Below are 576,716 nucleotides of genomic sequence, written 5' to 3'. Positions count from 1 at the left end.
ACATCACCAAGGTCCAGACGTTCATCATCACCAACGCGGCAGGCATGGGACCATGGGGGACAGGGATCAACAAGGGCGCATGGTAGCAGGTGAGATGTTGAGGAAGGTGCAGGAGGACATGAAGATATGGAGGACGAACTGTCCATGGACATGGAAGACTCAGCAGATGAGGGGGACCTTGGTCAAATTTCAGTTGAAAGAGGTTGGGGGGAGATGACAGAGGAAGAAAGAACGGTTAGCACCTCTATGCCACAAACACAGCGTGGACTTGGTGCGCATGGCTGCGCAAGACACATGAGTGCCTTCTTGTTGCACTACCTCCAACATGACCCTCGTATTGTCAAAATTAGAAGTGATGATGACTACTGGCTTGCCACACTATTAGATCCCCGGGACAAGTCCAAATTTTGTGACATAATTCCACCCATAGAAAGGGACGCACGTATGCAGGAGTATCAGCAGAAGCTGTTACTCGATCTTAGCTCGGCTTTTCCACCAAACAACCGTGCAGGTGAAGGGAGTGATTCTCCCAGTTGTAACTTGACAAACATGGGACGGCCTCGTCATCTTCAACAGTCTACCCGTACCAGTAGGACCGTATCTGGTGCTGGTAACAGCAATTTTATGGAATCTTTTCATAATTTTTTTAGACCCTCCTTTGCAAGGCCACCAGAGACAACAAGTCTGACACATAGTCAACGGATGGAGAGGATGATACAGGAGTATCTCCAAATGAACATCGATGCAATGACTTTGCAAATGGAGCCTTGCTCCTTTTGTGCTTCAAATCTAGAAAAATGTCAAGAGCTCTCCAGTTACGCCTCGAAGATTTTGTCGTGTCCAGCTGCCAGCGTTGTCTCTGAACGTGTCTTCAGTGCTGCTGGGTGTGTGCTGACAGATAAGCGCACGCGTCTGTCCAGTGACAATGTGGACAGACTGACGTTCATCAAAATGAACAAGTCATGGATCCAGAAGGAATTTACTACCCCTGTGTCATCCTGGGGAGAGTAAATGCTTGTGGATTTGGAATGTGCTTGATGCAAATCAAAACATCCTGTTTGCAACTAGGGCACAAGTGCTGCCACTGATAAGGTGTCTGTGTGGGGCCCAATTTTTGGAAAAAAAGGGAGACTCCGCTTGGAGTAACCCTTGCTTGCTGTGTTTTTTAAAAATGATACAAGATGAACAGATCTGAAGGCAAGATGAAGCCAACATCATGTCTCCGCCTGCACTTTTCTCACAAACCTGCATTTTTCCAGGGACACCCTACTCAACACCGTCTACAGACAGCAGCCAGATCTCTGTCCCTCAGATGTGGTCAAATAAAAGGCCACTTACTGCGACCCATGACAAAGCTAAGTGGTTGACTCTATCCCTCTGTAAGCTGTTGGCTACCGAAATGCTGCCTTTACGCGTAGTGGACACACAGGATTTTACAGACCTTATGTCTGTCGCTGTGCCCCAGTACCAGATGCCCAATCACCACTGCTTCTCCAAGAAAAGCATGCCCGCGCTACACCGGCATGTCGCACACAACATCACCACTTCCTTGAGAAAATCTGTGTGCGACAGGGTGCATTTCAACACAGATACTTGGACCAGTAAGCATAGACAGGGTCATTACATGTCACTGACTGGGCACTGGCAAACTATGGTGAGAGATGGAGAAGGGTCTGCTGTACAAGTCTTGCCGTCCCCACGAGTTGTTTCAATCCTTGTTCTGTATGTAGAAGTTAATACACTGCTTCTGCCTCTTCAACCTCGTGTGGGTCCTCTACCTTTGCGCAAACCCTGTGTGGTCAGGCCACCCTTCCTTGCAACTGCGCACAAGGACTACCACACACCTCCTTACTATGCTGGCAGCAGAGCTCAATGCCATCAGGCGGTCAAAGTTTTACTTTGAAATGTATGGGAAATGTGAGTCACACCGCTATTACAGAGAATAGTAGTCAGGCAGGGTCAAAACATTAATTGAGGAACAGGAACAGAATGGGACGGCCAGGACTTAATCAGAAAACAAGCAGAGGTGAAATGCGTATCGGCCAACAAGGTACATAAACAGCAAGCAGGAAAAGTAGTCAGGTAACAAGCACACAAAATCATAAAACTGAACTGGGGGTAAAATTAACCAGAGGTTCATAGCTATGTCTGGCAGTGGTCTGCAGACAGGATGGGCATAAAAAAGGGTGTGGTGTCTTCCCATTGGTTGTAGCTGAATGATGGTATTTCATCTGTGAGATACCCACCAGCTACATTCAGCCAGAGATTCTGCATCTGTCAAGGTAATGCAGCCCAGTGGGTGAGCATAACCTGCGTCCACCTGCGCCGCTGGCATCGACTACTCTCCCATCATCAGCACTATTCATGAAAGGAACACGTTGTCACCTGGCGACCGGAGTACAAATTGACGGAGCGGACTCCGTTGGTGACTTAACAGCCGTGTGCGGCAATGATGCAAACCTGGCTGCGGGCCATCCTCAGGGCAATGTGACACACGTGCCTTTTATGGCTCACGTGTTGATCCGAATTCTCCAGCAATTTTTAAAACACCATCACGGCCTACATGGCCTTGTGCAGCGGGCACGCTCGCTATGTGCTCACTTCCATCGTGCGCACACAGCAGCTCAACAACTTTCATCACTCCGGAAGTCTTAGGGTCTGGCAGTTAAACGCCGGAAATGCGATGTTCCGACACGCAGGAATTGGAATCTGCACATGTTGCAGCGTGTGTGGCAGCACCGCAGAGCCCTGCTGAAATACGGTAAGACATATAGCCTGGGATAAGTTGATCCAGAGGTGGTGCAGATCACGCTGCTGGAGTGGTGTCAGATCAAGGACCTATGCACCCTGCTACACAGTTTTGAAATGTCGACGAAGATGTTTAGCACTGGCAATGTCATTCTCAGCGTGACAATTCTGGTCATCTACATGATGGAGCACACTGTAATTATTATTCGGAGTCAGGTGTTGGGACAAGAGGAAGGGGAGGAAGTACAGGAGGAGTCATATGCGGAAGGGATAACAAGATCTACGAGGTCCAGATGGTCAGCGGCACCTATGCGGCAGTCATGGTGAGGGAGAGGGATTAACAAGGGCGCATAGTATCAGCAAAAAGTGTTGATGAAAGTGCAGGAGCCCATGAAGAAATGGAGGACGAACTGGCGATGGGCATGGAAGACTCAGCAGATGAGTGAGAGCTTGCTCACATTTCGGTTGTGCGAGGTTGTGGGTAGAGGGCAGAGGAAGGATGCACGATTCTCACCTCTCTGCCACCAACACACCAAGGACTTGGTCCTCCTGGATGCACAAGACACATGAGCGCCTTCTTGCTGCACTACCTACATGACCCTCGGATTGTATGAATTTGAAGTAATCCTGAATACTGGGTTGCCACACTGTTAGATCCCCGGTACAAGACAAAATTTGGCGAACTAATTCCTGCCATAGAAATAGACGCACGTATACAGGAGTATCTGCAGAATGTGGTACGCAATCTTAGATCTACTTTTCCACTAAACACCAGTGCTGCACAGAGTGAATCTCAACACTTTGTCATGGATAGGAGGAAATGGTCTTTTACTTGTCCACATCGGAGGGACCGAGGGATGGCTGCTGTGCTGAGATGGCGTTGAGTACGGTGTCCCTGCACAGTTGCACTTTTGGTCATATCCCAAAATGAGTTGAAAAAGGACAGATGCTGTTGGAAAGGGGAACAGGTGTGTTGGAAAGGGGAAAAAAATTTTGGTCCGTGGATTTGGTGGTTAAACAACTGTAACATTTGCTGAAGAAACAACATCTGTTACAGTGGGACTGGCAGATTTGGATAAAGTGGTATATAATCTGTGACCGCTATATAACAAAAATTAATAAGAAAAGAAAGAGAAAGGTATATATCACCTTCAGCAGTCAGTGTCCACCGTGCTCCCAGTTGGAAAAGGAGAGGTTGGCAACTTGAAGGTTTGGTGGAGGATACAGAGCTGTGTGGCTATGAAACTAATAGTAGCCTGAACCGAGTTAGACGCCATTCGGATCTGGAGACTGTGAGCCCTGTTAGCGTCACAGGGTCCACATGCCCACCCAGCCCAGGAACTCCCTGTTAACAACACAGGGGCCATTGAGTACGCTGACCGTGTGCGTAGGGGCCACACCTGTGGACAGCAGGCGCATCAGCAGCAGCAGGCCTGTTAATGCCACTGGGCTGCACAAGCAGGACTGTTAGGACAGGAGCTGGTCTTAACCGTTCTGCGTTACCAACTGTGGTGGTGGCCTGCATCCACCACCCTATCCCTGCCTACCTCTGGCCTAAAGCCGCAATGGGTTCAACACATGGAGGTGTGCTCTTTCGGAGCATAATAGAAGACTGCGCACCTCCTTGTTGGCTCCAGCCCCTTTTATAACCTGGGTCCGCCCCAAACCAGGGTGAACCACAATGCACCTCCTGGAGACAAAAGCAGAGTGACACGTCATGAGTGGCATAACTAGCGTCCTATTTGGAAACGCAACTTCAATGATGACCTCATGGCTGCCATGACCCAAACACCTCACCAGTCATCGTCTGACCATCAATAATGCGGTGACAAGTCATAGGTGTGGGCCTCTGCAAGCCATTTGGGAGGACACCTGATGCCCTGTGGTCTATATGGGACCCCCACATCAGGGCCAGGGCCAAAGAGTTCATTACCGGACCTAGTCTCTGATGCAGGAAGTGCCTGAGCATGCTCAGTAGCATGAAATACAGTCTCTGAAAAAAGACTATCAGCTTTAGCATGGTGTCTAGGCACAAAACAGGACTTAGACCCGGCACAGAATGCAAGCACCTGTGCAAAGAGGCTTTTCACACTTAGTGTGGGAGCATGCGCTGTATCCCGAAATGAAGACTTAGCGTCAGGAATGGCACAGTCAGGCTGAGCATACTCACTAGGCGAAACACTGTAATTATGCTGCAGCTGGGGTACATCGGCACACGCATGCGCACTAGCTGCCTCTCCACACTTAGACGTGGAGGGGAAATTTGTCTTGGAGATGCTGTCTATGAACAGAAGGAAAAGCTAAAGGAAGCCTGACTTTCTATCCCTCCGAATTATGAAATGCAGCAATGAATTCCATGAGTTTGCTATAACATTAGCGTAGCTAAATGTGCATGAGGGTGTGATGTAGAGGTGCTAGAAATAGCTTGTCACCAGTGGGGCACTAATGGAATACAACAGCCAGTTCTATGATGCCACAAAATGGCAGTATTTTGTGCTATCATTATAGCTTATTAAAAACAGAGCACGAGGTTGTCATGCAGAGGTGCTGCACATAGATTTGCAGTAGTGTGAATAGACAAAAGTACAATAGCCACGTTTAGGATACAACTAGGTACAGTGAGTGTTTGCTAGTATAATGGCTGAGTTTAAAAAAGTTTGAGTGTGCAATGCAGGCAGACGTGCTGCAAATAACGTTCCAATACTGTGAATTGACAAAAGTACAATAGCCACGTTTAGGATACAACTAGGTACAGTGAGTGTTTGCTAGTATAATGGCTGAGTTTAAAAAAGTTTGAGTGTGCAATGCAGGCAGACGTGCTGCAAATAACGTTCCAATACTGTGAATTGACAAAAGTACAATAGCCACGTTTAGGATACAACTAGGTACAGTGAGTGTTTGCTAGTATAATGGCTGAGTTTAAAAAAGTTTGAGTGTGCAATGCAGGCAGACGTGCTGCAAATAACGTTCCAATACTGTGAATTGACAAAAGTACAATAGCCACGTTTAGGATACAACTAGGTACAGTGAGTGTTTGCTAGTATAATGGCTGAGTTTAAAAAAGTTTGAGTGTGCAATGCAGGCAGACGTGCTGCAAATAACGTTCCAATACTGTGAATTGACAAAAGTACAATAGCCACGTTTAGGATACAACTAGGTACAGTGAGTGTTTGCTAGTATAATGGCTGAGTTTAAAAAAGTTTGAGTGTGCAATGCAGGCAGACGTGCTGCAAATAACGTTCCAATACTGTGAATTGACAAAAGTACAATAGCCACGTTTAGGATACAACTAGGTACAGTGAGTGTTTGCTAGTATAATGGCTGAGTTTAAAAAAGTTAGAGTGTGCAATGCAGGCAGACGTGCTGCAAATATCGTTCCAATACTGTGAATAGACAAAAGTAAAATAGCCACGTTTAGGATACAACTAGGTACACTGAGTGTTTGCTAGTATAATGGCTGAGTTTAAAAAAGTTAGAGTGTGCAATGCAGGCAGACGTGCTGCAAATAACGTTCCAATACTGTGAATAGACAAAAGTACAATAGCCACGTTTAGGATACAACTAGGTACACTGAGTGTTTGCTACTATAAATGGCTGAGTTTAAAAAAGTTTGAGTGTGCAATGCAGGCAGACGTGCTGCAAATAACGTTCCAATACTGTGAATTGACAAAAGTACAATAGCCACGTTTAGGATACAACTAGGTACACTGAGTGTTTGCTACTATAAATGGCTGAGTTTAAAAAAGTTTGAGTGTGCAATGCAGGCAGACGTGCTGCAAATAACGTTCCAATACTGTGAATTGACAAAAGTACAATAGCCACGTTTAGGATACAACTAGGTACACTGAGTGTTTGCTAGTATAATGGCTGAGTTTAAAAAAGTTAGAGTGTGCAATGCAGGCAGACGTGCTGCAAATATCGTTCCAATACTGTGAATAGACAAAAGTACAATAGCCACGTTTAGGATACAACTAGGTACACTGAGTGTTTGCTACTATAAATGGCTGAGTTTAAAAAAGTTTGAGTGTGCAATGCAGGCAGACGTGCTGCAAATAACGTTCCAATACTGTGAATTGACAAAAGTACAATAGCCACGTTTAGGATACAACTAGGTACACTGAGTGTTTGCTAGTATAATGGCTGAGTTTAAAAAAGTTAGAGTGTGCAATGCAGGCAGACGTGCTGCAAATAACGTTCCAATACTGTGAATAGACAAAAGTACAATAGCCACGTTTAGGATACAACTAGGTACACTGAGTGTTTGCTACTATAAATGGCTGAGTTTAAAAAAGTTTGAGTGTGCAATGCAGGCAGACGTGCTGCAAATAACGTTCCAATACTGTGAATTGACAAAAGTACAATAGCCACGTTTAGGATACAACTAGGTACACTGAGTGTTTGCTACTATAAATGGCTGAGTTTAAAAAAGTTTGAGTGTGCAATGCAGGCAGACGTGCTGCAAATAACGTTCCAATACTGTGAATTGACAAAAGTACAATAGCCACGTTTAGGATACAACTAGGTACACTGAGTGTTTGCTAGTATAATGGCTGAGTTTAAAAAAGTTAGAGTGTGCAATGCAGGCAGACGTGCTGCAAATATCGTTCCAATACTGTGAATAGACAAAAGTACAATAGCCACGTTTAGGATACAACTAGGTACACTGAGTGTTTGCTACTATAAATGGCTGAGTTTAAAAAAGTTAGAGTGTGCCATGCAGGCAGACGTGCTGCAAATATCGTTCCAATACTGTGAATAGACAAAAGTACAATAGCCACGTTTAGGATACAACTAGGTACACTGAGTGTTTGCTAGTATAATGGCTTAGTAACAATGAGTTGTAGTGTGCAATGCAGGCAGACGTGCTCTGCAAATGTCTTTGCACTAGTGGGACTATAGCAAAGTCCAATAGCCACGTTTAGGATGCCACTAGGTACACTGAGTGTTTGCTAGTAAAATTGCTTAGTTTAAAAAAGTTGGAGTGTGCAATGCAGGCAGATGTGCTCTGCTAATATCTTTGCACTAGTGGGACTATAGCAAAGTCCAATAGCCACGTATAGGATGCCACTAGGTACACTGAGTGTTTGCTAGTATAATGGCTTAGTTAAAATGAGTTTGAGTGTGCAATGCAGGCAGACGCGCTATGCAAATGTCTTTGCACTAGTGGGACTATAGCAAAGTCCAATAGCCACGTATAGGATGCCACTAGGTACACTGAGTGTTTGCTAGTATAATGGCTTGGTTTTAATGAGTTGGAGTGTGCAATGCAGGCAGACGCGCTCTGCAAATGTCTTTGCACTAGTGGGACTATAGCAAAGTCCAATAGCCACGTATAGGATGCCACTAGGTACACTGAGTGTTTGCTAGTATAATGGCTTGGTTAGAATGAGTTGTAGTGTGCAATGCAGGCAGATGTGCTCTGCTAATGTCTTTGCACTAGTGGGACTATAGCAAAGTCCAATAGCCACGTATAGGATGCCACTAGGTACACTGAGTGTTTGCTAGTATAATGGCTGAGTTTAAAAAAGTTAGAGTGTGCAATGCAGGCAGACGTGCTGCAAATATCGTTCCAATACTGTGAATAGACAAAAGTACAATAGCCACGTTTAGGATACAACTAGGTACACTGAGTGTTTGCTACTATAAATGGCTGAGTTTAAAAAAGTTTGAGTGTGCAATGCAGGCAGACGTGCTGCAAATAACGTTCCAATACTGTGAATTGACAAAAGTACAATAGCCACGTTTAGGATACAACTAGGTACACTGAGTGTTTGCTACTATAAATGGCTGAGTTTAAAAAAGTTAGAGTGTGCAATGCAGGCAGACGTGCTGCAAATATCGTTCCAATACTGTGAATAGACAAAAGTACAATAGCCACGTTTAGGATACAACTAGGTACACTGAGTGTTTGCTAGTATAATGGCTTAGTAACAATGAGTTGTAGTGTGCAATGCAGGCAGACGTGCTCTGCAAATGTCTTTGCACTAGTGGGACTATAGCAAAGTCCAATAGCCACGTTTAGGATGCCACTAGGTACACTGAGTGTTTGCTAGTAAAATTGCTTAGTTTAAAAAAGTTGGAGTGTGCAATGCAGGCAGATGTGCTCTGCTAATATCTTTGCACTAGTGGGACTATAGCAAAGTCCAATAGCCACGTATAGGATGCCACTAGGTACACTGAGTGTTTGCTAGTATAATGGCTTGGTTTTAATGAGTTGGAGTGTGCAATGCAGGCAGACGCGCTCTGCAAATGTCTTTGCACTAGTGGGACTATAGCAAAGTCCAATAGCCACGTATAGGATGCCACTAGGTACACTGAGTGTTTGCTAGTATAATGGCTTGGTTAGAATGAGTTGTAGTGTGCAATGCAGGCAGATGTGCTCTGCTAATGTCTTTGCACTAGTGGGACTATAGCAAAGTCCAATAGCCACGTATAGGATGCCACTAGGTACACTGAGTGTTTGCTAGTATAATGGCTTAGTTAAAATGAGTTTGAGTGTGCAATGCAGGCAGACGCGCTATGCAAATGTCTTTGCACTAGTGGGACTATAGCAAAGTCCAATAGCCACGTATAGGATGCCACTAGGTACACTGAGTGTTTGCTAGTATAATGGCTTGGTTAGAATGAGTTGTAGTGTGCAATGCAGGCAGATGTGCTCTGCTAATGTCTTTGCACTAGTGGGACTATAGCAAAGTCCAATAGCCACGTATAGGATGCCACTAGGTACACTGAGTGTTTGCTAGTATAATGGCTTAGTTAAAATGAGTTTGAGTGTGCAATGCCGGCAGACGCGCTATGCAAATGTCTTTGCACTAGTGGGACTATAGCAAAGTCCAATAGCCACGTATAGGATGCCACTAGGTACACTGAGTGTTTGCTAGTATAATGGCTTGGTTTTAATGAGTTGGAGTGTGCAATGCAGGCAGACGCGCTCTGCAAATGTCTTTGCACTAGTGGGACTATAGCAAAGTCCAATAGCCACGTATAGGATGCCACTAGGTACACTGAGTGTTTGCTAGTATAATGGCTTGGTTAGAATGAGTTGTAGTGTGCAATGCAGGCAGACGCGCTCTGCAAATGTCTTTGCACTAGTGGGACTATAGCAAAGTCCAATAGCCACGTATAGGATGCCACTAGGTACACTGAGTGTTTGCTAGTATAATGGCTTGGTTAGAATGAGTTGTAGTGTGCAATGCAGGCAGACGCGCTCTGCAAATGTCTTTGCACTAGTGGGACTATAGCAAAGTCCAATAGCCACGTATAGGATGCCACTAGGTACACTGAGTGTTTGCTAGTATAATGGCTTAGTTATCAGTTGGAGTGTGCAGAGGACAAGAGGGTACAGTGGCAGGATTGTGGTGCTCTGGGTAGAGGAATGGAAGCCTGCCTTTCTATTCCCTCCTAATGGTGAAATGCAGGTAGGAAATCCCTGACCTGGGCTACACAGACGCTGTTGCTGTTTGCAGGACCTGTCACCTATGGCTCTCTGACCCTGCCGGTTGGAGCCCTTAAAAGGACTGCTAGAATGTGCTCTCCCTAAGCTGTCTAACGCTGTGTATGCAGCGCATACAGCTGTATCGGCTATAGGACTCAGGAAGACGGAGCTGCGACAGTGATGTCTGACACCAAAGACGCAGAAGGCAGATAATGGCGTCCGTGAAGAAAATGTCCGGTTTTATAATGCAGGGACATGTGACATGCAGATCCTATCACACATGCCGTTGCTTCTCTGGCTCAAAGTCCACTTAGCTGTGTGTGTGTCTGGGATTGGCTGACATGCTGGCCCGCCCCACAAGACGCGCGCGCTTAGGGAAGGAAGACAAGAAAAAAAAAAAAAAAAAAATGGCGATCGCCATTATAGAAACAGCAGTGATCTGAAGGCGCTGTTCACGCACACTATACACTGAAATGTGATAATAGTTTGATTCACAGAGTGACTTACACTATTACAGCAGAAACCAAGCTATGATTTAGCTGTTTTTTGGCTGCTAGAACCGTTCTCGAACGTTTCTAGAACTACCGAGCTTTTGCAAAAAGCTCGAGTTCTAGTTCGATCTAGAACATGCCCCAAAATCACTCGAGCCGCGAACTGGAGAACCACGAACCACGAACCGCGCTCAACTCTAATCAACATGTTAGGCTACGGGTTGAACTAGATGGACTTAGAGTCTCCCTTCAACCTTAAAAACTATGATACTATGATACTATGATACCTTTAAATAAATTGGATTTTCTGCATGGGCTGTGGACAGTGCCGCTTCTTTCTTCTACCAGCTTTTATCTTGGTGATATCCTCACTGTGGAGCATGCACCCTGAGCCAGCATTTACCTCCAGAGGTCTCAAGCAGACTTTCTCCCTTTCCAGCCGTATTACAATGTGACCTAATGCTTATGAGGCGAACGCTCTATCTACTGAGCTACTGACTCATTCATTCACTTTATTGCTACGTGGAGCTGATACAGAGCACTCGTGTTCTGTAGCAGAGCTGACAGTGTCGTGTAGATTACGTCAGACATGGAGGAGTATTTGGGGATTAACCCCTTCAGCCCCGGGGCACTTTCCGTTTTTGCGTTTTTGTTTTTTGCTCCCCTTCTTCTGAGAGCCGTAACTTTTTTATTTTTCCGTCAATCTTGCCATATGAGAGCTTGTTTTTTGCGGGACAAGTTGTACTTTTAAATAAAACCATAAGTTTTACCATATGGTGTACTGGAAAACAGCAAAAAAATTCCAAATGCGGAAAAATTGCAAAAAAAAGTGTGATGGCACAATAGTTTTTGGGAAGTTTTATTCACGGTGTTCACTATATGGTAAAACTGATGTGTATGTATAATGCCTGAGGTCGGTGCGAGTTTGTAGACACCAAACATGTATAGGTTTACTTGTATCTAAGGGGTTAAAAAAATTCACAAGTTTGTCCAATAAAAGGTGTGCACGTTTTGCGCCATTTTCCGAAACACGTAGCGTTCTTATTTTTTGGGATCTATGGCTCAATAATGGCTTATTTTTTGCGTCTCGAGCTGATGTTTCTAACGGTACCATTTTTGTGCAGATGCTACGTTTTGATCGCCTGTTATTGCATTTTGCGTAAAACTTGCGGCGACCAAAAAACGTAATTTTGGCGTTTGGAATTTTTTTGCCACTACGCCGTTTACCAATCAGATTAATTGATTTTATATTTTGATAGATCGGACATTTCTGAACGCGGCGATACCAAATATGTGTATATTTATTTATTTTTTAACCCTTTAATTTTCAATGGGGAGAAAGGGGAGTGATTTGAACTTTTAGGTTTTTGGTTTTTTTTATTTTTTAAAACTTTTTTTTTTACTTTTTTTTTTATTTTACTAGTTTCCCTAGGGGGCTATAGCGATCAGCAATCCGATCGCTATTATCTATCTGCTGATCACAGCTATACAGCTGTAAACAGCAGATACAGTCACTTTCTTTTTCCCTCTGTTCCGTGCCGAGGGAAAACGAAAGTGAAACATCATAGCTGCAGGCGTCATCACATGACCCTGTGCTACGATGGCAACCATCGATAGTCACGTGATCACGCACGTGACTTCCGGTGGGGGCGGCGGTAAGTAAAAAACATGGCCGCGCGCATTTAGATCTTGCTGCCAGACTTTGGCAGCAAGATTTAAGGGGTTAATGGATTCCACCCGCGGCTAGCAGGCAGACATGTCAGCTGTTGAAAACAGCTGATATGTGTGCCGACCGCCGCCGCCTGCCCGCGGCAGGGGGCGGGGCTTAACGGGACATGCTCCATGACGGATATATCCGTCCATGGTCATGAAGGGGTTAATAAAGGGGTGAAACAGGGTGGTTTTTGTCTTTTATTCCAAATAAAGGATTTTTCGCTGTGTGTGTTTATTTACTTTCACTTTTAGTTTAATCATGGAAGGTATCTCGGGGAGACGCCTGGCATGATTTTCTCATTATTACCTCGTTGCTACCGCACCAGGACAATTCGGGATGAGCTGGGTGGAGTCCCGGGACTGTCGCATCTAATGGATGCGGCAATTCCGGGCGGCTGCTGGGTGATATTGTTAGGGTGGTGGGCTCCCGATAATGTGGTGCTCTCCATCCTGACAATACCAGCCTCCAGATGTGTGGCTTTATCCTGGTTGGTATCAAATATGGGGGGAACCGCATTTTTTTTTATTATTATTTAATTTATTTTACTGCACAACATAGACTAGCCCGCCGGCGGCTATGATTGGTTGCAGTGAGACAGCTGTCACTCAGCTTGGGGACGTGTCTGACTGCAACCAATCATGGGTGCCGGTGGGCAGGGAAAGCACGGATAACTAATTGAATAATGAAGTGGCAGCCATTTTCTAAAGAGGAAAAGAAACCGCAGATTTGTGACAGATGTGGAGCGAGGCGCCCGTGATCGGTGAGTAGGAAAGGAAGAGGGATTGTGCTGGGGATGCAGGACGCATGCAGATATGCAATGTGTGCACATAGCCTTACTGTGAAAAGCCACGTTTATGGTGATCGAACCGTTCTCGAACGTAACTCGAACTGTCGAGCTTTTAGCAAAAAGCTCGAGTTCAAGTTCGATCTCGAGCACCCCCCAAAATCACTCGAAAATGAAATTAGCGAACCTCGAAGCTCGAACATCGCTCAACTCTAGTCCCAGGAGGCCGGCAATGGAACAGAAAGTAAGATGAGCATAATATGTGTGTGCGTGTAGGATTGTGTGTGTTTGTGTGTGTTTGGTGTGTTTGTGTGTGTTTGTGCATGTGTGGAATTGCATAATAGGGGACCAGGATGGGACATTTAACACGTTGTGGAAGGAATTGTCTGCATTGAAATGATTTCCTATAGGATTTTGCTTTGCTAAACAAGTAACTTGGTTAACAAGCACACTCCCAGAATGGATTGTTCTCGTTAACCAAGATTCCACTGTATTAACATTGAATGACAGTATTACTGTGAAAAGCCAGTTACGCTTTTGGTGATCGAACCGTTATCGAACATAACCTCGAACTGTCGAACCTGAAGCTAATTATTCGCGTTCGTCAAACATCGCCTAAAACAGGTCGAATTTTAGATTGGCAAACAGTTCGATTCGAACACCGCTCATCTCTAGCTATTAGCTCTTGGATCTTTAACCTCATCATGGGAACATCTCATAGTTGGAAACTCCTGTAGAAAGGCACTCAAGCTTGATCATCCAGGCCAAATTCACTAGGTAGCTGTTGTAAGTGATCCCTCTGTTTTGCCTCTGTCTTGTCTGAGCTGACTGTCATTGCTCTCTGGTGGGTAAGAAATACCAGGAGTCCTATCTTTGGAAGTTCAAATGTTCTAAAAAATTTTGGGAGGTCTCCTAGAGAATGAAGAATCACTGATTTACCATCTTTCCTGGCAATAAGTTTAATAGGGTATCCCCATCTATACAGTATGTCCTTTTCTCGGATTAGTTCCAGGAGATGCTTTAGAGCCTTTTACAATTGTGTTCTGCATGCCAAATCTGGGAGTATGGTGAGAGGAGGGTCGTGGAAGGAGCAGAGGTTTTTTTCCTGTTCCTTTTGGATGTGGATCTTGCAGATGACAGCCCTGGGGCGAGAAGGGTCTGCAGGTTTAGGATCAAGTGCTCTGTGTATCCCGTTAATCGCAATATGATCCTGGAACTTGAGTTGTAAAGAACTTCTGGGCCCAGGTCTCAAGTTGTGCAATTTCTACTGTCTCACTTAAACCACAGATGCATAAATTTTTGCATCTGTATCTATTTTCAATATCATCCAAGGGAGTAAGAATGCCACTTATCTGCAGAGAATGCTCCTGTAGAACTTCTTAATGTGATTCCAGATGATTGAAGATTTGTTCCTTTGTATTTTCTATTTCTGTCATGCACTGACCCATATGTTGTATCACTTAAAAGAAGATATATCCAGCTTAAGGGTATGTGCGCACGTTGCTTTTTACCTGCTTTTTACCTGCTTTTTTGCTGCTTTTTCTTCTGTGCTGTTTAATGCCAAAATGGATGTGTTCTTCTTCTCAAGCAAAGTCTATGGGAATTTGGGTTTCTTGTTCACACTATGTTGTTCAAAATGCTGCCTTTTTGAGGCAGAACTTTGGTCAAAAACTCAGCTTTTCAAAGAAGCAACATGTCAATTGTTTTTGCCATTTGGGTTTTGCACTGCAAAGCTGAGTTTTTGACCAAAGTTCTGCCACAAAAAGGCAGCATTTTGAACAACAATAGTGTGAACAAGAAACCCAAATTCCCATAGACTTTGCTTGAATAGAAGAACACATCCATTTTGGCATTAAACAGCGCAGAAGAAAAAGCAGCAAAAAAGCAGGTAAAAAGCAGGTAAAAAGCAACGTGCGCACATACCCTATGAGAGGTTTCTAATTTGCCCAGCAGGGTGTTCATCTCCTATTTAGTTGTGATGGCTCTTATACAAGCTTTCCAGCCCCAGTCTTCCTCAATTGCCTGTGGTGCATTGGCATTACTAGTTCTGCAACCTGACGTAGAAGGCACACTGGTAGGAGAGGGTAGCCCAGCTGTGGGTTGCCTCCGTACTGAGCCTTAAGAGGAAATAGGGGGTGTTATGGCTTCTGGAGGGAAAAGATGGAGTCATCTCCTTCGTTTCTGGCAATGAGAGTGGACTTGATGGTGCCATCTTTGAGAAAATATCACTGTTCTTTATGGATGCAAGGAACACAAACAGATGGGATATATCTACCTCTTCACCCTTTCTTCCTACTAACCATTACACTGTTTGTATTCAAATTGCTGCCTCTTTTTCTGCTTTATGCTGAGGATGCATGATAGCTCCGTTCCCCGGCTGCTTGTCCCGCCATAGGCAAGCTACAACCCCCCCATTCTGATTTTAATCAAGAAGAATGAAAAAATAACAGAAATTCAGTTGTTTTTTTATTTAATTCAACAAGCAATAAAAGTGATGACAGCTAGTGATGAGCGAGCATGCTTGTTACTACTCGGTACTCGCACGAGTATCACTGTACTCGGTCTACTCGGCGGGGACCGAGTAATCTCGCGATACTCGTGCTGTACTCGTGGTCTTCATTTCTGCATGTTGGCGCTCTTTTGAGAGCCAGCCCTCATGCAGGGATTGGCTGGCAGACCACTGCAATGCCACAGCCCTGTTAGTTGTGGAATTGCAGTGATTGGCCGGCCTGGACAGCGTGACCGAGCCTTTATACCGGCCGGCGCGCTGTGCTCTGCTCACAGCTATCCAGACAGTCAGTGCAGGGAGAGTGTCGCTGATTCAGGGAAAGCTTTGCGGCCCTTTATAGCTTTTTCAGTTGCAGGGCTGCAAACAGTGTGACCAAAAGTCCTTCTCAGGACTATTCTAGTTGTATACAGGCAGGCAGGGTATAGCCAGGTCGGAGTACAGTAGCAGAGTCCTTCTCAGGACTATTGTTGCTATATACAGGCAGGGTATAGCCAGGTCTGAATACAGGGTAGTGACCAGAAGAGTCCTTGTCAGGACTATTGTACCAGTATACAGGCAGGCAGGCAGGGTATATATAGCCATTCCTAGTGGTGACCGTATACCAGCCTTCATCATATCTGGGGCTGGTGTATACAGTCTAAAACAGTCCAGATAGTGTCTGACTTGTCTGTAATTGTCGCTCCCCAAAAAAACCTGTTAGGTTCTTAGTGCGTCCGTGCTTGGTTTTTAAAACCGCACGTGTGTGCCTGTCGGTGGAAGCGTACAGGTGCACTTGTGTGCAATTTCCACAAACTTTGATATAACGCACAAGTAGTGAATACACGTCAGCACAGCATTGCAAAATGCGCAAGGGCATTGGCAAGGAACAAGGAAGTGGACGTGATGGTGGTGCAGGCAGAGGCCGAGGTCGTGGGCAAGCTCTAATTTCGCCACAACAAAGGGCCACATCTAGTCGCTCGCACGTCCTGTCCCAAATTCTTGGGGACCGCAGCAGTACACCGCTCTTGAACCAAGACCAGTGTCAACAGGTTGTTAGTTGGATAGCAGATAATGCTTCCAGTCAGATTGGCACCACCACAAACACTCTGTCTTCCACACGGTCAAGTGTAAGTAGCCGTGATACTGCACCGCACATTTCTGAACCTGATCCTCCTTCCTACCACCAGGCTGAGTACACGTCCTCCTCGGACATTAATGATCCCACACTTGGACACTCGGAAGAGCTGTTCACGTTTCCATTCACACATTCTGGCCTCTCGCCAGCTCATATTGAAGTGGGTCATGAGGAGATCGTCTGTACAGATGGCCAAATATTTGAGCAGCCACGTTCTCACGAAGTTGGCAACGTGTCTCAACAAGTGGTGGACGATGATGAGACACAATTGTCAGGAAGTCAGGAGGAGGAGCAGGGTGCGGAAGAGGAAGACGACGTGGTGGATGATCCAGTAACTGACCCAACCTGGCAGGAGGATATGCAGAGCGAGGACAGCAGTGCACAGGGGGAGGGAGGCGTAGCATCACAACAGGCAGTAAGAAGCAGGGTGGTGGCCCCAGGCAGAAGTCAGGCAACCGTTCCCCGGAACAACACGACGACACAAGGTGCCTGTACAAATGTTAGGTCTTCCCGAGTCTGGCAGTTTTTTAAGTTGGCTCCAGATGATTCTAAAAAGGCCATTTGCAACACCTGCCGTGCCAGCATCAGCAGGGGTACCAAAACTAGCAGCCTGACCACCACCAGCATGATCAGGCACATGTCAGCCAAGCACCCGACTTTGTGGGAAGTACAACAGAGTCGAGGAGCAGTGCTTGCTGATGTCACTGCTACGTCTTCGCTGGTTGTGCATAGGAGCCAATCGCCTGTCCATGCTACCTGCGAACAAGCCTCCTCCACTCCTGCACCTGCAGTTGCCTACGCAGAAAGAACACCATCATCAAGCACGTCCTTGTCCCAGCGCAGCATTCCGTTATCCATTCAGCAAACCTTTGAACGCAGGCGCAAATACACTGCCAACACCCCACATGCCACAGTTCTAAATGCTAACATTTCGCGACTGCTTGCGCTGGAAATGTTGCCTTTTAGGCTGGTGGAGACAGAAGCATTCCGCGACCTGATGGCGGCAGCTGTCCCACGTTACTCGGTCCCCAGCCGCCACTATTTCTCCCGGTGTGCCGTCCCCGCGTTGCATAACCACGTGTCACAAAACATCACACGTGCCCTGAACAACGCTGTTTCACCCAAGGTCCACCTAACCACAGACACGTGGACAAGTGCTTGTGGGCAAGGCCGCTACATCTCGTTGACGGCACACTGGGTTAATATTGTGGAAGCTGGGACCCAGTCTGAGCGAGGGACGGAACACGTCCTTCCCACACCAAGGTTTGCAGGCCCTACCTCAGTCAGTGTTTCACCCACACTCTACAGCTCAGGAATGTCATGCTCTTCAGCCTCCTCCTCCTCCTGCACATCCTCATCCACTGTACCCTCCACACCAGTCCCAAGCTGGAAGCACTGCAGCACTGCCTCGGCGAAGCGGCAACAGGCTGTGCTGAAGCTAATCTGCATCGGTGACAAACCCCACAATGCAGAAGAGGTGTGGACAGCTCTGAAACAGCAGGCAGATCACTGGCTCACACCTCTGAACCTAAAGCCAGGAAAGGTCGTGTGTGACAATGGCCGGAACCTGGTGGCGGCTTTGAGGCGAGGCCAGCTGACACATGTTCCATGCGTGGCCCATGTGCTCAACCTCGTGGTTCAGCGGTTTATAAAGTCATACCCAGAGCTGTCTGATCTGCTGGTAAAAGTTCGCCGCCTGTCTGCACATTTTCGAAAGTCACCTACTGCTTCAGCCGGCCTTGCCGGCTTTCAGCGCCGTTTGCATCTTCCGGCTCACAGACTGGTGTGTGATGTCCCCACGCGTTGGAATTCAACTCTGCACATGTTGGTCAGGATATGTGAGCAGAAGAGGGCAGTTGTTGAGTACCTGCATCACCTAAGCCGTCGGGAAATGGGTCAAACTCCACACATAACACCTGAGGAGTGGAGATGGATGTCAGACCTATGTACCATCCTCCAAAACTTTGAGGACTCCACCAAGATGGTGAGTGGTGATGACGCCATTATTAGCGTCACCATACCGCTACTCTGCCTTCTAAAACGGTCTCTGCTGAAAAACAAACATGATGCATTGCAGGCAGAGCGCGATGAGTTGCAGCAAGAAACAGTAGTGGGTGTGGGTGATAACACACAGCCCAGCCTCGTCTCATCACAACGTGCAGTGGAGGACTATGACGAGGAGGAGGATGAAGACATGGAGCAACTCTCCGGCCAAATTGAGGATATGACATGCACACCAGTCATATCCTCGGTTCAGCGTGGCTGGCCAGAGGACAGGGTAGATGAGGAGGAGGAGGAGGAGGAGGAGGACAGCATGTTCAGTCATCTTGTTGGTCAGGCTACTGAAGTCCTGGCTGTTAAGAGTCTGGCGCACATGGCTGACTTTATGGTAAGCTGCCTGTCTCGTGACCCTCGCGTTAAGAACATCTTGGCCGACAATCATTACTGGTTGGTAACACTGTTAGACCCACGCTACAAGGAGAACTTTTTGTCTCTTATTCCCGTGGAGGAGAGGTCAACCAAAATGCAGCAGTTCCGGAAGGCCATAGTCACGGAAGTAGGCAAAGCATTCCCCTCACAAAACGCTAGCGGCATAGGTCAGGAATCAGTGGACAACCGAGGCGTACAGCCAAGAGAGGCACAAGTCCAATCCGCCAGAGGTAGGGGAACAGTCTTTAAGATGTGGGACAGTTTTCTCAGCCCCTCACGTACCACAGCCCCTGAGGTGCGGGGTAGTGCCACAAGAAATCCTAAGTTTGCCCAGATGCTGAAGGAGTACCTTGCAGATCGAACAACTGTACTCCGACATTCCTCTGTGCCTTACAATTATTGGGTATCCAAGCTGGACACGTGGCATGAATTGGCTCTCTACGCCTTGGAAGTCCTGGCCTGCCCTGCTGCTAGCGTTTTGTCAGAGCGTGTTTTTAGTGCCGCAGGTGGAATCATTACAGATAAACGCACCCGCCTGTCAACTGAAAATGCTATCAGGCTGACTCTGATCAAGATGAACAAGGGTTGGATTGGGCCAGACTTCACCACACCACCAGCAAATGAGAGCGGAATTTAAAGTTTGCCATGTACCTCCACTCACCCATGGGTACACACTTCTAGACTTTGGATAATCGCTGGACTGCTCCTCCTTCTCCTCATGCGCCACCATGATGATGACCGTTACAAATTGCAATACTTAGGCCTTTGTTTCAGGTATACCCCCAGTGGTAAATTTTTTCGCCCATTCTTTGCAGAATGGACATTACAACGACAGGAGACCCGCTCCTTTGCAATGGGAACAATGTTTTGAGGCCCTCATGCACGTCTCTACCCAGGGACAACGTGGAGCCTCCCAATTTTTGGCTGCCCTGCCTAAGGGCTATACTATAATACACCCACTTCCTGACAATGGACACTTAATGTTTTGAGGCCCTCATGCACGTCTCTACCCAGGGACAACGTGGAGCCTCCCAATTTTTGGCTGCCCTGCCTAAGGGCTATACTACAATAGACCCACTTCCTTACAATGGGCACTTCAGGTTTACAGGCCATCATGCACGTCTCTATCCAGGGACAACATGGAGCCTCCCAATTTTTGGCTGCCCTGGCAAAGGGCTATACTAAAATAGACCCACTTCCTTACAATGGGCACTTCAGGTTTACAGGCCATCATGCACGTCTCTATCCAGGGACAATGTGGAGCCTCCCAATTTTTGGCTGCCCGGCCTAAGGGCTATACTACAATAGACCCACTTCCTTACAATGGGCACTTCAGGTTTACAGGCCATCATGCACGTCTCTATCCAGGGACAACGTGGAGCCTCCCAATTTTTGGCTGCCCTGCCTAAGGGCTATACTACAATAGACCCACTTCCTTACAATGGGCACTTCAAGTTTACAGGCCCTCATGCACGTCTCTATCCAGGGACAATGTGGAGCCTCTCAATTTTTGGCTGCCCTGCCAAAGGGCTATACTACAATAGACCCACTTCCTTACAATGGGCACTTCAAGTTTACAGGCCCTCATGCACGTCTCTATCCAGGGACAACGTGGAGCCTCCCAATTTTTGGCTGCCCTGCCTAAGGGCTATACTATAATACACCCACTTCCTGACAATGGACACTTAATGTTTTGAGGCCCTCATGCACGTCTCTATCCAGGGACAACGTGGAGCCTCCCAATTTTTGGCTGCCCTGCCAAAGGGCTATACTATAATACACCCACTTCCTTACAATGGGCACTTCAAGTTTACAGGCCCTCATGCACGTCTCTACCCAGGGACAACGTGGAGCCTCCCAATTTTTGGCTGCCCTGCCAAAGGGCTGTACTACAATAGACCCACTTCCTTACAATGGGCACTTCAAGTTTACAGGCCCTCATGCACGTCTCTATCCAGGGACAATGTGGAGCCTCTCAATTTTTGGCTGCCCTGCCAAAGGGCTATACTACAATAGACCCACTTCCTTACAATGGGCACTTCAAGTTCACAGGCCCTCATGCACGTCTCAACCCAGGGACAACGTGGAGCCTCCCAATTTTTGGCTGCCCTGCCAAAGGGCTATACTATAATACACCCACTTCCTTACAATGGGCACTTCAAGTTTACAGGCCCTCATGCACGTCTCTACCCAGGGACAACGTGGAGCCTCCCAATTTTTGGCTGCCCTGCCAAAGGGCTATACTATAATACACCCACTTCCTTACAATGGGCACTTCAAGTTTACAGGCCCTCATGCACGTCTCTATCCAGGGACAATGTGGAGCCTCTCAATTTTTGGCTGCCCTGCCAAAGGGCTATACTATAATACACCCACTTCCTTACAATGGGCACTTCAAGTTTACAGGCCCTCATGCACGTCTCTATCCAGGGACAATGTGGAGCCTCTCAATTTTTGTCTGCCCTGCCAAAGGGCTATACTATAATACACCCACTTCCTTACAATGGGCACTTCAGGTTTACAGGCCCTCATGCACGTCTCTATCCAGGGACAATGTGGAGCCTCTCAATTTTTGGCTGCCCTGCCAAAGGGCTATACTATAATACACCCACTTCCTTACAATGGGCACTTCAAGTTTACAGGCCCTCATGCACGTCTCTATCCAGGGACAATGTGGAGCCTCTCAATTTTTGTCTGCCCTGCCAAAGGGCTATACTATAATACACCCACTTCCTTACAATGGGCACTTCAGGTTTACAGGCCCTCATGCACGTCTCTATGCAGGGGCATTGGTGAACCTCACAATTTTGGACTGCCCTGGCAAAGGAAAATACTACAAAGACTCACTTCCTCAAAATGGGCACATTAGACTCAAGAGGCCTTCATGTACGTCTCTTCTCAGGGACATCGGAGTGCCACACAATGTTTTCACGTAAAATCTTTCATGTATTAATCTCAAAAAGTAACATACACCAGCTCTATCTCACTATTGGGTATGTGCCCTTAACATTTCTGCCATGAAAAATCATTTTGGGGTCATTTTGGAAGGTTTTCTGGTGAGTCCGTAAAAATGGCGTGAAACGCGGACAAAATTGTTCACAGCTGTGACTTTTGAGTGATAAATGCTTCAAGGGGTCTTCCCCATGCTGTTGCCATGTCATTTGAGCACTCTTCTGAGACTTTTGTGCCATTTTTAGGGTTTCTCCATGCTGCCGGGGGGTCATTTCACAAAAATACTCGGGTCTCCCATAGGATAACATTGGGCTCGTTGCTCGGCCCGAGTACACGAGTATCTTGAGAGGCTCGGCCCGAGCTTCGAGCACCCGAGCTTTTTAGTACTCGCTCATCACTAATGACAGCTTTACTTTTTGGTTAGTACGATTATAGCTATACCACATTTACATAGATTTTTCTATATTTTGCAATGTTTGCATGCTAAGGTCAATTTTGTTAAAAAAAATGTTTATTTTTCTGCTGATTGAGCTGAGTGAAGGCATTTTTTTGTGCGACGAGATTTTGTTTTTACTTACGAGTACATCGCTTTTACTTACATATGATGGATCGCATTTTATTCCCCTTATTGCTTAGTGGTATAATTTAAAAAATGCATGTTTGACATTGTTTTTATTTCTTTTGTTATAATGATCAATGTAGTAGATATATAATCTCACATTTTTATAGCTCACGAAGTTTCAAACGTGGCAATACAAAATGTGTACTTCTTAGTTTTTTAACTCTTTATTGCGTTATATAAAAGTTCCTATTTCTTAACCAAACATTTTTCATGCTTTTGGTTCTTTAATTACTTTGAATATATATATATATATATATATATATATATATATATATATATATATATAGAATATAAATAAAATATCAGTTGTGTAATACACTGCAATACAATGTTGTGAGAGTGCTAATGGGGTGACACAGTTTTAAATTCTTTTCATAACCTTCTAAATTATGTGATTGCTAATGTTCATGGCATTTAGAGAGTTAAACTCTCAGCAGCATTGCTGGCATCACATCTAACTGAGCTCAGGTATTGGTTAACCTCAGCTCCCGTGGTAATAGCAAAAGGCAAAGTTTCTGTGACTGCAGGGTCATCAGGATTTGCTGATGTGTCCATTTGTAGGAACTACCAGGAAAATGGGTTGTAACGCTAAGTCCATTCTTCGGAAGGAGTTAAATGAATCACAAAAGTAACTTTTTCTTGTTTTCTTTTATGAATAATTTATAGTCATTTATAGTTTAGTACAGAAAATAATCCCTAGTTTTAGATCATATTTAAATGTAAATATCATAGTATTTCTAAGCAGAATAAATCCATTTCACTTGATCATTAATTTTCTGCTTATTTGCTTTGAAGTCAATATAATATCAACTTGTTAATTTGATTTTCCATATTCACATATGAAATTAATAAGCGCAATAGTGGATAAAACAATCATGAAATGCAAATTATGTAATGTTTGAATTATTACTCTACTAAATATGGAAAAACATTAAAATGGAAGAAATTTATTTTCAATTATAGAGATCTTAAAGGGAAGCTGTTACCAGGTTTTTCCCATATAAAGTGCAGTCACCACCTGCATGCCCTTACGTACAGCATTCAAGCCGAACTGCATGGCATAAAAAAGATCTTTAATTATACTTACCAACGGGGCTGACCAGTCCAATGGGCATTGCAGGTCTGCATCTGGTGCCTCCTCTCTTCTTTGTGTGGATGATGCTTCCTACATCAGCCAAACAGTGTCTTCTTTTGTGCTCTTTACAGTTTTAGCAAATTCCAATGTTTAATGAAAAGGTATACAAACTTTACAAAAGCCCCTCTGGGCGTGCTAACTTGCTAAGAGGGTGGATTAGTCGTGAGGATAGAAAGCCGTTAAAACCAGTCCCTGTGCTCATTAGCATATCATAAAGGATCTTTAAAAATACTTTTTCTAAAGATCTCTTTATGTTTGCTACTAGATACAGAGACGGTTAGGCAGGGATTAGCAAAATGCACACAGAACTACTTGTGGTTCTGTGAGCATATTGCACCTGTCAGGTTCCCTTTAATACTAGACGTCCCAGGAATTTCGAGCTCCATAGGATTCCAATGGTAGAAATGTCAAATGACCCCTCTCTGGGACTTCTATTGTTAAGTGATAGCTTTTACATGTGATCTGTGTACAGTCTGCGGACAGTGAGTACATTGTGTGCATGACATTGGGACTTACCACCCTTTTGGTAAGTGATGACAGCATTGAGTGTCTTGGATGCGTGCCCTGGTTGGGGGCATATGCTACAGTATGTTAATTTTTACCATGCAAAGAATACCGAGTGTAGAAAAACCCCACAAATCAAGTATATTTTGCCCAAAATGCTAATGTTAATTAATTTTAAAAAATAAAAGTACAGACAGACAATATAATTGTATAGATCCCTATTTAGGGCTAATGTCTTATGATTAGAGCTGATCGAACGGCCAAAAACCCAGTACCGGCGGATCACTGCCAGATTTTAAAAAGAGTTTGATCCGCTCTGGAATCTGGTGACCATATAAGTCAATGGGAACCGGAATCGGAGGTTAAAAACATTTCTGGAGGGGATAAGGAGGTAGGAGCGAGCGTGGTATACTCACCGAGGCGCTGTCATGGCGGCACACTCCTTCCGGGTCACGCTATTCCCTTCCGGAGCCGACAATTCAATATTCATTGTTTTCCCCGCCCACCAGTGCATATTATTGGTTGCAGCTAGACACGCCCCCACCCTGAGTGTCAGCGTGTCAGCTGACTGCAACCAATCTTGCTTAAGTAGTCTTATACTAGGCATTGCCCCCACTAGCCAGATTCCTACTCCACACTGATGAGGGGCTAATACCCCGAAACGGCTGTCTGTGGATGGATACCATGTTTGGTATAGGTGGTCTCCTTGACTGGAGACTGCCCTTCCCGTGGTTGTTCCTTCCCGGTGAAAGACCTGGCTAGTTTCCTGCCAGCGTTGAGAAGCACGTGATGGTGTCTCCGCGGCTTTCTTATTTGCATACTTCCCAGGGGGCAATGCTCTAGAATCACTGCGTTGAGAAACACGTGATGGTGTCTCCGCAGTGGATATGTTGATCTCCCTAAGGTCAACAATGCTTGCTTAAGTAGTCTTATACTAGGCATTGCCCCCACTAGCCAGATTCCTACTCCACACTGATGAGGGGCAAATACCCCGAAACGGCTGTCTGTGGATGGATACCATGTTTGGTATAGGTGGTCTCCTTGACTGGAGACTGCCCTTCCCGTGGTTGTTCCTTCCCGGTGAAAGACCTGGCTAGTTTCCTGCCAGCGTTGAGAAACACGTGATGGTGTCTCCGCGGCTTTCTTATTTGCATACTTCCCAGGGGGCAATGCTCTAGAATCACTGCGTTGAGAAACACGTGATGGTGTCTCCGCAGTGGATATGTTGATCTCCCTAAGGTCAACAATGCTTGCTTAAGTAGTCTTATACTAGGCATTGCCCCCACTAGCCAGATTCCTACTCCACACTGATGAGGGGCAAATACCCCGAAACGGCTGTCTGTGGATGGATACCATGTTTGGTATAGGTGGTCTCCTTGACTGGAGACTGCCCTTCCCGTGGTTGTTCCTTCCCGGTGAAAGACCTGGCTAGTTTCCTGCCAGCGTTGAGAAACACGTGATGGTGTCTCCGCGGCTTTCTTATTTGCAACCAATCACAGGCGCCAGGATGGCCGGTGGGCGGGGAAAGCAGTGCAAGTGTGTGCTGGTCAGCATGGTGGTAAAAAATAAGCAATCGGCAGCATAGATATAGCTTGCGCTGCAGCCCCAGCTGTCGGGCTGTATCTGTGCTGCGAGGCCCTCACATGTGTGACTCCAGTGAAACCGCATGCGGCTTTTTTTTTTAATTTAAATAAATAATTTAAAAAAAAACGACGTGCAGTTCCCCCTAATTTGCATCCCCAGCCAAGATAACGCCGGCTGGGAGCTGGCATTCCAGCCCGCAGCCACCCGGTATTGCCACATCTATTATTGTGATACCTGCACTTCCCAGTGGTGTGATGCGGTGCCAATTGGGGTAATAGCAGGGGTTAATAACAACGCACAGCTGTAACTATACCCTGGGTTTGTGATGGCACAGGCGTCTATGAGATACCTGCATCTCACAAACTTGTAAATGAATGTAAATAAACAGACACAGAGAAAAATCCTTTATTTTAAATAAAATACAAACACCCCCTTCTTCACCACTTTGTTAACCCCCAACACCTTGCAGCTCCAATGTAATCCACAAGAGGTCCCACGTCGCTTCAGCTCTGCTACATCTGAGAGGCACGACCGACCGCTCTCTGTGATCTCCAGAGAATGAATGAGCTGCGCATTGAGTGGTGACGTCACTCAGGTCATTTGCGGTCACAGCTGGAGGTTCCCACAGTCCTTCATCTGTGATCGCAGGTAACCTGACCTCAGGCGGAGGTCACTGAGTTCACAGACCTGCATCACCTAGCAGAAAAATCGCATTTTTTTAGCCAAGAGATGCAGATATTGTGCTGACATTTTACACCATATTCCTGCATCCAATTTACACCTCCTGGCAAAAAAACACTGTGTTTTGACCGATTTTTTTGCCACATTGTTTGCCGCGGTTTTTGCCGCGGTTATTTTTCCACAATTTTTGCCTCGGTTTTTTGCTAAGAAGTGCACATTTGGTGCAGGAGTCATCTGCACCAGCTTTCAGCACCAAATTTCCACTTGCTGGCAGAATTTTTTTTTATTATTATTTTTGGGCCAAAGGATGCAAATTTGGTGCTGACATTTTTACACCATATTCCTGCATCCAATCTACACCTCCTGGCAAAAAAACGCGGTGTTTTGATGCATTTTTTTGCCGTGGTTATTTTTCCGTGATTTTTTCACAGGAGGTGCACATTTGGTGTTGAAATAGTCTGCACAAAATTTCAGCACCAAATTTCCACCTGCTGGCAGGGAATTTTTTTTCTTTTTACAGCCGGCCATTCTCTGAACATGAGCGTGCATGTACCTAGAAACACATGCACTCTCCTGTCAGAAAAGTGCTGCTGTACCGGTGATGTTAGACTCATGCAGGTCTGCCAGGCATGACATCACCCAGCACATCCTGTCATTGTCTGAGCATGAGCGTGCATGTACCTAGAAAGACATGCACGCTCCTGTCAGAAGTGTGCTGCTGTGCTGCGATGTCAGAGTCTCTCGCATGCGGCTATTTTTTTATTTAAATAAATAATTTAAAAAAAAATCTGACATGCGGTCCCCCCCAGTGTTCATCCCCAGTTATGATAATGCCGACTGGGGGCTGGTATAGTATCAGCCCGCAGCCGCGCGATATTGCCGCATCTATTAGATGTGACAATCCTGGTGCAATACTGGCTCTTCTCGATTGCCCTGGAGCAGTGGCAATCGGGGTAATAGCAGGGGTTAATAGCGGCGCACAGGTGCTACTAAACCCTAGGTTTGTGATGGCACAGGCATCTATCAGATACCTGCATCACACAAACCTGTAAATAACAGTAAATAAACAAGACACGCAGAAAAATCCTGTATTTTAAATAAAGTACAAAACATGCCCTCTTTTACCACTTTATTAACCCCCAAACACAGCCCTCCAGGTCCGGTATAATCCACATGACGTCCCACGGCGACACATCCAGCACTGCTACATCTCAGAGCGAGCAGCCATAGAAAAGACTGCCAGCACTGAATGTAGCCATTTACTGAGCCGCAATAAGCGATGACCGCAGTAGAGCCTGTCACAGGCTGGGGGGACGCGTCAGCCTGTAATCAATCACAGATGAGAGGATGGCCGGTGGGCGGGGAAAACACGAAAAGCTGTGTGATTGCATGCACAGTACAGGAAGTGAAAGCGCGACCCGGAAGCAGTGTGCCGCCATGACACCGAGTCTCGGTAAGTATGAAACTGACGCTCATTTGTTCTTTTATTTATTTTTACTTTATTTGCTGAATCCGGATCGTGCACCCGGAATCCCGCCCCCTGGTCCGGCACAGAGATATCATTGAAATCGCGTGGATCCGGACTTTTACAGTCTGGATCCGCTCAGCCCTACTTATGATGTAAACAGGTGGACACAACAGTATACATTCTATAACAAACGAGGTAATAACCTGGCTACATGTGAAAATTGTATAACCTGCATAAAGCCCAGAACATGACTACAATGTATTTATGGAGTTTGATATGCCCATGTCACTATTAGCATGTCTTTTTGAGAACTAGCTTCAGTATGTTCAATCTATAGCCTGAGTGAGGGTCAAGTTTGAGATTGAGCAGTAGAGTAACGTAGACCCCTTATAGTCTCCCCAGGTCATGGAGGCTGAGTGAGGGCCTAACTGACAATAATTTTATGATTTTAGCATTTAGCTCTGTGCAACCTGCTGTTAGTTTCAAAATTCTCATGTTCTTTGATTGTAGCATACCATTTTCTTCACAACCTATTATTGACAATACATTTCTGTACTATATTTCTACTTCTATAGCCTCTGAAGGATTTCCTCTGTACTGGCACAAACACCAATGGGCAATCCCACTTGCATGTGAGTCCTTACACAAGCTCGCTCTTTTGCAACTCAGTTGTTGCTAATCATATTATTTGAGAATGTTATGTGACCTGAAAGTCCTGGCAGGTCCTTCAGCCTCTATCCAAACTGAATGCTAGAGGAGGAATTTAAAGGCTCCGTGCTCCATTTTATTTATTTTTTTTTAACTATAGCTGTATCCTAAGGGCACAACTACAGTTTAAGTTAAGAAATAGAGCAACCTTTTAGAACAGCAGGACAGCTTCCCAAACTCAGGATTATCCTGCTCGATCAGTGATGGTTGCCACTGGCACACAAAATAGTATCTGACCAGTACATCTCATCCGAATATCACTTGTTCAGTGGATAATGGGAATAACAGAATGAATACCAGATTAAGAGAAAGTTTCATGATCTCAAATTGCACAATTAACATACATTTTTGGAGATATTATAAAGGTGACATCCGTACCTGTCCCTGCTACTCCTACTTTGCTCATCGGCTGACGCAGAATGACTGTTTTATTCCTGGGACTAGTGGTTCTTGTCAGTCTAGAAGCTATGGGGTTAAATTCTGTTAGGCCGTGTTTCTTCCTGTCGTCAGTACTGGGTAGGGCTGCTTGCTATTTATCCCCTTCACGAACGTCCGATTTTTCGCTTTCCAATTTTTCTTCCGCCATTCTTCTTCTGAGAGACGTAACTTTTTTATTTTTCAGTCAATATGGTCATGTGAGGGCTCATTTTTTGTGGAACGAGCTGTATTTTTATATGAAATAATAAATTTTACCATATAGTGTACTGGAAAACAGCAAAAAAAATTCCGAGATGCAGAAAAATTGCAAAAAAAAAAGCGATAGCACTATTGTTTTTGAGATATTTTATTCCCTGTGTTCACTGTATGATAAAACTGATGTGTGCATGTGATGCCTGAGGTCAGTAGGAGTTCGTAGACACCAAACATGCATAGGGTTACTTTTGTATAAGGGGTTAAAAAAAATCGGAAGTTTGTCCAAAAAAAGTGGCACTCGTTTTACGCCATATTCCGTGACCCATAGCGTTCTCATTTTTCGGGATCTATGGCTCAGTAATGGTTTATTTTTTGCGTCTCAAGCTGACAATTTTAACTGTACCATATTTGCGCAGATGCTACGTTTTAATCGCCTGTTATTGCATTTTGCGCAAAGGTTGTGTCAACAAAAAAACGTCATTTTGGCGTTTGGAATTTTTTTACTGCTACGTTGTTTACTGATCAGGTTAATTGATTTTATATTTTGATAGATCAGGCATTTCTGAACGCGCCGATACCAAATGTGTGTATATTTTTTATTTTTTAAACCCTTTAATTTTCAATGGGGCGAAAGGGGGTGATTTGAACTTTTAGGTTTTTTCGTTTTTATTTAATTTTTTAACACTTTTTTTTTTATTTTACTAGTCCCCCTAGGGGGCTATAGCAATCAGCAATCCGATTGCTTTGCCTATCTGCTGATCACAGCTACACAGCTGTAAACAGCAGATACGCTCACTTTCTGGTTCACTCGGCTGTGGGCCGAGTGACACTGAAAATAGTTCATGTGTAGTACAGGAGTCATCACATGACCCTGTGCTACCATGAAAACTACCGGAAGTCACGTGATCACGTCACTTGACTTCCGGTATCGGGCAGTAAGTAAATGTTTACCGCCGATGACGTTTTAATGGCGTTGTCTGTCACATATTGACAGCGCCATTTAACGGGTTAAACGGCACGAGCAGATAACGATTCTGCTTGTGCCTAGCAGGCACACATCTTAGCTGTGAAAATCAGCTGAGATGTGCGCCGATCGAGGCATGCTGCCGCCGGCAGACCGCAGGCAGTAACATTATGACCGCTAGGACGTAATATTACTGCCTGCGGTCGTTAAGGGGTTAAACCCCTAAAAACAATTTACACTGCCAGCTAATAGTACTGCTATCCTAATATACTGTATATCCCTGTGTTATTGTCATGTGTTTTGACCTAAATTAGCTTGTTCTTTGACCTCAGTTACCTGCTAGATGTACGATTTTGTCCCAGACATGACCTCTTGGCTTTGACTCTGCTTGGTGAACCCTTCCTGCTTCTGGTCCGCTGTTCCAATTGGCAGCCCTTCTGTAGAAAAGAACACTAGTAGAAGTAGATCACTTTGTATAACAAAATTCCTGTACAGGTGGGAAAAATGAAGGCTGGGTTTCCTCTGGAATCTGTCAGCTGAAGTGGCTTGTGCCAAGTACACAGGGGCATCTCAATAAATTAGAATATCATCAAAATAAATTTATTTCAGTAATTCAATACAAAAAGGGAAACATGTATATTATATAGAGTCATTACACACAGAGGGATCTATTTCAAGTGTTTATTTCTGTTAATGTTGATGATTACCGTATTTTTCGGACTATAAGACGCACCGGACCATAAGACACACCCTGGTTGTAGAGGAGGAAAATAAAATTTTAAGCAAAAAATGTGGTCATGACACACTGTTATGGGGTGAGGATCTGCTGCTGACACTGTTATGGGTTTAATGTCCCCAAATTCTCTACTAAGGTACCCCATCCTGGTAATGATCCTTGTATATACAGTATATGTCCCTCATCCTGGTATAGCCCCCATCCTGCTATATACCGTCATCCTGGCATATGGCCGTATCCTGCTATAAACTAGCATATAGCCGCATCCTGCTATATACCCCATCCTGGCATATGGCCCCATCCTGCTATATACCTCCATCCTGCTCTATACCTCCATCCTGCTATATACCTCCATCCTGTTATATACCCCCATCCTGCTCATATACCCCCATCCTGCTATATACCCACATCCTGCTCATATACCCACATCCTGCTATATACCCCCATCCTGCTCATAATATACCCCCATCCTGCTCATAATATACCCCCATCCTGCTCATAATATACCCCCATCCTGCTAATAATATACCCCCATCCTGCTATATCCCCTCATCCTGCTATAAACCCCCATCCTGGTATATGGCCCGCGTCCTGTGGCACATAAAAAAAAAAATAAACGTTCATACTCACCTTACCTCACTCCCTGCAGCATCACTCGTCCTCAGTCTGTGCCAGGAGCAGCGCCGCTGGAGTGTGGAGCCATCCCCGTTCCCCTGCAGCACCGTGATGTCCTCCTGTCTGTGCCGTCGGCGGCTGTGTGTGGACACGTGCGCACAGCGATGACGTCATCACTGCGCGCACCGCTAGTCTCCACACAGTTGCCACCAGCACAGACAGGAGGACATCGCAGTGCTGCAGGAATCATGCCCGGTGAGTGTACGGATTCACTGCCTCCTGTGCTGATGATAAGGCGCGGGGGGGCAGTGAATTCAGCCGCACATGATCACTCCAGGCTGTAGATGCCAGGGGTGATCATGCGGGCAGGCTGTTTAATATGCGCGCATTCCCCACCCATCACCCCGCCCACCTGTCAGCGCCGGTTTCAGTGCTGAGAGATGATGGGCGGGATGATGGGCGTGCATATTAAAAGAGTGGGTCCACGTGATCACGGCAGGCTGCTACAGCCTGCTCGTGCCACTGATGACCGGCTCCACCGCAGCACCCTCATTTCCCCGCAGCCCTACATTCAGACTATAAGACGCACCCCCCACTTTCCCCCAACATTTGGGGGAAAAAAAGTGCATCTTATAGTCCGAAAAATACGGTATGGCTTAAAGCCAATAAAACCCAAAAGTCATTATCTCAAAAAATGTGAATATTATATACAGTAAGACCAATTGAAAAAAATTAATTTAATTTCATAAATGTTGGCCTACTGAAAAGTATGTATAGTAAATGCCTCAATTCTTGGTCGGGGCTCCTTTTGCATGACTTACTGCATCAATGTGGCATTGCACGTGTGTCGCCCCAGCAGCAGTCGAACTGCTCGGATCCGGGGTTGCTGCGGCCACCTAGAATGTAAATGGGGTATTTACAGGGGATTAATGTTTGTGACACCACCTGCGGGTTGCGGTAAAGGAGAGTACCGCCGCTGCCGATGGGAGTACCGGGGCAGATGGTGGGGGGAAGCCAGGTGTTAATCCTTCAGCAGGTAGGGAAGGCCCTGGATTGTGGGGACTTGGTGAACGGGTAGCTTGCTTGGCCTTGGGAAGCAGGGTACAGGGGTCAGATTACTCACTGCGGTAGTCATGGTGGTGGATCAAGTGAATTAAGCAGACACTCACACAGACGGTAAACCAAAGTCTCTGGGCACCGCAGTCTCTACAGGGGTAGCCTGTCCAGGGGCCACTCCCAACAGTGTCACTTGGTAAGTCCGGAGCCCTGCCTCCATGCACAAATTGTTTTACTGTTGGGGCCCCTTGGCTTGAAGCTTTCGGGGCCCCCACTACCCGTGTGTATGGCAGCTGTGCTCTTGGTGGCTGGCACTTCGGATCTCAGTGGGTTGTGTGTTTTGGAGAACCCTATCCCCTGCGTTGTGCTGCTTCCTCCAATCTCTGAGCTCTTAGGGACAGTTCATACAGAGACTATCCTCCACAGGTTAATTATCAGCTTGCTTGAAGCTACTCCCCAATCTAGGGTCTTGTAACCCGACGTGCTCGGTACCGGTAAGGTGGCTGGGCTTTCTGGTGGCAACAGTCCTCCTAAACTGCGTCTGTTACACTCCTGTCCAGCTTTCCTAATACCAGTCCCCGACTCCTGTGGTCCCGGACCACTGTCTGCGACCTAACCTGTCACATCCCTGGAAGCTCCAACTCCTCTGCTTCTCACTCTTTGAGGGCTAACACTCAACTCACTTTCTCCCTCCCATCAGTCTGCCTGACCCCTAGGTGGGTGACCGTGCTCTAACTTGACCAACCCACTGGTGTGTCTGTCCAGCCCTGGTGTGAGGTGTGGTTGGGATTTGTAGTGCGGATGTCAGTGACACTGCTGATGGGAACCTGGAATCACGGGGGTAGGCCCTGCACCCTGCGGCGCCGGATGCAGTTCCCTGCAGCACCCTGACATAGTCAGGGGCGCTACACATGGAGGTGATCAGCCTGTGGCACTGCGGAGATGTTATGGAAGCCATGGGTGCTTTGATAGCAGCCTTCAGCTCATCTGCATTGTTGGGTCTGGTGTCTCTCATCATACTCTTGACAACACCCCATAGATTATCTACGGAGTTTAGGTCAGGCAAGTGTGCTTGCCAATCAAGCACAGTGATACTGTCCAAAAAGAGTAGAGCCAGCATCCGCAGGTAATACTAAAAACCTTTGCTTTATTTTTCTTTAGTTGAAGAATAAAGCAAAGGTTTTTAATATTCCTGCACTTGCTGGCTCTACTCTTCTTGGATCGTTTTCTCAGGAACCGGCCTGTTATTATGTGCACCGCATTGCCAGAGAGTCTCTTTCTATTGTGGTGAGTTGAACTCTTCCTTCTGCTTCTAAAGTGATACTGTGGTTATTAAACCAGGTATTGGTACTATTTGCAGTGTGGACAGGTGCCAAGTCCTGTTGGAAAATTAAATGTCTATTTCCAAAAAGCTTATCGGCAGAGTGAAGCATGACATGCGCTAAAATCTCCTGGTAGATGGTTGACTTTGGTATTGATAAAACACAGTGGACTTACACTAGCAGATGACATGGCTCCCCAAACCATCAGTGATTGTGGAAACTTCACAGTAGACCTCAAGCAGCTTGGATTGTGGCCTCTCCACTCTTCCTCCAGACTCTGGGACCTTGATTTCCAAATGAAATGCAAAATTTACTTTCCTGTGAAAACCACACCTTGGACCACTGAGCAACAGTCCAGTTCTTTTTCTTCTTGGCCAAGGTAAGACCTTTCTGGCATTGTCTATTGGTCATGAGTGGCTTGACACAAGGAATGCGACAGTTGCAGTCATTTCCTTGATACATCTGTGTGTGGTGGCCCTTGAAGCACTGACTCCAGCAGCAGTCCACTCCTTGTGAATCTCCCCCAAATTTTATGAATGATCTTTTCTTAAGAATCCTATCACGACTGTGGTCATTCTGGTTGCTGCTGCACCCTTTTCTACCATAGTTTTTCCTTCCACTCAACTTTCCATTAATATGCTTGGATACAGCACTCTGAACAGCCAGCTTCTTTGGCAGTGACCTCTTGTGGCCTAAGGCTGCTTTACACGCTGCGACATCGCTAGCGATCTTGTTAGCGATGTGACACGCCAGATCACAGATGAGATTTGCCGAGATCGCACATAGGTCATTTTTTTTTAGCGCCGGTCACATGTGCGATCTCTGCAAATCGTATGTGCGATCTGGCGTGTTACATCGCTAATGAGATCGCTAGCTATGTCGCAGCGTGTAAAGTACCCTTTACTCTCCTTGTGGAATGTGTCAATGATTGTCTTCTGGACATCTGTCAAGTCTGCAGTCTTCCTCATGATTGTGTAGATTACTGAACCAGACTAAAGCGGGCTTTACACGCTGCGACATCGCTAATGCGGAGTCGTTGGGGTCACGGATTTTGTGACGCACATCCGGCCGCATTAGCGATGCCGTTGCGTGTGACACCGATAAGCGATTTTGCATCGTTGCAAAACCGTGCAAAATCGCTAATCGGCGACACGGGGGTCCATTCTCAATTATCATTACTGCAGCAGTAACGAAGTTGTTCCTCGTCCCTGCGGCAGCACACATCGCTGCGTGTGACGCCGCAGGAGCGAGGAAGCTCTCCCTACCTGCCTCCCGGCCGCTATGAGGAAGGAAGGGGGTGGGCGGGATGTTACGTCCCGCTCATCTCCGCCCCTCCGCTGCTATTGGGCGGCGGTTCAGTGACGTTTCAGTGACGTCGCTGTGACGCCGCACGGACCGCCCCCTTAGAAAGGAGGCGGTTCGCCGGTCACAGCGACGTCGCCGGACAGGTGAGTATGTGTGACGGCTCTGGGCGATGTTGTGCGGCACGGGCAGCGATATGCCCGTGTCGCGCAACAGATGGGGGCGGGTACCCACACTAGCGATATCGGGACCGATATCGCAGTGTGTAAAGTAGCCTTAAGAGACCAAGCTTTGGAGCCTATGCAGGTGTTTTGTGGTAATTATTCTAATTTTCTGAAATAATGACTTTTTGGTTTTCATTGGCTGTAAACCATAACCATCAACATATCAGCAACACTTCTGCTGTTTACATCTGGGGATGTGCTGCTGAAAACGAAAATTTTTGATTCCCCATAAACAATCTAATCATCCAATGAATTAGCACCACACACACATGTGTAAAGACTGCACTCACATATGTATTATACAGAGCACATACATACATGTCTACACATACATTTATACCACTAAGAGTCCATACACTCTCAGCTCAACCACTCACACAGAGGCATAGACAGACACATACAGAGACGGTCATTCACATCACTGGGCTGTCTATGTCATACAGAAAGGGTCCTCGAGGGACAGACACTCTTTGTAACCACTTATACTCTGACCAAGAGATGGGGATTCTGAACACAGCACACCTCATATTAAATATCAATTACCTAAAAATGTAACTTTTAAAAAATTTAATAAAATAGGTTTTAAAAAATTGGAGAGTCAGTAAGAAGAACGTTTTCATTACTAATGGATGAGCACTAAAATACTTGGGTGCTCGTTACTCGAGTCAAGCAATTTTTAATGCTCGGGTGCTTGATTCAAGCATAATGGAAGTAAATAGGAAATTCAAACATGTTTCAGTCAAACCCTCGGGAGGTATGAGTGGGCCTGGAAATCACTGAATTGGATGCAAACACTGCTAAAATAGAATGGGAACAGCATGGGGAAGATGTCTGTACACATTGTTAAATCCCAAATTGTTGCATTGTTCCTGAAAACAATGTTGACATAGCATTATCCCCTTTAATGGACTGACAATAAAACAGATAATAAAATAGATTTTAATTTGCAAAATGTTAGAAACATTTTTTCTTTATAATGACATGTTTCTAAGGCAAATTAAGCTAGACAGAAAAAAAGCCTGCTCCATCTCTTTGGCTTTAGTCACTCTTCGTGTTCTTTAAAAATAGCAGCAGTTTCCCATATGTCAGGCAAAATAAATAATCTATATATATAATTGCCTTATTCTATCTGTCTGTCTGTCAGTCTTGCTCCAAAATGACGTCACTACAGTGACAACCATCGCATTGGCCGCTCGGCTCGGCCCGGCCCCGCCCCCCCATGCATTGGCCGCTCGGCTCAGCCCGGCCCTGCCCCCCGCTCAGCCCCGCCCCTGCCCCCGCACAAGTTGCCCGCTCGGCCTCGCCCCCCATACACGTTGGCCACTCGGCCCCGCCCCCCGCACACGTTGCACGCTCGGCCCCGCACATGTTGCATGCTCGGCCCCACCCCCACACACGTTGGCCACTCGGCCCTGCCACCTGCACACATTGGGCACCTATACACCTCCCCCCGCACACATTGGGCACCTATATGTGGCGCCTCTGGACAAGCCAGGTCATCACAGGTACTGCAACAACACACCCCACACCCCGGTTAGGCACATCAGCCGCACACACAAAATCCTTGTTGCCTCCCTCCAGGAACTGATGTCCACACCAGGTGGGGTGGAGCCAGGTGGTTGACTCCTCCCACCAAGGAGTTCACAGTCCTGGAGGCGGGAAAAGAGTTCAGTTGAGTTTGGGGAGTTGAAGTTCCGTGAGGGAAGTGGAAGGAGTAGTGGAGGAGCTGACTGACCATGTCCGGGTACGTGGCCCGGGCACCTACGAGCAAGGTTGGCAGACGGTGTTGACCGTCTGCAGGCGAGGCCGATTGACGCACAACCGTAAGGACCGGGGACGGGCGGTGGCCCGCCGGTACCGGACCGGGGAGCGAAGAGAGGCCAGCACCATTCGGCAGGGCCTACGGACCCCGACCAGGTTTGGAGTCGCCGTTAAACCGGTCAAATCCATCAGCGATGGGAGCCTCCGGGGTTTCCCAGCAGCAAAGACCCGACTAAAGGCAACCGCTCAACCGTGAAGGGAAATACAACTAATCGCCACAGCTAGAGTTCCCAGGGCCAGCGCCTGCGGACAAAAGGGGCTCCTCCGGTAAATATACCACTGGGGAGCGGGTTACCGGTGGGAAGCCATCGGGGCCGAGAACACAACACCGGTGCATGGAGAGACAGTTACCGCCAACCTACCGGGAGTGACCGTCGCAGCCGTCTGTGGGACTCGTCCATCCAGCCGTTTGTTTTACCAGAGACTCCGTGTACGTTACTGGCTAAGTAAGTACCACCATGCCGTCTGGCACAGCACTGCCCCCGTGACCCTGCACCTGGCCAAGCCCCGCAATCCACCTTACAGCCAACAACTCCGGGCCCCGGGACTACCAAAATCCCCCTACCCACGGAGGGGAGAGAAACATCCCAGCTGCTCCCTGTCATCGCTCCCGGGATCCCCGTACAGAGCAGCGGTGGTGCCCCAACCTCACCACACACCATGGGTGGCGTCACAAACCGACATCCCAAACCCCAACAGACCACCCCTTTCACTCACGGGCGAGGAGCACCGCTCGAGGTCCCGGGATCCGGCCCACCGCTCGAGCCACCGAGCAGCAGCAGCAGCCGGACCCGAGCTGCAAGCGCGGTCACGCAGCGCACCCCCCGTCCGCGACAACTTGGCGTCATGAACAGGATCTTACCTCTCTGCCATCTGGTAGAGGTGCGGCTTGTGTCCCGTCAGAGAGTCCGGCCGAAAATTTTCAGAAGCCGCCATCTTGGGCGCGAAAAGTCCCCGCTCGAGCGTCTTCCCGAGAAGTGGAGGCGCGAAAGCCGAAGCTCCGCCCCTGAAGAGGAGGTGCCAGAGAGAAACCAAGGGGGCATGGATGGCGTCTGGCCGCATGTAGACCGCGGCTATAAAAGTAGGGACGCCAGGACCCTGCGGCCATCTTTTGGTTCCTGGAAGAGGCCGCTGCATCAATGCACCGTCCGACCAGCAACACCGTAGCCCCCGCGCCCGGCACCGCGGCGTGGGAGGAGGTCCGGACCGCTCAGCTGCATAGCCGACTGCAGATCCGAGTGCAGCTCCTCTTGGAGGAGTGGGAGGCCGACATGGCGGATGTGGTGGCGGCCATACGGAGACGCGAGGTGGAGGAAGTTTTGGAAGAGCGGGTAAGCGACCCACGTTCCTGTATCCCTATAGGGTCGGCCATCGCGGCTGAGGAGCCCGGTCTGCACCCGCTCGCCCTTCTGCCTCCCCCGCTGCCCGTGTTGGCTGCTGCTGCCCCGCCACTAGGCCTGCTACCACCGCAACCGGTACCCTGCCAATCCGCCCAGGCGGACCGACCTGCAGCCGGGGCCCGTGACCGTCCGGAACCGCTCCCCTGGAAGATACCAAAAGCCGAGCCCGTTAGCGGAGATGTCCCAGAGGCACACGCAGTGATCGTGCCTAGGCCCGAACCGACTCTGGCAGCTTGCCCCGTGCAGAAAGAGACAGAGGTCAAGCGGGAGAGGATCCCTGTACCCATCCTCCATGCCTCGGCTGAGGCTGCGCCGGGTCGTTGCTGTGAAGCAGCACCCCAGGCCATGACACCGCAGGACCTCCCACCCCGAACGCCAGTAATAGGCAGCGTAAAGGAGGTCTCGCGGGGCCCGACCCGTGCGCAGGGGCCCGCAATAGCCCCTTAATGGGACAGGAAGCCGACACCACTGGGCCAAGAAATCGCGGAGAGGGAGAAGAGGAAGGCGGAGCTGGTAGCCCGCACAATAAGAGAGAAAGAGAACCTCCGCAGGGCCCCTTTCCAGGTGCGGGGCCCGAGATACGAGGGGCAAGTGAGGAGGTTCGACGTCCATAGGGGATATGGCTTCATTTTCGAACCGGGCCTGGAGGCCGAAGTTTTTATAGCCCGGAGGGACGTAAATGACCACCTGCCGGAGGATCACCCAGGCCGCAACTTGTTCCCCGGCGACCTTGTCACCTATACCCGACACTGCGGGGAGAGGGGCTGGTTTGCCCTGGATGCTAGGCTGAGAGGAGGCCAGGAGCCTCAAGCACCAACCCAGCCCCCTCCCCCGCCAGGTGGAGTGGATCTGGAGTGATGGCAGCGGTCCTCCGCCGCAAGTTGTGCCCGTTGGGACCACCAGCACCGTTGTATGTTGTTGAATGTATAAGAATGTAACTGAAAGATAAGAAAAGGAATCAACCGTTGTTTACCTGATTTGCACCATGACTGAACTGGCCGTTGCCGGCAACTAGTCCCCGTTGGGACCTTCTGCAACTGTTGCGTAAGGAACTACTTACGGACAAGCCCGAGAACTTGCAGGGCAACCACAAACTTGTGGCATGTAAAAAAAAATGCTCCACCGTGAAGGGAAATACAGCTACTGCCACAGCTAGAGTTCCCAGGGCCAGCGCCTGCGGGCAAAAGGGGCTCCTCCGGCAAATATACCGCTGGGGAGCGGGTTACCGGTGGGAAGCCATCGAGGCCGAGAACACAACACTGGTGCAGGGAGAGACAGTTACCGCCAACCTACCGGGAGTGACCATCGCAGCCGTCTGTGGGACTCGTCCATCCAGCCGTTTGTTTTACCAAAGACTCCGTGTACGTTACTGGCTGAGTAAGTACCACTGTGCCGTCTGGCACAGTGCTGCCCCCGCGACCCTGCACCTGGCCAAGCCCCGCAATCCACCTTACAGCCAACAACTCCGGGCCCCGGGACCACCAAAATCCCCCTACCCACGGAGGGGAGAGAAACATCCCAGCTGCTCCCAGTCATCACTCCCGGGATCCCCTACAGAGCAGCGGTGGTGCCCCAACCTCACCACACACCGTGGGTGGCGTCACAAACCGACATCCCAAACCCCAACAGACCACCCCTTTCACTCATGGGCGAGGAGCGCCGCTCGAGGTCCCGGGATCCGGCCCACCGCTCGAGCCACCGAGCAGCAGCAGCAGCCGGACCCGAGCCGCAAGCGCAGTCGAGCAGCGCACCCCCCGCCCGCGACATATACACCTTCCCCCAGGACTACTCCACCTATTAGACACTTCCCCAGAAGGACTACTCCACCTTTTAGACACCTCCCCCCAGGACTACTCCACTTATTAGACACCTCCCCCCAGGACTTCTCCAATTATTTGACACCTCCCCCCAGGACTACTCCACCTATTAAGCACCTCCCCCCAGGACTACTCCACCTATTAGACACCTCCTCCCCAGGACTACTCTTCCTATTAGACTCCTCTCCCCCCAGCACTACTACTCCTATTAGACTCCTCTCCCCCCAGGACTACTACTCCTATTACTATGGGGAGATAAGGTATGCACACCAGTGACTATGTAAGGGGAATACATGAAATAGCAGAAACTGCTGTGTGAATACTGACTTGAAAAATCCAATAGCTATATGTAAGAGTGAAAATGTGAAAAATGGAATCTGCATTACTGCCATGAACATATGAATCAAGAGAAATTTAGCTACTGAATTGATCAATGCAGGACACACACAAGCTAGGGACCCCAACATAGAGAAATACTTTGGCGTAGTGTTGGGGCTCTATTCCATTGATCAATTCAGTAGCTAAATTTCTCTTGATTCATATGTTCATGGCAGTAATGCAGATTCCATTTTTCACATTTTCACTCTTACATATAGCTATTGGATTTTTCAAGTCAGTATTCACACAGCAGTTTCTGCTATTTCATGTATTCCCCTTACATAGTCACTGGTGTGCATACCTTATCTCCCCATAGTGATGTTTTTTTAGGTTTTTGCACCCAGTTCAGACTTAGAATGGTGTTCCAAACGTTATTCCTTATTTGTTAGTAGTTTTTCGTTTGTGAACCCTCCCCAACCACACCTATTGCCAATCCATATCATATGCATAAATAGCATGGGTCTCAGCTTCCCATACATGGTAAGTTTTTTAACTGCATGAGAGGACACACACAAGCTAGGGACCCCAACGTAGAGAAATACTTTGGCGTAGTGTTGGGGCTCTATTGCATTGATCAATTCAGTAGCTAAATTTCTCTTGATTCATATGTTCATGGCAGTAATGCAGATTCCATTTTTCACATTTTCACTCTTACATATAGCTATTGGATTTTTCAAGTCAGTATTCACACAGCAGTTTCTGCTATTTCATGTATTCCCCTTACATAGTCACTGGTGTGCATACCTTATCTCCCCATAGTGATGTTTTTTTAGGTTTTTGCACCCAGTTCAGACTTAGAATGGTGTTCCAAACGTTATTCCTTATTTACTACTCCTATTAGACTCCTCTTCCCCCAGGACTACTCCTCCTATTAGACTCCTCTCCCCCAGGGCTACTCCTCCTATTATACTCCTCTCCCCCGAGGACTACTCCTTCTATTAGACTTTTCTCCCCCAAGGACTACTTCGGCTATTATACTCCCCTCCCCCAGGACTACTCCTCCTATTATATTCCTGTCACCCCCAGGACTACTCCTCCTATTATACTCCTCACCCCAGGACTACTCCTCCTATTATACTCCTCTCCCCCCAGGGACTACTCCTCCCATTATACTCCTCTCCCCCCAGGACTACTCCTCCTATTATACTCCTGTATGTGAACCGGAAGTTTGACGTTATTATGCAGGAAGAGGGAACATAATGCATCATGCGGTGTGTTATCCCAAAGTTACCGTGTAGGAGGATTAACCATAGAAAATGCCTATGTCTAGAAAGGCAGTCTCCAGCTAAAAATTCTCCTGATGTTATCCGGGAGTGGGTGGGCAGTGAGAAGAGGCGGAACTTGCAATCATGGGAGGAGGGATAGAGAGTAGGGGTGAGAGGATGAGGTAGATGTTTGGGTTTGCTGGGTTCGGCTCGACTTTATTTTGTAAATTCACTTCGGTCCTTGAACTTGACCCAAACTTAATCCTGAATCCCATAGAACTCAATGAGGACCCAGACTTCTCTTCTATAAAGTGGTTGTAAAATGATGGTAATAAGGGCTTGGATGCTACAAAAGTAATCAAAACGGGGGTTAGAGCAGGACGATTGCCCTGCAAAATATATGGATAGGTAAATTACTTAAAGGGGTTCTTTCCCATTGCAATCACAGAAAGTAAATTAATAAATAAAATGTTAATAATAGCCCCGCAGATACTGATTTCAGCATTCCCCCCACAGAGCCCAAATTTTTAAGAGTGCCACTATAGAGCCTGTTTTCACAGTTTCCCCACAGAGCATAAATTTCAGCTGCAGTAGAGTACAAAATGCTGATGCATTTTAAAAGCTCACAGTTGGATTTGGGATCGAGCCACTAGGCGTAAGAGTTCCCCCAAAAAGCAACAATGTTAAAAATGCCCCTACACTGCCTATTTTTAGATTTCACCCAGACAGCCAAAATTGGAAGAGTGCTACCACAGAGCCAAAATTCAAGCTCCAGTGGCATACACTACAGCTGCTGCAGTTAAAAAGCTTGTAGGTGGATTTGGGATCGAGCTGGCGGTTTGCCACCAGGCTTGCTACTGCCAGTCCCAGTTTTGATAGGGCAAACAAAAAGGAAGAAATGAAAACACTTGGATAGAAGTGAAACAGCTAGCAAGACAAAATAAAGGAAAGACGAGAACTATCAGCCATTTAACAAAGACAAAACAGGCTGTGGTCAAACAGAGAGAGAGAAACTGACCACACAACCAGAGGTCACCACATTGTGCCCCGGAGTCGAGCCATGACAGCCAGGCACAACCCACATTCAAAGGTGGCACAGTTTCAGAAGGAAATAAGCTATTTTTTCTAAACTTTGACATACCTTTTAAAGGTAAATTACATTGTCTTAATTTAAAATAGTGATACAAAAATGTATGGCAATATAACTCACAAGTGTAGCAGTTATAGGGACAATATATTACATGCACTTTGGAACCTGGGCAGTTGATTTGATATTTTAATTGCTTCTTTCCCGATGGTACAGACAACTATTTCTATTAGATTCCCTGCTGATGCAAGCAATAAAATGACATTACTGCAAATCATGCCAAGTGCTCCGTCGTCCTTTCTACAGGTTATTCTCACTAATGCTTTGAGGCACTGTAAAGTCTATATTGGAGACATGGATTACTTCTGCACTTCTTTTAGGAAAGAAGATATCTGCTATTTGTCAAAGATAATAAAATATCATAGAAACCATCATAACAATACAAAATATGCCCTAACATAACTCCAAGACACTGCTTGTTCATATGCTCATTTATCATCTGAGCAACATAAACAAAGGTGTTCCTATTTATTTCTGAGGCCAGATAGATTAAAATACTTCATCCTGCATATTGAAAACATTTGAACCTGTCTTTATTTTTTAATCAATTCACTGTTGAAAATGTATACTCCTAGAAAAAAATGATTTTATTGTTTTTTCAACACCATAGTGAACCTTGATTAAGTATACTTAAGTATACACAGTTATAGGCCTCTTTCACACGTCCGTGCCTCCGGTACGTGTTTGGCAGTTTTTTCACGTACCGGAGACACGTACACACGTGGACCTATGTATTCCTAATGGTTTAGACACACATAAGTATTTTGGAACGGAACGTGTGTCCGTTCCGTACTTACATGTGTCCGTGTGTTTCTCACGCCGACATGTCTGTTCTTCTCCGGCATCACGGGTGTCACACGGCCCGCACCCGTACCACCCGGATGTAGTGTTGATGCAGTCCTGTGTGACACACGCCGGAGAAACACGTGTCATTATTTTAAAATAAAAAAAACACATACTCACCTCCACTAGCCCTGCAGACTCTTCCGCTGCAAACAGTTGCTGCCGACCGCTGCTCATTATGAGCGTGTTAAAGAGAGGTGGGTGTGATGTCACGGGTGCTAATCTCCACCCCTCCGCTCGGCCGGAAGCAGTAAGTATCAGCGGGCAGTCGGCGGGGCTGGAGCCGAAGAGCAGTACCCTGGACAGCAGCAAGGACCACGTGAGTATTCAAATTACCGGTTCTCCGTGTGTTATCGTGGATAGCACACGTAGAACACACGTGGCCCGCATGTACTGGAGGCACATACTTACCAAACGCAAGACGCAGGGAAAATACATGTCTCGCGGCACGTGCGTGATTTTCACGTATGTGTGAGAGAGGCCATACACAGATGATTCAGGTACATTGATTCATTTAGTGTATAGCAAACTACAAATTGCCCATTGGGTACAGAACATACTGATATTAATATGATAGATAATGAAATGAAACCTGTCTGCAGTTCTGCAAAACCTGCATAACCATACATATGTACAGATACGATGAATGCAACAGTGCTGACAATGAGGTGACCAGACCCACACTGGCCGACAAGGGAACAGGGGAATCCCCTGGTGGGTCCTGGAGTGAGCCACTTACCCCCAAGAATGAGCAGTATTTGGCCCCATTACATTATTCAGTTTGTATAGAAAAAAGCAGCATCTCATCATTCGTTCAACAACTACCCAGTGCATTATTAACTAGAAATACAGATAAATGTGTGAATGAGACTAATGTAATACTTGCATGTAGTTGAACAGTGGGCCCCCAAAGTCTGTGTTTCTGGTGGGCCCTTGGCAGCTCAGTCAGACACAGGAGGACGCAGTGCTAATTGTACTAACAACGGTTTATTTATATTACACAATATAAGAAAGAAACCCTTAGCACAAGGTCCGAAAATAGTGGAAACAAAACCATAAGGGAAATAGCAATACAGATGTAAAGGACCTAAACTAAATACTATTTACACGTTATTAGTCTACTATACAATGGTCACTGTCCACAATATCTTATTCCTAATCCTCCACTCAGGAATGTATCGATATCACTCTTATGCTTGTCATCGCTGTTAGCTATCTAAATAACATGAAACAGCACCAGGCCCTAACATGGGTTAAAGAAACTACCTGCTACGCCACAAGTCCAAGTTGATGGTAAACTTTTCAGGCTCAGAATGCTGACCACCTTCATTTCCGGAAGGGCAGCATTAGTCTCCACTCTGTACCGTAAATCTGCATAGTAAACAATTAACACTAACCGCCTTCATTCCCTGAAGTGTGACCACAGTCTCCACTCAGTACGATAAATCTGTAGCAATGGGTGACATAGATGATCCTCCACTATGGACAGGTTATCTCTTCTACCTCCAGCTTTGGCGCTAACAGCTCAAGTCTCCTCTATGATCTGTTTTTGGGTCTTCTCGGGGATCTGGACTCAGATTTTTTTATGGGTCTTCTTTAGAATCTGGTCTTGGATCATCTCAAGGGTCTTCTCCTGGATGTGGTCACAGGTCTTCTCTCAGATCTATGGCCCATAACTGTTCTGCTTTAGGTCTAGTCACCAATCCACCCCTATGCAAACCCTGTTGTATTATAGTAATGTGAACCATGTCTATGCACATATTGTGTATGTAATGGGTTTATACATAGAGTGTAAGCGTAGCCATCCAGTGGCAGTTCTAGGTAGGACTCATATATGTAAATATAAGAATCTGCCCAGCAACAGGGTGACTGTAGGGTGGAAACAGTTAAACTCTGGCAATAGCCCACAAGGGGATCAGGGACCAGGCTGACTCTATCTTAGATAGTTAGGGACCAATTAGTGAATAGATCGGACGTGCAGGCTGCTCAATACCTTGGACTGTAGTTAATGGGTGCGAGTGAGGCAACAAGAATCCTAAAGAAGTGGGCAGACGCAGACACATATACAGTTGAAAGCCGAAGCTGGTTTGTGGCAGTAGCAGGCGACCTCTATCACAGAAAGGTCTACTGGAGGAGGCGTAGCATAGGCCTGGGCAAACAGGTTGATACGGTAATGGACATTAGAAAAGTTGAATGGTCTATGCTCTCCGTTTGAAGGTCGTCTATCAATTCCTGTGGGTGTGACACCACCCTTGTGCTGACATGGACTTAATGACTCTGATGTGCGAAAAGTTATTGCCAGGCTAGGTGTAGAAGTATTGACCTATAGTATCTGAGAGGCTGAGGCCAAAGGAAAAGGAGGAAAAGTACATATCATGCTAAGATAATGGCCCATCCCAGTAGCCCATCATCCTACTCGGAACCTTTAGAGGTATCAGCAAATGTAAAGCCCCTCGCTATGACTGGGAAACCCCCATTCCCCACATTGTCAGGATTTACAAGATTATGGCTTCTGTCATAGCCACTGTATCTCTGGGTGAGCCTTCGGAACCAAGAGATGAGAAGGTAGTCCGATAGGAGTTAAACTTTAGGTCCATGATGTGCATTGTTACAAAACAAGTGTATAAAGATTTTGTGCCCAGCATGAGAGAAAATAATGTGCCTGCTGTCTAAACGTTAAAGTGGGAATTGTTGAACTAAAAATTAACCAAAAAAAGAATTGTTTGCCTCTGTGTTCCCTTTTTCCGCCAAGGGAGCTGAGTTGCATGAGCCATCAGCAATGTGCAGCAGCTCCAAAAGGTAAGACCTGCACAACACCATCCTCGCACCCACTCAAGTCTCTCAAACCAGAAAACACCATATAGCCCCCCTTGCTCTGTTGGGATGGCCGGGGTCGGACTGCATGAGGGATCCCCTTGCCCACAACTACCGCCCCAAAACATAACCGATCCTCCTCCATGTTTTACAGTAGGGACAGTGTTCTTTTTTTGATATGCTTCATTTTTCCATCTGTGAACATAATGCTGATTTGCCTTGCCAAAAAGTTCCATTTTTGTCTCATCTGTCCATAGGACATTCTCCCAAAAGCTTTGTGGTTTGTCAACATGTAGTTTGGCAAATTCCAGTCTGGATTTTTTATGATATTTTTTTTTTTCAACAATGGTGTCCTCCCTGGTCATCTCCCATGAAGTCCACTTTGGCTCAAACAATGATGGATGGTGCTATCTGACACAGATATTCCTTGAGCTTGAAGTTCATCTTTAATCTCTTTAGAGGTTTTCTGGGCTCTTTTGTTACCATTCGTATTATCCGTCCCTTTGAATTGTCATCAATTTTCCTCCGGCGGCCAGATTCAGGGAGGTTGGCTACATTCCCATGGATCTTAAATTTCTGAATATTATGTGCAATGGTAGTCGCAGGAACATCAAACTGCTAGGAGTTGGTCTTATAACCTTTACCTTTAACATGCTTAACATCTCTATAATTTTCTTTCTAATCTCCTGAGAAAACTCTTTCCTTCACTTCCTCTGGTCCATGTTGAGTGTAGTACACACCATGTCACCAAACAGCACAGTGAGTATCTGTAGCCCTATATACAGGTCCTCTGATTAATTACAAGATTGTAGACACTTGTAATGGTAATTAGTGGACACACCTTGATTTAAGATGTCCCCTTTGGCACATTATTTTCAGGGGTACCATGATTTCTGTCCAGGCTTATTTCATGAGTTTTATTTTTTTTTTAAATTCTGAGGATGCATGGATGAAAAGCAATGTCTGAGTTTCATTTATTCATTTTCAAAGATTTTTTTTATTTATTATTACTTTTGTCAGATTAAAGTTATTTCTGTGACTATTATGGGTTTTTCATTCATTAAACGAGGGGTACCAACAATTTTGACCACATGTGTATTTTCACATTACACCCACAAACTGAAATGTGTTTGATATACCAACAGAAAGTAGCAATCATTTGAAAAGTGTAAAGGAAACCCTCTGTATGACCACCTTTCACTGCAAGTACTGCTACAAGTCTTTCAGGTATGTCTCTAGCAGCTTTGCATATCTAGAGGCTAAAATATTTAACCATTCATCTTTGAAAACTGTAACTCAGGAGACTGGATATAGTGCATCTGTGAACAGCAATTTTCAAGTCTTGCCACAGATTCTCAAATGGGATTTTGGTCTGGACTGTGATTGGGCCATTCAAAGAGATGAATATGACCTGATCTAAACAATGCCATTGTAGCTTTGGCAGTATATTTGGAGTCACTGTACTGCTGCAAGGTGAACAAACACCCCAGTCTCAAGGTTTTTTTTATTAGCCTCTAAACAGGTTTTCCTCCAAGATTGCCATTTGTTTAGCTCTATCCATCTTCCCATCAACTCTGACTAACTTCCCTGTCCTTGCTGAAGAAAAGCATGATGCGTCCACCATCATGTTTGATAGTGGGGATGGTGATTTCAGGATGATGTGCAATGTTAGGTTTCTGCTACACATAGAGTTTTGCATTTGCCAATAAATCTCTTCTTTAGTCTCATCTGACCAAAGCATCTTCTTTTACATGCCATGCTAGCTGAGTCCCCTACATGGCTTTATGCAAATGAGACTTCTCATGGCTTGATTTTGAAAATGGCTTTCTTCTTGCCACTCCTCCATAAAGGCTGGATTTGTGGAGTATATGACTATAGTTGTCCTGTTGACAGATTCTTCCACTTGAGCTGTGGATCTCTGCAGCTCCCCAAAGTGACGATGAGCCTCTTAGCTGCTTCTCTAATTAGTCATCTCCTTGCTTAGGATTTCATTTTGGGTGGATGGCCATGTCTGTGTAGGTATGCAATTTTGCCAGACGCTTTCCATTTTTGATTGATGGATTGAACAATGTTCCATGAGATTATCATAGCTTGGTCTATTTCTTTATAATCTAACCCGGCTTTACTCTTCTGCATATCTTTTTCCCTTACCTGTCTGATGTGTTCCTTAGTTTTCATGATGCTGTTTGGTCCCTAATATTCTCAAACAAAACATTGAGGCCCTCACAGAACAGTTGTAGTTAAACTGAGAATAAATTACACACAGGTGGATGCAATTTACTAATTAGTTGACTAAAGGCCACGTCTCACTAAGCAACATCGCTAGCAACATCGCTGCTGAGGCACAACTTTTGTGACGCAACAGCGATGTTACTAGCGATGTTGCTGTGTGTGACATCCAGCAACAACCTGGCCCCTGCTGTGAGGTTGCTGGTTGTTGCTGAATGTCCTGGACCATTTTTTAGTTGTTGCTCTCCCGCTGTGAAGCACACATCGCTGTGTGTGACAGCGAGAGAGCAACAACTGAATGTGCAGTGAGCAGGGAGCCGGCTTCTGCGGACGCTGGTAACCAATGTAAATATCGGGTAACCAAGAAGCCCTTTCCTTGGTTACCCGATATTTACCTTCGTTACCAGTGTCCGCCGCTCTCACGCTGTCAGTGCCGGCTCCCTGCTCCTGCCGCGGGCGGAGGGGCCGCGTTCGCTTCGCTCGGGTCCGCGACTGGTGCTGCTGCTCGGTGGCTCGAGCGGTGGGCCGGACCTGGGGAATCGAGCAGCGCTCCTCGCCCATGAGTGAAAAGGGGGGTGGTTTGTTTTGGGGAGATAGTCCATGATGCCACCCACGGGTCGTGGTGAAAGTGGGCACCACCGCTGCTGGTGACGGGGGATCCCGGGAGTGATGGCAGGGAGCAGCTAGGCTGTTGGTTCCCCCTCCGTGGGTAGGGGTTGGTGGTCCCGGGGCCCGGTGGTGATATGGGGAGGCAGGGTAGCTGGGGTGCAGGGTTGCGGAGGCAGCGCGGCGCGGTGCTGGATGGCACTGTTGTACTCACTCAGACACAGATTCACAGAGTCTCTGGTAAACCAAACGGCTGGATGGACGGGTCCCGCAGCCACCACCATCTGCCGACCTTGCTGACAGTGCCTGGGCTCCTACCCAGACACTAGCAGTTTCTCCACTCCAAACTGAACTCCTCACTCCACTTCCACTGAACTCCAAAACTAATCTGACTGCTTTTCCCGCCTCCAGGCCTGTGAACTCCTCGGTGGGTGGGGCCAACCGCCTGGCCCCGCCCCACCTGGTGTGGACATCAGACCCTGGAGGGAGGCAACAAGGGTTTTGTTTGACTGATGTAGACTATCCAGGGGAGGGGGTGTGTGTGATGTTATGTCTGTGACTACCTGGCTAGTCCAGGGCGTCACACTCCCTGCACACATAGCCAGACTACACATTGGGTAATTAACCCGATGTGTACTCTGGCTAGGAGTGCAGGGAGCCAGCGCTAAGCGGTGTGCGCTGGTAACCAAGGTAAATATCGGGTTGGTTACCCGATATTTACCTTAGTTACCAAGCGCAGCATTGCTTTCACGTGTCGCTGCTTGCTGGGGGCTGGTCACTGGTTGCTGGTGAGATCTGCCTGTTTGACAGCTCACCAGCATCCCTGCCAGGTCAGGTTGCTGGTGGGATCGTTGGAGCATCGCTTAGTGTGATGGTACCTTTATGGAGGCAATTTGTCACTAAGGGTTTAGGGGTATCAGACAACAGGGGTCTGAAAACAAATGCACGTCACAACTTTCAGTTTTTAAACTAATTAAAAAACCATCTACCATTTCATTTACACCTCACACTTACTAGCTTAGTGTTGGTACATCACATAAAATCCTAATAAAATACATTTATGTTTATGGGTGTAAAGTAAAAAAAACGTGGAAACGTTCATAGGCACTGGAAATGGCAAACCCTCATTTATCACATATTAAACATGATACAAATTCAACCCAATACGTAGAATGGTCAAGGGTAAAACAATAATAAATGTATTATAATAGTGGAGACCCTGTGGCAGTGGAACACCCCTCCACAGGGGACTGTGCTTTACTGTTTGGAAATGTGGGATCGTGTAACTCTGCAGCATATCCAATGCACATAAAATGATCATCAGGAAAATTATACCCGCTTTAGAGTCTCTCAGTGCATAGTATATAGTGTATATATATATATACACACACACACGCACATATATATATATATATATATATATATATATATATATATATATGTTGACATATGTGCATATTTAATATTATTATACTGATCATACAGATGGCTTAATATTATGGTTGATGTACAAATGAGGGTTTTTTAACCACCTTTGAATGCAGGGAAAGAGTGACATCTTGTGGCAAGTAAATGGCCACCAAGAAGCAGGTTTTTTTTGTAAGAATTCTATCAGAATCTTTCTTTGTCAGTTGAGCATCAGGTATAGCAAAAAAGTGTAAGGATGAGATGAGAGCACGTTTTGCGTTTTTATCTCGTTTTTTTAAGCATTTTTATATTCTTATTTGTCACAAAACCAGAAGTGAATCCTGATGCCAGCAAGGTGAATGAAAATCTTGAAGTGTAATGCACACGTTGAGGATTTTTCTTGCATATTTGGTGCAGATTTAATTCTGCAGAATGTCAATTTGGCAGTGTTTTTCCTGCAAATGTCATCATTTTATTAAATGGTAAAAATCTGTACCAAAAATGCCTGCCACAATATACAAAATGTGACCTGATCTTTTGTGAAACTGCTAAGTCAGCTTTGCAGATGCTTAGAAGTTCCTTGGTATCCCCTTATTCCAGACTAAAGGTACCATCACACTAAGCGATGCTCCAGCGATCCCACCAGCAACCTGACCTGGCAGGGATCGCTGGAGCGTCGCTACACGGATTGCTGGTGAGCTGTCAAACAGGCAGATCTCACCAGCAACCAGTGACCAGCCCCCAGCTAGCAGCGATACGTGGAAGCGATGCTGCGCTTGGTAACTAAGGTAAATATCGGGTAACCAACCCGATATTTACCTTGGTTACCAGCGCACACTGCTTAGCGCTGGCTCCCTGCACTCCTAGCCAGAGTACACATCGGGTTAATTACCTGATGTGTAGTCTGGCTATGTGTGCAGGGAGCAGGGAGCCGGCACTGGCAGCGTGAGAGCGGAGGACGCTGGTAATGAAGGTAAATATCGGGTAACCAAGGAAAGGGCTTCTTGGTTACCCGATATTTACATTGGTTACCAGCGTCCGTAGAAGCCGGCTCTCTGCTCACTGCACATTCAGTTGTTGCTCTGTCGCTGTCACACACAGCGATGTGTGCTTCATAGCAAGAGAGCAACAACTAAAAAATGGTCCAGGACATTCAGCAACAACCAGCGACCTCACAGCAGGGGCCAGGTTGTTGCTGGATGTCACACACAGCAACATCGCTAGCAACATCGCTGTTGCGTCACAAAAGTCGTGCCTCAGCAGCGATGTTGCTAGCGATGTTGCTTAGTGAGACGTGGCCTTTGGGCCCCTGTATTGTCAAAATCAGAGTCATGCTGGGTTTGATAAGCAGCTGTCATATGACCTACTATTTTCACTTTTATTCACTATTAGGAATGATCCAAAAGACAGAAATGGTGGTCCCTCTAAATACCAAGAAACATCTGACAGCTAGTCAACATGACCTGGAGTTGCCAGATTACATTATCTATGTTGGCTCTTTAACATACAGTATATCACATTGTTGACCTTGAATGGGTTGTGCGGTCTAAGGGTACCTTCACACTGAGCGATGCAGCAGCGATCCGACCAGTGATCTGACCTGGTCAGGATCGCTGCTGCATCGCTACATGGTCGCTGGTGAGCTGTCAAACAGGCAGATCTCAGCAGCGACCAGTGAACAGCCCCCAGCCAGCAGCGACGTGCAAGCGACGCTGCGCTTGCACGGAGCCGCCGTCTGGAAGCTGCGGAGACTGGTAACTAAGGTAAACATCGGGTATGGTTACCCGATGTTTACATTAGTTACCAGCGCACACCGCTTAGCTGTGTGTGCAGGGAGCAGGGAGCCGCGCACACTGAGCGCTGGCTCCTTGCTCTCCTAGCTACAGTACACATCGGGTTAATTAACCCGATGTGTAATGCAGCTACATGTGCAGAGAGCAGGGAGCCGCGCACACTGCTTAGCGCTGGCTCCTTGCTCTCCTAGCTGCTGTACACATCGGGTTAATTAACCCGATGTGTACAGCAGCTACATGTGCAGAGAGCCGGAGCCGGCAGCACAGGCAGCGTGAGAGCTGCAGAGGCTGGTAACTAAGGTAAATATCGGGTAACCACCTTGGTTACCCAATGTTTATCTTGGTTACAAGCTTACCTCAGCTGTCAGACGCCGGCTCCTGCTCCCTGCTCGCTTCATTTGTCGCTCTCTCGCTGTCACACACAGCGATCTGTGTGTCACAGTGGGAGAGCGCCTTTGAAGAAAACGAACCAGGGCTGTGTGTAACGAGCAGCGATCTCGCAGCAGGGGCCAGATCGCTGCTCATTGTCACACACAGCGAGATCGCTAATGAGGTCACTGCTGCGTCACAAAAAGCGTGACTCAGCAGCGATCTCGGCAGTGAGCTCGCTGTGTGTGAAGCACCCCTAAATCCACAAGTCTGCAGTCACTCTGTGTGGCTATAGACTTGTGAATACTTATATCGGTAGTGTCTTTTGGCCACAAGTATGCAATATACATACTCCAAGCCTAAATTCGATTAGATGGATGCGGCCTCGCTCAATACACTTTCATTGAGCGAGACCGTGCCTATCGAGTTGGATTCTCGCTGTGAGTATGAACACTTGTGGCCATGTGACCACTCTTCCTGCTCTGACAATGGCAAATCCTCACAGTGCACAGAGTGTGCGATATGAGGATTCATAAGTCTGCAGTCCCTTATTAGAATGACTGCAGACTTTTGGATTTAAACAGAACAAGTTCTTTAAGGAAACCTAGCTGAGGTTTATATTTGTCATTGTCACATATATAGTGTACATGGTTGGTCTTTATCTGCAATCTGCACTTACCCTAAGCAACCCAAAGCTCCCTTACATCCTTAGATGGGTTCTTTCACTCCGTGCGGTGATCACGTTCCTATTCCGGTCTTTCCCTGAACACAATCTTGTCTAGTGTGCAGGGCAGCGGCTACACTAGTCCCACTCTAGGTTAAGACACAGAGGGGATACGACAGACAGGAATAAAAGAAACAGCAATCGTACAAAGCCCTAAACTTTGGCACCTTAAAGGGACTCTGTCAAGATAGACTGGCTGTTCAAACCATGTACAGGTACTGGGGGCATCATGATGGGCCAATAATTTCAATGCACATTCCTACCTGCTGGTTTTCCCTCAATCTCCACCCACTCTTGTTTCAGTAACAGCTTTTGCTTCATTAAGCCATAGTAATAGAGGGAAAACCAGCAGGTGAGAAGATGTATTTAAATGTTTGCCCCCCCCTCCCATGATGCACCAATCTTCTCTACATGGTTTGAACAGTCATACTGTGCTGACAATAAGGAATAACGTTTGGAACACCATTCTAAGTCTGAACTGGGTGCAAAAACCTAAAAAAACATCACTATGGGGAGATAAGGTATGCACACCAGTGACTATGTAAGGGGAATACATGAAATAGCAGAAACTGCTGTGTGAATACTGACATGAAAAATTCAATAGCTATATGTAAGAATGAAATGTGAAAAATGGAATCTGCATTACTGCCATGAATATATGAATAAAGAGAAATTTAGCTACTGAATTGATCAATGCAATAGAGCCCCAACACTACGCCAAAGTATTTCTCTACGTTGGGGTCCCTAGCTTGTGTGTGTCCTCTCATGCAGTTAAAAAACTTAACGTGTATGGGAAGCTGAGACCCAGGCTATTTATGCGTATGATATGGATTGGCAATAGGTGTGGTTGGGGAGGGTTCACAAACGAAAAACTACTAACAATAAGGAATAACGTTTGGAACACCATTCTAAGTCTGAACTGGGTGCAAAAACCTAAAAAAACATCACTATGGGGAGATAAGGTATGCACACCAGTGACTATGTAAGGGGAATACATGAAATAGCAGAAACTCTCATGCAGTTAAAAAACTTACCGTGTATGGGAAGCTGAGACCCAATGCCATTCCATATCATACGCATAAATAGCCTGGGTCTCAGCTTCCCATACACGGTAAGTTTTTTAACTGCATGAGAGGACACACACAAGCTAGGGACCCCAACGTAGAGAAATACTTTGGCGTAGTGTTGGGGCTCTATTGCATTGATCAATTCAGTAGCTAAATTTCTCTTGATTCATATGTTCATGGCAGTAATGCAGATTCCATTTTTCACATTTTCACTCTTACATATAGCTATTGGATTTTTCAAGTCAGTATTCACACAGCAGTTTCTGCTATTTCATGTATTCCCCTTACATAGTCACTGGTGTGCATACCTTATCTCCCCATAATACTGTGCTGACAGTCCCTTTAAAGTGGTGGCTTTAATATATCCTTCTCAACCTTTGACTCACTGATATCTCACTATGACCTGCTTAATGCTTCCTTTTTCAATATCGTCAGGCACAACTTTACCACACACTTTGGCTGTCATCAAATACAATTAAGTTGCACTAAGCTAGAGTTATTGTTGAGATCAATAGACCTGGCTAAACCTTTGATTTGTATATACAATATATTTGTTATCTGCATCTTCCCTTAAGTCCTTTATGAAATACCCTTTTTACATGGATGGAGGATATACAGGTACTTTATCATGGCAATTGGGGAGAAGGGGAGAACTCCTCTTTGTCTTCAATGGTGAGCTCAACATATATTCTTATACAATATAGATTTTTCATTGCACCCCCATTAGCATTCAGAAATGGGCATCTCTGAATTTACATCTTTGTTTTAAATGTGGAATAGCTAAAGGGACTTTGATACATTTGGTCTGGTCCTGTCCCTAGCTCTCAGCTTTCTAGTCAGGGACTCGCCTCTCCATGCATACCCATTTTGAGTTCCCGAGTCGTCTTCCCACAAGTATTGAGGATTTGATCCAGAACAAAAACAAAACATTTTTCTATTTTTTTTGTGCTATGAAAGTTATCATAATGATGTGGAGGTCAACAGATATTCCTCCATTGACACATTGGCTTTATCTACTGTAGTTTATTTTATTTCCTTTTACAAGATGCTTTAAATCTCCAAACAAATTTGAGAGGGTCTGGTCACTCTGTAGCTATTACGTCCCCCTAGTTTATTGGCCACAGGGGCTTATTACAGTTGGTATCTTATTTCACTGCTTCTCATGGGCTTGGAAGAGGAAGAATAAATGAATGAGTGGGTGTTATCAGGGCTGAGAAAAGGTATTTTAGTGACTTTGGCAGATGAACCTGATGGCACCCATCCCCTCGATGAACAGTCAGCCTCCAAGGAAAGGAATGGGTCAGAAGCTAAGGTAATAGGACCCCTAGCACACTTCCTCCTCCTCTGAGGTTTGCCTTTTTCACCCAAAAATTAACTGGATCCATTAACGAACACCATGTCGCATTTCTAAAGCCCGTGATATGACTAAACTGTGGACCTGCCCAACAAATTACCCCTTTTTGCAAACTAGACCCTTCAAGGAATTTATCTAGATGTTTGGTGACCACCTTAAACCCCCAGATGTGTCACAGAATTTTATGATGTTGAGCCGTGAAAATAAAAATAAAATTTTTACCACATAATTGGTGCTTCAACTCCAAATCTTTCATTTTCACAAGGGTAAGAGAAGAAAATGCACTATAAAATTTGCTGTGCAATTTCTGCTGAGTAAGAAGATACCTCACATATGGTGGAAATCAACTGTTTAGGTTCATAGCAGGGCTTGGAAGGGAAGGAGCACCATTTGACTTTTTGAACTCAAAATTAGTTGGAATTGTTAGCGAATGCCATGATGCATTTGAAAAGCTCCTGATGTGCCTAAATAGTGGTGCTACCCCACAAGTGACCACCATTTTGAAAATGAGACCCCTTCAAGGAAGTTATATACGTTTGGTGAGAACCTTGAACCTCCAAGTGCTTCACAGAATTTTATCACATTAAGCAGTGAAAATGAAAAAAAAAAAAAAATTACCAGAAAATTGTTGCTTCAATCCCAATTTTTTTATTTTCAAAAGGGTAACAGGAGAAAATGCATCATACAATTTGTTGTGCAACATCTCCTGAGTGTGATACCTCATTTGTGGTGGAAATATACTGTTTGGGCACATGGCATGGCTCGGAAGGGAAGAAGCCCCATTGAACTGCAAAATTGGCTGGAATGCTTAGCGGACACCATGTCGCATATGGAGAGCACCTGATATGGCTAAAAAGTAAAGTTCCCCCACAAGTTACCCCATTTTGGAAACTAGACACCTCAAGGAATTTATCTGGATGGTTGCTGAGCATTTTGAACCCCCAATGGTTCATGGAATTTTTTAATGTTGAGCTGTGAAAGTGAAAACAAAACATATTTCACCACAAAAATGTTGCTTTAATCTCAAAGCTTTCATTTTCACAAGGATAACAGGAGATAAATGGATCATACTCTTTCTTGTGCAATTTATCCCACGTACGCCAGTACCACATATGTGGGTCGAAAACTATTTTTCAGGCACACTGTAAACTGAAGGAGGGAAGAAGCATCATATTTCAGTTCAGTTTTAGTTGGAATGGTATGCGGGTGCCACATCACATTGGCAGAGCCCCTGAGTTGCCAGAACAGCATAAACCCCCACAAGTGACTCAATTTTGTAAAGTAGACCCTTTAAAAGAAGTTAATCAACTGTGTACCCATTTATATGTCCATGACACTACAATCAATTTTAAATCAACCAAGAAAAAATGTCCCAAAATAAAGAATACAAAAAAAGCAATTCATGCTAAAATATATACTTTATTATTTAAAAAAAAATGTTTTGTTAAGTTAAAAAACAGAATGGTGCTCCTAAGAGGGACCAAAATAATTACCCAGAAGTATAGAAAATTACTCAAAAAGGGGGGGGGTAAGAATACGGGAAAATGCTAGATACAAAAATTCAAGGAAAAATATAAATATATAAAAACTCACATACATATATAAATAAATACTGTAGTGATCAAAAGATTATCAAAACAATTATTATGTGAAGCTGCATTATTTAAGTAGCTTCACATAATAATTGTTTTGAGAATCGTTTGATTACTAGAGTATTTATTTATATATTTATGTGAGCTATATACAGTACAGACCAAAAGTTTGGACACACCTTCTCATTCAAAGAGTTTTCTTTATTTTCATGACTCTGAAAATTGTAGATTCACATTGAAGGTATCAAAACTATGAATTAACACATGTGGAATGAAATACTTAACACAAAAGTGTGAAATAACTGAAAATATGTCTTATATTCTAGGTTCTTCATAGTAGCCACATTTTCCTTTGATTACTGCTTTGCACACTCTTGGCATTCTCTTGATGAGCTTCAAGAGGTAGTCACCAGAAATGATCTTCCAACAGTCTTGAAGGAGTTTCCAGAGATGCTTAGCACTTGTTGGCCCTTTTGCCTTCGCTCTGCGGTCCAGCTCACCCCAAACCATCTCGATTGTGTTCATTTCTGGTGACTGTGGAGGCCAGGTCATCTGGCATAGCACCCCATCACTCTCCTCCTTAGTCAAATATCCCTTACACAGCCTGGAGGTGTGTTTGGGGTCATTGTCCTGTTGAAAAATAAATGATAGTCCAACTAAATGCAAACCAGATGGAATAGCATTGCGCTGCAAGATTCTGTGGTAGCCATGCTGGTTCAGTATACCTTTGATTTTGAAAAAATCCCCAACAGTGTCATCAGCAAAGCACCCCCACACCATCACACCTCCTCCTCCATGGTTCACGATGGGAACCAGCCATGTAGAGTCCATCCGTTCACCTTTTCTGAGTCGCAAAAAGACACAGTGGTTGGATCCAAAGATCTGAAATTTGGACTCATCAGACCAAGGCACAGATTTCCACTGGTCTAATGTCCATTCCTTGTGTTCTTTAGCCCAAACAAGTCTCTTCTGCTTGTTGCCTGTCCTTAGCAGTGGTTTCCTAGCAGCTATTTTACCATGAAGACCTGCTGCTCAAAGTCTCTTCTTAACAGTTGTTCTAAAGATGTGTCTGCTGCTAGAACTCTGTGTGGCATTGACCTGATCTCTAATCTGAGCTGCTGTTAACCTGCGATTTCTGAAACTGGTGACTTGGATAAACTTATCCAACGCAGCAGAGGTGACTCTTGGTCTTCCTTTCTTAGGGCGGTCCTCATGAGAGCCAGTTTCTTTGTAGCGTTTGATGGTTTTTGTCCCTGCACTTGGGGACACTTTCAAAGTTTTTGCAATTTTTTGGACTGACTGACCTTCATTTCTTAAAGTAATGATGGCCACTCATTTTTCTTTACTTAGCTGCTTTTTTCTTGTCAAAATACAAATTGTAACAGTGTATTCAGTAGGACTATCAGCTGTGTATCCACCAGATTTCTGCACAACACAACTGATGGTCCCAACCCCATTTGTAAGGCTGGAAACACATCTATGCGAGTAAAATCGGTCCGAGTTGGCTGAAAAAAACTCGGCTGATTTTAGTTCACGTTAGGTCTGAATGCAACGCAAGTGCGATGCTTTTTCTGAATAAATTAATGATTTTACTAGCGTGTGTAATGCGTGTGTAATGCGTATTTTTTACTATGTCATCTGCCATTCAGGTCTACTACATGGCCGCTGACAGCAGACACAGACAGACATGTAGCAGAGCTGAATGGCAGATGACAGCAGACACAGAAAGAGCCGCATGATCAAAATGAACTCGGGTTAACTTCACCCGACTTCATTGTCATGCTGCGGCTCTGTCTGTGCCGCGTCCTGATTAGCGGTCACCAGTGACGGACTCACCGGTGACCGCTAATCCCCTGAGTGACTGAAGTTAGTAGCCCTCTCTCATACTCACCGATCCCCGATCCCCGGCGCGACGCTGCACGGCGTTCACACTGCTCCGGCGGCTTTTACTATTTTGAAAAAGCTGGCCGCTCATTAAACAATCTCGTATTCCCTGCTTTCCCCGCCCACAGGTGCCTATGATTGGTTTCAGTGAGACACGCCCCCACGCTGAGTGACAGGTGTCTCACTGCACCCAATCACAGCAGCAGGTGGGCGGGTCTATACTGTGCAGTGAAATAAATAATTAAATAATTAAAAAAAACGGCGTGCGGTCCCCCCCAATTTTAATACCAGCCAGATAAAGCCATACGACTGAAGGCTGGTATTCTCAGGATGGGGAGCTCCACGTTATGGAGCCCATAGCTGCCACTAAATCCTAGATTAATCATGTCAGGCGTCTCCACGAGATACCTTCCATGATTAATCATGGAAGGTATCTCATAGACGCCTGACATGATTAATCTAGGAGTTATTCGCAGCTATGGGCTGCCATTAACTCCTTATTACCCTGGTTTGCCAACACATCAGGGCAAATCGGGAAGAGCCGGGTACAGTCCCAGAACTGTCGCATATAATGTATGCGGCAATTCTGGGCGGCTGCTGACTGATATTGTTAGGCTGGGGGGCTCCCCATAACGTGGAGCTCCCCATCCTGAGAATACCAGCCTTCAGCCGTAAGGCTTTATCTGGCTGGTATTAAAAATGGGGGGGACCGCACGCCGTTTTTTTTAATTATTTAATTATTTATTTCACTGCACAGTATAGACACGCCCACTGGCTGCTGTGATTGGGTGCAGTGAGACACCTGTCACTCAGCGTGGGGGCATGTCTCACTGCAACCAATCATAGGCGCCTATGGGCGGGTAAAGCAGGGAATACATGATTGTTTAATGAACGGCCGGCTTTTTCAAAATCGTAAAAGCCGCCGCAGCAGTGTGAATGCCGTGCAGCGCCGCGCCGGGGATCGGGGGAACGGTGAGTATGAGAGAGGAGGGGAAAATGACCGACAGACTGTGAAAGAGGGACAGAGATAGTGACAGAACGACAGAGAGAGAATAGAGAGCGAGAGGGAGAGACCGACTGACAGAGAATAGTGATTGACAGACATTGTGAGACATCACTCGTTTCCAGTGTTTTAGGAAACATGCGAGAAATGTATTTAGAAAATCGGATGTCACTAGGATGGTGTGAGTGCCGTCCCGTGATATCCGATTTTTTACACGCTCCCATAAACTTGCATTGGAGAGACTCGCAGTAGAAACTCGCAAAAAAGCAGCATGCTGCGATTTTTTTCTCAGTCCGATTTGGACTGAGAAAAAAATCGCAGATGCGAGCTGAATCATTCACTAACATGTGTCCAATTCCAATGCGAGTTTTTCTCGCATTGCTCTACTGCGAGAAACTCGCAAGTGAGAAGCAGCCCTAAGGCAAGAAATCTCACTTATTAAACCTGACAGGGCACACCTGTGAAGTGAGAACCATTTCCGGTGACTACCTCTTGAAGCTTATCAAGAGAATGCCAAGAGTGTGCAAAGCAGTAATCAAAGCAAAAGGTGGCTACTTTGAAGAACCTAGAATATAAGACATATTTTCAGTTGTTTCACACTTTTTTGTTTTCAAATTTCATTCCACATGTGTTAATTCATAGTTTTGATGCCTTCAATGTGAATCTACAATTTCCAGAGTCATGAAAATAAAGAAAACTTTGAATAAGAAGGTGTGTCCAAACGTTTGGCCTGTACTGTATATATTTATATTTTTCCATGCATTTTTATATCAAACATTTTCCTGTATGCATACACCCCCCCCCTTTTGAGTAATTTTGTATACATTTGGGTAATTATTTTGGTCCCTCTCAGGAGCACCATTCTTTTTTTTTTAACGTAGCAAAAACATTTTTAAATAATAAAGTATATATTTTAGCATTTACCACTTTTTTTGTATTCCTTATTTTGGGACATTTTTTCTTAGTTGATTTACCTTCATATAAATTATCTAGATGTGTGGGGAGTACCTGGAACCCCCAAGGTGCTTCACAAAATTTTATTACGTTGAGCTGAGAAAATAAAAAAAATGAATTTTTAACCACAAAAATGTTACTTTAACCCCAAATTTTTCAAATTCACTAGAGTAACAGGAGATAATGTACTGTACAATTTGTTGTGCAATTTCTCCTTAGTATGCCAATACCCCATATAAGGGTGAAAAACTACTTTTGAGTAGAGTTGAGCGCAGTTCGTGGTTCGTGGTTCTCCAGTTCACGGTTCGAGTGATTTTTGGGGGGTGTTCTAGATCGAACTAGAACTAAAGCTTTTTGCTAAAAGTTCGTTAGCTCGAGTTACATTCGAGAACGGTTCTATCAGCAAAAAGCCAAGCTAATTACTAGCTGGCTTTTCACTGTAATAGTGTAAGTCACTCTGTGACTCACACTATTATGAAATTTCAGCGTATAGTGTGCGGGGACTGCGCGTTCAGATAACTGCTGCTGGGATAATGGCGATCGCCATTTTTTTTTTTCTTTTCTTTCTTCCCTAAGCGTGCGTGTAGTGGGGCGGGCCAGCAAGTCAGCCAATCCCAGACACACACACAGCTAAGTGGACTTTTTGCCAGACAAGCAAGGGCATGTGTCATAGGCTGTCCATGTCACATGTGCTTGCATTATAAATACGGGCATTTTCACGTCTGGATGCCATTATCTACCTTCTGCGTCTGGGTGACAGTCACCGCTGACGCAGCTCCTGCCGCCGATCCTGCTGTGTACGCTCTACACACAGCGCTTTACAGATTAGGGATAGAAGTTTAATTCAGCCCTTTTCAGGGCTCATTTTATCTGGCTCAGAGCCATAGGTGACCGTCAGGTCCGTGGAAACAGTTTTTAACAACTACAGATAACAGCGTCTGTGTAACTAAGCTCAGGGACTTCCTTGCTGCATTTCACCATTAGGAGGGATAGAAAGTGAGGCTTCCTTTCCTCTACACTGACCCACAACCCGGCCACTGTACCCTCCTGCCCTTTTTAGCAAAGCCATTAAAATTGCAGAGTGCTGCCAGTTAGTGCTAATGAAGTCCAACAGCCACTTTTAGGATGCCACTAAGTTTCCTCAAAGTGGCTGTTGGACTTCATTAGTGTCCCACTGGTGCCAAGCAATTTTCAGCACCTTTGCATTGCACCCTCAAGCTCATTTTTACTAAGCCATTATAATAGCAAACACTGAGAACACTTAGTGGCATCCAAAAAGTGGCTGTCGGACTCCATTAGTGTCCCACTGGTGCCAAGCAATTTCCAGCACCTCTGCATTGCACCCTCAAGCTCATTTTTACTAAGCGATTATAATACCAAACACTGAGGAAACTTAGTGGCATCCTAAAAGTGGCTGTTGGACTTCATTAGCTAATGAAGTCCAACAGCCACTTTTAGGATGCCACTAAGTTTCCTCAAAGTGGCTGTTGGATTTCATTAGTGTCCCACTGGTGCCAAGCAATTTCCAGCACCTCTGCATTGCACCCTCAAGCTCATTTTTACTAAGCCATTATAATAGCAAACACTGAGGAAACTTAGTGGCATTAAAAAAGTGGCTGTTGGACTTCATTAGTGTCCCACTGGTGCCAAGCAATTTCCAGCACCTCTGCATTGCACCCTCAAGATCATTTTTACTAAGCCATTATAATAGCAAACTGTGCTGCCAGTTTAAGGGCCATAGTTGCATTGTCAGGGATAGTCTTTGTTGTTTCTTCTGCTGTCAATAAAGCTAGACGACCTCTGCAATCTACACCACCTCTTTTTAAATTTTTTCAATTTTTACTACCACATTTTAAGTGGACAATCTTGTCGCAATCAAAATGAGTGGCAAAATGACAGATGCTCGTGGAAAGGGGAACAGGAGTGTTGGAAAAGTAAAAAAGGTTTGTGTCTGTGGGGATGGTGGCAAAGCTCCATTAACATCTGCTGAAGATAGGCCGTCTTCCAGCAACAGTAAGATGTCTACTACTTTCCGTGGAAAATCCGATGTGCTCCCTTTTTTACGGACACGAACAACTGGAACAAAGGTAGATAATGCCCCAAAAAAGAACATGCTTGAATGGATCTCAAGTGCTCCAACAAGTGCCCTCTCCAACACCTCAACTACCGCATCCAAACAAAAACAGTCCTCTGAGTTGTCATCCCAATCACACTTGCTTTCTCCCAGCTCTGAAGTCTCCATCCGCCCTGCACAGTATGGTGGAACAGAGATGGCCGAGTCTGCAGAGCTATTTAGTCACACTATAGCCTGGGAATCAGAGGTCTGCTCCCAAGCTTCAGTGAGTAGAGACCAGGAAATGGTCTGCAGTGATGCCCAGAACCTTTGTGACTCAGATTCAGGCCGAGATGACCAAGTTTCTGAGCATAATGTTGACCCTTATTCACAAGCTGAAACACCTGTTGTTATAGACAATGAGGAACATACTGATGACGATGAGACGCAGATACCAGGTTGGGATGACAACTTAAATATTCGTTCAGGGCAGGAAGAGGCTCAGTCTGAGGGTGAGGGGAGTGCAAACACAACGCTTGATGAGGAAGTTCTAGATCCCACCTACTGTCAATCCACAGTCAGGCACTCGAGGAGGTCAACAGAGGCGGTGGAGGAGGATGTAACTGACGACGAAGTTACCTTGCACCTTCCTGGACAGAGGAGGAGTACTGGTAGCACGTCTACAAATGCATCCTCAGCCACCACTCTGCCTCTGAGCACTAGTCGGGGTGGCTCAGCAGGTCGCATGTCCTCTAAGCCTTGCCTAGCCTGGTCCTTTTTTGACCTTGCAAAGGATCACCCATATCATGTGATCTGTAAAATTTGTCGGGAATCTGTTAATAGAGGAAAAAACCTCAGCAGTTTGACAACTTCTTCCATGAATCGTCACATGAATAAATATCATATGTCCCAGTGGGAAGCTCACCGTGCTGCAATGCGGCCTAGCGGAGCGGACCATCCACCACCTGCCCCTTCCAGTGCATCCGCGCGCTCTTCATCTTCTAGGACTGTGGGGACAGCTGTCACACCTGGTTTTCCATGCACAACTTCCACCACTGTAACCGCAACAGGCAGTTTGCTTGGTAGGTCATCAGTTGGTTTGGAAGGGGAAAGAAGTGTGTGTGTACAGCTCTCTCAGACATCGATAGCACCAACGTTGGATCAAGGCAACATCATGTCTACGCCTGCACTTTCCTCACAAACCTGCATTTTTCCAAGGACACCCTACTCACCACCATCTACACACAGCAGCCAGATCTTTGTCCCTCAGATGTGGACAAATAAAAGGCCATTTCCTGCGACCCATGACAAAGCTAAGAGGTTGACTTTATCCCTCTGTAAGCTCTTGGCTACCGAAATGCTGCCTTTCCGCCTAGTGGACACACAGGATTTTAGAGAATTTATGTCTGTCGCTGTGCCCCAGTACCAGATGCCCAGTCGCCACTTCTCTAAGAAAGATGTGCCTGCGCTACACCAGCATGTCGCACACAACATCACCGCTTCCTTGAGAAACTCTGTGTGTGAATGGGTGCATTTCACCACCGATACTTGAACCAGTAAGCATGGACAGGGACATTACATGTCGCTAACTGGGCACTGGGTAACTATGGTGATAGATGGTGAAGGGTCTGCTGCACAAGTCTTGCCGTCCCCACGACATGTGTGTCAATCCTCTGTCTGTCCAAGTTCCTCTACTGCTTCTGCCTCCCCAACCTCATCTGGCTCCTGCACCTCTGCCCCAAGCCTGCCTGGTCAGGCCACCAGCGTTGTAACTGCGCAGAAGGAATCACGCACCCCTCATTACTATGCTGGCAGCAGAGCGCAACGGCATCAGGTGGTCTTTATCTTGAAATGTCTTGGAAATAAGAGTCACACAGCGGCTGAGTTGTGGGCAGCTCTGGAGACTGAGTTTGGTAAATGGTTGTCTCCACTCAACCTGCAGCCTGGTAAGGCCATGTGCGACAATGCTGCAAACCTGGGTGCGGCCCTTCGCCTGGGCAAGGTGACACATGTGCCTTGTATGGCTCACGTGTTGAACCTTGTTGTCCAGCAATTTTTAACACACTATCCCGGCCTAGATGGCCTTCTGAACAAGGCACGAAAACTGTCTGCTCACTTCCGCCGTTCAACCGCCGCAGTTAAGCGACTTGCATCGCTCCAGAAGTCTTTCGGCCTGCCGGTTCATCGTCTGAAATGCGATGTGCCGACACGCTGGAATTCAACTCTCCACATGTTACAGCGACTGTGGCAGCACCGCCGAGCCCTGGTGCAATACGTCATGACGTATAGCCTGGGCCAACGAGATGCAGAGGTGGGGAAGATCACCCTGATGGAGTGGTCTCAGATCAAGGACCTATGCACCCTTCTGCACAGTTTCGACATGGCGACAAATATGTTTAGCGCTGACAATGCCATTATCAGCATGACAATTCCAGTTATTTACATGCTGGAGCACACGCTAAACACTATTCAGAGTCAGGGGATGGGACAACAGGAAGGGGAGGAACTACAGGAGGATTCATATGCGCAAGAGACAACAACATCACCAAGGTCCAGATGTTTATCATCACCAAGGCGGCAGGCATGGGACCATGGGGGACAGGACAAGGGCGCATGGTAGCAGGCGAAATGTTGAGGAAGGTGCAGGAGAACATGAAGAAATGGAGAACGAATTGTCCATGGACATGGAAGACGCAGCGTATGAGGGAGACCTTGGTCAAATTTCAGTTAAAAGAGGTTGGGGGGAGATGTCAGAGGAAGAAAGAACGGTTAGCACCTTTATGCCACAAACACAGCGTGGACTTGGTCCGCATGGCTGAGCAAGACACATGAGCACCTTCTTGCTGCACTACCTCCAACATGACCCTCGTATTGTCAAAATTAGAAGTGATGATGAGCACTTGCCACACTATTAGATGCCTGGTACAAGTCCAAATTTTGTGACATAATTCCAGCCATAGAAAGGGACGCATGTATGCAGGAGTATCAGCAAAAGCTGTTACTCGATCTTAGCTCGGCTTTTCCACCAAACAACCATGGTGCACGGAGTGAATCTCCCAGTTGTAACTTGCCAAACATGGGACGGTCTCATCATCTTCAACAGTATACCCGTACCAGCAGCACCGTACCTGGTGCTGGTAACAGCAATTTTATTGAATTTTTTCATAATTTTTTTAGACCATCCTTTGTAAGGCCACCAGAGACAACAAGTCTGACACATAGTCAACGGTTGGAGAAGATGATACAGGAGTATCTCCAAATGAACATCAATGCCATGACTTTGCAAATGGAGCCTTGCTCATTTTGGGCTTCAAATCTTGAAAAATGGCCAGAGCTCTCCACTTACGCCTTGGAGATCTTGTCGTGTCCAGCTGCCAGCATTGTCTCTGAACGTGTCTTCAGTGCTGCTGGGTGTGTGCTGACAGATAAGCGCACGCGTCTGTCCAGTGACAATGTGGACAGACTAACGTTCATCAAAATGAACAAGTCATGGATCCACAAGGAATTTACTACCCCTGTGTCATCCTGGGGAGAGTAAATGCTTGTGTATTTTGAATGTGCTTGATGCAAATCTACCTGTGAAGTGTACAACTGGGGCACAAGTGCAGCCACTGAAGAGGTGTCTGTGTGGCCCAATTTTTGGAAAAAAGGGAGACTCCACTTTGAGTCACCTTGCGGTGTTTTACATCATTTTAGAAGGGCATGCCATGCCTATATCTGTGTCTCCTCCTCTTTTTCCTTGTCCAGCTCTTCTGTTTTCGCATGAGTATTTGTCCTTGTCACTTTCCCATGTGTTTGTGTTGTGTTGTGAGTTGTTTGTCACCTTTTGGACACCTTTGAGGGTGTTTTCTAGGTGTTTTTATGTGTTTGTGATTGCCTCCTATTGTTTCCTATGGGTTCGAGTGGTTCACTGAACCGAACTCGAACTAGACCTCCGTTCGACGAACCAAGCTTGAGCCGAACCACGACCGGTTCGCTCATCTCTACTTTTGAGGCACAGTACAAAGTGAAGAATGGAAGTAACGCCATATTTGAGTTCAAATTTGATTGGAATGGTTTGTGGGTGCCATGTCACATTGGCAGAGCCCCTGAGGTGCTAGAACAGCAGAAACACCCCATAAGGGACCCCATTTTACAAACTGGACCCCTCAATAAATTCATCCAGGGGTGCAGTGAACATATTGACACTACAGGTGTGTCACAAAATGTTATACTATTGGGCTATGAACAAAAAATAAAATTTCATTTTTACCACTAAAGTGTTGTTTTAACCCCAGATTTTCAATTTTCTCAAAGGAAATTGGTAAAAAAAAGACCGCATAATGTATGATACAATCTCTCACGAATGTGGCAATACTCCACATGCGACTGTACAGTACTGTTTGGCTGCAGTACAGGGCATGGAAGGGAAGGAGCGCCAGTTGATGTTTGGAGTGCAGATTTTCTGAAAATAGTTTGCAGACTCCATTTGCAGAGTCCTTAAGTGCCAGAACAGAGGAAATCCCCTCAAGTGACCAAATTTGGGAAATTACACCCCTTCCGAGAATTAATCTACGGGTGTAGTGGTGATTTAGTCACTGGAAAACACCCATGGTCTCAAACACAGTAAATGTTGCAGAATTAAAAATTGCATATAAGTCCTGGTTATGCCCATACATTGTACCCAGCTCATGCTTCTGAAATCCTGCATCCCGTAAAGTAAGTGGGCTCTCCTCATTACAATGCGAAACATGTTGACACTAACTATTAGAGATGAGCGAACTGGTCCCGGTTCGGCTCGAGGCCGGTTCGCCGAACGGGGGTCCCGTTCGAGTTCGGTTCGTCGAACGTTCGACGAACCGAACTCGAACCAATAGGCTATAATGGGAGGCAATCACAAACACATAAAAATGCATTATAAATGTACACAAACAGTTAATAAACATTGCCATAACACTTACCGGTCCTCGCGATCCCTTCTGCACTCTGTCTCCTGCCGCTATTCCATCCGATGATCGCTGAATCCTCCCGGTGACCTGCACTGCCAGCAGAGAAGCAGGACCTATCGTGACGTCAAAATAGCCATGTGACCAGTCACGTGGCTATTATCTCATTGGCTACAGACTGGTCACATGACTATGACACGTCATGTAGGACCTGCGAGTGCATCTCTCCGGTACATGGTGCACATATGTGTATCGCCGTGTACCGGCGACATGCTCTAGCACACGGTCGACTCCCTGTTCCATTAGGGACCGGCTGCCACAGCCGGTCATTAACGGAGATCACCGTTGCCATAGCAACGCAGTTAGCGGTGACGTCACCGCTAACCGCGGCTCCGAGAGCACCGTTGCTATGGTAACGCGTCTGTCAGCGTTACCGCTAGCAGCCAGCACTGATCACTCACGGAGTGAAGGCTGCACGCTGCTTCCCGATTGTAGTGAGCATTGTAGTAAGGATGGAGGTTCCCCAGCCCCAAGTGATGAGCTGGTGAATCTCATCCTCCCTCACTACAATCGTCACTACTACTACACTAGTGAGGATTGTAGTGAGGATGGAGGTTCCCCAGCCCCAAGTGATGAGCTGGTGAATCTCATCCTCACTACAATCGTCACTACTACTACACTAGAAAGAAAGAAGACAGAAGAGCAGGATCGTGGAGGGCTGACAGGGGGTAATAAAGATGGAGTCTCTAATGTGTCTGTGTATTTATTTCTATTAAAGTATTTTTTCTCTGTGTGGTGTCTTTTTTTTAACCCTTTATTGGAGATTCTTAATGGCCGGGTCAAACGTGCCTGACATTAAGAATCTCTGGCTTAATACTGGCTGGTAAAACAAAGCCAGTATTAACTCATGATTACCCAACAAGCCACCCGGCTCCAGGGCTGTTGGAAGAGTTGGATACAGCGCCAGATGATGGCGCTTCTATGAGAGCGCCATTTTCTGGGACGGCTGCGGACTGAAATCCGCAGCAGAGGCGCCCACAAACCTCGGGCTAACCTGTGCTGCGGATTCCAATCCCCAGCTGCCTAGTTGTACCCGGCTGGACACAAAAATAGGGCGAAGCCCACGTCATTTGTTTTTTAATTATTTCATGAAATAAGTGAAATAATTAAAAAAAACGGGCTTCCCTATATTTTTGGTTCCCAGCCGGGTACAAATAGGCAACTGGGGGTTGGAGGCAGCCCGTGGCTGCCAGCTGTACCTGGCTAGCATACAAAAATATGGCGAAGCCCACGTCATTTTTTTGGTGGGCAAAAAACTTCTGCATACAGTCCTGGATGGAGCATGCTGAGCCTTGTAGTTCTGCAGCTGCTGTCTGCTCTTCTCCATACAGACAGACAGCAGCTGCAGAACTACAAGGCTCAGCATACTCCATCCAGGACTGTATGCAGAAGTTTTTTGCCCCCTGAAAAAATTATGTGGGCTTCGCCATATTTTTGTATGCTAGCCAGGTACAGCAGGCAGGTACGGCTGCCCCCAACCCCCAGTTGCCTATTTGTACCCGGCTGGGAACCAAAAATAAAGGGAAGCCCTTTTTTTATTATTTCATGAATTTCATTAAATAATTAGAAAACAAATGACGTAGGCTTTGCCCCATTTTTGTGTCCAGCCAGGTACAACTAGGCAGCTGGGGATTGGAATCCGCACCACCGGTTGGCCTGAGCTTTCTGGGCCCCACTGCTGCGAATTGCAGTCTGCAGTTACCTCAGAAAATGGCATTTTCATAGAAGCGCCATCTTCTGGCTCTGTATCCAACTCTTCCAGCACCTGCCTGCTATACCTGGCTAGCATACAAAAATATGGCGAAGCTCACGTCCTTTTTTTGTAGTTTTTTGGCAAAAAAAATAAAAAATGCTTCCCTGGATTTTCCATTGCCAGTGAAGGTAACACCAAGCAGTGGGGGTTAGCAGCCAGTAGCTGCTTGGATTACCCTTAGCTAGCAATACTAAAAATGCAGCGGGAGCCCATATATATTTTTTTTAATTATTTATTTAAATAACTAAAAATAAAATGGGCTTCCCTGTATTTTGATTGCTGGACATCACAGTGCTGTAAAAATAAATCTTTAAAAAAATGACGTAGCGCTCCGCGGTATTTTTGATTCTCAGCGCAGATAAAGCAGACAGCTATGGGTTGCCACCCCCATCTGCCTGCCGTTACCTTGGTTGTCAATCAAAATACAGGGAAGCCCATTAATTTTTTCTATTTAAAAAATAGTTAAAAAAAAAAATTACATTGGGTCCCCCCATTTTTGATAGCCAGCTAGGGTAAAGCAGACGGCTGTAGCCTGAAAACCACAGCTGGCAGCTTTACCGTGGTTGGGGATCCAATGTGGAGGTCCCCTCAGGCTCTTTTTTATAATTATTTTATAAATATTAATAATTACACAATAAAAGTAGGGTCCCCCCCAAATTGGATCACCAGCCAAGGTAAAGCGGACAGCTGTGGTCTGGTATTCTCAGGGTGGGAAGGTCCATAGTTATTGGGCCTTCACAGCCTAAAAATAGCAGGCCGCAGGCACCCCAGACGTGGCGCATCCACTAGATGCGCCAATCCTGGCGCTTCACCCCAGCTCATCCCGTGCCCTGGTGCAGTGGCAAACGGGGTAATAAATCGGGTTGATACTAGCTGTAAAGTCACCTAAGATCAAGCCCAGCAGTTTGTGATGTCATGGCGTCTATTAGATACCCAACATCATAAACTGTCAGTACTAACAAAAACAAAAAATCGACAAAAGAAATTTATTTGAAAAAACAGTCCCCAAAACATTTCCTCTTTCACCAATTTATTGTAAGAAAAAAAATAAAGGGGTCCCACGACGACTCTGGACCGTCTAGAATATGGGGGGGAGACACTCAGGGAACGTATCCCCCATTTTCTAGGAGTGCGGACCCTTCATGTGAGGAGTGTGGGTGCAATGAATCTGCACTCACTCTCCCCGGGTCCACAGCAGCAGAGTCCATGTCGTAATGGTTGCTACCAAAGCTGCAATGCCCTGCTCATGAGGTAAGGGCATGCCTAATCAGGAGAACTACTGTAGAGGAAGCTCTGCTCACTGGTATATAGGTGCTCAGAGGTAATAATAGATAAAATTAGTGAGTAACCTCGGCACTCTATATCTCCCAGACTAAGTCAGTAAGTCACAATGGATAGTAATGCAAAATCACTCTTTATTGGTCCGTATTAAGAAAAAAATTTTTTCATAAGCATATATGTTTTTGTCCAAAACAAGTTACAAATGACGTTTCGGCCTCAGCCTTCGTCAGATTGGACTTATCTGCATGTAATCATGAAAAATGACAATAATCAGTATCACATAAGAGTGAGAGAACAATAACATAAACTCGAACAATGTAGAGGTACAATTGGGATGCAGCAAAAAAATTGCAACACAGCAAGAAATGAAACACATGATACAAATGTCATAATACAGTACAAGGACAATATAGTAATGACAAATATGGGGTCAGAGTAGGCTTAGACAGCTCTGGTACGAAAGAGATGTCAATCATAAAGTAACATGTGCAGTAGGTGTAGAGCTACAGTATGCATGGCAGAGCTAATGGGTAGACCGACCATAGAAAAAGAACGGAGAAAAAGTGGAGAAAAAGTGGAGAAAAAGTGGAGAAAAAGTGGAGAAAAAAGTGTAGAAAAAAGTGGAGAAAAAGTGGAGAAAAAGTGGAGAAAAAGTGGAGAAAAAGTGGAGAAAAAGTGGAGCATAAGAGGAGAAAAAGTGGAGAAAAAGTGGAGAAAAAGTGGAGAAAAAGTGGAGCATAAGAGGAGAAAAAGTGGAGAAAAAAGTGGAGAAAAAGTGGAGAAAAAAGTGGAGAAAAAGTGGAGAAAAAGTGGAGAAAAAGTGGAGCATAAGAGGAGAAAAAGTGGAGATTAAGAGGAAAAAAAAGTGGAGAAAAAGTGGAGCATAAGAGGAGAAAAAGTGGAGAAAAAAGTGGAGAAAAAGTGGAGAAAAAGTGGAGAAAAAGTGGAGAAAAAAGTGGAGAAAAAGTGGAGAAAAAGTGGAGCATAAGAGGAGAAAAAGTGGAGATTAAGAGGAGAAAAAGTGGAGAAAAAGTGGAGCATAAGAGGAGAAAAAGTGGAGCATAAGAGGAGAAAAAATGGAGAAAAAGTGGAGAAAAAAGTGGAGAAAAAAGTGGAGAAAAAGTGGAGAAAAAGTGGAGCATAAGAGGAGAAAAAGTGGAGAAAAAAGTGGAGAAAAAGTGGAGAAAAAGTGGAGAAAAAGTGGAGCATAAGAGGAGAAAAAGTGGAGAAAAAAGTGGAGAAAAAGTGGAGAAAAAGTGGAGCATAAGAGGAGAAAAAGTGGAGAAAAAAGTGGAGAAAAAGTGGAGAAAAAGTGGAGAAAAAGTGGAGCATAAGAGGAGAAAAAGTGGAGAAAAAAGTGGAGAAAAAGTGGAGAAAAAGTGGAGAAAAAGTGGTGCATAAGAGGAGAAAAAGTGGAGAAAAAGTGGAGAAAAAGTGGAGAAAAAAGTGGAGAAAAAGTGGAGAAAAAGTGGAGAAAAAGTGGAGATTAAGAGGAGAAAAAGTGGAGAAAAAGTGGAGAAAAAAGTGGAGAAATAAGTGGAGAAAAAGTGGAGAAAAAGTGGAGCATAAGAGGAGAAAAAGTGGAGATTAAGAGGAGAAAAAGTGGAGAAAAAGTGGAGCATAAGAGGAGAAAAAGTGGAGATTAAGAGGAGAAAAAGTGGAGAAAAAGTGGAGCATAAGAGGAGAAAAAGTGGAGCATAAGAGGAGAAAAAGTGGAGAAAAAGTGGAGAAAAAAGTGGAGAAAAAAGTGGAGAAAAAGTGGAGAAAAAGTGGAGCATAAGAGGAGAAAAAGTGGAGAAAAAGTGGAGAAAAAGTGGAGAAAAAGTGGAGCATAAGAGGAGAAAAAGTGGAGAAAAAGTGGAGAAAAGGTGGAGAAAAAGTGGAGCATAAGAGGAGAAAAAGTGGAGAAAAAAGTGGAGAAAACGTGGAGAAAAAAGTGGAGAAAAAGTGGAGAAAAAGTGGAGAAAAAGTGGAGAAAAAGTGGAGCATAAGAGGAGAAAAAGTGGAGAAAAAAGTGGAGAAAAAGTGGAGAATAAAGTGGAGAAAAAGTGGAGAAAAAGTGGAGAAAAAGTGGAGAAAAAGTGGAGAAAAAAGTGGAGAAAAAGTGCAGAAAAAGTGGAGCATAAGAGGAGAAAAAGTGGAGAAAAAGTGGAGAAAAAGTGGAGCATAAGAGGAGAAAAAGTGGAGAAAAAGTGGAGAAAAGGTGGAGAAAAAGTGGAGCATAAGAGGAGAAAAAGTGGAGAAAAAAGTGGAGAAAAAGTGGAGAAAAAAGTGGAGAAAAAGTGGAGAAAAAGTGGAGAAAAAGTGGAGCATAAGAGGAGAAAAAGTGGAGAAAAAAATGGAGAAAAAGTGGAGAATAAAGTGGAGAAAAAAATGGAGAAAAAGTGGAGAAAAAGTGGAGAAAAAGTGGAGAATAAGAGGAGAAAAAGTGGAGAATAAGAGGAGAAAAAGTGGAGAATAAGTGGAGAAAAAAATGGAGAAAAAGTGGAGAAAAAAATGGAGAAAAAGTGGAACACCCTTTGGTACCTTTCATGTGGCACTAAGGGGTGCTTAGCTTTGTATTTAGCCAAAAAAATGAAAAAAAAATGACGTAGGGTTCCCCCTAGTTTTGTAGCCAGCTAGGGTAAAGCAGACGGCTGCAGCCTGCAGACCACAGCTGGCAACCTCACCTTGGCTGGTAATCCAAAACTGAGGGCACCCCACGCTGTTATTTTAAATTAAATAAATAATTAAAAAAAAAAACACGTAGGGGTCCCCCAAAATTGGATCACCAGCCAAGGTAAAGCAGACAGCTGGGGCCTGATATTCTCAGACTAGGGAGGTCCATGGTTATTGGAATCTCCCCAGCCTAAAAATAGCAGGCCACAGCCGCCCCAGAAGTGGCGCATCCATTAGATGCGCCAATCCTGGTGCTTCGCCCCAGCTCATCCCGCGCCCTGGTGCGGTGGCAAACGGGGTAATATATGGGGTTAATACCAGATGTGTAATGTCACCTGGCATCAAGCCCTGGGGTTGGTGAGGTCAGGCGTCTATCAGATACCCGACATCACCAACCCAGTCAGTAATAAAAAAAAAATAGACGACAAACACATTTTTATTTGAAAAAACACTCCCCAAAACATTCCCTCTTTAACCAATTTATTAGATTGAAAAACAAATCCAGGTCTGGTGTAATCCAAGGGGTTGCCATGACGATCCACACTGTCCCAGTCAATGAAGAGCAGGATGTTCCCCATTGGCTGGGAGAGCAATGCAGTGACCTGAGCTAACATCAATGGGTCAGCCCAGGTCACTGCAGGGGATGACAAGTGCTGCTGTCAGCGAGGTACATTACCTGCGCTGATCTCCAGCACTGCCGACAGCCCCTGTCACTGATGTCAATAACCGGCGCCTTCACACCAAGTATCGCGAGAGGTCCGTGACGTCTCGGGTGGGAAGCGAGAGGTGATGTGACAAGCGGCGGCCATGGAGGACAGTGACAGCGCTGAGGTCGGGATGGCGGGACTTCATCACCGCAGGTAAGCCGAGCGGGGGGGGGGAGGGGGGGGTGCGTGTGTGAGAGTGTGTGTGTGTGTGTGTGTGTATATGTATGTATACATGCCGCGGGCAGGAGGGGGCGGAGTGAGCTGAGCGGGAAGTGTGGGCTTCCTGCACGTAACTAAGATAAACATCGGGTTACTAACCAAAGCGCTTTGCTTGGATACCCGATGTTTATCTTGGTTACCAGCTTGTGGCAGGCTGCCAGCGATGGCTCCTGCACACTGTAGCTGGGGGGGGGTGCGTGTGTGAGAGTGTGTGTGTGTGTGTGTGTGTACGTGTGTACATGCTGCGGGCAGGAGGGGGCGGAGTGAGCTGAGCGGGGAAGTGTGGGCTTCCTGCACGTAACTAAGATAAACATCGGGTTACTAACCAAGCGCTTTGCTTGGATACCCGATGTTTATCTTGGTTACCAGCTTGTGGCAGGCTGCCAGCGATGGCTCCTGCACACTGTAGCTGTAAAAAGCCCTGCTTTTTGCTGCTAGAACTGTTCTCGAACGTATCTAGAACTATCGAGCTTTTGCAAAAAGCTCAAGTTCTAGTTCGATCTCAAACAGCCCCAAAAATCACTCGAGCCCCGAACTGGAAAACCTCGAACCACGAACCGCGCTCAACTCTACTAACTATAGTTAATGCATATTGTTGTTTTCAGAAGGGATAGGGGGCATTTGGATTTGGGAACGCAGATTTCAGTGGATTTATGTTTTTGAGGGAAGGGGACACAGAGTTTTTCCAGAGCCTTTGTGTGTTACCAGTAGAGATAAGCCACCACCCTAGTGTTCGAATTTGGTTGGGTTCGTCGAACGGCGGGTGTGTTCGTCGAACAGTCGTCGAACACTTTCAAACACCGTCGAACACCATTGAAAACAATGTCAGGCAAACACAGACACATACAAACATGCACAAACACGAATGCACACACATATTATGCTCACCTTACCTTCCGTTCCATCGCCGGCCTCCTGGGACTTGCAGTTCGCCAGTACAAGATGTGTATCAGGTAACCATGCGACCGATGCCCCGGAGCTTCCGCTGCCAGCGCGCTGACGTCAAAGGCAGGAGCCGCTTGCCTCTGATTGGCCAGCGCACTGCATTTCAGTAGCGTCTGACAGAGGGAGTTCCTCTCTCGTTGCGATGGTTACCCGACACACGTAGTTCCCCGCTACAGGATGTATATCGGGTAACCATTGTGACCGATGCCGGAACTTCCGCAGCCAGAGCGCTGACGTCAAAGGCAGGGAACACTTGCCTCTGATTGGCCAGGGCGCTGCCTTTGAGTAGCGTCTGACAGAGGATGTTCCTCCCTTGTCACGATGGTTACCCGATACACATCCTGTAGCGGCAAACTACGTGTATCGGGTAACTAACCACCACGACGAGGGAGAAACTTCCTCTGTCAGACGCTACTCAAAGGCAGCGCGCTGGCCTCAGGCAAGCAGCTCCTGCCTTTGAGGTCAGCGCACTGCCAGCGGAAGCTCCGGGGCATGGGTCGCATGGTTACCCGATACACATCCTGTACCAGTGAACTGCAAGTCCCAGGAGGCCGGCGATGGAACGGAAGGTAAGGTGAGCATAATATGTGTGTGTGCGTGTATGTTTGTGTATGTTTGTGTGTGTTTGTGTGTGTTTGTGTGTGATTGTACATGTTTGTGTGTGTTTGTGCATGTGTGGAATGGCACAATAGGTTAACAAGTTGTGGAACGAATTGTCTGCATTGCAATGATTTCCTACGGGAAATCTTGCTTTGCTGAACAAGTAACTTGGTTAATAAGCACACTCCCAGAACGTATTGCTCTCGTTAACCAAGGTTCCACTGTATTAACATTGAATGACAGTATTACTGTTAAAAGCCAGTTACGCTTTTGGTGATCGAACCGTTATCGAACATAACCTCGAAGTGTCGAACTTGAAGCTAATTGTTTGCGTTCGTCGAACGACTCGAACATCACCTAAAACAGTTCGAATTTGAGATTGGCGAACAGTTCAATTTGAACACCGCTCATCTCTAGTTACTAGTAACATGGAAGCCCCATATAGTACTGTTTACAGGTGACAGATCTGAGTGGGGATTTGTGTTTTTGTGGGTTAAGTTGAATGCTATTTGGTGGCGATTTTGATATAGAACATTTTGGATCAGTTCACGTTTATCCTGTGATCTATGCTGAGCACTATCTTTCGGGTTTCCATCTACATCTCTGAAATACATGATTTAGGTGAAAACATCGATGGACCCATTCACTAACAAGGCAGCACAGTTACTCTGGACTCTGTTTGGCATCTGTTCAGCAGTGTTTGTCTTTACAAAGATGCACAAAACTGTTGATGACCTACTTTTTTGCACGCTTAAAATGAGGAGTAAAAAGATGGAGACCGCCAAACCACAGGCTAGTTGGGAGTTCAAAGTAACTCCCTCTGCCTCATTACAGTGAATTTTCTATAGGGAATTTTATCTGAATCACGTTTTTCAGAGATTTAGGGTATGTGCTCACAATCTGCACATACTGCCTTATGAACACAGCGTATCTTCTCCAGCAGAGTTGCAAGTGTTGTCTGTAAGAGACCGCAACTGTCTGTACCCCAATCAGGGTTCAGGAAGCTGCAGAATTTCACTCTGTTCCCACTGTGAAGAAAAGACCAGTGGGCATGGGATTTCTATAAATTCCATCCACTGTGCATGTAATATACAACACAGCGTTTTGGACCCAGCAAAAACACGCTGCATCCAAAATGCTGCTATTCCTGATCATGGACACGTACTCTTACACATAACCCCCGATGTAAGTGTTCAGTGTAGAGCGCAGGAAAAATATGAGCCGCGATACCAGATTTAAATACTTTTTTTTTAAGTTTGGCTACTATCATGCTAAGGCCCCTTTCACACGTCATTGATTCTGGTACGTTTGTGCTTTTTTTTAAACGTACCAGAATCACTGACATACGCAGACCCATTATAATGAATGGGTCTGCTCACACGTCAGTGATTTTTCACTGCACGTGTCTCCGTGCAGCGTACCCGCGTGTGCGTGATTGCTGCACGGAAACATGTCCACTTTTTTCTGGCATCACTGATGTTCCACGGACCACGCAGTGAAACACGTGCCAGAAAAAAACGTGCATTTAAAATAATAAACATTTTAACTCACCCGGCGTCCAGCGATGTCCTCTGCAGCCCGTTCTCCCTGCTGCTTCTAAGCTGGCTGATTACTGTTGCGCATATTCATTATGCGCGACACAGCCGACCCGGAAGCAGCTGCTGCGGGGGTCACCGCCGGCCGGATGCTGCGTCGCGGGAGCGATCAGCACCATGGACAGCGGGAGCGGGCGCAGGTGAGTTGATTTCTAAGTGCAATCACGGGCCACGGATAACGGAGCCCGGATTGCACTTAGACAACCCACGTGTGCCGTGATTCACGGCACACGCAGGGACATGTGCGTGTTTTACACGCCAGTGAAAAACGTCACTGTTTTTCACTGACGTGTGAAACGGGCCTAAAACTGCTTTTTTACAAAAAAAAAGTGTTTTGGTATCACTGAATTTTGAAGGCTATCGTTTTTTTAATTTATCTGCTGACAGTCATTTGAAGACTTGTTTTTGCGGTATGAGTTGGAGTTGTCATTGGCACTATTTTGGACCATATAATAATTTTTGATCACTTTCTATTCTGCTTTTTGTGAGAGAGAATCAAGAAGAAACAGCAACTCAGGAATAGTTTTTCTGTTTTCTTTTATTACGCGATTCACTGTGACATGAAGTGATAAAACAGTTTTATTCTTCAGGTCAGTGTGATTACAGCAGTGATTACAGCAATACCACATCTCTATAGTTATTTTAATGTTTTGTAGCTTTACACCATAAAAACGTTTATAGAAAAAAAAAAAAAAAAACAGTTCTTGCATTGCTTTATTCTGAGAGATGTAACTTTTTTATTTTTTCACTGATGGAGCTGAGTGATGGCTTGTTGTTTGAGGGACAAGATGACGTTTTCTGTGGTACCATTTTTATCTATTTGACTCTTTGATGGTGTTTTTTCCACTCTTTTTGTCACTTGTATGATGAAAAGACTACTTTTTGATAAGCCCATCAGGCTGATGAAGCCGCTGTGCATGGCAACACGCGTACGGTCTGCTCTACCTCCACCCCCAGGTCTATTTGGGTTTTTCCTGTAGCCGCTTGTGCCTCTCAATTTCTTTCTCTGGAGTTACTAGGTTCCTATTACTTGGCGTTAGGGATACTTTGCACGCTGCGACATCGCAAGCCGATACTGCGATACCGAGCGTGATAGTCCCCGCCCCCGTTGCAGCTGCGATATCATTGTGATATCTGCTGTAACGAATATTATCGCTACGGCAGCTTCACATGTACTCACCTGGCGTGCGACGTCGCTCTGGCCAGTGAACCACCTCCTTGTTAAGGGGGCAGGTCGTGCGGCGTCACTGCGATGTCACGCGGCAGGCGGTCAATAAGAGCGGAGGGGCGGAGATGAGCTGGATATAAACATCCCGCCCATCTCCTTCCTTCCGCATATCCTACGGGAGCCGCGGTGACACAGGTAGGAGATGTTCCTCACTCCTGCGACTTCACACACAGCGATGTGTGCTGCCGCAGGGGCGAGGAACAACATCAGACTGTCGCGTCAGCGTAATTATGGAATTCGCCGACGCTACACCGATGATACGATTACAACGCTTTTGCGCTCGTTAATCGTATCATCTAGGATTTACACACTATGATATCGCCTGCGATATGTGCGTCACTTTCAATTTGACCCCACCGACATCGCACCTGCGATGTCGTAGTGTACACAGTGCCCCTTAGTGTGCAGCCTGGGGCTCAGGATTATCTGGCTCTGGGTTTATCATTTACTATTTGTATTGTTGCTCTCTACCACACCATATAGCATTTCTACCGAGTCCTCTTGGTGGATTTCTGCTTTTGATTAGTGCACATTTCATGCACATTAGCTCTTTATATGCAATTGCTGTGTTTACTATTATGTGCATAATTTATTGAAAGTGGCTTTCATATCCTGGCCATCTATTGAACTCACTGCCGCCCGACCACCGTGCGGAGATGCCGCCCGACCACCGTGTGGAGATGCCGCCCGACCACCGTGCGGAGATGCCGCCCAATCTACACCCCACCTACTGTCTCCTCCCCATAATTCTATAGAATGTAAGCCCGCAAGGGCAGGGCCCTCTTCCCTCTGTACTGTTAACTTGTATATGTATTTTGTATGTAACCCCCTTCTCATGTACAGCATCATGGAATTAATGGTGCTCTATAAATAAATAATAATAATAATAAAATAATAATAATATTGTACTATGGTCCTCCAGTTTTTGTGTTCAGGCAATTGTCGTTCGTTATTCTTGATTACTACAGGTTCCCTTCTATACAATTGCATTGCTTATTGGGGTAGTTACTTTATTGTGGACTTGATCCATTTGGGGTGTGGGGGTTGTTTGCTATTTTAAATGTTTTTATCTTTGTGGTTTGCATTTATTGTAATAAAATGTTTTTGATATTAAATATGTAAACTTATTGTCTATGTTTATTCTCGGTGTGTTCATGCAGAGCTTTTTTTCTTGCGTCATTGTCTCATTTCTGCATGTTGTAACACCCGCGATTATGATTATATAGCAACGTTGGTGCACCACACACTATATACATATCTTTTGTTATTGCAAGACATAGCCGAATGGCAATCCAGCATTGGGTTCTACTTTCACTGAGGGCCAAGAGGAGCCCCGAGTGTGGCTTCGGGTGTCTTGATGAAATCATTGCTTCTCACTGCCGGGTGCCCCTGCTGCCGTAAGTGTTTCCAAAAGTCTGCAGTCACCGATCATGCTATCGGTCACTACAGACTCTGGATGTTAGCTGAGCCGGCATCGTCGTGGGATCTCGTGTGGATTACGTCGGACCTGCAGAGGTGGTTTTAGAGTTAAGAAATTGGAGAATGTATTTTTTTATTTTGACTTGCATGATTAGCAATGGGGGAGGTCCCCTTTCTAATCCAGTGCTTGATGGCAGCATTGATATTTTGACAAATCGCAGCTGTCATTAACCCTTTATATTACACGACTGCCACTGCACCAGGGCAATTGAGATGATCCAGGTAAAGTGCCAAAATCGTCGCATCTAATGAATGCTATAATTCTGGGGTAGATGTAGGCTGTTATTTTTAGGGTGGGGAGGGCCCACTAACCATGCGCCTACCCCCAGCCTGAGAATACAAGCCCTCAGCTGTTGGCTTTATCTTGTCTGGGTATCAAAATTGGTGGAGACAACACAATTTTTTCTAATTATTTATTAAAATATTTTAAAAAGCTACATGGGGGTCCCTCGTATTTTCTTTCATACACAGCCAAGATTACATGCACAGTTGGGGGCTGCAGCCTGTAGTTGTATGCTTCATCTGCACTGGGTATCAATATACAGGGGACCCCATGTCATTTTTTTCCAATTATTTAATTTTATACTCCACCAATCACAGACACTTGCAGTGAGGCTGGGAGGGAGAAGCAGTGCATATGCATGAGATCCAAAGAGCAGACCCGGAAGTAGTGACAGCCACGAGAAATCTCAGTAAATATAATTCTCATGCTTTTCATTCCACATAAACTCTGACAAAATTATTCCCAGAAACCAATTATGAGTCAAAAATGTCCCCTGGCATGACGAATACACGAATATTATAAATTATTTGGTCCGAAAAATCAGAACCCGAATATCTCACTACAATATTCGCCTATCTCTAGAGTTAAGTAATAGGACAGACAACTGTTGAGGCACGCAGGACAGGATGTAAATGAAAGGAGGATCCATTGACCTTGTGCGAACTGTACTGTCTTATATTTGCACAAGAGAATAAGGAAAGATGAATATGTCAAGGACTCATAATTAATAGTGGTGGGCTAGCATGCGCAGTACTCAATCAAAATTCAGGGTGATTGAAACACCAAATACTCGATTGAGTATTAGATACTAGTTGTTCTTTCTGATTGTAATTTACTTCCGAAGAAAGTCTAAGTTAAAGACCAAAATGTTATTTCATGGATTGCAGTTACCAATAAATCCAGTTTTTCACTTTCTGGACACCTCTGTCTTTGATGGTGTGACGTGTATTTAACTTTTACTATGAACTATATGTGATTTTTTTGTGCTTTTTTTTCTATACAGACTTACATTGGACACCTGAAAAAGACAAACCTAAAAAAATGCAGTTGCTTTTTTAAATTCAGAATCAGTTTTTCTGTACAATAAAAAAGCATCAAATAAGGGAAAAAGGCATTAAAAAATGCAATAACCATAGAAGATTGTATGTGCATAGCTATCAAAAAACATTGAGAAAAAAAAACAAGCAAACAGTATTTACACAACATGTGAACACGGTCTTAAGGCCACAAAAACATAAGACCTGATAGTGAAGTTTACCTGAAAATGAGAAAATTATGGCTGCTGCAATTATGAATGGACAAAAAAAAAATAAATAGGTCCCAACTCCCAACTATCGTGGATACAGTGGGACAGTCATGAACTTGAGTCTATGCCCTGTGGTCCCAGGCAGTCTGCTGAATGTCCTTTACTACCACCAAGCCCCACCTGATACCTACCACGGTAGAAAGAAATACTAAATGGGTGTGGGCTGTGGCTTGGGGAATGCTCAAAATGGCAAGGTTTATCCTTCTTTCTCGTCTGTAAAAGTTGGGAGATATGAAGTTAGCCCCAGCAATTTACCCCCCTTTGATACCACAGCTGATAGCCATGAAATCTGAAGTGTTTGATAGTGGGGAGCGTCTCCCTCTGCCTGGCGATCAGCACCCTGATGGAAGAACTATCAATGCAGGTTCATGCCTACGACTAGTATGTATCCCAAAATATCCTCCAAGGACCACTGCTTAAGCAACCGTTGGGGCAAAAAAAATGTAAAATTATATTGAATAACATTATTTTAAGCTTACAGCTACCTACATGGAACTTTTCATCAAATTTTTTTTGTATATTATATATATATATATATATATATATATATATATGCACAGTATATATAGATATGTAGAGATATATACTGTATACACTATATTATACATTATATATATATATACATATATATTTATATATGTGTATATATATATATAATGTATAATATAGTGCATACAGTATATATCTCTACATATCTATATATACTGTGCATATATATATATATATATATATATACAAAACAAATAAATATAAATGTAATTATAAAAAGGCCAAAACTAAGCTAATAGAAGCATTTCACACATCGCCCCCCGAGGAAGCAACGCAGCGAAACTTGTTGGGGCTTCTCCCACCCTGACTGGACTACTGCCCCGATATTGATCTAGCACTTTGCACTTTACTATAATGGGTAAGCAGCTCTGTTGTAATTATGTATACCCCATGAGGAAATTGTTCCTCTTACTTTAATGTTAGGGTGCTGCTTACCCATTTTATTTACAATTCTGTCTGGGCAGTGTCCTTCCCTTTTGGGAATGTCTTTCTGGGACCATTTTTCCTGCTTTCATGTCTTCTTTCTATCACATGTAATTTTACCAATTGTCTGAATTTATGTGTAATAAATATATTTCACTTTGATATCATAAGGCAATGGTTTTGACATTTATTGATATTATGGTTGGCCTCTTAACACTCCTCTTTCTCTTTCTATGTATACTGTTTTGGAGTGGCCTAAAATTACTATATTGCATTCCATCTGTTACCCAGAAATTTTTGATATATTTCAACACCACAGATATTCCACACAGATTTAACTAAATTGACCAAGTAATGTGCTCCGTCTGTCTCATTCCAGATCTGTCTCTTTCCCCGTCTGTCTCTGTCTGTCTCTTTCCAGGTCTGCCTCTTTCCAGGTCTGCCTGTCTCTGTCTCTTTCTTTGTCTGTCTCTATCCCTCTGTTTCTTTCCCCATCTGTCTCTTTCCAGGTCTGTCTCTTTCCCAGGTCTGTCTCTTTCCCAGTCTGTCTCCCCGTCTCTTTGTCTGTGTCTTTTCTTGTCTGTCTCTTTTCCTGTCTGCCTGTCTTTGTCTGTCTCTATTTCTCTGTCTCTTTCCCCGTCTGTCTCTATCAAGGTCTGTGTCTTTCCCCATCTATCTTTGTCTGTCTCTCTGGCTGTCTCCTCCTTCCCTGTCTGCCTGTCTCTTTCCCTGTCTGCATGTCTGTCTGTCTCTTTCCCCATCTGTCTCTTTCCAGGTCTGTCTCTTTCCAGGTCTGTCTTTTTCCAGGTCTGGCTCTGTCTGTCTCTTTCCCCGTCTGTCTCTGTCTGTCATTTTCACCATCTGTCTCTGTCTGTCTTTTTCACCGTTTGTCTTTGTCTGTCTCTTTCCCGGTCTGTCTCTGTCTGTCTTTCTCTGTCTGTCTCTCTCTGTCTGTCTCTATCCGTCTCCCCACCGACATCTTATTACCTCATATATAAGCTTCTTATAGTATGAATGTCTTTTGTTCCTATAGCAACCACTCACAGCTCCTACTAATAACCTGTAGTTCCAGGCTCAATTTACTTTAATGAAGGCATGTTTTTTGGAGAGTAACTGTGAAGCGCGGGGTTAAATTTTCCTGTCAAAACATAGTCTACGACGTTCCCTAGATCACATGAGGTGTCTGTGAAAAATTTTGTGATTGTAAATGCGACGGTGCGGATACACTTTTCGTTTCACTTTTTCCCCATTATGTAGATAGGGGAAAAATTGATTGTTAAATTGGAACGCGCGGGGTTAAAATTTCACCTCACAACATAGCCTATTACGCTCTCGGGGTCCAGACGTGTGAGTGTGCAAAGTTTTGTGGCTGTAGCTGCGACGGTGCAGATGCCAATGCCGGTTAATAACTGTTGTTAACAAAATAGAATGTATTAACGCCCGGGATAGTAACTGTCTCTCTGTTTCTCTCTCATTCTCTGTCTATCTCCCCCTCTGTATATATCTCTGTCTCTCTCTCTCTCTCTCTTTGTCTGTCTGTCTCTTTCTTCGTCTGTCTCAATCTCTTTCCCTGTCTGTCTATCTATCTCTTTCCCTGTCTGTCTACCTATTTCTGTCACTTTCCCTGTCTGTCTCTTTCCCTGTCTGTCTCTTTCCCTGTCTGTCTCTTTCCCTCTCTTTCCCTGTCTGTCTCTTTCCCTCTGTCTCTTTCTTTGTGTCTGTCTCTTTGTCTCTTTACCTGTCTTTGTCTGTCTCTTACCCTGTCTGTCTCTTTCCCTTTCTTTCCCTGTCTGTCTCTTTCCCTGTGTCTGTCTCTTTCCCTGTCAGTCTGTCTCTTTGTCTGTGTCTGTCTCTTTGTGTCTGTTTCTTACCCTGTCTATGTCTGTTTCTTACCCGGTCTGTATCTGTCTCTTTCCCTGGCTGCATTGTGACACGCCAACATGCCATATAAGGGCGTGGCTGCGCATTCTTCTGAAGTTCTGGCTGCACTGTGGCTCCCAGCTCCATTCACTTTAATGGAGGCAGGTTTTTTGGCGAATAACTGTAAAGTGCGGGGTTAAAATTTCCCCTCAAAACATAGCCTATGACGCTCTCAGGGTCCAGACGTGTAAGTGTGCAAAATTTTGTGGCTGTAGCTGCGACGGTGCAGATGCCAATCCCGGACATACACACAGACACACTCACACACACACACACACACACATACACACATCCAGCTTTATATATTAGATATACAGACAGCATGTTAATGTAATATTTGAGGCTGAAACAGTTAATTTATTTGGGGAAATACTAAAATTCCAAGCAAGGTTATGGAGCTGTAGCTCTGCTCCATGCACTCTCTGGCAATTGTATGTTGTTATTCTGTGGCTAGCAAGGAAGAGGTAATGGATGTGCAAACTAATTTGACTCCAGTGTTATTATCTATAATACGTCCTAATAATATAAAAATTATTGGATTTTCTGTCAAGAAAAATGTCAAAAACAGAACTATTGGAAAAATAATTTGCAGTGCAGTTGACATATGCAAATAGTCCACTAGATGTCAGCAGAGTGCTTCCGATCACATATACTGACTACTACACTAAAGGTCTTATGCGTTAAGTCTGGCATTCACACAAGTCTTAATGATGAGCGTGCAGGAATTATACATGCCTAATTCATTAAGAGGTACGCACCACTTAATGATTTAAGTGTTTGTTATCAGTGGCGTACCCCTCCGTGCCCCTCCCTAGACATACCAGGGACTGGAGTAACATTCCTGGAGTAGTACTTAAATTGGCTCTTTAGGGAGGAAGGAGACAACTCTGCCACCTATTGGAAGTAGCAATCCTAAAATTCAAAAGTGGTCCTTTAATGGGCCTTTTCATATGACTTAGGATTTATGCCAGATCAGAACCTCAATTTGCAAACACGATGTTTCAGGGTGATTGCCCCTCATCAGTGCAAAGTATGAGATCTGATCTGGCTGTATGAGAAGCTATAGTGGAGTTTAAGGGGAAATTTTTTTTCTTGCGAAGACTGACAAACCAATTTGGCTGCCAGTGAGAAGACTTATAGGTGCAATGCTCCCCTGGGAAATATTCAAACTGTCTCTTCAGGGAGGAAGGAGACTAATTCTAGTGCCACCTATTGGAAGCAGCAATCCTAAAAGTCAAAAGTGGTCCCTTAACAAGCCTTTTCATATGACTTAGTATTTATGCCATATCAGATCCCCTCACCTGGAATAAATCCTAAGTCATATGAAAAAGCTTGTTAAAGAGCTACCTAACCTCTCTCCATTTTAAAAAACTGTAGCTAATTAGTAATGATGTGCTTTTGATACTAAAGCCTTAAAGCATCCTAATTCCTGTGTAGGTTTAACAAAACTACAATATATACAGTGTGAGGCAAAATCAATGTTGAAAGCACTTAAAAGCCACTTGCTTACCATGTATCGATTGCTCATCTAATGGTCAATATGCCTAAAAGAGAAAAAGCAAACTTGTAGTATAAAACCTTCTCTCTTTCTAGAAAGGATTTTTTACCAATTACTGTAAATACCAGATCACACTTTTAGTATTTCACTCTTTGTACCCTTTTCATCAATGCACTATTTATTGAATGCATCTAGTATCAAATTATTGACCAGGACCAATAATAATGAAACATTGGCCCACAGTAACTATTTCCTTTGCACCAGGAGAAATTTTCATTATTTTGGGGGAACAAATATCAGTTTAGTTCGATGGGGATGTTGCTAAAAAAAAAAAAATCATCAAAATTTTAGCCACAAAAGTGCAAAAACTTACAGCAAAAATGTACTCTGGCCAAAAGTAAAATTCTTGCGGTGACACAGGGCAGCTCGAAAATGCTCCAAATTCATTACTAGGTGCACAGCTCTTAATTTTTTTATTTACAGTGCAATACAGGACAGCACTAAGTTCTACCCTAAATATGCCACTATTAAAGTCCCATATACACCAATTATCATCATGATTTAGAAAATAAAAGTCCAAACAGGTAAATAACGAGTTATCATCAATGGATATTACAAATAAAATACCAGTGCATTTGTAAACCCATAAAAGCCACTGCAAAACATATCAGAGAAAAACAGGGGAAATAGCAATTTTTTTGGCTAAAATACAAAACTCTTTTATTGTTTACAAGTAGGGATGAGCGGACCCGGACTGTAAAAGTTCGGATCCATGTGATTTCAAAAGTACTCGGATGCTGAGCCCGGGCCAAGGATTCCAGGTGTTTTATTCAGATCTGACACTCAAAAAATTAAAAAAAAACAACAAAGGAAAAATAAAGAAAATAAGAAGGAAGCGATAAGAAGGAAGCGAGTGCTCCATACTTACGGAGGCTCCGTCATGGCGGCAAACTGCTTCCAGGTCGCGCATTCAATGCCTGTGCCACTCATTATCGCTCATCGCATATGCACTGCTTTCCCTGCTTTCCCCGTCCACTGATTGTCCTGGCATCTGTGATTGGTTGCAGTCAGACGTGCCTCCAGCCTGTGTGGCAGCGTCTGACTGCAACCAATCACAGGTGCTGTATGCGGGTCAGTATCATGGTATAAAATAAATAGATAAATAAAAATAATTGGTGTAGGATACCCCCATATTATGATACTCTGCACAGATAAAGCCCATGGCTATAGGCTGCAGCCCCCAGCCGGGTGCTCGTCTTGGCTGAGTATCAAAAAAGGAGGAACCGCATGCAGCTTTTTTGCCCAAAATAATAAGAACTTCAAACGACATTTTTGCTTTATAATGCCCAGCCATTATGAAGCCTGACAGCTGGGGTCTGGTATTTTCAGACTGGGGAGGTCCATGCTTATTGGACCGACCCACAGCCTAAAAATAGCAACCTGCAGCTGCCCAAGATTATCGTATCGATTAGATGCAACAGACTTAGCGCTTTATCCAGCTCTTTCCATTGCCCTGGTGTGGTGGCAATCGAGGTAATAGCAGGGGTTAATAACAGCCCACAGCTGTTACTAAGCCATAGATTAGTGATGGGAGGCAGCTATGAGACACCCCCATCACTAATCTGTAAGTGAAAGTAAATAAACACAAACAGAAAAAAAATCCTTTATTTTGAATAAATACAAAAATATCTTTCACCACGTTAATAACCCTCAAAACACCCCTGAAGGTCCGGCGTAATCCACACGAGGTGGGTGTCACAGACGCCTCCCATCAATAATCTAGGACTTAGTAGCAGATGTGGGTTGCTATTAACCCCTGATGTTACCCCGATTGCCACCATATCAGGGGAATCGGGAAGAGCCAGATAAAGCGCTGAGCTTGTCACATCTAATGGATTCGACAATCTCTGGCAGCTACAGGTTGCTATTTTTAGGCTGGTCGATTAATAACCATAGGCCTTCCCAGTCTGAGAATACCAGCCCCAGCTGTCGGGCTTTATCATAGCTGGGTATCACAATTGGGGTGACCACATGTCATTTTTTAAAAATTATTTATTGAAATAGTTAAAAAAAAAGTTGCATGTGGTTCCTCTTATTTTCATACACAGCCAAGATAAATGCATGGCTAGGCACTGCAGCCTGTAGCAGTGGGCTTTATCTGTGCTGGGTATCATAATGTGGGGGACCCTACACTAATTGTTTTATTTCTTTATTTATTTTTAGGTTGAGCCTAGAATGTAAGGACTCCTTCCAGGTTAGTGGGTGTGATCAGCTTGGTTGGTGGGCTGACTATGCTTTCTCATGTCCTATATGATCAAGCAAGTGGAGGCTTCAACCCCCCTGCACTCTCACCATCTGGAGTCTTACACCAAGACTTCCGCTTCTATTATAAAAAATTCCATGCCCACGTAGACTTAGAAAAAGAATGTTTATTCCGTCTGAAAAACATCGGGCTGCATTTTGAACATCCCCTTATCACGTGACAAATTACGTCATACCCGGAAGGAGCCTGTACGTTCTAGCATCTACTTTTATTTTTACTCTACGATTTAGACGCACACAGCGCCTGTGTGTGGAAGCATCTGACTGCAACCAATCACAGGCGCCAGTGGGTGGGGAAAGCAGTGCATATTCAATTATCGTCTCGAAAGTGAATGTGTGACCTGGAAGGGGTATACAGCTATGATGGGCCTCGGTGAGTACACTGCGCCCGCTCCTATCCCCAATCCCTTCCACCACCATTTTTAATCTCCGGTTTCTGATCCCCATAGACTTATTTTGGGACTGGATTCCGGATCGGAAACTGATTTAAAAAAAAATATTTAACAGGGACCCCACCAGTCCTCATTGTCTGCGAGTCCACTCATCTCTATTTACAAGTAAAAAAAAAACACTTTAGAAACATGGACATGGATGACACCAGTACTTTTGGTGACCAGGAAAAGGCATAGTTAAGGTACATACAGTTTAGTACTAAAATTATTTAGTGTGAACTAATACCCTAGTAAGGAGCATACAATTTACTTACAGTTAGTAATAGTTAAGGTGTGAATATAAACCAATTGAATACATTTAAACAACCAGATTTAAATACCCGTAGAATGCCCCCACTAAATACTTACTGCTTTAGGCCTCCTTCACACATCTGTTTAAAATAGCACATTTCACACCGTCAATTTTAGATATCCATTTGACCATCCGTGTGTTCGTGTGTGTTATCTGTATGCTGTCTGTATGACACGTCCATGTGACCAGTACAGGAAAAAGTATGATATGAATTAATATTTTTTTATGCGTAAAAGATGTGCAAGGCCAGAAAAATTATAGATAAATGCTAGATAGATACAGTAAATTGATAATAGATATGTAGAGAGATAGCTAGATAGCTTGTACAGCTATTTAGCAGAGTTAATAAATAACTTTTGGAAAAAAAATGTGGGGTTCCTCCTAATTGTCATAACCGACACAAATACAGCAGCAGGCTGCAACACGCAGCTTTCAGCTATACCTAGGCTGGTTTGGAAAAATAGAAGGAATCCCACACTGATTTTTTTAATTTTTGAAAAAAAATCAATTAAAAAATTGGCATAGGGTCCCGCTCATTTTTTTAAAAACAGCCAAGGGAAAGCAGACAACTTTGGGGCTGATATTTTGAGGGTGAGAAGGGCCGTGGTTATTTGGCCTTTTCCAGACTAAAAATAGCACACCGCAGTCACCACAGATGTGGCACATCTAATAGATGCACTAAATCTGGTTCTGTACTTGTCTCTTTCCAGTGCCCAGGTGTGGTATCAAACAGGGAAATAAACAGGGTTGATGCCAGCTGTGAATTGCCAGCTGGTATCAAGCCCTGTATTAGTAATGGGTGGGTGTCTAGCAGACACCTCCATTACTGATCCAATATAAATGTAAAAAATGTATTTTATTTGAACAAATACAACACCGACTATAGCCCTCATTCACCAATTTATTAAAGATTAATATTAAAATAAGTCTGCCGTAATTCATAGTGATATCCCATGATGTTCCCCAAAAGCGAACCAGAAAGACATACTGTAAAAAGACAAAATGATTAAAGAAATAAGGTCATGAGGTCACCCCAGGTCAATGCAGAGAGTCACACAGCAGCATGTGAGCAGCTGCGGGAGTCTGTGCCTCAGGCATTGAACTGCGGTGAACTCATGTTGTCATCACTCATCCCTGCCCATGGCCACTCACAGTTCTACTGCATTAGTAATGGGGGTGTCTGTTAGACTCCCACTCATTACTAATACCAGGGTTTGATGCCAGCTGGAAATTCACAGCTGACATCAACCCCATATATTACTCCATTTGCCAATGCACAAGGGCTATGGGAAGAGCCAAGTACGGTGCCACATTTGACACATCTATTAAATGTGCCAGCTCTGGGGCGACTGTGGGCTCCTATTTTTAAGCTGGGAAAGCCCAAAAAGCCATAGCCCTTCCTGTTGCTGTACCTTCCTGTTGCTGTACCTGTACTGGTTATGAGAATTGGGGGGGAACCCCTTATTTTTATTACTAAAATTAGTCATTAATTCTGCTAAATACTGTAGCATTACAAGTAGAGATGAGCCACCACCCTAGTGTTCGAGTTTGGTTCGTCGCACAGCGGGTATGTTCGTCGAACACCTTCGAACCCTATTGAAAACAATGACAGGCAAACACAAACACATAGAAAACACCTTCTAAGGTGTCCAAAAGGTGACAAACAACTCAGAAGACACCACAAACACATGGAAAAGTGACAAGTACATATACTCATGCTGAAAGAAAAGAGCTGGATGAGTAAAAGTAGGAGAAGACACAGATATAGGCATGTCATGCCCTTCTAAAATTATGTAAAACACAGCAAGTGGACTCCAACAAGAGTCTCCATTTTTTCAAAAAATTTGGCCACAGACACCACTTAAGTGGCATCAATTGTCCCACAGTTGCAAACTTAAAATGTTGATTTGCATGAAGCACAATCAAAAATCCACAATCCTTTTGTCTCCCCAGGATGACACAGGGGTAGAAAAGTCCTTGCGGATCCAAGATTTGTTCATCTTGATGAACGTTAAGGGGGCCTTACACGGTAGCGATATCGGTAATGATATCACTATCGTGCGTACCCGCCCCCATCGTTTGTGCAGCACGGGCATATCGCTGTCCGTCAAGCACAAAATCGCGCTCCCCGTCACACAGCTTACCTGCCCTGCGACGTCACTATGGCCGGCGATCCGCCTCCTTTCTAAGGGGGCGGATCGTGCTGCGTCACAGCGACGTCACACGGCAGCCGTCCAATAGAAGCGGAGGGGCAGAGATGAGCGGGACGTAAACATCCCGCCCACCTCTTTTCTTCCGCATTGCCGGTAAAGGCAGGTAAGGAGATGTTCCTCGCTCCTGCGGTGTCACATATAGCGATGTGTGCTGCCGCAGGAACGAGGAACAACATTGCTAATGAGAGGTGACTGATTTTTGGTTTTAGGACGACCTCTCCATGGCAAACGATTTTTGCCACTTTTGCGATCGTTTTAGGTCGTACAAAAGTGTCACACGCTGCGATAATGTTAATGACGCCGGATGTGCGTCACTAACGACGTGACCCCGACAATAAAACATTAACGATATCGTAGCGTGTAAAGCCCCCTTTAGTCTGTCCACATTGTCACTGGACAGACGATTGTGCTTATCTGTCAGCACACCCCCAGCAGCACTGAATGCACGTTCCGAGAGAACGCTGGCTGCGGGACATGACAAGATCTCCAAGGCATAAGTGGCGAACTCAGGCTATTTTTCCAGCTTGGAAGCCCAAAATAAGTAAGGCTCCAGTTGCACAGTCATGGCATCGATGTTCACTTGGAGATGCTCCTGTATCATCCTCTCCAGGCGTTGACTATGTGTCAAACTTCTTGTGTCTTGTGGCCTTGCATTGGATGGTCTAAAAAATTCATGAAATGATTCAATGAAATTGCTGTTACAACCAGATACGGTGTTGCTGGTACGGTTTGAGTGATGACTCGACAGTCCCATTGTTGGCAAGTTAGAACTGTGAGATTCACTCTGTGCATCACTTGTGTTTAGTGGAAAAGCCAAGCTAAGATTGCATAACAGCTTCTGCTGATACTCCTGCATACGTGCGTCCCTTTCTATGGCAGGAATTCTTTTGACAAATTTTGACTTGTACTGGGGATCTAAGGAGCACTTTGCACACTACGACATCGCAAGCCGATGCTGCGCTGCCGTGCGCGATAGTCCCGCCCCCGTCGCAGCTGCGATATCATGGTGATAGCTGCCATAGCAAACATTATCGCTACAGCAGCTTCACATGCACTCACCTGCCCTGCGACGTCGCTCTGGCCGGCGAACTGCCTCCTTATTAAGGGGGCAGGTCGTGCGGCGTCATAGCGACGTCACACGGCAGGCGGCCAATAGAAGCGGAGGGGCGGAGATGAGCAAGACGTAAACATGCCGCCCACCTCCTTCCTTCCGCATAGCCGGTGTGAGCCGCAGGATGCATGTAGGAGATGTTCCTCGCTCCTACAGCTTCACACACAGCGATGTGTGCTGCCGCAGGAACGAGGAACAACATCGTAACATCGGTATTTCCCAATTCATAGAAATGACCGACACTACACCAATGATATGAATAAAATGCTTTTGTGCTCGTTAATCGCATCATAAAGGCTTTACACACTACGATGTCGACAGAGACGCCGAATGTGCGTCACTTTCGATTTGACCCCACCGACATTGCACCTGCGATGTCGTAGTGCGCAAAGTGCCCCTAAGAGTGTGGTAACCAGTCTGTCTACTGTAACTTGTATATGTATTCTGTATGTAACCCCTTCTCATGTACAGCACCATGGAATTAATGGTGCTCTATAAATAAATAATAAATAATAATAAAAATCTATTCTTTTTATAGCTTTGCACATCTTTTACACATAAAAAACTCATTCATTACAGTAATATACGTTTTTTTCCAGTATGTGTCACATGGATGCCATCTGTGTGATGTCCGTATTTGACCCATTCTGCCGAAATAAATTGGACTTGTCTCCGTGTTAGGCTTGTTTCACACATCAGTGATTCTGGTACGTATGTGCTAGTTTTTGTAAGTACCAGAATCATGGACATACGCAGAACTAATCTATTTTTCACTGATCGTGTCTTCATGTGGCACGAACACGTGTCCGTGATTGCCGCACGGAGACATGTCCGTTTCTGTCTGGCATCACTGATGTCTAACGGACCATACTTTGGTGTGGTCCATGAAACACGTACCAGAAAAACACAGACATTGAAAATAAAAAACTTTTTTAACTCATCTTCTCTAATGCTGCTTGTCTCTAGCCTCTGCTGCCTCTGCCTGAGAGCTGGCTGCTTATTCTCATACATATTCAGCCGACCCGGAAATAGCTGCAGCGTGGGAGGAAACACAGAGATCAGCACCACAGACAGCAGGAGCAGGGACAGGTGAGTATATCTCCATGTACAATCACGGATAATGGAGCACGTATCACAGATTGCACTTGGACAACCCACGTGTGCCATGAATCACGGCAGATGGAGGGACTTATTCATTTTTTACAGGTCTGTGAAAAATGTCTGTTTTTCACTGATGTGTGAAACAGGCCTTACTCACCTGGACAGGCAGATGTTTCACAGGGACACATGGACTGGGTGAAAACACTGAGGTGTGAAGAACTCTATTTTCACTTTAATCAGTATGCATCTGAACGTGTCACCGCTAAGTGTGAAAACGGATGCCACGCACATGGGAGAAATTGAGGTGGGAAGGAGGCCTTAAGGAGTGTGTACTGTAGGGATGAAAAGGAATACAAAAAGATAAAACTCTCATATTCATCAAAAAGCCAATGAACCTTCCTTAATACTACATGTCAAATACAAATTTCTGTTGGAAATAAGTGCCCTAGTAAATGTACAGGGGATTATGTTCTGGTGACCTTACTTTAGGTATAAGAATGTATTGTTTGTGTCATATGTACAGTACTATATGTATTTGAGCGATTCAATGCATTTTTTGACTGCTGCAACCATTGTGTCCATTATATACAGTTCTGGCAAAAATTAAGACCACTGCAAATTTTTCTGATTTTTCTGTTTATAAGTATACTAGCTGTTGTACCCAGGCATTGCCCAGGATAGTAACTGTCTCTCTGTATCTCTCCCAGTCTCTACCTGTCTGTCTGTCTCTGTCTGTCTCTTTCCTTGTCTGTCTCTGTGTGTCTATCTCTGTATCAGTCTCTCTGTCTCTCTCTATTTTGTTTATGTCTGTCTCTATCTTTGTGTCTGTCTGTCTCTATCTCTGTGCCTGTCTCTCTATCTCTGTGTCTGTCTGCCTCTTTCCCCGTCTGACTCTTTCCCCGTCTGACTCTTTTTTCACGTCTGTATCTTTCCACATCTGTCTCTTTCCCCTGTCTGTCTTTTTTTTTATGTTTTGCTGCTTTTATACCCACAAAACTATTTTATAGGGGAAAAAATATTTTTGCATTGCTGTATTCTGAGAGCTTTACCTTTTTTATTTTTTTTTATGATGGTGCTGAGTGGTAGCTTGTGTTTTGCGGCAAGATTATGATTTCAGCGGTACCATTTCATTAAATTTCTATATGACTATTTGATCATACTTTATTCCACTTTTTTGTTAGTTGTACGATAAAAATTCAGTTTTTGCTACTTTTTCTCTTTTTTTTTAAGTATTGTGACACTTTTAATGATTGGGTTGTTATGGATGTGGCGATACCAAATATGTCTACTTTTTGTTTGTTTGTTTTTTTACACGAATATAAGTATTTATTTGAATTTTGTTTTTCTTTATTCTCTTATATATTTTTAATTTTTTTTTACTTTTTAGTTAGTACCTGTATGGGACATTACCTTACAGTGCTCTGATCAAAGCTCTGATCACATCTTTGATCAGCTGTCAAGGCTGAACTCAGAAGCTTCAGTGATCAAGCTGCAAGGTACTTTGGAGGTCATGATGATGACCTCAGGTAACCATGGTGACGGTTTGGCCCTCGCGATTAAATTGTGCAGCCATTGATATTGAACCTGGCATTTAGGGGTGTAAACAGCCGGGGACAGCACAGGCACTGTCCTGGCTGTGAGGGTTAGGGCTCGGCTGTTGGGAAAGCTGAGTCCCCGGAAGCGATCACGCCAGGCACAGCGGCAGTGCCTGCGCGATTGTCAGGACGTAAATGCAAGTCCTAGGTGGGGAACTACTCCCTTTCTAGCACAGATATACGTCCAAGGTCGTGAAGGTGTTAAATCTTAAATAATTGTATGTGGTAAAGAAAATATAAGGGAAAGTATAATAATATATACATGTTATTCCAGAAAAAAAATCTCTATATATTTAAATACTATACTTTATTGCAATTTAAAATAAAATAGACCTCTCTTAACAACACATTAAATTAATATTTTTGCAAACAAAAAAAATGGTTAATCACACATATGTAATGACTAAATGATAGCCATTCTGTACCAGGCAAAAATAGAAAACATGTTTATGTTTAGTAAAACCATACATGTTTGCTAAAGATTCAGGATAAACAGAGGGATTAATAAATTATATATATATATATATATATATATATATATATACAGTTAGGTCCAGAAATATTTGGACAGTGACACAATTTTTGCGAGTTGGGCTCTGCATGCCACCACATTGGATTTGAAATGAAATCTCTACAACAGAAATCAAGTGCAGATTGTAACGTTTAATTTGAAGGTTTGAACAAAAATATCTGATAGAAATTGTAGGAATTGTACACATTTCTTTACAAACACTCCACATTTTAGGAGGTCAAAAGTAATTGGACAAATAAACCAAACCCAAACAAAATATTTTTATTTTCAATATATTGTTGCTAATCCTTTGGAGGCAATCACTGCCTTAAGTCTGGAAGCCATGGACATCACCAAACGCTGGGTTTCCTCCTTCTTAATGCTTTGCCAGGCCTTTACAGCCGCAGCCTTCAGGTCTTACTTGTTTGTGGGTCTTTCCGTCTTAAGTCTGGATTTGAGCAAGTGAAATGCATGCTCAATTGGGTTAAGATCTGGTGATTGACTTGGCCATTGCAGAATGTTCCACTTTTTTGCACTCATGAACTCCTGGGTAGCTTTGGCTGTATGCTTGGGGTCATTGTCCATCTGTACTATGAAGCGCCGTCCGATCAACTTTGCGGCATTTGGCTGAATCTGGGCTGAAAGTATATCCCGGTACACTTCAGAATTCATCCGGCTACTCTTGTCTGCTGTTATGTCATCAATAAACACAAGTGACCCAGTGCCATTGAAAGCCATGCATGCCCATGCCATCACGTTGCCTCCACCATGTTTTACAGAGGATGTGGTGTGCCTTGGATCACGGATAACACACGGAGAACACACGTGTGCCATACACATAGCACACCAAGGGCAATACGCACTTTTGGCACGTCCGTGAAACACGTGCGTGATTTTCACGGGCGTGTGACAGAGGCATTAAGCAGTAAATTGAAGGCAGCACTCAGCATTAAATGAAAAAAACCCTGCCTTTTATTGTCCCATAGGATACAGCGACGTTTCCATCTCAAGTGACTTTTGTCAAGCAGTACTGATGCTGAGTGTTACACACACATACATATACATATATGCACATACAGACCCTATCAAATTTCTCCCTGCCTAACTGCGGTAGTTGGCACTATAACATAAGAAATGGAGCCCGCTTAATATCAGTTATCCCTTAACAATTCCCTAAGTTTAACCCTATATATGACAAAAATTCTAATCAATCAATAAAAAAAAAGGTATAGTTAGCTTCATTAATGTCAAAAGCATCCCATCATGTCTCCACCAGAACCTGCTCCTGTAGTGTCTTCTTCTGTCACCGTTTGGCTCTGTTGGCCGTGCTGGGGATAGAAAAGATGATAGAACCAGAGATTCAGGACAGCGCAGGCTCTATCTATCCCCTAAGGTTAGAGTGGTTGGGACCTGCAGTACTTTCAAGTCTGACAGAATGGGTGTATGTGCCATCCAGCTGAAGTCATCAGCTCCTGGCTTCAGCCTACTAAAAGGCACCACACCCTACTAAAGCTTCCAGCTTACTTGTCAGATATAGCTTGTGGTTCCCTGAATAGTGTTGTCTGGTTTCTGCTTAGAGCTGAGCTTTTCCTGTTTGACCTCGGCGTTTTAACGCTTCTCCTGCCAGAGGATTTTGTACTTTGTTGCCTGTCTACAGTTTGCACCTCAAGACGGCAGCCGTTTCATAGGTAGCAATCCACTGGACTCTGTTGTAAATCCAGATCCCTGTATAGGGTTTAAAGGGTGTCAGGGTTCTCTGAATTCTGCCAAACGGAGTGGCTTGTGACAAGTCTGTCTGAGGTAGCTGTTTTGAGCCTGTGACCTCAGTCCGATGTTACACATGTCCTTAGAAAGGAGTGATGTCCCTCTAGTGCCATTACAACCATGGTTGTAATGATGTCCAAGGTACTGTCTGAAATTGAATGTTATATAGGGTGTATTTTATTCTAAATTTCAATAAAGTTTAGTATTTTAATATATAGGGATTTAAAACTAGAGATGGGCAGATCGTTTTGTGGGACTCCGGTCTATGGACTAGGTCAGGAGCTCTGTAAAGCTGTTACTTCCCAGGATCCCCAGCAGGTCTTTTGATTGACCATGGCTGGTGTGATGACATCATTGTGATGTGACGGAGCAATTATGTCACGCCAATCCTGGCCAATCAAAAGCCAATGCGGTGGTCCCCAAAGGTACAGCTTCCATGCAGAGACCAAAGGCTACTAACCTAGTCCAAGGACTGGAGTAATATGAATCAATCTGCCCTTCTCTGCAGTGGAATTTCTTCCATCTATACTTTGAGAGGATATTTTTGTGAGATTTCTTTGTCTTAGTTGCAGATAAGTGTACAGCATCCATGTATTAAGCGGTAATATGATTAATAACGTTTAAAGTATTGATTGTACTCAGTTTGGTTGAATGTATAAGTGTAAAAAGGAAATGATTAAAAAGAACAAATCTCTTAAAATTTAAATTCTAATTTTTCTAGAAAGAAATGATTTGCAGCCAATCACAATTATTTTAAATGCTCTGAAAAGACTTCCATATCATATTGAGGTCTCCTATGACTGTACCCAACACCTTTCATGTAAATAAATCCTTACTAATGTCACTGCTCAACATATCTGGATTTGGTAAATGGGTAGTTCTTCACCGTAGTGCTCTCACACCCCTATTTGTACACTTTCTTCAGTGCTTTATGGCTTTCACTCCCTATCTGTATGGCTGATCTGTGACGTCCTCTCACTGTCCAGATTTTCTCTAAAATGGCTGCTGCATTCCCTGTCTCATCTTATAACAACTTTAATAATTCCTCCTAATTTACTGTGCTAGACCATTTAATCCAATAGCTGCAATACATTCTGGGTAAGCTTGCATGGTCATGGCTGAAATCATGGGAGCCTTCCCTGACCAACCTTCTCCATAGTGTAAAATGGCAGTGGACATTCTAGGTGGGGTCCAAGTTAATTGTATTTTTCTTTTTCTATTTTTTTTCAAATTTGCCAGGTTCAATGACTTACGCAAAATTTGATAATTGTATTTACATCAAATTAATTTGCTTATCTCTAAAAATTATGTTTCACAAGATAATGTGTAAATTGAGCCTGAAGAAGAGACCTGAGTAGTCTCGAAAGCTTGCAATTATTACCATCTCTTCAGTTAGCTATTAAAAGGTATCAACCACTGAGGACTTCAGTTCTTTTAAACAAGTTTTTTAAGATAATGTGTGGAAAAATGTTAAAAATGGCAGATGAAATAATCAACAACTGTTTATTGGATTTATTTATTTTTTTTTCATCTAGTTTCAATGGTATAGATTTTCCTATTGAAAGTAATGGGAAAAGATGATAAAAACATATCTGCATGAGCTTTAAGTCCAACAATATTTTTCTTCCATATTTGAATTCTTTAAATTCAAGTATCAAACAATAAAATCTAGACATATTATGAAAACATGATCTTGATGGATATTCCATATTTTGCTCCAGCCATTAGATGCTAACCTATGAGGTTTCTAAAGACATCAATAAGTATCCATTAATGAGTTGAACCTGCAGAAAATCTGATATACAGTATAAATATTTAAATGCTATTAGAAGCTTTTTTTGAATGTCTTTTTTTTCCCCTATCTAGCACCAAGGACGTAATGATGGCAATCGCATGGGGTGGTGGTGGGCCCGAGGAGGAAATGGGCCTACCAGTGCAAATGTTATTTCCAGCAAGTCCCATCAGCGTACTGTCACAGGTGGGATAATGATGTCACTTATGGGAAAAAATTAGGATGCCCCTTCTGGAACCCTTACAGGTTGGAATAAAAAAAAATTTCAGGTCCTTGTGAAGAGCACAAAGATGAGGGATTTTATTATCATGTGGGGTCTAGAATAGGGAACATTTTTACAGTATTGAGGCCAGAGTGGTGGTCATTATTACAATACTAGGGCTAGAATTGGGACCATTAGTGTATAGCGGCAAAATACACTTTTTTTTCTGCTGTGTTTTTCCTGCCAAGAGATGCAAAGTGTGCATATAGCCTAACCGTTCCTCGTAGCACATAGTCTGCAGTCCGGTCACATCCATTATTTATTTATTTATTTTATTTTTTTTTATGTGGTACACAGAATTGGATAACATAATTCAGATGAGCTCTGACCAAAGAGGAGTAGATTAATTACTTCACATGATGTAGATTCTATGCTTCTCTTAATACATCACAGAACTAGCACGTGTCAGTGTGGCACCCAGGGATATGGGGTACTCTGTTCCGGGCAGAGTCTCTATTGGAAATGTCACAGTGGTGGCCGCTACCCGGTTCCGTGCCCTGGGCCCTTTTTGTAATGGGGATATTTACAGGGGATTATTGAATAAAGTTTATACGTGACGCCACTTGCGGTTTTGCGGCTATATTTAGGGAGCCACGACTGCAAAATGTCCCTACTGGGGCTCAAGGTATTAGCAGCTAGTATGGTAATCCCTCTGCAGGTAGGCTTTTGCCCCAGCGGGTGTATTGTGCGGTGGGCGTCGGAAGAAGGAGTACAGACAGGTATTCAGTGCAACTGGTTTACTCACTGCTGAGATGTTAACTGGTTGCCCGAGGCCGGCTGGTTTCACCTCCAGCTCCCCTTCATCCCAGTGCCAGTCTGGTTCTCTGGTACCTTCTTCCCCTGCACCTGTCTCTGGTAAGGGGGTCTCCATGGTATAGAACACTGGGGGTCCCCGTTCTGTGGTTTGTCCACCTCTGTCTGCCTGAAGATAGCGTGAACCCTGTGGGGTTGGAGTCTCTGGTCATGTCCCCGGTTCTCCCTTTGTTACTGAGTCTTCAGGTTCTTTAGGGTTAGCAAGGTCCTTGATGGTCCCCTTTTGTTGTGCAGGTTATAACTGGTCGGCTTGAAGCTCTTTACTGTCCTAGGGTCCTGTACCCTGTTGGTGCGTAGTTCCGGGAGTACTCCACCGGCAACCACCTCTCCTGGGTACCAGGTCACCGTTGACCTGAGTCAGGGTGTCACTTCACGTCCATCTTCACACCTCTGCTGTCAACTCTAGACTCACTTCTCTCCACTCCAGTGTCTCTGCAGTTCTGCCTCCTGACTTCCTGTGTTCTCTGTCCACAGTCTGCCCCTCCCACCTGGTCAACTAGTGGACTGGAGTGGCTCCATCTCTAGGTAGCCATCCATTGGTCCCACCCTAGCTGGGTACCATTGTATGTGGGATTTGTTGGGGAAAACTGGGATTACCTGGGTTTTTGGTGTTACCAGCACTGGGGTTCTGGGTCCCTAAAGGGGTAGGCCCTGCATCCTGGTGGGGATGCAAAACATTGTAGCACTTTGATGGCTTCAGGGGCACTACACCAGGGCTCTGGACCACCAGGGGGCCCACTCGCCGTCGGTAGGGGTGGTCATGTATCCTGCGGCCCCTGGGCAGAGTTCTGGGGACCACAGTACACTATCCTTGCTGCCGACCCTTAAATCCACTCTTGCACATGGCTTTCTCTACTGAATGCTACATTGAGGGCATTAAAGTTCACCTGTGGGCAGAGCTAGCATGCACTGTGCTTCTGTCCCACAGACAGTAGAGAGGCTACCCTTCGTACATACTCATCATCCATCCATGCCAAAGATTTACAGTATTATCAATCACCACTGGCCCTTACTGAGAAAAGCATACCCGGAAATAACACCATTTCTACTCCCACCTTTAATGTGCAAGAGGAGACCTCAAAACATCAGGGACTCCTTGATTAAGGCAGACATAGGGAGTGAGAAGAACATCATACAAACAGTACTAACACCAAGACGCACTGGTACATTCCCTTGTCTAGGTTGCGCATCCTGTTCTAATGTGATTAAAGGCGACCATTTTATGCACCCGAGATCGGGTAAGAGTTTTCCAATCAAGGAGTACTTCACATGTGAAAGTAATTTTGTCGTATATATCATCAAGTGCCCATGTGGCCTGCTATATGTAGGCGAAACCATCCAACACGTAGGCGACAGAATAGCTAGTCACAAGTCCACAATTAGATGCGGTAAACTATGGCTCCCCATTCCACAACATTTTCACGAGGCAAAACATAGTGTTGCACAATTACGCTACCAAGTTATTGATAGGGTACATAGACCCAGACGAGGAGGGAATCATATAGAACTTTTGAAAAAAAGAGAGAGTTTCTGGATATACAAGTTACAGACCCTAACTCCAAAGGGTCTAAATAGAGAAATTGACTGGCCCATTTCATAAGAGACCTTTCTGAATTTTAAGAGATAAATTTTAGGATCATTCTAACTATCCTCTCTTTTTTTCTCTCCAGAAAACCTAAGAAATGTCACATTTTCTTCTACCACTATGCACGCACTGATAGCTGGTAACGTATAAATCTCACCCTATATAATTCTCTGATATAGCCGTATATTTGTTTCCAACGTATTGGGACCTTCACTGTGTTCTCCCCCCAAAAAAACAAAAAAAGAAAAAAATTTTTTTTCTAGGTTGAATCCAATATACAATAAGAAGATGGACTATTTATGGGCATTTCTTAAGATTGAACTGTATCCAGAGTACCAGAAAGACTCTCTTTTTGTTTCCTATAGTAACAATGGGAGATTACTTCCCCTTCCCCAATTCAGGGAATAATATTCCTCCATGTAACTATGTGGATAATCTACATATATCTCTATATCGTCATAATAATGTTTCATGATGAAATTCTATGTCCTTATACACCTCCAATCCTATCCTGACTATCTCTGATTGCTTTTTCCATGTTCTGTAATATAACTTTGCAGGCAACAAATGTCGATCCCCATTCACGTCTTCCCAGTACTGTTTTGTATCAGAGTACATAAAAACACTCATTGCGCATGCGCAGGCGCTCCCTTTACACACTACACGGTACCTTATACAATCTAATAGAAACTCGGATCGCCACTGCGCAGGCGCTGGCGTCTGACGCCACTTCCGGTTTTGCGATGCTAAATGAGCTTGCAAGCCGGCTCACAGGGCGCAATCAGCCACAGTCTGGGAAGACGGCGATGAGGTAGGTTGTTTTCAGGCGCTCTGGGCACACACTTTTTTCGAAAAACGGCAGGTGTGTAACAACATCTCTTTCCTCTTTCTGTATCACAGAGGTACTGACCACTCTCTACACATTATTTCAAGGAAACTCAGGTAATCTAGAAAGATCTAATGGGAGCTCTTCCTATACTATTGATTGAACCTGCCTTGATTATGAATACTCTTGTTTCAGCTTATACCTACGCCTTATACCACAATACCTATGGCATTGCTAATAACTTTCCGGACCATGTAACCTCTGATACATACCTTGGCTTGAAGGTAATGGCAATGTGTATTATAGTGGTTAGTTAGAAATCTATATATACTCCTCTGATTATGCATCTTTAAATCCTCTAGAGTGTACAAGCCAGAAAATATACCCAAGTGTTTATGCACAGAAGTGAAACAGGCCTCTATAGCAGCATTATTGAGGTAGTATATACATTATAGGCTAGTCTCTAAAGTACCGTACCAATAGGTGGCGCTGGTAGTCAGCTTCATTCTCTTCCTCATAGACCACTTGTCCCAGGTTTTTGCCTGTCAGCTCAAGTACAACTATACTGAACTTCATAAGCCACAAGGTATTTATGACATATGCCTCATATCCACCAATTTAAGTTTTTGGATCTCTAATCCTGCATGTCCTGAATCTTTTAAAGGGTTCACAAGGTGAACATAATTGGTTATTGGCCCGGTTTCCAGAGTATCTAATAATTCACTCTAGGAATGTGTACGTAAATGCCATTAAGGTAAAAAAACCTCTATAGTAACCTCATATTAGTATAGAATATTTATCTAATTTTCCTTTTGCTTATACCTGTACTTCTTCTCCTTAGGATCTGGTTTCTAAGACGTCTAGTACAAGAGCTAATAAACTAAAGTTGTGGTCCTTTCTAGATACCCTCTTCTTACAAAATCTCCTTTTATGCACTGAACCTGAAATAATCACCTCATAGCTTCTGAGGTATGGTATACCACCCACATAGACCATCATGTTGCCTGCTCCCTCTTCTTCCTCTCTTTCTCTTCTTTTTCTTTTTTTTCTTTCTTTTCTAAAACTTACCTTTATGATAAACTACCAGTATGTCTTTTATTACTGTGCTTTGCATTCTTCCAAGTTTGACATGTGAATACTTCTACATGTGCTTTTTCTTTTATATATGCTCCACTGTTTTCATGTCAACCCTGTAACATAATGTATATATTGATTGTTGTCTGTTTTTGTATTTTTTTAGTGTATTTTGGCGTGAAGAAGGCCCATTATTGGGCCGAAACGTCCCATCTTCACTTAGACTATCTAATGATTGAAAAAAAATTCTTTTTGAATAATAATAAAAAGATTTTTGGCACAAAAACGAATCTGTTGATATCTCCTTACATTCTATGAGAGTGCAGTGATTTCTATATATTGTTACTCGGACCTCGGTCCTTTCACTAGCACCTCAATTTTCCCTTTATTAGGGCAGAGTGCACACCAATTTCCCTATACCACAGATGGAGAGTGGCTGAAGCACTAATATCCTGCCGAACTGTATGTTCTCCAAACCCCAGTGCTGTGTTCTTCCCCCCAGAAATGTCTGTCCCCTTTTGGAGCTGTATGTCCCCAGCCTCTGGGGCTGGGGTCACGGAATTTGTGACGCACATCCGGCCACTTTAGCGATGTCATTGTGTGTGACACCTATGAGCAATTTTGAATCATCGCAAAAACGTACAAAATCGCTCATCGGTGACATGCCCCCCCTATTCCCAATTATCGTTGCTGCTGCAGTAACGATGTTGTTTGTCGTTCCTGCGGCAGCACACATCGCTATGTGTGACGCCGCTGGAACGACAAACATCTCCTTACCTGCGTCCACCGGAAAAGGAGGAAAGAAGGAGGTGGGCGGGATGTTCTGGCCGCTCATCTCCTCCCCTCCTTTTCTATTGGGCGGCGGTACAGTGACACTGATGTGACGCCGCTGTGACGCTGAACGAACCACCCCTTCAGAAAGGAGGCGGTTCGCCGGTCACAGCGACGTCGCAGAGCAGGTATGTGCGTGTGACGCTGCCGTAGTGATAACGTTCGCTACGGCAGCGATCACCACATATTGTGCCACCGACGGGGGCGGGTTCTATCACATGCGACATTGCTGTAATTGCTAGAAATTGTGGTAGATTATCGCATATGTCCGGGTCAGCTTTTAGCATTCTCCAATGCTTTCTGACCATATTAGCTTCGTCATGATATTTTCCAATGATGCATAGTTCTGGGTTATATATCTTTGTTTCAGCACTAAGGAGTGTGTGTCTGAGTGTTTCCCTTGCTTTAAGGAATCCAATTTTTTAATACTCTAGAGGGGTAACCCCTATTGATGAACCTATTTTTCAATTCATGTGCTTGATTATAGAAGGTGTAATTTGAGGGGCAATTTCTTCTCATTCTAAGGTACTGTCCCTTAGGTACTCACTCTTGGGCTACATGCACACGCTAAATTTTTTTGTTGCGTTTTTTGGTGCAGTTTTTGTTGTCAGAACTTTCTGGCATTTGACTTCCCAGCAAAGTCTATGAGAAGTCAGATTTGCTATGTGCACCTTGCAGTTAGTCAGCATTTTTTTTTGTCAAAAGTTTGTGACATAAAAGATGCAGCATGTTCGTTTTTCTAGCTTTTTGTCAACATTTGTCACAAACGCATCAAAAATGCATGCCGTCAATTTGGTGCATTTTTCATGCACTCTCCGTGCATTTTTTGGTGCATTTTTGTCACAAAAAATGCATAAAAAATGCACTTACATTCCAAGCGTTTTTTTGGACATTTCCACACTCTCTCTGACAAGGTGCAGTTTTGGGTGCAGAAAAAACTGCAGCGTGCACATGTAGCCTTAAGGCTGGGGGGCTGGCTTTCCCAGTGTAGAAGATTATTTATAGAGGTTGGTTTGCAGTATGTTTTCGTTACTAATTGCCCTAAACTATTTATTTATTTTTTTATTGTAACATCCAAAATATTTGATCTCTATAGGCTGAAATTCAGCTGTAAGCTTGAGTCCGATGTTATTTTGGTTGAATTCTGTTATTAACTGATTAAACAATGTCTTATCTCCTTCCCAGATGACCAAAATGTCATCTATATATCTGCCCCAAAATTGTATAAATGGTTGCCACCATGACGGATCAGCCTCACTTTTGAAAACAATGGAGTCTTCCCACCAGCCCAGGAACAAATTTGCATATGTGGGGGGCACTGAGCTCCCCTTTGCAGTGCCATGAGCTTGTGGTAGAACTTGTCATTGAACATGAAATAGTTGTAAGTGAGAACATATTGTAGCAATTCAAGTATGAAACTATTGTTTAATGAATACTGTATGCCCCTTGTTTCCAGAAAGTGTTTTGTGGCATTGAGACCATGCTGATGTGGGATGTTGCTGTATAGTGATTCTACATCTATGGATACTAGGCATGTTCCTTCCTCTAAACAGATGCCTTCAAGTTTAGATAATAAATCCATGGTGTCTCTTAGCTTTGAGGGGAGAGCAGTCACAAAATTCCTCAAAACCTAATCCAGATACTGCCATTCTGTGTTAAAGAATCTATCCCTGCAACTATCGGCCATCCCTTCAAGGAATCCAGTTCCTCGTGTACTTTAGGTTCTCCCTAAAAGAATAGAGTTACTGGAAATTTTGGCTTTTTTTTTTTGTTTTGGATATTCTATTCTATAGAGCTTTCAAGATCAATAGTTCAAGATCAATAGTTCAAGATTTTTTTTTGAAAGTCTCGAGGTTTTTCAGTAGGACTGCATGAACGGCAGTCCTGAGTTCGCCGAATAACGCGCAGAGTGTATCCATCCTCCGCCAGCTGCCATAAACAGTGAGGTATGTGCGGCGTTGCTGCGTATTCATTAGCATGTTAGTACACTTACAGGGGCATGCTACCATACTATGTGGGCCGACTAGCTAAGAGAACAAATGCCCTTGGGACTGGTCCCCGCCCTCATTAGCATATAATATATACGATCTTTAGAAATACTTTTTCTAAAGATCTCTTTATCTAAGCTAGTGTATACATGGACAGTTAGGCAGAGATTAGCAATATTTACCCAGAACTACTCATGCATATTGTACCTGACAGGTTCCCTTTAATTATTGTGTATTCTTATTCAAGTAATTAACCAGTTTAATATTTTGTTCAAAGATCTTCCGTGGTATAGAAGTATGGCTCACTGGCCTGGAACTTCCTGGCTCTATCCTTCCTTTTTTAAGAAGAGGACAAAATTTGCCCTTCTCCAATCTTCTGGGACTTCTCCTGTTCTCCAGGAACTTTCAAAGATGCTGGCTAGTGGTTCTGCAATTTCCTCTATCTCTTTCAGTACCCTAGGATGTAATTTAGCTGGACCAGGAGATTTAAATTAGCTAACTGTTCCGCCACCATCTTTATTTATAGAAAGTGTGGATTATTTTATTTCTTCCATAGTACAGTGAACATCATTTGATGATACATTTGCTTTTTTGAAGAACATAGATACAAAATTGGAGTTTTAAGGGAACCAATCACCAGGAGTTTTGTATATAACCTAAAGCCACTGCTATACTGGCACCATCAGGCTGATTCTCTACATACCTTTAGTGGTCAGCTCTGATGTTTAGGTTTTGAAATCCAAGTCAGTAAAATTTATAAAAATCGACAGCTTCTTGAGTGACAGCAGCTGAGGATCAGATAATATCTGGGGGGTATTCATAGTTATCCCTTCCCTCTGTCAGAATTAGTATTATACAAACTATTCACTTTTTCCCTTGCAGGACCTGTATGAGGTCATACCCATGTGACCAGAAGGGGCGGGGCCTCAGCCAACAAAGCTAATACTACAAAGCAACATTTCTTTATTGGTGTCTATTGGTTGAGGCCCCACCTCTTCTGGTCACATGGGTATGACCTCACACAGTTCCTGCAAGGGGAAAATGTGCATAGTTTGTATAATACTTCTGCTAATTCTAACAGAGGGAGGGGATAACTCTGAATACCCCCCAGATATTATCTTATCCTCAGCTGCTGTCACTCAAGAACCTGCTAATTTTATAAAGTTTACTTTCTTGAGTTTCAAAACCTATACATTAGCGCTGACCACTACAGGTATGTATAGAATCAGCCTGATAGTGCCAGTATAGCACTGGCTTTAGGTTATATACGAAAATCCTGGTGATTGGTTCCCTTTAAAAGTTTGGCCTTCTCAACATAATTTTTGCCAACTTCACCCTTTTCATTCTGTAAAACTCCAATAGCATCTTTGACTTTTATTTTGTTTTTGCCATAACCCCAAAACTCTTTATTTTTTTAGGTCTCACTTCATTACTGGCTTTAGCTCTTCTAACTCCTTAAACACTGACACAAAATATCTCATGGTCGAAGATCACAAAGATCTTGTAAATTCTAATGATCCATCTAATGTATGCAAAGTGGCTCGGCACTCTTTTTTTTTTTTTTTTTTTTATTTATTTATTTTTTTTTATTTTATTTTTATAAACACACAACTGATGTATAGTGCTCATCCACAAATCAGAGAAATAGTGGGGGCTGGGAATGGAAATTTTCTATAACATCAACAAGTGACATGCTATATTAACAATAGAGTACAGGAGTTCATAGTGTATGTTATTAAACGACTAGAGTCACCATATCATGCATTATTAAAGAAATTAGACCTAGTCTGAAAGTTGAATAGACTATCAATAAAGGCATCAATGCACACAGATTTTTGAAAAAGTATAACAAATTATTTATTATGCGTGACACATAAGGGACATACACAGACAAATTTAAAATCAACACAGCAAGAAATTGGGCGGTGTGACCATAAATGGGGCTTATTATATATTGCACATTGCAAGTAAGAGCTCTAGGAGAAGAGAGGCAATAATAGCAAAGAATGAATACAGAAACCCATGTATTAATCTGCAAGGGTAAAGGCCCCGTCACACTAAGCAACATCGCTAGCAACATCGCTGCTAACGAACAACTTTTGTGACGTTGCTAGCGATGTTGCTGTGTGTGACATCCAGCAACAACCTGGCCCCTGCTGTGAGGTCGTTGGTTGTTGCTGAATGTCCTGGGCCATTTTTTAGTTGTTGCTGTCCTGCTGTGAAGCACAGATCGCTGTGTGTGACAGCGAGACAGCAACAACTAAATGTGCAGGCAGCAGGAGCCGGCTTCTGCAGAGGCTGGTAACCAATGTAAACATCGGGTAACCAAGAAGCCCTGTCCTTGGTTACCCGATATTTACCTTTGATACCAGCCTCCGCCGCTCTCACTGTCAGTGCCGGCTCCTGCTCTGTACACATGTAGCTGCAGGACACATCGGGTTAATTAACCCGATGTGTGCTGTAGCTAGGAGAGCAAGGAGCCAGCGCTCAGTGTGCGCTGCTCCCTGCTCTCTGCAAGTGTGGCTGGTCACTGGTTGCTGGTGAGCTCACCAGCAACTCGTGTAGCCACGCTCCAGCGATCCCTGCCAGGTCAGGTTGCTGGTGGGATCGCTGGAGCGTCGCAGTGTGACAGCTCACCAGCAACCTCCTAGCAACTTACCAGCGATCCCTATCGTTGTTGGGATCCCTGGTAAGTTGCTTAGTGTGACTGGACCTTTAGAATAACCTCTAATCACAGCAACCAGTAAATGTTAGTTTTGACAATCAAAATGTAGATATAACTGTAGCTATGCAAAGTAAACGCAGCCTGATAGTAAGTTTGGTAAACAATGACCAGGGCTGCTGTGAAAGATAGCACAATTAAGGATTAGATAACATAGCTAATCCCGGCACAATAGCATTTCACAACCTTAGAATAGTGAAAGTTATAAAGGCAGGCTACAGGTCAGATAACCATGACAAAACAGAGATACCAATCACTGCTAGCAGGGATAATGAACCCTGAATAGAAGGAGCTCAGCCAGGAGAAAATGCCCACCAATGTGTACAGCCCCACCAGAGCACACCGCCCACACCTGATGCGCGTTTCGCTGTGTTGATTTTAAATTTGTCTGTGTATGTCCCTTATGTGTCACGCATAATAAATAATTTGTTATACTTTTTCAAAAAACTGTGTGCATTGATGCCTTCATTGATAGTCTATTCAACTTTCAGACTAAGTCTAATTTCTTTAATATATCAACAAGTGACATGCCTTCATCATAATGGAGCTTTCTTTTGCAACTTCATAGTCAAAATAAAAACATTAAAATGAGGAGAGAGTATACTTTTTTTTTATAGTACCCCTCAACACACATATATATATATATTTATTAAAATATTATATATATACATATATATATATATATATATATATATATATATATATATATATTAAAATATTATAATAGATATATATGTATATATATATATATATATATATATATATCTTTATAAATAAAAATATATAACACAGATGGCTCTTCTACCCTCTTTCTTCCGCAGTTTTGGGCATTACTGTAGAATTTTCTTCTCTGGTGACGTATTGAACTCTATGTGCGAACAACGTGTTGTTAAGTGTTAGATGTTAGTTTTCCATTCGCTATTTCTCTAATTTTTGTATAGAGCAGATTTCTCAATACTACGTAAAGTTTCCTTTTCATAGTTAAGTATTTTTACCCTTAAGGCTACTTTACACACTGCGATATCGGTCCCGTTATCGCTAGTGTGGGTACCCGCCCCCATCTGTTGCGCGACACGGGCAAATCGCTGCCCGTGCCGCACAACAGCCGTCACACATACCTGTCCGGCGACGTTGCTGTGACGGGCGAATCGCCTCCTTTCTAAGGGGGCGGTCCGTGCGGCGTCACAGCGATGTCACTGAAGCGTCACTGAACCGCCGCCCAATAGCAGCGGAGGGGCGGAGCTGAGCGGGACGTAACATCCCGCCCACCTCCTTCCTTCCTCATAGCGGCCGGGAGGCAGGTAAGGGGAGCTTCCTCGTTCCTGCGGCGTCACACGCAGCGATGTGTGCTGCCGCAGGAACGAGGAACAACTTCGTTACTGCTGCAGTAACGATTTTTAAGAATGGATCCCCATGTCGCCGATTAGCGATTTTGCACGTTTTTGCAACGATGCAAAATTGCTTATCGGTGTCACACGCAACGGCATCGCTAATGCGGCCGGATGTGCGTCACAAATTCCGTGACCCCAACGACTCCGCATTAGCGATGTCGCAGCGTGTAAAGCCCGCTTTATAGTGGATAGTCTGTGTTGGCCTAAACAAGATTCACAGCAAAAACAGGAAAGGTGTGCCTGAAATTGGCTAAACTAGCCATTTAATGTAAGCATGGAACTGAGAAAACAGTGCCAATTATACATTCAGGTTCCCTTGAAGGGGCTCTTTTTGTAGTCAGACATATAATACTTTAATGTGCAATATATGCCACTATTTTGTTGATTACATGTATGCCATGAGGCGAGATGAGCATCTTACCTGAGGAACCATCATAACGTGTATTATGGCTATAGCAAATCATACTGTGTATAAACTGCTATGGGGCATCATACTGTGAATGGCGATATGAACCATATTATTGTGTAAAGGGAGCTGTAAGATGACACTGTGTATATTGAACTGTGGAGGCTATTATACTATTTATAGCGGGCTATGGTAACAAACATACCTTGTATAGGGAGGTGATTGGCCATCATGCTTTAATACTATATATAGGGGTTTATATTCTCAATAATACCCTATATATGGGGCTATCATCCCATACATATGGTAGCTATGCTTGCCATGTGTCTCAATCATCATCATCATATCTGTCTTTGCTGACAGTTGACTTTGTATAAAAAATGTCCTGAGCTCCTTGCTAGCCTACCTGATTCTCACCTCCAATACTTGCCCTCAGTCAGGGTGCCACTATCACATCCCCTACCACTATGGGATATAGAGCCAGCTACACAAAAAGAGTTTGATTTGGCTTTTACAGCCCTTTGTCTTCACATTACTAATGCTAACTGTTTAATCTCTTCCAATTAATCAACTAAAAGATGTTATTCTGGTGAAAGGTTTTCATTGGTCCACAGAGTGGTATGGATTATATTGATTAGGGAACTAAAGGGAAGGACACATTCAGTTGTCATTGACAGAATTGAACATTTTCTGTTTAACATTTGTTTTAGGGCAGCAGAGGTTGACTAAGTAGACTACGTATCGGTACGTCCTAGGTCGTACAGGGTTTAAATTCACAGGTAGCTGAAAAATGTGCCACACTGGAGTTTTTCAATCATTGCAGTCAAAGACTCTACAGCTCCTGCACCTCTCCTATCTCTATCTTCCCCTATCACTCAAACTTATATTATTCACACACTACCATTACCATTTACTAAGTTCTTTAGCGCTACAGTAGTTAAGCCTTTTCTATCTGTAATTATGAGTTGTGTCCTCTGACTTTCACTCCCTAAAATAGCCATTGCTTTCCCTGCCTCATGTTTTATAGTCGCTATGCCAGTCCCTCCTTATTGGCTGTGCTTAACATGCAATGTGATAGCTACAAAGTATTATGGGGAAGAGCAAACGATTGCATCTAATGCGGAGTGATCCTGGCTGATGTATTGTGTGAAATGGCACAGGAGGTATTTTTTTTTTTTTTGATTGAAAACTTTAAATTGCAAAATATTCAACTTCACCTTAAAGTTGACTCCAAGCAAATTAATGTCGATGATCTCTAATCCCCATCCAACTAGAGTGCTGCCCATATAACCTTTCAACAAATGATTGACTATCAGAAAGTGTTGTCCTGGAGTTGCTGCCACTTTTCTCTGACGATTGGTGGAATCATAGCAGTTGTACCCTCCAGATACATTGTAATATAGAAATCTGTACCCTGTGCATGAGAATCGGGAAGTTTTATGCTAGTTACTAATACATCTGTAGGATGTTATACCTTTTATATCGAGAGAATTTAATGCCTAAACAGTTGTCAGAAAGTTGTAGTATTCTGTTTACCTAGAAATCCACATTTTAATTAATTTAACACAGCGTTTTATACACTTTTTTTTATCTTTGGGGAAAATGGATCTTAAAAATTCTTCTTGTAACCAGACACATACTGTATGTCAACATGTTATTTCAATTCTAAATTTACCACAAGTCACAATTCGTTATACCACGTATATCTTTTGAATACGAACATGACATTTATTGACATCTCCAATGGTGTCATTGTGTAAAAGAAACAAGCAGTGACTACCAGTAAATACACAAAGTACACAAGTGTGTTTATTACATTTTGCAAGCACTTTGTTCTACATTTCAAAAACGCCACCATGAAGCTGTTGGCACATTTATGTACAAAACAGATTAATTATAATGCCTGCTACAAAGCATTCTTTGTGAAAATACAAACTCTAAATACCAGAGGAAAGCCAAAAAGCATCAACATTATTACACTGATCCATAGGACATTTGTTTAAAAATCACAAACTGTTTGAGACACAAAACTGAAACACTACAATATAGAATTTCGAAGAGGTTTAGAAGAATATTTTTGAAAAGATTCTTTTTAATACTGCACAAATTTGAGAACTGTTGACGGACATAGTTGTTAAAAGAAAATCTAACTATCACTACTAGATGTTTTAAGCATGCAACGAGTAACTATACTAGCATTATGCGAATTTGTTTACAAAAATCCCCATCATGAATAAGTAATAGATAAAAATGTTTTCTTGGGGAAAAGTAATACAATTGTTAAATGATTCCATACAAGTCATTCTTTTTTGTGGTTTATAAACAGGTTAAAACACACAACTTGCCGCATTTCCTGTGTAAAATGAAAAATTGTTACTTGAAACTATAACCCAATGGATGAATTTATAGTAAACTAAAGTCTATTTTTAAATTTAATCCTTTTTATTTGACTAATACTTTTGCTTTGTCTTTATGAAAGAATATTTCTAAACTTACTTTTGACTGGCGTGTTACTTTTGACTGGTGTGTGCCTCTCTTCTTCCAACTACTCCTATCTACTTATCAAATGCTTCACGGAAAAAAATCCTCATATGCCGCTGGAACGGTGGGATAAAATTCAGAACTGTTATGACAGTTCGACACAAGGAAAACCTTGTGCATGGGTGAGAAGTTACAAACCAAGCAAAAGCTGATATTTCAGTTCTAACTGCGAAGTTGTTAGCTGAATGGTATTTCCTCTGCAAACCAATTGCTAAAGGTTGATCCCTTTACATTACTGAGAAGTTACTCTAAACTATTTTTTTTGCATTCCAATAAGAATAGTTGCTTCTAGAATTTAATATAAGACCATGTTTAACAATAATTGACTATCTCAATTTGTTTCTAATGGCTACAATCATAGCTAGAAAATTGATCTACAAAAATATTGTCTTCAATGCAGGGAAGTAAAATGTACAGGTTGTTGGGGGGTTCTCTAATGCTATTTATTCTAACTTTGGAATACTAAGAAAGTGATAAGTTTTACCCATACGCAGCTCTGTATATAGAGTTCAGATTCCAAAAATCGGCATGAGTTGGCCAAGCCATAACTGCCCAACTGTAACCAATACCATTGTACAGTAATCGGTCAACAAAACCTATTTGTCTTAACTGTAGGGAAGTACAGTTTACATATATTTGGGGGCATGGGCTTTCCAGGATTTTGACTTTGTATGTATAAAGCAATCAAATATGATTTATCCATACTCCGATTTTTTTATGGTGTTGGTAATCCGTAAAACATTGAGAAACGTATTCTCCTTTGATCATAGTTTAACAATAGTAATGAGTTTTGAATCATTTTATGTTAATACTAATGCATTTTGGTCAACTGTATAAAGCGATTGTCTTTCCTATTTACTTATGGTATTACCTTTCATACAATCAATATCAAAATCTTGAAACTCCGTGTGCATTACTTCTATGAGGTTTGGATAATAAAGGCAGGCTGTCTAATGAAAACAGCTTTATAGATTTATTTTGTCATTCTATTGGTTATAGATGACAAAATTGTGAATTGGGGTATTTATTTCAATATCATTAGTCTCTACATTCTAAGAAAAAAAGCTATAACTAAGCCTAGAACTAAGTGCTAAAACAACCAGAAAACAGATCTTATTAGCATGCATTATCCCATTGTGTAAAGTGAAGCTAAAGTGGTTGAGCCCAATAGAGACACTGCAACAAAGCTGGATGTTTACTTGTGCAGAATGATGAAAGTCACACACTGCTAAATACCACAAGTGTAAATGTTAAAACACTTTTTTTTATGACGGTTTCAATACAAATCGTAGCAAGAGCATCTACATGGTCACTTACATGTATAGGGATAAAAGTCCATGTGTACAATGCAACACCCCATAGTCCAATATTGTCACTTACTAAATTTCCACCAACAGTTACTCCATTACTATAAGTGCAAATTACTAAAAAATTGTCAATGCAAGCGTAAAGAAAATTAAAAAACAGAACATGAGGAAAAAAAGTGGTGAATTAACCCCAAGAGCTATCAAAATAAGCAATGCACTAACACTGAACGGTCACACAATTCAATAAAGTGCACAAAACAATACAAGATTTTGCTTCACCATTGACAAAATTCTTGCCTGAATGTTATAAAGACACTTCACAGCATTCCCAGAGCATTCCAAGAGGCAGAACAGATGGAAACAGCAAATTTTGGTCCAGTAACACTGTTATATGAAAACCCTATGTAGAGTTTCACTGAAAAACATATACAGTACATTTGTTTGCTGGAATGATCTCAAAGTAGAACTACATATAGAGGTCCACAGCTAGGAAGGGTAAGAAATCTGTATAATCAGGAATTATTTCACATTTTTTGACAATTCATGAAATATGTGAGAAAACATTGATTTTAGTTGATAGCATGACATTTATTTTACAAATATAAAAAAGCAAGGGATAAATAATAGCTAGATGCCTACGTATGGATTCAACTATAGATTATCTGTTGGTTAAACACCACTTACATGATTGATTAAAACTGGGCATATGTCATTTATATGGGACGTGCCCATGCACTATCCTCACAATATGCATGCTCACACGTTATACAGATGACTATGTCACTGTAATTGCCAGGACTTGAAAACTGAGGTTCTAATAGCATACATTAATACTGATACATAACACCAATAAAGAAGCACCGCTAACCCTGCCAAACAGAAATTACACCTATGACTACTCATAGGACCAAAACACTACTAAGAAGCCTGAACAGTCCATGCATGGTTTAGAACTTAGAGCAGTAAGCATATTATTGTACATGCTTTCTGTACAACGATCCCTTTGACGTTTACCTGTAGGTAAAAGTAGGTTTTTTTTTGAAACTCAAAACTAAAAAGTATAAAAAGCTTTCTCTTAAAAACATAGGAAACAATGCAAAATGTTTTATGCAAAACACATATAAAGTGGTTAAAAAAGGAAACAAACATCTTTTATTTAACAGTTAATTATCTTTTATCTAAGAAACCAGTCACCTTTCATGACAATTTAGGAAAGACTATAAGGGTGTTCCATATTATATGACATTGTCACACAGACCACTGTGAAGATGCCAAGTGCTGGTCAATCAAGGTTATGTAGATAGGTGGCATTAACCTATCTTTAGGAAAAAGCACTTCATTTTCATTTTACAATGGAAGGGAGGCTGTTAGTTGAAACAACAAAGAACTGAAATGTTACAAAGATGTGGGAGGTTAGTTTTATGTGTAAGCATTAAGTCGCTCTTTGGAGCGGGTTGAGTGGATGTCATGCAGTTCCTGTTCCTCCTTGGATTTGATGTCCTCGTATTTTTGCATTCGGCATGCATCTTTCACGTAGGCCCAGTTGGCAGATAGCACCATCAGGTAGTGGACCTTGAAGAGAGACAGAGGGAAAGTTAAGACAAAACGTGTGGAACATTACATAAGAAATGTAATAGTCTCTTAAGAAGGCCTTTCCTTAATTGACTAAGATATACATAAGTCCCTAAAGTACCATAGCAGTCATAAATGGTCTTCACAAGCCTTAATTATGCTACGGTAAATGTTGAAAAGTTGGCTGTGCTTTGCTTTATGTGCATAACTATGGTTGTTACGGGGGGCTGTCTGATAATGACCTAAAGGAGTATCAGACAGTCAGGGTCCACCGTGCAAAGACTCTGCTGCAGACTATGGCAGAGTGCAATACCTCTGTTAACTCACAGAAGGATATAATAAGTAAGTAAAGCAATTCCTCCCTTACTTGGAGGGTGTGTGGAATGATCTCTGTTAATAATCACAGAGACAAAGGCAATGTATGCGAAATGGCACCTACCTAGGTCCGCTCTTCTAGTGGTGCAAAAGAGACGAACAGCAGCGTAAGCCGCACAAAGCTCCTACCTCTGTTCGCTCCCCTAGTGTGCGAGGATACGAACAACTGCCAGACGCAGTATAAGGAACGTTACCCTAGCGGCAACGTCCACCTATGAGTCGAACCACAAGGCTCAGCCAGACCATGTGCCTCAGGCACCTGCCTATGTCCACTCCCCTAAGAGGTAAGGATACGGACATCAGCCGAAGCTGTAAGGTATAAGAACGCTACCCTGCCGGTAGCGCTCACCTAGCATAGACAGAGGAATGCCTAGAGGAACGCGCACAGAGCGTCTACTCTTATGCATGAACCAAGAGGACTGAGCGCCATGCGGCGTGTGTCAGGGTCTTATATAGACTCTGTGCCTCATCCAAGATGGAGGACACAAGAGCCAATCCGCTGCCAGAACGACAGGAGTGACGTCATGCTGGCCTATCACTGAGCAAGGCATCACAAGCACATGACCAGCGACCAATCGGCATAGAAGGTGTCAGAGACATGTGACCTCGTGTCAGCGATGATGTCACCCGCACACGTGCAATGGCTCCAAGATAGGACTTAGTCTCTGGCGCTCGCACATGTGCAGTAGCAAGAAATCTGGACATAGTCTCCAGTGCTCGCAGCAACCGTAACAAAGGTGCTTTAGATTTCAATCATTTTCTAAAATCAAATTTATCATTTTGTGTAATGTCATGCATTAATAAAGGCTAAGAATATAGATATTCCAAAACCTTAACCTTACCACAATGCAAAAGAAATCAGTTTCCAAATGTTTATAATACTATGGAAGCTGTACATTCTATACCATAAACACATTTACATGAAAATGCATCACCGGGTTGTAATGGGTTAAAGGGTCATTATTAGTTATTAGTTACATCTTCCGACAAGCGTACAACCTGCCGTAACAGTCAGTCTGATACAGCGCCGCATAATCAGCTCTACCCTCACCTACTGTATCCTTACCCATCCCTTGTAGACTGTCAGCCCTCGTGGGCAAGGACCTCTATCCTCCTGTACCAGTCTGTGCCTTGTATTGTTTATGATTATTGTACTTGTCCCTATTATGTATACCCCTTTCACATGTAAAGCGCCATGGAATTGATGGCGCTATAATAATAAATAATAATAATGGGCAAATAGTAAAATATTTGAGTTCGGATTATTTGTTCCGAATAAATAGTATTATTCATGTATTTGTACTAAATGTTGAACATAATGCAAGTCAATGCACAGGGTTTAAGTGTCCTATATTACCTTTGGACAAGTGTGGTATAAAAAAAAAATGTCTGCCCATTTATGATGCACACGCTGACTTGATGCAGTTTGCACTAAACTGCTGTAAATCTATTAATGTGCCCCTAAATGTTGAGGATCCCAGTTCTGATCAAGTGCTGAATGATCAGATAGTGACAATCCTAAAATTGGGAGATACATAGAAGTTTGAGATTTATATAGTTAAATATAAACTTTTAAATGTATCCTGTCCTATAAAAAAAATAATAAAAATCAAAAAATGTTTACCTGCAGAAAATTATGATTTTAACCTCTTAATGATAGAGCAAATTTTGACCTTAGAGGACCAACCACCAGGATTTTCCTATATCAAGTAAAGCCAGTGCTACACTGGCGCGATCATGCTGATTGTAAACATATTTTTAGTTGTGCAATTGGATGTATAGTTTCTGAAATACAGGAAAGTAAAGTTTGTGAAATACACTGTTTTGATTAATAGCAGCTACAGAACATCTAATAGGTGGGTCGGGATTTGCTAGTTATTTCCGCCCCTGTCTGTCTGCCTGTCCTTCCTCCCCCTTTAATAAGCGATAGGGGAGGGCAGGCAGAGAGGGGTGGGAATAACTAGCAAAACCCATCCCACCTATTAGATTTTCTGTAGCTGCTATGAATCAAATAACAGTATTTCACAACTTTACTTGCCTCTATTTAAGAGACTATACATCCGATCTCACAACTAAAGGTATGTTTAGAATCCACATGATAGTGCCAGTATAGCGATGGCTTTAGTTTAATGACCAGATCAAATTTTGGAAATCTGTCCAGAATCACTTAATGATATAACTTTGGAATGCTTCAATGTATCTGAGTGATTCTGAGACTTTTTTTCATAAGGTATTGCATTTCATGGCAGTGGTAAATTTAAGATTATATTTTTTGCGCTTATTTGTGAAAAAAAATTGGAAATTTGGCAAAAATATTAAACATTTTGCAAATTTAGAATTTTTATTTCCTTAAACTAGTTATGTCACACAAAATAATTAACATTTCCCACATGCCTACTTTTAAATCAGCATAATTTGTGAAACATTCTTGTTTTATGACGTTAGAAGGGTTCAAAGAGTATCAGTAATCTCATTTTTTCAACAAAATTTACAAATGTTTTTTTTTTTTTTTTTTTAGAGACCACATAACATTTAAAGTGAATTTGAGGGGCCTAGGTCACAGAAAATACCCCAAAGTGGCGCCATTCTAAAACCTGCACCCCTCAAAAAACTCAAATTCACACCCAAGAAGTTTATTAACCTTTCAGGTGCTACATGGGTTTGAAGCAAAGTGGAATGAAAAAAATTACATTTTACCTTTTTAAAATAATTCTTTAGCTTTAATTTATTAACTTTCACATGAAATAGCATGACATAATGGAACCCAAAATGTCTTACCCTACATTATTAGGAGTACGGTGATACCCCACATGTAGTCAAAAAGTTTTGTTTGGACAAACATGAGGGTTCAGAACAGAAAAAACAATATTTGAATTTTGAAAAGAAAATTTGGCTGAAATAGATTGCAGACACCGTGTTGCATTTGCAAGGCCCCTAAGGTACCAAAACATCAGAAATTCCTCACAAGTGACCCCATTTTGGAAAATAGACTCCTCACAGATGTTATCCAGGAGTATAGTGAGCATTTTGAACCTACAGTTACTTGGGTTCCCAATTCACTTGTTAAAGCTGCGAGCGAAACACACGTTGGGCTTCTGCACATTGTGATCTGGTATTTAAACTTATTTTATTATGTTATCATTTCTGGTCTGTCTTTTGTGAAACAATACTTTACTTGTGATCAATATCCCACCGGTTCTGCCACAGGTACTTCACAGAAATTTATAACATTAGGTCATCATATTGAAAAATGTCATTTTTATTTTACAAAAATGTTACTTTATCTACAAATTTCACACTTTCACAAGAAGGAATGCCAAAAAGTGGGCACGCAGGTTGTTACGCACTTTCTTATGAGTGCGACAATACCCCCAGAAGAAGTCAAAATGTTCAGCTTGGACAAACAGGAGGGTTCAGAATGGAAGGAGCAATATTTGAATTTTGGAAAGCAAATTTGGCTGAAATAGCTTGTGACCATCATGTCGCATTTGCACAGCCCCCTAAGGTACCAAAATATCAGAAATCCCCCACAAGTTACCCCATTATGGAAAATAGACTCCTCGAGGATTTTATCCAGGAGCATAGTGAGCATTTTGAACCCACAGGTACTTGGATTCACCATCCCCTCATTAAAGCTGGGGCAAAACGGGTGTCAGTCTTCTGCATATTGTGCTCTGGTATGTAAACTCTTATTTGATTATGTTGTCATCTCTGGTCTGTCTTTTGTGAAACAGTACTTTACTTGTGGGCAATATCCCTCCAGTTCTGCCACTCTGCACTACCACCTTAAGTTTCATACTAATCCTGATTACCCTTGCGTTATCACTTTGGATTTATCTTACTATATGAACTACCTCCATTATGTCACCGTAACATTGTGAACCAATGCTATTATGCTTCATTGGTATATATTATTTTTCTGTATTTGTCACTTTAACTACTTCATTCACATACTATACTGCCACTTCTTGGAACTTTTGTATATATTTGTACCTGCAACCAAATATATTTGTCTGGAATTATCCATTTATTTATATACATATTTATGTAATCTTTGGTACCATATATATATTTATTGATTACCTCCACTACTAATTTTATATTTCTATACTGTTTCCTAGGTATTCCATTTTTGTGTACTTGCTCCATTTATATTTTCCAGACCAGTTATCCTGTAGTGACCTTTTACCTACCAACACCATGTGCACTTTTTATCCTGTTATTTGCTCTTTTTTTTTTTTCTTTTTTCATTTTAAAACTATTTTAATGTAATTCAAATAAGTTTTATTACTAGTTGTGAATCAACTTTATACAGTAGGTTTATGTATATTTAATAGATACACTACCCTTTTGGAAAAAAAAAAAAAAAGTGGACATAATGTGAATTTGCAGAGCCCCTGAGGTGCCAAAAAATGTAGAAACATCAACATGACCTCCTTTGGCAAAATAAACTACAATGAATTCATGTACTAGTGTAATTTTAATCTACAAATTACACAGAATTGTATTAGACTGGGCTGTGAAAACAAAAATTGTATTTTTTTTTTCTCTAAAATTTTACTTTAGCCTCAATTTTTAATTCACACAAAGGGTAACTGGAGAAAATGGATAAGACAATTTGTTATGCAATTTTTACCGAATGTGAGAGTACCCCATATGTGGCTGTACACTACTATTTGAGTATATGGTGGGGATTAGATTTAAAGGAGCACAGATTCCATTTCAATAGATTGTGGCCTCCAATAGCCGAGCCCCTGATGTCCTAGATCAGCAGAAACCTGACTCAATATTGGAAACGTCACTGCGTAAGGAATTTATCTAGGAATGTAGTGAGTATTGTGAACTCAGGTGCCTTACAATTTTATAATGTTGGGATGTGGAATTATATCATTTTAGGGGTAAAAAAAGTTTTTTTGTTTTTTTTTATTATTAGCTTCAACTTGTCAGTTACACAAGGGTTAAAGGTTTATAGCACAAATTCTCCCGAATGTGGTGGTGCCCTATGTGTCATCAGAAACTACTGTTTGGCCACATGGTAGAGATAAGCAGGACTGGGCGCTATTTGGTTTTTGGAATTCAGATTTTGCTAAAATAGTTTTACGGTCGACATTAGCAGAACCCCTTAAGTGCCGAAATGGCAGAAACACAAGTGATCCAATTGTAGAAATTACACACCTCAAATAATTTTATCGATTGCTTCAGTGATTATTTTGTAACATGCACATCACGCTCTTTCTGGAGAATTACAAATATGCCAGTTTAGCGCCCATACATTGTGCCGCATATAGTTTAACGCCCGCAAACATTGTGCCCACCTTGAGCTTCTGGAGACGTGCACAGCGTAAATTAAATGGGCTCTCCCCGCTACAATAATGCCTCACACATGGCTGCTTACTGCGGGGTAGAACATTGTGGGACTCGGGAGGCATTTCAGTTTTGGAGTGCAGACAATACTGGATTGTATTTTGGGGGTGGGAGCATATCGCTTTTCCAGAGTTTTTGTTCTACTGGTAATGTGGGATGACAGACTTCAGTGGAGGCTGGTTTTATGTAGGATAAGTTAGGGGGAGTAACATTTTGGGGTATAGAACTTTTTTTTTTTTATTGCTTTCAGTATGAGGCTGAGATCACATTTGTGTTTTGCGCTGAGCACTTGCATTGGGGTTTCCATGTAAATCGCCCAAAAATGTGATTCAGAATTCAGACAAAATCCCCGACGGAACCACTGATGCTAATGAGGCAGATGCACATCAGACTCCGTTTTTATAGTCTATTTTGCTGGTATCCATCTTTAATTGTACACAAAGCTGTAGTCATCCACATTTGTGCGCTAAAGACTCCTAAAATAATGGAACATTGTTGGGCCAGAGCACAGATCATACAGTCCAAGGTGATTCCACGTGCCTCATTAGAGTGAGTGACTTCGACAGGGATTTTGTCTGATTTGCATTTTTTGGGGATTTACATGGAAAACCCAAGGTAATTGCTCAGCAGAGACCACAGGTTAAATATCAGCAGATCTTTATTCTGACTTTTGGGAGGTAAAATGAAGAAACAGAGAGCAGAACAGGAATAGCTTTTTTATTTTTTCATGGTACACCGTGAGGTAGTAGTGATGAGACGGATTTACTCTGTGGGTCAGTGCGATTACAGTGATGCTACATTTATATTGTTTTAATATTTTATGTTCTGCTTCTATCACGCAATAAAAATGTGTTTTTTTTTATTTTTCCATCGCAATATTCTTATAGCTGTAACTGTATCGCTGTGCTCAGGTACGCTTGGTGCTTGGCCCAATGCGAGCTACTTGCACTGTTTGAATGGTTCGCACTGGGGGTTACAACAGTGTGATTAGATATTATGTGCAGCAAAAAAAATGGTGAAAAAACCTCTCTCTCCTTTGGAAGTGCTGTATATGGCTGACTGCATGTGGTCGGAGACCCAAACTGCCAGTCAGTGACTTCCAATGAAGTTCAGGTCAAGACGTGTCCAAGCCGAACTTTATTAAAAGCTCAGCTGGACCAGCAGAACCTAAACTTCCACGGGTCACTCCTCCTGCTGCTTGAGTGACATCCTGCTTTACACACATGCCCGTGTCGAGCAGACACCAGAAGTGAACGTGCCAAGACAGAAGATAATATCTACAGATCGTGGCATCGTAGAAAATTGAATTGTCCGTATTTTTCAATTTGCTGTTTTAAGAATGAGGGATGATATTTTTTTAACTGGACAAGCTGCTAGCACCATAAGGTGGACTGAAATACACTCATTATAAAGTGCATTAACTATCTGCATCTTCCCATTAAATCACCCAAATCTGGACTGACTTTTGGTTCACTGATATACAGTGCCTTCCTAACTTTTTAACTATTTGTTACAATACAATTTGTATTTTTAAATATTTTTGTAATCCGGCAAAAATTTAATTCCTGGCTTAAAATAACTAAAAATTGCTATGTGCAAATGTATACCCTTTTTGTTATGAAGTACCTAAAAACAATTCGGGTGCAAGTAACTACCTTATTAAGGAACTGTATATATAAATTTACTAGCTACACAATTATTTACAATACACTGTAATCTGTTTTTTTGCTTACATTTCTCCCAGTGAAGATCCCCAAAATAGTCCTAGTAACCAGCGTAGGTGTTTGTGCACACAGCACCATTTGTCACTTTGTGGTAACAACTTTGAAACTCTTCTACCGATCCCAGTTATTCTTAGATTGATTTCCATAACACATTGAACTTTGTCTGTTGTAAATGTAGGAACATATGCTTCACTTTTTTTTCGTTAATTAAAAAACCTTATAGAATCTGTCACAAGGTTTCTGCTAACCCCTCTGAGAGGAGCATTATGTATGGGCAGAAACCCTAATTTCAGCTATGTATCACTTTCTGAGCTGTTTGCTGTCAATTTGATATAATTGCTGTTTTATCTGCTGCATATCTACCAGTTCTATGAATGTTGAGCACCGTGAAACCCTAACCACACCACTGGCAGCTTTATATGTACATTGGGCACAAAGCTACCAATCAAAGGTAGGGTTCCACAGAGATCATGAATAAGCCTGACTAGTTGGCAGCAGGTTTACTAGTCATCTAGTGATAATCTCCTTCTAATGAAACAATGATTTTATGAAAACACTAAACAGCCAAGTAAGTAACACATTGCTGAAATCAGGGTTGCTGTCTGAGTATGTGACCAAAACCCAATGACAGATTCCCTTTTAAATATTTTAAAAAATTCTAAAAATTAGCCCTGTAAGGAAACTGCTCACTCAACTGTGTTTGGTGGTAGGCACAGAAGGCAACAAAACAAAATGTCCAGACTGCTTTATTAAAACAGTATAAAGGAAGTCTGACACAAGGAAAATAAACAGCCTTTCTTAGCAGGAAAACAGAATACACAGGAGAACTTCTTACCTCCACACACTAATGAATTCACCTGGACTTTATGTCCAGCATACCACACCTCGAGGTGGGGAAATGTGAGCAGACAGTCCCACCCAACAATCTGACTGCTCGTAAACTCCTCATCATCACTCTCAATGCTAGACATACTTTAGATTATTCTCTGTGATGTTGGACCAGAAGCAATCACCTCTGTGATACATATCTCCCATCCACGACTTATCTGATAACCAATTTACATACCTCGCCCTCTAACAACTTCCAGTTTGACGCCCTGGGCTAGTCAGGTCATCCCAGGTAGTCCCATGCACACACACCCCTCCCCTTAGAAAGGTGACAGCAGCAAAACCTTTGTCACCACCCTCCGGGTTTGATGTTCACACCAGGGGAGCGGAGCCAGGCAGTTGGCTTCGCCCACCAAGGAGTTCACAGGTCCGGAGGCGGGAAAAGAGTCTAGATTAGTCTTGACAGTGGAGTGAAGTAGAGAGTCAAGTTCAAGGGCAGACCTGTGCTCAGGCGCCAAAGTCTACACCAGGTGTCTGGGTTGGAGCCCAGTCACCTTTGGCAAAGAGGCAGACGGTGGTGGCAACCTGCAGGAGCCGGTATTTACCGCCGGTGTGACAATAGGAACCGGGGACGGGCGGTGGCCCGCCGGTACCGAACCGGGGAACAGATTGGAAACCGGAGCACCAGGAGGGGTACTCAGACCCAGTACGAGGCCCAGAAACAACTAGGCTAAGTCAAATCAACTGATTGAGGACTGGAATTTAGGACCTTTCCCACACAAGAGCCGACTGAAGACAACAGCCCAACCATTAGGGTAAAGCCACCGCCAAGGCATAGAGACCCAAGGGGCCAGCATCTGCGGGCAAGCAGGGCTCTCCCGACACATAGCAAGCTGGGGAGCGGACTACCATTGCTTAGGCATAAGAGTCATAACGTTTACACTAAAGAGGTGCAGGAAAAAGGCGGAAACCACCAACCTGTTAAGGGGAAACTGCAGCCGGCTGTCCATTATCTTGTTTGGTTTATGAGAGACTCTAGCGTGTTTATCATAGTGAGTACACCAGTGCCTTCGGGCCGCGCACCACATCGACACCCCAGCATGCATCCATCACCTCGCCTCAGCACTTCTCTCGGGCCCCCGGGACCATCATCCCCCCTACCCACGGAGGGGGTCAACACCAAGCTGCGCAACACCGTCCCCAGGAACCTAGTCAACGGCAGCGGTGGTGTCCATCCATTCACCACAACCCGTGGGTAGCATCACAAACTTAAATCCCCTGCAAACCACCGCGGCTCCGGCCGTGGACCTCCCCACCAAAGTCCGAGTGTAGCGCCAACCCCCTTTCAGAGCGACGTGACCCCCGGGTCCGTGGAGAGCTCGAGCCACCCACCGACGAGCACGGATCCAAGCGGCTTGGCAGCTGGACGAGCCCCAGGGCGGTACACCACCATCAGACAGTGGACCCTTGAAAGAGCGCCAAAATTGCCATGTAGTTTCCAGGGCCTATGCTTTACTTGGAAGCTAAAGTCCTGGACTGCTAGGAACCATCTGGATGCTCAGGCATTATTTCCTTTCTTTTTGCTCGTCCATCTAAGTGTGGCATAGTCTTAAGGCTGCTTTACACGGTACGACCGATTGTGCAATTTCACAATCGATCGTACCAGCCCCCGTCCTTTTTGCGTCACGGGCAAATCGCTGCCCGTGTCGCACAAAGTCAGTAACCCCCATCACACTTACCTCTCGTGCGACCACGCTGTGGGCGGCGAACGTCCACTTCCTGGAGTGGGAGGGACGTTCGGCGTCACAGCGACATCACACGGCCGCCGGCCAATGGAAGCGGAGGGGCGGAGATGAGCGGGACGTAAACATCCCGCCCACCTCCTTCCTTCACATAGCCGGAAGCGACCGCGTGACGCAGGTGAGCTGCTGTTCAGCATTACCGGGGTGTCACACGGAGCGACGTGTGCTACCCTGGAAACGATGAACAACTAAATTAAATGATATTATGGAACCTAACGAGCAGTACACGACTCACAATTTGTGAGCGATACTGCGTCGCTAGGAGGTGTCACACAGGCCGGCATCAACAGCGATGCAGGATGTGCGTCACAAAAACCGTGACTCCGACGATCTATCGCACGATAGATTGTCTGGTGTAAAGCAGCCTTTACACTAGCCTAAAATTTCCTGTCTAATAGGTGGTTTGTTAAAATGTCCAATGCCCACTTAATAGCTATACACTCCAACACGATGGGTGTTCTTTGCCATTCACTTCCTGTGACAAGACAGCCCTTAACCTGAGCCATCCATCTGGACCACAAATTCCTTACTAAAGTCCAGTGCCACTAACATTGGTTGTCATTTGTGGGGATTGTACCCAGGAACCCAGCGCTGCAAGACTGCAGTGCTAACCAATGAGCCACTGTGCTGCCTTAAGTTAGGTTATCTTAATTAGGGTAGTATCCCACAATTCCCAGAAATGATCTAACTTATTTCTCTGAGAGTATATCTATCCAATTCTGGACTGCATCAACCTTATTCCCTTGAGGCTTGATCTTGCCCCAGCCCATGACATAGCCTACGTATTTTGCTTCCTTTGGCACATTTGTCCAGGTTTACGAAAATTCTTTCCTCCTTTAGAGCATCAATATCACCTAGATCTTGCTCAGATGGCTTCTAGCTGAAGCTCATGTCATCCAGGTAGGCTGCGACGTACTTGTGAGCTAGAATCTGGTACATGGCTCTGGCCAGAGTTCCTTGCAACCCAAATTGCATGCTAGTGTACTGGAAACCTTGAAGGCAGTCTTCTCTTTAGCATCTTTAACCATGGGGATTTGACAATACTTTTTTGTGAGGTCCAGGGTGGTAATGAACCATTCTAGCTAACTTTATCAAGCATTTCCATTACTTCATAGGAGCCCTACCACTTGGCCAGAAACTTAATCTCCACAGTGGGTACCAGCATGGTACCCAATCCCCAATGCTGAACTGTCTCACCTTTACTGACAGATTGTATACCCTTGACTGGGCCTCTTGCATCTGGAGGAGGTGGTCTCTCATAATGATAATCACTTCAGCAATCCTTTTTGCGTTAGGGCCACATGCTCTATTACGAATTGTAAGAAGAATAAAGCTGCACTACTACTTAGCCAAAAAAATAAAAAACCTTTTATTCAAACTGCATTAAAATGCAGTGGCGAGGCAGGGTGCAAGCTCTCCCAGGAATATGGCAGTTTTGCGCTGGCAAGCGCTTCCACGGGCCCATGAAAGTGAACAAAGACTGCCTCCTAAAAGAAGGTGCACCCGGTCATGAATTAAAAAGACGCAGGTCATTTCTATCGTTCAGACCTAGATTCCCCTGTGCTTTATATTTTATTATCAATCTGGCCTCTGTTTGGAGCAAAAATTTATGTAAACCTTCCCCTTGAGGAGGGAGGTTAACCCTTATTAAATCAGCAAAATCGCTTTTTAGAATAGGCCAATTTTTGTTTTAAGTATTTCTAATTGTTTTATCCATAGGGCCAAACTTAAAATTAAACAAAAAATGACGTGTAGATCTTTTTACTGGGTGCGCCTTCAAGTTTTTTTTATTTTTTTGGCTAAGAAGTAGTGCAGATTTATTCTTCTTACAATTTGCATTCTGGATGGATCTTTTCTGAAGCGTGCACCTGGGGCCACTTGCAAATATATGGAGGATCTGAGCTCCTTCTCCTGTTCCTCCGGCTTTTAAAAGGTAATCCATAGTAGTGCAGGATCGTATTCTTTTTTGCAGTACATGCTCTATTACGCTCATGTACGATGTAACCTCTGGTTCCCAGGTCTCTTTCAATATATCCAGGAGACCACAGTGGTATTAGCGTACAACAGCTCAAACTGGGAAAACCCCATAGAGATCCTTGGAACTTTTCTGATGGAGAATAACAGGTATGGTAGTACACTCCAGTTGTCCTTCTCTACAGCCTTCTTTAGCATGAACTTCAAGGTTTTATTAAGCCATTCCATGAGACTACATTTGCGGATGGTATACCAAGGTCCTGAGTTGAGTGTTTTGTAGGGTTTTGCACAATTCCCTCATGAATGGAGTTCCTTGGTCCAGCAGGATCTTTTTCAGCAGTCCAGTTCGGGAAAAGATCTGAACCAGTTCGCTGGCTATACTCTTAGCAGAAAAATGTCTCAATGGTACTGCCCACCGGTACTGTGTAGCATAATTCATGACCACTAGGATATACTGATTTCCTTTGGTGGACTTGACCACGTGTTCTACTAATTCCAATGCTATCCAATCAAACAGGACCTCAATGATGGATAAGGCACTAAGAGGCTATGGAAATGAGCGACCGGGGCAGTTAGCTGACAGGTGGGAGATCTGCAATAATTCACAATTTCTCAGCGACAGCTGTGCCAGTAGAATATCTGGAGGATCTGCTCCTGTGTTTTGTCAATCCCAGAAAACCACCTAAGACATGAGTATGAGCCAGGACTAGTATCCTGCATCTGTAGGACACCAGTACCAACAGGTACTCTACAACTTCACATCTCTACTTGCTGACACAATATAACTACTCCCAATCTACTGCAAAATATGAGTATCTGGTGTCTATCCCTGGTTCGTGAGCAATCAACTTTAAAACCGTTACACTGTCAAACACCCGTTTTTAAAGAGTTAGGTCCCTGAGTTGAATGGTTCCAAATTCACACCCTTCCCCCAACTGGACATCCCTAGCTCAGGACTGTTGGCCTGAGAGCGGTTGACTTCACCTTCATCACCAACCAACACACCAAAAGAAAAATCCATCAGGCTGCGATGGGGTTTCTTAAAAGGTGAGGAAGTGTGGCCCTTACTAGAATTAACAAACTCCCTGAGTCCACACTGGCACAGGACATGCTGGGTGGCTATTTTAGCAGTGCAGTCTGGATATACACAATACGAGCAATGTCAACCTAACTCGCAGTCCATTGGCTCTGTAGTCATGGCATAATGGGAGGCTATGTGACCTGGACTATGACCTCACCAACAAATCTGGTCTTTAGCTGGTGCTTTTGACAACTCAGATGCCCCCTGAGCCTTGGGATAGGGACGCACCCCCTCTGTATCTCTAGTTCCCTTCTTTTGCGTGTCGGCCTCTTTGAGAAACCCAATATGGAGAAGCTATGGCCCCATGTTTCCCCCAAGGACCAGTCAACCACCTGATACCTTTCTACTATGCCCACTTGGTCATTAGCACTATGGGGATCTCCCTGGGCAATTCAGGACTTAACCACCCTTATGTAAGGAGTGTATAAACCTGTTGATGAATATTTACACTATTTGTGCTGGTGAGCGATTTTGGTTGCAACCACTTCTGAACCAGGTGTAATAAGTCATACATTTGGGTTTGTCACCACAATAGCCCCAATGGTGACAAACCCAAATGTACTATTACTACTCCTAGTTGTGCAAAGTTTTCTATTTTCAACTTGGCATACTCTGGAGTCCTGCATAACCAGGTCATAATAGGCTTTCTGTGGTTATCCCAATAGATATGGTGCCAACCTCTCCACCCAGTTCTCTAAAAGTAATTTCTCCCATTCCACCACACTTTAGAAAAGGAACATTTCAACATAATCACCCAGCGTCCTCTTTTGCAAGACTCTCCTTACCATCTTCTGCAAATGTCAATCTTCACCTTGCGACATGGGTGGTTTGACTTCCCTGAGATGGAATGTCATCTGCTTCAAACCACTCAAGCAAGCAGCGCTGTCCTTGGGTTTGAGTGATGCTCAGCCCTGTGCGAGCTGCTTTCAGTGTTTGAACGGTTCACAATGGGGTAAAATTAGCGTGATCAGATGTAGTGTGCACACACAAAAATTTAAAAACATTCTCTCACCCTCCACTGGAAGTGTTCTGCTTATGGCTTGCTGCATGTGGGTGGAGACAAACTGCCCAATTACTGACTTCCATTGAGGTTTGGGTCAAGTCAGGGTCACAAACCGAACTTTATCTAAAGTTCGACTGTACTCTCCGAACCAAACTTCCAAAGGTTCGCACATCTCCATTCAATATTACTTCAGCATACAAGTTGAAGCATGGAGACTTCACACATGAGTAATTCTTACCTTCACACACAGGAACTAATGAATTCAAATGGACTTATGTCCAGCATACCATGACCCTGGGTGGGGATATGCAGGAAGCCTGTCCCCTCAAACTGACTGCTCAAAACCCAGCCTTTGCCACGCCCTTTAAATACTCTCAATACTAAACGTACTGGATAGAGTTGAGTGAGTACATAACTATTTGTACTTGCTATACTCTTAACAAATACTGTCTAAAACTTGTGTATTCATTCTGAATAGCATGTGCAATGCAAGTCAATGGGAGAAAAACTCGCAATGTAACGAGTAATCCGAATTGTGCACAAAAAGTACGGCATTGAGATTACTCGTTACATTGCGAGTTTTTCCCCCGTTGACTTGCATTGCACATGCTATTTGGAACAAATACGCAAGTATTAGACAGTATTTGTTATGAGTATAGCAAGTACGAATAGTTGGGTACTCGCTCAACTCTAGTACTGGAGCTTGCTTTAGTGCTTACATCACAGAGGATAACCACCTCTGTAATACATATCTTCCAGCTATCACGTGTCTGGCAGCCCCTAAAACAATCATATGACAATATTCTTTAACACAAAGCACTAACCATATTTTTTGTTTTATTTTGCCATATTTTTTTTTTTTTGTTAAACAATTTTATTTTTTAGGGATGTTAGCTTACAAGCTTAGGAGTAAAATTTGATGACTTACAAAAGCTATATTCTTAGGGACCAAATCTGTTTTGAATTGGCAATAAGGGTTTTTATATTACTACATGCGATTTTAAATTTTTGGGTTTTTCATTAAAAAAAATCTGGTGAAAGATCAGCTTTAATTTCAATGTAAACTGAGTAATTACTAAAAAAAAGGTGCAAGTTTTCCCTTTACCAACTAGGAGTATACCACAGAATTACTCTGTGGGTGTTTACTTTTTTTTCTCCAAAGTTGACCAATCAAAACATTGTGCACGCAGAAAGTTCTGTGGTATACACCCAGACAAATCTGATCTTGTTAGCCAAGGCAAAAAAAGAAGAGGGAATTAAAATTAAGGAAGCAGAAAAGCACAAGAACCATGGGTTTCACAGCGATTTATCAAATTTGTTTGTGGGGGAAAAAAAAAAATCTTAATTTTATTTTGGCCTCATTTTCTATTTTTACTGACCACATCATACAACACTACCTACAGCCTTTTAAGCGTTTCTATTGGAGACCAATTGAACGGCAGAAAAGCAGAGGGGAAGACCATTGTTTGCCCTTTAGCCAGCATGGTAACCACTAGCACTCTTCTATCACATCACCGGGATGCCGATTGAGTTAACGGATGCCCTTTCCTTTGGTCAACCACATAAATGTAATTGACAAAAGCATCTAAAGGATTAAATGGCCATGATCAATGTTAGAACAGTAAAAGGTGCAGAACTGTGCTAGAAAACACATTAGTCTATGATATCTGTCCATTATATTCTGAAGATATGTGACCTGGCTGGGTGAAGTTATCATGATGGTCTGGACTGGATGGAAATTATAAGACACTGGTTTTATCTGTTTAACATAAAATTACAAGGTCTGCGGAACACTACCATTTAAAATGGTCACTGTATAATTGGGTTATGGTTTCATGGTATTATGTGCACCTTTAATAATGGTAGCATTTGCCTTGCCATATTAGGTTTTGTTGAGCTACAGTATGGTGGTAATAGTGATAACGCTCTAGGTACCGATTAACTATCTGTAGTGTTAAAGTCGAATCACACATAACGAGATCGTTACTACGTCACAGTTTCCGGATCGTTGTTAAATCATTGGGGAGATCATTGGTGAGATGTCAGTCATTTTCCCAACGACTTTAGTAACGATGCAGCGACCTGTATAATTATCAGGTTGGTCATTGGGACCCTGTCAGACAGCAGCTATGTAACGATTCCGACTTCGAATAGGGGCATAGTGTTTGACACTGTAAGTCACGTAGGCGTGCATATGCGTCGCCTTTTCCACACCCCTTCGCTCCGATTGGTGGCCAATACTGCGTTCCGATTAGGCGGCCGGCCTAGAAGGCAACTTTGTATTGCTTCATCCTTTGTCCCTTTTTGAGCCTTGCTTTGAGGATAGAACCTGCGACTCCACCCAGATTCATTCTTACTTTGTTCCCGGTTGCTTGCTTGCTTTTCGGATCGAAGCTGCATCTGCACCCGGATTCCTACCTGTGATGGGGTATGTGACAGAGCAATAAGGGACGCCAGACCGATGAACAATCCAAGAAGATTTAATGAGACAGGGAGCATAAAACATCCAATATCCAAATGGTTCTTTAGAGTCCACAATGAGTCTATACAAAAAAAAACAGATCCGGGGCGCCACACAGCAATCCAATGCCAAAGAAAATGCAACAACAGTCCTTAGATGTGTTCCTTAAATTCGATAGCGTGGCAGAGACAACACAATCCCACGTGGCCACTGATCTCCAATCTGTGACCGTCCATACACAGGCTCTAGGATCCAACCTCAGCTATAGATCCTAGTCCTTCTCCAGCAAAGATCAAACTAACTAACCTAACAAGGGTCTCATTGTTCTTCTCTCCTGGGATCAGCCCCTAAGGTGGGCAGAAGAGTCCAACTCCGCCCAGACATTTGATAATTTGATGGCATTTGATACATGAATGGACTTTAGACTCCTGGCTCTGTTCTGTTTACCAAGTTGCAGTTGAGAAGTCCCATGCTGAGAAGAACAAACAATCCCCCAGCAGAAGTAGCACAAAGGAGAAACAGACTATTACACCATGAGCACAGGCGGGGGAGGGACACGCTGTTACAATCCCTGCTTCGTTCCCGAGTGTTTGCTTACTGTTCTCAGCGCCAACCAATCGATGCAGAGGGGGCACAGAAAAGATGACGCAACTACATGCCTACATGTCAGACTTTAAGATCTCATCTAGGTCGTTAACGAGATCGTTGGTAGGTGTCAAACATACAGATCCATCCTGCCCAGCAGGACTCCAACGAGCAAAAAATGGCCAGGACATTCTGCAACGACCAACGATCTCACAGCAGGGGGCGGATCGTTTGTACGTGTCAAACATAACGAAATCGCTGGTGAAGTCCTTGTTTCGTCACAGAAACTGTGACGTAGCAACAATGTCGTTAGCGATCTCGTTATGTGTTAAGTGGCCTTTACATTGCACTGTAGATAACATTCTACATTATCTGTACTCAGAGTTATCATAATAATGAGCCTTTAACCCTTTGGATATACAGTACTTCACGCCTTTCAGTCCAGGGTATGTGAACATAGGTTGCACATGGTTTGCCAAGGTGGTAACAGATTCCTGACATGACTGCTCTGTGAAAACCAGCCTCTGGCCTGGCTCAACAGGAAACTGTGTTTTTTTTCCACTTACTATTGTGGAGCCCTGGCCTAGCCAGGTCGTCACAGATAACATACAAACACCCCCACCCCCATTAGAAAGGGACACTAGCCAAATAAAAATCCTTGTTGCCTCCCTCCAGTGTCTGATGTCCACACAAGGTGGGGTGGAGCCAAGCGGTTGGCCCCACCCACCGAGGAGTTCACAGGCCTGGAGGCGGGAAAAGTGACAGTCTAGTGTTGGAGTTTGCAGTGAGAGGAGCAAGCACTTGGGTGTCTGGGTTTGTGGCCCAGGCACTGACAGCAAGGTTGGCAGACAGTGGTGGCCATCTGCAGGACTGATGGAGCAACGTGGAACCGTAGGACTGGGGTCGGGTGACGGCCCGCCGGTACCAACCGGGGAGCGAAGTGAAGCCAGCACACACAGGCAGGGCCATCAGACCCCGACCAGGCTTGGAGCCGCCGACAATAGTCAGATCCGAATGTGACTGGAACCCCAGGGGTTTCACAACAGCAAAGTCTCGATTGAAGGCAACAGCCCACACCGTGAGGGTATACAGCTACCGCCTAAGGCTAGAGACCCAAGGGCCAGCGCCTGCGGGCAAACTGGCTCCTCCGGTACCCATACACCGGGGAGCGGACTACCGTTGGGAATCCATAGTAGTCAGAAGGAGAACATCAAGGTGCAGGGAAAGACAGCCGCCATCACCTGTCTGGGGAGAGACACTGCAGCCGGCTGCGGGACCCATCCATCCAGCCGTTTGGTTTACTGAGGACTTTGTACCTTTCTTGCTGAGTGAGTACACCCGTGCCATCCGGCACCGCGCCGCGCTGTCCCTGCAACCCTGCACCTCACCAACCCTGCCTCCCCGTCACAACATCACCTGGCCCCGGGACCACTGATCCCTACCCACAGAGGGGGAAAACAACATCCCAGCTGCTACTTACCATCGCTCCCCGTCATCAGCAGCGGGGGTGCCTATCTTCACCACGACCCGTGGGTGGCGTCAGGGACTAAATCCCCCAAACCAACCACCCCTTTCACTCAAGGGCGAGGAGTGCCGCTCAAGTCCCCGGATCCGGCCCACCGCTCGAGCCACAGAGCAGCAGCAGCCGCAGCAGCGCCGGACCCAAGCGTTAGCGAGAGCGCAGCAGCGACTGCGTCCTCCCCGCCCGCGACAATATACATTTATAATATGTTTAATTTTAATTATTTAGTTTTATGTGCAGCAAAAAATCCTAATCTTTTAACAGATCAGATCTATACTGTATTATCGGACAGTCAATTCTGCTTGAAGCGATGGTTGGCGTCATCCTGCCATGTTGTCAATCACTAGTATTTAAGGAGACGTAAAATAGTGTCTAAATATGTGCAATGCATTCAAAGCAAAGGAATCAGATACATCCTCCAGCTACATTACCATAGAAACACAATAGGTAGGCTCACTATGTGGTAGAGATGCTGCAGAAGAACTAGATCTGATTAGTCATCCTGCTTCACAAAGCCTCGGATATTTGAAGAAGAATTTGTGTTTAGGCTGCTCTGCATTATTACCCTGCAAGCCATGCTGCCATAGTACAAGTCATAAAATATCGCCATTAATGAAAATGCTAATATCTCTGAATTTGTATGGGAAGCGGCAGGAATTCTATAAAGAAAAATAAAAAACGCCCACCTTGAACATGGTGTCAAATCTTTTTTTTTTTTTTTTTTAAACCCCTTTACACCCCATGACCTACATAGCACGTCATGAGCAGGCGTCAGTTCCCACATCATAACATGTTATGTCCATCATAGATTTAAACTGTGACTATATGAAAACACACTAGGATAATAGGCAAACAGCTTGGTGACAAGGCAACAACTGTTGGTGCAATCATTAGAAAACGGAAAAAGCACAAGATGACTGTGAGTCTTACTCAGTCTGGGGCTCTATACAAGATCTCACCTCTTGGGGTAAGGATGATTCTGAGAAAGGTCAGTAATCGGCCCAGAACTACATGGGAAGACCTAGTCAATCACCTGAACTGAGCTGGGGCTACAGTCACAAAGATTACCGTTAATAACACACTACACCATCATGGATTAAAATCCTGCAGGGCAGGTAAGACCTCCCTACTCACACCAGCACATATCCAGGCCTGTTCGAAGTTCACCCATGACCATCTGGATGATACAGAGGAGGCACAGAAGAAAGTCATGTGGTCAGATGAGACCAAAAGAGAACTTTGTGTTATCAACTTCACTCGCCGTGCTTGGTGGAAAAAGGAATACAATCCAAAGAATGACCCAATCGTGAAGCATGGGGGTGGAAACCTACTTTGGGAGTGCTTTTCTGCAAAGGAGAGGGTACGACTGCCCCGTAATGAGGGGAGGATGGATGGGGTCCTGTATTGCAGGATTTTGGACAACAACCTCCTTCCCTCAGTAAGAGCACTGAAGATGTGTTGTGGCTGGGTCTTCCAGCATGAAAATAACCCAAAATACACAGCTATGGCAACTAAGAAGTGGCTTCTTAAAGGGACTGTTACCAGATTTTTGCCACCTAATCTGACAGCATAACGTAAGAGCAGAGATCCTGATTCCAGTGGTGCTTCACTTACTGGGCTACTTGGTGTAGTTTTGGTAAAATCCCAGATTCATTAGCCATAGATTATCATTAGAGGACTACTTGACCTGCTGCCAGGTAGTCCAGCATATTCCTGAGCTCTGTGTACTAGATCTGCTGCAGAGAAAACATTGATCTTCTCAAAATCACAGCAAACAGCTCATTAAGTGACCAATCACTGGAATCAGGATCTCTCTCTACATTATGCTGCTCTCAGAGGTAGCAAAAACTTGGAGACAGATTTCTCTTTAACAAGCATTTCAAGTTCCTGGAGTGGCGTAGCTAGTCTTCAGTTCCCACCAAAGATTTTCTATTGAGTTCAGGTATGAAACTCAATGTTAGCCAGTGACAGCCCCAAAAACTGAAAGATCTGAAGATCTGTATGGAGGAGTGGGCCAAAATCCCTGCTGCAGTGTATGAAACTTGGTCAAGAACTACACGAAACCTCTTACCTCTGTCATTGCAAATAAAGGTTTCTGTACAAAATATTAAGTTCTGTTTTTCTATTGTATCAAATACTTATTTCATGAAATAAAATGCAAATTAATTGTTAAATCATACAATGTAATTTTCTGGGAGGGAATTCTGTCTGTCACAGTTGAAGTGTACCTACAATATAAATTACAGGCTTCTCCATTTTTTGTATGTGGGAAAACTTACAAAATCGGCAGTGTATCAAACACTTATTTTCCCCACTGTAGATGGAAACCCCGATGTAAGTGCTCAGCATAGAGCACAGGATAAATGTGAGCTGATCCACAATGTTCTTTATCCCAAATGCCACCAATAAAAGCTTCCACTAAATTCACAAAAAACAAGTCCCCATCAGGGTTATCATTTGTTAGTAGAAATATAGGGGTTTTCTCATTACTTTACTTTACATTACTTTTTTTTTTTTTCCTACTTCTGCTTGCAAAAATGTAAAATCTGGGGCTAAAACAACATTTTAGTGGTAAAAATGCAATTGTTTTCTTCACTGCCCAATGGTATAACATTTTGTGAAACATATGATTTCATTAAAGGGATCCTGTCAGGTGCAATATGCACCCAGAACCAAGAGCAGTTCTGGGTACTTTTGCTAATCCCTGCCTAACCGTCCCTGTATACACTAGTATAGATAACGAGTATTTCTAAAGATCCTTTATCTTATGCTAATGGAAGAGGGAACTAGTCCCTTGTGCAAGTAGCTTTTTCATCCATTACAGCTTGATCCTAATACTGCATTTTTGCCATAGTGTAAAATGCTGCCTTTTTTCTATCAGTAAAGTAAGTGAGATATCTGCCATCTCACACAAACGCGGCTTCTTTTTTCTTTGCAAAGTTGAACCATCAGATCGCTTTGGTTTTTTGTTTTGTTTTTTTTTTAAAATCCGCGACCTGTCAATTTTTTTTTCACCATTTTTGCAGCAATTTTAAACCATTTAGATGAAAAAAAAACCCCAAAACTCCCTAATGAAAGGAATGCAAATTCGAACCCAAAACGCTGTTGTTTTTTTTTTTTGCTTTTTTTACTGGTGAAAAATTTGCTGCAAATACTCAAGTGTGCCCATACCCCCTTACTGAGGAATCATTTGAACTGATATGCTGCCTCCCCTTGCTTGACTGATGGCTCCTTTCCCTGAAGTCACACAGCATAGAGGCTGTCAGTCAAGCAAGGGAGGCAGTTCTGGGCAGCTAATAGAGCTGGAGTGACAGAGACTTCAGATCTACAGCCTCATTTGCATATCACTTAAAATGTTAATTTCTCAGTAATGCAGGAACAGATTGGCCATGCAAAGATATTGCTGGACTTGTCTTTGAAAGAGCTACATGCACATATACACTGATGAGCAAAACGGTAACAATATTTTGAGCGATTGACTTTCAGGCTTCATATCTCATCATCCACTTCAACTACGAACTTAAGATTACATTCATTTTCTAGACCATCATCTCACCTATCTCATACATAAATTTGAGTTGTAGCTATTTAGCACATGATTAGTTATGTAGATTTTTGTCATGTCACTGCATTGTTGCTGTTTTGCCCTTGGTGATGAAAACAATCTTTTTCTTCCCATATACTACAATTTACAACTTGTTCTCACATTCCCTATTAGCTCCATGTGTTAGGAGGATTTCCAAGCAAAAGGTCACTGGTTCAAATCGAGGAACAGCCATGAAGATGATTTCCCAAGAAAAGAGAAACTTCATCATCTGGCTCATTGATAGCAGTCTCTCATCCAGGAAAATTGCCAAAGTGCGGCATGTGAATGCCGTGACAGTTGGAAGAATATGAAATGAAGTCCGTCCAACCATTCCAGAGCCAAGATGTGGACATCAAAGCAAAATATCTGAGGTAACAAGCCGGCTCATCACAAGGCTCGTATGCTTCGTAACAGTGAGATCACAGATGTCCATGCAAGCAACGTGAAACACACGACTGGAATGTTAGCCCCCATAAAAAGTGAATCCTCAACTTCAATATCTTCATAAGAAGCATAAGCTCAAGTTTACAAAAGTATGAAAAAGTGGACAGTAGAAATTTGGAAACTGGTGATTTGGAGCGATGAGACAACAGTCAATAGACTAGGCTCTGGTTGTTGCAAATAGGTCTGGAAGTAACAATGTATAAAGGGATCAACAAATTGTAGAAACTGTCAAATTCGGTAGAGAAAACCTGATGATATGGGGTTGTTTCACGGCAATAGATGTTGGATACTTGACCAGGATCGTACGCAAAATAGTTGCAAGTCAAATTTATGTAGAAAATAGACAAGATGGTCTATAAAATGAAGTCAGTCTTATGTTCGAAGCTGTAGTGAGTGGATGGTGAGATATGGAGTCTGAACGTCAAAAGTTCAAAATATTGTTACCCTTGTTACCCTTTGGCTAATGAGGGATCAGAACAGGAGAAAGAGAAGATTTGTCTAATATGGTATGTTACAAAGTTTATTATATTCATGTATAGTATTGATTTTATGGAAAAAAAATGTAAACATTGGTTACTCTTTATGCCCCTGGCCTCAAGCAAAAAGAAAATTGTAAGAACTCTCATGGTCAGTCACTCACTGTGAGTCCCCCTGAATCTAAAATCTCCTCTTCCTAGTGCTGCCACAGCAATGTAATAGTCTCTCAGATGTATCTGGTTCTGGTGGGCTTAAATTATCCCAGAGCCAACACTGGAAGAGGCAGAGCAATGGTACTGGAGAGAAAGGCCAGAAATATCAGAAATCTGGCATTGCGTCTATTGGCTTATTGGGTAGCTAGCTATTTTTTTGTTTTTACAGTCCTAGCCACAGGACAGCAAAAAAAAACAAAAAAAAAACCTATGCAGTCAGGCATACATGGGATTACAGGGCGGGGTGGGCGCCAGCAGAGCTAAGTCAATAGTATCTGTTGGACTTCGTAGTTGCGAAGGTAATTCCTCTGCCCCACTGGCCATACAGTAGCTGCGTGGTTTGCCTTCATTGGAGGTACACTGAATTTGGCATTTATTTCATAGTGCCACTATATCAGTAGCTTACCATAGCAATAACTGCAGCTCCTGCTCCAGCCAAAGCAACAATAAAGAGATGGAAAGTCATGTTAAGCTATAAAAAAAAAAGACAAAATAGACACATCAGAAATTAAATAGCACATACAAATATAGAAACATAACATGGTTTTAAAACAATAAGTATTAATTTGTAATAGTGCCTCTGATGCACTTTAAATGGCGTATCCACCTTTAAACACTGTGGTTTGTACTGAATTAAGGACTAATATTTATTGTGCTGGAGTCACCCAGCCGTATGACTTAGGGTACGCTCACAGTATGCTCACATGAGCGTATGAAACAGATGAGTGCAATGCGAGAAAATCTTGCACTTGGATCAATGTTAGTCAATGAAGCAGAGCATTTCGTCAGCTTTTTCTCATCCAGATTCTGTAGGAGAGAAAAGTCACAGTATGCTGCTATTATCTGTGAGAGCACTCTCACCCACACCCATACAAGTCTATGGGTGCGAGTGAAATATCGGACTGCACTAGCATGATATCCAAGGGCAATGCGATAATCGCATCATCTGACAATGGAAGAGATGGGAGATTAGTCTCGCCTTCTCCTGCGCAGCTGCAGGATCAGGTCACAGTCACCTGACACTCAGCTCACGCTGGCAGCACAGCGGGAGCCGAGGGTCATTAGTACTCGCATTGGATGCTATACATTTGTGTGAATACAGCCTAAGACTAAAATTGCATCACAATAATCGGACTGGCCGTCAGGTCTCCTATCCTGAGCGCGCTAGATGCATACAAATATATGCTGTCACGCTTTGGTCAGGAGAACAGACGACCAGTCCAGGCAGTGTGATGCGATCCTCGTCCAAGTCCTATGACCGTGTGACTCCAGCCTAAATTTATCTCTACAGTACGGACCACTATATTTTTCTGAACCAGCTTCAAGTTATCTATATTGACAAAATCCTACATGATGAAATAGTGAATGCCTGCAATCACCACTAGTTGGAGCTAAGGAGATTACTGTATACTGATATATTATGGAGTTCAATATGTCAACGGTTATCATATTGCTCTCGAGCCACTAATGAACTCAATTCATTTTAATGATAAAAGGTAAAACGTAGCTCCAAAATCCAATATTTGATAGGGTGACAATATATGTTTAACATTGTGAGTAGTCTTTTTTTCATTTGTCATCACATAATAATTGAAAGATAACAGAGAGTAATAGATTGAGGGTTTCCAAGCCGCGCCAATGACGATCAAGTTAAGCCATTAGATTAATGTTCCTTTATTCCAATTACAGGTCTACGCGTTTCGGAAGGCACCCCTTCCTTCTTCAGGACCAGATAGCAAGAAAAACATTTGATGTTTTTCTTGCTATCTGGTCCTGAAGAAGGAAGGGGTGCCTTCCGAAACGTGTAGACCTGTAATTGGAATAAAGGAACATTAATCTAATGGCTTAACTTGATCGTCATTGGCGCGGCTTGGAAACCCTCAATCTATTACTCTCTGTTATCTGCCAAAAACCGAGGGACCGCTGCTGTGACTCTGCATTATTCACACACATGCTGTTATAGGAGTTGTGACTGTCACAACCCCTATAGGTGAGTAGTATCTCCCTACTTTTCTCTCCCATTGTTATTTGGGTAAGACCCTATTGCGCTTCTTTCCTCCACAGTCTTTTATCGATAATAATTGAAAGGGTTGTCCATATACTGGATAATTACCTTCCTAAATGCTAAAGTGTCCCAGATAAAATTAAAAAAAAAAAAACAAACCCAGATACCTCCTGGAAAAGTGCCATTCCAGCCACGTTGGTGCTCTCTCGCCAAAGTCATGGGACATTGTTGTCACATATACACTAAAATACTGCAGACTTCATGGTTCCTCCTGAAGGAAGTGAGAAGACAGCAACGGTCAACTGCTATTGAGTAAGTCACATGACCACTGCAGCCAATCAGTGACAACTAAACGACTGCAGCTTTAACACTTCAGTCAGATGGAACTGTCAGGACTACAGTCTATTCAATAGGCGTGGATTGACTGCAGCAGTCACCTGACTTAATGTCACACAACCACTTGGAGAGACAGCAGTGACATTACTGGAATGGCAGCGATCCAAGGAGGTGAATGTGTTGTTTTTTTTTTGGGGGGGGGGGTTTATAGAGAACTTTAGCTTTTCATTAGGGGTTGGCCAGAATTGGACAACCCTTTACATTTAAAGGACCCCCAATAAAAGGAAAAAGTTTGTAATGAATCAGAGATGCCATGTAACGTCCAGGCAAGCAACCTTATTACAATGAATTATGGGCTCATTAGTAGGAGATTGTTTGTTTGACTACAGTAAAGCTAAGAATTTTACATTTTTCAGAGATGGTAATATTTCTAGAAGTCTCGGAGATCACTTATAGGAAATATCGACTACATACTCTAATCCTAGCTTTTAATTTCCCTGCTTTATTAAGTCAGTGTTTGCACACAGTGCTATGGTTTAGTAATGGTGACTATTGTCAATCAGCACTACGGCCTTAAGAAAAGAATCAAGAGTAAAATGTATGTGTGTATTACTTACTTCAGTAGATTCACACATCCTTAGGAAGGTTTCAGATGGGGTACACAATTTCTTCTCCTCACCAATAGTAACAATACCTAAAAAGTGAACATAGTAAATATAAGAGAACTTGTGTTTTCTAGTAAAAGTAGAAAATACAGACACATTCTTAAAGTTTTCAAAGGGAGGCATTAAAACAAGTGATGCATGCAGCCACTGAATGAGCCCTTCTACTTATTTTACTCACTTATATAGCACTATTAGTTCCATAGCAAGTTATAGATGTGATCATCACTGTCCCCTATCAGTTGGTCTTTGCAGTGTGGGAGGAAACCAGAGAATCTGGATGACGCCCACACATACACGGGGAGATCATACAAACTCCTTGCCGATGTTGTCCTTAGTGGGCTGTGAACCCAGGACCCCAGAGCTTCTAGTCCAAAAGGCGAAAGTAGCAAAATCATTTGCAGAAACTGCAGGATCAAAGAGGAGTCTAATTGATTCATTTGACTAGAATAGCTAAAGATGTTCCTCCTAAACCACCCCAGCGATATTCCAGTTTTTGTTTTTGTTTTTTCTTCTTCTTCCAAGAGCCATAATTTTTTTTATTTTTTTTTCTGTCAATATTGCTGTATGAGAGCTTGTATTTTGTGGGGCGAGTTGTACTTTTGAATGATATCATTAGTTTTACCATATAGTGAACTGAAAAAGTGGAAAAAAATTCCAAGTACAGTGAAATTGTAAAAGAAAAAAAAAAGCAATTGCACGATTGGTTTTTGGGTTTTTCATTTACCATATTCACTATATGGTAAAAACTGACCTGGAATTATGAGTACCTGGGTCAGTATGAGTTGGTAGCTACCAAACATGTATAGTTTTACTTTTTTATCTAAGTGGTAAAAAACATTTCAGAAGTTTGTCCCCAAAAAAATTGTGCTTTTGTCACCATTTTCTGAGACCCTTAGCATTTTCATTATTTGTGATCTGTGGCTCAGTAACTTTTTTTTTTTTTTTTTGCGTCTTGAGCTGACATTTTAAATTACCGTATACCATTTTTGAGTAGATGCAATATTTTGAACACCAACATTTTGGCATTTGGAATCTGGATTTTTTTTTTTCTCACTATGCAGTCTACCGATCAGATTAATTGATTTTATATTTTGATAGATCAAGCATTTCTGAACTCTACAATACCAAATATGTGTTATTTTTGTTTTTGTTTTTTTATTGCTTTATTCTCAATGGGGCAATAGGGGGGGTGTTTTTTATTTTTATATTTTTTTTTTAACTTATTTTACTAGTATGCTCATCTCTTGTGAGTGCCAACGCTCTGCTGGCATTCACAGGAAATGAGTCATAACATCGACAGGGGCCATAACCTGACCACACGCTGTCGTGGCAACACATTGACGCCCCATGATTGTGTGAGTGCAGTCCCCGTTGGAGTGTGTTAGATCACACTGTCAGAATTTGAATATGCAATACAGGAAAGCACTGTTTTCTTGTGCTGGATGTCAAATATGGTTGGACTAAGCCACCAGAGTACCAGTAGGCAATGGGCTGCTGAAGACTTCATTTGATAAGCTGTAAACTAATTTTATGGTGGATGCACAAATAACCTATGTGGACATGCACATCTTCTTTGTAGAACATGAGCAGCCATAATCATGTTATCTGATAGATTCAAAGACCTTCTGACAGAGCAGCATTGCTAGAGGGTCACTGACTCTACTCTGATGACCCCATTCTCTCTGCCCCATGATGCCTTAAGTGTCTCTGGAGTCTTCGAAGATTTCTTCTCAGTCCAACACTGATGACAAGATTTGGTGATTGAATCATTTCGTTGACACTAGTAGCGGGAGAGCACTAAAATGCTTGTTACGCTATTTGAGCTGGTCAGATAATCGGGAGAGCTCGACGCAAGTAACAAGCATTATGGAAAGTCAATATGGCCTTCTTGGGTCTCCGCCTACATACAGCCAAACATAAATAGAGCATTTCTGATGGGAAGGAAGGTGGGGTTTCTGTTTTTGTTTTGTTTTGTTTTGTTTTTTTTTTGGTCACACTACTTCAGATGCCGTTTTATCCAGTGGGAAATCCATTCATAGACTGCAAATGGCTCTTCCTGGGGTGCCTGCACACATCATTCAGTGAAGCAAACCTGTGCATTATAGTCGTGGTTCCATGGATGAAATATTAGAGCACCTGCGATACTCAGCTGAGCTCCACGAGCACCCCGATGCTCGATCGAGTAATGAGCAGGGCCGAGCACGCTAGCGAGCTAGTTGAGTTGACACTATTATTATTAGTATTTATTTATAGAGCACCATTGATTCCATGGTGCTGTACATGAAAAGGGGTTACATATTGAATACATATACAAATTACAATAGACAGACTGGTACAGAGGGAAGAAGACCCTGCTCTTGCGGGCTTACATTCTATAGGTTTTGGGGAGAAGAGAGTAGGTGGGGTGTTGGTTGAGCGGCAATTCCGGCATGGTGGTGAGGCAGTAGCTGTGATGAAGCAGTGGGGTCATTGGAGATTATAGGCATTTCTGAACAGATAAGTTTTCAAGTTCCGTTTGAAGCTTGCAAGTGAAGCAGATAATCTGACGTGTTGAGGCAGCAAATTCCAGAAGACAAGGGATGCTCAGGAGAGGTCTTGGAGGCGGTTGCATGAGGAGCGAATGGGAGAGGAGAGAAGGAGATCTTGGGAGGACTGGAGATTTCGTGTCAGAGTGTAGTGGGAGATTAGTCTGGAGATATACAGAGGCGAGAGATTATGGACTGCTTTTTAGGTCAGTGTTAAGGCCACGTCTCACTAAGCAACATCGCTGCTGAGGCACAACTTTTGTGACGCAACAGCGATGTTGCTAGCGATGTTGCTGTGTGTGACATCCAGCAACAACCTGGCCCCTGCTGTGAGGTCGCTGGTTGTTGCTGAATGTCCTGGACCATTTTTTAGTTGTTGCTCTCCCGCTGTGAAGCACACATCGCTGTGAGTGACAGCGAGAGAGCAACAACTGAATGTGCAGTGAGCAGAAAGCCGGCTTCTGCGGACGCTGGTAACCAATGTAAATATCAGGTAACCAAGAAGCCCTTTCCTTGGTTACCTGATATTTACCTTCATTACCAGCGTCCGCCGCTCTCACGCTGTCAGTGCCGGCTCCCTGCTCCCTGCACACATAGCCAGACTACAGATCGGGTAATTAACCCGATGTGTACTCTGGCTAGGAGTGCAGGGAGCCAGCACTAAGCAATGTGCGCTGGTAACCAAGGTAAATATCGGGTTTGTTACCCGATGTTTACCTTAGTTACCAAGTGCAGCATCGCTTCCACGCGTCGCTGCTGGCTGGGGGCTGGTCACTGGTTGCTGGTCAGATCTGCCTGTTTGAAAGCTCACCAGCAACCCGTGTAGCGACGCTCCAGCGATCCCTGCCAGGTCAGGTTGCTGGTGGGATCGCTGGAGCGTCGCTTTAGTGTGACGGTACCTTTAGTAGTTTGAATTGGATACGGTGGAGGATTGGGAGCCAATGGAGGGATTTGCAGAGGGGAGAAGTGGGGTGGTATTGAGGAGCGAGGTGGATCAGTCGGGCAGCAGAATTAAGGATGGATTGGAGAGGTGCGAGAGTGTTAGTAGGGAGGCCACAGAGGAGGATGTTGCAGCAATCGAGGCAGGAGATTGAGGGCATGCACTAGCATTTTTGTAGATTGAGAATTAATGAAAAGACTAATTCTGGAAATATTTTTGAGTTGAAGACTCCTGAGGTGGTGAGGGATTGGATGTGTGGTATGAAGGACTAGGCAGAGTCAAACTTTGGGTACTGGGGAGAGCATGATATTATTTATTGTAATAGAACAGGTAGGGAGTGTGAGATGGAGGAAATATTAGTTCAGTTTTGGCCATATTGAGCTTGAGGAAGTGAGAGGAGAAGGAAGATATTATTATTATTATTATTATTATAGCGCCATCAATTCCATGGCGCTTTACATGTGAAAGGGGTGTACATAATAGGGACAAGTACAATAATCATAAACAATACAAGACACAGACAGGTACAGGAGGAGAGAGGTCGATATATATAGGATATGGCCGATAGACACTCTGGGACAGCAGAGATGTGACGTCTGGGCCAGAGAGGTAGATCTGAGTGTCATCAGCATATAGGTGGTACTGGAAGCCATGGGACTTTGAGATGTCCTAGGCTAAATGTATAGATAGAAAAAAGAAAGGGTCCCAGCACAGAGCCTTGAGGGACAGCAACAGAGAGAGGGCGGGATGAAGAGGTTGTGTGGGAGTGGGAGACACTAAAAGTGCGGTTAGAAAGGTATGAAGAGATCTAAGAGAGGCCAAGGGAAGAGAGGATCTGTAATACGAGGGAGTTGTCAACAGTGTCAAAGGCTGAGGATAGGTCTAGAACTAGGAGTATAGTGAAGTGGCCGCTAGCTTTGGCAGTAAGTAATTTGTGATTTTAGTCAGGGCAGTTTCAAGAGAATGATGTGGACGGAAGCCGGACTGTAGGTTGTCAAACAAAGTTATATGAGAGGTGGGAGGAAATTTCAGCATGGACGTGCTGTTGGAGGAGTTTTTAAGTGAACGGGAGTAGTGATATGAGGCGATAGCTGGTAGTCGTGGTTAGGTCGAGGGAAGGTTTCTTTAGGATGGGTGTGACTGTTGCATGTTTAAAAGCAGAAGGGAAGGTACCAGAGGTTAAAGATAGGTTGAAATGATGGGTTAAGGCTGGAATAAGCATAGTGATGAGACACTAAGGCGGGCTTTGCACACTACGACATCGCAGGTGCGATGTCGGTGGGGTCAAATTGAAAGTGACGCACATCCGGCATCGCATGCGACATCGTAGTGTGTAAAGCCTAGATGATACGATTAACGAGCGTAAATTCGTCGTAATCGTATCATCGGTGCAGCGTCGGCATAATCCATAATTACGCCGACGCGACGGTCCGATGTTGTTCCTCGTTCCTGCGGCAGCACACATCGCTGTGTGTGAAGTCGCAGGAGCGAGGAACATCTCCTACTGGTGTCACCGCGGCTTCCGTAGGATATGCGGAAGGAAGGAGGTGGGCGGGATGTTTACATCCTGCTCATCTCTGCCCCTCCGCCGCTATTGGCCGCCTGCCGTGTGACGACGCTATGACGCCGCACGACCCGCCCCCTTAGGAAGGAGGCGGGTCGCCGGCCAGAGCGACGGTCGCAGGGCAGGTGAGTGCATGTGAAGCTGGCGTAGCGATAATTTTCGCTACGCCAACTATCACACGATATCGTACCTGCGACGGGAGCGGGGACTATCGCGTGCGACATCGCAGCATCGGCTTGCGATGTCGCAACGTGCAAAGCCGCCCTAAGACCATAAGTGGGTATTCGAGCTATTGTTTCAATAGACAGACTTCTGTGATGATGACTGAGTAGGACTATTGATCTGCATATGTGGTGCCCCAGGGAATGATAGTACTTATATGAGATCTCGGTGGCGGTGCAAGCAAACAGTGGGGAAAGAGGGAGGAAGGTAAAAGATCTGCAAGGTCTCTGCACTTGTGGCTCATATGCATAAAAATTGACAGATTGCTAGAAAAAGGGCAGGGATTTTAAAACTAAAGTATGGATGTAATCAATAGTTTGGGGACTTAAAACCTGCTGACAGGTTCTTTAGTGCCCCTGAAGCCATCAGGAGCTACAGTGAAATGCATCCTTTCAGAGATGCAGGGCCTGTCCCCAGGGACCCAGAAGACCAGTGCCGGTAACACCAAAACACATAAATAATACCTGTTTTTTCCTTCCCCAAAGGCTGGTGACAGACTAGGGTTGGACCCAATGGATGGCCACCCGGGGGTGGAGCTGATCCAGTCCACTAGACGACAACCAGGGAGGAGGAGTCAGACAGTCAGTAAGTGGAAGTGAAAGGAGACTTGTACCGCCCCGTGCTCGGCTGTAGCCAAGCCGATCGGATCCGGGCTCATTTGGTGGATGGCTCGAGCGCCTACAGACCCGGGGGTTACGTCGCTCTGCAAGGGAGTTTCTGGCGATCTCGATGGGGGGGTGGTTAGGTAGGTGCACGGCCGGAGCCGTGTTTGAGTTCGTGACGCCACTCATGGGACGTGTTGAAAGTGTAGACACCACCGCTGCAGTTACGGGGGCACCCGGGGAAGATGGTCGTGCAGCAAGATGTTAACCCCTCCGTGGGCAGGGATGGTGGCCCCGGGGCCCGTTTTGGGAGAGTAGTGGCCGGGCGGTGCAGGATGGCGCGCGGCCCGGATGGCACTGTTGTACTCACGATTATTGACACATACAAGTCTCTGGTAAACAAAGTTGATGGTGGTCGGTGCCCGCAGCCGGCTGCGTCTGGTCCCCCACCCGGGTTGGTGGTCTTGGCCTTTCTCCTGCACCGTGTTGTGTTTGTGTAGACTGCCTGTGCCTCAGCAATGGGAGTCCACTCCCCGGCTATGTATGTGTCGGTGGAGTCTGTTTGCCCGCAGACGCTGGCCTGTGGGATCTCTTTGCCTGTGCGGTGACTTTCTATCCCCCTCGGTTGGCTGTTGTCTTCAGTCGGGACTTGGGATGGGAATGGACCTAAAGTCCAGACCTCAATCAGTAAATTCGATGTGGTCCAGTGGCTTCTGGGCCTCGTTCCGGGTCTGAGTACCCCCCTGGTGCTCCGGTTTCCAGTCGGTTCCCCGGTTCGGTACCGGCAGGCCACTACCCTGTTCCGGCCCCTTACGGTTCCACCTGGCCGTCTTCCTGGCTCCTGCAGGCTAAGGCCACCGCCTGCCTTCTAGCCAAGGTGTGCGGGCTACGACCGCCACACCTGTCAGTTTCCGCTGCAGACCTGTCACCACAGGCCTACTGCACTCTCCTCCTCTCAACTCCAACTGACCACTGTTGACTGTCAACTAGCGACTGCCACTGACAACTGCCTACTGATGTGATGCCCTGGACTAGCCAGGTAGTCACAAACATACCAACACACACACACCCACCCACCCTAGGCAGTTACAGCAGCCAAACACAAAACCCTTGTTGCCTCCCTCCAGAGTCTGATGTCCACACCAGGTGGGGCGGAGCCAGGCGGTTGGCCCCACCCACCGAGGAGTTCACAGGCCTGGAGGCGCGAAAAGTGTCAGTTTGAGTTTGGAGGTGAAAGTGAGAGGAGTGAACACTTGGGTGTCTGGGTTGGAGCCCAGACACTAACAGCAAGGTTGGTAGACGGTGGTGGCCGTCTGCAGGAGTTAGTGGAACTCCGCAGAGCCGTAAGGACCGGGTCGGGCGTCGGCCCACCGGTACTGGACCGGGGAACGGAGTGAAGCTAAGCACACAGGCAGGGTCATCGGACCCCGACCAGGCTTGAAGCCGCCGTCAATAGTCAAATCTGAATGTGACAGGAACCCCAGGGGTTTCTCAACTACTAAAGTACCGATTGTAGGCAACCATCCACCCAGAGAGGATATACAGCCACCGCCACAGGCTAGAGAGCCAAGGGCCAGCGCCTGCGGGCAAAATGGGCTCCTACGGCACCTATACGCCGGGGAGCGGACTACCGGTGGGCAACCACAGGAGTCAAGAACATTTTCAAAGGTGCAGAGAAAGACATCCACCATCAGCCGTCCGGGGAGAGCACAACAACAACACTGCAGCCGGCTGCGGGACCCATCCATCTGGCCGTTTTGGTTTACCAGAGACTCTGTCAGTGATTGTCTGAGTGAGTACACCAGTGCCGCGCTGTCCCTGCAACCCTGCACCCCAGCCATCCGGCCTCCCCATTACACCATCGGGCCCCGGGATCACCAACCCCTGCCCACGGAGGGGACAACATCTCAGCTGCACCCTAGCATCTCTCCCGGGATCCCCGTTACCAGCAGCGGTGGTGCCATTATCACCACGACTCGTGGGTGGCGTCACGAACAATCTCCCTAACCAAACCACCCCCTTTCACTCACGGGTGAGAAGCGTTGCTCGAGTCCCCGGGTCCGGTCCACCGCTCGAACCACCGAGCAGCAGCAGCAGAAGCCCCGGACCCAAGCGTGGCGAGCGCATCCCCTCCGCCCGCGACACTGACAACTACTGTTTCTCCTGCCTCAGGCCCTCTGGACTCCTCGGTGGGCGTGGCCAACCGCCTGGCTCCACCCCCTGGTGTTACCATTAACTTCTGAGGGAGGTGACTAGGTTTTAATGTGGTTGGCTGCTGTTATCTCTTTAGGAGACAGGTGTTGTGCGGGGCCTTTCTGTCACTACCTGGCTAGTCCAGGGCGTCACAGACCGACGTAACCGTGCTGACGGGAGTGTGCAACAGAGATCTGTCAGGCGCAGGCGTGTAGTTGCCAAAGGAGTACGGTGGAGTACTCTCGGAACCATAGCACTGACTGGGTACAGAGCCCTAGCTCAGGCAAATGCTCCAGGCAGACCTGATAAAATCTGCACAGTGAGGGGACCATCCAGGACCTCACTGACCATAGTCCGGGGGCACCAGCAGTGACTGGAGAACCAGGGACCGGAACATAACACCGACCCTAATGGGTTCAAACTGCCTGCCATACAGACTAAAGACAAAGATTACCAGGATGGGATCCCCAGATGCTCCTAGCCACACGGACCCTACAACTAAAGACAGGTGCAGGGGAAAGAAGCCACCGGGTTACCACACCGGCACTGGGACTAAGGGGACCAGTGGTCAGGACTAGCCTTCTTCGGGTTGCCAGCCATAACAACTCTGAGTAAAGGAACCAGTTACACTGCAATCCCTTGTCTGGCCTACCTTCTTTCCGTGTCTAACTCCATCACCTACCCCCTGGGGCCCGGCCCCATTTCCGAAGGGCCCAACATCCAGGCTGCCATTAACATCAGCCTTAGCGACGAGAGACTGTGCAGTGGCGGCTCCATCTACCTAGCTGCAACCCGCAAGTGGCATCACGACAAAACGTTTATTACTATTTTTCTGTATATAACCCCTTGCAAGCGACCCCCAGGGTCATGGAACAGGGCAACGGCCACACAGTGACCTGTCCCGTAAATATACGGCCCGAGACAGAGTACCCCATAGCCCTGGGGTAAGTCAGTTGCCCTTAAAATATAAAGTAACATCAAATCAGACAGAACAATATACATACACTACAATCTATGCACTATATAAAACTCTACTTATTCCTCAATGATGCCTGTGACAAGTGTAACGCTTTTATCCTGCCCTGCGGTGATATACTGTGGTGCAGCTTGCCTCGCTATAAAAATATATCTCCTGCAAGAATGTGTAATCATCTGTTAGAAATAAAATCCATCTATATCTGAAATGAACAAAGGAGTTATAATAATGTTCACAAGAACTCCTGACCTTAAAACTAAATCAACAAAGACAACTGCACTCTGACACCAGAGAAGAGAAATATGCTTCAGCCATTATGAAGGGACGCTGGACTGGAGCGCCGGAAAGAAAAAGCTCAGCCGTGACCTAAACTATTGACGAAGACATATTAAAGAAGAATGGAGAGGACTATTAACTGTCATTATGTGCTATATGGTAGCTATTCCGGATTCTTGAGATAGTGTTGTTTACGAACTACTAAAATAATTCATTTATTATTTAGGATTTTTTTCAGATTGTGGATAATGAGATATTCTGACAAATTAACACATTAAATAACTATCTGTTTTATTCATGAGGATGAGTTGTGTAGGCTCTGCTTGCCGAAGTCGGATGAGCGGTTTTGTTTATTAATATTTAATGGCTCGGGTGGTAATCTGGAGAATCTGATAATCTGGTGTCTGTTTTTAGCACAGAAATGTAAAAGTCTGGGCATTTCATAAGATCAGTGGCTATTGCTGGAGATGTAGTGGTCTCATCATTTTCTAGGTTTTCTTCCTTCACCATTAGGGTGTGTTCACAAATAGCAGATATGTCTAAATTAGGTTTGCATAAATCCCTGCACAGGCTGCAGAAGTCACCCCAGATGTATGGAACACATTTTCAGTTGTAGAAATTTCAACTACAAGTCTGCCAACAAATCATTATGGTATGTTCACATGTCATGGATCTGCAGCAGAGATCCAAGGCTGACATGCATTTCTGGCCTAGAAATGTCATTAATATGTATGTGTGATTTAAAAGCAATCAGTCACCAGGTGTTGGCCACCTAACCAGTGCAGAATAATTTAGAGACAGATCCGGATTCCAAGGATGTGTCACTCACTGCGCTGCTTACTGCACATTTTACAAAATCACTATCAGCAGAATTTTATAATTAGAGGACTAGTAAACCTGATGCAACGTAGTCTAGCATATTCATGAACTGTGCATAACCCCACCCCCACCAATGATTGGCAGTTTTCTGTCTATGCACAGTGTACAAAGAAAGCTATTAATCAGTGAGTGGCCGGAGTTTTACAGAGGTCAAAATTGAGAGAATTCGTAGAGAACAATGGAATTTTATCAACAATGCAAGAAGAAGAACAGTAAGTGATAAATCACTGGAAGTAATGTCTCTGTCCATATATTGTGATGGTCTCAGGGTAGTATAAACTTGGTGACAGACTGAAACTTTGTAGGCGAGGGGCAGACAACAGGGTTTTTTCTCATTTGAGAAAATCAAATCAATTATGCTAATTCACTCTGATCAGTTTTTCTTCTAAGTGTGATCTGATTTTCTCAGATGCGACCACAAAGCAGACTCTGACACAAAGATAAACAAAGTCTCTGGGTGCCACTGCCCTCTTGGGGGAGCTCGTCCGGGTGTCAGTCTCCTGGTACTGCTGGATGGTCCGGAGCCTTCCTCCGTGCACAAAATAGAATGTTCTGGTGGCCCGTTGGCTTAAAGCTGTCCGGGACTCACTCCCTACTTGTTGGTAGTGGAGCTGTGCTCTCAGGGGCACACGCTTGGGATTTTTGCAGGCTGCATGGATTGGAGAGCCCTATCACCCTTGTTGCGCTAGTGCCCCCGATCTGAGCTTCTTGGGGACAGTACGTGAAGACACTATCCTCCACAGGCTAAATGCCGAGTTGCCGGAAGCTAGGGTCCTGTACCGCATTGTGCTTTCGGACCCTGGCCAGTTATTTGGCTTGAGATGCTGTCCGTCCTCCAAGACCAGGTCTAGGCACCCAGCCTCAATAACCTGCCACCGGGTCTCCGACTCCTCCAGTCACAGACCACCCTCTGTGACACAACAAACAACATACAGGAAGCCACTACTCCCTCGGCCCCTCGCTTCTTGAGGGCTAACACTCTTCTGATCACTTCACTCCCATCAGCCTACCCGACCCCTAGGTGGGCGGCCCTAGTCCATCTAGGCAGCCCACTGGTGTGTTTGACAGGGTGTGATGTGAGGTGGGGTTGGAAGTTGGATGTGGATGGAGGCAGTACCATAGGTTGGGAAACCGGGACCATGAGGGGTTGAGTCCTGCACCAACAGATAAAGAGGGTGCAGTACCCTGTGACACCCTGACTAGTTCAGGGGCGTCACAAATGCAACTCTGAGAGTCAAAACCAGGCTCTCATACTTGTGACCTCTGGCTCCATGAAACACTGGAGCTGCCGGCAGGTCACAAATCTCTGGAGACCGACCGGAGAAGAGGGGGAAAAAAATGAAGATACAGGAAGGAAGGGGAGTATAAGACACAAGTCAGAGGACTTAGGCCCCTTTGACACATTAGTTTTTTGCCGTCAGTCACAATCCATCAAATTTTGAAAAACTGATCTGACAACTGATACCGCCGAATTAGTTTTCTTTCTCGTCAACTTGTATTAGCAATGGATTGCGACAGATGGCCTCGTTTCATCCATCGTTCGATGGAACCATCGAAAATTGTTTGTCCGGCGGACGGAGACAACTGACAAAGTAAAGATTTTTTGTTTACGTTTTTTGTTTGGTAGAATGGAAGCCTATGGGCGCAGGATCCATCTTAATCCATGGAATTCCGAATTGTTTAACTGAGCATGCTCCAATTTATTTTATTTAGTATCAAATAGCCAGCCAGTCGGATCCGTCGCATCAGTTTTTCCACAATCTGTGTTGGATCCGTCGAGCCAACTGATTGTGACTAACGGCAAAAAACGGATGTGTGAAAGGGGCCTTAGGCGGGCTTTGCACACTACGACATCGCAGGCCGATGCTGCGATGTCGAGTGCGATAGTGCCCGCCCCCGTCGCAGCAGCGATATGTGGTGATAGCTGGCGTAGCGAAAGTTATCGCTACGCCAGCTTCACACACACACTCACCTGCCGTGCGACGTCCCTGTGGCCGGCGACCCGCCTCCTTGTTAAGGGGGCGGGTCGTGCGGCGTCACTGCGACGTCACACGGCAGGCGGCCAATCAGAGCGGAGGGGCGGAGATGAGCAGGATGTAAACATCCTGCCCACCTCCTTCCTTCCGCATATCCTACGGAAGCCGCAGTGAGGCCGGTAGGAGACGTTCCTCGCTCCTGCGACTTCACACACAGCGATGTGTGCTGCCGCAGGAGCGAGGAACAACATCGGACCGTCGCGTCAGCGTAATCATGGATTACGCCGACGCTGCACCGATGATACGATTACGACGCTTTTGCGGTCGTTAATCGTATCATCCAGCCTTTACACACTGCGATGTCGCATGCGATGCCGGAAGTGCGTCATTTTCAATTTGACCCCACCGACATCGCACCTGCGATGTCGCAGCGTGCAAAGTGCCCCTTAGATTTAAAGCACCACTTCAGCGGTGCAATAGAATTAAAAACCGCTGGAGTGATGCTTTACAAATCAACTTTTCAGTCCTGTAATGATACAATGATCTTGTGAACATACTCTTAGGAGTTGTATCATTACAGGACTAAAGGTTTCTCCACAAAGCTTTTAGTAGCATTGTTTTTGTGGGAATTCTAAAAAATGCAATGAATATTTATGCGTTTTTCTTCTAAAAATCCAAAAACAGGCCAATGGGAAAACCTAAAGGGGGTGTTACACACAGCGATATCGCTAGCGATATCGCTGGTGAAAGCACCCGCCCCCGTCGTTTGTGTGTCATGGGCAAATCGCTGCCTGTGGCACACAAAATCGTTAGGAGCCATCACACGTACTTACCTGCCTAGCGACGTCTCTGTGTCCGGCGAACCGCCTCCTTTCTAAGGGGACGGTTCGTTCGGCGTCACTAAGCGGCCGCCCAATAGAAGCGGAGGGGCGGAGATGAGCGGGACGTAACATCCCACCCACCTCCTTCCTTCTTCATTGCCAGCGGCCACAGGTAAGCTGTACTTCATCGCTCCCGAGGTGTCACACATAGCGATGTGTGCTGCCTTGGTAACGACGAACAACCTGCGTGCTCAACAATCGATTTTTTTTTAATAGGAACCACGTGTGAATGATTAACGATAAGGTGAGTATTTTCCATCGTTTACGGTCGTTCCTTGCTGTCACACGCAATGACGTCACTAACTATGCCGGATGTGCGTCACGGAATCAGTGACCCCGGCGATATATCGTTAGATAAGTCGTTGCGTATAATGGGGCCTTAAGGCCTTGCATTTGCCAATCTGATTTTTTTTTTTGGACAGGACAACTTGTCTAAAGAACACGGGCAACCTGAAATATTTTAAGAAACAATTTGTCCAATGAAGTATAAAAACATTATCTGCATTAAAGATAAAGTAAACATGTCTTATTTTTTTTGTTTTTCTTTAATTGCAGGTAGATCATTTTAGAAATGATCATTTAAAAATGGCCTAAAAATGTTCAGGTCGAGACAGCTCTGGTCTGAGCAAAATATAGCCTATGCTTACACCTGCATCCATACTATGGTCTGTGTGCTTGTCTCCTGAGTAGAGTTGAGCGCGGTTCGTGGTTCGTGGTTCTCCAGTTCTAGGCTCGAGTGATTTTTGGGCTGTTCGAGATCGAACTAGAACTCGAGCTTTTTGCTAAAAGCTCGATAGTTCTAGATACGTTCGGGAACGGTTCTAGCAGCAAAAAGCAGGGCTTTTTACAGCTACAGTGAGCAGGAGCCATCGCTGGCAGCCTGCCACAAGCTGGTAACCAAGATAAACATCGGGTATCCAAGCAAAGCGCTTTGGTTAGTAACCCGATGTTTATCTTAGTTACGTGCAGGAAGCCCACACTTTCCCGCTCAGCTCGCTCCACCCCCTCCTGCCCGCGGCATGTACACATACATACACATACACAAACACACACACACACACATCCACCCCCCCCCGCCCGCCCGCCCGCCCGCTCGCTCGCTCGCTCGGCTTACCTGCGGTGATGAAGTCCCGCCATCCCGACCTCAGCGCTGTCACTGTCCTCCATGGCCGCCGCTTGTCACATCACCTATCGCTTCCGACCCGAGACTGACACTGGCGGTGACGTCACGGACCTCTCGCGATACTTGATGTGAAGGCGCCGGTCATTGACCTCAGTGACAGGGGCTGTCAGTGTGCTGGAGATCAGCGCAGGTAATGTACCTCACTGACAGCAGCACTTGTCACCCCCCTGCAGTGACCTGGGCTGACCCATTGATGTTAGCTCAGGTCACTGCACTGCTCTCCCAGCCAATGGGGAACATCCTGCTCTTCATTGACTGGGACAGTGTGCATCGTCATGGCAACCCCTTGGATTACACCAGACCTGGATTTGTTTTTCAATCTAATAAATTGGTTAAAGAGGGAATGTTTTGGGGAGTGTTTTTTCAAATAAAAATGTGTTTGTCGTGTATTTTTTTTTTATTACTGACTGGGTTGGTGATGTCGGGTATCTGATAGACGCCTGACCTCACCAACCCCAGGGCTTGATGCCAGGTGACATTACACATCTGGTATTAACCCCAAATATTACCCCGTTTGCCACCGCACCAGGGCGCGGGATGAGCTGGGGCGAAGCACCAGGATTGGCGCATCTAATGGATGCGCCACTTCTGGGGCGGCTGCGGCCTGCTATTTTTAGGCTGGGGAGATTCCAATAACCATGGACCTCCCTAGTCTGAGAATATCAGGCCCCAGCTGTCTGCTTTACCTTGGCTGGTGATCCAATTTTGGGGGACCCCTACGTGTTTTTTTTTTTTAATTATTTATTTAATTTAAAATAACAGCGTGGGGTGCCCTCAGTTTTGGATTACCAGCCAAGGTGAGGTTGCCAGCTGTGGTCTGCAGGCTGCAGCCGTCTGCTTTACCCTAGCTGGCTACAAAACTAGGGGGAACCCTATGTCATTTTTTTTTTCATTTTTTTGGCTAAATACAAAGCTAAGCACCCCTTAGTGCCACATGAAAGGTACCAAAGGGTGTTCCACTTTTTCTCCATTTTTTTCTCCACTTTCTCTCCACTTTTTCTCCACTTTTTCTCCATTTTTTTCTCCACTTATTCTCCACTTTTTCTCCTCTTATTCTCCACTTTTTCTCCACTTTTTCTCCACTTTTTCTCCTCTTATTCTCCACTTTTTCTCCACTTTTTCTCCACTTTTTCTCCATTTTTTTCTCCACTTTCTCCACTTTTTCTCCACTTTTTTCTCCACTTTTTCTCCTCTTATGCTCCACTTTTTCTCCTCTTAATCTCCACTTTTTCTCCACTTTTTCTCCACTTTTTCTCTACTTTTTCTCCACTTTTTCTCCTCTTAATCTCCACTTTTTCTCCTCTTATGCTCCACTTTTTCTCCACTTTTTCTCCACTTTTTCTCCACTTTTTTCTCCACTTTTTCTCCTCTTATGCTCCACTTTTTCTCCACTTTTTCTCCACGTTTTCTCCACGTTTTCTCCACGTTTTCTCCACGTTTTCTCCACGTTTTCTCCACGTTTTTCTCCACTTTTTCTCCACTTTTTCTCCTCTTATGCTCCACTTTTTCTCCACTTTTTCTCCACTTTTTCTCCTCTTAATCTCCACTTTTTCTCCACTTTTTCTCCACTTTTTCTCCACTTTTTTCTCCACTTTTTCTCCTCTTATGCTCCACTTTTTCTCCACTTTTTCTCCACTTTTTCTCCTCTTATGCTCCACTTTTTCTCCACTTTTTCTCCACTTTTTCTCCTCTTATGCTCCACTTTTTCTCCACTTTTTCTCCACTTTTTCTCCACTTTTTTCTCCACTTTTTCTCCTCTTATGCTCCACTTTTTCTCCACTTTTTCTCCACGTTTTCTCCACGTTTTCTCCACGTTTTCTCCACGTTTTCTCCACGTTTTCTCCACTTTTTCTCCTCTTATGCTCCACTTTTTCTCCACTTTTTCTCCACTTTTTCTCCTCTTAATCTCCACTTTTTCTCCACTTTTTCTCCACTTTTTCTCCACTTTTTCTCCACTTTTTTCTCCACTTTTTCTCCTCTTATGCTCCACTTTTTCTCCACTTTTTCTCCACTTTTTCTCCTCTTATGCTCCACTTTTTCTCCACTTTTTCTCCACTTTTTCTCCTCTTATGCTCCACTTTTTCTCCACTTTTTCTCCACTTTTTTCTCCACTTTTTCTCCTCTTATGCTCCACTTTTTCTCCACTTTTTCTCCTCTTATGCTCCACTTTTTCTCCACTTTTTCTCCACTTTTTCCTCCACTTTTTCTCCTCTTATGCTCCACTTTTTCTCCACTTTTTCTCCACTTTTTCTCCACGTTTTCTCCACGTTTTCTCCACGTTTTCTCCACTTTTTCTCCTCTTATGCTCCACTTTTTCTCCTCTTATTCTCCACTTTTTCTCCACTTTTTCTCCACTTTTTCTCCTCTTATTCTCCTCTTATTCTCCACTTTTTCTCCACTTTTTCTCCACTTTTTCTCCACTTTTTCTCCACTTTTTCTCCTCTTATGCTCCACTTTTTCTCCACTTTTTCTCCTCTTAATCTCCACTTTTTCTCCTCTTATGCTCCACTTTTTCTCCACTTTTTCTCCACTTTTTCTCCTCTTATGCTCCACTTTTTCTCCACTTTTTCTCCACTTTTTCTCCTCTTATGCTCCACTTTTTCTCCACTTTTTCTCCACTTTTTCTCCACTTTTTCTCCACTTTTTTCTCCACTTTTTCTCCACTTTTTCTCTACTTTTTCTATGGTCGGTCTACCCATTAGCTCTGCCATGCATAGTGTAGCTCTACACCTACTTCACATGTTACTTTATGATTGACATCTCTTTCGTACCAGAGCTGTCTAAGTCTACTCTGACCCCATATTTGTCATTACTATATTGTCCTTGTACTGTATTATGACATTTGTATCATGTGTTTCATTTCTTGCTGTGTTGCAATTTTTTTGCTGCATCCCAATTGTACCTCTACATTGTTCGAGTTTATGTTATTGTTCTCTCACTCTTATGTGATACTGATTATTGTCATTTTTCATGATTACATGCAGATAAGTCCAATCTGACGAAGGCTCAGGCCGAAACGTCATTTGTAACTTGTTTTGGACAAAAACATATATGCTTATGAAAAAAAATTTTCTTAATACGGACCAATAAAGAGTGATTTTGCATTACTATCCGTTGTGACTTACTGACTTAGTCTGGGAGATATAGAGTGCCGAGGTTACTCACTAATTTTATCTATTATTACCTCTGAGCACCTATATACCAGTGAGCAGAGCTTCCTCTACAGTAGTTCTCCTGATTAGGCATGCCCTAACCTCATGAGCAGGGCATTGCAGCTTTGGTAGCAACCATTACGACATGGACTCTGCTGCTGTGGACCCGGGGAGAGTGAGTGCAGATTCATTGCACCCACACTCCTCACATGAAGGGTCCGCACTCCTAGAAAATGGGGGATACGTTCCCTGAGTGTCTCCCCCCCATATTCTAGACGGTCCAGAGTCGTCGTGGGACCCCTTTATTTTTTTTCTTACAATAAATTGGTGAAAGAGGAAATGTTTTGGGGACTGTTTTTTCAAATAAATTTCTTTTGTCGATTTTTTGTTTTTGTTAGTACTGACAGTTTATGATGTTGGGTATCTAATAGACGCCATGACATCACAAACTGCTGGGCTTGATCTCAGGTGACTTTACAGCTAGTATCAACCCGATTTATTACCCCGTTTGCCACTGCACCAGGGCACGGGATGAGCTGTGGTGAAGCGCCAGGATTGGCGCATCTAGTGGATGCGCCACGTCTGGGGTGCCTGCGGCCTGCTATTTTTAGGCTGTGAAGGCCCAATAACTATGGACCTTCCCACCCTGAGAATACCAGACCACAGCTGTCCGCTTTACCTTGGCTGGTGATCCAATTTGGGGGGTCCCCTACTTTTATTGTGTAATTATTAATATTTATAAAATAATTATAAAAAAGAGCCTGAGGGGACCTCCACATTGGATCCCCAACCACGGTAAAGCTGCCAGCTGTGGTTTTCAGGCTACAGCCGTCTGCTTTACCCTAGCTGGCTATCAAAAATGGGGGGACCCAACGTAATTTTTTTTTTTAACTATTTTTTAAATAGAAAAAATTAATGGGCTTCCCTGTATTTTGATTGCCAACCAAGGTAACGGCAGGCAGATGGGGGTGGCAACCCATAGCTGTCTGCTTTATCTGCGCTGAGAATCAAAAATACCGCGGAGCGCTACGTCATTTTTTTAAAGATTTATTTTTACAGCACTGTGATGTCCAGCAATCAAAATACAGGGAAGCCCATTTTATTTTTAGTTATTTAAATAAATAATTAAAAAAAATATATGTTAGCTCCCACTGCATTTTTTGTATTGCTAGCTAAGGGTAATCCAAGCAGCTACTGGCTGCTAACCCCCACTGCTTGGTGTTACCTTCACTGGCAATGGAAAATCCAGGGAAGCATTTTTTTTTTTTTGCCAAAAAGCTACAAAAAAAGGACGTGAGCTTCGCCATATTTTTGTATGCTAGCCAGGTATAGCAGGCAGGTGCTGGAAGAGTTGGATACAGCGCCAGAAGATGGCGCTTCTATGAAAATGCCATTTTCTGAGGTGGCTGCAGACTGCAATTCGCAGCAGTGGGGCCCAGAAAGCTCAGGCCAACCGGTGGTGCGGATTCCAATCCCAGCTGCCTAGTTGTACCTGGCTGGACACAAAAATGGGGCAAAGCCTACATCATTTGTTTTCTAATTATTTCATGAAATTCATGAAATAATAAAAAAAGGGCTTCCCTTTATTTTTGGTTCCCAGCCGGGTACAAATAGGCAACTGGGGGTTGGGGGCAGCCGTACCTGCCTGCTGTACCTGGCTAGCATACAAAAATATGGCGAAGCCACATAATTTTTTCAGGGGGCAAAAAACTTCTGCATACAGTCCTGGATGGAGTATGCTGAGCCTTGTAGTTCTGCAGCTGCTGTCTGTCTGTATGGAGAAGAGCAGACAGCAGCTGCAGAACTACAAGGCTCAGCATACTCCATCCAGGACTGTATGCAGAAGTTTTTTGCCCACCAAAAAAATGACGTGGGCTTCGCCATATTTTTGTATGCTAGCCAGGTACAGCTGGCAGCCACGGGCTGCCTCCAACCCCCAGTTGCCTATTTGTACCCGGCTGGGAACCAAAAATATAGGGAAGCCCGTTTTTTTTAATTATTTCACTTATTTCATGAAATAATTAAAAAACAAATGACGTGGGCTTCGCCCTATTTTTGTGTCCAGCCGGGTACAACTAGGCAGCTGGGGATTGGAATCCGCAGCACAGGTTAGCCCGAGGTTTGTGGGCGCCTCTGCTGCGGATTTCAGTCCGCAGCCGTCCCAGAAAATGGCGCTCTCATAGAAGCGCCATCATCTGGCGCTGTATCCAACTCTTCCAACAGCCCTGGAGCCGGGTGGCTTGTTGGGTAATCATGAGTTAATTCTGGCTTTGTTTTACCAGCCAGTATTAAGCCAGAGATTCTTAATGTCAGGCACGTTTGACCCGGCCATTAAGAATCTCCAATAAAGGGTTAAAAAAAAGACACCACACAGAGAAAAAATACTTTAATAGAAATAAATACACAGACACATTAGAGACTCCATCTTTATTACCCCTGTCAGCCCTCCACGATCCTGCTCTTCTGTCTTCTTTCTTTCTAGTGTAGTAGTAGTGACGATTGTAGTGAGGGGCATCACTTGGGGCTGGGGAACCTCCATCCTAACTACAATGCTCACTACAATCGGGAAGCAGCGTGCAGCCTTCACTCCGTGAGTGATCACTGCTGGCTGCTAGCGGTAACGCTGACAGACGCGTTACCATAGCAACGGTGCTCCCGGAGCCGCGGTTAGCGGTGACGTCACCGCTAACTGCGTTGCTATGGCAACGGTGATCTCCGTTAATGACCGGCTGTGTCAGCCGGTCCCTAACGGAACGGGGAGTCGACCGTGTGCTAGAGCATGTCGCCGGTACACGGCGATACACATATGTGCACCGTGTACCAGAGAGATGCACTCGCAGGTCCTACATGACGTGTCATAGTCATGTGACCAGTCTGTAGCCAATGAGATAATAGCCACGTGACTGGTCACATGGCTATTTTGACGTCACGATAGGTCCTGCTTCTCTGCTGGCAGTGCAGGTCACCGGGAGGATTCAGCGATCATCGGATGGAATAGCGGCAGGAGACAGAGTGCAGAAGGGATCGCGAGGACCGGTAAGTGTTATGGCAATGTTTATTAACTGTTTGTGTACATTTATAATGCATTTTTTTGTGTTTGTGATTGCCTCCCATTATAGCCTATACGTTCGAGTTCGGTTCGTCGAACGTTCGACGAACCGAACTCGAACGGGACCCCCGTTCGGCGAACCGGCCTCGAGCCGAACCAGGACCGGTTCGCTCATCTCTACTCCTGAGCTGTGCATGTTTTGGGGCATTTTTGAGCAATTAAGGTCTCATGACCCTGACCCCACGGATATACAATGAAAAGAAAAATGACATAACTAGGGAATAAATAAATGTTTATTATATCTTTTTTACAGCAAGATCAGCAGTAGAACTAAACATTAAAAAACATATAAGTTTATACTTCCAAAATTAAATATATAAAAATATAATTGTTTTTTACCAGGTGTATATTACAATATGATAGCATAATATGATTCTATAAAAAAATATATTATATATACACTGTATATTTTTTATATTATATATAATATTATATACACACACTAAGGAAAGTAACTTAGAAGAAAGCAAGAGCATAATGGATTTGCAATAATGCTGTGTGCATTGAAGATAATCAGCCAAATTACAAAGTATAAAACATAAATAGGAGCTAAAAATCAAAATATAAAGTGCAATATAATAGTAGAATGTGGACAGCACTGATTAGCAGTTTAGACTATGCTGTTCTTGACATCAAGATGGAAACCTCACAAGTTAGAGACAAGAGCCTATCTGGAGATCCTTTAAAGCACAACTCCAGCATATAGTTTTCAGCGCTGGAGTGGCACATTTAATGTAAGCCTCCTGCCCTATATTATACTTTCCCTCCGGCGGCTTCATCATTTTTCGGCGGCACAATGGTCTCGCGACAGCATCTTGTGCACATAACTTCTGACTAGCCGAAAGTCAGGAGTTACTTCACAAGCTCCTAATGCATCTCTAAGAGGGCCAGAATGAGACTCTCATAGAGCTGTATTGAGTAATGACCTCTGGTTTGCTCCATGTTACACTGGAGCTGGCGGCAGGTCACAAATCACCATAGCGATGCTGGAAAAGAATAACGATGGTGGAGATGAGTATGTGAAAGGGGTCAGGGGACTTAGATTTAAAACACCACTCCAGCACTGAAATAAAAACAAAATGCTTGAGTGATGCTTTAGAGTTATGTACGGGCTCTATTTCTTATCCTTTTCGTGCACTATTTTTAAGTTTCAATGATTAGAATATTACCAGTGTTTTATACTATACAAGGGATTTTGAAACAAAAAATTAAATATATTAAAAATCACATACCAAACTGGCGAAGATCCAAACAAAAGTTAGCCTCATTGACTACTGTAGCATTTCGGCAAACGGTCCAAATATTGAAGTACATGTAGACTGGTAGGGAGGTGAAGGCTGTGACACCAAGCCAGGCTAGCATGAAGAGGTATGTCAGCATAATGAACTAAAATATAAACACATAATTAGAGGTTACATAGATAAAAATGGCAAGAACAGCCAATGTTAGTAACAAAACTAAAAACACAAAAGTAAAGTCCTAAACTGTAATGCTATCCTCATGATCGGGAAATTAGGACAATGTGCAATAAAAGGGGCTTTCCGCTGTGTTATTAAAGAAGCCCGTCAAGAAAAATGCTGTTACTTTAATGCTTATCAATATGTGTGTAGTACAGTGTGGATGTGTTTAAAAAGGGATTTTACTTTTAACGTTTCAGAACAATCTGTCCTGTGTGTATGAGGAATAAACACTTTCTGGGCATTCTATAACTTGGATTTTGTATTTTCACCAGTTTTCCTCTCTGCAGCCTCTACATCTACTTTGCCACTGAAATATTGGCTAGAAATTAGTTATGATATCTACCACACACTGAAAACACAGAGGGATTCCTTCAGGTTTTTCCTTTTGGTAGCACACAGAAAGAAGCAGCAAAGGAATGGTGAAATTGTACAGTAGTACTGAGCTGTGTAGCTGTGAATACAGCAGTGGGATAACCTACATATAATCTGCGTGCTCTGTTTCTTTGCCTCTTACTCTGACTCTTCCATATGCTGTGAAATGACAGCTTACTGTACTAGCAACCCATCATTTATTTATTTTCATATTGAAAGTTTTGGAGAGAAGTTAGGGGAAGAAGTGGCTCATTAGTGGAGAAAGAATATTTTCTAATGAGATATATTCCACAGTTTGTTATACTCACTTATACTATCGATTTATGTAAAGTTTGTTGAAAGTACAATTCCCATTTAAATACTTAGCGAACGCCGCTTTCTCTGATTCCTAGCAAGGTTTGAATCCCCTTATGCACCAGCTTGACCAGATCACACAATTTTCTGGTGCTAATGTATCTGCTTTTCCAATGTAAACCCATGAGACTCACATTGAGGTTCACAAAGAATTACAATGAGAAGGTGTCTTCCTGTCCACACAAGATCTGGTTAGTCTGAATGGCGCTTGTAGTACAGAAGAGGATTGTAGCGTCGTTGGGAACCAAAAAGGAGGACGATCGGTAAAAAATAAAACATCCATACTACTCTACACACAAATAGATAAGGGACTGAGATATATCATTTTTGCTACTTTATAAGTTACCAGTGGGAAACTATTCCTATAAAAGTACCAAAAACAGTATTAAAATACATTCATTGCATTTTATTCTTAACTGAGACAAAAAGGTAGGCTTCAAAGGGTTTTCTACTGGACTATTTAAAATTCTTTGGTAAGCAATCCCTAGAAAAAGGGAAAAGAGTCCTATTTAACACTGGAATCTGCCCTATGCTCCAGCGCTTCACTCCTGATGGTTTCTGCCAGACTAGAAGTGATGACATCATGACCACCAGTGACCTGAAAGTTGAGGTCATTGAATGTCAGCAGGGTCAGGTGACTCGTGATCAAAAGTCTCTGCCAGAACGGAATTGACAGGGGAGAAAAAATACTCTTCAAGTTGGATGTTGAAAATAGGTATGTTTATTGATAAGCAGAAAAGAAAAATTTTGTGTGACACGTCCAACGTTTCAACCCTCTCAGATCTTAATCATGTGGTCGTTGTAGGAAGGACGGGAAGTCTCAGGGAAGGCAGGCGCCGTAGCGCTATGGCAGTGTGTGAAACAAAATGTACTACATATCGGAATAGTAGCATTGGGAAGATTATGGCTTTTTCTTTTATAGACATGGCATCCAAATAGTAACTTTAGAAAACCCCCTTTAAAAATAAACTTACTGTCTCAAATAGACATTTTAAAATGGAGTCTAAATTTAGCAATAGATGTTATAAAAATATCAAGATTCTTTAAATACCTCTGTCTAAAATGTTAATTAAGTTAGTTTTTGTTGTATTTTTTGCCATAGTTTAAAAAAACGTCAAAACCACACCAGAACCTATTCTATTAAAAAAAAAAACTAATAATAAAAATCACAACTTTCTGACAGTCTAATATAACACTCGCTCATCACATCATGTTGTTGATTATCACCTGTGATTTTTAATTTCCCTACCTAAAAAGGTAAAGCTAAAAAGAAAAATCTGTCGCTTTACAGAGCTGAAAAAATGTCAAAGAATGTCATGAATGACCACACGCCCTGCCGTGACCTCCTCATGAATCCGCTCATCACGTGTAGATTTGGATCATTATGACATGTGGGGGAGTAAAATGTTAGTCATCAGTAGGGAAGGGAATGAATCGTCCATATAATATATTTAATTTCAAATAGATTTGAATGTAACGTAGATATAACAAAAAAAATCTGAATTATTACAGTTCACAAGAAATACTACAGGACGCAAGGCTTATTTCCCATCTTCTGGCCTGCATTTTTTGCCTTTCATGTAGACTATAATGGAGTCAGCATAGTTCTTTTATTATTAGAAAGTGCAGGGATAATAGTTAAAGGGGTTTTGATCCCAAGACAAAATCTCTGAAGTCACTGTCTGAAGCATGCAGTTGGCACTTCCCCCGATATTCCCAGTGTAAGTGGGTGGTAACATAGCCGTATGCGGTTTTCTGAGATCTTAATGTTGATAGCTAGCCATCTTTCTGATAACGAATCAATATTCGATGGTAGGATCCTGACTATATGAACAAACATTAACCATTTGAAAGTACAGTATTGCAAAAGTCCCAATCCCACGGATCTGATATTGATGGGCAACCCTAAGTATAGGTAGTAAATATTGTGATCTTAGAGAAAAAAAACTAACCTGTGTTTAGAGCAAAAAAGATATTTGTGAAATTCTTGAACAATTGAAACTGAGATGGAAGTGAAAAACAAATCCTAAAATTAAAAAAATATAGTAAAACAAAGGGAAGCCTAGAATAAAGCTTCAATAGAACAGCCAAAACTGAATGATTTGTGCCGTTAAGAGATTTTATTGACTCAATCACTGCATGGTATTAGATGACCACCGAGTGGCCACAATACTAGAGTTAGAAAATATCTCTACTGTACCACTAGGTATCCTCAAAGCTTCTATAGTAAAACCGAGAGACTTTTATACAGAGACAATGGATAACGTTTCGCTATTTTTTCTTGGTCAATAGTGATAAATGAATGAAGAAGTACAACTGGTAACTCAGAAAATACAGGTAATTTTTAGAAATGGCCTGCAAACTACAGATATATTCAGTAACACGATGCAGAAATCGTGTATTATCACGCTGCGTATAGAAGCCAAATGGATTCTATAAGGGTTATTTCCTGCGTTCCATCTGTCCTCCTGCTAATTAGAATCTGCTGCCTATCGGCTGACAGTGCTTGGCACCAATTACTACAGCGTTAATAAAAACCTTTCACACTCTATTAGTGAAAATTTCTTCATTTATATTAACTCCTATGAACTGCTTATCTCTACAACAGAAAAAATACCATGTAAACAATAACGATCACAGAACATTTATACTGGTAAACCACCACATTGATCATTTACAGACCAATAGAAAGGACATAACCGGTACATAAGTGAGACCTTGTACCATTTACGTTGCTTCAGCTACCATTCTGATCTAAAAGTATTCTAGATTTGGTTTGTGCAAATTAAGTCTTTTTTTCAAAGCATTTAAAAGCTCTGACACTCTTGAAAATGAAAAAAAAAAAATTACATATGGTAGTAGGTAGCTTAAAGCATAGCTGTTGCGTCAAGTACATTTTCAGAATTAGCTGGTGTGTGTGTGTGTGTGTGTGTGTGTGTGTGTGTGTGTGTGTGTGTATATACGTACATGAGGGATGCAAAATCCCTGTTACTTATACAGTTGTGCTCAGAGGTTTACATAGTCTGGCAGATTTTTTTGCTTTCTTGGCCTTTTTTCAGAAAATAAATGATAACTTCTTTTCCACTCATGATGGTTAGTGGTTGGGTGAAGCCATTTATTAACTACTGTGTTTTCTACTAACAATCGAAAACATTCAAATGACCCTGATCAAAAGTTCATACCCCTCTAACATCAATGACAGCTTAAAGTCTTTTGTGGTACTTGTGGATGAGGCTCTTTATTTTCTTAGATGTAAAGCTGCCCATTTTTCTTGGCAAAAAGACTCCCGTTCCTGTAAATTACTGGGCCTTCTTGCATGAACTGCGTGCTTAAGTTCTCCTTAGAGTGGCTCAATGATATTGAAGGCAGGAGACTGAGATGGCCACTCCAGAACCTTCACTTTGTTCTGCTGTAGCCAATGACAGGTCGACTTGGCCTTGTGTTTTAGATCATTGTCATGTTGGAGCATTCAAGTACATCCCATGCGCAGCTTCTGGGCTGATGAGTGCAAATTTTCCTCCAGTATTTGCTGATAACGTGCTGCATTAATCTTTCCTTCAACTTTGACAAAGTTTCATGTGCCTTTTGTAGCTCACACATCCCCACATCATCAGCGATCCACCTCCATTCTTTACAGTAGGAATGGTGTTCCTTTTATCATCAGCCTTATTGACACCTCTTCAAATGTAACATTTATGGTTGTGGCCAAAAAGTTTGTTTTTGGTCTCATTACTCCAAATTACCTTGTTCCAAAAGTTTGGAGGCTTGTCTGGGCTGTTGGGTGTATTGTAGGCGAGATACTTTGTGGCATTTGCGCAGTAATGGATTTCTTCTGGTGACTCAACCATGCAGCCCATTTTTCTTCAAGTGCCTCCTTACTGTGCATCTTGAATCAGCCACACCCCTAGTTTTCAGTGAGTCCTGTATTTCAGCTGATGTTATTTGTGGGTTTTTCTTTGCATCCCAAACAATTTTCTTGGCAGTTGTGGCTAATTTATTGTTGGTCTACCTGATCGTAGTTTGATTTTTACAGAGCCCCTGATTTTCCATTTGTTAATACCAGTTTGATCACAGCTGACTGGCATCAATTCCTTGGATATCTTTTTGTATCCCTTTCCTGTTTTATACAGTTCAAGTATCTTTTCCCATAGATCCACTGACAATTCTTTTGCTTTCCCTATGACTCACAATCCAGAAACATCAGTGGCTGGATGAAAGATGCAAGAGTCTGTCTAGATCCCAGAAACTCACTCAGCTTTTATGCACACACACACACACACACACACACACACACACACACACACTGATTACAAGCAAACAGGTCACAGGTGAGGATATTACCTTTTATTAGCTATTCAAATTCATTTGTGTCAACTTCTGTGCATGTTATCAGGCAATAATCACCAAGTTGTGAAATTTTGATCAGGGAAATTTGGATTTCTTTTGGTTGTCATTATGATTTAACTTCTTCACCCCCGGCCAATTTTCCATTTTTTTTTTTTTTCGCTCCCCTTCTTCCGAGAGCCGTAACTTTTTTATTTTTTAGTCAATCTTGCCATATGAGAGCTTGTTTTTTTGTGGAAGGAGTTGTATTTTTAAATGATACCATGAGTTTTGCCATATATTGTACTGGAAAATGGCAACAAAATAATTCCAAATGTGGAAAAATTGCAAAAAAAAGTGCGATTGCACAATAGTTTTTGAAATATTTTATTCACTGTGTTCACTATAAAATATGTAAAACTGATGTATTCGTGTAATGCCTCATGTTAGTGCGAGTTTGTAGACCCCAAACATGTATAGGTTTACTTTTATCTAAGGGGATAAAAAGATTCAGAAGTTTGTCCAAAAAAAGTGGCGTGTGTTTTGCGCCATTTTCCGCGACCCATAGCGTTCTCATTTTTCGGGACCTATAGCTCAGAGATGGCTTACTTTTTGCATGTTGACCTGACGTTTTTAAGGATACCATTTTTGCGCAGATGCTACGGTTTGATCACCTGTGATTGCATTTTGCACAAAATCTGCGGTGACAAAACGTAATTTTGGCGTTTGGAACTTTTTTGCCGCTATGCCGTGCACCAATCATATTAATTGATTTTAGATTTTGATGGGGCGTTTCTGAGACGTGGCAATCCCAAATGTGTGTATTTTTTATTTTTTTAACCCTTTCATTTTCAATGGGGTGAAAAGGGGTGATTTGAACTTTTAGGTTTTTTTTATATTTTTTTTATTTTTCAAACCTTTTTTACTTTTATTTTATTGATACCCCTAGGTGACTGTAAGGATCAGCAATCTGATCGCTCATGCTTGCCTCCCGATCAGAGCAGCACCACTCAGATTAGGAGAAAAGCTCATCTCTTGTAACCTGCAGTACTTGGCTGCTTGTTACAGGACCTGAGTCATGGGAGCTACAGGAGTCATCATATGACCCTGTGCTACTAAGACAACCATCGGCTCCACGTCATCATGTCACATGACTTCCGGTGGCGGCCAGTGAGTAAAGTTTTACCATGACTGCGATTTAAATGGCAGTGGCACATTTTGACAACGCCATTTAAGGGGTTAACAGGCACGGGCAGATCGCAGATCTACTCATGCCTGCCAGGCACACGTCAGCTGTACAAATCAGCAGACATGTGCACGGATCACCGCAGCAGGGATTAACACTGACTTCTACGACATAATATTACTGTCCATGGTCGTTAAAGGAATTAAAAAGTGAAAACACTGTAGATTGTCAATAAATGGCTTCACTCAACCACTAACCATGAGTGGAAAAAGAGATTATCATTCATATTCTGAAAAAAAAAAGGCCAAGAAAGCAAAAAATCTGCTGGGGTATGTAAACATTTGAGCACAACTGTACATATACAGTAGATTAATATTGGTATCTATTTGATCCATTTTTTAATTAGAAAGTGCTCCACAGAATACTGAATACTGTACAATTTATTTAGTGCTTTGATAGAACCTGTCAGTAGAATTGTACTGCCTAAACCTTGAGCAGCATGAGGCAGAACCTGGCTGCGCCTTTTCAGGGAGTTGAGAAAAAATTTATAAGGAAACCTCTGATCAGCCTGATACAGTTTCTGGCCAGCTTCTCCAAGCCTTGCTCCAGTTCATTGACAGGTGTCTGACGTGTACTTGGTGACAGACCTGTCAATCAACTGTAGTGGGCCGGGAGAAGCCGGCTGGGTGCTGCGCCGGTCTAGTAAGATCTCTCGTTAGAGTCCTTGGCCAACTTCTCAAGCGCTGTTTATTTTTAAATGCTGCAGCGATTCACAATAAAACCTATCTGGGTGAAACCATGCAGCCCGGGTCTGATTCATGATGCCCACAATTCAGCAGCACAAGCTTAATAACAGTTTATCTTTATACCTTCACTGTAAGAAGCAAAAAATTGGATAACTATAATGAGCAGGTTCTCTTTTTTTTTTTTTTAAAAAAAAAACAGCAATTTAATTCTAGTAAAAAATGATGCTACTTGTTAAGGCAAACTCCCTGGAAGCAGCGAGCACTATAGGTGCTACCTGTGCCCCAAGAAGTTTAACCCCAAGAAGTCTATAGGTGCGATACAAAAAGACTGCTAGTCTCAGAGGTTATACAGAACTTTAGTGTGGTCATGTGCATGAGCAGGTCATACTAAACATTAGTGACATCCATGATGGTCACCAGGTATAATACTATATCAAGGCTTAACCCCTTAACGACCCATGACGTACTAGGTACGTCATGGATCGTATGCCGGTAAGCCCCGCCCCCTGCCGCCGGCAGGCGGCGGCGAGACGCGCACATATCAGCTGTTATCAACAGCTGATATGTGTGCCTGCTAGCCGCGGGTGGAATCGCTTCCACCCGCGGCCATTAACCCCTTACATTTCGCTGCCAAAGTCTTGGCAGCGATATGTATATGGGCGCCGCCATGACAGTGACTTACCCCGCCCCCACCGGAAGTCACGTGACATGATCATGTGACTTTCGGCGGTTGCCATTGTAGCACAGGGTCATGTGATGACGCCTGTAGCTAACATGAGTCACTTCCTCTCAATGCCGGAATACAGCCGGCATTGAAAGTGAAGCAGCAAATCTGCAGTTCTCAGCTCTGTAGCTGAGATCTGCAGATAGTGCAGAGCGATCAGATTACTGAGCGATCAGATTGCTGATCGCAATAGCCCCCTAGGGGGACTAGTAAAATAAAAAAAAATTAAAAAAAAAAGTTTTAAAAAATTAAAAAAAAATAAAAAACCTAAAAGTTCAAATCACCCCCCTTTCACCCCATTGAAAATTAAAGGGTTAAAAAAATAAAAAATACACACATATTTGGTATCGCCACGTTCAGAAATGCCCGATCTATCAAAATATAAAATCAATTAATCTGATCAGTAAACGGCGTAGCGGCAAAAAAATTCCAAACGCCAAAATTACGTTTTTTGGTCGCCGCAAATTTTGCGCAAAATGCAATAACAGGCGATCAAAACGTAGTACCTGCGCAAAAATGGTACCGTTAAGAACGTCAGGTCGAGACGCAAAAAATAAGCCATCACTGAGCCTCAGATCCTGAAAAATGAGAACGCTATGGGTTTTGGAAAATGGCGCAAAACGTGCGCCACGTTTTTTGGACAAGCTTGTGAATTTTTTTTAACCCCTTAGATACAAGTAAACCTATACATGTTTGGTGTCTACAAACTCGCACCGACCTGAGGCATCATACCCACACATCAGTTTTACCATACAGTGAACACGGTGAATAAAATATCCCAAAAACTATTGTACAATCCCACTTTTTTTGCAATTTTTCCGCACTTGGAATTTTTTTGCCATTTTCCAGTACACTATATGGTAAAACTTATGGTTTCATTTAAAAGAACAACTCGTCCCGCAAAAAACAAGTCCTCATATGGCAAGATTGATGGAAAAATAAAAACGTTACGCCTCTCGGAAGAAGGGGAGCAAAAAACAAAAACGCAAAAACGGAAAGTGCCCGGGGGCTGAAGGGGTTAAAAAGAACCTGCTGTCAGGGTTTTATACCCCAAACTAATGATGTGTATGTAAAGAATGTTTAATGCTGAGTAAATCTTTACCTACCTTTTACATTTCTGTTCTACCTCCTGTATTTAGATCACTCATGTTTCAGTGACAAGAGACAGCAGTGGGCGTGGAATAGGGAGAAAGGCGGGAGAGCTGTATTACAGGGCACGCCCACTGTACTAACAACTCATTAGCATACAATTTCAACTACGGATTTCAACAAAATAGATTTGTACAAGAAAGGTAAGGATTTACTTTGCATTGAAGCATCTTTACAGACATGTCATTAGCTGATGACAGATTCTCTATAGTTAAAGGGTAACTGAGCTTTCAGGTAACGTCTTAGAATAACCTGTCCTGTATGTGTACTTGAGAAAATACACAATTTCTAGCCAATATGTGACTTATATCCTGAATTCTCACCAGTTTTAAATTCTAGCTTGCTATCTGTAATTGCAATTTACTATGGTAGTATCAATGGAAAGGAGACCAGGTGATGTGATTTTTCAAATACATAGCACAACATAGACAAGGGAATGCCTGCACTTCATTCACTTTTTAGCTCAGAGACAAGGTGCAGCAACATTGAGGACATTATATAGCCGAGCTTAAGGGTCTGTTCTGTATAAAGCTCTGATGTGAGGTAAAATACTTGTTATTGAGCTCTGCACTGTGTTTTTCTGTCTGTTTCCTTCTCTCCTCAGAGAATAATAGGCTGTGTCAAAAGACACTTTCGGTCTGCCTCCTAAGAGCAAGACTGATTACAGCTGATTTTTCACAGTGGATGGTGAGTTCTAGAGGAAGTGGGAGAGGAAGGAGTGTCTGATAAGTGATATCTCTGATAAGATACTATTATTGATGAGCGAGCGCTACCATACTCAAGTACTCAGTAGTCATAATGAGTAGAGGATACTCGGTCAGGCTCGACTTGTGTACCAAGTATAATGGAAACCAATGGGGAACTTGAGCATTTTTCCAGAACATCTTCCGAGAAAAATCTTTCGAGAAAAATTTCCAAGAAAAATTTCCGAGTTCCCCTTAGCTTCCATAATACTCAGTAACTGAGTTGAGCCAATACGAGCATCCAACTGTTTGTTATGAGTACAGAGCACCCAGGCATGGTAGTGCTCGCTCATCACTAGACCTGTTACAAAGTTTCTAGTAATCGCCTGATCTATGGATTTATGCAAAGTTCATTTGAAAATATAGTTCCGTTGTAATCCTGACAAGACTGGAGAGTACATATGGTAGTCAAAAAAATGTTAAATATTATTAGCACTTTGAAAATAAAAATGTAATGAAATTTCACATGTAAAGAACGTACCCATGCGCTCACACATCTACCGCAGGTAGTGATTTTGAAATCCCCATAGAGATCTTTAATGGCACCGGTTGTAAAGAATCCTTCTACCATCAGCAAAATGCCATAGACAAAGAAGGCGGCTGCTATTCCATAGATGACATACTTGAAGATATCAATCCTAAGGAGAACAAAAGATAACATTTCAGAATAATTTGAAATATTAATTTACAATTAATGCACTTATCTTAATGGCATATACAATTAAGCTGAACAGAAGATAATTGCTTATGGTACATGAAGCACAATAGATCAATAAGACAAATGAAGAAAAAAAAAATTGTTATTGAGAATTCAAGGCAACTTAAAAAGAGACTGTAAACGGTGAAGTATTGTGCTTGATCACATTACTTTTATAATGGCTCCACAGTAGAGATGCACAAATTGATTTGCAGGATTATGGTCCAGTGACTAAATCGGTGTTCCATGGTTATTAGAGAGGAGCCCTGTGAACCGCATCCTACCTGTCAGGAAATCCGGGCTCCTCTTCTGATTTGTAGGCCCCATGTATAGTCATTTTTCTGGTGTGAACATTCATGAGAAGAAGCAGCAATAGGTTCCAGTTCAATCAATTTTCATATCTCTTCTTGACTATGAAGTTTTGCTAGTGGTATAAATCCCCAAAGTCCTATGCTACCTCCCTGCTTGCATTACTAATTTAATCTCACCCATATCTTTAAGTTATTTTAACTCTATCACGTGAGGACCACTCTGTAGCACAGAACAGCTACTGATGACCAAAGCCCTTCTGCCCATTACATGTATAGACTAAGTAATCACCCAACAAAGTAGCAAACCATTAGTAGTAGAACCATTTGGTTCATTTGTCACGTGATAATTATTAAGCAAGCTTCAAAATCAGCTGAACCAAATCACACCACATAAGCCGATCATGTGCTAATCACAATAACAAGATGCACTGTTGGCCAAAAAGGATCATATTAACAATTGTCCTGTGTATGGCAAACATAACCAGATGAGTAAGGGACCGCCAATCAGATAGTATATGGCCAGTGAACAGTGGTTGGCTTGTGTAAGTGGAGCCATTATCAGCAGAGACAGATGTACATAACTATACATTTTTTTAAATCATATCAAGCTTCAGATGGGCTTGGACAAAAGCTTAAAAAAAGGTAAAAAGTTCCTAAAACTTTAGCCCCAGATACTATGAAGGGTGCATAATATGGTCTTTATCTGAGGGTTACAAAGATAAAAATACAGCTATACACACAACTCCGAATGAGATTCTGCCTAAAACCAATTCCCCGATCTGCCCTTTCAGTACCGCATAACAACATGACAACATATATAGAAGATCAAAGTAATAGTGTGTGACAGCTACAAGAAGTGTCAGAAGGGGGAGCAAAAGAAAGCAACATTTATTAATGCAACTGCTGAGATTATTAGACAATATGCTATTATCCAAGAAATATGTATTTTTATTTCTAGGAAAAAAATATCAAATATAGTCATTAATACTCTTAATGTATACTTTGTATACCGTTCCCTGCTTTTGGGACACCCAAGAAATAAACTTTTTTTTTGTTACAAATTAAAAGGAACCTGTCATGTGGTAAAAAGCTATTCTGAACCTGCCCGGACCTGCACATAATTTCCTCCGGGCAGCGGGGTTTAAACTTTAATCCTCCCGGCAGTGTTCGGGTTTTAGTTATTGAGGCGGCGGCCGCCATACATTTTTCTTTTTTCTATCCTCAGGTAGATATGAGAGCTTGTTTTTATGGAATGAGATGTAGTTTTCAATGCCATTATTCATTTTAAAACTCAATGTACTGGAAAATGAGAATATAAAATCTCAAGTGCAGCAAAATTGCACAAAAATTGCAATTCCTCAATCGTTGTTTGGTTTTGTTTTCACGGCGACTTGTTACAAAACAATAACCTGGAATCATGGTCAATCAGACAATAACAATCATGACAAAAAAAAGCTCTGCAATTTAAATGCAAGGGTGCCACTTTTTTTTTTCCTTCAATTTTTTTCGAGACCGATAAAGTTTTTGGGGGTTTTTTTGGAGGGCTTGTTTTTTGCATGTAGATCTGATGTTTTCATTCATACTATTTTGGACCTTAGGACTTCATACATTTTTACCGTATTTTCTCAGGATGGCGGGATGAGTGAAAAAAAACCCCATTTCTGGTGTTTTAATTTTTTTGCGCATTACGGCAAGATAACATTATACTTTAATAGGCTTGACTTCTATGGACGCAACAATACCACATAGGATTCATTTCTTAATTTCCTTATTTTTAATGGGGGTATAGAGGGAGATTTGAATTTTTAAAAACTTTTTTTTTTTTAATCACTGTTTTAATTGCAATTTTACAGTAGATACAATGTTTTGATCCCTTATTTAATTTTTTTTTTGTATTGTGGCCATCAAAAAAACGCAATTCTGGAGTCTAGTTATTTTTTTCTTTCATTACGCCATTTTCTGTTTGGGCTAATTAGTTTTATATTTTGATAGATTGGACTTTTACCGACACAGCAACACTAAATGTTTTTTGGGTTTTTTTTGTTTGTTTTTTTACTGTTTTTCCATATTTAACATTTTCTTGGGGGACTTAAGGGTACTTTACATGCTGTGATATCAGTACTGATATCGCTAGCGAGTGTACTCACCCCCGTCTGTTGTGTGTCACGGGCAAATCGCTGCCCGTGGCTCACAACATCGCTTACACCGGTCACACAGACTTACCTTCCCTGCGACGTCGCTCTGGCCGCCGATCCGCCTCCTTTCTAAGGGAACGACGAACAACATCGTACCTGCAGCAGCAACGATATTTTGAAAAGGAGCGTCGTGTCAACGAGCAACGATTTTTCACGTTTTTGCACTTGTTGATCGTCGCTACTAGCGGTCACACACTGTGATGTTGCTAACGGTGCCAGATGTGCATCACTAATGACGTGACCCCGACGATATATCGTTCGCGATGTCGCAGCATGTAAAGCACCCGATAAACCTGAAAAGTTTAATCAATTTTACTGTACTACTGTACCACAGTATTGCAGTATATAGTGAGAAAGATGTTATCGTAAATAGAATGAATTGACAACTGTGCAACCAGTTGGGGACATGTTTGACAAGAGAAACTGTTATAGTGATTGTCAGCTCAGAATGACAGTTCAAGGCAAACCAAAGGCACTATCCCAATATGTAGTAGGTGTAATAATAATTATATTGGTAAATACCTCCAATTAGGAATGTAGTATATTTCTCCTGATTCACTATGTCACTTACCTGATGTTCAGGTCATTGCAGGACCTTAGGTATCCATGGTTACAACCACGCGCAACTAACTGTGACCTAATGTGTGGTCGTAACTATGGATACCTAAGGTCCTGCAATGAGCTGAACATGAGGTATGAGGTAAGCAACATGGTGAATCAGAGAAACTATACTACATTTCTAATTGGAGGTATTTGCTAATATCACTTTTATTACACCTACTACATATTGGGATAGGATCTTGGAGATGGGAATACCCCTTTAAGTGCACCTTCCCACCGGCTTGTTTTCCATCTATTTTCACCCTCCCTTTGACAGCTATCTTCATGGAACCAGAAAAGGGTGGAGATAGATGAAAAACAAGCAGGTGCGGAGGTGCAGGTAAATGATTGGACCTACCATAATGCACCGATTGCTTGTACTTGGTTGGAACAGTAATTCAACTGAGAGTCCCGAACAATTGTCTAGTTCTCAGAGGAACAGTAAAATGCAGATTTATAAGAAAAGATGCTGTAAAATTGTTATTTCATGGGGAATGCAACTTTTTACTAAAGCAGTAATGTCAAAAGTGGAGCCAGATCCTCTCTACACCATATATAGAAATATGTAGCCAAAATAACATGACTATTTGGATTATTTCATAAAAAAATATGCATTTGAATTGTCTAGCATGTAATTTTTGAATGCTATTCTTTAGAAGCGTGAACAGTAAGTATTGTAACAATGAAGTAGATATCTATTGCTCAGAATGGACCATATTTAGTACCGATAGTGACAATTATCAATTTGGGCATTCTCACAAGTGTAGGTTAGTAGTGCTTTCCTGTAGTGAATTTCACAGTCACAACAACAAAAAAAAAAAGTCACATGAGCCACATTAGATCAGATATAAGCCATGCATCCAGTGAAAAACCTACCATAACCAACATGGGATATTATTGAGCTGCTTTGGCTCCTTTTTAAATTCAGTTTTTATATAAATTTCAAAACTGACTTTTTTTTGTACACATAATAAGGATATGTTCCCACAATGAGCTTTCTGTGAGTATTTCAAGCTGCGTATTTTCACTGCATCAAAAATGCAGAGTTTTATCGTTCCAGCAAAGTGGATGGGATTTATAGAACTCTCCTGCCCACTGCACTGTTTTAACCACTCGACCTAAACTTACCTGCAGTGTGTTTCACATCTGCAACGAGTCAATTTTTCTTGCACGAAACGCTGAGTTTAATATGCAGATTTTCCCAAAAGATATCTGTAGGGGGCATAACCCCTATGAAAGACTGTGGCACTCTGTCTTTAAAAGAATGAGACCCCCCCCTCCCTGCTGCACGTAATGGACTGGCCTGCTCCACCCCTTCTTCTTTGTTTGTTTGTTTTTTCCCTAACAAAAGGGAAGACGAGAAGAGTTGGTGTGTGCATGCGTGTGCGCTGGGAGGTGAAGAGAGAAGGAGAAGCCTGAGAACATCGGTACCCAACCTGACAGAATATGGCGCCTGGATGAGCCCAGCTGCCTGGTAAGCCAAGGGAAGAAAAGCCCCTCACCGTCCATCTCTTAGACTTAGACAAATGTATTGAGGCCTCTGAGAGGGGACCGGTCTTGCGGACAGTGTCCTGAGTGTACAGCGGTTAGGGAATAGGATTGATAGGCCTACGTAGACAGAGTGTGGTGTCCGGTGCAGTCAGAGCAGGATCACGCTCTGTCATATATGGTCATACTGCGGTTTCATAAAATGTTGAAAATTGTTTTATTTGTGACGACCTGCGCAGGCGCTTTAGCTAACGAACCCAATTGCATAAAGTGTTTTGTTTCCCGCCTTTAATCCTCTTTCCCAGCCTGCACTTGGAACCCCCTTCACATAAACATCTACTCTGATTTTATCCGTTAACCCGTCTGATTCCGGGACTAGCTCTTCACCGTGGTGGTCGCTTGGTCATGGCTTCATATGCACATGTGTTTAGTATGTAATGTGCATGTAAGTGTATCAATAATGTTCTATCATAGCCAAATAAAGGACATACCAAGGGACAGCATCAAAAATGCATGTTAAAATAATGTACACAGCGCAACGAAAAAATGCAAGTATCTGAATTTACATAATAGGTGCAGACATTCTACCACACCAAAAACTAAGCAGACGTTCATCGTGGAAATGAAGCCTAAGGCCTAAGCCACACGGCGAGAAAATCGGTGCGAGTGGAGTGCGATAAAACATCGCATTCCACTCGGACCAATTCTAGCCTGTGTGACAGCACACATGAGCGATTATTTTCTCAGCCCTAATCGGACCGAGAAAACAATCGCAGCATGCTGCGATTGTAATCCGAGACTCTTTCTCTCGCACCCATTCAAGTGAATGGGGCGAGAGAAAAATCGCACTGCACTCGCGGTACATCGGTGTACCGTGCGTGCAGAGCGAGAATGTCTATAGCCGGCTACACAGGCGAGAGGGAGAGAAATCCCTCCCTCCCCTCCTGAGTGCCAGCCCGCCCCCCGCAGCTGAGGTCTGCTCGCACGAACGGACCTCAGTTGCAAGGACACAAGCATGAGACTCGGCTCTGCTGTACTGCCAGCACGAGCCGAGTCTCATGCAAGGGGATCGCAGTAGTCCCCGTGTGGCCCCAGCCTAAAAATTATCCCCACACTGTTTTACTGCTGATGTTTTTATGTTGTTTTATTAAACAATTGTTCTTTTGCCGTCATGATCTTCCCTTACTCTGATCTGTCTGACATATTCATATTTACAACTCCAAAAAGAAGAATGGATTTTAACCGCTTGTCTCGGGAGTGTTAGTAATGCATATGGCACATTTTTAAGAAAACACTGAAGTATCCATTCACTCCATCTCAACATGCTGTATACCCTCTTGGGAGTGTGTTAATTAATGCAAGTCGGAAGAAAAATATTATTGCACTTATTGGAAAAATGTTTAATGCAACTGTCAGCTTTAATTTACATTAAGAATTTAGATCACACATTATAGGACGTCATTAACAATTAGTGGCATTGCAACTGCTTTGTACAAAATTGGACTTTTTTGTTTTAAGAATACGAACATTTCTAGGTTGCAATATACACTGCATGAACAATATTCTGAAATGGTAATTTAGTGTAAAGTGGAAGAAATTAGTTAACAGGAACGTTAAAATCATTTTAAGACATTACAAGCTGCTTCATCCATTAGCCAGAACATTGAGCAGCTACAAATCCATCTTTCTTTCTCAGACCTCAATTGTAAATGCAGTCTATTTTAAAAAGGGACACAACTGTATAACTAACAACCATCCTAAAAAATTGTCCCTGTACCTTAAATAGACACCCTTTTTGCTGATGCCACATAATGGATAAATGGGCAACAGGGCTTAAAAATATCCCACAAATAGGAATTCAAATATGGGAGATATATAATGTAATACTTTATGGTGACTCTTCAGGAAAGATACATGTGGATGGTTTCAATGAAGATGACACCAAGTGCTTGGGATCGAAGCAAAAGGAGTACAGTACATGTAAACCAGCACTTTTATCATATAGAGTAGATATTTCAAGTTTCCACAACTGTTAAAATGCCAAGTTTTTGTCATGAAATATGAATCATTTTGGAACTTATTTTTCTCCCATAATCTATAGAGATGTTTAAGGAAAAGGTCAAGAAAATTCTGGTAGAACAGTTAAATCTTATATGGGGCTAATCGGAAACAATAGAAATGATGGCAGCTGTGCACTGACTGGGGAAGGGGGGGGGATGGACCGACTGATGACACTCATACCACACTGTAACCAGAATAAAAGTTTCTCCTACTTTAAGAAGATAAAAGAAAAAAATCTCCATTCTGACAATGCATGAAAATTGGACTACAATACTACAAATCAATCAGACGTCATCCGAGTCCGGTCCAATTTCTTTTTTTTTTTTATGGACCCATTTGTGACGCCCTGGCCTATCAGGTCGTCAAATGGTATTGTGCAATCTGCCCTTCTGCACAGTATACACCCTCCTTGGTTACGGGTCCTGGTCCTTTGGTGTTGCTAACAGCTGAGCCAATCAGACACATCATTGGGGGACCTGAAGGGAATAGGGCCGCCCACATGGGGGGTTGGTGAGGGAAAAGTGAAGAAAGTGACAGTTGGAGTGGGAGTTGAGCAGTGGAGAGTGGAAGGAGAGGAAGGAGTGTGGTGACCCTCGTGAAGAGAGGTCAGGGAGCAGGGATCCTGTAGTCCCAGGTGGCAGACGTTGGTCTGGGCCTGGTAGGAGCTGGAACCCCGGTCGCAGTGGATAGTGTCAAGGGGCACAGACTGCCAGCGGCCTTGAGCTTTCACTGGGCAGGGGCCATGGCTCGACGGTGTACGTGGACCCTAGGCCGGGAAGTAGCTTCATGCATCCTGGTAATTTACCCGACGGGGGTGAAGACTTCAAGTGTCATCTCCCAACCCGCTCCAAAATCGGGGTACGAGCGCACCGATGGGATAGGACTTTCCCAATACAGTCCACAGAAATCCTACGTGTGAACCCTGAGAGCAAGCTCACTCCATTAGCCGTATGGGTGAGTGGGACCCAAACAGTTTCAGACTCGAGGGTCCAAAGAGAAACACAGGTGCTAAGGAAAGGGCCACAGACAAACCGCAACACCAAGGGCACTGACCCAAGCGTGCTCCCTCCAAGCTACAGTGGTGCTCAGAACTCTGATTTACAAGCTGTCGGTGTGATTATTTCTGGACTGAGCGAGTACACTGAAAACCCTTCTCCTATCCCCAACGGCACCCAACACCAACTACCCCCGGGACACCAAACCCCCTACCCATGGAGAGCTTAAACATCCTGCTGCTTGAACATAGTCACCGGGCTCCCCCCCAACAGCAGCGGTGGTCTCTTGCCTTACCACGCACCGTGGGTGGCGTCACAAACTTTCAATCCCCCTTGTACATACTCCCCTTTTTCTTTTTGACATTCGAGTGTCCACGCGGACCCCCTGGGTCCGGAGATCCATCGAGCCACCGCGGCTCCGGATCAGAGCAGCTTGGCCACTGTCACGGGGGCAGTACACCTAGACTTGCATTTCCGATTTTCATCAGATCCTCAGATAAAAATAGGACATGTCTCAGTTTTCTTTTCCCTGGACCACATTTTTTTCCAGTTCTTCAGTGCAGTGAGGCAGAATGAATGGTGTAGTTCAAAAGTATATTTTGATGAAAAACTAAAAATTATGGCTCTTGGAATAAGGTGAGGAAAAACCAAAAAGTTTGGACTTTTCTACACTATACGAGAAGTGATCGAGGTGAAGACTTTCTGCTTTAATTTAAGTGGTTTAAGGCCATGTGCACACACTGAGTATTTGGTGAGTTTTTTACCTCAGTGTTTGTAGCCAAAACCAGGAGTGGGTAATAAATACAGAAGTGGTGACGTGTTTCTATTATACTTTTCCTCTGATTGTTCCACTCCTGATTTTCTCTTACAAATACGGAGGTAAAAAAACTTGCCAAGTACTCAGTGTGTGCATGTGACCCGTGGCTTTGAAAAAAAGTCATTAAAGTTTAGGACTTACAGCCATTTTTACATAGTCCATTTCTACCAGCATACAACAAAATATATACATATAGAAATTTATCTAACTTGTATGAACATCGTTTGCAGTCAATGACGTCATGATGTTTGGAAGCCAAAGGCATCACTTATTACTGAGTGTCCGGCTTCTGCCTTCAGCTGTTGCTTGTCTGTAGGTCTTTCTGCCTTCAGCTGTTGTTTGTCTGTAGGTGTTTTTGACTTCAGCTGTTGCTTGTCTGCAGGTCTTTCTGCCTTCATTGTTGTCTGCGGCAGGTGACATGCTCAGTCAGTTTGAGGTCAGGTGGCTGACTCAACCATTGAAGAAAAGCCTATTTTCCTCTATACCTGAAAATACCTCCTACTACATCAATTTAGCCACATTATCAGTTCACACCAGTGACCCAGTTCCACTGACAACTAAATACGCCCCGTGCCCTTACACCGCTTCCACAATATTTGACAGATGACATCTAAAATTATAGGTTGAGATCAATGGACCTATTTTTTTTTTTCTTTTTAACCTTAGCAACAATGGTGTGTTTCAGATTATAATTTCTTTCTTTCCTTTTACGTACGGTTTGTATCCTTCAGGATACAGTCAAAGTGGATCAGTCACCAGTTGTATACTTCACAATCTGAGGGCAGCACATAATGGTGACAGAGACTCAGATTCCACTGCTGTGTCACTTAAGGTCCCGTCACACACAACGGGATCGCTAACGAGATCGTTGCTGCGTCACAGTTTCTGTGACGCAGTAACTATCTTGCCAGTGATCTCGTTATGTGTGACACCTACCAGCGATCAGGCCCCTGCTGTGAGATCGCTAGTCGTTGCAGAAGGGTTCCGGACCATTTTCTTCAAAGGTGATGTCCTGCTGGGCAGGACACATCACTGTGTTTGACACCTAACAATGACCTCCTATACAGGTCGCTCATCGTTACTGCATCGTTGGTAAGGTTTGACTGTGTGACATCTCACCAGCGACCTCCCAGCAACTTACCAGCGGTCCTTATCAGGTCGCGACATTTTTGGGATCGCTGGTAAGTCGTTAAATGTGATGGGGGCTTTACTGGGCTCCTTTCTGTGGTTTTGATTACAGTTTTATCTGCTGCCAGGCCTCTCTGTGATAAGCTCAGTCTAACCCTGCCCACACTACAGATTGACAGATTTCAATGTGCATAGAGAGAAGTGCCCACTACTGTAATGATGGGGGCAAAAATGACTACAGAGCAAGATACCAAATATTAACAAGGGATTATTAGCCCATAACACCCGTTTGGAATGTTGTATTACATAGAAAATGACTTTAGTTTTGTGCCATGTCTGTGATCTGCTTTTTTTAAACAAAAGTTAACAACTGAATGAACATCCTCAGAGCCAGGTGATTCCATAATTTTTGCCAGGGGTTGTAGTCTGCACCATCGATCGGACAGGCAATGAAAAACGCTTTGTGGCATGAGTCACTTCTTTGTGCTAGATTATATGGTGATAAACAGGACATACCTGCTTAGAAATGTGGTTTCATAAAATAGTATAAATGCTTAACCAACTGTAAACCACTGACAAAAAAACAAGCAAAAAAGTACAATGTGAGGTAGGGAGTACTCGCCGAACATTTTTTTGTGTGCAAAAAAATGATATATACACTGGAGAACAAAATTAGAGAACCGCACACAATTTCCTAAATGTTGAGGTCATTGTATAGTTATATGCGATTATATCCTACCATGAGTAGACTAGCAGTATTTTAAGCTTACTTCATATACTGAATTTTTTCAAACACATAATAAAAATATAAATGAGATAAACGTAAAAGAACACTGATCAAAATTAAAGAACACTTTAAGATACCTGCAAGTTATTGGTGTGTAATCTGGCACCTGGTGCTAATTGCCTTAATTATCTGACACACTATGTAACTGGTGGCCTAACTTACCATTTTTACAAAGTCGGTGCAAACTGGAGTGACGTTCCAAAGTGACTGAAACCCTCCAGCAGCAGTTTGTCCAGATGAAGGCCACAGGGGTGACCCTATCAGCCACAACAAAAGAAGTTGGTCATTCCATGTCTGTGATTTCAAGAATTTGCTTCTTTACATCACAAACTTTCAAGTCCCCAAGGAGACTGGTCGCCCTCAAAAGACAAATGCAAGATAGGACAGGATAATGCAGAGAATCTTCATGGGTAATCATTTCAACAATGCAGCTGTAATTGCTCGCCAGTTCAGCACTGAAGAGGGTAAGGATCTGTCTCATCATACAGTGTAATGACATTTAAGAGCATTTGGACTAAAAGCCCACTCTGCAGTGACCAAACCTCTCATCATCAAAAAGAATCAAAAGTCTAAACTCACCTTTGGTGAAGAGCATGTTGTGTGGACAGAGGAGAAGTGGTCCAAAGTTCATTTTAGTGATAAAAGCAAGTTTAATTTATTTGGGTCTAATGGGAAACATTATGTTCCTCGACAAACTGGGGAAAAACTAAACCCAAAATGTTTTAAGAAGTCAGTGAAAAGTGGTGGAGGAAGTGTCATGGTTTGGGGAATGTTTTCTGCAGCAGGAATTGGACCTCTCATACAGCTACATGACAGAGTGAATGCAAGTGTGTATCAGAACCTTCTTCAACAACCCATGATTCCTTACTTGCGTTCATCACTCAGTTAGCCAGCAATTTTCATGCAGGACAATGCCCCTATCACACAGCAAAATGGGTAAAGCAGTTCCGTGAAACAGAAAACACTTAAGCAATGAAATGGCCAGCCCAGAGTCCTAATCTAAACCCAATAGAAAACCTCTGGGAAATCCTTGGTGACAAAGTTATGGCCAACAAACCCACAACAGTCAAATAACTGTGGAAGAGACTGGAAGAGGAGTGGACCAAAATCACACCAGAGCATGTGCTGAAGTCATTCAAAGCAAAGGCCTGTACCCCGCCTATTGATTGATAACTAAATTTTCTGAAGGTAACAAGTGTCATCTTTCTCTGGGCTACAGTCATTGTTGTTCTCTAATTATGATCATCACATTTTGGGCAAAATAAAGGTTTTATGTTGATAAACTTTGGATCTTTTGTCCTATAAGTGGCGGCCACAGGCTGGTTTTCACATTAGTACTCAGATGACAGACACAGGGTTCATCAGCTGACCCCTGGTTGTCATGAATACTCAGACGTTTAGTGATCATGTCGCCGGCATGCCAATAAGCACTGCTCCACTCGCGGCTGTTAGAGGCAGATAAACGCTGAATAATTCAGCCTTCTTCTGCAGGGAAAGATGTGGGCTCAGCATGCGAGCCCGCAACAAGGGCTAAAGTTCCACTTACAGATGACTCATGTGAGTTTCGCATTGGTATCACCCGACACGGCTGCACACTCTTTAGACACGAGCACCTCAGCTGCATGGAAATATATGCAGCCTACTTGCTCCTGTGAGGAGAGTGTGCAAGTGGAACTCCGGCCAAAGACAGGGAAATGATACATGACATGACATGCCTTCACCATGGCTGTGGGGCACTCGTTACCGGGCCCCGGTTTCTGTTTTTGAGATGCCAGGCCCAGTTCTGTGACCCTGCCGGTGTCAGTTAAAAGTTAGAATAGTTAGTTGTGATGCCACCTGTGGTATGCGGCAAGATAGCTGCCGCTGCTGTGGGATGGGGCCTCTGGGGCAGATAGTGACGCAGCTTAGTTGGTGCAGCTCTCCACAGGTAGAGCTGGGCCCCAGGGCGGAGGGGAGTAGTAGTAGGTGATGGCGGGGGCGCATGGCCGGAACCGCAGGCGAATAGCGAAGCAACACAGGGATGCAGTCTCAAGGTCTTTACTCACTGTAGCAGGTTCCAAGGTAACATGACTAGTCAATGACCGCTTTGGAGTGCTGGGTTTCACAGTGATGGGCTTCAGTCGATTCTGGGTAGTTGGGAGGTCAAGACCATTGCACCTTTCTTATGTACCTTTCCTGGTCGTCTTCCTGTGCTGACTTCTCACTCGCCTGTCCCACGCCTACACACACAGTGCCCTGAGTCAGTGTCCGCGGACCCTGTTGGGTGGCTTGAAGCTTAATCCCTTGGCCCTATGTGGTCACTTTCCAGCGGATTTGTGCGCGGAGTTGGCTTTGCTACTAGATGTGTTCTTAGCCTCTGATTTTGCTAGCGGAGTATGTCGGTTCTTCTCCTCTAGTCTAGGGACCAGTCTCCATTCGGCAGACGAGTCCCTCCACTCCAAAATATTGTATGTGGAACGAGCCCACAGGAGTATGGCACACTTCCCGTGGTCTCTAGGACCCTTTCTGTCTTGTGCCTGGGTGGAGCTGCACCAGCTCCAGACCACAGGTCTTCACTCTTCCACTGCTCCTTCTCAACTCTCTGACACTACAGTGTCCCCTCACTAACTAGACTCCACTCCCAGGTTCTGTTGGATTAGGAGGAGGGAGGTACTATCACCAGTGGTGGCTATACATAGCATTAATGGAACCAAGCCCTAACCCTGACCCGGTGGGGAGCTGCTAATTTAAAGTGTTTTGTGTGCATACCGGTGGATGACCTCTTCCTTACCCAGGATGGAGTACCACACCTCTAGCTGAGGTGCAGTACCTCTGTAGCGACTGAAGCCTCAAGGGCACCACACATACATAGAACATCATGGGGAGTAAAGGGGTTAAGGACGCAGCCAATTTTTGTTTTGGCATTCTCATTTTTATCTACCTTCCTCTCCTTTTTCAAATAGCCATAACCGTTTTTAAAGTATTCAAGCTTGTTTTTTGCGGGATGTTTTTTTTTTTTTTTTTGTAATAAACATGACCTGGAAACTTAACACATATTTATAGTTTTTAACTATTTTATTGGCTTAATTTAATCTGATAAAAATGAAAAAAATGTTTTGCGTGTCACCATTTTCCAAGCTCTTATATTTAAAATGAATGGAGCTGTGTGAGGGCTTGTTTTCTAACGTGGAGAGCTATTTTTATTTTTTTTTATTTTGATTATATACTATATTTAGATTTATTTTATTACTTATTGCAGTAACAAAAAAAACTCAAGTCTTTTTTTTGTTTTTTGTTTTTTTCCTCTTTGCAGCAATTTCCAAGTCAGTAAATTAAGTTAAAATTTTGACTGATCAGAATTTTCTGGAAATGGTTATGGAATTTATTTGTTGTTAATTTTTATTCTTTTTACCTTTTTACGTTAACTTCATGAAAAAAGGGGGTGATTAAAATTTTATATATATATATTTTTTCTTTTTAAATGTTCTCATTTTTCTAAACTTATTTTTTGCTATTTATACAATATGTGTCAGTCTTCTGAGGGAACAGCAGTACTGAAGTAATGCCCATACCTCTCAACTTATGCAGAATTGAAAGAGGGACAAATTATGCAGTGCATGTAGAATGTCATGATACATTTTTGGCCATGCCCCTAACCACATCCCTAAGTTATACCCATTTACAATTTCTTTGCACCTTGGCAGAAGGAGATGTTGGAGAAATTTTATAGTACAATTAAGCTTTAATTATAAACTTTAACATTTTTTATTTTTTTTATCAGGCTCCCATGAAACATTATGGAGCTACACACAGTAGTGAAGACATGGGTGAAAGTCAGGACAAATCCCTGACCTTCCAGGACAGCAAGACAACTCACCCAAGTCGTTACAGTCCTGCCGAATCCATGATGGATGGGAGCTATGTATTGCTATGTATAGTAAAATGCATGGGCTCCTATTTGTGTAACGCAGGAGTTGAATAATGGAAACAAAGATGAACTGGTGCTTAAATGCTGTTGTCAGTGATAGCAGCAATTAAAAGGTTAACAGCAGCAATCACGCCGATCACTGATGTTAGAGGCTTATGCTGGCTGTAGTATAGTTCCTTACATGCTCAAAGATGTATACATCAGTCATGGGTCAAGTGGTCTGTCCTATCAGTGACTAACAGCTTTCTTTGTATAAGCGTGCATATAGACATAGGTGTCAGTCACTGCGAGGACCGCTCACTGGGCCGAAAATCCTAGAAAGAGAAAAGTGTCAAATGATGAAAACTATGGTTGTACCGATTCTTCCCCCACAAAACTATATAGTAATCTACTCCACTTCCCCTGATCTAGAATATGGTGTCTGCACGTTGGATGGGATTTTCATGGTGAAAGGTTGGCTTTATCTTCTACATTTCTTTAACACAAACACAATAAGGCTACTTTCACACATCCGGTTTGAGCAGTGCGGCTCAATCCGGCTGTGAAACCTATGCAACGGATGCGGCGAAAACACAGCATCCTTTGCATAAGTTTTTACATGTGGCCGGTCCTGTTTTTCCAGTTGCGGCACGCTACTAAGCATGCACAGTGGAAGAAACCGCATGCGGCGGCCGGATGCGTTTTTTTCCGCATCGCGCCACATCCAGCGTCCATAGGCATGCATTGAAAATGCGCCGCAGCGGCCGGATGCGGCGCGATGTGTTTTTTTTTGCCGGACAAAAAAACGTTGCAAGACACGTTGCCTCCGGCCGCTGCTTTGATACATTTTGCCGTATCCGAAAAAAAACGGATGCAACGCAAAGCCATCAGGTACAATCCGGTAAACAATGCAAATCTATGGGGATAAAACGGATGCGGTACCGGATCCGTTTTACCCGTTTTTTTCCGGATTGTACCTGATGGGAAAAAACTGATGTGTGAAAGTAGCCTAATGGTGACCATACTTATTGAATTAATGTCAGATGAAGATTCTGATTTTGGAGGGTCTGGATAACCATCTGATGATTCTCATGCCAATCCCTATTTATACAATTGTTAATGGGAACAAAGAGGTATGCATGAAATTAGAAAAAAAAAGTAGATAAAAATCATCAATTTAAAAAAAAAAAAAAATACTGTTCATAGGCAGTCCCCGGGCTACATACAAATGATTATTAGAAAGATGCAAGGCCAGACATAGGAGGGGCACAGGGGTCTGAAAAACATCCCATTTTTTTGATCTTTATCCGATTTTATGCACAATATTATAGAAAAATTTCATATCTTCTATTTTTCCTGCATGGCAACAGATGTGATACTAAGGAATACACATGTAATTAGTTATACCGATCTAATCTCTCTTAAAGGAAATAACAGAAGAAACACATGTAAAATCAAGCACAGATTTAGAATCATTCATATCTTATAAAATGTATGCATAAATAGACTATAGATACTATGACTCACATGGTAAAGACGTCAAGTGTGTCCCCAGCAGTTCTTGCCATTTCAAAATAGGATTGCAGAATGTTGACAGTGCCCGATAGAGCCTCGTGACCACAGCCACAGAACAGTGCAACCCCGGCATAGAGCAAGATAGTGGCAATCAATGATGCATACGGAATACCCCCTAGGCATTTTATGCAGCATTCGAAGCAACCTACAAACAAAACAGAGATACAAGGTAAAAATGACATTAATTAAAATATACTTCTGTACATATACAAAAGTGCAAATAACAAAGCTAAGGAAATGTCTATTGAATGTTTACACATATACGGTATTTATTTTTTCAAGCAACACATCCAGCTCAAATGAACAGTTCTTCTTTATTTCTTGAGAATTTCAAGTACATGGGACATCAAAGTTTGCACAAAGAAGCCACTATAATAGCATATGCATCAATGAGTTTCTGGTTTGTTTTCACCCTAATGGAATTAAGGGTGGAAACACATCAGAAACGCACTGATGCATACGCCATTATAACGGCTTCTTTGTAAAAACTGCCATAGTTTCGCCTCCCCGTTCACATGGTTAGGGGGCAGAGCCTTTTCTTGGTCCTCACTTCCGGAGCTTGGAACCAGTGCCAACTATAAGCTTAGCGCTGCTTTGCCTGTGATTGCTGGTCTTTGTACGTTTGATCTTAATCCGTCCCCTCTCTGTACCCTCATTCTCTGTCTGTGTTCTGTCCCCTAGTCGATCCTCCATTCCTCTGTCCCACCTCCTTCCTTCCCACAATATGCCCTCTAGTACCTCCCCACTCGGTTGCTTCTTCTGGTACTGACCTCAGCCTGACCTAAACCCTGCCTCTTCTCATTCCTCCGGTCTCCCTTCTCCCCGTACTGTATATGACCCGGCCTGCCCGACCATCCCCCACACCCCGTGTCTTCTGCTTTCCGGCTGATGCTGTGAGGCACTGTGTGTCCACCTCCTTGCTTATTCAGCTCCGTGTAGTGTCTTTCCCTGCAGGGCTCCAGTTCTCCCTGGTGGCAGTCTGACAAAAATGTTGATGTCCCGTGTAATTGAAATTCTTAAGAAATAAAATAGAAACTGTTTATTTAAGCTGGACTTTCTTGTGTTACTTGTTTGGTTGTCAGTTCGTGGCGGGGTCTTTGTCCGGGCACTGAGCAGAGAGTGGATGCAGAGATGGTGAGCTGGATTTGTTGGTACTTTTACATATTTATTTCAGTCATCATTCATAAGTCTCTATCCACAAAGCAGCCTACACTAAAAGGAAATAGCATGCTATATTCCGGAACGGGCACTGACAGCTGAATCAAAATGAGTTTCCTGCTTTCCAATATCTCATCGCAGTGCCCCTATAAATTTCTAATCATTTCCAGTTTAAATAGCCTCCTCACAGGGGAAGAGGGCTGGAACTCTACGGCCACATAGGAGTAATTGTAATCCTTGAAATAATAATAGACAAAGCCACAAAGGATGTTACACTGAAAGTGGGAGTGGGCCTACTAACCCCTGAGCATGTATGGTATGCCCACCCCTGATTACATGGCAAACTCTTCCCTGCTAATTCTGCAATATGTAATACATTATTAAACCCCATACATAACACCCATTGAATATCATGTTATTTGCTATCATGATGACGTAAACACACTGTAGAGAATTGCAAAATTGTCATATCGCAAACCATTAAGGATTATGCATTTACAAATGCTGCTAACTGCTACTCACACAATAACAGCAACCACTTAATCATGGACAGAAAAATGCACAGTCTGAAATAAAATCAGTCAGTATATAGTTCATATGGTTCTAGTTAGTAATATATAATATTACTAATAGGTCCAGAAATATTTGGACAGTGACACAAGTTTTGGCATTTTAGCTGTTTACAAAAATCCATTCCAGATACAGTTATGTAATTATTATGGGCTTAAAATGCAGACTCACAACTTTAAAGTGATAGTATTCACTTTCTAATTGGAGTACAACAGAAACTGTGGAAAAGAAGCGCAAATAGGGTCTTACCTGGGTATACACCAGGTTATTCAAAGGTAATGAACTCACGTCAGAGGGTTGTGGTAGTCACAACACCTGTAATCACGTAGCAGATATGGTGCACAGCCGCAGCACGGAATGGAGACAATATATGGAATATGGAGGAAAAGTTGGGTTTATGCCGCGCTAACACCAGGATGCAAAGTTGATTAATTCATCTCTTTTTATTCTTGTACAGGTCTACACGTTTCAGAGATTTCAATCCCCTTCATCAGGACAATCAAGAAAATGAACAATCTCTTGTTTATTTTCTTGATTGTCCTGATCAAGGGGATTGAAATCTCTGAAATGCGTAGACCTGTACAAGAATAGAAAGAAATTAATCAACTTTTGCATCCTGGTGTTAGCGCAGCATAAACCCGACTTTTCCTCTATATTCCAAATATTTTAATTGGAGTGAGAGCTTCCGAATTACAGCTCTTTAATATATACAGTAAATATGTAGCTGCCTCTTTTTTCAAGTAACCAAAAGTAATTAGACAATTCTCTCAAAAGCTCTTTAATGGGTTACATGGACTATTCCCTCATTAATCCATCATTAATTAATCATATAAAAGGTCTGGAGCTGATTTCAGGTGTGACATTTGGAAGCTGTTGCTGTGAATTCAAGGAAAGTCAAAAGCTGGATGCCTTAAGTCTCTGTCCTGGACCTGTACTGTTTAATAACTTTATAAAGGATCTGGACACTGGAACTATTGGGGAATTCATAAAACTCACAAATGATACTAAGAAAGGAGGAGCAGCCAACAGTAATAAGGAATGATTGCGTATTTAAAAGGATCTAGACACACTCGAGCAATGGGCCGAGGCACACAGAATGGTGTTTAACAGAGACAAATGCAAAGTTCTAAATCTGCGAAAAAGAAATATAAAAATCATATTAAGTATTAGAGGAATAGAACTAGGTGATAGCATCAGGGAAAAGGACTTGGGCAAATTAGTAGATCCAGATTCTATATGAGCCAACAGTGTGGTGCTGCAGCTAAAAAGGCCAACAAAATTCTGGGATGTATCAAGACAAGCATTGAATCTAGATCAAGACAGGTAATTATTCCTCTAAACTGTGCCCTGTTCAGACCCCACCTGGAATAGTGTGTACAGTCCTGGGAGCCCCAATTCAAGAAAAACATCGAAATATTGCAGAAAGTACAGAGCAGAGTAACCAAGATGATAGAAGGTCTGCAAACCATGTCATATGAAGACCGTCTAAAAACTAGGAAAGTTTAGTTTGCAAAGGAGAAGGCTGCGAGGAGACTTAATAGCGGTCTACAAATATCTGAAAGGAAGTCACAGTGCAGGGGGAATTACGTCTGGGATGACTGAGTGTACCGATATAGCAGAGGCAGGAGAGGAGTATGTAACTTATTGGTCTACCTTCTCTATTTTTTTTTCTTACCTATGAGCTGTGGTAAATTCATTGTTGGCTAGTCAATCATATGCTAATTCCAAAATGAATATTCACTAATCTCCACACCCATAATCCCACCCACCTGTCAGCACTGAGGTCAGTGATATTAAATGAATGTGAACATTTTTACTGTCACTGACACTGGTGCCAAGAGGTGGAAGGGATTATGGGTGCAGGGAGCAGAGAATATTCATTTTGGATAAATATCTGTTTGGCTAGCCAGCGTGACACTAAATGTACCAGCGCTTACAGCAAGAATATCTGAGAAGGTAGAGAAATAAAAGTTACAATCCTGAAAGGGTTTCAATGTGGACCTCCAGCTGTTACAAATCTACAACTCCCATTATGCTTGGACGGGTTGAGATGATTAGCGCAGTTATTTGTCAACAGCTTCAGAGCCACACAGGTTGTGCAAAACTGCTATCCCCATACAAGACTGTTGCACAACCTGTGGCCTTGCAGCAGCAGCAGATCCCCCATAACAGTGTCAGCAGCAGCATATCTCCTCCATAACACTGTATAAGAGCAGATCTTACCCATAACTAAGCCAGAATTATTAAATATTTTACCACATTTTTGCTTCAACATTTATTTTTTTTCCCTATTTTTCTTCTATAAAACCTAGGTAAGTCTCATGGACCAATTCATTTTATAGTCCAAAAAATAGGGTAATTATTTGTTTTATTGGATTTTTTTATATCCAGTTTATAAGACATATATGGTTAAAGGAGCTTTTCAGGAAAATATACACATATAAATAGCTTTTTAATAGCTCATTCATGCTCCATCTTTAAATTAATCCACCCACTGCAGTAACTGTTTATTGCCTAGGGGCAATCTCAATCTCAAATCTCAACTGTAAATATAGTGCATATTTAGACCATATTACTGCTCAGTATACATTGTCTTATGTTCTTGGAACAACAACATATGTATTATAGATGCAGGTGATTCAGATATTATGGTGCCTTGGAAAAAGGTGCATCAGCTCTTTGGGTCCCATGCTCTTTGCTATTTGGTTTGGAAAATCTAGGCAGACTTTCTTTCTTAAAGAAGCACTACTATCAGTTTTTATCCTCTTAATATATTGCAATATAACACCTTGCAGTAACAATTGCTCACTTTGCCTTTCTACCCAATTAATTCTTCTGTTTTCCATTAGGTCACTGACATTACTTGATTTAAAACTGACTAGCTGAATCCTTCTAAGCTCTATGTAAAAACAGGAAGTCTCTTCTCCCTGCATGAGCAAAATGGCAAAAGTCAATGAAAGGGGGGAGAAGCAGAGCAGCTAGGTCAGGAGTTGAATGGGAAAAAACTGCAGCCACTACCAGTAAGGCCTTACATACAGCATTATAGAAGTGGGTTTGTGTCCTAGGTCATGTGTCTTCTAGCTGGAAAATTACCCCAAACATACTTCAAGAAGCACCCACAAATGGATGGAATTAAAGCGCTGTAGAGTTCTGAAGTGGCAGCAATGAGTCTGGATCTAAATCCCATTAAACACCTGTGCAGAGAACTTAAAATTGCTGTTGGGAGAAGGCACCCTTCAAATATTACAGATACTTGGGCAGCTTACAAAAGAAGGGTAGTCTAAAATTCTATATGAGAGGTGTAAGAAGCTTGTTAATGATTATAGGAAGCAATTGATTGCAGTCATTTGTTCCAAAGGGTGTGCAACCAAATATTAAGTTGATGGTGTCAACAATTTTGTCTAGCCCATTTTATTTTTGCAGTTTTAAATTCTGTCCAATTTATCTTTCTGGGGTTTTTTTTTGTGTTGTTCCGATATGTTTATGTATATGTATGACAAAACGTGTAATTGCAATAGTTTCTGGGAGAAATGCTTCATTTTCTGGAACAATTTCTAGGCTTGCTAACCCTTTCAGCCATGACTGTAATATGATGATTGCAATATATTAAGAGGATAAATACTTTGATGGGAGTGCTTTTTTAAAATACACTGAATTCGTATCAAATATGGAGTGAGACACAAAGTGGTCTTTTTTTATTTTGTTTTGTTTATGATGTTTTATGCAAACTGAATAGGGTTCCGCCTTGTACTAGGTACTGAGACAGCATCCTTCTAGTTGGCTAAAATGAAACCAGGAAGAACATGCCCAGGATCCATGTTACTGGGGGATGCAGACAATGGCTATTCATTTTTGGAAGGCATAATGTGAGGACACGTGGCACATGAGAAAATGCCACTCTGTGACTTGTAAAGGGGGTGGTTTTACAATGCAAATAGTAGTCTTTCACCTAGAGAATAATGTAGAGACTTTTGTGTGAGTTGGAGTGTCTGCACAGGTATAGACCAAGAGGGGAGTCTGTATGTGCATACTCCTGATCAGAATCCGACTAGATTGTTTCTGGTGCACTCAATGCATGTTTATTACGCAAGGCTGAAAACAATCTAGTCGGATTCCGGCAGGGTGTATGCATATCGCATACTTGCGGCCAAGTGACCTCCATTTCCGGGGCTGACAAAGGAGAATCCTCCCAGCGCACAGTGCGATGTGAGGGTTCACAGGTCTGCAGTCACATAGTGACTGTAGACTTTTTGTTTTAGACCAGACAACCCCTTTAAAGTTATCCTGCATATGAGCATGCGACTATTGGGGAGTAAGTGTGCATGCTGTAAATAATGAAATCTTGATCAATGAAAAAGGCAACTAATGAGGCAAACTATAGAATCCCTAAAGTTCTAACATTTACAGTGTTTAATTTTACAAGAAATTAGAGTATTTTTGAATATTTTACATTTTTAAATGTGTATTTGGAAAATTAGCAATTGTTCACAATGGCTCTGATAGTGATTATTGGTGGAAGTCAGGAAACAAAGGAATCTTAGAAGGAGGTCCTCATTGCACTTTTATAGATTTAGTGACATTATAATAAAAGTACAAATTAAATGACACAAAAGAAAAGTTCAGATAACAGCGTCTCTGACTGATATGAAAGTGCATTTAGCATCCATCTAATTTAACTGCTTCCATTATTGCAATCAACTGGTAACAACAATACACAGCATGCGAACACCTAGGAAATGATTACATATTACTAAAATCTACATTTATCCAAAACTGTATCCCAAGCCAAACGCAGCAGCTGCAGAGCTCTGTCGCTCAGTGTAGTACAAAACATTCACATATTGCCAGATGGTGGAGGGTGGGCACAAATTGATATCATCGCACTTCTTTCATCTTCTGTATTTTGACCAGATAATAACATGACATTATCAGACTTAGAAAGTCTGCTACCGTATCTCAACCCTAAAAATAGCCATTACAAATTAGCCTAATTTGCTGATTTCAGCAGGACCGGACAACCATCTGATCAACCAACTGGTCAACCAACTTTTTTTTTCACAGGGAAGATAAACCACGGCAAATAAATGGCGCAGGGTGCATACCGAAGACCAGAAGCTGTGCTGTGAAGGGGCTGCTACGCTAAATGTTTATTATAAGAGGTGACCTCAACTATTTGTTTCTTTGGGTCCAAGGATAAACCATGAAAACTAGTTGAACCAAACATTCCTCTTCCTCCACCTGAGCAATTATCAGAACTATAGTGGATTTTCCTAACACTAGTTTGTATCACACTTTGAAAAGGACCTGTTACTTTCTCAAAAAAAGTTAAAGGGAATCTGTCCCCAGGTTTGTGCTACTTTATCTGAGTGCAGCATAACGTATTCAAAGAAACTCTAAAACTAACCATGTTTAACTTAGATTACAGGGTGCAGCCATTCTGACTTTATCTCAGAATTGAGTGTAGCAGAGCTGGAAGCTGTCCAACTCACACCAGGCTCTCAATAAAGATTGACTGTGAGGTGTCAATCACAGCAGGGGGCATACAGGTCTGCTCTGCATGTGCAGAGGAGTCACACCAATGGTAATCACAGAGTAATAAACCCTTTAACTATGAGTAAACAATAGCACACACAGATAACAGAAGCACAGATTTTTTTTCTTTTTCAACCCTTGCAGCAGCAGTCCTCAGTTTAATTGTAAAATCCTTTAAACACATTGAAAAATCTCTGAGCTCCCCTGATTTTAACACTCTATCCTGCTTTGCATTGCATCATTCCATTGCAGAGATTTTCACATTTGTTGCTTTTTGTGCGCAGCATATCAAATCTCCCCTATTAGACTAACTGGGCATTTCTTCAGTCTCCTGTGGAGGTAAGAGCTTTCACCCCTTCATGCCAGACACTGCCAATAATGACTCGGCAGTATTTGAGACTCATAGACTGCCAGGTCAGCTGCTGAAGTGTACGCCCCCAGTGAAGACTAAGGAAATGCCCAAAGGGTCTGCAAGAAGTTCTAACGCAGTGTGTTTCAAAAACAACAAATGTGAATATTCCTGCAATGGAGTGATGCAGCTTAAGAACAAAAGCGAGTAGCAGAATCGGGGAAGATCAGGGTTTTATGTTTTTTTTTTAAGAACTATTTAACTCCATTTTTCAGCAAGTGAGAGGTCAGCTAAGTGCTAAAACCTGATCAATCATCCAGATGTGGCTTTCTTTCCATATTTGTCATAAAAGCGTTGAAAAGTTCCAACATTTAGGCACAACTCAGAGTTGCTCCTAATTTTAGTGACTTTTGGTGTTTTCTCGCAAGTCTCTCCTAGCTCTTACAATGGCCGGAGCTGGGGCAGGACGTCATAGTCTAATTTATGACAAGCTGTGGTGTTAGGTATCTGAAAGGAGTAAGATTCCTGGCATATTCAACGGAGACGCATGCCACTTCTCAGACGTTCCAGATTCATGAACCGCTTTATGAATAAGGAGTCTCTGACTCCGGCATGTCCCCTCGTCAAAGCTAGTGTGAACAACACCACTCAATGAATTGAGCCCATTGTTTTTACAGTTTTTAGAAAAGTCTTTTCTTTCAAATGCTTTTGGTTTCATTTGAATTTTTTTTTTAAATACTTTTTTTGTCATCTTTCATTGCTATAGGAAAAAAAACAAACGAACTGTTCTATCTAATGAATGCACTTTGAAAAAAAGAAAAATCTCAAAACACTAGAAACAAAATTGCTGTTTGTAGACATTTCATAGCTTCATCATACTAAACAGAATCTTGGCAAAAGCAACAACAAAAACATAATAAACAGTGAAGTTCCGTCAAGACAAATCCCGAATGTGGAATACAATTGAAATTCATGGGTTTTTCGTTGGTCTTTACTATTTTCAATGGTTTTAAATACTTGTATGTAGGATCCATCGGAGTGATCTGCAGTATCCCAGTCTTGTAATGGTTGGTATTCGTGCTCCCAGTGGTGTGTGCAGCTCACAGCCATGGAAACACTATTGATAATGCTTGTCCTTGCAACGTACTACTGGGCACCGCCAGCGATGGCAGGTGAATCATAGGAGTCACATGCTTTATCACTGACGACCTTATTAAATGTGCTCGACTGCACTTCTGCTTTTAAGCTGTGCTGACGTTGCTCCTAGACATTTCCATATCACAATATTGCCATTTACATTTCACTGGGGCATCGGCAAGTGCGGGGTCCAGCCACCAGTCAGTGAGCTCTCCGACATCACACATTTTACTATGAATGTTCGGAGACGTGATATTCTGCAGCAGTGGGTGTAACGGAGCTGTTAGTGTTATTACATGTGTTACCATGGTAACAGATAATTGCTGCATCCCCAGATTCTTGTTTCCTTCCACAGTACACAAGAATAAGCTTCCATCTGAAATCTAAGTACTAGACCATCGGTAATAAACAAGCAAGGTTGCCAAATATTCGCTAATTACTGGACAGTTTAAAAATAGGAGAATTAAGCCATGTTCCCATGTAGCCTAAGTGATGCTTTTTTTGTGCATTAAATCTGCTGCGTTCATCAGTTCAAGCAAAGTGGATGTGATCTAATGAAAATTCATGCCCACTGTGTATTTAAAAGATGCTGTTTGTTTTTAGGCGGGTTTTTCCCTATAGGCTTCTATTTGGAACCTGAAAAATGCATGTAAAAACAAAGTTGCATTGTCCATGTGCAGAAACCAAGTGATAATATACTAAAAAATACATTCAAAGAAACACGGATTCAAATCTGCAACAAAACGCTTCAAAAAGCATCTAAGAACTTAACAAAAATGCAATAATCAGAACTGATTACCAATGTGAAATGTAGTGTAGAAAAAATGTAGTGAAAAAAATCAGCTCTTAAAGGGGTTGTGCACTTGTAAAAGGTTGTGTACTTGTAAAGAGACGGACAGGCTGTTACTCTTCCCCCACCTGAAGACACTAATCATATTTGTGTAGTTTGTGTATTTCTCTAATATTTTCCTGTGGTAACAAGTGTTAATTTCCCTTTGGGCTGCAGTGTTAACAACCAGCCACAAGAGGTCACTATTTTTCTTTTACTCCTATATAAACTCTTGCTTGGAAAGGGCAGGGTTAATACCTTGTCAGCCAATGAGAGCGAGGAGTGAGAGACTAGGGTGTCAGTTCCTCGACAAAGGCTCAGAGAGAGCCGAAACGTTGACTATTTGTGGGTTACTGACTTTAGCAGAAAAAAAGATATAAAAAAAGTATTTTCTATTGCGTGTGCTGTAAATAATTTTTCTGATTGCAACCAATCACAGATGCTAATGGGCGGGGAAAGCAGTGCATATGCATGAAGCTAATAAGCGGCCCTAGAAGTAGAATGAGCGGCAGCGGGAGAAGTTACAGCCGCGTTGGAGACTCGGTAAGTATAGTGCGCTGGCTGTATTTTTCTTATTTTTTTTTTACTTTTATTTTTTTCTTTTTTTTTTTATTATTACATCTGGGTCCCAGGCCCAGCACTTGGGTACTTTTGAACCCGCACGTGGCCCACCCATCACTACCTACAAATCATTAAGGACTGTAAGAAAACGCTATTAAAACCACACCAAAAATGAAAAAAAAAAAAAACAGGAGACTTCCTGCCACAAGGTAAACTGCAAACCCCCCCCCTAAAACACAGCAAAAAATGCCCTGTGTGAACATACCCTAAGGGTTTTCCCAAGAACAAATTTTATTTTAATCAATAGATCTGTGAATAGTAATAAGTTCCTCCCCGGCCCAGGAGATGTGGTATGATCAGACCATGTCCCTGTACGGTCAGACATGGCCATTACCCAGCACATAGCAAGGGCACATATATAAGGTTATCTCAACATAGGAACACTTTTTCAAAACATATCCAATGGAACTTATTATTGTTTCTAGATATAGTGATTAAAATGGACTTTAAAATTATTTTTGTTCATGAGAAAACCCCTTTACGTTACCTACAGACTGAGTGTGGAAGGTTCTGTAGGTGGGCAAAATTAATAAAGCTTTTGGAGACTACCTTAATTGCATTGATAAGTGGCATACTAGGGGCATGGACTGTTCAAATAAAATCATGTACTTTTTTTTTTTTTTTTTACACACCTTCACACAATAAAAGTCTTGATGACAAAAATTCTAGACACATTTTTCTTTCAGCAAATGTAGCAGATGTCACCTGCGCAGAATGATGTAACATCCCAGATAACACAGTGATAACACTTTTTGAGCACAAGTGATGTACTGTAGTAGATGTTAAACTTTTCATACACTTGTCTGTAGCTAACTCCCCTGACTCTCCCATTCACTATTGCGCCAAACTCCCATTGTGACAGCTCATCTGATTGAGAAGAAAAAAGATCGTCAGTCCAAAATCGACATCCAAATTCTTATCTCCCGTGACGTTATCTGTGGTCCCTCATGCACAGACTGTCAGCCAATCCTGTCGATATTGGCGGGTTTCAACAATGTTAATCTTATATGTAGGGTGGCCTTTATCTGCAGTTCTATCTAAAGAAAACAGATAACACATTGATAACTCTCTGAGCACACAAAATGAAGGAGATGGTACCTGCACTCCTAGGTATTACCGCATGTTCCTGTATAGTGGGGTCAGGCTCAACAGACATGCAGCAGAATCAATGGGCAGGACTTTGTACTACAACTACTACCATGCACCTAGAATTTCACTGTGTTGAGCGCCTTTGTTGGCTGCCGGCAGCGTTTTCTCTGGCTGGTCTCCCCGAGATCAGTGATTGTTTTGTCTTACTACCTGCTGAGCAGGAGCGAAGCACACTGTGTGGGCAACATTATGGGTGACCTGCTCAGCTGCTGATTGGCTAACTGTGCAGTGCATTGTAAGAATGTGGTGCGGTCTGGACTCGGCAGTCTTATGTGTGAGCCATGTGGGAAGGGATGGAGAGAAAAAGCAAGATCAGGGGCTGGGGATTTTAATCAATAAGGCCAAACTGGGAATACTGGCTGAACCCCATCCTTGGGTAGTCTTCTCAAAGAGCTGGCCTTATGGAGAGATTTGACTGTGTGACCTTGAGGCTGATAACTATTGGAGGCTCTTTTAATAAGTGTAGTGGACATTGTGGATGAGCCCTTTGAAGGTTCACAGCGTGTGACATTCTTAATGGTCATTGAGTCCATCATCTTTGGGGTGCACAGTGAGTTCCACTTGGGGCGTATGATGGCTGGCTAACTTTATTGGAGCAGGATGACTGATGCGCCTTGTTTAGCTAGGCCAGGATAAGGGCTGAACAGGGAGATGTAAGAAACTTTACAACACAAACCTTCTGAATCAAGTTCTGTGTTTGGTTTTATACAAGAGAGAAAAAGCGGAAAGAGGGAGAAAGTTCCTATAAATTATAGGCCTATATTCATAGGCCAATCCACTATGGACTTTTTAGATAAATCACAACAGAAATCTAAAATACTAAATGTGCACAAATTGTAAATAATACATTCTAATAGAGAACAGAAGTGACAAGCGAAAGCCTTTATAGAGAAAGTGAACACTATAGAATGTTTTCCACAAAATATGTGGCCTGTGATGTAAAGAGTTTTCATAAAGTTCCCTGAGGTGTTTATCTGATCAATACACGCAGCGTCCAGTACGTTCCCTACATAAAATATACACACATTCACTTCTACAATCCCCCGGTGATAGATTACTGTAAGGTGATTGATGTAATGTGCAATATTGATTCTCTGTCTTCAGAGTAATGATTATTATCAATAAAAACATGTTCGGCCCTTGTTACCAGTAAATATTTGCTTTTCTACTTATTTAACTTGTCCGATAGCTCCATGTAACAAATACACGATCATGTTGTGGAATTTATGCCACTTTCATTTCCGGAATCAGAGGTAAATATTCTAATTGTGATTCACCTTTTCAAATCAAATCAAATCTTTATTTTTATATAGCGCTAACATATTTCGCAGCGCTTTACATACATCAGGAACACTGTCCCCATTGGGGCTCAAAATCTAAAGTCCCTATCTGTATGTCTTTGGAGTGTGGGAGGAAACCGGAGTACTCGGAGGAAACCCACGCAAACATTGGGATAACATACAAACTCCTTGCAGATGGTGTCCTTGGTGGGATTTGAACCCAGGACCCCAGCGGTGCAAGACTGCAGGGCTAACCACTGCGCCACCGTGCCGCCCAATCTTTTATGATCATATGTTAGTCACAAAGTTACATGCTGATAATTATATTATGTGTTATAGTAGTTAATCTCTGTTTATTATATGAGGAATATCCACTAGAGATGAATGAGCACTAAAATGCTTGGGTGCTCAGTCCTCGAGTTGAGCAGATCGGACGCTCTGAAAGTGCTCACCTCGAGTAACAAGTATAAAGGATGTCAATGATTGAGCAGTTTGTCTCTGCGCCCACATACAGACAGCCATATACAGAGCATTTCCAGGGGGAGGGATGGCGTTTTTGTTCCCCCTTTTGACACACTATATCCAAGAACATTGCTTTGACCCCAGTGAGAGCCATTCAGGGACTCTGACTGCCTCTCCCTGGGGTGCCAGCACACATGCAGTGATGTGAACCTATGTTTTTTGTTCGTTGTTTCACGGATGAAACATTCAAGCACTCACGATACGCGGCCGAGCTCCCAGCTGGTCAATAGAGTATAAAGCAGTGCCAAGCACGCTCGCTCATCGTTTGTTATAATCAGTCTCATTTACACTGGCCCTATAATGTTAAAGTTGAGCAAATCCCTACAATTTGATCAATATTCATTAAAGCTACAAAACTAATTGTACAATTTTTCATCCTTGTTTACTGCAGAACATTTCAATTATCTTGGGCCAGACCCTTGGATTTAAAGGGAATCGTTCAGCAGTTTCATACTGCATGATCCACAGGCAGCATGAATGAGGCACCATGCGCGAGTGCAGCTAGGCATGTTTCACTCTGAATGCTGCGGTGTTTCACAGAAAACATACAGTGGAGGGCAGGTTTGGATGACCAGTCCGAGGCAGGTTCCCTGGAGCTTCTCAACACCATAGGGTGAGGTCAGTCACAGGGATGAAGGAGGGAGGAGAAGCCCCCCAGGAACCTCCCTCTATCCAATTATCCAAGACACACAGTCAACAACCGGACGGAAATCCATCAAAATGATAGCCGGAGTGGGTGTCCTGACATGACAATCACATTGTTGCAAAAAGAAAAATTTACAAGGGTGATCTGTGAAATCTATGGATATAATCAATCAAATCAGTTATTCATACATTTTTAATAAACAATGTGGATTTTTTGTCAATCTATTTTTTAACAATGTCATGCTGTCATTAAGTATATATTGTTTTGATAGAAAATGGGCCCTTTGTTTTCGCCGATGACACCCTGTCCTAATGCATGTTGTGAATAGGGGGACAAACGCTCTAATAGCCAGATTGCAGAAACCAAGAGATGAGCTTGGGTAGTTTGGACAAAATATTAATTAATACATCATATATTTTTCATCTTTGCCAGACGCAGCCAGGTCCGGTGGTGTTGGTCCTTTTGGGATGCACTTACATAGTGCTGGGCAGTTTGCCTGATACTATGGGCATCATGAATAGTCTGTAAGATGCCATGTAGCACTATAATTATCCATGTGCTTGGCATCTTATACTAGCCAAATCTGTCTGCATTTATAGTACTAATCATCCACCCCATATGTATGATATTTGTATGAGTGGTTGTTCATCAGTATATTGCTTCTGCACTGCCTACACCATATACCATTATGACCTGTCTAAATCCTGCAGTGCATTACTATTGTGACCAAGTATTCATAATCATGTCCTGATGTGGATAAAGCATCTTACACAGAATTTTGTAGGTACAGTTTGTAATTTTCTGCTTAGGGTACAGCAAAGGCCTTTAGTGTGCATTGGTGTTGGTATTGGCACCACTTGTGCAGATATGGGCTTTAATTGGGGAGGCGCTATATTTACAGCATTGTGTGGATGACATAGGACACTTTAGCCATATCATTTAAGGCAGTGCAGATTGAGGAGGACCCAGGCAAAGACCAGCAATGCCGATTGGAATGGACAGCACCTATTAAGAGTAGTATAAAAGGTTTTGGAAGAGTTTGGGGCTTATATACAGATTGCTACAAAAGGACTTAAAGGTAGAGCCTCTTGTTAATATTTGGAAAACCTTCTACCAGGTTCCCTTTAAAATGGTCACACCCTATACTGGTAAGTCAAACTAGGGTATGTGCACACATGGTCATTTTCTGTCAAATTCTATGTGAAAGTTACCTGAAATAGCGCACAAAAAGTGAACAAACATATCTACAACAATGTCAATACGGCCTTTTTTCAAATGTCTAAGGGTGCTTTACACGCTGCGACATCGCTAGCCGATGCTAGCGATGGCGAGCGTGATAGCACCCGCCCCTATTGTTATGCCGATATGTGAAGATTGCTACCGTAGCGAACATTATCGCTATGGCAGCGTCACACATACTTACCTGCTCGGCGACGTCGCTGTGACCGGCGAACCGCCTCCTTTCTAAGGGGGCGGTTCGCTCGGCGTCACAGCGATGTCACTAAGCGGTCGCCCAATCAAAGCAGGGGGGGGAGAAGAGCGGGACGAACATCCCACCCACCTCCTTCCTTCCTCATTGCTGGCGTGTGGCAGGTAAGGAGAGGTTCCTTGTTCCTGCGGCGTCACACGTAGCGATGTGTGCTGCCGCAGGGATGAGGATCAACTTCGCCCAAGCGACAGCAGCGATAAATGGGAGAGGACCCCCATGTCAATGAGGAGCGATTTTGGACATTTTTGCAATGGTCCAAAATCGCTCCTAGGAGTCACACACGAGATCGCTACAGCGGCCAGATATGCGTCACAAAATCTGTGACCCCAACGACATCGCTGTAGCAATCTCGTAGCGTGTAAAGCCCGCTTAAAGCTTCAAAAGCCATGAAACGCCTAAAAAGAGAAACTAATCCGTTCTTCTGGGGCTTTCGGTAATAAGTTGTATATGGAACAAAAAGAACACCATACATGTGATCAATTACAATGTCAGGTCGGCTCTCGGCGTACATAATTGTATCTCATGAACCTGCAATTCCCAATATGTCATTGAAAATGACCTTTCACCAAACTTTTTCTGTTGAGTCGGACCCACAATGTAATTGGCGCTGCACAGCAGAATAAAATTTATTTTGTTTCTTTTTTTAATTTACCTTTCAGTTGCAGAGATATTAGCAATTAAATTATTTGGCACCTACTGTAAACAGTTAAAATAAAATTATGTCCAAGTAGGCATTACCAGTGAGATTTCCTTGGAGATGTGCACTTCTTCCTCTTCCATTGACCAACCATAAACAGGGAAAAAGAAGAACACGCTTCCACACACTGTGTGCTGGAGAACAGCAGACCTGAGTGATCAACTGACCGCTTTCAGCTCGCATTTCTGCCAGTAATGGTAGGGGAAGCGGCATTGCTACAGAAGTGGAGTATCATTACAAACACTTCTAGTAGCGTTACTGTCACATTTAAACCCTTTACGACCCATGATGTGCTGATGCGAGCTAAAATTTAACCTGTTAAATGCTGATGTCAATCTCTGACAGTGGCATTTAAGGTGTACTGGCCGGGGGGTGCACTTTTCCGAGTCTTCTTCGGCATGCCTGCAACAGGATTACGAGACACCGATAAGTTGTCATGACATCCAGGGGTCTGCTGATGAACCCTCTGTCTGTAATTTCAATACTCCTGTGAAAACCAGCCTGTGACCGGCGTTCATAGGGGACTTTGATTTCTTCTAAATACAGAAATTTAGTAGGATTGCTGTATATAGAACAAGTGATCAGACTATCACAGGTTCAAGTGCCCTACAGGGACTACTAAATTGCAGTATAAATGCAGTACAAAAGTTTAAAAAAATATAGTTCAATTCACCCTCCTTTTACCAAATTAAAAATTTAAGAAATAAAAACCACATATTTGGTGTTTTCATCTCCTCTGCGGCACTTTGTAGCAACGTCTGCAGTGTGATGAGGTGACCTCATCATGCTGCAGCATCATAAGCAGCATGCACACACAGCTGCACATCGGGGTAGCGAGTGGGTAGGAGCAACTCTGACCCCGGATGTCTTAAAAAATTCAAATACAAGAATGCATGCCCACTGCAAAGACAAACAAAGGCCTACCTACACATTGATCTCTAGCAATCAACGCCGAACAGTGAAATGGGCAAGTATAGTTCTGTTAAGTCACACCTCTCTTTACTGATTTCCTGCATGAGCATCTGCAAAGCAAGGTCAGAGGTTAATACATGCTTGCCCATATTATGCAAAAACTCCAAACAATGCATGTTATGGTAGTCACTCGACTGACTGTTATGGGGGAACTCAGTCTGAGAAATTGAATACTTCCAGCCAGTTAATAAAAAAAAAGAGAAAATTTAGTTTTAACTGAGAATAATATACTTGTATAAAGCATAATTTAAAAAAATAAAAAAACAACACCATGAATAACACTACAAAAACCTCAGTGATATACTGTGGAAAAGCGCCAGTCAATCATTAATAATTGAAAGAATTTTGTACAAGCGAGAAAGCCACAGGGCGACCTATGACATTTCTGAAGGAGTTGCAAGCCACCATGGCGGAAATGGTGGAGAAAGGGATTATAAAAATGTTGTTGTGCTCCAGGGAAGGAGACCTGGATTTGGAAGAATTAAAATAATAATTATAAAAAAAACCATCAATTCTGCACAGGAAAAGTTATCATTCTGGAGCAAAAAAAGAATAGTCCAACTAAAACCAATGTATATAAAGATAAGCCCATATGAGATCATGTATACTGTATATATAAAAAATATTCCATTAGGCTGTAATGCCTCACATAGTCTGTGAATAAAAGAGGCATTGTTTTTTTTAATGTTCTTTTTTACACAATGATTGACACAAACAAAACATAGGATTATTAATGAATTAACCAAGAGCAGATGAGGTTGGAGGTGATTGGCTCCAATGTCCGCTTTAACCTCTAAATGGGGCTTTACACGCTACGATATCGTTAATGTTTTATCGTCGGGGTCACATTGTTAGTGACACACATCTGGCGTCATTAACGATATCGCAGCGTGTGACACGTACCTGCAACCTTAAGCAACCTCAAAAATGGTGAAAATCGTTCACCATGGAGAGGTCGTCCCAAACTCAAAAATTGGTAAGGGTTGTTTTTCGTTGTGGTTCGTCGTTCCTGCGGCAGCACACATCGCTGTGTGTGACACCGCAGGAGCGAGGACCGTCTCCTTACCTGCCGCCGGCCACAATGTGGAAGGAAGAGGTGGGCGGGATGTTTACATCACACTCAGCTCCGCCCCTCCGCTTTGATTGGCCGGCCGCTTAGTGACGTCGCGGTGACGTCGCTGTGATGCCGAACGTCCCTCCCCCTTGAGGGAGGGATTGTTCGGCAATCACAGCGACGACGCCGACTATTTAACTGTGTGTGACGCTGCCGTAGCGATAATGTTCGCTACGGCAGCGATCACAAACAATCGCATGCGCGAGGGGGGCGGGTACTTACACGCTCGATATCGCTAGAAATTGCTAGCAATATCGCTACCGTGTAAAGCCCCCTTTAGGCTATGTGCCCACGGGGAAAGTGTCCTGAGGATATATCCGCAGGACATTAAGAAGAAGCTCCCAGAAAACAGCAGCACAACTTTTGTCTGTTTACAAGCTGCAGTTTTATTGCGGAATGTCCTGCGGATATGCTGCGGTCATTCTGCATTGAGGATACAGTGCCATGACTTCGGCACTGTATCCTCAATGCAGAACAAGTGCTGAGTGATCGGGGAGTTCATCACGCAGCACTTCACTTTCCGGCCATGTCTGTCTGCACATTGCATACTGACTTTTAGAATTGCTACTTCCATTAGGTGGCACTAGAGTTGAAGTCATCCTCCGCTCTCAGGATACAGTTTGCATATGGGCTGCTTAGTGTAGTTTTGGTAATCTACTCTTGATTAAACAGTGATTCTATCTTGGCATGCTGACAAGTAGTCCAGCATATTCATGAGCTCTGGATAGCTGCTAGATCTACAGAAGAGAAAACAGTGATTTTAAAATGACAGCAAACAGCTTAGCAAGCGACACATCACTGAAGTCAGGGTCTTTGTCACTACATGATGCTGCTCTTAGATGGGGGAGCAAAAACCTGGTGATAGATTTCCTATAACTGTCATTTCACAGATTAGATTATGATCAGACAAGTATATTTTAACACATGAGGAGAGTTTATCAAAACTGGTGACTAAAGGTCAGTTAATTCAAATCTCATTGGAAGAATCTTAATGAATTTGGGGCATCTCTGGGCTATCCAGAAATACATGCCAAATATGAGTTGGAAAAGACTCCTGTAATAAATGTTATCAAATTATAGTCAGTCTATCTGGCCTTTCCTTCCCATGCCCCTTCCTGCAAAGCCCCACCACATTCCCAGAAAGAAGCAAAAAGTCATTAAATGACACCAAATTTTGTGACATTCATCTAAAAGCTGTAACGTTGCTTGGGGCGGTAGCCGTGGCCTAAGTACTCATTTTCTTCACCTCGACACATTACAGAAATAAAGTAAAGTATTCATGGGTGTGTGTAATGTTACTGTGGACACCTTCACCTTCAAGTCTTCCATGCTCTGTCCAGCATCAGGCCCCTTTATCCCCAGAATGAGGCAGCCATACAAGTGTGTAAAAACAATAAACTTGGCAATAAACTCAGGTACACAGGGGCAGCAGGCATTAAACTTCATGGACATCACTGTTACAGGCGATGGCACGTTACCTGTGAATGGTATACAGGCAGAACAGATAAGGTGAACCTCCATCTTCCCGATGCAGGGCCACACGGATAAACGTGTTAGTCTGTGAGCCCTGCACCCAGACTAGTTGCTGTGATCCCTGACAAGGACCAGTCCTAGAGCCACTACCCTCTTCACGTGTCCATAGCTGGGCAGATCCTTTTACTCTCAGAGGTCCCGTCACATCTGTCTGACACTGGTCTTACTTTCCTTCCCTCTCTCCAGCAGGTTTCACCCACTTGCCTGTCTGCTGGATGTCTGTCGACACTTACAGTGCTGGCCAAAAGTATTGGCACCCCTGCAAGTCTGACAGATAATACTCAGTTTCTTCTTTGAAATGATTGCAATCACAAATTCTTTGGTATTATTATCTTCATTTATTTTGCTTGCAATGAAAAAACCACAAAAGAGAATGAAACAAAAATCAAATCATTGCTCATTTCACACAACTCCAAAAATGGGCCAGACATAAGTATTGGCACCCTTAGCCTAATACTTGGTTGCACAACCTTTAGTCAAAATAACTGCAAACAACCGCTTCCGGTAATCATCAATGAGTTTCTTACAATGCTCTGCTGGAATTTTAGACCATTCTTCTTTGGCAACCTGCTCCAGGTCCCTGAGATTTGAAGGGTGCCTTCTCCAAACTGCCATTTTGAGATCTCTCCACAGGTGTTCTATGGGATTTAGGTCTGGACTCATTGCTGGCCACTTTAGTAGTCTCCAGTGCTTTCTGTCAAACCATTTTCTAGTGCTTTTTGAAGTGTGTTTTGGGTCATTGTCCTGCTGAAAGACCCATGACCTCTGACGAAGACCCAGCTTTCTCACACTGGGCCCTACAGTATGCTGCAAAATTTGTTGGTAGTCTTCAGACTTCATAATGCCATGCACACGGTCAAGCAGTCCAGTGCCAGAGGCAGCAAAGCAACCCCAAAACATCAGGGAACCTCAGCCATGTTTGACTGTAGGGACCGTATTCTTTTCTTTGAATGCCTTTTTTTTCCTGTAAACTCTGTTGATGGCTTTTCCCAAAAAGCTCTACTTTTGTCTCATCTGACCAGAGAACATTCTTCCAAAACGTTTTTGGCTTTCTCAGGTAAATTTTAGCAAACTCAAGCCTGGCTTTTTTATGTCTCGGGATAAGAAGTGGGGTCTTCCTGGGAATCCTACCATACAGTCCCTTTTCATTCAGACACCGACGGATAGTACGGGTTGACACTGTTGTACCCTCAGACTGCAGGGCAGCTTGAACTTGTTTGGATGTTAGTCGAGGTTCTTTATCCACCATCCGCACAATCTTGCGTTGAAATCTCTCGGCAATTTTTCTTTGCCTTCCACATCTAGGGAGGTTAGCCACAGTGTCATTGTGGCGCCCTGGACAAGCCAGGATGTCACAGGTACTACACCAACACACCCCACACCCCGGTTAGGCACACCAAAGCCAAACATAAAATCCTTGTTGCTTTCCTCCAGGGGCTGATGTCCACACCAGGGGGTGGGCCAGGCGGTTGGTCCCGCCCACCGAGGAGTTCACAGTCCTGGAGGCGGGAAAAGGAAGGAGTTGAGAGTGGGGAGATAGAGTTTTGAAGTGGAAGTGAAAGGAAGTGAAGTGGTAGAGGAGCAGACAGAAAGCGGTCCGGGTGTGTGGCCCGGACAGTACAGCAAGGTTGGCAGACAGTGGTGACCGTCTGCAGGAGAGGCCAATTAGAGTGAGCCATAAGGACCGTGGACGGGCGGTGGCCCAGCGGTACCGGACCGGTGAACAAAGAGAAGCCAGCACCATCCGGCAGGGCTTACGGACCCCGACAAGGCTAGGAGTCGCCGTTGAATTTGTCAAATCCGTTAGCGAAGGGACCCACCTGGGTTTACCAGCAGTCAAGTCCCGATGGTTTGAGCTGTCGCCTTCTGTGAAGGGAAACACAGTCACCGCCAAGGCTAAAGTTCCCAGGGCCAGAGCCTGCGGGCAAAAGGGGCTCCTTCAGCACCCATCCAAGCTGGGGAGCGGGTTACCGGTGGGAACCCATTGGAACCATAGACACTACACAGGTGCAGGGAAAGGCAGTCACCATCAACCTGCCGGGAGGAGAAACACCGTAGCCGTCTGTGGGACCCGTCCATCCAGCCGTTTGTTTTACCGGAGACTGTGTATTCGTTACTGGCTGAGTGAGTACCACCATGCCATGCAGCACAGCGCCGCCCCTGCGACCCTGCACCTCACCAGGCCCCGTAACCCGCCTGCATCCCTACCCCTCACCGGGCCCAGGGACAACCAAACCCTCTACCCACGGAGGAGAGAAAACAACATCCAAGCTGCTCCCTGTCATCGTTCCCAGGATCCCCATCCAGAGCAGCGGTGGTGTCACAACTTCACCACAACAGTGGGTGGCGTCACGGACAATATCCCTAAAACCAAACCACCCCCTTTTCACTCATAGGCGAGGAACGCCGCTCGAGTCCCCGGGATCCGGCCCACCGCTCGAGCCACCACCGAGCAGCAGTAGTAGCAGCAGCCGGACCCGAGCAGTGGGAGAGCGCAGCGTCCCCTCCTCCGCCCGCGACACCATGGGCTTTAAACTTCTTGATGACACTGCGCACCGTAGACACAGGACTTTTCAAGTCTTTGGAAATGGACTTGTAGCCTTGAGATTGCTCATGCTTCTTCACAACTTGGATTCTCAAGTCCTCAGACAGTTCTTTGGTCTTCTTTCTTTTCTCCATGCTCAATGTGGTACACACAAGGACACAGGACAGAGGTTGAGTCTTTAATGGACTTTAATCCATGTCAACTGGCTGCAAGTGTGATTTAGTTATTGCCAACACCTGTTAGGTGCCACAGGTAAGTTACAGGTGCTGTTAATTACACAAATTAGAGAAGCATCACAGGATTTTTCAAACAGTGCCAATACTTTTGTCCACCCCCTTTTTCATGTTTGGTGTGGAATTATATCCAATTTGGCTTTATGACAATTTTTTTTTTTCATTGAATACAAAATAAATGAAGATAATAATACCAAAGAATTTGTGATTGTAATCATTTTCAAGAAGAAAATGAGTATTATCTGACAGAATTGCAGGGGTGCCAATACTTTTGGCCAGCACTGTATGTTACTCGCTGCCTTGTAGTGATATGATGGAGACGACCGATCCAACACAAAGAGCCGGCTCCCGACAGGACCTGGCACACCAGTGAGAGCCAATAAGATGGCTCAATGGCTCTCATAGGGTGTAAAGTAAAAGTCCGGTGTTCGGCTATCAAAACCCAACCTACCTGAACGAAACCCCACCCACTCAACAATTTAATTTGTTTGTTGCAAGTGGATTAGTTTTAGCAGTAGTTTTAGATTGTTAACATAAACTTACATACATATTCACCTGGGGTGAACACATTTAATAGGGATCCATTTAGGATCCAAAATATCTGGCTCTTTTTGGTAAATGTGAAGAGGGAAACAAAATCCAGCGAGCTCAGCAGTATATGAAGTATAAAATATTCTTCTTTATTTCAAAATTTGATAAAAATATCAGATAGCAGCATATGACAAGTTAATTCAGGTAGAGATGGAAAAAATTATTACTTCTGTAAGCAGACAACAAGACACGTTTCGGCTTTATGGCTTTATCATGGTCATGATACATAATGCTGTTTCACTGGGAAAGAGGTGGTTGTTAACATCTATGTCAAATTAGAGTTAATTTGCTACACCACCTACCTAGAAAGATTTTCTTTTTATTTCCCAGTGAAACAGCATTCTGTATCATGACATTGATAAAGGCATAAAGCCGAAACGCGTCTTGTCAGTTTACAGCAGTAATAATTTTTTCCATCTCTACCTGAATTATCTTGTCATATGCTGATATTTTTATCAAATTTTGAATAAAGAAGAATATTTTATACTTCCTCTACTGCTGAGCTCGTTGGATTTTGTCTTTCCTCTTCATATTGAGTGTTAGCAAGAGCTCCTTACATTCAATCCGATGCAGAGCCTCGTCATGAAATAGTAGCATACCTATTGGACTTTTCTGTACGGTAAGCTGGCTTCCTTCTGTTTTTTCATTTTTGGTAAATGGAGCCATGTTGTGAGCCAGATCACCAAAAAGAGCCATACTTCCCATTGCTACCACCTTGTACAGAACACACACACACACACACACACACTTGTCTTCTCTTTGAAGGTCTCCACTACACACCACTAAATAGAAAAAGTCTCTCTCTGTATTTGTATTTTAGCCCTCCCAATGTGGGCTAACTCCAACTTTTAATGGACTCTGGACTTGCATTCTGTTGCTGGGCAGACTTAACCTTTCACCCAATGCTATGCAAACAAGAATACCTTACAGACGCAACTATTCTTTCCACCTTAGGCGAACACATGCATATTACATTATCAATGCTGCTACATCTTATACAGTTAGGTCCAGAAATATTTGGACAGTGACACAATTTTCGCGAGTTGGGCTCTGCATGCCACCACATTGGATTTGAAATGAAACCTCTACAACAGAATTCAAGTGCAGATTGTAACGTTTAATTTGAAGGTTTGAACAAAAATATCTGATAGAAATTGTAGGAATTGTACACATTTCTTTACAAACACTCCACATTTTAGGAGGTCAAAAGTAATTGGACAAATAAACCAAACCCAAACAAAATATTTTTATTTTCAATATTTTGTTGCGAATCCTTTGGAGGCAATCACTGCCTTAAGTCTGGAACCCATGGACATCACCAAACGCTGGGTTTCCTCCTTCTTAATGCTTTGCCAGGCCTTTACAGCCGCAGCCTTCAGGTCTTGCTTGTTTGTGGGTCTTTCCGTCTTAAGTCTGGATTTGAGCAAGTGAAATGCATGCTCAATTGGGTTAAGATCTGGTGATTGACTTGGCCATTGCAGAATGTTCCACTTTTTTGCACTCATGAACTCTTGGGTAGCTTTGGCTTTATGCTTGGGGTCATTGTCCATCTGTACTATGAAGAACCGTCCGATCAACTTTGCGGCATTTGGCTGAATGTGGGCTGAAAGTATATCCCTGTACACTTCAGAATTCATCCGGCTACTCTTGTCTGCTGTTATGTCATCAATAAACACAAGTGACCCAGTGCCATTGAAAGCCATGCATGCCCATGCTATCACGTTGCCTCCACCATGTTTTACAGAGGATGTGGTGTGCCTTGGATCATGTGCCGTTCCCTTTCTTCTCCAAACTTTTTTCTTCCCATCATTCTGGTACAGGTTGATCTTTGTCTCATCTGTCCATAGAATACTTTTCCAGAACTGAGCTGGCTTCATGAGGTGTTTTTCAGCAAATTTAACTCTGGCCTGTCTATTTTTGGAATTGATGAATGGTTTGCATCTAGATGTGAACCCTTTGTATTTACTTTCATGGAGTCTTTTCTTTACTGTTGACTTAGAGACAGATACACCTACTTCACTGAGAGTGTTCTGGACTTCAGTTGATGTTGTGAACGGGTTCTTCTTCACCAAAGAAAGTATGCGGCGATCATCCACCACTGTTGTCATCCGTGGACGCCCAGGCCATTTTGAGTTCCCAAGCTCACCAGTCAATTCCTTTTTTCTCAGAATGTACCCGACTGTTGATTTTGCTACTCCAAGCATGTCTGCTGTCTCTCTGATGGATTTTTTCTTTTTTTTCAGCCTCAGGATGTTCTGCTTCACCTCAATTGAGAGTTCCTTAGACCGCATGTTGTCTGGTCACAGCAACAGCTTCCAAATGCAAAACCACACACCTGTAATCAACCCCAGACCTTTTAACTACTTCATTGATTACAGGTTAACGAGGGAGACGCCTTCAGAGTTAATTGCAGCCCTTAGAGTCCCTTGTCCAATTACTTTTGGTCCCTTGAAAAAGAGGAGGCTATGCATTACAGAGCTATGATTCCTAAACCCTTTCTCCGATTTGGATGTGAAAACTCTCATATTGCAGCTGGGAGTGTGCACTTTCAGCCCATATTATATATATAATTGTATTTCTGAACATGTTTTTGTAAACAGCTAAAATAACAAAACTTGTGTCACTGTCCAAATATTTCTGGACCTAACTGTACATTACTGTACTGTGCATTATACATCCCTATAACATTTCTAAGCATAGCTCTATTATAGCATACATTACATAGAAATACAATACATTTCACATGACAATGCACATCATTATGCCGTTAACCATTTCATAACCAATGTCCAGCAAACCCATTTAAACGTCACACATTACAATTCGCATTACATCAATACGATTAATGTCTTCAAGTAGGCATGTGACAGCCCATCCACCTCCTTCCACAGAAAAGTGATGTAAATGTTTGATGATATATTTGCATATGTTATGATTTGATATAATAATGGTGGTGTCCTATTTATTTCAGGATTCCACCCAGAACCTATAAATAAATAAATGGCCTTTATGGTCATTGTCATTCTAACATATGTACACTGTTTGCTCCCAACCAAGTGCCCACATTTATCACAGTCACAGGCCAAACCAGGCATAACAGATAGTTGTGTTGTCGATGTGTAGGGGGGGTGAAGGGCTCGGCCCACCCCAGACCTGCAGACTGGCTGTGACCTATAGTTCTACTCTTTGTATTGGGTATTACTGGATGTACTGTAGATATGGTTTGATATATTCGGTGTGTGGCCATTAGATGACCACATGGGGTAAGCTACTTCCCCTGGTGCTCTCAGGCTAGGGAGAGCTAAAGGCAGAGAGGAGCTTAGTTAGGAAAAAGCTTTGGAAGACAGGGAATGACAAGAAAGTTCCAGAGAGCAGTGTAGAGAGACCCACACCTGAAGGAGGTGTGAGGAGAAGCCCCCAGGAGAAGAAATTGAGACACTCAGGGTCATATTCCATCACCAGACACATGGGGCCCTGGTGAGAGGTGGGCTGACCGAACCATGTCCCAAAAGGGTGAAGTCCAGATGGCCTGGATGGTGGCTGCCCCCTGGCGTATACCCAACGAACCCCCCTCTCAAAGCTGAAGGTCAGTGGGCTCCACAAGAGTAGGAGTAGGTCCTGACAAACCGTGACAGAAGAGTTCCGTCCCTAGGGAACCCCTGTCGCGACTTATAGCTAATCCCTGTGGGTGGGAGACGGACCCCTGACGGACTATATGAATCTGCCCGACATAATGATGATTAATGAGGGGCTCTAGGAACAGAGTACCAGGAAAGTGGCTGGCCAGCAAATTGAGAGTAACTCCGGTTGCTAATTGAGATGACCAAAGTGGAGAACTGGAGTGGAAGTCCAGAGAGCTGTGTAACATGAAGTATCTATCCATTGTAACAGAAATAAGATGTGCCTGCCGCTGGCGAGATGTAAGACCGTTTATGACTGTTAAATAAAGAGAAAGTTTTGGTTCAGACAAATCTTGTCTCTGTGTGGTGTTTAGGGACACTGGGGCCTGCTGCAGTTGGCAGCTGTGAGACGGCCCTGAAGAAGATCGTACCAGTCCTGGTCTCCGGCCTTAAAGTGTCCCGCACCACAAATCCAAGCAACCCTTCCCCTGTAGTGGAATGGAAGCAGTGGTGCAAAGTGTTGATCCAGGGCTGTACTGCGGCTATACAGCGGTACCCGCTGCGACTACCAGAGCACCTTGCTGTCCCTTCTACAGATGCGTTACCTCTAAAAAGGGGATTGCCCTCAACCTGTGTTTTGGGAACCACATGTGGCTCGCGGGCCCATGTTGTGTGGCTCATGGCTGTCTGCCAGCTCAGCGCATTTGCACCAGGTTCGCCAACAGCTATGAAGCTCAAGTCTCCAGATGGTGACATTTGGGAGTAACCCTACACAAAGGGGGAGATCTGAATGGGGTAAGAGCCCCTGGATATTGGTATACTGCCTTGTTGTGGTGATTTCTGTGTAAAAAGCTTTGGCTGTCATCATGTTGGTAATGGGGGCTCTAGGTCTCACTACTGTGAGGGGCGAGAGCTAACTGTGGCTTGCGATCCTCTCTCAGAGCTTAATATGTCTCTCAAGGTCAGACAGGTTGAGGACCACTGGTTTAAAGCAATGTGATGTTGGTTAGCAGTTACTTTACATAAAATGCTGAAAAACAAGTTTTTGAGATTACAGGTCCCCTAAATAGAGTAGGACCATTGAGGGATTCTCAGATATGTTGGCAAATTATTGGTAAGCTATATATTATTCTATAAAAGTTTTCCTATGTGCAGAATATAAACTGCCCTGCCATAGAAATGATTGCAGATGCCTACAGAAGGCATCTTCTGAAAACACCTAAAAAGCATTATTTGCACATCATTGTCATGCAGAACAAATGATGGATTCTCCGCTTTAGACAACAGATTATATTGCATTTTACAGAACTGTAATTACACTGAATGAATAAGACAATAACCATAAGTAGGTACTTATAGCACTTTTATCGAATGAGAAAAATAACCCAGCACAAATGTAATTTTCTTCCTATAGATCCTATAATTATGACCATTCTGCTGATTGTACAATTGCAATTAGAAGATGCTGCTGGATGCCATATCGGATTATCACTGCATTTTTAGAGGAACTGGTGAAACATCACTATTTATATACCACAGAGGCATACTGCTAATAGGGGTAAACCTATTGTGTGGGGGCTATTATACTGTGTGCTTGGGTATGAGACAGCCATTATTGTGTAAGGAGACCTGTGTCTTATACTGTGTGGATGGGTATACGGCAGCCATTATATAGGAGGGCTGTGTGGATGTAGTTATACTGTGTAGTGGTCATTATACAGTGTTCAGGGCTGTGGGGGCTATCATGGGTGCTGTGGAACTATGGGGGTCATCATACTGTGTTGTGGGACTTTGGGCATCATCAGCCTGGAAATTCTAGGGGTCTCAATGTGTGTGGGCGATCTGTGTGGATTAAACTGTGTTGGGAGCAATATACTGTGTGTTTGAAAGGTATTGGAGGAATTTACTGTGGGGAGATCATAATGTGTATAGGGGACATTTTTGTTTTGAATCATACTTTATGAAGGCCATGAACGGCTTTTCATGGTTGGTGAAAATAGTAAGGTTATTCGATAAAGGGCAACGTTACTACAATACATTTCCCTCTCTCTGCCTTTAAAACTTAATTTTAGTGACTTACGGTAATTTTATTGTTTTTAAAAAGTTAAATTTTTTTAGGTTTGTGCTGCCATTTTCTTGAGAACCATAACTTTTTTATTCTTTTTCTGTAAATTTGGTATATAAAGGATTGTTTTTGTGACTGATGCAGGCTTATTTATTTGTACCATTTTGGGATACAAAAAAATGTTGAACTCTTTTTATTGCATATTTCATGGGAGGTGCAGTGACAAAATCCGTAAATTTCGCCATTTTCATTTTTTTTTCTTTACGATATTTACACTATGGCTAATACAATTTTCTATGTTGGTAGATTGATAGATGTATTTTTTAAAAACATTTATTTACAGTTTATTTTTAATTTTTTAAAAATAAGGATGATTCGATTTTTAATGTTTTTTTTTTACTTTTCACTTTTTCTAGTCCCCATGAGGAACTTGAACTTGTGATTTGATCACTTGTACTATGTATAGCTAAACTACAGGTTTTTAGCATATTAGTAAAGTCATGGTTTCAGGCAGTGGATGGTGGTCGCCTGAGCAAAAACCCACTCTAAGGCCTCTGCCACACTCACGTGAATTTCACGCACGTACCGAGAGACACGTATTTCCCCTGCGTGTTGCGTGCAGGTAAGTACGTGTCTCTGGTACGTGCGTGACACGTGTGTTCTACGTGTGCTATCCGCGATAGCACACGTAGAACCGGTAATTATTATACTCACCTGGTCCTTCCTGATGTCCGCGCTGCTGTCCGTGGTGCTGATCCTCGGTCTCCAGCCCTCCCGTCTCCCCGCTGCTGCTGCTGCCAGGCAGTGAAGTGAATATTCAATGAGAATAATGAGCGGCGGTCGGCAGCAAGAGGCAGCAGCGGCAGAGACAGGAGGGCTGGAGAAGGTGAGTTAATGTTTTTTATTTTTTTCCCTGACATGTGTGTTTACTCCGGCGCGTGTCACACGGGACCGCATCCACACTACACCCGTGTAGTACGGGTGCGGGCCGTGTAACACCCGTGCTGCCGGAGAAAACACTGACATGTCAGCGCTTTGAAAATCGCACACACGTACAAACGCACACGGACACACGTTCCGTGTGGTTTTACGTGTGTGTGCCTGCTACCATAGGGTAGCATTGCTGTACATGTCTCCGTGCCGCCGGTACGTGTAAAAAATGACAAACACGTGCCGGAGGCACGGATGTGTGGCGCAGGCCTAAATTGTAGTGCTTTTTTGCCGTTGTCAGTGATTAACAGTGGCATTTAATGTGTTATCAGGAGTGTAACATCTGTTAGAGGCAGATGTCGGCTTTGAAACACAGCCTGCATCTACCTTGTGTGGATCTGGCTTAGTTACTGAACCTGCTCCACACACCCTGAAGGTAGGGTCACACGATAATTTTTCTTGGATGGAATTAAAGCCATGCTATCAAACTCTCGTTTTCTCGTAGGAGGAGAGAAAATATAAAAAAAAGTCCCAATTTCTCTATTTAGTCAGTTCGTGGAAATCAGTCAGTCAGTTTGTGATGTTATCCGAACGCAGTCCAATGTTTTTCACAATGCCATAGACGTACATTGGAGAATTTGATCCATCACTTAAATAAAATTTGGAGGAAAAAAATGAAACGTGAATAACACTGGTACGAGTGCTGTCCGACAAAACCACAGATCGCATTTGTTTGATTTAAACGGTAGAGATGCAACTAATTCTATGGCATGTAATAAATCTTGGATAACACCTTTAATATAGCTGCCATATTGTAGACAGGGATAGTCTTTACATTACATTTGGTGTCACTATGTTAGTATGTCTTATTGCATATTACTGCACGCTAATTGCTGTGCATCAAGCAAACGCTGTGATAAACTGATGAGGGGTTACAGTGGGTATTATTTGATAGAATTCACATTCCTACGGCATACGCAACATTATTGCAGGTGTTATTCCACCCCTCCAACTGATTTCAGACAGCACAAGCTGATCAGCATTTTTTTCTTCTAAAAGGATGTACACATTTCATAGGAGAATATGGTAATTAGACAAAGTTGCTCATCTGTTTAATTAACTTCAGATTGTTCCTTGGCAGTACATAGGAAGGAATTAATGAGAAAGAATAGGAAAAAAAAATAGCTGAATGAAATCTCGCCAATACGTCGAGAGACTTTAGCTATGTGCCTACGGGAGTTTGTACCTGCGGATATATCCGCAGGTTTCCCGCAGCTGCTCGTCGGAATCCACAGCTATCCATTGCTGTGGTAGTACAGCGAAATAGCTGCGGTAAATCTGCAGACATTTATGCGGCTTACCTGCGGAAGTCCCGGCCTCTATCTCCATAGTGGGGAGCCGAAATTTCCGCAGGTAATTCTGCAGAAATAATTGACATGCAATAATGTGCTGCCATGGGACATCCGCAGCATGTTCTGCAGCCGCACGTATCCGCAGCATGGACACAGACACTCCCCATGTCCCATGGGATAACATGGGGAGTGTCTGTACATGCTGAAACCTGTGGATTTATCTGGAAAATCCAGAAAATCCGCGGATTTTCCGCAGATAGATCCGCAGGTTTAATCTCCCATGGGCACATAGCCTTAAGGGCGCTTTACACGCAGCAACATCGCTAGCGATGCCGCTCGTGAAAGCACCCGCCCCATCGTTTGTGTGTCACGGGCAAATCGCTGCCCGTGGTGCACAAAATCGCTATTACCGGTCACACGTACTTACCTTCCTAACGATGTCGCTGTGGCCAGCGAACACCCTCTTTTCTAAAGACGTCACATGGCAGGCGTCCAATAGAAGCGGAGGGGCGGAGAGCAGTCGCATGAAAGTCATGCCTACCTCGTTGCCGGAGGACGCAGGTACGGTGTTGTCCGTCGTTCCTGGGGTGTGACACGTAGTGATGTGTGCTTCCTCAGGAACGATGAACAACCTGCATCCAAAAGCAGAAACAATGTTTTGGAAATGGACGACGTGTCAACAATCAACGATTTGGTATTTTGCATCGTTAGCAGTCGCTCGTACGTGTCAGATGCAACAGCGTCGCTAACGAGGCCGAATGTGACCCCAACGACATCTAGTTAGTGATGTCATTGCGTGTAACGGGGCCTTTATTGTCAGGAACGCTGGCTATTTAACCCCAATACACCACGACCATTTTCCATTTTTGCGCATTAGTTTTTTTCTTTTTATCATTTTTCTTACTTTTATGTCAATATTGCCATACGATGGCTTGTTTTTTTTGCAAGAGTTGTAGTTTTGAAAGATACCCATCATTTTGCCATATGGTGTACTGGGAAAAGCAGAAGCAAATTTCCAAGTGTGGTAAAATTGCAAAAAAAAAGTGCAATTCCATATTTTTTTTTCTTTATTTGCCATTTTCATTATATGGTCAAATTGACCTGGCAATGATTCTCCAGGTCAGTACGAGTATGTAGATACAAACATGTATAGTTTTTTTTTTTTTTTTATTTAATTGGTCGAAAATAAAAAAGTTGCTATTGTTGCCATCTTTTGAGACTCATAACATTCTCATTTTTTGGCATCTGGGGCATTTCGAGGGCTTATGTTTTGTACCCTGAGCTGTCATTATTACTGATACCATTTTGGGGTAGATACAATGTTCTGATCACCTCTTACTGCAATGTTGTGGCAGCCGAAAAATATAATTCTGGCTTTTTAATTTTTTTTTTCCATTACACTATTTACCAATAGGATTAATCTATTTTATATTTTTATAGATCAGACATTTCTGAACACAGTGATACCAAATATGTGTATTTTTTTTTAAATTGCTTTATTGGGGCAAAAGGAAGGGTGATTTGACCTTTTGGGGGGGTTTCATATTTTTAAACATTTTTTTTCCTGTTTATTGTATTTAATAGTTTTCTTTGGGGACTTTAAGCTGTGATCGTCCAATCGCTTCTCTTCTGCTATATATAGCATGGCATCAGCACCGCTCTGTATAGGTGAAATCATGAACTCCTATGAACGCTGGCTTGGGAACACTATGATTTAAAATGAACATGTTATGAAAGATGACAGGTCTTCTATAATAATCACATAGCGCTCAGACAAAAAAATGTACCGATAAAATCCTTCTCTAAACATCTTACTTCGATGATTAGAGCATATAGACCCAATCTGGACAAGAAATACCACTTCTAACTTGTACAGTTTAGTGAAAACACTACTGTGTTGAGTATATAAACTATAGAGAAGCCACAAAAAAAAAAAAAACATGTAAAGAGTTAATGTTATCCGCATAAAAATAATCTATGGCCATATGTTTAAACACCCACAATAAAATAAGCTGCACTTACGAATGAAGTACATATCATATTTGCCTAGAAGTTCAAATGCTTAACGAGTCTGTGGATAAAGATTCCCTGAATGGTACCTGTAGTACCACGAGCTTTAAGAAGTTCAAGGGCCAGGTTTACAGATAGCTGGAGAGATGGTCAATTCTGGCTATCCACATACCTCCACCCATGGCTATGTTTCATAGGTCTTATTGAATTTGTATGTTTGGCACATAGCAGTTTGTGTGAAGGAGCCTCTGGGAGAGGTGCTCTGCACTGACAGCAGTCAGGGTGTGCGGGGCCGCCTGCCAAACCTGCTGAAAAGTAACCTGTGTGGGCGTACCGCGGAGGTACCGGACTGAAATCCGGGTTTATGTATGCTGGCCAGGGTCAGTGGGATTTTGATGGTGAAGTGTATAAGAATCAGTGCGGGTGAACCGCAAATGTGTGGTGCTCTGAAGTGCAGTTTGTGTTTGCTGTGCTACCTCGCATCACAAGGCAAGTGAGGAGCCCCCATCCCATTCAGTGAATGAACTGTCACAGCATATCAAAAAATGTAATCAACCTAAATAAAAGTATTATTAACTGTCTACAAAGACTTGGGTTTTCCACTGAGGGTGGTATAATATTCCATAGTTAGGGAATAAATAATGGGATTTTTTTTTTTTACATTAATTTAAAATGGGCTTGACAGCTTTAAAAAAAATAAATAAATTAATAAAAAATGAGTTTGGTTATCTGTAACATATCCCTAGATGCAATCAACTAGTGACTGCCTACTTTTAAGGGGTTATTGTATACTGCCAACAGCAGGGGTCTCATACATGGCTGGGCATATTGGCAGCATATAGAGAAAAAAAAATAATTTGGGGGGCTGCATTATTTGCAGGGCAAAGTGACATTTTTAGTGGTATTTTTTTTCTATACACCTTTTTGGATTACTGTTTTTGAACATTTTTCGCTCATTTCTTAAAACAAATGTGCACTTTTTCTTTTACATATAAAAAAGTATTTTTAATAGTAAAAAAAAAATGAAAATTGTGCTTTATTAAGAATTTTTTTTTTCTACATTTTATCTCCTTCTTATAAGTAATATCATTTGACAATTAGCACCATGTAGTAATTTTGGCCAACATCTTGTAGTAATATTTCCATCCTCGTCCTCATCTTTTAGTAATGTCGCCTATTGTGCCATTATACACACACAAAAAAAAAAAAACAACTATTCTTCGCACCTGTCCTCCGTTCCCTCGGCATCCTTTTTCCTGCTTCTTGTGGCCAGCAGGCACATTGCGGCCTGTGCAGAAACCGCCATCATCAGAGCTTCTTTTCACCTGAATGATTTGCCGGCACCATAGAGAAAAGCCCTCTGTACAGCTATACCTATGGGAGCTGCCGAGTAGAGCTGAGCGAACCTGAGGTTCGATGTTCGGGTTTGGTAACAGACTTCCAAAAAAATCAAGTTTGGATTCAAAGTTTGAGTGAGTTACAAGTACAAACCACCCAAGTGTGCTTGGGTATGAGTGATGCTCAGCCCTATGAGAGCCACTTGCAGTGGTGTTTGAACAGCTCACACTTGGGGTGAAATCAGCATGATCAGATGCAGTGTGCACGCATACAAAAAAATTTTTTTAAAAAACCCCACCCACCCTTCTGCTTAAGGCTGGTACCATTTGGGTGGAGCCACGAAATGCCCAATTATTGACATCCATTGAAGTTTAGATCAAGTTGGGGATAAAAAAAAATTAACAACCTTTTTAACCTTTTCTACTGCCAACAAATCAGAGGTCAGCAGCTGACATCATACAGAGTCATCAGCTGCTGGCCTATGATTGGCCGATGGCTTCTATTGGAATAGTTGTGCAGAGAGCTTGTCTCTACGGCACCAGCAAATAATTCAACTGAAAGGAAGCGCTCATAACAGCGGCCCCCTGCACCGGCCACAATCATCAAGGGGTCTACGTGCCAGCGGGCTGCAAGGAGTAGCCTCAGGGGCCATATGTGGCCCATAGGCCGTCTGTTAGAGACCTCTGGTCCACAGCATTACAGTCCCTGACAGAAGTTCTGTCACTTATCTATGTTATGTAAATAAAAGCTTACAACCTGACTTTAAATTCATCCATTGGTTTCATAAATAACTCTTTTGAAAGCTGAAACCCTCCCAAATTTGGTTTAGGTTATGAAAATAAAGTTGCTGCAAAGCTGAAATATTGGTCATTTAATGAACACAGTAAGGTCAGATTTTGGTAAGACAAAAGTTTTGTCGTCCACAGCAATTAATGTGAAATTCATACTTAACTTCTAATACAAAGATATGTTGCATAACATTGGTGAATGAAGTTGTGGTGCTATTGGAGCCATATTTAATATTTTGTGTGACTTCCCTGAGCTTGAAGGACTGCATCCATGCGGTTCAACAATGATTCATACAATTTATTGATGAAGTCATCAGGAATAGCAAAGAATGCAGTCTTACATGCCTCCCAGAGTTTATCTACAGTAGATTCTTTGGTTTTGTCCTCCAAGCTTGCTCTTTCATCCTACCCCAAACATGCTCAATGATGATTATTAGGGATGATCGAATACCTCAATACCGAATAGGTCATCGCTATGCGAATATTCGATGCACAATGTAAGTCTATGAGACGCCTGAATAGTTTCGAATAGATGTTATTCGGGTTTCCCATAGACTTACATTGCGGATCGAATATTCGCGAATAGTCGAATAGCGGCGACTTATTCGGAAAATATTTGCAAAGCCGAATAGTTGAGATATTCGATCATCCCTAATGATTATGTCTGGTGATTGGGCTGGCCAGTCCTTGAGCACCTTGATCTTCTTTGCCAGGAGGAACTTTGTTGTAGAGATGGATGTACGAGATGGAGCACTATCCTGCTGCAGAATTTGACCCCTTTTATGATTGGGAATGTAAAAGGTAGCTAATGCTTCGTTATATTGTAGGCTATTGATATTGCCTTCCACCTTGAAAATGTTTTGCACACCCCCATACTGATTGTAACTCCAGACCATGATTTTTCTACCACCAAACTTAGCTGTTTTCTGGATCCTTGCGGGCTCCAGTAGGTCTCCTGCAGTATTTGCGGCGGCTGTGGTATAATTCTAAAACTAAAGATTTATCACAGAAATCCACCTTCTGCAACTTTTCCAGTGTCCATCTGTTTAGCAGGCTGTGGAATTTGGCAAATGCCACACGTTTTTTTAATTGCCTTTTGTTTAGTGATGGCTTCTGGGCACTGATTCGACCATAGAGGCCATTTCGATACAGAATCCTACAAACTGTTTTAGTTGACACAGGAACTTGAGGTGACCAGGCCTTTAGGCGTTCTGCTGCAGTGGAAGAGGGGCTGGCTTTGGATTTTCTAACCAACAAACATTCCTCCTGAGCTGTTGTCTTGCAGGGTTTGCTGGACCTGGGCTTGACAAAAACATCTCCAGTCTCTTCAAATCTTTTTGTACTGGACACTGAGACACATTAAAGGTGCCAGCACCTCTGCAGTGGATCTGGTCTTCAGCCTCTTGATCATCAAGACTTTGGTCACAGGGTGGATTTTTGGCATGTTGTCAAAGGTCAAGTTGCAGTTCAAGTGAAGGTCTGGGGTGCTGGGTTTTTTTTTTATACACACCCACTAATTAACCGATCATTAAGTGAGCACAGGTGAGGATGTAAACTAGAACTGGGGGCAATAATTGACAAGGCGACAAAACTTTTGTCTTGCCAAAATCTGACCTTTCTGTGTTCATTAAAGGATCAATATTTCAGCTTTGCAGTAACTTTATTTTCATAACCTAAACCAAATTTGGGAGGGTTTCAGCTTTCAAAAGAGTAATTTATGAAACCAATGGATGAATTTAAAGTCAGGTTATAAGCTTTTATTTACATAACATGGATAAGCGACTGAACTTCTGTCAGGGACTGTAGATAGGTGAACGGATGTCATCAGATTTCTGCTGCCTTAACCACAGGCAGCATAAAACATATATTGGATGCACAATTGCTGCCAGATATAGTTACTCTGAATATCTGCAGCATTTAAGTAAGGCTATGTGCACATGCTGCAGATTTGGTGCAGAAATTTCTGCACCATTTGTGCACCTTGTGGCAGAAAAACTACACAAAATCCACATCTGGTTTTGTTGCATTTGTGGTGCAGTTTTGTGATGTCTTTTTGCAATGTTTGTTTTTTTTTGGGGGGGGGGGGTTGTTTTTGCATGTAACAAGGAAAAAACTGTCAAAGCTAGGTTAATTAGAAAAAAAATAATTTCCCGTTTCAACCATTCTTCTGTTAAATTTGACGTTGTCCTGCTCCTGATCACATCACATCCTGTTTCAGCCATGCGTATTTAAAGAAAAACAAAAAAAACCTCTTCAAAAACACAGCAAAATTGCACCAAAAACTCACTTTGTGAACACAATTGCGGATTTGAAGCATTTTTTCATCACAACATTGAAGCCAAACAATCTCTGGCCAGTTTCTTCTTTCCTTGCCCAGTTGTCCCTATCTGTGTCCATAGCTGGACACCAGTCCTTCATGGGGAGTAGCTGGCCAGAGATGGCATGAGAGCCAAGACATAGACCCCAGCCTGGTTTTTAAGGTATACTTATTCAGAAATGCCCCAGAGACAGATTAATGCTTTGCCTCATTACTAGAAAAAAAGTCCACTTTTGACTTTTAGGATCGCTACTTCCAATTGGTCGCGCTGCGCTAGGGTTTGTCTCCTTTCCTGGAGAGACAATTTGAATAATTCCCAGAGGGGCATTGCAGCTATAAGTCCCCTCACCACTAATAGCCAGACTGGTTTGTCAGGTCTCCGTAAGGAGAATAGTCTTCCCGCGTGGCCCCCACATAGCTTCTCATAAGCCAGATCAGATACCCACACTTTGCACTGACAAGGGGCAATCACCCCGTAACACCGTGTCTGTAAATTGGGATTCTGATTTAGTATATATCCTAGGTCATATGAAAAGGCTTGTTAAAAGGTAACTTTTGACTTTTAGAATTGCTACTTCCAATAGGTGGCACTAGAGTTTGTCTCCTTTCCTGGAGAGACAATTTAAAAAAAAAGTACAGCACGGTATGTGTACATACTGTTACACTTCTTCCATTTAATGCTGTAACCATTTTTTGCTGACAACTTCCTTTTAATTATTATGGTTATTTTAGCTAAACCTTATAAACCAAGAAACTGCTTTCTTAAATGTCTTGCACTTCTTTATAATTTGACCGGCCATCAATATAATAGCAGTGGGGTTCCCAAAGCGATAATCCCTTTTACAGCAGATTTAGCATCACATTTGAAATCACAAACTGCATATATTATTAAATAGATCTGTTGGACTTTATGTGGCAGGTGTACTTACTGTGAAAAATGTTTGCCAGAATTAAAATATATTCCTGATATTAAAAGAAGAACTACTTTACCTTTGAATCTATTTTATATCGTATATCAATTAAAACAGAGAAATACAGAATACATAGGACTGTGAGGAGGAGAAAGAGAAAAATTCTGTCTGTGAGACAACTAGCAGCAGAAAGGCCACCTAGCCATGGCTGATGGGATCACATGAATTGGCCAATTTATGCGCTGTGACAACTCATTGCTAGGCCACTTGTGTGGGGGTGAACTGTTCTTAATTAGGCCAGAAGTATGGGTCCTATTGTTTGTTAAATCAAGAGAATTTAACCATGGTCTCTTCCCAGACTGATTGAAGCGTGATTGTCTGTAAATGTGTATTGCCTCAGCCCCTCTAACTGTATAATTCAAAGGAAAATTATGCAGTTGCATTGATCTTGCGACCAATGTGAGAGCAGCCATCTCCACCAATCCTGTAAGAGAACCGAGTGGTATAAAAAGGTCTTACTTCTGTCACCAGGGTAGACTCTGCATGACCCCAGCCAAGGAGTTACAGTTCCAGCTGGGGGAAATCACTGAACTGCTTCACTTAAAGAAGGATTCCACATCATGTCAGCCGAGGCGCTTTGGTTCTGACTAAGATGCAGAATGTCAGCATTTCTGACAGAAATGCCTTTCGTCAGATATTCGCCTGAATTTCAGCTTAGGATCCACGGTTCCAAGTGAAGGTTCACAGAACTGCTTCCTTAGTTTGCCACTATTTCTTGTCATTAAGTGTCCACCGAAAGCGGGATGCTGTTGGACATGGATAGTTGGCCCTGGAAGCCATGAATTCACAAAGACTCTAATCCCTGTCTGGCCAGTGGAAGGGTGAGATCCTGTTGCTTATACCATGTTGTGTTCTTGCTGGGAATGTACAATATGTTTTTGTCTGTTGATGAATCAATAAAGTGTTACCAATGTGTGGTTCCCTCACGTTGTGTTGTCTGAGTAGTGTTTTGCCCATAGGGAAGGAGTACGAGCATTCAGTGGGATGAGCCCTGGTATGTGCAGTCTTCATAAAGAACGCCAGGCCAGTGGATGAGAACACCCACTGACCCTCATATTTCCACACTAAGTACCTTAATTTTTCCAAGTATATTCCATATAGAATTAATGCAGTTTAAATTTCATATATTCTATGTTTGCATATATCTTACCACTTAGAGTGCTGCTGTATTCTTTTGTGTTTTGTGTAGTTATAGCAGCTGGCACCTGTTCACACTTCCTATGTTCTATTTGGAGATGCAGTTTTTTGGTTTTGGCAGCAGAATGAGCCCCTCCTCCATGATCTACCCATTGCAAGAAAAGTCCCAACCAGTCAGCTACAATATGTTCTATGTCTGAATTGCAGAGGATCAAAAGGAAAGGAGGGAACCAAGTTGTCAACAGGACGGGCCGCAGACTGGGCAAAAATTATTTTGTGGTTCCCTTTAAAAATAAAAAGGGAAAATGCTCATAAGATTTTACTAAATCAGTAATTGTCTGCACCAGCTGAACTAAAAAAAGTCAAACACAAGCACAGTACCGAGTCCCTGCGGACATCTTTGCCCTTCTCATTAATCATATCTTCAGCTCATCGTTGTCTGTTTCCGCGACATCTCTTAATATAATGTTTTCAGATCTACTGTGGGCTCAGAACTTACTATAGCAATTAAATCTTGCCTGTGGTTTCTACCGTACATATAACAGATGCCCCTTACTCTAACGCATCAATTGGAAGTTTCCTGCTAGTAGAGATGAGGTGGATACAATATTACTACAATTAATATTTTATATTTTAACAATAATATTTCTCAGAAAGGAGCATCATTGAGCGAGAACCAATCCGCGTCTTACGTTATTCTATTTTTATTCGCCATTATGTACGTGAATCAGTCATTGTTCAGCTTCTACACCCACCTCTATCCATTCAATGCTTCTACAAACCAAACACCCCGCAGCACCAAAAATACCAGTCAAAACGGCTTAAATTGATTTCACACCAAAGTAAACTGTCCAGTGCAATACACAAACATGTCAAAGAAGATCAATTCTTCTGACGTGAAAAGCAGCACAGTGTTCTTAGGAAAACTAAGTGACAACGCTATAACGACGTAAGCAAAGCAAGAGTTTTCCAGAAAGACTGGGCATCGTATCCTGGCACACAAGTATCAGACAGGAAATGGGTTTGCCGGACGTTGAAGATTTTACTTTTGCTTTTTAACTCTCCAATAAACCAGAAACAAAAAGAAATCAGATAGAACATAAACAAGAAGCTCTATGTTACTGTAGCTCACATGAATCAGAGGGCGTTACAAAAGTTGGACCATTAAAGGGAACTTGTCACCACTTTTTTGGCCTATAAGCTGCGGCCACCACTACCGGACTCTTATATACAGCATTCTAACATGCTGTATATAAGAGCCCAGGCCAGGGGTATAACATAAAAAACACTTTATAATACTCACCTAACGGTTGCACGGTGGGCCTTATGGGCGTCTCCGTTGTCCGGTGCTGGCGCCTCTTTCGGCCATCTTCATCCTCTTTCTGAAGCCAGGGTGCATGACGCGGCTATGTCATACACACTCGCTGGTCCTGCACAGGCGCACTACAATACTTTGATCTGCCCTGCTCAGGATCTGAATGCCGGCGAGTGTGTATGACGTCGGACCCGTCATGCACCGCGGCTAGAGAAGGAGAACAAATATGGCCAAAAGAGGTGGCACCGGACGACGGAAACGCCCATAAGGCCCACAGCGCGACTGTTAGGTAAGTATTATAAAGTGTTTTTTATGTTATACCCCCAGCCTGGGCTCTTACAGCATGTTAGAAAGCTGTATATAAGAGCCCGGTGGTGGTGGCCGCAGCTTATAGGCCAAAAAAGTGGTGACAGTACCCTTTAAAGAATAGACATTGAACACACATGCTACAAATATCCCATAACTGTCTGTGATAAAAATCTGCTTCAGACAAACAAAAATTCCTCAATAAGTTGAAAGAGAAATTAACTTCCAAAAGTTATACAGAAATCAATAGTACAGGTGAATATAAGAAACATTATAATAGATCTTCCCAGAGGAATTAGCTTTTTTCTTTGCTTAAAGGGAACCTGTCAGGTGCAATATGCACCCAGAACCACGAGCAGTTCTAGAAGCTACACAGTCATATGAAAAAGTTTGCGCACCCCTATTAATATTAATGTTAATAGTTAATAATTTTTTCTTTATAACAAATTGGGTTTTTGCAACAGCTATTTCAGTTTCATATATCTAATAACTGATGGACTGAGTAATATTTCTGGATTGAAATGAAGTTTATTGTACTAATAGAAAATGTGCAATCCACATTTAAACAAAATTTGACTGGTGAAAAAGTATGGGCACCCTTATCAATTTCTTGATTTGAACACTCCTAACTACTTTTTACTGACTTACTAAAGCACTAAATTGGTTTTGTAACCTCATTGAGCTTTGAACTTCATAGGCAGGTGTATCCAATCATGAGAAAAGGTATTTAAGGTGGCCACTTGCAAGTTGTTCTCCTATTTGAATCTCCTATGAAGAGTGGCATCATGGGCTCCTCAAAACAACTCTCAAATGATCTGAAAACAAAGATTATTCAACATAGTTGTTCAGGGTAAAGCTACAAAAAGTTGTCTCAGAGATTTAAACTGTCAGTTTCCACTGTGAGGAACATAGTAAGGAAATGGAAGAACACAGGTACAGTTCTTGTTAAGCCCAGAAGTGGCAGGCCAAGAAAAATATCAGAAAGACAGAGAAGAAGAATGGTGAGAACAGTCAAGGACAATCCACAGACCTTCTCCAAAGACCTGCAGCTTCATCTTGCTGCAGATGGTGTCAATGTGCATCGGTCAACAATACAGCGCACGTTGCACAAGGATAAGCTGTATGGGAGAGTGATGCGAAAGAAGCCGTTTCTCCAAGCACGCCACAAACAGAGCCGCCTAAGGTATGCAAAAGCACATTTGGACAAGCCAGTTACATTTTGGAAGAAGGTCCTGTGGACTGATGGAACAAAGATTGAGTTGTTTGGTCATACATAAAGGCATTATGCATGGAGGCAAAAAAACACGGCATTCCAAGAAAAGCACTTGCTACCCACAGTAAAATTTGGTGGAGGTTTCATCATGCTTTGGGGCTGTGTGGCCAATGCCGGCACCGGGAATCTTGTTAAAGTTGAGGGTCGCATGGATTCAACTCAGTATCAGCAGATTCTTGACAATAATGTGCAAGATTCAGTGACGAAGTTGAAGTTACGCAGGCGATGGATATTTCAGCAAGACAGTGATCCAAAACACCGCTCCAAATCTACTCAGGCATTCATGCAGAGGAACAATTACAATGTTCTGGAATGGCCATCCTAGTCCCCAGACCTGAATATCATTGAACATCTGAGGGATGATTTGAAGCGTGCGATCCATGCTCGGCGACCATCAAACTTAACTTTGTTTTGTAAAAAGGAATGGTCAAATATACCTTCATCCAGGATCCAGGAACTCATTAAAAGCTACAGAAAGTGACTAGAGGCTGTTATTTTTGCAAAAGGAGGATCTACAAAATATTAATGTCACTTTTATTTTGAGGTGCCCATACTTTTGCACCGGTCAAATTTTGTTTAAATGCGGATTGCACATTTTCTGTTAGTTCAATAAACCTCATTTCAATCCAGAAATGTTACTCAGTCCATCAGTTATTAGATATATGAAACTGAAATAGCTGTTGCAAAAACCCAAATTGTTATAAAGAAAAAAGGTTAACATTAATAGGGGTGCCCAAACTTTTTCATATGACTGTATTTCTAATCCCTGCCTAACCGTCCCTGCATCCAGTAGCATAGATAGAGAGATCTTTAGAAAAAGCATTCTACAGATCCTTTTTCATACGCTAATGAGGTCAGCGACTAGTTGCAAGGGCTTTACTTCCCTTGCCTAGTCCGTCCCCTTAGCATATAAAAACACCCCTGTGGGTGTGATAACATGCTAATGAATGCGCAGCGTAAGAGGAATGGTCTGGCTCACCTCTGCTGCCACCGCTGGTTTTCGGCTTATGATCAGGAGTCCAGGACTTCCAGTCATGCGCACTATGAAGCCAGGTGTTCACGTCCCGGCTTCAAACTGGTGTAGTGTGCATGATCGGTCATCAGGGGATGTTCTGATCATGTGCACAGAGTCAAAAACCAGTGGTGGCAGCAGAGGGGAGTGCGACCATGCCTCTGACGCTGCGCCTTCATTAGTATGTTATCACACCCCTGTGGGCATACTAACATGTTAAGAGGGCCGACTAGCCAAGGGAACTAATGCCCTTGCGACTAGTCCCTGGCCTCATTAGCATATTATAAAGAATCTTTAGAAATACTTTTTTCTAAAGATCTCTTTATCTATGCTAGTGTATACAGGGATGGTTAAGCAGAGATTAGCAATATGCACCCAGAACTGCTCATGGTTCTGGGTGAATATTGGACCTGACAGGTTCCCTTTAAACACTTCATCCTCTCGCACCTAAAGTATCCATCCACTGTAAATAATAATTAAAAAAAATAATAAAAAAGAAAAAAGTATCAGCTTGACTCAGTCTTGGTCAAGACAAGACTGACTGCTGCTTTTTGAGGACTGAGGTTGCACCTCCTATTATACTCTACAGAGAAGTTAAGAGGAAAGCGAGGAACATCTACATTGATCGGTATCATTTCCTCTATACCTCTGGTGTGTTTTTTTATTTCTGGGCCAAGGAACAAAAAAGCAGGAATCCTTTAAGAATAGTTGTACAACCATTTAAGGAGAATCTGTCAGCAGGTTTTTGCTATGGAATTTGATAGTAGCATAAGGTGAAGACAAAAACCCTGATTCCAGTGATGTGTCACTTACTAGACTGCTTGGTGCAGTTTTGATAACATCCCTGTTTTGTCTGATGTACTGTAGATGTAGCAGAGCTAAGACTTCTGGGCTGTGTATAACCCCACCCAGTTCGTGTTCATTTATGTGAGAGGCCATTAAACAGAACATGTCATTCGAATCATTCTGCACAAACCACGGGAAGCATGAATCAGAGCCTTTATCTTATTCCCTGCAATTCCCTGACATTTCAGAGAAAACCATTTGAAAAGCTCGTGGCTAACTTTTTCCCACACCGCTCTGGTTGACTGACATGTCTCTGCCTATGTAAACATATGGGAAAGACCTGTCAATCAACTAGAGCAGTGCAGAAAGAAGCCAGATGGGAACATCACTGGACTAGTCCGATCTCTCCTTATAATCTCTGGCCGGACCTTCAATCCATGTTTTCTTTGAAACGTCAAAGTAAAACATTGGGCTGCAGCGGTGCTGCCAATCTCTGATTCATGCTGCCCATAAGTTACATAGGATGAGTTTTGTTGAGTTAATAAGCTGTAAAGTCTTGTGGGAGAGTCAATGTAGCTTTCTTTTCTCATACATTAATCTTACGAAAATTACAAACGTGGCAAATTACTTCAATACAACCCAAAAGCAGGAAAACGGCGAAACATAAGTCAGGTGAATATTTACCACACTTCCCACTAGGAGTCTAATTGTCTTTTGTTTTTCTTTAAGGTTACATAGTTACATAGCTAGAAGACAGACCTAGGTTCATCAACTTCAACCTTCCTCCACCAATTATTTATTACTACATTATCTATAACCCACATTGTGTGTACTGAGGAAATCATCCAGCCCTTTTTTAAAAGCCGTTATAGTATCTCTCATTACTACCTCTTGTGGTAGGGCATTCCACAGTCTGACTGCTCTAACTGTAAAGAACCCTTTCCTATTTAGTTGCTAGAATCCCCTTTCTTCCACAGATAAGTGCTCCCTGGTCCTTAGAATTGACTTTTGAAGGAATAAGTTATGTGCCAGTCCTTTATATTGATAACAAGGAGAGAAAAAACACCAATACATCTAATAGAAATACAGGTACAACAATATTCCACTTTTGAAGCTGCACAAACATTGTCAAAATAGCCTAATCAGAGATTCTTAAACAGCAAAAATGTTGTCAAATATTTATGTTAAATCAAAACTCAGAATCAATGAGTAATTTGTGCAAACTTTGCATAACAATATTGTCTTAATGCAAATACATACGTAAAAACACAAATGTATCCTATAACCTTAATAACTTACACCAGGGGCGGACACACAGTATGATTCGTGCCACCTGTGCAACTGCACAGGGGCCTGATGGGTAAGGGGGCCAGTTTCTACCTCTAAAGTAGGAGGAATTTTATATTATGATGAGCTTTAGGGCTGCAAAAGGCCCATATATTGTTCTTGTACAGGGACTCTTTTCTGTTTGTGTCCGCCAAACACTAAAGCGGGCTTTACATGCTATGATATTTCTAGCAATTGCTAGCGATATCGTACGAAAAACAAGCACCCGCCCCCGTCGTGCATGTGATGTGTGATCGCTGCCGCAGCGAACATTATCGTTACGGCAGCGTCACACGCACTTACCTGGTCAGCGGCGTCGCTGTGACAGCCGAACAATCCTTTCCTCAAGGGGGAGGTGCGTTCGGTGTCACGGCGACGTCACTAAGCGGCCGGCCAATCAAAGCGGAGGGACGGAGATGAGCGGGACGAACATTCCGCCCACCTCCTTCCTTCCTCATTGCAGGCAGGACGCAGGTTAGGTGAGGTTCCTCGCTCCTGCAGTGTCACACACAGCGATGTGTGCTGCCGCAGGAACGAGGAACAACATCTATAAACAACCATTAACAATTTTTGGTTTTAGGACGACCTCTCTTTATGGTGAACGATTTTCACCACTTTGGAGGACATTTAAGGTCACTAGTAAGTTTTACACGCTGCAATACCGTTAATGACGCCAGATGTGCGTCACTAACGACGTTACCCAGACGATAAAACATTAACGATATCGTAGTGTGTAAAGCCCCCTTAAGGCATACTTACAAGAGCTGCTTCTACTCTTTTCCAATCACAGATTTTTTTTTTTCTATCCCTCTTCTTTTTTTTTTTTTTTTTTTTACATGAACATTCTATATTCTGTGGCTATAGTGCGATCAGAGATCAAATGTGACCAATTCTAAAGGCAACTGCATTCATACACCAGATTTTCTAATGGCAAATATGAGCTCTCTAATTGGAGCCATTGTTTCAGGGAGCCAGACGGATGGATTTCCATTCCATAAAAATGATTTTGCAGGTATAAAAAAGGAGAAATCTGAAAAAAAGTCTTTTATAAGCGCCAGATACTAGAGTGTCGAGAGCACCTAATAGGCACACCTCAGGAGAGGAGACCATTTCAAAGTCATAGTGAGTGTTTCAATAGGCAAGAACTAAAGGCCAAAAATCACAAAATTCGTTTACAAGACCATTAGTCATAAAGAAAAATGACCTGTTTAGTTGGAATTCTAAAGTATAGATCATATAGATCGCTGTTAGACATGACGTGCCCAAGGATTTTAATCTGACAGACAAATAAGATACTTGGTGCCAAAGAATCCTTAATCCAATAGAAGTTCCTGCACTAACTACTCGGCTTAGGAAGTCATTTGTAACATTCTCCCAATGAATTGGCTTTCTCCTATGATCTGGATTCACTAAATTAAAGGTGAGTGTATATAATGGTAAAGGTTAGTCTATATCTGCGGCTGAGAGCAAATCCTCCAATCAGAGCTAGAAAAAGAAGGCTGTAGAGAAACACATTCTAGTTGAATGAAGTTGCAGGTACTGAAAGAATGGAACAGTTGCAACTGTGATCTAGTTCCATGCCAAATTTGGACCGGCAGAAAAGTAGCGTGACAAGGAAATATTTACTTTAAATAGTTAACTCCATGGGATCCCCAAAAGGCCATTCCTCCATTGCTATACAGTTGTGAGTAGTCAAAGTTGAGCCACAACAGTTTTGGAAGAGAGTGAGGAGTTACTTTCCAACTTTGAGTGAGCCACCTTCCAAGCCAACGCTATCTCCATAACTAAATGTAGAGGAGAATCCTTGGGAGAGTTATACCTAAGCAGGGAATTTACTAATCCCTCATGGGGCCTGCATATTACTAGGAGTCGATCTTTACTTTATACTGAATATTGTTATTTTTGAGCCATGTAATAAAATGTCCTAGATAAACAAGAATACAGCTGCCTATAAAATCTGCAAGAGGAGGTTGTGCTTGTCATATATATTAATCTACTAAAAGTGGACATGGCTGCTTGGAAATGGTTATTTTACTGGAGAAGGTTGGTTACTTGTTCATCTCAGTCTCTCGTTACACATTAAGGCTATGTGCCCACGTTGGGTCCGGTCCCTGCAGAAATTTCTGCAGCGATTTGAACAGCACATGTGCGCTTCAAATCGCTGCAGAAACACTGCGTATTAATGCAGTGAAAAAGCCGATTTCATGTGCTCTGGATGCAGCCCCCACCATAGACAGAGCGGGCCCTGCATCCAAAGCACACAGAATAAGTGACACGTTTCTTTTAGAACGCAGCGATTTGGCCACATCATAGATTGTGCTGGGGTCGCAGGACGCATGCAGTTACGCTGCAGTGCAATACGCAGCATAACTGCATGCAATAAGCACACGTGGGCACAGAGCCTAACAGTCAGGACACTTTGAGAAGGTTGTGATAGGATGTAGCTACGCTACATATTCTAGCTTTCTCCTCCTCCTGACCATGCATATTGCACAAGAATCAATCTCTCTTCTTACATAAGGACCATAGCACAGATCCCCCATATGTTGAAATACTACACACACTCAATGTCCTGAACACAGTGGTAAATCCTAGCTTGGAGCAGGAAGTCTCACACAGCTTTGGAAATAATAAGGCAATGGATAGTCTGACTTCAGTCTCCATTTCTTAAACAACTTCTTTTCTCAATCAGTTAGACAGGATTTTCCTTGTTTAATTATATGTATTTGAGAATGTCTCTCTCCTTTTTCTTCATGAAATTCTCCAGGTGGTAATAGGTTACTTTTTAAAGGTTTTTTCAAGTTCATTATCAAAATGAAATATACATAGCAATTATTTATTAATATTCTTACAAAGCAACCCTTAAACATTTTCGGCACTTTGTCTCTTCTTGATCCCATTAAGCCATTGACTCATAATTGGTTTCTTGGCATGCATTTCATCCAATCCAATGTTGAAAACTATGTTCCATGGCTCAAAGCACTTGCTTGACAGACAGCATTGTTACCATTGCCGTGATCTCCAGTTTGCACTGCCTGATCTCTGCAGCCTCCCAGAATGCTATTCTAATGTGTAACCTATCAGCTTGCCAGAACAGTGAAGAGAACTCCTTGTCTATTCCGTCTTAGACCCACCTACCCCCTACCCCACTTTTAAAGGTTATGGTCACACAAAAAAAGAGCTAGTCTGCATCTGCCCCTGTAAAGATGGTGCACATGGCTAGAGCTGAGCGAAGCTTTGGAGGTTTGGTTCACCAGGTAGATTCAAACTTTAGATAAGTTTCAATTTGTGACCCTGACCTGAACCGAACCTCAGTGGAAGTCAGTAATTGGGCAGTTTGTGTCTCCACCCACATGCTTCCAGCCATAAGCAAAACATTTCCGGGGAGGGAGGGCAGGGTTTTTCAATTTTTTTTGTGTGTGTGTGCAGACTGCATCTGATCCCATTGATTTTACCCCCAGTGTGAGCCGTTCAAACACTGCATGCGGCGTGCACAGGGCTGGGCATCACTCATACCCAAGCACAGCGATGCTCGCTTGAGTGGATTGTGCTCGTAACTCACAGTTCGAACCTAAAGGCCCTGTCACACACAGAGATAAATCTGCGGCAGATCTGTGGTTGCAGTGAAATTGTGGACAATCAGTGCCAGGTTTGTGGCTGTGTACAAATGTAACAATATGTCCATGATTTCACTGCAACCACAGATCTGCTAAAGATTTATCTCTGTGTGTGACGGGGCCTTTAGCCTTGATTTTTTTGAAAGTTGGTTTCTGAACCCGAACCTGGAACCTTAAACCTCAGGTTCACTCATCTCTACACATGACCTGGGAAGTGCCAATCCCATCCATGGCTAGAAAAAGTACAGTCCAGGATCAGAAAAACATCGGGATGCATTTCTGCAGTCCCAGAAACCTGCAGATTCCCTGCAGTAAGTACATTGGAAATCTTCTTTTTACTTGGAATGATGGGAATAAAAGTTTTGGATAATAATCATTGGTTATGGAAAACCCCTTTATACAGTGACATATAAGGTCTGCCACAACAGAACTTTTTTCTGGCATATAGACAAAAAAGTCCTAAGCAGAGGACCATACTCTCCAATAGCTATCTGCCATAATAGGGTATATGGATACAGTTTGTCATTGAGAGAGGACATGCAAGATTTAGAAAGAACATCTAACATACATCTATGTTTTTTTCTTAAAGGTAATCTGTCACTATGTGTTTGCTACCTCATCTCAGAGCAGCATAGTGTACGGAAAGAGACCCTGATTCCAATGATGTATCAGTTAGTTTACTTAGTTCTGATACAGTTCTTAGATGTAGCATGTAGGAGAGCTTAGAAAGCTAACCCCACCCACACCACAGCTCTATACAGTACAGACCAAACGTTTGGACACACCTTCTCATTCAAAGAGTTTTCTTTATTTTCATGACTCTAAAAATTGTAGATTCACATTGAAGACATCAAAACTATGGATGAAAACATGTGGAATGAAATACTTAAAAAAGTGTGAAACAACTGAAAATATGTCTTATATTCTAGGTTCTTCAAAGTAGCCACCTTTTGCTTTGATTACTGCTTTGCACACTCTTGGCATTCTCTTGATGAGCTTCAAGAAGTAGTCACCGGAAATGGTCTTCCAACAGTCTTGAAGGCATTCCCAGAGATGCTTAGCACTTGTTGGCCCTTTTGCCTTCACTCTGCGGTCCAGCTCACCCCAAAACCATCTAGATTGGGTTCAGGTCTGGTGACTGTGGAGGCCAGGTCATCTGGCGTAGCACCCAATCACTCTCATTCTTAGTCAAATAGCCCTTACACAGCCTAGCAGTGTGTTTGTGGTTATTGTCCTGTTGAAAAATAAATGATGGTCCAACTAAATGCAAACCGGATGTAATAGCACGCTGCAAGATGCTGTGGTAGCCATGCTGGTTTAGTATGCCTTCAAATTTGACTAAATCCCCAACAGTGTCACCAGCAAAGCACCCCCACACCATCACACCTCCTCCTCCATGCTTCACGGTGGGAACCAGGCATGTAGAGTCCATCCGTTCACCTTTTCTACAAAGACACGGTGGTTGGATCCAAAGATCTCAAATTTGGAATCCTCAGACCAAAGCACAGATTTCCACTGGTCTATTCTTGTCTGCCCATTCCTTGTGTTCTTTAGCCAAAACAAGTCTCTTCTTCTTGTTGCCTATCCTTAGCAGTGGTTTCCTATCAGCTATTTTACCATGAAGGTCTGCTGCACAAAGTCTCCTCTTAATAGTTATTCTAGAGATGAGAAGGTGTGTCTAAACTTTTGGTCTGTACTGTATGTACATTGTCTATTGATAGTGAGATATCGCTGGGAATGAGGTTGGTCTAGTAGGCATGCGAGACGTAGTCTGGGCAGTGATAATCTCCTGCTGCTAAAACTCATTCAAAAAGCATCATCACACAAACTAATAAGAGACTCATCGCTGAAATCCGTGTCTCAGCCCCTACCTCGTGCTGCCTTCAGATTACTTACCGAAAATCTGCTGACAGATTCCCATTAAAGAGATATTACTCTTGTGTGAAACTACATCTTACTGCGAGTTTTAAACACCAATATTGACAACATCAAACTATTGTTAGACTCTCAGCTCTGCCGGGACTTGCAGTCGTAATACATTGCAAAAATGTGCCCTTAATACGCTCATGTCAAACTGGCTTACAATTATTGAATTGCCGTTATCAGTAATTATAATAAATAACATAAAATTCAAGTAAGTCAGTTAGTTCTTTTATTAAAGAGTCAATGCATGATCACGCTGGATATTAACACTCTTCCATGCTTGGGGTGACCCAGGGGCATCAGCTAAGCTGTTAAGAGGATCTCCATGTAGAAATGATCAGGCTGAGAAGGGTAAAATTTGGAATTTTAATACTAAAAACTGTAAATGTTTTTATTCTGCATCTTTCATACCAGATTTTCTTAGAGACAAGAAAGGTTCTTTGCTTTCCCACAGAGCGTCAATGTAATCCACTTCTGCGCGGTCTACAATTGAATTTCCTAAACCACCTCTGCTGGAAGCCGGCTCCATGGATCAATATCACACAGAGTAGCATTTGTATATTGCATCCAGTTTCTCATTGTAGCATACATTTGGCATGATACACCGTAGTGTATAATTTCACCTCTATTAGAAACTAAATTAATGAAACAAAAGTTCCGTTTCGAACATATTTTTTAATAATGAGCTTTTATACAATTATGACTAATCCTCTCATTACACTTGGAGCCAGGTAAAAGGAAAATCTAAATGGCAATTATAGCTATTTTATGTAATGTCTGCAAAAACTGGTGCACAGATTGCTTATAGACTAGAACTAAAAAGGGCACCACGGTGTTCGCATAGACCACGCTGCACCTGACAATAGCACACACTGCATTCAATCACTGCTACAAGCGCACACATTCATCCTCTCATGAGTTTACCAGGGTTGTAATATAACGATTCTACTAATAGACTTCTTAGCTCACACTACTTTATACACAAGCAAACTATTTGTAGATAAGAAACAAAGAGATCCCCGGTGGGCCGATGTGTGCCGCAATATGTTCATAGACGTCATTGTTTGCGGTTAGTCTAACAGGAAGTATATTTGTGGAACTGAACTTTTAAAAAAGTTAATTTTTTTTTTAAGATTATGTATTATAGCTATGTTTCTTAAAGCTTGGATTGATACAGCTTGGCTTTTCTAGATTACTACCATGTTTCTCCAAAAATAAGACAAGGTCTTATATTATTGTTCTCCAAAAGATGTGTTCGGTCTTATTTTCTGGGGATGTCTTATTAAACAATCTACATTTATTCTTGAACAAAAAGTTGACATTTATTCAAATTTAGCCATATCGTAAATGATCCATATATGTAGTCTCTCTGCATACGAGTGAAAAACTTAGCAATTGTGAGCCTCTGATTATTTCAACATCCATTCTAGTATTTTTGATGGCACAAAAATAGCTCGGTCTGTAGCTTAAGGTCAATGAGGATCGTCAGTGTCAGTTTCGATCCTTTGCAATACTGATCCATCATAATATTGTTTTGTAAACCCGAGTCTGAAAAGAGCCTTAACACTAGAAGTCCCAGAGAGAGGTCATTTAACATTTCTACCTTTGGAATGGGTTGAGCTCGAAATTTCTGGGACTTCTAGTGTTAAAGGGGTTATCCACTACTTAGACAACTCCTTCTCAACCAGATTAATGGTCTACGTTAAAACGAAAATACTCGCCTCTGGTGCAGGTGCAGTTCCACCAGTGTCGGCACGCTCTCTACTGGGGACCACGTTGCATCATGTGACCTCTGCACCCAATCAGCTTTGGCTTCCCTCTCTCCACCTTTGGACTAAATGAACATTAAGGGAAAGTCAGAGCTATGGATGGCCGCTCACTTCTTCTTGATCTTCACAAGATGGGGAGAGTGAAGCCAGCGCTGATTGTGTGCAGGGCTCATATGATATAATGTCTAGTGAGCAACGGGAGAGTGAGTGGCAACACTTTTGGATTGCTGCATCAGAGGTGAGTATGCATTTCACTTTAAAAGGGCCAGACACTCTGCTTAAGAATAGGTTGTCCTGGTAGTGGATAACACCTTTAAAGGGATTGTCCATTAACTAGACAACCCCTTTAACTCAACATGTACAAGTTGGGTTTTTGCATTTTTGTTTTTTCCTCTCCTTCTTCCAAGAGTCAAAATTTTTTATATAGACATAGACATGAGGATTTGTTTTTCTCCCATGCGAGTTGTACTCCACCATTAATTTACTATATAGTGTACTGAAAAACGGATAAAGAAAAAAAAATAGTGTGGTGAAATTGCCACACATAATTCTGACATTCTTGGGAATTGTTTCACATTGTGCATTGTGGTGTAAAAATGACATAACATCATGATTGTCCAGATCAGTATGATTATCAAGATACTAAACATGTCTAGTCTAGACAAAAAAATAACGGATAATTTCTAAAAAAAAAAAAAAAATTAAAAATGGATTGTGTCACCATTTTCCTAGACTGTTAACTGTTATTTTTTCAGTCAATGGAGTCATGCGAGGGCTTATTTTTGTGCGAGCAGACATTCATATTATTTTGGAAAAGACATTAAATTTAGATTACTTCTTATTGCATTTTATTTTTTTGGAAGGAGGGCGGGCAAATGTTGTTGCGACCAAAAAAATGCATCTTTGCTGTTTTAAAAGTTTTTGTCTTTACAAAGTTTACGGATCGGGTTAATTTTATATTTTGAGATATCAGAAATCTACTGATGCGATGATACCACATGTGTGTAATTTTTATTTTAAGATCTTTATTTTTAATGAGGGAAAAGGGAGGTGATAATTTTTTTGTATTTTTAATGTTTTTCAAATTATTTTTTTTTTACTTTTTAGTGTAATTGTTACTTGAGCCTGCCAGGATCATCTGATTGCTTGTAGTATATACAATAATGTTTTAGTATTTCTGTAAGAATTGAAAAACACGGTCTACTTTGAAGTAAAGTCACAGACCTGTGATGTAGGCATTTGGGTCTTCAACAGCCCCCTGGTGGCAGGAGCGCTATTAGGCCTAGGACACATGGCGAGAAAAACGGTGCGAGTGGAATGCGATAAAAAAATAAATAATCGCATTCCACTCGGACGAATATTAGTCTATGGGGCAGCACCCATGAGTGAATATTTTCTCAGCCCTAATCGGACTGATAAAACAGTCGCAGCATGCTGCAGGTGGAATGCGATCCTGTTCCACTCACACCCATGCAAGTCTATGGGGTGAGAAAAACATTTCACTGCTCTTGCGTTACACCAGTGTAACACGAAAGCAGTGCGAGAATCGCAATAGCCGGTAACAAGGCAGTTAGGGAGATACATTCCTCCCTCTCCTCTGTAGCATCGGCCCTCCCCTCCTCAGCGCCGGCCCGCCCCTCTGCAGCTGTGGTCTGATCACAAGTTCGGACCACAGTTGCATGACCCTCGAATGACACTCTGCTCCCGCTGTGCTGCAAGTGTGAACAGAGTGTCATGCGAGAACACGCAGTAATCCCCGTTGGGCCTCAGCCTAAATGCCACGGTCAGTGACTAACAGTTGCACGGGGAAGCTCAGCTCCACCTACAGCTGTTAGGGGTCGATCCTGGCTGTGACATGCAGCCATTATCTGCTGGGTATAAGGTAGCCTCAGCCTGTAAGCCTGCTCCTTACCCTTGCTTCCCATATGTATTGTACATGTATAGAGGATGTCAAGAATGGGTTATATGTAATTTTCCTTGTAAAATAAAAATACAGACACCTCCTGTGAAAAATGTGTGGTAACTCGGAGTCTGACACCCCTCACATTCTACAGTAAATAAGTGTCCAAAACTGCCCTGTTGAATCATGTGTTAATGGAGCAGTGGTTGCACATGCTCATCCACTGTCTATTGTAGTTGCACATGCTCAGTACTGCTCCAATCACACATTCTCTAGATCAGTGGGGATCTCCGCATCTAAACTGGCTATGACCATACATTTATTATTTATCTAGCAGACAGGTGACAATTATTCTTGACCATTTTACAAGAACAGTCTGGGTAGAAGAGACTGGGTGGTTTTCGTAGCATAGGATAATAAAGGGCGGTGAATGGCAGGCATCCAAATACTACATTCCATACTATGTACTATAATCAATACTTTTATACAATAGATTGCTTTTTAAAATCTGCATATATTCCATAAATTAACAGTAAATGAGTAAACCTAAGAAGGCTCAAAGTAAAATAAAATTATATTGGCTGCATTTATTAATCTGAAGTGTTTTCCATGCTCCAGATATCTTAATACTCCCACATGCAGCCTATATTCATATGATAGAGAGCCCTGTTTTAGAATTCATTTTCATGAATATTTCAGATATTGCAGGGTTTCACAAAGATCTGTGAAAATAAACTTTCAATCTCGTCTTTTCTTCAAAGCTCTAAATATAGAGGTAATTCAGCGTTACCATGGTAACAGAATCACATAGCTCACAAGTCCCAGACTTGCAATTTGACAAAGAAAAGGCAGCATAGTATAGACAATCTTTATATCAGGCAATAAGAATGAGACGCTTATAGGCTCCTATAAATGAAGGAAAAAAAGCATAATTTATACAATACAATATAAAACCATCCTTATTAAGTCATAGTTGTGCTTCTAGAAAGCGGCATACACATATCACAATACCGTGTACAATAAACAAGCAGAGAATTAGAAAACAAAGTAATAAAACTGCCAACACTAATAGAAGGATTTTGTGTTCCAATTAGAATTCAGAAGCGGAATATAAAATATATTTACAGCAAAATTAGTAACATCTGATAACAATTTATTAACATTAAAGGGAACCTGCCAGGTCAAATAACACTAACTAAAGGCCGCTTTACACGCTGCGACATCGCTCAAGCGATCTCGTTGGGGTCACAGAATTTGTGACGCACATCTGGCCGCTTTAGCGATGCCGTTGCGTGTGACACCTTTGAGCGATTTTGCATCGTTGCAAAAACGTGCAAAATCACTCATCGGTGACATGGGGGTCCATTCTCGAATATCGTTGCTGCAGCAGTAACAATGTTGTTCCTCATTCCTGCGGCAGCACACATCGGTACGTGTGACACCGCAGGAGCGAGGAACCTCTCCTTACCTGCATCCCGCCTGCAATGTGGAAGGAAGAAGGTGGGCGGGATGTTCGTCACGCTCATCTCCACCACTCCGCTTCTATTCGGCGGCGGTTCAGTGACGCAGCTGTGACGTCGCTGTGATGCTGAACGAACCGCCCCCTTAGAAAAGAGGCGGTTCGCCGGTCACAGCGACGTCGCAGGGCAGGTAAGTAGTGTGACTGGTCTGGGCGATGTTGTGCACCACGGGCAGCGATTTGCCCATGTCGCACAACCGATGGGGGCGGGTACCCACGCTAGCGATATCGGTCACAATATCGCAGCATGTAAAGCGGCCTTAACATGACCTAGGGTTACTCTCGGGTTAATAGTTTTATGTAAGTGCTTGGCTGTAGAGGTGAAGGTGCGGCACCTGGGAGAAAATTAATGTCATTTCTCCTAAGAGCCACCAGCTTTCAGTCATACAGGCGTGCTCAGCACAATTAGGGTGCGTGCACACAATCAGAACACGCTGCATCATGGATGTGTGACGCCCTGGGCAAGCCAGGGGTCACACCACACACACCCCACATTCCCTGCAGGAACACCAAGGTCAGAACACAAATCCTTGTTGCCTTCCCCAGGGGCTGATGTCCACACCAGGGGGTGGAGCCAGGCGGTTGGTCTCCACCCACCAAGGAGTTCACAGTCCTGGAGGAAGGGAAACACAGGCAGTTAGCTCAGGCAGAGTTTGTGAGCAGAGATAGAGTTGGAGTTTGAAAGAGTAAACAGTGAAGTGGTAGAGGAGCAAGAGAAAGGAGTAAAGAGTAGAGGAGAAGTGACAGTTTGAAAGCCTGAAGTTGGTCCGGGTGTGTGCCCCGGACTGAGACAGCAAGGTTGGCAGACGGCGGTGACCGTCTGCAGGAGAGGCTACTCGGAGGTTGCCGAAAGGACCATGGACGGGTGGTGGCCCGGCGGTACGGGAGCGGTATACGAAGAGAAGCCAGCACCAGTGGCAGGGGCCTTTCGGATCCCGGCAAGGCTAGGAATCGCCGTGAATTTGCCAAATCCGTCAGTGAATGGGACCTCTGGGTCTCCCAACAACCAAGTCCCGATTGAAGGCAACAGTCCGACCGTTAAGGAGAGACACCACCACCGCCAGGGCACCAGTTTCTCAGGGCCAGCGCCTGCGGGCAAGAGAGGGGCTCCTCCGGCTCATATCCAAGCTGGGGAGCGGGTTACCGGTGGGAACCCATCGCTACCGAAGAACCGTACTTAGGTGCAGGGAAGTGACCGTCACCGCTAACTGCAGGGAACATCAGCACCGTAGCCGTCCGAGGGACCCGTCCAACTAGCCGTTTGTTTACCGTGAACTGTGTCATCATCCTTTGGCTGAGTGAGTACCTCCGTGCCGTGCGGCACAGCGCTGCCCCTGCGTCCCTTCACCTCCACAGGCCCCATAACCCGCCTGCTACCCATCCACCTACCTCACCGGGCCCCGGGACAACCAACCCCCCCCTACCCACAGAGGGGAGAACTAACATCTAGCTGCTCCATACCATCACTCCCGGGATCCCCGTCCAGAGCAGCGCTGGTGTCACAACCTCACCACAACCGTGGGTGGCGTCACAGATAATAAACTATCCCAAAAACCAAACCCTTTTCACTCACGGGCGAGGAGCGCCGCTCGAGTCCCCGGGATCCGGCCCATCGCTTGAGCCACCGAGCAGCAGCAGGCCGCAGCAGCGGCAGCCGGACCCGAGCAGTGGGAGAGCACAGCATCCCCTCCTCCGCCTGCGACAGATGCATCATGTCTTCTCCTGTGGAGCCACGAGTGTTCTCCGCAGGAAACCGTAGCTGCCCATACCCACGATCGGGGTTCAGGCAGCTGTGGATTTTAGCTCTTCTCCCTGTGGAGAACACTTGCCTCTATGCAGCACAAAATTGACATGTTGTGGCTCAGAAAGTCACACCGCACAGGAGATTTCTATAAATCCTTCCATTGTGCTTTGTTTTCACTGCATCCAAAATGCTGCATTGTAGTCACTGTGTCCAAAACGCTGCAAACTCTGATTGTGTGTACCCAACCTTAAAAAACAAAGACTAATACTGTTTAAAGAGATATTAGCATAACAGACCAGAAAAAAACCTTAATATTAAAAACAATCAAAACGAGAAAAGTAATTACTGCTGTAGTGTGGATTTTACGCACCAGGGTACCGAACGTGATAAAGGTAATAAGGTCAAACATGCAGTGATGGCCCAAAAATAACTGGATATTGTGACCAGATAGTGGTCCGAAGGATAATAAGGCTCACCCTCCACTGTATCCTGCCTAGCAATGAAGGCTAGACCCCCTAATGTTTGTGGTGCCCCTGTTCAACTGCAGCGATCCCTTAGATGCCCCTACCAACCACAATAAGGTACCCCAGTGTGTACACTTTATTCTATAACGAATATTTTCATTTCTCATTTTTACTGTTTTTAATAAGATTTTTCTAATAAAGTATCAAAAACAATTTAGAGCTTTTTCTCTGGTCTGTTGGGCACCCACCCTTACAGTCCCCACTCACAATACTGAGGGCAACAGCTGTAATCATGCACACTGAGCATGCACACTGACTGACAGCCCACTCTTAGTTCATCATTCCATAGCCAGCTGTCAGTCAGTACCAGGGCATAGTTACAGGCGTTTCTCTCACTTCTGTGACACACCTGCATATCTGAAATCCAGTGGCTCCCAGGAGAAATTGTTAATTTTCTCCCAGTGCCATACTTTCAGTATAGCACCTTCACAATGCTATTAACCTGCAAACTATCCCTAAATCTGCACAATAATAGCATTATCAGACATGAAAGGTTCCCTTTAAGAATGTATTGAAATAAAAAAGACTTAAGAGCAGAAACAACATGACACCTTGGTATTCTGGCACAGCATTGATGACTCCAAGTAGAGATTTCCATGCACCGTGATTATATTTTGTTTTTGCACGAGACAGTCCATTGGGGAGGGTTAACAAGGTAAGCTAACAATACTCTTTAAAATCCCTGGAGCAATATAGCAGCTTAGCTAAAATCTGATATTTTGTGATTTTTTTTTGATAGTGTAAGAAAAGTGACTTAACGGCACTATTACACTTACTTTTCAAATATGGTCCAATGTCTAAGTACCAGCGCCCTCTTGCCATTCTGAACACATATTGACCACATTGCTCGACAGAGGAAAAAAACTTTTTCCCATTTTTTTGTGTATTTCTGAACATGATAAAGGGGGTTGTCTGTTTGGCTCAGTTGAATAGTCAGAAGACTCTACTTTTCTACCATAGCCAATGTAGAGAATATCAGTGATGACCTGCAAACAATCCCTGAGCTCTTGTAGGTCAGCAGAGTCCGGACAGCAGAGGAAACATGGTGCCCAACCTAGGATGGCTCAGTTTGTTTGTATAAGATATTGTAGCTTATGAGCAAAAGTTTTCAATAAATTGTGAATGCTAGTAACACTATGAATTAATAGAGGAGGACTATCCAAACCTAACACAAACCCATTCACAAATGAGTTGAGGATTGTGGTCGATCTGACAAAAGGGTACTGGGACATCGGGGCACATTTGATAAAATAAGTATAATATTAGTGCGGTGTCGCAAGGACACTGAACCACTCATTGCCAAGTCTCAGAGAATAGAGATGATTAATGGCGTCTTTGTGGCGGGACATTTCATTATTTGCTTTATTGTTGTTTTACAGTGAGCCATACCTGGCTGGGATCATGCACCCAGTGGCTGATACATATGGACCACGGATTGAGCAGCATGTATCAGATATTTAAAGGGAATCTGACAGCTAAGTTATTATGAATAACATTGAATACACAATTTGTTCTCTAGGCTCAAGAAAATACTTTGTAATGTATTTTCTGCATGAATTATTCTTTGTATGTGGTTATTAGAAAATTCATATGATGAATGGATATTAATATTATAGGATTTTAATAACTTACATGTAAATAAATAACTCCACTTTATCATTTTTTTTTGTTCCTAAATAGATTTCTTCATGATAAGTAACCCCTTTAATTTGCCTCTTCAACAATCACCTGATCAGCTTTCGAAAGCCGCCAACAAACAGCTGTCAAAACATGATTATGCCAAATGTGCAATAAACAGCAGATATTCAGGTAAATGGCCATCTATGCAATACATGAACATAATAGTCTCCATCTAACCTTAACAGCATTGAAAGACTGTGTAAGGGGTGGACGGACCCCTTACAAGGAGGCGCAGTTTTCCCCCCCCCCTGAATATACCCCACGCTGGGGTAGATAAAGCTGTTAATATTAATGTTTATGATCAATTGTATTTTTTACTGTATAGATGGGTTTCCCCTAGTGGCCGGGTGGGACGGCTGTCCCCATAGAAACAGTGCAGGAGAGAGGAGGAGCCGGCAGCTTGAGGGGGAGGGGGAGAGAGTGCTGTAAGGGAAAAAGTTTGAGTTTGAGTTAGTTGATTCCGGGACGGGGGAGAAGGAGCAACGGGGGCAGAGTGTGGGAGCTATGGTGGCAGCTAGCGAAAGGAAAGAAAAGGAAAGTGTCCTAAACGGTGAAACAGAGTTGTGTGGGTCAAATCTGCGGTAGCCGGAGCGGGAGCCCAGGTGAAGGAGACTAGAAGTAGCCGGGCAAGGCCCCCTGAGAAGAGAAGACAGGAGCAGTTTTTCCCCGGCAGGAATTGTGATTGCATGTTACAAGATCCGTGCATTGAGTCTGTTGTGAAACTCTGTGCAATAAAAATGTCGTTTGGTTCAACTGATCTCCGCCTGCAAAGTCTTCCTGCGTCTGACAGCGTGCTCTCTTCCACCACACTCTGCCCCACAAAACAATCCCCTGTCCCAAAAGTGACGGCTGAGCCAGGGGTTAGCCTGATAGAAAAAGGGGCCACGACTACAACCCCCGAGGCACCCCCGGCACCCAGTTACATGTGGCGTAGTCGGCAGGATCCGGATTATCTGCAGGGGGACCCGATCCAAGAAGGTGGAGACCAAGTGGTGCCTAAGGCGTTGGACCAGGCACAAGACGGCGGTAAGATGGCCGCCGTCTTCACGAATACAGTGAGCGCGTGAAGAATTAGCGCCAAGCGAAGAACCCTGAGCTGGGCGGCGAAGAAAAAGAAGTACAGAGAGTGCCGCCCAAAGAGGGGAGGTGCTGGCCCCAAGATGTTGCTGAAGACATGTGAAGATGGCGGCATTACAGAAAAAAAGAGGTGTCGCCTGTGCTGGGTCGATTTGATGTGCGAGACTGGGGGTGGAGTGTATACAAGAGCGGGAAAAGAAGGCCCGCCTCCACCTTCTCCAGCATCTCCACCGTCCCCGGCGCCATTACAGGAAGAGCTGCAAGAGACGCCAACTCAGCAACTGACTGAGTGAGATGGAGACCCAGATAAAGCAGCGAGCTGCAGCGGGCGCGCTGGTGGCAACCAGCCTGGGAAGAGGACACCCGAGGCAGACTGCAGCCGAAGAGGCATTTACCATTAAGCTACCGGCTGTGCCAGGAGGTCCGGAGTGGCCCGCGAAAGTAACGTGGGTCACTTCATGGGACGCCGTGACCGGTGAAACATCCACTGAAGTCCGGGCCACCTACAAGACGCAACTACAGCCAGGAAGCGAAACCCTGGAAACACCCCTCCAGAGTTCGGAGGTGGTTACGCCAGTCAAGGTGGGACCTCCAGCCCCCACAGCAGTTCCGGCCCCGGGAGAGCAACATGCCCCGGAGTTAGAGGAAGATGAGTGGGGATTTTTCTGGGAGCCGGTGAAACCGGCGCCCCTGACCCGACGACAGTCTCCGCCGCCTGAAACAGACCCGGTGCAAGAAAGGTTACTGGCCGAGACCGTGGCCCGTGAGATGATGGCCGGTCCCCTTAGCGAAGAGTTTGATCGGCAGTGTACCGTTGGCACCGTGGTCAAGTTCAATCAGGCCGAAGGCTACGGGTTCATTGAGGACGATGAGTCCGGGGATCATTTTTTTTATAACCGGGTCAATTTGGACATTGAAGGATTACCTCAACGCCTCCATACACTGTACCCGGGGGAGAAAGTAAAGTTCCGGAGAGAAGTAGGATGTCGGGGCCTATTTGCCGTGGTAGTGACCCGGATGCCCACTGCCCAAGAGGCCGCACAGTGGCAACAAGAGATTGAATGGGAAGAGTGTCAGTACCGGAGACGTACACAACAGAGACCGCTGCTGGCTGAGACTTGCCGGCCGAGAAACACGCTGGCGGTGTCGCCAAAAGTCACTACAGGACTGATAGCTGAGCCGGAAAAGGAGACGCCGGCGGTATTGGCGATTCATCAAAGTATGGTGACGCACCCGGTGGTCGTCGTTAGAAGTCCACAGCCGTCCCGTCCAGCTACCCCGTCACCTCCGCCGGGAGCCGAGGGACCAAAGCCGGAGCCAGAAGAATCGGAGACACCGGTTAACTATGAACCGTTCCGGAGGCTGCGCCGCTTGCCAGGTCAGTCCCTCTCCGATTATGTGAGGGCCCAGCGGGCCGAATGGCTACGAGCTTACCACTCCGTGTGAATCCCAGCGACCGGAGGTGGGGGACATATCTGTGCTAAGAACCGGTATTGTTGAAGAACCGGTGAAGATTTATAGTTTGTAACCACGTTTAAGTTACCGAGCCCGGAAGGAGCCTGATGCCGAACTGTGCAAGGACTCCCTCTGTGATGTTGACGGAGACTTTTATTATCTGTGCTCCCTGCCTACAAAGACCGGGAGCGCCTGTTGAAGGCCTCCGGGCAAACTGCCTGCAAAGACCGGGAGCTCCCTTGGAGGGACTCCGGGCGCAGAACTTGTGCACTCAGTGGTTGTTTTTTTTCTCATGAAGGTTTTAAAGTTTTATCCAAAGTTTGCCTTGCTGCTAAGATTGTGTTTTACAGGTGCGAGCCTTGCCGGGAGGCTAAGGCAAAAAGAGGGGAGGAATGTAAGGGGTGGACGGACCCCTTACAAGGAGGCACAGTTTCCCCCCCCCTGAAGATACCCCACGCTGGGGTAGATAAAGCTGTTAATATTAATGTTTATGATCAATTGTATTTTTTACTGTATAGATGGGTTTCCCCTAGTGGCCGGGTGGGATGGCTGTCCACATAGAAACAGTGCAGGAGAGAGGAGGAGCCGGCAGCTTGCGGGGGAGGGAGAGAGAGTGCTGTAAGGGAAAAAGTTTGAGTTTGAGTTTGTTGATTCCGGGACGGGGGAGAAGGAGCAACGGGGGCAGAGTGTGGGAGGTATGGTGGCAGCTAGCGAAAGGAAAGAAAAGGGAAGTGTCCTAAACGGTGAAACAGAGTTGTGTGGGTCAAATCTGCGGTAGCCGGAGCGGGAGCCCAGGTGAAGGAGACTAGAAGTAGCCGGGCAAGGCCCCCTGAGAAGAGAAGACAGGAGCAGTTTTTCCCCGGCAGGAATTGTGATTGCGTGTTACAAGATCCGTGCATTGAGTCTGTTGTGAAACTCTGTGCAATAAAAATGTCATTTGGTTCAACTGATCTCTGCCTGCAAAGTCTTCCTGCGTCTGACAGCGTGCTCTCTTCCACCACACTCTGCCCCACAAAACAATCCCCTGTCCCAAAAGTGACGGCTGAGCCGGGGGTTAGCCTGATAGAAAAAGGGGCCACGACTACAACCCCCGAGGCACCCCCGGCACCCCGTTACAACTGCACTGTCACAATGCTACTTCGGGATAGCAAGGGAAGGGGGGCTCCTATGAGGTCCCTTACTCTAGGGGACCCTAGGCTATTCCTCACGTCCGCATTACTCCTAATGGTGAAGATGCATGTGCCTTCCTATACTCCTGGAAAATACTACTCTAATAGCCCCCGTTCCCCCAGAGAGGGATGGGCAGGAACAAGATGGTAAACAGATAAGAACAGACAAGAGAAAACCAAAACTCTGACACATTACACACACAGGACTAGACAAAGAGAGACTCGAGAAAAACAAAAGCAGGAGAGTAGCAACAAAAAGGGAACAAGGGTTAACTCCACAACCGTACACTGCAACAGGTATCACATCAGATAGTCTGGATCACCACACCTCCCCAGACCAAATAACATAAACTGCAGCTGGTATAGGTGGAAGGATCCAGCCAGCATATATAGGAAGGGAGCAGATGTGATTGGCACCCCACAACAGGTGATCTAAGGAGCTTAACAAGCAGACTAGCAGAGATTAACTCCTGCTACCCTGCCTCTGAATTAGCACTCAGCAGGTCGACGCCAGAATTTGCCTGCGTAGATAGCAGATGCCAGAGGAGTTAACAGGTGGAGTGTTAGAATCTGTAGTCTGAACAGAACCAAACACCGCTTTGACAGTCAGTAAAGTTTGTGGAAATATCCATGTAACATGCACATACTGAAAAGGAAAGATTAAATAATTGAAATCAGCAGTATACTGTTTTTAGAACAAATAGGGTATTGCCATAAAGTAATAGCATTTCGCTAAAATAAGTTGTTTCTTTATTATCAGGCGACCCCTAGAACCTTCACTGACTCTGCACCACCATTTTTTCAATGCACACCACCACTTTGCTGTGTAGGAAACTGCAGAGTGCTTCTGGGTCTGACTACAGTCCATGACTACAGCCCTGAACAATAAGGTAATTAGAAAAATTACAAAAAGTCACAGTGCTACACTATGGCCCCTTAAATTATTCTCAGAATCGGGGGTCAGACCCGAACGGATTATAAAATGAGATATCCTAACAATCATTTTTGAGCTAGGAAATCCCCTAAAATATAATTAAATCTGAAATATTTAGTCATGCAGATATTCATCGAAATTAAATTATTAACATTGAGATGGTTCTTCACTTTTCAGCTGTAAAAGCTTCCACTTCTTCTGGGTGCAATTTTTAGAAGATTTCACAAGGTCTCTGTGTGAGTCTTTGCCTGTTCATCCAGAAGACCACTTATGTTATGAGGTCACACACCAATGTTGTATGAGAGGACTTTACTCGATATCTATGTTCCAAAGATGTTTGATGGACTTTAGACCATCAGTCTTGCAGATCATAAATTCAGAATTTGTTATTCCACAGGACGCTTTTCCATTGCTCTAGAATGTTGGTTTGCTTTTAACCACTTAATCCAACATTCAGTAATGTGCTTGGTGATATAAGGCTTGCATGCTGCTGGGCAATGCTATGAAGTTCCCAAAGCACAGTTTTCCTACCAATGTTCCAGTCAGAAGAGGTTTGGATCTTTGTAGGTATTGAGTCAGCAGAACATTGGTAGAAACTAATGCAGAAAACAAGTGCAATATGTAACTGGTAAAAATAGGGGTAGGGATGAGATTAGTATCTCCTCACCTGGGAAAGTTGTGAGTGACACAACTACTGATGCCTGGCTGCAGCAGATCCATGAGTGATGTACATCAAGATAGGAGGCGAGCAGAACATTGATGAAAATTAGGCTCTTCGCACCTCAGCACTCAACAACCTTATTATATAATTCTATATTGTCTGTTTTTAAAGGAAGACATTTTATAAACAGACTTTTTGGATCAGCTGGATTTTATGCACCTGTGTCAATGGCACTGAATGAAAAACTCAAATTCAACTGTTCGACTGTTAAGAAGAGTGACCCAATGCTTTTGTCCATATAGTGTATAGTTTACCTGCTCCTTCATCCTGTATAAGTAATGTTTTTAGTTAAGTCAGTTTAAAAATTCTCTTTTAACCTGACTTCCCCTCCAGTGATTAAATGGATTCAACACATTAAATCAATTTAGATGTCATATCTAGTCAGCTAATTTCAAAATGTCTTGACTCATGTTTTCCACAACGGTAAAGGTTGTATTTCCTATATATAAATATAAAACTCGTCCAATAAAAATGTTACAATTTCTACACTTCACAGACTGATTTAAAAAATATACTCGACCTTCAAATTTCAACACCAAGAAAAAAAAGTTTTGGAGTTATATCAATATAAGCACCACATGAAGAAATACACACATTGCCTGCTATCATTATTAATGTTATCTGAGGAATGTTCTGCCATGCTGAATGCAGTTGGGTAAGCAAATTATCAAGATCCACTGCTGGCAGCTCCCTTTGCAAATACCAATCAATGACATCTCCTAACGCGTATGTTGGACAAGTCAGGAGACACTACAGGACAAAATGTACATTTTCGCCATGCAGGCTGCTCATAGTAGCACCAGCAACATGCAACCTGGTGTTGGTGTGGATCACGTGGTTTTCATTACTCCTTGACTTTTCATTTTGGGTGTTGAAATTTCAACATATCTATAATGAGATGTGTACAAAGAAACCCTTGCTCTGCCCCATGCAGACATTCAGCTGAAAAGATCAACTTGTCGCACCCCGGGGCAGCCGAGCTGGTCGGATCTGGGTGATCCATGACTCGAGGGGCCCCAGATCCGGGGGAACCGTCGATCAGTTTTTAAATCAAAAGGGAAAAATAATAAAAATAGTCCAACTACGCCACTCGCGGTGTGCGGCCAGGGATGGTAAGGCCCCAGATCTGGGGGAACCGTCGATCAGTTTTTAAATTAAAAGGGAAAAATAATAAAAATAGTCCGACTACGCCACTCGCGGTGCGCGACCAGGGATGGTAAGGCCGCTGCTGCCGGTCCTCTCTGGGGATGATGGATGGGGCAGCATGGATAGTGAAGCCCTCGGAGATTAGAGCTTTTCCCCAGGGGTAGGTAGGGGTTAACATGGAGGCGCAGAGAAATAACTCAGTCCAGACAGGGGATTGCAGTTTTGCCGCTTTACTTACAGCTGGGTTCGCACCCTAGGGACGTGCTGGATCCCAGGTGTGCCTGAGTCCTGTGTCCTTGTGCCAGCTGAACTGGTGCCACTCGCCCACTGATGCACTCGTGAGTGTGTGTGGGTCCTCCCTAGTGTGGAGCACTTGGAGGTCCTCCTGGTTTCTAGGTCCTGCCTCAGGCAGCTTGGACTAGTTAAGAGAATATGTCCCGTTGCTCCCTTTGCTACTGATGCCTCGGATGTTAGTGGTGGCAGATGAGTCCTGGAAACCCACCCGCCTGGCAAAGTTAACAGATGGCTTGAAGTCCTGGTCTGTTCTGGGATCTGCACCCTGTGTGTGCAAAGTACTGGGAGCCCTGGATGTCGCCTCACGAGGGTTCCGCTGTCCCTGAAGCTTGATCACTCACTCTCCAGCTACTTTCTCCACTGAGTGGCTGCTGTTTCTACTCAGGTCTTGGCGGGGTCTTTGCTACTGTCACTGTGTCTCAAGATTCCTTTTTTCTGTCTTGACACCTTTACTGACAACTCTCTCCTTCTCTCTCCAACCAACTCAATGACTCCTCCCGCTGTCTACCCAAACTCCCCAGGCCATCCACTCCTCCCCAGGTCTGATCTCGCCCTCCCAGTTGGCTGCCTGTTAGCTCACAATGCCCAGCCCTGTCACCTGCTTCTATGGGAGTCTCCCACCCTGGTTTTGGAGTGTAAGTGTCCTGGTGTGTGTACTGACTGGCACAGTTATGCAGGACCCGAGCTGTTACAGTGATGTTACCTTGTTTTGTGATACCTGGTTACCGCAGGGGTGTCACACACTGATCACTATAGGCAATGTCACAGCTGATCCTGATCACCCTCCCTTCACAATGAACTTCACATAGGCTCACTGGCTACTTCATTGTAGCTTTGTACAGGTGTCGAGGGGCACAAAACATTAGTTAAGTGATTCCCTCCAGATGCTCTGGAATGCTACGTGAATTACCTGGTCCAGACTGTGTGTGTGGATTTTGGTTTTGGGGGCTTGGAACCCCTGCAGGCTGCAGGGGCTGGTATTAGCAGGCTGCAGGCTGCTGGTATTAGCTGGCCAGGACTGGATGACGACTCACACAAAAAAAAAAACAACACAACTCATCACTTTGGTTAAAACTGAACCCTAATTCTCACGGTATTGACATACCAGGGGACATGTAAAACCAGCATTCCACAGGCCCCAAAACATGCTAGTACTTGCTTTAGACCTGATCTGGATTTGTTCCTGCCTGACAACGAAGGTTAGCAGACTAAGCTCACGTAATGGTGCCCCCTCTTGTATAAACCAAGTGGAACACAAAATCAACAATAAAAATAAATGAAGTGCACACAGGCAGAGGGTGACACGTAGGGCTAGGAACATGCAAACACAGTCATACAGGAGTGATGGAAAACAACAAACCAAAAAAAAAAACCAAATGAATACATGGAAACCCTCCGAAACCTGAATGAAGCAAAAAAATGGGATAGTTGGGAATAAATTCCCACAAAAAACTGAAGTGAATAACAAAAGCAGTGTCTCTGTAAGAAAACCTTAACCGAGGAACTTGGACTCCAGACAACCATGCATCCAAATCCAGAAATATAGCCGGCATTGAGATATGTGCGTATTAAGTATAAATAGCATTTGCAAAAAGGTGATTGGACAAACTAAACGAGAAAGTGCACACCAGAATAGAAGTGAAAAACAAGAAGGCACAGCATGATAAAAAAAAGACAAAAGATCCTTCAGCAGTTGACCAACCAAAAATAGGCTGTGGTTCAACCAAGAGGGAAATGACCAACAACCAGAGATCACCGGTTCAAATCCCGGAGTGGAGCTACGACACCTTTAAACCACAGCTCTTTACTAGACTGTTCATTGCCGTTTATAACTTTTCACTCCAGAAAGAGGACAATTATTCAAGAACATTACATTTTCCCTTTACATTAATAGACATAGTTCAACTTCCCCCTGGGTTGTGTTCGATCAAACTGGGTCTCAGTGCAACCTAGTCCAGCGTTAGCGTTACAGTGCACACCAGGACAGTAATCTTCCCTTCCTGCAGTCTCACTTCCAGGCTCCTCATGGGGCCCATAATTGGCTTGTGCACCCAAACATCAAGTGGGACACTGCTCAGCTGGTTGACTAAGTCACACTACAGTAAAAGGTTAGCCTGGTACCTTAACGATTAAAGTTCATGGCAAATAGAATGCCACACCAGTAAGATACCCATAACTTGGATGTAAGGAATCCATTCTTCGATTCTTATAGTCTGGAAACACTCCTGTTCGAGGATCGGCCTCTGAATACAATGCTGCTTAAACACTGTCTATGGCCTGTCAAAAATCACGTTATCTTGCCTTCTATCTCCTTTGCTCAGTTGCCACAAAGCACCCAGTATATGCCACCTTCACGACGGACTGATGATATATTTGTCAAGTTTGCTCACTAGGCCTTCACAGACTTTCTAAAATGAATCATCATTTTCCTGTTGGCTGACACCTCCCAAGGTCCCAACTCAACTGTGTCAGTGTTCCAGGGTTTCCAGGTTGCTTCTGAATGATCTTGCCCTTTGTTAAAATTGAGTTTCTGTTCTGTGTGTCCTACTTCCGGTTCATCTACTTAAAAACCCACCCATAAGCTTAGTCTAGTTGCTTGAGTATACTGCTTCCTGTCTGCTCCTGCTCAGCTGCTCTCGTTACCTGGTTGCCTTTCCGGATCCTTGTGAATTACCCGCAGCTTCCTTGTCAGGCTGGTCTCTGGTTAACTCCCAGCAGTATTGCTTCTACCAGTGGCTCGGATGTCCCAAGTGTAAGTAAGTGATACTTACCGGTTAGATACATTGTGACTGTCTTTCCGGAACTTTACCTGTATTTACTCTTTCTGCTAAGAATGTGTTTGGACTTACTGAACTTGGCCAGGACCATTTGATACATTATTCGTGTGGATCAAAACCAGGGACATATCACCCGGTCACACCGGTGTGAGGACTTGTGCCACAAACTTTGTTCATTAGGATCTACGTTACCTGGACTACTTATTTACTGGACTATATTCGTAAGGACTGTGCTCAGTGGTACATGCCGTGCTTGTGTGTTTCTGTGTGCTATATACTGGGTACATATTGTTGGCTGTGTATTATAGAAATTCCTTGCACCAAGAACACATCTCTGCTCTTCATTGCCCTAAGGAATCAGAATCCTCAAGTTCATACAATAGTATTACAAACAGTTTCTGTCCCTGTGGTCTGTTGCTGGGAAGATTTAACCTTTCACCTATATTCCATGCAAATACTCCAATACCTGATCAACACTGCTTGAGTTACATTACTATACCTTACAGAACATTACCTTCTTATCCTAATACACATACATTATCAATGCTTATCATGCTCTATATCCCATTACATTATCTATAACACTACTTTACAAAAAGGAAACATTACAATACAATTCACATGACACATTATTTACAAAAGACGCAAGACGTTATTCACACTACATGAAATGACAATGCATTGACGAGATTGGTGTCTGCAAGGGCAGGAATGCGACCACCATTGTCCAACTTTTTTCCATATGTATTGAAATTAGAGTGTATAAAAGCCCCAGTGGTTAGTGTGGAAATTGATAGACTTCTATTTTTTTTTTTAATTTGGAAGCAAGAGGAATCCAGCTCAACACAATGATCCAGCTAGGCTGCAGTCCGGAGCACGGAGTCGTCTCTACCAAGATGTGTAAAGTGCAAAAAGAGGATAATCCCTCTTCACAGGTTTGTAGTCTTCTTTATTAGATTAAAAATGAGTGAGATACATAGCCAGTGTCTACAGTATTCAAGTGTCACAGCATCCTTAGTCATGGCGTAGACATCATGTCTAAGGATGCTGTGACATCCAAAACACATAGAATGCTATATATGGCAGACACTGGCTATGTATCTCACTAATTTTTAATCTAATAAAGAAGACTTTGTAAACCTGTGATGCTGGGTTATGCTCATTTTGCATTTTGTTTTAATACAGTGATATGGGAAAAAAACATTGTAAAACAATATATATTTTACAAGAGCCTAATGTAAACAAAAGGTCCTTTTCTGATGACCGCCTTCCTTTAGAATACTGCTGCTAGTTATAAGTCTACACTGACAAAAGGCTGTTGTCCCCATGTTACCCTGCTTCATGACCGGGCTTAATTGATATCCATTGCTGACCATAGACTAATTTAACCTTTCACTTGCCTGACAATTCTGACTCCATCCTCTTAGTTCTGACCTTGGCTATCCCTCTGATCTTATCTCTACTTGTGATTTTGTCTAGTACCTGTCCTCTTTAGTTTTGACCGAGTTACTCGATCCTCGTACACCAGATCTTTCTACTGGACAACAGGTACTCCCAGTGATACAATCCAGGGGTCTCTGCAGTAAGTTCAGATCCCTTTACAGTTGCGAAAGGATGAAGGAAAGGGTACCTCAAGGATCTACATATACTAGATTGTAGAAAGTCTGTCCATGGAAGCCCAATTAAGAACTGCCAGGTTTCACTAAAAAGTTCACCCTTAGAAGAAATTGAACTTTTTACAGTGTCTATTCAAAAATCCTATGTAATGTAAAACAGGTCAGGACAGCTCTTCCAGAAAGAGCGAGATACGCAAATATACTTTCCAACTTCTCTAGACTCTGAGATCAGGCCAATAGATCAGATTCTTGAACAGGGGACCTCACACTTAACTTAAAATACCCTAATGGAAGTATGAAAATTAATTTCTTAAGCTTGACATCCTTTTTAAAGAAAAGCTGTCACCAGGTGAAAAGTGCACAGTTTTTCTTGTAATGCTCTTCTCCCTGCTCCCATAAGTATTTAATTTTTACTTTTATTTTTTTTTATTAAATCCACTAGAGAAATTGTCCTTTTTATTTAGTGCTAATTCATAGGATGGTGTGATTTACATGAAAATGATAGTGGTCTAAAGACACGCCTCTGAGGATCCTGTGAGACATGCCTATTAGTGTAGACCATAAAAATTAGCACTAAATATGATGGCGCACATCTCTGGAACCATATGGCAGATTTAAAAGAAACAAAAATTAGAATACTCAAGGGAGCAGCAGGAATAAAATAAGAGTAAAAACTGGACACTTCTGACCTAGTGACAGGTCCTCATTTAGCAGCTAATGGGAGGAAAAACCACCCAGTTAGGCAAACATACAGGTCTTCCAAGATAATGAAATTATTTCATTAATACATAATATAACTGATTTCCTGGATTCACAGCCATCTTCAGCGTGTATTCCTTAACTCAGATGAGATGGAACTATGCAGAACATTTCCTCCTAGACCTTGTTTCACAAGATCAATCCTTAAAGAATGGGATTTGTTATGCACTATGCTTGAAGACTAGCGCATAAATTCTATTCGGTATCTTACGGCAATAAGTGTGTTTTCCTAAAGCTCCGATTCCAGAACTGATCAATCCAAAGTTACAAGTCAGTGTTTCAGAAATCACTAATCCTAATATAAAACAAAAAAATTCCCAATGTATTCTCCATTCATTCTAGCTGCAGGTCCTTTATAGATAATCCAGGGAAGACCACATTAAGTTCTCCTGATTACCATAGCACTTAATTATAGCTCTATGATATGAACAGCGCACTACAATAGCATTAGTATTAGGCTAAATTAAATAATGGGTTAATAAGGATTTGCATTGTAACATAATTAACAGTTTCAGCCAGACACAAAAAGTTCATGCAGACACTGAAGTAGGTAATTACTTACCAAAGAGCAAGGTTCTTATTTATTTATGGGAACTGAAAAAAAATGATTTTAGCCCTTCACAACCTTGGACATACTTGTACATCCAAAGCAGTGTCTGTCCCTTTAATGCATGAGCTTGCATTTTGTTTCCCCACACATTTTGGCTGATCTGATCAGGTGATGTGCAACTAAACAGGCACAGTTGGAACTCAGATCCACCTATGGCTAGGTTCGCACACTGCGTCTTTTTGACGCTGCGTTTGTGCGTTTTTGGCCGCTAAAAACGCACAAAAACGCACCTGCGTCGAAAAAACGCATAAAAAAACGCATGCGTTTTTGCCGCGATTTGGTGCGTTTTTGGCTGCGTTTTGCTGCGTCTTTGATCTTTGCGTTTTGCTGCGTTTTTCCGATGCATTGCATGAGGGGAAAACGCAGAAAAACGCAGGAAAGAACTGACATGTCCATTTTTTTTTTTTACTCAAAAACGCAGGTAAAAAAAATAGACGTGTGCGGACAGCAAAAATGAAAACTCCTAGACTTTGCTGGGAAAGCAAAGTCCTGCAGTTTTAAGGCCAAAAACGCACCCGAAAAACGCGCAAAAACGCCGCGAAAAACGCACTGTGCGCACATAGCCTATGCCTGTTAACTACTTAAATCCCACTGTCAATCTCTGCCAGCAGGATTTAACATGCTCTGAAGAGGAGCGTATTATTCCCACTGCTATTGGTGGCCTTGTGATGCAATCAAGGGGTACTGATGCACTTTCATGACATCTGGGGGTCAGCTTATAACTCCTGTCGAGGTCATGACTCCCTTCCTGTGAATGCCGGCTGAGCAGCGGCATTTACAGGAGATCAGCATTTCTGCTATTCGGAGGGATGCTGAAGCACCGCTATGATCAGCAGAAGTGATCGTATAGTGCGGGCCCCAAGTCCTCTAAGGGGACTAATGAAATCAATAAAAAAGTTAAAAAAAAAAAAAAAGTACAAATCGCCCTCCTGTTGCCCAATTGAAGAAAAAAAATTTGGTATGGCCGCGTTCAAAAATTCCAGATCTATCAAAATATAAAATAAATGAATATGATCAGTAAGGGGCGTAAGAGTAAAAAAAAAAAATCAAGCTACCAGAATTACATTTTAGTTGCAATAACAGGCAATCAAAACCGCATCTACCAAAAAATGAGTATAATTAAAAAAAATCAGCTCAAGACGCAAAAAATAGGTAATCACTGAGCTCCAGATCTCAAAAAATTAGAATACTACAGGTGTTGGAAAATGCGGACAAAAGCGCCTTTTTTGTTTTTTTTTACATATCAGGATTTGCTTGCACCGCTTAAATAAAATAAACTATACATGTTTGCCATCTTCCAACTGATACTGACCTGTGGAGTCATGTTGCAAGGTTAGTTGCACCATATAGTGATTGTGTGTGATTGTGTGTGATTGTGTGTGTGTGTGTGTGTGTGTGTGTGTGTTACATTTGAGCAAAAAGATTGGCAGGACTCTGTCTCGTTGTTATGGATATACTGTATATTAGGGATGAGCTGTATTGCTGTATATTAAAAATACGCTGATGAGCAAAAAGGTAATAATATTTTGAAGTTTTTACTTTCATTCTCCATATCTCACCATCCACTGGAGCTTTGAAGGTTATCTTATATAATAGACTTGCAACTATTTAGCATATAATTAGTTATGCAGATTACTGTCATGTCACTACATTGTTACAATTTTGCTCCTAAAAATCTAAAAACTTTAATTTTGTTAATATTTTGAAAATCGACCTTTTATTTTTAACACTGACTGAACCCTTCTGGGCATGCTCTTGATAAGATATAAGTATGTCTCAACCAAAATCTGATCTCAGGTCTCTTGTACACATTCCCAATGTTGGTGAATACTGGTCGACTCACTTGGGTATGTATCTGGCTTTTCTTCAACTCTACCCAAAAGTGTTTTATTGGGTTGAGGTTTGGGCACCATGGGGGCCAATCAAGCACCTCTACTTCATTGTCATTGAACCATTTCTTCACCAATCTCAACATATGCTTCAGGACATTGCCCTGCTGGAACACTATGGGGTCCTTTCCATACACATTGTACTCGAGTTTATGATGTAATTCATCTGGTAGGATATGTCGCGGGCAGGGAGGATGCCGCTGCACTGCGCTCGCTAACGCTCAGGTCCGGCGCTGCTGCGGCTGCTCAGTGGCTCGAGCGGTGGGCCGGATCCGGGGATTCGAGCGGAGCTTCTCACCCGTGAGTGAAAGGGGTGGTTGGTTTGGGGGATTTAGTCCGTGACGCCACCCACGGGTCGTGGTGAAGATGGGCACCACCGCTGCTGGTGACGGGGATCCCAGGAGCGATGGTAGGGAGCAGCTGAGATGTTGTTTTCCCCCTCCGTGGGTAGGGGTCGGTGGTCCCTGGGCCCGGGGATGTTGCGACGGGGAGGCAGGGTTGGTGAGGTGCAGGGTCGCAGGGACAGTGTGGCGCGGTGCCGGATGGCACGGGTGTACTCACTCAGCAAGAAAGGTACAAAGTCCTCGGTAAACCAAACGGCTGGATGGACGGGTCCCGCAGCCGGCTGCTGTGTCTTTCCCCCCGGACAGGTGATGGCGGCTGTCTTTCCCTGCACCTCAATGTTCTCTTTCTGACTACTATGGATTCCCAACGGTAGTCCGCTCCCCGATGTATGGGTACCGGAGGAGCCCGTTTGCCCGCAGACGCTGGCCCTTGGGTCTCTAGCCTTAGGCAGTAGCTGTATACCCTCACGGTGTGGGCGGTTGCCTTCAATCGGGACTTTTGCTGTTGTGAAACCCCTGGGGTTCCAGTCACATTCGGATCTGACTATTGTCGGCGGCTCCAAGCCTGGTCGGGGTCCGATGGCCCTGCCTGTGTGTGCTGGCTTCACTTCGCTCCTCGGTTGGTACCGGCAGGCCGTCGCCCATCCCCGGTCCTACGGTTCCGCGTTGCTCCACCACTCCTGCAGACGGCCATGACTGTCTGCCAACCTTGCTGTCAGTGCCTGGGCCACAAACCCAGACACCCAAGTGTTCGCTCCTCTCACTTCAACTCCTAAACTCCACTGCTCCTTTTCCCGCCTCCAGGCCTGTGTACTCCTCGGTGGGTGGAGCCAACCGCTTAGCTCTGCCCCACCTGGTGTAGACATCAGACACTGGAGGGAGGCAACAAGGGTTTTTGTTTGGCTGTTGTCCCTGTCTGATGGGGGTGGGGTGTTTGTATGTTATCTGTGATGACCTTTCTAGGCCAGGGCGCCACAGATACTCACAAACACACGTGGTCAAAATTGTTGGTACCCCTCGTTTAATGAAAGAAAAACTCACAATGGTCACAGAAATAACTTGAATCTGACAAAAGTAATAATAAATAAAAATTCTATGAAAATTAACAAATGAAAGTCCGACATTGCTTTTCAACCATGCTTCCACAGAATTTTTAAAAAAATAAAACTCATGAAAGAGGCCTGGACAGAAGTGATGGTACCCTTAACTTAATATTTTGGTGTGTCAGATTCAAGTTAAGGGTACCATCACTTCTGTCCAGGCCTCTTTCATGAGTATTATTTTTTAAAAAATTCTGTGGAAGCATGGCTGAAAAGCAATGTCGAACTTTCATTTGTTAATTTTCATAGATTTTTTATTTATTATTACCTTTGTCAGATTCAAGTTATTTCTGTGACCATTGTGGGTTTTTCTTTCATTAAATAAGGCGTATCAACAATTTTGACCACGTGTGTAAGCTCAGCATTGAAACCACCGTCGATCCTGGTCAAGTATTCAACACCTTTTGGCTTTGAAACAATCCCATATAAATCAGGATTCCTCCACTGAACTTGACATTTCCTTCAATTTATCAATCCATTAGCCCCTTTTTTCCTTATTTCTTCCAGACCCCTTTGCACCCATTAGAGCCTAGTCTGTTGACTTTTGTCTCATGGCTTTAAATCACCAGTTTCCAATCTTCTACCATCCACTTTTGTACATTTTTGCAAGAAAACTTTAGCCGATGCTTCTTATGACTATATTGAAATTGAGGCTTCTTCGCCTTTTTTTCGGCTACCAGTCCAGATGTGTGTAACGTGTGTCACATGATGCTTGCATGGACGACTGTGATCTCACTATTACGAAGCATATGTTTGCAATGCCAGAACTGATAGACCTTGTGATGAGCCAAATTTCTGATTCCAATATTTTGCCTGGACGTCCACCTCTTGACTTTTGAATGAATGGGTGTACTTCATTTTGTATTCTTCCAACTGTCATGGCATCCGCATGATGCAGTTCGACAATTTTCATGGCTGTGAAACTACCATCAAAGAGATGGTTGATGCTGTTTCTCTTTTCTTGAGAAATCTTCTTCATGGCTGCTCCTTGAACCAGTGACTTTTCACTTGAGAATCAACCTAATAACACACTGAGCAGGAAAAAAAGATTTTTCCACCACCAGGAGCAAAACAGTAACAATGCAGTGACATAACAAGAATCTGCATAACTAATCATATGCTAAATAATTGCAAGTCAAATTTACGTATGAAATAGTCAAGATGACTGACTCTAAAATAAATCTGTAGTTTGAAGCTGTAGTGGATGGTGAGGGGACGCCTGAAGGTTAAGTTCAAAGCTTTATTACCCTTTTGCTCATCAGTTTGTTTTACATACACATAGACACAGACAAGCACACATTCCAAAAAGTTTTTAAACTGTGTAAAGTGTAAAGAAAACAAGAATGCCATTATTTGGAGAATGATCAGGAAAAATAGACATAGGCCAATGAGTATTCCAAAATATACCTATCTCAAATGTCAGCCACAAGATTGTAGAAAATACAAGAGAAGCATACGGCTGATTTTTGTGGACACATAGAAGAATCCTTTAAACTGTATTTCTTTCTTAGTGATGACCCTTATGAGAGCTATAATGGTGGTCATATTACTGAGTACTTGGCTTTCACAGAACATAATAGACATAAGAACTATCCCATAAATAGGACAATTCGGATGATTCTTGATCATTGACCTGTATTTTTGACGTGCGGCAAGGTGATAGAAAAGCAATCATCAAGTTGAGCTATGCATTCACAACCTTTACAGGATGGAATTTACATAAATCGAAAGTCCGTTTTGCTCGCAGTGGCAGATTTCATAGAACTGCACGGATCAGCACAGCTCCAACCTCTGTCTCCTTGCAGTGTTTAGGGGGATTGTCTGGTGCCCAGCTCAGCTTTCACCTTCTTCTGAATGGCCCCACATGATATGTCTGCAACCTGTAACACCACCTAACAAAGCCACCTACAAGCAGACAAAGGTATCTAGCTAGGTAACTATAGTGCCTTTACATAGAAAAATATACTTTGAGAGCTTTCTTTTTTTTTTTTTTTTTCTTTGTTTTCAGGAAAAAAATGCTGTAGCTACATGTCAGCAGAATGGTAAAGTTATTACACATACTACAACAGTGCAGATTTTAGCTTTTTTGTTTTTTTATTACACTTTGGTGTTTTTTCTCTTTAGTATCTTGAGTCCAAATGCAGCATGCTTTGTGTGTGCCATATTATAAAAGTTCCTAAACCGATCTGTAGACTATAAAAAAAAACCCTTTTGTTATACTCACCTGCGGGGCAGTCTGGTCCAATGGGAGTTGCTGGTCTCGGTTCGGCGCCTCCTACCGGCTTGTGATTGCTGGCGCCTCCTCTCTGCTTGTGATTGCCGGCGCCTCCTCTCTGCTTGTGATTGCCGGCGCCTCCTCTCTGCTTGTGATCGCCATCCTCTTTCCCTCCTTCATGTGAATGACACATTCTACATGATCCATACAGTGTTCACTATTGCGCTCCTGCACACGCGGACTTCTCTCTACCCTGCCATGGGTAGAGCAAAGTATTGTTCTTTGACCTTTCCCCACACCTGTACATTATAGTACTTTTCTCTGCTCTCAGCAGGGCATAAAGAAGTGTGTGTGTGTGTGTGTGTGTGGCGCCCCTGAGACTCTCAGGGCACGACTAGGTACTGCATCATGACGGGGATGCAGGACCTACCCCCTGGGACCTGGAACACCAGTGCCAGAAACACCCACACACTCCAAAATCCTAGTTACCACTCCACACCAGGGGGCACTGCAAAGTCAGATAAGGGGAGGGCCGCCTAGAGGGCGGAGCCTGACAAGGGAACTAGACAGCCTGGTGGGAGGGAACGGCAGGAGTAAGAGTCTAGTCAGTCTAGAGAGACGAGTGGTGCACAGTGAAGTGCACGGACGTGCCTGAGAGCTGGGTTGTGTAGCAGTGACCCGGGGCACAGGAGAGTGGTCGCCAGGGCAGGTACACCCGAGTACCGCTGGGACCAGAGCACGCACGGGGCACAGTGACCTAGGTCAGACACCAGTTCCATACAGCCTGGCAAATACCTGCACAATGAGAGGACCTGCACGGACCTCACTTACCCACAAATTCGGGGGCATCAGCAATAAAGCAAGGATCAGGGTTTGGTCACACACCTCCCTACAGGGTGCACACTGCCCATCGTACGGAGAAGGAGACTACCACCGAAAAGGGACAGTCAGGACACAAATTCTACACGCTATGGGTACCTAACCACACAGAGTGTCGGGGACAGAGCAACAGAGTCATCAACTGGCACTGGAAGTACAGGTACCTGAACCAGCCGTCTAAGGGTCCGGAGTGAGTAGAGACTGTTGTTTACAATCCACAGTGTGGTCATCCTTATTACTCCATCATACATCTTCTGGGCTCAACCCTATCTGCGGAGGGCCTACCACCACAGCTGCCATTACCACCAGCCCTGGGAGTAACCACTTCAGCAGCCCCACCATATTAACCGCAACCAGCAGGTGGCATCACACAAATTACTTTATTCTCCCCTGTAAATATTCCCCATTAAAAAGCACCCAGGGCACGGGACCGGGCAACGGCCACCACCAAAGTGACATTCCCCAGTGATACTGTCCGGTACCGAATACCCCATTCCCTGGGTGACACATGTGCACAGAAGCACAATGGCAGACTCTGAGTGGATGATGTAGGACACATCATCCACACAAAGCAGGGAAGGAGTACGACGATTGCAAGAAGATAGGAGGTGCCAGATCAGGATCAGTGATGCCCATCGGACGGAACTGCCCCATAGCCGACTTTGATAAAAGCTATTTTTTAGGGTATACAGATTGGCCTGGTCACTTATATACAGTATTTTAGAATACCACAGTGTATATAGGAAAAACCTTGTAAAAGGTTCCCTTTAAAGTTTTCATTCATAGGTATTATAAAATAGTAATAAAATACCAAGAATAACCATGGGTCTAGAATTGAGGTGTAAAGATAGCAGTTTCACCTGGAGCCTGGTGGCCAAAGGGATCTTTGTTATATAAGATGACACTAGCATAGACGTTTGAGGGGATGGGGGTCTGTTGCCATATCTGTATTACAACTCAGGAGATTTTATAAACAATCAGAGCTCAGTTTTTATCAAATCCCCTGGTATAAGAAGTCAAATTTGTACACTCAGGGTGCGTGCCGACGATCAGTGTTCACAGCGTTTTGCTCGCAGCACACTTCAGCTGCATCCAAAACACTGCGTTGTACAGTACAAGCACAGTGGATGGGATTTCTAAAAAATCCCATGCCCACCCACTGTGCGTGTACTGCTCGCAGTGTAAACTGACCTGTGGTGCGGCTTTCTGAGCCACAAGCATGTCAATTCTTTTCTGAGGAGTCACAAGCATTTTCTGCAAGGAGAACAGAAGCGAGACCGCAACTGCCTGAGCCTGGATTGTGGGCACGAGCAGCTAAAATCTCCTGCGGAGAAGACTCGCAGCTCCGCAGGTCAGGACCCTCTGCGTCCAGGATGCAGCGGGTCCTGATCGTGGGCACATACCCTTATTGTCTTCTATCGACAAAAAGGCTAGCTTTCTGTTCATCACCTTTATTTTTATGTATGAGACATTTAGATTACCTGAAGAGTAATTTATATAGTCTAAAATATATAAATATACATAATTTTGGATTTTATATGCTGATAAAATATTAAGTGACATGTTCCTGGTAGAATTATATTGAACTTATCAATTTCCCCTGTAAATCCAGAACCGATGGCCCCAGATCCCTGTGGGTTTGCCTCTGCTTTGTACCCATTACAGGATATAATTTTCATTGTGGCACTTTATCTGTGCTCTGTACATAAGGGAATGCCTGTACGGCTCAGTTCAAAATCTAAGCCATCCACCTTGCCTATCTATGGATGAACTGTGGCAGAAAATGAGGCTATTGAAATGAATGAGTTGGCAAGTCCCCATCACGCACAGCACGTAGAAAATCCTGTCCTGTGTCATCAGAGCTGAAAATGGAGTGCTGGGAAATGGGGCAACCAGTGGGACTGGAGTATCGGCCACATTTACAAATACAAGTACCGGTATATTACTGAGGATCACATCACAACATAATTTTTTGAAGTAAACAATGCTCATATCCAAAGCAGTAATTTTCTAAACAGATGGCCAAGTATTATTGGTAGTAGAGCAAAATGAAGGCTTTGAGAATAATAAAGCCCCCTGCAGAAAATGCACTTGATTATCTTAATTAATCAAAAAAAAAAAAAAAAGACAAAAACAAAAGGAAAAACAACTCTTGCCCTCAGCCATGCTTTAAAGCTTGTTGATTCGTTTCTTTAATTTAATCTGTAATTAGTTGGCTTTTACTCTGCTGGAGTCCATGCAACATTAATTCTTAGGTATAGCTTATGTTTCCTGTACAAAACAAAGACGAGAAATTACAAAGACATTTTATTTCTAAGTGAATGTGTTGACTATATTACAATGCAGCTTGAGGAACATGAATTGGCTATAATATCATTTGCTGATTAAAAATAAAAGTGATCACGGTCAGTAGAACAAATGTTGCTTAAATCTATAGTACAAGTGAATGTATGAAAACAGTAAGGCTATGTGCACACTGCGGTTTTTTTGATGCTGCGTGTTTGTGCATTTTTGGCCGTACAAAACGCACCCGCGGCAAAAACGCACTGGAAAAAACGCATGCGTTTTTACCGCATTTCGGTGCGTTTTTTGGCTGCATTTTGCTGCATTTTTGATCTCTGCATTTTTCTGCTTTTTTCCAATGCATTGCATGGGTGAAAAATGCAGTAAAATGCAGGAAAGAATTGACATGTCCATTTTGTTTTTTTAGCTCAAAAACGCAGCTAAAAAAAAAGTTGTGTGCGGAGAGCAAAAATGAAAATTCAGACTTTGCTGGGGAAGCAAAGTCATGCAGTTTTGAGCCCAAAAATGCACAAAAATGCATCCGAAAAACATGCAAAAATGCGGTGAAAAACACCTAGTGCGCACATAGCCTAACACATCTTATCATAGAAATCTGCTTGTTTCTCCACTTAAGAGACCTTACTCTTCAATCTGGATCCTGAGCTCGATATTCATTCCTATTAAACAGCTAAAATCATGATGGGCTGCCAGTTCACTGAGGGATCAACGTTTATCTGTCTACTTAAGGCCTGAAACACACATCCGTGAAAACCACGTCCGTGTAAAACGGGCCGTTTTTCGGGTCCGTTTTCCGTTTTTTAGGTCCGTTTTATGGTATGTGTGGCCTGCGTGTGTATCCCGTATGCTAGCCGTATGTGCGTGTGGAATGTCCGTGTGTGCGTGAGTGAAATAACTGACATGTGTGTGTGTTGTCCGTGTGAAATGTACGTGTGTGATGCAAAATGTCGTTACTACATGTCGGAAGACAGAGTAGCGGGATGAGAATGAACTCGGGTGAACTTCACCCGTCTTCATTGTCATGCCGCGGCTCTGTCTATGTGCCGTGTACTGATTAGCGGTCACCTGTGAAGGATTCACCGGTGACCGCTAATCCCCCGAGTGACTGAAGTGTCCCCCCCTCTCTCATACTCACCGATCCCCGATCACCGGCGCTGCACGGCATTCACACTGCTCCGTCGGCTTTTTCTAATTTGAAAAAGCCGGCCGCTCATTAAACAATCTCGTATTCCCTGCTTTCTCTCCCACTGGCGCCTGTGATTGGTTGCAGTGAGACACGCCCACCACGCTGAGTGACAGGTATATCACTGCACCCAATCACAGCAGCCGGTGGGCGTGTCTATACTGTGCAGTAAAATAAATAAATAAATAATTAAAAAAACCGGCGTGCGGTCCCCCCCATTTTAATACCAGCCAGATAAAGCCATACGGCTGAAGGCTGGTATTCTCAGGATGGGGACCTCCACGTTATGGGGAGCCCCCCAACCTAACAATATCAGTCAGCAGCCGCCCAGAATTGCCGCATACATTATATGCGACAGTTCTGGGACTGTACCCGGCTCTTCCCGATTTGCCCTGGTGCGTTGGCAAATCGGGGTAATAAGGAGTTATTGGCAGCCCATAGCTGCCAATAAGTCCTAGATTAATCATGTCAGGCGTCTCCCCGAGATACCTTCCATGATTAATCTGTAAATTACAGTAAATAAACACACACACCCGAAAAAAATCATTTATTAGAAATAAAAAACACAAACAAATTCCCTCATTACCAATTTATTAACCCCGACAAAGCCCTCCATGTCCGGCGTAATCCACGGACCTCCAGCGTCGCTTCCAGCTCTGCTGCATGCAGGTGACAGGAGCAGCAGAAGACACCGCCGCTCCTGTCACCTCCACGCAGCTAATGAGATGAGTAGCGCGATCAGCTGCTGTCAGTCAGGTAACTCGCGGCCACCGCTGGATCCAGCTGAGGAGCAGTTAATATATTCATAATTATCCCCTCCCTCTGTTAGAATTAGCATAAGTATTATACAAACAACTCACTTTGTCTCTTGCAGGACCTGTGTGAGGTCATACCCATGTAACCAGAAGGGGCGGTGCCTCAGCCAACAAAGCTGGATATCAGGTCACATGGGTTTGACCTCACCACAGGTCCTGCAAGAGACAAAGTGAGTTGTTTGTATAATACTTATGCTAATTCTAATGGGGGGGGGGTAACTATGAATATATTATCTGCTCCATTGCAACTGCCACTCAACAATCTGCTAATTTTATAAACTTTACTTTTTTGGATTTCGAAACCTAAACATCCGAGCTGACCACTACAGGTATGTAGAGAATCAGCCTGATAGTGCCAGTATAGCACTGGCTTTAGCTTATATACGAAAATCCTGGTGATTGGTTCCCTTTAAGAAAGAAGAAAAGAAATGGACTGGACAGGTTAAATTTTTTGTTCTGATAATTTTGCTGACCCATAATAGATCAATGTATAATATTTGGCTATGCAGACTGTCTTTTGCTTCCTATAATTAAAAGGTACCGTATATTACCGTACACAGTAGGTCTCCTCACTTTTTGTGCTGCTTTGTACCTGCATTCCACCAATTTTCTCTAGGTGTTTTTACAGCAACAGGAAACAATAAAAAGGGTCCAGCCTACAGTATTTCCTTCTCAGCTTTTTGCCTGAGCTTATACAGAATAAGAGTTTTTAGAACAGTTTATTTGGTGTTGGTGCTGAGTAGCAGCCATTGTGGCTGTGGTATTATCTGGGGGGTAGTGTGACCCCGAGTTCTGTGGGCTGGTACAGTGTCATGGCAGCAGTGGTCATCGCACAGCTCTATACCTTATGGATTTAGGACCACTAAGAACTTCTTGACATTTTAACTAAGAAACCCATGTTCAATTCTGATAATTTGCTTTAACCACAGAAGACAAATGTGTATTATTTGGATGTGCGGGCCTTGATATCTACACTTAAGAACAAATAAGTACATAAGTATCAAAGTGGAAATGTCCCAGAATAGTAATTGCCGATATGAACCTGAAGTCATTAAAATCATTATACTGGACAGCTCAGTAATCATGAAAAGTAAGCAGAACAAAGAAAAGAAAGATGACCCGGTAATATAATATATAATAAATATCTAAGCACTAGAGATGGGCGAGCACTAAAATGCTCGGGTGCTCGGTCCTCGAGTCGAGCAGGCCAGATGCTCTGAAAGGGCTCAACAGTCCTCCTCTCCGCCCACATACAGTCAGCCACATACAGAGCATTTACAGAAGGAAGGAGGTTGAGGTTTGTTTTTGTTTTTTTGGACACACTACATCCGAAAACGTTGTTTTAACCCCCAGTGAGATCCATTTAGACACTACAAATCTCTCCTTGAAGTGCCTGTACACATTATGCAGTAAAGCAAACCTGTGCTTTGTGTCCATTGTTTCACGGACTAAACATTTGAGCACCTGTGATACTCAGCCAAGTACCAGATCACCCCGATGATGGATCGAGTATTGAGCCCACTCGCTCATCATACTAAGCACCACAAAAATGTCAACGTTCTATCAAAAAATAGAGTGGAGTCACAGTAGGGACTGTCTGTGCTCGCTCCTGCTCTAGGCTGCTCACACATTGCTGTGTGACTTAGTTCACTGCAGTGATTCTTACACAGCAGTGGGTGAGCGTGCAGTAACTAGTGTCCCTGCTAATGAGGAACTATCTGTTCTTCATTGGCTTGGACAGTCAGCCTGGGAATGCCGTGGGGCCCCTTTTTGGATTATATTGTACCATAGATTAGGGTTCTTGCAGGGTAATATGTGAATGAGGGTGTCTTGTCTTTATTTCTTTAAACATTTTTCCTTTTGTGTCTTTCAGGTTCAATTTTGGGGAATGTCGTGGGACATTGCTATGGATTATGGTGGACTTTTTTTTATTACATTTTTAATAAATTGGTGAAGGAGAGCTGTAGGTGGGGGGGTGTTTGTTCAAATATTTTTTTTTATATTTATGCTGGAGTATTAATATCGGTATCTGCTAGACCCCTCCCCATTACTAATACCAGGGCTTGATGCCAGCTGGCAATTCACAAATCACATCAAACCCATACATTATGCCATTTGCCACCGCACCAGGGCTACGGAAGAAGCCAAGTACAGCTCTAGATTTGGCACATCTAATAGATGCAACACCTCTGGGCTGATTGAGAACTGCTATTTTTAGGCTGGGAAGGACCAGAGAACCATGGCCCTTCCCACCCTAAAAATATCAGCCCCTAGTTGTCTGCTGTCCCTTGGCTGGTTTAAAAAAAAAATGGGGGGGGGGGCTATGCAGTTTTCCTAATATATTTGTTTAAATAATTAAAAAAAAATTCAGTGTGGGGTTCCCTCTATTTTTCAAAACCAGCAAAGGGACAGCTGACAGCTGAGAGTTGCAGCCCACAGCTGCTGCTGTACCTGTGCTGGGTATGAAAATTTGGGGGAACCCCACATCATTTCTTTTTTTAGTCATTAATTCTGCTTAATAGCTGTACAAGTTATCAAGCTATTATCTACCTATATATCTATCAATATCTATTCTCTATCTATCTATATCTATTCATCTATCTATATCTATTCATCTATGTATTCTATCATTGAAACCTGACGTTTACATCCACTTTCTAAAAAGACATATCTGCAATATCTGCGTGTTTTTTCTCACTATCTGACATGAAATTAGAATAAACCTTTCCCGTTTTAGGTCAATTATTAGGAACCAAAATTATTTATATTTGCAAATGCCAAAAGCATTTTTGAAGGCATTTTTAATACTTTCTGCAAAGTCTAAAGTTTCCATACATTTCAATAGTATTTGGTTCCATTGCCCTTAATCTGTATGACTTGGGTCAAATGTTTTGGATCTCCTTCCACAAGCTTCTCACAATAGTTGGTAGGAATTTGGGCCCATTACTCCTGACAGATCTGGTGTAACTGAGACATGTTCGGGGGTCTCCTTGCACAACTGTATTTATCTTGCATTTATCTTTCATTTTTCTAGCTTTGCACATATTTTACACAGAAAAAAAATATTTATTACAGTAAGATCCATTTTTTCTGGTACGTGTCACACGGATGTGACACAGATGCCATCCGTGTGATGTCCGTATTTGACCTGCGCTCCTGGGGAAAAAAAAATGACTTATCCCCTTGTGACTCACCCGGACGGGCAGGTGTTTCACACTGACACATGGCTGGATGAAAAAACTGAGGTGAAAATATCTATTGACTTTAATTAGTATGCGTGTGAATGTGCCACCAGTAGGTGTCAAAACAGACACCAGAACCAGGAAACGGAGGTGCAAAAGAGGCCTTATGTAGCAAGCACAAAAGTCTAGACATCACACCCAATTCCTAGGTCGAAACCTGTCACTGACATACAACTAATATAAATGGAATAAGACTAGTCATATACTGTAACTATAATGGATATCTGAAATGGATATAGAAAAACACTAATCCCAAAACTTATGTCAAATAGTACTCAATAAAAAAAATTGTACAATACATACAAAAACAGATAATGCAGCATCAAAAGCTATAAAAGAAGCATTGCCATAGTCACCCGTATGAACTGGCACAAATAAATAGCATCATATGGACCCATGAGTAGTGACTTCCTATGTCATTGTGCACAATGGCACTGTATTGTTAATTGCACAGTTACTCATAACTCCCAAATTTGAAGAATAGAAAGTGGGACAAATTACGCGAGCTGCTGGTCAGTGGTCCCTGACATTTGGATGGGAGTCTGCAAATTGCTTACTATCCGGCTACCTGGCACAGCTTTTGATTAGCCAGGGCTGGTGTGACATCCCCTGTGCGTCCTGGTCATCTCTAGTTGGGACTAGAGATAAGCGGACCTGTGGAAGTTTGGGTTCTGTAGGTTCAACCAGACTTTAGATAAAGTTCTGTTTTGGAGCTGAACTTGACCTAAACCTTCTTGGAAGTCAGTGAGTGGGCAGTTCAGCTCTCAGTCCACATTTTACCCTTAGTAAGAGCCACTCAAACACTGCAAGCAGCTCGCACTAGGCTAAGCATCAAGAATTCCCAAGCATAGTGATGCTCGCTCAACTGGTTTGCATACAGAAAGCACGTGAACTCCGGACCTGAACACTGATTTTTGTAAAGTTTGGGTTTGCTCATCTCTAGTCGGGACCTATGGATTTATTTTTTTGCTCATTTATTCATAGTTATGGCAACCAGAACATTCTCATTTTTATTAGGAAAAAACTCTGTGACACCATACACAATTTTAGTGTGGGTCTGAAAGGTGTCAAGATCCCACACATAGCACAAGCTCATATGCATATTATAGAGAAAAATGAGAAAAATAGCTTTTAAAGTGCAAAAGAAATTAACATTTTATTATAGAAAAGGTGAAAAAACGTTTTTATTTTTTGTTAAAATGACATGCCAATATAGGTTTAGCCACTAAAGAATATCGTTTTAACGAAACGTACGTTGGGCTGGCTTGAGGACTACTATTTGGAGACCGGCCTTCGGTACCATCACCATTTATACCTTCACAGCAGCAACCTTACCCTGGGAACAAACCATATTATCTACTGGGTATGATTTTACCAGCCTACGGACTTTGATCATGTATGTTAATGAAAGGTAATATGTCTGGGAGATATTGTAATATACAAATGATATGTCTTTATACTTTACCCGCTATTGTGATAATATTGCATGATGGATTATACCCTTTGGAACTAATATGGGGTGGCTAAACCTATATTGGCATGGTCTCTGCTTTTAATGTAATTTAAACAACAAAAAACGTTTTTCACCTTTTCTATAATAAAATGTTAATGTCTTTTGCACTTTGAAAGCTCTTTTTCTCTATAATTCTCATTTTTATGTAGCTTCACTATATGATATCTGGATTTTTGTCTCCTTAAGGCCATGTTCACATTGCCTAACTACAGTTTTATTATCTTTTGTTGTTTTTTGCAGGTCTTCACACCAGACTACACAATAATAATCTTCTCATTATTACCTTTTTTTATTTCATTTTATAATGCTTCCCCCCCCTTATTTGATGCATTTTTGGTGAAGATAAAACGTTAAGGGTTTTTTTTTTTACAGTACAGAAAAGCTTGGATTCTGCACTTCACAAAATCATCTTCAATCTTTTCCACCCATTTTTTTAGGCTCCACATAAAAGCCTCTAAAGAAAAAAAAAAGCACCAAAACCACACAGTTAATTAGATGTATAGTGGGCACAGTTTTCATGAAATCATATCCACTTTGCTTGGACATTTAAACAGAGCAGAATTTCTGTGCAAAAAAGCAGCAGAAAAATTGCACTCTACATGTGACCTAATTGTCCAAGCAAAGTGGATGAGATTTCATGAAAATCTCCACTCTCAGTATATCTAAAGATGCTGTTGACTGGTGCAGTTTTAGTGGTATTTTTTTCTCTACAGGCTTTTATGTGGTGCCTAAGAAAAACAACAGGTAAAATAGTTTTACATTTTTAGTGTAGAATCAAAGTTTTTCTGTGGTATTAAGAAAGCATTAAGATTAATATTTGCGCCAAAGGGGCAAAACACACAAGGCTACATGCACACGCTGCGTTTTTGGCTGCAGTTTTGTTGTCAGAACTTTCTGACATTTGACTTCCCAGCAAAGTCTATGAGAAGTCAGATTTGCTATGCGCACATTGCAGTTTATTTGTCAGCGTTTTATTTGTTAAATGTTTGTGACAAAAAAAAATGCAGCATGTTCATTCTTCCTGCGTTTTTGTCAACATTTGTCACAAAAACGCACCAAAAATGCACCTACAATTACAAGCATTTTTTGTGACGTTTCCAGGCTCTCTCTGACAGCGTGCAGTTTTGGCTGCAGTTTTGGCTGCAGTTTTGGTTGCAGTTTGTGAACACAAAATAATGCAGCGTGTGCATGTAGCCGCATTTTAGCACAGAAAATTGTTTTTGTGTTGTTTGGTGGGGACTCCTGCAAAAAAATGTGCAGAAAAAAAAAAACTATTGTGCAATCTTCCTGTTGAGATAAAGCCTGCAATGCAGCTTCAAGTATACAGGGTTAGCTCCTGCCTGCAATTTTAGCAGTTGTGGGTTCAAGTCCCAGGGAGACTCACAAGAAAAGAGAAAATTACATTTTTGAAGAATTACAGGGACATATAGATTCACCCCTATGTACAGATGTCTCTCTATGCACTGGTACAATCTGCTTCTGGATTCACTGCTATGTACAGAGGTATCTCTATGCACTGGTACAATCTGCTTCTGGAATCACTGCTATGTACAGATGTCTCTCTATGCACTGGTACAATCTGCTTCTGGAATCACTGCTATGTACAGATGTCTCTCTATGCACTGGTACAATCTGCTTCTGGAATCACTGCTATGTACAGAGGTATCTCTATGCACTTGTACAATCTGCTTCTGGATTCACTGCTATGTACAGAGGTATCTCTATGCACTTGTACAATCTGCTTCTGGATTCACTGCTATGTACAGAGGTATCTCTATGCACTGGTACAATCTGCTTCTGGATTCACTGCTATGTACAGAGGTATCTCTATGCACTTGTACAATCTGCTTCTGGATTCACTGCTATGTACAGAGGTATCTCTATGCACTGGTACAATCTGCTTCTGGATTCACTGCTATGTACAGAGGTATCTCTATGCACTGGTACAATCTGCTTCTGGATTCACTGCTATGTACAGATGTATCTCTATGCACTGGTACAATCTGCTTCTGGAATCACTGCTATGTACAGAGGTATCTCTATGCACTTGTACAATCTGCTTCTGGATTCACTGCTATGTACAGAGGTATCTCTATGCACTGGTACAATCTGCTTCTGGATTCACTGCTATGTACAGAGGTATCTCTATGCACTGGTACAATCTGCTTCTGGAATCACTGCTATGTACAGATGTATCTCTATGCACTGGTACAATCTGCTTCTGGAATCACTGCTATGTACAGAGGTATCTCTATGCACTTGTACAATCTGCTTCTGGATTCACTGCTATGTACAGAGGTATCTCTATGCACTTGTACAATCTGCTTCTGGATTCACTGCTATGTACAGAGGTATCTCTATGCACTGGTACAATCTGCTTCTGGATTCACTGCTATGTACAGAGGTATCTCTATGCACTTGTACAATCTGCTTCTGGATTCACTGCTATGTACAGAGGTATCTCTATGCACTGGTACAATCTGCTTCTGGATTCACTGCTATGTACAGAGGTATCTCTATGCACTGGTACAATCTGCTTCTGGATTCACTGCTATGTACAGAGGTATCTCTATGCACCGGTACAATCTGCTTCTGGAATCACTGCTATGTACAGATGTCTCTCTATGCACCGGTACAATCTGCTTCTGGATTCACTGCTATGTACAGATGTATCTCTATGCACCGGTACAATCTGCTTCTGGAATCACTGCTATGTACAGATGTATCTCTATGCACCGGTACAATCTGCTTCTGGATTCACTGCTATGTACAGAGGTATCTCTATGCACTGGTACAATCTGCTTCTGGAATCACTGCTATGTACAGAGGTATCTCTATGCACTGGTACAATCTGCTTCTGGAATCACTGCTATGTACAGATGTATCTCTATGCACCGGTACAATCTGCTTCTGGAATCACTGCTATGTACAGATGTATCTCTATGCACCGGTACAATCTGCTTCTGGAATCACTGCTATGTACAGATGTATCTCTATGCACTGGTACAATCTGCTTCTGGATTCACTGCTATGTACAGAGGTATCTCTATGCACCGGTACAATCTGCTTCTGGAATCACTGCTATGTACAGATGTATCTCTATGCACCGGTACAATCTGCTTCTGGAATCACTGCTATGTACAGATGTATCTCTATGCATCGGTACAATCTGCTTCTGGAATCACTGCTATGTACAGATGTATCTCTATGCACTGGTACAATCTGCTTCTGGAATCACTGCTATGTACAGATGTATCTCTATGCATCGGTACAATCTGCTTCTGGAATCACTGCTATGTACAGATGTATCTCTATGCACTGGTACAATCTGCTTCTGGAATCACTGCTATGTACAGATGTATCTCTATGCATCGGTACAATCTGCTTCTGGAATCACTGCTATGTACAGATGTATCTCTATGCACCGGTACAATCTGCTTCTGGATTCACTGCTATGTACAGGGGTATCTCTATGCACCGGTACAATCTGCTTCTGGATTCACTGCTATGTACAGATGTATCTCTATGCACCGGTACAATCTGCTTCTGGAATCACTGCTATGTACAGATGTATCTCTATGCATCGGTACAATCTGCTTCTGGAATCACTGCTATGTACAGATGTATCTCTATGCACTGGTACAATCTGCTTCTGGAATCACTGCTTGCAGTACAGCTCACGTGTACTAGATTCTAATCAAATAAATTTGGAAAAAAAGAGCCTCACTATGTAAGATATGGATACTGACCGGATTCATTATTTCGGGACTCCAATCAAAAGCCCGGGGCCATGGGCTAAGTCCAAAAATATACTGGATCACACAAGTCCCTTTAAAAATATTCTTTTATTGTTGCAATATCATTAAATCAAATGATCCATTGGCTAAGGGCGCGCCAGAAACGCATAGAACTTGCATCACTGATATCATAGAGTTTTAATGATATTGCAACAATAACAATGTTTTTAAAGTGATTTGCCTGATCCAGTATATTTTTGTGCTAAATTCTAATATGTGCCTTAATATGGGTGGTGGCTCATAGCTAGTGCTGCCGCCTGGGAACATGGAGTCGAGAATTTGAATCTTGGGGAGACCAAAGAACAGAATAGTTTTATTTCAATTATGTGAGTGCACAGGAGGAGCTGCAAAGATGGCGAGGAGAGGTGAGAGGCAGAGATGAGCAGACCCATGGAAGTTCAGTTTGGCGTGATCAGCTGAACTTTAAGAACGGTGTAGTACCCAAGACCCAATGGAAGTCATTGATTGGGCAGTTATGTTTATGGCTGCCTAAGTGTGGGCAGAAACCTGATCACTTCCAGAGGCGGGTGGGCATGGTTTTTCTATTGCTTTATTTATTTTTTGGGTGCACACTACATCCCTTCATGTTGATACCCTCAATGCCACCCTTTCGAACACTGCAAGCACCTCACACTTGGCTGAGTACTGAGCATACCTAAGCACAGCAATGCTCACGCAATTGGTGTTCTTACATAAAGCACCCACACTCCAAAGCCGAACTCTGTTTTTGTGTTTAAAGTCTGTGTTTGGTACAGTGGTACCCCTGAAGCTTCAGTCGCCACAGGGTACTGCACTTCATTTAATAAGAGGTACTCATTTCGGGTACTGAGGAGGTCAATACCGGGTCCACATCCAAACATTCCATAAACACTCAGTAGGTCAAGTCTTAAGGTTGCCACCACACAATGGGGCTTCCACCCACTAGTGACAGTAACTCGGGAATGGGAGGGGCAGCCACAAGGAGGGAAAAAGGATTGAGCATCATGTCACACGAGAGAGTTGTCCCCAGACATAGGTTGGGGAAGGAAGCATGGGGAGCTTACCAGTGGAAGCTGTGGGACAGAGGAGTAAATATGGTCGCCAAAAGGAGAGCTTAGTTGCTTCCTCGGGACCAGCGCAGTTCAGGGTACGGAGCACTAGGGTGGTGTATATTTCACATTGCACCACCAGAATCCAACGGACAGGGGGATTGTAGGTCCCGCTGGCCACCACAGAATCCTGGAGCACAGTAGCAACATAGAGCCCGGAGTCATGATCATGGTCAGGCCCCAAATGGGCTTGCGTTACCTGCATACAGGACAGGAACTTTAACACTGAACAGGGGTCCCCAAGCACTTCAGGTCACAGAGATGCACACTGAGAGTGCAAGAAGGAAGGGCCCACAATCCACAACACCGGTGGCGACCTCCGAATTGCCAGAGATCAGCTAAGGTCCATCACAGCAGAGACCGTCACTACACCGCAGAGACTGTCAGCCTGTCCTTGCCATCGCCCCGTGCTTCGGTGCCAATGGCCACTACAACCATCATCATCCTCCCTGGGGCCAACTACCTGTGGGGCGCAGAACCATCCTGGCTGCAACACCATCCGCCCTAGAGGACAGCATCCGCAGCGGCGGCTAATCCCTGGCCGCAAAACACAGGTGGCATCACGAGACAACAACCCTTTCCTCCTCTTCCTCATCACCCCCACTATCATCCAGTCCCATCCATCTATCCCTCCAGTGGACACCTTGGAGTCACGAAGCCAGGCAGGGCCATCCGTGACATCCCCGTTCCCTAACTGGCCCGGTGAAGAGTATTTCCCCAAGGCCCCATGGGGTGCTTTAGTACAAACACCAAACCTTAATTTTGCTCATCTCTAGGGAGAGGAAGTCAGACAATGGTCTCACATGCTGGACAACAACACTGAGACCTCAAATCGGGGCAGTCCTGCTGAAACGCAGACAGCTGGGAGCTATGGTGTTACTGCTTACATCTTTTACATTCTTTTGATACTGTGATACTTATTCAATATCTGTAAGTATGTACTCCACCTTTTTTCATTAAGTGCTATAGCAAGGTATTAACATAACAGCTGTCAGGTCTGATGGCCATCCGCAAAGCTATTGCATAGGGTGTTGATTGGTTGCCATTGCATCCAGGGGCATACTGAAGACCCCTGCTTCTGCCATGTTACAATTCCTGGGCTTCATAGGAGATCACTAATTGTACAACACACTCCAATGCTACAGTACTGCCGTGTACTGTATAAGTGATCAAGCAATAGCAGGTTCAAGGCCTCTAAAATAAACAAGAATATACATAACTCAGTATGGCTATCGCAAAACCAAGAAGAAAGTCATGGAAATATGGAAATTACAGGATCAATAGACATGTCATTGCTATGCAAATGATAAAAAGATGGAAACAAAATTTGTTAGGCATCTCAATTTATTTAGTATTGAGTATTAGTGCCCCATTCATAAATACAGTCATATGAAAAAGTTTGGGCACCCCTATTAATGTTAACCGTTTTTCTTTATAACAATTTGGGTTTTTGCAACAGCTATTTCAGTTTCATATATCTAATAACTGATGGACTCAGTAATATTTCTGGATTGAAATGAGGTTTATTGTACTAACACAAAATGTGCAATCCGCATTTAAACAAAATTTGACTGGTGCAAAAGTATGGCCACCCTATCAATTTCTTGATTTGAACACTCGTAACTACTTTTTACTGACTTACTAAACCACTAAATTGGTTTTGTAACCTCATTGAGCTTTGAACTTCATAGGCAGGTGTATCCAATCATGAGAAAAGGTATTTAAGGTGGCCACTTGCAAGTTGTTCTCCTATTTGAATCTCCTATAAAGAGTGGCATCATGGGCTCCTCAAAACAACTCTCAAAGGATCTGAAAACAAAGATTATTCAACATAGTTGTTCAGGGGAAGGATACAAAAAAGCTGTCTCAGAGATTTAAACTGTCAGTTTCCACTGTGAGGAACATAGTAAGGAAATGGAAGAACACAGGTACAGTTCTTGTAAAGCCCAGAAGTGTCAGGCCAAGAAAACTATCAGAAAGGGAGAGAAGAATGGTCAGAACAGTCAAGGACAATCCACAGACCACCTCCAAAGACCTGCAGCTTCATCTTGCTGCAGATGGTGTCAATGTGCATCGGTCAACAATACAGCGCACGTTGCACAAGGAGAAGCTGTATAGGAGAGTGATGCGACAGAAGCCGTTTCTGCAAGTACGCCACAAACAGAGTAGCCTGAGGTATGCAAAAGCATATTTGGACAAGTCAGTTACATTTTGGAAGAAGGTCCTGTGGACTGATAAAACAAAGATTGAGTTATTTGGTCATACAAAAAGGCGTTATGCTTGAAGGTAAAAAAACACGGCATTCCAAGTAAAGCACTTGCTACCCACAGTAAAATTTGGTGGAGGTTTCATCATGCTTTGGGGCTGTGTGGCCAATGCCGGCACCGGGAATCTTGTTAAAGTTGAGGGTCGCATGGATTCAACTCAGTATCAGCAGATTCTTGACAATATTGTGCAAGATTCAGTGACGAAGTTGAAGTTTTGCAGGGGATGGATATTTCAGCAAGACAATGATCTAGAACACCGCTCCAAATCTACTCAGGCATTCATGCAGAGGAACAATTACAATGTTCTGGAATGGCCATCCCAGTCCCCAGACCTGAATATCATTGAAAATCTGTGGGATGATTTGAAGCGTGCTGTCCATGCTCGGCGACCATCAAACTTAACTGAACTGGAATTGTTTTGTAAAAAGGAATGGTCTAATATACCTTCATCCAGGATCCAGGAACTCATTAAAAGCTACAGGAAGTGACTAGAGGCTGTTATTTTTGCAAAAGGAGGATCTACAAAATATTAATGTCACTTTTATGTTGAGGTGCCCATACTTTTGCACCGGTCAAATTTTGTTTAAATGCAGATTGCAAATTTTCTGTTAGTACAATAAACCTCATTTCAATCCAGAAATATTACTGAGTCCATCAGTTATTAGATATATGAAACTGAAATAGCTGTTTCAAAAACTCAAATTGTTATAAAGAAAAAAGGTTAACATTAATAGGGGCGCCCAAACTTTTTCATATGACTGTACATGCACTTATACATTTTGGCATGCGATCAGTGAGGTTACTAATGGCTGCTCATGCTGAAAAGAGTTCAAGAATCTTCAAGATCTGCTGCTAGGAGCTTACGTTACAATTGTTGAGCAATGACATCCCAGAGGTGCGTGATAGGAGACATGTCTGGAGATGCTGCAGACCATAGTTGCACATAGGTTGCTCACAACAGCATGTTGATAAACTGCACCTGGAACACTTTAGAGAATTTGCTGTGTCACTAGTTCCACAATTGATCCATTTTGTACTGCAACTGAAGTTAGACATCACATACCATGACATTGGGCTATGACTGACATCACATCACGACATTAGACCGAGTCAGACGTCATGCTACAGGTTCTTCATCGACCTCCCGCCACGGTTCTCATATGTTATCATGGTGAAGAGCAAGACGGAAATGGAGACTAGAATCAAGGTCTATCCTCTTCAGCAATGAGTTCTGGAGACTACATGTGCAACTCCATGAAGATGTGTTCATGTCAAAGAGTCACACCGATCCTTCTTCCAGGAGTACGATGCTGGATAGCCTTAATGTATGGTATTCGGTCACCTCTAGTTTTCAATCTAGGTACATTAATAACTCTGCATTATAGTGATTTGTACATGGAACCATATTCAATTAAGAGATTTACTGAAAGTTACATCTGAAACGACATTGGTCAGCAATTTGAAAAAGAGAGCTGTCAGCAGCAGATCTTGATGATATACCCAAGTTCAGTGTGGAAAAACATACAGTACGTCAGACAATTATTAATAACCACATTGATAGCATGCAAATGTGTAAGTGAATGTATTTCTGCATGCGCTGCTCATACTCAATACTGAATAAATGGAGATATTGAAAATTTGTCTTTTTATCATTTGCATATTATTAAACATGTCTATCAGTCCAAGGAATTGAATAATTACATGGCTTTTCCTTCTTGGTGTTGCAATTTCAACATTGAGAACTGTAAGTTTACATGACACCATCTTCCTCAAATGTAAATAGTGAAATGAAAAAATTAAAAATGTATTTACTTACCTATTATAAAAAACACGTTATAAATTTTATAGTACTGCAATTTTACTGTACTGTGAAATAAAATCGTTAGTTAATTTTCCACGCATAATGAATGCTGTAAAATCAACCTGCCCCCCCCCCCAAAAAAAAAAAAAAAATGGTGGAAATGTTTCACTATTTCACTGCACTTGAAGATATCTCCTGCATTTTAGCACATTATCAGATAAAATGAATGGTAATTCAAAACTACAACTCATCCCACATAAATATAAATAGAACCCACAATTCCTGCTTCCTCCACCCACACACTGCTGATTGACAGCTCATCTTGTACACACAGTCATACAATGAAAGCTGTCAGTCCGGCTGTGTGGGCTGGAGAGCAGGACTCAGAGATACCTTTATATGAGTCCTTACAGAAACAGTAATCAATTACATGTAGCAGAGTTAAGAGTGTGGTGAGGAGATGAAGGAACAGGCAGAAGACTGTGCAGGAGGAGGACAGAAGGAGACCGAAAACATAGTCCGCAGCAGGGAGGCTCCAGTGAGGTAAAGCGAGGAATCAGAAAGCTCCCCCTCCTCAAGTGGGCTACTGTGAACAGTGCGGACAGTCCGAGGAGTCTGTGTTGACTGACAGGGCCACTGACACTGCGGGAATACGACTCTAGGGGTTATCTTGAAAAAGCAGTATAGCCATCCAGGGGACAGTACAGAACCCAACAGCAAAGCGCCAAACTCTCAACCTCCTTGGTAGTTGGTGGGACTCTGACTGCAGCGGTAATGGAAGAGCCAAATGTACGGATATGAAAACGCCTGTAAGAGAAATACAATGGTGTCTTGAAGTTGTTGCAAGTAAACTATGTTCATTTTTTAAACGGTATCAAGTCATCTCTAGTAACTACACACACAACCACAGAATGTAAACCAGACCGTAAGAAGCCAGCTTGCAGTTCAGAAGCACTACTACTCCCAGGTGAAGTAACACTTTCACACCCACTGCACTATCCACTCCATTCCCCTCGTCTATAGCGTACCGGGGCAAGTTGAGGACTTCAGGCATTGCCCACAACTTCTGCCGTAGGCTACATTACACATGGACCATCCATATGCTCTCTGACTTTTACACAACGTTTACAGCCAAAATCCTCCTGGCAACCAATCCGAAAATAAAAGATAGATAGATAAAGTCTAGGATGTAAAGATGATGTTAAAAATGCATTGCATACGGATGGCATACATGGGGAAACAGTATTTGGTCAGCCACTAATTGTGCAAGTTCTCCTGCAGTGCCAGACGTGTTCCCCTGCTTAAGCCAGTACCTGTCTGGGCCCGTCTGAAATTTGGTAGAGAGCATATTGATTATCCAGAAGAGTATTGGGTGTGTGTCATATGGTCTGATGAAACCAAAGTAGAACTGTTTGATAGAAACACAACTCATCGTGTTTGGAGGAGACAGAATGCCGAGTTGCATCCAAAGAACACAATACCTACTGTGAAGCATGGGGGTGGCAACATCATGCTTTGGGGCTGTTTCTCTGCAAAGGTACCAGGACAACTGATTTGTGTACATGAAATAATGAATGGGTCCATGTATTGTGAGCTATTGAGTGCAAACCTCAGCAAGAGCACTGAAGAAGAAACATGGCTGGGTCTTTCAGCATGATAATGATCCCAACCACACCACCAGTGCAACAAAGGACTGGCTTTGTAAGAAGCATATGAAGGTCTTGGAGTGGCCTAGCCAGTCGCCAGATCTCAACCCCATAGAAAAACTTTGGAGGGAGTTAAAAGTCCATGTTTCCCAGCGACAGGCCCAAAACATCACTGCTCTAGAGGAGATCTGCATGGAGGAAAGGGCCAACATACCACCAACAGTGTGTGCCAACATTATGAAGACTTACAGAAAACATTCGACCTCTGTCATTGCCAACAAAGGATATATAACAAAATATTAAGATGAACTTTTGTTATTGACCAAATACTTATTTCCACCATAATTTGCAAAAATTTCTTCCCAAATCAGACAGTGATTTCCTGGATTTGTTTTCTCATTTTATCTCTCATACTTGTGGTCTACCTATGATGTCAATTACAGGCCTCTCTCATCTTTATTAGTGGGAGGACTTGCACAATTGGTGGCTGACTAAATCCTTTTTTCCCCCACTAAACGTATGTCATATTGATGCTATATGAGAAAAAATAAAAATCGCACACTTATATTGCACTCGCATAACAAAAAGGTTACCCTATGGATTCTACTCGTCTAACTGTTCAGGAGTGGAATGGAAGCACATTTTTTTCACGAAAATGTGAGCGAGCCCTTACTGAGCAGATGTTTTCCCATAATGTCATTAATAAAGATCCTAGGTCCATTCATTATATAAAATACACCTATAAAACTGTCAACCCATTGACCAACGTATGTTGTTTTGTACAATGTAGCAATCAGCTTCCTATTAAATTCACAACAGATAAATGTATTTAATATGAGTTGTAACAAATTGGTTGGCAAACAATGAATGCACTAAAAGTGTTCCACATTATTAAATATACTTAAATGGTATTAAAAATGGGAAGCCACGAGACTGGCAGCGGCTAGATGGAGCTAATACATAATTATAGTCATTCAGATAATTGCTCAGATCTCCAAACACAAAACAAAAATTGAAAACATTATTAGTGATACAGTCATTTAGTGTTTCAGTCATGTATACCAACCAGAAGTTATTTGGATGGTTGTCAAAAGAATATTCACACGATACACAGTGTGCAGAATTATTAGGCAAGTTGTATTTTAGAATTTATTTTTTTTTTATTATTGATCAACAACTATGTTCTCAATCAACCCAAAAGACTCATATCAATGCTCAATATTTTTGGAAGTTGGAGTGGGAGTTTTTTTTAAATTTGGCTATCTTAGGAGGATATCTGTTTGTGCAGGTAACTATTACTGTGCAGAATTATTAGCCAACTTAATAAAAACCAGATATATTCCCATCTCACTTGTTTATTTTCACCAGGTAAACCAACATAACTGCAGAAAATTTTTAAATAAACATTTCTGACATGCAAAAACAAAACCCCCCAAAATTAGTGACCAATATAGCCCCCTTTCTTTCTGATAACACTCAACAGCCTACCATCCATAGATTCTGTCAGTTGCTTGATCTGTTTACGATCAAAATTGCGTGCAGCAGCCACCACAGCCTCCCAGACACTGTTACAAGAGGTGTACTGTTTTCCCTCCCTGTAGATCTCACATTTTATGAGGGACCACAGGTTCTCTATGGGGTTCAGAACAGGTGAACAAGGGGGCCATGTCATTATTTTTTCATCTTTTAGACCTTTACTGGCCAGCCACGCTGTGGAGTTGTTGGATGCATGTGATAGAGCATTGTCCTGCATGAAAATCATGTTTTTCTTGAACGATACTGACTTCTCCTGTACCACTGCTTGAAGAAGTTGTTTTTCAGAAACTGGCAGCAGGTCTGGGAGTTGCGCTTCCTGAACCCAAAAAGGTCCCACAAGTTCATCTTTGATGATACCAGCCCATACCAGTACCCCACCTCTACATTGCTGGCATCTGAGTCAGAGTGGAGCTCTCTGCCCTTTATTGATCCAGTCTCTGGCCCATCCATTTGGCCCATCAAGCGTCATTCTCATTTCATCAGTCCATAAAACCTTTGAAAAATTAATCTTGAGAAATTTGTTGGCCCAGTCTTGACATTTTATCTTATGTTTCATGTTCAAAGGTGGTCGTTTTTCAGCCTTCCTTACCTTGGCCATGTCCCTGAGTATGGCACACCTTGTGTTTTTTGATATTCCAGTAACTCTAGTAGCTCTGAAATATGGCCAAACTGGTGGCAAATGGCATCTTGGCAGCTTCACGCTTGATTTTCCTCAATTCATGGGCAGTTATTTTGCGCTTTTTTTGCCCAGACACACTTCTTGCGACCCTGTTGGCTATTTGCCATGAAACGCTTGATTGTTCGGTGATCACGCTTCAAAAGTTTGGCAATTTCAAGACTGCTGCATCCCTCTGAAAGACATCTCACAATTTTGGACTTTTCAGAGCCCGTCACATCTCTCTTCTGACCCATTTTGCCAAAGGAAAGGAAGTTGCCTAATAATTAAGCACACCTTTATATAGGGTGTTGATGTAATTACACCACAGCCCTCCTCATTACAGAGATGCACATCACCTGATTTACTTAATTGGTAGTTGGCTCTCAAGCCTATACAGCTTGGAGTAGGACAACATTTATAAAAATTATCATGTGATCAAAATACTAATTTGCCTAATAATTCTGCACACAATGTATGTAAGGTGAATAATTGGTTAACTTTTTACAATGGCACCTGTAAAGTTATTTTACTTTATTCCTTGCATAAATTTGGCCCATCACATGTTGGAAATGTATCTCTCACCCCCAATTTGCCTTGAGATGACAGCTGAAGGTGTATGCAATCATAAATATCTCTGCTGTACTCTACACAGAAGCTGCAGAGATCACATCGGAGAGCAGGGATCTCTGCCAGTACATATCTCACAGGAGAAAGCATGATCTTCTGACTTTGAGGGTGTGCCCCTTTTTCACCTGTATGAATCCCCCTGCTTATGATTGGTCAATGTCTTGTAAGGGAAAACAGTGCAGCCTTACAGAGACAAATAGATGGTAATGCTCAGTTGGGCTTATCATAAAGTAGATTCTAAACTTTACAAGCTTATATCTCTGCAATGGAGATGAGAAAATTAAGGCGTCCCAACCACTGGAACCCACACGATTGGCAGAAAAGGGAAATTTTATCCCGGATTCAAAATGGAGCAGGGAAGCTGCAGTATAAATTGCTAGAAAAAAAAAAATCACATTAACATGTAGCAGAATTCATATTGCATGATTTTAAATGATTGCTTCAAAGGTACCAAAAAAAATTGCATTTTGAGGAAAGACACACTTTTCCAGCAGTGTGAGCATGTAAAATTGTTCACATCATTGGATAGTGGCTGCAGACGTGAGTAAAACGTAGGAATGCACAAATATTAGCTTGTAACATTTAGATGAGAATTTATATTGTAGTTCAACTTCGTTTTATAGATTTGGATCTGGAGTCGTGTACTTTTTTTCCCTACATGATGTTGACCAATTATAAGCATTCCTCAACATACAGAAACAAAAACAAAAAAAAAAGAAGAACACTTCTTCCTCTCTCCACTTATCTCTACAGTTACTGGGTAAAGATAAAGCAGGGTTAATTATATCTCATTACAAACTCTTCCTGATCTCATCTCACAGTGTGATCAGCTCACCCTCCCCCCATACTGACTACCTTGAGATAAGATCTGGAAGTGTTTGTAATGATACATAAACGCAGCTCTGCTGTATCTCTGCACAATACCTGCAGAGCTCAGTGATAATAGGGTGTGTTCTTTTTTCCTCTGCATGACGCTGCCTGCTTATGATTGGTGAACCTCATATAGAGAAAGAAGAACACACCTCCAGAAACAAATCTATGCTAACACCCAGTTAATGCAGCCACTATTTCATGTCAGTTAGTTAACATATTAAAACTGGTAAAAGGTCCTCTTTAAGGCCTTATTCAGAAGTCAGTGATTTTTCTACAGTTTCATCACTTTTTTCCCCATCAGTGTTTTTCACATGTGAAAAAAGAAAATGCATTGCTAAGCTTATCCTATCCATTACAGTGTGAATCATGGATAGAGAAGGGATTCCAGCAACTAGGATCTTCATAAAATCATTCTTTCTTGAATCCGTAAATAACAATTGTAGATCAAAAGAGTAGATCAAATATCCATGGATTAAAACCTGCAGCACATACAAACGCATTCAGATTTAATGCTTATTCACTGTGTACGGACAGCACATGGACGCCATCCATGTGGCGTATATGTCTTTCACAGACCCACAGGCTTGTATGGGTTATTCTGATCTGTGACTCCAATTAAAAATGAACATTTCTTCATACACAGTTCTCAAAACAACATGTATATGTAAAGAGCTCCAAGTATTATAATGGCTACATATTCCATTAGGGTAAAACAGTAAAACATAGATAAAACACGTAAGTGGAAAACAGACATCTGAATAAAGCCTTTAATGTAGATGGAGGCGCAATGTGATCAATGGGAATAAGGTTTCCATTGAGTAAAGTGAGTAAATTATTCTGTTGGGTTCCATACAAGGACATGTGTGTGTGTGTGTGTGTGTGTGTGTGTGTGTGTGTGTGTGTGTGTGTGTGTGTGTGTGTGTATATATATATATATATATATATATATATATACATACATACACACATATACATTATATATATATATATATATATATATTATATATATATATACACACACATACACACACACACACAATATAAATATATATATATATATATATATATATATATATATATATATCTCCATATTATATATTTTTCACCTTCTATGTCTGTACTAGTGTCGTCATTCGCACACGTTGCAGAGCTATGCACTAAATTTTGGGTTTTACCTTATGACTTACAGTGTGGAATAAAAATGTATGCGAGTCTTTCTAGCAATGCCCCTTTTGTCTACACATAACACTTGTGTGATACTGAATAGATTCCCCTGCCCATCTGTCAGACTTCAGGCACAACAGTCACTAATCCTCAAGAGACAATCATTCCTAATTATGTAGAGATTACAATGTCTAGGAGGAGAAAGGCCCCGCTCAGTGCAGGTGCTTAGGACAAAGAGGTGCTGACAATGTCCACAACTGCCTCCTGAGCCTCGCGCAGATCTACAGCACCGGGGCTCCCTCCATATTTGTGACAGATTCCGTTTCTTAATGCACAGACGCTACATTTCCATTCCATTGCTATTTTGATCATTCTCAGATTTACAGACTGTTTAGTTCTCATGTACATATTCATCTTCACTATGGTGGTGTGTTCTTTATATTGTATATTCAGTTATTTTGCGGGTGCCATTGTCTTTTTTTTTTTTTCCCTCTCTATGTCAGACGCACTTGTTAGCTTAAGGCTCCAACCCGATCTGCGCATGTTTAATCGACCACCATGGTTGTCATGCCAACAAGGAAGGAGAACTCTGAGCTTATAGTAGGCATTTCAATGCAGTGACCCAATTACTGTCCGTCAACAAATTCACAGGGACAATAGAAACTAACACATTATCAGGATTAAATCTAACCGAAAAAAATATCAGAATACTAAAAATGAAATCTGTGCAAATGCAAAAATGAGCCACTGCTCCTTGGATCTTCTACTAGAATTCAGGCTTGTAATTCCTTGTAGGTGTGGTGCCTATAAACAGTATATAACAAAAGTGAGTACACCCCTCGCATTTACAGAAATATTCTATTTTATCATTTCATGGGACACTGAAGATATGACACTCCGATACAATGTAAAGTAGTCAGTGTGCAGCTTGTATAAACAGTGTAACTTGGGTGTGCCTTCTAAATAACTTAAAACACAACCATTAATGTCTAAACCACTAGCAACAAAAGTGAGTACACCCCTAAGTGAAAATGTCAGGGTTGGGTTTAAAAAAAAAAAAAACAATAAAAAATAAAAAAAAAAATCCCAATTTCTGATGATCCCCATAGCACCATCAAATCAATCATCATCAAATGGAAAAAAAAACATGGTACCACAACAAACCTGCCAAGAGAGGGCCGCCCGCCAAAACTTTCAGCCTGGGCAAGGAGGGAACTAATGGGAGAGGAAGCACAGAGACCAAAAGGTAACCCTGAAGGAGCTGCAGTTAATAAGCAGAGACTTGAGTATCACCAGAAAAAAAAACCTTTACTTACAGCCAAAAATGGGACAGATCATTTTAATTTTGCCAAAAGACATGTTGGAGACTTGCCAAATGTATGGAGAAAGGTGTTGGTGTAAACGCTATGTCTGGTGCCAAACTAACACAACTCTTCACCCCAGGAACACCATCCTCACAGTGAAACATGGTGGTGGCAGCATCATGCCGTGGGGAGGTTTTTCAGCAGCAGTGAAAGGGGAAAATGGTCCAAGTCGAAGGGAAGATGGATGATGCAAAATACAGGGATATTCTTGAACAAAACCTGTTTGTCTGTCTGTGATTTGCGCCTGAGATGGAGGCGGCTCACCTTTCAACAAGACAAGGGTCCAAAGCATACTGCTGAAGCAACACTCAATTGGTTTAAGGGGAAAGGTGTAAATGTATTGGAGTGGCCTAGTAAGGCCCAGACCTTAATCCAATTTTGAATCTGTGGTCAGACTTGAAGATTGCTGTTCATCAGAGGAATCCATGTAACTTGAAGGAGCTGGAGAATCCCAGAGGCAAGATGTGGAAACCTCTTAGAAACTTTTCCAAAAGCGACTTGTAGCTGTAATTGCTGCAAAAAATGCGCTACACAGTACTTACTTTAGGGGGGGGGGGGTGAATAATTATGTACACTTAAGTTTTCAGTTATTTTGTCCTTTTTGTTGTTTTCTTCATAATAAAATGAAAACGAAATGCTCATGGTTGTAGGCATGTTCTTTACATGAACTGATGCAAACCCTCAAACAGAAAAAAACAGTAAAATTACAGCTTGTGAGGTAGCAGAACACAAAAAAATCCCAAGGGTGGTGAATACTTTTGCAAGGCACTGAACAGCTGTATGAACCTGAACATGCAAGATGCTAATTCCCCACCGAACTAGACTATAAATGCAGAGACAAATCAAAATGATTAAGTTCCTTTATTCATCTAAATTGCATCATAAAAGCGATGTTTCGGCCAAAAAGCAGCCTTATTAAAGCATAAACAAAATGGCAGATAAGGCTAACATATATGCAGTACACAGAGCCACTCTATATCTGAGAGCCATTGGGCCACTCATTCCGACTCTTCTTGAAGGTCCCTCCCAGGTTACCATAGAAACTGTATACAATTTTTAAACATAATATGATTTAAAAACACCACTTACAACCTAGCGATGTAAGGAGCGTATCAGTGATGTGCAGTGCCATGTCATCTTCATACTGTACATGATCATGTCCTATTAACAGCTGAATGTATGCTTGATGCTCTTATGCATAATCATGTGATCACACACCACAACATCGAGGTCATGGGCCTCTATTGCACCATATAGGCTAGTGGCCGCTCATTCCATAGTCATGTGACTGGGTGTCATTAAACAGCAGTTATGGGCCTCTATTGCAGTGGGCTGGGATGAATAATCTCTGTTGCCTTGGAAACAATTTGTCTCTGGATTTGATGGTGACTCCGTGGGTAGTTGCCCAGAGCCTGTGGAGTGGTGCATAGGGCACTACCACTACTGCCACTGTAGAATATAAATGAAGGAACACTAAAAACAACAAAAATAAAATAAAAACAGCCTACAGACACATTAAAAATGTGTTATGCCATCAAAATAATGCAATCTAACAAAAACACATATTGGACACCAACTCCCAAACCTCAAATAATTCTCTGTGTCAATAAAAAATGCATTAAAAGAAAACAGCATAAAACATAAAACAAACACTAAAGGCCGCTTTACACGCTAGGACATCGCTAAAGCGATCTCGTTGGGGGTCACGGATTTTGTGACGCACATCCGGTCGCTTTAGCGATGTCTTTGCGTGTGACACCTCTGAGCGATTTTGAATCGTCGCAAAAACGGTCAAAATCGCTCATCTGTGACTTGGGGGTCCATTCTTGAATATCGTTGCTGCTGCAGTAATGATGCAGTTTGTCGTTCCTGCTCCAGCACACATCGCTCCGTGTGACACCGCAGGAACGAGGAACCTCTCCTTACCTGCGTCCCACCCGCGATGAGGAATGAAGGAAATGGGCGGGATGTTACGTCCCGCTCATCTCCGCTTCTATTGGGAGGCCGCTTAGTGACATCGCTGTGATGCCGCATGGACCGCCCCCTTAGAAAGGAGGCGGATCGCCGGTCACAGCGACGTCGCTAGGCAGGTAAGTAGTGTGACGGGTCTGGGCGATGTTGTGCTCCCCGGGCAGCGATTTGCCCGTATCACACAACCAATGGGGGCAGGTACCCCCGCTAGCGATATCGGTACCGATATCGCAGCGTGTAAAGTGGCCTTAAATCTGCTGTAAGGGCCCATCCACATATCGGCATTATAGCCCCTATTACACTATAAATATGGCACCATACAAAGGCTCTACATGGTGGCATGCAAAATACCTATGGATTTATAGTATGGAGTTGTAAGTCATACAACCAGCGTAAACACAGCTCTACCAGGTACATGAAAACTGAAATTAAAGGAAACATCCAAGGAGATGTCATTAAAGGGGTTGTCCAGTGAGAACAAGTTATTACCTTTCTAATTGATCGTTGATAATGTATTGATCAGTGGGGAAGGGATGTTGTTTAGACTACAAATACACACACCAATCAGCAGAATGGCCACCTTCATCCTCATTAGAAAAGAGCGGCCGTTCACTGGTGCTCCATTCATGTCCTAAGAACGTACTTGGCTTTTTCCAACAGTCCCACAGAGAATGAATGGAGCAGTGGTTTTAAACTGTCCTGTCAGGAATAAAAATTTCTCATTCTGCTGATCTGTTGGGGTCTTAGTTGTCAAACCAAGGACAACCCCTTCAACTTCATACAACAACATTAATGTAAAAATAAGAAGTCTGGAATTTTTATTGTAGGTACTGTGACAGACAGAAATCCAGAAAATACATTGTATGATTTTTAAAATAATTAATCTGCATTTCATTATATGAAATTAGTATTTGATCACCTACCAACAAGCAAGAATTCTGTCTCTCACGACCTACTTTTTCTTTAAGAAGCCCTCCTACTCTGCACATTACCTGTAATTAATTGCACCTGTTTGAACTTGTTACCTGTATAAAAAGTCACCTGCCCAAACAATCTATCACACTCCAACCTCTCCACCATGGCCAGGAGCAAAGAGCTGGCTAAGGACACCTGGGACAATATTGTAGGCCTGCACAAGGCTTGGATAAGCTACAGGACAATAGGGAAGCAGCTTGATGGGAAGGCAACAATTGCTGGTGCAATTATTAGAAAATGGAAGAAACACAAGATGACTGTCAATCTTACTCGGTTTGGGGGTCCATGCAAGATATCACCACCTGGGGTACGGCTGATTCTGAGGAAGGTCAGGAATAAGCCCAGAACTACCGTGTTTTTCCAAAAATAAGACACTGTCTTATATTTTTTTTGCCCCCCCAAAAAAGCACTAGGGCTTATTTTTGGAGGAGGTCTTAGGCGGGCTTTGCACGTTGCGACATCGCAGGTGCGATGTCGGTGGGGTCAAATTGAAAGTGACACACATCCGGCATCGCATGCGACATCGCAGTGTGTAAAGCCTAGATGATACGATTAACGAGCTCAAAAGCGTCGTAATCGTATCATCGGTGCAGCGTCAGCGTAATCCATAATTACGCTGACGCGACGGTCCGATGTTGTTCCTCGCTCCTGCGGCAGCACACATCGCTGTGTGTGAAGCCGCAGGAGCGAGGAACATCTCCTACCGGCGTCACCGCGGCTTCCATAGGTTATGCGGAAGGAAGGAGGTGGGCGGGATGTTTACATCCTGCTCATCTCCGCCCCTCCGCTCCTATTGGCCGCCTGCCGTGTGACGTCGCAGTGACGCCGCACGACCCGCCCCCTTAATAAGGAGGCGGGTCGCCGGCCAGAGCGACGGTCACAGGGCAGGTGAGTGCATGTGAAGCCGGCGTAGCAATAATTTTCGCTACGCCAGCTTTCACAAGATATTGTACCTGCGACAAGGGCGGGGACTATCGCATGCGACATCGCAGCATCGACTTGCAATGTCACAACGTGCAAAGCCCGCCTTATTCTTGGAGAAACACAGTTGGGGGTAAGTTTACACCCCCAAAAAGCAGACCCCCCCCCACTTCCCAGGAGAGTCATACTCACCAGACCAGGACGTCTGCGTGGTTCCCAGGTCCTCCTGTGATCTCCGGTCAGTGCTGCACGCCATTCTCCCCTGCTGCTAGCTGACACACACAGCAGATCGCAGGCACACACAGCAGATCACACACACAGCAGATCACAGATATACACAGCAGATCACAGATACACACAGCCAATCACAGATACACACAGCTGATCAGAGACACACACACACAGCAGATCGCAGATATACACAGCAGATCGCAGGCACACACAGCAGATCACAGATACACACAGCCAATCACAGATACACACAGCTGATCAGAGACACACACACACACAGCAGATCGCAGATATACACAGCAGATCGCAGATATACACAGCAGATCGCAGGCACACACAGCAGATCACAGATACACACAGCCGATCACAGATACACACAGCCGATCACAGATACACACAGCCGATCACAGATACACACAGCCGATCACAGGCACACACACAGCAGATCGCAGATATACACAGCAGATCTCACACAGCAGATCGCAGGCACACACAGCAGATCGCAGGCACACACAGCAGATCGCAGGCACACACAGCAGATCACAGATACACACAGCCGATCGCAGACACACACAGCAGATCGCAGATATACACAGCAGATTACACACAGCAGATCGCAGGCACACACAGCCATCACAGATACACACATCCGATCACAGGCATACACAGCCGGTCACAGATACACACATCCGATCACAGGCATACACAGCCGGTCACAGATACACACATCCGATCACAGGCACACACAGCCAATCAAAGACACACACAGCCGGACGCAGACACACACAGCCGATTGCAGATCACACACACACACACACATACACACACACACACACACACATCAAGCACTTACGGCAGCAGGGAATGAAGCAAGTCTCGTGTCCCGCCGCAGGTCCTGTTCGTTGCACTCCACTGCACTGCCTCTCAGGATTCTCCCAGCGAGAAGAGATCGGTGTCGCTGGATTAGGTGAGTGTGTATGCGATCCGATGTGTGTGCGATCCGATGTTTGTTTGTGTGTGATTTGATGTTTGCGTGTGATCCAATGTTTGTGTGTGCGATCTGATTATGTGTGCGATCTGATTATGTGTGTGGTCTGACTGTGTGTGCGATCCGATGTTTGTGTGTGAGATCTGGTGTGTGTGTGTGTGTGAGATCTGATTATGTGTGTGTGTGCGTGTGTGTGTGTGCGTGCGTGTGTGGGAGAGCTGCTGTGTGCGGGTGTGTGATCACTGCAGGTCCTGCCGCTCAGTGTCGGGTGAGTGTAATTGCCGGGTGCCGCTGTGTATCATGAAGTGTCCTGCAGTATCTGTAACTTTTTTAGCTGCACGGATACTTCATTATTGATCCGGGACTAGGGCTTATTTTTGGGGAGGGCTTATATTTAAGCCTTTCTCCGAAAATGCTGAAAATCCCTGCTAGGGCTTATTTTTTGGGGGAGGTCTTATTTTTGGAAAAACACGGTACATGGGAGGACCTGGTCAATGACCTGAAGAGAGCTGGGACCACAGTCTCAAAGATTACAGTTTATAACACACTACGCCGTCATGGATTAAAATCCTGCATGGCACACAAGGTCCCCCTGCTCATGCCCACACATGTCCAGGCCTGTTTGAAGTCTGCCAATGACCATCTGGATGATCCCGAGGAGGCATGGGAGACAGTCATATGGTCGGATGAGACCAAAATAGAACTTTTTTGTATCAACTCAGCTCCTTGTGTTTGAAGGAAAAAGGATAAGTCCAGTCCCAAGAACACCGTCCCAATCATGAAGCATGGGGGTGGAACACAATACTTAGGGGGTGTGTTTTTGGAAAAGGGACAGAATGACTGCACTGTTTTGAAGAGAGGATGGTTGGGGTCATGTGTCACAAGATTTTGGCCAACAACCTCCTTCCCTCAAAAGAAAATTGAAGATGGTCAAGGCTGGATCTTCCAACATGACAATGACTGGAAACACACAGCCAGCGTAACTAAGGAGTGGCTTTGCAAGAAGCATTTCAAGGTCCTGGAGTTGCCTATCCAGTCTCCAGACCTAAACCCAATACAAAATCTTTGGAGGGAGTTCAAACTCAATTTTGCTGAGTGACAGCCCTTAAACCTGAAAGATCTGGAGAAGATCTCTATGGAGGAGTGGGCCAAAATCCCTGCTGCAGAGTGTGCAAACTTGGTCAAGAACTACAGTAATGTCTGACCTCTAATTGCAAACAAAGGTTTCTGAACCAAATATTACGTTCAGTTTTTCTATTATATCAAATACTTATTTCATGTAATAAAATGCAAATTAATTATTTAAAAATCATACAATGTGATTTCCTGGATTTTTTTGTATTCTCTCTGTCAAAGTTGAAGTGTCAAAACCCACAATAACCACATATTGCTACCCATTTAGACAGCATCCTATACAGTTAGGTCCAGAAATATTTGGACAGTGACACAAGTTTTGTTATTTTAGCTGTTTACAAAAACATGTTCAGAAATACAATTATATATATAATATGGGCTGAAAGTGCACACTCCCAGCTGCAATATGAGAGTTTTCACATCCAAATCGGAGAAAGGGTTTAGGAATCATAGCTCTGTAATGCATAGCCTCCTCTTTTTCAAGGGACCAAAAGTAATTGGACAAGGGACTCTAAGGGCTGCAATTAACTCTGAAGGCGTCTCCCTCGTTATCCTGTAATCAATGAAGTAGTTAAAAGGTCTGGGGTTGAAAACAGGTGTGTGGTTTTGCATTTGGAAGCTGTTGCTGTGACCAGACAACATGCGGTCTAAGGAACTCTCAATTGAGGTGAAGCAGAACATCCTGAGGCTGAAAAAAAAGAAAAAAAATCCATCAGAGAGATAGCAGACATGCTTGGAGTAGCAAAATCAACAGTCAGGTACATTCTGAGAAAAAAGGAATTGACTGGTGAGCTTGGGAACTCAAAAAGGCCTGGACGTCCACGGATGACAAAAGTGGTGGATGATCGCCGCATACTTTCTTTGGTGAAGAAGAACCCGTTCACAACATCAACTGAAGTCCAGAACACTCTCAGTGAAGTAGGTGTATCTGTCTCTAAGTCAACAGTAAAGAGAAGACTCCATGAAAGTAAATACAAAGGGTTCACATCTAGATGCAAACCATTCATCAATTCCAAAAATAGAGAGGCCAGAGTTAAATTTGCAGAAAAACACCTCATGAAGCCAGCTCAGTTCTGGAAAAGTATTCTATGGACAGATGAGACCAAGATCAACCTGTACCAGAATGATGGGAAGAACAAAGTTTGGAGAAGAAAGGGAACGGCACATGATCCAAGGCACACCACATCCTCTGTAAAACATGGTGGAGGCAACATGATGGCATGGGCATGCATGGCTTTCAATGGCACTGGGTCACTTGTGTTTATTGATGACATAACAGCAGACAAGAGTAGCCGGATGAATTCTGAAGTGTACCGGGATATACTTTCAGCCCAGATTCAGCCAAATGCCGCAAAGTTGATCGGACGGCGCTTCATAGTACAGATGGACAATGACCCCAAGCATACAGCCAAAGCTACCCAGGAGTTCATAAGTGCAAAAAAGTGGAACATTCTGCAATGGCCAAGTCAATCACCAGATCTTAACCCAATTGAGCATTCATTTCACTTGCTCAAATCCAGACTTAAGACGGAAAGACCCACAAACAAGCAAGACCTGAAGGCTGCGGCTGTAAAGGCCTGGCAAAGCATTAAGAAGGAGGAAACCCAGCGTTTGGTGATGTCCATGGGTTCCAGACTTAAGGCAGTGATTGCCTCCAAAGGATTCGCAACAAAATATTGAAAATAAAAATATTTTGTTTGGGTTTGGTTTATTTGTCCAATTACTTTTGACCTCCTAAAATGTGGAGTGTTTGTAAAGAAATGTGTACAATTCCTACAATTTCTATCAGATATTTTTGTTCAAACCTTCAAATTAAACGTTACAATCTGCACTTGAATTCTGTTGTAGAGGTTTCATTTCAAATCCAATGTGGTGGCATGCAGAGCCCAACTTGCGAAAATTGTGTCACTGTCCAAATATTTCTGGACCTAACTGTATATATATAGAAAACACTAGTAACCCCTGAAGGAAATTACTGAGATGCCATAGCGTCAATAAAACAATTCTTTATTATATTACCATTAAAACAAAATAATGACAATAATCGCTTAGCAAAAGTAGGGCAATGAAAATCACAAATGTATCCCTCCTAACAGGGGGAGGGGCTGATACAAGCACATCAGCGCCATTGGTACAGGTTAAAAAAATGTATTAACCAAAACGGTATTGTTACCCAGCAAAACAAGTGCAGCCTATGTCCAAGCTGTAATTACCATAAATAGTAAGTTTATCATCACAATATGAGCTCAAGAATCAGCCCTTTAGTACAACAATAAAGGCAAATTGGCCCTTTGGAGTTATAAGGAAAAAAGTGAGAAAAAGTGAGCTGTAGGGAAATACAGAACAATTCCCTTTACTATTTGTAAAGTAATTTTTCTGGGTGTTCCTAAGGCTGCTTTCACACTACGTTTTTTTAACATGCGTCATGAACGTTTTTTTAACGCAAAAACGGATCCAGTGCAAATGCGTTTTCCTTTCAATGCATTTGCAATGGACTCGCGTCAACATGAGTTCACCTGCATTCGCATGCGTTATAGTGAGGATCCAGCGACTTGCAGTTTTTTAACTTTTTTCAAAAATGCTACTTGTAGCGATTTTGAGCTGCGTCCAAATACTGCTTTTCACTGGATCCTGACTATACTGCACGCAAACGCATGTGAACGCTGGCATGCTGATAGACAGGATCCTGCTTGCTCTACTGAGCATGCCCAGAAACCAGCCTGGTGTGATCAGTCTCTCTCCCCCTCCCTCTCTCCCCCTCTCCCCCTCTCCCGCCTGAGAGCGGCGGACGCTCGTAACCAAGGTAAATATCGGGTAACCAAGCAAAGCACTTCGCTTAGTTACCTGATGTTTACCTTGGTTACCAGCATCCGCAGGTGTCAGATGCCGGCTCCCAGTCTATCACGTTCAGATCCCCTCACTCCCGATCACATGACTCCAATGCCCGCCCATAAACTTCAAGTGACAGGATCCTGCAAAATAACACATGCGTTTGCATGCATTTTTCTTTATAAAAACAGGATCCACTTTTACAGCAAAAAAAGTTCATGATGCATGTTAAAAAAGCGTAGTGTGAAAGCAGCCTAACAGAACAAATCCCTTTACTATTTGTAAAGTATTTCCCTACAGCTCACTTTTTCTCACTTTTGACCTTATAACTCCAATGGGCCAAATTACCTTTATTGTTCTACTAAAGTGCTGATTCTTGAGCTCATATTGTGATGATAAACTTCCTATTTGTGGTAATTACAGCTTGGCCATAGGCTGCACTTGTTTTGCTTGGTAACAATACCGTTTTGGTTAATAAATTTGTTTAACCTGTACCAATGGCGCTGATGTGCTTGTACCAGCCCCTCCCCTGTTAGGAGGGATACATTTGTGATTTTCATTGCCCTACTTTTGCTAAGCGAATATTGTCATTATTTTGTTTTAATGGTAATAATAATAAAGAATTGTTTTATTGACGCTATGGCATCTCAGTAATTTCCTTCAGGGGTTACTAGTGTTTTCTACACAGTTGAAGAGTACCTACAATGAAAATTACAGTCCTCTCTATTCTTCAGAGGTGGGAAAACTTTCAAAATTGGCAGTGTAATAAATACTTATTTTTCCCACTGTATATTTATACAGACACATACACACATACACACACATACACACACATATAAGCTGGGTTCACACATAGCGACAGCGACAACGACATCACTGTTACGTCACCATTTTCTGTGACGTAACAGCGACCTTGTAAGTCGCTGTTATGATCGCTGCTTAGCTGTCAAACACAGCGACGCAGCAGCGATCATAATGTCGCTACATGTGCAGAGAGCAGGGAGCCGCGCACACTGCTTAGCGCTGGCTCCTTGCTCTCCTAGCTACAGTACACATCGGGTTAATTACCCGATGTGTACTGCAGCTACATGTGCACAGAGCAGGAGCCGGCACTGGCAGCAAGAGTGGCGGAGGCTGGTAACGAAGGTAAATATCGGGTAACCAGGGAAAGGTCTTCCCTTGGTTACCCGATGTTTACAGTGGTTACAGCTTTCCGCAGCTGCCAGACGCCGCCTCCTGCTCCCTGCTCGCTTCATTTCGTCGCTCTCTCGCTGTCACACACAGCGATGTGTGTGTCACAGCGGGAGAGCGACGACCAAAAAATGAAGCTGGACATTCAGCAACGAGCAACGACCTCACAGCAGGGGCCAGCTCGTTGCTGGATGTTACACACAGCGACAGCGACGGGACATCGCTGCAACGTCACAGAAAATGGTGACGTAGCAGCGACGTCGTTGTCGTCGTCGCTGTGTGTGACACCACCTATACACACACAATGCCTTGAAAAAGTATTCCTAACCCATGAACTTTTACAGATTACACCCACAAAACATAAAGCACTACTTCAGCGTTTTGTTGTTGTTTTTTTGTTTTTTTTTCACTGCTGGAGTGGTGTTTTTAACCCAAAGTCCCTGCCCCTAGAATTATAATCACATTTCGGCATTTTTACCTTTTATGGACGCTGCTCCCATTTTACGGTGCCATCTCTTGACTGCAACTTCTGACTGTCCGGAAGTTAGAAGTTACATCACAAGCTCTTGATGCAAGTCTATGAGAGCTAGAACGAGGCTCTCCTAGACTTTTATTGGATTGTGACCTCTGGCTCATTCTAGCAAACACTGGTGCAACCATCAGGTCACAAAGTACAGGATACCGACCTGCGCGATGCCGAAAATTAAAAATGCCAGCGGGAGCGTATAAGACTGAGAATAGGGGACTTAGATTAGAAGCACCACTATAGCAGCGAAATAACAAAAAATAGTTTGAGTGGTGCTTTATATGTATTTTATTGACATTTTATTGACATTCTATCAACACTAAATAGAAAGCATTTATGAATTGTAAATAATGAAATGGTACACAAATTCTAAATATTTTAAATATATAAATCTGAAAATGGTGATGTGCATTTATATTAAGCCCCTGAAAACTCCTAAAGAAAACCCTATATATACATATACATACATACATACATTCATACACACATATATATATATATATATATATATATATATATATATATTATATATATTATATATATTATATATTGGCTGTAGTACCCGAGCGTTGCCCGGGATAGTAACTGTCTGTCTCTTTCCTTGTCTGTCTGTGTCTATATCTCTGTCTGTTTCTATCTCTCTGTCTATATTTGTATCAGTCTGTCTCAATCTCTGTATCTGTCTGTCTCTCTCTATCTCTATGTGTGTGTGTCTTTCTGTCTGTCCCTTTCCCCGTCAGTCCCTTTGCCCGTCAGTCCCTTTCCAGGGCTGTCTCTTGCCCGCCTGTCTCTCTCTGTCTGTCTCTTTCCCTGTCTGTCTCTGTCTGTCTGTCTTTTCCTGTCTCTCTCTCTGTCTTCCCACCGACATCTTATTACCTCACACATAAGCTTCTTATACTAACAGTTTATTTTGTTCCTATAGCAACCACTGACAGTTGCTATTAATAGCCTGCAGCTCCCAGCTCCATTCAGTTTAATAGAGGCAGGATTTTTGGAGAGCAACTGTAAAGCACGGGGTTAAATTTTCCCACCCAAACATAGTCTATGACGTTCCCTGAGTCACATTGAGTGTCTGTGCAAAATTTCGTGATTGTAAATGCGACAGTGCGGATTCCTTCAGCGGACATACACACATACACTCAGCTTATATTATATGTATTGTGAGGTATCAACCGGCTGTATTACAAAGGGCCGGTATGTTTTGCAGAAGCGTGGATGCTCTGCAATGTGAAGCTGGCTGGGACCTGTGATTCCACAGGATTGCAGTACATGCAGAGCCATGGAAGGGTGTGTGATGCTGATTACACACTCCTTACCACCTGTGGGTGTGGCTCCAGGGGTTAAAGCAATCCTGTCTCTGAACCTGGGTGGAGTGTGTCTAGGGCAGTCTAGTTAGAGACTAGCTCTAGACTTCCAGCGTGTATGCTGGGAGAGAGTGAGAGCAGAGCCGAGAGTTCTGCATGAAGTGTGTCTAGGGCAGTCTAGAGAGAGACTGGCTCTAGATTTCCAGTGTGTGTACTGGAAACAAGTGAGAGCAGAGCCGGGAGCTCTGGGTGTATCAGCCTGCATGGAGGCTGATCACAAGGCTCTGATATTGAGTCTGAGGTGAGTGCGGCCAGGCCAGGGCTGTAGGGCCGAATCTCTCCTGGAGGAGAGACAGACAGGGGTCTGCAGAGGGCCCTGGGTGCTGGAAGGAACCTTGGCTAGAATTGTACGCTGGCAGGAGCCAGAGAGTGGGGAAGTTGCTAAACTTCTATTATGGACTTATTGTTTATGTTTGAGGGCAGTTTATGCTGAGTGTTTTTAAATAAACTGCCAGCATTTCTATGAAGAGATTGTGTACATGTGTTGCTGAAGCTACCTCACACCGCTGCAAGCGAGTGAAACCCCCACGTTGCAGGGCGCAACGTTACATATGGTGTCTCGAATGCGGGCATGCGGTCTGGTTGCTAGGGGCAACGCAGCCTGGTTGCTAGGGGCAACGGCCTAGGACATATTCCTGTGAATACGGACTGCTTGCGGTGGATCGGCGGGTCCACGAAAAGTTTTTGAAGCGGTTTGCGGTGGATCGGTGGGTCCACGAAAATTGTCTGCGCACTCAAGCAGCTGGCGGTGGATCGGCGGGTCCACGAACAGGGACAGCGCTCTCAAGCACCTGGTGGTGAATCAGCCGGTCGTTGGGGACCCGTGCTGCAGTGGCGAGAGTCCATCGACTGGAGGTTCCAGGCCAGCCGGAATTGCAAGGCCCTGCTTGGTGAGCAGTGATACACCACAGGCTGGAGATCCTGGTTGTACGGGCGGTACAACCCGGAAAGGTTAGTGGTTCTCTAACCCCCCCTGTCTTTGACCACCGGGTATTACCCATTGGAGCGCCCCTCCTGTGCCTCTTTTTCGTTACAGCATGGAGGAGCTCCTGAACCAGCTGCTGCAGAGCCAGCAGCACCAACAGCATGTGCCTGGAGGTCCAGTGACAGCAGTGGGGGCTGAAAGCCAAAAAGAGGGAATGGTCCCTGCGGACATTGTGGAGGAGCTGTACCAGTTCCTGGTCCGGGGACAGCAGGAGCTGTCGGTGTGTAGCGATGTCACAGCCATGGACCAGTTTGAGCGTTCCCTTCAGGGGCCAGTATGGACACTGGGTGCCCAGGGAGACAAGGGCAAACGGTGTGAACTGGGGGCTAAGGACATTGCATGGAAACCGCAAAAGGGGGCGGAGTCCCAGAAGGGAATAGTTGCCCATAAGGGGGTGGAGTCCCATAAAGGGGTGGTTGCCCATAAGGGGGTGGAGTCCCATAAAGGGGTGGTTGCCCATAAGGGGATGGAGTCCCAGAAAGCGGTGGTCCCCCAAAAGGGTGCGGAGCATCCCAAATCCAAGGGTGAAGTGGCGCAGATGGACTGTAGCCAGGGACAACAGTGTTCATGCCACAAGTGTCCTGTTTGCAATATGGACCACCCATCCGACGAGAAGCCACGTCTGTGTTCCGTGGAAGTGGATGGGGAATCTGTAACAGGAGTTGTAGACTCAAGGAGCTTGGTGACCCTGGTGAGGGCCACCTCTGATGTCCACTTGATTCCTGGAAGGAAGATCCACGCCGGCTGCACCCACAGTAATGAGACAGAATACCCGGTCTCCAGAGTGGTCATTAAGACAGCCTGGGACAGTGGTTCTCATGATGTTGGAGTAGTCTCAGATTTACTGCACCCAATTATTATAGGTTGGGACTCTAAATTATTTGTGCACTTGTGGAAGCAGGGGGACGTATACGGTTGCTTGTGTAAGAGCCGGAAAAGCCCAAAGGAAACCCCACCACATTGGGAGGTGAAAAGGGGTCCTTGTTGTGCAGTTATGTGTGGTAAGGAGGAGATAGCACCTCCTAAAATTGACTGTCCTAAGTTAGGGGTGACCAAAGAAAATGATGGACGGACCCAACTTAGTGACATAAGGACTAAGGGAATAACCGATAGTGTGACCGTTAAAAACGGGGTAGCTCCAGAAAGGGAGGCAGATATCTGGTTAAGTGGGGACATGATAGTCCAGGATACCAGGGGGAGTGATGATGACTCCAGTAAAGACACTGACTCTAGTAAGGTGACAAACGAGTACAGTGTGGTACAGATGGGCGAGAAGGGCAAAACTTCCTCCCGAAGACGTAATAAGCGCCGAGAGGGGGCACAGTGTATGCCGTCTGAGGGTGCAGAGAAAGTGACATGCCTGGTTAATGAAGACATGGTGCTAATAACACCTGCTACGGTAGAGTCAGACGGTGATATCCTACAAAAGACTGAGGAATCAGAGATTGAACTGACACATTGTGACGACAGAAATCAGAGCGCTGCAAGTGCAGAGAAGGAGCCAACCAAGGACGTAATGGTGGTGGTCCCTATGATTTCAAAGTGTGAAGTTGATAGTCTGTCAGGCGAGAGTGGTATAGGAAATGGAATCCTAGAGAGTGTGGGGGAAGGAATAATCCCCAACAGTCGTGGTGAGCAGACTGGTGAACTACCAAGTGCTGGGGTAGATGACAGCGAATTTAGCCCCAAAACTCTAAAAGGAACAGAGTGCCATGTTGAAGGGTGTGACACCCAGGCTGAGGGTGACACTGCAGAGACCCCAGAGGAAGGTGAAGATAATGCAGTGAAGACCCAAGAAACAGCTGGCGCTGAAGTGAATAGAGCCTCTGAGGAGGTGAAGTCTGGAGCAAAGGTCTCATCCAGGACTGGGAGCCTGCCTGACCTGCTTGCTAAAACCATGATGGAGGATATAGAGACGGTCATGGGTAAGAAGAGTAAGAAACCCAAATGTTCTGAAGCTGAGTTGGAAGAAGCCTCAGAAATAGTGTGTCGTAGACCAGAGAGGTCCGCAAGTGAAGACTCATTCAAGAGGATGAGCAAAGACCATCTGCAACAAGAGATACTTCTTAGGCAGCCTACTGAGAGTCGAGTAAGGGAGCTGGAGAAAGAAGTGGCTGAGCTCCGAAGTCGCTTGGCAGAGTACCAGTCCAAGTCCCAGGGAGCCTTGGAGCAGATGGAGCAGCGATTGTCAATCCTGACCAAACTTGTTGAAGCTGGGGAGGCCCAAAGAGAGCTGACTTTGGAAGCTAAACTTGACAAGCATGTGGCAGGGATGAATGAGACTTCTGTAGTCAAGTGCATGGTAGATATACCTGAGGACTTAAAAGAAGCGTGTGCCACCGGGTACATGCATGACGAATTTAAGAGAGCTGTGGAAGCGTGTGAGGTCTACTGTACCCCAGGGGCTGAACAGTTAGTGATATTGTCTACCAGTAAAATTACTGGGCAGCGGGTGGCTATTCTAAAGGACATGCACTTCAGATGTGTTCGTATGAAGTGGCAGGTCCAACTGCAAAAGGAAGAAGCCACTAGACAGCTAGAGTATAAAAGGAAAGCGCAGAGTCTGGCGAAAGATATCGTCCAAGTACCCCGGGCTCTGGTGGGGAGAGTCATTGGAAAAACCGGACGAGTCATGCAAGACATGGTGAATAAATCAGGATTGGTGAGATTAAGAATCCCTGCTGCTAATGAGAGCAAAATACCCAGGGAAGCTGGTATGGTTCCGTTTGTCTGTGTCGGGACTGTAGAGAGTCTTGGAAACATTCGAAGCCTTATTGAATATCGGGTACACCATGTACGTGACATGGAGCGGTTGTGGCAAGAAAACCGGAAAATTAAGGAGCAGCTTCTCCAACTGTGTGGGGGACAGCAGCTGTCTTCCACCCGTTGTTCAGGGGAAAGAAGTGGAAGATGGCGTGTCGGTCCAGTAGTTCAGACGCGCGATAAAAGGAATCGCCGACAGAGTGGTAACCTACGATGTACAGTAGATAGTGGCCGCTATGAGCTTAGAGTTCCCGACAGTAGCCTTGGGGGTACTCGAGAAAGCCTAGGTTCGGACAAGACTGTAGGTTTGACTGGGGACATGTCTCTCTACTACGGTGACCCTGGGAGGGGGTCAGGGAGAGAACGGTCTGGAAATGGGACGTCCTTTAACCCTAGGTTGACAAGACAGAGTTTGGTGACAGTGTCGGGCGATGTCTCAGGGACTACTGCTCTTGGACGGCCCTCTCGACTGGTGGGGCATGGCAGCGGGAATGCCCTGTCTCGCGGCCCCAGGTCATTGGCAAGTGTTCTCCCCTACGGGTTTGAACAGAGGGGGAGGGTATGTGAGGTATCAACCGGCTGTATTACAAAGGGCCGGTATGTTTTGCAGAAGCGTGGATGCTCTGCAATGTGAAGCTGGCTGGGACCTGTGATTCCACAGGATTGCAGTACATGCAGAGCCATGGAAGGGTGTGTGATGCTGATTACACACTCCTTACCACCTGTGGGTGTGGCTCCAGGGGTTAAAGCAATCCTGTCTCTGAACCTGGGTGGAGTGTGTCTAGGGCAGTCTAGTTAGAGACTAGCTCTAGACTTCCAGCGTGTATGCTGGGAGAGAGTGAGAGCAGAGCCGAGAGTTCTGCATGAAGTGTGTCTAGGGCAGTCTAGAGAGAGACTGGCTCTAGATTTCCAGTGTGTGTACTGGAAACAAGTGAGAGCAGAGCCGGGAGCTCTGGGTGTATCAGCCTGCATGGAGGCTGATCACAAGGCTCTGATATTGAGTCTGAGGTGAGTGCGGCCAGGCCAGGGCTGTAGGGCCGAATCTCTCCTGGAGGAGAGACAGACAGGGGTCTGCAGAGGGCCCTGGGTGCTGGAAGGAACCTTGGCTAGAATTGTACGCTGGCAGGAGCCAGAGAGTGGGGAAGTTGCTAAACTTCTATTATGGACTTATTGTTTATGTTTGAGGGCAGTTTATGCTGAGTGTTTTTAAATAAACTGCCAGAATTTCTATGAAGAGACTGTGTACATGTGTTGCTGAAGCTACCTCACACCGCTGCAAGCGAGCGAAACCCCCACGTTGCAGGGCGCAACGTTACAGTATATATATAAATATATATATATATACACACACACACATATATATATATATATATATATATATATATATACATATATATATATACACACACACACACACACACACACACACACATATATATAAAAAAAAAAAATTTTTTTTTTAATATATCTCACAGAGATAAATAGTAAAAAAGTGTCAGCGAATTATCTATTTCCAAATTACAGAAAGGCAGCTCTTTCATAGGCTGCATCTTTGGAAAGTTTGAATGAGTATTAATAAACTTGGATCTAGAATTGAGCAAAACTATTAATTTTCATTTTCTATTGAAATGTAAGATTGCTTGTTTAATTCTAAAGATTATCATACATCAGCAAGCAGGCAAATGGTGTACGCAGCTTGTCTTCCTGCTCCCTGGGACAATTGCTGAAATGAAATGTGTATTTATTTTTTCAGTGGCATAAAGGAACTGCTGATCCTGTTTCCACTCACAGCTTGATGGTCTGAGAGATATTGGTGATGTTTTCCCCAGACGTAGCTTTATTGTCACTATTTTGGGATATTACGTTTCCGATACGCTTATTAGCGTGCCACATAAAGAGATGCTTGGCTCTTACACATGTACTTATTCTTATTTTATGATATTTTTTGTTCGGTTGATACATTATTGTAGTTATATTGTACTGATCCTGATTTACAGAATGAATATAGTCCAGAGCTGCAGTCATAATTCTGTGATTGTGTGACGTCCTGGACCCCAGGGGTCACAGGTTACTACACTCACCGCACACCCCAACACTAGAAAGGTACCACCAGTCAACCACAAAGACCTGATTGCTTCCCTCAGAGTCAGACAGGCACACCAGGTGGGCGGAGTCAGGCAGAAAGACACGCCCCCGAGGAGTCTGCTGGCCTGAGGCAGTAACACAGTGCAGTGCACGGAGAGTTCAGTTCAGTTCAGTACAGCAGAGTGGAGAGTAGTGGAGTACGGTTCTGCGCGGGCCCAGGGTTGGAACCTAGGACCCCCCCAAACAGTCAGGCAGGCAGACGGCAGTGGCCGCCTGCAGGAGACCGGGAATATGACCGGTGGAACTGTGAGGGACCGGTACAGGGTAGCGGCCTGCCGGAACTGAATCGGGGAGCCAACAGGATACCGGAGCACCAGGCAGGGTACTCAGACCCCGAACTAGGCTATACGCCACCACCATAGTCGAATTAACTGATTGCGGTCTGAACCTCAGGGGTTCATTCCCACCAAAGTCCCGATTGAAGGCAACAGCCCAACCCGTCCGGATAGTAGCCACCGCCAGAGGCCAGAGATCCAAGGGCCAGCGCCTGCGGGCAAAAGGGGCTCCTACGACACATACACGCCGGGGAGCGGACCACCAGTGCCCAGGCACAGTGGTCACACTACAAACACAGGTACAGGAGAAAGGCGGACATTGCCAACCCGACTAGGAAGCTACAGCCGGCTGCGGGCCCCGTCCATCCCTCTGTTTGGTTTAGCAGTGACTCTGTGTGGTTTAATCATGAGTACACCAGTGCCATCCGGCACCGCACTGCGCCACGGCGCACCGCAACCCTGTGCCCGGCACCCCAGCCCTCGCACAACCGAGCCCCGGGACCAACATCCCCTTACCCATGGAGGGGTCAACACCTAGCTGCGCCACTACACCGCTCCCGGGAGTCCCCGTACCTTCACCGCAGCGGTGGTGTCCACCATCACCACAACCCGTGGGTGGTGTCACGAACAATCACCCCAAAACCAAACACCTACATTCCCCCACGCGTAGCGTCAACCCCCCTGGCAGAGCGACGTGACCCTCGGGTCCGTATGAGGCTCGAGCCACCGCCCGCAGTACGAGCACGGATCCGAGCGGCTCGGCGGCCACAGCCGCGGGGCGGTACAGTTGCTATTGAAAACAGTTTACAAACTTGACATCAGACATATCCTAAAGCTTAGCTCACCAGCTAACATTCAAGAAAACAATTAGTTCTATATGGGATTTATTATTTGGAGAAGATTATAATTCTGCAAATCCCAAGAAAAAAGTACAATAAGGCTAGGTTCACATTTCAGTTGTTTTGCATCAGTCACATGCGTTGCTTGACGCTTGTGACTGATGCGTTGTACAACGGGTGACATGAATTGGAATTTATTGTCGGATTCTGTTGTAAAACGTGAGAGAGAGAGCGATCAGCTGATCGTTCACATTAGCCGGCCACCGGGTGATCAGCTGATCGCTCAGCCGCCGAGAGAGAGCATGCACAGCAGAATCAAAAGGATTCAGCTGCTCAAAAAAACGCTACATGCTGCGTTCCTGCTGCCCGACGGTCAGTCATTCCACGACTGTTCAGTCGGGCGGAGGATGCAACGCAGCGTCGTCAGTCACAATCCGCCGCTCATACAAGTATATGGGAACAACGGAATTCGCCAAACGGATTCCATTGTTTACCAGAGCCGCGGATTGGGACTGATACAAATTGACGGAAATGTGAACCTAGCCTAAGCCAAATGGACCACAACTGAAGACTGGGAGACTTCAGCTCTGAAGTCTGCACAATTATGGATACAGCTCTGGATGTACAAGGTAAACTCTAATTCAGTACAGAGTAAATAATGTGAGATATTTACAAAATTATTCACATTTTTGGATTGAGTAAAATTGTGCGTAATTAGCTGTTGTGTGTGTTCTTCGGAGGTAATAATAACAATTATAGGACTTGTATCCTGCAGTTTTCACTACTTTTCCCTATTAAGGCTCTATTATAAAATAACTACAGCATTTTGTTGTTTTTTTTTGTTTTGTTTTTAAGCTAAGGTACCTGCCTCTACTCTTATACTCACCCTGCAGAGCCTTCAGCTTTTACCGACACTGCTCCGGTGCTATGGCACCATCTTGCGCCTGCAACTTCTGATTGTCCAGAAGTCATGGGTAACAGTCACAAGCTCCCATTGCATCTCTATCAGAGCCAGCACGAGGTTCTCCTAGACTTACATTGAGTTGTGACTTCTGGATCACAGCAACCGCTGGATAATCTGGCAGGTCACAACCTACTGAAGACTGGTGAGTATAAGACTAGGGTCAGGAACCTTAGATTAAAAGCACTGCAGTACTCCAGCAGTAAAATAAAACATAAAACGCTGGAGTGGTGCTTTAATTTTCATTTGTTCCTGAACTAGTGCATAGACACTCGCTGCTATTTTGTGTCCCATACATGGCACACAACCACATCTCGGGCATCATTCATTTAAAGATACTCAGAACTGGGGTGAGGTACAACACTTACTAAAAAACTGCAGCCCATGTATCTGCCTCTGTCTCTCCTACTCTGCTACCCCTCCTCCTAACCTTCCCTTCTCCATACACTAAAATTGGCAGCTGTAATCTGATTCCTCAGTGAGCTGGCAATCTCTTGAATTCTAGTTCTGTTTTTACATGAATGATGCGTTCAGGATAAAGGGAAGTGGAAGTGGCTTATAAGTGGAGAACAGAGCATATGACTTATAGGCAATTATAGAAATAGTTAGAATATATCTTAATACTGATTTAAGCAAAGTTTGTTGAAATGTGACTACGAAGATTGAGATATTAATAAGAACAGAATAAAGTGTACACTTTGCGTCAAAATACAGGAAATAGGTTTCTACTTATGCATAGTCAAATCTACATAATTTTCTGTTTCAGTAATTTTCATGTGTATATATATATATATATATATATATATATATATATATAAATAAAATACACACACATATTATATATATATATATATATATTATATTTACACACATATATATGTGTATATATGTGTAAATATATATATATTATGTGTGTGTATGTATATATATATATATATAAATAATATATAATATATACACATGTGCACACATACACACACAAATCTAAATCATTTTGTGCCGCCCCGACACAGACTGGGGTGCTCGGATCCGGGATGGTCGTGGCTCGAGGGGTCCAGACCCAGGCTGGGCACTCACTTTGATCTTTGAAAGGGGATTATTTACAGGGGAGAAGTTTCTGACGCCACCTGCAGGTTGCAGTAATGGGAGTACCACCGCTGCTGGAAGGAGTACCGGGGCAGATGGTGTGGAGCAGCAAGGTGTCAGTCCCTCCGCAGGTAGGAAAGCCCCGGGTGTTTGGTGTGATGTTTGGGAGCACAGGGTGCAGGGGAACCAGGGTACTCACTGTGGGTAGCCGTGGTGCAGGATGAGGATTATAAAGCAGACACTTACAAAGAGGATAAACCAAAGACTCTGTGCATCACAGTCTCTATGGGGGGAGCCCGTCCAGCTGTCCGCCTCAACCGGTGTCACTGGGTAATCTGAAGCCGCCTCCATGCACAAGTTAGTTTTCTGTGTGGCCCCTTGGCGTGAAGCTGTTGGAACCCCACTCACTTTATTTGCAGTGTAGCTGTGCTCTTGATGGCTGGCACTTGGGATTTTAGTGGGCCACGTTACTGGAAAGCCCTATCCCCCGCGGTGTGCTGTCGCCTTCAATCTCTGAGCTCCTAGGGAAGTTCATAAAGAGACTATCCCTCTCAGGTTAATTATCAGGCGGATGAACCTACTCCTTACCTAGGGTCCTGTACCCCATTGTGCTCGGTACCAGTCAGTTCTTTTGGATTTCTGATGCCGACAGTCCTCCTAGACTATGTCCGTCGCACCCTTCCAATGTCACTGCCACCGGTCCTCGACTCCTCTGGACCCGGACCACCGTCTGCGACCCAACAATGGACTAGCTTCCAGGGAGCTACAACTTCCCAGCTCCTCACTCTTTGAGGGCTCTCACTCGACTCTGCTCCTGACTCGACTGACTAGAACTTCTCTCCCATCAGTCTGCCTGACCCCTAGGTGGGTGACCTTATTCCGCTTATCCAACCCACTGGTGTGTCTGACAGGTTGTGATGTGAGGTGTGATTGGGATTTGTGCTGATGTTAGTGACACCGATTTCTGAGAACCTGGACCATGAGGGGTAGGCCCTGCACCCTGGGGGACAGGATGCAGTTCCCTGTGGCACCCTGATATACTCAGGGGCGCCACAATTTTAACACATATTCACTACCTCCAGGCCTATGTCCTCTTATTGTCATTATCCCCACCTGACCAACGACAAAAGCAAAATTAAATTCTTAAACACTTTTCTTTACATTTTAAAGGTGTTCTACCTTGAATGATTATTACTTAAATTCCTGATAGTTGTGTACCCCTATGAGCTAACAGTAGTCCCAGGCCTGCTCTCTCCATTGCTGTCCTCAGGATTTAACAGAGCTGTGTGGTCACGCATGCACACTGCCATCCCATTAATTCAAAGCGCCCCCCTTCTTCCTGCTGTGCTTAAGATTTAATAGAGCTGCTGGTGGGGCATGCACGCCTCCACCCCAATAAAGAAAGCCATGGACCCCATAGGGGGGAGGGGCGACATGACCAAAGGGAAGGGAGGGAGTGAGGGGGTTAATAAAGTGAAATAAGGGGATTATGGGACATCGTAGGGGATTGGTAGAAAAGGGTCCCTATGGGGGAGGGGGGGGGGAGTATATAAGCTATAGGGGAGGGGTCTTACCTTCCCTTGTGATTCCGGACGGCGAAGGATTCAGACCCAGGACCCAGCATGGCAGACCTCCAGGAGCTCGATAGGCTCCTCAGAGCGGCGATGGCGGTGCACGGGGCTCAGGCAGTGCAGTCCCACGTCAGGGCTGCCTGGGCTTCCCCGTCGACACCTGCCCCTTGCTCCCCCCCTAGACGCGGGCGGCGTTCCAGGCCCCCCATCCGATATTCCCCAGGCGCAGGGGGGGCAAGGAGGCACAGCGAGAGCCCCCCTCGGGACCCTCCGCGGCGGGGCGCGCAGCGGCAGCTCCCTGCGTCTGCCTCGGCCGCCGGGAGGAATCTCCGGTGAGGCCGGGGCGGCCGAGAAGGGGGCGTGGTCAGCCCGGGGCCTTCTTCCGGTCTCCGGCCTCGGGCTGGAGTCCGAACCCCTGCGGCGTCTCCCGGCCGGGAGCGAGCCCGGCAACGATGTGAGGCCAGCGGCGGCCTGGATGGAGGCGGGCCCGGCCTGGGGCCTACTTCCGGTCCCAGGCCTCGGGCTCAATTTTCCAGGCCGGCGGCAGCCCGGGATCGGGGGCGTGCCCAGCGCGGGACGGAGGCCCGGGGAGGGGGCGTGTCCAGCCTGGGGCCCGCTCTGAACGCCAGGCCCCCGGCGGTGGGGCACGTCCCGGCGGCAGCAACCACACAGGAGCGTGCCCGGCAGAGGAATGAGGCCGGTAGTACCCCCCAAGGACCGTGGGGGAGCCGGGCGCAGGCAGCCAGCAGGGGGACCGGTGTGGGCAGGTGCCACCCGGATACCTGCGAGGCTGGGGAGAGTAGGGGGGACGGCGGGAGCCCGGTGGTGACTGCCAGGTCCCTCAGATCAGCTGCACTGCGCCCGGCGGCCGCAGTCTCCCCCGGGCGGGGGAGGACCCAGCGGGAGGTTCCGGTCGGAGGCCCTGGAGGGCGAGGAACGACTGTGGGGAGCCCCCTGAGTCCGGGGAGTGGCTCCTCCAGGAAGAGGCCTCAGTCAGCGGCGGCCCAGGGGACAGGACGGTCTCGTGGGCTGTCGCCGCACAGCAAGCGACGGAAGTCGACCACCAGTGCCCACGCGGCGGCCCAGGAGGGTGGCCGTGGTGGAGGGGACGCATCGGCTGCGTCCTCTGGAGCGGGACCGGTAGGGGACGACTACAGTGAGGAAGAAGAGGGAGCCATCCGGTCGAGTGACGAATCAGAGGAGCAGCTGGCGGCTGACGTCGCGGAACCGTTTTCCATCTCTACGTCACGGTCGGGTGAGCTGGCCGTGGATTCGGCATTGATTGCGGCGCGGGGCGCTGGTGTTGGGGAGGCGGCTGCGGGCACAGCAGCGCCGGAGGGGTCAGCTTTGCTTAGTCAGTTGTTGGGGCTGCTGCAGGGATTAGCGCGAGCACCGGCGGCTGCGGCGGCCTGGACGGGGTCGGCGGCGGATAGCGCGGCGGCGGTCGGCAGCGAGGCGGCGCCGGTGGGGGCAGCGGCAGTTAGCGGAGTAGTTGAGTCTGTAGGTGAGAAAGTGGTAGAGAAGGAAAAGGAGGATGAGGTGGTGCGGCTGGATGACAGGGCTAAGAGCGAGGTGTATGTGTGCTTTGAGGGGCCGCTGGGGGCGCACCTCAAAAAAGAAGTGAGGGACAAAATTTGGAAAGGGGTGTATGTGGAGATATTTTCCCTGCTACCCCTGGAAAAATTTAACCTGGACAAGGTCAGGCCGAGCGATTCCAAGAAAGAAAAGGAGGAGGAAGAAAAGTGCCGTTATAGGCTCATTCCTCGTTCCTTTTCTAATTGGTTGCAGGCATTTGCAATTTTGGCTAGCATGATAGGGGAAAAGGAGTCGGAGCACTGCTCGGCCCTTTTCGACTATATGGATGCTATTGGGGAGGCGTATCGCACGTACGGGGGTTTGGCGTGGCTGCGGTATGACGAGCAGTTTAGGCAGAGGAAGGCGTTGCGGCCCAATATGCGGTGGGACCACAAGGATATTTCCTTGTGGATGCGTCTAATGGCGGCCCCGAGTCAGCCCTTTCGTGGCGGTGTCGGGGGAACGGGAACCGGGCCCTCGGGTACACAGAAAAAGGGATTGTGCTGGCAATTTAATGAAGGCCAGTGCAAATTTGGTGCAGCGTGTAGGTTTAAGCATGAGTGCTGCGGCTGCGGGGGGGGACATAGTTTGTCCAAGTGTTTTAAAAAAGGGAGGGGCAAGGCCGGGGACGGATCTGGTAAAAGGGAGGACGCCAGTGAAAATAGAGGCGACGGCGACGTTTTTAAATAGGTATCCGGACGGGGCAGCGGCGTCACTTTTGCGTGGTGGTTTTTTGTATGGTTTTCAGATTCCGTCAGCGGTTGAGGCACTGCCTCCGGTGTGTCGTAATTTGCGGTCGGCGAGGGACCACCCTGAGGTGGTGGGTGAGAAATTGGGGGAAAGAGGTTGAGCTGGGCAGGATGGGGGGCCCATTTGTGAGCCCGCCGTGCAGTAATCTGGTGGTATCTCCATTGGGGGTGGTGCCGAAGAAGGAGCCGAACAAATTTCGGCTCATTCACCATCTTTCATTTCCGGAAGGGTCGTCTGTGAATGACGGCATTGTCGGCAGTGTATTACGTCTCGTTTGACAAGGCGCTAGACTTGGTGCGGGCGGCGGGGCGTGGTACGTTGATGGCAAAGGCGGATATGGAATCGGCGTTTCGTTTGTTGCCGGTGCACCCGGAGAGCCAGCACCTTCTGGGTTGCTGGTGGGGTGGGAAGTTTTATGTTGATCGTTGTTTGCCTATGGGTTGTTCAATGTCTTGTTCGTATTTTGAGGCGTTTAGTTCCTTTGTCGAGTGGGTGGTGCGGGACGTGTCCGGCTTGTCCTCTATTATCCATTACTTGGATGACTTTCTTTGTGTTGGGCCGGCGGGTTCCATGGTTTGCGCTGGTTTGTTGTTTACCTTGCAGAAGGTGGCGGATCGTTTTGGGATACCTTTGGCCCGGGAAAAAACTGAGGGGCCGGCGCCGGTTATGCGGTTCCTGGGGATTGAAATTGACTCTTTGGCGATGGAGTGTAGGTTGCCGGAAGAAAAAATTGCGGATTCGCGGAGCGCAGTAGCAGCAATGCTGGCGGCAAAGAAAGTGCGGCTTAAGGTGGTGCAGTCGTTGCTTGGGAAGCTGAATTTTTGCGTGCAGGATTATGCCGATGGGGCGTGTGTTCGCCAGGAGGTTGGCTACTGCTACAGCAGGTGTACGTTCCCCAGGGCACTTTGTGCGGGTCATGCGGGAGATCAAGGAAGATTTGGTGGTTTGGGATGTCTTCTTGCGGCGTTTTAATGGCCGAGCTTTGTGGTTGAAGAAGGTGGTGCCCAACGGTGCGCTGGAACTGTATACGGATGCGGCCGGGTCGGCGGGTTTCGGTGCAATTTTTCAAGGGCACTGGTGTGTCGGGAGGTGGCCTGAGGAATGGCGGCAGGGTGGCCTGGTTAAAATCTGGCTCTGCTGGAGTTGTTCCCAATCGTGGTGGCGGTGGAGTTGTGGGGGTCACAATTTTCTGGACAGAAAGTGTGTTTTCATTGCGACAATCAGGCGGTCGTGCATGCAATTAACAGCTTGTCAGCAAAGTCTGGGCCTGTGGTGGCGTATCTGCGGCATTTGGTGCTCAAATGCTTACTGTGGAACATTCACGTGGTGGCAAAACATGTACCGGGGGTTGACAACGGGGTGGCTGATGCTTTATCTCGTTTTCAGTTTCGCAGGTTTCGGGAGTTGATGCCGGGGGCGGACAAGATCGGAGCGGTGTGTCCAGAGGACTTGTGGAGCCTGGTGAGGCAGTGATTATGGGTTTGATTCGGAATTCGGTGACTGAGGTGACTTGGTGCCGTTATGCTAAAGTGTGGGTTGAGTGGCAGGTAGTGTTAGGTGAGATGTTTGGTAATGGGCGAGCGGATTATTTATTGGCACTACTGGCGTTGGTGAGTGAGGATTTTAGGGCCGGGAGATCGGTATCGGCGGTAGCCCTTAGGGTGGCGGCTGTTGCCTTTTGGTTGAAGGTCAGGGGCGAGCGAGACGTGTCGCGGGATTTTCGGGTGCGGCAGGCCCTGAAAGGTTTTTGAAAAGGGGTGAAGGAACGGGACACTAGGCGACCCATTTCATTTGAGTTGTTACAGCGGTTGGTGGATGGTTTGAGGGTAATCTGTGTTTCAGGGTATGAGAGGGTGCTTTTTGGAACTGCTTTTGTGTTAGCCTTTTTTGGGGCTTTTAGAATCGGGGAATTGGTAAGCCCGTCCAGGGTAAAAGGGGGTGGTTTGCTGTCTTAGGACGTGGCAGTAGTGGGACGGAGAGTGGAGTGTCGGCTTCAGCGGTCAAAAACGGACCAGATTGGTCGAGGCAGGTTGGTTGTGCTGTATGCGGTGCCGGGGGAGGAGTTGTGCCCGGTGCAGGTGGTGAGCAAGTTTTGCAGTTTGCGGGGCGGTCTTCCGGGCCCGCTGTTACGGCACGAGGATGGTAGGTGGTTGTCTCGTTACCAGTTTGTGGCAGTGTTGCGAAGTTGTTTGCGCTTGGCGGGGGAGTGCCCGGAGGATTTTGGGTCCCATTCCTTCAGGATCGGGGCAGCTATGAAGGCTTCGCGTTGGGGCCTGGGAGATGACATGGTGAGACGGATTGGTCGTTGGGAGTCCTCTCGTTTTAAGGGTTATGTGCACCCACAGTTGTTGTCTCGTTGAGGGATGTGATTGAGTCAGTTGGTTTGCCATTGGTTGATTGTTCCTTTGCGTGTATTGGGGAGTGGTGATATTTTGTTTATTAAAATTGTTTCCTTTATTGTAGGAAGTTGCCTGATATGGATTCTAGGGCACTCTTTCGTGTTCTGGGGGGCTCGTTGGGCCGACGCTCGCCCGAATGGTCGGCAGCTGGGCCTGGACAGATCGGTGGCGTCGGTCAAGTGGATCGGCTGAGAAGCTGAATCGCGCCCGGGCTCAAGTGAACAGGGTGATTGCTCGTTTTGTGAGAAGAAACGGCGGTGTTGTGGTACGGCATGTAGACCTGGAGTCGCCGAAGTGGCAGTTTAGGAGGGGTGATGGGGTTCACCTTAAAGAGATTGGTTCAGATCTATGGGCCTTGGGTTTGCGTGAGGGTGTGGAGCAAGCCTTGGGTTTGTGGCGGGTCCAGGCCACGTAAGGTGTCACGTGTCCTGTCCTGTGGCGGGGGTAGGTCTGGTCCAGAGGCGGTTGTAAGGGATTGGTGGCTGGACCGAGAGGCACTGTCTTGGTATGGTGTCTCCGGGTTCCGGTAAATTGCAGACACGGGGTTCTGCAAAGTTTGGAGGGTATTAATCCGTGGGGTGATTAATACCTCATCTCTGGGTCGGAGTGCTGCGGCCAGGGATTTGGTGTAGGAAAGGGTTTCTGGACCGGGCCTACATAGGGTACTTGTACAGTGTATTATTTATGTGTTACCTATTATTATTTGTTTGGGGTCGCCCGTTGGACAGCGCCCCCTGGTGTTAGAATGTTAATAATAGGTAATAAAGGCTGCTGTGGCCAATTTGTTTAACCAAAGTCGCATGCAGTCGGTGTGTTATTTATTAGGTTAAGTTGGGGGGATATGGTAAACCATCACGACCGGAGAATCCTTCCTCAGTGGTCATGGGTGCGGACTGAGATAGCCGATGACTGCCATAGTTACATGAGGCTTCTATTGTACCATACAGAGCTAACGAGCAAGTACAGAAGAGCAGGCTGACTCTACAGCTCAGTATTCTGGCCCCTTGGACTGCTGCACACACTGCATAGACCTGGCACGTGTGCATGAACCCTTAGGCTATGTGCCCACGCTGCGGAAAATGCGCGGATTTTGCTGCGGATTTCTCGCGGAAAAGCCGCGGATTTCCCGAAAATCTGCAGCACAGCTACTCCCCAGCCATTTCTATGGCATTTGGGAAATGCTGTGTCCACGCTGGGGATTTTTCCGCAGCGGAAATCGTGCGGATTTTCGTCCGGAAAAATCTGCAACATGTCAATTATTGTTGCGGATTTTCTTCCGGATTTTGGCTTTAAAATTGAGAAAAAAAAAAATCCGCACCAAAATCCGCATCAAATCCGCGTCAATTCCGCGGCAAATCCGCACCTATGAAAAGGTGCGGATTTTGCTGGAAAGCTGCGGATATTGATGCAGAAAAATCCGCAGATACATTCTCCCGTGGACACATAGCCTAAGTCTGTAGAATGATTTCTCCGTGATTTATGCATGTTATTAGAGCTCTCCTGATTTACATGTTCTAATTTGGTAAAGAATAGCTTATGACGAACTAAAGCTTCCACTGATTTTTTTTTTTCAACCCTGAACTTGCAGAAAAAAAATGACACTAATTGCTTTGATTTTGTTCTTAACCACAATTTGACATTTGCATAGATTGGCACAAACAGCTAATTAGTTTCCATAGCAACCATCTTCACAATCAAACTCCAACCTGTTTTAACATTCCACAAATGTAGAACGTTTCAATCAACGCCCAAGCCTACTGTATTGTGTGCTGACAGTCAGAGCTACCCCAGCAACCGAAGGAGAGGACACGGGACACAATCCCCAATCAATAACCGCAAGCTAATTCTCTGTACACACCTACCTTTATACACAGATATATATCTATCTATAATTATATAAACATATGTGTTATATATAATATATATATATATATTACACACATATATACATACATATATATATATATACATGCATACACACACACACTCTCTGTGTGTATGTATATACATATATACACACACACACACACTGTGTGTATATCTATATATATATATATATATATATATAGTATGTATGTACAGTGCAGACCAAAAGTTTGGACACCCATTCTCATTCAAAGGAAACGGTTTTCCAACAGTCTTGAACGAGTTCCCAGAGATGCTTAGCACTTGTGTGCCCTTTTGCCTTCACTCTGTGGTCCAGCTCACCCCAAACCATCTCGATTGGGTTCAGGTCTGGTGACTGTGGAGGCCAGGTCATCTGGCGTAGCATCCCATCACTCTCCTTCTTAGGGTACTTTCACACTTGTGTTGTTTTCCTTCCGTCACAATCCGCCCTTTTGGAAAACAGCGGAATCCGTTAACGGATTCCGCTGTTTCCCATAGACTTGTATGGATGACGGATTGTGCCAAAAGGACCTGCGTTGCCTCCGCTGGGAGACGCTCCGTTGCTTCCGCCCAGCGGGAGTAACGCAGCATGTAACGAATTTGGAGCAGCGGAATCCTTAGGATTTCACTGCGCATGCTCTCTCTGGCTCCCTGCACCCATAACCAAAGTAAATATCGGGTAACCAAGCAAAGTGCTTTGCCTAGTTATACCCAATATTTACCCTGGTTACGTGTGCAGGGAGCCCGACACTCAGCTCCGCCCCCTCCCGCACTCCACTCCGCATGTATATACACACACACATACACACACACACAGACACACACACACTCACCTGTCCTCAGCACCATAGTCCCGCTTGGCTCCACCCATCCTGCACTCCACTCTGCATGTATACACACACACGCATATACACACACACACACACACACACACACCTGTCCTCAGCGCCATGGCCCCGCTTGGCTCCACCTACCCCACACTCCACCCCCCGCACACATTCCCAGCGGCCGAGCGATCAGCTGATCACCCGGCGACCGGCTGCTGGGAGCGATCAGCTGATCACCCGGCGACCGGCTGCTGGGAGCGATCAGCTGGTCACCCGGCGACCGGCTGCTGGGAGCGATCATCTGATCACCCGGCGGCCAGCTGCTGGGAGCGATCAGCTGATCACCCGGCGGCCGGCTGCTGGGAGCGATCAGCTGATCACCCGGCGGCTGGCTGCTGGGAGCGATCAGCTGATCACCCGGCGGCCGGCTACTGTGAACGATCAGCTGATCGTTCACAATAGTCTGCCGCCGGTAAAACTGTAAAAAAAAAAAACAAAAAAATAAAAAGATAAAAAAAAAAAAAACAAAAACGGATTCCATTGTTTTGCAGCATCCGTTGCATCCGTTGTGCCACTATATGCAACACATCCGTTGCATCCGTCACACAACGCAATGCAACAGATGCCGTTCAACGCAAGTGTGAAACTAGCCTTAGTTAAATAGCCCTTACGCAGCATGGAAGTGTGTTTGGGGTCATTGTCCTGTTGAAAAATAAATGATGGTCCAACTAAATGCAAACCGGATGGAATAGCATGCCGCTGCAAGATGCTGCGGTAGCCATGCTGGTTCAGTATGCCTTCAATTTTTAATAAATCCCCAACAGTGTCACCAGCAAAGCACCTCCTCCTCCATGCTTCACGGTGGGAACCAGGCTTGTAGAGTCCATCCGTTCACCTTTTCTACAAAGACACGGTGGTTGGATCCAAAGATCTCAAATTTGGAATCATCAGACCAAAGCACAGGTTTCCACTGGTCTAATGTCCATTCCTTGTGTTCTTTAGCCCAAACAAGTCTCTTCTGCTTGTTCCCTGTCCTTAGCAGTGGTTTCCTAGCAGCTATTTTACCATGAAGGCCTGCTGCACAAAGTCTCCTCTTAATAGTTGTTCTAGAGATGAGAAGGTGTGTCCAAACGTTTGGTCTGTACTGTATATGCATTTATAAAATATATATGGCCTCATTCACATATCATTTGAGAAATTATGGGAGGGGAGTATTTATTCCTTTTTTTTAATTAAGCAGTGCATAATACTATAAGTGATGGTCATAATACTATAAGGATGACTAGATAACTATGGGGGTGCATTATTTTATGTAGAGAACTTTGGGGGTGTATTATTCTATATAGAGGACTATGGAATATGCATTTTTCTACTTGGAGGACTATAGAGGTGCATTATTTTATATGGAGGACTATGGGGTGTGCATTATTCTAAGTAGAGGGTTATGGGGGCCCATTATACTATATGGAAGGCTATGTGGCGGACATTATACTATTTAGAGAGCTATGAGGAAGCCTTTACACATTATGAATGGCTATTTGAGGGCCACTATAGTGTATGCATGCAATTATACAGTGTGAGTGTTTGTGTGGGGTCCATCATACTGTGCGGAGTAAATAAGTTCATGTAGTCTGAAACTAGTTCCTCTACTCTATTGTTGAATGGATTTTTCTCTTTTAATTTTCGGATTTACTAATTTTAATATGGAATAAAATAAAGTATTTTTATTTTTAATATAACCTGAACATGATTGCTGGACATCTTGTTTTCTCCTGCCGTGTGGATGTTTGCCGACTTCTCTTTGCCTGTGCACCGTCAGGTTTGGGAGGTCTCCATATGAATTGGGTGAGCTGGACTTTTTTCTACTATATTTTTTGTGCGGAGAGCTCTGTGGTGGCTATTATACAGTGCAAAGAGGTGTGGGGGCCATTATACTGTATCTAATCCCATTATATTGCATGGAAGGTCACAGTTTGGGATCTTACTGTGTTGGGGGTCACCATACTTTGCCAGGGTAGTTGAGGGGGGTACAGTAGGATCATTATACTGTGTGTTTGGAAAGCACTGTGGAGGAGGAATTCACTGCGGGGTATCATACAATGTTTGTGGGGTACTTTTGTTGGCATCACACTTTATGGTGCAATTAAAGGGGCTTCAATAGGACTAAAATTACTTTGTACGGGGCTTCAAAAGTTGTGAGATATGTTATTCTGTGACCCAGATGAAAATTCTTCTTCCTTTGTTTGGTTATTTTTTTTTGCGGGAGGGGAGGCCCAAATAAAACTCCTTCTGTGGCACCCTATGGTTTCTATGTATGCCACTGGGTAGGAGTGGAACAGAGAAGAACTATAATTAAAAGACTGACACCTCAATTACTGTTTGGTAATAAGAGATGACAGAGCATGTACTTTTCTCTGTATAAGAAGTACCAATAAAATATTTGTTACAAAAAAAAGATTGACACCTGTTCTGTGTTTTGGAGACACTCCTGGTTTTGGCATCCAAATACTGATCACAAATGCTGATGTGTGAATGAAGCCTTAGAGATATACACATGTGATCTAATATATCTATATGAACAATAGCCACACATATATATTAATCACACACACACACGTCTACAGAATATGAAGAGTTTCTAGATATATGGTATTCCTCTAAAAAGCTAGTACTCAAAAAGGATTCTGCGCAGTTGCAAATATATAAAAGTAGTTGACATTCTATAAGAGAGTAGAAAAAAAAATTATGTTCAGGTATTTTTATTTTTGTAGGCAATCCAGACATATGTAACGTTTTGGACTTCAGAGCATGGATCTTGCCCTGGGAACAAAACGTTCTATATTTCTGAATTGCCTAAAACAATAAAAATGCCTGCACATATTTCTCTCTACTTTCTTCTGGAGTGACAAGCATTTTAATATGTCTTTTTATGTACAGAATATGAACTTGCAATATTGGTTATTGATTGGAGATAGTGTGTCCCGTGTCTGCTACTACTGCTGCTGAGGGCCAAAAACTGAAATGTGGTTCAAAGGTAAAATTACACATTTAGGATTTTCAACTATTGATTACTTATGATGCTGTAAGAAATCCTGTTAAGCTGTAAATAAGATTTTAAGACCCTTTCATACCACATTATAAGATATACAGTGGGGAAAAAAGTATTTAGTCAACCACCAATTGTGCAAGTTCTCCCACTTAAAAAGATGAGAGATGCCTGTAATTAACATCATAGGTAGACCACAACTATGAGACATAAAATGAGAAAACAAATCCAGAAAATCACCATGTCTGATTTGGCAAGTTTTTTTTGCAAATTATGGTGGAAAATAAGTATTGTCATCTAAAATCATGCAACATTTCTGGCTCTCACAGAGCTGTAACTTCTTCTTTAAGAGGCTCCTCTGTCCTCCACTCATTATCTGTAGTAATGGCACTTGTGTGAACTTGTTATCCGTATAAAAGACACCTGTCCACAACCTCAAACAGTCACATTCCAAACGCCACTATGATGAAGACCAAAGAGCTGTTGAAGGACACCAGAAACAAAATTGTAGCCCTGCACCAGGCTAGGAAGACTGAATCTGCAATATGCAAGCAGCTTGGTTTGATGAAATCAACTGTTGGAGTAATAAAAAGAAAATGGAAGACATACAAGACCACTGATAATCTCCCGCGATCTGGAGCTCCATGGAAGATCTCACCCCGTGGGTTCAAAATGATCACAAGAACAGGGAGTAAAAATCCCAGAGCCACACAGGGGCTCACAGGGTCACATAGTGAATGACTTGTATAGAGCTGGGACTACTGTAACAAAGGCTACCATCAGTAACACTACACAGCCAGGGACTTAGATCCTGGAGTACCAGATGTATTGCCCTGCTTAAGTCAGTACATATCCAGGCCCGTCTAAAGTTTGCTAGAGAGCATTTTGATTATCCAAAAGAGTATTGGGAGAAAGTCATATGGTCTGATGAAACCAAAATAGAATTGTTTGGTAGAAACACAACTTGTGTTTGGAGGAGACAGAATGCTGAGTTGCATCCAAAGAACACCATACTTACTCTGAAGCATGGGGGTGGCAACATCATGCTTTGGGGCTGTTTCTCTGCAAAGGGACCAGGATGACTGATATGTGTACATGAAAGAATGAATGGAGCCATGTATAGTGAGATTTTGAGTGCAAATGTGATGCCCCTGGACTAGTCAGGTCGTCACAGGGTACTGCACTCTCTTTATCTCCCAGTGCAGGACTCAATCCCTCTTGGTTATGGGCTCCCAACTTGCAGCACTGCCTCCATCAGCATCCAAAATCCTAATCACACCTCGCACCACACCCTGTCAGGCACACTAGTGGGCTGCTAAGCTGGAATAGGGCCACCCACCTAGGGGTCAGGCAGGGAGGTGGGAGGTGACAAGTCAGAACACTGGTAGACCTCGAGGAAGCTGGGAGCTGGAGCTCCCAGGGGAGAAGCAGATTGGGTTGCAGATGGTGGTCTGGACCCGGAGGAGTCGGAGACCCGCTCGCGGGATATTGTGACTGGGTGCCTGGCTTAGTCTAGGAGGACTGTCGGCAGCGTCAGTCCAATAGCTGGTCTGGGGTCGAAAGCACGTCGGGGTACTGGACCCTAGGTCGAGGAGATGCTTCAAGCAATTAACCTGCGGAGGACAGGGCCTATATGGACTTTTCCCACGAAGTTCAGAGATCGGGGGCACTAGCGCAACGCGGGGGATAGGGCTTTGCAAACAAAGCAGCCCACTGAAATCCCAAGCGTGAGCTCATGAGAGCAAGCTCCTATACTACTCATAGTAGGGAGCGGGGCCCGGACAGCTCCAAGCTTACAGGTCACTTGGATACTTCTAAAATTCTGTGCACGAAGGCAGGCTCCGGTCTATCAGGTAGTACTGCAGGGGACGGAACCCGGACGAGTTCCCCCAAGAGGGCAGCGGCACCCAGAGACTTGGTTTACCACGTTGTCAGCATCTGCTTTCCTTCTGAGTGAGTACCTTATTAACCCCTGCTACCACTGATTCTGCGCTCCCCCTGCAATCCATCCCAGCATCTAGGGTCCTGGGGCCTTTCCCTACCCGTGGAGAGCAACGTCATCTGGCTGCCCCACTCCATCACCCCAGGTACTCCCAACGGCAGCAGCAGTACTCCCTATTACCGCACACCACGGGTAGCGATTCAAACTAATTCCCCTGTAAATAACTCCATCACATTTTGGAGTGATCCTGAGCCCCCGGGTCCGGAGACCCTCGAGCCACGAGTAGTGGCACCCGGATCCGAGCGGTTCGACTGCTGCTGGGGCAGTACACATCTGAAACACAAACCTCCTTCCATCAGCAAGCACATTGAAGATGAACATGGCTGGATCTTTCAGCATGATAATGATCCCAAGCACATTGCCATATGCAGTGAAGGAGTGGCTTGGTAGTTTTGCCCGCAGGCGCTGGCCCTTGGATCTCTAGCCTATGGCGGTGGCTGTATATCCTCACGGTGTGGACTATTGCCTTTTGTCGGGTCTTGGTTGTTGGAGAACCCCTGGGGTTCCGGTCACACTCGGATTTGACCGTTGTCGGCGACTCCAAGCCTAGTCGGGGTCCGATGGCCCTGCCTGTGTGCTTAGCTTCACTCCGCTCCCTGGTTCGGTACCAGCGGGCCACCGCCCGATCCCGGTCCTACGGTTCCACAGAGATCCACTAACTCCTACAGACGGCCACCACTGTTTGCCAACCTTGCTGTTTGTGTCTGGGCCCCTACCCAGGCACCGACAGTTCCTGACCTCTCAATTTCCCCTCCAAACTTAATCTGTCTCTTTTCCCGCCTCCAGACCTGTGAACTCCTCGGTGGGTGGGGCCAACCGCCTGGCTCCGCCCCACCTGGTGTGGACATCAGACCGTGGAGGGAGGCAACAAGGGTTTTTGTCTGACTGGTGTGACTATCCAGGGGAGGGTGTGTGTGTGGTGTTATGTCTGTGACTACCTGGCTAGTCCAGGGCGTCACATGTGTACATGAGATTTCTGGCATTTAACAGGTTTTGCTGGTACTGTTAAAAAACAGCTTTTTATTAGCACATATTTGCATAAAATCAATGAAAATAGCATGCAAAAAAACACAGCAAAAACTCTGTCCCTGTGTGAACATAGCCGAATTGTTCTTTTTGTTTTGTGATGTAGCGTTGTGTAAAGATACAGAGAGATGCTTCTATAGAACGTGTCCTGCGCACTTCACAATCCCCGGCTTCCAGGGCACGTTTCATTTGTTTCAGATTTGGCAGGTTTCTTCTTCTGTACTCAGAATGTTTTCAGTTACATTTCCATGGATTCGTGAATTACGACTAACAAAAGGCATTTTTTTTTTCTGGCCATCTTAAAGCTCTAAAAATATAACACACAGATGTTACTGTGTTTTTGTAGAAAAGATCATAACTGGAACAGATTGTCCTTATAGAAAACAACTGTCTCGTAGCGGTCAGAGATTTCACAATCACACACTGTTACTTTGTGTCTTTCCTGAAAATGTCAGTAGCCCTTCAGTCTAGAGCTGCATAATGCTGATATTAGGGATTTACCTATCAGTTACTGAATTACACTTTTACAGGAATCATTCATTATCTGATCTCAGCCTGTAGGAGTGTAAAGGCTGCTTTTCACGAGACGCTCTATCGTGCGATAGATCGTCTGGGTCACAGTTTTTGTGACGCACATCCGGCAACGCTTGCGACGTTGGTCTGTGTGACACCTCCGAGCGACGCAGTATCGCTCACAAATCATGAGTCGTGTACTCGTCGCTCGGTTTCATAATTTCGTTTAATTAAAATGGCGCCGGTTGCTCATCGTTCCCGGGGTAGCACACGCTGCTCCGTGTGACACCCCGGGAACGATGAACAGCAGCTTACCTCCGTCCTGCAGCACCCGCCAGCTATGCGGAAGGAAGAATATGGGCGGGATGTTTACGTCCCGCTCATCTTCGCCCCTCCGCTTCTATTGGCTGGCCGCTGTGTGACGTCGCTGTGATGCCAAACGTCTCTCCCCCTTCAGGAAGAGGATGTTCGCCGCCCACAGCGACGTCGCACACCAGGTAAGTGCGTGTGACGGGGGGTTAACGACTTTGTGCGCCACGGGCAACTAATTGCCCGTGATGCACAAACGATGGGGGCGGGTACGATCGATCGTGAAATTGCACGATAGATCATACCGTGTAAAGCAGGCTTAAGGCCGGGGTCACACCGGGGACTACTGCGATCCTCGCATGACACTCGGCTCACGCTGGCACAGCGGAGCCAAGTGTCATGCAAGTGTCACAGCGCTTGAGGTCCGATCGTGCGATCGGACCACAGCTGCATGGGACGGGCCGACTCGGCTCTGAGGAGGAGCGGGCAGACTCTGAGGAGGGGCAGGCCGGCTCTGAGGATTTATCTCCCTCTCTCCTCCGTTGCAGGCTATTGCCATTTTTGCTCTGCACTCGCATTACACCAGTGTACTGCGAGTGCAGTGCAATTTTTCTCTCACCCCTAGGCTTAAATGGGTGCGAGAGAAACAAGGATCGCATTCCACCCGCAGCATGCTGCGACTGTTTTCTCGGTCCGATTAGGGCTGAGAAAATAATTGCTCATGGGTGCTGACACATAGGCTAATATTAGTCCGAGTGGAATGCAATGTTTTATCGCATTCCACCCACTCTAATTTTCATGCCGTGTGTCTTAGGCCTAAAGGCCCATTTACACACAACGATATCACTAACGCTATGTCGTCGGAGTCACAGAATTCGTGACGCACATCCGGCGTCATTGCGTGTAACAGCTCTGAGCGAGTGTTAACGATCAAAATTACTTAATTGTTGATCGTTGACACGTCGTTCATTTTCAAAATCTCGTTTGTCGTGGTGGACGTACGTTGTTCATCGTTCCTGAGGCAGCACACATCGCTACGTGTGACACCCCGGGAATGACGAACAGCTTACCTGCGTCCTCCGGCAACGAGGTGGGCTTGACGTAAATGCGGCTAGTCTCCACCCCTCCGCTTCGATTGGACGCCTGCCATGTGACGCCGTACGAATCGACCCCTTATAATAGAGGCTGTTCGCCGGCCACAGCGGCATCGCTAGGAAGGTAAGTCCGTGTGACGGGGCCTAGAGATATTGTGCGCCACGGGCAGCGATTTGCCGCACAAACGACGGGGGCAGGTGCTTTCATGATCGTCATCGCTAGCGATATTGCTGCGTGTAAAGCAGCCTTTAGACTGTGTACACACAGTGAGTTATCACGTTTTTGGTTGATGTGTTTTTTAGTGCAGTTCTCTCACAAAACTGCAAGCAAATCCTGATGCAAGCAAAGTCAATGAGAATGCTGACGTTTAGTGCACGTGTTGAGTATTTTTTTTCTTGCAGATTTGGTGCAGAAAATAATCTGAAGCATGTCAATTCTTTCAGCATTTTCGCCTGCGTTTTTCACAATTGAAATCAATAAGAAACGTAGAAAAAAAAAAAAAAAAAAAAAAGATTAATAATTGCATTTTTCCTGCCAAGAGATGCAGAAATGGTGCAAAAATTTCTGCAACCAAATACCATATTTTTCACTTTATAAGACGCACTGGAAAATAAGATGCACCCCAAATTTAGAGGCGGAAAATAGGAAAAAAATAATTTTTAATGTTTAATGTCTGTGTTATAATCCTAGTGCATCTTATAATATCTCACCAGGGGGGAGTGGCAGTGGTGGAGCGGCTCAGGAAGGTCACAGGAGGCAGGGTCAGGGATGCTGCGGGCTCGGTGGAGGGAGTGTCGAAGCTCAGGAGGGTGAATGGATGGGGGGGTCGGAAATACTGCCGGCTTGTGGCGTGTCGCGGCAAGCGCCATTGACTGGCCAGCGGACTGTAGGCTCCATTGAATCACCCACGGTTGACGAGATTGACTTCAAGAAAATGGAGGCGGCGCATGCACAGATAGGACTCCGCGGTCATTTTTTTTTTTCAATTTGCTCACGTGCTGCCTCTGCGGTCATTATCTTGAAATCCATTGTGTCAACAACAGCGGGCAATTCAATGGAGCCCGCAGCCCGCTGTCAGATCAATAGCGCAAGACCTTCTGTCCTGTGACCCTCCTGAGCGGCCCACTGGAGTGACACCCAGTCATCCAAGCCCTCAGTATCGCCGACCCTGCCTCCTGTGACCCCGCTCCACCACCGCTGCATTGGTAAGCCATATCTGGATTATAAGACGCACCCCCATTTTACCCACCCCCCCAAAACGAAAAGTGCATCTTACGTGTGCTCGTACCCTAAGGGGCATTACATTCCTTGTACTGAACTCTAGGGTATATGCACCCCTCGTGTTATTTTCTGCAGCAAAAAAAGTGCGGCAGAAAAAATATTACATAATGTAAGTGCATTTTTATGCAATTTTGTTTGTGTTTTTACTAGTGTTTTTTCTGCTGTTCATTTCATTGGATGAAATAGAACTGACATGCTCCAAATTTGAAAAAATGGTTTGATGGTTCAAATCCGTGAGCAAAAAATTGTCAGTGTGTGTATAAGATTTCAGAAATCACATTCGCTTTCCTGGTACTGTAAAACAGCGTTTGCTTCTACGGGAAAAACATAGGATGTGAACAAGTCCGAAGTCAGGATCAGTTTACTGTTGTAATCTGCTAACTAGTCAGCTATAGTCTTTGTATCATGGACACAATAGAGGTACCACAGTATGGTAACAACAATAATCTTGAAAGGAGACTACATTATATTCCATCTTCAGAACTCACAAGCTGCCTATAAATCACCTAGGAAACATCCAGATTGTGCCAGTATGATCTGATGTAAGGTCATCAAGAAAGGAATAGGGAACAATGACTCCAGATATACATATAGCAGTCATGGACATGCTGTAGCGACTATATGACATGTAATTCTTCTATAATACAGAATTCAATTCAATATGCCATAATTTTCTGTTCATGGAGTCTTCCATATAACATTTCAGATACTGCATTAAGGGTGGGGGGGGCGGGGGAGGGGGTTGTGAGTCCGAAGGCTGAGGAAATCTCAATATACTTACCTATCCATTTATTGCCAAAAATCAAACAAATTTTTAATATATTTGTGTTAAACATTTCCTACCCTTCCCAGATTACACTATTTATTTTTTTTCCCCCTATTCCTGGTCTGATGATGCTTCATTTGAGAATCCCAGTTCATACTGGGATAATCAAACAAAGTGTCATCAGGGAGAGAGGATGCTGAAATTGTCACAGCCCCTGCCTCTCCCCGAAACAAAGCATCATAATTGACGCTTGTTTCAGGAGATGCTCTGTCTCTTGATGTGAGTTGTGTACTTTGCAATCTGCACAATGACAGTGTCTGCTCTGTTGTCGGCTCAGATCAGTAAAGCCGGCAACATAGAGCAAGTTCAAGGTCAGGGCTCTCAGGGTACTCGGTGGCGTGCAGAGGCCAGCACTACCCCCCACAGCGACATCAGTTGCGGGAGCTGAGCTGATTTTTGCATGCCACCATGTACTCTGAATTCACTGACAATGTACACTGCCCTGTGTTGCTGATTCTGTTGATCTGAACCGACAACAGGACAGATGCTGTCGCTGTGCAGATTACACAGTGCAGTGCGAGCAGTGAGGGCCAGAGCAGCCCTTGAAAACAAGCGTCACTGATGACTATGGATGAGAAGACCAGTGGAGTTCAGTTTGGGACCCGGACTTGACCCTGAACCCCAAATCCCATATAAGTCAATTGTGATCATATTACAAGCTAGGAGGTTTTGAAGACTATTTTAGTATCCCAATATGCACGAAAATTCTCAAATGAAGCGTCATCAGGCAGGAAGTAGGGGAAAAAAAAAACAATAATTAGTTTAGGTTGGGGCAATAAATAGATAGGGATTTAACCTTCGGACCACTCCTTTAAAAGAATTTGTCAGCTGGATTTTACCCCCTAAACTATTTATATGCATGTATTCCCTGCCTAGTGCCACCTCCTCCAGCTTGAATGATTGCTCCTTTGCCTGAAGTCACACATCATAGAGGCTGTCAGTCAAGCAAGAGCAAGTGGGTGTAGAAGATAGATGAGGAGCTACTGTATATAATAGAGCTACAGGCACATATAAATAGTTTGGGGTGCTAAATCCCTCTAACAGATTAATTTTAAAGATCATAACAGAACATTTATAATTTGGCCATATGCATGTGTCCTCAATAGTACTTTGCCTTGAGTACTGATTTCAAACAAAATGTAATATCTCACACCTTGTTTCACCTTCTGTGCAGTCTAAAGAGGACATGTCAATTGCTATAAATGTATTTAGAACAGACATAAAATTACCACTGTTCTCCTCAATCTGATGTTTTTCCTTTGCCCTGCAGCCCTGTCCTGCAGATATGGCTACCTCCCTCCCATATGTAATTCTAGCCTTTTTTAAGCATGTGAAAATCATTCTTAAAAAGGGATCTTATCAAGTTTAAAACTTAACCCTTATCCACGTAATAGGGAGTATCTCATACCAATCCCTGGGGGCTCAACCACCATGACTTCTACCAATCCCAAGAACTGGGGCTCTTAAGCGCAATGATTGAATGGAGCAGAGATCAATCATGCACACTGACCCTTCATTCAGTCTAACACTAAGCTTGGCAAATTTCAACATTCCCATTAAGAATGATTGGAGCGTTAGTCCACTTCTATGCCTTTCTGTGACTCTTCCAGTCTCTCTGTATCTCTGTTACAACCTGCTGATGACACTTTGTGACACTCCAAGTTCTGTGGCCAGTTCCATCTGAGAACATACTGCTTCAAACTTTGCAATGGTGAGGTACTGCTGATCAATTAGGTGTTATCTTGGTCCCGTAATGCCAAAATGTGAATAGCATGATAGGGAGTACTGTTTAAAAAACAATTCTACTTGAACAACGAAATTTATTGGGCGATTCATCGATCAAACACATGTTGAGAATTGTGCCACTAAGCTTCTTGGTAGAGAACAGTAAGTCGTGCAAAAAGTACTGAAACATTGAAAAGGTGAACATGTGCATCAAAAGTTTATAGAAGATCACATTCTCCTAAAAAGGTTAGAGGGCATTTTAGGATCATCCTGAAATTTCACCCTAAAGCCAAATATCCCTAACTTTTGGAGAATAGTGTATATGACGGCAGTAAAAATATCAACGAACATTATTATTCTCAGCATTATCAGTCTAATTAATACTTTGGCACTGAAAAGAGCTTGAATTTTAGCAAAGACATCCAAAAATAATTAAAAGAATATAGCAGCAGGCTGCACTCGACACTAAAGAATAAGAGGCATCAAGTATGAAAATGAGAGCTGTGAACCATAATTAAAAAGTGTAAGAAGAAGAAAAAACATTATGTGCACTATTAAATGCCGGGTCACGTACTCGAAGAGACAATGCGGCAGTGCATTCTAACTGACAGAACTGAGGCAATCCATACAATGTCTTATGATAGATGTCATTTAACTCATTAGTTATTAGCAACAACATTATATTAAACTCTGTTCACCTCCAAATTCTTGATCTTTAAAAAAAAAAAAAAAAATGCTCGGCCTCAATATAAATTATATATAAAATATATATTATATTTATATATTTATTTATATAAAATATACACACACTGTGGAAACCAGACGTTTATATACAATATCTAAAAAGACGCATCTGCATGTTTTTCTCAAGATCTAACCTGAAATCAGAAAAAAACCTTCCCTGTTTTAGGTAAATTAGGAACAAAATTATTTATATTTGCCAAATGCCAGAATAATGAAAGAGGAAATGTTTTAAGGCAATTGTATTATTTTCTGGAAAGTCAAAACTTTACATACATTTCATTAATATTTGGTACCATTGCCCTTAAACTGTATGACTTGGGTCAAATATTTTGGATATCCCTTCTAACAATAGTTGGTAGGAATTTGGGCACATTCCTCCTGCCAGAACTGGTGTAACTGAGCCATGTTTGTAGGTCGCCTTGCTCGCACCTGCCTTTTCAGCTTTGCCCATAAATTTTCAATAGGATTGAGATCAGGGCTTTGTGATGGCCACTCCAAAACATTAACTTTGTTGTGCTTAAGCCACTTTGTAAATAGTTTGGCAGTGTCTTTTGGGTCATTGTAGATTTGGAAGACCCATTTCTGCCCAAATTAAGTCCCTGGCTTAGGTCTTGAGATGCTGCTTCAGGATTGCCACATAATGTTCTTTCTCTAAGATGCCATCTATTTTGTTGACTGCACCAGTCCCTCCTGCAGCAAAACATCTCCATAACATGATATTTTCATACCAGTGTTTCACAGTTATCATGGTGTTCTTAGGCTTCAAATCTTCTCCCTTTTTCCTCCAAATGCAACGACTGTCATTATGGCCAAACAGTTAAATTTTAGTTTCATCAGGCCATAGGACGGGTCTCCAAAAACTAAGTTCTTTGTTCCAGTGTGCATTTGCAAACATTAATCTAGCTTTTTTTTAGGTTGCTTTCAGAGTAATGGATTCTTCCTTGCAGAATGGCCTTTCAGCCCATGTTGATACAGTACTTGTTTCACGCTGGATGATGACACCATCTTACCAGCTTCCTCCAGCATCTTCACAAGGTCTTTTGCTTTTGTTCATGGGTTGATATGCACATGTCTGACCAAAGCACTTTCATCTCTGGTACACAGAACCCATCTCCTTTCTGAGTGGTATAATGGCCGGACATTCCCATCTTATTTGTACTTGCATATAATTGTTTGTACAGAAAAATTGCACCCAAGGATGAGCAAGGCTTGTGCAAGTCCACAATTCTCTTCCTGAGATCTTGGCTGATTTCTGTTGACTTTCCCATTATAGTACACAACGAAGCAGTGCGTTTCAGGTGTGCATTAAAATACAGCCACAAGTGTGCCGCTAATTAACTCAGATGTTGCTAATAAACCTATCAAAAAAACTTAACTTTGCAGAAAGTAATAAAAATGCCTTAAAATATTCTCCCTCTCTAATTATTCTGGCATTTGGCAAATATAAATAATTTTGGTTCCTAATTGACCTAAAATGGGAAAGATTTATTCTGATTTCATATCAGATAGTGAGAAAAACATGCATATGTGTCTTCTTAGATAGTGTATGTAAACTTCTGGTTTCAAATGTATATGTCTGAAGGACTGAAGGATGGGGCAGTAAAGCCAGCATTATGTAAACTCCTGGTTTCAACTGTAGCTTCTCAGCTCTATTCCCCATCCACTTCCTATTCATTTCTATGGATAGAACCACTTGGCTGATTCAGTAGTGCCTACCCGTTGTAGTTACCACATCCAGACAGTATGGGGCTGGAAGACCCATTTTAGAGAATTGCAAATCTTTAAAAAGCCCAGTGTTTGTGATAGGAATACCTCTGTCTGTAGGAGGACATTACGGTCTATACTGTAGAAAATAAGATACTATCGACACAGTTAATTAAGACTGGCATTTTGCTTGCCAGACTTAATAAAGGCACTGTTGGATTAAAATGCATTGATGCCATTAAGAAGCGCATTTCAAATGGTTTAAGTATAAGAAAAAAAAAAAACATTGAAAAACCATCTTGATGAATCAGAAACCTTTTGTCCGTTTGAATGGTGCCTCTGTGCAGCCTTGCACCAAGGGGAGCTTCAGGTGGATTTTACTCATGGGACTAATGGTATGCCTACTAACTTAATGTCCCACTGCAGTGAAACTTTGCAATTAAGTCATATGCAAATTACGATGCAAGTGCATAGGGGGCGTGTCAGTGCACTTGGACCGCTTGAATATATTGTTTTTTTACTTGGTGTAAATGATTCCAAATCTTGTATTTATTTTTGCTTTGTGTGCCACTACGATCCCAAGTTTAATTCCTGCTATATTACTAAGCACTTGGAAATCAGATCAGTGCAAAAAGAGGTCTCACTTTTATTATCTCACAAGCCGTAGTATTAATTTCATACGTAAAGTCCTCCTGAAAAGTTTCAATCAAAGGGTCATTCTCATCTCCAAGAATCTATCCCAATATGTTGTAGGTGTAGTAATAAAAATTAGCAAATGCCTCCAACTAGAAATGTAGCATAGTTCTCCTGATACAGCCATGTCTCTTACCTCATGTGCAGGGCATTGCAGCTTAGGTATCCATGTTTATAACCACGAGTAACTGTCACTATATGAGTGGACGTAACCATGGATAACTAATGCGGGCTTTACACGAGCTATCGTGCGATGCATCGTCGGGGTCACGGTTTTCGTGACGCACATCCAGCATCGTTCATGACGTCGTCTCATGTGACACCTCCGAGTGACGCAGAATCGCTCACAAATCGTGAGTCGTGTACTCGTCGCTGAGTTTTAAAAAAATTGTTTATTTAACATGGCGCCGGTTGTTCATCGTACCCGGGGTAGCACACATCGCTTCGTGTTACACCCCGGGGACGATGAACACAGCTTACCTTCATCCCGCGGCACCCGCCGGCTATGCAGAAGGAAGGAGGTGGGCGGGATGTTTACGTCCCGCTCATCTCCGCCCCTCCGCTTCTATTGGCCGGCGGCTGTGTGACGTCGCTGTGACACCGAACGTCCCTCCCCCTTCAGGAAGAGGATGTTTGCCGCCCACAGCGAGGTCGCTCAGCAGGTAAGTACGTGTGACGGGGGTTTAACGACTTTGTGTGACACGGGCAGCGATTTGCCCGTGACGCACAAACGACGGGGGCGGGTACGATCGCTCATGCAATCGCACGATAGATCGTAACGTGTAAAGCCCGCATAAGCTGCAATGCCCTGCACATGAGGTGAGACATGGCTATATCAGGAGAACTATGCTACATTTCTAATTGGAGGTAATTACTATTATTATTATTATGCCTACATTATTTGGATATGGATAATAATTATATTGGATATATAATATAACTCCACAAAATGTATACATGCTACATTTGCCATCATATGTATATATACACTGGTATTGCTATTGTTAATTTGATAATACACCATGCATGTGTTAAATATGTTACTATGCATACAGTACACGTTATTAAAATGTATGACTACAATACCAGTGTCATTATGCAGCTTAAAAAGTAATATGTGGAATATTAATAATTCAGTCTTTACACCTATTAATTCACTAATCTTTAATTACAGCTTTCCCTCATACTTTATTCTCAGTCCATTACTACAGCAATATCCCATATGTCTAATTGCTACTCATGGAGATCTTGTGCTGAGCCAGCTGTAGTTCAGAAGCATAAAAAGAAAAAAAAAAAAAAGCCCATTTTTTTTATTGCTTTTTCATATGATTCCTAAAAATGTTGGGACTTATGTTAATCTGACCCATATTATCATTGTCAACATGCAAAACATCAAAGACAAGCCGTTAATAAAAAACAAACATTCAGCTAAAACACTATTCAAGTTGTATAAAGAACCTATTTTGGATTTTGAATCCCACCTTTACCTAATAATAAATCTATAGCTAAAATACAGTTCTTTGTGAAAGTATTGAACCCCCCTTCGCATTTTTCATGTTTTGCTACCTCGCAACCTGGAATTTCAAAGGGGTTTTTTAGGGTTTACATCAGTTCATGCAAAGAACATGCCTTCAACTCATTTTGGTTTTCTTTTTATTGTAAGGCAAACAACAAATATGACAAAATAACTGAAAACCAGTGTGCATAACTATTCACCCCCTAAAGTTAGTACTTTTTAGAGCCTTCTTTTGTGGCAATTACAGCTGCAAGTCGCTTTGGACATCTTTCCACTGGGATTTCTGCCCATTCCTCAAGGCAAAACTGGTCCACCTCCTTCAGGGTAGGCCTCTTTCACACGTCAGTATTTTGCATCAGTGTTTATATGCCAAAACCAGAAGTGGAACTTACAGAGAAGTGTAGCGCCCCTGAGAACCTCAGGGCACTTCAGAGAATTAAATCCTTTTGGGGATGCAGGACCTACCCTCTGGGACCTAGAGTACCAGTGCCTTTTCCACCAAAACACAATCTAAATCCTAGTTCTCCTCTCCACACTGGGCAAAGAGGGTTAACCACGTAAGGGGATGGTCGCCATGGGAACGAGTGTCTGGGTATAGCCAGCATGGTGGGAGGGGTCAGTTAGTCAGGCAGAGAGGAGTCGGAGAGTGGAGTAGCACCCAAGAGAAGTGTGCGGACATGCCTGAGCTGGGTCCATGTAATGGTGACCCCAGGGCCACAGGAGAGAGGTCGCGAGGACGGGTACCAAGATACCGCTGGGACTGGAGCACGCACGGGGCACAGGGCCCTAGGTCAAGCGCAAATTTTAGATTGTTTGGCAAATACCTGCCGGTGAGGACACCTTCACCGAAGCAAATAATCCGGGGGCATCAGCAGTAAACTAGAATCGGAGTTTGGACACTTACCTCCCCGCAGGGTCCGCACTGCCACACCGTATGGAGAAGGAGACTGTACCGCAAAAGGGACAGTCTGGGTCCCCAAACGCTCCACGCTACGGGGGACTCAATCTACAGAGAGTTCCGGGGAAAGAGCAACCTGGGTCACTACATTGGCACTGGTCCTCCGGGGACCTGAACCAGCAACCCCTGGGTCCACAGTGAGTAGAGACTGTTAAAGACAACCTGGTGTGGTCTCCATTATTGCCCCACTACATCTCCCAGGCACAGCCCTATCTGCAGAGGGCCTGCCATCGCAGCTGCCACTACCACCAGCCCTGGGAGTACCCACATTGAGCAGCGGCAGTTCTCCATCATTAACCGTAACCCGCAGGTGGCGTCACATGACAAAAACTATTATCTTCCCTGTAAATACCCCCCATTAACAAAAGGGGCCCAGAGCATGGGACCTGGCAACGGCCACCAGAATGACATTCCCATTTGTTACCACCCGGGACCGAGTACACCCTTCTCTGGGCGCTAGAAAAGAACTAAAATTGAAAGACCGACACCTGTTCTGTGTTTTGGAGACACTCCTGGTTTTGGCATCCAAATACTGATGATACACTGATGCAAAATACTGATGTGTGAAAGAGGCCTTAGATGCTGGTTACCTCTGTAGAGCAGCAATCATTAAGTCTGACCACAGGTTCTCAATTGAATGAAGGTCTGGGCTTTAGCTAAAGGATCTGAATCATCGCTCCATTTGTCTCTGGATTTATATAGTTCAGTGAGTAATTTGTATCTTACATAAATTATTCACCCCCCTAAAGTCAGTCCTGTGTAGAGCCTCTTTTTGTACCAATTACAGCTGCTAGTCGCTTTGGAAAGGTCTCTATGAGACATCTTGCCACTGGGATGCTCCAGCTCCTTCAAGTTAGATGGTTTCCCCTGGTGAACAGAAATCTTCAGGTCTGCCCACAGATTCTCAAATGGATTAATGTCTGGGCTTTACTAGGCCATTTGAGTGTTTCTTTTGCAGTACCTTTGGTCTATTATCTTGTTGGAAGGTGAACCTCCATCCCAGTCTCAAATTATTGACAGACTGAAACAGGTTTTGCTCAGGAATATCATTGTATTTTGAACCCTCCCCTTGCCTCTGACGATTTTCCTTGTCCCTGCTGCTGAAAACATCCCCACAGCATGATGCTGCTACCACGTTTCACTGTGGGGATGGTGTAATTGAGGTGATGAGCTGTGTTGGTTTGGCGCCAGACATAGCTTTTACTTTGGTGGTCAAAAAGTTCAATTTTGGACTCATCTGACCACATCATTTTCCTCCATACATTTGGGGCGTTGCCAACATGTCTTTTGGCAAACGTAAAACCAGCCTTCCAATATTTGCCTGTAAGTAAAGGCTTTTTCTGGCCCCTCTTCCATAAAGGCCAGCTCTATGGAGTGTACATCTTATTAAGGTCGTATGGACAGATACTCCAGTCTCTAGTTAGGAATTCTGCAGCTCACTCAGGGTTACCTTGGGTCTCTGTGCTCCCTTTCTGATTAATGTCGTCCTTACCTGGTTTGAGTTTTGGTGGGTGGCTTTCTCTTGGCAAGTTTGTTGTGGCACCATGTTCTTTCCATAGATTTAATGGTGCTCCAAGAGATCATCAGAAATTGGGATACTTTTTAGAACACAACTCTGACTTGTACTTCTCAAGTACTTTGTCTCTTACTTGTTTGGAGAGCAAATTGGTGTTCATGGGGTTGTTTGGTTAGTGGTGCCTCTTTCTTAATGGTGTTGCAGCCTCTGTGGCCTTTCAGAAAAGGTGTGCATATACTGACAGACCATGGGACACTTAGGGGTACTTTACACGCTGCGACATCGCTACCGATATATTGTCGGGGTCACGTCGTTAGTGATGCACATCTGGCGCCAGTAGCAACATCGCAGCGTGTAACACTAATGAGCAATGATCGCAAAATCGTTCCAAAACGGTGATCATTGACACGTCGTTCATTTCCTTAATATCGCTGCTGCCACTGGTACGATGTTGTTCGTTGTTCCTGTGGCATCACTCATCGCTAAGTGTGACACCGCAGGGACGACGAACATCTCCTTACCTGCGTCCACCGGCAAAGCGGAAGGAAGGAGGTGAGTGGGATGTTACGTCCCACTCATCTCCGCCCCTCCGCTTCTATTGGCCGGCCGCTTAGTGACGCTGCAGTGACGTCACTATGACTCCGAACGCACCTCCCCCTTGAGGGAGGGATTGTTCGGCGGTCACAGCGACGTCGCTGACCAGGTATGTGCGTGTGACGCTGCTGTAGCGATAATGTTCGCTATGGCAGCGATCACCAAATGTCGCTGGAATGACGGGGCGAGTGCTATCGCGCTCGACATCACTAGCAATCGTTAGCGATGTCGCAGCGTGTAAAGTATCCCTTAGATTGCACACAGGTGAACTTCCTTTCACTAAACATGTGACTTATGAAGGTAATTTATTGCACCAGAATTTAAGGTCTTCATAGCAAAAGGGATGAATACAGATGCACATAGCAATTTTCAGCTATTTTTTCCATAAATTAAATTTTTGCCTATTTTTTTTCACTTCATCTCACCAAATTAGACTATTTAGTGCTGATGCTTTACACATAAATTGGATTACAAAAATATTTACAAAGGTTGTAATGTAACAAAATAGGTGAAAAGCCAAGGGGGGGTGAATACTTTTGTAATGCATGGTATATACATGGAACGAAGCAAAGGAAGAGAAGAACAAATCATCTAGCATGTTGGAAAAAGGAAAAAAAAAAAAGACATAAACCAAGTCTCAGTTAAAGATTTTACACCAGAAAACTGACATAAAACACTTAAAACTTGTGTGTAACGCAAAGCTGAGCAAACATTTTACAACTTCTGGCATTTTTTACGCCAGTTTGAAACCGCTCTGCAAAAATAAGCAGAGCTGGGTAAGAGCCGTGGTGAGATGGAGCACGACACCTGTCAAATTCTGCAAAAGTGCCACTGTCTCTTCTGTACTACTCACGGACTTTATTGATGTGGTTAGGGACTCGTAAGCGTGGGGACCCTTGACGTATGGGTTACGAGCTTATATATTATGGCCAAAATATGACCAATACCTCACATTTATTATCAATTTTATCATTTATTATCGCACAATTTTGCAGGATGCAGCCGGTCCCCTGGGATGTCTGTCCATTGTGCCAATGCACCTAGGTGCTGGGCAGCCCGCCTGACCTAATAGAAGGGCATGATCAATAGGCTTTGCCTGGACACTGTGCATTGCACGTATCTGTGTGACTGACGCCCTATATTAGATCTTATTTGTGTGCAGTTTTTTGCCAGCAACCTCCCCCTCCTGTTGTAATAGGCTGGGGGTGGTTGTTTTATAGGCATTCTGCACCTGTGACCTTCCAACCTTTATCATGGGGGGCCGTATGCATCTTGCATGTGCTTTTGCCACTATCTGACCAGTCTTTGGCTGTTGGCTTTATTTTTGGTGAGTTTTTTATGAATATATACTCACGGACTGGAGTAACATTTCTGAAAAGAAAGAACACGCCACTGATAAATATGCTCCAAATTCATCCTTCAGTAAGAATGGATTGCTCAACGCCACACTTAAATAGAATCTGAAAGCAGGTTTTTGCTATGTAATCTGAAGATAGTCTGCTGTAGGGATTAAAACACAGACTTCAACAATGCCTCTCATATCAAGATCCATGCTGTTTACCTGCAATGTTTATTTTATCACCAGGAGATTAGCATTGCTGGACTACATTGCCTGGTAGTCCTCCTGTGATGAGCAGCTCACTATCTATAGACATTGTATATAGAGAGCCTGGTGTCAGTGAGGGCAGCATTCTCAGATCTGCTACATGCTAAATCTAAAAACTCTGATTGTGTTAGAACTGCGGCACCCAGTAAACTAAATTATACATCTTTGGCCTACATGATGCTCTCAGATGAGATAGCAAAAACGTGACAGGCTTAGCCCTACAGAGCCAAATATGCATTTCTTTTAATCACGGTCCCCTCTGCTGAAGAGATGATAAAACGTCCACACAGGACATTTCTCGGTTAGCAAGTTTTATTTAAGCATGTGTTTTTTTTACCCAAACTGAAGACTCCAAACTTGGAGATGATGATATAGTAAACATTATACAATATATCACAAAAGTGAGTACAGAGTACACCCCTCACATTTTTGTAAATATTTTATTATATTTTTTCATGAGACAACACTGAAGATAGGACACTTTGATACAATATGAAGTAGTCAGTGTACAGCTTGTATAAGACTGTACATTTGCTGTGTGCTCTCTAAATAACACTCAGCCACTAATGTCTAAACCACTGACAACAAAAGTGAGTACACCCCTAAGTGAAAATGGCCAAATTGTGCCCAATTACCCATTTTCCCTCTCTAGTGCCATGTGACTCAGTGTCACAAGGTCTCAGGTATGAGTGGAGAGCAGGTGTCTTATATATTTGGTGATATCACTCACACATTCTCTGACACTGTTCATTGGATGTTCAATATGGCACCTCATAGCAAACAATCCTCTGAGGATCTGAAAAAAAGAATTTTTACTCTACATAAAGATGGCCTAGGATATAAGAAGTTTGACAACACCCTGGAAGAGAGCTGTAGCACGATGGCCAAGACCATACAGTGGTTTAACAAGACACGTTCCACTCAGAACAGGCGAGCATGATCGACCAAAGAAATTGAGTGCACAGCTCAGCGTCATATCGAGAGGTGGTCTTTTAAAAGTAAACATATTAGTGATGCCAGTATTGTTGCAGAGGTTACAGGGGTGGGGGGGTCAGACTGTCAGTGCTCAGACCATACGCCACACACTGCATCAAATTGGTCTGCAAGACTATCATCTCAGAAGGAAGTCTCTTTCAAAGATGATGCACAAGCAAGCATGCAAAAAGTTGGCTAAAGACGAAGAGAATAAAGGACATGGAGGACTGGAACCATGTCCTGTTGTATGTTGAGACCAAGATAAACTTATTTGATTCAGATGGAGTCAAGACTACGTGGCGCCAACAAGGTGAGGGATACAAAGACGAGTGTTTCTTGACTATAGTCAAGCATGGTGATTAACCAATATATGGGCCTAACAAGTTTTTAAAGTTTCTCCAGAAATATAGCATAAAACTTATCAAGCGAGGAGACTAAGCTAAAAAAATACAAAACTATATTGATGGCAATAACATTAAAAAAAAAAATTAAAAATGCATGGCAGGAGGTAATGCAGCACATACAGGTAATCCATAGGCATACAATACATGTATACACTAATATAAATTCTCTAGAGATAGTGGAACATATACTATCATGCAAATAATTCACACAGTGGTGGTACTTCAATTCATAAATCAAATAGGAAAGTGCTTTGTGCCTAAATATGACAATATGATTATTGTCTTTTGGTGTATGCATCTAAGTATAGGTATAGATGGTAATTATAAACCATAAAATATGTATGGAGAAAAGAAGAGCCTATTAAAAATACAAATATTGCAAATACAATGGTATTTAAATAGTTATAACTGAAGTAGTAGGATCTAATGCAATAATATAAGACATGAACACTGTCATAATTTTTATTCTAGTTGGGCTCAGTATGGAGACAGTTAAATGACAGCACACAGATCAAAAACAGTTACCAAAAAGCAATTAGCGAGTGCACACAACCTCATGTCTATGCTGTGCATTTGTATTCTTCATTTGGACATAGAACTAGGAATAATGTTGTGGTTCCCAACTTATTTATTGTAAATTTACATTTAAAGGGACATTCCAAAAAAATCTAAAGTTAAATGCCAGCTTTTATTTAGTAGGTAGGCGTCTACTTTAACACCAGTCTATGTTTTCACTTAAAGGGGTTGACCACTAGTTGGACAACCCCTTATCAATAACCATGTTTTCCCCTGTTAAAATAACAACACTTATACTCGCCTCCAGTGCCAGTGCTGTTCCAGCGGTGTCAGAACTTGCTCTCACGGGGCTCATGTGATGTTGACTTCCTTTTGATGTTGGATTTGTCCAAACTCAAGTACAGTGAGGCTAGTAACTGATTTGTCGCAGAGCTCCTGTGATGTAACAAGCTCACGTAAGCCCTGAGAGAGCGAGTTCCAACACTGCTGGAAAAGCGCTGGCACCAGATATGAGTATAAGGGGGAAACACGATGATTGATAAGGGGGTTGTCCAAGTAGTGGACAATTCCTGTAATCAAACAATATGATATGGAGTGGATCTTAGCCATTCTATGGACGTATGTGGCGCCCCTGAGGCTTCAGTCGCTACAGGATACTGTACCTCACCAGAGGTGCAGTATTCATCCCGGGTACAGAGGTGGTCATTGCCGGTAAAACCACCAACACACACAGTTAGGTGCCCTCTTGCTGGGACTGGGCTAGAGTAGAGACTTGGAAGGTGGCCATCACTAATGTAGTGGACCTTCTGCTCACTAGTTCAGGGACCCAGGGGGAGGACCTTGTGACAGGGGAGCAAGGCCACACACACACACACACACACACACACACACACACGCAGATAGAGACTGGCACTGATCGGTGACAAACATGGAACTAAGTGAGGCAGGAGGAGAACACGGTCACTGAGGGAAGAGCTGCGCCATAGCTCCCTCAGAACCGAGCGCACAGACAGGGTGCGGAGCCCTAGGCTGGTGTGAACTTCACGTCTCACCAGCAGAATCCGCTGCGTGGAAGATTTCAAGCCTGGCCCACCTCAAGTGCCCAGGCACAGCAGGATATAGAGCCAGGAGTCGTGATCAAAATGACGGTACCAGTAACGAACTCACGCTGCCTGCTATACGAGACAGGAACGAGGTCCATCCACGGACTCGGGTCCCAGCATGACTCACACAACACAGCCCTAGAAGAAAGGACTCAAAGAACAAAAAACACCGGTCCTGACCTCCAAATTATCTGGGATCAGCTGGAGCTCATGACAGTGAAGTCCAGCATCCCAAGGGCGGCGACATCTCAGTGAGTAAAGAATTTAAACTGCAACTTCTGTGTCGTCCAATCCTCCCCGCTCCCTGTGCTCCTTTAATAGAGTGGACTACTACTCTCAACCTCCCTGTGGGCCTGAGCTCTGCCTGTGGAGAGTTGTACCAACCCAGCTGAGCTACCATCTGCCCCCAGGGGAAACATCTCGCAGCGGCGGCTCCTGTACTAGCCACAAACCACAGGTGGCGTCACGAATACAAACTCTCTACTCCCCTGTAAATAACCCGTCCATCTTTTATTGACACCGCCGGGGTCACGGAACCGGGCCTGGCCGCTGTGACATCCCAAATCCCCTCTCTACACCGGCCTGGTGACGAGTAACCCCCAAGATACCTAGGTGCGTCAACTATACATAACAAATGTTTCATGAGTAAAGATGAGTAGACCCATTGGAAGTTCAGTTTGGCGGGTGCAGCAATTTGAAAAAGTTTGTTTGAGACTCAGACTTGACCTTAACCCCAATGTAAGTCACTAATTGGGCAGTTCGGTCTTTGCCCACATGCAACCAGCCATAAACAGATCACTTCTGAAGAAGGTGGGGGGGGGAATACAATTTTTTGTGCCCACTATATCCAATCATGCTGTTGTTACCCCCAGTGCGAGCTGATCACACATTGCAAGCAGCTGTCATAGAGCTGAGTACAGCGATGCTCATGCGAGTGGTTTGCATACGTAAAGCACCCGAACTCAACATTTGTGTTTTTTTATGAAGTCCAAACCTCATGATCTCTTATCTCTATTCAGGAGACCTGCGTGGAAAAGTTTAATAATCACTTTAAATATTGAAATCCTATAAGTTATTGAAGAGTCCCATACACTGTCTGATATGTACCTGCCAGATAGATAGAAACCTTCTCTGATCTATGTTTTATTAATGAAAACAAACAACAAGTGACAACCACAGATAAATAGCTCCAAGCCACTAGATTTTACCCTAAAAACTACAGTGCCAAACAAATGTTGAAGTTACTTGTAGGCTGCATTAAATATAAAGTTCATATACACAATTATAGTTAATATATTCTGTTTTTTTAATGTAGTCAGTATTTTCTGAAAGACAGCTGGCGATAGGCTCATTATCATATGTCTACACTCTCCTGGCTTCGCCTGGCTAAGCTGAAGGCGAGGAGACACATACTACAAGAAAACAGGTGCTTGAAAGAAATCGGTATATGCATAGCCCTTCACCAGGCTCCAGGTAGCCCCCTGCATAGATCTAAGGCACCCCATCTATGTTTAATATTGGGTACACAGTTACCATCCATTATTTAATTAGCATTCACTATTTTTACTTATTTTAGGTCATTGATCCATGCATATGGCAGAAAAATCATCAACAGAAAAAAATATAACAATATAAATACAGGTCTATTTTCAAATAAATTGCATCAAACCATTAATGATCATTAATGATCAGTGAAGAATTTTAATTTGGAGAGCCATGAAGAAGTTGCCTAATAGCTAGCCCCTGTCTGACTAAATTAGCAATTGCAAAGATAAGGTCCCATAAGCCTCCCACAATACAGTCTCTTCATATAAACCTACAAGAAAGAGTTTCCACAAAAAGAATAGGAGGTGAGGTTAGAGTACCAGTGAAAAACATGAACAAAAACAAAGAAATTCCCTAGAATTCCACACAAAAAAAAAAAATTAAAAACAAAAAAAAAACAAAAAAAAGGAAAATAAATGATGGCTAGTGAAACTTAAAAAAAAAAAAAAAAAAAAAAAAAATCACAAAAACGAACAATTGATGGGCGAAAAATCATACAATAGACAATATCAGTAGATATTTGGAGAACCAAAATGGCAATCTCGTAAGGATAGTAGGACAAAGAATACCCGCCAAAGATTGTGTCTCCATGAATAATAAATGTCCCATTTTTGGGGGAATTCTGGGACATTTCTTTGGTTTTCAAAATGAACAAAAAAGGGGAAAAAAATGAAACAAACACTAATGACATAATATGTGAAGGATACTACATTTTACATTTGATGGGAATGCAGGCAATCTTATAGATTATTATCGCTATGTATTAATTTAAAATATATCAAATGGTTGTGATAAAAATAGGATTCTTCAAGGGGGTGTCAGGTCTTCTGCTAAGTCTGCAATCGCTCTGTGTCACTGCAAACTTCATAATCCTGACAGCATGCAGTGTACACACTGTCACGGGTCTTCGATTTTGCCAGTGAGAAGCCGAGCACATCTAGTTGGCATATGAGGTTTGCATATTGTATCTTTATGTCATTTGATCGTCCGCGCTCACTGGCAATAATGTTCAATCCCGACAGTGTGCGTACCACATCCTGTCAAGATTCAGAAGTCTGTAGTCATATAAAAGTCTACAGTCAGAAGATCAGACAAACCCTTTAATACTAATAAAGACATTTGCTTCTACCAAATAATAAGATTAACTAAAATGAAGCATAGTTTAAATACATTTTTCAGAATTTTCCATAAGAAACGTGCTTAGTGCCACCACTTTACACTAATGCTTTGTTCTGATGAAGCGTCATATGATTCACATTGAGTTGTTATGCAGCAGAGCTATTATTTCTGTAAAGAAAATGTCAGGGCTTTATCTATTGGAATATAATTAATTGTTTGGCAGCAATTGAGATTGCACTGATGTCGCTGCCGGAGAGACACAGAATGAAAATCTATAGCCAGGTAGTCATAATCACTGCTCAGCAACTGGTCTGTAATAGCCGTCACGCTAATAAATGTAATTTGTACAATATGATGCCAAGTCCTAAGAGAGATCCGCATCATCAATTAATGAATGTTATACAAAACTTATATTAATGTAGAATAATGCACAGCTTATTAGCCGCTGCTACACAAGAGACCATCATGTAGATACTATAAATCTTTCCAAAACAATAATGTGCATCCTAAAATTCCTTTTAACGGACATTTAGAGCATGATGTAGGAGCGAAGCTATCACATGCCAACATTACATTATAGTATATACATTATATCATCAAATGGGTAAGGCTACTTTCACACATCAGTTTTTTGGCATCAGGCACAATCCGGCGTGGGTCTGATGCAATGGATCCGGCGCAGAATATGCAAAAACAGATGCGCCGGATCCTTTTTTCTTTGACGGATCCGGTATACCTGATCTGTCAAAAACGGATCCGGCGCATCTGTTTTTGCATCCGTTTCGTCCATTTTTTGCTGGATCCGGGGTTTTTTTTTACAATAAATTGGACCATGCTCAGTTTAAAAAAATGGATCTGGCGGCCGCATCAGTTTTTTCCCGCATTACGCCGGATCCGGCATCCATAGGCTCCATTGTAAATCACGTTGTATCCGGCACGATGCAGTTTTTTGTCAGAGACAAAAAACGTTACAAGAGGTCAGTTTTCGGCGGGACTTTTTTTTCCCCGTATCCCCGACGCTTTTTGTATCGCATCAGTCCGTGCGTCCCGCCGAGCGCTGATCAGGGATGCACATAACGGATCGGCATCCCTGCTCAATTTTTGGCGTGACAAAAAGCATCGGGGATACAGAAAAAAAAGTCACGCCAAAAATTGAGCAGGGATGCCGATCCGTTATGTGCATCCCTGATCAGCGCTCGGCGGGACGCACGGACGGATGCGATACAAAAAGCGTCGGGGATACGGAAAAAAAAGTATTGCATCTCTCCGTGCGTCCCGACTTTTTTTTTTCCGTATCCCTAGCGCTTTTTGTATCTCATCCGACCGTGCCTCCTGCAGTGGCCGATCAGTGCACTGCGTCTGTGCGTTTGAAAAGTCAAATGGCGTTCCTTGTCTTCTGAGCCCCGCCATGCGCCCAAACAATTGATTTCCACCACATATGAGGTATCTGCGTACTCGGGAAAAATTGCACAATACGTTTTATGGTGCATTTTTTCCTGATACCGTTGTAAAAAGAAAGAAAAAAAAAAAGCTACCTTGTTGCTGCAAAAATTTAAAAAAAATAAATAATTTTCACGGTTCAAAGTTATCAACTTTCAGTGGAGCCCCTGGGGGTACAAGGGGCTCACTAAACATCTAGATAAATTCCTTGAGGGGTCTAGTTCCAAAATGGGGTAATTTGTGGGGGAGCTCCACTGTTTAGGCACCATAGGGGGGGTCTAGAAACGTGACATGGCGTCCGCTAAAGATTCCAACCAATTTTGCTGCCAAATGGTGCCCTTCTCTTCTGAGCCACGCCATGCGCCCAACAATTACTTTCCACCACATGTGAGGTATCTGCGTACTCAAGAGAAATTGCACAATACGTTTTATGGTGCATTTTTTCCTGATACCCTTGTGAAAAAAAAGCTACCTGGTTCAAGTAACAGTTCTGTGGTAAAACAAAAGAAAATTGTATTCATGGCTCAACATTATCAACTTCTGTGGAGCCCCTTGGGGCTCACTAAACATCTAGATAAACTCCTTGAGGGGTCTAGTTTCCAAAATGGGGTCACTTGTGGGGGAGCTCCATTGTTTAGGCACCTCAGGGGGTCTCCAAACGTGACATGGTATCCGCTAATGATTCAAACAAATTTTGCTGTCAAATGGTGCTCCTTCTCTTCTGAGCCCCGCCATGCGCCCAAACAATTACTTTCCACCACATATGAGGTATCGTCGTACTCAGGAAAAAATTCACTATAAATTTCATGGTGTATTTTTTCCTGATACCCTTGTGGAAAAAAAAGCTACTTAGTTGAAGCAACAGTTTTGTGGTAAAAAAAAAAAAATTCTTTTCACAGCTCAACTTAATAAACTTCCGTGAAGCCCCCAGGTGTTCAAAGTGCTCACCGAACATCTAGAAAAATTATTTGAGGGCTCTAGTTTCCAAAATGGGGTCACTTGTGGGGGAGCTCCATTGTTTAGGCACCTCAGGGGGTCTTCAAACCCGACATGGCGTCCGCTAATGAGTGCAGATAATTTTGCGTTCAAAAATTCAAATGGCGCTCCTTCCCTTTCGACCTCTGCCGTGCACCCAAACAATTGATTTTTACCCCATACAGGGTATCCGCGTACTCAGGAGAAAATGCACAATAAATTGTAGGGTGCACTTTCTCTTTTCTCCCTTGTGAAAATGAAAAATGTTATGGCTAAAGTAACATTTTTGTGTTAAAAAGTAAAATTTTCATTTTTTCCTTCTACATTGCTTTGGTTCCTGTGAAGCACCTAAAGGGTTAATAAACTTCTTGGATGTGGTTTTGAGCAGTGTGAGGGGTGCAGTTTTTAGAATGGGGTCACTTTTGGGTATTTTCTGTCACCTCGGCCTCTCAAAGTCACTTCAAATGTGATGTGGTCCCTAAAAAAATGTTGTAAATTTTGTTGGAAAATTAGAAATTGCTGATGAACTTTGATCCCTTCTAACTTCCTAACGAAAAAAAAATTTCTTTCGAAAATTGCGCTGATGTAAAGTTGACAAGTGGGAAATGTTATTTCATAACTATTTTTGTGACATATCTCTCAGATTTATGGGCATAAATTTTAAAAGTTTGAAAATTGCGAAATGTTCAAATTTTTCGCACAATTTCCTAAATTTTCACAAATAAACGCAAAAAGTATCGGCCTAAATTTACAACTGACATGAAGTACAATATGTCACAAAAAAACAATGTCAGAATCGCCAGGATCCGTTGAAGCGTTCCAGAATTATAACCTGTCAAAGTGACACTGGTCAGAATTGCAAAAAATGACCCGGTCATTAGGGTGTTTTAGTGGCCGGGGGTGAAGGGGTTAAAGTGTAGACTTACCACTAGCAACAAATGTTAATTTATGCATCTGTGTAGTGTTTCTGACTAAACAGAAGCTTTATGTAAAGAGTTGTCCAATCTCTTCTCTTTCCACGTTTGCCCAGTTTAAAATAATAAAGCTTATACTCAATTCCCATGCTGGTGCCATTCCAGTGGTGTTGGTACTCAGTCTCTCTGGGCTAATGTGTGGTTATTATGTCATGCAAACTGTACGCACAATCACCACTGGCTTCACTGTTCCAGTCTTCTGACGTATACGTAATCAACAGGGGCTGAGAGCTGTGGCTGCCACTCACTTCCTCTTGATTACTTACAGTTGAAACCAGACGTTTATATACACTATCTGAAAAAGACACATATGCATGTTGCTCACTATCTGACATGAAATAGGAATAAACCTTTCCCGTTTTAGGTCAATTAGGATTACCAAAATTATTTATATTTGCTAAATGCCAGAGTGAGAGAGAATGTGTCATTATCCACAGAGAAACAAAGTTACTAGCTATCCCCAGCACCTTCACAAGGTCTTTTGCTTTTGTTTTTGGGTTGATATGCACATGTCTGACCAAAGCACGCTCAGCTCTGGTACACAGAACCCTTCCACTTTCTGAGTGGTATTATGGCTGGACATTCCCATCTTGTTTGTACAGATGAACAAAGCAGCTTCAGGTATCTGGAAGTTGCACCCAAGGATGAAAAAGACTTGTCTACAATTCTCTTCCGGAGATCTTGGCTGATTTCTTTTGACTTTCCGATGATGCTACACAAAGAAGCAGTGTGATTCAGGTGTGCATTAAAATACATCCACATGTGTGTCTCTAACCCAGATGTTGCCAATAAACCTATCAGAAGCTTCCAAAGACATGACATCATCATATGGGCTGTCCTATATTGTTTAAAGGCAGAATACTCTTAGTGTATGTAAACTTTTGACTTTGCAGAAAGTAATAAAAATGACTTAAAACATTCTCTCTCTCTCTTTCTCTCTAGCAAATATAATTCATTTTGGCATTCCTAATTGACCTAAAATGGGAAAGTTTTATTCTGACTTCATGTCAGATAGTGAGAAAAACATGCATGTGTGTTTTTAGATAGTGTAAGTAAACTTCTGGTTGCAACTGTATATGTTTGAAGGATGGGACAGTAAACCAGACATTAACTGGGCGCAGGGCTTGTGTGACATAACAACCTCATGTGAGTCCAGAAAAGTGAGTGCCAACACTGTCATAATAGAGCTGGCACCAGAGGCGAGTATAGGCTTTATTTTAATGGGGGCCAACATGGGGAATTAGAAGGGGATATTCAGGTAGTGGACAAATCTTTAAAGTATGACAAAATTGGAAGCTTGTCAGGCCTAAATGGCCTTAACCAAAAAAGCTCATTTAGATAATGCAAGAATTCACTTTGTGGTAAGACTGTTCGCGCTGGAACATTTTGGTGCTTGCAGTAATTATGGGTCACCCAATGATTGATGCGTTTATGCCTATTTGAAGTGGTGATTTCAAATACATAATGATCCGTTTTAGAACATTTGGGAAGTAAAAGGCAGTTTTGCTTTGGTGACAGCACTTTATATTGATAAGTATTTGATTCAGAATCTCTAAGGAACATGAATTTCATGCTAAGCTTTTTCCGACAAAGCCTTCGATAAGCTAAACAAAAACAATGTAAGAACGGTGAATTGATAAAACTGTAACTTAATAACATGAGCAATCAAAACTTTTCATTTTATTTAAAAAAAAATGGAGAACATCATTTTGTGTACTTCTATATAACTAATTCTATTGACATTTTGGATAAACTTTGACATAACCTGGCCCAATTATGTATTTTGAATAATTCATAGTCAGTCTATTGAATGTGTTTGACACAAATACAACCCTTGGTAAAAATTATGTACTCACCTGGCTCTGAGGATGTTCATTCAGTTGTTTAAAAAAAACAGATCCCAGACATGGCACAAAACTAAAGTCATTCCAAATGGCAACTTTCTGGCTTTGAGAAACACTAAAAAAAAATCCTGAAAACATAAAAGTGCTAGCCAGTAACTGATACTTTTCAAGACCAAACGGGGAAAAAATTATTGAATCATGAAAAACAAACAAACTAAAGAACACTCCAATACATTACTAGTATTTTGTTGCACCCCCTCTGGCTTTTATAACAGCTTGCAATCTCTGAGGCATGGACTTAATGAGTGGCAAACAGTACTCTTCATCAATGTGGCTCCAACTCTCTGATTGCTGTTGCCAGATCAGCTTTGCAGGTTGGGGCCTTGTCATGGACCATTTTCTTCAACTTCCACCAAAGATTTTCAATTTTATTGAGATCCGGACTATTTGCAGGCCATGTCATTGACCTTATGTGTCTTCTTTCATGGAATGTTTTCACAGTTTTTGCTCTATGGCAGCATGCATTATCATCTTGATAAATGATTTCATCATCCCCATACATCCTTTCAATTGATGAAATAAGAAAAATGTCCAAAATTTCAAATGTAAAGTTGGGCATTTATTGAAGATGTAATGGCAGCCATCTCCCCAGTGCCTTGACCTGACATACAGCCCCTACCATCAATTACTGTGGAAATTTACATGTTCTCTTCACGCAGTCATCTTTTTATTGTTTAGCTTTTCTGTATGTAAATCCCATTTCCTTTAGGCACTTTCTTACAGTTCGGTCACAGACATTGACTCCAGTTTCCTCCCATTCGTTTTGTTGTGCATTTCCTGTTTTGGAGAATATTACTTTAAGTTTCCTGTCTTGACACTTTGATGTCTTTCTTGACAGTATGTTTTCCTTTAACAACCTTCCCATGTTGTTTGTATTTGGTCCAGAATTTAGACACAGCTGACTGTGAACAACCAACATCTTTTTCAACATTGCATGATGATTTACCCTCTTTTAAGAGTTTGATAATCCTCTCCTTTGTTTGAATTGACATCTCTCGTGTTAGAGCCATGATTCATGTCAGTCCACTTGGTGTAACAGCTCTCCAAGTTGTGATTACTCTTTTTTACATGCAGACTAACGAGCAGATCTTATTTGATGGAGATGTTAGTTTTGGGAATGAAAATTTACAGGGTGATTCTGTCATTTTTTTCCTCATAATTGAGTGATTCCATAATTTTTCCCCCTGTTTGGTCTTGAAAATTAACTGTTACTGGCTAGTACATAGTTTTCATGATTTTTTTTTTTATAGTGTTTCTTAAAGCCAGAAAGTTGCCATTTGCAATGACTTTAGTTTGGTGCCATGTCTGTGATCTGCTTTTTTTAAACAAAAGTAAACAACTAAATGAACACTCAGAGTCAGGTGATTCCACAATTTTGCCAGGGGTTGTAGTAGCACCCAAGCTGGATGGTTTTCTTCAGACTTCGAATAGAGCAGCAAGTTGCAGGATTGACTGCTCCCCATGTAAAAGTACTCCTAGCAATAATCTTCCTGATTTGAATATGAAATTGGCAACCCTGCTAATCTATCATCAATCTAATGGTAAGATAAGAGTATTCTAGCCTAATGCATTTAAGGAATACTGTTCAAGCAAAAAGAGCATGCATTTCCATTAAAGTGAACCCGACAGCAAGAATTACCCGTTGGAGACACTAAAATACTCTTTATTAGCCTGCTAATATTAGTTTTATTATCCCCGCATAATACCTAAATGCTACCATGTTTCTCCGAAAATAGACCTTCTCATATTCATTTTTGCCCCTACTAGGGCTTATTTTCGGGGTATGGCTTATTCTCGGGGAAACATGGTTGTGGTACTTACCAGACCCTGGATGTCTGTGTGGCTCCCAAGTCCTCCTGCGATCTTCGGCGGGTGCTCCCAGCAGGTGTGCTCCACATGGTCTTTCCCTGCTTCTGGCCGACTCTCACATATATCAGATCACACAACCACACACATCAGATCAGTGTGTTCCACCGCCGGTCCTCTCTGCATAGATGCGTTCCACCGCAGTTCCTTTATACGTCCTATTGCAGGTCTTCGCACTCCACTACAAGACGTCCCAGGTTCCCCTGACAGCCGGATGCACTTGGTATCGCTGGATGTGGTGAGTGTGTGTACGATCTGATGTGTGTGGTTGTGCTTTCCACACGGGTACTCCCATTCGGCATTTGGTGAGTATGATTGCTGTGTCTTCTTTCTTTTGGCGTGTCTGCTTTCTATAATGAAGTGTCCTGCTCTATTCTTTAACTTTTTTAGCTGCATGGTCACTTCATTATTGAAATCGGGATTAGGGCTTATTTTCGAGGTAGAGCTTATAAATTTACGCCTTACGACAAAAATGCTGAAAATTCCTGCTAGGGTTTATTTTCTCTCTGTCTAGGCTTAGTGGACTAGTCAAGGACTGTGATCAATCATTGCTACTGAACGCTACTATCATGGCTTCTTCCCTTTCTCTGTTATCTCTCTGTACACACTGGGATATCAGTCCCATCGCTGTGGGCATGATCCTAGTACAGAAATGCAATGATTGACTGCAGTTCTTGTCTATTCTGCCACCCGCAGACAGGGACAGTATGGGAGATTCAACTTTAATTTCTAAACACACACATGTATTAGTTCGGTATAACACAGGGCTCATTGAAATGGATATTGCAAAGCAAATAATGCTCTTCTAACATATCTCCTAGAGGGAAATCCTGCTAAAATATTCCCTTTCAAGAGAACCTGTGATGTCCCCAAATGCTATTAAATTTTCAAGTATAGCATTATCTGGAGGTTAATACCATTAAAAAAGTTACATATTTACTGCACTGAAAGACCAGCTACAGGGAGGAAACTAACTTTATTCCTTCCAGCAGCCTCTGGCTTTCAGTCGTAAGGATGTGACGCCCTGACCTATCAGGTCGTTACAGGGTATTGTGCAATCTGCCATTCTGTGCAATAGCCACCTCCTCCTTGCTTATGGGTCCCTAACTATTGGTTTTATCAAAACCAGCTAATCAAAAATCCTAGGAACACTCTTCACCCCACCCACCAGACAAACCAGAGGACGGCCTGAGTGGAATAGGGTTGCCCACTTGGGGGGTTGGTTAAGGGGAGGTAAGAAGTGTCAGGAGTAGGAGAGTGTAGTGTTGGAGGTGAAAGAGAGAGGAGGTCAGGAGCTGGGATCCTTGGAAGTACTAGGTAGGAGACGTTGGTCTGGGCCTGGTAGGAGCTGGACCCCCGGTCGCAGAGGATTGTGACAAGGGGCACGGCCTTGTTGTGGAGGACAGCTGGCGGCCTTGTACAATCACCGGGCAGGGACCAGGGCACGAAGGGGTACGTGGACCCCAGGTCAGGGAGTAGCTTCAGGCAACCTGACAATTCACCCGACGAGAATGGAGCCATCAAGATCCGCTCTCCACCCGCTCCAAAATCGGGGTACTAGTGCAACGAGGGGGATAGGACTTTCCACAAATACGGTCCAAGAAATCCCGAGCGTGAACCCTGAGAGCAAGCTCCCTCAGTTAGCCACACTGGGGAGCGGGACCCGATTAATTTCAAGCTATAGGGACCAACTAGGAGACCTAACTAAGAGAACAAGGTGCCAAGGGAAAGGTAACAGATCAACAGGCAACACCACAGAAACAGCGGCAGCAGTGTCTAGAACTTTGGTTTACTAAGTTGTCGGTGTCAGCTTCATGGACTGAGTGAGTACACAAGTGACCCTTACCTCCTCAATGGCACGTCCCTCCACCATCCATCGAGTCCCGGGGTATCCCCCCTATCTGTGGAGGGGTTAAACACCTGGCTGCCCACTCCATCGTAACCGGGTACTCCCACCTTGCCACAAACTACGGGTGGCGTCACAAACTCTCAATACACCACCCCCACGTAAATACCCTCCTTCATTTGAGTGGCCGCATGACCCCCGGATCCGGACTCCCCTCGAGCCACCGCGGATCTGGATCCGAGCAGCCCGGCTGCTGGCACGGTGGCTGCACAGGGGCATGGTTTCAGTCACCACTCAGTACATTGTGAGCGGCAGCTGTAACCACTCCCTAGCACTGACTGACAGCTGGCTTTGCACTAATGCAAACTAAGCTGGCTGATAGTCAGTGCCAGGGTGTGGTTACTACCACAGCTCACTATGTACTGAGTGTTGACGGAAGTCACACCCTTATAACTGAAAGCCGGAGGTTGCTGGTTACCAAGCATTCAGTATGGTGCCCATACACATTTAGAACACCTGCAGAATTATCCCCATATTTGCAAGTTAATAGTATGTGGGTTTTATTCGTGTTAATTGTCAACGGGGGGGGGGGGGTGAGGGAAGGAGCAATACGAATTTACAGTATTGTATATATTTATTTTTTACTTTTAAGTCACATTTTATACTTTGTTAGTTCCTGTAGGCTCCTTTGATTGCTTTTTCTATTTAATGTAGCTTCACATGGCCAATGTCTTCCAGTTATACTAAACCATATATGTTACATTGACAATTTTTTTTTTTTTAAAGAAACTGTGATATTATCTACCATGTGTACATATGTGTCTTTTCTTAACCTGACACATCCCAAGACGTTTGATGCGTGATCATGGAAAAAAAAAATAAGTAGTCCAACAGATGCCTAAGCAGATGCTACTTTTCAGCCATCAATCACATAGCCTATGGCCGTCCAGAAATTCCTGGACAGTAAATAAAATGATATGTGTCATGATATTTTTGAAGGTGGAGAAACTTGTACAAGATATTATGATAGTAATTATCATAATGTTATAGTTCAAATGACATGCAGCTAATGTCTTATCACAATTATGGATATTTCACTTAAAAGTTTATTGATTTATTATAGTTTTACAGTGTATCCATAAAAAATATGTTGGCGATCCATGATATATTTTTATATGCTGTTGAGAACAAAGAAAAAATGTAGGTGGCATCCTTGGTGGTTCAGCCTTATAGGAATATCAAAATGGCCACCATGTGGGCCTTCACCAGGCCCCCAGCTGCTATGGCAAACCATTGGCCCTCTAGTGTTCTATTAAATTTTGGCTGGCACTCCATTTTGTCTAGCTATTATAATTTTGTCATCAAAGACTGACAGTAGCATCTAAATAGTTGAACAGCAGCAATTGGTGAATGCTCTGATTGCTGCCATTAAAGACATGTCAGTTGTGTTCCATGGCTGCCATATGCTTAGTGTAAAGAGAGCTCAGTCCTCGAGTCTCCTGAACACATGCGGACCTCAACAAACTGGTAAGTCTATTTGCACTATTGGTTTATAGGGGGTTTGCTTGTCCTACCAGAGATTCCTTCTACCCAGCTGAGTGTGAATGTAGCTGCCTTTGGCACTCTCTCATCTGTACCTCTGAAGACAATCCAATCTTACATGGTCTCTGCCCTGCCACACATTCTCATACTGTTCATTCACCTCGCTCAGAAGACACTGGTTTTCCTACTTGCCGACCTTGCCTGACTCATGTGGCTTTGCCACTTACCAATGCCCAAGCTCTTCGTCAACAATGTCACAACATGATTCCGGCCAATCATGAAGTAGGGCACAACAGATACAGCGCGTCCATCGATGTCCCTTTGGGTCAATTACTATTCATTTTACCATAAGGGCTTGCCCGACATTGATGATCCTTGACGAGGGTTGCAAGCTTGTATATTTTGGCCAAAATATTAACTAATACCCCAAGTATTTATTCAAATTGGTAGGATGAAGCAAAGCGCTTTAGTGTTGGTGGAGAGAAATAGGATATATTTACATAGGTGGTGGACGGCACACCTGATCTAATAGTATGGGACTGAGCTCGACACATAAGCCTAAGGTTACATGTCCAACTCAACTGACCTTTAGAATGGATCCAGCAATCCATTGGCAAAAAAGTCATACGGACAACTTTTTACATAAAAAGACAGATCCAGCTGCAATTAGTTAACATGGGAGTCTATGGATAACATATTGCTATTTATCTTCCATTTGAAAGGGATCCAGTAAACAAAAAATGGAACCTGAATGACAGATGGCTAAACAGCAGTTTACGGACCAGTTTACCATAGAAACACAACTTTTTTGCCAATGGATCTCTGCTGGATCCAGTCTAAAAGGATGATTACTGGACATGTGAATACTATCTCAAGACGGAGTCACACTTGCAAGTGACTCACGCATAACTCGCATCGCGTGACCCAGCATGGGCGCCCTCTCCGGACAGGAGCAGCTCAGCTGCATAGAAATACATGCAGCCAACTGCTCCTGTCAGGACTGAGTGCGGCCGTGCCAGGTGTTGCGATGTGATTTACTTGCAAGTGTGACTCCAGCCTTACTGTGTGACAGACACTATACATAAGACGTGAAACTATACCATCACTCATCTGCAATGCATGACAGCTGTGTGAGTGGTTGTTCATCAGTATTATGCACCTGTGCTACTGCCATTGTATGCCAGTGGGGCCTTTCTGCATACCGCAGTGGTATTTTAACTATGCATTAATAAGTATTACCTCTTTTTCAGTGATGTGTTGTGAATTGGATGTCGTTATCGGGGAATTTCAAGTCCATTGATGGGTTCTGAGAACTTCCAACCAATTCTGTTTTTACAGGTAAAGGATTCAATAACTTAGTGAATCTTTTACGGAACACAAGAGTACTGGTTTCCTATAGAGCTAAAGTCACCTCTACAACATACCGTATGTCCAGGTATGAAATCATTACCTCTTGCTGCTCCATAAGAAGCAAATCTCAAGTTCCTGATGTGCATCATTTGCAGCAAAGACTTTCACTCATCTACTTGAGCAGATAAATGCTGGCGACTGATTTACATTTTCAACGTAAAGAATTGCGGTGAAGGTCCAGGACACCAATGTTTTCCATTGTAATAAATCATGCATGTTAGATTGGTGGACAAATTTATTTTAACGATCGTCAACATTATACATCATAAGTACATGTGTGTCCTTTCTTAACCTGACATATCCCTAGATATTTGGTGCGTGAACATAAAAAAAAACAGAAACATGAAAAAAAAGTCTAACAGATGCCTCAACAGATGTCATTCTTCACTCATCCTGGGCCCATAGGTTTATGTGTTGAACAGAACGTATACATTTTGTGTATTTATTTTTACAGAATGCCGTCAGCATATATATTTTTGGGCATCATTTGTCACCCATAAGTTTCATTATTAAAAATAATATACATTTAGCGTACGCAGTTTAGCAGTTAGCCAACTGGATGCCAGCATTTCTATGCATTGCTATTGGGCCAGATTCACACCGCCGTATTTTTGGACTGAGTGGTATCCGTTAAAAATAAATAAATAAATGAACAGCACTTGGCCAATGTTATTTTATGAGGAGGTGGAGATGACCAATTCTTTTCACTGACAGCGTCGGTGTGTGAAAAAAAAATTGCATCATGTAGGATTTTCCTCCATAAATCGGATGAGACTCATCTATTGAAGTCTATGGGTGCCATTACAAAAACGGATTCCACAGTATAACATCCAATTTTTACGGATATATTGCAATTTCTGTAACATAGGAAACTGTAAATTGTCCTGAAATTGATTAATAGCTGCTGCTGTGAATTAATGGATTGCATACAGAGAAAAAAAAATAAAAAAAAAAATCAATCCCTCTTTTCTGGATGAAAATTGAACCTTTTTTTGGGGTTGAGAACATGAACCTACCCTTAGAGTCCCAAATCGAAGCATAGAAGGGACTTCTTTTGGGCCACACAGAAGACACTATATGTTCAGGTAGCCAGCAAGCACATGATATAACAATGGATGGGAATGGTGCGGATTATTTGGCAATAATATGCCTGATAGTTAGCTGCATTATCGTTTAATTTAGGAAGTATGAAAAAGAATGCAAAGAAAAAAATATGTCCCTGAAGTAGCTATGGATAACATGACATGCATAGCCCACTCATATCAGACTACCTCAAACTCTTGCAGCTTATACATTTTCATAAATTATCATATCTGTGTTCTAAAAGAGCAGAGGTAAAAAGCAGCCAAGCAGCTAATACTAAAGGAAAATTGTGAAGGGCAAGTGTGGCGCCCTGGACTAGCCAGGGGCCACAGGTAACAACACACACACACACACACCCCCAGCAGGTCACAGCAGTCATCTCCAGTGAGACCTGATTTCCTCCCTCGGGTTCAAACAAACATACCAGGTGGGCGGAGTCAGGCAGATGGACACGCCCACCGAGGAGTCTAGCTGGTCTGAGGCAGGAAACAACGCAGACAAGTCCAGGCAGAGGAAGGTTGAGGAGGTGTGCAGAGAGGCAGAAGCAGACAGGGGCCTAGGTTAGAGCCTAGGACCCTCTTGTAGCAAGTCAGGCAGACGGTAGTGGCCGTCTGCAGGGGCCGGGAAGACCGACCTGGTGGAACCGTAGGTAGCCGGGACAGGGTGGTGGCCCGTCCGGTACCGAACCGGGGAGCCAGCTGGAAACCGGAGCGCAGGAGGAGCGTACAAGAAGGTGCAGGAAAGGACTTACACTACCAACCTGGGGTCAGGGGAAAAACACCGCAACCGCCTGTGGGACCCGTCCATCCAGCCGTTTGTTTTACCAGAGACTCCGTGTACGTTACTGGCTGAGTGAGTACCACCGTGCCGTCTGACACTGCGCTGCCCCCGCGACCCTGCACCTCCCCAACTCCTGCCATCCACCTCCCAGTCACCATCATCGGGCCCCGGGACCACCAAAATTCCTGATACCCACGGAGGGGAGAGAACCATCCCAGCTGCTCCCTGTCATCGCTCCCGGGATCCCCGTACCGAGCAGTGGTGGTGTCCCAACTTCACCACATACCGTGGGTGGCATCACAAACCGACATCCCAAACACCAACAAACCACCCCTTTCACTCACGGGCGAGGAGCGCCGCTCGAGTCCCCGGATCCGGCCCACCGCTTGAGCCACCGATCAGCAGCAGCACCGGACCCAAGCGTGGTGAGCGCAGCGCCCTCCCCGCCCGCGACACAAGCATTGTTTATGACTTACATATCCGGTCTAAGTTACAGGTAAAGGTGAGTGAACCAGGAGGTTCGGCGTTCATTCTGAACACAGACTTTACCAAAAAAACAAAGTTTGGGTTCTGAGTTTGGATGATTTACGTATACAAAATAATTGCGCGAACATCACTGTGCTCGGGTACGCTCGGTGCTCAACCCATTGTGAGCCACTTGCAGTCTATGAATGGCTCTTACTGGGGGTAACAACAGCATGATCTGATGTAGTGTGCACCAAAAAATAAAAGAAAAAACCCACCCATGGAAATGTTCTGTTTATGGACGGCTGCATGTGGGTGGAGACATGAACTGCCCAATTAGTGACTTCCATTGGGGTTCAGGTCAAGTTCGAGTCCCAAAAGAAACCTTTTCAAAAGTCTGGCTACACCTGCCGAACCGAACTTCCACAGGTCCGCTCATCTCTAATTACAGGGTTAATTCATGTAACATTTTTCTTTTCTTCATAAATAAATACTACAAGCAAAGATAGGAAGCTTTGCAAAGCATTTCTTGATACAAAATGCAACTTTCGCCAATTAAAAACCTTCTTCATCTCCTCCTCCTTGCCATCAAAACAAGAAGTCTGTACACCGAGGTAAGCTGCTGACCATAGAAGTCAATGGAGAGAGACACACCGAGTTGGTGCTGCTGCTTTCTAGTGTTTAGCTCATCTGAGAGCTGGATTCAAAGCTGCACTGACCAGTAGAGATGAGCGAACCTGAGGTTCAGTTTTCGAACTAAACACCAAATTTAAAAATCAAGTTTCGAGGAGTGGATGCTGAACAAAACTTGTGGGAGCCTCGCTGTGCTTGGGTACATTTGGTGCTCAGCCCTGTGCGAGCCGCTTGTAGTGTTTGAACGGCTCATACGGGGGGATAACAACAGCGTGCTCAGATGCAGTGTGCAACAAAAAAAGAAAAAGTTTGAAAATTCCCGTTCACCTTCCCCCAGAAGTATTCTGCTTATGGCTGGATTTATGTGGGAGGAGAATCAAACTGCCAATCAGTGACTTGATCCGGGGTTTGGGTCAAGCTCGAGGCTGTGGAGCTAGGCTCGTTTGCTGCCAGCGAACCGATCCTCTGAAGGTTTGCTCATCTTTACTGAACAGTAGTGATGAGTGAGCACTACCATGCTCAAATGCTTGGTATTCATAAGCAGTTGGATGCTTAGATGGATGCAACTCGAGTAGCGAGTATAATGGAAGACAATAGTGGACTCAAGCATTTTTCCAGGAAATCTTCTGGGAAAAATGCGCGAGTCCTCCATTGACTTCTATTATGCTCAGGTACTCAAGTCGTGCCCATCCAGGCATCTTCTGGAAAAATGCTTGTGTCCCCCATTAACTTGCATTATACTCGGGTACTTGAGTCGCACCCATCTGACCATCTTCCGGAAAAATGCTCGAGACCCCTGTTGACCTCCAAAATACTCGGGCACTCGAGTCACACCAATCAGAGCATATTCTGGAAAAATGCTTAAGTACCCTGTTGACTTCCATTATAATTGGGTACTCGAGTCGCGCCCATCTGAGCATCTTCTGGAAAAATGCTTGAGTCACCCATTGACTTCCATTATAATCAGGTTCTCGAGTCGCATCCATCCAAGCATCTTCCGGAAAAATATTCGAGTCTCCATTGACTTCCATTATACTCGGATACTCAAGTACTAGAGTCACAGCCATTTGACCATCCAACTAATCTGTCTTTACGAGTACTGAGCACCTGAGCATGGTAGGGCTCACTCATGTGTCTATGTGTGACCTGTATGGAGACATCATGGTGGAGACTGGATGGAGTGAATGGAGCTTAGGAAAAATATACACGGGAATTAGAAAGAAAACCTACAGTAGGGAACACTGCCTAAAATCAGGGCTGTGGAGTCGGTAAGCCAAACCTTCGACTCCGACTCCGACTCCGACTCCTCAAATTCTCTTGCACCGACTCCGACTCCGGCTCCGACTCCGACTCCGACTCCGGCTCCTACATATATTGCTTATAGTTAGGTGAAAAATTTATTGTAGTACATGAATATGTGTATGTGAACATCAGACATTTAATAATTTTTATGATACAATAATCAAGATATTTGGATAGAACATAAAATATATTTATTGGAATACAACTTTAGAACACACAAAACTGTAATAAATTGTAAATATGTAATACACTATGTAATATACAGTAGATTACATATATATCTTGTGTGTGTGTATATATATATATATACAGTGTATATACACACACAAGATATATATGTAATCTACTGTATATTACATAGTGTATTACATATTTACAATTTATTACAGTTTTTTGTGTTCTAAAGTTGTATTCCAATAAATATATTTTATGTTCTATCCAAATATCTTGATTATTGTATCATAAAAACAATTAAATGTCTGATGTTCACATTGTACTACAATAAATGTTTCACTTAAATATAAGCATTATACTAAATGTTATTATTTAGTAAAATATTCAGCACATTCTGCATTGCACTCCTGTCCCCAATTTATTATATATTTTAGGAGTCGGAGTCGGTGCATTTTATACCGACTCCGACTCCGACTCCACCAAAATGAGCTCCGACTCCGACTCCGACTCCACGACTCCGACTCCGACTCCACAGCCCTGCCTAAAATGCAGGGTACAAGTCATACATTGGCCCAAAATCTGATCTCTCTCATGTACACACACATGGCAACTTATTCTGGAAACAAACCCAAAAGTTTAGCCACACAACTATCTACAAAAGGAATATTTCTTATCTTGCAAAAAAAGTTATAGTTTTCCAATGTGTCCATAAAAATTATCTGTCCGTGATTTTTTTTGTAAGTCAAGATGGCAACCCCACTATGATAATGCTACAAGAAATAGTTCTTATTTTAAAATTCTCATTTAATAAATTAGATTCATACTTATTTGTTAGATATGTAAAAATCTGATTGGTAGTGAAGGACTGTAGAATGGCAACATTGGTGAGTAATATAATAAGAGCATAAATCCCAAATAACGGCACAGGTCACCACCATCAATAACGGAGATGATGCAGAGTAATATGTTCATATCCTTATTAATGTGGGGTCATCGCCCACCCGCTCAGGCCTTATGCCCTTTAATGTGGGTTCAACCAAGATGCACTGACTAGGGACTAGTGACAAATCAGAGACCGGAGGCATTAAATTGTGAACAATTAGTGTCTCATAAACTTCGGTGACTCTTCACAACTGCACATCTACCACAGGATGTCAGTGTTGCAGAAATATCAAGATCTGTAAATCTTCGTTCTTTGCATTTTAGGCAATGGAGGATATACAAAGTGTAAAAGACAAAGCCTTAATGTTATCCATTCTACAAGCTAATATTTAGCAAAATGAGACGAATAGGCTGAAATGGTAAAAGCGTAAAATATTCCTATTGACAGTATACTACTGTAGGTATACAAAATGTAATGATCAAAATACAAACACTGTTACATAAAATACAGAAAAACAAATATACCAAAGCCATCGTGTTGATGGTGACATTTTGGGATCATTGATGACATATTAAATTTAACCATGGGATTTGAAAATCTTACATATAACAAGTAAACAATACGTCAACATGCCCACCCCCCGCCACCCCCAAAAAAAAAAAACCTCGACTGCTTTGCCTGAAGCATCATGGTGTCTGAGATTATATATATATTATATATATATATATATATATATTGAAAATATTCTCATTGCCTTCTTCTTTTTTAATTAAAATGCATTGATCACCTTAAAAACTAATAATCATCTTGGTTCTTCAAATAACCATGGTGAAATCTGATGAATGAAATCTTCACATATTGCAAAACACCTGCTGAAAGCAGGTTATCATAAGCAAGGATTCCTCTAATTTCACACACAAAGACACAGAAAAACAAGTCAGCATAAAAAAAAAACAGGATTCATTTAGCGTAAGTAGGTCAGGTCTAATGAGAGAGTGCAACAACACAGATGAAAGATGTGGCAAATAAAAACCCACCGACCGGTTTGCATAATTCCCCCACGCGCTCTATCAGCTACTAAATATAATCATTTAAAAGGCAAAAATAAAATCTGCAAAGCAGATTATTCGACAATAACGCCAATTCTGCAGAACTGGATCTCGTGTCTCGGATTGTTGATCATAGCAGTAAACAAACATACAGGACGGCGATACAACAGCAATGTAATAATGCAGCTTTAAGGTATAGTGACACGATAGATAAATATGTACAGTACCACACATATGTACAGTACCACACATATGTACAGTACCACACATATGTACAGTACCATTCCCATGGCGAAGAACAGAGACTAATGGTGTTCACCCCTCTAGCTCTATGTAAATCTTTATCCCAATTCTTGTGCTCCATTGAATCATGGAATTAATGGCTACATTGACTTCTTTGTGAGCCTAGGCTAACTATACATATTGTCAGTGTCTGTTGCACAGTTCACTCTGAGGTCCTAATTTTTCCCAGCAAGGCAAGCGTGAAAGGCTAAAAAAAAAAAAAAATGAAGATTAGTGGTCTTCAGATGGGAACAGGTTCCCAGCCGTCCCCTCAGCCTTCGTTACATAGCCATGAAGGATTGTGCCTGCATTGCCAAGAACATACACATTGCAGAAAAAAAGGAATACGAGGAATTTGCTAATCCTGGCAGCACATATCGCAAGGCGAGAGGATGTGTAGTAATCACATAAACACATTACCTTTCTGTGTCTGTCCTTCTTCCATGTTTTCCTCCATGTCCACCTCTCTCTCTGGCTGGGAAGAAACTAATGAAGAGCTGTAATGAGCTGAAGCTACAGTGTGTAAGTGGCTGTGCACCTACAGCTGAGCAAGCCTTGTGAGCTGCACACTCCTCACTGCCTGGCTTTTGCTTGGAGACAGCCTGTCAAGTGGAATTTCATTCAAATTACTCTGCCATGAAGATTATCAATTTCTCTGCTGAAAGCTTCCCATTGTACACCAGCACAGGCAGGTACTGGAAGTGCCTCTCATTCAGTTATATATGGGAAGGTAACAGGAGAGGCTCAGTGTTCCTGTCTGAAGATACAATTGCACATACAGCCTTGAAGCTAAGGGTTGTATTCTGAGTATTCGGAGCCTGAAATTGGGAACAGGCTGCAGTGAGAACAGATGAAGGGGCGTAGCTCACACAGAAAACAGACCACCAACTGCAAATACCCCCTACTCGCTGGCAAAGTGGAAAAGCCCAAATGTCTGTGGGCTCTGTCTGCTGCAGTAGGGGCTGTTCTCCCAATTAGACCCATTACAAATTACATGCTTTGCTGCTTCTATGTGTTGCTTTTATTGATCTTGATGCTATTTACAGCCCTGGGTTTGCAATGCACAGTGATGGGAATAATAGGTGTGAAACACAAACATGATGTCACAGGGATACAGATGGAGGCTGGCACACGTATTCCATATATACGGCGCTGGCAGGCACATTGGGAATGAAAGGACGGATTCCTTTGTCTGCACACCACAGGGATGGATATGTAGTGGCAGTGCCATTTTGAGGGAGATTTTGGAAGCCTGGCAGTCTGATTTGAAATGCAAATCACAATCTGCAGTCTGAGAACTGCGGCTTGTGTCTGTGTCTGAGTGACAAGCCCTCGCATCTCGGGCAATCTAGAACATTTCTCAGGTGGCGGTATAATTCCCAACAACGCTCTTGCTTGTTTTTAGCAGGAAGGAGAAAAAAAAAGCATCCTTGATATACAGTATTTCCCGCTGAATACCCTCCATTATGTACATGGGAGGCAGATAGAAAATAATGGATATTGCCTGCACTAGGCGCAGTATTCGTGATCTGGTCACATTGGAGCACAAAGCAGCAGAGAAGCTCTAGGTTCCACAAAACCGTTTAGAAGACAATCTATCCATGATCACATTACGAGAGGGTCCGTGATGAATTCATTAAGACTTGTATGGAACATTCTCCAGACAGCTGTTCTGTGAACTAATATTTTATATGCTGTTATTTATTGCTGTAGTGGAAAATATTTAGAAAATGTGCTTTTCCCTTTATAGTTGAAAAAAATCCTGAAAGGCGTCTCACAGAGACCCTTCTAGTTCAGAAGACACCATCTTCCTTTCCCTGGTAGTCAGGACCATATGTACTCATATGCGTCCCCAACCCTTCTACTATATTAGTGATATTGCTCTACCCCCAGAAGAGGAGAGACATCACTAACAACAGTGTCCACTATTGCTAATCATACATTTGGAGACAAAAACACCTCCCTAAATAATAATATTAGAAAGCTTAAATGTTTATTTGCTGTTTACATTGATATTGATCTCATTGAATAGAAATTGATGTGTATAAAGATCAAGTAATTGACCGAAATCTCTTCAGAAAGAAAAGTTATCAATGATTCTCAAGTACAAACTTTTTATACCATCCTGGTATATATTATTATTATTATTTATTATTATAGCGCCATTTATTCCATTGCGCTTTACAAGTGAGAGAGGGTATATATGTGCCCCATCCTCAGCCCCTTCTGATTTATCTGCCCCCCATCCTCGCCCCTTCTGGTATATATGTCCCCCATCCTCGCCCCTTCTGGTATATATGTCCCCCATCCTCGCCCCTTCTGGTATATATGTCCCCCATGCTGGTATATATATCTCTCATCCTGGTATACAGTCATGACTGAAACTGTTGGCACCCTTGAAATTGTTTCAGAAAATTAAATATTTCTCCCAAAAAATTATTGCAATTACCCATGTTTTGCTATACATATTTATTTCCTTTTTGTGTATTGGAACTACACAAGGTCACGGCCCGTGATGATATAAGGAGAGATGGCAAGACGAGGGGGGGCCCTGTGCTTACCCTCAAGCTAATGGGGAGCCCTAGGGTTTCCCTTTACCCGGAATTATGCTGGATGGTAGCAACATCTGAGCCACCAGACTCTGCCTCCTGTCCTGGTGACTATGTCCCCACCACACCCATAACCCAGGGAACAGACCAGGATGGAGATCCCCAAACCTTCCCACCAAAACAAAACAACAGAAAGGGAGCATAAACAGAAACACGTGTGTGGCACCCCAGTGGTTCTGGGATCCACAATGGCGTTCTCATCACTGGGGGGCAATGCCATGCTTGAAAGTTGAAAGCAGGGGGGAAATCTCTGCCAGGTACACTAACATAAAAAAAAGGCTTCCCTGGATTTTCCATTGCCAGTGAAGGTAACACCAAGCGGTGGGGGTTAGCAGCCAGTAGCTGCCTAGGTTACCCTTCGCAATAGAGAATGCAGTGGGAGCCAATGCATTGTTTTTTTACCCCTAACCCTACAGTTAGGGTTATGTACTTGGGTTTGTTTTTTTTATTCTTCAATGAATTAAAAATAAAAAAATAGACATGGGCTTCGCCCATCGAGCATTTTGCTGCTCACTCATCCCTACTCCTCACTACACAGCCAGCAGAACAAGTAATCAGATCAGCTGACTCCAGTGTCGGACGATTACTTGTTCTGTGTCACCCTGCATCCATCGCGTGTGCGGGCTGTGAGGTCACCTGAGTTTGGCCGCCACTGGAGTCCGTTGATCTGAACTCAGCTGACCTCACAGCCCTTACACTCTGCAATGGATGCAGCGGGACACAGAACAAGTATTTGACCGACACTGGAGTCAGCTGATCTGAACTCAGCTGAACTCCTGACCACACAGCCCATACATGGTCACATGTGATCGGCAGCAGGCAGTGACTGCTGTTAACCTGCATCCATCACAGCGTCTGCGGGCTGTGAGGTCAGAAGTCAGCTGAATCCAGTGCCGACCGATAAATTCTGCGTCCCGCTGCATCCAGGATCCGGTAAAATAACAATTGCGGTTGCACATTCAATCCACAGGATCCGGTCATATGTGGTTTGCGTTTTTTTGCCTACAGGCAAAAAAATGCTGATGTGAAAGTAGCCTAACCAACTTACTGGCTATCTGTTACTCCTCCCCTATCTTATCTGACAGCTAATCCACCGCTGCTATTGCCTGACTGCTAGGTGGTGTCAACAGCTACATGAACAGTATACTAGGTACCTAAAACACATTATATTCTGCCACCGATGCACATGATTGAGAGGATGTCTAAAGAATTAAAACACAGATCTTTATGCAAGCAATAGTAGATAGGCTGCTCGCTATCCTTTCCTCCATGCCTGACCAGCTGCATGTGGTAAATCCAAAAGGATGATGCAATGGTTGAACTGCAACTTATTTATTGACAGTACCTTGGTTTGATAAGGTAGGAAGTGAGTGAAGATGAAGGGAACAATGATTGAGACAAGATGGAGGAAATGAAGACAGAAGTACTGTAACATGAGAATAATCTCTGCAGTACTGATGCACGTGCTGCCAAGATGGCACTGACCAGAAAGAAAGGATGTGAGGAAAAGACAGGAGGAGTTGCAGACAGAGAGGCATCATGGGAAATTACAGTTACAATACATGAAAACATATTATAACAATGGCCAGTAGATGGCAGCAAAGTACAAGAAACACTGTACACTAAGTGGATGTGACCTTAGAGAGGATAGCTGGACAGCGCACATTATCTTCACAACACAGACAGATAGCATAGAAGAGTAGGGGGAGGAGGGTGTGACTACCTCCTACATCTGCACCTATTGATTAATTCATATTTTAGGAGTCTAGTTTCTAAAATGGGGTCACTTTTATTTTTTTGTGCTCTACAAATGATAACTTCAAACTATCCCGCTAAATTCTGCTTTCCAAATGATACAAGGTGCATTTTCGCTCTTGAGTCCTACAGTGTGCCTGAAACAGTAGTGAACAACCACATATTAAAGTGCCTTGCAAAAGTATTCAGCCCCTTAGCTTTTTACCTATTATTTTGTTACATTATAACCTGTGTTTAAATATTTTTGTAATCCGATCTGAGTGTGATGCATCAGCACTGAATAGGCTAAAGGGGGCTTTACACGCAGCGACATCGCTAGCGATGTCGCTGGTGAAAGCACCCGTCCCCGTCGGTTGTGCGTCATGGGCAAATCGCTGCCCGTGACACACAACATCGCTCGAACCCGTCACACAGACTTACCTACTGAGCGACGTCGCTGTTGCCGGCGAACCGCCTCTTTTCTAAGGGGACGTTTTTTGCGGCATCACAGCGGCGTCATTAAGCGGCCGCCCAATAGAAGTGCAGGGGTGGAGATGAGCGGGCCGAACATTCCACCCACCTCCTTCCTTCCGCATTGCCGGCGGCCACAGGTAAGCTGTAGTTCGATGTTCCCGAGGTGTCACACACAGCGATGTGTGCTGCCCCAGGAACGACGAACAACCTGCGTCCTGAACCAGCAACAATTTTTTGAAAAGGAACGACGTGTCAACGATGGACGATTAGGTGAGTATTTTCCATCGTTAACGGTCGTTCGTTGGTGTCGCACACAACAACGTCTCTAACGAGGACGGATGTGCGTCACGAATTCCATGACCCCCAACAACATCTCGTTAGCGATGTCGTTGCGTGTAATGGGGCCTTACGTTGGGGAAACGAAGTGAGCAAAATATAGGCAAAAATTAAATTTCTGGGATAAAATATATAAAAATTGTCATGTGCATATGTATTCACCCCTTTTGCTATGAAACCCAAAAAAATTCTAGTGCAAGTATACCGCCCGTGGCCTTGGCTGCGGCCGCCAAGCTGCTCGGATCCGTGCTCGCGTTCTACGGGTGGTGGCTCGAGCTTCTCACGGACCCGGGGGTCACATCGCTCTGCAAGGGGGGTTGGCGTTGCACATGGGGAATGCGGGTATTTGGTTTCGGGATGATTGTTCGTGATGCCACCCACGGGTTGTGGTGATGGTGGGCACCACCGCTGCGGTGAAGGTATGGGGACTCCCAGGAGCGGTGTAGTGGTGCAGCTAGGTGTTGACCCCTCCGTGGGTAGGGGATGTTGGTCCCGGGGCCCGGTGGTGCGAGGGCCGGGGTGAAGGGCGCAGTGTTGCGGTGCGGTGCCTGATGGCACAGGTGTACTCACGATTAAACCACACAGAGTCACTGGTAAACCAAACGAAGGTATGAACGGGGCCCGCAGCCGGCTGCAGCTTCCTAGTCGGGTTGGCAATGTCCACCTTTCTCCTGCACCTATGTTGTAGTTTGACCACTGTGCCTGAGCATTGGTAGTCCGCTCCCAGGCGTATAGATGTCGGAGGAACTCTTTTGCCCGCAGGCGCTGGCCCTTGGATCTCTGGCCTTTGGCGGTGACTACTATCTGGACGGGTCGGGCTTTTGCCGTCAAACGGGACTTTGGTGGGAATGAACCCCTGTGGTCCAGACCGCAATCAGTTAATTCGACTATGGTGGTGGCATATAGCCTAGTTCGGGGTCTGAGTACCCTGCCTGGTGCTCCGGTATCCTGTTAGCTCCCCTGTTCGGTTCCGGCGGGCCACTACCCTGTCCCGGTCCCTTACGGTTCCGCTGGTCATGATCCCGGTCTCCTGCAGGCGGTCACTGCCGTCTGCCTGCCTGACTGTTTTGGACTCACTCTCCACTCCACTGTCCTGCACTGAACTGTTTTCTGAACTGCTCACTGTTTTCCTGCCTCAGGCCAGCAGACTCCTCGGGGGGCGTGTCTATCCACCTGACTCCGCCCACCTGGTGTGCCTGTCTAACACTGAGGGAGGCAATCAGGTCTTTGTGGTTGACTGACGGTACCTTTCTAGTGTGGGGATGTATGTGATGAGTGTTGTGACCTGTGACCCCTGGGGTCCAGGGCGTCACACAAGTAATTACCTTTTAAAGTCACGTTAGTGAGAAGAAGTCCAACTGTGTGCAATCTAAGTGTTACATGATCTTCAGTATATACACACATTTTATGAAAGGCCACAGAGGCTGCAACATCATTAAGCAAGAGGCACCACTAACAAAACACCATGAAGGCCAAGGAGCTCTCCAAATAAGTTAGAGACAAAGGTTTTGAGAAGTCAGGTTTGGGTTCTACAAAATATCGCAATCTCCGATCATCAAAGCCATTATCATCAAATGGAAAAAACATGGTACCACAACAAACCTGCCAAGAGAAGGCCACCCACCAAACCTTGCAGCCTGAGCAAGGAGAGAATTAATCAGAGGGGCAGCATAGAGACCAGAGGTAACCCTAAAGGAGCTGCAGAGTTCCCATGCAGAGTGTAGCACCGGCACCCCTAAATCTATATTTGCCTGCGTACTGGTACGTGCATATGCCTCTATGTTCTCTTCTCCCCCTACCCAGCAGGGACACTGACGCCATTACCTCTTTGGTCTCCTGTTCTCCTGCACGGTCACTCTCATGCTGCATCTCCGTTCCCTGCACTCCTGCATGGCCATCCTCAAACTGCGTGGTCTTCTGATCTCCCACGGGGCCACCCATAAAATGTTGGCACATAAAATGAAAACAAACGGACTATGGGAAAATATGAGTAATTGGGTTAACAGCTGGCTCAGCAATAGGAAACGAAGGGTGATGATTCATGGAATTCACTCAGTTAATAGAGTGTTACCTCAGGGGTCAGTATTAGGCCCTCTTCTTTTTAACATATTTATTAATGATTTTGTAGAGGGCATTTGAATTAAAGGTCAATATTTGCAGATAATACTAAACTCTGCAAGGTAGTCATCCCAGAGGAGGATAATTTAATATCGGGATTTATATAGGTTGGAGGTTTGGGTCGAGAAATTACAATTGAGGTTGAATGTAGAGTGTAAATGTAAGATCATGTATTAGGATGAAACAAAATGTACCATTATGTACTAGATGGTAAAGAGCTGGGTAAAACTGTCATTGAAAAAATCTTGGGTATATGGATGGACAGAAAATTCAACATTAGTGCCAGGCAACTGTTGCCAAAGCAAATATAATAATTGACTTGTGTTTTCTTGAAATTTGAAAACGATGAAACTACAAAGTAACCATAAGCCCCACCAAGAAGGGTTGCAATAAATTTTCTGGTCACTGGTGACCAGAGCGGCTGGCTAGAAACCCTTACACGCAAGACAAGTAATCAATAAAAGTGCCAGGCAAAAATACATTTAATCAACAGTGAGGGCAAGAAATTACATAAATGTAAAAGTTAGAACACAAAAATAAGGATTACCCCCCATACATACTCACAGAAAATGAAAATGTCAAAAATTTGTTGAAAAGTTTGAAAATTTCACACTTTTTTGTCCCTAAGCCACGTAATTATACCACATAAAATAGTTAATAAATAACATTTGCCACATATCTATTTTACATCAGCACCATTTTTGAAACATCATTTTTCTTTTTGTTAGGAAGTTAGAAGAGTTTAACGTTTATCAGCAATTTCTCATCTTCCAACAAAATTTACAAAACCAATTTTTTTTTAGGGACTACATCACATTTCAAGTGACTTGAAGTGACCTATGTGACAGAACATACCCAAATGTGACAGCATTTAAAAAACTGGAACTCTCAAATAGATCAAAACCACATTTAAGAGATTTATTAACCTTTTAGGTGCTTCATAGAAACTAAAGCAACATGGAAGGAACATGTTACTATTACCCCACAAAAATGTTGCTTTAGCCCCAAATTTTGCATTTTCACAAGGGTAACAGGAGAAAATTGACCATACAATATATTGTGAAATTTATCCTGAGTACAGCGATACCCCATATATGGTGTAAAAATACTGTTTTGGCGCTTTGCAGTGCTCAGAAGGGAAGATGCACCATTTCACTTTTGGAGCAAAAAATTGGCTGGAATACTGTAGATAGCAGAAGCCATGTCACTTTTGCAGAGGCCCTGATGAGCCAAACCAGTGGAAACCCTGCACAAGTGACAACATTTTAGAAACTACACCCCTTAAGGAATTTATCTAGAGGTGTAGAGAGCATCTTAAACAAGCAAGTGCTTCACAGAATTTTAAAACAATGGGCCTTAAAAATTTAAAATGATATTTTTTCCACAAAAATGTTGTTGAAACCCAACATTTTTCATTATCATAAAGGTAACATGGGAAAATTGACCACATATTTTCTTGTGAACATTCTCAGGGATACCCGATATGTGATCAGAAACTTTTTCTTTGGGCACACAGCAGGGCTTGGAAGGTAAGGAGCGCTATTTGATCTTTGCAGTGCAAAATTGTCTGGAATAGATTGCGGACGCTATGCTCATTTGGATAGCTGCCAAGGTGCCAAAACAGCAGAAACCCTTAAAAGTCACACCATTTTTGAAACTACACCTTTCAAAAAATGTATCTAGGTGTGTGGGGAGCATCTTGAACCCATTGGAGCTTCACAGAATTTTATAATATTGGACTGTGAAAATGAAACATTTTTTTTTTTAATTTGTAATTTTCACAAGGGTAACAGGAAAAAATGGATCACAAAATTTATTACGCAATTTTCTCTGTGTACGGCAATACCCCATATGTGGTCGGAAATTAATTTTCAGGCACATTGCAAAGCTCAGAAAGGAAAGAATATCATATTAAAGTGAAGATTTGACTGCTATGATTTGCAGGTGACTTGTCACATTGGCAGAGTCCCTGAGGTATTAGAATAGCAGAACCCCACCATAAGTGACTTCATTTTACAGACTATATCTCTTCATGAAATCATATAGGGGTGCACTGTGGATATTGACATCACATATCTTTCACAAAATAGTAAACCATTGTGCAGTGGAAAAAAAAATTAAATTTTTACAACTGAAATGTTGTTTTAGCCCCAGATTCTACATTTTCACAAAGTGAAAGAGAGAAAAATTACCTCATAATTGTCACACAATTTCTTGTGAATGTGACCATATCCCATTTAAAACTGTACAAAACCATTTGGCCACATGGCGAGACTCAAGAGCAAAAGAGCGCTATTTGACTCTTGGAGCGTAAAGTTTCTAGAATAGTTTGCAACCTCCATATATAGAGCCCCTAAGTGCAAAAAGAACAAAAGCCTTACTCAAGTTACCCAAGTTTGGAACACCTTGATTTCATCTATGGGTGTAGTGATGATTTTGACTCCATGGTTGTTTACCAGAGACAAGCAGCAATGGATGTTGCAGAGTGAAAATGGAAATCTGCTTGAGCTTTTGGAGACTTGCACCCTGTAAATTCAGTGGGCAATTCTCACTACAGAAATTACAAACGTGGATGGAGCCATAGCGTGTATCCAGAGTCTTTGTGCTTTTAGTAATGCGGAAAGCCGCTATATTTCTGTTAACAGATGACAAACCTGAGTGGGGACTTATTTTTTGTGGGTTGAGTAGAAGCTTCTATTGGTGAAATTTTGAAATACACAACATTTTTGGATCAGTTCACAATTAACCTGTGCTCTACACAATAAGCACTTGCATCTGTGTTTCCATCTAAATCTACAAAATACCTGATTCAGATGAAATCCCCAATGGATCCATTCACTAATGAGGAAGCAAAGATACTGTGGACTGTGGTGTCTGGCTTTTAGCATGTGCACAAAAGAGGTGGTTGACTGCATATTAATGAAAAAAAAAGATGGTCACAGCTTTATCATAGGCTAAAGCAAGTCCAAAGTGTGTCAGGTTTCCGGGTTTTCCAGTCCTCTTTTGAAAGAGCTTGCCCTCGGTTAACATGGAGTTTTATGTTCTGTTGCCCTACTTCCTGTCCAGCTGCTTAAAAGGCCGCCTCTAAGCCTAGTCCAGTGCCTGAGTATACTGCTTGCTGTGTGCTCCTGCTTTGCTGCTGCTGCTACTTGATTACCTTTGGATCCTCCTGAAAATCTACCGACCGACTCTGGACCACACCCGGTTTCTTCAAACTGTGCCCGGACTCCGTCTGCCGTCTTTGGTCAGCACGTCTGCCCGGTTTCTTCCGGTTCATAACCATTCTGGACTTTCATCCCGTACGGACACTTCTGGACTTTACCGCTTGCCCCTTGTGTCCCGGCTGCGGCGCATTTAGGCCTTCCGGGGTTGATTGCCGGACAGTCCCTGTATAGGGGTTCGCTCTGGTGGTCTCCCTGGGGGAGTCCGGTGCGTGGCCCCGGGAATCCCCTTCGCTCCGTTTCGGAAAGGTATTTTCATGTGTTTGTTATACTGTGTATTTCCGTTGTGTATCTACCGTGGTTACATATCATAAACATCTTGTACCACAAACTCGTCTCTGGCTGTCATTGCCCTAACGCTATCGAAATCCTCAAAACATACAATAGTATTACATTATACTCAGGCCATAAGAGGATTTCGCTGGGGCAATGACTGAGACACGAGGAGTAGATCAGCTCTTTTCTATGATTAACTCCTTGCAGCAGGAGATGGAGGTGGTGCAGACTAAACTTAGAGATGTGGAGGCACAGCTGGGCCATGATCACCAGGTACTGGGTCCGGCTATACAGGACTTGCAAGTCAGAGTGGAGGCTCAGGAAGCCGGCCCCACTACGTCCGTATCAGCTGCCGGTATGCCTAGGTTACCCCCATTCCGTTTCAATGGTGACCGTAGTCAGTTTCGTGGATTTGTGAACCAATGTATACTGTTTTTTGATGTACATGCCGATTATTACCGTTCTGACCGGTCCAAAGTGTTATGTATAATTATGTTATTAACCTCACGAGCACTGGCTTGGGCTAATCCTATGATAGAGAACCGGGACATTCGTTTAAATCACCTAGATGATTTTCTGACCGCAATGGCACAGATGTTTGATCCGAATCGCCGTGCTACCGCTGAATCGGCTCTCCTTTCCTTACGTCAGGGAAAGCGTTCTGTCGTTGAATACGCCACTGAATTTAAGAGGTTAGTGGTAGACACCGACTGGGGAAACAATGCATTATTGTCTGTTTTCAGAAAGGGGTTGTCCGGTACCATCAAGGACGAGTTAGCTCGTTCTGAATCTCCAGGGGATTTTGAACTGTTTCTCCAGCACTGTGTGCGTATTGATACCCGCTTGACGGAACGTAGACAGGAAAAATGGGCAGCTGTAAACCGTGTAAACAACTTTGCATTTCCTTCCAGAGAACCCGCTCTCAGGACGCCACGGGAGGCCGAGGACGTTCCTATGCAAGTGGACTCTCTGCAAAAGCGAGAGACCAATGAACGTCGCGAACACCGGCTCCGTGAGCGTTTGTGTTTCTATTGCGGTCAATCGGACCATTTCTTGATCGACTGCCCGAAACGTCCGAATCGCCCAAATAAGGTATTGGCAGCCATGGCAGAGTGTGACAACACGGACGCAGAGTCCGATATCTCTGAGGCAAGTGGACACTTGGATGCGGTATTTCCCTTGACTGTAATGTCAACCTCACCGAAGGACTCGGAAGGGAAATATACCCATTGCTCGCTCCCCATTCAGATCCGGTGGGAGGGACAGCTAATACCTACCTCTGCAATGATAGATTCTGGGGCAGGGGGAAATTTCATGGACTCCTCTTTTGCCAGGAAACACGGTATCCGGACTCAGCAAAGAGCCTCACCGGTTACCATGGAGACGGTAGACGGATCTCCGTTAATCTCTGGACCAGTTGATCGGGAAACCGTACCGCTAGAATGCGTCATGAAGCCAGGTCAGCAGGAGACCCTTGTTTTCATGCTAATTTCTTCTCCTCATTTTCCGATTTATTTTAGGTATTCCGTGGCTACGGTCTACAAATCCGGTCATCGATTGGGAAACTAAGGAAATATCCTTCCCACCGCAGAGTATTCCGACCATTAGTCCAACTGTTCCGGTTCCAGTAATACCGAATGCGGAGGGCACTGTACAGGTACCTGTTCTACCCCCGGTGTATAATGACTTTACGGACATATGCGACAAAAGAAAAGCCGATCGGCTTCCCCCGCATAGACCGTATGATTGCCCCATAGACTTACTCCCAGGGGCGGAGATCCCGTTTGGTCATGTCTACCCGTTGGCGGCACCTGAGCTAGAAGCACTAAAAAACTACATTGATGAAAGTCTAGCTAAGGGATTTATTCGTCCGTCTACCTCACCAGCAGGGGCACCCATCTTTTTTGTGAAAAAGAAAGAGGGGACTCTAAGACCCTGTATTGACTACCGGGAACTGAATAAAATAACCATCCGGAACCGGTATCCGTTACCATTGATTCCTGAGCTATTGGAGAGGGTCCAACAGGCAAAAATATTCACCAAATTGGACCTCCGTGGGGCATACAATCTACTCCGCATACGTCCCGGAGACGAGTGGAAGACCGCGTTCCGATGTCGGTATGGACATTTTGAGTACCTAGTGATGCCTTTTGGACTTTGTAACGCTCCCGCGGCTTTCCAACATCTAGTTAACGATATTTTTAGGGATATCATGGACCAATTCATGGTGATTTATCTGGACGATATCCTAATCTTTTCTGATTCCCTACAGGAACACCAGGAGCACGTCAAGACCGTACTTACCCGGCTGAGGGAAAACCACCTGTACATCAACTGGAGAAATGCGAATTCCATTGCTCACAAATACAATTCTTAGGTTATGTCATCTCTCCTCAGGGACTGAACATGGAGTCTGGCAAAATACAAGCAATTCTAGACTGGCCGGAACCGGGAAACATCAAAGAGGTACAACGCTTTGTCGGTTTTGCCAACTTTTACCGACGTTTTATTCGTAATTTTTCAGAGATCGTTCGTCCCATCACTCTGTTAACCAAGAAAGGACAGAAGTTTGTGTGGTCCGCCCAGGCCCAGGAAGCCTTCCATCGTCTCAAGGTTTGTTTTACCTCAGCGCCTATATTGGTACATCCGAATCCCGCACTTCCCTTTATCGTGGAAGTCGACGCTTCCGACTACGCATTAGGGGCCATCCTTTCTCAAAGGACTGGGGACAAGAGTCTCTTACATCCGTGTGCTTTCTTTTCCCGCCGGTTGTCCCCTGCAGAAAGGAACTATGACATTGCGGACAAAGAATTGTTAGCGATTATTTCCGCTTTCAAGGAATGGAGACACCACTTACAGGGAGCCGCGCAGCAAGTGATAGTACTCACAGATCATCGTAATCTGGAATTTCTTAAGTCTGCCAGGTGCCTGTCTCCACGGCAAGCCCGTTGGAGCCTATTCCTTAACCAGTTCAATTTTGTCGTTACATACCGTCCAGGTTCACGTAATGGGAAAGCCGATGCCTTGTCCCGAATCCACGCCGTGGACTCCGTGCCTGGAACCCCGTCTCAGACCGTGTTATCGGATGCCAATTTCGTTGGAGTAATCCAGGACCAGGACTTGTGGAAGGACATCAAGCTGGCCTATGATGGTGACGTATTTCTTGCTGCCCCCCCGAATGATGTAACTCTTGTTCTTCGGAATGGTGTGTGGTTGAGAGAGCGACGCATTTATGTCCCGGAGGCCGTAAGACTTCGGGTTCTCAAGTTGGTCCATGACTCCGTGTTGGCTGGTCATAGGGGGGTACAGAAGACGCAGGAATTTCTGAACCGTTTTTTCTGGTGGCCTACCTGTTTAAAGGACGTAAAGGACTATGTCCACTCATGTGTGGTTTGTGCCCGGTGCAAGGTCCCTCGTGTGGCTCCTACAGGACTCCTCCAACCGTTACCCGTGCCATCTCGCCCTTGGGGGTCTATCTCAATGGATTTTATTGTGGAGTTGCCCGTCTCAGGCGGTCACAATACCATTTTAGTGGTGGTGGATCGGTTGACTAAAGCTGCTCACTTTATTCCGTGTGCCGGTCTTCCCTCAGCCGCAGAGACAGTGGATCTGGTTATCCAGAACGTATTCCGATTGCATGGGGTACCAGACGAGATCATCTCTGACCGGGGCGTGCAGTTCACGTCTAGGTTCTGGAAGGGGTTTTGTACGGCACTCCAGATTGATGTCTGTTTGTCTTCTGCATACCATCCTCAGACAAATGGGCAAACCGAACGGACCAATCAAACCCTGGAACAATACCTTCGCTGTTATGTCAGCCATCTGCAGGACGATTGGTTGAAGATGCTTCCGTTGGCGGAGTTCTCGTATAACAACACTCAGAGCAGCTCCACTAAGGTAACGCCCTTCTTTGCTAACTTGGGTTACCATCCGACTATTTTGCCTAGGTCACCGGTTGCGGTCTCAGTGCCTGCGGTGGAGGACAGATTGACAGAGCTACGACAAAATCTGGAGGTTCTGAAGGACACTGTGGCTACAGCTCAGGAGCGTTACAAGAGGTCGGCAGATGCTCACCGGAAACCGGCACCCATGTATAAGGTAGGGGACTCTGTATGGTTATCCACCAAGAACCTGAGATTGGGTGTCCCTTCGCAGAAGCTGGGACAAAAATTCATCGGTCCGTTCAAGATCACCGGGATCGTGAGCCCTTTGGCCTGTCGGCTACGGTTACCGCACCATCTAAAGGTACACCCGGTCTTTCATGTTTCTCTCCTCAAATCCGTCTCTCCCAATACGTTTCATGGTCGTGTCGTGCCTCCTCCTCCGCCTGTGATGGTCGACGGCGAGGAGCAGTTCGTGGTTGGGGACATTATTGACTCCCGGCTCCATCGTCGTCGGCTTCAGTATCTGGTACGTTGGCAGGGGTACGCCCCCGAGGACGATTCCTGGGAACCGGTGGGTAACATTCGAGCACCCCGGAAGATCGCTCAGTTTCATCGACGGTACCCGGACAAGCCGGGCCCTGACCCGTCCTGAGGCCGTTTCTGGGGGGGGGAGTAATGTCAGGTTTCCGGGTTTTCCAGTCCTCTTTTGAAAGAGCTTGCCCTCGGTTAACATGGAGTTTTATGTTCTGTTGCCCTACTTCCTGTCCAGCTGCTTAAAAGGCCGCCTCTAAGCCTAGTCCAGTGCCTGAGTATACTGCTTGCTGTGTGCTCCTGCTTTGCTGCTGCTGCTACTTGATTACCTTTGGATCCTCCTGAAAATCTACCGACCGACTCTGGACCACACCCGGTTTCTTCAAACTGTGCCCGGACTCCGTCTGCCGTCTTTGGTCAGCACGTCTGCCCGGTTTCTTCCGGTTCATAACCATTCTGGACTTTCATCCCGTACGGACACTTCTGGACTTTACCGCTTGCCCCTTGTGTCCCGGCTGCGGCGCATTTAGGCCTTCCGGGGTTGATTGCCGGACAGTCCCTGTATAGGGGTTCGCTCTGGTGGTCTCCCTGGGGGAGTCCGGTGCGTGGCCCCGGGAATCCCCTTCGCTCCGTTTCGGAAAGGTATTTTCATGTGTTTGTTATACTGTGTATTTCCGTTGTGTATCTACTGTGGTTACATATCATAAACATCTTGTACCACAAACTCGTCTCTGGCTGTCATTGCCCTAACGCTATCGAAATCCTCAAAACATACAATAGTATTACAAAGTGTTTCCATCTGCCTCATTATAGTAAATGTTCCGTTGGGGGTTCTGTCTGAATCACATATTTCAGGGATTTACAGGGAAATATAGAAGAAACTCCAGTTTACCATGTAGCTCTGTGCAGAAGGACTAGGCGTGTTTGTGATCCTTCAGAAGGCCAGGCTGTATTCAGTCATAGTTAGAGAAAGGGTTGGATCCAGCATCAAATTCCATGGTTAAAAAATTCCACTTTATTGAAAAATAAGTATAAAAATATCCAAAAGATGTATATATAGCAGAGGGATGGGGGAGAGTGCATGAAACACCTGATGTAAGCTCTCAGCATAGAGTGCAAGCTAAATGTGAGCAGAAACTTACCAAGATCTTTGTGAGGGAGAATGAACAAATCAACAGCCGGTCAAGAATCAGTTTTATTTATTTTTTACGCCATTCAACTTGCGGCAAAAGTGATTAGAAGGCTGGTTTGTTGTCTTGTTCCCGGAGGTTTATGAAGATAAAATTAACCTGCTGGACTTAAACAAAAACTGTTCCTGATTTTGCCTCTAACCCGCAGCCAAGAGAGTAGCTTGATTATCTTGTGTTCTTAGGATGCAGATACTGCAGAAATTGTGATGATGGGGTGAGGAGAGGTGGCTCCTCACCTGTTAGAGCAGTAAAAAGTTAAAGAAATCCATGTCCATGCATTACCGCTCTGGCCCAATCCTAGGCATAACACAGAATATCAGTTTGCACCACTACAGAACACCATCTGCATATGACGTTGGTTGCTTGTTATCGTCATACTTTTCCTAATATAACGCCAGTATGTCCAAACTATGCTATTTAAAAAATATATTTGTGCAGGATACCAAATAAAATAGATTTCTAAACAGTTATGTTCCAGTCAAACTCTTTAGTAAACATCACCTTAAAGACTAAGCAAAAGATGCACGATGTATAAATTACTGATTGAAGTTATAGGTCAGAGAAGTTCTTGTCTAAGGAGCTTAGGTGAACTCTGCTCCAGACTTGTCCTTTTCAAAAACAAAACAACACCTGAGTCACTGACACTGAATATGCCTGAAGCAATGTATCCATGGAATAATTGTATGAAATGTCAAGTTAATATTTTTTTTTTATTCTAGGAAATATAGATATAGTATTTTGTTTGTGTGTTATCGATATTTCATTGAACTTCTAGACAAAAACAAGTTTTTTCATGCCTAGAAGGGCTTTCTTTCTAATGACCCAAAGATACCACTGGAATAATGCAGCAAGCACTTTACACTAAAAATGGGCTTTAAACGAAAATCACAATTTTTTGAGCAACATGAACTTGCATGATTGTTTTGGCATCTATATGTCAGCTTGCCAACATTTTTAAAAGTGGCTGAGGCTTACTGGAGAGGCAGTGGCCTAGAGTGGTCTGATGGGTTGACTATAATTTACACCACAAACATGGCGTAAATTATTGCAAAAATGTACCACAGTCCATATTAGGATTATAAGTTGCTGACAGATGTACCAAATGCATTAAGTGCCACACACCTCTTAAAGAATTTGGCACATCTTGTCATAGTAGACTTTGGATGAAGACATATGTGTAAAGATATAATTAACCTTATCCTTCCTGACATAAAAACATCCTTCAATACTTTGAAATTAATATATAACAATGCACTTTCTGGCACAGTATTCCATAAATATTTATGGAATTAAAGGTAAAACCTGCAAAATGTTTGTATATAATGGCAGCATTGACGTAAATATGAATCCTATGACTATGCTACTGTGCGCAGCTTTACCAAAATTACACTGTGTTTAGGCACTACGTTTTGCCTGTTGACATTTATTAGTAAAAAATGTGCTTTGCCTGAACTACACGAAAAAACATTGTTGATTATGCTTTTCAATGTACTTTTTATGACTGAGCACTACCACACACGGGGATGTACAAACCAGGAAAGATGTAATAGCTGTAATCAGCAGGTCCTTAGTCAGACTAGAAGAAAGCCTAAATCTGACCTTGATTTGTCCCTGCGTGACAGCCTGGCACCCTAAGATAATGCAATGGTGCCCCCACTCAATGTCGGCTGATCCTGAGTGACCTAATCTGCACCCTCAACTATAAATTAAGTCTAACACCAAAAAACAAGTCCAAAGGGGAAGCTATTCTCCTTACGGACACTGACACACCATTCCAGTGAGGAAACTTTTAAGCTGCAATGCTTCTCTGGGAAATAGTCAGATTGTCTCTTCATGGAGGAAGAAGACAAACTCTGGTGCCACCTATTGGAGGTAGCAATCCTAGAAGTCAAAGTGACCCTCCAATGAGTCTTGTCGTATGACTTAGGATTTATGCCAAATCAGAACCTCAAATTGCAGATACAGTGTTTCGGGATGGTTGCCCCTCGTCAGTGCAAAGTATGAAATCTGATCTGTCTGTATGAGAGGTTAAGACATAGTCTAGAGGGAAAGCTCCTTATAGAGACTGACAAACCATTCCTGTATGCCAGTGAGGAGACTTTTAAGCTGCAATGCTCCTCTGGAAAATATTCAAATTGTCTACCCTTTTAGACTACGTCTTAGCCTCTTATATAGCCAGATCAGACCTCATACTTTGCACTGATGAGGGACAACAATCCCAAAGCACCATGTCTGCAAATTGAGGTTCTGATCTGGCATAAATCCTATATCATACGACAAAACTTGTTGGAGGGTCACTTTCATTTCTAGGATTGCTACCTCCAAAAGGTGGCACCAGAGTTCATCTTCTTCCTCCCTGAAGAAACAATTTGACCAAAGATCAAAAAAACATAAATTAAGTTCACACAGGCAGAGGGTGACACGTAGGGCTAAGAATATGTAAACACAGTCATAAAAGGAAGATGGAGGGAAACAGAAAAACTCAAAAGATTTACAGAATACATTGAAAACCACTCGAATCACAAACATAACAGAAAGAGAAGGATACTGGGAAGGGAAACTCAAAAACAAATCGCAAGGAAAAGAAAGAGATTATTCAGCAAGGTAATCCTTAACTGAAAAGCTGGTACTCCAAACATCCATCCATCTAGGAATGTACACTGGAAATCAAAATTAAACAACACCACACAATTTCCTAAATGTTAAGGTCATTGTGGAGTCCTATGTGATTATATCCTAACATGAGTAAACTAGCAGTATTTTAAGTTTATTTTATAAATTGCATTTATTCCAAAGCACATACTTAAACTGTAAATGAGATAAATTAAAAAGAAGACTGATCAAAGTTAGAGAACATTTTCAGATACCTGGAAGTTATTGGTGTTAATCTGGCACCTGGTGCTAATTTCCTTAATTATCTGACTAAGGGGTACTTCTCACATAGCGAGATTGCTAGCGAGATCGCTGCTGAGTCACAGGTTTTGTGATGTACCAGTGACTTCATCAGCGATCTTGCTGTGTGTGACACTAAGCAGCGACCTGGCTCCTGCTGTGAAATCGCTGATCGTTACACACAATGCTGGTTCATTTTTTGCTCATTGCTCTCCCACTGTGAAGCACACATTGCTGTGTTTGACAGCGAGAGAGCAACGATCTGAATGTGCAGGGAGTAGGGAGCCGGCGTCTGGAAGCTGTGGACGCTGGTAACCAAGGTACATATCAGGTAACTAAGCGAAGCGCTTTGCTTGGTTACCCGATATTTACCTTGGTTACCAGCGTACGCTGCTCTCAGGCTGCCAGTGCTGGCTTCCTGCACACGTAGCCAGAGTACACATCGGGTAACTATGCTTTGCTTAGTAACCCGATGTGTACCCTGGCTAAGAGTGCAGGGAGCCAGCACTAAGCGGTGTGCGCTGGTAACCAGGGTAAATATCGTGTAACCAAAAAAGCATTTTGCTTAGTTACCCGATATTTACCTTAATTACCAATCACAGCATCGTTTCCACGAGTCGCTGCTGGCTGGTGGCTGGTCGCTGGTGAGAGCTGCCTGATTGACAGCTCACCAGCGACCATGTAGCGACGCACCAGCGATCCTGACCAGGTCACATCGTGGTCGATACCGCTGGTACGTCGTTTAGTGAGACAGTACCCTAACTATTTAACTGGCAGCCTAACTTTGCAGTTTGCAGTGACAAAAATGATGTGCCTTTCCAAAATGACTGAAACCCTCTGACAGCAGGTTATCCAGATGAAGGCTAGAGGGGTGACCCTGTCAGCTACAGCAAGTAAATTTGGTCATTCCAAGTCTGTGATTTGGAGAATATTGCATCTTTACAACATCACAAACTCTTTCAAGATCTCCAAGAAGGCCGATTGCCCTCAAAAGACAAATACAGGAGAGGACAGGATAATGCGGAGAATCTACATGGGTAATCATTTCAACACTGCAGCTGGAATTGCTTGGCAGTTCAGCACTGAACAGGGTAAGGATCTGTCTCGTCATGATGTTTAAGAGCATTTGGACTGAAAGCCTACTCTGTAGGGACCAAATCTTGAAAGAATCAACAGGCTAGACTCACCTTTGGTGATGAGCATGTTGTGTGGACAGAGGAGAAGAGGTCCACAGTTCATTTTAGTGATGAAAGCAAGTTTAATTTATTTGTGTCTAATGGGAAACATGTTCATTAACAAACTGGGGAAAGACTGAACCCAAAGTCTGTTAAGAAGTCAGTGAAAGGTGTCGGAAGAAGTGTCATGGAGTGTTTTCTGCAGCAGAAGATGAATGTAAGTGTGTATCAGAACCTTTTTCATCAACATGTGGTTGATTACTTACGTTCAACACTCAATCAGCGAACAATATTCATGCAGGACAATGCCCCCTGTCAGACAGCAAAACGGGTAAAGTAGTTCCTTGAAACAGAAAACATTGAAACCAAGAAATGGCCAGGCCAGAGTCCTGATCTAAGCCCAATAAAAAAAACCTCTGGCAAATCCTTGGTGACAAAGTTATGGCCAAGAAACCCACAACAGTCAAATAACTGTGGAAGAAACTGGAAGAAGAGTGGACCAAAATCCCACCGGAGCAGTGTGAGAGACTACTGATGTCATGTGGCCGCAGATGTGCTGAAGTCATTCAAAGCAAAGGCCTGTACACTTCCTACTGATTGGTGACTGTTGTTACCTTCAGAAAATTTAGTTATAATATTACTTTGTGCTACAGTCATTGTTATTCTCTAATTATGATCATCATGTTTTGGGCAAAATGAAGGTTTTATGTTGATAAACTTTGGATCTTTGTAAAGCACTGTTCTAGTGGCATGGTGTACTCCTTACAAAGAAACCTTCAAATGGTGATCAATGTAGATTACATTATTTCAGAAAAAAAGCAAGTGATCATACACTCTTCTCTAATTTTGATCTCCAGGGTAGTCACCACTAATGGCATGTGCATGGTGAATTATAAATAGCCCATCACAAGATGTGACAGGGCAAATGAAACGAGGAAGTAAAAACACCATTTTTCTACCAGGAAATGCGGTTATCGTATATAAATCTGCTGCTCTCTATTTAAAATCATTAATCTCTATCTCTTACTGCCAGCTATAAGTACTTCTTAGTTGGGTCCATACCTCTGTGCTCTGCTGTGGTAGTACTATGTTTCTGTTTCAGGCTATGGACTATTTATTGACTATTCTGACTTACAATTTTGTCCTTTGTTTGCACCTTCTGGTTCTGACCCAGCTATCTGACTTTACCGCCAGCTTGCTCCATCAGCCAGAAGATACTCTGAGAACTTAAATCAAGGACTTAACTCAAGTCCACAGGTGTTAAAGAGTGAGGTCTAGGGCTCCCCTGGGACTTGGTAGTGGGAATAGCTAGTCCACAGTCTGTCTCTGGTCACTTGGCAGCTCTAAATAGGACTTCCTCAGACATGGCCTCATTACTATATAACTGGCCCAAAAGTTATGGATGACCTCCAAACAATCATTGATCAAATACAAGGCCTGACTCGGTTAGCTCATGCAGATTCAGAATTTAATTGCTCAAACACAAACTGTTGCATCCCTACTGACTACTTCCAAAACTTAAGTTAATTTACCAGGATGTTTTCATGTTAGCGAACAAAGATTTTTTTACCTTTTACGGAAAGTTGTTGGCTGTAATTCAGACTCCATAAACATGCAACTGGTTCTAAGAGCCAGTGTGCAAGACTCAACATTTCTCTGCTGTCCGGTTTGGGCTTTTCAGGTTTGGGCTATCTCCTTACCTCTTGATGCTTCAGAACTCTCCTCAGGGGAATCGTACTCTGAGGCCCGTGAATTCCTGTATGTTGACCCTGACCAGGGAGCGTTCACAGGAAATTTGCAGTCCTATGCCAAAGGCAATGCTCTCATGAGAAGCACTATACTGATTTTCGGCACTGTACCATACATTCATGGTGGAATGCCATTCACTATCAATTTTATACTGGACTTTCTGATTAACTTAATGACATGTTAGTACAGTTACCCTCTCCTTGACTCAACCACTCAGCATACTGTAACACACTACTAGCTTTGCACCTCCAAGTAAGAATTTTGCACTTTCTACATTTATTGATAAACCCATGCAGATTTGGGTGACTAGTACCATCGACAAAAAGGGGTTCAAGCAACTAAAGCTGTACTAAAATAGCTACTGTGGAGAGACTGGTCATCAGATATATGCCTGCTTAAGACATCTGCTGCCAGAGAAGCACCAGTGTTTAGGTGGGTACAGGAATGTCCACCTAGGTGCACTGGTATTTCTCTATGATTCTGCAAAATTATTGATCCTTCTTAGTTTAACGTATGTAGAAAAATTTGTGTGGCTTAAAGCATTTTTTGTTTTTGTTTGTTCTGTCGCAAATTTTGTTCATGGCAAACGATCTTGTTTTAGCCCTGCTAAAGTTATACTTTGCTTTGAAAGTTTTTGTTTTTGATAGTACACCTCTCATCCAGGGTGTGATGAAGCATAACATTAAGGATATGTTGCTGCCTACCTGTGCCTTATGTTAATTGTGGTCTTGGGCATGTATTGGTTATGTAAACCTAATCTGGTTATTGAATGGGTGATAGTTTACATTGTAGCCCAACGTGTCAGATTAAATGTATGGGAGTTTTATAATGTAAATTTGGCAATATCCTCACACAGTGGTTTATTTGCAATATTTGGTAATAAAATTTTGCTTTTTTTTTTTGTTTGTGTGCTTTTTTTTCCTATACAGAGATTTTGATTTTTCCATTGATTGGGTACCTAACACCTTCCTTTCCAAGGGTAAAATGTATATCCTTTGAGAATGTCAGGATATGAAAAATTATATAGCAGACAGTCTGCAAAAAGACTTTCCATATCACTACATAGTAGGGATAGGTTTCTTTTTAGTTGGCAAAAAAAGGTGGTCTAAAGGCCCCGTCACACTAAGCAACATCGCTAGCAACATCGCTGCTAACGAACAACTTTTGTGATGTTGCTAGCGATGTTGCTGTGTGTGACATCCAGCAACAACCTGGCCCCTGCTGTGAGGTCGTTGGTTGTTGCTGAATGTCTTGGGCCATTTTTTAGTTGTTGCTGTCCCGCTGTGAAGCACAGATCGCTGTGTGTGACAGCGAGACAGCAACAACTAAATGTGCAGGCAGCAGGAGCCGGCTTCTGCGGAGGCTGGTAACCACAGTAAACATCGGGTAACCAAGAAGCCCTGTCCTTGGTTACCCGATATTTACCTTTGTTACCAGCCTCCGCCGCTCTCACTGTCAGTGCCGGCTCCTGCTCTGTGCACATGTAGCTGCAGGACACATCGGGTTAATTAACCCGATGTGTGCTGTAGCTAGGAGAGCAGGGAGCCAGCGCTAAGCATTGTGCGCTGCTCCCTGCTCTGTGCACATGTAGCTGCAGGACACATCGGGTTAATTAACCCGATGTGTGCTGTAGCTAGGAGAGCAGGGAGCCAGCGCTAAGCATTGTGCGCTGCTCCCTGCTCTGTGCACATGTAGCTGCAGGACACATCGGGTTAATTAACCCGATGTGTGCTGTAACTAGGAGAGCAGGGAGCCAGCGCTCAGTGTGCGCTGCTCCCTGTTCTCTGCACGTGTAGCCCCGTGCGCAGGTAACCAAGGTAAATATCGGGTTGGTTACCCGATATTTACCTTAGTTACCAGATTCAGGCAGCAGGAGAAAAGCAGGTTTAAATACCGCGCCAAACCACAGGAATACAGATGAAATTAATAGATCTCTTTTCTTTATTTTCACAGGTCTACGCGTTTCAAGGACATATCCGTCCTCTTCCTCAGGACAAATGCAGAGAATACTATGGCGAAACAGAGGCTACAGGCTCTCATATATGTGTTAGAAAAAGGCCACGTATGCATTAATTGCTTCATCAACCTCCTCATGACTCATAGACACGTGGAGGAGTGAATAAAGTTCAAAGTGTTGAAGAAACAGAAAAAAGGAAGAAGAAAAAAATGGGGAGAAAAAAGAGAAAAAAAGAAAAAAAGAAAAAAGAGAAAGAAAAAAAGAAAAAAGAGGAGGATAAAAGCAAAAGAAGATGAAAAAAAGTATAAGAAAATGAAATGAAAAAATGGATGAATAAAATGTAGTGATTGGGAATCAAATAATGTTAAAAAAGTGCGTGGAAACCTACGGATCCACAAAAAACATAAGTACATGCCTTAATAAAAAAATACGTGATGATTTTAATAAATGAACAGAAGTGTGATATGGTGATTATTACTGTCCTTTGAAATTAATAAGTAGCTTCCCGAAATCGCATACGTAAAAAAATGCACAGTAGGAAAAAATATGTATAAATGAAAGATCAATGTAAAAAGCATGACATAGGATCGCTGTGCCAGAGCGGTGTGAGTAACCCTGCGGTAGGAACATTTGCAAGGGGAAAAAAACAGGGCGGGAGCAATGACACCCGCTAAAGGAGCGAATAGAAATTGACAGCATGGGAAAATGTGATGTACGCCTGCGTGAAAGGTGAAGTGAGGTGAAGCGTGTAGAAAAAGAAAACAGTGAGCGCCTGCGCGAAAGGGTGACTAGAGGGTAATACCGTGGGAAAAAAAGCCATTGCGCTTGCGCGAAAGGGAAACAAAAGGGGGGGTAGAAACTATGTATGTATGCTCCCTGCTCTGTGCACATGTAGCTGCAGGACACATCGGGTTAATTAACCCGATGTGTGCTGTAACTAGGAGAGCAGGGAGCAAGCGCTCAGTGTGCGCTGCTCCCTGCTCTCTGCACGTGTAGCTGCGTGCGCTGGTAACCAAGGTAAATATCGGGTTGGTTACCCGATATTTACCTTAGTTACCAAGCGCAGCATCTGCCACGCGGCGCTGGGGGCTGGTCACTGGTTGCTGGTGAGCTCACCAGCAACTCGTGTAGCGACGCTCCAGCGATCCCTGCCAGGTCAGGTTGCTGGTGGGATCGCTGGAGCGTCGCAGTGTGACATCTCACCAGCAACCTCCTAGCAACTTACCAGCGATCCCTATCGTTGTTGGGATCGCTGGAGAGTTGCTTAGTGTGACTGGACCTTTAGACCATGTATTGACTATTGAGGACTGAACAAACTTCATGAAAAGAAGTATCTTCTTCAGTATCTTCTGCCACTATCTCTCTATAACTAGCTATTGGGAGCCTGTTGGTTCACAAAACCTTATCTCGGGGATGTATAAATTGATTCGTATCAGGTAAGGGAATGAGTGGATGGCAGCATTTATTAAACCTGAGAGTCACTATGCGGTTTTTTTTTCATGTTCTGTAGGCTCAGCAACACCCCAGCGGTTTTTCAAAATTTTATTATTGACAGATTCTTAGTTACAAGTAGGTTTTACGTGATTTTTTATTGGCACTGAACAAAAATATAGGCGCAACCCTTTTGTTTTTGCTCCCATAGATTGTGAATGAGCGTGCAATTGGTATGCTGACTGCAGGAATATCATCCAGAGCTGTTGCCCATGAGTAGAATTTTCAGGTTTGTCTACTTCCTCACTGAATAGACAATTTCTCTACCATAAGCCATCTTCAAAGGTATTTCAGAGAATTCAGCAACACAGCCAACTGTCCTCACAACCGCAGATCACGTGTAACTAACCACACGAGCCCAAGACCTCAACATTCAGCATCTTCACCTCCAAGGCTTATTTTTCTCACACTGCAAACAAAGAGAGCAATATTAAACCCCTTAGTGCTAATTTTGCTACTAAACCAAACTCCTGTAACCAATGCTTATATGTCATAGAAACTGTGCTTCCTGCATTGCCAAACAGGCAAGACAAAATGTTTTATTGTTTTAAATGTCAAAAGAAAAATCTCTTATCCAGAAATGTAAACATAACTGTCTACCTCACAAAGTGTGTGTTGTAAAAAAAAAATAATTTTTTGCACACTTCCCAGTTTTAATAATTGAAAATTAGACTTGTACATGCCACCTGAATACTGCTATTGTTAACAACTAGCTATGAATAAATAAAACAATTGGCATAGGGTCTCCCTGTTTTATGATACCAGCACAGATAAATCCCACGACTGCAGCCCCCAACTGTCGGGCTTTATCTTGGCTGTGTATCAAAATAAGTCTCTCGCAAGAGTCTCGCATCGCATCACCCCCCACGGCTTGATGCTTTCTGGACATGAGAATCTCAGCTGCATAGAAATACATGCAGCCGACCCACTCCTGAAGGGTGATGCAATGCGAGACTCATGAGAGTCCATCTCAAGTGTGACTCTGGCCCAATAGAAACTGTAGCGCCCCAGAGTGTCAGGTGCCACAGGGTACTACATCTAACCCCGGATTCATGGAAGACCAGTGCCGGTAAACACCACAACACACACACAAATCCACGTCCTTTTCACCAGACTTGGTGACAGGCTAGAGACGGAATTGATGGATGGCCGCCTATTGGTCGGGACTCATCAAATCCACTAGTCAGAAACCTGGGAGGAGGAGGGGCTAGTCAGTGGAGTGATGGGAGATGGACATCTTGCCAGACAGTAAGTCAGCTAGACGTGAAGTCTTCCTGACGAAGCCACGCCCGGTGAAATGCGCGTCAAGGCCCCGCCCACCATCACCAGCCTGCCTGCCAGCACTTTGAACATGTCTCAAGGTAAAATACTATAATCCTATTTTTTATGACATGTTCTTGGCAAACACTTAGGGAAAATACTTTTGGGTGATTCATCCTCTGACTCACTGGCCCCTTTTCTTTCCCTCTTGGCTATTTGGCCCCTGTTTGCCATATGACTGTTTTGTGTCTAGCAGCCATTTTCCATCTGCTGGTGATGCTTGTGCATATGTTTGTGTCTGGCGATTTTAAGATTCTGTTCGACACTGCCTTCTGTCTCTATGTCACGCACATTTTATTAATACATTTTTGTATTTCACTATTTATTTATTTCGATCTCTTTTTTCACCAGTGATCTCCCTTTACTTAATGTATTGGTATATTGGGTCACTGGAACTCTTTTAGGTTTTGTGAAGTGAGTAAGATGTTCAGTAAGAAGGCAGTACACAGACGGAAAGTGTAAAGTAACTAAGTGGGCGGAAAGGAGTACGGTTGCCAGGGAGAGTACGGTACGAGTACTTACTGGACCGAGCACCGGCGGGGTACAGAGCCCTAGTTCAGGAAGACGCTTCAGGCTCACCTGATAAGAATCTTCCCTGTGAGGGGACCATCAAGGACCTTACCTACATTAGTGTCCGGGGCACAGCAGCAAAGAGGGAACCTGTGAACGGGGACAGAGGTCCGACCCAAGAGAGGTTCAAGATTCCTGCCATATGGGCCAGGACTGTGAAAACGGAGGGGACCCCAAAATGCTCCAGGCCACGGGGACCCACCAACTACAAACGGGTGCATGGAAGTAAAGCTCACCAGATCACTACACCGGTACTGCAACAAAGGGAATACCGGATTGGTAGAGACCAGCATCAGTCAGGTAGCAGACACTCCAAACCAGTGAGTAAAGCACAAGTTAAACCGCAACCCCTGTGTTGTCTGAATTCTTCCTACACCTCTGCATCTATATGCTACAACCACCATCATCCTCCCCTGGATCCTAGCTCTACTTGCGGAGGGCCATAACATCTAAGCTGCCTAATACCACCAGCCCCAGCAGCGAGAGACTTTCCAGCGGTGGCTTTCCTCATATAGCCTCATACCACAAGTGGTGTCACGAAAAACACTTTATTTCATTTTTCCCTTGTACAAAAACCCCTTTTAAGCGACCCCCAAGGTCACGTATCCGGGCAATGGCCACCCATGATACGTCCCAGTGAATACAATTTCCAGGACCGAGTACCCCAAAAGCCCTGGGGTGCGTGAAAACCGCATGCGGCTTTTTTTTTTTTAATTATTTAAATAAACTATTTAAAAAATGGACGTGCGGTACACCCCAATTTTGATACCCAGCCAAGAAAAAGCCCAACAGCTGAGGATAGTATTCTCAGGCCGGGGAGGTGAAGCTTAAAAATATCAGCCTCCAGCCGCCCGGAATTGTCGCATCCATTAGATGCGACAACCACGGTGCTTTACCAAACTCTTCCCGATTGCCGTGGTGTGGTGGTAATTGGGGTACTAAGGAGTTAATGGCAGCCCATAGCAGCCACCAAGTCCTGGATTAGTGGTGGCAGGCGTCTCTAACACCGACATCACTAATCTGTAAGTCAAAGTAAATAAACAGAGACACCTAAAAAAACTTTTATTTGGAATAAAATACACCACTTAATTAACCCCAAAACATCCGAGGTCCAGTGTAATTCATACGAGGTCCTATGGCAATTCCAGCTCTGCTACATCTCAGTCACAGCAAGTGGGTATAAAGCATGACTGCCCGCTGTGAGCGCAGAGAATGAATGAGCCGCAGCGATCACCGATCAGTAACGGTGACGTAACTCAGGTTAGTTGCAGTCACAGCTGGAGTTCTCCACCTGTGACCGCAGATAACCTGACTTCAGAAGACCTCTGATGACCTGATTAAACTCAGTGAACTCATCTGCATCTCCTGGCACAAAAACAGCATATTTTGCTAAAGAGGTGCAGATTTGGTGCTGAAATTTTTACACCTTTTTCCTGCATCCATTCTACACCGCTTAACAAAAAAAATCGCATCACTACTGCATCATACGTAATGCAGTTTTGATGCGTTTTTTTTCCAGAAGGTGTAGATTGGGTGCATGAATATAGTGTCAAAATTTCATCGCCAAATTTGCATCTCTTGGCCCAAAAATGCAAGAAAAAATGGTTTTTTGATCCAGGAGTCGCAAATTTGGTGCTAATTTCTGGTGCAGACATTTCAGCACCACAATGACATTTGGCAGAAAACTGCATCAAAACTGCGGCAAAAAATTGAGGCAAAAATGTGTTAAAAAATATGGGTTTTTGCCAGGAGGTATAGATTGGGTGCAGGAATATGGTGTAAAACTATCAGCAACAAATATTAATCTCTTGTGGCCCAAAAATACAAACAACAAATATTTTTCTGCCAGAAGGTGCAAATTTGGTGCTGAAATCTGGTGCAGACCATTTCAACACCAAGTGTGCACCTCCTGGCAGAAAACCACAGCAAAAATCCATGGTAAAAAATGCGGCATATACAGTTAGGTCCAGAAATATTTGGACAGTGACACAAGTTTTGTTATTTTAGCTGTTTACAAAAACATGTTCAGAAATACAATTATATATATAATATGGGCTGAAAGTGCACACTCCCAGCTGCAATATGAGAGTTTTCACATCCAAATCGGAGAAAGGGTTTAGGAATAATAGCTCTGTAATGCATAGCCTCCTCTTTTTAAAGGGACCAAAAGTAATTGGACAAGGGACTCTAAGGGCTGCAATTAACTCTGAAGGCGTCTCCCTCGTTAACCTGTAATCAATGAAGTAGTTAAAAGGTCTGGGGTTGATTACAGGTGTGTGGTTTTGCATTTGGAAGCTGTTGCTGTGACCAAACAACATGCGGTCTAAGGAACTCTCAATTGAGGTGAAGCAGAACATCCTGAGGCTGAAAAAAAAGAAAACATCCATCAGAGAGATAGCAGACATGCTTGGAGTAGCAAAATCAACAGTCGGGTACATTCTGAGAAAAAAGGAATTGACTGGTGAGCTTGGGAACTCAAAAAGGCCTGGGTGTCCACGGATGACAACAGTGGTGGATGATCGCCGCATACTTTCTTTGGTGAAGAAGAACCCGTTCACAACATCAACTGAAGTCCAGAACACTCTCAGTGAAGTAGGTGTATCTGTCTCTAAGTCAACAGTAAAGAGAAGACTCCATGAAAGTAAATACAAAGGGTTCACATCTAGATGCAAACCATTCATCAATTCCAAAAATAGACAGGCCAGAGTTAAATTTTCTGAAAAACACCTCATGAAGCCAGCTCAGTTCTGGAAAAGTATTCTATGGACAGATGAGACAAAGATCAACCTGTACCAGAATGATGGGAAGAAAAAAGTTTGGAGAAGAAAGGGAACGGCACATGATCCAAGGCACACCACATCCTCTGTAAAACATGGTGGAGGCAACGTGATGGCATGGGCATGCATGGCTTTCAATGGCACTGGGTCACTTGTGTTTATTGATGACATAACAGCAGACAAGAGTAGCCGGATGAATTCTGAAGTGTACCGGGATATACTTTCAGCCCAGATTCAGCCAAATGCCGCAAAGTTGATCGGACGGCGCTTCATAGTACAGATGGACAATGACCCCAAGCATACAGCCAAAGCTACCCAGGAGTTCATGAGTGCAAAAAAGTGGAACATTCTGCAATGGCCAAGTCAATCACCAGATCTTAACCCAATTGAGCATGCATTTCACTTGCTCAAATCCAGACTTAAGACGGAAAGACCCACAAACAAGCAAGACCTGAAGGCCGCGGCTGTAAAGGCCTGGCAAAGCATTAAGAAGGAGGAAACCCAGCATTTGGTGATGTCCATGGGTTCCAGACTTAAGGCAGTGATTGTCTCCAAAGGATTCGCAACAAAATATTGAAAATAAAAATATTTTGTTTGGGTTTGGTTTATTTGTCCAATTACTTTTGACCTCCTAAAATGTGGAGTGTTTGTAAAGAAATGTGTACAATTCCTACAATTTCTATCAGATATTTTTGTTCAAACCTTCAAATTAAACGTTACAATCTGCACTTGAATTCTGTTGTAGAGGTTTCATTTCAAATCCAATGTGGTGGCATGCAGAGCCCAACTCGCGAAAATTGTGTCACTGTCCAAATATTTCTGGACCTAACTGTAGATTGGGTGCAGGAATATGGTGTAAAAATGTGATCACCAAAATTGCATGTCTTGGCCCAAACATGCAAAAAACATTTATTTTTTCTGGCAGGAGGTGCAAATGTGGTGCTGAAATCTGGTGCAGACCATTTCAGCACCAAATGTGCACCTCCTGACATAAACATCTACATGAAGTCCCACAGCGATTCCAGCTCTGCTACATCACAGCGAGCGGCTATAGAGCATGACTGCCCCCTGTGAGGGCAGAGAGAGACTGAGCCGTGATGAGCAATGATTAATTGCAGACAGACACTGTCACATAGGCTGGGGGCACGCCAACCAATCACAGAGGCCAGGATGGCCGGTGGGCAGGGAAAGTAAGGAAAGCAAGGAAAGCTAGTTTTTCAGGGTGCATCCAAGAGAGTAAAGGAGCAGTTGGTAATGTATGAAATGCCTCCTTTTCTTGAGTATGTCAGGTCTCTAGTAATATGTATTGATCGCCATTTTCAGCAGAGGTCTCATAAAACCCAGACTCTTGGGGGGAGGGGGTTATTGTACTGCATTATCTCCAAATGCCCCAACCAAACACATGCAGCTTGGCGGGATGTCCCAGGGGGATAGAAACTCCTCAATTCCTAAAAGAGGAGGAGTTGTTTTTTTCTGTGTTAAAAAGGGACACTTTGTCATTACTTGCCCCATTTGTGCCCAAGGAAAAATTGCAGTCGAAAAACTGTTAGATCCAGTTAGGTTTGGGGATTCCAATCTGAGTATACGTATTTCCTCCACTATCGTGTCTCAATGTTAAATACCCACAAGGGTTAAGGTTGGGGGCCTAGATATCCTTATTACAGTCTTTCTGGATAGTGGTTCAGGGGGAAACATATTTGATAATAATAATAATCTTTATTTCTATAGCGCCAACATATTCCGCAGCGCTTTACAATTCAGGAGGCTCATATATATATCATATACATAAACATATACAAACAAGTAACAATTATAGAAGATACAATATTTAAAAGGAAAAATGGCAACCCTGCTCGTGAGAGCTTACAATCTACAATGAGATGGGGGGAGGGGCAAGGTACAAGTGCTTATTTACAATGACAATCCAGCCATATCATGGGGGATAGATAATGGCTTCTCTGACCAGTTGGCTAGAGCCGTGAGATGCATTTGGGTGCCATGGAGCTTGACGTGGGGTTATGTTCTGAGAAGTTGTAGAGTGATTAGGTGAAATTAGTTTGGCTAGGGAGTATGATAGGCCGCCCTAAAAAGATGCGTTTTTAGGGAGCGTCTGAAGCGGAGTAAGTGGTGATTTGTCCTAACTTCTTGTGGTAGAGCGTTCCAGCGGTTTGGTGCAGCTCGGAAGAAGTCTTGGATTCAGGAGTGGGAGGTTCGAATTAGTGTGGATGTTAGTCGAAAGTCATTTGCAGAGCGTAGAGAACGGGTAGGATGATAGACAGAGAGGAGGGTGGAGATGTAGGGGGGTGCCGCACTGTGGAGAGCTTTGTGGGTGAGAACAAGCAGTTTGAATTGGATCCTGTGATATATGGGCCGCCAGTGCAATGACTGGCAAAGAGCAGAGGCATCCGAGTAGCGGTTAGCCAGATAGGTGACCCTGGCTGCTGCATTAAGGATGGACTATAGAGGGGAGAGTCTAGTTAGGGGGAGACCAATTAATAGAGAGTTACAGTAGTCAAGGCGTGAGTGGATCAGGGCCACGGTGAGGGTTTTTGTCGTTTCCATTGTGATGAATAGCTTGCTCATTCTTCTGGGTTAGAGGTGAAGGAGTTATCAAATCCAGTACTGATTTTAGCTATTCATTCATCACCTTTTTCTCAGGGGGGTTCATTGAGTTTATACATGGGCTGGAACTTCACAGAAGAGTACTCTATTTGGAGCTCATATCTTGTTATGTACTTAAAGGCCTTCCAGCACAAATTGTACTAGGGTTCCCTTGGTTTGCATTAAATAACCCCATTGTTGACTGGAAAATCCAAGACAGACTAAATGGGGTACATCTTGTAAAGAACACTGCATTTCTGCATTTCAGTGGTTAACTCTAGTCTTCCGGATCCAGATTTTTGGTGATGTGTTCTCTGAGAAGGGTTGTCAGTAGTTGCCGCTGCATTGGCCTTATGACTGCACCATAAGGTTGAGGCCAGGGGCAAAATTGCTCAAGTGCAGACTGTATAACTTGTCGGGCTCTAAGAGATTAGTTTAGTTCTCAAGGAGTATATACGAAGAGTTTGGCTGAAGAGCACATTAGACTATCCTCGTGTCCATTGGCTGCTGGTTTCTTCTTTGTTAAAAAAAAGGATGATAGACTTTAGCTGTGTCTGGATATTCGTGAGCTCAACCAGATAATGATTCATGATCTGTATTCCCTGCCACTCATACCTATTTAATCAGATTGCCGGTGCTAAATGATTTTCTAAAGTTGACATTAGAGGGGCCTCTAATCTGATCTGGGTCAGATAGGGGGATGAGTGGAGAATGGTGTTTAATATGCCGGAAGGGTACTTTGAAAATCTGGTGATGCCATTCGGTCCAACCAACGTGCCTGTGGTTTTCCAGTATTTTGTTAATGATTTGTTTTCTCATCTGTTACAGAAATTTGTAATTATTTACCTTGATGACATTCTCATATATTCACGGGATTTTGGGACATGTTAGACAAGTATAACAAATTCTCAAAGTGAATAAATTGTACACTAAGCTAGAAAAATGTGTGTGCATCGTTCAAGAACATCCCTTGTCTGTCTTTGTTTTTACCTTGTCTGTCTTTATCTGTGGAACAGGGTCAGGAAGAAGACTCAAGCCTCTCCACCATCAGGAGTATTCCTGAGATTAGGGATAGCATAGGGCCCCTCTAGCTTGAGGGACAGCTTAGGAGCCACAGTTTCCCACTCTTTCAGTTATTGTGACAGCATATTAATGACCGGTCTTATTCTAACACATGCACTGAAAGTTAGTTTTATGATTTACAAAGCTCCACTGTTGATAGTATGCAGACATGGTTACTCAGAGAACTAATCTACTCCACGTCCCCCTTATGTCAGAGTGACACGTAAAAAGTCTATTATAGGAAAACAAACATATGAAGTGTTCTATTGCTGAAATTTAATTAGTAGCTCTTACCCTACAATGTTAATGATATAAGGATATTGGTATAATAAAGTATAATTAAGTTCCTCTACTATGCTGCCTAAATCAGGAATTTGAAGAAACATGTTTTTTTCAAAATATATTGTATATTCTTAAATAAAGCATGAGAATAAGAATGGATACACATTTATAGGCCTAGTATACGTATCAATGTAAATAAGAGATAGACAAGCAGTTTGGAAAACTTGCAGATGAAAGGAAGGAATGCAAGCTGTCATGCCAGCAGAGAAGCGGACCTTGAAGTGGCAGTTACATAACAGTTCTTTCTAATTAGAGAAAACTTCTAACAAGCCAATGAAGAAATGAGGGCACAGTCGGTTCTGATAATCAGAGTTACATAGGTGACTTGATACCTTAATGTGCAGAATCAGACATTCATAGCTTTGCATTACAAACTATGATGCTGTCAGCCCTTTTAACAAAGACTTTGACAATGATTCATCAAGATGATTTTCACGCCGTTATTGATGAGGAGGCATCCTGGAGTCAGATGCTCCTGATTCATTAGAGTTGCACGCCCCTTAATGAATCAAGAGCATCTGATAAGTGGTGTGCACCTCTACGAGAGCCTCGTCACAAATATTATTCCAGTCTGGGATGGGAGTAAGATTTGTGACGCAAGGAACGCTACATCATGAAATTGACGAGCAGAGGATGCCATGATCCCATCCCACCTCAGCTCCAACCACTTTGTCCGAGTTGGGAAAAAACGAGGTGAGAATGCCATAAGTCACAAAATTTTAGCGTAGCCTCACATTGCTCCAAAATTTGGCTACTCTTCAAAGCATTTTATGCCAGAATTCTAGAGCATATATCCAAACAATGATTAGTCTCCATAATACAAAAAAAAACAACAAAACGATATTAAAGAAATTAACTTATATTGTCTTATTTACAGGTATTTTGGAAGTCTTAGGGGTACTTTGCACACTACAACATCGCAAGCCGATGCTTGCGATGCCGAGCGTGATAGTCCCCGCCCCCGTCGCAGCAGCGATATTTTGTGATTGCTGCCGTAGCGAATATTATCGCTATGGCAGCTTCACATGCACTCACCTGCCCTGCGATGTCGCTCTGGCCGGCGACCCGCCTCCTTACTAAGGGGACGGGTCGTGCAGCGTCACAGCGACATCACACGGCAGGCGGCCAATACAAGCAGAGGGGAGGAGATGAGCGGGACCTAAACATCTCGACCACCTCCTTCCTTCCGCATAGCCGGCGTGAGCCGCGGTGATGCAGGTAGGAGATGTTCCTCGCTCCTGTGGCCTCTCACACAGCGATGTGTGCTGCCGCAGGAACGAGGAACAACATCGTACCGTCGCTGCAGCTAAATTATAGAAATGTCGGACACTACATCGATGATACGATTACGACGCTTTTGCGCTCGTTAATCGTATCACAAAGGATTTACACAGTACAATATCGACAGCGACGCCGGATGTGCGTCACTTTCGATTTGACCCCACCGACATCGCACCTGCGATATCGTAGTGTGCAAAGTGCCCCTAAGAACATGAAGAAAAGACAGCATGAAGATAACTGGTAATGAGAACATATAGCATAAAACAACCATGTGTCTTGTGGACCCTGTGATTTTGTTTGTTCAGGTTATAGAAACTAATGAAAGTTATTCAATAGTATAATTAAACTTTCAGAAATGTTATTTATTAACAAAATATATATGCTGTAAAGTACAAGGTATTAAGCATAACTCTTTATTTGGGTTCATATGGGTTTTTTATAGGAATATGCTGGATTCAGAAATAATTCATCTCAATCTAAATGTACATCTGGAAATATGTTCTCTAGATGTGATTATTCAGTACTGCACCCCTCTTGTGACCTAAGTGGGTGAATACTGAAAAAAGTGAAGTAATCTTGGGCACAGTATGGGGAACGACCAATTCTATATGGGTTCAAAAATTTGGATCTTTTCTCTTTCTCCACTATTAAGTGTTACAGTACACTGACCATCGCCTGCATGCGTCGCATCTTCTTGGCAAGGGATACAGCTGGAAATAGAGGTATGGCAAGGGCTAAGATACAGGTTAAAGTTTGAGATAGGTTTATGGCTAGCATTAAATTTAGGGGTTGGATAGGGAAATCGTGAAAAAGATATATATTTTATTTCCAATTTCAGCAACAAAAGAAGACAAAATAGACTGTCAATTTCTGCATTGTTTTTTTGAAATGCTATTCATGTGCTTAGGGATAAGGGATTCTGAATACTCATCTGGTAGAATTGACTTACGGAGAGCTGATGGTCCACAAATTAAGCTGAAGTTTTCATGAAAATTTATAAGGAAATTGCAGACAATATTGTTTAGATATTTTGGGGGCGACCCAACCATTTTTCATACCTGTTGCCACTGTAATGTTGATAAGGGAAGTATCTTCCTAATATAGCGGGACTTTCCATTTGATTAGTGAAATTAGGGAAACTAACACATCCCTCATGACCTTACTGTTAGTTTCTAGTGATGAGCAAGCACTACCAGGTTCGGGTGCTCGGAATTCGGTAAGAGCAGTTAGATGCTCGGATGGGCGCAGCTCAAGCACTAGAGTATAATGGAAGTCAATGGGTGACGCAAGCATTTTTCCTAGGAAAATGCTTGAGTCCCCCTTTGACTTTCAGTATACTCAGTTGCTTGAAACACGCCTATCCGAGCCTCCAACTGCTCTTACCGAGAACTGAGTACCAGAGCATGGCAGTGCTTGCTCATCACTATTTGTTTCACAAGATTCCCTGTCCAGACTAAATCAATCTATTTACATAATAACAAGCCGGAAGGTGGTTTATTTCTGAACTATGAAGAATTTCTTATACTATACCTTGCTGCTAAATGTGAGTATACATGCAAGTTATCCTAATAAGACCTTTGTAAGGCTATGTGCGCACTAGAGCTTTTTACCTGCGGATTTTCCCGCGGATTTGCCCCGGAAATTTCTTGAGAAATGTCTGCAATCTTTGTGCAGACATTTCCCATGAAATTCAATGAGAAAAAAAAATAGCTGTGCGCACTGTGCGGATTTTTCTCAAGAAAATTTCTTGAGAAAATTTTCTCGAGAAACTTTCTTGAGAAAATGTGCATGTCCATTAATTTCCGCAGGTACCTGCGGTATTCCGGGGGTATTCCGCAGGTAGCAATGATGTGCGGTATACCACCGGAATAGCCGCGAATTACCTGCGGGAATGCTCATCGCTGCCTGCGGTTTTGCAGGAAGCGATGTCATTATGCCAGGAAGAGGAGGCGGAGCAGAGTAAACACACGTCACACTCCCTGGACGCCGCACAGAAGCACTTCCGTGCGACCTCCAGGTGCCCGTGCAGTCTGTGTCCCGCTCCAGCCTCGCGGCTGCCTGCACTGCAGGGTGTCAGTGTCTGCCCGCAGTGTCAGCAGCCTATCACGCGGCAGCGCAGGCAGACACTGACATCCTGCAGTGCTGGGAGCCGCGGGGATGACGATCGCTGCTGTCAGGAGGTGAGATCATTACCTGCTGTGACGATCTCCTGCCTCCTGACGTCACCGCGGTCACTGCTGTCTATGCCCGTCTCGCGAGCGGCCCGAGACTGTCACTAGCGGTGACGTCACGGGCTCTCGCGATACTTCTGACAACGCGGCGGGCATAGAAGTCAGTGACAGCGCTGACATCAGCAGTACAGGAGATGATCACAGAAGGTAATGATCTCATCTATGCTCCTGATGGCAGCGCTCGGCATCCCCTGCAGTGACCTGAGCTAACCTATTGATGTTAGCTCAGGTCACTGCATTGCTCTCCCAGCCAATGGGGAACATTCTGTTCTTCATTGACTGGGACAGTGACTATGGTATGGATCGCCGTGGGACCCCCCCCCCCCTTATTGGATTACGCCGGACGTGGATTGATTGTTCTTTTCAATAAATTGGTTAAAGAGGCTATGTGGGGAGTGTTTTTTCAAATAAAACTTTTTTTGTTGTCTATTTTTTAATTATTACTGACTGGGTTGGTGATGTCGGGTATCTGATAGACGCCTGACCTCACCAACCCCAGGGCTTGATGCCAGGTGACATTACACATCTGGCATCAACCCCATATATTACCCCGTTTGCCAACGCACCAGGGCGCGGGATGAGCTGGGGCAAAGCGCCGGGATTGGCACGTCTAATGGATGCGCCACTTCTGGGGCGGCTGCGGCCTGCTATTTTTAGGCTGGGGAGTGTCCAATAACAGTGGACCTCCCTAGTCTGAGAATATCAGACCCCAGCTGTCCGCTTTACCTTGGCTGGTGATCCAATATGGGGGGGACCGCACGTTTTTTGTTTTAAATTATTTATATAATTTAAAATAACAGCGTGGGGTGCCCACTGTTTTGGATTATCAGCCAAGGTGAAGCTGCCAGCGGTGGTCTGCAGGCTGCAGCCGTCTGCTTTACCCTAGCTGGCTACAAAAAATGGGGGGACCTCACGTCGTTTTTTTTTAATTATTTATTTATTTTATGGCTAAATACAAGGCTAAGCACCCTTTAGTGCCACATGAAAGTCACTAAAGGGTGCCAGCTTAGAAAATGCAGGGAGGTGGAACATTATATAGGTTTTTCTCATCTATCTATCTATCTATCTATCCCTCTATCTATCTATCTATCCATCTATCCCTCTATCTATCTATCCATCTATCCCTCTATCTATCTATTCATCTATCTATCTATCTATCCCTCTATCTATCTATCTATTCATCTATCCATCTTTCCCTCTATCCATTATCTGTCTATCGATTATCTTTATTATTTATTGCAGGGACAAACCTGCGGTAAATCCGCGGTAAATCCGCGGCAAATCCGCGACAAATCCGCGGCAAAACCGCATGCGGATTTGGTGCGGATTTTTTCCGTAGGTCCGGAAATCTTTCACTGGCAGAAGTTTCTCAAGAAATTTTCTTGAGAAACTTCACATTTCTAGTGCGCACATAGCCTAAAGGGAAAGAGTGATAGTGTCATAAGATGGTCAACTGTGCTTTCCCTATGTGTCAACCAAGCGTAGATAGCAAAGAAGCTGCAAATGAGACTCTTCAACTTTGTTTCTGGAACCTAGAATATATTAAGCAAGATCTAAACTACGCTGGACATAAATGGTAAAGATTCATTACATGTCTGGTGGCATTGTTCTTATATTACCCTTTTTTGGATAGATGTTTTTAAATTTCAATTTTAACTGGTTATTTGTGGGGATGGTTTTAATTGCAGAACAGATTTCATTCCCCATTAGAAAGCTTTAGAATAAATATTGGCTAATGTACACCAGTACAAAGGGATGGTTTTGGCCCCTTAACATCATGGATCAAAAGAGCTTTTTTAGATTAATATTTTTGATAATTTCTAGCTGTATATTTAACATTGCTTGGAGCTCAAATATGATGGAATTATTAGAAAGAGCCTTGTTGAATCTATCTTCAGACATAAAGAACTGCATGACTATACTTGAAAGAAAAAAGGTATTGTCATGTCCTCACCAGAGTCTGCTCCTCCAACTTCTGCTTCAGTCACCAGGCACTGCCGTATTCCCGCTGTGGACTGTGCTGGTGTAGGGGGTGGGCAGACCCCTTACAAAGGAACCCGGAATGTTGATGCTGTTTAATAAAAATGTTTTTATTATATGTATGTATATTGGGTTAGGGTACCCCCTAGTGGCTGGTTGGGACGGCTGTCTCATAGAAACAAGTGGTAGGAGGAGCGGGCAAGTAAAAGGGGAGGCATACAAAGGGTTGTAGAAAAATGTGAGATCTAGCGAGCAGTTGGTTGTGGGACGGGAGAGAAGAAGCAGAGCAGGGGCAGAGTGTGGGAGCTGGATAAAGGAGAAGCCGGAGAGTAAAGGAGCGGGCAGAATCTCAAGAGCGAAGCAGACCGGTGTGGGTCCGGTTTGTGGGTAGCCATAGTGGGAGCCGGGTGAAGCAGAGTAGCCGGGCACATCCCCACTGGAGAAGACGCCAAGGGCAGGCTTCCCCCAGCTAAAGCAGTGTACAGCCATCTATATCTGCATATCTGCCGGTTGTTTGAAGAAGCGGTGAACAATAAAACATGCTTGCTGATTTCACTGAAACACGTCTGAAGAGTGTTTGTACGTCGGACGACCGTTGCACCACCACACTCTGCCCCACCATGACATCTCCTGTCCCCAAAGTGACGGCGGAACCAGGGGTAAGCCTGATAGCAAGAGCCACGACTACAAGCCCCGAGGCACCCCTGGCACCCCGTTACACTGGTGAAGGGGGAGGAGCCGGTGCCAGTGGCTCTGGTGGGCGCAGGCTCCACTCATCCACTAGGCTGGGTTTTCCTCACACCTGCAGTACCACTGGCTGAGTGTAGGTGGTGTGTGTCTTCCAGTTGCGGTTGCCACAATTCAGCTACAGGCAATGGGAAGACACCACACCCTTTTTATCCCCTCTTCTGTCTGCTGACCATTGCCAGATATAGATTGTATTCCTTCTATACTCTGGTTCTCCCTACTCTGATTATTTGATTACTGCTTTGACCCCGGCCTGCTCTCTGACTACTCTCCTGCCTGCCGTATTTGTACCTCGCTGCCTGATCCCTATTTGATCTCTGCTTTGATTTCTGATTACGTCCTTGCCTGTCTGATTCTGTCCCTGTTTTGTATTTCTCGGTTTGACCCTGCCTGGCTATTACTCCCATCGGACTACAGCCTACCACAGGTAGTAATCTCCGGGGCCCTGTGTAATTCCATATTCCTGTATAGGGGTTAAAGGGTTTCAGGTTCTGGGGTCCTGCTTTGTGAGTGGTTTTCCTCTAACCTGTCCATTACAGCCAGTCTGATACTGTGGTTACAGGCAGGCGTTACAGCATTGGTATCCAGCACTCCAATTTGTTAAAATGTTTTATTATATATGTTTTATTATGATTACTATTTTAAACCCATCATAACACATGTAAAAATGTTTCAGGATGTTGTACAGGTAAATAATAAAAGTCACTTTCAATCATGATAGCGGCATTTAAGAGGTAATGACCGAAGAGATTGCTATGTGATCATGTGGAAGTTGGTGGACTACTGAAGGCCCCTTAAGGGTGCTTTATACGCTGCAACATCGCTAGCGATGTCGAGCGCGAAACACCCGCCCCCGTCATTCGTGCGACATTTGGTGCTCGCTGCCGTAGCGAACATTATCGCTACGGCAGAATCACACGCACATACCTTCTCAGTGACGTCGCTGTAACCGCCGAACAATCCCTCCCTCAAGGGGGAGGTGCGTTCGGCGTCATAGCGACGTCACAGCGGCGTCACTAAGCGGCCGGCCAATAGAAGCGGAGAGGCGGAGATGAGTGGCCGGAACATCCCGCCCACCTTCTTTTTTCCACATTACCGGTGGACGCAGGTAAGGAGATGTTCGTCGTTCCTGTGGTGTCACACATAGCAATGTGTGATGCCACAGGAACGACGAACAACATCGTACCTGTGGCAGCAACGATATTAAGGAAAGGAGCGACGTGTCAACGATCACCGTTTTTGAACGATTTTGCGATCGTTGATCATCGCTCCTTGGTGTCACACGCTGCGATGTCGCTACCGGCGCCGGATGTGCGTCACTAACGACGTGACCCCGACGATATATCGGTAGTGATGTCGCAGCGTGTAAAGCACCCTTAAGTCTGCTATTGTTTGTGACTCCATGGCTAGGCATCATGGGAGATCGAAAATGATTTAACAGACTGCAAACTATAGGTTCAACTCTCCAAAGGGCTCTAATAAAAGAAATATGAAAAATGTTAATTAATTAAATCGAAAAGTTTAAATCAAACACCTGTATTTGAAATTTAAATAATGAAACAAAAGAAAATAAGATAAATTAACCTTTTTGGTATTGCAGCATGAAATTAATATGAAAATATTTATGCGGCAAAAAAATCGAAATGGCTGAATTGCTGGTTATAAGCTGAAACAAAATGCAATAAATATGAGAATTGATGAGAAAGTAAAAAAATAAAGCTTGTTCTTTACCCAGTACAACTGTATTAACACAAAACAAAAAAAAAATGCTGTAACTCTAGAATAGGGTGACTTAACCAAATTTTTTCTGTACGTGAACAAAAAAATTTACCGTAGATTTGGGATCGCTATAACTATACAGAACTGTAGAACAAAGTAATTAGGTCATCTTTATTACTGTATACCAAAGACCCAAGACCAAAGGTAGAAGTGTTTTTCCTTAAAATTCCACTACATTTGGATGTTTTATCACCTTTTTTTCTAAACATTATATCATGAAATGAATGATGTCACTAAAAACTTAAATTTGTCCTACAAAAAAATCAAGATCTCACTCACCTATGCCAATGGAAAAAAAAACATTTAAGGCTCTTGTAATTCAAAAATTAAAGTGAATTAAAATGAAAAATGGCCATGTCCCCAAGGGATTAAAGCTATCAGCTTGGAAATCTGTATGAAAATAAGCCCAGGTCATTATAGAGGACATTATGCGAACAGGATCCATACATCTAGTTTAAAAATCCACTGATAAGTTGTTGTTTTTCTTTTTAATTCTATATGTACTGCCCCGGTGTTGGTCGGGCTGCTCGGATCCGGGATCGTGGTGGCTCGAGGGGCCCGGACCTGGCTTGGCGGACACTTTGATCCGTGAATGGGGGTATTTACAGGGGATTACTTTGTGATGCCACCTGCAGGTTGCGGTAATGAGAGTACCACCGCTGCTGGAAGGAGTACTGGGGCAGATGGTGTTGGGCAGCAAGGTGTCAGTCCCTCCGCAGGTAGAGAAGGCCTCAGACTCATGATGTTGGTGCTTTGGGAGGACAGGGTGCAGGGGACCAGGGTACTCACTGTGGGTAATCGTGGTGCTGGATGAGGTTTAGAAAGGAGACACAGACACTGCAGGTAAACCAAAATCTCTGTGTACAGCTGCCGCTGCCAGGAGTTCGTCCAAGTACCCGGTCCCACCGATGTCACTTAGTGATCGGGAGCCTGCCTCCGTTCACAATTTATGGTCTGTTGGTAGTCCCCGTGGCTTAAAGCTGTTGGGGGCCCTGCTCACTATTTGTAGTTTAGCTGTGCTTTTCAGGACTGGAACGGAGGACTTTAGTGGGTTACTCTGTCTGGATACACTCCTGTCCCCCTCGTTGTGCTGATGCCCTCAACCTTTGCGCTCGTAGAGAAGTCCTTGGAGGTCCTCTCCCTTACAGGTGAATTGCCAGGCTGTTGAATTGGCTCCTGACCTAGGGTCCTGTGCCTCATAGTGCTCAGTACCGTCAGTTCTGTTGGGCCTTCTAGTTCTGTCAGTCCTCCAAGACTATGTCCGCCACACCCTTGTCCAATGTCCCTGCTACGGGTCCCAACTCCTCTGGACCTGGATCACCGCTTGCGACCCAACCAGTGTCCCTAGCTCACCAAGAGCTCACTCTCCCAGCTCCTCTCTCTTTGGAGCCTACTTCACTTCTCTCTTGTCTCCCTCTCAGAGTCTGCTCAGTCCCCCAGTGACCGGCCCATTTGCAATTTTTCCTCCCCCCTGGTGTGTCTACAGTCACTGATGTGAGGTGATTGGGTTTTGTGGTGCAGATGGGAATTACATCGGCTTCTTGGGTACCTGGAACCATGAGGGTTGGGCCCTGCAACCTGGGTAAGGATGCAGTACCCTGTGGCACCCTGATGTATTCAGGGGCGCCACATATATATTATCTAAATGAGGTATGTGGAGCTCCATGTAATAGGGCAGGTGGCCCAGAGGTCACTTCATTCCACGGTTTGAGGTAGTCATCAACACTGTGAAAAGCCTGCTTCATACTGCATGGCCCCTCCCATAATACAATTAGCCCCTCATTTGAATATTAACAGAAAGATTTTTCTCCAAAGCTAGTCAACAGATTTTTAAACTAAAGATTGGCTCTTCTTGGGACTATTGGGACTATGTTCCTCACACAAATTAGACTGATAGCAACATACATCTTCCTTTGATCTTTCAATCTTTGCACTTTTCTTTCTGGAGAGCCTTTTCTGCTATTCAGTCTATTTTGTATTTTTTATTTGATGGTGATGTTTTCTCTCATAAGAGTTTATTTGTTAGTAGAGTGATAAAACTTGTTACATCCAACAGTGTTAGCTTATTTTTGGCTCGCTGCTGCGGAGGTCGTAGCCTTCACTTATGTTATCCATGTGGGGTAATGTCTAATTGTATCAAGTTCAGATATTTGAGACATTTACATTTTGTGTGTTTTTTTAATATTTTATCTCATATTTATCATTACATAGTATGTTTTTATAATTGATTAATAAATTTAGATTTTTTTTTACACAATTGTAAAGATTTTTGAAAATGCTACTATTCTACACTGTATGTTTTTTTCTTGTGTTTTTTTTGTGGCTGTGTGTTGCCCCTTATGGTGCAAGAACATCTACTTACTTTGCTATCCAATGATCTTGGAGTGGACAGACTCACTTTAAGCAGGTTAACCCATGAAATACATTTATCAACTGTCCAAATAATAAATGATGTATGTATGATCGATCGGGGTTATCTAGTAGATTGGACCCTCACGGATCACTAGAACCTACTTTCCTCCAAAGTATGTTATAGAGAAGCTAAATATAGCTGGTTTGGAACCAATGTAAACAGTTTGGTTTTTGAATCATGCACCATTACTATGAACAGGTTCAGATTGGTCCACGGTGGAACAGAAGTGGATTCCTTAAAGGGAACCTGTCAGGTGCACTACGCACTCAGAACCACGAGCAGTTCTGGGTGCATGTTGCTAATCCCTGCCTAACCGTCCCTGCATCTGGTAGCATAGATAAAGAGATCAAAAGATATTTCAAAAGATCTTTTACCGTATGCTGAGGCCAGCGACTAGTTGCAAGGGTGTTATTTCCCCTAGCTAGTCGGCCCCCTTATCATGTTAGTACGCCACGTGGGCATGCTAATATGTTAATGAATGTACAACATCAGAGGATGGTCGCGCTCACCTCTTTGCTACCATCGCGTCCGAGTCCTGATTTTGGCTCAGTGGACATGATCCTGGACTTTCAGACACTCCATGGGTTTGAAGCCAGGACTCGTACACTCTGCTTCATAGTGCGCATGACCGAAAAACCGGATCATGCACACTGAACCGAAATTGAGGACTTGGACGCAATGGCAACAGAGAGGTGAGTGTGACAATCCTCTGATGCTGTGCATTCATTAGCATGTTAGCACACCTACAGGGGCGTACTAACACACTAAGAGGGCCAACTAGCCAGGGGGAAGTAACACTCTAGGGACTAGTCTCTGTGCTCATTAGCACATCATAGGGGATCATTAGAAATACTTTTCTAAAGATCTCTTTATCTTTACTACTATAGGCTGGGACTGCTAGGCAGGGATTAGCAATATGCATCCAGAACTAACTGATCGTGGTTCTGGGTGCAAATTGCACCTGACAGGTTCCCTTTAAACCTCTATATGAGCAGTAGTTGGCAAAGTGCATTTGATTCATTATGCATAAACAAAGCCAACATCTAATCATTCAGTTAGCAAACTTCCTAATGCATTATATTGAAGTATAGATCCATTTGTGAATGAAGGAAATGTAATATTCATTTTTTATTATTCTGGATAAATCCTTTAAGGATTTATGCCTGAGTGCAACCATTTAAACTGTATGTACAAATTTGACCAACCATGCAAGCTGGAGGCCCAGGTCCAAATTCACTGGTACTAAACCCTACCAGCTGTACGGTCTGTCTTATATAAAGCTATTGAAATGCACCTGTAATGCACCACACACAGAAAAAAAACAATTTGCGTGGGGCCGCATTCTTTGCATGACAAAGGGACATTTTTAGTGATACCATATTTTTTTCTATACATCTTTGGATTACTTTCTTTAGAACATTTTTCGCTCGTTTATTTTATTTCTTTAAATGACATTCATCATATGAATTATGGTACAGTTTTAAAGCTTGGGTCGTTACGGATGTAGCAATAACAAACATGTATTTTTTGTTTATTTTTATTGATATGTAAAAAAAAAACATTTTTAATGGTAAAATAAGTCATGCTTTATTTTGATTTTATTTTACATTTTATCCCTTTCTTGTAAGTGATAAAATTTTAAAATTGGCACCATATAGTAATTTTGGCCAACATTTTGTAGTAATGTACCCATGCTGGTCCTCCTCTTGTAGTAATGTGTCAATCTTGATCCTCATCCTGTAGCAATGTGCCCATCCTTGTCCCCATCCTTTAGTAATGTACTTATCCTTGTCCCCATCCTGTAGTAATGTGCCCAACCTTGTCCCCATCCTGTAATAATGTGCGCATCCTTGACCCATGTAGTAATGTGCCCATCCTTGTCCCCATCCTGTACTAATGTGTCCATCCTTGTCCACATCCTGCAGTAATGGGCCCATCCTTATCCTCTTCTTGTAGTAATGTGCACATGGTGGTCGGCCTCTTGTAGTAACGTGCCCATCCTGATCCCATCCTGTAGTAATGTGCCCATCTTGATCCCATCCTGTAGTAATGTGCCCATCCTTGTCGTCATCCTGTAGTAATATGCCCATCCTGATCCCCATCCTGCAGTAATGTGCCCATCCTTGTCCTCTTCATGTAGTAATCTGCACTTGCTGGTCGTCCTCTTGTAGTAATGTGCCCATCCTGATCCCCATCCTGTAGTAATGGGCCCACCCTTGTCCTCATCCTGTACTAATGTGCCCATCCTTTTCCTCTTCATGTACTAATGTGCACATGCTGTTCGTCCTCTTGTAGTAATGTGCCCATCCTGATCCCCATCCTGTAGTACTGTGCCCATCTTGATTCCAATCCTGTAGTAATGTGCCCATCCTGATCCCCATACTGTAATAATATGCCCATCCTTGTCCTCATCTTGTAGTAATGTCCCCATCCTTTTCCCCTTCTTGTAGTAATGTGCCCATGCTGGTCCTCCTCTTGTAGTAATGTGTCCATCCTTGTCCTCTTCTTGTAGTAATGTCCCCTTTCCTAGTCCCCTTCTTGTAGTAATGTCCCATCCTGTAGTAATGTTCCCTATTGTGCCATTCTTCACATACCCAAATACCCCCCCAAAAAAATAGATTCTTCCCACCTATCCTCCGTTCTAATGATGTCCTCTTTCCTGCTTATTGTGGATTGCAGGCATGTAGACCCCTACTGATCGCAACCAGTCCAAGGGCCACCACAGTTAGCATTTTATCTCAGTTGAATGAATTGCCAATGCTGCACAGGGAAGCTCTCTGCACAGCTATACCTAAGGCAGCTGCCAGCCTATCAGAGACCAGCAGCTGACGTCATAGGCTGATGTCAGCTGCTGGACTCTGATTGTCCGAAATGTATAGCTGTGTAGAGAGCATAGAGCCTTTCTGTGCAGCGCTGACAATTAATTCAACTACAAGAAAGCCGAATTAATGGTGTTATATAAGTAAATAAAGATTATTAAATTATTATTAAATTATGGACCCCCCTACACACCACACTTTCCTGAATCCAAGGAGCTGTCAAGTGAAAACCATTAAGTTCAGACTTGACTTTTTATTGAAAGTTCTATTCTTTAGCATGGCATTTTGGGCACATTTGGATATCTATTCTAATTGATGTCATTCAGCATTCAGTTAAATAACCAGTCGGGAGCTGCGCAATGGTTTCTTAAATGAATAGGGCAGCCCAAGACAGGCCATATGTACTATTTAAAAGCAATTAGTTATGATGTTGTGCTCTAATATATTAGGTAAGGTGGAGTCAAAATGTGAATGTGCTTATATGGTTACAATATCCCCAAAAATATATATGCATATACAGTATGAAATTAATATATCAATGGACACCATGCATAAATAAATATCTAAACAGGGGTGTAACAATTATCCTCTGCAACTGCACGCATGTGAGAAAGTGGTCCTCCACCACCTATTTCAGCAGGATGTGCTTCCGAGGACGTACATGTAGTTGAAGTGTATTGCGGAAAAAAATGCTGGATGCCTGAAGTGCAATACAAGCTGCCGGCCAATGAGAGGCTGGCAGCTGATGTCAGCAAGCACGTCACAGGCTGCACATGGCAGTGACGTCATGCACTGTCAGTGACTAGGGCGCCAAAGTCTGCTGCCAGTCTATATGCTGGCTATGGAGGTTGCTGCATGTTGTGGGAATGGAGAAAGTAAGAAAAATTGTTTAATTTTTTTTAATGTGTTGGAAAAGATCAGCAGGATATTGGACATTATAATGGGAAGGGGCCCAGGATGAGGGACATTTCTTACAGATTGCAGCACAAGATGGGGACATCATAATAGAAAGAAGCTCAGGATGGGAACATTTCTCACAGACCACATCTAGGATGGAAACATTTTAATAGAAAGGACAGGATTGGGACATTATTACAATAAGGGGCCAGAATGGGGGACAATATTATAAGAAAAAGCCCAAGCTGGAGGACATTCCCTACAGGATGTGGGACAGGATGGGGGATATTATTACAGGATGCAGGCCACAATGGTTTCATTATTTCAGGAAGTGGTCAGCATGGTGGACATTATTATAGAAAGGAGCCTAGGATGGAGGACATTTTTTACAGGATGTGGGCCAGGATGGGGGATGTTATTATAGGAAGGGTTGAGGATGGAGGGCATTTATTACAGGATGAGGGCCAGGATGGAGGAGGATATTATTATAGGAAAGGGCCCATGATGGGTCACATGATCACAGGAAGGGGCCAAGAAATAGGACATTATTACATGGGGGCAAACACATATGCCTTTATAGGATCTTGAACCCTGCAGGGGCCCAAACGCCTGACCAACATGCAGGTCAGGTTGGGGGCCTAGGTCCAAATTTACTGATACTAAACCCTACTAGCGATGGTCTAATGTACCCAAATAATGGCACCCCCCATGCACACTTTCCTTCATAATATATGTAGGTCCTAGCTCTAGATCTCCTAAATGTAATTTGCTGATGTGGCTTGCAATGAAACAAAATCAAAGAAATAGTTTTCTTAAAGTCAATGAACTATAATGGTCTAAATCCTTTATCAACCATCTGCTTCCAGGATACCATTAGTTTTTGTACCATTATCTATAGAGAAGTTATTAAAGCACAGAAATGAAGACATACAGAAAGTCATTTAGTAATCAGCGTGCAAATTAACTTTATAAACCTTGTGTCAAACAGCAGTTCTCTTCCCTTGACTTCCCTGTCTCTCTTTTGTTCTGTTTTGATGGGCTATTGTTCCTGTCTCTTAACTAAATGGTCATATAATAATGTAAAATAAAGCTTACAGTTTCATTAACTTTCTCATAATTGTTTTTCAATACTGCTTTCAAGCCAGGCAAATGTGTTTTCTTGGCAAATCGATGCTCAGAAATATAACCCATTCCTTGCCTTTTTGTAATGTAATATTCTTTACTCATCATGTAATATCCTACAGTGCAAAGTGAATTTTCTATTTTCATTCTGAATATAATCACATACATTGTTCTTTTTTTCATCCAAAGCAATTTCTTTAAAAAAAAAATTAACACTTAAAACACATCACGTTAATCAGATTTGCCCTTAAAGTCAGATTGGTGTTGGGCTGATTGTTAGGGGTACTTTGCACACTACAACATCGCAGGTGCGATATCGGTGGGGTCAAATCGAAAGTGACGCACATCCGGCGTCGCTGTTGACATTGTAGTATGTAAATCCTTTTAGCTACGATTAACAAGCGCAAAAGCGTCATTATCGTATGATCGGTGTAGTGTCCGACATTTCCATAATTTCGCTGCAGCGACAGATACGATGTTGTTCCTCGTTCCTGCGGCAGCACACATCGCTGTGTATGAAGCCGCAGGAGCGAGGAACATCTCCTTACCTGCCTCCAGCAGCTATGCGGAAGGAAGGAGGTGGGCGGGATGTTTACGTCCCGCTCATCTCCACCCCTCCGCTTCTATTGGCCGCCTGCCATGTGACGTCGCTGTGACGCCGCACGACCCGCCCCCTTAGGAAGGAGGCGATTCGCCAGGCCAGAGCGACGTCACAGGGCAGGTAAGTGCATGTGAAGCTGCCGTAGCGATAATGTTCGCTACGGCAGCTATGACAAGATATCGCAGCTGCGACAGGGGCGGGGACTATCGCGCTCGGAATCGCTACCATCGGCATGCGATGTCGTAGTGTACAAAGTACCCCTTAGATCCTCACTGGCATCAACATGTCCTGATAATGACGCAGTTGAGTGTATACAGTATACATAGAAGGCTGACTCTCCAAATGCATTTAGGACTAGAACTAACCCTGTCAGTGGCTTACTGGGGTCCTAGGTCATAAACCATTAGTGTTGCTAATACTGTCTTTAAATCTGGTGAATTATTGTGTTTCAGCAACCGCGCTGACTTTTATATGCAGAGAGTAGAGTTACTACCATCTGACAGCTGTCGCACTTTTGGTTTGGCACATATTTCAGCAGCATAGATCAATGCCAAAGAAAATACATTTATCCTTCTTTATTCTGATCATTTTAATTTCCTGTGGACAAAGGAGAATCCAAAAGGTTCATAGGGGTGCAACAGTTCTGGTGCAGGTAAATAGTCACTGGACCACTAGGAAACGAAGATCAACTTAATATAATGGGCAAACATCAGCCCTTACACCTACGTACACCTTTATGTCGCTTGTTTTAATTCTTTATTTGCTTACTAAGTGCAAATTGTAAGAAATTTAAAGGGAACCTGTCAGGTGCAATATGCACCCAGAACCATGAGTAGTTCTGGGTGCATACTGCTAATTCCTGCCTAACCGTCCCTGTATACACTAGCATAGATAAAGGGATCTTCAGAAAAAGTATTTCTAAAGATCTTTTATCGTATGCTAATGAGTGAGGGGACTAGTCACAAGTGCGTGATTTCCCCTAGCCACCATCCCTGCCCACGGAGGGGTTAACAACTTGCTGCACAACATCTCCCCCGGGTGCCCCATAACAGCAGCGGTGGTGTCCCGGGAAGGCCCGGACCCAAGCAGCGCCGGCTGCTGGCACGAGGGCGGCACATTAACATGCTAATTAATGTGCAGCGTCACAGGATGGCTGCACTCACCTCTCCGCTGCCATTGCATCCGAGTCCTGATTTCGGCTCAGTGCATGAGTTTGAAGCCAGTACTTGTACACCCGGCTTTATAGTGCGCATGACCAAAAGTCCGGTGTCTTGCGCACTGAGCGGAAATCAGGACTCAGACGCGATGGCAGCAGAGAGGTGAGCGCAACCATCCTCTGACACTGCACATTCATTAGCATGTTGGCACGCTTACAGGGGCGTACTAACATACTAAGGGGCCGACTAGCCAGGGGAAGTAACGCCCTCACAACTAGTCGCTGGCCTCATTAGCATATCATATGGGATCTTTATAAATACTTTTTCTAAAGATCCTTTTATTTATACTACTATAGGCTGGGACAGGTAGGCAGGGGTTAGCAATATATACCCAGAACTACTCATGGTTCTGGGTGCATATTGCACCTGACAGGTTCCATTTAAAGACTATTAAAAAAAATGTACAATTGCATTGCTGCAGACTTTCTCCAAACCAGCTGGTCTGCAAATTCTAAAACACATATATGTATGAGCTCTGCTCCAGGTTATGGTTGCTCTGACCTTCCCAACTTTCAGTGTTAGGGATAGCAGCAGGGAGGTAGGGGTTGTGTATAAGAAAGTAGGGAAATCATCTATGTTCTCAAGGAGGGTGCAGGTATATAGAAAAGTACATGAAGAGGAAATAATGGCAAAAATAAAACTGTGCTGATACATGAAAACTAGTATATATAGCAGCACCCCAGACACACAGAGCTCCCATCCGGCATGCACTTTTGGGAGGGACACATTTACAAGAGCGATATCTAAAGCTAAGATCCAGCTTCAAACTCCGTTTAAGGCTGTCTCAAAATAAATGAAGTAGAATGATGTGCTTTACCAAAAATCTCTATCTCGGTCTCATCTGTCCACAGGACACTTTCCCAGAAGGAGTTTACCTTACCCACATACATTTTGGCAAATTGCAGTCTTTTTTGTCTCTTTGTCAGCAGTGGAGTCCTCCTGGGTCTCCTGCCATAGCATTTCATTTTATGCAAATGTTGACAGACTGACACTGATGCACCCTGAACCTGCAGGATAGCTTAACTTTTTCACAACTTGATTAGGGCTGCTTATCCACCATCTGGTCTATCCTGCGTTGCAACCTTTCATCAATTTTTTTCTTCTGTCCATCTCTGAGGAGATTAGCTCCAGTACCATGAGTTGTGAAAATCTTGATTATGTTGCACACTGTAGACAAAAGAGCATCAAGATCTCTGGAAATAGACTTGCAACCTAGAGATTGTTGATATTTTTCAACAATTTTGGCTCTCAAGTCCTCAGACAGTTCTCTTCCCCTCCTTCTGTTCTTTATGATTAGTATTGCACACACAGAAACACAATGCAAAGAGTCAACTTCTCCTCTTTTTATCTGGTTTCATGCGGCATTTTCATATTGCCCACACCACAGGTGAGTTTAAATGAGCATCATTTTCTTGAAATAAGGTTATTTACCACAATTTTGGAATGGTGCAAACAATTTTTTTCTGGCCTATGTTTGGGGTTTCATTTAAAATGATGTCCGATTTGTCTTCTTTTTCTCTGTTTTTTTTGTGTTGGGTCAATACACACAAAGTAAATAAACATGAGTCCAACAAAATACTTGTAATTGTACTAACTTTCTGAGATAAATACTTTATTTTCTGGAACAATTTCAAGGGTGCCAACACTATCAGCAATGAAAGTATATAGAGTGCCTTGAAAAAAGTATTCAAATTCTTTCAATTTTTTTTTACGTTACACCCATAAACTTATATGTGTTTTTTGAGTATTTTATAGGGATGAAGGGTCCACTGGATGTTCGGATTAACCTGGTTCGGTTAGACTTTAGTTAAATGTTCTTTTGGTATCCGAACTTAACCCAAACTTGACCTTGACGCCTAAATAAGTCAAAGGGGACCTGAACTTCTGGGCTGTATAATAAAACAATATGGATAAAAGAAATACGGGTTTAATGCTGCGCTAGAAACCACATGAATCCAGGATTATGTGATGAAATCCTTTTTCTTATTTCTGCTGCTGACTACTTTTTGATATATGTGCATCAAGGAGTTGTGCCTGACACAACTTCAAGAGGTGAGTGTGCTTTTGGCACCATACTTGCGAAATCTTATACCTTGTAAGACCCTATAGGGTGCTTTACACGCTGCGATATTGGTAATGATATATCGTCGGGGTCACGTCGTTAGTGACGCACATCCGGCGCCGTTGCGTGTGACAACAAGGAGCGACGATCAACGAGCACAAAAACGTGAAAAATCATTGCTCGTTTACACGTCGCTCCTTTCCTTAATATCATTGCTGCTGCAGGTACGATGTTGTTCGTCGTTCCTGCGGCAGCACACATCGCTATGTGTGACACCGCAGGAGTGACGAACATCTCCTTACCTGCGTCCACCGGCAATGAGGAAGGAAGTAGGTGGGTGGCATGTTCTGGCCGCTCATCTCCGCCCCTCCTCTGCTATTGGACGGCTGCCGTGTGACGTCGCTGTGACACCGCACAAACCGCCCCCTTAGAAAGGAGGCGGATCGCCGGCCAGAGCGATGTCGCAGAGCAGGTAAGTACATGTGAGGAGTGTTAGCGATGTTGTGCGCCACGGGCCGCAATTTTACCCATGTTGCTCAACCGACGGGGGCGGGTACGCTTGCTAGCGATATCGGTACCGATATTGCACCATGTAAAGTACCCTTAAGTGCGCTTTCTCTTCCACAGACAAATAATTCTGGGCTGTATAATAGACAGAGTAAATGCTAGGTGGCTGTAAAATGAAGCAAAATGTTGATAAGAGTAGGACAATTGCACTGCAAACAAATGTGGATAGGTAATGAATAATTTAAAAAAATGGGGAGTTCTATTTTTAATAACCAGCCAACATAAAGCAGACAGCTGGGTGCTGATATTATCAGGCTGGGAAGGCCCATGGATATTTGGCCTTTCCCACACTAAAGATAGTGCCTCACAGCCACCCCAAAAGTGTAAAAGTAAATGAAAAGTAAAAAAAAAAACACACACAAAAAATTGTTTATTTGAATAAAAACTTCCACACATTACCTCATTCACCAATTTATTAATTAAAAAAGAAAATACTTGCAGTTCCAATATAATTCAATGTTGAATGAAGACTCCCCCAGACTCCCTTGTTCACCAATTTAATAATTTTAAAAAATCCTTGAAGTTCCATCATAATAAAATAGTGTAATGTCCCTTGATCTCCATAGAATCCTATGAAGCCTCATTCTCAAACCAACACAAAGTAGCAAGTATGTGGGAAGTGTAAAGGAAATAATACACGATTTTCTAAATATTATAAACATAAAAATCTGAAAATTGTACATTTGTATTCAGTCCTTTGTAGTCTTATACCCCTAAATAAAATCCTGATTGACCAATTGCCTCCAGAAGTCACTTAATTAGTGAATTGAGTCTTAACTGTGTGTGATATATATTCTTAGTATAACTACAGCTGTTCTTTGAAGGCTTCAGAAGTTTGTTTGAGAAAATTAGGAATCTAACAGCATCATGGAAACTAAGGAACACACCAAACAGGTCAGTGATAAAATTATGGAGAATAGTAAAGCGGGTTTGATTATAAAAAAGAAAGTAACCCAAGCTCTGAACATCTCACGGAGCCCTGTTCAATCCAACATCCAAAAATGGAAGGTGTATGGCACAACTGCAAACCTACCAAGACTTGGCAGTCCACCTAAACTGACATCTCAAGCAGAGAGCAATAATTTCAGAAGCAGCCAAGAGGTCCATGGTCAGTCTGGAGGAGATGCATAGATGCACAGCTCAGGTGGCAGAATCTGTCCACATGACAACTACTACTCTTATATTCCACAAATCTGGCCTTTAAGAAAGAGGAGGAAGAAGAAAGACATTTTTCAAGGATAGCCATAAAACGTTTTGTTTGCAGTTTGCAAAAAGCCATGAAGGGAACACTGCTAGAAAGTGGAAGAAGGTGCTCTACTCAGATGAGACCAAAGTAGAACTTTCTGGGCTAAATGCAAACACTATGTGTGAGAAAAAAACCTAACACTGCACATTACCCTGGAAACAACATACCTATTGTCAAACATGATAGTGGTAGCATTATTCCATGGGAATGCTTTCCCTCTTTAGGGACAGAGAAGCTGGTGAAAGTTCATTGGAAGATGGATGGCACTAAATAAAGGCTGGAGGAAAACCTGTTAGAGGCTGCAAAAGGCTTGAGACTGGGTTCAAAGCATATTGATGTATTTGAATGGCCCAAAGTTCAGACCTAAATCTCTTGAAACACTTGAAAATTACAGATGCTCTCCAACTGTAGCGCCCCTGAAGCCATCAGGGAGCTACAAGGTACTGCATCCCCATCAGAATGCAGGACCTACCCCCTAGGGACCCAGAAGACCAGTGTCGGTAACACACAAACATCCCAGGTAATCCCTGTTTTCTCCAAAATCCCCCATAAAATGGTACCAGGCTAGGGTCGGACCAATGGATGGCCGCCTAGAGGTGGAGCGAGTCCAGTCCAGTAGACGACCAGGTGGGAGGGGCAGACAGTGGACAGTCAGACAGTGGACAGAGAGGAGTGTAGCAGTGAGAGTGCAAGTGAGCATACGGACTGACAGGAGTGAACTGAGGGCCCAGGCGGTTAGTTGCCAGTGGAGTACGGTGGAGTGCTCCCGGAACTATGCACCAACTACGCACCAATGGGGACACAGTAGCAGAGGGAGAACCGGGGAGAGGACCAGAGACTCCAACCCCACATGGTTCACGCTACTGTCATATGGACTGCTGAAGAAGACAACCAGGAGGGGACCCCCAGCTGTTCTACGCCACAGGGACCCACCAACCAAAGACAGGTGCAGGGTAAACAATCCACCAGTTCACTAAAGCGGCACTGGGACTACGAGGATCTGCGGTTAAGACCAGCCAGCCTACGGGTGACCAGTTACCAGCTTGCAGTGAGTAAAAAGAACCAGTTACACTGAAACCCCTTGTGTGGCCTACCTTCTTTCAACACCCACCTGCATCCTCTATACACTGGGGCCTGGCCCTGCTTGCAGAGGGTCTAACATCCAGGCTGCCACTAACACCAACCCCAGTAGTGAAAACTATGCAGCGACGGCTCCATCTACATAGCCGCAACACCACAAGTGGCGTCAAGTGTGAACAGTATTCAAATTCCCTGTAAATATTCCCCCTTTTAAAAAGCACCCAGGGCACAGGACAGGGCAAAGGCCACCAAAGTGACATTCCCCAGTTATACACCACCCGGGACCGAGTACCCCATAACCCAGGGCGACAGGCAGGTCACGGATCATCAGGCAGCACTGCAGAGGACGGGACCCGGACGAGCTCCCCTTGAGAGGCAGCGGCACCCAGAGACTTGGTTTACCCGGTTGTCAGTGTGCCACCCCCGTGCCAGCAGCCGGGCTGCTCGGATCCGAATCCGCGGTGGGTCAAGGGGTCTCCGGACCCGGGGTTGTGCGGCCACTCAATGAAAGGGGGACTATGCACAGGAGGATTAGAAGTTTGTGACGCCACCCACGGTGCATGGTAAGATGGTGTACCACCGCTGCTGTTGGTGGGGAAGCCCACACACTGGTGTGTGTGTGACTGAGATCTGCATGCTGGTCCTAGCACATCACTGGGTGGCACCTGGAACCAAGGGAGAGATGGATGCTGCACGGAAAGGAAAATTGTGCAACACCCTGTGACGACCCAATAGGCCAGGGCGTCACATTCCCCCTTGGTTAAACGTAGCTCGTCCCCGAGCTACAGGACACATCAGGGTTTATTTAAAACTGCTCTTGTAAGGAGGAAAAAAGGGATAACATGGTATAAAAAGTTTCCATCCCTCACAGGGGAGGCACACTTCCCAGCACTGCAAAAATACACTACCAATGTCCCGGATCCCATTAACCCACCACCCAAACAACCTGACCCTCTGCATACTATCCGTGGGTCCGTGACCAGGTTAAGAGCCCGGGTGTTGTAACTGACGACTCTGGTAACAGTCCTGAGCAACCTGGTAGCCGTTGCCCCTTGTGCCGACCCCTACCGGGGCCTCCTGGTGCCGTCTACCAGCACAGCAGCGTTCAAGCCCCTGGCAGTCTTTCTCCTGTAACAACGGGTGGAAAAAATGTTCAACAACGAGGGCGCAGTCTACTTGTAAAAGAACTTGTCTGTCACCTTCCATCAGGAACCCTTCAGCCGGTCCCTGACAGCCTCCTCCATTTGAACATTGCAGAACATTCAACAAAGGTGACAGTCCATATACAACTTTTAAAACATTTTATGAACTTGCAGGTAGATGTACCAACTGCTCCGCAGCTGGGGTTGCAGGGCCTGGGTGCTCCACCTCTGAGGACGGGCCTGGTGATGCGGCCAGGTCTGGTCTGGCCGGTGTCTGGGTGACCGCTGCCGTGACTGGAATGAGGGTCGTGGTCTGGATCTCTGCAGCTGGAGCTTCTTGTAGATGCACTGAAGGTTTTGCTGCTGGGGTTGGTGTGGGCAGCTCGGCATCCACCGAGGATGGGGTAGTTGATGGTGGAGCACTCACCGCGAGTGGGGACGGTCCAGATCCCTCAGCCGCTGTGGCTGTATTTGGGCAATCGATAGGGACTGGGTAACCGCTTATTCTCTCTCCACGTGGGATTTAAATCTCACGGGCTCACACCGCCATTGCCACGCTCCTCATCTCTTCCCTCCAGTGGTTCAGTATAATCAGGAACTGTGTCCGCATTCTCCTGCACAGCTGCTCCGTTTCCTCCTCTAGCCATGTCGCGGTCCCAAGGACAGCACGTTCTGGAGATCAGTCTCGCTCCACTATCTTACCACTGCATCTTCCATAAACGTTGTCGCAGAGTCCTGGCGTCCCTGCTCCACTTCCACTCTCTTTACATTCCGGCACGCCACCTTGGTCTTTTCGTAGCACTCTCTCGTGTGCTGTGGCCTCTGGGAACTTCTGGTTCCGGCCTCACACGTAAGACGAAGGGCAGGGCTTAGGCTTTGTGCGCTTTCTTCGGGAAGACAGCGTTTTGGCGCGAAAAGATGGCGGACAATGGCGGAATTGGCGGGAAAAGGACTCTTGACTCTTGGTTTTCTGCTTTCAAGGCGTACGTCACCCAGTTAAGTGGGTCCTGCTCGTATCCTGCTTATGATGTTTTTCGAGGTGTACCACCCCCGTAGCAGCAACCGAGCCGCTCAGATCTGGAGCCGCGGTGGTGCGAGGGGTCTCTGAGCGGACACTCAAATTAAAAAGGAGTGGGGGAGTATATACACGGGATTAGGAAAGTTCGTGATGCCACCCACGGTGCGTGGTAAGATGATGTACCACTGCTACTGTTGGTGGGGGAGCCTGGTAGTGGTGGTATAGCAGCAAGGTGTTTAACCCCTCCGTGGGTAGGGGGTTGTGCCCCGGGGCCCGGTGATGGTGGGGAAGGGGAGCCGTGGGCTGTAGGCCTGGGAGACAGGGAGCAGAGAAACTTACAGTGGTTATCGTGGTGCTGGATGAGGCTGTGATGATTTGTGAGGTCAATGAACACACAGGCAGTGATTCAACCAAACGTCCTGCAGTACCGCTGCCACTGAGGGGGAGCACGTCCAGATGACCATTCCCAGTGATGTTACTAGTGTGCTTTGGTCTAGTCCGACCCTTCGGGAGCCTCCACTTCCACAGCCCCTCACTCTCTGAGGCTATTCTCTCACGCTGTCTGGAGCGCCAACTCCCCAGCCTGCTCTCCTCACTGAGAGATACTTGAGAGCCCTCTGCTCTTTGCTCCCCTGCTGACGACTGACTAGTCACCTCCCACCCAGTCTGCCTGACTCCAAGGTGGGCGGCCCCTTCTGTCCTGGACCTCCCCACTGGTGTGTGTGTGACTGAGATCTGCATGCTGGTCCTAGCACATCACTGGGTGGCACCTGGAACCAAGGGAGAGATGGATGCTGCACGGAAAGGAAAATTGTGCAACACCCTGTGACGACCCGATAGGCCAGGGCGTCACATCAGCGTTTGCTTACTGGTTGAGTGAGTGTACCGCCCCGCGGGCTCAGCTACGACCGCCGAGCCGCTCGGATCCGTGCTCGTACTGCGGGTGGTGGCTCGAGCCTCTCACGGACCCGGGGGTCACGTCGCTCTGCAAGGGAGTTGGCGCTACACGCGGGGATTTGGGTGGTGAGTTCCACGACCGGGGCCGCGGTGGTTTGGTTTTGGATGTTAGTTCATGACGCCACCCACGGGTTGTGGTGATTGTAGACACCACCGCTGCGGTGAAGCGGGGGGAGCTCCCGGGAGCGGTGTAATGGCGCAGCTAGGTGTTGACCCCTCCGTGGGTAGGGAGTGTTGGTCCCGGGGCCTGGTATGCGAGGGACGGGGTGCAGGGTGGAGTGTTGCGGTGCAGTGCGGTGCAGTGCCTGATGGCACTGGTGTACTCACTGTAACACAAGACACTGGAGTCTCTGGTTAACCAAACGGAGTGATGAATGGGGCCCGCAGCCGGCTGCAGCTTCTCCCAGAATAGGTTGGTCGTTTCCGCCTTTCTCTTGCACCTCTGTGTATAAATGTTTGACTTCTATGCCTAGACACTGGTAGTCCGCTCCCCGACTTGTATATGCCATAGGAGTCCGTTTGCCCGCAGACGCTGGCCCTTTGGGTCTCTATGCCTTGGCGGTGGCTTTACCCTGTATGGTTGGGCTGTTGTCTTCAAAAGGGACTTGTGTGGGATAGGTCCTTAAGTCCAGTCCGCAATCAGTTGATTCGACTCGGCCCCGTCGGTTCAGGACTTTGTACTGGGTCTGAGTACCCTGCCTGGTGCTCCGGTATCCAGTTGGTTCCCCGGTTCAGTCCCGGCGGGCCGCTACCCAGTCCCGGTCCCTTACGGTTCCACCGGTCATATTCCTGGTCTCCTGCAGGCAGCCACCACCGTCTGCCTCCTTGCCAATGGCGACTGGGTTCTGACCCAGCCACCTGGTAGTCTCTTATCAGGACACGGACACAGGACTGCCCGTGACCTTAACTGCTCTCCACTCGCACTTGACTTAGACTAACTGTGTTCCCGCCTCCAGGCCTGTGAACTCCTCGGTGGGTGGAGCCAACCGCCCCCTGGTGTGGACATCAAATCTGGAGGGTGGTGACAAGGTTTTTACGTTGGCTAATGTTACCTAACTGGGAGGGGGGTGTGGTGTTGTGTGTGACTACTTGGAATGACCCGACTAGTCCGGGGCATCACATGAGTACATGAGCGATCCCCCATCACATCACCCAGTATTATCTTCCAGAGCCCCGGGGCATACCCCTAACCGTGGAGGGTAACGACACCTTGCTGCCCCATTCCATCACCCTGGGTACTCCCAATGGTAGCGGCGGTACTGCCAATTACCGCACACCAGGGGTGGCATCACAAACTATAATTCCCCTGTAAATATCCCCTTTTACTTTGGAGGGTGGCCCCTAAGCCCCAGGGTCCGGAGACCCTCAAGCCACGAACGGACACTGCCCACGGATCCGAGCGGTTTGATACGCTGCTGGGGCGGCACACTACCAGTGGTGGAAAAATCTTTTTCTTCCTGTATACTACAAATTACAACCTGTTCTCACATTGCCTAATAGCTCAGTGTGTTACCAGGTTGATTCCCAAGTGAAAGGTCATTGGTTAAAATCAAGGAGCAGCCATGAAGAAGATTTCTCAAGGAAAGAGAAATAACATCATCCAGCTCAATGACAACGGTCTCGGCCAATAAAATGGCTAAACTGCATCCTGTGAGTGCAGTAACAATTGGAGGAACACAAAATAAAGTCTGTCAATGCATTCAAAAGCCAAGAGGTGTCCCCCAATTCTGTACTAATGTCCACCATACTGAGCCCCTTCCTGATATATATATATATATGTCCACCATCCTGGTTTCTATGTGGCCAATTCTGGTGTACATGTCCCCCATCTAGGTAGTTATGTCCACCATCCTGGGCCCATCCTGGAATATATGTTCCCCATCCCGGGACCATTCTAGTATATATATTTCCCATCCTGGTATATATGATTCACAACCTGGGCCCAATCCTGTTATATATGTCCCCCATCCTGGTGTTCCATATCCTTTTATATATATATATATATATATATATATGTCCCTCATCCTATGCCCATCCTAGTATATATGTACTTCGTCCTTGTTATATATGTTACCCATACTGGTATACATGTCCCCCATCCATGGTTGCAGTTTTGGTTGCAGTATGGGTGCAGTTAAAACTGCAGCGTGCGCATATAGCCTAACTACTGTCGCGGGCGGGGAGGGAGCCGTCGCTACTGCGCTCTCGCTGGCGCTCGGGTCCGGCGCTGCTGCTGCTGCTCGGGTGGCTCGAGCGGTGGGCCAGATCCGGGGACTCGAGCGGCGCTCCTCGCCCGTGAGTGAAAGGGGTGGTTTGGTTTGGGGATTTGGTCCGTGATGCCACCCACGGTTCGTGGTGAAGGTGGGCACCACCGCTGCTAGTGACGGGGATCCCGGGAGCGTTGTTAGGGAGCAGCTGAGATGTTTTCCCCCTCCGTGGGGAGGGGGGTTGGTGGTCCCGGGGCCCGGTTGAGGTGACTGGGAAGCAGGGCTGGCAAGGTGCAGGGTCGCTTGGACTGCGCAGCGCGGTGCCAGTCGGCACGGTAGTACTCACTCAGCCACAAATGGATGCACAGTCTCTGGTAAAACAAACGGCTGGATGGACGGGTCCCGCAGCCGGCTGCTGTGGCATCTCCCGGACGGTTGGTGGTGGCTGCCTTTTCCTGCACCTTTTGTGTGTGTTCGGTCCCGATGGCTTCCCACCGGTAACCCGCTCCCCAGCGTGGATATATGCCGGAGGAGCCCTTTTGCCTGCAGGCTCTGGCCCTTGGAACTCTAGCTGTGGCGGTAGCTGTATTTCTCTTTTGCTGTTTGGACGGTTGCCTTCAATCGGGTCTTGGCTGTTTGGAAACCCCTGGGGTTCCGGTCACTAACGGATTTGACCTGTTTAACGGCGACTCCAAGCCTGGTCGGGGTCCGCATGCCCTGCCGGTTTGTGCTGGCTTCACTTCGCTCCCCGGTTCGGTACCGGCGGGCCACCGCCTGTCCCCAGTCCTACGGTTCCACGTTGATCTGCCTCTCCTGCAGATGGCCACCACCGTCTGCCAACCTTGCTCTCGGTGCCCGGGCCACGTACCCGGACATGGACAGTTTTGCTCCTCACTACTACTTCACTCCTCTCCTGACTCCTACTCCGATCTGAGCTGACTTTCTTTCCCGCCTCCAGGACTGTGAACTCCTCAGTGGGTGGGGCCAACCGCCTGGCTCCACCCCACCTGGTGTGGACATCTGCCCCTGGAGGGAGGCAACAAGGATTTGTGTCTGACTGATGTGTCTATCTTGGGGTGGGGGTGTTGTGTTGTAGTACCTGTGACGACCTGGCTAGTCCAGGGCGCCACACTACAGTTTTCAATAACTCAGGTTTCTCAGAAGGGATGTGACAGTCACACAATCTACCATAGGTCTACCTGAATTAGAGGCTCAGCTGGACAGATCCAAGGCACTTTGCTTCTAAGCAAGGTAGTGGAAAAGCTGCCCACACTCGCTTGAAGATTTTAACATTATATAATGCATAGTCATGGTTTTAATTTTTTTATCTGGTTTGTGTTCTGTAAAGCTGGGTTTACACACTGCAACATCTCAAACGACATCGCTGTAACGTCACCGGTTTTGTGACGCAATAGCGATGTTGTTTGCGATGTTGCAGTGTGTGAAACCTATCAGCGACCCGGCCCCTGCTGTGAAGTTGTAATCGTTACAAATCGTTCAGGACCCTTCCTAGGTCCTTTGTTTCCCGCTGTGCAGCATGCATCGCTGGAAAGTTTCAGTGTGTGAAAGACTTTGCAGAGACTTTGTTAGCAACTTCCCTTTCAAAAGGCTGCTTATCAACGTCCCCAACAACCAGCTAGGTCGCTCTGCAGGTCCGGATCGCTGTTGAGTTGTTGGCCAGGTTTGCCTGTTTGACAGCTCACCAGCAACTTAGCAGAGACTTAGGGAGGTCGCTATTGCGTCACCAAACCGGTGACGTTACAGCGATGTCCTTTGCGATGTTGCAGTGTGTAAACCCAGCTTAACAGTGGGTTAGCTGCAGACAGGCTTAACTAATGAAATCAGTCCAGGATGGGAGGAGTTACATGGGCACAAGGAATGCAGTTTCCAGTTTCTTACATAGTATTGAGAAATTAACGGATCTATGGTCCTGTTGCTCACAAACCTGCATTGAAACAGGTATCTATGTGCCAACGAGGGAGAGACCATATCAGATTCCATGTTCTAAGGAAACAAGGAAGAAGTGAATGAAGGATTCCTTAACTCAGGCAAAGGGGCCTAAAGCAAGGATTAAGTATCAGAAGTATCTGTTATCTCAGGCAAGAGGGGCCTACAGCAAACTTTATTTGGATAAGATAAGAAAGAAGTGGAAGTGCAGCCAGGCTGGGACACACATTCTACTAGGAAGGCTTGCAAATGCAGTGGGCCACCAAAGAGCCTATGGCCTATCTTAAATGGACTTGGAGAGTAGTAGTGAGGAGTCATACTGACAAACATCAGTCATTGAGGTCCTCAAAATTAACTGGGAGTTGAGAATAGCTGTGAACTGTCGTAACGCCACACATGAACGTATGCAGCCCTCACGGGGGAAGATGATTCCCACAGTGGTTTGCTGGTCTAATGGAATATGTAATGGAAGTGTGGTTTGCTGGACTAATGTAACATATAATGGAAATGATGTACCGCCACGAGTAACTGTGAAGTTTTTGCCTCTGCTTATGCAGAAGAAGTATTCTTTAATATTGTCAAAAATTATGTGAATAGCTAGGTCCATATCAGCATAATAATCCCATGAAGAATCACCAAAACCAGATTCTATACCTACAAAAAGACCTTCATATTCAATAGTATAAATATTCAAAGACCATAATGGTTCAAATGCAAATATATATTTTATTTATTATTTATACAAAAATGGGTCTAGTACTCCAAAGAGGACAGAAAAAAGACACAGACTGTGCACATAAAAAACTGTAAAAACCGCAGGGGGGTGTGTGTACAAAATGTATGGTCTGGGCATCACATGGTTTTACAGATATGTACATGAGCAACATGATTACATATAACAGAATGCATGATTGCAATGAAACAACTTCTACCTCAATTCATGGAGAAAAATAGTTTGTTTTATACCATGACCCCAAGTACCTAGGGTGCCTGAATATGAAGCTGAAACGGCAATTAAGTCAATTCATATAGATCAATAATGCCTAAATACATATAGAAAATGCTTGTATCAGTACAGCATTAAACAGTGAATGCCGCCAGCAGATGACGTGAGATGAAGGGGAGGCAGGGTTGGATGGGTGCAGGGTCGCCTGGACTGCGCAGCGCGGTGCTGGATGGCACGGTTGTACTCACTCAGCCACAAAGGTACGCAAAGTCTCTGGTAAACCAAACGGCTGGATGGACGGGTCCCGCAGCCGGCTGCTGTAGTCTCTCCCGGACGGTTAGTGGTGGCTGCCTTTCCCTGCACCTTTGTGTATGTTCGGTCCCGATGGATTCCCACCGGTAACCCGCTCCCCAGCGTATATATGTGCCGGAGGAGCCCTTTTGCCCGCAGGCTCTGGCCCTTGGAACTCTAGCTGTGGCGGTAGCTGTATTTCCTTTTGCTGGTCGGACGGTTGCCTTCAATCGGGTCTTGGCTGTTAGGAAACCCCTGGGATTCCGGTCACTGACGGATTTGACCTGTAATGGCGACTCCAAGCCTGATCGGGGTCCACAGGCCCTGCCTGAGTGTGCTGGCTTCACTTCGCTCCCCGGTTCGGTACCGGTGGGCCACCACCCGTCCCCGGTCCTACGGTTCCACGTTGATCTGCCTCTCCTGCAGACGGCCACCAGCCTTGCTGTTGGTGCCCGGGCCACACACCCGGACATGGTCAGTTTACTCCTTCTCACTCCTCACTTCACTCCTCTCTCGCACTTCCCTAACTCCACTCACTTCCTTTCCCGCCTCCAGCACTGTGAACTCCTCAGTGGGTGGGGCCAACCACCTGGCTCCACCCCACCTGGTGTGGACATCAGCCCCTGGAGGGAGGCAACAAGGATTTTGTGTCTGGCTGATGTGCCTGTCTCAGGGTGGGGGTGTGTGTTGTAGTACCTGTGACGACCTGGCTAGTCCAGGGTGCCACACATGGACCAACAGTTCCTTTCCTTTCTTTCTCTTTTTTTGTTTTACTTTTTCTTAATACCTGTTTTATAAAAAGAAACCAAATACTAGTACATTGGTACATTGCTTGTCCTTCTGCTTAACTTGTCGATTGATATACAGTACTGTTTGTATCTCTAGCACGTGTCTTTTTATATATATATATATATATATATCTATATATATATATATCTATATCAATATCTATATATCTATATATATATATATATATATATATATATATAAACTACCTTCTCACCCCCTGTGGGTGGTTATTTGTCTCCGTCACTCTCGGGTCCTCTACCAGAGGCCTGGTTTGAGGGTTCTGCGGAGGATCTAAAGGGTACTTTACACGATGCGACATTGCTAGCGATTGCTAGCGATGTCGTGCGCGATAGCACCCGCCCCCGTCATTCTTACGATATGTGGTGATCTCTGCAGTAGCGAACATTATCGCTATGGCAGCGTCACACGCACATACCTTGTCAGAGACGTCGCTGTGACCACCGAACAATCCCTCCTTCAAGGGGGAGGTGTGTTTGGCGTCATAGCGACGTCACTGCGGCATCACTAAGCGGCCGGCCAATAGAAGCGGAGAGGCGGAGATGAGCGGGAAGTAACATCCCGCCCACCTGCTTCCTTCCGCATTGCCGATGGACGCAGGTAAAGAGATGTGCGGAGCTGCCGCCCCACCACCGTGCGGAGCTGCCGCCCCACCACCGTGCGGAGCTGCCGCCCCACCACCGTGCGGAGCTGCCGCCCCACCACCGTGCGGAGCTGCCGCCCCACCACCGTGCGGAGCTGCCGCCCCACCACCGTGCGGAGCTGCCGCCCCACCTACACCCCACCTACTGTCTCCTCCCCATAATCCTATAGAATGTAAGCCCGCAAGGGCAGGGCCCTCTTCCCTCTGTACTAGTCTGTCTACTGTAACTTGTACATGTATTTTGTATGTAACCCCCTTCTCATGTACAGCACCATGGAATCAATGGTGCTCTATAAATAAATAATAATAATAATAATAATAATGTTCGTCGTCCCTGCGGTGTCACACATAGCGACAAACAACCTCGCTACTCACCTGTCAACAATTTTTGGTGTTGGAGCGACCTCTCCAATACCAACGATTTTTACCTCTTTTGTGATTGTTTTAGGTCGCTCAGAGGTTTTACATGCTGCGATGTCGCTACTGGCGCCGGATGTGCGTCACTAATGACGTGACCCCGACGATATATCAGTAGCGATGTCGCAGCGTGTAAAGCACCCTTTAGTTGTTGCCAGCACTGCGCTTTTCTAGACAGAGAGTTCAGATGTTGCTCCTGGAATCTGTTGCAGCCATTTTTCCAGCTTAGGGGTCACTGCTCCTAGTGCTCCTATCACCACTGGAATCACGGTTACCTTCACCCTCCACATCTTCTCCAGTTGTTCTTTAAGGCCCTGGTATTTCTCCAGCTTCTCGTATTCCTTCTTTCTGATGTTACTGTCATTAGTCACTGCCACATTATCATTGCTGTCTTCTGATCCTTGTCTACTATCACGATATCTGGTTGGTTAGCTACCACTTGCTTATCCGTCTGGATCTTGAAGTCCCACAGGATTTTAGCCTTTTCATTCTCCACCACTTTTTCTGGGGTCTTCCACCTGGACGTAGGGGGACTTAGCCCATACGCTGTACAGATATTCCGGTATACAATTCCAGCTACTTGGTTGTGGCGTTCGGTGTATGCTCTTCCTGCTTGCATTTTGCATCCTGCCACTATATGTTGGATTGTGTCTGTGGTGTGGTTTCTTTACATAGTCTGCATCTTGGGTCTTGTCTTGTGTGGTAGATCACTGCTTCTATGGATCTGGTACTTAGCGCCTGCTCTTGTGCTGCTATGATTAGTGCCTCTGTGCTGTCCTGGAGTCCAGCTTTCTCCAGCCATTGGCAGGATTTCTTCATGTCAGACACCTCCATTATCTGTCTATGGTACATCCCATGCAGTGGCTTGCCTTGCCATGGCTCTTCATGTTCTTGTACTTCCTTCTCGGACTGTTGTTGTTGCGGTCTTAGGCTCTCCCTCAGCATCTCATCTTTTGGTGCCATTTTTATGATGTATTCCTGGATACTTCTTGTTTCATCCATGATGGTGGCTTGGACACCTATTAAGCCTCGACCACCCTCCTTTCTGTTGGTATACAATCTTTGGCTGTTTGACTTGGGGTGGAGACCACCATGCATTGTAAGGAGCTTCTGGGTCTTCACATCTGCAGCTTCCATTACGTCTTTTGGCCAGCACACTATGCCAGCAGGGTATCTGATAACTGGCAGACCGTATGTATTGATGGCGTGGATCTTATTCTTCCCATTGAGCTGGCTCTTTAGGAACTATCTTACCCTTTGATGGTATTTGAATGTTGTTGCTTTCCTTGCCTCTTCATCATGGTTACCGTATCCCTGTGGGATGCCAAGATATTTGTAGCAGGTTTGTACATCTGCTATGTGTCTTGCCGGTAGTTCTACTCCATCAGTCTTTACTACCTTGCCTCTCTTTATGACTAGCCGGCCACACTTCTCCAGTCCGAAGGACATCCCAATGTCTTCGCTGTATATCCTGGTCAGGTGGATCAGTGAACTGATGTCTAGTTCATTTTTCGCATACCGCTTGATGTCATCCATGTAGAGTAAGTGGCTGATGATGCTTCCACTCTTGAACTTGTATCCATAGCCAGGGGGTTCAAGCCTATGCAGAACAACAATGGGGAAAATGCATCACCTTGGTATATGCCACATTTGATGGACACTTTTGCTAGTTGCCTTGAGTTGACTTCCAGTATTGTCCTCCATAGCCCCATTGAGTTGCTGAGGAAGGTTCTTAATTTCCTGTTGACATTGTAGAGAGCCAAGCATTCACAGATCCATGTGTGTGGCATTGAGTCATAGGCTTTACTAGTCAATCCAGGCTGTGCTGAGATTGGTCTGTCTGGATCTTGAGTCTTGAAAGACTGCTCTATCCACTAGCAGCTGGTGCTTAGAGCCTCTGTTGTTCCCAATGCCTTTCTGAGCTGGATTCATGTAACGATTCATATGGTTCTGTAGCTTGGTGGCTATGATGCCTGACAGGAGTTTCCATTTCGTTGTAAGGCAGGTTATTGGGTGGTAGTTGGATGGAATTGTTCCTTTACAAAAGGTCCTTCATGATCAGCACTGTTGTTCCTTGTGTTAGCCAAGCTGGATGGTGGCCTGCTTCTAGCAGTTGGTTCATCTGTTTTGCCAGCCGTTCATTTACTGCTGTCAATTTCTTTAGCCAGTAGGTGTGGATCATGTCTGGGCCAGGTGCTGTCCAGCTCTTCATGTTCTTGATGCGCTCTTGGATGTCTACTTCTGTGATGATGACTGGTTCTTGTTCTGTGTGATTATTGTGTTTCATTCTCAGATCTTGCAGCCACTTTGCGCCGGTGTTGTGTGTTTTTTCCTTCTCCAATATGTCCCTCCAGTATTGTTCACTCTCTGCTATCGGTGGAATTGCTGCTACTGTGCTGTTACTCTGCAGCTGGGAATACACCTTGGATGGTTCTTTGGAGAACAGGGCATTTATCCTCTTGGCCTCAGCTTCTCTAGTGTGTCTCCCTAGTCTTGCAGCCAGTGCTGTAAAAACATATATATACCGTATTTTTCGCTTTATAAGACGCACTTTTGTTGCCTCAAATTTTGGGGGAAAGTAGGGGGTGCATCTTATAATCCAAATATATGGAGGTGTATATATATTTTTATATATATATATATATATATACACTACAGAGTCCCAGGGAGGTGGGAGCAGCTCTGGAGTGCTACTGGGGGCTGGTGAAAGCTGCAGGAGGGAGCGTTAGATCTCCTGCTCCCGCTCATATAATATGCACTGCCGCTGTCCATCACCGTGGTGCTGAAACCGCACCGCGGTGATGGGCTGGGGCAGCGGCGCATATTATATCTGCCTGCGCCCCCCTTTGATGGCACATGCCCCCCCTGTGTTAGATATGGCCCCCATGCTGCTGCCTACAGTAAAATAAAAAACTCTTTATTTACCTCCTCCAGCGCTGATCTCATGATCTCTCTTCTGCCGCTGTGATCAGGCACGCAGAGATGATATCACTCTGCTGTGCCGATCACATGACCGGCACCAAGAACCAGGAAGTGCAGGAGCTCAGCAGCACGGAGGGAGACAGCACTGGAGAAGGTAAAGAAAGAGTGTTTTATTTTACCATAGGCAGCAGCATGGGGGCCATATCTAACACATGGGGAGGTGTGCCATCCATAGGGGGCCATATCTAGCACAGGGGTAGGTGTGCCATCCATAGGGGGCCATATCTAACACAGGGGGAGGTGTACCATCCATAGGGGGCCATATCTAACACAGGGGGAAGTGTGCCATCTATAGGGGGCCATATCTAACACAGGGGGAGGTGTGCCATCCATAGGAGGCCATATCTAACACAGGGGGAGGTGTGCCATCCATAGGAGGCCATATCTAACACAGGGGGAGGTGTGCCATCCATAGGGGGCCATATCTAACACAGGGGAATGTGTGCCATCCATAGGGGGCCATATTAAACACAGGGGGGCGTGTGCCATCCATAGGGGGCCATGGGCAGCACAGGCGGACGTGTGCCATCCATAGGGGGCCATGGGCAGCACAAGGGGACGTGTGCCATAAATAGGGGACATGTTCCATCAATAGGAGACATGTGCCAGCAATAGGGAACGTGTGCCAGCAATAGGGGACGTGTGCCATCAATGGGGGACATGTTGCATCACTGGGGGAAGTGTGGCAGCACAAGGGGGCTATATTCAATATAAGGGGGCCATATACAGATTAAGGGGGCTAATTTTAGGATGGGAGGGGCAATGAGGGACATATACCCTATATGATTTGTTAGATGGACACTGGCATTATAAGACGAACACCATTTAACATAAAAAAAAAATTCTCTTTTCCTTCACCATTTGGGGGTGCATCTTATAATCAGGTGCGTCTTATAAAGCAAAAAATACGGTGCATATGTGGCACCACAGGGTTCAGTTGCCACAAATATACCTGTACCTGGGCAGGGAAGGATCTCCACATTAGGTAATCCCACATACAACATTTCCACTCCAAGCCTGGAGGGGGAGCTCTACAAGTCGAGTTCAGGTGAGGTCCCCTTTAAATCCAGGTTTGGAGGCAGAGTCAGAGAGACAGTTGACAGTTGGACAAGAAGAGACTGTGCGAGCAGAGAGTGAGGGAAGACATCAAAATGGAGAGGGCAGTGCTTAGCCCGCACAAGTAACTGTGTGACCGCCTGAGGGATCAAGAGTGAGGCAAAAGAGGAGAGACCGGGGAGGTGGAGCCTGACCGGTTCATCCCCAAGGAACAGCGCTGATTATCGGACACCGGCGTCCGAGATTGTGAGGGATCTAATCTGCCCAGCAATAAAGACCGGGGGCCAGGGAGACTGCAGATCTCCTGGCCGCAGCAGCACCTGAAGGCAAAGCCGCTACACAGAGCTTAGGGACCACAGTGAGTACAGCAGTGCCCCTTAGAGAAGCTCCCGCCGCCTGCCATACAGGTGAAGACAGTGAGAGAGGGACAAGGTATAGCTACAGGCAGCCTAGTACCAAGGAGAAACATAGCGCAGCAGGGAGGCCACACAACTGACCTGGTGCAGAGATCCTGAACTGTTCCCAGATTACCCAAAAACTGTATCATCAGAAACTGAACCCATTTTTAATAACACCTGCAAGTAAAACCTGGTCAGAGTTAATGAATTGGTGTGACGCACTTTATTTCTTCATCTGAGGAGCCATAGGCTGCTGCACTAAAGTGACAGTTGAAAAGGCTGTGAGGAAAAATGGCCGCCATATCTGTGTACTACTAAAACTGTCCTGGGGACCCCGCTTCACCTACGGGAAGCGTAAACAACTGGCTGCCTAACCATCACCCCAGAGGTCTGACCTGCAGCCCCAGTAACCATACTGGAACCGTAGGTGGCGTCACAAAATACTTTTATTTATTTATTTATTTTTTTTTTTTTTTTCTTTATTATTTTTTTTTTTATTTTATTTTTTTTATTTTTATTATTTATTGACTTTCAGCGACCACCAGGGCCACGGAACCGGGCACAGGCCCCCGTGACATAATCCCATTAACCAACACCCGGAACCGAGTACCCCATGGCCCTGGGGCTGGTCAGCTTTTGGCGTCACGAACAGGATCTGGACAAGGCCCAGTAACCCTGGGTAACGTGTGCCTTGAAAACTGTTTAATAATAACTGAACTTTGCCGCCATTTTGAGCATTTGAAAAACTAACTGCGCCACAGTGAGGATGGAGGTGCAAGGCGATGCTGATGCCGCTGGAGCAGCTGCAGCACCTGAAGCTGTAGCCCTGATCATGCCGCTTGCTCTGCCGTATGTCCCAGGGGCGGCATGGTTACCGCAATATGCTGGGGAGCCAAATACCCTAGCTGAATTTGGAGAAAAGATGTGCAATTTACTGGATATATACTCTATGACTGACAAGCAAAAAGTGTCTGTTTTGCTGGGGCAACTGACCGGTGCAGCAGAGCGAGAGGTTAAATCCTGGCTGAATACAGATAAAAGGACAATAACCCAGATATTTGCTAATTTAAAAGCTGCTTTTGAAACTTGTACTGTAGCTGAGCTAAGAATGAGGTTTTACAACTGCAAACAAAGACCGCAGGATAGCATACGGGATTATGCATTGAACCTTCAGGAGGCGCTGCAGGCTGTAAAGCAGGTAGACCCTGAAAGTGAACGAGAGGAAGATAAAATGTTAATTGAACAGTTTCTTGAGGAGCTACATTCACCAATTCATCAAACACAGCTGCGTCTATGGGTCATGGAGCACCTGAGTCTAGACTTTGTAGCTCTGAAGAACCGGGCTATTAGAGCACTGCGAGTCCCTGTGACTACAGACCCCGCACCTCAACCGCGGCAAGCCATCACCTCTCCCTCATAGGTGGCGTCCCTTTCCTTAACTCCAGCAGAAATCAATGGACAGGCTGTAATACCTGGTGCCTCTGATGACTTGCGTTCCCAGGTACAGCAGCTGACAAAAGATGTGGCCATGCTCCTAAAGGCCATGCAACTCCAGCAGAAACCACAGTCGTTGGAGAGGATCCAGTTGGCTGACAGCCCTGAGGACATCCCGTGGATGCGAGGAAGGAGGAACCCACCGCCCAGAGGAAGACCCAATGACCGTTACGACTCGTCAGGACAACCTATCTGCCGCCGTTGTAACGAGGCGAGCCACTTTGCCAGGTCATGTCCTTTAAACCAGTGACTCCTGGGGCAGCGGGCCGGCCACCAGGAATAAAACAACCAGGCCCATCGAACTGGCGCGATAGATATGTGGGAGGACGACCATTCCTATCTATCGTGCTAGATGGCATTCCCACACTTGCTCTATTGGACACTGGCTCACAGGTGACGACGATCCTGCATATCCTTTACAAAAGATTTTCGGCCGATTCTGAGCTCAGTCGCCCAGACCCAGACCTTACTATATATGCTGCTAATGGACAGCCGGTATCACAAGTAGGGTACAAGGAGGTGACGATAAAGGTGGGGAGGGAGGAGCTAAAGGGCCAAGGACTTATTGTGGTGGATACTGATTGTCGTGAAAGAAATCCAACAATGATATTAGGTACTAATGTTCTTGAAAATTGTCTAGGAGAAGTTCTTTTCTTGCTCCAGCAGGTTGCAGAAACTGCCAGCATCGGGCAGCAGAGGGTCCTACAGAAAGAAATCAAAGCCCTTCTGCAGAGACAACAGGTAGAGTTGTCTGGTGGAGAAATCGGCAGTGTAAGGGTAAGCGACCCATTCCCCATTGTGTTACCCCCAAGAAGTGAAGTGATGATTTGGTGTCGGGCAGCTATAGGCCTCAGAGGGCAGGATTACCAGGCAATGGTAGAGCCCATGTACTCAGATAGTAGGCCCACAGTCCTGACAGCCAGGGGGATAGTTGATGTACGCAAAGGGAGGGTACCTGTACGAGTTTTAAACTGTGGAGAGGAAGAGGTCAAGCTACCCAGATATGCTACTGTTGCCAAGTTGTTCACTGTCAACAACAACTCAATTCAGGCAGTGGAACCCTTGACCCCGTCCGACCAGGCGGAGGACAACAGCTCCAAGGGACAGCTGGAGGACTGGTGTCAGAAGCTGCATGTCGGCACTGATTCCACCCCTTCTTACCAAAGGCACGGAGTTTATCGGGTGGTGAAGGAATATTAAAGGGTCTTTAGTAAGCATCCATTAGACTTTGGGCGGATAAAAGGGGTACACCATCACATACCCACGGGAGACCATCCACCTATAAAAGAGAGTTACAGGCTAGAGTTGAGCGCGGTTCGCGGTTCGAGGTTCTCCAGTTCGAGGCTCGAGTGATTTTGGGGGCTGTTCTAGATAGAACTAGAACTCGAGCTTTTTGCTAAAGCTCGATAGTTCTAGATACGTTCGAGAACGGTTCTAGCAGCAAAAAGCAGGGCTTTTTACAGCTACAGTGTGCAGGAGCCATCGCTGGCAGCCTGCCAGAAGCTGGTAACCAAGATAAACATCGGGTATCCAAGCAAAGCGCTTTGGTTAGTAACCCGATGTTTATCCTAGTTACGTGCAGGAAGCCCACACTTCCTCGCTCAGCTCGCTCCGCCCCCTCCTGCACGCGGCATGTACACATACATACACATACACACACACACACGTCCCCAGCCATGCAGTCCACGACACTGACGTCCTCCTGGCACTCTGCACACATGGTCCCGCTCGGCTTACCTGCGGTGATGAAGTCCCGACCTCAGCGCTGTCACTGTCCTCCATAGCCGCCGCTTGTCACATCACCTTCTCTCGCTTCCGACCCGAGACTGACTAGCGGTGACGTCACAGGCCTCTCGCGATACTTGGCTGTGAAGGTCATTGAACTCAGTGACATGTGCTGTCAGCAGTGCAGGAGATCAGCGCAGGTAATGTACCTCGCTGACAGCAGCACTTGTCATCCCCTGCAGTGACCTGGGCTGACCCATTGATGTTAGCTCAGGTCACTGCACTGCTCTCCCAGCCAATGGGGAACATCCTGCTCTTCATTGACTGGGACAGTGTGGATCGTCATGGCAACCCCTTGGATTACACCAGACCTGGATTTGTTTTTCTTTCTAATAAATTGGTTAAAGAGGGAATGTATTGGGGAGTATTTTTTCAAATAAAAATGTGTTTGTCGTCTATTTTTTTTTATTACTGACTGGGTTGGTGATGTCGGGTATCTGATAGACGCCTGACCTCACCAACCCCAGGGCTTGATGCCAGGTGACATTACACATCTGGTATTAACCCCATATATTACCCCGTTTGCCACCGCACCAGGGCGCGGGATGAGCTGGGGCGAAGCACCAGGATTGGCACATCAAATGGATGCGCCACTTCTGGGGCGGCTGCGGCCTGCTATTTTTAGGCTGGGGAGAGTCCAATAACCATGGACCTCCATAGTCTGAGAATATCAGACCCCAGCTGTCTGCTTTACCTTGGCTGGTGATCCAATTTTGGGGGGACCCCTACGTGTTTTTTTTTTTAATTATTTATTTAATTTAAAATAACAGCGTGGGGTGCCCTCAGTTTTGGATTACCAGCCAAGGTGAGGTTGCCAGCTGTGGTCTGCAGGCTGCAGACGTCTGCTTTACCCTAGCTGGCTACAAAAATAGGGGGAACCCTACGTCATTTTTTTTTTCATTTTTTTGGCTAAATACAAAGCTAAGCACCCCTTAGTGCCACATGAAAGGCACCAAAGGGTGCAAAATTACAAAATGCAGGAGAGTGGGACATTATGTGTCTTTCTGCCATTATAATGACAGAAAAGACTGATATGAAGTGCACAAGCACAAGAAAATCACCAGAGCACTCTACGCTGTGAAAAGCAGTAGAAAATGGCACTGGAGTGAACATGTGACCGCCTCATGTAGGATGAAGCTATGGAAATTTATGCATTTACCCTCCTTTAGTTTTTTTGCAGTACACAAAAAAAACGGAAGGCACACGGATGACAAACAGATGACATTCGGACCGTCTACGGAACGGAAACGGATGCCACACGGATGCACCCATGAAAAAAAGAAAAAAAAAGGACAGTTTTTTGCAGACCGCAAAAATGGATCGGTCGTGTTAATGTAGCCTTATTCTGATCTGCCGTTTATAAACAGCAGGCAGAAATAAGTGAATAACGCCCCCCAGCGTCAGAAAATCTCCGGGATTTCAGGGCTAGCTGAGACCCTGGAGATCATGATTCAGGACGGTTTTTCTGGTCCCCGCTCACGTGATCACAGGTATACACCGTACACCGATGATCACGTTACAGTAAATGACAGCGCCGGTAAAAAATTATTTATCTCCCATCTGGCATGAACAAACATGATAAATCTCCTCCACGGTCCCCTCCGGTCCCCCGGTGTCGCCAAAGTGCCCCTCCTGATACCCTCCCAGAAATCCAAGATGGCCGCGCGCACAGCAGCGCGCCGGCCGCATTCACCCTACTCCTCTGATTTCTGTCGCATGTGCCATGACACATGCGACAGAAAACTCCTCCCCAGGCCCTGCCAGGTCACCCCCTATAACCCCACCGGTGTTCCCCGGTGTCCCACGGTACCTGTGCAGCGTTGATCCCCCCACGGCCCTCTCCTTCACAATAGACGCTGCCACATGCACAGAGCGGCTGTCAGCTCAGCTTCCTGTGTTCAGACACAGTGAGTGGTGGTTATGCATCTATAAGCTAAAAGGGCGGCACGGTGGCTCAGTGGTTAGCACTGCAGTCTTTCAGCGCTTTGGTCCTGGGTTCAATTCTCACCAAGGACACCATCTGCAAGGAGTTTGTATGTTCTCCCCGTGTTTGCGTGGGTTTCCTCCAGGTACTCCGGTTTCCTCCCACACTCCAAAGACATACAGCGCTATGGAGTTAATAACGCTATATAAATGAATAAATTATTGTTATTACTGCAATGCCCTGCTCATGAGGTAAGGAACATAATTGATCAGGAGAGCTATATACTACATTTCCAAATGGAGGGATTTGCTTTTATAGTTTCCCTGCTGAACGACTACCAAACATGAGAGTCCGTTATACGCCACAAGAAAACACATCTAAATAGCGAGCTCTGTTGTTAAGTATTCATTCAGCTGGATAACTGGACTTAAAGGGGTATTCCATCTCCAAGATCCTATCCCCAATATATAGTAGGTGGAATAGCAATAATATCAGCAAATACCAATATTTGGAAATGTAGAATAGTTCTCCTGATTAGGCATGCCCTTACCTCATGAGCAGGGCATTGAAGCTTTGGTAGCAACCAATTATGACATGGACTCTGCTTCTGTGGACCCGGGGAGAGTGAGTGCAGATTCATTGCACCCACACTCCTCACATGAAGGGTCTGCACTCCTAGAAAATGGGGGATACGTTCCCTGAGTGTCTCCCCCCCCATATTCTTGACGGTCCAGAGTTGTCGTGGGACCCCTTTATTTTTTTTCTTACAAGAAATTGGTGAAAGAGGAAATGTTTTGGGGACTGTTTTTTCAAATAAATTTCTTTTGTCGATTTTTTTTTTTTGTTAGTACTGACAGTTTATGATGTTGGGTATCTAATAGACGCCATGACATCACAAACTGCTGGGCTTGATCTCAGGTGACTTTACAGCTAGTATCAACCCAATTTATTACCCCGTTTGCCACTGCACCAGGGCACGGGATGAGCTGGGGTGAAGCGCCAGGATTGACGCATCTAGTCGATGCGCCACGTCTGGGGTGCCTGCGGCCTGCTATTTTTAGGCTGTGAAGGCCCAATAACTATGGACTTTCCCACCCTGAGAATACCAGACCACAGCTGTCCGCTTTACCTTGGCTGGTGATCCAATTTGGGGGGGACCCTACTTTTTTTGTGTAATTATTAATATTTATAAAATAATTATAAAAAAAGAGCCTGGGGGGACCTCCACATTGGATCCCCAACCACGGTAAAGCTGCCAGCTGTGATTTTCAGGCTACAGCCGTCTGCTTTACCCTAGCTGGCTGTCAAAAATGGGGGGACCCAACGTCATTTTTTTTTAACTATTTTTTAAATAGAAAAAATGAATGGGCTTCCCTGTATTTTGATTGCCAACCAAGGTAACGGCAGGCAGATGGGGGTGGCAACCCATAGCTCTCTGCTTTATCTGCGCTGAGAATCAAAAATACCGCGGAGCGCTACGTCATTTTTTTTAAAGATTTATTTTTACAGCACTGTGATGTCCAGCAATCAAAATACCGGGAAGCCCATTTTATTTTTAGTTATTTAAATAAATAATTAAAAAAAATATATATGGGCTCCCGCTGCATTTTTTGTATTGCTAGCTAAGGGTAATCCAAGCAGCTACTGGCTGCTAACCCCCACTGCTTGGTGTTACCTTCACTGGCAATGGAAAATCCAGGGAAGCATTTTTTATTTTTTTTGCCAAAAAACTACAAAAAAAGGAAGTGAGCTTCGCCATATTTTTGTATGCTAGCCAGGTATAGCAGGCAGGTGCTGGAAGAGTTGGATACAGCGCCGGAAGATGGCGCTTCTATGAAAAGTGCCATTTTCTGAGGCGGCTGCAGACTGCAATTCGCAGCAGTGGGGCCCAGAAAGCTCAGGCCAACCTGTGCTGCGGATTCCAGTCCCCAGCTGCCTAGTTGTACCTGGCTGGACACAAAAATGGGGCGAAGCCTACGTCATTTGTTTTCTAATTATTTCATGAAATTCATGAAATAATAAAAAAAGGGCTTCCCTTTATTTTTGGTTCCCAGCCGGGTACAAATAGTCAAGTTCAGGCAGCAATTTCAGTGTTCCAAATGCCTTTAAATGAATTTGAAGAAACTGCACTTCAGGATTGTAGTGAGGATGAGGTAAACTCCTATTGAGACACTTGATGAGCTGGGGCACCTCATCCTCACTACAATCCTGAAGTGCAGTTTCTTCAAATTCATTTAAAGGCACTTGGAACGCTGAAATTGCTGCTTATAATTTAAGCCTCTATTAAAAACCTTTTTGCTTATGGATTGAAAAAAACTCTCCAGGTATCTGAAAAATCATATTGCAGTGATAGTTTCAATTGGCATTAAATATCATATGCCTTGAAGCATCACTTAATATACTATACTAGATTTAATAATTGTTCTACTACCGGCTGGGGTACTGCAACCAGACACCTGGTTTTTAGTTTGTTTTTTTTTCTTTATTTTTACTTTTATTTCTACCATATGTGGTTTATTCTTCTTTCTTTTTCCTTGTTCTATTGTGTGAATTGTTTTGAATAAATTTGTGTCTAAAACAAGGATAGCAATAAAAAGTATAAAATATTAATTAAAAAACCTCTTATCAGCGCTGGTTTATTGGGGATTTTTTATTTTAAAAAATCTCAATTAAAATTCATTTCTGATTCCACGCAAATTAAAGGGGATTTTTTGCCTACAAACCTAGCTGCAGATTTAATGGTTATTGGGGTCAAGCGCTAACAATTGTCTGTAGACTACTTGGTATATCCATCCAGGACTGTATGCAGAAGTTTTTTGCCCACCAAAAAAATGACGTGGGCTTCGCCATATTTTTGTATGCTAGCCAAGTACAGCAGGCAGCCACGGGCTGCCTCCAACCCCCAGTTGCCTATTTGTACCCGGCTGGGAACCAAAAATATAGGGAAGCCCGTTTTTTTTAATTATTTCACTTATTTCATGAAATAATTAAAAAACAAATGACGTGGGCTTCGCCCCATTTTTGTGTCAAGCCAGGTACAACTAGGCAGCTGGGGATTGGAATCCGCAGCACAGGTTAGCCCAAGGTTTCTGGGCGCCTCTGCTGCGAATTGCAGTCCGCAGCCGCCCCAGAAAATGGCGCTCTCATAGAAGCGCCATCATCTGGCGCTGTATCCAACTCTTCCAACAGCCCTGGAGCCGGGTGGCTTGTTGGGTAATCATGAGTTAATACTGGCTTTGTTTTACTAGCCAGTATTAAGCCAGAGATTCTTAATATTAGGCACGTTTGACCCGGCCATTAAGAATCTCCAATAAAGGGTTAAAAAAAAACACCACACAGAGAAAAAATACTTTAATAGAAATAAATACACAGACACATTAGAGACTCCATCTTTATTACCCCCTGTCAGCCCTCCACGATCCATGGTCTTCTGACTTTCTCGTTCAACAAATGCAGCTCTGCTCCATCACTGCTGCATAAGGGAAGACGCTGCTGCTCCCCGTGCAGCCTTCACTCCGTGAGTGATCAGTGCTGCTGGCTGTCAGTGGTAACGCTGACAGACGCGTTACCATAGCAACGGTGCTACCGGAGCCGCGGTTAGCGGTGACGTCACCGCTAACTGCGTTGCTATGGCAACGGTGATCTCCGTTAATGACCGGCTGTGTCAGCCGGTCCCTAACGGAACGGGGAGTCGACCGTGTGCTAGAGCATGTCGCCGGTACACGGCGATACACAAATGTGCACCGTGTACCGGAGAGATGCACTCGCAGGTCCTACATGACGCGTCATAGTCATGTGACCAGTCTGTAGCCAATGAGATAATAGCCACGTGAATGGTCACATGGCTATTTTGACGTCACGATAGGTCCTGCATCACTGCTGGCAGTGCTGGTCACCGGGAGGATTCAGCGATCATTGGATGGAATAGCGGCAGGAGACAGAGTGCAGGAGGGATCGCGGGGACCGGTAAGTGTTATGGCAATGTTTATTAACTGTTTGTGTACATTTATCAGGCATTTTTATGTGTTTGTGATTGCCTCCCATTATATCCTATAGGTTCGAGTTTGGTTCGTCGAACGTTCGACGAACCGAACTCGAACGGGACCTCCGTTCGACGAACCGAACTCGAGCCGAACCACGACCGGTTCGCTCATCTCTAATACAGGCCTATACCACCAGCTCACTATCAGTGTGCTAAAGATATGTTATGGGAAATGAAGGAAGCTGGGGTTATTAGAGATAGTTGTAGCCCCTGGTCAGTCCCACTTGTCCTGGTAAGAAATAAAGATGGCACAATGAGGATGTGCGTTGACTATAGGCAGATAAACCGCATAACACACAAGGATGCTTACCCGTTGCCCCGCATTGAGGAATCACTTGCTGCACTGAAAGCTGCTAATTTCTTTTCCACCTTGGATCTTACCAGTGGGTATTGGCAGGTTTCCATGGCAGAAGAAGATCGAGGGAAGACCGCATTCACGACGCCGATGGGTCTGTGTGAGTTCAACAGCATGCCGTTTGGACTCTGCAATGTACCCGGCACATTCCAAAGGCTGATGAAGTGTTGCCTGGGGCACCGAAACTTCGAGACTGTACTGATATATCTTGATGACGTCATCGTGTATTCCAAGAGGTATGTTTGAAGCATTGTCAAAGTTTGGTATGAAACTAAAGCCTTCAAAATGCCATTTGCTGAAGCCGAAGGTTCAGTATCTTGGGCATGTGGTCAGTGCAGATGGTGTGGCACCAGACCCTGAAAAGGTCACTGCTATCAGAGACTGGCCAAAGCCAACAATCGACATAGAGGTGCGTCAGTTCCTGGGGCTGGTAGGATACTACAGGAGGTTCATAAAGGACTTCACGAAAATGGCGGCGCCTTTGCAAGATCTCCTGGTAGGCCAGACCAAAAAGGGCAAGACTTCCGGCCCTCCATTTGAATGGGGTGAGAAAGAAGAAGACTCCTTCAAGCACATGAAGTGGGCCCTAACCGGTGAGGAAATCCTGGCCTACCCTGATTATAATCTGCCATTCGTGCTGTACACAGATGCCAGTAATGTGGGATTGGGAGCTGTGCTGTCGCAGGTGGAGAATGGCAAAGAACGTGTAATTGCCTTTGCAAGCAGGAAGCTCCATCCTACTGAGAGAAACCCAGAAAACTACAGTTCGTTCAAGATGGAATTCCTGGCCTTAGTCTGGGCCGTCACTGAACGATTCAAGCACTACCTGGCATCTGCGAAGTTTACCATATTTACGGATAACAACCCGCTTACTCACTTGGACTCCGCAAAGCTAGGTGCACTAGAGCAGCGATGGATGGCCCGGTTGGCAAACTATGACTTCACCATCAAATATCGGGCAGGCCGCAAAAACGCTAACGCTGATGCATTGTCGAGAATGCCCCATTTACCAGATGCAGGAGAAGACTCGGATGAGCTAGAAGAGATAGAGCTGTCGGCTTTTCACCGCAACAGTGCATCCCAGTGTAACCAAGGTGTTAAAGGCAAACGCCAAGAGGCTACGCTGAACCCGTTATCTTACTACGGGTGGGAGGAAATGCAAGACAGAGATCCGGCTGTTCGCCTAGTTAAAGAGCTAATAATCCAATCAGACCCAAGTCTTAGCCCAGATGCCCCACCGGAAGCGCAGCACCTGTGGAAGGAAAAGAGCAGATTGTTCATCTACAGGGGTAGGCTATGCAGACATTACATCAACCCCCAAACCTATGAGAGGGTGTGGCAAATAGTGGTACCGAAGAGAGATGTTCAGATGGTGCTGGAGGCGTACCATGACGGAGCAGGACACTTCGGGTGGAAGAAGCTTGAGGTACTGTTACGCAACAGATTCAATTAGGTTGGCATGAGAACTACCATTGAGAACTGGTGCCGAAACTGTGGCCCATGCAACCTGAGAAGAAAGGATCGTGACAGTCAAAGAGCTCCACTACAACCAATTGTCACCAAGCAGCCGCTGGAACTTGTAGCCTTGGACCATGTGAAATTGACACCTAGTAGATCCGGTTATACGTATGCCCTCACTATGGTGGACCACTATTCCCGGTTTATGGTGGTAGTACCTGTAAAGGACTTGACAGCAAGAACCGCAGCGAGAACCTTTCAAGCCTACTTCTGCAGACCACATGGCTACCCGGAACAGGTGTTGATGGATCAAGGTTCTGCGTTCGAAGCTGAAGTGTTCCAGGAGTTTTTCAACCTGTATGGATGTAAGAAAATCTGAACCACACCGAATCACCCACAGACAAACGGCATGTGTGAGAAAATGAACCAGGGGGTTATGGACCTGTTGAAAACCTTGCCCTTGGAAGAAAGAAGCATGTGGCCAGAGAAGTTGCCTGATTTAGTGAACATGTACAACAACATCCCTGTGAGTTTCACCAATTGCACGCCAGCATACTTGATGAGAGCAAGACCCGGGAAGTTACTAGTTGACTTAGAAATGGGAATTTTTGTTCCTGAAAAAAGTTCACCTGAAGCTGATTGGGACATTAAGCGCCAAGAGCAGTACAAAAAGGTACAGGAGTGCGTAGAAAGAAGCCTAGACCAAATTAGAGAAAGGCAAGAGAAAGATTATAACAAGAATGCACCAGCTGCTCCTTTAATACCTGGAGAGATGGTTCTAAAAAGAAAAAGAAAGACCCATAAGCTTGATGACCAGTGGGAAGCAGAACCATACACAGTATTGCCCTCTAAATTTGACAACAAGAAAATCTGCTTAATCAGCAAGGATAAGGGAAAAACGTCAGCGGCAGTTTCTAGAGACCACCTTAAAAAATGTCCTGAACAGTTGAAGCAAAAAGAAGTAATCCCCTATATACCTCAACCTAAAGAGGAAAAGAAAGAGAAGATAATAAGAACAGTACTTGGTGATTTTCCTAAAAGTTGGCCTCAGTACAATGAAGCCATAATTATACCATTATTGACTGGCGCTCAACCAGTAGAAGTCCCAGAAAGACTGGAAGAACCGGTCAACATTTCAGAAGAACTACCTGTCGCAGTAAAACCAGAGAACCCTGCTATTGGGGATCCTGCCAGTCCTATGGTAATACTAAGACAGCATTCACGCATACCAATATTGCGTAGATCCTCATGCAGACTAGTAGATAGTACACGCATAGCACCAGCACTAGGTACCAGTACACTGCACCGACCAATTGTGACACAGGCATTACGTAGGTCTAGCCATAGCAACTTTGGTCAGCCCCCGTCCCGTTATATAGAAGAATATTAAATAGAAAGTGTAGTAGTTAGTAAAATGTAAAAATATTTTATTTATTTGTTTATTGCAACTAAGTAAATCCGTAACCGTCAAGCGTGTTGAGTCTGCAGGACTTTTTGCATGAACTTTTGCATCTTCTTGAACTTTCATGGATCAATGGACCACAGAACTGGTAGTGGTCAAAAACTTTCTTATATATACCATACTCACATTTTGCAGCGGAAGGACTGCATTTTTCTGTTTTACTGGTTTTTGTAATTTTTATTTTTTAAGACTTTGTACTACTCTTTATTGTTGCTAATGTTTTATAAGTTTGTGTTTCCAGTCCAGGAGTACTGAATTTAACTAAGGGGGAATGTGGCACCCCAGGGTTCAGTTGCCACAAATATACCTGTACCTGGGCAGGGAAGGATCTCCACATTAGGTAATCCCACATACAAAATTTCCACTCCAAGCCTGGAGGGGGAGCTCTACAAGTCGAGTTCAGGTGAGGTCCCCTTTAAATCCAGGTTTGGAGGCAGAGTCAGAGAGACAGTTGACAGTTGGAGAAGAGGCGACTGTGCGAGCAGAGAGTGAGGGAAGACATCAAAATGGAGAGGGCAGTGCTTAGCCCGCACAAGTAACTGTTTGACCGCCTGAGGGATCAAGAGTGAGGCAAAAGAGGAGAGACCGGGGAGGTGGAGCCTGACCGGTTCATCCCCAAGGAACAGCGCTGATTATCGGACACCTGCGTCCGAGATTGTGAGGGATCTAATCTGCCCAGCAATAAAGACGGGGGGCCAGGGAGACTGCAGATCTCCTGGCCGCAGCAGCACCTGAAGGCAAAGCCGCTACACAGAGCTTAGGGACCGCAGTGAGTACAGCAGTGCCCCTTAGAGAAGCTCCCGCCGCCTGCCATACAGGTGAAGACAGTGAGAGAGGGACAAGGTATAGCTACAGGCAGCCTAGTACTAAGGAGAAACATAGCGCAGCAGGGAAGCCACACAACTGACCTGGTGCAGAGATCCTGAACTGTTCCCAGATTACCCAAAAACTGTATCATCAGAAACTGAACCCATTTTTAATAACACCTGCAAGTAAAACCTGGTCAGAGTTAATGAATTGGTGTGACGCACTTTATTTCTTCATCTGAGGAGCCATAGGCTGCTGCACTAAAGTGACAGTTGAAAAGGCTGTGAGGAAAAACGGCCGCCATATCTGTGTACTACTAAAACTGCCCTGGGGACCCCGCTTCACCTACGGGAAGCGTAAACAACTGGCTGCCTAGCCATCACCCCAGAGGTCTGACCTGCAGCCCCAGTAACCATACTGGAACCGTAGGTGGCGTTACGAAATACTTTTATCTATTTATTTATTTTTTTTCTTTATTATTTTTTTTTTTTATTTTATTTTTTTTTATTTTTATTATTTATTGACTTTCAGCCACCACCAGGGCCACGGAACCGGGCACAGGCCCCCATGACATAATCCCATTAACCAACACCCGGAACTGAGTACCCCACGGCCCTGGGGCGGGTCATATATATATTCTTTATTTAACAATTTTTCTTGTTGACAATTGCCTAAAGTGTCTTTGATGAGGCTGTTTAATAAAATTAATTGAACAATAATGTTGTACATTTTAATTTCAATGGACTAGGTACTGTATATACTAGAGCACTCTCTGGATGTTTGTTTTTATCATCCAATGCTGGTCAAACAAAACAGCTGTGCCAACAAAAAAGTTCTATGATACTATTGAAACCAAAAGTTTACATACACTATCTAAAAATACACATCTGCAGCTTTTTCTCACTATCTGACATGAAATCAGAATAAACCCTTTCCATTTTAGGTCAAATAGGAACTAAAATTATTTAGATTTGCCAAATGCCAGAGAGAGAGAGAGGGAGAGAGAGAATGTTTTAAGGCATTTTTATTACTTTCTGCAAAGTCAAAATTTAACACACATTTCATTAGTATTTGGTACCATTGCCTTTGAACTGTATGACTTGGGTCAAACATTTTGGATATCCTTCCAAAGCTTCTCACAATAGTTGGTAGGAATTTGGGTCCATTCCTACTGACAGAGATGGTATGTCTGAGCCATGTTTGTATGTTGCCTCACACCTGCCTTTTCAGCTTTGCCCATACATTTTTAGTAGGATTGAGATCAGGGTTTTCTGATGGCCACTCCAAAACATTGACTTTATTATCCTTAAGTCACTTTGTAACCTGTATGGCTGTGTATTTAAGGTCATTGTCCATTTGGAAGACCCATTTCCACCCAAGCTTGAAGTTCCTGGCTGATGTTTTGAGATGTTGCTTCAGTATTGCCACATAATCTTCTTTCTTCATGATGCCATTTATTTTCTGAAGTGCTCCAGTCCCTCCTGCAGCAAAAGAACCCCACAACATGATACTGTTACCTCTGTGTTTCACAGTTGGGGTGGTGTTCTTAATCTTCAAAGCTTTTCCATTTTTACTCCAAACATAACGATCTTAAACAGTTCAATTTTAGTTTTGTCAGAACACAGGACCTGTCTCCAAAAATTAAGGTCTTTGTTCCTGAATGCATTTGCAAACATTTACTTTTTTTGTGATTTTTTTTGGAGTAATGGCTTTCTCCAGGCAGATTGGACTTTCAGCCCATGTTTATACAGTACTCATTTCACTGGGGATAATGACACAATCTTACCAGTTTCCGCCAGTAACTTCACAAGGTATTTTGCTTGTGTTCTTGGGTTGCTATGCGCATGTCTGACTAAAGCATGTTCAGCTCTGGTACACAGAACCTGTCTCCTTCCTGAGCGGTATGATGGCTGGACATTCCCATCTTGTTTGTACTAGCTTATAATTGTTTGTACGGATGAGTGAGGTATCTACAGGTATCTGGAAATTGCACCCAAGGATGAACCAGACTTTTGCAAGTTCACAATTCTCTTCCTGAGATCTTGGCTGATTTCTTTTGACTTTCCCATGGTGCTATACAAGTGTCTTCAATGAACTCAGATGTTGTCAATAAACCTATCAAAAGCTTCCAAAAATATGACATCATCATATGGGCTGTCCCATATTGTTTAAAGACATAGTACTCTTAGGCGGGCTTTACACGTTGCGACATCGCTACCGATATATCGTCGGGGTCAGGTCGTTAGTGACACACATCCGGCGCCGGTAGTGACATTGCAATGTGTAAATCCTAGGTGCAACGATGAACGAGCGCAAAAGCGTTAAAAATCGCTGATCTGTCTCACGTCGTTCATTTCCATAATGTCGCTGCTGCCACAGGTACAATGTTGTTTGTCGTTCCTGCAGCACCACACATCGCTGTGTGTGAAATCGCAAGAACGACAAACATCTGCTTACCTGCGTCCACCAGCAATGCGGAAAGGAGAAGGTGGGCGGGATGTTTTGTCCCGCTCATCTCCGCCCCTCCGCTTCTATTGGCCGGCCGCTTAGTGACATCATGGTGACGTCGCTGTGACGCCGAACGCTTCTCACCCTTGAAGGAGGGATTGTTCGGCGGTCAAAGCGACGTCGCCGACCAGGTATGTGCATGTGAAGCTGCCGTAGCGATAATGTTCGCTACGGCAGCGAGCACCAGATATCGCATGTTCGACGGGGACAGGTGCTATCGCGCTCGACATTATTGTTATTATTCTGGCTTTTGGCAAATATAAATAATTTTGGTAATCCTAGTTGATCTAAAACAGGAAAGGTTTATTCTGATTTCATGTCAGATAGAGAGAAAAACATGCAGATGTATCTTTTTAGATAGTGTATATAAACTTCTGGTTTCAACTGTATATGCGCGGTTGGTTGAATGGAAAATGTGTACCTTTATTACTGTGGGGTGTAGTTTTGGAATTGAGAGAAGTCAGTGGAACCTAGTAAATCGAACAGCACCAAATTGAGGAGGTATTCAGTTTAAGGCCTGAAACACACATCCGTGAAAAAACACGCACGTGTGTTACGTCCGTTTTTCAGGTCCATGTCCTGTTTTTTGTGTCCGTTTTTATGGTTTGTGTGGCCTCTGTGTGAACTGCGTATGCTAGCCATGTGTGCGTGTAGAATGTCCGTGTGTGCATGTGAAACGTAACTGACGTGTGTGTGTTGTCCGTGTGAAATGTCCGTGTGTGATGTAAAATGTATTTGCTAAATACACGCAGACAGCAGACAGCAGACAGCAACGCGCACTGAGAATTAACTTCACTCGACTTCATTGTCATACCACGGCTCTGTCTGGGTGTCACGTACTGATTAGCAGTCACCCGTGAAGGACTCACCGGTGACCGCTAATCCCCTGAGTGACTGAAGTGAGCAGCACGATTAGCGCTGCCATCACTCAGGTTACCCGCGGCTAGCTGGATCCTCCCCCTGTGACCGCAACTCACCTGTGACTTCATCGCTGTCACTTGGGCGACTTGCTGTCACAGTTGGAGGATCCAGTGGTGGCCGCGAGTTACCTGAGTGACGTCATCGCTGATCGCGAAACTCACCTCAGTTGCTGCGTGGAGCTGTCTGGAGCGGCGGTGTTCTTATGCCGCTCCTGTCACCTTCATGTAGCAGAGCTGGAAGCAACACAGGACCTCCGTGGATTACGCCGGACATGGATGGGTATTTGGGGCATAATAAAGTAGTGAACGAGGTTTTTTTTTAGTGTTTATTATTTCAAATAAAGGATTTTTTGTTGTGTGTGTTTATTTACTGTAACTTACAGATTAATCATGGAGGTATCTCGGGGAGACGCCTGCCATGATTAATCTTGGACTTAGTGGCAGCTATGGGCTGCCATTAACTCTTTATTACCCCGATTGCTAACGCACCAGGGCAATTCGGGAAGAGCCGGGTAGAGTCCCAGAACTATCGCATCTAATGGATGCGGCAATTCTGGGTGGCTGCTGGCTGATATTGTTAGGCTGGGGGGCTCCCCATAACGCGGAGCTCCCCATCCTGAGAATACCAGCCTTCAGCCATGTGACTTTACCCTGGCTGGTATCAAAATTGGGGGGGACCACACGTCGTTTTTTTTTAATTATTTTTTTTTTTTTACTGCACCGTATAGACCCGCCCACCGGCGGCTGTGATTGGCTGCAGTGAGACAGCTGTCACTCAGCGTGGGGGCGTGTCTCACTGCAACCAATCATAGGCACCAGTGGGCGGGGAAAGCAGGGAATACGAGATTGTTTAATGAGTGGCCGGCTTTTTCAAAAGAGGAAAAGCCGCCGGAGTTTAGTGAACAGCCGTGCAGTGCCGCGTCGGTGATCGGGGATCGGTAAGTATGAGAGAGGGGGGAGACTGACCGACAGACAGAGAGAGGGACAGAAAAGACAGAGAGAGACCGACCGACGGACTGAGGGAGATTGACCGACATAGACCGAAAAAGAAAGAATGACCGACATCGCTAGAAAAAAGCACAAAACGTACAAGGAGCATACAGAGATGCATCCGTGTCACGTTATTGCGCGCACATACCCATAGACTTTCATGGGGTCCGTGTGTGCGTGTTCCGTGCAAAAAACGGACATGCTTCCGTGCAAAACGGAAACACATACGGATCACGTACACGGACACACGGACCTTATGGAATAACGCACGTGTGACTTCAATGATAGATTAACATTGGTGCATGTTTGTCCGTGTCTCCGGTATATACGGAGACGGACCAAACACGCACGTGTTCAACGGATGTGTGTTTCAGGACTAAATTAAAGAAGATTTTTCATGGGATTTTTTTTAAGTGCATAATAATAATATTCATCTTCAGCATCCAGCTCTCTGCAGAATATGTATAACCGTTTGCCAGACACTGAAGAATAATGGGCATCATGCTCTGTATACACAGGAGCCCTCTGCTGTATGTGTCATCCTCTGATATCTTCCTTCACAGATCAGGCTGCCTCTGCTATTCTCATGCCACGATCTCGTTCAAGTCTAATAATTATCTTGCATCTGATAAAATTACATATGACTTTTTATAAGGTACAAAATGGCAAGGTGAATTTATTTTAAGTATTTTAATATTTCTTTCATTTTGTCCTTTTACACTGTCGATTTTTCCAAAGCCTCAGGCAAAATTTCACATCACAGACAACTTCTACTGCCCATGCAAAAATATGCATGCTCCTACTTACTGTAAGTTAATATAGAATCCTTCTGGGCATAGTCTCGGTTTTCTTTAGCCTTAGGCAACGACTGACATAACAAAAATAAGGAGAAAAAGCTCTACCCGTATAAAACACCTTTGCTCTCTCTCCTTTCATGTTATTAGGAAATCCTTTTGGGCCATAGCAATAGAACAAAAGGCTTTGAAAGAAAGGATTGATGGTCTTAAAACAGAAGGATGACTGTTCAAATCTAGCTTAAAAGATAGAGAACCTATAAAAAGCTAAGGAAAAGCAGCAAATCTACATTTCCATGACAACAGATGCTATGTGTCGAGAGCCTGTAGATTTCAATAGCGCTTGCTTGCAATGATGCTCTTAGAGACTATAACACAACAAACGTACAGAAATATAAAGGAGATCAATGCCAAATAGGGACATTTTCAGGGCTTCGAATGCCTTTATCAACGTTCATGATGGAGATTCATAGCCCGTGCATGGAAAATCTGACAAAACATTGATAAATACTGTATATATACAGTCAATATATATATATATATATATATATATATATATATAGTACTGACCAAAAGTAGACTTGTTTGGGCTAAAGAACACAAGGAATGGACATTAGACCAGTGGAAATCTGTGCTTTGGTCTGATGAGTCCAAATTTGAGATCTTTGGATCCAACCGCCGTGTCTTTGTAGAAAAGGTGAACGGATGAACTCTACATGGCTGGTTCCCACCGTGAAGCATGGAGGAGGAGGTGTGATGGTGTGGGGGTGCTTTGCTGCTGACACTGTTGAGGATGTATTCAAAATTGAAGGCATACTGAACCAGCATGGCTACCACAGCATCTTGCAGCGGCATGCTATTCCATCCGGTTTGCTTTTAGCTGGACCATAATTTATTTTTCAACAGGACAATGACCCCAAACACACCTCCAGGCTGTGGAAGGGCTATTTGACTAAGAAGGAGAGTGATGGGGTGCTACGCCAGATGACCTGGTCTCCACAGTCACCAGACAAGAACACAATCGAGATGGTTTGGGGTGAGCTGGACCGCAAAGTGAAGGCAAAAGGGACAACAAGTGCTAAGCATCTCTAGGAACGCCTTCAAGACTGTTGGAAAACCATTTCCGGTGACTACCTCTTGAAGCGCATCAAGAGAATGCCAAGAGAGTGCAAATTAGTAATGAAAGCAAAAGGTGGCTACTTTGAAGAACCTAGAATATAAGACATATTTTCAGTTGTTTCACACTTTTTTAAGTATTTCATTGCACATGTTTTAATTCATAGTTTTGATGCCTTCAATGTGGAATCTACAATTTTTAGGGTCATGAAAATAAAGAAAACTCTTTCAATTAGGAGGTGTGTCCAAACTTTTGGTCTGTACTGTGTGTATATATATATATATATATATATATGTGTGTTCTCACAGCATTTTCACCCAGCTCCGACAAAGTGGGTGGATGGAGGGGGAGTTAGCGACCACCGCTCAGAAAATTCATGACGAGTCGGGGAGTGGAGTAGGATTTGTGTCCAGGTGCACATAGAGGTACAGAAAACTCATCCAATGCTCCTGATTCATAAAGATGCATAAAGTCCCTGCCTGTTTATGGAAAACTCTTTTCAATAGCAGTTTATATAAGCAGCAACGGTCACTTAGAAATAGCACTGAAAAGTCTGGTCAAGTCAATGTGTAAAGTGGTCTGTGAATATTTAAATAAATTGGCATAGACATTATCTATAGAGACAAATACAGAACATGGCACTTCACAGGCACTTCACTCATCTGAGGAGTTAGTGTAGTATCTATATACTTCATCGCCCTTCTGAGATAAGTGAGCACTTGAGGAAGGGGTATAACTTTATATTGAACCATATCCTCCTGTGACATGTGAGATCCAGAGGCAGTGCAGAAACTGTATATTGTATCGCCCTCCTGTGATGAATGAGCTCCTGAAGTACTACGGTAACTATCTACTGCCTCACCCTTCCTCCAGAGATAGTGAGCACCTGAGGCTGGGCATAAACTGTATAATGTACCACCTCATCCTTAGATGAGTGAACTCCTGATGTATTGTGGAAACTGTACATTGCACAACCTCCTTCTGAGACGAGTGATCTTCTAAGGCAGGCTAGAAACTGTGTGCTGCACCACCCACTTAATGCCAGCGTCACACTGGCGTATGACTTGCACAAGTGCATTGTGAGAAAACCTCGCATTGCACTCAGCCCAATGTTAATGAATCAGTAAGCTCATATCTGCGAGTTTTTCCTCAGCCCTAATCGGACTGAGGGAAAAATCAAAGCTTGCTGCTATTGTCTGTGAATCTCTGCTCACTTGCACTCATACAAGTTTAAGGGGGCAAGAGAAACATTGGACTGCACTCGGATGTAATCACAGTGCAGTGCAATATATGTGCGACGCCCTGGCCTATCAGGTCGTCACAAGGGTGCCGTGCAATCTGCCCTTCTGCATGGTACCCGTTCCTCCTTGGTTACGGGTCCTGTCCCTTTTGTGTTGCTAACAACAGGTATACCAAATCCTGAGGAACACTCTGCACCACACCCACCAGACACCCATTGGGCAGCCTGAGGGGAATAGGGTCGCCCAGATGGGGGGATGGTAGAAGGAAGGCCAGAAGTGTCAGGAGTAGGAGAGAGGAGTAGTTGGAGAGAAGTGCCAGTGACCAGTGACAGGAAAAGTCACGCTGCGGAGCTGGGCTCCTGTAACCGTCCCAGGTGCCAGACGTTGGTCTGGCCTGGAAGGAGCTGGAACCCTGGTCACAGGGGGTAGTGACAGGGGGCATGGTACTGCCACGGAGGGCAGACCGGCCGCCTTGTGCTACAACCGGGCAGGGGCCAGGGCACGACGGGGTACGGGACCCTAGGCTGGGAAGTAGTAGCTTCATGCAGCCCAGTAATTCACCCGACGGGAACGGAATCTTCATGAACTGCTCTCCACCCACTCCAAAATCGGGGTACTAGTGCACCGAAAGGGATAGGGCTTCCCAAAACCGTCCTGAAAATCCCAAGCGTGAACCCTGAGAGCAAGCTCACTCTGCTAGCCACGCAGGTAAGCGGGACCCGAGTAGTTCTAGGCAAAAGGGATCCACCAAGTGTAAACACGGTGCCAAGGGACAAGGCTTCAGACCAACCAGCAACGCCAAAAGGGCACGGACCCAACGTGTTTGGATTAAGGCTGCAGGACGTTCAAGACTTTGGTTTACCTGGTGTCAGTGTCAGCATCTCTAGACTGTGTGAGTACGTTGTGCCACTTTGCTCCCAATGGGTCCCCAGCGTGCCAGCACTGAGCCCCGGGACACCTTTCCCTGCCCATGGAGCCTTTCAATCGCTCCCGGGCGCTCCCCTCTCCCCTAAACGCAGCAGCGGTGGTATCCCAATTGTTACCACGAACCGTGGGTGGCATCACGAACATTATTCAATCCACCCTTTCAACCCCCCTTTTATTTATTTTTTTTTTTTATCATAAAGGTTTTTATTGAGTTTTCAGAAAAATACAAACTTCTCATACAACAACATCAAGAACAGGAGCATTGAGTAGCAAGAGGTGGAATAGCCTCGAGCCATTATCAGAATATCAATCTGGGACATTAAATACCCCTTACAACAACAACCTGAACATAGGAGCAGGGAGGGAGGGGGGAAAGAGAGGGGGTGGGGGAAGCAGCTCTACAAGACATTCTTAGGCATAATCAATTTATTTATGGTGTAGGTGTCGGTATCTGGGGGAGGGCCGTTGCATAAAGGGAAGTGGCCCACGGGTGCCATTGTTTAAGTCTCGCCGTTCTCTTCTCTAGGTTGGGGGCCAAGTTGGTTTCGTATAGCCAGTGTAGGTTGATCCTCTCAATTAGATCTCTTTTTGTAGGGGGGCTCACCGACCTCCACTTGTATGCCACACAGTACCTGCCAGCTATGAGAATGTGAGAAATGATGTTTTTTAAAAGATCCGGGATCCCATCTAAGCCAATGTGTAGCACCGCTAAGGTTGGGTTTGGAGAAAGGCGGAGACTAGTAACCTCATGGATTAGATTGAACACCTCCTGCCAGAAGTTAGATAACTTAGGGCAAAACCACCACATATGACATAAGGTGCCCCTGTGGTTGCAGCCCCTCCAGCACAGTGGTGACACATGTGGGGAAAAAGAAGCCAGTTTAGTAGGGGAGTTGTACCACCTCAGATGAACCTTTTTTAATTGCTCTATATGATTGAGACAAGAAGAGAACTTGTGGATCCATTTTGAGGCCGCGAACCATTCTTGCGGCGGAAGCGGAGAAGCTAGATCTTTTTCCCATTTGAGCATATACGGCAATTGTTTGTCCGGTTGTGGGGAGTTTAGCATATTATGGATATATGAAAGGCCTTTGATTTTGCTATTTTGAAAGAATTTTTTAATTGAGGCGTGGTCAGCTGTCGTGGGAGCCGGGAGATGAGGAGCGGACTGAAGAAAGTGACGTATTTGAAAAAACTGGAATAGACTGTGTCGGGGAAGGTTAAATTTATCACACATTTCTGAGTACGGGAGTAGGACGCCTTCTCTATAGAGATCTGCTAGGGTGATTGGACCTCCACGTGTCCAGGCGGCAAGATTCAAGTTCGGAATGAAGGCTTCTAGCGATCTAAGGGGAATGCTGGGACCTAAAGCATGTGACACTGGCTTGCTCCACAAGGACCAAGCTTTCTTTAGAGCTGCTGTGGTGGGTAGAAGATCGCCGGGGGGCGAAGGGGTTAGGAGCAGGGAGTCTATGAATTGTTTAGGGGAGTGGACCTGTGCCCAGGTGTACTCAATCTGTAACCATCTTAAGTCTGAATCATTCCTCCACCAATCTCGAGCCGGTTCCAGGATAGCGGCTCTGTGGTATGTTAGAATATTAGGAATACCCATTCCTCCACCACTTAACGGGGCATGCATGCATCTCAGGGCTATTCTAGGTTTTTTCCCAGCCCATATAAATTTACTCATTAGCGAATGAATTTTGGTGAGATACCGTTGCGGAATTGTTAGGGGCAGGCACCGAAGTAAGTAGATAATTTTTGGGAGGCAGATCATTTTAAAGGTCTGCATTCTCGCCACCCAAGAGAGCGGGAGAAGAGAAAGGCGAGTAAGTTCTCTATCCAGTGAGGTGTGCAGGGTCAGCAGATTTTTCCGGATCACGGAGTGTAGCGGGGCCAGTATAATACCCAGGTAGGGGATACCCTCGTCTTCCCATTTGAAAGGGTAAAGATGAGAAAGAGTGGCTCTAGTTGAGGCGGGCAGGAAGAGCGGAAAAATTAAGGACTTGGTAATATTAAGCTTGTAATACGAGACTTGAGCGAAGGAGGACAGGATCTCCATTACGTGTTTTAGGGACACCTCTACATTAGTGCAGCATAAAATCACATCATCCGCATATAGACTGATCACATGGTTTGTACTCCCCACTCGAATCCCCGAGATCCGAGGGCATTCACGGATAGTCTGCGCCAGAGGCTCTATAGCAAGGGCATAGATGATAGGGGAGAGCGGACACCCCTGGCGTGTCCCATTGGATAATTCAAAACTCCGAGATATAAATCCGGATGCCAGAACTTTGGCGTTAGGGTTAGAGTATAGTGCCATTATGGCGGTAAGTATGGGGCCTTCAAATCCAAACTTGGCCAGTACAGATTTCAGATATCCCCAGTGCACCCTGTCAAACGCCTTCTCTGCGTCCAAGGACAGGAATACACTGGGGATTTTCCTCCCCTCAGCCACCGCAATCAGGTCCAGCATACGTCTCGTCCCATCTTTCGCCTGCCTCCCCGCCACAAACCCCACTTGATCCGGGGAAATCAGTGATGGAAGGACTTTATGTATTCTAGCTGAGATTATTTTGGCGTATAATTTTAAGTCGCAGTTTAGGAGGGATATTGGCCTGAAGTTTCCTGGTGATGTAGGGGGTTTTCCTGGCTTTGGCAGGGTAGTTATAATGGCCTCTAGATTATTTGGTGAAATATCTGCTGTGGTTCGCCAAGAGGAGAAAAGTCTCAGGAGGAAAGGAGACAGGGTTTCAGTGAATTGCCTATAATAGGAGTTAGTGAGGCCGTCTGGGCCTGGAGCTGAATTTCTTTTGGCTGTGATCACCGCCTGGCGAACCTCTTCCAGGGAGAAAGGGGAATTTAGTTGCTCTAGATGTACTGTAGATAACCGAGGAAGATTAATATTGTTTAAGAAGGAATTAATTGCCGATTGGGTAGGCTTTGGGGCAGTGGGGTCATTTTTAAGGTTGTAGAGAGACTGATAAAAATCAGCGAATGCATTGGCTATTTCCGTTGGGTTGCGTATTGTGGCATTAGAACCCGTCACGAGGTATTCAATTTTGTTTTGCATTTCTCGTTTTTTAACCCTCCTGGCTAGTAAGGCACCCGCCCTGTCACCCATCATATAGTACCGCTGTTTGAGGGATCTTAAATTTTTCTCATAGTCTACCATCAGCAATTGGCGGAGCTGTGTTCTTAGTTTCCTGAGTTCGTCAGATGTTGACATGTTTGGGGCAGATTTATTGTGGGCTTCTAAAAGCGCTATGTGGGACAGTAGAGCTTTGGAAGTTGCCTGACGCCTCCTTTTCTCCCTAGTGGCAATTTTGATGAATGACCCCCTAATAAAGGCCTTGTGTGCAGACCATAGCGTTTCCTCTGTCACCTCCTTGTTGTCATTAAATTTAAAAAACTCTGCGAGGTCGGCCTGCAACTCCTCAGAGAGTTGTCTACAGGCCAGGAGGGAGTCATTCATGCGCCACCGGGTAAAAACGGGCGTGCGGCTTTGCTCCTGGACTGTCAGGTATATGGGGGCATGGTCCGACCAAGCTATAAGTCCAATTTTTGAATCTGAGCAATCCATAATAAGTGAGCTTTCAACCAGAAAGTAGTCCAATCTGCTGTATGAGGTGAACCGAGGTGAGAAGAATGTGTAGTCCCTCTCATTTGCATGTTGGTATCTCCATATATCATGGAGATGCCTTTCTGAAATTATTGTGCTCATTTCCTTCCTCTTTACAGCAGTATTGGAGCAATCCAGAGTGCTGGACATTAACATGTTAAAATCCCCGCAGATTATTTGCTTACCCTCTGTAACGGATGACAGCTTGGAAAGAAACCTCCGCAGAAAGCTGATCTGACCAGAGTTGGGGGCGTAAAGGGTTGCAATAGTATACTTAGAGCCATTTATGGAGCAATTAATAATGGCGTATCTACCTTCAGGGTCTAAATGTTGGGAATGTAGTGTGAACGCAACAGTATTTTTTACACAAATGAATACTCCAGCCTTTTTTTTTTCCCCACAAGCCAGCAGTATGAAAGGAAATTTAGCATTATTTAACCTGTGCGAGTCCCCCTGGAGGAGATGAGACTCTTGACCACAAATCACGTCACATTTGGATTTAACCACTTCCCGCCAAAACATGGATCTCTTGGCCGGCGAGTTCAGGCCCCTAACATTTATAGACATACAGTTCAGTACCATTGTACATGAAAAAAAGTCTCTTGCCTAGAGCTGCGGGGGGAGAAAGGAAGGTTAGACAGGAAAGAGATAACACTGACAACATTAACATCACTAACATTACTGATGTAGGGAGCATCAGTCCACATAGAAAAAAGCCCAAAAAGGGGGCCTGCGGTATGGTGGAAATGTACCGCCATGGGGGCTCAGGGTCCTGGTTGAACAGAACCAGCGGACCTTAAAAGTAGCAACTAAGTCTCAGCCGCGACTCAGACATATCACATAACTCACGCGACGGACCAATCTTCATTCACTTTATCCCTTTGGGATGATCCTGTGGCTCTTGGAGATCTGGCCGGGAGATTTGCCATGTTCCATGAGGATAGGAGCTTTGCCAACTGTTGTGGGGAATGGCAGACGTGGGTGTTTCCTGCACGGAAAAGCAGGATCTTTACAGGGAAACCCCATCTATAGGATATAGCTTCATCCCTGAGAATTTTGGTATAAGGGGCAAATTCCCTCCTTTTTGCCAGGGTTCCTGCAGACAGATCCGGAAAAATGGACAGGTGCCGGAATTGCTCAGACAGAGGCGGCCTCCTTCTCAGGGCTCGCAGCAGGGCTTCTTTGGTCTTGTAAAAGTGCAGGCGAGCCAAAGTGTCCCGGGGGGCATCAGCACTGAGGGATTTAGGCTTAGGGACTCTGTGTATTCTGTCCACCAGGAAATCAGTTGCAGACAGGTCTGGGAGCAGCTCCTGCAGCAAGGAGCCTAGAAAGCTCTGCAGCCCCTTGTCTGGTATGGCCTCTGGAATTCCTCTGATTCTTATGTTGTTTCTGCGGGACCTGTCCTCTAAATCCAAGACCTTGGTATGGAGCTTTTGCACTTGTTCCTCCAGTGCTGCATTAGCATCAATGAGGCTATTGTGTGACTTTGTCAGCTCCTGCATTTTAGTTTCAATGTGTGCTGTGCGACTGCCTATGGCAGTGATATCTCCCCTCAGCTCAGCCACCATATCTTTCCAATCCTGCTGCAGTGATGAGCGGAGGGCACTGAGCAGTTTCTGCATGGTACCTTTGGTAAGCGGTATATCTGTAGCGTCTGTGTCCAAGTCTGGGCCTGCTGTGGATCCCCTCCTGGATGAGCGTGAGGAAGTTGTGGAGGAGGATGCTGCTGCCATTTTCCCTCGTCCCGTGCTGGAGAAGAAGTCTGTAACTTTCGCCGGGGACGGCTTCTTCTGGGACTTTCCCCTTGGCATGCCACGTTCCTGGGTACCTCCGCAGCACTTTCCCCCCGTGTGCAGAGAGATTGGTGCCACTGGTGAGCCGCAGTGAGCCGGTTAGGAGTCGAGGTGGCTGGAGCTCAGCAGCTAGGTGACCGGTGCCATTAGCAAGCAGGCCACGCCCCCCCCTTTTATTTTTGAGAGGCCGCGCGTCCCCGCCTCAGGACCGGAGACCCCCCAAGACACTGCGGATCCAGATCCGAGCAGCCCGTCGGCCATCGCGGGGGCGGTACATATGGACAGACCGGCAATGTAGGAGATGGAGAGATCACTCTCTCCCTCTTCTCCACACCTGTGATCTGATCGCAAGATTGGATCACAGTAGCCTGACACTCGGCTCATGCTCGCAACAGAGCCTAAGGCGAGGGTCCTTAGCATATCCCATATGATGCTCTCGCATCAGATGTAATACGCTAGTGTGATGCTTGCCCTATCGTTAGACAAGTGAGCCTCCTAGGTCATGGCGTAACTGTGTACTGTACCACCCTCCTGTGATGAACAAGTTCCTGAGGTAATGTGGTAACTGTATACTGCACTGCCCTCCTTAGATCAATGAGCTACTGATACAGTATAGTAACTGTATACTGCACCGCCCTTTTGAGATGAATGAACTACTGATGTAGTATGGTAACTGTATACTGCACTGCCCTCCTGAGATGAATAAGCTACTGAGGCAATAAGGTTACTGTATACTACACCGCCATCCTGAGATCAATGAGCTACTGAGGCAGTAAGGTAACTGTATACTGCACTGCTCTCCTGAGATGAATGAGTTACTGATGTAGTACGGTAACTGTATACTGCACCGCTCTCCTGAGAGGAATGAGCTACTGATATAGTATGGTAACTGTATACTGCACTGTCCTCCTGAGATGAAATAGCTACTGAGGCAGTAAGGTAACTGTATACTGCACTGCCCTCCTGAGATGAATCAGTTCCTGAAGTAGTATAGTAACTGTATATTGCACCACCCTCCTGAGATGATTCAGCTCCTGAGGTAGTACAGGTTCTCTATATTGCACCACCCTCCTGAGATGAATGAGCTACTGAGGTAATACGGTAACTGTATACTGCACCATCCTCCTGAGATGAATGAGTTCCTGAAGTAGTATAGTAACTGTATATTGCACCACCCTCCTGAGATGATTCAGCTCCTGAGGTAGTACAGGTTCTCTATATTGCACCACCCTCCTGAGATGAATGAGCTACTGAGGTAATACGGTAACTGTATACTGCACCATCCTCCTGAGATGAATGAGTTCCTGAGGTAGTACGGCATCCGTATATTGCTCCACCCTCCTGAGATGAATGAGCTCCTGAGGTAGTACTGTAACTGTGAAGAGGGGCAGCTGGGGAGCAGGCTGAGTCCCAAAGTGGTCGCGGACGTGGGGCTCCCTCTGCTTTGAATCGGCCACTCCATCTCCTTAGCCTGCTCCCTGGTTTCTAGTCCCATCCACAAAGCGTGGGGGAAGGGATGGTTGGTGGTGGGGTTCCTGGCAGGGTAAGTCCTCCACTATAGGACCAGTACCGGTGGAAACAGTCGTGATTCAAGTTGCCCAGGTTGAGGTCTGGTACTCATTAAGGTGGGATAGGGGTAATTTGCTGTCCCGTCCTGCACTTGAGACTCTAATACTGGATTTGGACCTTACCACAACCACTCGTCTCTGGGCCTCTGGTATGCAGTTGGCCTACACACAACTTGTTTCAACTTCACTCTAATGCGGGCGTCACACGAGACAATCTATCGTGCGATATGTCGTCGGGGGTCACGGTTTTCGTGACGCACATCCGGCATCGTTTGCGACGTCGTTTCATGTGACACCTACGAGCGTCTCAGAACGATTGCAAATCGGTTACAACTCGTGTATTGTTTACACGTCATTTATTTTTAAAAAATCATTTATTTTTCTTTGCGCCGGTTGTTCATTGTTCCCGGGGTAGCACACATCGCTCCGTGTGACACCCCGGGAACGATGAACTGCAGCTTACCTGCGGCCACCGGCAATGCTGAAGGAAGAAGGTGGGCGGGATGTTTACGTCCCGCTCATCGCCGCCCCTCCGTTTCTATTGGCCGGCGGCTGTGTGACGTCGCTGTGACGCCGAACATCCCATCCCCTTCAGGAAGTGGATGTTCACCGCCCACAGCAACGTCGCTCAGCAGGTAAGTACGTGTGACGGGGGTTTAACGACTTTGTGCGACACGGGCAGCGATTTGCCCGTGATGCACAAACTACGGGGGCGGATACGATCGCTCGTGCGAACGCACGATAGATCGTATCGTGTGACGTCTGCATAACTCAACATCTATGTGTATTTTGTATCTGAAAGAATATATTAAATATAACTCCTCCCAGTATTCTTAACTGTCTACTATCTCACTGCCACTGTCGCTAGTCAACCTCCAATACCTTGTTATGAAGCAGTACCTAAAACCAGCCCCATACATAAAATAAGCATTAACACATTATTAACATCAACACAATTTACAACATTGTCTTGTCGTGATGATTGACGTCTTCAGGACGAGTCCTTCAAAGCCCAGTACCCCATTACAACTCTATACTGCATGGCCTCCTCCTGAGACTAATAAGCAGCTTGTTACATTCTGTCTGAATCCAGAGTCTAGAAGAGGGGGGGTCAAATGAAACATCAGAGGAACAAGGGACTCAATACAAACAGAGGGGCACAAGACCCATCGAAAATTGGAGCATACAGTTAATGAATGTATATTACAAAAAGATATAAAAAAGTTAGAATACGTAGTTGCTGGTAGTGGACAACACCTTTAAGCTCTTAAGCCCCAATTAATAAAAACAGGTGGTTTGTATGACAGTCATGATCAAGAATGCGATGGAGTATACACCAAGGTCATTAAGAGAATTGCATCTGTTAAATGAATTTGGCACATTTTTCAGCTGTTTTGCGTTATCTGAAGGAATGGACTTACTGGTGTACATTTTAATCATGATTTATGCTACATTTTTGAAGTAAATAGTGCTTAATTTGTTGCACTCCCTCCCAGCCGAACTCTTTGGAAAAAGGTAGAGTTGAACGGAAGTGGCGTAACACTGCTAAGTCTCAAAATGTTTATGCAGCTACAAGTTACATAGAAATATTGCGACACACCAAGCAGTTTTACATCAGAAAACTTGCCAAACAAATCTTGATAAATCGGGCTTTAAAGCGCACCAATCACCAGGATTTTCCTATATAACCTAAAGTCAGTGCTATACTGGCACTATAATGCTGATTATATACATACCTTTAGCTTTCAGCTCGGATGTATAGGTATTTAAAGAAAGTAAATTTGTAAAATGAGCAGCTTTTTGAATGGCAGCAGCTGCCGATCAGCTGATAGCTGGGGTGGGTTTTGATAGTGATTTCCGCCCCCTGTCTGTCCGTCCTACCCCTGTTATTTATGCTAATTCTATTATGGAATCGTTTTACTAATGGGCACCTTACACGCAGCGACATCGCTATCGATATCGCTAACGAGCATACCCGCCCCAGTCGGTTGTGCGTCACAGGCAAATCGCTGCCAGTGGCGCACAACATGACTTACACCCATCACACATACTTACCTGCCTAGCGACGTCGCTGTGTCCGGCGAATCGCCTCCTTTCTAAGGGGGCGGTTCGTGCGGCGTCACAGCGGCATCACTACGCGGCAGCCCAATAGAAGCAGAGGGGCGGAGATGAGTGGGACGAACATCTCGCCAACCTCCTTCCTTCCTCATTGCGGGCGCCGCAGGTAAGGTGATGTTCCTCGTTCCTGCGGTGTCACACATAGTGATGTGTGCTGCCGCAGGAACGACGAACAACCTGCGTCCTGCAACAGCAACGATAATCGGGAAAGGAATGATTAGGTAAGTAATTTTGATCGTTAACGGTCGTTTCTGCGTTTCACACGCAACGACGTCGCTAACAAGGATGTGCGTCACGAATTCCGTGACCCCCAACGACATCTCGTTAGCGATGTCGTTGCATGTAAAGCGGCCTTAAGTGGCTAGAAGGACCTGTGCTAATGTCATACTCATGTGACTAGAAGGGGCGGGGCCTCAGCCAACAGAGAAATAATGTTGCTTCCTGGTATCAGCTATTTTGGCTGAGGCCACACCCCTTTTGTTGTCATGGCTATAACATCAGCACATGTCCTTCTAGCCACTTAGTAAAACGATTCTATAATAGTATTAGCATAAATAACAAACATCGGGAGAACGGACAGGCAGGAGGGCGGGAATCACTATGAAAATTCACCCCAGCTATCAGCTGATGTCACTCAAATAGCCGCTCATTTTACAAACTTTACTTGCTTGTGTTTCAAAACCTATACATCCGAGCTGACAACTAAAGGTATGTATAGAATCAGCATGATAGTGCCAGTATAGCACTGCCTTTAGGTCATGTAGGAAATTCTTGGTGATTGGTGCGCTTTAATGCTTATCTGTACATTGAAAAGATCATTTCTATTCTACAAATGTTCTGACAGTATTTATTGCTGCAAATGGTCCCAGAATACATAATGAGCAGATATTTCCTATTTACTAGTAAAGAACATAAATGAGTCTCTAGTAAAAATATAATAAAATCAAATTCTTCGGAGACACAAAAGGAAACATTACAATTAAAGTTGGATTTCCTCATATAATAATTGTGAAAGCTGTATGTCTGTGTTGTACTGTATTGTCTATGCTGAGAAATGATAAGCAAATTTGACAGCAAAAAATAAAGACCATAAAAAAGAAAAAAAAAAGCTTGTACATAGAAGCAGGAAAGTAACATTAGCAATTTTGTAGAAACGTACTGGTATTTAATACACTATCCTGGTAAGGCTTCATATATAATGAGGTATAGATTTTTCATCAATGTGGATTATATACCACATAATAGGAAGTGTTTCACTGCTTTTATTACTGTAACAACCTGTTATCATGTGGGCTGGCTGGAATAGAAAAGTAATTTTCAATTGCCAATTATGGAATTCTACGTTAAAGAGAACCTGTCAGCATGATTTTGTCATGTACAGTAAAGACATGGCTGCAATAGTGCTGTAATACTGATTGCATTGATACCTTTGGTGAAGAAATCCTATTTGTTGTTCTTTGATCACCACTTGAAGATTTCTTCTAAATTAGTTTTTGGTGCACAGGGGCTGGACTGTACCAATCGTATTCTCCTCCCTGTCTGTGATTCCCCAGCCTCTCCACCTGCCTCTAGTCATTGAATGACATGTCACTGCTGAGATTTCAAACAGAGGAGGCAGACAAGGAAAGGAAGACCCTTGTTACAATCCAGCCCCTGTGCACCGAAATCTAATCTAGCAGATAACTTCAAATGGTGATTAAAGAAGAACAAGAAAGTGGAATTCTTCACCAAAGGAATCAATGTAAGGCTATGTGCGCACGTGTGCGTATTACATGCAGTTACGCTGAGACCTGCAGCGCAGCGTAACTGCATGCGTCCTGCGTCCCCTGCACAGTCTATGGAGATTGTGCAGGAGCCGTGCGCACGTGGCCTATTAGAACGCAGCGATTCAGCTCCTGCCCGAATCGCTGCGTTCTAAAAAGTGACATGTCACTTCTTCCGTGCGGTTTGCATGCTGTCTATAGGGAGAGGCAGCATACAGAGCGCACGTTCTCTGCAGGCACCATGCGCTTCAGAACGGAGCTTTTCAGCTGCGCTCTGAAGCGCACCTTTTAGGTGCGGTGCAGAGTGCACATGTGCGCACATAGCCTAATCGTTATTACAACATTATTACTGCGATGTCTTTACTTTACATTACAAAATCCTGCTGACAGGTTCTTAAAAGAGTATTTCAGTAAGATAGCATATTGCGAGGGTATGACAACACTAAAGGGTGCTTTACACGCTGCGACATTGCTAACGATATATCGTCGGGGTCACGTCGTTAGTGACACACATCCGGCGCCGTTAGCGACATCGCAGCATGTGACACCAATGAGCGATGATCAACGAGCGCAAAAACGTGAAAAATCGTTGCTTGTTGACACATCGTTCATTTCCTTAATAACGTTGCTGCTGCAGGTACGATGTTGTTCGTCGGTCCAGCGGCAGCATACATCGCTATGTGTGACACCGCAAGAACGGCGAAAATCTCCTTACCTGCGTCCACCAGCAATGAGGAAGGAAGAAGGTGGGCGGCATGTTCCGGCCGCTCATCTCCGCCCCTCCTCTGCTATTGGGCGGCCGCTTAGTGACGCCGCAGTGACGTCACTATGACGCCAAATGCACCTCCCCCTTGAAGGAGGGATTGTTCGGCATCAACAGCGACGTCGCAGAACAGGCATACCTCACAACTTTTGAAGAAAGGAAAAAGGGACAAAGTAAGCGGCGCACTATGCGCGCTGCGGCAAAATTTGACCACGCCCCTAGCCACACCCATTTGTCAGTAAGGGTCATTCAGCAGATGCCCCAGACTGTTCGTTAATAGTCATAGCAGCCAGAATTTTCTTATATTTCTATGTGTCACTATATGACATTGCTTATTTGTGCCTATAAGGCCGTGTTCACACGCTGTATAAATTGTTTCTTTTTGTTTCTGTCTGCACCAAACTACACAATAACTATCTTCTCTGATTGTTCCATTTTCTGCCTTTTCTCCATTATTTATTGTGTTTTTGGTTCAGATGTGAATCTGCGTTTTTTAGTGTTTTTATTGTAGAGAGAGGCTTTTTCCTGCATTTTTTGAAGCTCCACGTAGAAAACCTCCAGAGGAAAAAAACAAACAAAACTGCAGAGTTCAGTGACGTCGTCTCGTGGAATCCACTTTACTTGGATAATTAAACACAGCGGAATAAATGTGCAAAAAAAACAGCAGAAAAAATGCAGCATTTACACTACATGTGAACACGGACTAATTGTCCAAGCAAAGTGGATCAGACGTCATGAAATCTCCGCCCCTTTTATGTCTGAAGATGCCGCTGATCTGTGCAGTTTTGGTGTTTTTTTCTTTATAATCTTCAGGATTCACATCTGCACCAAACATGTATCAAATAAGGGACAATGCATAAAAAATACCGCAGACACGCAATAAGCAGAGGAGATTATTATTGCGCTCATGGCACCTGCAGAAAAAATGCAGAATTTCTGATACGTGTGAACCTGGCCTCAGTGATACATTTTTATTAAATTTTTTATGGGTTTTAATAAAGAAAAATAATAAATTGCGCCATTTTTTCCTGCCATTTACCGATCCCCATCAACAATCTGATCGCTGCGTTGTTTCGGGTCGTTACGATTACAGGAACACCAAATATGTCCATGTTATTTGCTGATTTGTGATGTTTATTATTTTATAAAAAAAAGTGCAATAAAATTACATTATTCTATTTTTTTGTTAATTTTAGTAATTTTATTAAAAGAAAAAAAAAATCTCTTTTCCTCTTCCTCTAGAATACAGAACCTAGAGACACTGCTCTGTACAATGGAGCTCTGTGTCCTGTGTAATCTGCTGTGTAAGAGGCTGCATTGTAGGTTTATTCATATCAAATCCTCTGTCTGATGTCATTCATTCCCAGTGGCTCAACAGCTTGAGCCGCTAAGAAAGCGAGGAGGCTGCTGGAGACATGTTTGAAAGTTGCTGGTTCAAATCCAAGTTGGTGAAAACAAATAAAAATAAAATTTTTATTGTAATTTTGTATTTTTTCCACATTTCTTTATAGTAGTTTTATGGGTACAAATGAATCTGACTCCTTCACCTAGAAAGAAATACAGTATCTATCTATCTGTCTATCTATCCATGTATCTATCCATGTATCTATCTATCTATCTATCTATCTATCTATCTATCCATGTATCTATCTATCTATCCATGTATCTATCTATATCTATCTATCTATCCATGTATCTATCTATCCATCTATCTATCTATCCATGTATCTATCCATGTATCTATCTATTTATCTATCTATCTATCCATGTATCTATCTATCTATCCGTGTATCTATCCATGTATCTATCTATTTAGATATCTATTTATCTATCTATCTATCTATCTATCTATCCGTGTATCTATCCATGTATCTATCTATTTATCTATCTATCCATGTATCTATCTATCTATCTATTATATATCTATCATGTATCTATCCATATGTCTATCTATCTATCATGTATGTATCTATTATCTGTCATGTATATATACATATCCCTCTATCATCCATCAATCTTTGCAGCTAAATAATCTGCCTCTGCTTTGTCTACTGCACTATAGAGGTTAAGATTACCAAATCTTCCCATGGCTTTCAATATGGGCAGTGGCTCAGAGGTAGAGCTGCTGCCAATAGAGCAATGAGCTTCACAGTTTCACAGCTTCGAGTCCTGGTCAGAGCTGATAATAATGGGACAGACCTGAAAAATCGTGGCAGTCCCACAGAATCTGGGATGGTTGGGAGGTATGGAACAGGTATGTGCATGTGACGCTGCCGTAGCGATAATGCTCACTACGGCAACGATCACCACATATTGTACCAACGACGGGGGTGGGTGCTATCGCTCGCGACATGGCTAGCGATGTCACAGCGTGTAAAGCACCTTTTAATGATCAATAGGGACCAAACTTTTGGAACTTCCACCAATCTTAAAAATAGAAAAGACATGGGGCTGCTTCAGCCCTGAGCACCCTTCACTGTTTTTCCTGGCCAGCAAAATTTGAGGTTACCAGCTGTGCAGCAAATTAAAGCTGGCTGCACATATACAAATGTAAAGTATAGAGGTAATATGGCACTGCAGAAGAGAAGGTGCTCAGATAACGTCTAACCCCGTAGACAGAAAAGTAACAAAATCCAGTACTCAAAAAATAAGTGAAACAAAAGGCTTTATTCATAACTATGTGGCATCTGGGTACATGTAGTGAGGAAAATAAGTATTTGATAGTTTTCCTACGTAGAAATAATGGAAAGGTCTGTTTTAATTGTAGGTACACTTCAACTGTGACAGACAGAATTAAAAAAAAAGTATCCAGAAAATCACATTATATGATTTAAAAAAAAAAGAAAATCGCATTTTATTGCATGAAATAAGTATTTGATTCAATAGGTCAGATGTTTTCTGTAGTTCTTGACCAAGTTGGCCCACTCCTCCGTACAGATCTTCTCCAGAGCTTTCAGGTTTTCGGGCTGTCACTGGGCAATATTGAGTTTAAACTCCCTCCAAAGATTTTCCAATGCGTTCAAGCTTGGAGACTGATTAGGCCACCCCAAAACCTTGAAATACTTCTTACAGAGTGACTCCATAGTTGCTCTGGCTGTGTGTTTCATGTTATCGTCATGCTAGAAGACCCAGCCACAACCCATATTCAATACTCTTACTGAGGTAAGGAGGTTGTTGGCCAAAATCTCGAGATACATGACCTTACGCATCCTCCTTTCAATATGGTGCTGTCGTCATGTCACCTTTGCATAACAGCACTCCCAAACTATGATGTTTGCACACCCATACTTCACGGTTGGCATGGTGTTCTTGTGGGTGTACCCATCCTTTTTCTTCCTCCAAACACGGCTAGTGGAGTTGATACCAAAAAGTTCTATTTTGGTATAATCTAACCACATGACCTTCTCCCATGCCTCCTCTAGATCTTCCAGATGGTCATTAGCGAACTTAAAATGGGCCTGGACATGTGCTGGCATGTGCAGGAGGACCTTGAGTGCCCTGCAGGATTTTAATGCATGATAGCGTTACTGATGGTAATCTTTGAGACTGTAGTCCCAGCTCTCTTCAGGTCATTAACCAGGTCCTCCGATGTAGTTCTGGGCTGATTCCTGACCTTTCTCAGAATTTTCTTTACCCCATGAGGTGAGATCTTGCATGGAGCCCCAGAACAAGTAAGATTGACAGTTGTCTTTTGTTTCTTCCATTTTCTAATAATTGATCCATCAGTTGTTGCCATCTCACCAAGCTGCTTGCCTATTTATCATGTACTCCATCTCAGCCTGGTGTAGGTCTACAATTTTGTCCCTGTTGTCCTTAGACAGCTTTTTGGTTTTGGCCATGGTGGAGAGGTTGCAGTGTGATTGATAGAGTCTGTGAACAGGTGACTTTTATACAGGTAAAGAGTTCAAACAGGTGCAATTAATACAGATAATGAGTAGTGATGAGCGAGTATGCTTGTTACTACTCGGTACTCGCACGAGTATCACTGTACTCGGGCTACTCGGCGGGGACCGAGTAATCTCGCGATACTCGTGCTGTACTCGTGGTCTTCATCCCTGCATGTTGGCGCTCTTTTGAGAGCCAGCCCTCATGCAGGGATTGGCTGGCAGACCACTGCAATGCCACAGCCCTGTTAGTTGTGGAATTGCAGTGATTGGCCGGCCTGCACAGCGTGACCGAGCCTTTATACCGGCGGGCGCGCTGTGCTCTGCACACAGCCATCCAGACAGTGAGTGCAGGGAGAGTGTTGCTGCTTCAGGGAAAGGTTTGCGGCCCTTTATAGCTATTTCCGTATCAGGGCTGCAAACAGTGTGACCAGAAGTCCTTCTCAGGACTATTATAGTTGTATACAGGCAGGCAGGGTATAGCCAGGTCGGAGTACAGTAGCAGAGTCCTTCTCAGGACTATTGTTGCTGTATACAGGCAGGGTATAGCCAGGTCGGAATACAGGCTAGTGACCAGAAGAGTCCTTGTCAGGACTATTGTAGCAGTATACAGGCAGGCAGGCAGGCAGGCAGGGTATATAGCCATTCCTAGTGGTGACCGTATACCAGCCTTCATCATATCTGGGGCTGGTGTACACAGTCTAAAACAGTCCAGATAGTGTCAGACTTCTCAGTAATTGTCGCTCCTAAAAACCTGTTAGGTTCTTAGTGCATCCGTGCTTGCATTTAAAAACCGCACGTGTGTGCCTGTCGGTGGCAGCGTACAGGTGCACAATTTGCACAAACTATTATATAACGCACAAGTCTAGTGTATAATACACGTCAGTCAGCAGTGTCTGATAGTGTCAGACTTCTCAGTAATTGTCGCTCCTAAAAACCTGTTAGGTTCTTAGTGCGTCCGTGCTTGCATTTAAAAACCGCACGTGTGTGCCTGTCAGTGGCAGCGTACAGGTGCACGATTTGCACAAACTTGGATATAACGCACAAGTCTAGTGAATACACGTCAGCACAGCATTGCAAAATGCGCAAGGGCGTTGGCAAGCAACAAGGAAGTGGACGTGATGGTGGTGCAGGCAGAGGCCGAGGTCGTGGGCAAGCTCTAATTTCGCCACAACAAAGGGCCACATCTAGTCGCTCACACGTCCTGTCCCAAATTCTTGGGGACCGCAGCAGTACACCGCTCTTGAACCAAGACCAGTGTCAACAGGTTGTTAGTTGGATAGCGGATAATGCTTCCAGTCAGATTGGCACCACCACAAACACTCTGTCTTCCACACGGTCAAGTGTCAGTAGCCGTGATACTGCACCGCACATTTCAGAACCTGATCCTCCTTCCTACCACAAGGCTGAGTACACGTCCTCGGACATTACTGATCCCACACTTGGACACTCGGAAGAGCTGTTCACGTTTCCATTCGCACATTCTGGCCTCTCGCCAGCTCATGTTGAAGTGGGTCATGAGGAGATCGTATGTACAGATGCCCAAATATTTGAGCAGCCACGTTCTCACGAAGTTGGCAACGTGTCTCAACAAGGGGTGGACGATGATGAGACACAATTGTCAGGAAGTCAGGAGGAGGAGCAGGGTGCGGAAGAGGAAGACGACGTGGTGGATGATCCAGTAACTGACCCAACCTGGCAGGAGGATATGCAGAGCGAGGACAGCAGTGCACAGGGGGAGGGAGGCGTAGCATCCCAACAGGCAGTAAGAAGCAGGGTGGTGGCTCCAGGCAGAAGTCAGGCAACCGTTCCCCGGAACAACAACACGACACAAGGTGCCTGTACAAATGTTAGGTCTTCCCGAGTCTGGCAGTTTTTTAAGTTGGCTCCAGATGATCCTAAAAAGGCCATTTGCAACACCTGCCGTGCCAGCATCAGCAGGGGTACCAAAACTAGCAGCCTGACCACCACAAGCATGATCAGGCACATGTCAGCCAAGCATCCGACTTTGTGGGAAGTACAACAGAGTCGAGGAGCAGTGCTTGCTGATGTCACTGCTACGTCTTCGCTTGTTGTGCATGCGAGCCAATCCCCTGTCCATGCTGCCTGCGAACAAGCCTCCTCCGGTCCTGCACCTGCAGTTGCCTACGCAGAAATAACACCATCATCAAGCACGTACTTGTCCCAGCGCAGCGTTCAGTTATCCATTCAGCAAACCTTTGAACGCAGGCGCAAATACACTGCCAACGCCCCACATGCCACAGTTCTAAATGCTAACATTTCGCGACTGCTTGCGCTGGAAATGTTGCCTTTTAGGCTGGTGGAGACAGAAGCATTCCGCGACCTGATGGCGGCAGCTGTCCCATGTTACTCGGTCCCCAGCCGCCACTATTTTTCCCGGTGTACCGTCCCCGCGTTGCATAACCACGTGTCACAAAACATCACACGTGCCCTGAACAACGCTGTTTCACCCAAAGTCCACCTAACCACAGACACGTGGACAAGTGCTTGTGGGCAAGGCCGCTACATCTCGTTGACGGCACACTGGGTTAATATTGTGGAAGCTGGGACCCAGTCTGAGCGAGGGACGGAACACGTCCTTCCCACACCAAGGTTTGCAGGCCCTACCTCAGTCAGGGTTTCACCCACACTCTACAGCTCCGGAATGTCATGCTCTTCAGCCTCCTCCTCCTCCTGCGCATCCTCATCCACTTTACCCTCCACACCAGTCCCAAGCTGGAAGCACTGCAGCACTGCCTCGGCGAAGCGGCAACAGGCTGTGCTGAAGCTAATCTGCATAGGTGACAAACCCCACAATGCAGAAGAGGTGTGGACAGCTCTGAAACAGCAGGCAGATCACTGGCTCACACCTCTGAACCTAAAGCCAGGAAAGGTCGTGTGTGACAATGGCCGGAACCTGGTGGCGGCTTTGAGGCGAGGCCAGCTGACACATGTTCCATGCGTGGCCCATGTGCTCAACCTCGTGGTTCAGCGGTTTCTAAAGTCATACCCAGAGCTGTCTGATCTGCTGGTAAAGGTTCGCCGCCTGTCTGCACATTTTCGAAAGTCACCTACTGCTTCAGCCGGCCTTGCCGGCTTTCAGCGCCGTTTGCATCTTCAGGCTCACAGACTGGTGTGTGATGTCCCCACGCGTTGGAATTCAACTCTGCACATGTTGGTCAGGATATGTGAGCAGAAGAGGGCAGTTGTTGAGTACCTGCATCACCTAAGCCGTCGGGAAATGGGTCAAACTCCACACATAACACCTGAGGAGTGGAGATGGATGTCCGACCTATGTACCATCCTTCAAAACTTTGAGGACTCCACCAAGATGGTGAGTGGTGATGACGCCATTATTAGCGTCACCATACCGCTTCTCTGCCTTCTAAAACGGTCTCTGCTCAAAAACAAACATGATGCATTACAGGCGGAGCACGATGAGTTGCAGCAAGAAACAGTAGTGGGTGTGGGTGATAACACACAGCCCAGCCTCGTCTCATCACAACGTGCAGTGGAGTACTATGACGAGGAGGAGGATGAAGACATGGAGCAACTCTCCAGCCAAATTGAGGATATGACATGCACACCAGTCATATCCTCGGTTCAGCGTGGCTGGCCAGAGGACAGGGTAGATGAGGAGGAGGAGGAGGAGGAGGAGGACAGCATGTTCAGTCATCGTGTTGGTCAGGATACTGAAGTAATGGCTGTTAAGAGTCTGGCGCACATGGCTGACTTTATGGTAAGCTGCCTGTCTCGTGACCCTCGCATTAAGAACATCTTGGCCGACAATCATTACTGGTTGGTAACACTGTTAGACCCACGCTACAAGGAGAACTTTATGTCTCTTATTCCCGAGGCGGAGAGGTCAGCCAAAATGCAGCAGTTCCGGAAGGCCATAGTCACGGAAGTAGGCAAAGCATTCCCCTCACAAAACGCTAGTGGCATAGGTCAGGAATCAGTGGACAACCAAGGCGTACAGCCGAGAGAGGCACAAGTCCAATCCGCCAGAGGTAGGGGAACAGTCTTTCAGATGTGGGACAGTTTTCTCAGCCCCTCACGTACCACAGCCCCTGAGGTGCGGGGTAGTGCCACAAGAAATCCTAAGTTTGCCCAGATGCTCAAGGAGTACCTTGCAGATCGAACAACTGTACTCCGACATTCCTCTGTGCCTTACAATTATTGGGTATCCAAGGTGGACACGTGGCATGAATTGGCTCTCTACGCCTTGGAAGTCCTGGCCTGCCCTGCCGCTAGCGTTTTGTCAGAGCGTGTTTTTAGTGCCGCAGGTGGAATCATTACAGATAAACGCACCCGCCTGTCAACTGAAAATGCTGACAGGCTGACTCTGATCAAGATAAACAAGGGTTGGATTGGGCCAGACTTCACCACACCACCAGCAAATGAGAGCGGAATATAAAGTTTGTAACGGGAATTTGCCATGTACCTCCACTCACCCATGGGTACACACTTCTGGACTTTGGATAATCGCTGGACTGCTCCTCCTTCTCCTCATGCGCCACCATGATGACCGTTACAATAGTTAGGCCGTTGTTTCAGGTATACCCCCAGTGGTAAATTTTTTCGCCCATTCTTTCAGAATGGACATTACAGTGACAGGAGACCCGCTCCTTTGCAATGGGAACAATGTTTTGAGGCCCTCATGCACGTCTCTATCCAGGGACAATGTGGAGCCTCCCAATTTTTGGCTGCCCTGCCTAAGGGCTATACTACAATAGACCCACTTCCTGACAATGGGCACTTCAGGTTTACAGGCCCTCATGCACGTCTCTATCCAGGGACAACGTGGAGCCTCCCAATTTTTGGCTGCCCTGTCTAAGGGCTATACTACAATAGACCCACTTCCTGACAATGGACACTTCAGGTTTACAGGCCATCATGCACGTCTCTATCCAGGGACAATGTGGAGCCTCCCAATTTTTGGCTGCCCTGCCTAAGGGATATACTACAATAGACCCACTTCCTGACAATGGACACTTCAGGTTTACAGGCCCTCATGTACGTCTCTATCCAGGGACAACGTGGAGCCTCCCAATTTTTGGCTGCCCTGCCAAAGGGCTATACTACAATAGACCCACTTCCTTGCAATGGGCACTTCAGGTTTACAGGCCATCATGCACGTCTCTATCCAGGGACAATGTGGAACCTCCCAATGTTTGGCTGCCCTGCCTAAGGGCTATACTACAATAGACCCACTTCCTGACAATGGACACTTCAGGTTTACAGGCCCTCATGCACGTCTCTATCCAGGGACAACGTGGAGCCTCCCAATTTTTGGCTGCCCTGTCTAAGGGCTATACTACAATAGACCCACTTCCTGACAATGGACACTTCAGGTTTACAGGCCCTCATGCACGTCTCTATCCAGGGACAACGTGGAGCCTCCCAATTTTTGGCTGCCCTGCCAAAGGGCTATACTACAATAGACCCACTTCCTTACAATGGGCACTTCAGGTTTACAGGCCCTCATGCACGTCTCTATCCAGGGACAACGTGGAGCCTCCCAATTTTTGGCTGCCCTGCCAAAGGGCTATACTACAATAGACCCACTTCCTTACAATGGGCACTTCAGGTTTACAGGCCCTCATGCACGTCTGTATGCAGGGGCATTGGTGAACCTCCCAATTTTGGACTGCCCTGGCAAAGAAAAATACTACAAAGACTCACTTCCTCAAAATGGGCACATTAGACTCAAGAGGCCTTCATGTACGTCTCTTCTCAGGGACATCGGAGTGCCACACAATGTTTTACGTAAAATCTTTCATGTATTAATCTCAAAAAGTAACATACACCAGCTCTATCTCACTATTGGGTATGTGCCCTTAACATTTCTGCCATGAAAATTCATTTTGGTGTCATTTTTGAAGGTTTTCTGGTGAGTCCGTAAAAATGGTGTAAAACGTGGACAAAATTGTTCACAGCTGTGACTTTTGAGTGATAAATGCTTCAAGGGGTCTTCCCCATGCTGTTGCCATGTCATTTGAGCACTCTTCTGAGACTTTTGTGACATTTTTAGGGTTTCTACATGCTGCCGGGGGTCATTTCATAAAAATACTCGGGTCTCCCATAGGATAACATTGGGCTCGGTGCTCGGGCCGAGTACACGAGTATCTTGGGATGCTCGGCCCGAGCCTCGAGCACCCGAGCTTTTTAGTACTCGCTCATCACTAATAATGAGTGCAGAGTAGGAGGGCTTCTTAAAGGAAACATAACTGGTCTGTGAGAGCCAGAATTCTTGCTGGTTGGAAGGTGATCAAATACTTATTTCCTGCAATGAAATGTAAGTTAATTATTTAAAAATCATACAATATGATTTACTGGATTTTTTTTATTATGTCTGTCACACTTGAAGTGTGCCTACTATAAAAATTACAGACCTCTCCATTCCTTGTAGGTGGGAAAGCTTGCAATTTGGCAGTGTATCAAATGCTTCTTTTACTCACAGTATGTGACGTTTCGGTCAACGACCTTTTTCAAACATGCACAGTGGAGAAGCACAGCACAATATATGAGAAGGCAGCGCTCTCTGGAATTGTGACTACCATCGCTGTAGGCTAGTGCATTCAAGCGACACTTCAGCTAGTAGTCGAGACAGCTGGTAGTCGAGAATGCCACTGTAAATAGGAAACAGCCCCTCCTCAAGTTCAGTGGGTGTACAAGAGGTCAGACCTTTCTAAAAAGAGGAATTGTTGAAAGAAGAGAATTTTATTAAAAAAGATACTTTTCCACTCATACCATATGATTGTCAGATACAGGAGTAGTAAGACACAGAAAAGGAACCTTCGCCAAGACCAGTATATGATTAAGAGCACACTATGAGCTCGAAACACATCATTGTACATTCTCCTGTCCCTGATGCTGGATTTTTAATGAATTTTGAATAAAGCTATGTGCGCACTAGGCCGTTTTACCCGCGAATTTACCCGCGGATTTGCTGCGGAAATTTCTTGAGAAATGTCTGCAATCTTTGTGCAGACATTCCCCAGCAAATCCTATGAGAAAAAAAAATAGCTGTGCGCACTGTGTGGATTTTTCTCAAGAAATTTCCTTGAGAAGATTTTCTTGAGAAAATTTCTTGAGAAAATGAGCATGTCAATTCTTTTCCGCAGGTACCTGCGGATTTCTGCAGTAAAGCCTGCAAAATCCGCAGGGATTTTCAATCAGCAATGCCATGTCGAGTCCTTGTACTTGCTTCATAGCTGAGCTGGCTACTTCTCTTCTATTGTACAAGACCAGTATATGGTCCAATAATGTGTCTACTTTCAGTTTTGGAGGTGGAAATGGCTCCATTATCACTTGTATTGCTCCAGAGAATGCACCAATGGCATGGCCACCCAATCTCAAATAAATGTGTTTCTTAAATGAACACAGTACTAAAGGAGTTGTCCGTGGCTGGATAACCCCAGCCTAATCAATTCAGGAACCTAATTGAAAAGAAAACAGTATGTACTCTCCAGCATCGGTGCGGTTCCAATGATGTCGGCTCCTCTGTTTCCAGCAATGAAGTGACTTGTATCATGTGCAATCTACAGCCATTGAGTGTCCACTCATCAGCTGCAAACTTTACTATTTCGTGGATGTCCGCTCTTATACAACAATGATGATCTGCAGCCAAAGTACGGCCGTTTAGTGTATGCTGGCGACACGAGACATAATGTCACATCGCCAACAGGAACAGCGGAACCGACATCTCTAGAATGATCCCGCTGAGATAGGTGTGTGCAGAATTGTTCTTATTTTAATTGGGGTCTGGTATAATTAAGTCAGAGTTTTCCAATACGTGAGAATGCCTTTAACAACTAACAAAGTGATATCTGCAGGTTACATGCACATGTTATATCATATTACGTAAAGATAAGAATTCACTCAGTGTAAAAGATCTAGTAAGATGGGAAAAATATTTTGAAAATATATAAATAATAGATAGTATTTAGGTAAACAGATAATAGAGAGATAGATAGATAGATAGGTAGATAGATACATAGATATTGTAGATTGATAGAGGATAGATGCTGTAGATAGAGGATAGATAGATAGATAGATAGATAGATAGATAGAAAGATAGATAGATAGATACTGTACATAGAGGATAGATAGATAGATAGATACTGTACATAGAGGATAGATAGATAGATAGATAGATACTGTACATAGAGGATAGATAGATAGATAGATACTGTACATAGAGGATAGATAGATAAATAGATACTGTAAAAAGATAGAGGATAGATACTGTAGATAGAGAATAGATAGATAGATAGATACTGTAGGTAGATAGAGGATAGATAGATAGATACTGTAGATAGAGGAAAGAGATAGAAAGGTAACTATACTGTAGATAGATAGATACTGTAGATGGATAGATACTGTAGGTAGATAGAAGATAGGATAGATAGATACTGTAGCTAGATAGAGGATAGACAGATACTGTAGATAGATCTAGGATAGCTACTGTAGATAGATCGAGTATTGATACATACCGTAGATAGAGGATAGATACTGTAGATAGAGGATAGATCGATACTGTAGATAGATTATAGATTGCTATATGGTGTCTGACACTGTTATCTAAACATTAAAATCAGAATATTCCTGCAATGTAAGATCAGCTTTCCTTTTGAATACACATTACAGTATTTTCTTTGTCCTTGACTGTTTCGATGGCCTAATACTAATTCCATTACATTATATATACTAAAAGAAAACATATATATATTTTTCTCAGATTATCTTCGACTAATTTAACGTTATAAGCGATGTGTGACAGAACGAAGAATGTTGCCAGTTATAATATTTATTTGAAAGGAAAGCATCTTCCCCGACGTGTCTGGCTGTACAGTACATGAAAGCCTCAGTATCTTTCCTGCATTTCCTCAGCCTAGCAATTTATTCTGTGAGTGGGCAGGCTCCGAAAAACATCACAGAGCCAAGATGATGAGAACACACAGAAAATTTCTTCTGTTGTGTATGGTGGTTTTCAGCAAGGGATCAGTTTATTTATACGCTATAACACTGTGGAGATTTCAATGGACTCAGTAAATAAATGGCAGGTGGGGATTTGTGCTCAGGGTCCATAGTCGGCATTATTAGAATCGTATGTGTTTATAGATATAGAAGCCATATCATGTCCCTTACACTTACTCATGATTCTCAAAACAGATGGCGTGTTTTTATATATTTTGCCTCCTTTGACTGCTGAAAGTGCCTGGGTTGATAAATTCACGGACAGTCTGCACAAACCAGGTGCCTTTCCTTGCCGCCCATAGCGTTGAGCAGAAAAAAGCACCGACTGCAACATTTTTTAAGTTTTCCCGCAGTTTATACTGCGCTAGAGAGGGTAGCACGCACGTCTCCATTTGAAGATTCTGCGCATCAGAGCCACAGGTTAGTATAAGGCCCTGTGCACACACTATAGTTTTTGCTGTGTTTTTGGATGCAATTTGTGACCCTAACCTGCATGCATTTCCTTCCCCATCAAAGTCTATGAGAATTCAGAAAGGCTGTGAGCGCGTTGCCTCTTTTTTTTCTATCGGTTTCTGTTGAAGAAGAAAAAAGAAGTAGCATGTCACTTCTTTTCTGCGTTTTTCCATTGAATATAGTGAAAAAAATGCATGGGCAAAAACATATGGGCACCGAAATGCAGTAAAAACACACCGAAAACATGGCAAAAACTCATGCGCTTTTTTATGCATTTTTGCGGCCAGAGGTAAGTTTTTCTGCCAGAAGGTGCTTTTTTTTGCTGAAGAAAAAAAGATAGTGTGCGCACATAGCCTATATCACTGCAGACTCAGACAGGAGAGGGTATTGTGCATGAACAGTATATAGGCCCTTTGCAGCTCAATAGCTCATCATAATGCCTAATTTCACCTACTTTGGAGTTAGAAGTGCCCCCCTTGCCTCTGGGGCCCCTGTGCACCTGCCCTCATATGTCTGCCCCTGTCTTATATTATAGTAGATATATGCAGCCAGCAGAGTCTGGTATGTGTGACAGGAGAAGTGGTACTGTGCAGTGTATATATACAGAGTAACACAGATACTGAGAAGAATTACACCCGGTGTACAGGACAGGAGAAGTGGCACTGTGCAATGGATATATACAGAAAAATAGAGATACTGAGAATTACCCCCATAAGTAACAAAACAGAGAGAGAAAAAAACAGAGAAAAGAGAGAGGACCCCCTATTGAGATTTGCCATGGCGTGGCAGGGGTGGCTCAAAAAATGGATGAATTATTTGCTAATAATCTCATTTTGCATTATAGTACAGTTGGAATAATTTGTGAATTTACACTTTTGATTTGTTGCATGCCATTCTTAAGCAGTGCGGGCTCTTCCTCTTTTATTGAGAATTACATCCAGTATACAAGAAAGGGGAAGTGGTACTGTGCAGTATATATACAGAATAATAACAGATTCAGAGAATTAAATCTAGTATACAGGGCAGGAGAAGTTCTACTGTGCAGTGTACAGTTGAAACCAGTTTGTATACACTATCTAAAAAGACACATCTGCATGTTTTTCTCACTATCTGACATGAAATCAGAATAAACCTTTCTCGTTTTTGGTCAATTAGGAACCAAAAATTATTTATTAGTGCCAAATGCCAGAATAATGAGAGAGAGAATGTGTTAAGACATTTTTATTACTTTCTGCAAAGTCAAAAGTTTACATACCTTTCATTAGCATTTTGTATTTTTGCCCTTAACTATAGGCCTCGGGTCAAATGTTTTAGATATCCTTCCACAAGCATCTCACAATAGTTGGTAGGAATTTGGGTCCATTCCTCCTGACAGATCTGGTGTAAGAGCCATGTTTGTAGGTCGCCTTGCTCGCACCTGCCTTTTCAGCATTGCCCGTACATTTTTAATAGGATTGATATCAGGGTTTTGTGATGGCCACTCCAAAACATTGTTTTCCTTATGCCACTTTGTAACCAGTTTGGCAGTATACTTTGGATCATTGTCCATTTGGAAGACACATTTCCACACAAGCTTTAACTTCCTGGCTGATGTCATGAGATGTTGCTTCAGTATTGCCACATAATCTTCTTTCCTGGTTAGGCCATCTATTTTGTGAGATGCACCAGACTCTCCTGCAGCAAAACAACCCCACAACTTGATGCTGCCACCTCTCTTTCACAGTTAAGATGGTGTTCTTAGGCTTGAAAGCTTACTCCTTTTTCCTCCAAATGTAACGATGGTCATTATGGCCAAACAGAGCAATATTAGTTTCGTCAGACCACAGGACATGTCTCTTTTTTATGTTTCTTTTGTAGTAATGGCTTCTTCCTGGTAGAGTGGCCTTTCAGCCCATATTGCTACAGTACTCATTTCACTGTGGTCTGATTGAACTCAGTTAACCTGAGGTGAGGTCACTAAGTTTAATCAGTTCACCTGTGGTCAGTTTACCTGCAGTCATAGGTGAGGTACCATGGGAACCTCCAGTTGTGACCACAGATAAACTTGTTGACATCACCGCTCACAGCTGCAGCTCCCTCAGTGTATGTCTGAAGCCGCAGAGGGTGGTCACGTTCTGTATTGTGGCTGCGTGCTGTGACTTCAGTATCTAGCAGAGCTGGGATTGTCGTGGGACCTCGTGTGGATTATGTCAGACCTGGGTTTTTGTGGGGTTAATAAATTGGAGAAAGAGGGTGGGTTTTTTGTATTTTTTTCAAATAAAGGATTTTTTGGTGTTTGTGTTATATTTGTTTTTACTTGCTGGGTTAGTTATTGGGGGTCTCATAGATCCTTCCCCATAACGAATTTAGGGCTTGAAGGCAGCTGTCATTTGTTGACAAACCACAGCTTTCATTATTAACCCTTTGTATTACATCAATTGCCATCGCACCAGAACAATCAGGATGAGCTGGGTAAAGCGCTGGTATTGTTGCATCTAATTGATGCGACAATTCTGGGTGGCTGCAGGCTGCTATTTTTAGGCTCGGGGGGGCCGAATAACCATGGGCCTACCTAGACTGAGAATACCGGCACACAGCTGTTGGGTTTATCTTGGATGGGTATCAGAATTGGGGGGACTGCATGTCTTTTTTTTTACAATTATTTATTTAAATAATTAAAAAAAATGCATTGAGTCCCTCGTATTTTAATATACAACCAAGATAATGTGCACGGCTGGGGGCTGCAGTCTGTAGCCATCTGCTTTATTTGTGTTAGGTATCACAATAAGGGACCCTACACCATTTTTTAATGTATTTATTTATTTTTTGACCATTATAAGGACGCAGACAGTGTGTGTGATTCCAAACAATCACAGACACTGTCACACAGGGTGGGGGTGTGGTCTGACTGCAAACACTCACAGACGCCGGGATGCTGGTGGGTGGGGGAAGCAATAAATATTTATGAGATTTAATGAATGGCCCCAGAAGTAGTGTTCCAGCTGCAGGGAAGGTCAGTAAGTATAAATGCCCTGCTTTATGCCTTATTTTCCTTCTTATGCAACTCCCTTAGCCTTTACTTACACCAGCCCTCCTAGCCCTTACTAACACAAAAGTTTTGCTTCCCATTGAGTTCAATGGTGTTCATATATGTTCATTGAACTGTTCGGCGAGCTGTTCAGCTAACACAGGTAAATTCAGCGAACAGAACTGAACCGTGGGAGGTTCGCTAATCTCTAGTCTCTATGCCCAAAGTCCAAGAGGTACATCTCTTTTCACCCAAAAGCACAAGAAATGTCTGCTCCAATATGATTTAAAAACATATAAATGAGTCACAGTTTAGGGATCCCGGTCAGTAGAGCATGGAAACAAAATGCTGTGTTCAGAGAAGGAAGAATGAATGGTGGAAAAAATACCTCCCTGTAGTGAAACATGGTAGTGACAAGATGATGTCCTGGAGCTACTCTGAGCCCTTTGGTACTGGAAACCTGAAGAGCGTAGAAGACAACTATAAGGAAGGCCCTGGGAGAAAATGACATGTTTCTGTGAGAATGGTAAAGTTTGGATGGTACTGGATCTTCCAAGAAGACAGTGATCCCAAACTTGAAAGTTTTCTGGGGTTTGATTTAATAGAAAGTCATGGAAAATTTTGGAGTGGGTGTACCAGTCTCACTGAATGAAACCCCATAGTAAATCTTAAAAGAGATTTTAGGAAGAATGCAAACCCAACAATCTAAGTCAACAGGAGGCTATTGCCCAAAAGGAATGAGCTAAGGTTTCTCAAGAATATTGTCAGAAACTAGTGTCTGGTTTTTATTCTGTTTTGTGCAGTGACACTACAATACAGAGATATTCACATTTGTTTCTTCTGGAGCGCACTATGTGAAATCTCTGCTTTGCAGTCCAACTTGTCATTTTCTCCACAGTCTATGGTGAGTGCACTTTCACTTCTCCTTCCTAGATGCTGTCAATCACAGCTCAGTAGCTGATCCTAAATGATGCTCAGCTGTGATTAGCAGCCTCTCAGAAAGAGGGGTGAAAACTCTCAACCCCAAAGAACACTGAAAATGTGACCAGTTGAATTGCAAAGCAGAGATTTCACATAAACTGCTTCAGCAAAAACAAATCTGAATATGTCTACAAGGAATAGACAGCATAAAATGGAAAAAAGAGGCAAAATCAGGGGAGCTCTAGGATTTTTAGAAAGTATTTAACTATTAATTTTTTTTCTTCTTTAACAGTATGTGCACCCATATTAGGATTTAGTGCAGAAATTTCTGCATCTCTTGGCAGGAAAAACGCAGTGACAAAAACATGCTTTTTTCCACATGTTTTCAGTGTGTTTTTGTCTTGCATTTTTGGTGCAGATTTTACAATTCATTAGAATGGGTGAATTCTGCAGCCAAGATGCTGAAAGAATCGACATGCTGCAGATTTATTTCTGCCCCAAATCTGCAAAGAGAAAATACTCACCATGTACACACTTTACGATTTTCATTGCCATTGCTGGCATCTGGATTCAATTCATGTCTTGTGACAAATCTGCACTCAAAAACTCAGTAATAAAATGATAAAAACACAACATGTGCACACAGCCTTAATATTTCTGAGATTACAATTCTCATTAAAGGTAATCTGTCACCAACGTTTTACCACATAATCTGAGAGCAGCATTATGTAGCGGCAGATCCTGATTCCAGCGATGTGTCACTTACTGGGCTGCTTGGTGTAGTTTTGATAAAATCACTGTTTTATAAGCAGGAAATTATCACTAGAGGACAAGTTGGAATGCTGACAAGTAGTCAAGCATATTATTATCTTTTGTATAACTCCACCTTACCACTGAGTGTCAGCTTTCTGTGTACACTGAAGATGAGTAGATAGCTGTCAGTTAGAGGTGTGCAGGGCCACCGTCAGGGCATGACAACCATGACTGGTGTATGGGGCTCGGTGAAGGGGGGCCCAATCAGGCTGGGGTAATTACTTAGCTTTATTAAGCTACAGGCCAGGCCCCCTCTTCATAGTAAAAGCCGCAGCAGAGGGGCTCAGCAGTGTCCCTTCCGATGCTGCACAAAGCTAATTTGCATTCAAAGCCCTTCCAGGGCATCACATGCAAATTAGCCATGTGGTAGAAGCAGGGTCGGTGGAGCAGAACAGGGCACCAGCGCGCCATCCCATGGCCCAGTGTGCAGCAGCATGATGAGGTCATCACTCTGTGACCTCATCACACTGCTGCAAGCAACATGGAGGTGGCAAGGATGTGGAATCCATGGGGATAAGTAAGTGCTCCATGAGCTGAAGATCACGGAGGTGGTGGGGGGCCCACTGTCCCAAGTTCCTGCCTTGCTTCAGCTAGATGTACGTCGGAGGGCACATATCGAACTGAAATGCATCGTGGCTCAGAGAGGACACTGCGCGACGTGGGAGCTGGGAAGGGTGAGTAAAATGTTTATTTTCTTTTTGCAGCAAACAAATACTGTATATGAGGAGAGGCCCAGGAAGAAAAAATATATACCAGGAGGAGGACATATATATCAGGAAGGGGATAGAAACCAGGATGGGGACATATATACCAGAATGTGCCCAGGAGGGGGACATATGTGCCGCCCCCCGTGCCAGCAGCCGGTGCTGCTCGGATCCGGACCCACTGCGTGGCTTGAGGGATCCTCCGGACCCGGGGGTCACGCAAACACGCCAAATGAAAAGGGGGACGTAGTTGTACGGCCTTTACCGTATTTGGTTCTTGACGCCATCCACGGTGTGTGGTGAAGTGGGACACCACCGCTGCTGTTGTGGGATACCCGGGGAAGATGTAATGACAGCCGGATGTTAACCCCTCCGTGGGTAGAGATGGTTGCCCCGGGGCCCAGTGTCTCTGTGCAGGGTATGGCAATGGCAGGGGCCCGTGCGCCCGGACATAGCAGGGGATTTTTGGCTACTCACGAGCACATGAATCACACGAGTCTTTTGGTAAACCAAGGTGCTGGTGGCCGGCCGCCGCGGCCGGTTGTACTCTGGTCCCCCACCCGGGCAGGTGGTCGCTGTCTCTTCCTCTGCACTGGTTGTGGTTGTGTGTTTGGACTTCCCGGCTTTCTGTCTGCCTGAGGAACCGTGCCCGCTGACACTGACCCGTGGGATCTATGGGCCCTGGCAGTTGCCCTATCCCTCACTGTGGGTGGTTATCTGCTTTTGGGACTTTGGTTGGGACAGGACCTGTAATCCTGCCCTCAATCAGTTGATTAGCTAGGCCGTTGGTGCCGGTCCTGGCTTCAGGGTCCGAGTACCCCCTCTGTGCACGGTTTCCGGTCGGGTCTCCGGTGTTGGTACTAGCGAGCTCCAACCCTGCTCCGGTCCTCCTCGGATTCACCGAGCCGTCTTCCCGTCTCCTGCTGATGGAGACCACCGTCTGCAACCTAGCCAAGGCACCAGGGCTCCAACCCTGGCACCATTCAACTTGAACTACTCCTCGGCTGGAGCTACACCTAGCTCCAGCCAACACTCCTGTCCACTTGAACTACAGACTAGATCTGTTTTAGACTGCTAATTTTTCCGCCCCGGGCTGTCTAGACCCCTAGGTGGGCGTTCCCTAACTGCCTGGTCCTGCCCACTGGTGTGCCTGTTTTGCCCTGAGGGGAGTGACTAGGGTTTCAGGTTGCCTGTATGTGACCTAGGTGAGGGAAGGTGTTATGCGGGGGCCAATGTGTGACTACTTGGTTTTGCATATTTACACCAGTATGGGCCCAAGGGGACAAATAAACCAGATTGCAGATGTCGTGGGTGGAGGAGGGGACGCGGCACTCTCCCACTGCTCGGGTCAGGCCGCTGCTGCTGCTGCTTGGTGGTGGCTCGAGCGGTGGGCCGGATCCCGGGGACTCGAGCGGCGTTCCTCGCCCGTGAGTGAAAAGGGGAGCTTGATTGTGGGGATTAGATATTGTCCGTGACGCCACCCACAGTTGTGGTGAGATTGGTGACACTATCGCTGCTCTGGACGGGGATCCCGGGAGCGATGACAGGGAGCAGCTTGGATGTTAGTCCTCCCCTCCGTGGGTAGGCGGATCAGGGCGGTTACGAGCTTCTGCTGCAGGTCGGTCCGCCGGGGCGGATTGGCAGGGTACCGATACCGGTGGTGGTAGCGGGCCTAGTGGCGGGGCAGCAGCAGCCAACATGGGTAGCGGGGGAGGTAGCAGGGCGAATGGGTATGGACCGGGTCCCTCGGCTGCGATGACCGACCCACTAGGGGTACAGGGGCGTGGGTCACTTACCCTCCCTTCCAAGACTCCCTCCACTTCCGCCATGTCGGCCTCCCACTCCTCCAGTAGGAGCTGCGTGCGGACCTGCAGACGGCTGCTTAGCTAGACGGTCCGGACTTCCACCCACGCTGCAGTGCCAGGCGTGGGGACCACGGTGTTGTCGGTTGGACTCAGCATCTTTAGCAGCGGTCTCTTCCAGGAACCAGTAAATGGCCGCAGGGTCCTGGCGTCCCTGCTTCCATAGCCGCGTGCTACATACGGCCAGACGCCATCAGTCCCCCTTAGTCTCTTTCCGGCTCCTCCTCTACAGGGGCGTGGTTTAGGCCTTCGCGCCTCCACTGCTCTAGGAGATGCTCGAGCGGGAATTTTTCGCGCCCAAGATGGGGGCTTCTCCAAATTTTCGGCCGGACACCTCCGGCGGTCACAAGGCGCACCTCTACCAGACGGCAGAGCGGTAAGATCCTGTTCGTGACGCCAAGTTGTCGCGGACGGAGGAGGGGACGCGACGCTCTCCCACTGCTCGGGTCCGGCCGCTGCTGCTGCGGCTGCTGCTCGGTGGTGGCTCGAGCGGTGGGCCGGATCCCGGGGACTCGAGTGGCGTTCCTCGCCCGTGAGTGAAAAGGGGAGCTTGATTGTGGGGATTAGATATTGTCCGTGACGCCACCCACAGTTGTGGTGAGATTGGTGACACTATCGCTTCTCTGGACGGGGATCCCGGGAGCGATGACAGGGAGCAGCTTGGATGTTAGTCCTCCCCTCCGTGGGTAGGCGGATCAGGGCGGTTACGAGCTTCTGCTGCAGGTCGGTCCGCCGGGGCGGATTGGCAGGGTACCGATACCGGTGGTGGTAGCGGGCCTAGTGGCGGGGCAGCAGCAGCCAACATGGGTAGCGGGGGAGGTAGCAGGGCGAATGGGTATGGACCGGGTCCCTCGGCTGCGATGACCGACCCACTAGGGGTACAGGGGCGTGGGTCACTTACCCTCCCTTCCAAGACTCCCTCCACTTCCGCCATGTCGGCCTCCCACTCCTCCAGTAGGAGCTGCGTGCGGACCTGCAGACGGCTGCTTAGCTAGACGGTCCGGACTTCCACCCACGCTGCAGTGCCAGGCGTGGGGACCACGGTGTTGTCGGTTGGACTCAGCATCTTTAGCAGCGGTCTCTTCCAGGAACCAGTAAATGGCCGCAGGGTCCTGGCGTCCCTGCTTCCATAGCCGCGTGCTACATACGGCCAGACGCCATCAGTCCCCCTTAGTCTCTTTCCGGCTCCTCCTCTACAGGGGCGTGGTTTAGGCCTTCGCGCCTCCACTGCTCTAGGAGATGCTCGAGCGGGAATTTTTCGCGCCCAAGATGGGGGCTTCTCCAAATTTTCGGCCGGACACCTCCGGCGGTCACAAGGCGCACCTCTACCAGACGGCAGAGCGGTAAGATCCTGTTCGTGACGCCAAGTTGTCGCGGACGGAGGAGGGGACGCGACGCTCTCCCACTGCTCGGGTCCGGCCGCTGCTGCTGCGGCTGCTGCTCGGTGGTGGCTCGAGCGGTGGGCCGGATCCCGGGGACTCGAGTGGCGTTCCTCGCCCGTGAGTGAAAAGGGGAGCTTGATTGTGGGGATTAGATATTGTCCGTGACGCCACCCACGGTTGTGGTGAGATTGGTGACACCACCGCTGCTCTGGACGGGGATCTCGGGAGCGATGACAGGGAGCAGCTTGGATGTTAGTCCTCCCCTCCGTGGGTAGGGGGATTGGTTGTCCCGGGGCCGGTGAGGGAGTAGGGATGTATGGCAGGCGGGTTACGGGGCCTGGCCAGGTGCAGGGTCGCGGGGGCAGCACTGTGCCGCACGGCACGGTGGTACTCACTCAGCCAATGATGTACACAGAGTCTCCGGTAAAACAAACGGCTGGATGGACGGGTCCCACAGATTGCTGCGGTGTTTCTCCTCCCGGCAGGTTGATGGTGACTGCCTTTCCCTGCACCTGTGTAGTGTGTACGGTTCCAATGGGTTCCCACCGGTAACCCGCTCCCCAGCTTGGATGGGTGCTGAAGGAGCCCCTTTTGCCCGCAGGCTCTGGCCCTGGGAACTTTAGCCTTGGCGGTGACTGTGTTTCCCTCTCTCAGTTGAACTGTTGCCTTCTGTCGGGACTTGGCTGCTGGGAAACCCAGGAGGTTCCCTTCGCTAACGGATTTGACAAATTCACGGCGACTCCTAGCCTTGTCGGGGTCCATAAGCCCCTGCCGGATGGTGCTGGCTTCTCTTTGCGTACCGGTCCGGTACCGCCGGGCCACCGCCTGTCCACGGTCCTTACGGCTAGCTCCAATAGGCCACTCCTGCAGACGGTCACCACCGTCTGCCAACCTTGCTGTTCCGTCCGGGCCACACACCCGGACCAACTTCAGGCCTCTCAACTGCTACTTCCCTCCTTCCACTTTCACTTCCAAACTCTATCTCTCTGCTTTTCCCGCCTCCAGGACTGTGAACTCCTCGGTGGGCGGGACCAAGCGCCTGGCCCACCCCCTGGTGTGGACATCAGCCCCTGGAGGAAGGCAACAAGGGTTTTTGTCTGACTTTGGTGTGCCTGACCGGGAGTGTGGGGTGTGTTGGTGTAGTGCTTGTGACGTCCTGGCTTGCCCAGGGCGCCACACGGACATACCATGCCTTGCGAAAGTATTCAGCCCCTGTGAATTTTTCAACCTTTTCCCACATTTAAGGCTTCAAACATAAAGATAAAACATTTTAATGTTATGGTGAAGAATCAACAAGTGGGACATAATTGTGAAGTACAACGAAATTTATTGCTTATTTTAAGCTTTTATAAAAAATAATAAACTGAAAAGTGGGGTGTGCAATATTATTCATCCCCTTTAAGTTAATACTTTGTAGCGCCACCTTTTGCTGCGATTACAGCTGCAAGTCACTTGGGGTATGTCACTATCAGTTTTGCACATCGAGAGACTGAAATTCTTGCCCATTCTTCCTTTGCAAACAGCTGGAGCTGTGTGAGGTTGGATGGAGAGCGTTTGTGAACAGCAGTTTTCAGCTCTTTCCACAGATTCTTGATTGGATTCAGGTCTGGACTTTGACTTGGCTATTCTAACAGCTGGATACATTTATTTGTGAACCATTCCATTGTAGATTTTGCTTTATGTTTTGGATCATTGTTTTGTTGAAAGACAAAACTCCGTTCCAGTTTCAGGTCTTTTTCAGACTCCAACAGGTTTTTGTCAAGAATGGTCCTGTATTTGGCATGTATTTGGCAACATCCATCTTCCCATCAATTTTAACCATCTTCCCTGTCCCTGCTGAAGAAAAGCAGGCCCAAACCATGATGCTGCCACCACCATGTTTAACAATGGGGATGGTGTGTTCAGGGTGATAAGCTGTGTCGCTTTTACGCCAAAAATATCATTTGGCATTGTGCCCAAAAAGTTCGATTTTGGTTTCATCTGACCAGAGCACCTTCTTCAACATGTTTGGTCTGTCCCTGGTGGCTTGTGGCAAACTTTAAACAACACTTTTTATGGATATCTTTAAGAAATGTGGCCACTCTTCCATAAATGCCAGATTTGAGCAGATTTGATTATTGTCCTATGGACAGACTCTCCCACCTCAGCTGTAGATCTCTGCAGTTCATCCAGAGTGATCATGGGCCTCTTGGCTGCATCTCTGATCAGTCTTCTCCACAACAGTATCACAGACCTGCCTGTTGTGTTCCTTGGTCTTCATGATGCTCTCTGTGCTTTAAACAGAACATTGAGACTATCACAAAGCAGGTGCATTTATACGAGACTAGATTACACACAGGTGGCTTATATTTATCATCATCAGTCATTTAGGACAACATTGGATCATTCAGAGATCCTCAATGAACTTCTGGAGTGAGTTTGCTGCACTGAAAGTAAAGAGGCCGAATAATATTGCACGCCTCAATTTTCAGTTTACTCTTTGTTACAAAAGCTTAAAATAAGCAATAAATTTCGTTCAACTTTACAACTGTGTCTCACTTGTTGTTGATTATTCACCATAACATTACCACTTTTATCTTTATGTTTGAAGCCTGAAATGTAGGAAAAGGTTGAAAAAATCAAGGGGGCTGAATACTTTGGCAAGGCACTACAAAGGGGGGGAGCCAGCACTGCCTGAGAATGGCATGCAAAAAAAAAAATAGTGTAAATTCACAAGTATTCCAACTGTACTATAATGCAAATTGAGATTTTTAGCAAATGATTGATCAATAATTTGAGCCGCCCCTGCCAACGTCAAGGGAAATCTCTATAGGTGGTTCCTACTCTATATTTATATTTTCATGTCACTGGGACAATGTCAGAACTAGCCCTCACAGTTCCCACCTAGCAGCCATGAATGAAAGCGGAACAGGCCTAAGCATATGGTGCTTAAATAACATTGCCTGTGGAAAAGGGCGTGGTAGCTGTGTGAACAGACACCAAATTATATATATGTTGATAGAAACAGACAATGACAAACACCTCACTACTACCCCCATCATCTCTCCCCTGCCATCTTTTGTACGCCTCGGGGCAACGGAGCCGGTCTAGGCCGCCCGTGACCACGACAGTCAATGGCCAGGCGACGAGTAGGTTAAACCCACCTGCCCCCTGGGGCGCTACATTTGCATAGTATGGGAATGCTAGCAGCAGTAGACAAGATCTCCGAATGCCATGGGAAATATATCAGGATAATAGTAGCGAATAAGGTCCTACCCTTTATAGGGAAAGGTTACGCTGTTCAAATCACACAAGTGAGAAATGTTAAGCAGATCTTGAACTTGTGATATTGATTTCTTCTACTTTTCTCTGGAAAGAGCTGGATAATACTCTTGCACTAAACTTTCAAAAATATTTTTTAGAAATTCAACATCCAAAATAGAAAAAAAAAAAGAAAAAATAAAAGTAAATAACTTCCATCATCTGTGTCCTGTGGCGGTATAGACTTACCCACTCAGTTTCTAATGACAAATTTCCTTTAAAGTAGTAACAAGGACACAGTACAGTGCTCAGCAAAAATGAATATACTCCTTTGAAGAGTAAGATTTTAATCAATATCTCACTGAACACAAGAACAATTTCTAAAATTTTGACAAGACTGACTTTCATAGAACCTTTTTTAACACAGAACATGACAGTAAGGTTAATAATATAAGTTTCATTACAAAATATTCAGTTTTACTTAAATTAGGTGATGCAAAAATAAATACACCCCACCTCAACAACTACTGCATCTAGTATTTTGTATGATTTCAATGATTTTTATGGACAGTACCAAGTATTTTAGGCATGGAATGAACAAGTTGGTATCATATTGTAACATCTATCTTTTTTCCATTCTTCAAGAACAATATTTTTTAGGATAGACAATGTCAACTCCAAGACCTACTGCCAGTTTCTGGAAGACAACTTGTTCAAGCAGTGGTACAGGAAGAAGTCGGTATCGTTCAAGAAAAACATGATTTTCATGCAGGACAATGCTCCATCGCATGTATCCAAATACTCCACAGCATGGCTGGCCAGTAAAGTTCTAAAAGATGACAAAATAATGACATGTCCCCCTTGTTCACCTGATCTGAACCCCATAGAGAATCTGTGGTCCCTCATAAAATGTGTGATCTACAGGGAGGGAAAACAGTACACCTCTCGGAACAGTGTCTGGAAGGCTGTGGTGGCTGCTGCACGCAACGTTGATCGTAAACAGATTAAGCAACTGACACAATCTATGGATGGTCGGCTGTTGAGTGTCATCATAAAGAAAGGTGGCTATATTAGTCACTCATTTCTTTGGGTTTTGTTTTTGCATGTCAGAAATGTTTATTTCTAAATTTTGTGCAGTTATATTAGTTTACCTTGTAAAAAATAAACAAGTGAGATGGGAATATATTTGGTTTGGTTAGTTGCCTAATAATTCTTTGAGTAATAGTTACCTGCACAAACAGATATCCTCCTAAGATAGCCAAATCTAAAAAAAAAACACTCCTACTTCCAAAAATATTAAGTTTTGATATTTATGAGTCTTTTGGGTTGATTGCGAACATAGTTGTTGATCAATAATAAAAAAATCTTCTAAAATACAACTTGCCTAATAATTCTGAACGCGGTGTAATTCCATGATTGACAAATAAAGCTTTGCTTATCTTCTTGTAGCCTTCACCTTTCTTGTACAAAAAAATTATTTTCTTCCTTAAGTCTTGTGACAGCATGAAATGTCTAATCCATGGGAAGTGTGACACCTGGCACCCCCACCAATCAGCAGTTCCCAGTGCAGCCACAGTCCAGAACTACTCAATTGCAGAGCTGCACAACTCCATCAACTCTATAGTGACCATGGCTGGGTTCTGCATATCAGGCCCCTACACAAATCAATCTGGGGCGGATATGCAATACACAGCTGCCACCACTATTCCATCAATGGAGCTGTACAGCTCTGCAATTAAATGGTTCCAGATGCTGGCAGCACCAGGAACTGCTGATTGGCAGGTATATTGGGTGTTGCGCTCTCATCAATTAGACATTGATGACCTATCCTAAGGCGGGCTTTGCTCGTTGCGACATCGCAAGCCGATGCTGCAAGGTCGCACGCGATAGTCCCCGCCCCCGTCGCAGGTACAATATCTTGTGAAAGCTGGCGTAGCGAAAATTATCGCTACGCCGGCTTCACATGCACTCACCTGCCCTGCGACCGTCGCTCTGGCCGGCGACCCGCCTCCTTATTAAGGGGGCGGGTTGTGCGGCGTCACTGCGACGTCACACGGCAGGCGGCCAATAGGAGTGGAGGGGCGGAGATGAGCGGGATGTAAACATCCCGCCCACCTCCTTCCGCATAACCTACGGAAGCCGCGGTGACGCCGGTAGGAGATGTTCCTCGCTCCTGCGACTTCACACACAGTGATGTGTGCTGCCGCAGGAGCGAGGAACAACATCGGACCGTCGCGTCAGTGTAATTATGGATTACACCGACGCTGCACCGATGATACGATTACGACGCTTGTGCGTCACTTTCAATTTGACCCCACCGACATTACACCTGCGATGTCGTAGTCTGCAAAGCCCGCCTTAGGATAGGTCATCAATGTTAAATTCCTGGACAACTCATTTAAGTAATACCCTTTTGTAGTGAACTATCTGCTGGACACCTGTTCAATGAATAATTAGACTTACATGTGGTTGAATTCTTACTACTTAGAATTTTGTAGTCTAAACTTTAGCTTTCTTTCTAATAGGTTCATTGGGATATACCATATTTTTCAGATTATAAGACACACTCTTTCTCCCAAAAAATTGGGAGGAAAATGAGGGGTGCATCTTAAAATCCAAATGTACCTTACTGGGAGGTGGCGGAGAGGGGTCGCAGGAGGCAGGCTCTGTGCTGGGGTCTGTGCAGTGGGCTGTGCTGGGGTCTGTGCGGTAACAGCAGGCTATGCTGGGGCCTGTGCGGCAGCACGCTGTGCTGGGGCCTGTGTGGCGGTGCACTGTGCTGAGGCCTGTGCGGCGGTTGGCTGTGAGGAAGGGGCACCTTGAAAATGTCGACGGTGCGGGGTTAAAATAATGGCACCTGGAGGTGGTGCATGTGCAGATGGAGCTCTCGGCTCAAGATCTCATCTGCTCACGCGTCGCCTCTGGCCCATTGATCTCCCAGCAATGGACTTAGGGAAAATGGTGTCCGGGGTGGTTCATGCGCAGATGAAATCTCGGCTTGTCACTGAGCAAATAGCTCAATTTGTGCACGCGCCGTCTCCGGGCGCCATTTCTTTGAAGCCCTCACCGCCGACACTTTCTGGAAGTTGCCTACCTCGCAGCATCTTGGACACCTGCCGCCTCCACCACCCACAGCATCGTCCTGCTCCACCATCGCCCCTGCCTCCTGTGACCCTGCTCCACCACCGTTGCCAACCCCTCCTGATAAGAGACCACTGGATTCTAAGATGGACCCCATTTTTTTTTTTACCTTTTTTTCCTCTAAATTTGGGGTGTGTCTTATAAGCCGGTGCATCTTATAAACAGAAAAATATAGTACTCACTTTTTGCAACATAGTCTTGGACTCACATAAAGGCTCTGAAAGGTTTATTGTCAGAAAGCGACTTCTGGTCCACTCAGAAAATGCACCGGATTCATAAAAGTATTTAGGCTAGAAATCTGGTATAAAACTGACACAAGTGTGTAACAGGTGACAGACAGTCATGTGGCTTCTGGCCATATAAGGTCACAGTGTCTGGCTGCACAGAATGCTCCCTGACTTTCCACTGTTCCTGCTGTCAGTATTCATTGGCAGTGGTAGCTTCCTGCTGGATTCCATCTCTCTCTTTTTTGGATCCAGCAGGAGTACGACTTCCACCCAGCTCTTGATTGTCAATATTCCCTTGGTGTTTAAATACTCTTTCCTTCCTTTGGACTGTGCTGATGATATTTTTAGTCCTTTAAGCCGACGTTGCAAGCAGGTGGTTTGTACTTCTACCAGGGTCATCTAATGATAGGTCATTCATGCTTTATCCCCTGTGTGTCCCCCTTTTTTCTTCTAGAGTTGTTTAGTGGGGTTGACAAAGATCATCTGTAGTGGCCCGGTTCAGATTGTGTCTGTTTCTTTAAGTACATTCACTTATATGTAATATTATGCTATATGTTATAAGTAAAGCATTTTTCATTTGTTGTGTTCTAGCACCATCTACTGGTGAAAACTGTAAGAATCTGAAGTGTGCATTGGGTGTTATCCTATTGGCTAGTTCTTGGTCACATGGCTCAATAGGTGGAGCTATTCTCCAGCCTCTGTCTGGGAAAAACTGGAATGTTCTGGTTCTGGTTGAGTCTCCTCTGAAGGCAGACATTATGTGGAGTTTCTCTTCACCACAAGACTCCTAATAGGCCGAGGCCTAGAATTTCACCATTTACTGACTTTTACAGCCAATATGCTGAAGGCTTCCTATCCTGAATCCTCACTGGCCAGATATACGTTGTGCATCTCTTCAGACAATAGGGTATACTGATTATATACAAGACCCTACTGCATGCAGATTGGGGAAGTTTGAGGGTCTCCCGCACCACTGCAATATTAGTGGCTTTCATGCCATTGTCCACGCACCAGCCGTCCGGTCCCCGTAGCGCGCTGGGCAACTTTCTACTGCACGTGTCTGAACTAGCAGTGAAATTAACCCCAGGACTCCAGGTCTGTACAATCTTATTATCATGTCTACCCTCTAAGCTCAAGAGACTCTGAACCTGCTTCTAAAAGCATACCAGAATTAAATCTGAAACAAATCGTGCTCTTAAAGCTCCAGAACCCTAATTGTACTTCAGCCTTCAACTCCAAGCTGTATTTGCCTACCCACAAAAGACTGTGAAACATACAGTATATTCCATGTTGTTTTTCTTTGTTCCTGCTGTATTCAAGCAACTGTTACCCCCAAGACCGTGTCTGTGGACTGTCCATCAGCTGTGGATACTGTGTGGGGGTGGATAGCAGGGAACATCAGGGCCTTGTAGACCACCCAGGGAACACGGCCCCTGCAACCTCGTGCCAGAACAGCAACTGTGACATATAGAACATTTGAGGTCCTCTGTCCCTGGGCCCTGATCCCATCCATTCCCTATTTAGGGCCTAGCATTAGGGAAACCTAGGATCAGGTATCCAGCTTGGCACATAGGTGCGGAACCTATCTAGCGTGCTGAGGTACCCCAGGGACCAGCAATAGCTTCACTGAGGGGTCACCAACTTCCTTCTCCCTAGACACAAGGTTTCCCTTCCCTTTCGCCGTGCGCTTGGTACTTCCCGGTACCTAGCGTTACAAAAACAAAGTCATAAAATGTTTGTGGAATGAAAGGTTGAGCAAAAAATTGGCGACTTCGTGTTTTTACACTAGTATGGTCAAGTAAGGTTTGCAAAATTGGGCAGGGACAAGATGAACCACCTCATTTAATTCAACATGAGATTCATCTTACCGTATGCCTCTTAATGAATTTATGTGCCTTTGACTCCACCTTGTCCTCATCATTACTGACTTTAACAATCCAGTATTGATAAATCTTGGCAATCGTGTGAGCTGGCTACTAACCTCGGTGCACCCTTGGTGGCTGAGCAGTTCTATGCACCTTCCCATCTACTTGTTTTCACATTTGTTTCTGCACCTTTCTGGCTTCTGTAAAGCCAAAGTGGGCAATCAAGAAAGAGGAGGGCAGAGATATATGCAAACCAAGTAGGTAGAAAGGCGCACAGAACTGTTTGGCCACACAAGGGTGAACAAGGCTCCTGTGCTTGGTTTGTAGAGTCACTTGGTGATGACAGATGCCTTATAAAATTATGTCCATATTATTCAAGAAGGGGGGAACTAGATTGTTATCCTAACTGTAGATAGGGATATAATGATAAGAGTCATCATTTCTGTACAATGCTACATAATGTTAGTGAAGTATAGGAAATAATAACATGAAATAATATTACTATCTATAATAGTTTGTTACCAAAATTCCATCTATTGTAAATATACCAAAAACATCTACAAAGAAGCCGAATAAGACATTACCGTGCTTGTATATGAGCTAATTATACACCCAGCACCACAGAGATATTAAGATGCTGAACATCTCTAAATACCGTCTGATCATAGCCTCAACAAAAGGGATTTTCTCTAAGCTCCTGATTGAGTTGCAAGGTTTATTATTTGCATTGTACTTTATTTTATTGTACCTTTATAAAATTCAGCCCGTATCATGCAGATGTACAATTGAACATCATGCAGAGTAACATGCTGCCTCCTAAATCTGTAAGATAATTTATACAATGGAACATGTGAAGCCGAGATACAGTATGTGACAGAATTCCACTCCAAGATGTGTCACAATGTGATGACAAACACCGTGCAGCAAGTTGTTTTTGAATCAAGAATTGAAGTATTAATTTTATGCCAGTGTATAATTAGAAGAGGTTCAGAGCATCATGAATAAACCAGTAACTATGGAAACCAAGCATAATAGAAAGGGTGTAAGGAAGACAGCCAGGATAAGCAAGAACGTACTCCTCCTATTAACCTGTGTTCTGCCTCCACCTTTTTCCTTTCTTATATGAAAAATAAAACATCACACACACAATAGTCTGGGCATCACCATCCTGCGCAATTATTTTATGACTTCGTAAAGGTTTTTTCAGAAAACAGTAATACGCCTTGCATACATTCTTTATCAGCAGGCAGGCCGTTCTTCAGGATTGTCGGAACACAACCATGACAGCAAAGGCTAAAGGTGGAGAATTAACCCCAGAAAATGGAAAAGGATTATCTCTTTCGGACAATCTTAATTTAATATGACCTACTCGAGCATTCTGGGCATCATAGAGAGGCCCCCACTCAGGATCCAAGGAAAAGAGAGGCAGAAAAGATCCCGTAGTTTCCCCACTCAAGATCCCCTCTTCATATCTAGAAGCTTTCTATAATACCGGCTCCCCCTCAATGATTTGTTCCTTTCATTAATTACAGGGTCAGCCATACCTGGCCATTGCAATAGTAACATATGGCCGCACACAACTTTTCCCAACAATAACTGCTGATGGCTAGAAGTCAGAGAACCTGGACCTTTGGCAATCATCGGTTGACTTTTATTTAAAAAGTAGTTGTTCTCTGAAGACAACCCCTTCAAATTAGAAGTCTGCTCGCCTAGGAGTCATTGATTCTAAATTGCCTACCATCTGATTAGGTAGAATTATAGTCTACCCAAAAGTAGAACACACGATTATACAGATATCTGGAAATACTAACCATTATAAATTAGAACTTGCAATTGAAGATGTCAGGATTAATTTATATGGACACTTAAAGGGGTTATGAAAGACATTACTTTTTTAATGTAAGCTTAAGACCTAACAGACAGTTAGTTACTAACTACCAGAGAAAAGAAAAGCAGCTCAACTCACCATAGAGGAACAGGGCATATCAAAGGGGACGGTGCATGGAAAGATTCAGGCCAGCTCCTGAGCAGTACAGTCCAAGTTAGAAAAAAAGCCAGCATCCGCCAATGATCTTCATAAAACCTTTTCTTTATTTATTCCATAAATTTAAAACATAGACTCTGTCCGGTCTATGCGTTTTGATTAGTCATGATTAAAAGCACTTCTGCTCGAAACACATAGACCGAACAGAGTCTATGTTTTAAATTTCTGGAATAAATAAAGGGAGGTTTTATGAAGATCCTTGGCAGATGCTGGCTTTTTTCTAACTTGGACAGTTGATAACTACCTGCCTGTTCTGCCTAGTGCTGATCTCTGCTGAGACAGTGCAGTCACTGATCGCTCCTGATTCAGCTGATATCACGTCTACAGAGCAGCAGCTTATTTTCCGCTCTGCTCTGCTGATGGGGCATGACTGCTGATGTCATACTGATTGACATTTGGATCCCAGCTGTATAACTGCGAGAATCTGGCTGTCAATCGGCATGACATCAGCATTCAAGCCCTATCGACAAAATAGCCGAGAAGAAGACTTTTGTTGATGTGGAGCAGCTGAATCACCAGCAGGTCAATGACCACTCTGAGCTGGAGCCAATTAAAACCAGCAGACAGTTGTTAATTTGTTAGCAACTACCTGCCTAATAGTTTTTTGTCTCATGAGAAAAAAAAAATTAGTCCTGAATAACCCCTTTAAAGCTCTGATTCACTGATTAGTGATACACTAAATGGGGACAAAGACTCATGCATGTTCCAGCCTTCAAAATTCGGCCAAAAATCAATACTCCTCATTCAGGGTATCTTGTGCAGAGTAAGTAGCTCAAGAACCAGGTTCTAGGTCAGACAGCTGTACACGTCCAAGCAGATTGGATAAGGCAACGCCAGCATCAGTCAAAGGTAAAATAAACCATAAATTTTAATAACTAACGAAGTAAAAACATTTTTAGATTCTGAGCATAGATAAAGAAAAATCCCAAGTCATATGAAATCTAACAGAATGGCCCCAGGCAGAAGGATCCAGAAGATGAGACTCTAGCAGTAAGGCCCCAATCCTCAAAGATAATGGGCAGAGATGGTATGTTACGTGACTATAATCGGCTTTCCTGGGTAGAATCTCCCCAAGCGCTCGAGAGTGCTCTTGCTCCACTGTAAGACTTCTGGCTATCCCTTACCCCCTCCTTTATAAGGAGATGAGCCATACAGTCATGGCCAAAAGTTTTGAGAATGCTACAAATATTAATTTTTACAAAGTCTACTGCTTAAGTTTTTCTAATGGCAATTTGCATATACTCCAGAATGTCATAAAGAGTGATCAGCTTAACAGCAATTACTTGCAAAGTCAATATTGACTAAGAAAATGAACTTTAACCCCCAAAACACATTTCAACATCATTGCATTCCTGCCTTAAAAGGAGCAGCTAACATTGTTTTAGTGATTGTTCCATTAACACAGGTGTGGGTGTTGATGAGGACAGGGCTGGCGATCAATCAGTCATGATTAAGTAAGAATGACACCACTGGACACTTTAAAAGGAGGCTGGTGCTTGGTATCATTGTTTCTCTTCAGTTAACCATGGTTATCTCTAAAGAAACACGTGCAGCCATCATTGCTCTGCACAAAAATGGCCTAACAGGGAAGAGTATCGCAGCTACAAAGATTGCACCTCATTCAACAATCTATCGCATCATCAAGAACTTCAAGGAGAGAGCTTCCATTGTTGCCAAAAAGGCTCCAGGGCACCGAAGAAGGACCAGCAAACGCCAGGACCATATCTTAAAACTGTTTCAGCTGTGGGATCGGACTACCAGCAGTGCTGAGCTAGCCCAGCAATGGCAGCAGGCTGGTGTGAGTGCTTCTGCACGCACTGTGAACCGGAGACTGCTTGAGCAAGGCCTGGTTTCAAGGAGGGCAGCAAAGAAGCCACTTCTCTCCAGAAAAAACATCAGGGACCGACTGATATTCTGCAAAAGATACAGGGAGTGGACTGCTGAGGACTGGGGTAAAGTCATTTTCTCAGATGAATCCCCTTTTCGATTGTTTGGGACATCTGGAAAACAGCTTATTAGGAGAAGAAGAGGTGAGCGATACCACCAGTCTTGTCTCATGCCAACTGTTAAGCATCCTGTGCCATCCTGTGCCAACTGTTAAGCATTCATGTGTGGGGTTGCTTCTCAGCCAAGGGAATCGGCTCACTCACAGTCTTGCCTAAAAACACAGCCATGAATAAAGAATGGTACCAGAATGTCCTCCAAGAGCAACTTCTCCCAACTGTCCAAGAGCAGTTTGGTGCCCAACAATGCCTTTTCCAGCATGATGGAGCACCTTGCCATAAAGCAAAGGTGATCACTAAATGGCTCATGGAACAAAACATAGAGATTTTGAGTTCATGGCCTGGAAACTCCCCAGATCTTAATCCCATTGAGAACTTGTGGGCAATCATCAAGAGACGGGTGGACAAACAAAAATCAACAAATTCTGGCAAAATGCAAGGATTGCTTTTGCAAGAATGAACAGCTATCAGTCAGGATTTGATCCAGAAGTTGTTTGAGAGCATGCCAGGGAGAATTACAGAGGTCCTGAAGAAGAAGGGTCAACACTGCAAATATTGACTTGCTGCATTAACTCATTCTAACTGTCAATATAACATTTTGGTACTCATAATATGATTGCAATTATATTTCTGTATGTGATGTAAACATATGACAAACACAATTAAAAACCAGAGGGCAACAGATCATGTGAAAATATAATTTTGGTGTCATTCTCAAAACTTTTGGCCATGACTGTAGATATGGAAGTGTCTGGTAGCACAAGGCTCTACTCTGGCCATGATGGCAAAACCCTTGATCCCCTCCTTTTCAAGGAGATTTGACATAGAGCTGCAGGAACGGAAGGTGACTATCATGAATTGCACTGTAGTGTTGGAATGCGTTGTGCTGGACTCACAGGACCAGAAAGATCGGAAGCAGCCCAGTTGGAACTGAGAATATTGTTTTAATATGCCTTGTACAATGAAAATGTGCTGGGAGATATGTGCCCGCTATCTGGTGTATAAGGTTGTTGCTGAAGATGAACCATTGAGTAAAGTACTATTGTTTGAAATGAACTTGTGGAAATGAGTCGTCATTTGGTCCTGGTCAGCCAAAATCAGTGGCAACATTCGGCATGCATGGACAAACAGCCACCACTACACAAGTTCACACACCTAGCCAAGACCAGCTCTATCATGTAGCGTGACGGGGTGTCTGGTTTCACTCCTTCGCCCACAACTACCACTCCGTGCCACTGATCATGTTGTAATGTCTCTATATGGCTTTTACAGCTGCCTGGATGCTTCATTGAAACAAAGGAGAAAATGTTTTTGAACCATGTGATTTGCTGTACTATATGCTTATACATATAACATGGACTTGAATGCAAAAATTTGCAAAAAAAAAAAGTGTTAGAATATTTAATCATGTTTTTTTTTAATTTGGTGATTGGAAGAGGAGGACCTCTGAATGCAATGATTTCTGTAATAGTTAGCTTTCTGGTCATAGTGTTTTATATGTAACGGGAGATTGGACAGAAATTAAAGTTCATTATTTTATTTAAAGAAATAGGCACACTGTAATGATTGATATGAAGCAGGGGAGTAAGTAATTATTAGACAAAAAGATCAACATGACTGTTGATGAGTTGCTTTAGCTAACAGAAAACTAGTTAGCAATGAGTTAACAGCAGTTAATGCAGAAAACTATTAGGCTATGGATTAATGATTAATCAGTGGAAATAGTAAGCAGAGCCTATCCTGCAGAAAAGATTAAAAAAAGTGGTTCAAAAAGTAATACTAACTGAGTGATAAACTTTGACCACAAGAAGTTCAGAAGAAGCAGATGTACCGTACATGAAATATCCCAGTAAAGTGATGGAGATGAAGCTTTTGGCTTATAGAGACTGATACCTACAGTAGCGACTAAAAGTTTTGCATTTTTTAAAGTGTGATTACTTCTTTTGATTGTTGTGATGCCATTTTCCTGGTGATGAATTGAAAGTGTATCAAGTTGTCATCGTACAAGGCCTTAATTTTAACCAAAATGCTTTTGAATATAGGTCTGGTCATTTAATTAAAGAAAACTGACTCCCAAAAGTTTTGTATCTACTATTTATTGATCACAACACAGAGAGTTAAGGCTACTTTTCACACTGCGATATCGGTCCCGATATCGCTAGTGTGCGTACCCGCCCCCATCTGTTGCGCGACACGGGCATATCGCTGCCCGTGGCGCACAACATCGCCCAGAGCCGTCACACATACTTACCTGTCCAGCGACGTCGCTGTGACCGGCGAACCGCCTCCTTTCTGAGGGGGCGGTCCGTGCGGCGTCACAGCGACGTCACTGAACCGCCGCCCAATCGCAGCGGAGGGGCGGAGATGAGCGGGACGTAACATCCCGCCCACCTCCTTCCTTCCGCATAGCGGCCGGGAGGCAGGTAGGGAGACGTTCCTCGCTCCTGCGGCGTCACACGCAGCGATGTGTGATGCCGCAGGAACGAGGAACAACCTCGTTACTGCTGAAGTAACGATAATTGGGAATGGACCCCCGTGTCGCCGATTAGCGATTTTTCACTGTTTTGCAACGATGCAAAATCGCTAATCGATGTCACACGCAACGGCATCGCTAATGCGGCCGGATGTGCGTCACGAATTCCGTGACCCCAACGACTCCGCATTAGCGATGTCGTAGCGTGTAAAGCCCGCTTAATTCATTGTTTACACTGCCATAACTTAGTATTTTGTAGGATAACCTCTTGCTTTAATTTCTGCACTCCAATGACGGTGCATTGAAGCCACTAGAGTATTCAAGACATCTTGGGGGATCTTACTGCATTCCATTTGCAAATTTGGAAACAATTCATCTTTAGCAAAAAATCCTCTTTACCAGAAAGTAGAAAAACCTTTATTACTCATAGAATTTATATACAAGAGGAATAAAATAGTTACAGAAAAAGCATCAATTACAGAATATAGATGTGTATCCCACCTGCAGCGGTCACCTCAGGGACTGCACTCCACCTTCAGGGACGCCACAGGGGCTCCACTTGATTACCTCTAGCGACAGACGGGTATGTCAGGTTTATTTGCATGGGAGTTATTATTTGCATCTCCTTTTCTGACTGCCACTGCAACACTAGCTCCCAGCCTCTCTACCGCACCCCTTGATTGGATGTGGAGGCACGCCCCCTCCTGGGTCTGCCCAGGGGTCCCCTCAAAGGTGTGGGAGACCTGGTCACTATGTGTCTGTGCGTACACACCCTATTCCAGCCTTTAGGGTTACCTGTCAGTACCGACCCAGCATGGGTGCAGTACCTAGTGGCGCCTGACCAGGTCAGGGGCGCCACACAGACACAGGTGAATATAAGAGTTCCAGGGACCCCACCAGTCAGTGAACCCAGGGGTAAATTCTACTGCTCAGAGCACCCACCGTGGGTAAGCTGAAACCAGCCATTTGAATCTGTCCAGTCCTGTTAGTTTGATCCCCATTTATATCGCTCTCACACTATTATTGTTCATTGGACCTACTGAGCTTAGTTTTTCAGGGACTCCTGACACCACCCAGTGACTGTCAGGTATTAATACAAGTTTGAATGGTTTGATTCTACTGCAGATTTATATATATATATATATATATATATATATATATATATATATATATATATATGCATGTGTGAGCAATACTATGCATGACCTTTGCTTTTATGTGGTCTGAACTTTACCCCTGGGTTCACTGACTGGTGGGGTCTCTGCCACACCTATTCACCTGTGTCTATATTCTGTGTTTGATGCTTATTCTGTAATTATTTTATTCCTCTTGTATAAAAATTCCATGGTTAATTAAGATTTTTGTACTTTCCGGTAAAGAGAATTTTTTTGCTGAATACTCTTACTTTCTATGGGCTCTATTATGCTCCCTTGTCTCTCTATGTGGTATCTTAATAAGAATTGGGAGTGGCCTGTGCTACTTATTAATCTTTCATATGGTCATTCCAGTTGTCTCTGTTTGTGTCTCATATAAACAATTCATCTTTATTGCTATGGGTGTGGGCATCAACTCGTCGCCTTAACTCATTCCAAACATGCTCTGCTATTGTAACAGGTGAACATTTTTCTTTGCTAACCAATTTTTTTACTAAATTAGATGTGTGCTTAGGATCTTTGCCTTGCTGGAATTTCCAGCCTCTGCCTACTTTGTTTTTACCATGTTGCAGCATTATATTCTCCAGTATATCCTTGTATATGATAGCATTCATGTTTCTATCAATTCTATGCAGGCGGCCAATGGCAGATGCAGAAAAGCAGCCCCAAACCATGACATTGCCACCACCATGTTTCACTGTAGGGGTTTGGGACCTTACATCATTTATGTTTTCCAATTGGGCGGTATGTATAATGTTTGCCATCACTACCAAACAGATTGAACTTAGATTCATCGAACCACAACACCTTAGACCGATCTGTTTCTTTCCATTTGCTGTGTTCTTTGGCAAACTCAAGTCGGACCTTCCGGTTCTTTGCAGAGATGAAAGGCTTCATGACTGGAACTCGTGCATTGAAGTTTACTGCTCTTAGCCATCGCACCACAATTTGGCTACTCACTTTGACCCCATATTATTTGTTCATTTCATGCAAAGTCTGTGCAGCACTTTTATGGATATCAGAAACAGACTTTTTCTTAACCGCTTAACAACTGCGAGCCATACTGGTACATCCTAAGCCATCATAGTGTAGTCACCTGCGGCTGTTGCAGGCAGCTGGTGGTGATTCCTGCAAATTTCTGCTGATTTGAACAGCTGACGTGTGCATCACAGGCAAGGGTGTATCTGCGATCTATCTGCGCCTGTTAACACCTTAAATAGCGCTGTCAAAATTTCACAGCGTGATTTAAATGCCCGGAGCAGTAATTGTTCACTCACCCAGCCCCATGACATGACATTGTGAGACGATGGTTGCTATAGTAGCACAGGCTCATGTGATGACTCCCATAGCTCACATGACTCACTTCCTGTTTCAGCTGGCCGAGTGCTGCATGTTACAAGACATGAGCATTTCTGGTGATCTCAGCTGTGTAGCTGTGATCAACAGAAATGAATGCTTGATCAGACTGCTGATCTCTATAGTCCCCTAGGGGAACTAGTAAAATCAAATAAAAAAAATAAATTAAAAAAATTAATTAAAAAACCCCTAAAAGTTTAAACCACCCCCCTTTGCCCCACTGAAAATTAAAGGGTTAAAAATTTTTAAAAATGCACAAATTTGGTATCGTCGCATTCAGAAACACCCGATCTATCAAAATATAAAATCAATTAATTTAATCGGTAAACAACGTAACGACAAAAAAAAATTCAAACGCCAAAATTAAGTTTTAGGCTGCCACAAATTTTGCGCAAAATGCAATAACAGGTGATCAAAACGTAGCATCTGCAAAAAAAATTATACCATTAAAAACGTCAGCTCGAGACACAAAAAATAAGCCATCACTGAGCCTTAGATTCCAAAATGAGAATGCTACGGGTCGCGGAAAATGGCACAAAAAGTGTGCCCTTTTTTTGGACAAACCTGATTTTTTTTAACCCCTTAGATAAAAGTAAACCTGTAGTCTATGAACTCGTACCAAACTGAGGCATCACACTGACACATCATAATCATATAGTGAACACATTGAATAAAATATCCCAAAAACCGTCATGCAATCGCATTATTTTTGCAATTTTTTCGCACCTGGAATTTTTTTGTCATTTTCCAGTACAGTATAAGGTAAAACGTATGGTTTCATTTAAAAGTACAACTCATCCCACAAAAAACAAGCCCTCATATGGCAAGATTGAAGGAAAAATAAAAAAGTTATGGCTCTCGTAAGAAGGGGAGCAAAAACCCCCCGAAAAAAATGGAATTTCGGCCTCGGGTGAGGGGGTTAATAATGTGATCAACTTTGGAAGACGTTTTTGGTGGGCGTCTTCTTGTAGGTTTGTCAACTGTTCCATACGCTTCTTTTTCTTTCTTTATTATACGTGACACTTGACTCTGAGAACAGTTGAATTCCATAGCTACCTCTTTTTGGCTTTTGCCTGACTTCATGCTCAGAATAATAAGCCTCCTGACAGCTGGTGATAAATTTGGCTTTGTCTTTGCCATGTTTATCCAAAAAACACACAATCGAAAATAAATAGGTAAAATTAGACCACCCATGACAAAATATCCAAAATGTTTGGCCCTGCAAATGTGGAAAACTAACACATAAAGGGATAAAACAATGTCAAGTGCAATTTTCATCCTTAGAGCTGACAACCATTTGCTTCCAGTCTTTTAAAATAACCAAGAAAATGGCATCACAACAACCAGAGAGGAGTAATCACACTTTAAAAAAAATGCAAAACTTTTGGTCGCTACTGTACATCTATACCACTATAGACTGATACCTACATCTCTTCTACTATAGACTGATACCTACATCTATACCATGTAGACTAATACCTACATCTATACCATGTAGACTAATACCTACATAGAAGTAGATATTAGTCTATACTGGCTCATTATAGATTTTTGGGAAACTGGTATTTGATTATACTGTAATGTTGGGCAATTCTCCAGGCAGAAAGGATGAAACTTATCTAGAAGGTTTATTCACTCCTCACTATGTTTATATAAAACCTAAATCTTTGCAGTAGCAAGATGGTTAGCAAAGAAATTAGACCAGAGGGCGAAGACTCCTGAGACCATATGCGAGAGATACAATCCATTTTGCCTTGTACTTCTTAATATTTAAAACAAACATATCCACTCACCATGATACATATTTAAGCACTAATGGTAGCTAGATGTGCTGATAACCTCTAATCTGTGACACAAACATATTTTGGGAAAATAAAGGGGGCTTTACACGCTGCGACATCGCTAATGCGAACTCGTTGGGGTCACAGAATTGGTGACGCACATCCGGCCGCATTATCGATGCCGTTGCATGTGACGCCTATGAGCGATTTTGCATCGACGTAAAAACGTGCAAAATCGCTCATCGGTGACATGGGGGTACATTCTCAAATATCGTTACTGCAGCAGTAACAAAGTTGTTCCTCGTTCCTGCGGCAGCACACATCGCTCCTTGTGACACCACAGGAATGAGGAAGCTCTCCTTACCTGCCTCCCAGCCACAATGCAGAAGGAAGGAGGTGGGCGGGATGTTCATCCCGCTCATCTTCGCCCCTCCGCTTCTATTGGGCGGCGGTTCAGTGACGCAGCTGTGACGTCGCTGTGATGCTGAACGAACCGCCCCCTTAGAAAGGAGGCGGTTTGCCGGTCACAGCGACGTCGCCGGGCAGGTAAGTATGTGTGACAGGTCTGGGAGATGTTGTGCGACACGGGCAGCGATTTGCCCGTGTCACACAACAGATGGGGGTGGGTACACACGCTAGCGATATCGGTACCGATATCGCAGCGTGTAAAGCGGCCTTAAGTCACAGATCTTTTACATGTGTACTGTACAGATTACTATACTATGCAGAGTTACCTTTCAATTTTTATAATTTAATAATCTCCCTTAGAATAACTATGAGAAGAACTTTTATTTGAATAAAATTCATAGTTGTATTTTTTTGTCCCAGTCAAATGTGTTCTAGGTGCTGTTATTTCAAAAATTGTAAAAGGGAATCTGTTATCAGACTAAGGCCCCTTTCACACGTCAGTGATTCTGGTACGTTTGTGCTTTTTTTTAAACGTACCAGAATCACTGACATACGCAGACCCATTATAATGAATGGGTCTGCTCACACATCAGTGATTTTTCACTGCACGTGTCTCCGTGCGGCGTACCCGCGTGTGCGTGATTGCCGCACGGAGACATGTCCATTTTTTTCTGGCATCACTGATGTCCCACAGACCACGCAGTGGTGTTGTCCGTGAAACACGTGCCAGAAAAAAACGTGCTTTTAAAATAAAAAACATTTTAACTCACCCGGCGTCCAGCAATGTCCTCTGCAGCCCGTGCAGCTTGTTGCTTCTGAGCCGGCTCATTATTGTCGCGCATATTCATGATGCGCGACACAGCCGACCCGGAAGCAGCTGCTGCAGGGGTCAGCGCCTGCCGGATACTGCACCGCGGGAGCGATCAGCACCATAGAGAGTGGGAGCGGGCGCAGGTGAGTTGATTACTAAGTACAATCACGGGCCACGGAGAACGGAGCCCGGATTGCACTTAGACAACCCACGTGTGCCGTGATTCACGGCACACGTAGGGACATGTGCGTGTTTTACACGCCAGTGAAAAACGTCAGTGTTTTTCACTGACGTGTGAAACGGGCCTCAGATTTATTTTGTCTCCTGTCACAGCCCTTCTCCAGCAGCTCATGGGTATGTGTGCTTATAATATATCTTCTCTGATAGTTTAGACACAGGTTTCAGATCATGTGTTTCTTCAGACTGCAGACAATCATTGCACATGATTATGATGGGCTGCTGTTTAATTTATATGATCGGGGGCTGTTTTATTACATTCTTGGAGAATCTCTTTAAATCAGTATTAGGCCTAAGCCACACAGCATGAAAATCACTGCGAGTGGAGTGCGATAAAAAATCAAATTCCACTCGGACCAATTCTAGCCTGTGTGTCAGCACACATGAGCGATTATTTTCTCAGCCCTAATCAGACCAAGAAAATAATCGCAGCATGCTGCGATTGTAATGTGATCATTGTTTCTCTTGCACCCATTCAAGTGTATGGGGCGAGAGAAAAATCGCACTGCACTCGCAGTACACCGTTGTACTGCGAGTGGAGTGCGAGAATGGCAATAGCCGGCTACGGAGGAGAGAGGGAGAGAAATCCCTCCCTTCCCTCCACAGCGCCGGCCCGCCCCTCCTCAGTGCCGGCCAGCTGAGGTCCAATGGCAAGATCGGACCTCAGTTGCAGGGACACTCGCATGACACTTGGCTCTGCTGTACTGCCAGCGTGAACCGAGTTTCATGTGAGGGGATCGCAGCCTATGTTGCAGTATTTACCAAATTAGGCTTTTAAGGGTATGTTCACACAATGTATTTTTTAGGTGAGATTTGAGTGAATCCACACCAAAACCCTCCTGAAAAGCCCCTAACAATATGCTCAAAAGGATGAACATACTCAGTTCTATAATAATCATGATTAGATATTAGACATGCTGTTCATATGTTCAGGCTTTTGAGTGTCTTTTAACCACTTCAGATTTCTCAAGATGCTAATCTGTTAAATTAAGTGACATGACTATTCTTCAAGCATCTTCCGCCCCGAAGGCACTCTATGATATGCTATACAAGTTAATGTGAAGGCTCAAAAGACATCTTTTTTAAGGCTTTGTCAATGTTTATCCTTTATAAACCGCTAGCAGTCTTTTAATTGTTGAGAAGAGTTACAAAATACACATGGAAAATGCCAATACAAGAAACACCCACAAAAATGGTGGATAAATGCTCAAATAAAGAGCCAGCGGTCCAAAATGTAGAAAAGAAATTTCACAAAACAACTAAAGATGCTAAAAAAAGATGCTTCAGGTTTACAAAATGCAAGGAGAGTTACCTGCAGCATTTGCTCACTTATCCCATGGCCATCTCACTCTGTGCTAGTTTGTGCAGGATTACTATGGTGCCCCAGCAAACACCTCTGATGTCATCATCCAATGCCTTTTTAGGCTGGTTTTGGGTGCTATGTACTGCCTGACTATTGAGATAGCATGCACTCTGCTACCACATGCTTGTCTAAAGTTAAAAAGATTGTTCTTTACTTTTACATTGATGGCCTATACTAAAGCGGGCTTTACACGCTGCGACATCGCTAGCCGATGCTAGCGATGTCGAACGTGATAGCACCCACCCCCATCGTACGGCCGATATGTGGTAATCGCTGCCGTAGCGAGCATTATCGCTGCGGCAGCGTCACACTACTTACCTGCCTAGCGATGTCGCTGTGACCGGCGAACTGCCTCCTTTCTAAGAGGGCGGTTCGTTCAGCGTCACAGCAACATCGCTGAGCGGCCGCTCAATCAAAGCGGAGGGGCGGAGATGAGCGGGACGAACATTCCGCCCACCTCCTTCCTTCCTCATTGCTGGCGGGATGCAGGTAAGGGGAGGTTCCTCGTTCCTGCGGCGTTATACGTAGCGATGTGTGCTGTCGCAGGAACGAGGAACAACATTGCTACTGCAGCAGCAACGATAATTGGGAAGAGGGGGGCATGTCACCGATTAGCGATTTTGAACGTTTTTGCGATGATTCAAAATCGCTAATAGGTGTCACACGCAACAACATCGCTAACGCGGCCGGAAGTGCATCACAAATTCCGTGACCCCAACGACATCGCTTTAGCGATCTCGTAGCATGTAAAGCCACCTTTAGGATAAGTCATCAATGTCTGATTGGCCGGGGTCCTACTCCTGGCAACCCCACAAATTAGCTGTTCTCTATGCCGGTTGTGGTAGCAGGAGGCCAGAAACACTCAGTTCTGGAGCTGCCCCATCTTCTGATAGTGGTTGCTGTTGGCTATTGCACATCCGCCTCCTATTGATTTGAATAAGGTAGGCCATCGATATTAAAGTAGTGGACAACATCTTTAAGCTACACTTTCTCCTCAGTTCAGCTCAAGCCTGCAACCAGCTTTTATTGCCTTGCTTAGCTCTGCTACTTCTAGCACATTCACACATAAAATCTGCTGCAACAAAGTATCTGATAACAAATGCATCTTTACTTCTGCTGGTATTCACACCTTCAACCATGCTGCAACAAGGAACCTCATAAGGAACAAGTCTCTGCTTCTTCAGGTGTCACACTGTGAACTGCTGACACAAGATACCTATTAATAAACTTTGTATGATACTTCTCGTGTTGCTTATACCTTTAAATCTGCTACCACAAGGTACATGATAATGAACTAGTCTCTCCTTCTTCCTGTACTGTTCACACTTGCTGTTCCACTTGTGTTGGTCCTTGCTGTTCCATCTGGTATCCAGCTCCAATGTATCATTGACTCTGAGCTATACTCTCAACCTTTAGGTTATGCGCGCATGTTGCGCTTTTTCATGCGTTTCCGCAGCATTTTGAACTGCAGCGTTTTAATGCAAAAATGCATGCGTTTTGATTTCCAAGCAAAGTCTATGGGAAATAGGCATATTGTGTGCGCACTATGCGTCTAAAAACGCTGCGTTTTTTGTGACAAAAATTTGTCAAAATCTCTGCGTTTGAAGAAGCAACATGTCAATTGTTTTTACCATTTTGGCAGCGTTTTGCTAGCATTAGAGTCAATGAGAATTATCAAAACACATCCTTAAAGAAATTTCTAGCGTTTTACATGCTTTTTTGATGCTAAACGCATGCTTTTTTAACAAAATCAAAGCATGCGTTTTTGCCATTATAATGAGGTCAAGAGGTTTCCATTTGCCCTCACATCCATTCTGACTTTAAAAAATGAGTAAAACAATACTTTTACTTTATTTGGAACATAATTATTAAATCTCATTAATCATTTTCTGTAAATTATCATTATAGCGTATGATTTATAGGTAATTATTTATTTATTTTTTTCATTTTTTTCCTACTGTTTGAATATTCAAACTTTATTTGTGTATTTGTATTGAAAACGCATCTAAATTTAGGTACTGAAAATGCATGTAAAACGCTGTCAAAACGCGGCAAAAACGCTATAAAAATGCTTACGTATTTCCTGCATTTATGTGGTCAAAACCAAATGTGACAATAACAAATTCTGCCAGAGGATGCGTTCATTTCTGCAAGGTACTGGACGCAACATGCGCACATGACCTAAAGGGAACCAGTCACCAGATTTTTACCAATTAAACTAAAATAATCACCTTCTGCAGCTCCTGGGCTGCGTTCTATGAAGGTGCACCTTGGCCCTGACTCCCTTTCCAGACCCCAAAAATAATTTTATAAAACTTGGCCGTTAGGTATGCTAATTACCTGTGTTGGCCAGATTTTCTGCTCCTGTCCGTCCTCCTGCTGCTGATCGCCGTCTTCATTTCTTGATTGACGGGATGACGCCTCTGTCATCATCCTTATCACATTTTCAAATCTCGCGCCTGTACAGTTAGAACGGCTCGCGCAGGCGCAGTTCGCTCTGCCATATCCCGGGCAGAGCAGAAAACATAGCTGCCCTCGCTCGCGCCGGTGACCTAAATGCGCAGGAGTGAGATTATGGTCGACCCTGTGCATGACCTCACCAGCGTCATGCTCGTACCCGCCGATAATCTCGCGACTGCGCATTTAGTTCCCTTTAAACCACAGCTCACCAAATTTGTTCCAACAACTGTATAGTGGGTTGTGTCAGAGACCCTGTAGTCCTGACTAGTAAAGTAAGGGGTATTATTATGGAAATGCCGACAACGAGCTGACTAGGAAGACTGCGTACAAGTTTTGTGAAATGTCAGCCCCTAAGTAAAGCCTACTTTGAGAGTCTATGTGAACTGCGAGAGACTTCGATCCTGAGAAAAATCCTAGCAGAGATGGTGTGAGACTTTTGTCTTATTGTAAGACAAGTTTGTGTGCTCTGTTCAGCCCTTCAATGTTGAAGAGGAGAAATGGGGTTAATGCCGCGCTGCTGCCAAAGTAATAGGCTATGTGCGCACAGTGCGTTTTTCGCGGCGTTTTTGCGCGTTTTTCGGGTGCGTTTTTGGCCTCAAAACTGCAGGACTTTGCTTCCCCAGCAAAGTCTATGAGTTTTAATTTTTGCTGTCCTCACACATCTGTTTTTTTCAGCTGCGTTTTTGTGGTGCCACAAAAACACAGCATGTCAATTATTCCCGCGTTTTTCACTGCGCTTTTCATCCATTGAGTTCAATGGGATGTTGAAAGACGCATTGAGAAACGCAAATAGCTGCGTTGTGGTGCGTTTTGAAGACCAAAAACGCAGCTATAAACGCAGGAGGTGGGTAGTAAAGTGACGTGTACAGGAAGAGGATTCCTTCTGTCAGTATATACAGAAGCGTGAATCCTCCCGGTACCGTCACTGCCGCTTCCACCTCCCGTCCTGTGCATGAATGCTGCCGTGCGGCGCCATGTCTGGGCGGGAGGTGGAAGCGGCTGCGAAAACAAAAGTGAACAGTAGAAAAAAAAAAAAAAGTTATACTCACCTGTCTGCAGACTCCCGGTGCCATGCCCGCTCCCATCTCCTCTCACGGTATCGCCACCCCCGCTCCGGCTGTGTGCAGACGGCCGGGAAACCTCCGATGGATGCAGGACCTGGCGATGGATCACCTGATGCAGTCACCTGACGCATCAGGTGATCGTAAGTATCGCGGTGACGCGGGCGCCCGGCTGGTATCAGCGGATGCGTCAGGAGACTTCATCCCTGATTACCGGCAGCTGCTGCAGCGATCGGACGGGATCAGACTCCCGCCCCATCGCTGCAGGAGCTGCCGGTAATCAGCACATAAGTGAGTATTATTTTTTTTATTTTTTTTTGCACCGATGCATCAGCTGATTGTATAATCGGCTTTTATACAATCAGCTGATATGTGATGTGATTCAGGCACTTGATCCTGACACATCATTTGATCGCTTTGCCTTCCAGCAAACCGATCAGATGATATTGGATCCGGATTGGATGGCGCGGGACCCTGACCCAGGATTACTGCGGAGGGGGGGTTCTTTATTTCAATAAAGATGGAGTCACTAATTGTGTTGTGTTTTATTTCTAATAAAAATATTTTTCTGTGTTGTGTTTTTTTTATCTTTACTAGAAATTCATGGTGGCCATGTCTAATATTGGCGTGACACCATGAATTTCGGGCTTAGGGCTAGCTGATAATATACAGCTAGCCCTAACTCCATTATTACCCAGCTAGTCACCCGGCTTCAGGGCAGCTGGAAGAGTTGGATACAGCACCAGAAGATGGCGCATCTATGAAAGCGCCATTTTCTGGGGTGGCTGTGGGACTGCAATTCACAGCGGGGGTGCCCAGAAAGCATGGGCACCCTGCACTGTGGATTCCAATCCCCAGCTGCCTAGTTGTACCCGGCTGGACTCAAAAATTGGGCGAAGCTCACGTCATTTTTTTTTTAAATTATTTCATGAAATTCATGAAATAATTTAAAAAAAAAAGGGCTTCCCTATATTTTTGGTTCCCAGCCGGGTACAAATAGGCAGCTGGGGGTTGGGGGCAGCCCGTACCTGCCTGCTGTACCCGGCTAGCATACAAAAATATGGCGAAGCCCACGTCATTTTTTTTGTTTGGGGGGGCAAAGAAATCCTGCATACAGTCCTGGAAGGAGGATGCTGAGCCTTGTAGTTCGACAGCTGCTGTCTGCTCTCCTGCATACACTATTGGATGGAGGATGCTGAGCCTTGTAGGTCTGCTCCCCCTGACTCTCCCTCAAGCATACAGTCCTGGATGGAGGATGCTGAGCCTTGTAGTTCTGCAGCTGCTGTCTGCTCTCCTGCATACACTATTGAATGGAGTATGCTGAGCCTTGTAGTTCTGCAGCTGTCTGCTCTTCTGCATACACTAGTGGAGAATGAAGAACACATTGATGAAGGAAATGACATCAGACCTTTTTTTTTTGTTCACTGATAAAAAACGCATAAAGACGCAGTGAGCAAAAACGCAGCAAAACGCAGCAAAAAAACGCACCAAATCGCGGCAAGACGCATGCGTTTTTTGCCGTGTTTTTTTGTCGCGGGTGCGTTTTTGTGCGGTTTTAGCGACCAAAAACGCACAAAAACGCAGCATCAAAAAAACGCAGTGTGCGCACATAGCCATAGACTGTTGATTTAATCAATTCCTCTTTGTTTTACAGGTCTACACCTTTCAAAGGTCAGAACCTCCTTCATCAGGACAAAGGTAAAATCAACAATGTATCATTCCTTTGTCCTGATGAAGGAGGCTCTGAGCTCTGAAATGCATTGACCTGTAAAATAAAGAAGAACTGATTAAATCATCAGTCAATTACTTCGGCAGCAGCGCGGCATTAACTCCGTTTCTCCTATCCAGCATTGAAGTTTCACCTACATGGGGTTGCTGCAGTCGTCATTATCTCAGACATGCATAGGGTTTGAGACTTCTTTAGGTGAGTGTCTCTTTATGTATATATCCCTATAATATCTGGTAAGACCCTATTTTACACTTTTTTCCTCAGTTTTTACTCTTTTCATCCTTGGAAGAATTTTCAGGTGGGTGAGACCTAAATCATAAGTGAGAGGTTGGCTGACCAGAAGGTCAGATCTACATAAAATTGCTGATTCAACCATGCCAGCTACTTTTAGATAAGAAGGCTATGGCACTGACCCACAGTGGCACATTAGCATGGTAGGATGAGTGACAGATGGCAGCAACTTTGTGCACAGCACAAAAATGGAAATGTGAAGTATCACACAGTCATCCCTAGGCATCAATAGAAGGATACCTGTTGTTTCAAGGAAGCTATGTGTACATAAAATATAATTCTCTTTTTGGCCATTAATTGATTTGTATCCTGAATGTTTCAACTATTTTTCCCTTAAAGGGAACCAATCACCAGGATTTTCGTATATAAGCTAAAGCCAGTGCTATACTGGCACTATCAGACTGATTCTATACATACCTGTAGTGTGCAGCTCAGAAATTTAGGTTTTGAAATCCAAAAAAGTAAACTTTATAAAATGAGCTGCTTGTTGAGTGACAATTGCACTGGAGCAGATCATATATTCATTGTTATCCCCTCTGTTAGAATTAGCATAAGCATTATACAAATGATTCTCTTTGTCTGTGGAAGGACCTGTGTGAGGTCATACCCATGTGACCAGAAGGGGCAGGGCCTCAGCCACTAAAGCTGGATACCTGGTCACATGGGTATGACCTCACACAGGTCCTGCAAGAGACAAAGTGAATCTTTGTATAATACTTATGCTAATTCTAACAGAGGGAGGGGATAACTATGAATATATTATCTGCTTCAGTGCAACTGTATCACCCCACGGAGCAGAGGATAGGAGCTTACCTCCATACTTTGTATACCCGTCGCCGGGCCAGTAGTTTGTAGAAGCCGTGGCTTGACCCGATTCCGTGGCCCCGTGGTTCACAGTAAAGGGGAGGCTAACAAGGACTGTTTCTGGAGAGGTAGTCACTGGTTACGGTGGTGACTGGGGTCCCGGCCTCCTCCGCTGCGGACCCTTCCTCTGACCTTTCCTCCTCCAGGAGTGGAACGGATGACGTCGACTACGCCACCTGTGGTGTGCGGCCAGGGATAAGGCTACCGCTGCAGGGTACTTCACCGGGGGAGATATTGGGGTGCAGCCGGTATGATCTCGCCCCCCCACAGGTGGCGCAGCCCCTGGGAGGGAGAATGTGGAACTGGGAATCACCGGATCACAAGGTGACGACTAATGGAGTCAGAGTCGCTGGGTTGCGGGTTTCAGATTTTGTTTACTCACAGTTCCTTCTATTCTGAAATGACTCCAATCGTTCCCAGGCAGGACAGAGGTCAAAGTCTGGTAGAGCAGCCTGTGGGCTTTCTCCTTGTGTGCTCGTGTGGTGGTCCCCTCCTGGTCTCTGGAGCTCTTGGGACCCACTACTCTGCCACTCGAAGTTGTGCTGGTTCCAAGGAGGCAATGACATCTTCCCCTCTGTAACCCTCTTTTCCTCCATGCCACACGATTACCGGTCCCAGGCTCTCAACTCCTTCCCGGCTAGCCACCTCTCCCATTCCTGGTCTCTGCCGGCTAATGGACCTGGAGTCTCCTAACTTGTGCTATCCGCTCTCTCAGCATAGGGGTCCTCAGCCATCCACTCGCCCGATCCCAGGTAAGGAAAGGGTGTACAACCAGTCTGGACTTGGTGGCTCCTCTGCTCTGCCTCCCTGAGAGAGATGCTCCCATGGAGCTGCACACTGCGTGTCCACTCTCAGTGCTTTCCCAATGCGTTCTGAAGTAAACTGAAAGCAAACTGTCTCTTTGTAACTCCCTCCTGCACATGCCCCCACCTAAGGAATGTCCCCTCTGCCTGTGTGTGAGGCTGTGTGAAACAGGAAATGAAACCTCTGCCTGCCCAAGGTGGACAGACATTATAAAATGCATAAAAATACATACAATACAATACTCTGTAGCACCCAGTCTCAGGGGCGCTACACAACTGTCACTCAACAAGCAGCTCATTTTATAAAGTTTACTTTTTTGGATTTCAAAACCTAAACATCAGAGCTGACCACTACAGGTATGCAGAGAATCAGCCTGATAGTGCCCGTACAGCACTGGCTTTAGGTTATATACAAACATCATGGTGATTGGTTCCTTCTAATTTCTGATTTTCTCTTGTATCTTACCTGGTGGATGGAGGTAAGTTGCTATGATGTCTTCCATACACAAAGAGAGAGATTTCTGCTCTTCTTTGTCTGAAGTACATTGATAGAAGCAGCAGTAGTATGTAAGACTTTATATGACAGTACTGAGTAGTATGGCTGTGATTCCAGCACTGAAGGGAGGTACGTATGCTGAAAGCTGCACACAATCTGCTGTGTTTGTCTGGTCTTTCGCCATACTGAGTACCCCCTCTTTCCGCTACATTGAATTTAATAAGCGTTGTAACCCTGACACCTCACCATACTGGAAGTCCATCTTGCTTGACCAAGCTCTTTTTCAGAGTAAATTGTGAGTTCAGGAGACGGAAAAACATTGACTCATAGGTGGAAAAATATTTTTTTTCTGATAAGATATAGCACAAAGGTTCTTATTTTTGCTTGTACTATAGATTTATATAGTTTTATATATTTATAGTATTTTTTAACTGCTAATTCAAGTTCTCTGATTTTTTTTTTTACTATCAGCAACTTTCTAGGGCTTCATATCCAGAAAAGATATTGATCTCTAGAACAGACTTACCAATTGCTCCATTTCACTTCACTGGTTATTAGGAGTCTTACTGGAGGGAATTGGGCATGAACACTGCCTCTCCATCCAGAGTCTACAGGGCTAATGGGGGCAGCTGAGTACAGTGAAGTTTAGCGCTGGAGCATTCAGCTGTCTTACATTTTTAACCTAGACTGTTGATGGGTGATAGATGTCTTTTCTACGGTACTTAGAAAAATACCCAGATATCATACGATAAGTTTTATTATTAAAGAACTACAACATTTTATCCACCATAATAAAATAAATGCTTTGCAATTTGATTTTGGCAATAGCCAGGATACATCGCTAAAACTAGAAAAAGCACTTTAGTCAATAATCTAATGTACAATTAAAAGAGAATTAACTGGACTGAACTAAATTATTAAATACAAAAAATATATATCATCTCCTGTAAAGAATCTAAAATTCATATTAGCACACAGCACTAAGAAGTATTTCTCACTAAGAGTAATGGCCATTAGCAACTATGAGACGTCAAGTGCTGGGATAGGAGTTGATAAATTCTTCATAAACCACGTAAGATGTTTAAAGAGCCAGAGTGCACCCTTTTAATTTTCAGTGAGATATTGCTACATGTATACAGGAACACACACAACTGTAGTGAATCTGTAACGCGGGAGGGCTGTTTGTGAAGGGAAGGTGTGCAGCACTCCTAAAATTATCCAGGTGAAAATGTATTTTTATTTGAGAAGATGTGATGCTCAGTGGTTATGGCTCATTGTGAAGTGCAAAGCTTTTCCGTCACATTCAGACGGACACATACGGACAAAAGGCTGCTTTACACGTATCAATTTCTCGTGCAATCGCATGTGCAATCGCACCCGCCCCCATCGTTTGTGCGGCACAGGCAATTTCTTGCCCGTGTCGCACAAAGTCGGTAACCCCCTGTCACACGTACTTACCTTCCAAACGACCTTGCTGTGGGCGGCGAACATCCACTTCCTGAAGGGGGAGGGACGTTCGGCGTCACAGAGACGACACTCAGCGGCCGGCCAATAGAAGCGGAGGGGCGGAGATGAGCGGGACATAAATATCCCGCCCACGTCCTTCCTTCCGCATTGCCGGCAGGACGCAGGTAAGATGTGTTCATCGTTCCCGGGGTGTCAAACGGAGCGATGTGTGCTGCCTCGGGAACAATGAACAACCGGACGTTCGATTTTTAGAAAATGAGCGACGTGTCAACGAGCAACGATAAGGGGAGTATTTTTGCTCGTTCACACTCGCTCGTAGCTGTCACACGCTACGATATGTCAAACGATGCCGGATATGCATCACTTCCGACGTGACCCCGACGATATATCGTTTGATAGATCGTAGCGTGTAAAGCCCGCTTAAGTCATCAAAGGGTTTACACCCTTTTTCAGACATAAACCACCTAGAAAAGTCACAAAATTACTGGTTAACATGAAGTTGAGCAAAAATTTTGCAAATTTTGGTGTTTCCATGTCAAACTCAACCAGGTCTGTCAAAATAGGTGGAGCTGAGGAGGAGGCGAGATGGCGAGTTACTACTCCCGCCCAGTAAATTAATTTAACTAACTATGTTTGTTTGCAAGAAACGCAAATCCAGTTGAGAATTTGAGTAGCATTTTTGGTGAGGTGCACTGAGGTGAACGTACAAGCGAAGATGTGCCAAATTCCATAAGTGGCATGTCCCTCTTAATGATTTTGGCACATTGAACTCCTGTGAGCCCTTCATTAAGACCATCTTAATGAATCATTCCATAATATTTTATAAAATCAGATAACAAAACAACAACAGTCTCTATAATACTAAACATTGTGTGTCTAGATACTGGTAGTCTTGCCTTATTATTATTATACATCCAGGCTATGGTTACATCTTTCAGACCAGATTGTATTACTATTATAGAGGAAGCACCTCACCTCCTAAATACAGTCTTAAAGTAACACAGCTATCTCTTTGTATTAGGTTATACCTGTTTGGTGATCCCTGTTACTGGGAAAGTTACTTAAGACCACATTACAGTCTCCAGACTTATCTACCTTTAGCTTTTTCCCTTTTCACACATCAGTATTTTGCATCAGTGTTTACAGTGCCTTGCGAAAGTATTCGGCCCCTTTGAATTTTAATTTGTCAAGCTTTTCCCACATTTCAGGCTTCAAACATAAAGATAAAAATGTTAATGTTATGGGGAAGAATCAACAAGTGGGACACAATTGTGAAGTTGAACTAAATTTATTGCTTATTTTAAACTTTTGTAAAAAAGAATAAACTGAAAATTGGGGCGTGCAATATTATTCGGCCCCTTTACTTTCAGTGCAGCAAACTCACTCCAGAAGTACATTGAGGATCTCTGAAAGATCTAATGTTGTCCTAAATGACTGATGATGATAAATATAAGCCCCCTGTGTATAATCAAGTCTCCGTATAAATGCACCTGCTCTGTGATAGTCTCAGTGTTCTGTTTAAAGCACAGAGAGCATCATGAAGACCAAGGAACACAACAGGCAGGTCCGTGATACTGTTGTGGAGAAGTTTAAAGCCGGATTTGGTTACAAAAAGATTTCCACAACTTTAAACATCCCAAGGAGCACTGTACAAGCAATCATATTGAAATGGAAGGAGTGTCATACAACTGCAAATCTACCAAGACCCGGCCGTCCCTCGAAAATTTCATCTCAAACAAAGAAAAGACTGATCAGAGATGCAGCCAAGAGGCCCATAATCACTCTGGATGAACTACAGAGATCTACAGCTGAGGTGAGAGAGTCTGTCCATAGGACAACAATCAGCCGTACACTGCACAAATGTGGCCTTTATGGAAGAGTGGCAAGAAGAAAGCCATTTCTCAAAGATATCCATAAAAAGTGTTGTTTAAAGTTTGCCACAAGCCACCTGGGAGACACACCAAACATGTGGAAGAAGATGCTCTGGTCAGATGAAACCAAAATCAAACTATTTGGGCACAATGCCAAACGATATGTTTGGCATAAAAGCAATACAGCTCATCACCCTGAACACACCATCCCCACTGTCAAACATGGTGGTGGCAGCATCATAGTTTGGGCCTGCTTTTCTTCAGCAGGGACAGGGAAGATGGTTAAAATTGATGGAAAGATGGATGGAGCCAAATACAGGACCATTCTTGAAGAAAACCTGTTGGAGTCTGCAAAAGACCTGAGACTGGGACGGAGATTTGTCTTTCAACAAGACAATGATCCAAAACATAAAGCAAAATCTACAATGGAATGGTTCACAAATAAACATATCCAGGTATTAGAATGGCCAAGTCAAAGTCCAGACCTGAATCCAATCGAGAATCTGTGGAAAGAGCTGAAAACTGCTGAAACACTTTCCATCCAACGTCACTCAGCTGGAGCTGTTTGCAAAGGAAGAATGGGCAAGAATTTCAGTCTCTCGGTGTCCAAAACTGATAGACACATACCCCAAGCGACTTGCAACTGTAATCGCAGCAAAAGGTGGCGTTACAAAGTATTACTTAAAGGGGCCGAATAATATTGCACCCCCCAATTTTCAGTTTATTATTTTTTATAAAGTTTAAAATAAGCAATAAATTTAGTTCTACTTCACAATTGTGTCCCACATGTTGTTGATTCTTCACCATAACATTAAAATGTTTTATCTTTATGTTTGAAGCCTGAAATGTGGGAAAAGGTTGAAAAATTCAAAGGTGCCGAATACTTTCGCAAGGCACTGTATATGTCAAAACCAGCAGTAGAACTTAAAGAGAAAAAACTGTAATTGAAAGACGGACACCTATTATGTGCTTTGGAGATACTCCAGGTTTTGGCATCCAAATACTGATGAAATACTGAAGTAAAAATACTGGAATGTGAAAGAGGCCTTACTATTTGCACCTAACGCCAACCAGGGGCATACCGAAGAATTTACTTTGGGGGAGGGTCTGAGAGTTTAAGAGATTGATACAGACAATAAAACATATCAGGGTGTTTAGGTATGCAAATAATTCAACTGCTTACAAAGCTTATATTACCATGTCACCATGTCAAGTATGAGGGCATGCTTTATAATGGTTTGACATATAACTGTACTGGGCAACTTTGGAGAAGGACATCTGAGACACAATAGAGAAGACAAAAAAAGGAAGTTAATAGTATATATGCCCATTTATCACAACTCAAAATTAATACAACACTCTAGACCCACTAGACAATATGAACCAAAAACAAAGAAACATTAGTACATGTATATAATACTAAGGAAAGTAAAGAAGGAGACTATATGTGATCAAAAAGAACAATACTGTGTACAAAATTAAAAAACCCACAATGTAATAAAAGACAATGCTAAAGGTAATAAGGGAGGACACTGTATGTAACAAAAGACAGTGCTATAAATAACTGTATGTTATAAAGGGAAAAGCTATATATGTTAATGCAGGACAATATCCATTATAGGAGGGTCACTGTACGGAGACGTGTACCTAGGAGATAACCACAAAGAATACATCTGAGTGGACCCCACTCAAGGTTTTACAGAGACTTGGATACCTTCCATTTAAATGTGTACCATGTTTAACAAGACCTCCCAATATAGCCTTAACAATAGTAAGGGTATGCTAGATGTTGTTATACAAGCGAGAATGTTATCATCCATTGTCATACAGATCATACAAGGACTGCAATCCTACTTTTCTCCTACTGATATTTCTGAAAAGTGTAATTCATGAAGATTTCTCTAAGAGATTAACTGTTTGCCGCCCTAATGTCTTTGCTTCATCCCTTCTGCAGCACAACAGCGTACTGCAGCAATGATAATAACAATGTCACATTGACTGTACATGTTATATATATGTATACTGTAGTGCCCGGCTCTGATGCGGCATCCACGCACCCTCCCGCTCCCAGGTCGCAGTTGGGGCGCTGCTCTCTTCACCTGCCCGCTGGTTCCATGCACCGTGTTCCTGCCACACGCAGGGCTTTTGGGAGTGCCCATAGGGTGCGCATATGGCCATGCCCCTTTCTTAAAGGGCCGGTGTGTAAAGTGCCAGGGAGGGACAATCGTGGGCAAGGGTCTTTGCAGAGGTCCTCAACCCACCCCGACACAGTACAGACATGGGGGCAGAGTAGAGGTAGTACTTGCTGTCTGCTGTATCTCTGCATCTTCGGACGGCTTCTCTAGCGCCCATTCACTTTCATACTTTCATAGGCCTTGTGCCCAGTGCGTTTAGTAAACAGGCAACCATTAGGTAAAACTTTCAAAACTTTACTGCATAGTTGTTCAAAAGATATTTTCCCTCTTGACATTACAGAGATGTCTCAGCATTATCATCCTTCAGACACTTCAGTTCTAACATCTGGCTCGGCCTTGCGAAGATGGCCATGGTGGGGTGACTGACCCTTCCTCTTCGGACCCACTCTCCCAGCATGGTTGTGGGACACTTGGCTAACGGATGGTTAGACTCTCCTGATACCCACCGCCACAACTGCTTTCCCTCAGGTACCGACAGATGACGCCTCAGGTAGGAGCACTCCTGGACTTAGGACCCGCTGCAATGGAGCCCTTTCTGTCACTTTGCTCTTCTTCTCTTTCCCTTTCAGCTTCTGTTCCTGTAGTAGGCACCAGGGGATGATGGAGGTTTGGGCTTCATCCAATCCTTAGGTCCTGTCCCTGTCATCTCCACTGTTCTGCACTCCACTCTGCACTTCTGTCCCTCTTGGATTTCTTTTCTTGTTCCTTTCACTACAGCAGCATCTCCCTATCTGCTGGCCTGCACAGCTTCTAACCCTTTTATCCCCTCCTATCCTGGGGACCGTCCCTCCCTGTTTAACTCTTTCTGTCCTGTCATGGCCCAGTCCATCCCTTCTATCTAAGGAACCCGGGACCCATGACCTTGAGTAGCAGTTGGCCATACTACACAGAGAGAAAACAATAGAAATGCACAACACATCCTGCACCATTAGTCACCAGTAAGGACGTGGGGGCGGTAAAGTGCTAGTCACCCTCTTAAAAGTGTACCATTACCTGGAAGTGATCCTTGAGGTCAGCTATTACCCTGAAGGTACTTAAGCCTTAGGGGAGGCGCCTGAGCAGTGTTGCCTATCATTAGTGCGTTGCTAGGTCTCAGGTCCCATACGTGTTACTGTGTCTGACCCTGCACCCTTGTGTTTTGCACCAGTGACTCATTCCTGTTAACTTGTATCTCTTTCCAGAGCTTGTTACCATCTCTACCTCTGTGCTACCACGTCCGAGCCACTACCTCTGTGCTGCCACGCCCGAGTCACTACCTCTGTACTGCAACATCCACGCCAATATCTCTATGCTGTCACATCTGAGCCACCACTTCCATGCAGCCATGTCTGAGCAACCACTTCTGAGCTACTACCTCTGTGCTGCCATATCTGAGCACTACAGTACTGGACATCAGAGCAGAGTCTCATTAGTCCATCAGAGCCGACTCCACTGATCCTGGCTGTCATGAATTTAGGCCAACTGGGAATGTGCCTGACAATCCCTGTATAGGGGTTGGCTCTTCCAGGGGAGTCCGGTGTACGGCCCAGTCGGTCCACTCCTGGATGCTCGCCACCCTTCGGTGACCGTTACAGTTTGCTCTGGCCATGGACTCAGCTGATTGCAGGCAGCTCGCCCATGGACAGTAGAACTCTTTCCCAACCCCCTGTGATTGAATGCCCTTTATATTTTGTTTTTTTTATCTTTCTGACATTCATAAGAGTGGAGGTGAAGGGGAGGTACTGTAACGCCGACACTCCTCCACATCCTAACGCTGTGTTTCTCCCCTCTTCCCTGTCATCTACGTGTAGCATAGTCCTCATGAGTGTCGGCTTCTGCTCCCTCCTCTTACCTGCATGACCATCCTCATCTTTCGTGGTCCTCTGCATCCCTTCATTGCCATCCACGTGTAGTTCAGTCCCTGGCTCAACCCCCCGTGGATATCCACGTGTGCGTGGCCTTCAGCTCCTGCCTAGGCTCCAGGCCTTGCACATGTTGTGTGGGATTTCCTGGCCTCCAGCCTAGGGGGCGTGCCCGTATGCTTCCTGTCTTTTTATGAGGAAGTATGCAAACCTTGCTAAGGTGTCCCTAGCCTATAACTGGAAGGCACCAGGTACTTACAGCTCCTCCTCATGATGGGAGGTTCCAGAGCAGAGTACCTGTGTCCATACCAGCCTGTACCTATCACCTGCGTCTGTACCCGCCTGCACCTGTTGTCCTGTCTGTCTCAGCCGCCGCCCCACCTGCACCTGTGTCTGATGTCCTGTGCCTGATGTCCCATGCCTAGTGATCCGTGCTTGATAACCTGGACTCTGATGACTGGAGTTCCATGCCTGATGATCTGGATCCTGAGGACCGGAGTTCTGCCTGATATCCTGTCCTGGCTGCACCCATGCCCAATGTCTTGAGCATGATGTCCCTTGCCTAGTGACCTGAGCCTGATGACCCATGCAGGAAGTTCTGCACCTGCCTGTACCCGTTCTGCGTGTTCCCCATCCAGACTGTGTTCCTGTTCTGTCCTGCCAGCCCCGATTATCCTGCCTGTGCCCATCCTGCCTGTCCCATTTGTCTTGCCTGTGCCCATCCTGCCTGTCCTGTACGTTACCTGACTCTAGTCCTTCTGCCACCCTGTTCCACTCAAATGCCACAGTCCTGGTAACTGCCCTGAGAGTGGCTCCTGGTGTTCCGCCTCATGGCTGGTGCTTAGTTAAGCCCCTCCCATGAAAGTTTAAGCCTGGGTTCCTCCTGTGGTCCAGCGGGTCCACTCCTGCTTGCTGACATCCCCGGCGGTGAGTGATACATATACACAGAAATATATCGCCCAGTCACTTTTCACATAATGTGCCTCAGAATAAAAACATTCACTCATTGTGCCTCCTGAACACAAAGCACCTTACAACATGCCTCTGAATAAATACTGCAACATATTGTGCACCTTCCATAAATGATTAGCAACTGTGCCTGCTAATATATAGTGTGTCCACCCTTATCCTGTCCACCGCCATTAATTTGAGAACGGCGGTAGCTATAGGCGTAGAAGTGGTGTCTAAGTATAGTAAAGTAGCCATGCGCTACACAATGAAACCACCTATAGTGCCACCTGGTGGAAAACAACGATTCGTATTGAATTGATGATGCCCTACAATTTTTTAATTCACTATTTTCTCTATTTCGTTCAGTTTTCGAGTTAAAAATGCTAACTCCGTTGTTTTCCACCAGGTAGCGCTATAGGTGGTTTCATTGCGTAGCGCATGGATACTTTACTATACCTAGACACCACTTCTATGCCTATAGCTGCCGCTGTTCTCAAGTTAATGGCGGTGGACAGGATATGGGTGGACAGTACACACTGTATACCATTAGTAACTGTGCCCAATTACTTCATAAGTAACCACTATGCCACAATATAAATATTGGCACTCTGCCCTCTGAATGTAAATGAAGCCACTGATCCCCTTCATGAATATATAAGGCACTCTGCTCTCTGCAGGGGCTTAACTAAGGTAGGTGCAGGGTCTGGAAATTAGTGGGCAAAAAAGAAAAGACCATTACTATTAAAAATCTGCAGTAATTGGGGTCCCTGTTGGAGACTGTGTGACACCATGGCCTATCAGGTCGTCACAGGGTATTGTGCAATCTGCCCTTCTGCATAGTATCCACTCCTCCTTGGTTACGGATCCTGGTCCATTGGTGTTGGTAACAGCTTAGCCAGTCAAAATCGTAGAAACACTTTGCACCGAACCCACCAGACGCACCATTGGGGGGCCTGAAGGGAATAGGGCTGCCCACATGGGGGGGTTGGTAGGAAGAAGTGAGAAAGTGACAGAGAAGTGAAACAGGAGTGGAAGGAGTAGGAGGTGGAAGGTGACTCTCCGAGAGGGAGAGGTCACTGGTTCGGTGCAGGGCTCCTGAAGCTTACTAGGTGGCAGACGTTGGTCTGGGCCTGGTAGGAGCTGGAACCCCAGTCGCAGGGGATCGCGTCAAGGGGCACGGACTGCTGAGGGGGGCAGCCGGCGGCCTTGAGCCATCACCGGGCACGGCCAGGGCACAACTGGGTACGTGGACCCTAGGCCGGGAAGTAACTTTTGCCTCTTTGAAGTGAAGTGCCTCCCCTGTGAGGGATGGAACCTGTTAATAAAGAGTGTGTTAACCTTTATATTTCTCTTTTGCAGTTAAAAAAAAAATAATAATAAACCTCTGGTGTCCTGTAGCTTGGAGTCAAGCTACGTTTAACCAAGGGGGAATGTGACGCCATGGCCTATTAGGTCGTCACAGGATATTGTACAATCTACCCTTCTGCACAGTATCCACTCCTCCTTGGTTACGGATCCTGGTCCATTGGTGTTGCTAACAGCTTAGCCAGTCAAAATCCTAGAAACACTTTGCACCGAACCCACCAGACGCACCATTGGGGGGCCTGAAGGAAATAGGGCCGCCCACATGTGGGGTTGGTAGGGAGAAGTGAGAAAGTGACAGAGAAGTGAAACAGGAGTGGAAGGAATAGGAGGTGGAAGGTGACTCTCCCAGAGGGAGAGGTTACTGGTCTGGAGCAGGGCTCCAGAAGTTTACTTGGTGGCAGACGTTGGTCTGGGCCTGGTAGAAGCTGGAACCCCGGTCGCAGGGGATCGCGTCAAGGGGCACGAACTGCCGAGGAGGGTAGCAGGCGGCCTTGAGCCATCACCGGGCAGGGGCCAGGGCACGACGGGGTACATTGATCCTAGGCTGGGATGTAGCTTCGTGCATCCCTGTAATTTAACCGACGGGGGTGAAGACTTAAAGATTCATCCGCAACCCGCTCTAAAATCAGGGTACTAGTGCACCGATGGGATAGGACTTTCCCAATTACAGTACAAAAAAATCCTACGCGTGAACCCTGAGAGCAAGCTCACTCCATTAGCCATATGGGTGAGCGGGACCCAAAAAGTTTCAAGCTTGAGGGTCCAACTAGTGAGAAGGTGCCACGGAAAAGGACACAGGCTAACAGCAACACCAAGGGCACGGATCCATCCACACGTGCTCCCTCCATGTTGCAGCGGTGCTCAGAATTCTGTTTTACAAGCTGTCAGAGTTATTATTCTTGGACTGAGTGAGTACGCTCAAAAGCCCCTTTTCCTCTACTCAACGGCACCCCAGTCACCAACACCCAACAGGCCCCGGGGCACAAACCCCCTACCCACAGAGGGGTTAAACATCCTGCTGCTACACCATCACCACCGGGCTCCCCAACAGCAGCGGTGGTCTACTACATTACCACGCATTGTGGGTGGCGTCACAAACTTACACAGCCCCCTGTACATATCTATCCCCTCTCTTTTAAATTCAAGTGTCTGCGCAAACTCCCGGGTCCGGAGACCCCTCGAGCCACCGCGGCTCCGGATCCAAGCAGCTCGGCCGCTGGCACGGGGGCGGTACAACTGCATTAGGGTCTACAACCTTTAAGTTATGCCACTGACCTCTTCTACAAATAAAACCCACTGAGCCCTTGTTATAATGGAAATTAGTCCATAACGATGGCCTAACGTCTCAAAACGTCGGAATTGCAGGGTACTTATTTTGTTCCGATGCTTTGAGACGGTCTGCCAAAAAAACGCCTGTAGCACCCCCCAGCGACTGAAAATCACGGGGGTTTCACTTACCGGAGGTAGTTGAGACCCCCCAGATTATGAATCGGGGTGTTGTTTTTTTTGGACCCCAATAATGTGATCGCCGGTATGCACTGTATACCGCAGATCACATTAAAAAAAAAAAATGGCAGGTAAAACTGATTTCTTTCTATTCTGACATGATCAAACATGTCAGATGAGAAAGAAATATAAGCCCCTAGTGCCTCCAAGGCCCCCGGTACCGGAGAAATCTCCCCCACCCCTCCCTCCGGAACATTCAAGATGGGCGCCGCAGCGTGCCGAAAACTTCCCCCCCACTCCCCTGTACCTCAATAAAACATTTCTGATCTCCAGTCCCCCATGGTCCCCCTTCTTCTCTTCTCTGGGAAAATGGCGGGCACATGCGCAGTGTGCCTGGCATAATCTGCCTCCTGCACGCGTCAACCAAAAAAAAAATTCTGATTGGCTGTTGAGATTTGAATATTGTAACATATCCTATCAACGTGGCCAAATTGCCAAAATTTCATAAATATGGCAGCACTTAGATCTGCCTCTCTCTCTTGTAGTTGATCTGGGAGAGAAGAGAGAGAGACTATGTGCTGCCATATTAGAGATAAAAAAGGCATAAATCTACTTAAATCCTCATAATCGATAACCAATTTTCTGATCACTTCCCCCCGTGATCATCCCCCCCCTTCCGTCATTTCGTCATCCCTCAATGCATCATTCCCCTAATCAAATATTTTTTTTTTTTTATAATCTTTATAAATCTTTTTTAGGGTTAGGGTTATATATATATATATAAAAAAAAAAAAAATACTAGTCTTAGATTAGGTTTAGGTCTATTTTTTGTTAGGCAGGGATACGTAAAAACTGAGGGGTCCACTTTTTGGTGTTACCTCTTGTAAAAGTGGAAAATTTGGTGCTAAAGCATCACTTTTGTGAAAAAGAAAATAATTTTCAATATGACAACCTATTGTTATCGAATTCTGTGAAGTATCTGTGGGCTCAAAATGTTCACTATATCCCTAGATAAAAACCTTGAGGGGTCTACTTTCCAAAATTGGGTCACTTGTGGGGGGTTTCTGCTGTTTAGGTACCTAAGTGCCCTGCAAATGCAACATGGTGCCAACAATCTATTTCAGCCAAAAATTGTGTTCCAAATTTCAAAAGGCGCTCCTTCCTTTCCTAGCACTCCCATTTGTTCAAACAGAGGTTTCTGACCACATGTGGAGTATCAGCGCGTTTGGAACAAACTGGGTAACAACACTTGGCATCCAATTTGTCATGCTATCCCTTGTAAACGGGAATAAATTGAGGCTAAAGCAACATTTTTAGGTAAAATATACATTTTTTTTTTATTCCACTTGGCATTCATTCCTGTGAAGCACCTGAAGGATTAATGAACTTCTTGAAAGTGGTATTGAGCGGTCTGAGGGGTGCAGTTTTTGGAATGGTATTACTTTGGGGTATTTTCTGTCACATAGGCGTCTCAAAGTCACTTCAAATAAATAAATGGTTTTGTAAATTTTGATGTAAAATGACAAATTGCTGATAAACTTTGATAAATTGTTTCCAAAATCGCGCTGATGTAAAGTAGACAAGTTGAAAATGTTATTTATTAACTATTTTGTGTCACAGAACTCTCTGTTTAACGTTATAAAAATTCAAAAGTTGAAAATTTCTAGATTTTCAAAATTTTCACCAAAATTCCATTTTTTCATAAATAAATGCAAAAAATATTGTCCAAAATTCAGTACTAACATGAAGTCCAAAATGTAATGAAAAAACATTCTCATAATCACTGGGATCCGTTGAAGCTTTCCAGAGTTATAACCTCATAAAGTGAGACTGGTCAGAATTGAAAATTTGGCCTGGTCATTAAGGTGAAAATTAGTTCTGTCACTGAGGGGTTAAGCCATCATTGTGCCCCCTGAAGATAAATGAAGACACCACTGTATATATCCCCTTTTAAAATTGATTATGCCACTGTTATAAGTTAAAATGAAGCTACCCCTGAATATAATATGAGGCTGTACCACCTTTTTTAACTATTCTGCTGTGCTCCCTTCATACAGTAATATGCCACTGTGTCCCATATGCAATATTACCATGCCCCTGTGTCCCCTTTCTAAATTAATATTCTCCTACAGTAGAAAGTGTCTCTCAGGCTTAAGGCTACTTTACACACTGCGATATCGGTCCCGATATCGCTAGTGTGGGTACCCGCCCCCATCTGTTGCGCGACACGGGCAAATTGCTGCCCGTGCCGCACAACATCGCGCAGACCCGTCACACATACTTACCTGCCCGGCGACGTTGTTGTGACCGGCGAACCGCCTCCTTTCTAAGGGGGCGGTCCGTGCGGCGTCACAGTGACGTCACTGAGCAGCCGCCCAATAGCAGCGGAGGGGCGGAGATGAGCGGGGCGTAACATCCCGCCCACCTCCTTCCTTCCTCATAGCGGCCGGGAGGCAGGTAAGGAGAGGTTCCTTGTTCCTGCGGCGTCACACATAGCGATGTGTGCTGCCGCAGGAGCGACGAACTACATCGTTACTGCTGCAGTAACGATAATCGAGAATGGACCCCCTTGTCACCGATGAGCGATTTTGCACGTTTTTGCAACGATGCAAAATCGCTCATCGGTGTCACACGCAGCAACATCGCTAATGCGGCCCGATGTGCGTCACAAATTCCGTGACCCCAACGACTCCGCATTAGCGATGTCGCAGCGTGTAAAGCCCCCTTTACTGTCACCCACTTTCCCCACTGAGGTGACATGTCTCAGTTCCACTCAGTCGCTATGAGCACGTCAAGTACAACCCCCAATCCCCTCACAGATAATACACACATCATAGAGGCATACACTTGCCCTTCTGGCACAAACTTGCATCCTAGCACCCTATTTATTGAAAATTCTCCATATGCGCCATATGCTATGTGCCCACATGTTGCTGTAATCACCTAGGGTTTCCCTACAATGGTTTCTGTTTAAATAACAATCCCGAAATGAAGCTCAACTTACATGTATAGATGAAATGCCACCAATATACTTCAACATAATGTAAATATAGAGCAAAATTCATGTCATGATACATACACATACATTATACTACAAACATTAATACACCCCTCACATTATTGTAAATATTTTAGAACTTTTCATGAGACAACACTGAAGATAGGACACTGATACAATGTAAAGTAGTCAGTTTACAGCTTGTATAACAGTGTTAATTTTTTGTGCCCTCTAAATAACTCAACACAGATACATTCATGTCAAAACCACTGGCAACAAAAGTGAGTACACCCCTAAGTGAAAATGGTCAAATTATTCCCAAAGTGTTAATATTTAATTTGGACACTATTATTTTCAATAACTGCCTTAAGATCGGGGCCACACGGGGCACTAGTGCAATGCTCGTATGACACTCGTCTCGCACTGGCAGCACAGCAGGAGCCGAGTGTCATGCTAGTATCCATGCGACTGAGGTCCGACTGTGCGAGCGGACTTCAACTGCGGGGGGCGGGCCAGCGCTGCGGAGGAGCGGGCTAGCGCTGCAGAGGGGCGGGGCGGCACGGAGGAGGGGAGGGAGGGATGGATTTCTCTCCCTCTCTCCTCCGTAGCCGGCTATTGCGATTCTCGCTCTGCACGCGCGGTATACCGGTGGACAACGAGTGCAGTGCAATTTTTCTCTCGCCCCATTCACTTGAATGGGTGCAAGAGAAAGAGTCTTGCATTACAGTCGCAGCATGCTGCGATTGTTTTCTCGGTCCGATTAGGGCTGAGAAAATAATCGCTCATGTGCGTTAACACACAGACTAAAATTGGTCCGAGTGGAATGCAATGTTTTATCGCACTCCACTCGCACCGATTTTCTCGCCGTGTGGCTTAGGCTTAACTCTCTTGGGCATGCAGTTCGCTAGAGCTTCCCGGAGTCATGTGACTCATTAGTGTTACAAGGTACCCAGTGTGAATGGGGAGCAGGTGTTGTATTTAGTGTTATCGCTCACACACTCATACTGGTAACTGGAAAATCAACATGGCTCCTCATGGCAAAAAAATCTGTGAGAATCTGAAAAGAGGAATTGTTACTCTACATAAAGATGACCTAGGCTATAAGAAGCTTGCCAACACCCTGAAGGAGAGCTGCAGCACGGTGGCCAAGACCATACAGTGGTTTAACAAGACTGGTTCTAGTCAGAACAGGTCTTGCCATGGTAAACCAAAGAAGATGAGTGCACATGCTCAGCGTCATATCCAGAAGTTGTCTTTTCAAAATAGACATATGAGTGGTGTTAGCATTGCTGCAGAGGTTACAGGGGTTGGAGGTCAGCCTGTCAGTGCTCAGCTCATATGCAGCACACTGCATTAAATGGTCTGCATGGCTTTAAACCCAGAAGATGGATGATGCACAAGAACGCCAGCAAATAGTTTGCTGAAGACAAGCAGACTAAGGACATTGATTACTGGAACCATGTCACCATCCAACCATGTTATTTGGTTCAGATTTTGTCAAGCGTGTGTGGCAGCAAGTAAGAGAAAAGTACAAAGATAAGTGTGTCTTGTCTACAGTCAAGCATGGTGGTGAGAGTCTCATGGTTTGAGGCTGCATGAGTGCTACCAGCTGTGGGGAGCTACAGTTCATCGAGGGAACCATGAATGCCAACTTGTACACTGACATACTGAAGCAGAGCAGAATCCCTTAAGGCCCCGTTACACGCTATGATTTATCTGACGATATGTCGTTGGGGTCACATTTTTCGTGACGCACTTCCATCGTCGTTAGCGACGTTGTTGCGTATGACACCTATGAGTGACTCCGAACGATCGTAAAAATAGCGAAAATAGTTGATAGCTGACACGTCGTTCATTTTCAAAATATTGTTCGTCGTTTCAAACGCAGCAGACATATTGCTATGTTTGACACTCTGCCAACGATGAATAACATCGTTAGTGCATCCGTTATCAGCGACGCGGGCGTATCGTTACGAGCAATGCTCCATGCCTCCTCCGCAGTGATTGGTGTCACGCCAGGGTGTATGCTATGGACAATTATACACCTCTGTTGTTGCTGGAATCGTTGGGAGGAATGCTGTGTGACGTTGTCCACACGACCGCCTTGGTCAAACAATATATCGCTGAACGATGTAGCGTCATTTGTGAGATGGGTACGTGTGACCGCTACAAAACGACCTATGAGCGATCTCGGCAAATCGTAGCAACAATCTGGGCGTGTCACATCGCTAACAAGATCGCTAGTGATATCGTTGTGTGTAAAGTGGCCTTTAGTCTTAAAAATTTGGCTACAGAGCAGTATTCCAACATGGTAATGTCCTAAAACACACCTCCAAGTAAACCACTGCCTTGCTAAGGAAGCTGAGGGTAAAGGTGCTGAACTGGCCAAGCATGTCACCAGACATAAACCCTATTGAGCATCTATGGGGCATCCTCAAATGGAAGGTAGAGGAATGCATGGGGATATAAGAGAATTAGAGTGCAACCTTTGAAGCTTTAGTGAACTTGATGCCCAAGAGAGTTAAGGCAGTGCTTGAAAATACTGGTGGTCACACAAAATACTGACTCTTTGGGCACTCATGGGGTGTACTCACATTTTTGCCAGCGATTTAAGCATTAATGGCTGAGTATTGAGTTATTTAGAGTGCACACTAAATTTACACTGTTAAAAAAAACTGTACACTGATTACATTGCATCAAAGCGTCATATCTTCAGTGTTGTCCCATGTAAAGACATAATAAAAAAATGACTAAAATGTGAAGGGTGTATTCACTTTTGTGATATACTCTAGCTGTCAATTTTCGCGGATTCAGGGGGACTGTCCTGGAACATCAGCGCTTTGTCCCTCTCACTGTCTTTGTTGCCTCCTTACTTTTTCCTCCACTGGGGTGGGGCTGTCATCGCTCTGCACACACTTAATTAAATTAAATAAACAATTCTCTTTTCTCTGATGTCTTCAAAAATTTTACTCATGATCTCAATGTTCTTCATAGCAGCTCTAGCAATGAGCCGCAGCCCAACATATGAGAATTTATTATACTTGAGCTGTATTACAGACAGCAAACTCAGAAGCAGATTATATAGGTACATAGAGATAACTGTACATGGCATTGTATTTCTATGTACCTGTATCATAGAGATAAAGGAAAAGTCAGATTTTTGTTGTTCCTATAAAACCGCTAAATATAATGAAAAACAATTACAAAAATTTCAGTTTTGCATTTTCCCTCTGGAACTTGCACCAACAACCTACAACATTGGATGAAATAGGTAATGCAGGCTCTGTTGATGTCAGTGGAAGAATTTAGTAATCTTGAAGCTGCAGTGCAGGCTCTGACTCAACAAGCAAATTGTACTGGTACATAGAGATACATCTGTACATAGGAGTGTATTTCTATGTCCCTGTATTCTAGAGGGAGAATACAAAAAAAATTTCTTCCTATCAAATATCTAAAAAATATTAATTATAGCAATTACAATAATGATATTTTTATTACGCTTTACAAAAAAAATCAGCAAATAAGAGACATATTTGGTGTTTCTGTAATCATAACAACCCGAACTACACAACAATCTGATTATTTATGGTGATGATTAAATGGTGTAAAAAAATAGCGTGATTCATTATTTTTCTTTATTAAATCCATAGAAAATGTAATTAAAGGTTACCCTGAGGCTGTGTTAGGCCCCTTTCACACGTCAGTGATTCTGGTACGTTTGTGCTTTTTTTTAAACGTACCAGAATCACTGACATACGCAGACCCATTATAATGAATGGGTCTGCTCACACGTCAGTGATTTTTCACTACACGTGTCTCCGTGCGGCGTACCCCCGTGTGAGTGATTGCCGCACGGAGACATGTCCATTTTATTCTGGCATCACTGATGTCCCACGGACCACGCAGTGGTGAGGTCCGTGAAACACGTGCCAGAAAAAAACGTGCATTTAAAATAATATTTTTACTCACCCGGCTTCAGCCGCGCTCTCTGCAGCCCGTGCAGCCTGCTGCTTCTAAGCCGGCTGATTACTGTTGCGCATATTAATGATGCGCGACACAGCCGACCCGGAAGCAGCTGCTGCAGGGGTCAGCGCCGGCCGGATGCTGCATCGCGGGAGCGAACAGCACCATGGACAGCGGGAGCGGGCACAGGTGAGTTGATTTCTAAGTGCAATCACGGGCCACGGAGAACGGAGCCCGGATTGCACTTAGACAACCCACGTGTGCCGTGATTCACGGCACATGCAGGGACATGTGCGTGTTTTACACGCCAGTGAAAAACGTCTGTGTTTTTCACTGACGTGTGAAACGGGCCTTAACATGTAGCAAAAGTGTTGCTTTTTGTCTACTGCTGTTTTCTGCAGATGTGAACCTGGGTTTTAATGCTTTTTTAATAGCACAGAAAAGCTCTGATTCTGCATTTCAAAATGCAACTGTGTTTTGTTTGTTTTTTTCTTGTGTTTTATTTTTCAGGTTCCACATCGAAGTATATAGAGGGGAAAAAAACACCCAAACTTCACAGTTCAGCAGACACACCGAGCGAGGAGTTGTCATGAAGTAAGGGTACCTTCACACTTTAGCGATGCAGCAGCTATCCGACCAGCGATCTGACCTGGTCAGGATCGCTGCTGCATCGCTACATGGTCGCTGGTGAGCTGTCAAACAGGCAGATCTCACCAGCGACCAGTGACCAGCCCCCAGCCAGCAGCGACGTGCAAGCGACGCTGCGCTTGCACGGAGCCGGCGTCTGGAAGCTGCGGACACTGGTAACTAAGGTAAACATCGGGTATGGTTACCCGATGTTTACCTTAGTTACCAGCTCACACCGCTTAACTTAGCGTGTGCAGGGAGCAGGAGCCGGCACTGGCAGCATGAGAGCTGCGGAGGCTGGTAACAAAGGTAAATATCGGGTAACCACCTTGGTTACCCGATGTTTACCTTGGTTACAGCATACCGCAGGCTGTCAGACGCCGGCTCCTGCTCCCTTCACATTCAGGATTGTTGCTCTCTCGCTGTCACACACAGCGATGTGTGCTTATCAGCGGGAGAGCAACAATAAAAAAACGAACCAGGGCTGTGTGTAACGAGCAGCGATCTCACAGCAGGGGCCAGATCGCTGCTCAGTGTCACACACAGCGAGATCGCTAATGAGGTCACAAAAAACGTGACTCAGCAGCGATCTCAGTAGCGATCTCGCTGTGTATGAAGTACCCCTAACATCCACTTTACTTGGATAGTTAGCCCGTGTTCACATGTGCCATAAATGCTGCATTTTTTTTCTGTTGCTTTTTTTGTATAGAAATTCTGCTGAATTTAACTCTAGAAGCAAAGTGGATGTGATTTAATGAAAATTGCGCTTACTGTGCGTCTAAAGACGCCATTGAACTGTGCGGTTTTGGTGCTTTTTTTTCTCTAGAGGCTTCTATGTGGAGACTAAAAAAATGCATGGAAAAAACTTCACTTACTTCAGCGCAGAAAAACCACATTAAAAACACGGCTTCACATCTGCACCAAAAACGCATCAAATAAAGGGGAAAAGGCATAGAAAATGCAGATGCAACCAGAGAAGATTCCTGTTGTGTAGTTTAGTGCGAACACCAGCAGAAAACAATAAACAGTATTTATGCAACGTGTGAACACTGCCTTAGGCCCCTTTCACACGTCAGTGATTCTGGTACGTATGTGCTTTTTTTAAAACGTACCAGAATCACTGACATACGCAGACCCATTATAATCAATGGGTCTGCTCACACATCAGTGATTTTTCACTGAACGTGTCTCCGTGCAGTGTACACCCGTGGCCGTGATTCTGCACGGAGACATGTCAGTTTTTGTCTGGCATCACTGATGACCCATGGACCACACTATGGTGTGATCCGTGTGTGATCAGTGTAACACGTACAAGAAAATCACGGACATATTAAATATTAAAAATTTTCAACTTACATTGCCTGCGATTCGCTGTGCAGCCTCTGCTTTCGGCAGCTCCTGCCTGGCTCATGAATATTCATGAAAGCAGGAACTGCCGACCAGGAAGTAGCTGCTGAGAGCGGTGGGCGGACGCTGGAGAGCTGGAGACTTCAGCACCATGGACAGCAGCAGTGAAGGCAGGTGAGTAATGTCCATATGCAATCATGGGATCACGGATCACGGATTGCACATGGACAACCCAAGTGAGCCGTGAATCACGGAACACGGAGGTACATGTGCGTGTTTTACACGTCAGTGAAGAACGTCAGTGTTTTTCACTGACGTGTGAAACGGGCCTTAGGCCCGTTTCACACGTCAGTGAAAAACACAGACGTTTTTCACTGGCGTGTAAAACACGCACATGTCCCTGCGTGTGCCGCGAATCACGGCACACGTGGGTTGTCTAAGTGCAATCCGGGCTCCGTTCTCCGTGGCCCGTGATTGCACTTAGTAATCAACTCACCTGTGCGCGCTCCCGCTCTCCATGGTGCTGATCGCTCCCGCGGGGCAGCATCCGGCCGGCGCTGACCCCCGCAGCAGCTGCTTCCGGGTCGACTGTGTCACGCATCATGAATATGCGCGACAATAATGAGCCGGCTCAGAAGCAGCAAGCTGCACGGGCTGCAGAGGAGATCGCTGGACGCCGGGTGAGTTAAAAAGTTTTTTATTTTAAAAGCACGTTTTTTTCTGGACGTGTTTCACGGACCACACCACTGCGTGGTCCGTGGGACATCAGTGATGCCAGAAAAAAATGGACATGTCCCCGTGCGGCAATCACGCACACGCGGGTACGCTGCACGGAGACATGTGCAGTGAAAAATCACTGATGTGTGAGCAGACCCATTCATTATAATGGGTCTGCGTATGTCAGTGATTCTGGTATGTTTAAAAAAAAGCACAAACGTACCAGAATCACTGACGTGTGAAAGAGGCCTTAAAGACACAAAAAATCCATATATCGTATAGTGAAGCTACATAATTAAAAATGAGAAAGTGTTGACTGCTATGACTATGAATAAATGAACAAAAAGTAAATCCCAAAGTTCCAACTAGAGATGAGCATGAGGCACAGATGATGTCGCACCAGCCCTGGATAATCGTAAGTTGCCTCGGGGACACCGGAATGTTCGATTTGTGGCCTTCCATCCAGCCGCCAGGTACCAATGACCTGGACTCTGGGGTGCCGTCTCGTGAATCAATCTGCTTATCTCTAGTTCTGGATACAGCAGACAATCCTGGATTTAGGTCTAGGCCCTCTAGTCCCAGGAATCTGCTGAATGTCCCTCACTGCCACCACCCCTCTGACATCTCCTCCTGCCAGGGTAGAAAGAAATGGCAAATGGGTGTGGTCTGGGGCATGGCTGGGGGCCTGGCCCAAATTTGCAGTGACGTATAATTTCGCCCTCATTCTGTTCTTCCCTAGTTGGGAGGTATGCATACATAGAAAAGACGCGCCCCAGGGCTTTGGAGTACTCGGTCCCAGGCTGTATATTACTGGGAAAGTTCACAGGGTGGCCGTTGCCCAATTCCATGACCATGGGGGTCGCTTAAAAAGGGTTTTGTACAAGGGAAGAATAAAAATAAAAAATGTTTTTCGTGACGCTACTTGCGGTATGCGGCTATATGGGGAAAGCCGCCGCTGCAAAGTCTCTCACTGCTGGGGCTGGTGGTATTGGGCAGCTTGGATGTAATGACTTTCCACAAGTAGAGCTAGGCCCCAGGGGAGGATGATGGTGTTTGTAGTATATTGGTGCTGATGTGTAGGAAGAATTCAGACAACACAGGGGCTGTGGTTTAACTTGTGCTTTACTCACTGGTTTGGAGTTGCTGCTACCCGGTTTGTGCTGGTCTTTACCAATCCGGTATTCCCTTTGTTCCAGTGCCGGTGTAGTGAACTGATGAGCTTTACTTCCATGCAGCCAGTAGTAGTTGATGGGTTCCCGTGGCTTGGAGCATTTTTGGGGTCCCCCTCCTGTTGTCTCCGTCCTGGCCGGTATGGCAGGCAGCTTGAATCTCTCTTGGGTCGGACCTCTGTCCCCGTTCCCTGGTAAGGTCCTTGATGGTCCCCTCACTGGGCAGATTGTTATCAGGTGTGCCTGAAGAATCTTCCTGAACTGAGACTCTGTACCCCGTCGGTGCTCGGTCCAGTGAGTACTTGCACCATACTCTCCCTGGCAACCTTACTCCTTTTTACTCAGTAGTCACTTTACACTTTCCTGTAAGCACGGCAACATCTGACTGACTTTCTGTCTGACTTTCCACTATCACTTCTGACAAGATGTCCGTCGTCCATCAACTCCACTGGCTAGCCTCTGCTCTCGGCTTTTTGACTAGTGGATTGGATGCGTCCCAGCTAATAGGTGACAACCCGTCAGGTCCATCTCTAGCCTGTTACCCAGTCTGGGGAAAAGGGCGTGGATTTGTGTGTGTGTTGTGTTAGTTACCAGCACTGGTCTTCCAGGAATCCAGGTTAGATGTAGTACCCTGTGGCACCTGACATCAGGAGTGCCACAGGAACATAACATAATGTTAGATACAAACGCTAGGCATTTTCCTAATATAAAACAAAATACACATTTGAAGCTTCCCTTATAAACACATACCTAAATACATAGTTACAAAGAAGGGGGTGTTCTTTTTTACCACATACAGTGGTACAGACACATATGTGTGGTTTCAGACAACCTGATTTGAGTTAATGGATAATGTAAGAAATAAACAATCTTTATCTCACTATATAAAAATGATGTTGTCCTACACCCCTTAATAAAAAAACATTGTAAAGTGGCCATTAGGTATCATCCTTTAGGCTATATGCGCACTTTGCGTTTTTTCTTGCGTTTCCGCAGTGTTTTTAACTGCAGCGTTTTAATGCCAAAATGCATGCATTTTGATTTTCAAACCAAGTCTATGGGAAATTGTGATTTCTTGTGCGCACAATGCTGTTAAAAACGCAGCATTTTAGTTGCAGAAATTTTTGCAAAAACCCAGCGTTTAAAGAAGCAACATGTCAATTGTTTTTGCCATTTTGGCAGCGTTTAGCTAACATTAGAGTCAATGAGAAGTTGCAAAACGCAGCCGTAATCAAAATCCCAGCATTTTACATGCTTTTTTGATGCAGAAAGCATGCGTTTTTGACAAATTAATGCATGCTTTTTGACATTATATTAAGGGCATGATATGTCCCTTTACACACACAAATAGTCCGACAATTAAATGCATGAAAATCAAGAAATTAACGTTATTTTATACATAAATATTAACACACAGTTATTTTTATAAAATCAGCTATTTTGTTTATGATTATAATCTTGATATTTGTTATAATTTTTTACCCATTTTTTTCATAGTGTTTGAATGTTAAAACTTTATTTAGCAGTGTATTTGTCATCAAAACGCATCTGACTTTAAGCATTGAAAAAGCATGTAAATCGCGGTAAAAACGCTACCAAAACACGGTAAAAACGCAAGCGTATTTATAGCGTTTTTGTGGTCAAAATCAACTTTGGCAAATACCATTTATGCCAGAGGATGCGTTTAAAACTACAACTACCTTGAGGCAAAGTGCGCACATAGTCTAAAGTGGGCTTTACACGCTACGATATCATTGCCGATATCGCTAGCGTGCGTACTCGCCCTCATCTTTTGTGCGACACGGGCATATTGCTGCCCGTCGCGCACAAAATCGCGCACCGCCGTCACACAGACTTACCTGCTCTGCGACGTCGCTCTGGCCGGCAATCCGCCTCCTTTCTAAGGGGGCGGGCCGTGCGTTGTCACAGCGACGTCACACGGCAGGCGTCCAATAGAAGCGGAGGGGCGGAGATGAGTGGGATGTAAACATCCCGCCCACCTTATGCCTTCCGCATAGCCGGTGGACGCAGGTAAGGAGTAGAGATGAGCGAACCGGTCCCGGTTCGGCTCGAGGCCGGTTCGCCGAACGGGGGTCCCGTTCGAGTTCGGTTCGTCGAACGTTCGACGAACCGAACTCGAACGTATAGGCTATAATGGGAGGCAATCACAAACACATAAAAATGCATTATAAATGTACACAAACAGTTAATAAACATTGCCATAACACTTACCGGTCCTCGCGATCCCTTCTGCACTCTGTCTCCTGCCGCTATTCCATCCGATGATCGCTGAATCCTCCCGGTGACCTGCACTGCCAGCAGAGAAGCAGGACCTATCGTGACGTCAAAATAGCCATGTGACCAGTCACGTGGCTATTATCTCATTGGCTACAGACTGGTCACATGACTATGACACGTCATGTAGGACCTGCGAGTGCATCTCTCCGGTACACGGTGCACATATGTGTATCGCCGTGTACCGGCGACATGCTCTAGCACACGGTCGACTCCCCGTTCCGTTAGGGACCGGCTGACACAGCCGGTCATTAACGGAGATCACCGTTGCCATAGCAACGCAGTTAGCGGTGACGTCACCGCTAACCGCGGCTCCGGGAGCACCGTTGCTATGGTAACGCGTCTGTCAGCGTTACCGCTAGCAGCCAGCAGTGATCACTCACGGAGTGAAGGCTGCACGCTGCTTCCCAATTGTAGTGAGCATTGTAGTTAGGATGGAGGTTCCCCAGCCCCAAGTGATGCCCCTCACTACAATCGTCACTACTACTACACTAGAAAGAAAGCAGACAGAAGAGCAGGATCGTGGAGGGCTGACAGGGGTAATAAAGATGGAGTCTCTAATGTGTCTGTGTATTTATTTCTATTAAAGTATTTTTTCTCTGTGTGGTGTCTTTTTTTTAACCCTTTATTGGAGATTCTTAATGGCCGGGTCAAACGTGCCTGACATTAAGAATCTCTGGCTTAATACTGGCTGGTAAAACAAAGCCAGTATTAACTCATGATTACCCAACAAGCCACCCGGCTCCAGGGCTTTTGGAAGAGTTGGATACAGCGCCAGATGATGGCGCTTCTATGAGAGCGCCATTTTCTGGGACGGCTGCGGACTGAAATCCGCAGCAGAGGCGCCCACAAACCTCGGGCTAACCTGTGCTGCGGATTCCAATCCCCAGCTGCCTAGTTGTACCCGGCTGGACACAAAAATAGGGCGAAGCCCACGTCATTTGTTTTTTAATTATTTCATGAAATAAGTGAAATAATTAAAAAAAACGGGCTTCCCTATATTTTTGGTTCCCAGCCGGGTACAAATAGGCAACTGGGGGTTGGAGGCAGCCCGTGGCTGCCAGCTGTACCTGGCTAGCATACAAAAATATGGCGAAGCCCACGTCATTTTTTTGGTGGGCAAAAAACTTCTGCATACAGTCCTGGATGGAGTATGCTGAGCCTTGTAGTTCTGCAGCTGCTGTCTGCTCTTCTCCATACAGACAGACAGCAGCTGCAGAACTACAAGGCTCAGCATACTCCATCCAGGACTGTATGCAGAAGTTTTTTGCCCCCTGAAAAAATTATGTGGCTTCGCCATATTTTTGTATGCTAGCCAGGTACAGCAGGCAGGTACGGCTGCCCCCAACCCCCAGTTGCCTATTTGTACCCGGCTGGGAACCAAAAATAAAGGGAAGCCCTTTTTTTATTATTTCATGAATTTCATGAAATAATTAGAAAACAAATGACGTAGGCTTTGCCCCATTTTTGTGTCCAGCCAGGTACAACTAGGCAGCTGGGATTGGAATCCGCACCACCGGTTGGCCTGAGCTTTCTGGGCCCCACTGCTGCGAATTGCAGTCTGCAGCCACCTCAGAAAATGGCATTTTCATAGAAGCGCCATCTTCTGGCGCTGTATCCAACTCTTCCAGCACCTGCCTGCTATACCTGGCTAGCATACAAAAATATGGTGAAGCTCACGTCCTTTTTTTGTAGCTTTTTGGCAAAAAAAAAAAAAAATGCTTCCCTGGATTTTCCATTGCCAGTGAAGGTAACACCAAGCAGTGGGGGTTAGCAGCCAGTAGCTGCTTGGATTACCCTTAGCTAGCAATACAAAAAATGCAGTGGGAGCTAACATATATTTTTTTTAATTATTTATTTAAATAACTAAAAATAAAATGGGCTTCCCTGTGTTTTGATTGCTGGACATCACAGTGCTGTAAAAATAAATCTTTAAAAAAATGACGTAGCGCTCCGCGGTATTTTTGATTCTCAGCGCAGATAAAGCAGACAGCTATGGGTTGCCACCCCCATCTGCCTGCCGTTACCTTGGTTGGCAATCAAAATACAGGGAAGCCCATTAATTTTTTCTATTTAAAAAATAGTTAAAAAAAAAAAATTACGTTGGGTCCCCCCATTTTTGATAGCCAGCTAGGGTAAAGCAGACGGCTGTAGCCTGAAAACCACAGCTGGCAGCTTTACCGTGGTTGGGGATCCAATGTGGAGGTCCCCTCAGGCTCTTTTTTATAATTATTTTATAAATATTAATAATTACACAATAAAAGTAGGGGACCCCCCAAATTGGATCACCAGCCAAGGTAAAGCGGACAGCTGTGGTCTGGTATTCTCAGGGTGGGAAGGTCCATAGTTATTGGGCCTTCACAGCCTAAAAATAGCAGGCCGCAGGCACCCCAGACGTGGCGCATCCACTAGATGCGCCAATCCTGGCGCTTCACCCCAGCTCATCCCGTGCCCTGGTGCAGTGGCAAACGGGGTAATAAATCGGGTTGATACTAGCTGTAAAGTCACCTGAGATCAAGCCCAGCAGTTTGTGATGTCATGGCGTCTATTAGATACCCAACATCATAAACTGTCAGTACTAACAAAAACAAAAAATCGACAAAAGAAATTTATTTGAAAAAACAGTCCCCAAAACATTTCCTCTTTCACCAATTTATTGTAAGAAAAAAAATAAAGGGGTCCCACGACGACTCTGGACCGTCTAGAATATGGGGGGGAGACACTCAGGGAACGTATCCCCCATTTTCTAGGAGTGCGGACCCTTCATGTGAGGAGTGTGGGTGCAATGAATCTGCACTCACTCTCCCCGGGTCCACAGCAGCAGAGTCCATGTCGTAATGGTTGCTACCAAAGCTGCAATGCCCTGCTCATGAGGTAAGGGCATGCCTAATCAGGAGAACTACTGTAGAGGAAGCTCTGCTCACTGGTATATAGGTGCTCAGAGGTAATAATAGATAAAATTAGTGAGTAACCTCGGCACTCTATATCTCCCAGACTAAGTCAGTAAGTCACAACGGATAGTAATGCAAAATCACTCTTTATTGGTCCGTATTAAGAAAATTTTTTTTTCATAAGCATATATGTTTTTGTCCAAAACAAGTTACAAATGACGTTTCGGCCTGAGCCTTCGTCAGATTGGACTTATCTGCATGTAATCATGAAAAATGACAATAATCAGTATCACATAAGAGTGAGAGAACAATAACATAAACTCGAACAATGTAGAGGTACAATTGGGATGCAGCAAAAAAATTGCAACACAGCAAGAAATGAAACACATGATACAAATGTCATAATACAGTACAAGGACAATATAGTAATGACAAATATGGGGTCAGAGTAGACTTAGACAGCTCTGGTACGAAAGAGATGTCAATCATAAAGTAACATGTGCAGTAGGTGTAGAGCTACACTATGCATGGCAGAGCTAATGGGTAGACCGACCATAGAAAAAGTAGAGAAAAAGTGGAGAAAAAGTGGAGAATAAGTGGAACATAAGAGGAGAAAAAGTGGAGAAAAAGTGGAGAAAAAAGTGGAGAAAAAGTGGAGAAAAAGTGGAGAAAAAGTGGAGAAAAAGTGGAGATTAAGAGGAGAAAAAGTGGAGAAAAAAGTGGAGAAAAAGTGGAGAAAAAGTGGAGCATAAGTGGAGAAAAAGTGGAGAAAAAGTGGAGCATAAGAGGAGAAAAAGTGGAGAAAAAAGTGGAGAAAAAGTGGAGAAAAAGTGGAGCATAAGAGGAGAAAAAGTGGAGAAAAAGTGGAGAAAAAGTGGAGCATAAGAGGAGAAAAAGTGGAGAAAAAGTGGAGCATAAGAGGAGAAAAAGTGGAGATTAAGAGGAGAAAAAGTGGAGCATAAGAGGAGAAAAAGTGGAGAAAAAGTGGAGAAAAAGTGGAGAAAAAGTGGAGAAAAAGTGGAGCATAAGAGGAGAAAAAGTGGAGATTAAGAGGAGAAAAAGTGGAGAAAAAGTGGAGAAAAAGTGGAGCATAAGAGGAGAAAAAGTGGAGAAAAAAGTGGAGAAAAAGTGGAGAAAAAGTGGAGAAAAAGTGGAGATTAAGAGGAGAAAAAGTGGAGCATAAGAGGAGAAAAAGTGGAGAAAAAAGTGGAGAAAAAGTGGAGAAAGTGGAGAAAAAAATGGAGAAAAAGTGGAGAAAAAGTGGAGAATAAGAGGAGAAAAAGTGGAGAAAAAGTGGAGAAAAAGTGGAGAATAAGAGGAGAAAAAGTGGAGAATAAGTGGAGAAAAAAATGGAGAAAAAGTGGAGAAAAAGTGGAGAAAAAGTGGAGCATAAGAGGAGAAAAAGTGGAGATTAAGAGGAGAAAAAGTGGAGAAAAAGTGGAGCATAAGAGGAGAAAAAGTGGAGAAAAAGTGGAGAAAAAGTGGAGAAAAAGTGGAGAAAAAGTGGAGCATAAGAGGAGAAAAAGTGGAGATTAAGAGGAGAAAAAGTGGAGAAAAAGTGGAGAGAAAGTGGAGCATAAGAGGAGAAAAAGTGGAGAAAAAAGTGGAGAAAAAGTGGAGAAAAAGTGGAGAAAAAGTGGAGATTAAGAGGAGAAAAAGTGGAGCATAAGAGGAGAAAAAGTGGAGAAAAAAGTGGAGAAAAAGTGGAGAAAGTGGAGAAAAAAATGGAGAAAAAGTGGAGAAAAAGTGGAGAATAAGAGGAGAAAAAGTGGAGAAAAAGTGGAGAAAAAGTGGAGAATAAGAGGAGAAAAAGTGGAGAATAAGTGGAGAAAAAAATGGAGAAAAAGTGGAGAAAAAGTGGAGAAAAAGTGGAGCATAAGAGGAGAAAAAGTGGAGAAAAAGTGGAGAAAAAGTGGAGCATAAGAGGAGAAAAAGTGGAGAAAAAGTGGAGAAAAAGTGGAGAAAAAGTGGAGCATAAGAGGAGAAAAAGTGGAGAAAAAGTGGAGAAAAAAGTGGAGAAAAAGTGGAGAAAAAGTGGAGAAAAAGTGGAGAAAAAGTGGAGAAAAAGTGGAGATTAAGAGGAGAAAAAGTGGAGAAAAAGTGGAGAAAAAGTGGAGCATAAGAGGAGAAAAAGTGGAGAAAAAAGTGGAGAAAACGTGGAGAAAAAGTGGAGAAAAAGTGGAGAAAAAGTGGAGCATAAGAGGAGAAAAAGTGGAGAAAAAAGTGGAGAAAAAGTGGAGAAAAAGTGGAGAAAAAGTGGAGAAAAAGTGGAGAAAAAGTGGAGCATAAGAGGAGAAAAAGTGGAGAAAAAAGTGGAGAAAACGTGGAGAAAACGTGGAGAAAAAGTGGAGAAAAAGTGGAGAAAAAGTGGAGAAAAAGTGGAGCATAAGAGGAGAAAAAGTGGAGATTAAGAGGAGAAAAAGTGGAGAAAAAGTGGAGAAAAAGTGGAGAAAAAGTGGAGAAAAAGTGGAGCATAAGAGGAGAAAAAGTGGAGAAAAAAGTGGAGAAAAAGTGGAGAAAAAGTGGAGAAAAAGTGGAGCATAAGAGGAGAAAAAGTGGAGAAAAAAGTGGAGAAAAAGTGGAGAAAGTGGAGAAAAAAATGGAGAAAAAGTGGAGAAAAAGTGGAGAAAAAGTGGAGTTTAAGAGGAGAAAAAGTGGAGCATAAGAGGAGAAAAAGTGGAGAAAAAAGTGGAGAAAAAGTGGAGAAAGTGGAGAAAAAAATGGAGAAAAAGTGGAGAAAAAGTGGAGAAAAAGTGGAGAAAAAGTGGAGAATAAGAGGAGAAAAAGTGGAGAAAAAGTGGAGAAAAAGTGGAGAAAAAGTGGAGAATAAGAGGAGAAAAAGTGGAGAATAAGAGGAGAAAAAGTGGAGAATAAGTGGAGAAAAAGTGGAGAAAAAGTGGAGCATAAGAGGAGAAAAAGTGGAGAAAAAAGTGGAGAAAAAGTGGAGAAAAAGTGGAGAAAAAGTGGAGATTAAGAGGAGAAAAAGTGGAGCATAAGAGGAGAAAAAGTGGAGAAAAAAGTGGAGAAAAAGTGGAGAAAGTGGAGAAAAAAATGGAGAAAAAGTGGAGAAAAAGTGGAGAAAAAGTGGAGAATAAGAGGAGAAAAAGTGGAGAAAAAGTGGAGAAAAAGTGGAGAATAAGAGGAGAAAAAGTGGAGAATAAGTGGAGAAAAAAATGGAGAAAAAGTGGAACACCCTTTGGTACCTTTCATGTGGCACTAAGGGGTGCTTAGCTTTGTATTTAGCCAAAAAAATGAAAAAAAAATGACATAGGGTTCCCCCTAGTTTTGTAGCCAGCTAGGGTAAAGCAGACGGCTGCAGCCTGCAGACCACAGCTGGCAACCTCACCTTGGCTGGTAATCCAAAACTGAGGGCACCCCACGCTGTTATTTTAAATTAAATAAATAATTAAAAAAAAAAACACGTAGGGGTCCCCCAAAATTGGATCACCAGCCAAGGTAAAGCAGACAGCTGGGGCCTGATATTCTCAGACTAGGGAGGTCCATGGTTATTGGAATCTCCCCAGCCTAAAAATAGCAGGCCGCAGCCGCCCCAGAAGTGGCGCATCCATTAGATGCGCCAATCCTGGTGCTTCGCCCCAGCTCATCCCGCGCCCTGGTGCGGTGGCAAACGGGGTAATATGTGGGGTTAATACCAGATGTGTAATGTCACCTGGCATCAAGCCCTGGGGTTGGTGAGGTCAGGCGTCTATCAGATACCCGACATCACCAACCCAGTCAGTAATAAAAAAAAAATACACGACAAACACATTTTTATTTGAAAAAACACTCCCCAAAACATTCCCTCTTTAACCAATTTATTAGATTGAAAAACAAATCCAGGTCTGGTGTAATCCAAGGGGTTGCCATGACGATGCACACTGTCCCAGTCAATGAAGAGCAGGATGTTCCCCATTGGCTGGGAGAGCAGTGCAGTGACCTGAGCTAACATCAATGGGTCAGCCCAGGTCACTGCAGGGGGGTGACAAGTGCTGCTGTCAGTGAGGTACATTACCTGCGCTGATCTCCAGCACACTGACAGCCCCTGTCACTGAGGTCAATGACCGGCGCCTTCACATCAAGTATCGCGAGAGGTCCGTGACGTCACCGCCAGTGTCAGTCTCGGGTCGGAAGCGATAGGTGATGTGACAAGCGGCGGCCATGGAGGACAGTGACAGCGCTGAGGTCGGGATGGCGGGACTTCATCACCGCAGGTAAGCCGAGCGAGCGAGCGAGCGAGCGGGCGGGCGGGCGGGCGGGGGGGGGGGGTGGATGTGTGTGTGTGTGTGTGTTTGTGTATGTGTATGTATGTGTACATGCCGCGGGCAGGAGGGGGTGGAGCGAGCTGAGCGGGAAAGTGTGGGCTTCCTGCACGTAACTAAGATAAACATCGGGTTACTAACCAAAGCGCTTTGCTTGGATACCCGATGTTTATCTTGGTTACCAGCTTGTGGCAGGCTGCCAGCGATGGCTCCTGCTCACTGTAGCTGTAAAAAGCCCTGCTTTTTGCTGCTAGAACCGTTCTCGAACGTATCTAGAACTATCGAGCTTTTAGCAAAAAGCTCGAGTTCTAGTTCGATCTCGAACAGCCCAAAAATCACTCGAGCCTAGAACTGGAGAACCACGAACCACGAACCGCGCTCAACTCTAGTAAGGAGATATTCCTCGCTCCTGCGGTGTCACACACAGCGATGTGTGCTGCCGCAGGAACAAGGAACAAAATCGCTAATGAGCGTTAAACGATTTTTGGTTTTAGGACGACCTCTCCACGGCAAACGATTTTTCCCGCTTTTGCGATCGTTTTAGGTCGCACAAAAGTGTCACACGCTGCGATATCGTTAATGACGCCGGATGTGCATCACTAACGGCGTGACCCCGACGATAAAACATTAACGATATCGTAGCGTGTAAAGCCCCCTTTAGTCTAACTTGCTTTTCTCTGCCTGTTGTACAGTGCAATCCATTTCTAGCAGCAGAGACCCTGAGACAGATTAAATAAAGTGGGAGGAGATGAAAGAAGATCTTTGTCTCTAAATTTTTGGTCTTTTGTTTGTCAAACTACAAACAGAGAGGGGAGCTTTGTGTTTGGGGAAGGTAAGCTATGAAACAGCAGTGTTATCAATGGATGCTAGTAAGTGAAGGGAAACAATTTCCAACACGTATAGTGCAGGCAGAGTGCTGAATATAAGGAACCACACAATCAGAGAGGATGGAAGGTAGTACAGATCATTAGAATTCATTTGGTTACTTAGACTGGTACATGCACCAAAAGTAGTTTTATTTTGTAGTGACCATGTCAGGCGCTAGGTTTTCTAAAATATTTGTAAAACAACAGGTACGATGTAAGGCCGCAATTCATCAAAGCTTTTATAACCGCAAACAGGTGTAAAGGTTTTGAACAGTCACACAAATGTTGCGCTGGGACCGGGATGTGGTGGGGGCATGGCACAACAGCTTGTCTAACTCATGACTGAGAAGTATCTTACACCAGAAATCTTACTCCATTCACTGACTAGAGTAATATTTGTGACACGGTGCACGGAGCACGTGCCTCTTAATGAATCAGGAGTGTCAGACTCCACCACATCCCGTGACCAAAATCGGAGTGAACATTTCTGGTCTTGATGAATCACTCCCTAAGTCTGTAAATACAACAATATTTTTAAAAAAGCAGATACATATTGTGAATATATTGAATGGTAATTCTAAAAAAAGTACATAAATGTGATGACCACCAATATTAATAATACTTTTATAACCTACTGGCTGTAGTACCCGGCATTGCCCGGGATAGTAATTAAGTGTCTCTCTGTCTCTCTCACACTCCCTCTCTCTCACTCTCTCCATCTCCCAGTCTGTCTGTCTCCTCTCTCTCTCTCTGTCTCTCTCTCTCTGTCTCTCTCTCTGTCTCTTTCTCTCTCCCCTTTTTCTCTTTCTCTCTCTCTCTGTCTTTCTCTCTCTCTCTTTCTCTCTTTCTCTCCCTCTCTGTCTATCTCCCTCTCTCTCTCTGTCTGTCTCCCTCTGTCTGTCTCCCTTTCTCTCTCTTTTTCTCTCTCTTTTTCTCTCTCTCTTTCTCTCCCTCTCTGTCTATCTCCCTCTCTCTCTCTCTCTGTCTGTCTCCCTCTGTCTGTCTCCCTTTCTCTCTCTTTTTCTCTCTCTCTTTCTCTCCCTCTCTGTCTATCTCCCTCTCTCTCTCTCTCTCTGTCTGTCTCCCTCTCTCTGTCTCCCTTTCTCTCTCTCTTTTTCTCTCTCTCTTTTTCTCTCTCTCTTTCTCTCTCTCTCTGTCTGACTCCCTCTCTTTCTCTCTCTCTTTATCTCTCTCTCTCTTCTCCCTCTCTGTCTGTCTCCCTCTCTCTGTCTCCCTCTCTCTGACAAACCAGAGTGAAGTGCAAAAATAATTTTAATTTATATTTCATACTGGCACAGAAAAGAGGTCAGCAACACAATCCCAGGGCATGTGTAATAGTACGATGTAAAGTCATAACACCGTATAAAGGTTCAATACACACAGTTATTATGATAAGGTATAATCACATGCTAGATGCGACCAGAGCATGAAAGCAATTGCTTCCAAAGTACATAAAATACAAATTATTGACATGAAAAATTATCATAATCATATAAACAAAGTACATGGTAGCACATTGCTTGGAATGAAAAGTGCAATGTGGAAAACACAGGGTTAAAAACCACAAGTGTATAAAACAGTGCCCTACCAGTATCTGCAAAAAGGTGCAGGAGTATGATTAAAGAATTCTACAAACATATGATATAAACACATATTGCAAATAGCCCCTATAACACCAAGGAAGGGAGTATATCGATATCAGGACACTGCAGAGTAAAGCCCGCTTTACACGCTGCAATGTATCTTACAATGTGTCGGCGGGGTCACATCGTAAGTGACGCACATCCGGCATTGTAAGGTACATTGCAGTGTGTGACAGGTACGTGCGATTGCGATTGAACGTTACAACGTTCATCACATACACATCGTACCTTTCTCTAGAATTGCATGTCAGATTGTTCATCGTACCCGGGGTAGCACACATTGCAGTGTATGACACCCCGGGAACGATGAACAGATGTTACCTACGTCCTGCGGCTCCCGGCCCTCAATGCGGAAGGAAGGAGGTGGGCGGGATGTTTACGTCCAGCTCAGCTCCGCCCCTCCGCATCTATTGGCTGGCTGCCACGTGACGTCGATGTGACGCCGAACGTCCCTCCCACTCCAGGAAGTGGACGTTCGCCACCCACATCGAGGTCGTATGGATGGGTAAGTACGTGTGACGGGGGTTAATCGTTTGTGCGGCACATTCAACAAATTGAACGTGCCGCACATACGATGGGGGCGTTGCAAATCGCATACGATATCGTATGCGAAATTGCAATGTGTAAAGCAGGCTTAAGACATACCCATAGTCAGATTATACCATACACAGCCCGAAGGGGATAGCAGCAAGAGGGTCCCCCGATACCAGGAACCCAACATACGTTTCACGATCTATTTACAATAAGACCATTTCATCAGGGGGGAGATGGAATGCTGCATTTTCACCAGGTTTTTAAACATGGCGCCAGACCTCACCTCTCATTCCGGCATCATCGCCAGCGCTGATGCACCAATCGGATCTCGGAATCCGCAGCGTCATCGGCTATCAACGCCCACAGATGTAATTACGTAGGCGCGTGAGCGGGGACGCATCACCCAGCCCACGCACATGCACAAAGGCGATATTGATGCCGATGACACAAGAGAAGTAAACCCAGAAGTGCAACTGCGCTAGACAGCAGAAGAAGGGGGCGGTATGGTGAGATGTCAAAAGCGATTTCACTGAAGCAATACATAAACGCAGAATCACAGCATACAGTGATAGTCAGAGAAAATTCATTACATATGCAATTACGACCGCAATGAAGTCCAAATCAGTGAGATACAGTTTACATTCATAAATGCATCCAGTTGTCATGTGGATAGAATGCTTTATTCCTTATGCGGGCGTCACACGGGACGATATGTCGGGCGATATGTCAGCGGGGTCACGTCGTTAGTGACGCACATCCGGCATCGTTTGATATATTGTAGCGTGTGACAGCTACGAGCGATGGTGAACGAGCAAAAATACTCACCTTATCATTGTTCGTTGACACGTCGCTCATTTTCAAAAAGTCATTTCTTCTTCTGTGCTCCGGTTGTTCATCGGCAGCACACATCGCTCCATGTGACACCCCGGGAACGATGAACTGCAGCTTTCCTGCGTCCCGCCGGCAATGCGGAAGGAAGGAGATGGGTGGAATGTTTACGTCCTGCTCATCTACGCCCCTCCGCTTCTATTGGCCGGCCGCTGTGTGACGTCGCTGTGAAGCCGAACGTCCCACCCCTTCAGGAAGAGGATGTTCGCCACCCACAGCGACGTCGCTCAGCAGGTAAGTGCGTGTGACAGGGGGTAAACGACTTTGTGAGCCAAGGGCAACTAATTGCCCATGACGCCCAAACGGCGGAGGCGGGTGAGATCGCTTATGCGATCGCACGACATATCGCCCCGTGTGACGCTGGCATAAGAGTGCCAGAAAAAATTATTATCTAAAATAAAAATTAATGAAACAAACATAATGAAAAATTGAAAAATTAAAAATATGGCACAAAATATTAGGAAAAACAGGAGAAAGAGACACTCATCGCAGGAAGCGTGCAAAGCTAAGGTTTTCATTTAGCTCGATAGGGGACAATGTTCCCAATCTGTATGTCTCTCTCCTTCTCTGTGTGTTTGTCTCCCTCTCTGTCTCTCTGTCTCCCTCTCTGTCTCTCTGTCTTCCTCTTTGTCTGTCTACCTCTCTGTCATTCTCCCTGTGTCTGTCTGTCTCCCTCTCTGTGTGCAACCCTCTCTGTCAGCCTCTCTCTCTGTGTCTGTGTGTGTCTGTCTCTGTGTGTCTGTCTGTGTGTGTGTGTGTGTGTGTGTGTGTGTGTGTCTTTGTCTGTCTGTCTCTGTCTTTGTGTGTCTCTGTGTGTCTGTCTCTGTGTTTCTCTGTCTTTGTGTGTCTCTGTCTTTGTGTGTCTCTGTCTTTGTGTGTGTCTGTCTCTGTATGTCTGTCTTTGTGTGTCGTTGTGTGTCTGTCTCTGTGTGCCTTTGTCTCTGTGTGTCTCTGTCTCTGTGTCTGTGTGTCTCTGTCTCTACCGATATCATATTACCTTACTCATAAGCTTCTTATACTAAGAATGCCCTTCCTTGCCTATAGAAAACAATCAGAGCTTCTATTAATGACCTGTAGCTCCCAGCTCCATTGACTATAATGTAAGCAGCTTTTTTGGCGAATAACTGTAACGGTTAAATTTTCCCCTCAAAACATAGTCTATGACGTTCCCTGAGTCAAGTGAAGTGTGTGTGTGTGTGTGTGTGTGTGTGTGTGTGTGTGCACGCAAAATTTTGTGATTATAAAATGCAACAATCCGGATTCCTCTAGCGGAAATACATACACACATACACTCAGCTTTATATATTAGACTATCCGTGGGATTATTGATAACTGTATGTTTTGGGCTACCATCCCTACAACAGGGGTCCTGGCCTATCTACCTGCAATGGATTAAAAATACATTTAAAAAAAAGGTATTTTCTAAAAGAAAAATATAATCCACAGACTGCAAGGAAGCAAAACTGAAAAAATTATTTTGTTTCTCAAGGCCAAAACTGACTTTGTCTTTCAAGAGTTTCAAGGAAAAAAAAAAAGAGATTGAATGTCACAGTTCGTGTCATCTTGTCGTCTTTCCAAATGTAACTTATTGTTTCTTACAGAAATTCCTTGTACTTTACAGACAACAACTACCTAAATATTATTCACCTCCATGAAAATGGGGAAATGGAGCTTAAAGTTCAAACCACAGTATGCAATGGCAGACTCCTAATAGTCTTATAGGGAACCTGTCACCATGAAACTGCCGTCCAATCTGCAGGACCCATATTGTAGAACGGGGAGAGTTGGGGAGATTGAGATTCAGTATATTCTGTGTTTTAAACCCTTCACCCAGACAGAGCAGTTTTCCATTTAGCATTTTCATTTTTCCCTCCCCTTCTTTTAGGAGACATAATGTTTTTATTATTTTTAATCAATACTTAGTACTTTTGAACATCCACAATTATTCTGCCAGATAGTATGCTGGATAACAGGAAAATTGCAACAACAAAAAAGTGGAATTCCATGATGTTTTTTGGGGCTTTTTATTCACCATGTTCACTATATGGTAAAACCAACCTGGAAATATGATTTCCAAGATCAGTATGAGTTCGTAGATACCAAACATGAATAGGTTTTTTCTTATTTAAGTAGTGAAACAAAATGCCAAAATTTGTAAAAAAAAAAAAAAAAAAAAAGAATTTTGCTTTTGCCTTCACTTTCCAAGACCAGTAATGTTCTCATTTTTCAGGATCTGTGTGAGAGCTTATATTTTGCGCATTGAGCTAATGACTTTACTGATACCATATTGTGGTAGATATTTTGATTTCCTTTTATTGCAGTTTGTTGCAATGTTGCGGCCACCAAAAATAACAGAATTTTGGACTTTGATTTTTTTTTTTCATTTCACCAATTACCAATCAGATTAATTTATTTCATGTGTTGATAAATCGGAGATTTATAGATTTATAAAAGTGCCGATACCAAATACTGTATGTGGGTTTTTTTTCATAGTTTTATTTTTAATGGGGCAAAAGGGGTGTGAGTTGAACCTTTGTGCTTTTTTATATTTTTTTTAAACTTTTTTTTTACTTTTTACAGTATTTGATAGTCCTCTAATAGTTCCCTAAGGTACGCTGTGATCTTTGTGCTATACAGAGCAGTGCATCAGCACCAGCACTGCTCTGTACAGCAGAAGTCGCAGTTTCCTCTGAATGCTGGTTTGCAGCCAGGCGTTTACAGGAGAATCGTGATGACAAAGACAGAGGTTATTACCTGATCCCTGGTATCATGACAACCCAATTGCTCCCCGCAATGATGTGACCAGCGCCAATGGGTGGGACTAGTGATGCGCTTCCTGTCAGTGCATGTTAAATGCTGTTGTCAGAGATTAAAGAGTGCTTTACACGCTGCGACATCGCTACCGATATATCGTCGGGGTCACGTCGTTAGTGATGCACATCCGGCGCCGGTAGCGACATCGCAGCATGTGACACCAATGAGCGACGATCAACGATCGCAAAATCGTTCAAAAACGGTGATCATTGACACGTCGCTCCTTTCCTTTCGCTGCTGCCACAGGTACAATGTTGTCCGTCGGTCCTGCGGCACCACACATCGCTGTGTGTGACACCGCAGGAGCGACGAACATCTCCTTACCTGCGTCCACCGGCAATGCAGAAGGAAGGAGGTGGGCGGGATGTTACGTCCCGCTTATCTCCGCCCCTCCGCTTCTATTGGATGGCCGCTTAGTGACGCCGCAGTGACATCGCTATGATGCCGAACGCACCTCCCACTTGAGGGAGGGATTGTTCGGCGGTCACAGCGACGTCGCTGACAAGGTATGTGCGTGTGGTGCTGCCGTAGCGATAATGTTCGCTATGGCAATGAGCACCAATTTTTGCATGAACGACGGAGGCGGGTGCTGTCGCGCACGACCGCTAGCAATCGCTAGCGATGTTGCAGCGTGTAAAGCACCCTTAACAGTGACATTTAACCGGGTAACAGACCCAGATGGATCAGTGATCCACCCGCAACTGTTAGAGACACTTGGTGGTTGATTAAATCAGCTGTAAAGTACCAAGAAAGATGCGGGCTCGGTGTGTGAGACTGCATCAAAGGCAGGAGCACGGCCGATGACGTGCATGCATGTAATCAATTGTGAAGGGGTAATTTAAACTTCTGTTCTTTCTGGGAATTTTGTTCTATTGGGCGGTCCTCTCAGTGACTGACAGCTCTCTGTGTATAAGAATACATACAGAGATAGCTGTCAGTCACTGATAGGACCGCCCACTGGACTGAAACCCCAGAAACACATCTTCTACTGAATCTTTTCTCACAAAACTATACAGTATATCCATGTTCTCAGCTCACCCCGTTCTATAACATGGTGCCTGCAGCACCTGACCAGCATTTTCATGGACATAGGTTCCCTTTAAAGGGAACCTGTCAGGTGCAATATTCACCCAGAACCACGATAAGTTCTGGGTGCATATTGCTAACCCCTGCCTAACAGTCCCAGCCTATAGCAGCATAGATAAAGGGATCTTTAAAAAAAGTATTTCTAAAGATCCCATGTGATATGCTAATGAGGCCAGTAACTAGTCGCAATGGCATTATTTACCTTGGATAGTCGGACCCTTTAGCATGTAAGCACGCCCCTGTGGGTATGATAACATTCTAATGAATGCACAGTGTCAGAGGATGGTCATGCTCACCTCTTTGCTGACTTTGCATCCGACGCTTGGATTTCAGCTCAGTGCGCATGATCCCGGACTTTCGGTCATGCGCAGTGGGAAGCCAGGTGTATGCGTCCTGGCTTCATCGTGTAGTGTGCATGACCGAAAGTCTGGGATCATGTGCACTGAGCTGAAGTCCAGCGATGGTAGTAGAGAGGTGAGCGTGACCATGCCCTGACGCTGCACATTCATTAGCACGTTAGTACGCCCACAGGGTCATGCTTACATTCTAAGGGGGCAACTATCCAAGGGAACTAAAACCTTTGCAACTAGTCTCTGGCCTCATTAGCATATCATACGATCTTTAGAAATACTTTTTTCTAAAGATCCCTTTATCTATGCTAGTGTATACAGGGACAGTTAGGCAGGGAATAGCAATATACACCCAGAATTGCTCGTGGCTCTGGGTGTATATTGCACCTGACAGGTTCACTTTAAGCATTTAATACATTAGTATCCTTAATCTTAAATTCATATTGTAGCAGAAACATACAGGAAAACCTTTGAAACCCCCCAAAAGTGACTGGACCCCTGTAGTTCCAGATACTAAGATCATTTCTCAGAGATGATATTATGGCAGGACTTCTATTACTATATCACTATATGTACTTTCACCATTACAGCTATTAGGTGAAAGCCAAAGTGACTGCCTCTACTTACATATGAAATATATAAGTAATAAGTGGAATAAGTAGACGCTGGCCAACTGCTCCATTTACTTCCATAATCACGTCTTATGTCATATCAGCATCATATCTTATCAGTGCTGGCTATCTTCAGTACTTCCTTTTGTACCAATACCCAATAGGAGACTTGAGATTTCAGAAGGTAACATATCTTCCACTGCTATTCTATTCACAACTATATTCAGATAAAATATCTCCTACTAATCAAATACCAATATTTAGTCATTATCCTGAAAGTTTTCAAGCAAGAAACTAGCAAGGAAGGAATCTTCCTACAATAGCGTAAGATTACAACCCTTGTGTATCCGCGTGGGATCTCAGCTGCAATGATGGGAATGTAGTTGATGTAGTTACTCACCCATTATGGAGCTCCGCACTCTGTTCTGCAGTACAGCTGGAGTGTCAGGGGAGGTAAAAATATTTCCTCTTCAGTTTTTCCTTTACCTCAGTATTCTCCACATGTCCCTTGTTTATTCCAAATGAGGAGCCTTGTTTGAGAAGTGTGCGTCCTATTGTAAGAGGAGACGTGTACGATTTAGCCTAACAGATCTTACGAGCGCAGAAGAGTCAAATGCAGAGTCTTTTCCAGCAGAAGCCTCCCAGGAAGTGCTTGTCAGCCTGAAACATCCAAAGGGAGGGGGTCTGCATAATGTCTATACATCAGATAGTTTAGCTGGCCGACACTAGTTCCTTATAAAAGGTCCAAACACCTGGTGTCAAGGAAGGTGTCAAGAGGCTGATAGAAATCAATATCTAAAATTTTATATACTTCTTGTACACAGTATTGCCCCCAATGTAGGTGTCACTAGCATTGAAAAGAACACATGTATCAGCCCTGTAAGACCCTCACACATAGGGAGACCGGTGACCCTCAATTGGTGATTTCCATTGACTCCATTTTTTTTGTACAGTTTATGGCAGTGTCTGGGAGTTACAGAAAGAACTAAGCACACAAGTGTATTTCATGTTCTATAGATAGAATATTATCTACTAGGGAGAAATTACTAATGATACATTCAGACAAGTTAATAATTGGCCAGCCTAAGCATGCTGGCGATCGCCCAAGGACCAAGGAAACTGCTCACTCGCTGGGTGATTGGATAGTTTATGCTGGCACAGAAATCATCCCTATCTGCAGAGCTTCACTCCATGGAAAAAGGAGATGTGGCTTGATTGTTCTGTTCCCATCAGTATCTGTCGGCCGCAGTAAATAGGCCAGCAGTGATTCCGGCATTTCTATTGTCTTAAACACAAGCCTAATGGAGTAGGATTCACCAAACTGGGTACATGCTTCGTAATAAAGTAGATGCATCTTGTACTGTCCATGGACCCCATGATGACATCTATGCAAGCTCTTAGCTCATTTCTGATATGATTTTCCCCAAGTGCATGACCATTTTTGACCATGAAAAGTGGCAAGTGCAGTGACAGTGTAAAGAGAAAAAAATAATAATAAAATTATACCTTCATATCTGCATTATGATGTCTTATTCCAAAGAAATCCATATTTTTCTCAACACGTACTATACATGAGTTGGTAATATATTTGGGCAGGACAGAGATTTTTTCCAGAGAGTTCCTCTGTAGGTGTGTATTTCTTCTCCTGTATGACATTGACCAATCATAAATAGGCAGCAAAATTCAGGGGAAAGCAGAATACGGCCTCATAACCCCACGTGATCAATAAAGTGTATAGTATCGTATTTGCTTAGAGCAGGTTAAGATGGCTTAGGAGGGTTGATCCTTCTTATACATTCCCTTTGAAAGTACTTTAAGTTATAATTCACCTCACATTGTGTTGATGTCTAATCCTTCATTTGATCACAAAGACACTTGGGGGAGTTTTTGTTAGCAAAAGGGGTTTTGGATGTATGTGCCGAAGGCCCACTGTCTCTAATGGTGCAGATGGAGTCACCGTGTTCAGACAGAAGCCCTAACGGGACCACTCAGCAGGGAGAGGAATGCAGTGTGAAAGCGGCCTTACCTGCATCGTGCGCTGCTTGCATGGACATCTGTGATCTAACCATTATGAAGCATACGAGCCGCCTCCACTGCCGTGTTTGTCTCTCCAAAACTGATAGATCTTGTGATGAACCAACTTGTTGACTCTGATATTTTGCCTGGACGTCTACCTCTTGGCTTTTAAATGGATAAATTTACTTCATTTCATATTCTTCGATCTGTTATGACACTCACATGATGCAGTTTGCCAATTTTTTATGCTATTGATGAACGGTTTCTCTTGTCTTGGGAAATCTTCTCCATGGCTACTCCTCGATTAGAACCAGTGACCTTTTGCTTGGGAATCAACATAATAAAACACAGATCTATTAGGGAAAATAAAAACAGGTTGTAATTTATAGTATACAGGAAGAAAAAATTTGCTCAAGCACAAGAAGCAAAACAGTAACAATGCAGTAACATGACAAAAATCTGCATAAGTAATTATATGCTAAATTGTTGCAAGTCAAATTTATGTACAAGATAGCCAAGATGATTGTCTATAAAAAAAAAAAAGGTAGACTCATGCTCCAAACGGTGGTGGATGGTGAGCTATGGAGCCTGAAAGTCAAAAGTTCAAAACATTGTTTCCCTTTTGCTTGCAACTGTATTTTTTCAATCTGTATGGCAGTATCGTCTATTCACATCTGCTATTCATAGATCCTTACAGCATGATTTTGCATCAATTCATTATATTTTTCACTGTTTATCCCAGTGGATTCTATTATTGCTTGTCCTTATATGAGGTACGAATGGAAGCATTGGTAATAACATATACAGGTGTGCTGCTCACATACAGAGGTGCTAGCTGCGTACCTGGACTCTGGCACACGATGGTAGGGCATCAATTGTAACTCTCCTATGGAGTAGAGGTTTCATGAGACCCAATAAGATATGTATTGGAAACACAGCACACAGTGTTAAAAGTACAAAATATTCAAGCAAAATAGCGATAGCTCCACAAAAGTGCAACAGGAAAGTTCTCTTCTACGGTGGTCAAAATTTCATTGTACTAATAATACAAATATAATCAAGTATAGAATGATAGGCAAAGTTGTACAAAGGTGGGTCTTCGCATTAAATAAAATATTATACCTATAAAACCCAAGGAAATGACTGTAGACAAAAATTGGTTGAAATGTTTTGTAAGTTTATTGAAAAATATGATTAACTGCTATTAAAGTGCCGGTGTTTTGGTCCTGGACACAATATAATTGATTCTTTACACAATGGCATTTTTCTTTGGGAACAGCTGTTCAATGCGTTATTACTTTTCCAATACGTTTTAACCTGATTTATTGCATTATTATACTGAAATTCATCACCTTGCACCCAATTATTTTCACACTTCTAGTTTGTTTCTAGCGTACAGTATTCTGTCAAGTTAACATTTTTTGTAACGAAAACCAATAATAAATTATACATAGAAAAAAGACATTGACCAAGTGAGAGACAGTTGAAATGTTACCACTCGCAGATCTATTCCTTCAAGTGACAGAGTAATTCAATCACATAACATTTACCTCGACTTATCAGGTTTTGGATTAGGGAATGGGACTTTCTGATGGCAAGTCAGATCTCTAAAAAAGAATATAGTCTTTATTAGTGGACAAGTACAGTCACTCAAATACTTCCATACTGTGTATTAAAACATGCTGTCAAGTTCCCTGTAATAGTTCCAGTAATATATTGAGGGGACTAAATAATAGAAGACGACTTAAGCGGGCTTTACACGCTATGACTTCGCTAGCAATTGCTAGCGATATCGAGCGTGTAAGCACCCGCCCCCGTCATGGATGCAATATCGTGTGATTGCTCCCGCAGCGAACATTATCGCTATGGCAGCGTCACACGCACTTACCTGGTCATCGTCGACGCTGTGACTGCTGAACAATCCCTCCCTCAAGGGGGAGGGATGTTCGGCATCACAGCAACGTCACCGCGACGTCACTAAGCGGTCAGCCAATCAAACCAGAGGGGCGGAGATGAGCGGGACATAACATCCCGCCCACCTCCTTCCTTCTGCATTGCGGCCGGCGGCAGGTAAGGATACGTTCCTCGCTCCTGCGGTGTCACACACAGCGATGTGTGCTTCCGCAGGAGCGACGAACCACATCGATAATCAACCATTACCAATTTTTGGTTTTGGGACGACCTCTCCATGGTGAACGATTTTCCCCATTTTTGAGGTCGCTTAAGGTCGCTGGTAAGGATCACACGCTGCAATATCGTTAATGACGCCGGATGTGCGTCACTAACAACGCAACCCCGACGATAAAACATTAACGATATCGTAGCGTGTAAAGCCCCCTTTAGATTCTGTTCAACTCATTGCCTATAGCAGAAGAGATACGTAAAGTTTTAAAATACGCAATACGTCTGTGAAAAGTCACAATGTTATAGTTTGTTCTGTGTAAGCATTTAAACGGTAACAACAAAAGTGGATTGTTTAATCACAGTTTAGTAGGGAAAGTAAATGGGGCAATTTTATCAGCACTGTATAATTGTTAGATAGTGCAAATGTGCAGGAATCAGTCTTATAATGTGTCGTCCCCCATCCTGGTACATATGTCCCCCTGGGCCCCTTCCTAGTGTGTATGTCCCCCATCCTGACATACAGTCATGCCCAAAAATGTTGGTACCCTTGAAATTGTTCCAGAAAATTAAGTATTTTTCTGAGAAAATGATTGCAATTACACATGTTGTGTTATACATGTCTATTTCCTTTGCGTGTATTGGAATAACACAAAGAAAAAAAGGCAAATTGGACATAATTTTACACAAAACTCCTAAAATGGGTGGAACAAAATTGTTGGTACTATTATGGTCAATATTTTATCTCTTGCATTGATTATCATTTAGACAATTTATATATCTATACAGTGCCTACAAGTAGTATTCAACCCCCTGCAGATTTAGCAGGTTTACACATTCGGAATTAACTTGGCATTGTGACATTTGGACTGTAGATCAGCCTGGAAGTGTGAAATGCACTGCGGCAAAAAAGAATGTTATTTCTTTTTTTATTTATTTTTTTTAAATTGTGAAAAATTTATTCAGAGGGTCATTTATTATTCAACCCCTCAAACCACAAGAATTCTGTTTGGTTCCCTAAAGTATTAAGAAGTATTTCAGGCACAAAGAACAATGAGCTTCACATGTTTGGATTAATTATCTCTTTTTCCAGCCTTTTCTGACTAATTAAGACCCTCCCCAAACTTGTGAACAGCACTCATACATGGTCAACATGGGAAAGACAAAGGAGCATTCCAAGGCCATCAGAGACAAGATCGTGGAGGGTCACAAGGCTGGCAAGGGGTACAAAACCCTTTCCAAGGAGTTGGGCCTACCTGTCTCCACTGTTGGGAGCATCATCCGGAAGTGGAAGGCTTATGGAACTACTGTTAGCCTTCCACGGCCTGGACAGCCTTTGAAAGTTTCCTCCCGTGCCAAGGCCAGGCTTGTCCGAAGAGTCAAGGCTAACCCAAGGACAACAAGGAAGGAGCTCCGGGAAGATCTCATGGCAGTGGAGACATTGGTTTCAGTCAATACCATAAGTAACGTACTCCACCGCAATGGTCTCCGTTCCAGACGTGCCCGTAAGGTACCTTTACTTTCAAAGCGTCATGTCAAGGCTCGTCTACAGTTTGCTCATGATCACTTGGAGGACTCTGAGACAGACTGGTTCAAGGTTCTCTGGTCTGATGAGACCAAGATCGAGATCTTTGGTGCCAACCACACACGTGACGTTTGGAGACTGGATGGCACTGCATACGACCCCAAGAATACCATCCCTACAGTCAAGCATGGTGGTGGCAGCATCATGCTGTGGGGCTGTTTCTCAGCCAAGGGGCCTGGCCATCTGGTCCGCATCCATGGGAAGATGGATAGCACGGCCTACCTGGAGATTTTGGCCAAGAACCTCCGCTCCTCCATCAAGGATCTTAAGATGGGTCGTCATTTCATCTTCCAACAAGACAACGACCCAAAGCACACAGCCAAGAAAACCAAGGCCTGGTTCAAGAGGGAAAAAATCAAGGTGTTGCAGTTGCCTAGTCAGTCTCCTGACCTTAACCCAATTGAAAACTTGTGGAAGGAGCTCAAGATTAAAGTCCACATGAGACACCCAAAGAACCTAGATAACTTGGAGAAGATCTGCATGGAGGAGTGGGCCAAGATAACTCCAGAGACCTGTGCCGGCCTGATCAGGTCTTATAAAAGACGATTATTAGCTGTAATTGCAAACAAGGGTTATTCCACAAAATATTAAACCTAGGGGTTGAATAATAATTGACCCACACTTTTATGTTGAAAATTTATTAAAATTTAACTGAGGAACATAACTTGTTGGTTTGTAAGATTTATGCATGTTAATAAATCCTGCTCTTGTTTGAAGTTTGCAGGCTCTATCTTATTTGCATCTTATCAAACCTGCTAAATCTGCAGGGGGTTGAATACTACTTGTAGGCACTGTATATATGTTTGATCATTTTGCTTTGTATACGACTTTTTAGTGTTATTCAGAAAGCTCTTACATAGCGTATTTTACTCCTGTTTACAGCTGCTTCTCAGACAGTCTAAAGCGGGCTTTACACGCTACGACATCACTCAAGTGATCTCGTTGGGGTCACGGAATTTGTGACGCACATCCGGTCGCTTTAGCGATGCCATTGCGTGTGACACCTATGAGCGATTTTGCATCGTCGCCAAAATGTGCAAAATTGCTCATCGATGACATGGGTGTCCATTCTCAACTATCGTTACTGCAGCAG

The 576,716-nt window shown here is 44.2% G+C and overlaps 1 protein-coding gene across 2 annotated transcripts; it reads right to left on the bottom strand.

Moving 5' to 3' along the window:
* Positions 1-114,454: 114,454 nt before the first annotated feature.
* Positions 114,455-570,491, bottom strand: GPM6A (glycoprotein M6A). Of its 2 annotated transcripts, none has more exons than XM_075347193.1 (7): positions 570,302-570,491; positions 192,563-192,755; positions 176,552-176,708; positions 166,246-166,399; positions 144,488-144,564; positions 141,936-142,001; positions 114,455-118,091 (listed from the first exon to the last, which is right to left on the bottom strand). In XM_075347193.1, exons 1-7 carry the CDS (start codon positions 570,303-570,305, stop codon positions 117,939-117,941), a joined length of 804 nt encoding a protein of 267 aa, XP_075203308.1. In that variant the 5' UTR covers positions 570,306-570,491; the 3' UTR covers positions 114,455-117,938. The 2 variants fall into 2 exon arrangements, with proteins under 2 accessions (XP_075203308.1, XP_075203307.1); XM_075347192.1 differs by lacking the exon at positions 570,302-570,491 and adding an exon at positions 373,697-374,149.
* Positions 570,492-576,716: the final 6,225 nt, after the last annotated feature.

Source organism: Anomaloglossus baeobatrachus, chromosome 1 (genome assembly GCF_048569485.1).
Source record: "Anomaloglossus baeobatrachus isolate aAnoBae1 chromosome 1, aAnoBae1.hap1, whole genome shotgun sequence".
NCBI lineage: Eukaryota > Metazoa > Chordata > Amphibia > Anura > Aromobatidae > Anomaloglossus > Anomaloglossus baeobatrachus.
The sequence above is the reverse complement of the archived record's forward strand: the minus strand, read 5'-3'. Positions and strand labels throughout refer to the sequence as shown.

Coding starts and splice junctions, on each gene's coding strand:
- GPM6A (XM_075347192.1), bottom strand. CDS start 373,733: ATGGAGGAAAACATGGAAGAAGGACAGACACAGAAAG. Junction 166,400..176,551: donor GTAGATGTGTGAGCGCATGG/GTACGTTCTTTA, acceptor TTTATATTTTAG/TTCATTATGCTGACATACCT. Junction 144,565..166,245: donor TTTGGATCTTCGCCAGTTTG/GTATGTGATTTT, acceptor TTCACTTTTTAG/GTATTGTTACTATTGGTGAG.